The sequence below is a fragment of the Scyliorhinus canicula genome, chromosome 3 (assembly GCF_902713615.1).
Source record: "Scyliorhinus canicula chromosome 3, sScyCan1.1, whole genome shotgun sequence".
Lineage (NCBI taxonomy): Eukaryota > Metazoa > Chordata > Chondrichthyes > Carcharhiniformes > Scyliorhinidae > Scyliorhinus > Scyliorhinus canicula.
Genome location: NC_052148.1, coordinates 45,779,790 through 46,356,505, shown reverse-complemented (window position 1 = coordinate 46,356,505; position 576,716 = coordinate 45,779,790). Strand labels below are relative to the sequence as shown.

The 576,716-nt window shown below is 47.5% G+C and overlaps 2 protein-coding genes across 6 annotated transcripts in view; one reads left to right on the top strand and one right to left on the bottom strand.

The window, feature by feature from the left end:
* ctif (CBP80/20-dependent translation initiation factor) overlaps nucleotides 1–47,768 on the bottom strand; it is a 339,899-nt gene extending 292,131 nt beyond the window's left edge. For all 4 annotated transcript variants that reach the window (XM_038790492.1, XM_038790490.1, XM_038790493.1 and 1 more), the window contains exon 1: nucleotides 47,616–47,768. The gene's annotated coding sequence lies outside the window, so the exon portion shown is untranslated. The remainder of the gene's footprint in view (nucleotides 1–47,615) is intronic.
* Nucleotides 47,769–153,120: 105,352 nt separating this feature from the next.
* On the top strand, nucleotides 153,121–539,102 carry LOC119962631 (zinc finger and BTB domain-containing protein 7C). Of its 2 annotated transcripts, none has more exons than XM_038790488.1 (4): nucleotides 153,121–154,113; nucleotides 377,419–377,547; nucleotides 523,013–524,360; nucleotides 536,784–539,102. In XM_038790488.1, exons 2-4 carry the CDS (start codon nucleotides 377,481–377,483, stop codon nucleotides 537,418–537,420), a joined length of 2,052 nt encoding a protein of 683 aa, XP_038646416.1. In that variant the 5' UTR covers nucleotides 153,121–154,113; nucleotides 377,419–377,480; the 3' UTR covers nucleotides 537,421–539,102. The 2 variants fall into 2 exon arrangements, with proteins under 2 accessions (XP_038646416.1, XP_038646417.1); XM_038790489.1 differs by having other exon boundaries at nucleotides 377,416–377,547.
* The last annotated feature ends 37,614 nt before the right edge of the window (nucleotides 539,103–576,716 follow it).

Sequence of the window (576,716 nt, the reverse complement as noted above, 5' to 3'; positions counted from 1 at the left end):
ATCTTCTAGGCCACAGATTATCTTATATCGTTGAACATTTAAAGATATTTCCAAACTTTCAGAAGACATCCTATCCTGCTACAGTACAGGTTGCTGTACAAGATGGAAGTACAAGGACTTTTGTCACTAATAATGTGCTGCATTAGCTGTCTTTTTAGGGGATACTCTAATTTTAGCACCAACCGCTTTTAAACACAAGACATTTTAAAGACCGGAGTTATTAACACACAAAATATGATCTACTGCTTAAATGCATAAGCGGTTCAAACACAACATACCAACAGATCAAAGTAATCCTCCCTCTTGAAGGTTATAATTATTATACACATAATAGTAAACAAATTAATGGCCTGCCCTAATTTCATACAAATAACATAGTGCAATTAAACGGGAAAAGCTTTCTTTTGTGAAAAAAAATATTTGCCACGCAGTTGGTTGGGAGTAAGGAGGAAGAGATCCATGTTTCCTATTGGAGAACAGCCCTGCAGGTAAAACAATGCAACTTTAAAAATATCATGTTGACATCTGTGCCACTGCTACAAGAATACATTCCATTGCCATTTGAGTCCTGTAGTACATAAATAAGTAAGAAATATTGTTCTGATTCATAAGAGCAACGGGATGAACACTGCAAGGAAGCAGAAGAGAGATACATAGGAACCTCGGGATTTGGATTTGGATTTATTGTCATGTGTACCGAGATACATTGAAAAGAATTGTTCTGCATACAGTCCAGGCAGATCGTTCCATACATGAAAAACATAGGACATACGATAAATACACAATATAAATACATAAACACAGACATCAGGTGAAGCATACTGAGTGTGGTACTACTCAGTGGAGAAGATGCATGGAGAGATCAGGTCAGTCCATAAGAGGGTCATTCAGGAGGCTGGTAACAGCGGGGAAGAAGCTGTTGTTGAATTTGTCAGTGCATGTTCATGGGTTTTTGTACCTCCTGCCCGATGGAAGAGATTTGAAGAGTGAATACGCCTGGGTGGGAGGGGCCTTTGATTATGCTGCCTGCTTTTCCAAGGCAGCGGGCGGTGTAGATAGAGTCAATGGATGGGAGCCGGGTTCGCGTGATGGACCGGGCTGTCTTCACGACTTTCGGTCTTGAGCTGAGCAGTTGCCATACCAGGCTGTGATGCAGCCAGATAGGATGCTTCCTATGGTGCATCTGTAAAAATTGTTAAGAGTCAATGTGGACATGCTGATTTTCCTTAGTAAGTATAGTTGCTGTTGTGCTTTTTTGATCGTAGGGTCGACGAGGGTGGATCAGGACAGATTTCTGGTGATGTGCACACATAGGAATTTGAAGCTGTCAACCATCTCCACTAAAAACCATTGATGCAAACAGGGGTGTATACGATACTTCACTTCCTAAAGTCAATGACCAGCTCCTTAGATTGTTGTCACTACTCCACCACACCAATAAGTTGTCTATCTCCCTCCTGTACTCTGACTCATCATTGTTCGAGATCTGACCCACTACGGTCATGTCATCAGCAAACTTGTAGATGGAGTTGGAGCCAAATTTTTGCCAGAGTCGTGTGTATAAGGAGTATAGTAGGGGGCTAAATATGCAGCCTTTTGGGGCCCCAGAATTGAGAACTATTATGGAGGAGGTGCAGCTTATCCTTACTGATTGTGGTCTAAGGATCAGGAAGTCGAGGATCCAGCTGCAGGGGAAGGAGCCAAGTGCTAGGTTCTGGAGTTTTGATATAAACCTGGCTGGGATTATGGTGTTGAAGGCGGAGCTGTAGTCAATGAATAAGAGTCTGACACAGGAGTCCTTGTTATCGAGATGGGTCAGGGAGATGGTGTCTGCTGTGGAACTTTTGTGGCAGTATGTGAATTTCATTCGATCAAGGCATTCTGGGAGTATGGAGTCGATGTGTCTCATGACCAACCTCTCAAAGCACTTCATAATGATCGATGTCAAGGCCACCGGACAGGAGTCGTTGAGGCACGTTGCCTGGTTCTTCTTTGGCACCAGTATGATGGTGATCTTCTTGAAGCAGGTGGGAACCTCGGAACGGAGTTGGGAGAGGTTGAAGATGTCCACGAACACACTCGGCAGTTAGTCCACACAGGATCGGAGTGCAGGAACAGGGACCTTGTCAGGACCGTCGCCTTCAGAGGGTTCACTTTCAAGAGGACCGATCTGACTTCGGAAGCTGTGACAGTAGGTATGGGTATGTTCTAGGCTGCTGGGGCAGTTGGCAACTGTTTGTTGATTTCCTTCTCAAAACGAGCATAGAAGGCATTGAGTTTATCAGGGAGGGCTGCGTTGTTGCTGGAGAATCTACATGGCTTTGCTTTGTAGCCCGTTATCTTATTTAAGTCTTACCACAACCAATGAGCGTCCGTGATGTTAGTCTGTGTCTCTAGATTAGCCTGGTACTGTCTCTTGGCATCCCTGATGGCTTTGCAGAGGTCGTACCTAGATTTCTTGTATAGCTCAGCGTCGCCAGTCTTGAACACCTCAGACCTGGCCTTCAGGAGGGAGTGAATCTCCCAGTTAAACCATGGTTTCCGGTTGGGGAACGCACGTACTACCTTCTTTGGCACGCAACCTTCTGCACATTTACTGATGAAGTCTGTGATGGTGGTGGCAAACTCGTTTCGGTTGGCTACTGAGTTCTTGAATATGGACCAGTCCACTGACTCCAATAAGTCTCGCACAAGCTCTTCCGTTGCCTCGGACCAGCATTGTACAACCTTCTTAACCGGATTCTCCCGCTTAAGTTTTTCTTGTGTGCCGGGAGAAGGAGCACCGTCTTATGGTCTGATTTTCGAAGTTTGGTTGGGAGATGGATCAGTAGGTGCCCTTGATGTCTGTGTAGCAGTGGTCAAGGATGTTGGCGCCCCTGGTGGGACAGGAGATGTGTAGGTGGAATTTGAGATGTGCAGTACACTCGAGGTTGTCCTGGTTGAAGTCCCCAGCCACGATGAACAAGGCCTCCAGGTATTCTGGAATGTGGGAGCATGATTAGGCCATTTAACTTATCAGGCACACTCCACCATTCAAACAGATTATGACTGATCATCCACCTCAATGCCATTTTTCCCCACTTTCCCATATCCTTTGATGTCAGGAAGTGACTAATGAGATAGTTGATGCATTCATTTTCCAAAGTTCCCTTGATTCAGGGAAGGTTCCATTAGATTGGAAGATAGCAAATGCAACTCCTTTGTTCAAAAAGGGAGACAGAAAACAGGAAACTGCGAGCCAGTTAGCCTAACATCTGTCATCGGGAAATTGTTAGAAGCCATTATTAAGTATGTTAAATCAGGGCACATGTAAAGATTCAAGGCAATCAGGCAGAGTCAACATGATTTTGTGGAAGGGAAATCATGTTTAACCAATTCCTTCGAGTTGTTTGAAGGAGTCACATGTGCTGTGGATCAAAGGGAATCGGCAGATGTGCTGTACTTAGATTTCCATTTGATAAGGTGCCACATCAAAGGTTATTGCGGAAAATAAAAGCTGATGGTGTAGGGAATAACACATGGCATGGATTGCAGATTGGTTAGCTCACAGGAAACAGAATTGGCATAAACGGGTCCATGACAGGATGTAACGAGTGGTGTGTCATAGTGATCAGTGCTGGAGCTTCAACTTTTTACAATTTAAATAAATGACTTGGATGAAAGGGCTGAAGGTACAGCTGCTAAATTTGCTGATGACACAAAGATAGGTTGGAAAATAAACTGTGAAGAGGATGTAAGATGGCAGCAAAAGGACATGGATGGGTTCAGTGAACGAGCAAAAATCTGGCAAATGGAGTATAATATTGGCAAATGTTAAATTGTCCATTTTGTTAGTAAGAATAAAAAAGCTTATAATCTAAATGGTGAGAGAATGCAGAACTCCGGGCTGCAGAGGGGTCTGGGTGTCCTAGTGCATGAATCACTAAAGGCTGGTATGCAGGTACAGCAAGTAATTAGGAGAGTTAATAGAATATTTTAATTTATTGTGAGGGGAATTGATTACAAAAGTAGGGAGGTTATGCTTCAGTTGCCCAGGAAATTGAATATAGTGCACAGTATTGGTCTCCGTATTTAAGGAAAGATGGAAAAGCATTAGAAGCAGTTCAGAGAAGGTTTACTCGGCTGAGATCAGGAATAGGTGGGTTGTCTTATGAGGAAAGATTGGAGACGTTAGGTTATGCTTCAGTTGCACAGGGAATTGAGTATAGTGCACAGTATTGGTCTCTGTACTTACGAAAGATGTAAATGCATTAGAAGCAGTTCACAGGTTTACTAGACTAAGATCAGGAATGGGTGGGTGTCTTCTGACGAAAGATTGGAGAGGTTAGGTTTGTAGCAACTAGAGTTTAGAAGATTAAGAGGAGACTTGATGAAAACCTTTAAGATCCTGAGACGTCTTGACAGGGTGGATATGGAGCGCATGTTTATTTTTGTCAGAAAATCTAGAACTTGAGGGGCTCACTGTTTAAAATAAGGGGTCGTTCATTTTTTCACTCAGAGAATCGTGAGTCTCTGGAACGCTCTTCCTCAAAAGGCAATGGGAGGAGAGACTTTGAATATTTTTAAGCAAGAACTAGATAGATTCCGGGTTAACAAGGGATGAAAGGTTATCCAGAGCAGGAAGGAATGTGGGGTTGAAGTTACAATCAGATCAGCTATGGTCTTATTGAATGACAGAGCAAGCTCGAGGGGCCGAGCGGCCCATTTCTGTTCCTAATTCTTATGTATCAAGAAATCTATCAATTTCTCTCGAGCACGTGAGAGTGAGCAAGAAAGACACAGAGATAAGAAGCAAAACATGGGTGAGATTAGCCGGTATACAGTAAGAGCAAAGAACAATACAGCACAGGAACAGGCCCTTCAACCCTTCAAGTCTGCGTCGATCACGTGTCCTATCTAGACCAGCCGCCTGTATCCTTCTATACCCCATCTGTTCATGTGGCCATCCAGAATGAGTCTTAAAGGTCGCTAACGTATCTGCCTCAACACCTCACTTGCATTCCAGGCCCCCACCACCCTCTGTGTAAAAAAACTTCCCCCGCACATCTCCCTTCCCCCCTCACCTGGCGCCCCTTTGTAATTGTCATTTTCCCCCTGGGGAAAAACCTCCAACTGTTCACCCTATCTATTCCCCTAATAATTTTATAAACTTCTATCAGGTCGCCCCTCAGCCTCTGTCTCTCTAGGGAGACCAATCTGTCCTCATAGCTTAGTACCCTCCATACCAGGCAACATCTTGGCGAACCTTTTCTGTATTCTCTCCAAAGCCTCCATGTCCTTCTGGTAGTGTGGTGACCAGAATTGGACACAGTATTCCAGATGTGGCCTAACCAACGTTCTATATAATTGTAACATAACTTTTGAGCTTTGATACTCGATACCTTGTCCTATGAAGTGTCACCTGAGGAAGGAGCTGCGCTCCGAAAGCTCGTGTTTGAAACAAACCTGTTGGACTTTAACCTGGTGTTGTAAGACTTCTTACTGTTGTCCTATGAAGGCAAGCCTGCCATATGCTTTCATTACCACCATTTCCACCTGTGCTGCCACTTTTAAGGATCTGTGGACCTGCACGCCCAGATCTCTCTGTGTGTCTATGCTCCTGATGGGTGTGCCATTTATTTTATAGCTCCCATCTGAATTGAATCTACTCGCATTTGTCCGGGTTAAGTTCCATCGGCCATTTCTCTACCCAATTTTGCAGCCTATCTATATCCTGTTGTATTCTCTGACAATCTTCATCATTATCCGCAACTCCTGCAATCTTAGTATTATCCGCAAACTTGCTAATCAGGCTCAATACGTTTTCTTCCAAGTCATTTATATATATTACAAAGAGCTATGGTCCCAGAACCGATTCCTGCAGAGCACCACTAGTTACAGACCACCGTTCGGAAAAGCACCCTTCCACTGCTACCCTCTGCCTTCTATGGCCAAGCCAGTTCTGGATCCATCCAGCTAGTTCACCCCTAACCTCATGTGATCTAACATTTTGCACCAGCCTGCCATGAGGGATCTTATCAAATGCTTTACAAAAGTCCATGCAGACAACATCCACAGCCTTTCCCTCATCATTCATAGAGTGTGAGACACAAAGACAAAGTAAACAAGCCAGCATGAGAGTTCAGTGGAAAGAGGCAGAGGGCAGAGTACTGCCTGAAGCAAGAAAACTGGTGTGTAGCTCTCCAGCAAACCCACCCCCCTACTCACACCCCCCCCCCCACCCGACCCAATGAAGTTCCACAGAGGGCCCCCCTTGACACTGCCCCCTGGTAACCTCTACACACCTGAAGCTTGCAAACTCCTCATTGGCATGGAGTATCTGAAATTGTGGCAAGCTCAATTTGGAATAAAACTGAAAAGTAGTGGTAAATGCCTCGTTCTTAACAATCGATAACTTATGACCACGAAAAATAATTATAATATTTTTGTTCATAGGATCATAGCTTCAAATCGTACCCCAGGTATCGGATTTATTTTGACATAAAGTAATACTCAACGTCAGGGATGACAAAATTCCACTACTTCAATAATTTTATACCCAAATAGGTACAAAGAAACTGTGTGGGCATAACAAGAATCTGAAATTATTTATGAATCACTACTCCCACTTTTCATTTCCCTGCCTTATTATCTCTCTTGCGCTTCCGTACCCGACTCTCCCGCTCTCTGCTTAGCTGTCTGACTGTCCCGTTTGCAGCTCATCTTGCTCACTTATCCTCTTTAACCAACCCTCTTCTGAGCCCTTGCTGAGGAAGCGGTGAGCGGAGAGTCGGGCAAGGAAGCAAAGTCAGAAATATAGGGACAGAGACTGCGAGTCGGCAAGAGGGAGAGAGTCAGCTTGTGGGCGAGGCATAGATTGGGTGGTAAGTAGAAAGAGTTAGCTTTGTAATTTTTACTTTTTAAATTTTATATTTCAAAAATTATTTCACATAGGCATTTAGCAATGTAAATTATTTAATCTTACAGGATGTTTAATGTCTTTTTCCTGATGAGGAGAAACCAAACTAGGTAGCGCAGTGGTTAGCACTGTTGCTTCACAGTGATCCCATGGTCACCGTCTGTGCCGAGTATGCACGTTCTCCATGTGCCTCCGTGGGTTTCCTCCGGGTGCTCCAGTTTCCTCCCACAAAGTCCCGAAAGATGTGCTAGTTAGATGAACTGGACATTCTGAATTCTCCCTCAAGTGTACCCGAACAGGAGACGTAGTGTGGCGACTAGGAGATATTCACAGTAACTTCATTGCAATGTTAATGTAAGCCTACTTATGACAATAATAAAGATTATTAGATCATTATTATTTATGCTGTTTTCTGTTATTTTGATTCTTTGAATTCAGTAGTAAGGTTATTAGGCTGTTTTGTTTCAACTTCTGTGATGAATGGAAGACATTTTTATATTTTGGGCATAATTCTCCCCAAACATTTTGAAGTGACTTTGTGGCGGGTTTTTCAGGGGGTTTCCCGTCAGCTCTGCTAGCGTGTTCCCCACCGCTATTCAGTGGCACTTAGTCACTTTTTGAGCCCTGGGGAGTGTCTCGTTATGCTCTTGGCGTAGCATAAGCGGCTTCCTTGATGTTCACTCTGACAAAGGTTCAGACGTGTAGATAACTTCAACACGTTTATTAAACTATTTGCAATTCTCCTACTCGGATTCGCCACTACTGTTAATCCTTCTATAGCCACTCAGACTGATGAACCAGTCTGCTACAATCCACGTGGTGGGTGTGATGTTGAATCAACCCTGTGTCTGTACTCACTGAGTGTCTCCACTGGAAAGAGGAGGATCATGTGTGCTGTGTTCTTTATATATGGGCTGGTGTAATGCCCCCCTACGGTAGTGTCACCTCGGTGTGTATTGTGAATGCCCATTGGTCGTGTCCTATCTTACTGACATATTGGTTGAGTGTCTGTGTGTCATGTCTCTGGTGCTCCTTCTAGTGTCTATCTAGTTTACGTGTACTTACATTAACCCCTTGTGTATCTACAGTGATGCATATCACCACAGGGAGTTTCTCACAGGTTGAGCCCACACTTCGAATTTTTTTTTAGCATTGGAGAGCTGAACTTGAGAGGGTGCCCCAAACTCTAAGTGAGCTTGTGGGTCCCCCACACCCCACACTCATGGGCAATGTCACCCCTCCCCCACACACATGGACACTACACACCCCCAAGTGAGGACACCCGAATATGGGGTCCCTGGGGTCCCCCCTCTTCAGCCCCCTCCCCCAAGCCCCCTTCCAGCACCTCCTCCCTTCATGGATCCCCACCCATCACCCCATCCCCCAACCTCCCGGAGGCCCCTACTTATCTGCCCTGCACTAATGAAAATGAAAAAATTAAATGAAAATCGCTTATTGTCACAAGTAGGCTTCAAACGAAGTTACTGTGAAAAGCCCCTAGTCGCCACATTCCGGCGCCTGTCCGGGGAGGCTGGTACGGGAACCCTATCCCACCCTTCAACCCCCCCGTCTACCCTTGTATCATGGGCATGGCTTCCCCTGGCCCCTAGTCCTTGGCAGTGCCACCCTGACACTCGAGAACCCTTGCACTGCCATCGGGCAGTGCTCCTGCTGGCTTGGTAGTGCCATCCGGGCACCTTGGCAGTGCCCGTGTTGCAGTGCCAAGGTGCTCACATTCCAGGGGGAGGGCCAGGGGTCTCCCTGCACTTACCCAGATCACCGAGTGATCTCCAGTGGCCCGGGAGAACTCCCTAAGTGACGTTCCACCTGGTCCACGTTTGTGAGGACCAGCCCTGATTGGCGCCCGGTTGCAGCCTCCCTGAGGAGGCTGGAGAATCGAGTGAGGCCGGAGGCTCCCGGGAAGGTAGGACCTACTTCCGCGCGTGTCATTTGGTACCGCCCATTTGGGGCGGAGTTCCAACTCCAACTTCTCATGGGACTCCAGTAAATCTCACGAGGCGTGGAGCCTGTCGTGAGGTTCACTGCAGGCCTCTCCCGGTATTCTCCCGCCGCGTTGTGTTCTCACTTGAGCACAGCGCGGCCGGAGAATGGCGCCCATTATATTTCAGATTTGTGGCAGCAATCTTATTTTTAAAATACATGTAGGCAGTGTGTCCTTAAAACTGTAATTAAGGTGCCAGAAAAGTGACAAAATCATTAAATCTAACTATTTACTTGTTTACATATAGATGGCTAATGGAACATTGTTTTGATCACTGGAAGTTCCCCGGGTTCAGGTAATTTGAGGAATTATGTATAGTCCTAGCCAAGCAGACCATGGGACATCTTAGTGGCATCCGGATGATGGTATTAATGGGAGGAGCCAGGCCTGTCAGTAGTTTTGACCGTTTTGCCATAGGATTTGAGTCTGATAAACAGAAAGATTTTCAGGTTGTTCCTGAAAGGGTCTCTCTCCAACGGTCACACAGAGAACCACAAGTAACCATAATTGCTAACTTTATGAGTGGATTTTGAAATGTATTGGGTTGCTTAGTTGGAAAATATACAGTGACTGTGAGTAAACATTTTTCCTTCTATTTAAGAACAGTTTAACTGTTAATTGTAAAGCTTTTTTATGTTAATGTGCTTAATTCTGTGTTTAAATTAAAGTTTGTTTTAACATAAAAGATACCTATTAGTCAGAGTCATCACTCCTGGGGTAAAGTATCCTTTCCTCACAGTTTTATAAATTGCAAATTGTTTGAGGTCTGGTCCAGTATCCTAACAAACTTCAATCTACAGTACTGAAGGCTATCTAGTATCCTGCTGTTTTGTTCCATTTTGAAGCTTTAATAATAAAATAATAATGGTTACTAACCTGCTATTCTGTGTTATACTGGCACCCCAAGGCCTGCTCAACTCTGAAGTCACACTCAGTCTGAGGCATTACACTGGGGAAAAGTTTTGGAAGCATTGGCTTAAGGCACTAGTTCAGGAGGGAGTGCTTCAAATTCTTAGGGCATCAGACCAAGTTCTGGGGTCGCCGGCACCTATTCAAAGGGGACAGTTTGCACCTGAAAAAAACTGGGACTAATGTCCTCGCAGGAAGTTTAAAAAAAAAAATCATTCAAGAGATGTGATTACAGGTGACTCCGGACAAAATATGTCCAACTCATAACGGCACTCTGAAAAAGCTTATCACGCCAATCAGTCAAAAAGATATAAAACCAGACTGACCACCCACTATTGACCTAGGCACCAGAAATAACAATGGTACATCACATCCAATCAATATTGCAAAGTCTTCCTTACTTAACATCTGGGGGCAGAATTCCTTTAACATCCACTCCCTCCACCACTGACACACAATGGCAGCAGTGTGTACTGAAGTAATGCACTGTAGCAACTCACCGACGTTCCTTCAACATCACCTTCCAAACCTTCCTTTACCACCAAGAAGGACAAGGGTAGCACATACATGGGGCTGTCTGTGCTTGCGAGTTCCCCTCCAAGCCACACACCATCCTGACTTGGAACTATATTGCTGTTCCTTCACTGTTACCGGGTCAAAGTCCTAGAACTCCCCACCTTACAGAATTGTGGATGTATCTACATCAGACAACCTGACAGTTCAAGAATTAAGTTCATCACCACCTTCTCAAGGGCAATTAGGAATGGGCAATAAATCATACCCTTGCCAACCATGCTTCCATCCCATGAAAGAATAAAATAAAATGCTAGGAATAATCTAAAGCAGAGCTTCTAAATTGGAAAAGAGTGAATTTCAATGGGATGAGAGAGGTGCTGACCAGGATAAAATGAAACCAAGGTCTGACAGGAAAAACTGGATGAACAATGGGTGATCTTTAAGGAGACCTTTCAGCTACAAGCCAAGTAAATTCCAAAAATGATAGAAGGTCGAGGAACAAAAGGGGCTGGTTTAGCACAGGGCTAAATCACTGGCTTTTAAAGCAGACCCAGGCAGGCAAGCAGCGCGGGTTCAATTCCCGTACCAGCTTCCCCGAGCAGGCGCCGGAATGTGGCGACTAGGGGCTTTTCACAGTAACTTCATTTGAAGCCTACTTGTGACAATAAGAGATTTTCATTTCATTTCAAAAGCCTTAGACCATGAGGGAGTTGGAAACACAATTAAATAAAAAGAGAGGTTGCATTGTGTATATCCGGTGAATTCTTCAGTGATAACCAGGTCAAATACAATGAGTTGAAGGGGAAGTGAAGAGGAAAATAAGACCTATAAAGAGAAAATATGAAAATAGAATGACGGTTGGCATAAAAAGGAACCCAGAAATCAGCAATGGCAATTGTCTCTATGGATTTTCAGAAGCATTTGACAAAGTGTCACATGAAAGTCTGGTTAACAAAATTGAGGTTCCTGGACTAGGAGGGTCAATGTCAGCTTGAATCAAAAAAAGGACAGAAAGTGGTTGCTTTTCAGACTGGAAGATGGTAGATATTGATGTTCTCTGAAGGTCAATGCTAGGACTGCTGCTTTTTTTATATTTCGATGTTGGAAGGCAGTAAAATTTCAAAATTTGCCTTTGAAACCAAATTTGTAAGTGTTGCAGACAGTGAAGATGATACCAATCAATACATAAATAGGCTCGCAGAATAGGCAGACAAGTGGCAGATGGAATTTAATACAAAGAAGTGTGAGGTTATGCATTTTGACAAAAGTAATGGAAAGAGGCAGTATAAATTTAATGGCACAGTTCAAAGAGTGTGCAGGAACAGAGTAACTTGTGTGTTCATGTGCTCTTTGAAAGGCAACTGGGAGTATTGAGAGACTAGTGAGAAAAGCATATGGGGCTGGATTCTCCGCTGGCAGGATTCTCCGCTGGCGGGATTCTATGCTGGCGGGATTTTCCGTTGCGCCGGCAGCGCATCCACGCCCGGAGATTTCCTGATGGCGTGAGGCTGCCCACAATGGGAAATCCCATTGTCCAGCTGGCGGGACAGAGAATCCCGCTGGTCGGTGGGGCGGGCTGCACCAGAAAACTGGTGCATCGCGATGGAGAATCCCATCCATGGTATATTTGGCGTTGTAAATAGAGACATTTATTACAAAAGCAAGGGATGTTATACCAAAAATTTAGAAATCTCTGGTTAGGCTGCAACTAGAGTATTGCAGCCAGTTCTGGTCACCGCATCAAGGGATGTTACACCAAACCTTTAGAATTCTTTGGTTAGGCCACAACTGGAGTACTGCATCCAGTTTTGGTCACTACATCTTAGGGAGACTGTAAGTGTCCTTGAGTAGGTGCAGAGAGGATTTACCAGAATTGCTCCAGGGTTAGGTTAGAGAAGCTGAGGTCGTTGACCCTGCAGCATGGAGATTGGGGGGAGTTTTGGTAGAGGTGCATGAGAATATGACTGGTTAAGATAAGGCAGCTAAAGAAAAGCTGTTTCCATTAACTAATGGTCCAAAGACTCAGGTTTTGGGCAAGAGGTATTGTAGGAATGTGTAGAAGGACTTGATTCTTAAAACGCAGCCTGTGAGGGTGGTGGATGCAGTGACAATCAATCAATGATTCAAAAAGGAAATTTGGTGGGCACTTGATGCAATTAAACTTACAGGGCTATGAGGATAGGGTGGGGCAATGGGACTGGCTACATTTCTCTCTGGAGATGGGGCATGGACTTGAAGGGGTAAATGGCCTCCTTCTGTGCCGTAGTGGCTCGGAGACAATGATGTAATTAAAGTCCAATCTTTACATTTAAAGTTTAAAGAGGCTATTCTGTGTGTCTGCTGAAAATAGCAGCTTAAAATCCAAGCATGCAGGACACCTGGGTGTTAATTGCAGTCTATTATTTAACCACCACCCATAGTTTTTTTTCTGGCAGGCAGGTGGATCGTGAGAAAGAGGGTTTAAAATGCCCCTCCTGAACATCTGTAGGATATTTTACCACAAGATTATTATCCTCACAAGGACACATTCCAAAAGGTATGATGGCACAATCATCAGGAGTAACTGGCTGATCTCTTAGTCATACAGCATAGAAAAAACCCTTTGGCCCATGGAGTCTGCACCTACGATAACTCCCCCTAATCTCACACGAATCCCACTCAGAATCATGGAATCCCTACAGTGCAGAAGGAGGCCATTCGGCCCATCTTGTCTACACCAACCCTCTGAAAGAACACTCCAGTCAAACCCACTTCCGCACCATATCCCAATAACCCTTTAACCTAACCTACACATCCTTGAACACTAAGGGGCAACTTAGCATGGTCAATCCACCTAACCCGCACATTTTTGGACTGTGGGAGGAAACCGGTGCACCCGGAAGAAACCCACGCAGACACTGGGAGAAAGTGCAAACTCCACACAGACATTCACCCGAGGCCGGAATTGAACCCGGGACCCTGGAGCTGTGAAGCAGCAGTGTTAACCACTGTGCCACCATGCTGCCCCTTACCAGCACTTGACCCATATCCTTGAACGTGATGGTGTTTCAAGTCCTCATCCAAGTGCTTTTCAAAGGTTGTGAGGTTCCTCATAACTCTTCCCTAATCAGGGAACATGGAGTTCGATGTCACAATCTAACCACTCACCCCACCCAAGGTCAGCTAACGAAATATAGGCAGGAGATTTTATTTGATGTGAATTAAAATCAAATCCTCTCAGTTGCAACAAAAAATTGATCACAATATGGTTCACTTGAACTTTTATTTCTGATTTCAGATCCTTTATTTCTGTTGGATCCTATGCACAGGGTCATATGAAGAACAGCCTAGGCAAGCATAGAGACGACATATTACTCGGTGTTTAAAGGTGCCAGCCTACCAAATAAATTGTTCAGCACACTTGAAAACTGTACATTGTGTTTGTCCAAATGGGGACACATACTATGACATGAATCATTGTAACTTATGGAAAGTCTCTCACTGGCTTGCAAACAAAAAACCTTTCAGGCAAGTGGTAAATGTGTTACCGAAAGCACTTGAGGAACAAGACAACTGTGCAGGTTTCCAAACCCTTAATTGCACTGAAGAATTTGACACTTTAAAGCTGCACTTTCAAATATATACAGGTTTGTTAAGTTGGAATCATTACAGCCACATAGGGTGCTTTAATTTTTCTGCGACTCTATGTCAGGTCTCTTTGGCCTGTCTGCCTTCGATCTTGAAAGACCCTGGAAGTAGGGTCAAATTCTTTACTGAATTTGGGTAAATGGGCCATGTATAGCATCCAAAGCACTGCTTCTCATTATAAAATTAATGTAGCGATACTAGATATGTATTTATGACTACAACCTCGTTCTCCCTGATAGAAGTGATTTTATGACTGTACTGCCTGTGCCAATCAGGCTCTCCACTGTTCTTTCCTTTCTGATATTCCTACATTACAGTGACTTCATTGATCGTAAAGCACTCTGGGATGTCCTGAAATCATTCTTGTTTTCTAAAAAAAAAATTTTTAAAGCATGGCTGTGGTTAAATGGAGTCCTGCGCTGATGACTCAACATTACGGGTGCGATATTATAGCCACACTGCACCTCAAAAGCAGCTTACCGCAGCGCATCATGGGCGATAGAAGCTGGGAGATCCCGAGTGGAATTCTCCGCAAGGTCTGACGCCGTCGTGAAACCCGGAGAGATTCACGACGGCATCGGAGGCCGCTCCTCGCCCCCTATTCTCTCCCCCCCCCCGGGGGGCTAGGAGGGCCGTGCTGTAAATCTCGGCCGCGGGGCCTTGTCGCTGGCGTCAAGGCCCGGCGTGCCGAGAATGGCGCGGCCGGCGCGCCTAATGACGTCAGCCACGCATGCGCAGGTTGGCCGGCGCCAACCCACGCATGCGCAGTTGCCGTCTTCCCCTCCGCTGCCCCACAAGACGTGGTGGCTTGATCTTGCGGGGCGGCGGAGGGGAAAGAGTACGTCCCTTTGAGACGCCGGCCCGACGATCGGTGGGCACCGATCGCGGGCCAGTCCCCTCCCGAGCACGGTCTTGGTGCTCACTCCCCTCTCCGCCCCCCACAAGCCGCAAACCAGCTTTTGGCACCATGTTCACGCCGGCAGCGACCAGGTGTGGTTGCCGCTGGCGTGAACCGGTCGGGAACGGTAGGCCGCTCGGCCCATCCGGGTCGGAGAATCGCGGGTCGCCGTGAAAAACGGCGGCCCGCGATTCTCCGAGCGGCGTGTCGCAAAACACGACATGCCATTTTGGGGGTGGGTGGGAGAATCGCGGGGGGTGCCAGAGCGGCCCTCCCGCGATTCTCCCACCCGGCGCGGAATCACTGTTCCAGGGATCAACCCAGCTCGCAACACCTCGCGAGATCTAACTCGATCTGGTGAGATGTTGCGATGTAAACGCTGCCCACTGTGGGTGAGATCACTTTTTGGCAAATCTGCATATTAAAGCAAGACAGTCTCACTTAAATGTGCAGATTCCCGAGGTAGCCGAGGCATGGGATCAATCTCCTTTTCCTCGGAGACCTCGGGTGAGTGCCGTTCAGTGCTGGTCTCCAGAATTGGGGACCAGGTGGAATGGCCCATGTGGGTATCTCCCAGGGGATCGGAGGCCCCCAGGTGCATGCCCTTTGGGCAGGGTGGTACCCTGGCATACTGGTGTTACCATGGCACTGGCGCCCTAGCAGTTACAGTCTGGGAGTGCCACCCGGATACCAGCCTGGCACTGCCAAGGTGCCCAGATGACACAGCCAGCTTCCAAGGACACTGCTAGGGTGCCAGGTTAGCACTGCCAAAGTGCCAGACTAACATTTTTTGTGTGCTGCCAATCGGGCCGGGGGTGCCCTGCACAGGTGTTGGGGTTGCAGGGGGGCCCAGGGACCCTCCGATAGTGCATTGGGTTTGGGGGGTGTAGGGGGTCACGTTGAGGGCCTCAGACAGCGAGCAGAGCTCCTAAATGCACAAAACAGGACCATGCGCAGTCTCGGCCACGCATTCCCCTCTGAGGCCCCAATCAAACGTGAGTGCCGTTTTAAAGCCTTGTGTTTCTCGGAGCTGGGAAGGCTGGGAAACACACAGCTAAACGCACTCGCTATGGGACTTTATTCCCTTTTAGTAACATCGTGCCCTACATACATCTGGTCCTTCATTGCAGACAAACAGAATTCAATCTTCAAAGCTGACAATGCCATTACATAGACCGTAGTTTAATTATTTTCCCAAGAGTAGCTTTTTGGTTTGGAATAACATGTGGACATCAAAAATAGGAGCAGGGATTGGCCATTCAGCCCTTTGAGCCAGCCCTGCTATCCAAAGAGATTAAAGCTAATATTCAACTTTAATACCATTTTCCTGCACCATCTGTGTTCCTTGATGTTTTTGAATAGTAGAAACCTACCTACTACAGCCCTCTGGGCAGAGAATTCAAGATTGGGGTTCCCCGGAGGGCAATATTAGGACCACAGCGTGTCTTAAGCTGTGTAGCACAGTAGGGCAGCACGGTAGCATAGTGGTTAGCACACTTGCTTCACAGCTCCCAGGGTCCCAGGCAGGGGTGTCCGCTCTTCCCGTGTCTCTGCTTTGCCGATAGGAGGCAGCAGGGTAGCACTGTGGCTTCACAGCGCCAGGGTCCCAGGTTCAATTCCCCGCTGGGTCACTGTCTGTGCGGAGTCTGCACGTTCTCCCCGTTTCTGTGTGGGTTTCCTCCGGGTGCTCCGGTTTCCTCCCACAGTCCAAAGACGTGCAGGTTAGGTGGATTGGCCATGCTAAATTGCCCTTAGTGTCCAAAAAGGTTAGGAGTTATTGGGTTACGGGGATAGGGTGGAAGTGAGGGCTTAAGTGGGTCAGTGCAGATCCGATGGGCCGAATGGCCTCCTTCTGCATTGTATGTTCTATGTTCATGTTCTATGATAGAGCCGCTGGCAATGGTACTTTGGGAGTCAAGGGACTGGAGAGCGATTGTGCGGGAGAGGCACCGAACACAGGGTATTGCTGTATGCGGACGACCTGTTGCTGCATATTGCAGTATTATTGGGGACATTATGCAGATTCTGGAGGAATTCCCCAGTTCTCTGGGTACACGTTGGATATGGAAACGAGCGAGGTGTTCCCGATTGAGACTAAAGGGCAGGACAGGAGATTAGGGAAACTGCCATTCAGGTGAGGGAGAGTTTTATATACCTGGGCATCCAGGTGACTCGGGGATGGACGCAGCTGCACAAGCTAAACCTGACTCGGCTGGTGGAGCAGATGAAGGGAGACAGAGGTGGGATGTGCTGCCGCCTTTTCTGGCTGGATGGATGCAGACAGTAAAACTGACGGTGCTGCCAAGGTTTCTGTTCATGTTTCAGAACCTCCAATCTTCGTCGTCAAGTCATTTTTCAAAAAGGTTAATCTCTGGGTTATGTGGGTGGGGAAGACCCCGTGTTTTAGGAAGGCTTTCCTGAAGCGGGGTGGGGGGGGGGGGGGGGGGGGGGGGTGTTGTTGCTAAACATGGGCGCTAAGGTGGGGGGGGGGGGGGTGTTGCTGAACATGGGCGGTAAACATGCTATGCTTAGGAAATGGATCATGGGGGAGGGGACGGATGGAGGCAGCATCACGTAGGGGAACAAATTTAAGTGCTTTGTTGTCAGCTCCTCTGCCATTCTCGCCGGCCAGGTACTCTGTGAGCCCAGAGGTGGTGTCGGCCTGAAGGGTGTGGGGGCAGTGGGGGCATCATCTGGGACTGGAGGAAGCCTCGGTGTAGGCACCGATCTGCAACAATCATAGATTTGCGCCGGGAGGGGGATTGACCCGAAGGGTCGTAAGTGGCGGCGAACGGGGATAGATTGATCTGGTGACCTGTTTATAGGGGCAAGTTTGTGAGGTTGGAGGACCTAGCGGAAGTATACGAGCTGCTCAGGGGGAACAGTTTTAGGTACTCGCAGGTCTGGAATTTTGTAAAGAGAGAGACAGGTGGTCCTTTCCTGGCTGCCGCCCCTGGGGTTACAGGTTAAGGTTCTGTTGAGGGATGAGATAGGGAGGAGAAGGAATCCAAGGTCTACAAGGAGTTGATGGACTGCGAGGGAGCCCTGGTGCACTACCCCCAGAAATTGCGGCAGTGATGACCTGGAATGGAGATGACTGACCTCCAACCACACAGCCATCTTCTTTTGTGCTAGGTTCGACTCGAACCAGCAGAAACTTTTCTCTCAAATTGCCACTAACTCCAGGAGAGGCTGATTTAGCACAGTGGGCTAAACAGCTGACTTGTAATGCAGAACAAGGCCAGCAGCACGGTTCAATTCCCGTACCGGCCTCCCCAAACAGGCGGTGGAATGTGGCGACTCGGGGCTTTTCACACTAACTTTATTGAAGCCTACTTGTGACAATAAGTAATTATTATTATTATTTTCTGAATGTTCCTTCATGCCACACTCCATCAGATGCAGCCTTGATGTCAAGGGCAGTCATTACCTTTGATATTCAGCTCTTGGGCCCATGTTTGAATCAAGGCTGTAATGAGGTCAGGAGCTGAACGGCCCTGGCGGAACCCAAACTGAAAGTCAGTAAGCATGTGCTGCATGATAGCATGGTTATAATCCCAAACATTATTTCATGGATAATCAAGAGTGGACCAATGGAGCGATAATTGGCTGGGTTGAATTTGTCTTGCTTTTTGACTGCAGGAAATTTTCTGCATTGTTTTAGCTGTAATGGAATAGCTTGGCATAGGGAGCAGCAAGTTCTGAAGCACAAATCTCCAATACTAATGCTGGAATATTACATAGAAACATAGAAATTAGGAGCAGGAGTAGGCGATTCGGCCCTTCGAGCCTGCTCTGCCATTCATTTTAAACATGGCTGATCATCCAACTCAGTAACCTGCTCCTGCTTTCCATCAATATCCTTTGATCCCTTTAGCTCAAAAGCTATATCTAATTTCTTCTTGAAAACATACAATGTTTTGGCCTCTACTACTTTCTGTGGCAGTAAATTCCACAGGCTCACTACTCTCTCTAGGTGAAGAAATTTCTCCTCACCTTAGTCTTAAATAGTCCCATATCCTTTGTCTGTGACCCCTGGTTCTGGACACACCCACCATTAGGAACATCCGACCTGCAACCACCCTGTCCAGTCCTGTTAGAATTTTATAGGTTTCTATGAGATGCACCCTCATTCTTCGAAACTCCAGCAGATATAATCCTAACGGACTCAGTCTCTCCTTATATGTCACTCCCACCATCCCAGGAAATAGTCTGGTAAACCTTTGCCACACTCCCTCGATAGAGGCTGGTTTAGCACACTGAGCTAAATCGCTGGCTTTTAAAGCAGACCAAGGCAGGCCAGCAGCACGGTTCAATTCCCGTACCAGCCTCCCCGAACAGGTGCCGGAATGTGGCGACGAGGGGCTTTTCACAGTAACTTCATTTGAAGCCTACTTGTGACAATAAGCGATTTTCATTTCATAGTAAGAATATTCTTCCTCAGATAAGGAGACCAAAACTGCAAACAATGTTCCAGATGTGTCCAGTAAAGACCAGCCCATGACCATTGCTAAATTGGGGTATGGAAGGTAACGAGAGGAACAAAATGACCAATCATTTGGTCTGGGCTTGTGAAAGAACAGAAAGGAGCAGGGGGAGGGGGAAACAGAGATTTAAGATGAATAAAAAATGGATGATGAATTACAAAATGCGACACTAACACAGTACTGATTGAGCAAATGATGATCAACCAGTCATCCAAATAAGGGCCTGTAACCGGCAAACTGGTACAATTGTCACTTAGGTTGGTGACCCTAGCCCCCATCTCATCGATTGAATTATTTCTCAAAAGGTAATTGAGAGATTTCTAGGACTATTTATACAAAACACTCGCAGATCTCCATGGTATTGCCCCTGAATCAGAGCTTACACTTCAGTGCGGCAACTGAAGTGTGATAAAAAAATTCTAACAGTCACAGGAAATTCATACAGTACACTGAACATTTAATATACTATAGATAAATTATTTTCCATCTCCTGTGTTTAAAGCTCTATTATTTTGGTACAGCTGCATAGGGAACCACATGACTTCCAATATCCTGTCCACGTAACCATTTTTCATGCATAGCACCAAGCTGAGAGGGGTGCACCGTCTGTCTCTAGCTCCACGGGTCACAACATATTGAAATTATTTTTCCAGCTAGCAGCAGCCTGTGCTTTACCTAGTAATGTCAGAATGACAACTGAGTGCCCAGGTTTCTTCAATGAATAGCAAAATTATTAGTTTGTTATAAAATCAGACCTGTCAAGTAACACACATACACACAAACACACGTCAATGGTTCAAGAGAAAAGGACAGATAGTGGAGTCCTTGAAATGACGTCCAGGTATAAAATTAATCTCTCAGCATTGATCCGCGAAACAATCCATGAGTCATGGTGGACGAGGACAATTTGCAGACAGCCAATTTCAGAATGTAGAGTGACTTTAGAGCAAATTCTCTGCCTGCATCAGAGAGGTGAGGATCCACTGCCCATTTACCCAGATGACCTGTCTCAACTGAGTAGTTCATGTCAGACAAAATGATCCTTCACTCTACTCTTTAGGCTGGGTGTTGGTGTGCTCTTTAGCCAAGCAGTTGATGTTTTGGTCTCCCAAATGCAAAACCAATCTATCAGCTCTTAAACACAGTTTTCCAGACGTAGATTTTTTCCCAAAACTCTCAACCGTGAGACAGTGGGCGAGATTTAATGGAAAAATTTCTAAGTGTCGATTTAGGCGCAATTGACTGGGTTTTCTTAGATGCCGCATTGGTAAGATCGCGGCCTGTATTTAACAGCACTGTGCCGAAAATAAGCTTCTCGCCATTACTAGCAGTCTCGCCGTCTGATTCGCCTGACTCACGCCTCAACTTCTTGCCACTAACAAGAGGAAGCTGCTTTTAAACACTCCCTCACCACTCACTCCCAGCTAACACACAAGCATGCCAGCACACAGGCCTGCTCCTCACTTTGGGGATGCCGATCTGGCTAGGCTTCCAAACACCGTTGATAGAAGATGGGGCATTCTGTTCCCTCGAGGAGGTTGGTGGACCATCAACAGGGTCACCAATACCACCGAGGAGACAGTGGCAATGGCTGTCAGTTCAGGCAGCATAACAAGGAGACCTGAACAAAGAACAAACAGAAGTACAGCACAGGAACAGGCCCTTCAGCCCTCCAAGCCAGTGCCGACCATGCTGCCCGTCTAAACTAAAATCTTTTACACTTCCTGGGTCCGTATCCCTCTATTCCCATCCTATTCATGTATTTGTCAAGATGCCCCTTAAACGTCACTATCATCCCTGCTTCCACCATCTCCTCCGGCAGCGAGTTCCAGGCACCCATTACCCTCTGTGTAAAAAAACTTACCTCGTACATCTCTAAACCTTGCCCCTCGCACCTTAAACCTATGCCCCCTAGTAATTGACCCCTCTATCCTGGGAAAAAGCCTCTGACTATCCACTCTGTCTGTGCCCCTCATAGTTTTGTAGACCTCTATCAGGTCGGCCCTCAACCTCCGTCATTCCAGTGAGAACAAACCAAGTTTATTCAACCTCTCCTAATAGCTAATGCCCTCCATACCAGGCAACATCCTGGTAAATCTCTTCTGCACCCTCTCTAAAGCCTCCACATCCTTCTGGTAGTGTGGCGACCAGAATTGTTGAACACCATACTCAAAGTGTGGCCTAACTAAGGTTCTATACAGCTGCAATATGACTTGCCATTTCTTATACTCAGTGTCCCGGCCAATGAAGGCAAGCATGCCGTATGCCTTATTGACTACCTTCTCCACCTGTGTTGCCCCTTTCAGTGACCTGTACACCTAGATCTATCTGACTGTCAATACTCTTGAGGGTTCTACCATTCACTGTATATTCCCTCCCTACCTGTATTAGACCTTCCAAAATGCATTACCTTACATTTGTCCAGATTAAACTACACCTGCCATCTCTCCACCCAAGTCTCCAAACGATCTAAATCCTGCTGTATCCTCTGACAGTCCTCATCGCTATCCGCAATTCCACCTACCTTTGTGTCGTCTGCAAACTTACTAATCAGACCAGTTATATTTTCCTCCAAATCATTTATATATACTACGAACAGCAACGGTCCCAGCACTGATCCTTGCGGAACACCACTAGTCACAGCTCTCCAATCAGAAAAGCACCCTTCCATTGCTACTCTCTGCCTTCTATGACCTAGCCAGTTCTGTATCCATCTTGCCAGCTCACCTCTGATCCCGTGTGACTTCACCTTTTGTACCAGGCAGCCACGAGGGACCTTCTCAAAGGCCTTACTGAAGTCCATATAGACAATATCCACTGCCCTACCTGCATCAACCATCTTTGTGACCTCCTCGAAAAGCTCTATCAAGTTAGTGAGACACGACCACCCCTTCACAAAACTGTGCTGCCTCTCGCTAATACGTCCACTTGCTTCCAAATGAGAGTAGATCCTGTCTCAAAAAATTCTCCAGTAATTTCCCTACCACTGACGTAAGGCTCACCGGCCTGTAGTTCCTTGGATTATCCTGGTTACCCTTCTTAAACAAAGGAACAACATTGGCTCTTCTCCAGTCCTCAGGGACATCACCTGAAGACATTGAGGATCCAAAGATTTCTGTTAAGGCCATCCAATGTCAGAAGAAAACCAACAAACTCCACCGAGCTGCAAGGGTACGTTACCACCTGTCTCCTGGCATCAGTTCCGCCTGTCATCCCTCAAATTCCCAGATCACCCCCCTCCCACAAATCACTGGCTGACACCTCGCACCCTCCCCACATCCGATTCATGTTCTTGTTCCTCAGAACCCACTAGCACCCACCAGCACAACCCCTTCATGTCCAGGTGCGGCTCCCACACATGCCACCTGCTATAGACACTCCTGACCCATCAAGCGTGTGGCTCACAATGCTCTCCCTTTGTCCCCGCAGGAGAAGATAGACCATAATAAGTGGAAAAGGGCCAAGACAGGGGGCGGAGTCCCAGAGAGCGAGTCCTCATTCCCTGTGAGAAATTGGCCCTGGAAATCGCAGGATTGACTGAGTAGAGAGCAGTTACTGACAGTGAGGTTGACGTACGCCACAGAGGTGAGGATCCACTGCTCCTTCACCCAGATAACCTGTCTCAAGTGAGTACTTCATGTGAAACAAAATGGTCCTTCGCTCTCACTGACCATATGTCTATTGTCTTGCAAGATCTCCATCTGATGAGGCCGTTCCGCCCCCTTCCAAGAGACCAGCTGGGAGGAGAACTCAGAGGAGAACACGATCAAGGTGTCACCCCCCCATCTTCTACCAGCGCAGAGCCACACATTAGTGGCCAGACTTCTGGGGCACAATGTGTTGAGTACCACACAATTGCTGATGCACATCAGTTGGAGGTAGGAACATCCAGGAGAGACAAGAGTCAGAGGTCTGCTGGTCTCAGGACACAGCTGGTTCCCAGTCCGATGCCAATCCTCTGGACAAGATTCTCCCAGAGCTGATAGGACACAGCGGTGACATGCAGGACCATAAGACATAGGAGCAGAATTAGGCCACTCAGCCCATCGATTCTGCTCCACCATTCAACCATGGCTGATATTTTCTCATCCCCATTCTCCTGCCTTCTCCCCACAACCCCTGATCCCCTTATTAATCAAGAACCTATCTATCTCTGTCTTAAAGACACTCAGTAAATTGGCCTCCACAGCCTTCTGCGGCAAAGCATTCCACAGATTCACCGACCTCGCTGGAGGCCAACCCGGGGCTTGCCACCAAGTAGACTACAGCGGTCTGCAGTTCTTGCGAATCCCTCCTCCTGACGCCGGGGCATCTCAAGGGCAGTGGGCAGAACAGGATGGCACGGCGATGCCTGTGACACCGGTAAGTAGGCCGAGGCCCTCTGGCTCCTGTTGAGGGTGATGGCTCACCAAGGGAAGGCAGCAGTAGCCAAGTACATGGCACCGTGGCTGGCTCTGCTGCGCAGGAGGACAGGAAAAAGAGTGGTAGAGCTATAGTGATAGGGGATTCGATTGTGCCTCCCAGGTGGAAGAGTCCTGGATGTGAAAGCAGAACTAGGGGGCATAGCCTCAAAATAAGGGGAAGTAGATTTAGGACTGAGTTTAGGAGGAACTTCTTCACCCAAAGGGTTGTGAATCTATGGAATTCCTTGCCCAGTGAAGCAGTAGAGGCTCCTTCGTTAAATGTTTTTAAGATAAAGATAGTTTTTTGAAGAATAAAGGGTTTAAGGGTTATGGTGTTCGGGCCAGAAAGTGGAGCTGAGTCCACAACAGATCAGCCATGATCTCATTGAATGGCGGAGCAGGCTCGAGGGGCCAGATGGCCTACTCCTGCTCCTAGTTCTTATGTTCTTATGACCTCTGATGTGCATCCTGGAGACACACCTAGACGTTGCAGTAGACCACGAAAGATCAAGAAGAGTGAGGAGCACTGAGTGGGCACAATTGAAACATGTTGTGCCTGATACATGTGCAGCCTCTGTCATGTTAATCTTCCCTTCAGACATGCCTGCATTCCTACTCTTTGTTGCCCTCTGCTCCCTCCCAACCCCTGCCCCACTGAACACAGTGGTCCAAGATAAAATGCCCCGATGCAAACTCCGTTGAGGATGGGTGTCAACGCGCTGTCAGCAGAAAGACAGGAGTCAGACTTTGGCATAAACTGAGAAGCACCAGGGATTTCCTCACAGTGAGTTATTATCACTCTCCTGCTTGGCATGGTGACCCGCTGACAGTGCCAACACAATGCCTGAAATGATGTTACACAAACCCTTGGAGGGTGGAACAGGTTGATCAGGCAGGGACTGGTGTGGGGTGGAATGTGGGAGGAATGAGGGAAATGGGGAGGGGGAAAATGAGAGAAATCGGAGCAAGGAGGTGAATGGGGAGGGGAAGAGGAGAGAAATGGGGATCTGAGGGGAGAGGAGTAAGGAGGGATTGGTGGGGAAATTGAGGGGGTTGAGCTGATGGATACAGCCCCGTCCTATGAGAATCGGGTGACGATGAGGGCCTCCCTGATCTTCCAGACAGGTCTGAACCTTGCCATTCCCTGTCCTCCATCCTCTGGCTCCTGTAGATCCTCCCCGTGCTCGTTCTCCAGTCCCCTTTGGTCCACATCCTCCAACACGACGCCCTGCAGCTGTACCAGGTTGTGGAGGGCACAGCAGACCACCACAATGCGGGAGACCCTGTGGGGGGTGTACTGCAACGCACCACCGAGCAGTCCAGGCATCGGAACTGCATTTTAAGCAGTGTGATGCACTGCTCAATGACAGTATGGGTGGCAGCATTATATTGGGTCTTCACTCCAGTCTCCAGCTTCTGAATCAGCGTCACCAGCCAGGGCCTCAGTGGGTATCGTTTGTCCTCCAAGAGCCAACCCATAATTTTGGGATGACCCCCGAAGATACCGGGATCTCCGAGTGCCCCAGGATGTAGCTGCCATGCAAGCCCCTGGGTAGTGGGCACACACCTACATGATCTGGAAGTGGCGGTCGCACACAATCTGAACATTCAGAGTGGAACCCCTTCCTGTACCAGCCTCCCCGAACAGCCGCCGGAATGTGGCGACTAGGGGCTTTTCACAGTAACTTCATTGAAGTCTTCTCGTGACAATAAGCGATTTTCATTTTCATTTTTCAAAGGCATTCCCTGATTCCCCAGTATGCACAAGGCAACACAAGTGCCATCCATTAGGCCCAGGACCCAGGGCATCCCGGCGATGATGGAGAATTCTGCAGCCTGGGCTTCTTGGTGGGTCTGGTCCAGCTCAAAAGTGATGTAGTTGGATGCCTGAGCATGCAGGGCATCCATCAGCTGCCAAATGCACCTGTGGGCTGTAGCTTGTGAAATGCCTCACAGGTCCCCGCTCGCATTCTGGAAAGAGACGGTTACATAAGTTTTGAGGGCTGCAGTGACCTTCATGGGCCACCAGGAATGATTGTCCTCCTCCTCCACGGGGTACCAAGTCCGCAAGGACTGACACAGATGCCGCACTGTTTCCTGGTTAAGACGGAGTTTCCTGTGGCACATGCTGACGTCATCTCATCAGAAGACCAACACCACCTGTAGACCATGGCCCGTCACTGGCCTCCCCCCTCTGGGTTCCTCCTCAGCCTGATGGATGGCTGGCTCTTCAGGGTGTGCGGCGGCCCTTACACACGAGGTGCCTCCTCCAACCTGCATCGTCACTGCTGCCTTCTCCAGTGTCTGGCCGCCCTTGGCTTCCACCAGCGACTTGAGGGCAGTTGCTGCAGGACTGACACCACCATCCATTTTGGTATCTGTAAGGAATTGGAGAAAGAGAGAGACCGGCAATCCATCGGGGCTTCCGTCCCAGGGCCCTCAAATCATCCAAGCCTCCCCCACCCTTACGTGCCCTGTCTTCTCTCAGTGCCATCCAGCGAGCCAGCTCTGCTGGCAAACCTTGCTCTGCACACTCATCCCTGGCCACATCAGGAGCCCCTAGCCTCAGGCCCCTGCCGGGAACATTATGGAGACCGTGCTCACAATTATTCTTTCGTCACGAGAAGATCTCCAGTGCTGAAGCACTGCTTTTCACGGTTTGACTGTCGGCAGCTGCTTCTATGGCGCTGAGGATCCCAGAGTTCAAGCACACTGTTCAGGCATCAAGGTTTCACTGAAAAGCTTTGCACTAATCATCCTCTGAGACATGGCATTTGTGCCCTCAAAAAGTCACTTGAGCGCTGAGGAGTGGGATGTGCTCTCACAACTCACAAGGCCAATTCTTCATTTGCCATAGTCTCCAGCTGTGAAGCTAGAGGCTGTTCCCAGTCAAAGCAAGTTAAAGTGACTTTCAGCATCGACCCAAGAGCAGGGTCTCTGACCTGGAAGAATTTGGTAGGGCAGACCGACTGCAGCGGTCTGCTATGGGTCTCCACAATATTTCAAGATGGCTTGAAGGCCTCACAGACGCAAAAGCCCTAACCTAGGGGTCACCCCCGACCCAAAACGCTTCAGCCTCCTCACCAAGCCCAAGCCTCCTGAGGGGGTCTCCCACTGGGCCAGCAGCTCCAGCGCCCTTGACCTGCATGCCGGAAATTGGAATTGTCTACTCACCTCCTCACTTCCCCCCAGGAGCCATTGCACCAGCTTCCCGTTTTCAAAAAGGAGCACTAAACGACACCAGCGTGATTTCTCGCTGAGGAGTCGGTTCATTCCCAGCAGGCCATTGCATTAGTCTTCAATCTTGCTAATGAGATTGAAATGAGTAATTATATGCTCGCTATTTTTGGGCAAGATCCAGATCTCGTCATCGGGAGCGGGCCAAGTCAATTGCAAACTGGTTCACGCCTTTTGGCCTTTTCTGCTATTAATCCAACATGTCCATTTCCGGGCCGGGCACACAGTGTCTTTTTGAAAAACACATGAAGCACTGAGGAAAGCATTTGTGACGATACACTTACACAGAGTGACAGAAGGCAATTTAATCACCGTCAGCATCATAACAAAGTCCTGTCCTCACCCAATGTACACCACATTCCACAAGAACACAAGTAATAAGAGTAGGCCACATGGCCCATCGAGTCTCCTCCATCAATCAATACAATCATCGCCGATCCATTTGCCCACCTATTCCCCATATCCTTCCATTCCTCAAGACCAAAAGTCTGACTTTCCCAGCCAGAATGCGACAGTGTTTTTTTAAAGTAGCAAATAGTTTGCTTCATGTCATTGCCAAAATTCCACAATATCAAAAGCATTCCTGCATGCCGTAAGGTCATAAGGAAAGGTATTTATTGTATAACAATAGTGGCTGAACTGTTGATAAACATACTTAGCTGTATCGATTATAATGATTATGCAGTGAAAAATAGAATTAGGTTGGAATAGTGCAAAAGTTTCACTCGTCATATAACCAACCAACAACAAAGTTGCTTCTGGGAAGGGCAGGATATCAATGTTTTGTGAACTATTTTGCGGATCACTGCTGTTCAGGGAGCAGTGCCAGATGATTTGTCAGGTTTTTCCTCTGTTAAATGGGAGGGATTGGTATTTTCATTGTGAAACAGAGCAATGATCCACAAGGTTATGAAAAGGTGGTGATTTTAGTGCATTACTATTTTGGTATTTTATTTCCAAGGGACAGCATGGATGGATGCTGTGCTTGCTCACAGCAAAACAAATTTGCATCGGAAAGAAGGGCCGGAAAGCAATAAAACGCCGCTTACTCCAATTGAAACATGGAGCGAGAAGAGGCCTCAAGAAAGGCAGGAGGCAGCCAGAGCACCACAGTTAACCTAACAGTTCTGAAGAGTTATATTGAACTCAAAACGTTAACTGTTTCTCTCTCTACAGATGCTGTTAGACATGCTGTATATTTCCAGCACTTTCTGTCTTGATCCGATCACAGTTCCTAGCTGTGAACAGCAAAAGCTCTCAAAAACTCAACCATTTTTCTTCGGAATACGGGTCTTTTACTGACGTAACTGTTGAGATAGCCAAACATCCTCTCGTCAGAAGAAGAAAGAAAAGTCAGAAGGCATGGCATGTTGATTCTTAGTCACAAGAAGATCACAGTTTCACACAGCAGATTCCTGCCAACTGTGCGAGAATTGGAAACTCTACTCACAGCTCACCCAAGTGGCCATGCTTCCTTCATGTGTGAGCATAAACATTAAATGCTGACAGATTATCTCTGACAGTTGTCAGTGCTACTGTGAAATCAATGTCATACGTCTGCTGTAACCACTCCTGCAGGTAACTATTCAGAGCCTTTCTTAGCAGCTATCATTAAGACTAGGAAACTAAGGCTTAAAACATTAAAATGTATTCATTTTCTCTCTTCCTTCTCCTGCCTGGATTTCAGGAGCAGGGAACACAGGACACAACTGTATCCTGTTTACCATCAGGTGAGGTTTCCTTGTTGACTTTACATGCTAAATAGAAAGTAATCAATGAGGTGTTGCTCATCGCCAGAGGCCTCATGCCATTGCATCAACTATGCAATAGATTGAGTGTGAGCGGTGTGGACGGGCCTGGCTAATCATGTGCGTATGTTCTGGTCGTATCCTAAACTCATGGGGCCCTGGATCTCCTTTTTGAAATGAAGCCCTGTCGCTTAGAGGCCATATTTGGGGTGATGGACCTGCCAGACAGGGGCGGGGGATGATGTTCTGGCCTTCGCCTCACTCATTGCTCTAAGGTGGGTGCTGCTGGGGTGGGGGTCATCTTCTCCACCCAGTGCCTCAGTATGGCTGGGGTAGCTTATGGAATTTTTATATCTCGTGAAAGTGAAGTTTATTGTGAGGGGGGCAATTGAGGGATTCTACTGGAGGTGGCAGCCGCTCATTCTGTACTTTAAAGAGCTGCTCACCATTAGTTGTTAGGTGGGTGGGGGAGGGGTTCTCTCTGTTGTGCCGTATGGAGGTAGGGTGGGGTTTGTTTATTGTTTTACGTTATTGTTTATGTATAAAATTTGAAATATATATGAATAGAAATACTTTAAACTGCATGGTGGCACTGCTGCCTCACAGTACCAGCGACCAGAGTTCAATTCTAGTCTTGGTTCACTGTCTGTGTGGAGCTTGCACATTCTCCCTGTGTCTGCATGGGTTTCCTCTGGATGCTCCGGTATTCTCCTGTGGTCCAAAGATGTGCAGGTTAATTGAGGTTATGGGATAGGGCGGGGAGTGGGCCTAGATAAAGAACTCTTGGAGGGTTGGTGCAGACTCAATGGCCGAATAGCCTCCTTCTGCAATGTATGGATTCTATGGAATATAACAATATAATATAATAGCAGAACAGGACTGAGCCTCATAGACCGAGAAGGTCCTGAGTTCAATCTGCAGTCATGGTTCATGGTTTAACAAAGGAACAGGAACAATTAAACGCTATGGGTTTGCAAACAGAGATGAGGGGTTTGTTGCATGAAGAGAGATTGAACAGCTTAGGCCCATACTCCCTAGAGTTTAGACGAATGAGGGGAGATCAAACTGAGCTGTACAAGATGATAAAAGGTATGGATAAAGTAGACATGGAGCCGATGCTTCCTCTTGTGGGGCATTCTAAAACAAGAGGTCATCACCTTGGGATAAGAGGTAGCAAATTTAAAACAAAGTTGAGGAGAAACTATTTCTCCCAAAGGGTTGTGAATCTGTGGAATTCGCTACCCCAGAGTGCGGTGGATGCTGGGACAGTGAGTAAATTTAAGGAGGAGTTAGACAGATTTTTAATTGGTAATGGGTTGAAGGGTTATGGAGAACGGGCAGGACGGTGGAGTTGAAGCCAGGATGAGATCAGCACTGATCAAATGGCGGAGTAGACTCGATGGGCCAAATGCCCTAATTCTGCTCCTATAATCTTAAGAATTTATAAGAGAAAAAGGACAGCACAAGGAGCAGCAGCTGGGTTAGATTCCAGGTAAATTATTGAATCAATTTATAACTTAAATTTTATTAATAGGTTGAATTAAACCAAAAAAGCAAACATTGATTAAATCATAAACTTTAATTAATTTAATGTAAAGCACAGTTAGGTAGGGATGTCAGTGCAGATGGTGAACAACAACTGCAGCATGTGGGAGCTTTTGTGAAGAGCATCACAATCCCAGTCAACCAGATCTGAAGCAAGTGGTTAGATCTCAAGAAAGTAGCTCAGTATTATTGAGCTGGAGTCGGAGGTGTAGACATTGTGGTTCAATGGATATGGAGGTCAAGGGGAAACTCCAGACACTTGGATACAGGAGGCAAGTCACATCCCTTAGATTAGGCTGTAGTACAAATATGTTAATGATCTGGGAAAGGTGAGGGAGGTTAGGATCTGTGTCCTTATGAATAAGAAGGGCTTTAAACTAACAAAGGTTGGCGATGGGGGAATTCAGGACAGCAGTAGAAGAAATGCCAGGTAGAGAGAACAGAGCAGTTACTTACACAAAATATGTAGATCGGGTTAGAATCACAGAATTTCCAGTGCAGGAGGCCATTCGACCCATCGAGTCTACACCGGCCCTTGCAAAGAGCACCCTACTTAACCCCACACCTCCAACCTATCCCCATAACCCAGTAACCCCACCTAACCTTTTGGACACTAAGGGCAATTTATCATGGCCGATCCACCTAATCTGCACATCTTTGGAATGCGGGTGGAAATCGGAGCACCCAGAGGAAACCCACGCAGGCACGTGGAGAAAGTGTAAACGCCACACAGTCACCCAAGACCGAAATTGAACCAGGGTCACTGGAGCTGTGAGGCAGCAGTGCTAATCACTGTGCCACCATGCCAAGGGCACAGAGGGCCCAGAGATCATGTAAAAGATAACTAAAGTGGCTAAAGGAAAAGGAGACAACATTTTAAGCTAATGACACAACGGACAGGCTTTACTGTGGCAAAGTATCCCATCTCGCCACCTGGTCTGTGGAGAAAGCATGTAATCCACTAATCATGAACTTTAATCTTCATGTAGACTAGGGGAAGCAAATTTGCACGAATAATGTAGAAGACGACTTCATGGAATGCATTCAAAATAGTTTTCTGTATCAGTGCTTCAAGGAACAAATTATGGACAGTGTAGTAATCCACGGGAGGCAGGAGTTCCATCACCACACCAATATTTATTTACAATAACGATATTACAGGAGCAGCTACAAACAGTGCTGCGAGCAGTCCAGTCAACTTAAGACTGGCTCACAAAGCCTACACATGTGATTATATAGGCCCCCTCAATGAGCTATCATTGAGGGAGCTCATACTCCAATTGGCCAACCAATAAAGCCAATTGGAGTTCATTACAGACAGGTTAGCTGGGAATTAGTGCGGATATAGTGGCCCTGCCAATCGGCTGGAATTTTTGGGATTCAGCCAATTAGCTGGCTGAAGTTGTGACTTCAGTTCCTCTCCCCTCCTCCCCCCAAAAAAGGCGAGGGTGCGGATGGAGAACATCAGATCCAATCAGCAAGGCCGGTGCAACCAGGAAGCAAACTAGGCAGCCACCTACAGCCAGGAAATTTGAGAGGAAACTACATAAATAATCAAATAAGCTCCAGCAGTGTGAATGAAAGCCCACAGTCCACAGGCCATGAACCTCCAGATGGATTGCTGAAGATATGTCAGGGAGTTTTGAATTTGAAGTTTGCTGCAAGAGGCTGCTCCTCCAATCACAGCCTGATTCCTGCCCGTGTTTGCTGCTGATAGTCTCACAGAGGAGAGGCTGTGATTGGAGGAGCAGCGAACACCCGGAACTGCAAGTGTGTTGCCTCTGGCTCTTTGCCCCAGCTCAGCTCCGGCCATGTCCATTCCGGCTCTTGGCGCTGCTAAGCCTCGGGTCCCACTCCAGGTCCCTCCTTTGCTTCACCCCAGCTGATTTAGCGAGGGGGAAGACGGATGGGGCAGGCGAGCTGGACGGTGAGACGGTGGCTGAATAAGTGAGTGGGCAAGCAGGCGGGCGAGTGAGCGAATGGGAAGGCGAGCAAGTATGAGAGTGTTTGATAGGATGTGTGTGAGTGAAAATATAGGTGAGTGCCAGGGGAAATCAAATCCCAACATAAGATAGGTTTTATTAATAAGCTCTGAGGAGCAGCGATCATAATGTGGTGAATTTCATATTGAGTTTGAGTGTCCAAAGCCAGTGTCTCAAATCTAAACCAAACAAATTACACAGATACGGAGGACAAGTTGGTGAAGCTAGATTGGGAAGCAACATTCAAAGATATGATGGTTAGATAATGAATCCAAATAATCTGAAGAAATAACTCATCATCTGCAACAGATATACATTCCCTGAAGGAATAAAAACCAAGGGCAGCACGGTGGCGCAGTGGTTAGCATTGCTGCCTACGGCGCCGAGGACCCGGGTTTGAATCCCGACCCTGGGTCACTTGCCCATGTGGAGTTTGCACGTTCTCCCCCTGTCTGCGTGGATTTCACTCCCAAAGATGTGCAAGGTAGGTGGATTGGCTAATTGACCCTAAATTGGAAAAAATAATTGGGTACTGTAAATTTATTTTAAAACAGGAATAAAAACCACAGGGGAAAAGTGGTCCAACTAAGACTAATGAGAGAAGTTCAAATGGAGATGGATTAAATGAAGAGTCTTATAATATTGCCAAAAAGAGCAGTATTTGGATGATATTGGAATTCAGCAATATGTGATCAAGACATTGATAAAAAAGAAATGATAGAATACATGGAGTAAACTAACAGATGACATAAAAAAAAACAAGTTGTAAAATCTTCTGTTAGGTAAAAAGGGAGCTATTATCAATTTTAAAATTGGGTCCATGACAGGCTGAGACAGGAGAAATTATGATGGGAGATGAGGAATTAAACAAATAGTTTACTGACTGAAATCACAAAAACATTCCAGAAATGTTCAGGACCAAGGATCTAGTAAGAACGAAGAACTTAAAGAAATTAGTGTTAGTAAAGAAATACTACTGGAGAAACCAATAGCACTAAAAGCCAACAAAGCCCTGCAGCTAATGGCCTACATCCCATGGGTTTCGAAGAAGAGGTTGCTTTGGCAATAATCACTGCATTGGCTTTGATCTTCCAGAATTTCCTAGATTTTAAAATGGTCCCTGCAGACTTGAAGGTGGGATGAAAGGGCTGACGTGTGAGGAGAGATTAAACAGTTTGGGTTTATACTTCGCTGGAGTTTAGAAAAATGAAGGAATCTGATCGAGGTATATAAAATACTAAATGGGATTGATAAAGATTGGGCGGCACGGTAGCACAGTGGTTAGCACAGTTGCTTCACAGTGCTTCACAATTCCTGGCTTGGATCACTGTGCGGAGTCTGCACGTTCTCCCTGTGTCTGCGTGGGTTTCCTCCGGATGCTCCTGTTTCCTCCCACAAGTCCCGAAAGACGTGCTGGCTAGGTGAATTGGACATTCTGAATTCTCCCTCAGTGTACCCAAACAGGTGGCGACTAGGGGATTTTCACAGTAACTTCATTGCAGTGTTAATGAAAGCCTACTTGTGACACTAATAAAGATTATTATAAGTAAACGTTGACCAAATGTTCTCCCTTGTGGGGCAATCTAGAATGAGAGGTTGCGGATGTACGTTGAGAGGCAGTGGATTTGATACAGATGAGGTTGAACTATTTCTCGCAGAGGGTGAATTGTGGAACTAGTTGCCCGATAGTGAGGTGGAGTCTGAATCATTAAATGGTTGCAAGGAGGAGATAGGTATGTTTCTGATTTTAAAAACAGGTTGAAGGAATATGGGGAACAGGTAGGAAGGTGGATTTGAGACTAGGAAGAGATCAGTTATGATCTGATAGAATGGCAGAGCAGGCTTGAAGGGCTGAATTGCCTATTGCTCCTAATTCCAATGTTCCTATGTAAATATAACCCTGTTTATTCAAGAAAAGAGCAAGAGAGAAAATATGAGACAACAGGCCATTTAGCCTGACATCAGTAGGAGGAAAGGTACTGGAATCTATCATTTAGGGAATTTGTAACAGGGGCTTAGAAAAGCACAGTATATTTAGCAAATTAAACAGATTTATGAAGGAAAAATCAGGTTCAATACATCCATGAAGAGTTTTTTGATGTTGTAATTGGCAAGGTAGATAAAGGGGGACCAATGGACAAACAGGTAAGATGTCATGCATGACGTTACATGAGTGGCATGGTGGTAATACCAACCTGCTTGTTACCCAGAGACCCAGCCAAATACTCTGGGGGCATCGGTTCAAATCCCACCACAGCAGCCGGTGAGATTTAAAATTCAATTAATTCACAAAATCTGGAATTTAAAAATAATCTCAGTAACGGTGACCATGAAACGATCCTCCATTGTCTTAAAAACCCAGCTGGGGGTTCACTGATGCCTGTTGTGGGAAGGAAATCTGCTGTCCTTACCTGTTCTGGCCTACGTGTGACTCCAAATCCACAGCAATGACTCCGAAATGCATTCCGTTCAAAGGCATTTAGTGGATATGCAACAAGCCTTGCCAGTGATGCACACAACCCATGAAAGAATTTAAAAATATGAAATTAGAGCTCACAAGGCTTAGGGTTAAATATTAGCATGGCTTATAAATTAGATAATGGGTAGAAAACAGAGTGTAGGAATAGAGGGGTCATTTTTGTGTTGGCAAGATGTATTTAATGGTGTACAGCAAGGATTGGTGCCAACACCTCAGCTATTTAGAATAATGAATCTGGACAGATACTTAACGTGCATGTCCAGCACACAATTAGCAAAGCAAATGGTAAGTTAGCCTTTATTGCAAAATAATTGGAGTATAAGAGTAAAGAAGTTTAACTGCAATTACATAGGGTGTTGGTGAGACTGCACTTGGAGTGCTGTGTACAGTTTTGGTTTCCTTACCTAAAGGAGAAGTGTAACAAATGTTCATCAGTCTGATTCCAGGGACAAGGGTTTTAACCCAAGAGGCGGAATTGGTAGATTAGAGCCATATTCCCAAGAGTCGAGAAGAATGAGAGGTATTCTCATTGAAACATAAAATGCTTAAGGGGCTTAACCGGGTAGATGTATCCCTTAGAACAGGGGTGGGCAAACTTTTCCGTGCAAGGGCCACATTCAGAAATTCACAATTCACAAAGGGCCGCATAGTATATTAAGTAAAATAATTACTTCACCTGGTTATGATTCTGGGCGCCTCATATAGAACATAGAACAGTACAGCACAGAACAGGCCCTTCGGCCCTCGACGTTGTGCCGAGCAATGATCACCCTACTCAAGTCAAAGTATCCACCCTATACCAGTAAGTAACCCAACAGCCCCCCCCCCATTAACCTTAAAAAAAAATTTTTAAAAAAAAATTTAAAAAAAATTTTTTTTTTTTTTTTTTAATGACTTGGTGGGCCGCCGAAATACCTTTGGCGGGCCGCATGCGGCCCGCGGGCCGTAGTTTGCCCACCCCTGCCTTAGAACTTAGAACCAGTGGTCAGTCTCAAAAAAAGGAGTTAGCCATTTGGGACTGACATGAGGAAAAATTTCTTAACTCGAATGGTTGTGAATCATTGGAATTCTTTTCCTTGAAGGTTGTGGATGTTCAGTCAGTGAATTGAAAGATTTTTGGATACTGAGGGAATCAAGGGGCATGGGAACGGTACAGGGAAAAGTTCAGTCATGACATTATTAATGGTGGAATAGATGTGAAGGGTTAAAAGGCCTATCCCTGCTCTTACTTCTCATGTTCTAAGAAATTAAATATCCTCCCAATGCTGATTGCTGCTGAGCCACTCCTGCTGGTAAGAACGTAATGGTTGGGTCCATTGCATGTCCTCCCCACTACCGCTATTAGTGAGGGTGGAGAATGTGTCACTCAGCCAAATCGTCCATTCACTGCAGTGGGACTGGAGAATCCCGCTGCCATGAATGGATGGCGAATCCCACTCAATGTTTGGATTTTGGGTGAAAACAGACAGAAATTGTGCCGGTTTGATGGCTAATCATTGTAATAGGTTAGAAATAGTCAGAATTTGTTTTACCAACTGTTTCTGGAAAATACCATGACTCCCATACCTTACTACAAAATGCATTATGTCAGTGGTATAATACTCATAGATAAGTGTTATTGAGATGCAACAATCAGGAATACATTATACACACTGTTCAGGAGAAACACCCTTGTAGTTATTATACAACATCCCTGATAATCAACACATCATATTATACAAAGAGTTTGACAAAGAGTCACCCAGGGTCGAAACGTTAGCTCCCTTCTCTCTCCACAGATGCTGTCAGACCTGCTGAGATTGTATAATACAAAACAGAAAATACTGAACAATGTCATTGGGACATAGGAATTAGAAGCAGGAGTAGCCATTCAGTCCTTTAAGCCTGTTCAGCCATTCAATAAGATCATGGTTGATCTGGTTGTGATCTCAGTTCAATTTCCTGTCTGTCACCCATAATTCTGACCCCCCTTCTACTTCAAAAATCTGTCAAACCCAGCCTTGAACATATTCAATGACTCAGCAATGATCACACAATACTACTGGACATATCTCTTCTGAATATAATGCACTCCGATCAAGATATAACTATCTTTCTCAGTAAAATATCTATTTCAGTAATTCAATGCTGTTGAATTCAACTGATCTGACATTTGACAATAAATTAGAATGATCAGATCAAATGCAGAAGAGACTCCCATCATTTGTCAATTGGGAGCATACACACTAAAGACAAAAATCATGAGCTAGAAATGATCCTGACAGTACAAATCATCTGAACAGTGAGATTATAAACAGTTAAACAGCAATGGGTTGGTTGTATTCCCAACAAATTAATATTAACTGCTAGGCATTCCCAGATACATGAGCAATCCATTCTAATGTAAAATACCGTCCAAATAGATTGCTATCAAATATTGTTTACTGCTGTGAGACGAGGGAGAAATTAATGTTAAAATGTATTATCTACCGAACTGTTATTTCAGAGAATATCTCAGTTGCAGGTTCACAAAGAAAGGTTTTCAGAATATAATTGGGTGTGTGATGGATGAGATCACACAGCATTAAATCTTTTAACCCCAGTATTTCTACTTTGCAGATTTCACCCTTTTCTCGTCCCAAAGCATGAATCTTGCTGGGCTACTCCATCCAAGTTCCCATTCATCAGGCCTATGACTGAACCACGAGCTTCAAGAGGTAATGGAAGTAATCACACATATACCCACACACGTAAACAACAAGGGTGTGACACATTATTGTTAGGATGCGTCTGATGGGTCCAGGGGGGCAATTAAGGATTTGGGGCGCCCTCCCAAACTGCCCACCACTAGCTTAGCAGTCATTTGGTGTGGGCCTCCCCCTTTGCTAATTCAATGGCAGTGGCATGAGGCCCACTTAAGGGCCTCAATTGCACCACTGGTGGGTAGGCCACCCCCACAGCTGGTATCATAGTAGTGGGGGCAGGGACCGACAGATAGGTAGTGGGCAGGCCACACACTGAATTTAACATGCCGTTCCCACCTTCAAGCCTGCCAGCAGAGGAGCATTAAATCCAGCCCAAACATATTCCTTAGTCCACCATCAGAGTCAGCAAAGTTGAAAAAAAGAATAACACAAAGTTTTGTCAACATTTGAGGGAAAACATGATGTATATTTAAACTGGTCCAGTGAGGGTTGTTTTGCAAGATCTAATATATGGAAATTATAAATTAACCATTCCCTAATAACACTTCAATGCTGGATAGCTTAACCATCCAAATTATTACCGACTCATATTTAGGCTACAAGTTTGACAATAAAGAAGACTATTGCATCATACAGTGGCAAGACGGAAAGATCGCGCAAGGCTTGATGAGGCTGGTAAATTTTGTGACCAAAATATTTATATCTCATTTAGATACCTACTACAACTTGTTGCTTCCCACTGTAGGGAACTACCTGGACTCTCAAACACTGCAAAAATACACCTCATTTCTAATAAAAAAACAACATGAACATTCTTTTGGGTAACTCTTGATGACATCACCTGCATACTCTGATTAGCACTAAACTTCAATTCACTGTGAAATCCCAGTTTGGCTCAGCTAATAGCACTGTTGCCTCGGGTTCAGAAACTTGTGGGTTTAAGCAACAGATCAGGACATGAGCAAATAATTTACATGAAAACTACAGTCCTGTCTTGAGGCAAAGAACTGCCATTAAACCTGGCTGTTCCTGTAATTCAGGTTGACATTCATAATGCCTTCTCACAATTTGCAGAACAAGGAGCTCTCCCAGCATCCTTGCACAGTGGGCTAAACAGCTGGCAATGAATGTTCATCAGGCTGGTTTCTGGAAAGAGGGGATTCTCCTATGACAAGAGATTGAGTACACCAGGCCTATGTTCCCTGGAGTTTAGAAGAATGAGAGGGGATGTAATTGAAACATATAATAGAATCCCTAAAGGACTTAACAGGGTAAATGCTGAGAAAAGGTTTTCCTGACTGGGGAATCTTAAACATGGGCCCAAGATCTCAGACTAAAGGGTGATTCATCCCTTTATGAGAAATTACTTCACTCAAAAGCTCAAGAATCTTTGAATTCTCTACCCCACAGAGCTGTAGATTCTCAATTGTTAACTATGTTCAAGACAGAGGTTGATACATTTTTGTGTATTAAAGGAATAAAAGGATTTGTGGATAGGGCAGGAAGGTTGATCTGGTGAATGACAGAGCAAGGCTTGAAGGGCCCAATCTTTAAGAGTTGGGGTAAAATTCCATCCAAATGCAAGTCTTTCCTTCATTCTTTGGAGTAACTACATGATCCTTTATTCTGTCTGACCATACAAATGCTAAATCTATCTAGCTCTGCCTTAAAAATATTCAAAGACACTTCTTCATCAGCCCTTTGAGGAAGAGAGTTCCAAAGACGCATGACTCTAAGAGAAAATAAATCTCACGTCTGTCTGAATGACATACCCCTTATTTTTAAAACAGTACCCTTAGTTCTAGGTTCTCCCACAAGAAGAAACATCTTCTCCACATCCACCTGTCAAGGCCGCTCAGGATCTTATATGTTTCAAGCAAGTCACCTCTTACTCTTTTAAATTCTAGTGGATACAAGCCCAACCTCTCCAACCTTGCCTCATACAATAACCCACCGATTCCTGGTGTTAGTCAATAAACCTTCTCTGAACTGCTTCCAACGCATTTACATCCTTCCTTGAATAAGGTGACCAATACTGTGCACAGTACTCCAGATGTGACCTCACCAAGGCTCTGCATGACCAAAGCATAACCTCCTTACCTTTGTAATCAATTCTCCTCACAATAAATAATAACATTATATTTTTTAACCGCTCAAGTGTAGGTACACACACAGTGCTGTTAGTGAGGGAGTTCCAGGATTTTGACCCAGCAACATTGAAGGAACGGCGATATATTTCCAAGTCAGGACAGTGAGTGACTTGAAGGGGAAGCTCCAGGTATCTGCTTGCCACTGTGCGTCACGTTGATGGTGGAGGGAGTGAATGTTTGTGGATGGGATGCCTATTAAGTGGGCTGCTTTGCCCTGGATGGTGTCAAGCTTCTGGAGTGTTGTAAATCAGTCATCTCAGCTGCACTCATCCAGCAAGTGGAGAGTATGCCATCACACTCCTGGCTCGTGCCTTGTTGACTGACCGCCAACAACCACGACCATCTTCCTTTGTGCCAGCTATGACTCCAACCACTAGAGAATGTCCTTCTCTTCCCACCCCATCCTGCCTGTGGCTGATTCCCATTGGCTCAGAAAACCCTTCCCTAAGGGGTATGACTGCCTGTTGGTACCAAGTGCCCAAGAAACTTCCCGGTTTCTCCAATGTGTTTCAGTGTCTGCAGCTCAGCCCCCAGCTCAATGACTGTGAACCGAAGCTCATCAAGCCTTCTGCAGACATGCTTATCCTGGACAATATTGGTATGCAAGAGCTGATATGCAGTAGCCATGACACATCACTTGTCCAGCCATACTTATGTGCTTTAATTAATTAATTACTTACTTGATTCAATTATTCATACAATTAAAAGAGAACAACATCACCCTCAGGCAGAGCAAAAAAGGTGACAGGAGTGAGAAGGGAGATGGTCAATGCAGGACTGAGGGCATGTGCATAGTATATGGAACAAGGTCAATGAGCTTGTTGGGCACATTGAAATTGGCCGGTACAATGTTGTGGGCATCACAGAGACGTGGCTGCAAGGAGATCAGGGCTGGGATTTAAATATTCAAGGATATGTGCCCCATCAAAAGAACAGACAGATGGGCAGAGGGAGCGGGGTTGCATTGTTAGTAAGGAATTAAGTTAAATCGATAGCAAGAAGCGATACAGGATCAGAAGGTATAGAATCTTTGGGGGTAGCGTTGAGGAATCGCAAAGGTAAAATGACCCTGATGGGAGTTATGTTCAAGCACCATAGCAGTAGTCAGGATGAGGGGCAGAAAATAAATCAGGAGATAGGAAAGGCAATATCTGCCTCACGGCGCCGAGGTCCCAGGCTCTGGGTCACTGTCCGTGTGGAGTTTGCACATTCTCCCCATGTTTGCATGGGTTTCGCCCCACAACCCAAAAATGTGCAGGCTAGGTGGATTGGCCACGCTAAATTGCCCCTTAATTGGAAAAAAATGAATTTGGTACTCTAAATTTATTTGGAAAAAAAGGAAAGGCAATATCACAATAATCATGGGGGACTTCAATATGTAGGTGGACTGGGAAAATCAGGTCGGTAGTGAATCCCAAGGAAAGGAATTTGTGGCATGTCTAATATATGTTTTTTGGAGCAGCTTGTGACAGAGCCTATAAGGGAACAGGAAATTCTGGATTTGGTAATGAGGCAGACTCAATTAGGCATCTTAAGGTGAAGGACCCTTCGGGAGCAGTGACCACAACATGATGCAGTTTAAGAGGAAGAAACTGGAATCAGATGTAAAGGTACAAGGACATGAGGGAGGAGCTGGCCAGAGTTGACTGGAAAAGGAGCCTAACAGGTAAGACAGTGGAACAGCAATGGCAGGAGTTTTTGGGTGTTATTCAGGAGGCAGAACAGATTTTTTTCCCCAAGGAAGAAGAAACATGCTCAGGGGAGGACAAGGCAACCACGGCTGATGAGGGAAGTCAAGGACAGCATGAAAGCAAAAGAAAAAGCATACAAAGTGGCGAGGATGAGTGGGAAGCCAGAGGTTGGGAAGCCTTTAAAAACGAGCAGAAGACAACTAAAAAAGCAATAAGGGGAGAAAAGATGAAATATGAGTGCAAGTTAGCTAGTAATATAAAAGAAGATAGGAAGAGTTCTTTCAATATATAAAAAGTAAGAGAGGCAAGAATAGACATTGGACCATTGGAAAATGAGGCTGGAGAAGTAGTAATGGGGAACAAAGAAATGGCAGAGAAACTGAATAGTTACTTTGCATCAGTCTTCACAGTGGAAGACACCAATGGATACCAGAACTCCAGGAGAATCAGGGGGCAGATATGAGTGTCATGGCCATCACTAAGGAGCAGGTACTTGGGGAAACTGAAGGGTCTGAAGGTGGTTAAATCACCTGGACCAGATGGACTACACCTCAGGGTTCTAAAAGAGACAGCTGAGGAGATTGTGAAACCATTGGTAGTGATCTTTCAGGAATCACTGGAGGCAGGAAGGGTCCCAGGGACTGGAAAGTGGCTAATGTAAAACCCCTGTTAAGAAGAGAGGGGGCAGAAGACGCAAAATTATAGACCGGTTAGCCTGACTTTGATCATTATTAAAGATGAGATTGCAGTGTCCTCGGAAGTGTATGATAAAATAGGACTGGGTTAGCACGGCTTCATCAAGAGTCTGACAAATCTGTTCTTTTGAGGAGGTAAGAAGGAAGTTGGACAAAAGAGAACCAGTGGATGTGATTTATTTCGATTTCCAGAGAGTGTTTGACAAGGTGCCGCTTGGAGGCTGTTAAATAAGTTAAGAGCCCATGGTGTTAAGGTAAGACCCTGGCATAGATAGAGGATTGGCTGACTAGCAGAGGGCAGAGAGTGGGGATAAAGGGGTCTTTTTCAGGATGGCAGCCGGTGACTAGTGGTGTGCCTCAGTCATCGGTGCTGGGACCACAGCTTTTCACAATATACATTAATGATCTGGAAGAAGGAACTGAAGGCACTGTTGCTAAGTTTGCAGATGATACAAAGATCTGTAAAGGGACAGGTAGTATTGACGAAGCAGGAGGCCTGCAGAAGGACTTGGACAGGCCAGGAGAGTGGGCAATAAAGTGGCAGATTGAATATAATGTAGAAAGGTGTGAGGTTATGCACTTTGGAAGGAAGATTGGAGGCATAGACTATTTTCTAAATGGAGAAATGCAGAAGCAAAAATGGACTTGGGAGTCCTTGTGCAAGATTCTCTTAAGGTTAACGTGCAGGTTCAGTCGGCAGTTTGGGGGGGGGGGGGGGGGGGGGCAAATGCCGTGTTAGCATTCATGTTGAAAGGGCTAGAATATAAGAGCAGGGATGTGCTTCTGAGATTGAATAAGGCTTTGCCGGACCCAATTTGGAATACTGCGAGCAGTTTAATAAGACACTTCCTGGGTCCGTATCCCTCTATTCCCATCCTATTCATGTATTTGTCAAGATGCCCCTAAAATGTCACTATCGTTCCTGCTTCCACCGCCTCCTCCGGCAGCAAGTTCCAGGCACCCACTACCCTCTGTGTAAAAAAACTTGCCTCCTACATCTCCTCTAAACCTTGCCCCTCGCACCTTAAACCTATACCCCCTAGTAATTGACCCCTCTACCCTGGGGAAAAGCCTCTGACTATCCACTCTGTCTATGCCCCTCATAATTTTGTAGGCCTCTATCAGGTCGCTCCTCAACCTCCGTTGTTCCAGTGAGAACAAACTGAGTTTATTCAACCGCTCCTCATAGCTAATGCCCTCCATACCAGGCAACATCCTGGTAAATCTCTTCCGGCCTCTTCCTAAAGGAAGGATGTGCTGGCCTTGGAAAGTGTCCAGAGGAGCCACACTTGGGAGTATAGTGTTCAATTCTGGTCATCACACTACCAGAAGGATGTGGAGGCTTTAGAGAGGGTGCAGAAGACTCCCGACCATTAACTGAGTAGATCCTGCCCCGATTCGATCTACCAAAATGCATCACCTCACACTTATATAAATTTAACTCCATCTGCCATTCGTCAGCCCACTGGCCCAATTGATCAAGATCCCATTGCAATCCTAGATAACCTTTTTCACTGTCCTCTATCCCACCAAACTTGGTGTCATCTGCAAACTTACTAACCATGCCTCCTAAATTCTCATCCAAATAATTAATATAAATCACAAATAATAGTGGGCCCAGCACAACCAGAGGCACACCACTAGTCACAGGCCTCAAGTTTGTAAAACAACTCTCTACACCACCCTTTGTCTTCCGTCGTCAAGCCAATTTTGTATCCAATTGGCTACCTTACCTTGGATCCCATGAGATTTACCTTATGCAACAACCTACTATGCCATACCTTGTTAAAGGCTTTGCTAAAGTCCATGTAGACAACGTTGACTGCACTTTCCTCATCCACCTTCATGGTTACCCCTTCAAAAAACTCAAATTCAAGAGATATGATGATCCACTCACAAAGCCATACTGACTGTCCCTAATCAGTCCTTGCCTCTCTAAATGCCTACCTCTCAGAATACCTTCTGACAACTTACCCACCACAGACATTAAGCTCACTGGTCTGTAGTTCCCAGGCTTTCCCCTGTGGCCCTTAACAAAGGCACATTTGCCACACTCTAACATGTACAGAACACTTTGGCGAGATTAATATTAACACACAGCACAGGATGGGAAGGGACTTTATTGTTATTGTTGCTATACAATCTCAAATTCTTCCCATCCTCTAATGTCATATAGTTACATGTCCTATTACCTGACAAGTTTAAAGGGGCAGACCTGATGTAATTGAATAGCAGAAGAGGCTCAAGGAGTCAAATGGCCTACTTCTGCTTCTATTTCCTATGTTCACAAGTAAGCTGTTTGTTTTGGGTTCTCTCAATGTTAAGTGGACAGAGTATAAATGTTTCACCCATACATCACAAGATTACAAAACTCCTAGGCGGATAAACTTGACAAATTTAGATGCAGAAAGCCAGGGTTATTTCTGTATTTCATAAGTAATAACTCAATATCCAAGCACCACAGCTTATTCATCTATGTCAGGTTAGCTGATATTAACTTGGACGACACTATAATCAGTCAATTGTCTTGGGGTCATTACATTCATAGCATGATGGTCCAAAACCAAGTTTATATCAATGTCTACATCTTCTATTGTGGTTTCAGAAGTGTTGTCACATTTTAGTCTCTCCAATAACTAACTGCAACAAAGGTCACAAACGTATCGGACTGGACATAGCCTTTATGCTAAGGAATTTAAAATCTGGTAGGTTTCTCACCTCTGAACACCCCACAGTGCATTTAGAGAGATCAGGTAAGGATATCATATAGCCCACATTAAGCTAATATTCAGATAATATGAACATCCAATCATAGAAGCAAGAGCAAGCCCATTTAGCCTCTCAAGCCTGCTCCACCATTCAATAAGATCATGGCTGATCTGATTGTGGTCTCAACTCCACATTCCAAACACCACCAATAACCTTTGAATGCTTGTGAGTCAAGAATCTATCTTCCTCTACCTTAAAAATATTACTTGATCCTGCTTCCACTGCTCTCTGGAGAAGAGTTCCGAAGACACTTCACCCTCAAGAGCAAACATTTATTTTCGCCCCCATCTTCCTGGTGGGGGGGGGGGAATCCGACTCCTGGGGGGGGCCTCCATGGTGGTCAGGCCTGCGATTGGGGCCTACCGATCGGCGGGCAGGCTCATTTCGCAGGGGGGGGGGGGGCTATGTTCCTCTGCGCCAGGCCCCTGTAGGGCTCTGCCATATTGCCCGGGGGTTAGCGCGAATACGGCAACCCACGTAGCACGCCGGCTTTCGAGCACCGGAGCAGGAAACACCACTCCGGTGCCGTACTAGCCCCCTAGGATGGGGTAAATGCCTGGACCTGCAGGCCCTTTTGACGCCGGAGTCGCTCGTGCCATTTCCAACGTCGGCGTCAGGACTTGGCCGCGGGATCAGAGAATCCTGGCCCTTATTTTTAAACTGTTCAAGACTCTCCCACATGGGGACACATACTTTCAGCAGCCACCCTGTCAAGTCCCTTATGGATCTTGTATGTTTCAATAAGGTCACTTCAAATCTTCTGAACTCCAATGGTACAGGCACAGCCTGCCTTACCTTTCCCCATAAGGCAAGCCCACTTCCCAGATATCAGTCGCATCAACCTTCTCTGAACTGCTTCCAATACATTTTGATCTTTTCTCCAGATAAAGAGACTAAAATGATACAAAGTACTCCAGATGTGGTCCCACAATTGTAGCAAAGCATTTCTATTTTAGATTCCATTTCCATGGCAATAAATTGCAACACTAATTTGCTGATAAGTAACAACATTTGTGCAAGTTACCAGAGGGCAACTGTCACCCTTGAAAACGCCAGAATGAATAAATCAAAGCATTCTGAAGGAGGAAAGTTACAAGAGAAAACTAATTTCCTCTGCCTGTACCTTCCATCCAAATAAAGTCTCAAAATCATATTGTTAGTCAAAGAATAAATGCCCAATTTGCATGAAACATTGTTTCATTAGATAGAGTTACACAATTTTAAATTAATTACAGAAGTATAACATACAAATGCTTAAAAAAAACTGATAAAACATGAAACATCAACACAGATGTTGGTAGCTCTTAAAATTGAGCAAATGAGGAAGTGTTCTTTCTTCATTCTGATGTGACCCTATCCAATTAAATTGCCATTAAAAGGCCAGGGTTAAACATACCATGAGGTAACTATGCAATAAAAAGAGGAAGTCTTATTGTGCTGAGTGAGCTAACCTAATGATGAGCAGCGATAGAATGCTGCTGTTGGCCTGCACATGTAGACTGGAAAAATCAGACAACAATCCTGCTATCCATTGGTGCCTCTAGTCACAGTGCATGTGGGGGGCACTCGGCATGGACAGGATCAAACTCAACTGTAATATCCCCGCTCTCCCTGCCCAAATAACTATAGTCGAGGCTTGAGGTCTATCTAGCCTCACACATCAAGCGGGACCCATCTCCTTTTGGGAGGAGTACTCTCCAGATTTCAGAAGAAAAGTGGATTGGAATAAATCAAATTAGGTTTGGTTTGACTTGATTGAAGATGGTTTTTGTTTCGTCAGATCCAAGCAAGCGCACTCCCTGCTCAATAGCAAGTAGCCCAGAAGTGCTGGTTTTGCCGAGACACATCTCATCCCGATTGTTGCAGGAAATGCCTGACTTTAAAGGAATGGTCTGCCTGTCACGTGGCAGCAGCTGGTCAAGGTCCACAAGGCAGCCTCACCCCCACCCCCTGCCCGCCTTCATACTGTCTCGACTCGGATACTTCCACTGAGCGGTATAGGCCAGCTCATCCGGCCTAGAGACAGGGAGAAAGGGGCCGTTCTCGGATTCTGACGGTGAGGGGAGGTGGGGGAGGAAAGGTCTCAGACAAGCTGCCGCGCCCAATCCTTTTAAGGACCGTTTGTCATTGCGGATCGCTCATGTTAAACATGAATTACCACTGACAGAAGGATATAAATACACCCCCCAGTATATGGCCATTAATACAAGCCTCCCTTACAAAATGATCGCAGCGAATCAATCTTTGAAGAAATGTTAGGAATACAATTCGTTGACAATTAGGTTACAGCCAACGGTGAAAGGAGGAAATTATACAGTTTCTAATACTGCCCTTATTGCCAACATTTCTGTTTAGAGATCAACTGGAAATGTCAAACGTAGTTAAATGTGCCCACTGCATATATATATAAAATTAAATAACGAGATCGATCCCCTTTGTCATAGATCCCCATAGGCAGCTCATCACATTAATCACACACCCACTTTGCAAATTTCAGAAAACGACATTGAGCATGTCAGTTTGCTCTTATTTACAGTATACTGCAAGGTGAGCATTACAACATCAAAAAAATCACTGCAATACGCAAGATATTGACGATCCCAGTTACTGCGTTTCAGCAGCCAACAGTCCCATCCATTGATCATCTTTACAATGTAGCCGGAGTTGACACGGTTCAAGCTACTAAACTCTCCCTCCAATGACACAAGCCGGTATCAAAATGAGTGCAACTCTTTCGTAATAAAATATCCGCAATCTAATGTTACTTTTGTAGCATTTTAAATCCCCTCATGGTAACAAATCGAAACTACAACATTTATCATTCTCAGAGTCATCATATAATGCTACACAAACACAGTAAACTCCAGCTTATGGCTCCAGTAATCATTGTCTGACCTTTGAAATACTCCTGGGGTCGCTTCGGAAGGGGATTCTGGATGCCTCCTCAGATTAAACACCTTCCCCCCCTCCCCCACCACCCCTTCCTGGGAGTGGATCACTTTTCCCGAAACCCAGGCTCAGGGGGTTCTGACCAAGATCCTAGTGCCACAAAATACACGCAATGATGCGGGAATGTGACGCGGACCCGGCACCCTCCTCTGGACAGGGACATTGCTGCACTCGGCATTCTGGGAGTTGTAGTTCATTGCAAACACGAACAATAACCTTCATTCTCCTCTTGTTCCACAGTGTTAAAATGTCCAATTGGAACTTTCTGGAGACACCAGGGCATTAGATGCCGAGCCAACCCCTCATAATGCAGATTTCATCTCAGACTGATTATGGCAATGTCTTAAATGTAATCTCACTTGATCTAATTTATCAAACCTTTCACCATACCAGAGAGTTAAGAACCTTTGTGTCCACCTTTTCACTGAATGAATGAAGTTCTAAGATCCAAATTTCCTTCCTAAACCACCATCTGTCTCCAACAACACCAATAACTAAAATAGGCAGCACAGTGGCACAATAGGTGGCACAGTGGTTAGCACTGTGTGGATTTTGCACATCCTCCCCATGTGTGCATGGGTTTCCTCCGGGTGCTCCGGTTTTCTCCCACAGTACAAAGATGTGCAGGTTAGGTGGTTTGGCCATGCTAAATTGCCTCTTAGGTGGGATTATGGGGCTAGGGTGGCAAAGAAGGCCTAGATAGGCTGTTCTTACAGAGAGTCGATGCAGACTCGATGGGTCGAATGGCCCCCTGTACTTTAGGGATTCTGTGGATCTTCTATTAAAAATAAGAGGCGGCATTGTGGCACAGTAGTTAGCACTGCTGCATCACAGCGCCAGGGACCCGGGTTCAATTCCAACCTTGGGTTTGCACTTTCTCCCCATGTCTGTATGGATTTCTTCCAGATATTCTGTTTTCCTCCCATGGTCCAAAGATGTGCAGGTGGATTGGCCATGCTAAATTGCCGCTTATAATAATAACAATCTTTATTGTCGCAAGTAGGCTTACAATAACACTGCAATGAAGTTACTGTGAAAAGCCCCTAGTCGCCACATTCCGACACCTGTTCGGGTACACAGAGGGAGAGTTCAGAATGTTCAATTCACCAAGCAGCATCTCGTTCGGGACTTGTGGGAGGAAAACAGAGCACCCGGAAAAAACCCACGCAGACACGGAGATAATGTGCAGACTCCTCACAGACAGTGTCCAAACTGTGCAGGTTAGGTGGGTTTGAGGGGATAAGGCAGGGGAGAGGGCCTAGGTGGGGGGTTTTTCAGAGGACCGGTGCAGATTTGATGGGCCGAGTGGCCTTCTTCTCCACTGTAGGAATTCTATGGTTCTATTCTATGATAAAATAAAATGCTGGGAATACTGAACTGCATTTGTGGCAGCACGGTAGCACAGTGGTTAGCACTGTGGCTTCACAGTGCCAGGGTCCCAGGTTCGATTCCCTGCTGGGTCACTGTCTGTGTGGAGTCTGCACGTTCTCCCCATATCTGCGTGGGTTTCCTCCGGGCGCTCCGGTTTCCTCCCACAGTCCAAAGACGTGCAGGTTAGGTGGATTGGACATGCTAAATTGCCCTTAGTGTCGAAAAAGGTGAGGAGGGGTTATTGGGTTACGGGGATAGGGTGGAAGGGAGGGCTTAAGTGTGTCGGTTCAAAATAGATGGGTCGAATAGCCTCCTTCTGCACTGTATGTTCTATGTCTAAAGAGTTAAGGTTTCAGACTCATGACCCTCAGGACAATACCAGCTACTTCCATTTATAAAGCACCTTGAATGTACTAACATGTCCCAAGGTGCTTCACAGGAATGCTATCAATCGCAATTTGGCTCGATATACACATAAAGAAACATTAGGGCAGATGATTAAAAATAGGTTCAGCATCTCATGAGAAGAAAGCGAGGCAAAGAGGTTCATGGAGGGAATGCCAAGGCCTAAAGTCAAGGCAGATGAAGGCAGAGTGATTACAATCAGGAATGCACCAAAGAGACAAATTTGGAAGACCTCAGAGATCTTGGAGGATGTTGAGGCTCCAGAGAGATAGGGACGGGTAAGGTCACAAAGGGATTTGAAACAAATCCCACCGAAGAAGAGTAGGGTAGTTCTCCCTGGCCAATACATATCCCTCACTAAAACAGATATCCGGGCGTGTGTGGGACCACCATATGTGAAAATTGGCTGTCATCATTTCTTCCATTACAGTATTGACCACAATTCAAAAGTAGTCAATTGGCTGTAAAGTAATTTGAATTGTTTTGAGTTGTGAAAGGCACTCTATATATAATTCTTTCTTTGTTTTTCTTTTTGCTTCAGTCTTTTATTTCTTTCTTTCTAGCACCATTTATCCATGGAAATAACTCTTTGCAAGAAATGCCTTTGGAACTGCCTTAAATTTGTCCTCAAATGGAGTCAGTGGACAGTCAGAACACTATACAAGGTAACAGCTAATGCTAATTAAACCATCAAGGTTGAATACAAACTTATGTATCAATGCATTTTCTTTAAGAAAAGCAATGCCAGAGATGGCTTGCTAAGAAGGATGGAAAATAAAGAACTTTATTCATAGAACCCTTGAATTTACAGTGCAGAAGGAGGCCATTTGGCCCATCGAGTCTGCACCAGCCCTTGGAAGGAGCACCCTACTCAAGTCCACGCCTCCACCCTATCCTCGTAACCCAGTAATCCCACGTAACCTTGTTGGACACTAAAGGTAATTTAGCATGGTCAATCCACCTAAACCACACATCTTTGGACTGTGGAAGGAAACCGGAGCACCCGGAGGAATCCCACGCAGACACGGGGAGAACGTGCAGACTCCGCACAGGCAGTGACCCAAGCTGGGAATCGAACCTGGGACCCTGGAGTCTTGAAGCAACTGTGCTAACCACTGTGCTACCGTGCTGCCCATTCCCGTATCGGCCTCCCCGAACAGGCACCGGAATGTGGCGACTAGGGGCTTTTCATAGTAACTTAATTGAATAATAAGCGATTATTATTATTATTATTGTTGTAGGCACAAAAGTGGAAATTGGTTTTTGGCTTCACCTTCAGTTTAATATATAATCATACAGTCATTAATTTTAAACAGTAAATATTTCATCTATACCTACATTCAGACATTTGTGCATATATAACATACATCCATACCATACAAACATAACATGTTGCACTCTGCCATTATAGTACTTAACTGCAGTTAAAATAAACATAACTGCAAGTTAAATTTGGATTGTGTTATTTAGTAAGCTTATGGCACTGGGAACAAAAGACCTCTTGAACAAATTTTCCTAGCAATAGGCATGCTAAAGCGCCGGCCCAAAGGAAGCCTTTCAAATTGATGATATAGTGAGAGGGATCATCGATGATAGCCTGAGTTTTCTTCTAAACTATAATAATATAATCTTATTGTCACAAGTAGGCTTCAATGAAGTTACTGTGAAAAGCCCCTAGTGGCCACATTCCAGCGCCTGTTCGGGGAAGCTGGTACGGGATTTGAACCCACGCTGCTGGCCTTGTTCTGTATTACAAGCCAGATGTTTAGTCCACTGTGCTAAACCAGCCCCAACTGTGTTGTTAAATAAATTATTGAGCTGTGTCTGCTGTCTACTAGTGATTTTACCTGCAGTGTTGATAATTTTGGCCAGCTTACATTTGCATTTCACACTCAGGTAATCATACCAAGAACAAAGGACAAAGAAAAGTACAGCACAGGAAAAGACCCTTCGACCTTCCAAGCCTGTGTGGATCATGATTCCTAACTAAAAAATAAAACCTTCTGCCCTTACTCGGTCCGTATCCCTCTATTTCCTCCCTTTCACGTATCCATCCATATGCCTCTTAAATGTTACTAATGTGCATGCTTCCACCACATCCTCTGGCAGCATGTTCCAGGCACCCACCACTCCCTGTGGAAAAACTTACCCCGTACATCTCCCTTAAACCTTCCCCCTCTCACCTCGAACCTGTGCCCCGTCTAATTGATACTTCCACCCTTGGAAAAAGCCACTCACTCTCCACCCTGTCTATGCCTCTCATAAATGTGTAGACCTCTATCAGGTCTCGCCTCAGTCTCTGTCTTTCCAGTGAAAACAATCCTAGTTTATTCAACCTCTCCTCATAGCCAAAACCATCGAGACCAGGCAACCTCCCAGTGAACCTCCTTTGCACTCTCTCCAAAGCTTCCAGGTCCTTCTGATAATTTGTTGACCAGAGCTCCATGCAATACTCCAAAAAGCAACCTAACAAAGGTTTTGTATAGCTGCAACATGATTTTCCAACTCTTGTACTCAATGCTCCAGCTGATGAATGCATGCATGCCAGATGCCTTCTTAATCACCTTGGCCACCTGTGTTGCCACTATTAGGGAACTGTGGACCTGCACACCCAGATCCCTCTGTATGTTAATGTTCCTAAGGGTTCTGCCATTTACAGTATAATTTATAGCTGGATTTGATCCTCCAAAATGCATTACATTGTATTTGTCCGGATTAAACTCCACCTGCCATTCCTGTGCGCATGTCTCCAATCTATCTATATCCTGTTGTATGCTCTGACAATCCTCGGCACTATCAGCAACTCCGCCAATCTTTGTGTCATCTGCAAACTTACGAATCAGAACACCCACATTTTCCTCCAGATCATTTATATATATTACAAACAACAGAGGTCCTAGCACTGATTCCTGTGGAACACCACTAACTACATATCTCCATTCAGAAAAAACACCCTTCCACCACTACTGTCTTTTATAACCAAGCCAGTTCTGTACCCATCTGGCCAGCCCACCCCGAATCCCATGTGATTTTAGTTTTTGTACCAGTCTGCCATGTGGGACCCTGTCAAACGCTTTACTAAAGTCCATATCACCTACATCCACAGCCCTTCTGTCATCAATTTTCTTTGTCACCTCTTCAAAGAACTCAATCAAATTGGTGAGACATGACTTTCCCCATACAAAACCATGCTGCCTGTTACTAACTAGTCAATTTTCCTCCAAATGTGCATATATCCTGTCCCTCAGTATCTTTTCCAAAAGCTTCCCCACCACTGATGTCAGGCTCATCGGCCTATAATTTGCTGGATTGTCCCTGCTTCCTTTCTTAAACAAGGGAATAACATTGGCTATTCTCCAGTCCTCTGGAACGTTGGGCGCGATTCTCCGCACCCGCGGAAAATCGCAAAGTTGGCTGTGAAAACGGCCGAGTTTTGCGACGGCCCGACACGGCCCATTTCCCAAGGTATTCACGTCCGGGAAATGGGCTAGGAATGGAGCCGCGTCAATCACGTGCGCGACGACGCAGGAACATGGCGACGCTACGAACACGCCCACGTGACACCGCCCGACACCGTAAAAAGGCGCGGGCGAGCACAGAAACTGTAGGCCAGGATGTCGGAGCTGAGGAGAGCAGCCCCGCGATTCGTGGAGGCTGATGTTGAGATGCTGCTCGAATCCATCGAGCAGAGGAGGGGCATCATCTGCCCGCATAGAGGGCATCGCCACCCTGCCAGCGAGGTGCGCCAGGCCTGGCGTGAGGTTGCTGCTGCCTTCAGTGCTGTGGGGCAGACCCCTCGCTCAGCTGACCAATGTCGGATGAAGATGCACGACCTCACCAGGGCTGCCAGGGTAAGTGCCAAGAGGGTGCCCCCAGGTCACAACCATCCCTCCCCCCCTTTACTTAATCACCCACCTCCCCCCCTGGCACGGGGGGTGGAGGGGGATTGGGGCAGAGTGAGTTGAGGATGGTTCACAAAGTTGTCACAGACCCAGCGCTCTGGCCCCCGTGGAGAGATGCAATGGTCTTATTACAACTTGACCCCCAAACTGTGCCAGTATCTGAACGGACTGCTGATACCTGCCGTATTGTAATGACCTACCTATGCCCCCTCCCCAAACAGGACAAGACCGCTCACAACACCCGTGAGCGGAACAAGACGGGAGGGGGTTCGCCCATCCTGCGGCCCCTCACCACGTTTGAGCAGAGGGCCCTGGACCTTGTTGGCGGATCTGCCACTCGGGAGATCGCGCAATGCGAGGTTGGCGGAGCTGCAACAAGTGAGACAACCCTGCATGACAAACACCCCCCCCTCCCCCATCCTCTGTCCCTTCACACACCCTGCCCACTGGGATACATCCCCCATCCTCTGTCCCTTCACACACCCTGCCCACTGGGATACCTCCCCCATCCTCTGTCCCTTCACACACCCTGCCCACTGGGATACCTCCCCCATCCTCTGTCCCTTCACACACCCTGCCCACTGGGATACCTCCCCCATCCTCTGTCCCTTCACACACCCTGCCCATTGGGACCGTCCAGCGCCCGGCCGAGCGAATCTAAATAACCCGTTTCATTCTCTTCCCTAGGACGTGATGCCGAACGACCAGGGCCATCTGGCTTCAGACGGACACAGGCATCTGCCCCCACCTCACCCAGGGCCACACGACAGAGGGTGCCTGATCAGCGGGGAGTCCCATCCTCCCCAACTGAATCTGTGGAGCAGGACGACCAGAGGGCGGCGACACCGCAAGATAGAGAAATGGCCTGCGAACGCCCTACGGCCTCTCAGCGGGCCGATGACATCGAGGAGGCGTCCACCCAAGAATACCTCGAGCTTGCGGCACAGCTATCTCCCACACCATCCACCATCCCAGAGACACTCACCCCGGTTGGCCTATTTAGTGATGATGCTCCTGGGTCGCAGTTTGGGTCGCACATCACAGCTGAGCAGGTACAGCAGGTGGAGGTCGGAGCAGCCGAGGGCCTGGACTGGCAGAGGCCAGGCCAGGCCCAGCATGCAGCTGGCTCCCAGACGTTTTCAGAGTTACTGGACTTTCTCAACCCACCCGCACAGCCGATGCATCAAGAAACCCAGGGACACAATGCCGGGATGAGGGTTGTCTTCCAGACTCTGCAGACACTGTTAGAGGAGTTGAACCTCGTCCACGAGCAGGGAGTGGTGCCGCTCATGGCAGCAACCCAGGCCGACACCGCACGGGTGGCATCCGTGGTGGAGGCAATGGGTGAAACGGTTTCGTCCATGGGTCAGGTTATGCAAGGCGTTGGGCTTAATGTGCACACGTCATCCTCGGCCCTAGACAGGGTTGCCCTCTCACAGGCAGCAATGCGCCAGAGCAAAAACGACATTGCCGGCGCACTGCGGGCCTTGGCCGAGTCTCAGCAGGTCATGGCCCAGTCGCAGCACGCCACGGTACAGTCACAGCAGTCGATGGCACAGTCCCAGCAGTCAGTCGCGGAGAGCATCAACCGCCTGACACATGTGCTGGATGGTGTCGTGCACTCACAGGTTGAGATCGCACAGTCCCTGGCGGGAATGTCTAACTCCCTGGACTCCATCTCTGCAAACCTTCGGATCCTGGTGGATACCGTTGCAGGCCTCCAGGACTGGCAGCGCCAGGTGTCGGTGGCGCGACGGGGCACCTCCCCGCTCGCACCTCTGTCCCAAAGTGAGGCCCGGGGGCCACCGGGCTCCCCGAGGGAGGAGGAGGTTTCGGGGCCCATCCCATCAACTCCATCACGCGACGTCCCGGAATTCTCGGCCTCCCCCCGTCCCATCCCTGGTGCATCGGGTGGGCAGCAGGCAGAGCAGGGTGGCACAACGTCACCCGACACTCCCGCAGAGCAGCCTGGCCCATCAAGGCCGGGTCGCCCCAGGAAACGCTTGCCGAAGGAGAAACTAGTCGAAGGGGGCGATTCGCAGCAGTCCTCCTCCACTCCTGCTGTATCATCTGGGGAATCACTTAGACGTAGTGGTAGGGCCCGTAAGGCAACAAAGAGAGACACTGAGTAAGTTGACACGGGTGAAGGGCACAGTTTAGTTGTAGGGGCTAGGGCACCTGTAAATGTTTGTTCACATTAAACGCACTGTTCCACCTTACTTGTAATACCGTGTGATTGTTCCACAGCCACAGGAATCGTGATGGTGACCGAGTGTCGCTGGGGTTGACGAGCGGTGAAACTTCGTTGCCGGGTGTGCAGTCCCTTCCCCCCCACCCCCTCCCACAGCTAGCCCACGCGGGCACGTGATAGAGTGTCCGTGACGATCTCAGCGGCCACCAAGGTGGATGGTTCAGCTATTAGAACATAGAACATAGAACACTACAGCGCAGTACGGGCCCTTCGGCCCTCGATGTTGCGCCGACCTGTGAAACCATCTGAAGCCTATCTGACCTACACTATTCCATATTCATCCATATGTCTATCCAGTGACCACTTAAATACCCTTAAAGTTGGCGAGTCTACTACTATTGCAGGCAGGGCGTTCCACACCCCTACTACTCTCTGAGTAAAGAAACTGCCTCTGACATCTGTCCTATATCTCTCACCCCTCAATTTAAAGCTATGTCCCCTCGTGTTGGTCATCACCATCCGAGGAAAAAGACTCTCACTGTCCACCCTATCTAACCCTCTGACTATCTTATACGTCTCTATTAAGTCACCTCTCAGCCTTCTCCTCTCTAACGAAAACAACCTCAATTCCCTGAGCCTTTCCTCGTAAGACCTTCCCTCCATACCAGGCAACATCCTAGTAAATCTCCTCTGAACCCTTTCCAAAGCTTCCACATCCTTCCTATAATGTGGTGACCAGAACTGCACGCAGTACTCCAGGTGTGGCCGCACCAGAGTTATGTACAGCTGCAGCATGACCTTGTGGTTCCGAAACTCAATCCCCCTGCTTATAAAGGCTAGCACACCATATGCCTTCTTAACAGCCCTATTAACCTGGGTGGCAACTTTCAGGGATTTATGTACCTGGATGCCGAGATCTCTCTGTTCATCTACACTACCAAGAATCTTGCCATTAGCCCAGTACTCTGCATTCCTGTTACTCCTTCCAAAGTGAACCACCTCACACTTTTCCGCATTAAACTCCATCTGCCACCTCTCAGCCCAGCTCTGCAGCTTATCTATGTCCCTCTGTATCCTATAACATCCTTCAGCACTATCCACAACTCCACCGACCTTCGTGTCATCTGCAAATTTACTAACCCATCCTTCTACACCCTCTTCCAGGTCATTTATAAAAATGACAAACAGCAGTGGCCCCAAAACAGATCCTTGCGGTACACCACTAGTAACTGAACTCCAGGATGAACATTTGCCATCAACCACCACCCTCTGTCTTCTTTCAGCTAGCCAATTACTGATCCAAACCGCTAAATCACCTTCAATTCCATACTTCCTTATTTTCTGCAATAGCCTACCGTGGGGAACCTTATCAAACGCCTTACTGAAATCCATATACACCACATCAACAGCTTTACCCTGATCCACCTGTTTGGTCACCTTCTCAAAAAACTCAATAAGGTTTGTGAGACATGACCTACCCTTCACAAAACCGTGTTGAGTATCGCTAATCAACTTGTTCTTTTCAAGATGATTATAAACCCTATCTCTTATAACCTTTTCCAACATTTTACCCACAACCGAAGTAAGGCTCACAGGTCTATAATTACCAGGGTTGTCTCTACTCCCCTTCTTGAACAAGGGGACAACATTTGCTATCCTCCAGTCTTCCGGCACTATTCCTGTCGACAAAGACGACATAAAGATCAAGGACAAAGGCTCAGCAATCTCCTCCCTGGCTTCCCAGAGAATCCTAGGATAAATCCCATCTGGCCCAGGGGACTTATCTATTTTGACATTTTCTAAAATTGCTTAACACCTCCTCCTTTTGAACCTCAATTCCATCTAGCCTGGTCGACTGAACCTGAGTGTTCTCCTCGACAACATTGACTTTCTCCAGTGTAAACACTGACGAAAAATATCCATTTAATGCTTCCCCTATCTCCTCTGATTCCACACACAACTTTCCACTACTATCCTTGATTGGCCCTAATCTTACTCGAGTCATTCTTTTGTTCCTGATATACCTATAGAAAGCCTTAGGGTTTTCCTTGATCCTATCCGCCAACGACTTTTCGTGTCCTCTCCTCGCTCTTCTTAACTCTCCCTTTAGGTCCTTCCTGGCTAACTTGTAACTGTCAAGTGCCCTAACTGAGCCTTCATGTCTCATCCTAACATAAGCCTTCTTCTTCCTCTTGACAAGTGCTTCAACTTCCTTAGTAAACCACGGCTCCCTTGCTCGACAACTTCCTCCCTGCCTGACTGGTACATACTTATCAAGGACACGCAGTAGCTGTTCCTTGAAAAAGCTCCACATTTCGATTGTACCCATCCCCTGCAGTTTCCTTCCCCATCCTATACCTCCTAAATCTTGCCGAATAGCATCATAATTGCCTTTCCCCCAGCTATAATTCTTGCCTTGCGGTATATACCTATCCCTGCCCATTGCTAAAGTAAACATAACCGAGTTGTGATCACTATCACCAAAGTGCTCACCTACATCTAAATCTAACACCTGGCCGGGTTCATTACCCAGTACCAAATCCAATGTGGCCTCGCCCCTTGTTGGCCTGTCTACATACTGTGTCAGAAAACCCTCCTGCACACACTGCACAAAAACTGACCCATCTATAGTACTCGAACTATAGTATTTCCAGTCAATATTTGGAAAGTTAAAGTCCCCCATAACAACTACCCTGTTACTCTCGCTCCTGTCAAGAATCATCTTTGCAATCCTTTCCTCTACATCTCTGGGACTATTCGGAGGTCTATAGACAACTCCCAACAGGGTGACCTCTCCTCTACTGTTCCTAACCTCGGCCCATACTGCCTCAGTAGACGAGTCCTCAAGCGTCCTTTCTACCGCCGTAATACTTTCCTTGATTAACAATGCCACACCCCCCCCCCTCTTTTACCATCTTCTCTGTTCTTACAGAAACATCTAAATCCTGGAACCTGCAAAAACCATTCCTGTCCCTGCTCTACCCATGTCTATTGCCATGGGTCAGACTCTCTCTAACGATTCTGAGCTCACAGCTCTTCGCAGAGCGGGCTGTCATCATTCCACATGGCACTAATCACACCGGCTGACACAGCCATCGATGTTGTACCATACTGTCTGGACCCAGTGGTAAGGGTGATGTCTAAGTGGAGCAGTGTACACTGAGAGGGGGTGGGGGGTGGGGGGGGGGGGGGGGGATGCTGTGGTGGTGGCAGTTGTGTGTTGACCCTCTGCACGACTAGCGATGCAGATGGTGGTTTGGTGTTCAGCGAGGACGTCGCATACGACGGGTGAACCGTGCTGCCACCAAGGCGTCGCGTGCCCGCCGTCCTCGCCGGGTCCGTCGTGCCGCCTCCTGGACATCACCAGCACCTGGGTCGTGTCTGCGTGCTGCGCCCGCCACTCCGCCAGCCTCCTCCTCCTCATCCTCCTCCCTCTCCTCCTCCTCCTCCTCCGTGCTGGCACCACTGCCACTGGCTTCTCCCTCCGCCTCCTGCAGCAGGTCATCTCCCCTCTGCATCGCGATGTTGTGCAGCGCACAGCAGACAACTACAATGCGAGCGACCCTGTCGGCCTGGTACTGCAGGGCCCCTCCGGAGCGGTCCAGGCACCTGAATCTCATCTTCAGGAGGCCAAAGCAGCGATCCACCACATCCCTGGTTGCTGCATGGGCCTCATTGTATCGTGTTTCCACATTGGTCTGAGGCCTCCGTATAGGCGTCCTCAGCCAAGACCTCAGCGGATAACCCCTGTCGTCTAGCAACCAGCCCCTCAGCCGGGGGGGACGCCCCTCAAACATCGCAGGGATGTACGACTGCGCCAGTATGTGGGAGTCATGCACACTCCCTGGGAACCTTGCACAGACATTCATGATCCTCATGTGGGGGTTGCATACCACCTGGATATTCATGGAGTATGTCCCCCTCCTGTTTGTGAACACCTCCCTGTCCCCTGCAGGCGGGCGCATGGGGACGTAAACACAATCGATTGCCCCCTGCACCATCGGTATCCCGGCCACGCTGGCAATCCACGAGCTCGTGAGTCTTGAGTTGCTCGGTCCTCGGGAAAGGTGATGTAGCGGTCCGCGATGGCATAGAGGGCGTCGGTCACATCCCGGATGCACCTGTGGACCGATGACTGGGAGATCCCGGAGAGGTCCCCACTCGGAGACTGGAAGGAGTCGGTCGCATAGAAGTTAAGAGCGACAGTCACCTTGATGGCAACCGGGATCGCGTGTCCTCCCCCCGTTCCACGTGGGGCGAGGTGCGCCACGAGGTGACAGATATGTATCACCGTCTGCCTACTCAGCTGGAGTCTCCTCCTGCAGGTGATGTCCGTCATTGTTAGGAAAGAGATCCGGGCACGGTACACCCTCGGCCTTGGTCGTCGCCTCTGGCACCGTGGCTGCACCCTCACTCTCTCCTCCTCCCCCTCCTCCTCCTCCTCCCCCCCATGCTGCTCGACGACTGGCAACTCCTCGGCCCTTCCCTCTGCTGCTGCAGCTGGCCCTGCATCCACTGCGGGTTGTGGCTGTGGATGCTGCTGCATCTCCAAATGCAGTGCAGCAGCGCCAACCACTGCGCAGAACATAGCCGTTCTGTTCGCAGACATTGTGCTAACCTACAAAAGGGTGGTGGGGGGGCAGAGAAACGGGACATGTTAGACGGAGGTTATTCGACACCTCGGCAGCCGCCTGCCACGGGATACCTGTGTGTCCCGGTGGCCTGGTCGTGCTGCTGACACGCGGGCAGCCTAACCCCTGATCACTTTCTGCATCCAACGGGCAGTTAACTACGTCCTCTTCACCGGTGCGTCAGTGGCCTGTGTCCGTAAGCCACAGGGCAACCAGCGGCCTTGTCCTCATGACCGGCACGCCATGGCATGGTGGCAGACATTTTGTAACTGGGGTTGGACGAGTCACTCGCTCACTCTCTCCCTACCTCCCCCCCCCACTCCCACTCCCCCTCCTCTGTCTCACCCACTCCCCCCTCCGTCTCCCCCACTCCCTCCTCAGTCTCCCCCACTCCCCCCTCAGTCTCCCCCACTCCCCCCTCCATCTCCCCCACTGCCCCCTCCGTCTCCCACACTCCCCCCCTCAGTCTCCCCCACTCTCCCCTCCATCTCCCCCACTCCCCCCTCAGTCTCCCACACTCCCCCCCTCAGTCTCCCCCACTCCCCCCTCAGTCTCCCCCACTCCCCCCTCCATCTCCCCCACTCCCCCCTCCGTCTCCCACACTCCCCCCTCAGTCTCCCCCACTCTCCCCTCCATCTCCCCCACTCCCCCCCTCAGTCTCCCCCACTCCCCCCTCCATCTCCCACACTCCCCCCCTCAGTCTCCCCCACTCCCCCCTCCATCTCCCACACTCCCCCCCTCAGTCTCCCACACTCCCCCCCTCAGTCTCCCACACTCCCCCCCTCAGTCTCCCACACTCCCCCCCGCTCTGGACCCCCTCCCGTTCTCGGGGATGCCTTCCCCGTTGTGGCCAGACTCCAGCAGTGCGCTGAGCGGTGCGCTAAGCGGTGCGCTCACCTACTCAAAGCTCTCGTCAGCCAGCACGACTGGTTGACGAACTTGAAAAGCAGGTGTGTTGGCCAGCGTGAAAACAGTGCGTGATGACGTCGGGACTTCGGCCCATCCAGGCCGGAGAATAGCGGGGGGCCGATAAGTACCGATTCAGGTCGTATCAGGGGCGCATTCGAGGCCTTTGCCGGGAATCCCGACGTGTAGTTTGTGCAGGGTTCGGAGAATAGCGGGAGGGCGTCGGACCAGCGTCGCCGTGAATATTTGCGCGGCCCGCTATTCTCCGAACCGGCGTGAGTCCGCAGAATCGCGCCCGTTGCCTGTGGTCAAAGAGAATGTGAAGATATCTGTTAAGGTCCCAGCTATTTCTCCCCCTGCTTCCCACAGTAATCTGCGATAGATCCCATCCGGCCCCGGGGACTTGTCCACCTTAATGTAATTTAGGATACTCAACACTTCCTCCTTTGATCATAGAATTTACAGTGCAGAAGGAGGCCGTTCAGCCCATCGAGTCTGCATCGGCTCTTGGAAAGAGCACCCTACTTAAGACCCTGCCTCCACCCTATCCCCGTTACACAGTAACCACACCTAACATTTTTTGGATACTTAAGGGCAATTTATCATGGCCAATCCACCTAACCTGCACATCTATGGACTGTGGGAGGAAACCGGAGCACCCGGAGGAAACCCACACAGACACCGAGAGAACATGCAGACTCTGCATAGACAGTGGCCCAAGTCAAGAATCGGACCTGGTACCCTGGTGCTGTGAAGCAACTGTGCTAACCACTGTGCTACACTGTGGTAATCACCACTGTTGTATATATTGGGAGGTGTGTGGTAAGACCCTGTACTACAGGTACGGGGGGGGGTAGTCCCTGCCTGCTGGCTCCGCCCAGTAGGCGGAGTACAAATATGTGTGCTCCCCATACAGCAGCCATTTCGCCAGCTGCTGTAGGAGGCCACATATCTTAGTGTAATAAAGCCTCAGTTGTAGTCAACTCTCGTCTTTGTGCAATGATCGTGCATCATACATTCTCAAGAGAGTTCACACACCTATCCCTGACCTCAACATCCATCATGTCTTTTCCCTGGTGAATACCGATACAAAGTACTCATTAAGGATTTCAGCCACGTTCTGTGGTTCTTGGCATAACTTCCCTCCATTGACCTTAAGTGGACCTACTCTTTCTCTTGCTACCCTCTTGCTCCTAATATGTGCATAAAAAGCCTTGGGATTCTCCTTGACCATGTTTGCTAAAGACATTTCATGGCCCCTTTTAGCCCTCCTAATTTAAGTTCCTTCCTACTTTCACTGTCCTCCTCAAGGGCTTTGCCAGTTATTAAATGCCTGGCCCCAGCGTATGCTTCTTTTTCTCCTTTTGACTAAGGTTACAATTTCTCTTGTCATCCATGGTTCCCGAATCCTGCCATTTCTATCCTTCATTTTTGCAGGAACATACCTGTCCTGCACTTCAATCAACTGACCTTTAAAAGCCTCCCACATGTCAGACATGGATTTGCCCTCCAATAGCCACTCGCAATCCACATTCCCCAGTTCCTGACTAATTTGAATGTAATGGGCCCTCGCCCAATTAAGCAGCCTCATCCATGGGCCACTCTTGTCTTTATCCATGACTACTCGAAATCTTATGGAATTATGGTTGCTAAGCCCAAAATGCTCTCCCACTGAAACATCACCTGGCCTGGCTCATTCCCCAATACCAAATCTAGTATGGCCTGATCCCTGGTTGGATTATCAACATACTGTGTCAAAAAGCCCTCCTGGACACATCTAATAACTTGCTCTCCATCCAAGCCCCTGGCTGTAAGGGATTCCCAGTCAATATGGGGGGAGTTAAAATCGCCCATCACAACTACCCTGCTTTTTTCACACCTTTTCAGTATCAGACTGCACAACTGCCCCTCTGTCTCCTGCAGGCTGCCGGGAGGTCTATAGTACACTCCCAAAATTGTGATTTCACTCTTCTTATTCCTGAGCACCACCCTTTTCACAGTAACTTCATACTTGTGACAATGAAAGGTTTTATTATTATAAGGCCTCACTACAAGATCTCTCCAATGTGTCCTCCCTCAACACTGCTGTGATCTGCTCCTAAATAAGCATTGCAACTCCTCCACCTCTTTTGTTTCCCCTTCTATTCCGTCTAAAAAAACCAAAATATCATGTTGAATATTAAAATACTCTCTACCCGACTTTTGTACACCTTCTCGAAAACATTTTGACTCACTCCAAACCCTTTCCGTTTTCTCATTAAAAACAGACGATGACTAGCCTTTTTAAAAGGAGTCAGTAGTCTCAGTATTCTCTGTGAAGCTTAGCTTCTTGTCTATATATTCCCAGGAACTTGAAACACTCTACAACCTTTGCCAGTTGATCATACCGGTGAATATCCACCTGCAACAACGTAAAATTATAAAAGTCAAGATTGAATTTAGATACCAACTGGATACCAGACAAAGACATGAATTAATATGTCACTTGATATACAAGTCTCCAGGGAGCGGTCTGTGTAGGTGGAGGGATGTCAAACTCGGTGAGTATTACCTCGGGGATTCACGAGCCAGTCCCCAGGGAGCGATCTCGGTGGGTGGAGCGGTCTCGGTGGGCAGAAAGGTATCGAACTCGGTGAGTGTTACCTCGAGGATTCACGGCCCAGTCTCCAGGGAGCGGTCTAGGTGGGCAGAGCGGTTGGTGGGCGGAGGAGTCTCGGTGGGCAGAGGAGTCTCGGTGGGCGGAGGGGTCTGGGTGGGCGAGCGGAGAGGACTGGGTGGGAGGGCGGAGAGGACTGGGTGGGCGAGTGCAGGGGACTGGGTGGGAGAGCAGAGGGGATTGGTTGGGAGGGCGGAGAGCACTGGGTGGGCGAGCAGAGGGGATTGGGTGGGAGAGCGGAGAGGACTGGGTGGGTGAGCAGAGGGGACTGGGTGGGAGGGCGGAGAGGACTGGGTGGGCGAGCGGAGGGCACTGGGTGGGTGAGCAGAGGGGACTGGGTGGGTGAGCTGAGGGGACTGGGTGGGTGAGCAGAGGGGACTGGGTGGGTGGGCAGAGGGGTCTGGGTGGGTGAACGGAGGGGACTGGGTAGGTGAGCAGAGGGGACTGGGTGGGTGAGCGGAGGGGACTGGGTGGGCGAGCGGAGGGCACTGGGTGGGCGAGCAGAGGGGACTGGGTGGGAGGGCGGAGGGGGCTGGGCGGGTGAGCGGAGAGGACTGGGTGGGTGAGCGGAGGGGACTGGGTGGGAGGGCGGAGGGGTCTGGGTGGGCGGGCGGAGGGGTCTGGGTGGGTGGCGGAGGGGTCTGGGTGGGTGAGCTGAGGGGACTGGGAGGGTGAGCGGAGGGGACTGGGTGGGTGAGCAGAGAGGACTGGGAGGGTGAGCGGAGGGGACTGGGTGGGCGAGCAGAGAGGACTGGGAGGGTGAGGGGAGGGGACTGGGTGGGCGAGCGGAGGGGTCTGGGTGGGCGAGCGGAGGGGACTGGGTGGGCGACTGGAGGGGACTGGGTGGGCGAGCGGAGGGGTCTGGGTGGGCGAGCGGAGGGGTCTGGGTGGGTGAGCGGAGGGGACTGGGTGGGTGAGCGGAGGGGACAGAGTGGACGGAGGGGTATCAAACTTGGTGAGTATTACCTCGGGGATTCACGGCTCAATCTCTGGGGAGTGGTCTGGGTGGGCGGAGAGGTCTGGGTGGGCAAGGGGTCTGGGTGGGCAGAGGGATCTGGTTGGGTGGATGGAGGGGACTGGGTGGGTGGGCGGAGGGAGGGGTATCAAACTCGGTGGGCAGAGGGAGGGGTATCAAACTCAGTGGGCAGAGGGAGGGGTATCAAACTCGGTGGGCGGAGGGAGGGGTATTGAACACGGTGAGCGGAGGGAGGGGTCTGGCTGAGTAGAGGGGCTCGGTAGGCGGAGGGAGAGATCTTGAACTCTGCTAGCGGAGGGAGGGGTCTGGGTGAGCGGAGGGAGGGATATGGAACTCTGTTAGCGGAGGGAGGGGTCTGGCTGAGTAGAGGGAGGGATATTGAACTCGGTAGGCGGAGGGCGGTCTGGGTGAGCGGAGGGAGGGATATTGAACTCTGTTAGCAGAGGGAGGGGTTTGGGTGAGCGGAGGGAGGGATATTGAACTCGGTAGGCGGAGGGAGGGGTCTGGGTGAGCGGAGGGAGGGATATTGAACTCGGTAGGCGGAGGGGGGTCTGGGTGAGCGGAGGGGTCTCGGTAGGCAGAGGGAAGGATATTGAACTCTGTGAACGGAGGGAAGAGTAATGAACTCGGTAGGCGGAGGGAGGGGTCTCGGTAGGCAGAGGGAGGGGTCTGGGTGAGGGCAGGGGTCTCGGTAGGCGGAGGGAGGGGTCTGGTTGAGAGGAGGGAGGGGTTTTGAACTTGGTAGGCGGAGGGAGGGGTCTCGGTAGGTGGAGGGAGGGGTCTGGCTGAGTAGAGGGGCTCGGTAGGCGGAGGGAGAGATCTTGAACTCTGCTAGCGGAGGGAGGGGTCTGGGTGAGCGGAGGGAGGGATATGGAACTCTGTTAGCGGAGGGAGGGGTCTGGCTGAGTAGAGGGAGGGATATTGAACTCGGTAGGCGGAGGGCGGTCTGGGTGAGCGGAGGGAGGGATATTGAACTCTGTTAGCAGAGGGAGGGGTTTGGGTGAGCGGAGGGAGGGATATTGAACTCGGTAGGCGGAGGGAGGGGTCTGGGTGAGCGGAGGGAGGGATATTGAACTCGGTAGGCGGAGGGGGGTCTGGGTGAGCGGAGGGGTCTCGGTAGGCAGAGGGAAGGATATTGAACTCTGTGAACGGAGGGAAGAGTAATGAACTCGGTAGGCGGAGGGAGGGGTCTCGGTAGGCAGAGGGAGGGGTCTGGGTGAGGGCAGGGGTCTCGGTAGGCGGAGGGAGGGGTCTCGGTAGGTGGAGGGAGGGGTCTGGTTGAGAGGAGGGAGGGGTTTTGAACTTGGTAGGCGGAGGGAGGGGTCTCGGTAGGTGGAGGGAGGGGTTTGGGTGAGCGGAGGGGTCTCGGTAGGCGGAGGGAGGGGTCTCGGTAGGCGGAGGGAGGGGTCTGGTTGAGAGGAGGGAGGGGTTTTGAACTTGGTAGGCGGAGGGAGGGGTCTCGGTAGGTGGAGGGAGGGGTTTGGGTGAGCGGAGGGGTCTCGGTAGGCGGAGGGAGGGTCTCGGTAGGCGGAGGGAGGGGTCTCGGTAGGCGGAGGGAAGGATATTGAACTCAGTGAGTGTTACCTCTGGGATTTCACTGAAGCTGACAAAAAACTGAAACAGTGATGTCACAGTAAAGCTGTGACCTGATTGGATGATAGGGAACCTGCACTAAATTTGAAAAGAAACATTAAAAAACTAAATTAATGAACAAAGTCGAGATGTTGGGTGGGCAACGTGTTGTAGCTGCACAATGTGGGAGCGGACAGATCCCATTGTGAGCTGCAGTGACCACATTTGCAGCAAGTGTTTGTTGCTTGAGGGATTTCAGAGTTGATAAACTGGAGTCTGACCTTCAGACACAGGCAGTCACACCCCGTAGACTAAGTATCTCTAATTCGGCCAGAGGTCAGAGACAGCAGGGTGTTGCTGTGAGTGAGGCAGGTAGAGGGATTGTTGCAGGGGATTCTATAGTTCAGGGCACTGATAGCATCCTTTGCAAGCAGGACCAGGAGCCCAGCGTTGTGCGTTGCCTGCCCGGTGCCAGGGTGAGGGACATCTCTGACCAGCTTGAAAGGATTTTGGAGCGGGAGGGGGAGCGGGAGGGGGAGGGTCCAGTTGTGGTCCACGTTGGGACAATCAACATGGGCAAGACTAGGAAAGTGGATCTGTTTGAGGAATATCATGAACTATAATAATAATAATCTTTATTGTCACAACTAGGCTTGCATTAACACTGCACTGAAGTTACGGTGAAAATCCCCTAATTGCCAATATCCGGTGCCTGTTCGGGTACACAAAGAGAGAGAATTCAGAATGTCCAATTCACCTAACAAGGATGTTTTTCGGGACTTGTGGGAGGAAACCGGAACATCCGGAGGAAACCCACGCGGACACGGGGCGAATGTGCAGACTCCGCACAGACAGTGACCCAAGCCAGGAATCGAACCTGGGACTCTGGTGCTGTGAAGCAACAATGCTAACCATTGTGCTACCGTGCTGCCCAGGAACACAGTGGGCTAAACAGCTGGATTGTAATGCAGAACTATGCCAGCAGCGTGGGTTCAATTCCCGTACCGGCCTCCCCGAGCAGGCGCTGGAATGTGGCGACTAGGGGCTTTTCACAGTAACTTCATTGAAGGCTACTTGTGACAATAAGCGATTATTATAGGGGGAAGCATGGTAGCATTGTGGATAGCACAATTGCTTCACAGCACGAGGGTCCCAGGTTTGATTCCCGGCTTGGGTCGCTGTCTGTGCGGAGTCTGCACACCCTCCCCGTGTCTGTGTGGGTTTCCTCCGGGTGCTCCGGTTTCTTCCCACAGTCCAAAGATGTGCAGGTTAGGTGGATTGGCCTTGCTAAATTGCCCTTAGTGTCCAAAATTGCCCTTAGTGTTGGGTGGGGTTGCTGGGTTACAGGGATATGGTGGAGATATGGGTTTGGATGGGGTGCTCTTTCCAAGAGCCGGTGCAGACTTGATGGGCCGAATGGCCTCCTTCTGCACTGTAAATTCTATGACAAAACAGAAACTAGGAACAAAATTAAAGAACAGGTCCTCAAGCCTTATAATCTCTGGATTACTACCTGGGCCACGTGCAAATTAGCATAGGGATGAGAAAATTAGGGAAGTAACATGTGGCTAAAGGAATGGTCTGGGAAAGAGGAATATTGACATCAGTATTTGAACAGGAGGGATCTGTATTGTTGGGACGGTCTCCATCTGAACTGATCTGGGACCAGTGTTCTAGCGGAAAGAATAAATAGGATGGTCACAAGGACTCAAGGACTTTAATCTAGCAAATGGGGGCGGGGGCGGAGGGGCGGGGGTGGGGGGGGGGAATGTAGTTTAGGAACTGCAGCCAACGGTAAAACTGCAGCTAATGGTAAAACTACAAGAAGTATAATGGTTAATGGTCAGAAATTAGGAGTGTGATGGAATACTCTCCACTTGTATGGATGAATGCAGCGCAAACCAATTTAAGAAGCTTGACATCATGCAGGATAAAGCAGCCCGCTTGAATAGCTCCCCATCCTTCACCATTCACTCCACCACTGACGCACAGTGGCAACAGTGTGTACCATCTACAAGATGCACTGCAGCAACTCACCAAGGCTGTTTCAGCAGCACCTTCCGAACCGTGACCTCTACCACCTCGAACAACAAGAGCGGCAGGTGCATCGAAACACCACCACCTGCAAGTCCCAAGTTCCCCTCTAAGCCACACATCCTCCTGACTTGAAACGACATTGCTATTCCTTCACTGTCGCTGGGTCAAAATCTTGGAATTCCTTTCCTAACAGCACTGTGGGTGTACCTACACCACATAGAGTGCAACAGTTCAAGAAATTGGCTCACGATGACCTTCTCGAGGGTAATTAGGGACGGCAATACAAATGCTGGCCGAACCAGCAACATCAACATCCCTTGAACGGATACATTTTAAGAAAGCATTGTTCCCAGCATACAATTTGTGAATTCAGTGTTGACCTACAAATATACATTACTGCATGCGCACTAAATTAACCAAAATAAAATGAGACCCACCATTGTGTGAACCACGTCCACAGCGCAATTAAATGCTTTTGTATTTGATTACTCTTCTCAACTATGTTAACCCTTGCACAGATTTTGGTGTCAACTGTAAAATGACTGATCATATTTCCAGAATCAATGTCCAGATCAATAATAATTCAATAAATAGGAGCAAGTTCAGGACCAATCACTGTGGAACATCACTGGAACATGCCTGAAGACGGAACCACAATCATTAACCACAACATTTTGACTGCAGGATTGTAACCAATTCCCAAACCAGTTTTTCAAATTTATGCTGTTAAAATAAATGAAATAACCTGGATAAGATCCGAAAGTATTCAAATAGTCCAGCTAGATGAGATAAGGTGAGAGTGACTGCCCTTGACATCAAGGCAGTATTTGACCGAATGCGGCATCAGAAACCCTAGCAAAATTGAAGTCAATAGGAATCAAGGGGAAATCTCACCCTGTTGAGAGTCATAGCTAGCAGATAGGAAGCTATTTGTAGCTGTTCGAGGCCTATCATCTGAGTCCCAGGAATCCCTCAGGGTAGTCCTAGACCCAACCATTTTCAGCTGTTTCACCAATAGCTTTCCCTTCACCATGTGGTCAGAAGCGGGGATGTTTGCTGATGGTTTCACAGTGCAATTCGCAACTCCTCAGGTATTGAAACAATCCATGCCCATTTTTAGTAAGACCTGGACAATATCCAGACTTGGGATGATAAGAGAGACGTAACATACAAGCCACACAAGTGCCAGGCAATGGTCATCTCAAAAAAAGAGAACTTAATAATAATATAATAATAATCGCTTATTGTCACAATGTACTGTGAAAAGCCCCTTGTCGCCACATTCCAGCGTCTGTTTGGGGAGGCCGGTACGAGAATTGAACACGCGCTGCTGGTTTTGTTCTGCATTACAAGCCAGCTGTTTAACTCACTGTGCTAAACCAGCCCCAGAGTCTCAAAAGAGAACTTAACCATCACTCCTTGACATTCAATGGCATTACCATTGCAGAATCCCTCATTATCAGCATCCTGGGAGTTACCATTAGCCAGAAACTAAACTAGATCTGCCATATAAATACTCTGGCTATAAGAGGAGGTCAAAGGTTTGCAGCTAGTAACTTACATCCTCTCTCCCCATAGTCTGTCAATCATCTACAAAATGCTTCAACCATCCAGTACAAAGCAACTTGCTTGATTGGCATCCCACCCACCACCTTAAACATTCACTCTCTCCAACATCAATGCAGTGGAGCATCTACAAGATGCACTGCAGCAACTTGACACGCCTCCTTCAACAGCACCTTCCAAACCCGCAGCATTTACCAGCAGGAAGGACAAGGGCAGAAGACACCATGGAACACCATATTCTTTAAGTTCCCCTCAAAACCACCTGCTATGTTGACTTGCAACTGTATTTTGTTTTATAAATTTAGAGTACCCAATTCATTTTTTCCAATTAAGGGGCAATTTAGCATGGCCAATCCACCTACCAGCCAGTAGTAATCAGGCAGGTTATTAGTGAATTACTAATATATTAACATTTATATATAATTCGTCAAATGCATACCTAGGGAATCATTCTCTGTTCACAAACCTTAACTCCTGCACAATTTTAGGCCTTGCACTTAGTCAGCATTTTCCATTTTGAACTGATATATTCAGGCTTCCAATTAAATTCTGCCATGTCAACAATCATGCATGGTGTAGCCTCGGGCACTGGGGGTGGGGGGGGGGGGGGGGGGCTAATAGGCAGCCGGGGATTAGATCCGCGCGGTTAGATGCTCGGGCGTGCAGCCGATCATGGGGGTCTAACTTTTCCGCCTGGTTCCAGGGTCCGTGTCCACGATGGAGCTTGGCGCGGCCGCTGGAGGCTGCCGCCGTGCGCATGCGTGGACTGTTTTTACAATGGCGTGGGGATATAGTCTCATTTTGGGAGATCCGGCCACCTGTTTTTGCAGGTCTCAGACCATTCCACTTGTACTCAGCTCTCAACAGCCCTTCCTTTCTTCATCCTGCTGCAGATCTCACCCTGCCATTACTGCTCTGCTCCCACTTTACTTGTTTAGTTAGGCTTTGGGCTTCCTGATTATGGAAGAGCTCTGTGGTTCATGAAGCTTTCCCTTCTTGCGGTTTCCTGTTCCCTCTAGATTGGCACATAAGCATTCCCTTAGTTTTACTCCTGATTTTTAAGTTTTCACTATTATTTGCGCACTTGTTATGCTCCATCACTTTACGTACAGCTTACTGCTTCCTTTTCATTTCAGCTTTGATTTTCTTTTAACAACAGTCCTGCTCCCAATCTTGGTGTTTGTCAAATTTGGTTGAGTGGCAGTCCAGTTCCCTTTTTAAATGTCACTCCTGGCAATTGCATTTCGAGTAAAACACTGATTTATTTGTAAGAACCTCTCAGTCCAGGGCTTCTTCCATGTGCTTTGTGCAAGGTCTCCAGCACATTGCTGGCATCCCTTCACAGTGACCGGAGACGCCAGTCATGCCTGTATCACGTAGGAGGACGTCTTCAACAATGTACAGGACTTGCTTCACTCATTCCAGTCATTGTCCATGTATGCTCTCGGCACCTTTGAGCTGCAGCTGGCCACCCATCGCAACCATCCCATCTGCTTCAGCCTCCGGTCAGGGATTCACAGAAGCTCTGTGAGTATCTACGCACTGTCCCTGCAGCAAGGGCCGGTACGGCGGCATAGTGGTTAGCACTTCTGCCTCACAGCTCCAGGGTCCCGGGTTCAATTCCTGCCTCGGGTAACTGTCTGTGTGGAGTTTGCACTTTCTAATCGTGTCTGCGTGGGCTTCCTCCGGGTGCTCCGATTTCCTCCCACAGTCCAAAGATGTGCAGGTTAAACTGTGCTAAATTGCTCTTAGTGTCCAAAATGTTGGCGGGGTTACAGGGTTACGGAGATGGGGTGGTGGCGTGGGCTCCTTCCAAGGGCTGGTGCAGACCCGATGGGCTAAATGGCCTTCTTTCTGCACTGTAAATTCTATGAAGTCATCATCATCCTCCTGCATTGTAGGGACTATGGGAAACCGCTCCCTGCCCATTCACAGAGGATATGTGCTGCTTTCAGTCAGACGGGAGAGCAATGCTCACAGAAGGCAGGTGAAGATAATGGGATGTCCTCACTGGATCACCTCATCACCCTCCATGAATTTAGCAGAAATGAGCGCATCCTGAGCTCGTCTGCCTTGTCTGGACATTGCCATTGCCTCTTGGCTGACATCCTCTCCTTCAAGGACCTCCTAAGTCCTTGTATCCCATGCCCCCTAACTTTCTGAATGAGCCCACCATGGGAAACCTTATCAAATGCCTTACTGAAATCCATATACACCACATCCACTGCCCAACCTTCAATGAGGCTTGTGAGGCATGACCTGCCCTCACAAAACCATGCTGACTATCTTTAATCAAACTATGTTTTTCTTTTTTTTAAATTTAGAGTACCCAAATATTTTTTCCAATTAAGGGGCAATTTAGAGTGTTCAATCTACCTATCCTGCACATCTTTGGGTTGTGGGGGTGAAACCCACGCAGAAACGGGGGGAATGTGCAAACTCCACACGGACAGTGACCCAGGGCCGGGATTCGAACCCGGGTCTTCAGCGACGTAGGCAGCAATGCTAACCACTGCGCCACCGTGCTGCCCTGAATCTATGTTTTTCTAAATAATCATTAATCCTATCTCTCAGAATCCTTTCCAATATTTTGCTCACCACAGATGGAAGACTGACCTGTCTTTAATTCCCAGGGATTTCCCTATTCCCTTTCTTGAACAGGGGCACGCTGAGCTTACCCAGCCCTTCTGGGATGTTTGAAAAGTTGATGGGAGGGTTGGAACAGATGTTCTCCCCTGAGCTGGACAGAGCCCACCGAACACTCGGGTGAAGCCATGGGTAAATGAGCCATCATGGACAGTGATGTGTTCTTCCAAAGCTACCGCACGAAGGAGAGGGTCCTGAAATGGGCCAAATGAAATTGTGAGGTGTGATGGGAAGGCAGCAGCATTTGGAACCACTAGGATGTCGCGGCAGAGCTGGCAAAGAGGCATGCGGCCTTTAACAAGGTGAAGTCAGTGTTGTATAGGAGTGACGTGCGTTTTGCTGTGATGTACCCGGCAAGGCTGAGGGTAAGGGGGGGGGGGGGGGGGGGGGGTGCTTTCGGTGTGGTCCCTTCGGTTGGGGGGGGGGGGGGGGGCTGGCTACCTCACCAGCAGGCACACGTTCAGCTGGGCAATGGGAGTAATGATGTGGGGGGAGGGTCAGCAGCCTGTTGGACCTGTTGACAGGTTTGGATGAGCCTAGAAAGTGTCAATGGTGGGGGGAAGCGGATGGTGGGCCCTGGTAATAGGGATTTGGAAGATGGAGGGCATAATCCCTCACGGTGGAAACGGCTGACTCGAGAGGGAGCAGCAGAGTGAGACCCCCAATTAGACTCATCATGTGGAACATTAGGAGTTTGGGGGGCCCGGTGAAATGAGCAAGCTTTTTCTCTCATTTGAAGAATTCAAGGGCCGATGTGGTGCTTTTGCAGGAGACCCACCTGCAGGTGAGGGATCAGACTAGGCTTCAGAAGGGCTGCGTGAGCCAGGTGTTCCACTCAGGCTTTGATAGTGGGGCCGGGGTCTGGCAATTTGAATTATTAGTTCCAGGAAGGTAGGGTTATGGCAGATCAGGGAGGTAGGCACGTAATTGGTATTGGGACAATGTAAGGTATGTCAGTGGTGGTGGTGAATGTGTACCCTCCAAATTGGGATGATGGAGCATTTATGAAGAAGTTGTTGGCTGAAATTCCAGACTTGGATACGCACCAGTTGATCTTGCGGAGGGATTTGAACTGTGTTCTGAATCCAAAATTAGAACAAAGAACAAGCAAAGAACAAAGAAAATTACAGCACAGGAACAGGCCCCTCGGCCCTCCCAGCCTGCGCTGATCCAGATCCTTTATCTAAACCTGTCGCCTATTTTCCAAGGATCTACTTCCCTCTGTTCCCCGCCCAATCGTATATCTGTCCAGATGCATCTTAAATGATGCTATCATTGCTTCACCCACCTCCGCTGGCAAAGCGTTCCAGGCACCCACCACCCTCTGCGTAAAAAAACTTTCCACGCATATCTCCCTTAAACTTTCCCCCTCTCACCTTGAAATCATGACCCCTTGTAATTGACACCCCCACTCTTGGAAAAAGCTTGTTGCTATCCACCCTGTCCATACCTCTCATAATTTTGTAGACCTCAATCAGGTCTCCCCTCAACCTCCGTCTTTCCAACAAAAACAATCCTAATCTACTCAACCTTTCTTCATAGCTAGCACCCTCCATACCAGGCAACATCCTGGTGAACCTCCTCTGCACCCTCTCTAAAGCATCCACATCCTTCTGGTAATGTGGCGACCAGAACTGCAAATAATATTCCAAATGTGGCATAACCAAAGTCCTATACAACTGGAACATGACCTGCCGACTCTTGTGCTCAATACCCCATCCGATGAAGGCAAGCATGTTGTATGCCTTCTTGACCACTCTATCGACCTGCATTGCCACCTTCAGGGTACAATGGACCTGAACTCCCAGATCTCTCTGTACATCAATTTTCCCCAGGACTCTTCCATTGACCATATAGTCCGCTCTTGAATTAGATCTTCCAAAATGCATCACCTCACATTTGCCTGGATTGAAGTCCATCTGCCATTTCTCTGCCCAACTCTCCAATCTATCTATAGTTTACTGTATTATCTGACAATCCTCCTCGCTATCTGCAACTCCACCAATCTTAGTATCATCTGCGAACTTGCTAATCAGACCACCTATACGGTCTAAGCCAAAGTAATTGACCCCTTCGGGGTAGCAAAGGTAGTGATGGCATTTATTTAGGAGATGGGAAGGGCGGATCTATGGCGGTTTATGCATCCTGGGGGTAAGGAGTTCTCCTTTTTCTCCCCAGTACATAAAGTATATTCGCGGATTAACTTTTTCTTGATGGGAGGGTCTCTTTTGCCTGGGGTGAGGAAATGGGAACTCTGTGATAGTCATCTTGAAACATGCTCCACATCTGGTACATTTGGCATGAGAGGTAGGTCCGGTTCAGTGTCCGGCGTGAAAGCTGGATGTGGGGTTGTTGGCAAACCTGGGGTCCTGCGGAAGGATATCAAGGGCGAGAGCATATATGAGTATGTGGGGTTTAATAAGAATGGGTTGGTCTCATCCTCGGTTCTGTGGGAGGCCCTTGGTGAGACGGGAGGTAATCTTGCATAAAGCATATACAGATAGGGAGGCAAGGGAGGAATGCCAAAGGTTGGTAGATGAAATCCTGGAGGTAGATGGAAGATACTCAAGTGACCCAACCCCTGAGCTCCAAGCTAGTAGGAAGAAGCTGGAGGTGCAGTTTGACCTATTATCAACAGATAAGGCGATTCACCAGCTGTGGCGCTTGAGTGGGGCTATGTATGAATATGAGGAGAAAGCCAGTCATCTCTTGTCTTGCCAGTTCAGATGGCAGGCAGCCTCACGAGAGGTTTTTCAGGTTCGAAACTCAGTGGCAGACTGGTGTCCGTGCCAGATAAAGTCAATGGGGTATTTGAAGCATTCTACAAGAATGCTTTCTAGGTGTGAGCCGCCCGGGGAGGGGTCAGGTATGTTGGAGTGTTTAGAGTGTCCCAAGGTGGAGGAGAAAGAGCAGGAGGGGTTGGAAGAGCCATTAGGGGCAGAGGAGGTCTTGACAGCTATAGCGCGAATGCAGATGGGTAAGGCCTCGGGGCGGAATGGTTCCCAGTGGAATTTTATAAGATGTTTGCAGGACAGTTGGTACCATTATTAGTAGAGATGTTCAAGGATTAGGTAACACGGAGTTCCCTTACCGAGACGTGGTGCAAGCATCCATTTCACATCTTTTATAAAAGGATAAGAACCCGGTGGAATGCGGGTCGTATCAGCATATTTCTTTATTGAACGTAGATGCTAAGATATTGGCCAAGGTCTTAGCTCTGAGCCTGGAGCTATGTCTCTCTCAAGTTATTGAGGAGGATCAGATGGGTTCTATCAAAGGCCAGCAACTGTCAGCTCATGTGCAGCGGTTGTTAAATGTGGTGCTGTCCCCGTTGGAGAGGCCAAAATCAAAGGTAATTGTTGTATTGGATGCTGAGAAGGCACTCAACACAGTAGACTGGGGGTATTTGTTTGCTATATTGGAAAAGTTTGGGTTAGGGCCCAAGTTTGTGTCTTGGGTATGATTGTTTTCCAGGTCATCGATCTTGGCCTTCAACTTATTTTACCCCTCCAACATCATCAACATCTTTGCCTCCAAGGAGGCAATCCGATCCTCGTGCTCAGAAACTGTCTCCTCCTTTCACCTTCGGGCAGCACGGTAGCATAGTGGTTAGCACAATTGCTTCACAGCTCCAGGGTCCTAGGTTCGATTCCCGGCTTGGGTCACTGAGTGTGCGGAGTCTGCACGTTCTCCCCGTGTGTGCGTGGGTTTCCTCTGGGTGCTCCGGTTTCCTCCCACAGTCCAAAGATGTGCAGGTTAGGTGGATTGGCCAGGCTAAATTGCCCTTATTGTCCAAAGTTGCCCTTAGTGTTGGGTGGGGTTACTGGGTTATGGGCAGAGGGTGGAGGTGGGGGCTTGGGTAGGGTGCTCTTTCAAAGAGCCGGTGCAGACTTGATGGGCCAAATGGCCTCCTTCTGCACTGTAAATTCTGTGATCTATGAATCAACGCATTCTGCAACTCCAGCCACTGTTCCACCCTCTCCAGTACTGCCTGAATTGGTCCTGTCACTCTCGCTCAGTCTTCAGTGATCACCTGGCTTTGGTTTTTAAATTCGACTGATAGGAACTCCACCAACCTTTCCATTGACCACTGGGCAGGCAACGATGCCATGGGTTGCCATTTGCCAACTTTTCCCCTCCTGCGCACACATGTCTTCTGAGTCCGAATAATGCCCTTTATTCAACACACTCCTTGTTTGTTAACTCTTCGACATCTCTCACCCCGGAGGAGAAATCTCGGCTCTTCTACTCCACCACCTTTCCTCCCGCAAAACGGGTAAAAAGGGACAAAAATACAGACCTCAGGCAGGAGCCACCTTATGTGCGACCACTTACTCCTGCAGGAGAGACAGGGGCTGGTTTAGCTCACAAGGCTAAATCGCTGGCTTATAAAGCAGACCAAGCAGGCCAGCAGCACGGTTCGATTCCCGTACCAGCCTCCCCGGACAGGCGCCGGAATGTGGCGACTAGGGGCTTTTCACAGTAACTTCATTGAAGCCTACTCGTGACAATAAGCGATTTTCATTTTTCATTTTCATTACTCCATGGCCTCCAGCAGAAGTCGGGGCTACATTGATGTTGATTGCAGAGTGCACTAGATAGTGATCCATCCAGCAGTCTGCTTGCTATTTGTTTGTTTGTTATTTACAGCACAGAAGGAGGCTATTTGGCCCAACATGACCAAACTGGCTCCCAATAGAGCTAGTCCCATTCTCCAGCCCTATCGCGGTAGTCCTCTAAATTAATCACTTTCAAATCTGTAGCAGCTCTCTTTTGAAACCTCCTCTGGAACCCACCTCCACCACTCTCACAGGCAGCGCATTCCAAACCCCAACAGGGTTCGGTCCTTGGGCCCCAGCTATTCACAATCAATATAAACAATTGGATACAGGGATAGAAGGTTCTATAGCCAAAATTGCAGATGACACAAAAATAGGTGGGACAGTAAGTTGCAACGAGGAAATAAGAACCTACAAATGGATATAGATAGGTTAGGAGAGTGGGCCAAAATGAGGCAGATGGAGTTTAATGTGAATAAGTGTGAGGTCAGGCATTTTGGTCGGAAAAATGGGAAGGCAACCTATTATCTAAATGGGGAGAGACTTCAGGGCGCTCCGTTGCAAAGGAATCTGGGGATCCTCGTTCAGGAGTCACAGAAAACTAGCATGCAGGTACAACAGATAATAAGGAAAGCAAATGGAATGTTGCATTTATAGCTAAAGCAATAGAGTATAAAGGTAAGGAAGTGTTGTAACTATACAAGGCATTAGTGAGACCACACCTGGAGTATTGTGCATTGTTTTGGTCCCCTTATTTGAGGAAAGATGTAGTGGCATTGGAAGCAGTTCAGAGGAGGGTCACTAGATTGATTCCGGAGATGAGGGGTTTGTCGTATGAAGAGAGATTGAACAGATTAGGCCAATACTTTCTCGGGTTTAGAAGAATGAGGGGAGATCAAATTGAGGGATACAAGATGCTAAAAGGTATGGACAAAGTCGACATGGAGCGGATGCTTCCTCTTGGGGGGCATTCGAGAATAAGAGGTCATAGTCTTAGGAGAAGAGGTAGCAAATTTAAAACAGAGTTGAGGAGAAACTATTTTTCTCAAAGGGTTGTGAAGTTGTGGAATTTGCTACCCTAGAGTGGATCACATGGGGTCAGGGGGGAACTAGCTGGATGGATCCAGAACTGGCTTGGCCAGAGAAGACAGAGGGTAGCAGTGGAAGGGTGTTTTCCGAATTGAGGTCTGTAACTGGTGGTGTTCCGCAGGGATCAGTTCTGGGACCTCTGCTCTTTGTAATATATATAAATGACTTGGAAGAAAACGTAGCGGGTCTGATTAGCAAGTTTGCAGATGATACTAAGATTGCAGGATATAGATAGGCTGCAAAATTGGGCAGAGAAATGGCAGATGGAATTTAACCCGGATATATGCGAGGTGATGCATTTTGGTAGATCCAATTCAGGCTGCAGCTATAAAATAAATGGCAGAGCCATCAGGAGCATAGAAACACAGAGAGATCTGGGCGTGCAGGTCCACATATCCTTAAAAGTGGCAGCACAGGTGGAAATGGTGGTAAAGAAAGCATATGGCAGGCTTGCCTTTATAGGACGGGGTATCAAGTATAAAAGCTCTCAAATTATGTTACAGTTATATAGAACGTTGGTTAGGCCACATTTGGAATACTGTGTCCAATTCTGGTCACCACACTACCAGAAGGATGTGGAGGCTTTGGAGGGAGTACAGAAAAGGTTTACCAGGATGTTACCTGGTATGGAGGGTAGTAACTTTGAGGAGAGATTGAATAAACTGGGATTGTTCTCCCTAGAGAGACGGAGGCTGAGGGGCGACCTGATAGAAGTTTATAAAATTATTAGGGGTATAGATAGGGTGAACAGTTGGAGGCTTTTCCCCAGGGCGGAAATGACAATTACAAGGGGGCACAAGTTCAAGGTGCAGGGGGAACGGTTCATTGGAGATTTGCGGGGGAAGTTTTTTACACAGAGGGTGGTGGTGGCCTGGAATGCACTGTCAAGTGAATTGGTTGAGGCAGATACGTTAGCGACCTTTAAGACTTATCTGGGTAGGCACATGAACAGACAGGGCATAGAACTATACATGCAGTTGGTCTAGATAGGACACGTGATCAGTGCTGGCTTGGAGGGCCGAAGGGTCTGTTCCTGTGCTGCATTGTTCTTTGTTCTTGTTCTTTGTTGTTCTATTCCCTATCCACCTCCACAATCTCACTCATTAGACGGTCATATTCCTCCCTCCTTTCCCTATCCGCGTGAGCCTTGAACGAGATAACTTCACCCCGATCACTGCCTTTAATGTTTCCCAAACATGACCGCCGACACCTCCCCGTTCTGATTCAACTCCACATAATCATAGAATCATAGAATTTGCAGTGCAAAAGGAGGCCACTCGGCCTATCGAGTCTGCACCGGCCCTGGGAAAGAGCATCCTACCCCAGCCCACACCTCCACCCTATCCCCGTAAACCCGCCAAACAGTTCGTGATACAACGAGCCCGCTCTCGTAGGTGAAATTAGGATCTTGCCGTAGCTTGGTGAAAACACAATTATTACCACTTCATCCCTATTTCCATACAATTAATGAGATCCACCCCATATCCAACGGCCTCCCGTCATTCAGCGGCCTCCCCAGCATATGGTCACGCTGGTGTTGGTAGTACTTCTTTTGAAAAATGTGAATCTAGCGGAAGGGCTCCTGTGGGGAGCTGAGGAAGTGAATAGCCATCTTTTCTCACAGGCAAAGAGATTGGGGGTGCTGGACCTACCACTCCAGTGCTCAGCTGGGGGTGTGGGCCCCTCCGCAGGGGTGGGCTGCCATGGGAGGGTGGGGAGGAGGCAATGGGGGAGCAACCGGGGGTCAACCACGCATGGCACCACCATGTCAACCCCTGGATCATTGCCCCCAATGTACCTGCCCGTCTGCTGCACCGACTACCCATAACCTACACTGACTTGCGTGCGGCTGAAGGCTTTTGCTAATAGGGAATTGGCAATCGTGGTTAAGTGAGCACTTTACACAGCCTAAGTGGATTCCCATGGGCAGGCAGGCCATGGAGCATGTGGGAGTCATTGCCTAGCATCCCAATGACACCTTGATTTTGATTTAATTTGATTTATTGTCACATGTACCGAAGTACAGTGACAAGTTTTTTTTGCGGCAGAGGTAACGTACACAGTAAGTACATAGTAGACAAAAAAGAATAATCAGCAGAGTACATTGACAAATAGTACATCGACAAACTGATTGGTTACAGTGTGGAACAAGGGACCAAACAAAGCAAATACATGAGCAAGAACAGCATAGGGCATCGTGAATAGTGTTCTTACAGAGAAGAGATCAGTCCGAGGGGGAGTAATTGAGGAGTCTTGTAACTGTGGGGATGAAGCTGTTCCTATGTCTGGATGTGCGGGTGTTCAAACTTCTGCACCTTCTGCCTGATGGAAGGGTCTGGAAAAGGGCAAAGCCTGGGTCTGAGGTGTCTCTGACAATGCTGTCTGCCTTCCTGAGGCAGCGGGAGGTAGATACAGAATCAATGGGAGGATGGCAAGCTTGTACGATGCATTGGGCTGAGTTCACCACACTCTGCAGTTTCTTGCGTTCCTGGGCCGAGCAGTTGCCATACCAAGCTGTGATGCAGCCGGATAGGATGCTCTCTATTGCACATCTGTAGAAGTTTCTGAGAGTCGATACAGACATGCCAAATTTCTTTAGCTGCCATAGGAAGTAGAGACTTTGTTTGGCTTTCTTTTTTTAAAAAATATTTCTATTCTCCTCCTTTTTCACATTTTCTCCCAAATTTACACCCACCAACAATAAACAATAATCAGTAACGAATATGTCAATCCCCATATGAACACAGAACATACAATGCAGAAGGAGGCCTTTCGGCCCATTGAGTCTGCACTGACCCACTCAAGCCCTCACTTCCACCCTATCCCGGAACCCAATAACCTCTCCTAACCTTTTTTGGTCACTAAGGATAATTTAGCATAGCCAATCCACCTAACCTGTACATCTTTGGACTGTGGGAGGAAACCGGAGCACCCGGAGGAAACCCACGCAGACAGGGGGAGAACATGCAGACTCTGCACAGACAGTGACCCAGCAGGGAAACAAACCTGGGACCCTGGCGCTGTGAAGCCACAGTGCTAATCACCTGTGCTACCGTGCTGCCCATATCAATAACAACGATCCCATCCTCCCACCAAACCCCAAACATTAGCCCGCATGTTCACATAAACAAATGACAAAAAAAGAATCAGGAATCACCCATAGTCACCATTAACACACACAGTCCCTCCCCCCCCCCCCCCCAACCATCCCAACCACCCCCCTCCAACTAATGTTCGATGTTATCCAGTTCTTGAAAGTGCATAATGAATAATGCCCATGAATTGTGGAACCCTCCATCCTTCTCCTCAATTCAAACTTAACCTTCTCAAGAGTCAAGAATTCCAACAGGTACCCACTTCCACACCAGGGCAGAGGGTGGAGAGGCTGCTCTCCAACCCATCAGGAACCGCCTTCGGGCGATCAACGAGGTGAAGGCTACAACATCTGCCTCCGCACCCGTTTCCAACCCTGGCTGGTCCAACACCCCGAATATGGCCTCCCGAGGGCCCTGGTCCAGTTTCATGTGCACCACTTTAGAGTTTACCCTAGAAGCCTCCATCCAGTAATCCTCCAGTTTTGACAAGGACCAAAACATATGAACGTGGTTTGCGGGGCCTCCCCCGCAACATACATCATGTACCCCCTCAAAGAGCCTGCTCTGTTGGAATACTTGACCCTTGAGAAGGTTAAGTTTGAACTGAGGGGAAGCTCGGAGGGGTTCTACAAGTCATGGGCACTATTTATTATGCACTTTCAAGAACTGGATAACATCGAACATTAGTTGGGGGGGTGGGTGGGAGGGTTGGGGGGGAGGGAGGCTGTGTGTGTTAATGGTGATTATGGGTAATCCCTGATTCCTTTTTGTCATTTGTTTATGTAAACATGCGGGCTGATGTTTGGGGGTTGGTGGGAGGATAGAACATAGAACATAGAACAGTACAGCACAGAACAGGCCCTTCGGCCCTCGATGTTGTGCCGAGCAATGATCACCCTAATCAAGCCCACGTATCCACCCTATACAAGTAACCCAACAACCCCCATTAACCTTATTTTTAGGACACTAAGGGCAATTTAGCCTGGCCAATCCACCTAACCCGCACATTTTTGGACTGTGGGAGGAAACCGGAGCACCCGGAGGAAACCCACGCACACACGGGGAGGACGTGCAGACTCCGCACAGACAGTGACCCAGCCGGGAATCTAACCTGGGACCCTGGAGCTGTGAAGCATTTATGCTAACCACCATGCTACCGTGCTGCCCACAATGCGATCGTTGTTATTGTTATGGGGATTGACATATTTGTTCCTGATTATTGTTTATTGTTGGTGGGTGTAAATTCGGGAGAAAATGTGAAAAAGGAGGAGAATAAAAATATTTTTTAAAAAAGGGCCGGCTCATCCTCGCCCTTGTAAGGTGTGCTCCATACACCACCTTCGGCTTTATCAGCCCCAACCTCGCAGACGAGGTTCTCCCAACTCTTCCTCCTACTTTGCTTTGATCCGTTCAAGTGGTGCTTTCTTCTCTTCCAAAATAGCCCCATAAACCGCCGACACTACCCCCTTCTGCAGTCCCCCTGCTGTCAGCACCTCCTCCAATACCCTTCTAACATTTGAAATGAGCTGCCTCCCTCTCATGAACCTCGTCTGATCCTCACCTATCACCTTCGGGAGGCACTCCTCCAGCCTACCCACCAGTACCGTCGCCAATACTTTTTTTGCATCCACATTTAAAAGTGATATGGGCCAATGGAAAAATGAAAATCGCTTATTGTCAGAAGTAGGCTTCAAATAAAGTTACTGTGAAAAGCCCCTAGTCGCCACATTCCGGTGCCTGTTCGTGGAGGCTAGTACGGGAATTGAACCTGCGTTGCTGGCCTTGTTCTGCTTTATGTGGTAGTCACCAATGTTGTATTATATTGTATATATGGGTTTTACGGTAAGGCCCCTGTACTACAGGTATGGGGGTAGATCCCTGCTTGCTGGCTCTGCCCATGAGGCGGAGTATAAATGTATGTACTCTCCGAACAGCAGCCACTTCGTCAGCTGCTTGAGGAGGCCACACATCTCTGTGTAATAAAACCTTGATTACATTCTACTCTCGTCTCGTTGTAATTGATAGTGCATCACTTTACAAGCCACTGTGCTAAACCAGCCCCTGAGTCTCAAAAGAGAACTTAACCATCTCTATCCGTTCTAGGATCCCCACCGTCACCTCCTCCTGGAGGCCCCTACTTACCTGTCCTGCAATCCCCCACCCTTCAAACCCCCCGTCCACCTTCCTTTAATGGGCATTGCCCCTCTCGGGCCCTGACCCTTGGCAGTGCCACCCTGGCACCTAGGCACCCTTGCACTGGCAACATGGCATCCAGGCCAACTCGTGGGGATCACTGGTTTGTGAACTTCCAAAATGGTGAAGGCTCATTCAAGAAGGCACCGAACACATTGTGAGACCACATTGGGAACATGCAGAGGTAAAGTCGTTGTGTTGGAGCAAGCACACAAACCTCTAAATATCTAACCAAGTGCCACCTGCCCCGCATGTGGCTGAGTATTCAGATCACACATTGGATTTATTAGCCACCTGAGAAAACACCAGAGTGGACTTGAAAGGGTGGATACTGGAAGCATATTTCCTATTGTGGAGGAGACTAAAACTGGGGGTATGGGTTTAAAAATAAAATATCTCCCTTTCATGAGAGTGATATGGAGGAATGTTTTCCTCTGAGGATGGTTAGTATGGTAAATTTGCTTGCCCAGAAAACAGTGTCGGCTGGGTCAGTGTTCACAAATTTCTTTTTCCGGGGACCCACTTTAACCAACCAGCCAGCCTCGGGACCCAACCCGGCCGACCTTCGTGACCCACGCCAGCCGACCTGCGCTACCCACCATTTTCTCTTACCTTGTTTGCTGCTGACAAAAATGGAGGAAATGGTTTTGGGTCCCTTTGGCCCTCGTACACGCTCCTCCAATCGAACATGTTGGATGAAGGTGAAGCCTTCCGGTGTCGGAAAGTATGGAGTCTCCATCTGTCCAAAGTTCTGCATTTTTTTCTTGTAAAATTTTAGCAAATAAAACCAACCCCCCCCGAACTTGTAAAACAAAATAAAAATTAAATGAATAAAATAAATGAATAAAACAAATAAACTCCCCCCCCCGAACTTGTAAAACAAAAGCTACAAACGTTTTTTAAAAAAGCGGCCGCACTGCACATGCGTGCCCGATCATCGGAGCGCTTGCGCAAAGTTTTGCGCTTGCGCGCCGATGATCTGGCATGCATGCGCAGTGCGGCCGCAATTTTTTACATGTTCGTGGCCATTTTGAAGGCCGCTTGCAGCCAGCCTTATTAACAGCCGGCTGCTGCGGCTGTTGCGCGCAGATTTGCGTGATTGGGAGCGCCGCGATGGATAGCTCTGCGACCATCCCGAAATCCGCCCACGACCCACTGGCGGGTCGCGCCCCCGGGTTTGACAATGCCTGGGCTGGGTCTTTGAATTTATCCAAAGCCGAGTTAAACAGATTTTTTGATAGACAATGGAGTCAAGGTTATGGAGGAAGACAGGAAAGTGGAGTTAAGAACAACCGAATGAGCCATGATCTTATCGGATGGTGGAGCAGGCTGGAAGGGCTGAATGGTCTACTCCTGCTCCTAAGTTTCATCAAACCAGGATGGAAGTAAGTCATCCTCAATTCCGAGGGAGTGGGCCTGTATTCACTGGAGTTTAGAAGAATGAGAGGAGATCTGATTGAAACATAAATGCTGACAGAGTTGGACAGACTGGATGCAGGAATTTTGTTTGTCCTGGCTGAGGGGTCCAGGACAAGGAGTCTTGCACACAGACTGGCACTGGAGAGAGTGCAGAGCAGATTCACTAGATTGATTCCGGAATTGAGGATTGGTTTATGAGGGGAGACTGAGTAGACTGGGACTATACTGATTGGAATTTAGAAGAATGAGGGGTGATCTTACCAGAAGCATATGAAATTATGAAGGGAATAATTAAGATAGAAGCAGGGAGGTTGTTTCACTGGTGGGTGAAACTAGAACCAGGGGGTATAGCCTCAAAATAAGGAGGAGCAGATTTAGGACTGAGTTGAGGAGGAACTTCTTCATCCAAAGGGTTGTGAATCTGTGGAACCCCCTGCCCAGTGAAGCAGTTGAGGCTACCTCATTGAATGTTTTTAAGGCAAAGATAGATAGATTTTTGAACAGTAAAGGAATAAAAGGTTATGGTGAGCAGTCGGGTAAGTGGAGCTGAGTCCACAAAAAGATCATCCATGATCTTATTGAATGGCGGAGCAGGCTTGAAGGGCCAGATGGCCTACTCCTGCTCCTAGTCCTTATGTTCTTATGACTCAGGATACAGGGTAGACCGATTAGGACTGAGATAAGGAGAAATCTCTTCACTCAGAGGGTGGTGAACCTGTGGAATTCTCTAAAACAGAAGGCTGTGGAGGCCAAGTCACTGAATATATTTAAGAAGGAAATAGGTTTCTAAACTGCCAAAGGAGTCAAGGGATTTCAGGAGGTCGCGCGAATATGGTTTTGCGATAGAGTTTTCTGATTATCATGTACATTTTATTGTACCATTTTTGGTGAACACCGTACCTGTGGAACTTGGGTTGATTATGTGCATGTTTCTATTTTAAGGAAAATTGTGATCCTGGACTGAGTGGGAAGGAATGTCGTGTAAACGCTTGGGTCAAGAAATAAAATTTGGAAAGATCAGGCTTGTTTGTGATTTCCCAACATCGGCAAAGAAGCTCCTGTAACGCAATTGTCCAGACCAGGAATAAAGAATTAATTTTTTTGGTCAGGTTTGTGTCTGGTTCTGTGACATCAGTGGCTCCAGAACATAAAGAGGATAACTGGAGAAAACAAAGGAAATATGCTTCTCGAGACTGAATGTAATGGAAATGACCAGAAGATGGCACTGATCAGCTGCACTAGTTTCATAGCACACTGCAGTAATGGTATGTTAACAGTTCACTCCGGGAATCCGAGTTGCTGTAGCAACATGCATTTTTACACGTGATGGTGAAGGTTCCAGTATTCTTTCCATCAGATGGCTGACCAGAAATCTCTCCCACTCTTACCGCTGGTCATTGGCATGTTTTGGGAGGATTAGCAGGTTCATACCCAGCCTATTTGGCTACGTTACAAACAAACCTTCCTTGGGCTATCAAGTCCTGGAGTGAGACTTAAATCCAGAGCTTCTGCTCAGAGATAGGGACACTAGCCACAGCATCACAAGACCTCCCTATAACACAGTGTACACTTGGTGTCTTGAATCTTGCTGGATTATTGCTTGCGTACCTTAGCTACGGACAGACAGATGTTTTTGACAATTGTCAGTGGTAATTTTTTGTGTTGGTTTATGTTGCTAGGGACGAGCATCTCTGAAGTATTTTCAAAAATTGACCGCTGCAGGCAATCATTTAAAGGGAAAATGTATTATATGGCTGTCAAGTAATTCTAAATGTAATGTACGGAATGTGTGGTCAAAGCTTGTATTTTGTGGGATAAACCCTAACTGAAAAGGGAAACAGAAAAGGGAACCTGAGAAAGAAAACTGACCCTCCCAGTTACAAAGGAAACTAAGACAGAAACTGATAGTTGGAAAACAAAACCTCTGGGTGAAACTATATAAAATAAGACCAAGCCATTGGGGCTCAATGTGTGATGAGTGCAGTGGTGCAGTACAGGCAGGCTGAAGAAAACAAAGGCTAGATCCAGAAACTAAGCATTACATAAAAATTATATTGGTGGATTTATGCCATCCAAACTGTCCAATGCAGAGTTTAGGAGGCTCTGCAAACCTGTGCCATTTTTTGTGAACACTGTGCCCATGGAACTTGGGTTGGTTTGCTCTGCAGTCAATTTGAATGTTAAGTTAAATTCTAGAGAAGAGGAACTGAAAATCTATGGAAAGAAGACAGAATTTTGAAGGATTTTGGCACTGAGACCGATAAGGTACATGCTCAGTGGACCGCTGAGCCAAATCACAAGATCTGTCTTAGTCATATCAGCCATTTAATATGTAATTTATAGTTCCAAAGTTACTGCAATTTGCTGGTTAATTCATATTTTGGTTAATTAATTATTGTACAATGAGATGGGACAGGATGAATTGATAATCTCATAGTGAAAGCCCACCTTTTTGCAGCGATCATAATATGATTGAATATTACATTCAGTTTGAGGGAGAGACGAGTTGGTCCAAGACTGGTATGTTAAACTTATCATAGAATTTACAGTGCAGAAGGAGGCCATTCGGCCCATCGAGTCTGCACCGGCTCTTGGAAAGAGCCCACTACCAAAGGTCAATACCTCCACCCTATCCCCATAACCCAGTAACCCCATCCAACACTAAGGGCAATTTTGGACACTAAGGGCAATTTATCATGGCCAATCCACCTAACCTGCACATCTTTGGACTGTGAGAGGAAACCGGAGCACCTGGAGGAAACCCACGCATACACGGGGAGGATGTGCAGACTCCGCACAGACAGTGACCCAAGCCGGAATCCCCAAATGGAGAAGTCTCTGTCAGGAAGCATTATCAATGTTTTGAAGAGAACAATAGTACGTCCCTTCAGAATTAGTGAGCACTCTGCAAACCCAATGCACCCACCCCTCTAATAGTGACTTATGGAATATCTGAATCAGATCTGCAAATCAAAATTCAGTTCAACATCACATATGAGATGACATTGACCTAGGTAGTGAACAACTGATCTCCTTGCTGAACACTTATCCAGTGAAGGAATGGATGACTCAATCACTGTGTGGTAAACGGATTCAAAGGAATCAGTGTTTATATTATGTCAGTAAAAATGTCAATTCTATTTATGTCTGAAGCCATTCTGAAAGGCTTCAGATTCTAAAACATTGGTTTACAAGTGCAGGCAAATGTTTGATGATTCTGTTTTCGGCTGTGGGGACAGAAATATCTGTGGATTTGGCTGCATGACATGTTAATGAATAAGGGGAACAGAAGTGAAGCTGATGTTTCCTTCAATTAAGAGCTTATATTGTGAAAATGATATGAAGTGGATGTCATGCTTTCACCACATGTGGGAAACAGTTAGCGGTGGATCCTGAAAATGGCCTCAAACACGAAGGAGTGTCTAGTTAGGGTCCAGTGGGTGACACACTATAGAACTATGCTTCCAGAAATGAATCTGTACACAGCATTGGCACAAGGCGTAGCAAAAGAATGGAAGGGGAACTATTGATTGCCGGTGTGCCTAAGGCACCCCTGAGTTGTTATTTTGTGTAACATTGACTTAACATAAAGCCAAAACATGTAAATTCTCTATCTAAATTTTGGTTGGCCTGTCTCCCAGTACAAGAGGTACGCTGAATTCGTCAGGTTTACCAAATATGATTGTGCTACAGAAACAAGTTGGATACATATTTCATGAATGACCATTGGAATCCTGCAGAAATAGAAGAACATGAAGCAACAGGAGAATGCACTGACTGTCAAACTTCCATGCATTTTCAACTTCAATGATAAGTAGTTTGTTTAATTTTGTTCACCTTAACTGCAAGATTCACTAAGGGTGAGTGAAAGTGTACTTTTCAGAGATTTAAGCAATCAAAATGCTTCCTTTCTCATTAAAGACCAACCACAATCACAAGTGGCATGGAGTAAGCTGCTCCTGGGATGCAGTTTCATTGTGGCAGTGATTATGGTTATGCATGGATCCTGTGGGAAGGATTTGAAGAAATGTGGCGCCATCATCAGACAAGGCAGTTACAAAATTGGAAAACAGATGTATATAAATTTAAAACCATCCCTTTCCATAAATAATTGAAAGAAATTGAATAATATGGCACCAAAGTGCTTTAAAAAGGGTGTGTAGATTTCCAGCAATTAGCATGTTTTGTCGTTGCAGTGGTGTGATAATGTTTTTTTTATTCACTTATGGGATGTGGGCGTCGTTGGTTAGGCCAGCATTTATTGCCCATCCCTAGTTGCCCTTCAGAAAGTGGTGGTGAGTTTCCTTCTTGAACCGCTGCAGTCCTTGAGGTGTAGGTACACCCACTGTGCTGTTAGGGAGGGAGTTCCAGGATGTTACCACAGTGATAGTGAACGAAGTCCAAGTCAGGCTGGTGAGTGACTTGGAGGGGAACCTCCAGGTGGTGGAGTACCCAGGTATCTGCTACTCTTGTCCTTCTAGGTGGTAGCGGTCGTGGGTTTGGAAGGTGTTGTCTGAGGAACCTTGGTGAGTTACCACAGATGGTACACACGGCTGCCACTGTTCGTCGGTGGTGGAGGGTTTGAATGTTTGTGGAAGGAGGAGCAATCATGCGAGCTGCTTTGTCCTGGATGTTGCCGAGCTTTTTGAGTGTTGTTGGAGCTGCTCTCATCCAGGCACGTAGAGAGTATTCCATTACACTCCTGACTTGTGCCTTGTAGATGGTTGATAGGCTTTGTGGGGTCAAGAGCTGAGTTACTTGCTGTAGGATTCGTAGTGTTTGACCTGCCCTGGTAGCCACAATATTATTGTAGCTCGCCCAGTTCAGTTGCTGATCAATGGTAATCCCCAGGATGTTGATTGTGAGGGATTCAGTGATGGTATTTAATGCCATTCAATGCCAAGGGCCGTATTATGTTATGTTATTTGAGTAACATAAGTCGCTACTAACTGTAGACGATGTTGAAGAATACTCCAGTCCTCGAAGAAAGTTGAAATTATTTATTTTGTAATAACAAAGCTAATAGATGTGTTTGACACTCTGCTGATCTAACTCTAGCAACACAGTAAACTTGACTAGCTGGACAAACTGTGGGCGTGATTCTCCAAAATGGAGACACAGGGCGCAATTCTCCGAAATGGAGGCAGAGTGTTTGCGCCGTCGTGAACACTATTGCATTTCACGACGGCACAAAACGGGTGTGGGGATTACTGATTCTGGCCCCCACTGGGGGCCAGCACGGCACTGGAGCAGTTCACACTACTCCAGCCTTACTTCCTGCCCCGCACTGGGGGCGGCGCCAACCCGTGCATGCGCAATAGCGATGGGCCAACCCGCGCATGTGCGGTGGCCTTACTGAACGCTACGGCCCCGATGCAACATGGCGTGGGGGTTCTGGGGTCGGACGGGCAAAAAAGTAGGCCCGGGGGGGTGGGGGAGAGGCAGGCCCGCCGATTGGTGGGCCCCGATCACGGGCAAGACCCCATTGGAGGCCCCCCCCCCCCCCCCCAGGGACGGAGCCCCCCTCCCCCCACAGGCTGCCCCCTGACCCTTCGTTCAGAGTTCCCGCCGGCAGCGACCAGGTGTGGACGGCCCCGGCGGGACTGCTTTTTCCGCGCGGCTGCTCAGCCCATTCGGGCCGGAGAATCAGCGGCCCCACCGCATACAGTGGCCCGCGACCAGCGCCGGAGCAAATGGCGCCGATTCTCCGTACCTCAGAGAATCGCGCACCAGTGTCGTGGCGGCGTGGTGAGGTTTACAGCAATTCTCCCACCCGACACGGGGCTGGGAGAATCACGCCCAGTACCTAAGCCACACGTGGTGGCTTGACTGAGATCTCTGCGACACTCGTGTTGTTCATCCAGTCTCTGCTGGGAGTAAGGGCGAGAGCTTGTGTGAGCTGTGGTTTTATAGTGGTCGTGTAATGCCCTCTAGTGGTTATGCCACAGCAGGGTGTTCTGATCAACCCCTTAGTTACATGTCTGTCTACATATCATTACATCTCCCCCTTTTTGTTTGCATTTCTTGTGTGGTAATAAGAAAAAAATGGTTGACAATACTAAAGGTAAGAAATTGATATGTATGACTTATATGCACAGCAGACATGGGAAGGAAAATGTTTATAAGTCCAGTCTTTGAGGTCGCTGTCTCGTTCTCGATGACCTTCTGAGAAGTGGCGGTGGAGACGTCAGTGGCTTGATAATTGTGTGTGAATCACAACTAGTGGAATCGTGGGTTGTGGTGTCTTGAGGTGTTGCTTCAGCAAACGGCAGTGGAGGGAAGATCAGTCATGGGCATGTGATTTTCTGGTGCCCTTCGATTTCTGCAATGATGCCATCAGCCGTTTTTACCACATAGGATATGGGTGCGGCTTGTCGAATAATGACAGCAGGAGCAGACCAACCGCCATCAGGTATTTTGATTCTGACTGTGTCTGCTGGAGATAGCGCATCCAGATCAATTGCATGTTTGCCGTAGTGATGTTTCTGATCATCACGAAGCTGTTGCATCTTTTTTATCACTGGTAGGTGATCTGGATTAGGTAGGTGTAGGGCTGGAAGCGTTGTTCACTGGTCCCTGTTCATCAGCAGTTGAGCTGGTGACATGCCAGTTGATAAGGGAGTAGCACGATATGAGAGTAGTGCTAAGTCAATGTTAGATGCAGAATCCAAGGCTTTGTTGATGAGCTGTTTGACTATGTGTACCCCCCTTTCAACTTTGCCGTTGGACTGCGGTTAGTGTGGACTAGAGATGACATGAAATGAAAATCGCTTATTGTCACGAGTAGGCTTCAATGAAGTTACTGTGAAAAGCCCCTAGTCGCCACATTCCGGCGCCTGTCCGGGGAGGCTGGTACGGGAATCGAACCGTGCTGCTGGCCTGCTTGGTCTGCTTTATAAGCCAGCGATTTAGCCTTGTGAGCTAAACCAGCCCCTGCTTGAAGTTGTAGCATTTTGCAAACATAATCTAATCTCGACTGTGAAAGCATGGTCCATTTTCAGTCATAACAGTATTCGATATGCCATGATGAGAACAAGTTTATTTGCATTCTTTGATTACGGTCTTTGAGGTGAGGTCAAACAGCTTCATTATTTCAGGGTAGTTCGAGTAGTAGTCTATGAGTAGTATGTAGTCACGACCATTAGAGTGGAATAGGTCAATGACTACCTTGGACCACAGAAGAGTTTCCAAGTTGTGTGGTTGAAGAGTCTCCTTACACTGTGCTGGTTGGAACATCTGACAGGTCTCACAGCCCAGGACCATGTCCTTAATGTCCTGATTGATGCCAGGCCAGCAGACGGCTTGTCGAGCCCTGTGTCTGCATTTTTCTATGCCAAGGTGTCCCTCGTGAATTTGACTAAGTACCCTGGGCCTGAGACGCAGTGGAATCACGATTCTGTCCATCCTCAGCAGTATTCCGTTGAACATCGTTAGGTCATCTTTGACGTTGTAGAATTGCAGACATTGCCCTTTCGGCCACCCATTGTTGAGGGGTCTTTGTCCAGCTGTTTTCTGATGAGAATTAGTTTTTCATCCGTTGCAGGAAGGTTGTTTGTGCACATTTGTACCTGAGATTCGATGTGTCGGATTATCTCTCGTTGTTCACTTGGTGAAGTGACTGAGCGAGGCTACGTGTCTCCAATGATTAGATCTTTGCCAAGCATATATACAAGATTGAAATCATGGCCGGGATTCTCCCCTACCCGGCGGGGCGGGGGGTCCCGGCATAACGGAGTGGCGCCAACCACTCCAGCGTCGGGCCTCCCCAAAAGTGCGGAATTCTCCACACCTTTGGGGGCTATGCCCACGCCGGAGTGGTTGGCGCCACGCCGACTGGTGCCAAAACCGGCGCCAATGGCCTTTGACGCCCGCCGGCCGGCGTCGGGGCTGGCCAAAAGGCCTTCGCCGGTTCGCGCATGCGCCGATGCGTCAGCTGCCGCTGACGTCACCACCAGCGCATGCGCAGTAGGGGGTTTGCACTGGCCCGCCCGCCGATCGCTGGGCCCCGATCGCAGGCGAGGCCACCGTGGGGGCACCCCCCGGGGTCTGATTGCTGCGCGCCCCTCCAGGACCCCGGGGGCCCGCTCACGCCGCTAATCTCGCTGCCACCAGAGGTGGTTGAAACCACGGCGGCAGGATTGGCCTCTCAGCGGCGGTACTTCGGCCCATCGCGGGCCGGAGAATCGCCGCAGGGGGCCCGCCGATCGGCGCGGAGGGCACGCCGATCGGCGCGATTCCCGCCCCCGCCAATTCCCGGGTGGCGGAGTCTGAGTAGAATTATTTGTAATCGAGGAGTCATATCATTTAGGTTCTTTTGGATGATGTGCACCAGAGGTCTGTGATCCATTTCAATGGTGAATGTTGGTAGGCCGAAGACGTAGTCATGGAATTTTAAAATGCTGGTGAGGAGGCTTAAACACTCTTTTTCAATTTGAGCGTAACGAGTCTCTGTCGGTGTCATTGCACGTGATGCATATGCTGTTGGGACCCATGACGAGGTGTCATCTTTCTGTGGCAACACGGCTTCAATGCCTTCCTGACTTGAGTCAGTCGAAATCTTGGTTTCACGATCTGGATCAAAGAACGCTAAGATGGGTGCAGTGGTGAGTTTCGCCTTTAACTCCAACCACTCTTTCTGATGTTCCGTCGTCCACTCAAATGAGGTTGATTTCTTGATTAACTTTCTTACAGATGTTGTGTGGTTGGCCAAATGTGGGATACATTTGCCTAAATCACCACTCCAAAGAAGCAAAGAACTGCTTTCTTGTCCTCGGGGACTTTCATTGCTTCAATGGCTTTTATCTTGTCCGTGTCTGATCGTACACCGTGTTTTGATATCTGGTCACCCAGGAACTTGAGCGTGGATGTTCCAAAGCTCCATTTGGATTTGGTTAGCTTGAGGCTATGCTCGTCAATGCGTCTGAATACTCTCTTCAGTCGCGACACATGCTCTTCTGGAGTCGTAGACCAGATGATAACATCATCCACGTAGACACAAACTCCGTCTATTCCTGCCATCATCTGTTCCATGATGCGGTGGAATATTTCAGGTGCCGAGATGATCCCAAATGGCATTCGATTGTCGCAGAATCTGCCGAAAGGCGCGTTGAAGGTGCAGAGCTTTCTGCTGGATTCTTCTAGTTGGATTTGCCAGAATCCTTGGGATGCTCTAGCTTGGTGAAGAAGCGCGCGTGTGCCATTTCGCTTGTAATCTCTTCTCTTTTTGGGATCGGATAATGTTCCCGCATTATGTTTTTGTTTAGATCCTTGGGGTCGATGCAGATTCTTAAGTCCCCTGAAGGCTTTTTGATGCACACCAGCGAACTGACCCAGTCAGTCGGTTCAGTGACTTTGGAGATGATTCCTTTCTTCTGTAGACTTGCGAGTTCAGAATTTAACCGTTCCCTCAAAGAAGCAGGAACTCCCCTTGGTGGGTGAACTACTGGTTTCGAATTAGCACGCAGCAGAATTTTGTATTCATATGGAAGTGTGCCCATTCCGCTGTAGACATCTGGGTGAAGGTCCAGTATTTCTTCGATGCTGATCTGAAGAGCTTGATGAGACGACGTCATGGCATAGACCCTTTGAATAATGTTTAGTTGCTTCCAGGCTTGCACACCTATCGGCGATGACTTGTCTGGTTGGACAATCTCAAATCTCAGGCTCGTCTCTATGTGTTTGTTGGACACTGCTAAATGGTGTGACCTGAATGATGAGATTGCGTTGCCATTCTGGTCCTGGGGTTTGCAGGCAGCTGGAAGGATTTTGGGAGCTTTCTTGACTTTCATGAAGTCGAGCTTCGAAAGCAGGTTAGCAGAGGCACCTGTGTTATTTGAATTTAATGGGGCATCTGTTTACATCCAACACTGTGTTGCATTCAGCTTCAGAATCAACGGCATGGATTGATTGCACTTGCAAAGTATTCTCTGTGGAGTTTTCAAACTTTTTTCTGATTCCCACTTGGAATGTTTTCTCCAGGTAGTCATCGTCTGGATCCGTTGCACTACCTTGAACAGACTCATCTGTTTAGAGTTGTACACTTCTAATGCGACTCTGCTTTAAATGCGGTCTTTGACTTTTGAATTGTGGTGCAGATCTGCACTGAGCAGCATAATGGTTTAGTCTCCCACATTGGAGACATTGTTTGCCTCTCGCAGGGCATTTTTTTTGAAAGTAGGCGGTTCCACACTTCATGCACGTCATCAACATCATGACGTTCCGTGCATCTTGGTGCATGCGCGGTGCGGTTCTCGCCCATTTCGTATCTTTGTTCGTAATGCGCATGCGCGGTGCTGTTCTCGGCCGTTTCGTACTTTCTTTCATACTGCGCATGCGCAGGGCCCGAGTTCGTGCGCGCAAGCTAGCTGCCATCGGAAATATGGAGGCGCTGTAGTCGGGAGACGGCCTGGATGCACTCAACCTCATGGGACGGCTTTTTGCCACTTTCAGCGATCTTGTATTGTAAGTAGTGATTTTTTGAGTGTTCATTCAACGGGCATGTTTCTGTAACGATTTCCAGAGTCATATGTTTTGTCTTAAGTAGTTGCTCTCTGAGAGGATCAGAGCAGATTCCAAATACTATCTAGTCTCTAATCATTGAGTCATTTAGAGCACCAAAGTTGCAGGATTGAGCCAACAGTCTAAGGTTAGTTAAGAAACTGTTAAAAGATTCCTCTTTCCCTTGCATCCTTTTGTGGAAGATGTAGCGCTCAAATATTTCAGTTATTTGGACCTCGCAGTGCCTGTCAAATTTTTCAAGGATGGTTTCATATTTTGTTTTATCCTGCCCTTCTGTGTAGATGAAAGAGTTGTAGATCTCTAAAACATGATCACCAGCCGCAGTCAGTAAGAGAGCTATTTTTCGAGCATCTGTCGCATTTGTTAAGTCAGATGCTTCGACATACAGTTGAAATTTTTGTTTAAACAAGCGCCAGTTAACATTAATGTTACCGTCGGTCCTGAGGTGACGAGGAGCTTGTGGTCTGTCCATCGTGCCTGGAATTGGGCAGGTTTTGTTCCAGAGGCGATAGTTCTGTTGCCAAAAGCCTATCTGGTTTTATCTCTATACTTACTGAATTTAACTAGGTCGATGCAGCAGTCACTCTGGTACCATATTATATTTTGTTATTTGAGTAACATAAGTTGCTACGAAATGTAGACAATGTTGAAGAATACTCCAGTCCTCGAAGTAAGTTGTAAGCATTTATTTAGTAATGACAAAGCTAATAGATGAGTTTGACACTCTGCTGATCTAACTCTAGCAACACAGTAAACTTGACTAGCTGGACAAACTGTATCTAAGCCACATGTGGTGGCTTGACTGAGATCTCTGCTATACTCATGTTGTTCCTCCAGTCTCTGCTGGCAGTGAGGGCGAGAGCTTGTGTAAGCTGTGATTTTATAGTGGTCGTGTAATGCCCTTGTGGTTATGCCACAGATAGGTGTTCTGATTAACCCCTTAATTACATGTCTGTCTACATATCATTACAGGCCGGTGGTTAGATCTACTCTTGTAGGAGATGCTCATTGCCTGGTACTTGTGTGGCATAAATGTAACTTGCCACTTGTCAGCCCAAGCCTCCTCAGATAATGAAGCAGCCCATGCCCAAATGCAGCAGGAGCTGGACAATATCCAGGCTTGCGGTGACAAGGTGCATGCACCCCGTGACTCCGACAGCACGAACTCCCTGTGACCCCGACAGTAAGAACTCCCCGTGACCCCGATAGCACGAACTCCCCGTGACCCCAACAGTAAGAACTCCCCGTGACCCCGACAGCAAGAACTCCCCGTGACCCCGACAGCAAGAACTCCCCGTGACCCGACAGCACAAACTCCCCGTGACCCCGACAGCACAAACTCCCCGTGACCCCGACAGCACAAACTCCCCGTGACCCCGACAGCAAGAACTCCCTGTGACCCCAACAGCACAAACTCCCCGTGACCCCGACAGCACAAACTCCCATGACCCCAACAGCACGAACTCCCCGTGACCCCGAAAGGCTAGAACTCCCCGTGACCCCGAAAGGCTAGAACTCCCCGTGACCCCGACAGCAAGAACTCCTCGTGACCCCGACAGTGCGAACTCCCCGTGACCCCTACAGCACGAACTCCCCGTGACCCCGACAGAGAGAACTCCCCATGACCCCGACAGCACAAATTCCCCGTGACCCCGAAAGGCTAGAACTCCCCGTGACCCCGACAGCAAGAACTCCCCGTGACCCCGAAAGGCTAGAACTCCCCGTGACCCCGAAAGGCTAGAACTCCCCGTGACCCCGACAGCAAGAACTCCCCGTGACCCTGACAGCTAGAACTCCCCGTGACCCCAACAGCACGAACTCCCCGTGACCCCGACAGCTAGAACTCCCCATGACCCCAACAGCACGAACTCCCCGTGACCCCGACAGCAAGAACTCCCCATGGCTCCGACAGTGAGAACTGTCCGTGACCCCGATAGTGAGAACTCCCTGTGACCCCGACAGTGAGAACTCCCCGTGACCCCGACAGTGAGAACTGTCCTTGACCCCGACAGTGAACCTCCCTGTGACCCCGACAGTGAACCTCCCTGTGACCCCGACAGCACAAATTCTCCGTGACCCCGACAGCATGAGCTCCCGTGACCCCGACAGCATGGACTCTCTGTGACCCCAACAGCACGAACTCCCCTTGACCCCGACAGCACCAACTCCCCGTGACCCCGACAGTGAGAACTCTCCGTGACCCCGACAGCAGGAGCTCCCTGTGACCCAACGGCACGAACTCCCCGTGACCCCAACAGCACGAACTCCCCGTGACCCCGACAGCAAGAACTCCCCGTGACCCCAACAGCACAAAGTCCCCGTGACCCCGACAGCATGAACTCCCCGTGACCCCGACAGCAAGAACTCCCCGTGACCCCGACAGCAAGAACTCCCCATGACCCCGACAGCAAGAACTCCCCGTGACCCCGACAGCACGAACTCCCCGTGACCCCGAAAGGCTAGAACTCCCTGTGACCCCGACACCAAGAACTCCCCGTGACCCCGACAGCACGAACTCCCCGTGACCCCGAAAGGCTAGAACTCCCTGTGACCCCGACACCAAGAACTCCCCGTGACCCCGACAGCAAGAACTCCCCGTGTCACCGACAGCACGAACTCCCCGTGACCCTGACAGCAAGAACTCCCTGTGACCCCGACAGCACAAATTCCCCGTGACCCCGACAGTGAGAACTTCCCGTGACCCCGATAGTGAGAACTCCCCGTGACCCTGACAGCGAGAACTCCCCGTGACCCAGACAGCACAAACTCCCCGTGACCCCAATAGTGAGGACTCCCCGTGACCCCGACAGTGAGAACTCCCCGTGACCCCGACAGTGAGAACTGTCCTTGACCCCGACAGTGAACCTCCCTGTGACCCCGACAGCACAAATTCTCCGTGACCCCGACAGCATGAACTCTCCGTGACCCCAACAGCACGAACTCCCCTTGACCCTGACAGCACCAAACCCCCGTGACCCCGACAGTGAGAACTCCCCGTGACCCCGACAGCACGAACTCCCCGTGACCCTGACAGCATGAACTCTCCGTGACCCCAACAGCACGAACTCCCCATGACCCCGACAGCACGAACTCCCCGTGACCCCGACAGTGAGAACTCCCCGTGACCCCGACAGCACGAACTCCCCGTGACCCTGACAGCACAAACTCCCTGTGACCCCGATGGCATGAACTCTCCGTGACCCCGACAGCAGGAGCTCCCTGTAACCCGACGGCACAAACTCCCCGTGACCCCGACAGCAAGAACTCCCCGTGACCCTGACAGCATGAATTCCCCGTGACCCCAACAGCATGAACTCCCCGTGACCCCAACAGCAAGAACTCCCCGTGACCCTGACAGCAGGAGCTCCCTGTGACCCCGACAGCAAGAACTCCCCGTGACCCTGACAGCAGGAGCTCCCTGTGACCACGACAGTGAGAACTCCCTGTGGTCTAGTATCGGGAAGATTGACCACCACACAGTCCATGAGGAGACAGTCCTGTCTTCATGTTGAGAATGCTCTCTATCCTGTTGTGTGGCACTACCATAAGCTATAATCTTTATTATTGTCACAAGTAGGCTTACATTAACACTGCAATTGAGTTGCTGTGAAAATCCCCTAGTAGCCACATTCCGGCATCTGTTTGGGTACATTGAGGGAGAATTCAGAATGTCCAATTCACCTAACAACACGTCTTTCAGAGCTTGTGGGAGGAAACCGGAGCACCCGGAGTAAACCCAAGCAGACACGGGGAGAACATGCAGACTCCGCACAGACAGTGACCCAAGCAGGAATCGAACACAGGTTCCTGGCGCTGTAAGCAACAGTGCTAACCACTGAAAAATTTGTGCCGCCCAGCGTGCTAAATGGAATCCTAACAGATGTAGCAATCCAAGACTGGGCATCCATGAAGCGCTGTAGGACATCAGCAGTAGCAGAATTGTATTCGACGTGTAACCTCATGGCCCGGCATATCCCCCACTCCAATCTCTGACCATATATCGGTTGCTTGGATCCCTAAGCATCCTGGGAGGACTGCCCGCTGTAGTGACCTCAACATCGGAAGCAAAGACACTCATCTTTCATTTTATTTTAGCTATTATTATTTTACCCCTTCCACTCCCTCTCTGTGTGTGTCTTGTGTGATTAAGTAGAGGTGGTACAGTAAAAGTGGGGGGGGGGGGGAATAGTAAACTAGCTGACCGTTACTCTGTTATAATCATTGCATATTTCAACTTTGTTTTAGTTAACTTAAAAATCTGGTACCTATAACTTATTGAGCAGGCATCGGGGCAAAGATTCTGCAAATGTTATATGAATTACTGGTTAATTAACTTGTGTTGGGACTCCGGGGTCTGTGGGGATAGAATCAACCGCGCACTAGCCCAGGGTATAGTAAGTAACAGCTGGTTAGCTTTCTAAATCTGTAATAATGTTGTGATAACGTGAGTTGCTTTTTCAGGGGCATCCGTTGATGGTGGAGAAGGCAGGGGCAGCCAGGAAGGTATGTATGATAAAGGAGATGAGGAACTGGCTATGGAGTGCCCTATTGATGAGGTCTCAAGGCCATATATGATGACAAGGTCATAATCGCAGCTGTAGCTCAGCATATTATGAATCCATGCTCATTAGAGTATCAAACTAGTACATCATCATGTCTCCCCAAGGGTAGTTTATTTTAAAAACTTTTTTGCCTAGTCGCCCTTGATGTTTTTCACAAAATACTGCTGCACATTGAGATCAGCTGTGGAGACTCATATGCTATGGCTCATTGCCCAGTAAATAGTAATACTTTGGCCCAAGGGTACAATCATTTGAGTTACAGCATTCATTCAAATCCATAATATGTTTAATACTATTATCATAAAATAACAGAATGTTAAAAGTTTTATTAAGATTTGCACTACTGATCTAGAATTATCAAACAGCAGCTGCCACTTCACAGCATGAGAGGCTCCAACAGATGCTAGTTACACAAACTTCACTGACACAATGTGAACAGGAAGTACTGCACTTCTAGTATTCTTCATTGGTAGAATAAGCTATTCAGCAACTGAAGCTTGACAAAGGCTGCTTGTCCATCGTGCCTCAACTAAAACAAGCTGGCACTGCGAGTGTAACACGCATAGATAGATTCCTCATTTGACTTCCTGGTTTTAAAGATGTTGAGTGAGGAAATATTTCAATCTACCAAATAAGCTGGAAAAGAAATGGACAAAGAAACTGAAGAAAATCTCAGTTGAATTAAAATTGAAAACTTGTTTATTATATCACATATTTTTCTTTTTCAAAGATTGTTATTTTATTTTTCCAGATTATTGTTAGTTATATATTTTTACAACACAAAAAATGTTAGCCCCTTTTTCTTTCTCTCTTTGCCCTGTTAGTCTCCCTTTACCATAGAAATGATTGAATATATCCTTGAAGACTCTTCTCACCTCCCCCTGTAAAATCTGCACAGCCTGCATACAGTATGTAAGGTCACATCTAAAGTGTAATTTATTTCTATATTTTCCACCTCTTCAGCCCTCCTAATGCTTTCCATCATTCACAGTTCAGAGGGTTCACCCAGAACCAAATCTTCAGTGTCCTTGATTGACCCATCACAAGATAGTACGACACCAACTGCAGCACATCATCCAAGTGCCATTTTTGGCTCAGCGGAGGCAACTCTCACCTCTGAGTCGGAAGGTCATGTCTTAAAGATCTAGTAAAAAGAGCTGTAATCCCTCAACCAACATCACTAAATAAAGAATTTCTGCTCATGGAAGGTAGAAGAATGTAAAATAAAAAAGGTTACTTTAGTAACTGAGGAAGCCAGCAGTAGTGGAACAAGTATTTATTGAACTATGTACAATACTCTGCCCACTGCAGTAACTCTCTCCCAATCCAGCCCCTGTTAGGACAACCAACAGCTCTGAACCCTGCATGGGTCACTTTTATATGTAGGTCTAACGCGCTCCTGCATGGTGGCCTCCGTAGCCGACCTGCAAAACTCGTACTCCATGAGTCCCATGGGGAGACTGTCAGTGGTTTCTTCGTGGTCCTCATGGGGGTTATGACACCCCTCCCCCCTGTAATATCCCACGTGGGACTGACAGGGTGGTTCTGATTATCTTCCCTGTGGCCCTCGCGGAGTATGAACTCCCCCACTGAGGGACTTACCGGGTCGTAAAATACCATTATTATAAATAATCCAAGTTCTTTATTTTACTCGGGTTGGACTCTCCATGTCCTTATTAAACCCCCCCCAAAGGCGCAATCTCCCATTTAGCTGCCAAAAGTGGGGCCTTCTGCACTGCTTCGCCCAGGACTATGTTTCAGTTTGTGGAGGTTCTGGGTCGAGCGGTGTGTATTAGTTCATTGACCGCCATTTTCTGGTCAACTTCCTAAGTGTTTTCGCTGGGACCTTGGTCCCGGACACAATGACGTCTGTCTGCACGGATAGTTTGTGTCCATTCCGAGCCTGAGTCATCCTCATCCTGTTGGTCCGGGCACTGGGATATAGATGGTTGGGTTCCCTGGCTGAGGGGCAGTCCTGGCACGGACAGGACATAAATGCTGCTGGTTGGGGTGTCGTATAGTGCAGGCTCCCGCTTCTTGAAGTAGTCCACTTACTTCTGCTAAACTCTCCGTGAACCCTAACTTTGATGGAGACTGGTCCTGTTTTCTCTAATATGATACCTGGGAGCCAAAGTGCCCCGTCTCCAAAATGATGTGGGCACAGACCGCGTCCCCCAAGTGAAACTGTTGCCCTGGCGTCCTCCGGACAGGGTGTCGCTTCTAAGCCACCTGCTGCACCTCCACTTTCCTGCTGAGCTTCAGAAACAGGTTCTAATAAGTCTTCGGCCCATCAGCAGTTCTGCAGGCACTATCCCCGTTATCACATGTGACGTTGCATGTCCATGGAGCCCGTGGTTTGCTTTTTTATGCCCCTTTTGAAAGTCTGGACTGGCCTTTCTGTTAGACCATTAGATGAGGGATGTTACGGGGCAGTTCTGATATGCCAGATGTCAGATGGTGTTCCGTTTGCAAACGTGGAAAACTGCTCATTCGTGAAGGGTGTCCCATTGCCCGTCACCAGGACCCTCAGGGATCCCATGGGTGCTGAACAAACACCGAAGTTTTTCTACCATGGCCCTGGACATCATCGAGACCATCTTGTACATGTCAAGCCTGATGCATGATCAATTGCACAAAGACGAGAGTTGGATACAACTGAGGCTTTATTGCTCTAAGATGTGTGGCCTCCCACAGCAGCTGGCGAAATGGCTGCAGCACGGAGGACACACATTTATACTCTGCCAACTGGGCGGAGCCAGCAGGCAGGGACTACCGAGATGTACCTGTAGTACAGGTCCTACCATACATCACCTAATATAGGTGCAACCGTGGTTTACCACAAAGCCACTTCGAGTGGGCATCCATGATGATGAGGAACATAGATCCTATGAAAGGCCCTGCGAAGTCGGCAAGCAGTCTCACCCATAGGTATCCCGGTCATTCCCATGAATGAAGGGAGGCTGCTGGTGGGAATTTCTGATGCTCCTGGCACGCAGGGCAGCTGCTTATGACCCTCTCAATGTCCCCAGTGATGCTAGGCCACCAGTCGTAACTATTGGCTAGCATCTTCATCTTAGAGGCTCCCGGGTGACCACTGTGTACATCCTTCAGCAGGGATCCCTGGCCTTGCGGCTGGGTGACTACGCAACCGCCCCACAATATGACACCACACTCCATGTTCAGGTCTGAGAGCTTCTGGATGAAAGGGTGCAGGGCTACAGGAATGGTCCCCTGCATTCCACCGCTCAAAATCATGGAGCGGAGTTTTGCCAGTCTCAGCTCCCGCTGCGTGCATGCTTGCACCTGAGCAGCCGTCACTGGCAAAGTACCCATAAAATTAAGAGTAGCAGCCACTTCATCCACCACTGGCGGGGATGGTAGATGCCTGAGAGTGTCAGCATGGGCAATCTGTGTACCTGGGCGGTGTTGAAACCAATACTCATACAAGGCAAGGAGAAGCGCCCAACGCTGAATTATGGCTGAAGCGATGGGTGGGATTCCCTTATCTTCCTTAAAAAGGCCGAGCAGGGGCTTGTGGTCAGTCACAATAGAGAAGTGCCTCCCATAAACATATTGGTGGAATTTCTTGACTCTAAATATTACCGCCAAGCACTCTTTCTTGACTTGAGCATATCGTCATTCAGTGTCTGCCAGGGTCCTTGAGGGGAAAGCGATAGGGCATCCATGTTGTCATCCCATCTGTGGCTAGCACCGCCCCAATTCCATAGGTGGTGACATCGCAGGTTAGGATTAGTAGCTGAGCTGGATCACAGTGAGTGAAGAATTGTGAGGATGACAGATGCTCTTTTACCCCGGTGAATGCATTGTCTTGAAGGCACCCCAGAATCACTTCTGGTCGTTCTTCGACAGTATGTGGAGTGAAACCAATAAGGTGGACAGGTTGGTGATGAACTTTCCACAATAATTCACAAGGTCTAGGAATGACTGGAGTTCAGTGATGTTCTTTGGGGTCGGGGCCATTTTTAAGGTCTCCACCGGAAGTAGACCAACCTGTCCACTGTGTATCCTAAGTAAGTGACCGTTCTAGCACGGAACACACACTTCCTCCTCTTTAGCCCAGCGCCCACTGGGAAAACCGCTGGAGCACCTCTTACAGGTTGTCCATATGCTCTTTCTCCATTTGACATCCAGACTCAATGTTAGCTCCCTTCTCTCTCTACAGATGCTGTCAGAGCTGCTGAGATTGACCAGTATTTTCTTGTTTCAGATTCCAGCTTCCACAGTCATTTGCTTTTATCTTTATGCTCTTTCTTCCATGACGCCTGTGAGGAGCACGTCATTTAGATAGACGGCCATCTTCGGCAGACCCTGCAGGATGTGGAAGCTTTGGAAAAGGTGCAAAGGAGATTTACCAGGATGTTGCCTGGAATGGAGAGTAGGTCATACGAGGAAAGGTTGAGGATGCTCGGCCTTTTCTCATTAGAACGGAGAAGGATGAGGGGTGACTTGATAGAAGTTTATAAGATGATCAGGGGAATAGATAGAGTAGACAGTCAGAGACTTTTTCCCTGGGTGGAACAAACCATTACAAGGGGACATAAATTTAAGGTTAATGGTGGAAGATATAAGGGGGATGTCAGAGGTAGGTTCTTTACCCAGAGAATAGTGGGGGCATGGAATGCACTGCCTGTGGAAGTAGTTGAGTTGGAAACATTAGGAACCTTCAAGCGGCTATTGGATAGGTACATGGATTAAGGTAGAATGATGGGGGTGAGGATTAATTTGTTCTTAATCTGGGACAAAAGTTCGGCACAACATCGTGGGCTCACGGTGATCTCAGCAGCTGCCTTGGACGGCGTTCTCTGTGCTGAATTCAGTGGCTCTGGTCATCATGTTTGGCAATATGGCTGGCTCTCTCCTGGTCCTCGGTGGAGGTATCTCACAGGTCAGTGGTTGCTCCCAAGTGCTTGGCCCAGCTACGGAATCACCTCTGGAGTTGCCCTTTGAGAGGTGAACTGACCTGACTGGCATTTCCCCGTGATGCAGTGGGAGGTCGAAATGGAGGGTGGGCCAAACTATGGATCCCATATTCCATGGACCCCAGCAGCTCTTTCTCTGCATGCTCACAGGACAGTGACAGCTTGATGGTCCGTTTTAAACAGCTTCCTCTGAGTGGCTGGGTTGTTTGTCCAACAAACCAACATTTCAGAAAGGGATGGCCCAAACTCGCAATGTTCTGCCAGTCGCCTATGGTGGGTCAAGAAATCAGTGACCAATTCATCTGGAGACCACACCACACTGTTAAACTCATTTTGCAGCATGATAACGGTAGGTTTAGGGTCATAATGTTCAGCTACCAATCCGACCAGCTCGTCAAATGATTTGGAGTCTGGTGTGTCCGGGTAATTGAGACTCTTTATAATTCCAAAAGTTGGAACTCGACAGGCGGTCAGGATGATGACTTTCTGACGGTCTTTCCCCAAAATAACGGTAGCCTGGAAGAAGTAACTCATGCTTTCAACTCTCTGACTCTAGGCTTACAAGCCTGCATTGTGGCTTTTAGCTTTTAGTGGCATCTGGGGCAGCTGGGTGATTCCACAAATGAGCCCAGAGTCTCCTTTGTCCTCGTCGCCAGTTTAGTAATTGAGGAAGCCAGCAGACAAGGATTTATATGAACAATACTCTGCCCACAGCAGTAACTATTTATCAATCCAGTCTCTGATGGGACAAACAACAGCTCTGGGCCCTGTGTGGGCTAACTTTTTATGTACGTCTAACAAGCTTCAGCTGGGTGGCCTCTACCCCCTACCTGGAAAGTTTGAACTACACAAGTCCCGTGGGGAGATTGACACTTGTTTCCCCATTGTCCTCGTGGGGGTTATGACAGTCGCCACAGTCACAGGGGAGCATAGGCTGCTCTCTCCTTTGAGAGCTGACTGGTGGTGATTTAACCTGAAGGTTATGGGAATACGGATATGGCCAAGTTCGAATACGTTGAAACTCAAACAAGTTGGCAGGCGTGTCTGGATCCGCCCTGTCAATTGTCCATCAAGAGATAATCGATACTATTGATATGCACCAATCTATTGTCAGTAGCCCAGATCAAGTCAGACTCTCGGGCACCCAGATTTCCCGCCGTTACCTTATTTGGTAAGGGGGTATGTGCAGACCACACCATCAGAGATGGATACCTGGGGCGGGCTTAGGTGCCCTGTCGAACGATCATGAACCAAACCATTGTGTGCTGAGACCCCCTCATTGGCAAAAAGCCACAGGAAACGACAAAAGTGCAAAGGAAAGGCGGATACAAATAGGCACCTGAGGCACATCAGCAGCGAAGACTCAACGTGGGAGGTGACCTTGACCATCCAGAAGACTGACCAGGAAGGATGGAAGGAAGAAGCTGCCGGTGAGATTCAACTTCGTGACTCAAGAATCGGATCCACAGTTCAACCAAACCAGCTTTGCGTGTAGCATAACTGAATCTTGGGTGTTTTCTTGTATTGCATTTGTGGATTAATTTATGGGTTGATATTGTGTTTATTAATAATAATAATAATAATAATCGCTTATTGTCACAAGTAGGCTTCAGTGAAGTTACTTTAAAAAGCCCCTAGTCGCCGCATTCCGGCGCCTGTTCGGGGAGGCTGGTATGGGAATTAAACTTGCGCTGTGGCCTTGTTCTACATTACAAGCCAGCTGTTTAGCCCACTGTGCTAAACCAGCCCCTAAATAAAGTTTGTTGAGTTTATGTTTGTGTTGTCCTTTGTTCTCCTTACCAACAAAGACAAAGGCAAAAGCTTTGAGTAAGTAAACATGTTGAAAGTATCTGAATTGGACAGATTTGGCACCGGAAGTGATCATGTTGCTCCGAATTTGAACCCACCCAACACTCTGTATGGGCCTGAATTAAGAGGACAAATGCCCCACATGACATACAGTCTTAAGTGAGTGAAGGACTAATACAGATTTCGATCAGTAAATTGATCCATGAACACAAGGTTTACAAACTACTCATTCAGAATTAGGATAGTCAAGGGAGTTGGGACAACTCTGTGGGAGGGAATTTAGTGTTAGCTGGACCCCTATCCCAATTGATTCCCAATACATCTACGGCGAACCCAACAAAGGAGAGAACTGTCATGGCCAGTCGTGCCGAATGGAAGGAAGTCCTCTGTGCGTATTTGAATAGCAAATGGCCCAAATGAGTACAGTGGGGTGAAGCCCTGAGAACGGATCTGGGATCCGAGGGAGAAAATTGCTGGAGGCACGCTCATACGGAGATGGGTAAATGGGCTCCCAAGCTTAGTAAGGTGATTGCATTTGCAAGTTGTTTAGAGCAGCTTTGGGGCAGCAGGGTAGCATGGTGGTTAGCATAAATGCTTCACAGCTCCAGGGTCCCAGGTTCGATTCCCGGCTGGGTCACTGTCTGTGTGGAGTCTGCACGTCCTCCCCGTGTGTGCGTGGGTTTCCTCCGGATGCTCCGGTTTCCTCCCACAGTCCAAAGATGTGCGGGTTAGGTGGATTGGCCATGCTAAATTGCCCGTAGTGTCCTAATAAAAGTAAGGTTAAGGGGGGGGGTTGTTGGGTTACGGGTATAGGGTGGATACGTGGGTTTGAGTAGGGTAATCATGGCTCGGCACAACATTGAGGGCCGAAGGGCCTGTTCTGTGCTGTACTGTTCTATGTTCTAGCTCCGTGGAAGAGAGACGGAGGTAATCAATGTTAAACGGGACAGTGAAGCCGAGATCGCCCAATTACAGCAAGACAGAGAAGAGCAGATCAGTTAATTGAAACAGGATAAGGGGGTGTAAATAATATGTGAGGCAAGAGAAAGAAGCTCAGGTATTCCAATCCAGTTTAGACAGGGAAACGTAGCTGAATCAATTAAAGCAAGAAAATTATGGTCAGATAACGCAATTAAAGCAGGATCTGGTCGGTGCTACCGGGCGCTTTCAGCAATTGGAAACAGAAGTAGGAATGAGAGAGGAAAGAAACCGTGTTAACATGATACACATGAGCCAGGTACAGTATGATAAAGCAAACTAAAAAACACAGCGCGCCATCAGAGAGAGGGATGCCGCGTTCAAGCAACTAAACTAAAATGCAGAGACCTGCAGGCTGCAGTAAAAGTCATACACCAAGCAGGAAAGGAAATTCCGCTCAACAGACCAGACCAAATGCCTGCGCGAGGTACAGAAATTATAGTCCCAGCTCACCATAAAAAGAGGTGCAATGTGCGTCTTTACTACAGATTCTGGGGACAGTGACTCAAGGATAGAATGGGAGGAATTAGAGGAGGATGCCTGTGCTTATGCGACAGCCAGCCCACTACTAACTGGGGACCCCCACCTCCGTTCCAAGCATCAGAACTGACAGCATCCCCCGAGCCCAACCCCATCCCGATGAATCCCGTCATCACCTGCTGGCAGGACAGACAGAATCCCAATGTGACTTACTTAACACCCAACATTATGACTAAACTTTTCTAAAAATATATTTTTATTGAAGTATTCGCAAATTTTTTATAACAATAACAAACAAAACAATAATAACAGGTCCACAGACCTACCTCTACCTCTCCACCTAACGCCTCCTCCCACCTGCCCTTCAGTTCCTCCACCAGGGTCTCCTCCGTCTCCAACAGCTCCTGATAGATATCTGACAATTTCCCCTCCCCCACCCAGGTACCGGACACGACTCTGTCCTGCATCCCCCGTGGCAACAACAGCGGGAAAGCCAACACCTGTTTCCTCAGAAAGTCCCGCACTTGCAAATATCTGAAACCGTTCCCCGAACTTGTCCTCCAGCGCTGGCAAAACTCCTGTCTATGAATAGATCTCCCATCCGTCTAATTCCTGCTCTCTGCCAGCTCTGAAACCCGCCATCTATCCTGCCCGGTGCGAATCTGTTGTTATTGCAAATCGGGGTCCAGACCGACGCACCCTCCACCTTCTTATATCTCCTCCATTGCCCCAAGATCCTCAGTGCCGCCACCACTACCGGGCTAGTGGACGGGCCAGCGAGTACGGCAGAGTTGCCGTTACCAATGCTCCCAAACTGGTGCCTTTGCATCACGCCGCCTCCATCCGCTCCCATGCCGATCCCTCCCCCATTACCCACTTCCTAATCATCGCTATATTAGCCGCCCAGTAGTAGTTGCAGAAGTTCGGCCGTGCCAACCCACCCTCCCCCCGACTGCGCTCCAGCAACACTTCATTCACTCGCAGGGTTTTACTCGCCCACATAAAGCCCAAAATAACCTTATTCACCCGCTTGAAAAAGGCTTTGGGATGAAGATGGAGAGGCACAAAAAAACAAACAGAAATCTGGGGAGGACCATCATTTTCACGGTCTGTACCCTCCCCACCAACGATAGGGGGAGCATATCCCATCTTTTAAAGTCCCCTTCTATTTGCTCTACCAGCCGGGTTAGGTTGAGCTTGTGTAATGCCTCCCATTTCCGAGCCACCTGTATTCCCAGGTAGCGAAAGCTCCTCTCTACCATCCTGAGTGGCAGCTCCTTCAGTCTCCTCTCCTGCCCCTGTTGTCTGGATCACAAACAATTCACTTTTTCCCATGTTCAATTTATACCCAAAAACCTGCCAAATTCCCCCAAGGTCTGCATAACCTCCCCCATCCCCTCAACCGGGTCCGAGACGTACAAGAGCAGATCGTCCGCGTACAGCGAAACCCGATGCTCAACCCCCCCGAACCAGCCCCTACCAATTCCTTGACGCTCTCAGCGCCATGGTCAATGGCTCTATAGCCAGGGTGAACAGCAACGGGGAGAGGGGGCACCCCTGCCTCATCCCTCGGTGTAGTTTAAAGTACCCCGACCTCAGCCGGTTCGTGCATGCGCTCGCTACAGGCGCCTGGTAGAGCAATCGCACCCAGTCGATGAAGCCCTCACCAAACCCAAACCTTCCCAGCGCCTCCCAAAGATACTCCCACTCCACCCGATCAAAAGCCTTCTCCGCATCCATCGCAACCACCATCTCCGCCTCCTCTCCTTCTGAGGGCATCATAATTACATTTAAAAGCCTCCGGACGTTAGCATTGAGCTGTCTACCTTTAACAAATCCAGTTTGGTCCTCCCCTATCACCCCCGGGACACAGTCTTCTATCCTAATGGCCAAAATCTTAGTCAGCAACTTGGCATCTACGTTCAAATGCGAAATCGGCCTATATGACCCGCATTGCTCTGGATCCTTCTCTCGCTTAAGAATGAGTGAAATCGAGGCTTACGACATTGTCGGGGGGAGGATTCCCTTCTCTCTAGCCTCATTACATGTCTTCACCAGCAGTGGGCACAACATCTCTGAGAACTTCTTATAAAATTCTACCGGGTAACCATCCGGCCCTGAAGCCTTGCCCGACTGCATGCCCTCCAGTCTGGATGCCCTCCATTTCCTCTGCCTCAATCGGGGCCCCCAGCCACTCGACGAGGTCCTCCTCCACCCTCAGAAACTTCAACTGATCTAGGAATTGCCTCATCCCTCCTGCTCCAGCCGGGGGTTCAGACTCATATAATTTGCTAGGTGCAGGCAGAGTGGCTGCGTGACCACCGGGAAAGACAAAGGGAGCAGGCAGAGAGTGCAGGAGTCCCCTGTGGCCATTCCCCTCGTAAACAAGTATACCATTTTGGATACTGTTGGGGGGGGGGGGGGTGACTGTTCAGGTGACAGCAGCAGTTGCCAGATCTGTGGCACTACGACTAGTTCTGGGGCACAGCGGGAAAGGGTAAAGGTAAACAGGACCGTAGTGATAGGAGACTCGATAGAGGGACAGACAGGAGATTCTATGGCCATAAACGGGAGTCCAGGGTGATGTGTTGTCTCCCGGGTTCCAGGGTCAAGGATATCTCGGACGGGCTGCAGAACATTCTCAAGGGGGAGGGTGAGCAGTTACATAGAACATAGAACGATACAGCGCAGTACAGGCCCTTCGGCCCTCGATGTTGCACCGACATGGAAAAAAAAACTAAAGGCCATCTAACCTACACTATGCCCTTATCATCCATATGCTTATCCAATAAATTTTTAAATGCCCTCAATGTTGGCGAGTTCACTACTGTTGCAGGTAGGGCATTCCACGGCCTCACCACTCTTTGCGTAAAAAACCCACCTCTGACCTCTGTCCTATATCTATTACCCCTCAATTTAAGGCTATGTCCCCTCGTGCTAGCCACCTCCATCCGCGGGAGAAGGCTCTCGCTGTCCACCCTATCTAACCCTCTGATCATTTTGTATGCCTCTATTAAGTCACCTCTTAACCTTCTTCTCTCTAACGAAAACAACCTCAAGTCCATCAGCCTTTCCTCATAAGATTTTCCCTCCATACCAGGCAACATCCTGGTAAATCTCCTCTGCACCCGTTCCAAAGCTTCCACGTCCTTCCTATAATGAGGCGACCAGAACTGTACGCAATACTCCAAATGCGGCCGTACCAGAGTTTGGTACAGCTGCATCATGACCTCATGGCTCCGGAACTCAATCCCTCTACCAATAAAGGCCAACACACCATAGGCCTTCTTCACAACCCTATCAACCTGGGTGGCAACTTTCAGGGATCTATGTACATGGACACCGAGATCCCTCTGCTCATCCACACTACCAAGAATTTTACCATTAGCCAAATATTCCGCATTCCTGTTATTCTTTCCAAAGTGAATCACCTCACACTTCTCCACATTAAACTCCATTTGCCACCTCTCAGCCCAGCTCTGCAGCTTATCTATGTCCCTCTGTAACCTGCAACATCCTTCCGCACTGTCTACAACTCCACCGACTTTAGTGTCGTCTGCAAATTTACTCACCCATCCTTCTGCGCCCTCCTCTAGGTCATTTATAAAAATGACAAACAGCAACGGCCCCAGAACAGATCCTTGTGGTACGCCACTCGTAACTGAACTCCATTCTGAACATTTCCCATCAACTACCACTCTCTGTCTTCTTTCAACTAGCCAATTTCTGATCCACATCTCTAAATCACCCTCAATCCCCAGCCTCCGTATTTTCTGCAATAGCCGACCGTGGGGAACCTTATCAAACGCTTTACTGAAATCCATATACACCACATCAACTGCTCTACCCTCGTCTACCTGTTCAGTCACCTTCTCAAAGAACTCGATAAGGTTTGTGAGGCATGACCTACCCTTCACAAAACCATGCTGACTATCCCTAATCATATTATTCCTATCTAGATGATTATAAATCGTATCTTTTATAATCCTCTCCAAGACTTTACCCACCACAGACGTTAGGCTCACCGGCCTATAGTTACCGGGGTTATCTCTACTCCCCTTCTTGAACAAAGGGACCACATTTGCTATCCTCCAGTCCTCTGGCACTATTCCTGTAGCCAATGATGACCTAAAAATCAAAGCCAAAGGCTCAGCAATCTCTTCCCTGGCTTCCCAGAGAATCCTAGGATAAATCCCATCCGGCCCCGGGGACTTATCTATTTTCACCTTGTCCAGAATTGCCAACACTTCTTCCCTACGCACCTCAATGCCATCTATTCTAATAGCCTGGGTCTCAGCATTCTCCTCCACAATATTATCTTTTTCTTGAGTGAATACTGACGAAAAGTATTCATTTAGTATCTCGCTTATCTCCTCAGCCTCCACACACAACTTCCCACCACTGTCCTTGACTGGCCCTACTCTTACCCTAGTCATTCTTTTATTCCTGACATACCTATAGAAAGCTTTTGGGTTTTCCTTGATCCTACCTGCCAAAGACTTCTCATGTCCCCTCCTTGCTCGTCTCAGCTCTCTCTTTAGATCCTTCCTCGCTTCCTTGTAACTATCAAGCGCCCCAACTGAAACTTCACGCCTCATCTTCACATAGGCCTCCTTCTTCCTCTTAACAAGAGATTCCACTTCTTTGGTAAACCACGGTTCCCTCGCTCGACCCCTTCCTCCCTGCCTGACTGGTACGTACTTATCAAGAACATGCAATAGCTGTTCCTTGAACAAGCTCCACATATCCAGTGTGCCCAACCCTTGCAGCCTACTTCTCCAACCAACACATCCTAAGTCATGTCTAATGGCATCATAATTGCCCTTCCCCCAGCTATAACTCTTGCTCTGCGGGGTATACTTATCCCTTTCCATCACTAACGTAAAGGTCACCGAATTGTGGTCACTGTCTCCAAAGTGTTCACCTACCTCCAGATCTAACACCTGGCCTGGTTCATTACCCAAAACCAAATCCAAAGTGGCCTCACCTCTTGTTGGCCTGTCAACATATTGTGTCAGAAAACCCTCCTGCACACATTGTACAAAGAACGACCCATCCAATGTACTCGAACTATATCTTTTCCAGTCAATATTAGGAAAGTTAAAGTCTCCCATAACAACTACCCTGTTACTTTCGCTCTTTTCCAGAATCATCTTCGCCATCCTTTCCTCTACATCTCTAGAACTATTAGGTGGCCTATAGAAAACTCCCAACAGGGTGACCTCTCCTTTCCTGTTTCTAACCTCAGCCCATACTACCTCGGAAGAAGAGTCCCCATCTTGTATCCTTTCTACCACCGTAATACTGTCCTTGACTAGCAGCGCCACACCTCCCCCTCTTTTGCCCCCTTCTCTGACCTTACTAAAGCATCTAAACCCCGGAACCTGCAACAACCATTCCTGTCCCTGCTCTATCCATGTCTCTGAAATGGCCACAACATCGAAGTCCCAGGTACCAACCCATGCTGCCAGTTCCCCTACCTTATTTCGTATACTCCTGGCATTGAAATAGACACACTTCAAACCACAGACCTGAACACTGCCGCCCTCCTGCGAAGTCAAAACTGTGCACGTTGGCACAAATGACATGTATCTAAGTAAGGATGAGGTCCTGAGTAGTGATTATAGAGAGCTAGGGAAAAGGTTAAAAAGTAGGACATTGAGGGTGCTAATCTCTGGATTACCTCCAGTGCCACGTGCTACTGTGGGTAAGAACAGGAGAATATGGCAGATGAATACGTGGCTGAAGAATTGGTGCAGGGGGTAGGGATTCAGATTCTTAGATCATTGGGATCTTCTCTGGGGCAGAGACTACTTGTTTAAGAGGGATGGGTTGCATCTGAACTGGAGGGGGCCAATATCCTGGGGGGAAGATTTGCAGGTGCTGCAAGGGAGGGTTTAAATTGGAAGACGGTGAAATCCTCAGCAGCAGGGAAGCCAATGAGGGGCTGAAAGGAGATGCAATACTCAGCAATGACAAGCTGAATAGACATGATAGGCAGGAGCACGGTAGGGAGCGGGGAAAACCTCTTAGATTAAATAACATCTATTTTAATGCAAGAGGACTGACAGGTAAGGCTGATGAACTCAGGGCAAAGATAGATATGTGGGACTGGGATATTATAGCCATAACTGAAACATGGCTAATGGAGGGACAGGACTGGCAGCTGAATGTTCCAGGGTACCGATGGTTTAGGCGCGACAGAGGTGGAGGAAAGAGAGTAGGGGAGTTGAATTTTTGATTCAGGGGAGCAACATGGCAGTAGTCAGCAATGAAATAACTGAGGGATCATCCAGCGGGACTTTGTGGGTGTAACTAAGAAACAGATGGGAATGGTGACCTTATTGGGGTTGTACTATAGGCCACCAAATAGTCAATGGGAATTAGAAGAACAAATATGCAGGGAGATTGGGGAGACTTGCAGGATAACAGGGTTGTCATAGTAGAGGATTTTAATTTTCCTAACATAGACTGGGATTGTAATAGTTTTAAGGGCTTAGATGGGGTGGAATTTGTTAAGTGTGTCAGGAAAGTTTCCTCAGGCAGTTTGTGGAGGGTCCTACTCGGGAAAGGGCCACATTTGAGCTACTCTTGGGAAATAGGGCAGGGCAAGTGACTGAGGTGAAGGTGGGGGACCACTGTGGGACCAGTAACCACAGTTCTATTAATTTTAAAATAGTTATGGGAAGAGACAAAACTGGTCCACAGGTGCAAGTTCTAAATTGGGCAAGGCGGATTTTGATGAAATTAGACAAGAGCTTGCAAGGGTTGATTGGGATAGCTTGTTTGAGTGCAAAGGGACCTCTGGCAAGTGGGAGGCCTTTGAAAGTGAAATAGTTAGAGTTCAGGGTTTACATGTTCCTGTCAGGGTGAAGGGCAAGGCTCGCAAGAGTACAAAACCTGGATGACAAAACATATTAAGGTTTTGGCCAGGAAAAAGGAGGAGGCATGGCTCAAGTACAAGCAGCTGGAATCAAGGATTCCCTGGAGGTGTACAGGGGATACAGGAGTATATTCAAAAAGGAAATTAGGAGGGCCAAAGGGGGGGTCTGAGGTAGCTTTGGCCAAGAGGATTAAGGTGAATCCAAAGGGATTCTTTAAGTATATTAAAGGAAAAAGAATAACTAGATAGAGAATAGGACCCGTCAAGGACCAAAGTGGACACATATGTGTGGAACTGTAGGAGATGGGCGAAGTTCTCAATGAATATTTCTCTTCTGCGTTTATCATGGAGAAAGACATGAAGACTTGGGAACTTGGGAAGGTTAGTGATGATATATTGGGGAAAGTTTGCATTACAGTAGAAGAGGTGATGGACGTATTAAGATGTCTGAAGGTGGCTGTCCGGTGTGCACCATGGAGTAAGTGGTCACACACAAGGCAGCTCTTGCCCAAGGTTACAGAAAAGAGCTCTTTTTTAAGCAATACGGGGTGGAATTTTGATGAAAAGGCGTAGGTGAATGTTGGAGGAGTACTTTCCCCCAGGAATGGTATGTTTCTTGGTTACCAGACCCGCAGAAACAGTGAAAGATTTGGCTGAAGCTACAGCAGAGACAAAAGCCTCTTCCAGCATGCAGGCGGGGGTAGGGCGACCTTAAAGGCCTCAAGCTGACTTGAGGGCCTTTATGAAAGCTGAATTCTAGCAGCAGAGGTAACAACTGTGAAAAGATCTCACAAAGGCCACTGAAGAAGCGGTGACGGCTGACTTCCGGTGACGGCGGGCAGGAGGCAGCTGCGCGTTGGAGGGCCCCGTTCAGGAATGGCATTGTCGGGGATTGACGCCCGGTCCTAGGGGCAGCTGAGGCAGTGAAGGCCAGGAGAAAGTACAGGGAAGGGATATGTCGAGGTCCAGTAAGAAAACAGCTGTGAGAACAGCTGAAAGTTCATTGGGGAGTAGAAAGGTCACTGCGGGGTCACCAAGGAAAATGGATGCTGGAGCACTAGGGGAGGCCGCATTGCTTACGGCTGAAGAAATAACTACGGTGATGGCTGTGGAATTCAAAAGGCAGTTTACAAAATACATGGAGACAATGAGGAAGGAGATGAGGGAGGTTTTGAGTGTGCTGGTGGAGGAGGCGATTTCCCCGGTGACGACGGCGGTGGCGAGTGCAGTGGCGGAGGTGCGGGAGCAAGGGGAGGCTCTGAAGGAAGTGGAGGAGACATTATTGTAGCATGGTGATCAACTTACGTTGATGGGGAAGGAGATGCGGAAGGTGGTGGAGATTAATATGGATCTGCGATGTAAAATGGAAGACCTGGAAAACAGGTCCAGGCGACAGAATTTGAGGATTGTGGGGCTGCCCGAAGGAGTTGAAGGGCCGAGGCCGACTGAGTATTTTGCTGCGATGCTGGCGGAACTATTGGGGGAGGGGGAGGATCCCTCCCGATATGAACCGATCGGGCTCATCGGTCGTGGAGGCCTGTGCCAAAGGCGAGTGAGCCGCCAAGGGTAGTGACTCTGTGCTTCCGTAGGTACAGTGTGAAGGAGAAGGTCCTGTGCTGGGCCAAGCAGAAGCGGGTGGTGCAGTGGGCTGGAGCTGGTATACGTGTATACCAGGACTTTACGGTGGAGCTGGCGAGGAGGCGGGCTGCTTTCAACTGGGTGAAGAGGGCACTGTACATTAGCAAGGTGCAGTGCAGCATTGTATATCCAGCGAAGCTGAGGGTGACTTACAAGCTCAAGGACTTTTATTTTGGAACGGCGGAGGCAACGGAGGAGTTTGCGAAGGCAGAAGGACTGTGGCAGAACTGAGAAATTGAGAAATGGCCATGTGCCGATGTAACCTCAAGACTGTATTTTCTTTTGTTTTTTTGTTTGTTTCACTGCGTGCGGGTGTATGGGCTACAGGAGCCAATGTTGTATATATTTGGACAAGGGAAGTGATGGGACTTTCACTCGAAGTGAGGGCTCTTTAGGGTGTAGATGGATATGCGGGGTTTGTGCGCTAAAAGGGGGCTTTTTGGGCTTTCCTAGGGTTGGGCAAGGGGGAAAGGGATCTGGGCGGGGGCCTCCACGCTGGCCGGTCTAAGCCGGCCAGTGAAAGGGAGTGAGGTGGGGGGAGGGGCTGCGGCCATCAGAGCCTGGCAGAACAGGGTCTGAGTGGTCTAGCCGGGGTGGAAAGTTGGAGGGGAAGGAACCGAGGTTGGGGGAAGGAGTTTTACAAGAGGTAGTGGACGGGAGGAGTTGGGAAGGGGGGGGGGGGGGTTTACAACTCTTGGGTATCATGTACGGCACTCTTTCAGAGGTTGGACGGCGTTGAGTGTGTGTGTGTGTGGGGAAGGGGGGGGGGGTGGTGGGGGGGGGGGGGAGTGGACTCTATGGTGACCGTGGGCGGTCCCGGACTCCTTTTTTCTTTTTCTCCTTTGCTTTTTGTTTCCACCGTGGGAGGGTTTGTTTTATTGGATGCATATATTGACAGGTGGGCCGTTGTTTGCGGTGGTGGGAGGATGGGACCGTTGTTATTGTTAAGGGGATTGATTTTGTATTTGTTACCGTTTACTGTTTGTGGGTGGGGTGTAAATTTTGGAGGAAAATGTGAAAATGGAGAATAAAAACATTTTAAAAAAAAGATGGCTGAAGGTGGATAAATCTTCTAGCCCTAACTTGGTATATCCAAGAACACTGGGAGAGGCTAGAGAAGAAATTGTGGGAGCCCTGGCTAAGATATTTGCATCATTGTTAGCCATGGGTGAGGTACCAGAAGACTGGAGGGTAGCAAATGTTGTGCCCTTATTTAAGAAGAGCTACAAAGAAAAACCTGAGAATTATAAATCGGTAAGCCTAACATCTATGATCTATAAGTTACTAGTGAGGATTCTGAGGGATAAGATATACAGGCATTTGGAAACACAGGGTTTCATTAGGAGTAGTCAGCATGGCTTTGTGCATGGGAGATCATGCTTTACAAATTTGTCAAAGTTCTTTGATGAAGTGACCAGGAAGGTTGGATTGGATTTGTTTGTTTATTGTCACATGTACCGAGGTACAGTGAAAAGTCTTTTTCTGCGACCAGCTCAGATATTTAGTACATGAAAAGAAAATTTAAAAAAAAGAAAATACATAATAGGGCTACACAAGATACACAACGTAAATACATAGACACAGGCATCCAGCATACAGGAGTGTTGTATTAATCAGGTCAGTCCATAAGAGGGTCATTTAGGAGTCTGGTAACAGTGGGGAGGAAGCTGTTTTTAAATCTGTTCGTATGTGCTCTCAAACTTTTGTATCTCCTACCAGATGGAAGAAATTGGAGGAATGAGTAAGCCGGGTGGGAGGGGTCTTTGATTATGCTGCCCGCTTTCCCAAGACGGCGGGAGGTGTAGATAGAGATAATGGATGGGAGGCAGGTTTGTGTGATGGACTAGGCGGTACTCACAACTCTCTGAAGTTTCTTGCGGTCTTCCGCCGAGCAGTTGCCATGCCAAGCTGTGATGCAGCCAGGTAGGATGCTTTCTGTGGTGCATTTGTAATAGTTGGTAAGAGTCAGTGTGGACACGCCGAATTTCCTTCGTTTCCTGAGGAAGTATTGGCACTGTTGTGGTTTCTTGGTGGTAGTGTCAACATGGGTGGACCAGGACAGATCTTTGGTGATGTGCACACCTCAGAATTTGAAGCTGTCAACCATCTCCACCTCGGCCCTGTTGATGCAGACTGGGGTGAGTACAGTACTTTGCTACCTGAATTTAATAACCAGTTCTTTAGTTTTGCTGGCATTGAGGGAGAAATTGTTGTCATTGCACCACTCCACTAGGTTCTCTATCATCCTCCTGTATTCTGACTTTCATTGTTCGAGATCCGACCCACTATGGTCGTGTCATCAGCAAACTTGTAGATAAAGTTGTAGGTTGATGAGGGCAGGGTGGTAGACGTAGTCTATATGGACTTCAGTAAGGCCTTTGATAAAGTTCCACATGGTAGGCTATTCTGGAAGGTTAGATCACATGGAATCCAGGGAGAGCTGGCAAATTGGATATACAATTGGCTTGATAGTAGGAAATAATGAAATGAAAATTGCTTGTCACAAGTAGGCTTCAAATGAAGTTACTGTGAAAAGCCTCTAGTTGCCACATTCCGGCGCCTGTTCGGGGAGGCTGGTATGGGAATTGAACCGTGCTGCTGGCCTGCCTGGGTCTGCTTTCAAAGCCAACGATTTAGCTCTGAGCTAAACCAGCCCCAGATGGAGCCCCAAATAGAGGGTAATGGTGGAAGGATGCTTGTCGGACTGGAGGCCTGTGACTAGCGGTATGCCTCAGTGGCCAATGTGTTTGATATCTATATCCACAGGCCTTCATCAGTCAGAGCATTGAGTATAGAAGTTGGAAAGTTATGTTACAGTTGTACAGGACGCACTGGAGTGGTGTTGATGGGTTGACTGAAGCTCATTCTCGTAGTTGTTTAGAAAATGAGCTTTAAGTTCTTGTTTTGCTTAGGTTTGTTAGTGTAGTGATCTCTGTTTGTGCATGTACATAAGGGGTTAACGTGTAATCAGTAGCTCCAGATGATCACTAGAGGGCCAGACCAACAGGGGTGTAAAATAAACCACACTGAGTCTCTCTCTCTCTCTCTTTTGGATGGACTGTGACCAGGACAGGAGTATCAGATTAGCTTAGATGGTTAGTGCAGTTAGGCATAGTTACTGTAGTTAGATCTTGTTAACTTTATCGCTAGTATCAATGTTAAAGTAAAGAACTCACACAATTATTGTTATAATTACTCAAAGACCTCATCAGTAACCAAGGTTTGAGTAACTCATATTACAGTCCATAGTATATCAAAACACACAGAGAAGTTTAATGAAAGATAATACAGGAGCATAATAAAAGATGGTACCAGGACTGGTGACTTTGAAAGAACTAGTTAGATTAGGTTAGACAAAAAGAGAAGAAAATTCAAACCGGATATTCGACTGTGGAACACTTAGCAGCATATGGATCCTCGACGACTAACTGATTCGAGGGAACTTGTTGGAGCTCCATGGCAGCTGGAAACAACCGGTAATTTAAGTTATAACTGGAAAATGTTTCAACAGATGTTCCAAATATTTATCGCAGCTAATGATTTGAGCACAGTCTCTGATGCAATGAAAATATTGCTGCTACTCACAACAGCAGGACATGAAGCTTGAGAAATCTATAATTGCTTTAATTACTTAGAAGGTAAAGACAACACCAAATTAGAAGTAATGCTCAAAAAAATTGAAGAACATTGTAAAGGTCAGTCTGGTGAGATGCTGGAAAGATTTAACTTTTGTCATAGGTACCAGAGAAATGGAGTGCCCATCACTAATTTTATTACAGACCTCTGTGGATTCCTGGTTAATTTGCTGTCAGTCTAGATTCAATAAAATCTGAGATGGATTTGCAGGTATCATATCCTTTAATAATAACCAACTTGCAAGGCTGACTTAATCCATAGGACCTCAGGACACACACACTGTCTTCTGAGAGCCCAGAATAAAGAGAGACAGAATACAAAGAAGCTTCTGCTGATATATTCAAAATCACAGTAAGATTCACATATAAGCTTCCCATTGGTCATTCTATACACCTCCTGACCTGGCCCTATATCCTAATTGGTCACTTTGCATTGTAACCCCAGCATCTTTGATTCCTTCTGACCACGAGGTTACCATCCCCCGCGAGCCATGAAACTTCTGCTTTCCTTTGTTCTGTCTGTGACCACAGTGCCCTCAGGGTCCTAGTGCCTAATTTTATCACATTCATTTATTCATTTCCTCATTCCCTCCTTTTATCATTTCATGATAAACTATCGGTCCAAGCCGCAGTCACGGCCCCTCATCTAGGAAAACTTGTTGCTGCATTTCTAAATCCTACTGCAGCACCTCATCGGCCGCTGCATGCTCGTGGATCCTAACAGTCAAGACTCTGGCGGCGGCTATTTGTTCCACGGCATCCTGCATTTTACCCATCACGCATTTAAGGATGATCGTGCCCACAAAGATGCAGGCAAGATAGTCAAGAGCATAACGGTTCTGCATGGCAAACAACCTGAGTTGAGATAATTCCCTGGTTAGTGCCCCAAGGGCCCCTAAGGTCTCGTTTCCCAGGATGGTAAGGCCGCAAATAAAATACTTCCTATCGTTGACCGCCAAGGAACCCCCCATACCCCCCCAGTGTCTAGGCGCTCAGAATTCCCCATCCGGCTGAGTGGCCCCGGTTGGGTGCTGGAACCTGAGGTTTCTTCCAACCTTCGAAAAATTCGTCTGAGACTGACCGACGCGCCAATTTATGGTGCAGTATCCACTCAGTGGGGCAGGGGACTGTGGTGGGGACTAGAGTCCCGATAGCAATTTGGCGGGGAAATGGGAGTGACTAAACATTGGCCGCTGTACCATTAAAGAAAAAGTAGTATCCTTGCTCCGTGTACCGGCTGGCATCACAATCAGTATATTGATTGAGCAGGGAACCCCCAGTAGCCCATTTCATCCAGCTTTGGAACGCCCATTCGGGCCTCATAGCAATGCGGAACGCCCTAGACTCAACAGTGATATGAGAGACATTCGCCCAGCTACAAAGGAGCTGGATGCCTAGCGTCAACGGGACACAAGTGGCATTGTAACAGGCACATTGACCTGATGTCAGGGTTATGCAACACTTTGGATCAGTACAAGTGGAGGACAGACATGTTATATTCATTTTCATCTCTACCAGCAAACAGCCGTACCTCTCACTGCTGAAACAATTCTCATATGACCGGGAATCTCTATTGGGAGTGAAGGGGCTAGATATATATGCCCTCCACCGTTGAAGCTTATCCTAGTGAGAGTGGGAATTATCCCCAGGAAGGGGAAGGCGAATAGCCGGTGGGCCGAACCTGGATCGTAAGGAAGAGTAACTTGCGCGGGCGGTGGCTCGGAACTCTGACAATGAACCACAGTTGGGGGAGTGCCCCAAAGCGGTGAAACAGAACATAACCTAGACACCGATGTGGGGTTTGGGTAGCAGACAACCCTCCCCTGGCCATACAAGCGGTGGTAAATCTAGAAGAGATTCATACCGTCCAGGTTTCCCTCATTCCGGATCCTAAATAAATTAAGTACATCTCCTGATAATCTACGTCTGGTTGTACCTCCCCTCTTACACAGCCCTTCCTCTGTCTAGTCCCTCTTTCTCTCTCACAACCTCTTCCTACCCCCTCCTCATAGTCTGATTTTACCTGTAAGGCATCAAGGTTAACACATCCAAAATCAAATTTACATATGCTCCAAAAACAAGGCAATGTCCATGCAGTCTTCCCTTCCCATCGTTGGGACCGGTGCAATTGCGTCATAAGTCCTGAATGGTCCGTTAACCGGATGACCTTCCATGAGTCGATACCACGTCCTCGTATATGGGGGGCAGCGAAGAACGTCATCTTTGCAGAGGTGGAATGTCCGGGTACTTCGGTTGGGGTTACAGATGTAGATGATATTCCCCTGTTCCATTACCGCCGCCGATGTCACTCTAAGCGAGGCGTTGCCGAAGATCACACAGGCGGCGTGTAGCCACCCCATCATGCTTCACACCTGTAAAATAGCGCTGGGGAAGGGAGGCAGGTTAGTGACCGACCTTTTACAGTGGTGGAGGTGGGCCCAAACACTCCACCCCTCCACTTTAACTGCAGTGGGGGTGGTAAGGAGAACTTGGAAAGGCCCCTCCCATCGTGGCTCTGACCCTTTCCGAGTCCAATTCTTGACCATGACATAACGACCAGGCTGCACTGAGAGCGAGCTATGTAATAGGGACGGTGACGAGTGAGCTGCACGGTACTGGCCATGGAGCTCCTTGAGGGCGTTAGTGAGGGCTAGAACATAGTTAGTCCTTTCTTTAGTCAGATGGTGAAACTGGACCAATCTGGGAACAGGCAGGTTCCCGGGAGTTCTAATGGGCCTGCCGGAAAAGACTCGGCAGGAGAGAGCCAGGCCGATCCTGCAGGTGTGACCTACAGCTGAATGAGGACACCGGAGAGCAACTTAAGCCATGTCGGCCCCGTGTCCGCTCTTAATTTAGCCAATTTAGTTTTGAGGGTCTGATTATGTCTCTCAACCAACCCGGCTGACTGCGGTCTGTCCACACAGTCTAACTGCTAACATATCCCCAACTGGGAGCAGAACTCCTTGTTAATCTGTCCAATCAAATGAGGCCCGTTAACAGAACTTAACTGAGCCGGTATTCCGTACATAAACACCTCATCACATTTTTACAGCCTTTGGCTCTCCGTCCTCTTCCGTCTGGTGTCATGGTCACCAGTGACGAGATGTCATCTTTGGTGAATAATGATGGGCCAAGCCTATCGGCAGCATCCGAGCCCTAGCCAGCGTACAACACATATTAAAGCATCCAATGATTGTGCAGTCTACAATTATAATAACAAGTATTATCAATCCATGCAGCAGGTAAATCCCCATGACCAAGCTATGAGAGATAACCCCGAACTGAATCTGACTAGATAGATAGCCATCCTCAATACTACTGTGTTTCCCTTAGGATTTATCCTTCTTATAGTTATACTGACTAGCAACTATCCCTCAGCCTTGTCATTCGTGTTTACATGTCAGGATTTGTAAACTGTGCAGGAAAATCAATGGTAAATGCATCCATCTCGCAGACCAGTGTCAATAGACCCTTTGTGAGGTGCTTTCCTCAAGTCCAATCACCGTGAACCATAGCTGGCGCCACTCAGGAAGGTAACACAATAGCCATTCCGGTTGTTCCACTACCTCCAAGGCATCTGACTACCTCGGGGCAGTAGCACCATAAAAGCGTCCTCATGTCCCTTAGAAGCAGCCCACAACTCAGTCCATCAGTGACCACAAAGTCCTTATCCCTCACTGGGATTTTTTGTAGGAAGTGCTTTCCGTTTCCCATAGGAATGGTAATTGCTGATATTTTGTATCATGCACTGATTATCTTGCTTTATTAATTGCAGGAGCGTCAACCAATCCTGTTTCTATTTCTGACGTCCTGACTCTGACGTCGAACATTGTACTGAATCATGTAGCCTGCCCGCCCTGGCTTACTTGAGACAATAGCTCCGTTTTCTTCAACCCCCTGTTGTCTGTTATCATTTTCCTTACCGCATGGAGTGTATACTTGCCATTATTTGTTTTTTCTTAAACACCACTCACGCACTTAGTACAGGTAACTTCTTGTGGTTACAACCCAATTGAATTTATACATAACATTCCCAAACAACTTACAGGACATTTAGTCTGTAACAACTGTTATACTCTCCAATGCTATATTGGTTACAAATTTCCCCTCGCGGCAGCAAGCTGCTAATATTCTAGACCAGTGCCTCTCAAAGTGTGGTACGTGTACGTACCGGTACGTGGAGTGCTTCCAGAAAAGAAAGAGACAGTAATCCTGGATTGGCTTGTTTCGCTCACCGGTCCCTGGCACATTGGGAAAAAACTGCCGGTACGCCACATCAGATAGTTTGAGATGCACTGTTCCAGACTACTGTCATTTAAAATATGGGGGTTCCTCGTCAGTCACTGCTGTCTGCCGAGACCCTTAATAACTCCTCCGCGTAATACGTCCCTCCTGGAGACCACAGATCACCCATCAGCTAACGTCCCGTTAGAGATGTCTGACCGGAGGTTTCAGTATTCAGTAATAATTTGATATTTTGATTTGTTGCTAACCCGTAAGGTTTTTCTTCCGGGCTCTATCATTCAATTCCCTCAAACATGTAGCCAATTGTATCATTAGTTTTTTCCCATACTGTCTGAAACATTCTTCTGCAGAGTGTTGTTCAGGTTCTTCATCGGTATGATCGTTGCTTCATCTGAAACTAAAACGAACAGGTCAAAGGCGGAGAGGGTCCTATTTCTTAATTTGTATCTTCCTATCCGTGCTTGGATATCCCAGAAGTACCATCTAGCATAGCCCATGTACTGCCTCACAAATCGATACCATAAGTCTGTCACTTGTCTACAAGATTGCACAGCCTTTTAAAGTCACATTGTTGTCGGCCAAATTATCCTTGCAGTAATTGCACGTTGTCATTAATCTATCCCACTTACACTGACACTTATGTAGCATGGTGGTTAGCACAAATGCTTCACAGCTCCAGGATCCCAGGCTCGACTCCCGGCTGGGTCACTGTCTGTGCGGAGTCCGTACGTCCCCCCCCCCGGTGTGCGTGGGTTTCCTCCCACAGTCCAAAGATGTGCGGGGTTACGTGGACCGGCCACGCCAAATTGCCCGCAGTGTCCCAATAGCAAGGCAAGGGGGAGGGGAAGCTGTTGGGCCACGGGTATAGGGTGGATACGTGGGTCCGAGCGGGGCGATCATTGCTCGGCACAACATCGAGGGCCGAAGGGCCTGCCCTGTGCTGCACTGCTCCATGCTCTTGGATTCAAAATCCCCTCTGTGGTCACAAACCTCAATCATTAAAGTTGCCTGATATTCCACAAAACAATCAGGACAAACCTGAATGCCCCAAATCTCCCTGGGGGCTGCAGCATCCCATCGCTGTCTTTGCAAATGCATTATCCATTCTCCTGAATACTCAGTATCTGACCGTCTCCTGGGTTTCATATGACTACTACCAGTCCAAACAATCGGGCTACAGAATGCCCCACAATCCAGACTTGTGGTTTCCTGATACTCACTGTGAACCATTTTAAACTGAGGGCCATTAATCACCGCCCTTGTGGCCTGTTAAGCCTCCTCTTTCTGATATTGCACCCCTGAGTGAGATGCGAAGAATCTCAAACTCCTCCCCTTTTGCTCACCCAGTGATCCAATCTGGTAAAAACCTTCCTTTGATACATTCCTGATAGTGCTACTGCATTTACTTTAATTACTTTATGTTGATGACGACCGGATTTGTATGAAAGTAAGATCCAAACATGACATTTGAACTTTATCAGCTGTCCAATCAATGCTGCGAACAGGTTTTAATTCACTGTCTTCTCCCCCATCGGATCATTTGTTTTAAATGTGATACAATTTCATTTGCTCCAGACACCATGCTGCCCTAATTCAACTGTATGTGTACTCAGAATCTGAACTAATCTTGTCTTCACATCTTACAGCTTCACGGATGATGTTCCCTGAAGTCTTAGTTGGTAGCTTCACCCAAACTTCCTCTAAATTAGCAATTGGTTTTAATATCTTAATTTTTCTGCATCAATTTTTTCATTAAATATTTCCCTGCAATCAGATTCTCATTTCCTGATACTGCAATTAATTCTCTTAATCTAACTTCTGGTCCAATATCTTTATTCTCCAAATCTCCTTCTTCAATGTCTATAACATGCTAAACATCATTATTTCTGCAAGTGACTTTTCGTGCTCGTCGGGCACTAGGACCCTGCGGAGCCATGCAGTACAGCTTACACAAAGCTGACTGCTTGAAATCTTTGTCCCAAGCACATTGCTGTGCCGGCCATTTATTTTACTTCTAATTGATTTGAAACTTTTGTATTTATCTCCCTCATTTTATTTATTTATTTTTTTCCAGCCAAGACTATGCCGAGTTGCAACTAATCATTTACGAATCCCAATTTATACAGTTTGATTTCAATTTTTGTTTTCTTCCTGAGAATTATGTTTAATTAACATCATTATTACTAAGGTTCTGAAGAACTTTCAAATACTTACTCCGTTTTAACTCTCACTTTAATACCTCCTAAAACACAACATTTCACAAAACTAGGAACAGAGGTTATCACATTCTTATCAAACAGACTCATTCATTCATTGGAGATCTCCATTCAGACAAAGGAATTCACATCCGTACACATGCATTCATCAACACACAAGTCATTTATAACCCAATTCTGTTTCATTCAAACAACCCATATCTTCGCGAAGCTATAGTTGAACGGCATTGAACTGTCCGCAAACATTCCATCAGCGATCCTTCCTTCACTGAACTGTTTCGCGACATCACATCAACCCGGTACGGACCTTAACCAATTTTTTCATCAAATTTAAAATTGAACGGAATTGAAGTGTGCGCCAACATCCCATCAGCGGTCTTTTACTGAACTGTTGCGCGATATCACATCAATCCGTTAAAGACCTTAACCGAATTAAAGTATAATTTAATAGAGCCAATTTTTAATTTGCTACTCACATGCAACCGAGTAACCAGGCAACATCTCATCAGACTCCAACTGAACTGTTCGCCTCATACAACTGAGGAACCAGGCAACATCCCATCAGACACCAACTGAACTGTTCGCCTCATGCAACTGAGGAACCAGGCAACATCCCATCAGACACCAACTGAACTGTTCGCCTCATTCCAAAACTTAACCATACCTGCAGTGACTGAAATAAAATCTTTGAATCCATCAGACTGACCTTTGATTTCGTCGAGGCAATCGAACCTGAGCAAATGCGAGTGATTAGACTGTTAGCAGAATACGAGACAGAGGAAAATCGATATAAAAATACCATGGGGCCCATTTCCTTTCTCACCGTCTGCGAGCATTCCAATTCTGATTTCGCAGATGAAAGGCAAAATTGTCGAGAAATCCGGATTTCGGCACCAAATGTGGATTCCTTGTTAATTTGCTGTCAGTCTAGATTCAATAAAATCTGAGATGGATTTGCAGGTATCATATCCTTTAATAATAACCAACTTGCAAGGCTGACTTAATCCATAGGACCTCAGGACACACACACTGTCTTCTGAGAGCCCAGAATAAAGAGAGACAGAATACAAAGAAGCTTCTGCTGATATATTCAAAATCACAGTAAGATTCACATATAAGCTTCCCATTGGTCATTCTATACACCTCCTGACCTGGCCCTATATCCTAATTGGTCACTTTGCATTGTAACCCCAGCATCTTTGATTCCTTCTGACCACGAGGTTACCATCCCCCGCGAGCCATGAAACTTCTGCTTTCCTTTGTTCTGTCTGTGACCACAGTGCCCTCAGGGTCCTAGTGCCTAATTTTATCACATTCATTTATTCATTTCCTCACCTCAAGTTAATAGCACACGCAGTAATTTTGCTGATTTCAGAGACTCAATGATAATGGATCAATTAATTTCTGGACTATCTGATAAAAGTTTTAAGGGAAGAACTTTCACAAAAAAAGTATCTAACTCTAGAAATCGCATTACAAAAATGCCTTGCTTATGAACAAAAACAAAATTAATACTTTGAGTCTTTACAAAGAATCAGTATCTGGAAAACAAAATCCGTAAAAATGGCATGAATACTCACCATGAGGCAGAGGCAGGGTTGAAATTTAAGAAGACGGAAGTTCTGAGCGGCAGCCATCTTGCACGTGTGCAATCTGACCAGTCTGCACACGCGCATTTCCCGAAAAGACGCAAACCGGCAAAACAGTGTTTTGCGCATGCGCAGTTGCGAAATGAGCACAAAGTAAAGGAAACACGAATTCCAACACATGACGTCACTAGCGTCATGATGTCAGAAGACCCGGACCCCGCCCATTTAAAGAGGAAATGCCCAACATTTTAAAAAAGAGTTTTAAAGCTACAGAACCCAATTTTTTTTTACCTCAAAAGACAGAACAATGCCTGAACTGCAACCAGCAGTTGAAAATAACCTCCGCAGCACCCTGGAACAAGCAGTTTGCACCACCCAAAGTGAAGAGCACAATGACAAATCCAAAACCAAAGAAGATGGTTTGTTCATTGAAAATGAAGAGAACAATAACAAATCCGAAACAAAAAGAGATGATTTGTATATTAAAGAATACTACTCAGACATGGCTGGGTTTTTCGGATATGATGATCATAGCATCAGCAACACAGTTGAAAAGCTCAATACGAATCTACTCATGGTAGATGAATCCAAAACCATGATGGAATGGCAGATCGTTGAAACATTGGATGACAGCAACCTGTCAAATAGCCAAGAAGAAAACGATGCCACACAGAGAGCACAGAACAACTCCGTTGCGAGAGCACAGATTGACTCCAACGCGCGAACACTGCACGACTCCACACAGAGAGCGATGAAAGACTCCACAAAGAGAGCGACACAAGCCTCCATAGAGAGCTCATTGACAGACTCCAGAATGGAAGCAACTAAAGACTCCAGAGCACCAACCGTGCACGAAGAAGACTATGAAGATCTATCCACCTTATCTGAGCGAACAGAAGCAGACTATGAAAGTTTACCAAGCTCACGTGAACAACAAAAAGACTATGAAAGTCCACTCAGCTCATTTAATCAACAAAAAGACAATGAATGTCTACCCACTGTATGTGAGAATAGTGACAATGTGATCACAATCGACATACAAGATCTGCAAGATCACAGCGAGACTGACAGATCTCAGCTCGTCTGTACAGAAACATTCAACGATCTAAGTAAAGCTACTCATGAGTCCAGTGAGACCACATCAATTAAAACCTCATTTACTCTAAACTACCCACAAGAAAATGAATTCTGGAAGATTTTGACTCCAGAAGAGGAGCACTAAGAAACCAAAGATGATTCAAATGAACCAGAAATGACTCCAAAAGAGGAGCACCATGAAATCAATGATGATTCAAGTGAACCAAAATGACTCCAGAAGAAGAGCACCAAGAAATCAAAGAGGAATCACATCAACCACAAATGACTGATGTCACCGAAATCAATGCAACATCAGATCATTCTCACAATCTTCAATAAGAAAAGCTCAATGAAACATTAGATACCACAAAGGACACTGACACCAATAACTTTGAGAATGACTCGAATTATCCACACGGAACAGTCATTGAGCGCAACAAGAACAACAAAAACCACAAGAAGCACAAGAACAACAACAGAAACTACAAGCTCAACAACAAAAACAACAAGAAGCATAACAAAGACAATAACAAGCACGACAAAAACAAGAACAACATCGAAAGCAACAAAAACAGAAACAACAAAAACAATGACGGAAACGACAAAGGCAGAAACAACAACAATGAAACAGCGACCTGTACATCATGGTACAACTCTGCATATGAAGGACCATGCAACAGCACACTCCAAAACAATGACAAGAATACAAACATACCATGGCATGACAACAAATCTCACAAATTCACATTTGCCCCACAACAAACAAGCAAACCAGCTTTCAAGCCAGATGACATACAGAATCAATACCACAAGCACAGGCAAAAGTCCAGGTCAGACAACAAAGATGTAACACAGAATCACTACCACAAGCATAGAAACAAAAGTCAAAATCATACAACAAAGTGATTTGACCATTCGAACACCTCATGATGACTTGTTGGTTACTTAAACACAAGAACACTGACGACGTTCACAAAGAAATGACAATATCAACATCACCACTTTAACAACAGAAGAAGAAAGCAACTCACCCGAATAAATTCATAAAGTTTGGACTCATAAATGTTAATTAGCTTTCTATAATCATCACTATCATCACAACTTGTACATATCATCATTTATCTACCTGTTTCAAGCAAATGGGAAAAAAACCCTAAAAGTATTAACATTTGACTGATTAACTCATTGATTTTATGTAATGCATTTGCAAACTGCATCCATTATGTTTGTTCAATTTTCTTCCATAAAATTAAGGTATTGCAACCCATTTGTCATTGATACTGCCTATATTCACCAAATGTTGGACTTTGTAACTGAGTTGGTCATCTGCAAACTGTGTAACACAAGAAAGAAAAGGGGGATGTAGTGATCTCTGTGTGTGCATGTACATAAGGGGTTAATGTATAATCAGTAGCACCAGATGATCACTAGAGGGCCGGACCAACAGGGGTATAAAAGAAACCACATCGGGTCTCTCTCTCTCTTTTGTATGGACTGTGACCAGGACAGGAGTATCAGATTAGCTCAGATGGTTAGTGTAGTTACGCATAGTTACTGTAGTTAGATCTTGTTAACCTTATCACTAGTATCAATGTTAAAGTAAAGAACTCACACAATTATTGTTATAGTTACTCAAAGACCTCATCAGTAACCAAGGTTTGAGTAACACATATTGCACTCTGTAGTTTATCAAAGCACACAGGTAAGTGTAATAAAAGATAATACAGGAGCATAATAAAAGAGTTAGAAGTAGATTGTAGTTGTTTGTGTTTGCCTTGCTTCTACTTGGGTGTGTATTTGTGTGTTGTAGTATCCGAGGGTGAGGACAAAGGGGGGGAAGGGATGGGGTAATTTTCTGACGGTACCTGCAGATTTTTCTTTGTTTGGTCTTCTGATTTGGTTTGGCAATGATCTTGGGTGGGCCTGGCTGCTGTACCTATTAAGTATCAGTTGGGTAATCTTTTTTGGTGGAAATGGCTGATTCTTGATTGGGAGTGAGGGGAGACCTCCAATTCTTTTGGTCACCTGGAATTTCAGGGGGTAGAATGGCTCAGTGAAAAGGATGAGAGTATTTGCTCTCCGTAAGATTTTAAATTGTGATGTGGTGAATTTGCAGGTCAGAGACCAGACAATGCTGCAGAAGGGGTGAGTGGGACAAATCTTTCAGTCACGCTTCAATGGTAGGGACAGGGGTGCGGCAATATTAATTAATAAATTTTCTGTCGCTAAGATCTTGGCTGTCCCCAATAGCTGCATGTTATTGTTTGTGGCTCTCTGGCAGGCACTCCTATGGTTCTGGTTAATAGCTATGCTCCAAACTGGGACGTTACAAATTTTATTAATAATCTGTTGCCCTCCCTTATTTGATTTGGATTTGCATCAGCTTATTTTGGGTGGGGGCTTAAATTGTATTCGGAACCCTAGTCTGCATTGGTTCAAGCCCAAGTTTCTGACTCCATTAGGAGCGGCCAGAACTTCATAGTTTTTCATGGAACAGATGGGGAGGGGTTAGATCCTTACTGCTTTTTGCACCCAGGTGATAAAGATTTTTCATTTTTTTCATATGTGCATCAGGGATATTCATGGATTGATTTTTTTTGTGGTGGCTAGGTTTCTCTTCCCTTCTGTGGTGCAAGCTGGTTACTCAGCAATTGTGATTTTGGATCAAAGAACCATAGAACCCATACAGTGCAGAAGGAGGCCATTCAGTCCATAAAGTCTACACCAACCCTCTGAAAGAGCACCCTACCTGGGCCCACTCCCTCTCGCTATCCTTTTTGGACACTGAGGGACAGATTAGAATGGCCAATCCACCTAGTTTGCGCATCTTTGGACTGTGGGAGGAAACCGGAGCACCAGGAGGACACATTATTAGTGGACAAGAAAATTTGTGAATGCATGTCCACTGCCATTGGTGAATATAGAAAATGTAATAAAAATGAGCCAATCTCACCTTCTACGCTGTGGGAATTCCTTAAGGCGGTCTTCAGAGCGGGGGAGACTGTCTCCTACAAAGTGCACATGGTGAAAACAGTGAGGGCGAAGTAGCAAGGCTGGTGGATTCCATTCTTGAGGTTGACCAGCAGTACTCACTTGCCCCAAGCCCAGAGTTGTTGCCAAATAAGAAAAAGCTGCAGACACAGTTTGAGCTATTGTCCAGTAAGAAGTCTTACAACACCAGGTTAAAGTCCAACAGGTTTGTTTCAAACACGAGCTTTCGGAGGACTGCTCCTTCCTCAGGTGAAGTGCTCCGAAAGCTTGTGTTTGAAACAAACCTGTTGGACTTTAACCTGGTGTTGTAAGACTTCTTACTGTGCTCACCCCAGTCCAAAGCCGGTATCTCCACATCATGAGCTATTGTCAACAGACAGAGAAGTGGGCGATCTGCGACGCTCAAGGGGTATGTTTTACAAATACAGGGAGAAGACCAGTCGCCTCTTAGCTCACCAGCTGGAGTGACAGGCGACTTCCCAGGATATTGTACAGGTACGAAACTCGAGTGGCAGCCTAGTTTTCACCCCTCCTCAGGTTAATGTGGCTTTTGAATCGTTCTATCGGCGTTTCTATAGATCAGAGCCTACGGCTGAGGGATCAGTCAGGACTGACATTTTGGAGAGCTTATCCCAGCTATGGAGGGGGAGAAGAGCGAGGAGTTGGAATTCCGATTGTGTCCAGAGTAAACCATGAAATGCATTGGGTTGATTCAGACTGGAAAAGCCACTGGCCCGGATGGCTTCTTCATTGAATTTTCTAAGATGTTTACGGAGCAGTTGGTACCTTTAATTCTAGATGTGTTTAATGATTCCTTATCCCAGGGTTCGTTGCCCTCTACCCACAGACAGATCTCCTTGATTCTCAAGGAGGAAAAGACCCAAAAGAGTGTGGGTTGTATTGATCTATTAAATGTAGATGTTAAGTTACTTGCCAAAGTGCTGACACTGTGACTGGAGTCCTGCCTCATAGAGGTGATCTCTGAGGATCAGACAGGCTTTGTCAAGGGTCAGCAATTGTTGGTCAATATACGCCGCCTGTTAGACGTAGTGCTTTTCCCTTCCTCAGTGCCCCAACCGGAGGTGATTGTTTCCTTTGGTGTTGAAAAGGCGTTTGATAGAGTGGAGTGGGAATATCTTTTTGAGATTCTTGGGAGGTTCGGATTTTGACACAAGTTTATCTCCTGGACCCGATTACTGTACAGTGCCCCACTGCTAGTGTTTGTACAAATGCTTTAAACTATGGCTACTTTCCGTTGAGTAGGGGCGCAAGTTGGTGTATCCACTGTTTACTTTGGCAATAGAACCACATGCTATAACGCTGAGTTCCTCTGCTATGTGGAGGGGTATAAATCGAGAAGGGTTGGAGCATCGGGTGTCCCTTTATGCAGATGACCTAATTCTCCATATTACTGACCCAGTACCCTCTATGGATGAGATAGTGAAGCTGCTTGGAAGTTTTGGCTCCTTCTCTGGGTACAAGTTTAAGTTGGACAAGAGTGAATGCTTCCCAGTCAATCCCCTGGGAAGGAGAACCCAAAGAGGGATGCTACCTTTTCGCCTTGCCAAGACTAGTTTTTGGCTGGGGGTCTGGGTGGCCCACAATTATTGTGTCTCACATCACAAATTAAATTACACTAGTCTGGTTGATGGTGTCAAGTCCGCAAGTGGCAGACTCGCTGATGCTTCAAATGGGGGTGAAGCCGAAACTCCTCATCTTCCTCACCAACTCCTCCTTGTTGAAAGCCTGGAGACAAGTTCTGCTTCAGTGGACGTCTCCAGTGGAGCCTGTGCCTTGGCTTGGTAGGGTGACTTAATGTGTTCCTTACATTTGGAGAAGGTTAAGTCCACCATTCAAGGGTCAGTGGAGGGGTTCTATCTAAGGTGGCAGCCATTCATTTCCCCTTTTAAGGAGCTTGTCACCATCTGCTGTTAGGGGGTTTAGTTTAGTTTTTAGGAGTTAATATGTGCTTTTGCTTGCTAGTCTTGTTCTTTTATTGTGTAACTATGGTTGTTTGTTATGATTGTGTTTATTATGAACGTTTTTTAATGAACATATTTTAAAAAAACCTTTGGATTGATAAAGTCTTTGGAGTGTCACACAACCACAATCGCCTTTGTAATGAAATTAAATGAAAATCGCTTATTGTCACAAGTAGGCTTCAAATGAAGTTACTGTGAAAAGTCGCCACATTCCGGCGCCTGTTCGGGGAGGCTGGTACGGGAATTGAACCGTGCTGCTGGCCTACTCTGGTGTGCTTTCAAAGCCAGCGATTTAGCCCTGTGCTAAACCAGCCCTTATTATCTTCCCAATCAGAGGAACTTGCCCATGGCTCTTTAGCAAGGATCCTTGGTGATGAATTACGACCGTCCAACGCTTTTCATGCAGTCTTCCAAACGTGGAATATGAAATGAGTCCCTCTGGGCTATGGCACTCCCCTGTCTGTAGTTCACGCAGAGTCTCTGGGTTCCAACCGGTTTGGGCACCATGACGACAGGGGAGCTCCAATCACTGGAACTCAATTCAATAAGGTCAGTTCTGAGCACATACTCAATTGCCTTCTGTGCTTACGATAACTTAGCTGTATTTAACCCTCGTCTTCCCCCTGCTTCATTACTAACAAGAGTTCTTGCTTGTTCTCATCTTCTCTAACCCAAGGCTTTTTTTAACATTTTCACATGGTGAAGTCTGTGTGATCTGCATCTATCTGGGGTGCAGACCAGATAGCTTTCCTCGCTCACTTTCCTTCCAATGTACCACTGCCCACTGCATCTAGCTTTCTGGGGTGTGCCACCAAAGTTGCCACCCAGGTTGATAGGGTTGTTAAGAAGGCATATTGGCTTTCATTAACAGGTGGATTGAGTTTAAGAGCCGCAAGGCTTTGCTGCAGCTTTATGAAACCCTGGTTAGACCACACTTGGAATATTGTGTCCAGCTCTGGTCGCCTCATTATAGGAAGGATGTGGATGCTTTGGAGAGGGTGCAGAGGAGATTTACCAGGATGCTGCCTGGACTGTAGGGCATGTCTTAAGGTTGAGGGAACTAGTGTTTTTCTCACTGGAGTGAAGAAGGAAGAGAGGTGACTTGATCGAGGTGTACAAGGTGACGAGGGGCATCGATAGAGTGGATAGCTAGAGACTTTTACCCAGCGTGGAAATGGCTGTCATGAGGGTACACAATTTTAAGGTGATTGGAGGAAGGTATAGGGGAGATGTCAGAGGTAGGTTTTTTACACAGATTGGTGGGTGCGTGGAGTACACTGCCAGCGGAGGTGGTGGAGTCAGAGTAATTAGGGACATTTAAGCGACTCTTGAACAGGCACATGGACAGCAGTAAATTGAAGAGGTTGTGGTAGTATGACTAGAGGTATTACGGTAACTAGCAATGCCGAGACACCATTGGTGGAGAAGGTTCGCTGCTCATTGGCCCAATGGTATGTAACACTAGTCACCCATTGGTTAGAGCTGTAAGGTAGCTCCGCCCTGTAAGGCGGGGGATAAGAGCCCGTGTGTTCCCCACAGCTTCCTTTCTGTACCTGAGCTGCTGGGAAAACATCTTGTCTATTAGAGCCTTCAGTTCCGGACTACAACTTCGCTTCTGTGGCCAAGTGATAGTGCATCAATTTAATAGACAAGATTTTAAAGGATGCAGCTCCGCATCGAGCCGGAGTATCTACAACTCAGCCCCCACGCAGCTAACGCAGCAGCAACCTTTAAGCACTGGTTAGCATGTTTCAACGGCTACGTCGGCATGGCAGAAAGCACACCTATGAGGGAGCAGAAACTACAGATCTTGCACTCGAGAGTGGGCCCGGACATCTATACGCTCATCGAGGACGCTACGGACTACGATTCCGCAATGGAACTACTCAAAGGACATTATATCCACCCAGTAAACTAAGTTCATGCCTGGCACCTACTGGCAACGAGAAGGCAGAGCCCTGGTGAGTCACTAGACGAGTTCTATCGTGCGCTCCTCGTGCTAGGGAGGAACTGCAGCTGCCCACAAGTTTTGGCTGATGAACATACTGAACTTTTGATCCGGGACGCTTTTGTTGTGGGTATGCAGTCCCCACAAATCCGCCAGAGACTGCTTGATAAAGACACTCTGGGCCTCAAGGAGGCACGGGCCCTCGCCGACTCACTGGACGTGGCCTCCAGAAATACCCGCGCCTACGCCCCCAACTGCGCGATGGCCCCCTGGGCAGCGTGGAATTCCCAGGTTGTGGTGGTAAAGACCGGGGACAAGAACAGGATGGTCATCGACTACAGCCAGACCATCAACAGGTTTACGCAACTGGATGCGTACCCCCTACCCCGTATATCCGACCTGGTCAACAGGATCGCGCAGTACAAGGTCTTCTCCACGGTAGACCTAAAGTCCGCCTACCACCAGCTCCCCATCGGCACGAGTGATCGCCAGTACACTGTGTTTGAGGCAGATGGGCGACTCTACCACTTCTCAAGGGTTCCCTTCGGTGTCACAAATGGGGTCTCGGTCTTCCAGCGAGAGATGAACCGAACGGTCGACCGATATGGTTTACGGGCAACATTCCTGTATCTCGATAATGTCTCCATCTGCGGCCACGATCAGCAGGACCACGACACCAACCTCCACAAATTCCTCCAGACCGCAAAACTCCTGAACCTAACGTATAACAAGGATAAATGCCTGTTTAGCACCGACCGCCTAGCCATCCTCGGCTACGTAGTGCGAAATGTAGTGATAGGCCCCGACCCTGAACACAAGCGCCCCCTTATGGAGTTCCCCCTCCCTCACTGCTCCAAGGCCCTGAAGCGCTGCCTTGGGTTCTTCTCTTATTATGCTCAGTGGGTCCCCAACTTCGCTGACAAAGCCCGTCCTCTCATCCAAACAACTACTTTCTCCCTGTCGACGGAGGCCCACCAGGCCTTCAGCCGCATCAAAGCAGACATTGCAAAGGCCACGATGCACGCCATCGACGAATACCTCCTCTTCCAAGTTGAGAGCGACACGTCCAACATAGCTCTGGCTGCCACCCTCAACCAAGCGGGCATACCTGTGGCCTTCTTCTCGCGACCCTACATGCTTCCGAAATCCGCCACTCCTCGGTCGAGAAGGAAGCACAGGCCATAGTAGAAGCTGTGCGACATTGGACGCATTACCTGGCCGTCAGGAGGTTTACCCACCCCACAGACCAACGGTCGGTAGCTTTCATGTTCGACAATGCACAGCGGGGCAAGATAAAGAACGATAAGATCTTGCGGTGGAGGATCGAATTATCCACCTATAACTACGAGATCTTGTATCCTCCCGGGAAGCAAAACAAGCCTCCTGAAGCCCTGTCCCGCGGCATATGTGCCAACGCACAAGTGGACCGCCTCCGAGCCCTTCACGAGGACCTCTGCCACCCGGGGGTCACTCGTTTCTTCCATTTCGTAAAGAGCCACAACCTGCCCTACTCCATCGAGGAGGTCAGGACAGTCACTAGGAACTGCCACATCTGCGCGGAGTGCAAGCCGCACTTCTACCGTCCGGAGAAAGCACATCTGATAAAGGCTTCCCGTCCCTTTGCACGCCTCAGCATGGACTTAAAAGGTCCCCTCCCCTCTACCAACTGTCAACACGTGATTGACGAGTACTCCCGCTTCCCGTTCGCCATCTCCTGCCCCGACATGACCACAACCACCATCATCAAAACCCTCCACAGCACTTTTTCCCTGTTCGGATTCCCCGCTTACATACACAGTGATAGGGGGTCCTCTTTTATGAGTGATGAACTGCGTCAATTCATGCTTAGCAAGGGCATTGCCTCGAGCAGGACGACCAGTTACAACCCCCGGGGTAACGAGAGGGAGAACGGAACGGTCTGGAAGACCGTCCTACTGACCCTACGGTCCAGGAATCTCCTGGTCCCCCGCTGGCAGGAGGTCCTCCCAGATGCCCTCCACTCCATCCGGTCTCTGCTCTGCACTGCAACTAACCAAACGCCTCACGAATGTCTCCATGTCTTCCCTAGGAAGTCCTCCTCAGGGACCTCGCTCCCGACCTGGCTGGCAGCCCCCGGGCCCATCCTGTTCCGGAAAGACGTGCGGGCGCACAAGTCGGACCCGTTGGTCGAGAGGGTCCATTTACTCCACGCTAACCCCCAGTACGCGTACGTGGAGTACCCCGATGGCCGACAAGACACGGTCTCCCTACAGGACCTGGCGCCCGCTGGATCCCCTCCCTCGCCACCAGCCCCACCCTCCCCCCCACCCTCCCACCGGCGCACCTCACTGTCGCCCCCTGCCCTGGACAACCGTTTTTCCCGCCGGCCCTGCCTGGACCCCCCCCCGCCTACCGCAGAACTCTACAGAAGCTCCCTTCACTGGCTAGTCAACTTCCCCACCAGCGCCATCTAGAGGTCTGGGTCAGCCACCCTTACCAGCACCATCTAGGGGTGTTGAAGCCGCTACGGGACTGGATCCACGCTCCCGGAGTCACAGATGCCTGCACCTCCACCTACGTCTCCGCCGAAGCTCCGTCAATCGTAAAGGACAACCAAGGCCCCCGACCGTCTGATTGTGTCGCTATGAACTGTATATAGACCTTTTAATGTGACATGTACATGGCCAATTGTGTAATTGTGAAACTGTATTATGTCTTTGTAAATAGTTATGGGCCAGTGGGCAGACGTAGTATGAAAGTAGCGCAGTACCTCAACACTAGTCATACTACCAGTATGCTATTCAACCCGTGCGGACCACCAGTGATGGTTGGGCGACCAAGCCGCCACCACCCCCCTGCCGGATTCTTTTTCAACAGGGGGTGAATGTGGTAGTATGACTAGAGGTATTACGGTAACTAGCAATGCCGAGACACCATTGGTGGAGAAGGCTCGCTGCTCATTGGCCCAATGGTATGTAACACTAGTCACCCATTAGTTAGAGCTGTAAGGTAGCTCCGCCCTGTAAGGCGGGGTATAAGAGCCCGTGTGTTCCCCACAGCTTCCTTTCTGTACCTGAGCTGCTGGGGAAACATCTTGTCTATTAGAGCCTTCAGTTCCGGACTACAACTTCGCTTCTATGGTCAATTGATAGTGCATCAGGGGTGTAGGTTAAATTGATCTTAGATTAGGGTAAATGGTCGGCACAACATTGTGGGCTAAAGGGCCTGTACTGTGCTGTACTGTTCTATGTTCTATGCCTGACACAGTTAACAACACGAGCATTCTCTCTCCGATTACAAAACGCTGAGTCTGGGCCTTTGTATCAGCCCTGTCCTGGCTTTTGCTCCCTGCTGGGCTGTCTTTAAATGTGTTACTTTTGAGTCACTCTGTTGTAATTCAATCAACCTCTTTGAATTGAATATATTTGCCTCGTTCTCTGTGTCTGCCTCATTGTCATTCAGCTGGCTAAAAATTGTATTAGGTAACGTGACCTCACTGGTCTCACCCAGGGCTCACAGCTCCTCCCTCTTTTGTCTTAGTTTATGAACCTCTGATTGCATCACCATGCAATCCAGAAATACCCCTGGGGGCTCTGATTTTCATTTCTCTGTCGTAGGATTCTCTATCATTTGTTCGACTACAGTAGGCATCACTACCATCTGGGATCCTGCGATATTATTCCGTCGAATGAATTGAATGACTGCAATGGCCTAGGTTTCTACCATGCCTACCACTACTTCCCCTGTCTTAAAGCTACTCGGGAAGCTTATTTTTACTAAAGAAATGTCTTTCCTTTTTCTGAGAATGCTGTAGATCAGCACCGTTTCTAATATCCCTGCTGGACAACAAAAATCTTTATCTCACAGATTAGGGATTAATTGGTGCAACATTTTAATACCTTTTCCCCTTTGATCTTGTCCACATGGAAACATTTTACCTTGACACACAAATTCTTTCAATATGTCTGCCATCTGCTGAACATCCTGACCTTGTTCTCTCCTATTGGCTGTTCCTTGACTGTGTGTTCAAATCCCACCTACTTCTCCTGTTTCCAGCCTCTAATTTCATATTTCCAGTTTTGAGATTTGTACCACCTTGTGGCCAACTGTTTAATCTCCAGCATTGCAATTTTGTGTGGCCCAGTTTATTACAATGAAAACATCTGACCTTTTTCATATCCCTCACTCCTTTAGCAGACTCTGTTGTATTTTGAGGCGAGACCTCCTTTGAGTTTCCGACCACTCCTTCTCTGGCTGTCTGGTCCTCTCCTGTACCTTCCCAAGTTTTAACCTTCTCCGATTCACAATTGGGTCTAAAGAAGGGTTTTGGTCTATGAACCAGTTCACAGTCGTCTGCAATTGGCAGGTCCAAATTTCTGCTCCTCAACATGAGTTCTAATCATGGTCAGCAGCAAATCTTTAAATTCCTCCAACAGAATTATCTCTCTGGGAGCTTTTCCTATTTTCAAGGTCCTTACCTACCTACCAAAATGACTTTGCTTCACCCTTTCGACATCAAGGTAAGTGTTCAGCCTGTTTTCTTATAGCTCTAAGTTTCTGTCAGTTCGCCTCCGGTAATAGCTCATATGCTCCTAATGTAGCTTTTTTCACTGTCTCAAAGTTCCCAGACCTTTCCTCTGATAAGGCTGCACAGACTTCATTTGCCCTACCCATCAGTTTAGCCTGTAAGAATAGGGTCCAACAATCTTGTGGCAATCGTAACTGTTTTGCTATTTTCTCAAAAACACAAAAAAGGTTTTGGCATCTCTTTCATCCAATTTAGTTCCGAGTTTGTGCATATCGAAACATCCCACCCTTTTAGGACCACCTTCCTCTGCCATCTGCTCGAACCTTTCGGTTGCTGCTGCCTGCGTGCAAAGTTGGAAGTCTCTTCCTCTCTATTTCCATTTCATTTTTAAACTCCCTCTCTTCCCATTCCCATTGAAATGCTCTGTCCTTCTCTTTTTCCTGCATCTATAATTTCTTAATTTCTACGTCTATTTGTAATTAGAGCTTCACTAATTCAAAATCCTCACTGATGCACCATCAATTGGACTCGAGTCGTAGTGAAGTTCCAAACAACAGGCTTTAATACGCTAGATGTGAGTCAGGCAGTGGTCGTACAGAGAAAGGCCGACTGCCAGCCAACACGAGCTCTTATACCTTGCCTTGTAGGCGGAGCTACCAACCTCTCAGCCAATCGGCGGGGAGTCACATGACCAGCCACAACCAATTGGCAGAGAGGCACATGACTTGCCTGGGCCAATGGGCAGCGAGGCTGCTGTACCAATGGCAGCCCGGTTCTCCTGTGATATGGTCTCTCTAACCATACTACCACATTCACCCCTTGTGGAGAAAGAAGCGGGGGGGGGGGGAAGGAGTGGCGGGAGAGACGAGGGAGGGGAGTGTATGGCCCAAAAAACTGGTAGTATGACTAGAGACCTTCTCGGGCAGTACCGAGGTAACTATGGCTGCCCACTGGCCCGTGATTAACGTGCAGGAAAACCATGCTATACACAGCGTACAAGAGAGAAAAAAACAACAATAACCATAGTAATAATAATAAAAAAAACAACAGCAAGGAACATGTGCAGAACATGAAAGTCCATAAGGTCCATCAAATTGACTCGATCAGCCAGATGGGTGCTTTCGGTGTCCTGCCGGACCTGCGCAGCGGCGCCGGTGACGTTGGATCGGTGGTCTTTTGTGACTCCGGGAGCTGTGGTCGTGGTCCTGTGTCCGTACCCCTGGTCGGAGTTGGTGGTAGCCGGGCCAGGGGAAGGGGTTCCTGTGCGCTGGGTTGCGGGGGCGCTGGGGCCGCCGGGGGCGGTCGGAACTGGGGGAAGGGTGTTGGTGTTGGGGGGTGTGGCCGCACGCCAGCAGGTGCCAGGTCCCGAAGGGAGACCATGTCCTGTCGTCTGTCGGGATACTCCACGTACGCGTATTGCATGTTTGCATGGAGTAACTGGACCCTGTCAACCAAGGGTCGGACTTGTGCACCCGCACATGCTTCCGGAGCAGGATGGGCTCGGGTTGGCCAGCCAGGTCGGGAGTGGGGTCCCAGAGGAAGACTTCCTGGGGAAAACAAGAAGACGTTCATGAGGTGTTTGATTTGTGGCAGTACAAAGGAGGGGCCGAATAGAGTGGAGGGCGTCTGGGAGAACCTCTTACCAGTGGGAGACTGGGAGACACCTGGACCGCAGGGCCAGTAGGACGATCTTCCAGACCGTACCGTTCTCCCTCTCGACCTGACCGTTACCCCGGGGGTTATAACTGGTCGTCCTGCTAGAGGCGATGCCCCTGCTGAGCAGGAATTGACGCAATTCGTCACTCATAAAGGAGGACCCCCGGTCGCTGTGGATGTACGGGGGGTAACCGAACAGGGAGAAAATGGAATGGAGGGCTTTGATGACAGGTGAAGTGGTCATGTCGGGCAGGAGATGGCAAAAGAGAAGCAGGAGTACTCGTCAATCACATTTTTAAATTATATGTTGCGGTTGTTGGAGGGGAGGGGACCCTCAAAGTCCCTGCTGAGATGTTCAAAGGGATGGGAAGCCTTTACCAGATGCGCTTGCTCGGGCCATAAAAGTGCGGTTTGCACTCTGCGCAAATTTGGCAATCCCTGGTCACGGTCCTGACCTCCTCGATGGAGTAGGGCAGGTTGCGGATCTTAATAAAGTGAAAGAAGCTGGTTACCCCTGGATGGCAGAGGTCCGCGTGGAGGGTGCAGAGGCGGTCTATCTGCACGCTGGCGCAGGTACCACGGGACAGGGCATCAGAAGGCTCGTTGAGCTTCCCAAGACGATACAAGATATCGTAGTTGTACGTGGACAACTCGATCCGCCATCGCAAGATCTTGTCGTTCTTGATCTTGCCCCTCTGTGCATTATCAAACATAAAGGCCACTGACCGTTGGTCTGTGAGGAGGGTGAACCTACTGCCGGCCAAATAGTGCCTCCAATGTCGCACAGCTTCTACTATGGCCTGTGCCTCCTTTTCCACCGAGGAATGGCAGATTTCGGAAGTGTGGAGGGTCCGGGAGAAAAAGGCCACGGGTCTGCCCGCTTGGTTGAGGGTGGCCGCCAGAGCTACATCAGACGCGTCGCTCTTGACCTGGAATGGGAGGGACTCGTCGACAGCGCGCATCGTGGCCTTCACAATGTCAGTTTTGATGCGGCTAAAGGCCTAGTGGGCCTCCATCGACAGGGGGAACGTGGTGGATTGGATGAGGGGGCGGGCTTTGTTGGCATAGTTAAGGACCCACTGGGCATAATAAGAAAAGAAGCCCAGACAGCGTTTGAGGGCTTTGAGGGAGTTGGGAAGGGGGAGTTCCATAAGGGGGCACATGCGTTCGGGGTCGGGGCCTATCACTCCGTTACGCACTACGTAGCTGAGGATGGCTAGACGGTTGGCGCTAAACACGCACTTATCCTTATTATATGTGAGGTTAAGGAGTTTTGTGGTTTGGAGGAATTTACGGAGGTTGGTGTCGTGGTCCTGCTGGTCATGGCCGCAGATGGTGACATTGTTGAGATACGGGAAGGTGGCTCGTAAATCGTATTGGTCAACTATTCGGTCCATTTCCCTTTGGAAGACCGAGACCCCATTTGTGACACCGAAAGGAACCCTTAAAAAGTGGTAGAGTCGCCCATCCGCTTCGAACGCAGTGTACTTTCGGTCACTCGTGCGGATGGGGAGCTGGTGGTAGGCGGTCTTGAGGTCCACCGTGGAAAAGACTTTGTACTGCGTGATCCTGTTAACCAGGTCGGAGATACGGGGGAGAGGATACGCGTCCAGCTGCGTAAACCTGTTGATGGTCTGACTGTAATCGATGACCATACGGTTTTTCTTCCCAGTCTTAACCACCAGCACTTGTGCTCGCCAGGGACTGTTGCTAGCCGCTATGACCCCTTCCTTTAGGAGCCTTTGGACCTTGGACCAGATGAAGGTCCGGTCCTGGGCACTGTACCGTCTGCTCCTGGTGGCGACAGGTTTGCAATCTGAGGTGAGGTTCGCAAACAACGAATGGGGGTCGACCTTGAGGGACACAAGGCTGCAAACAGTAAGGGGGGGGAATAGGGCCGCCAAATTTAAAAGTTAGGCTCTGCAGGTTGCACTGAAAATCCAGTCCAAGAAGTGCCGGTGCGCAGAGGCGGGGGAGGAAGAGGAATTTATAATTTTAAAAAACCCTCCCCTGGACCGTGAGGTCCGCTACGCAGCACCAGTGATTTGGATGGAGTGCGAACCAGATGCCAGAGCTATTTTGTGCTTTACGGGGTGAACGGGGAGCGCGTAGCGTCTTACCGTGTCGGGGTGGACGAAACTCTCTGTGCTCCCGGAGTCTGGTAGGCAGCTTGTTTCGCGACCGTTGAGGTGGATCTGTGTGGTCGCCGTGGAAAGCGTGCGGGGCCGTGTCTGGTCAAGTGTCACCGAGGCGAGTCGTGGCAGGAACGCGGAGTCGTCATCCAGGACGGAGTAATCACTTGCAGGGTCCTCCGTGCCAATCCAACATGGCCGCGCCCATCGGCCGCATGTGGTGGGGATGAACAATAAGGTGGCGCCCTGGGGTCACACGTGGAGTCGCGGGTACAAAATGGCGGCGCCCGGGGCCCGCACGTGGCGTCAGGGGCCCAAAATGGCGACGGCCGTGGATCACTCGTGGCGGTGGGGGTGGAGGCAGCGAGGTCCGCGGGCCGCACGGGGATCTAGAGGAGTGCGGGGGGGGGGGGCCCGCTTAGCGAGGCAGACGGCCGCGAAATGGCCCTTTTTGCTGCAGTTCTTGTAGACTGCGGTGCGGGCCGGGCAGCGCGGGCGGGGGTGTTTGGCCTGCCCGCAGAAATAGCAGCGGGGGCCCGAGGGCTTGTCTGGGCATCCTGCAGCGCAGGTCTGGGGGTCCGTGTCGGCGGGGTTGAGGGGGCTGTGCCACGCTGCCCAAGAGGCTGCCGCGCGGCTGGGGGCATACGCACGCGCGTTGCGGTCAGCGACCTCCAAAGAGGATGCGAGGGTCCGTGCCTCAGTGAGGCTGAGAGCGCCCTTCGCTAACAGTCTCTGCCGTATTTGGGGTGACTGCATGCCCGCCACAAAGGCATCCCTAATCAAGAGTTTGGTGTGCTCCGCAGCAGTGACCTGCGGGCAGGCGCAGTTTCTCCCTAGGACAATGAGGGCCCGATAGAATTCATCGAGGGACTCACCAGGGAATTGTTGCCTTGTTGCCAGGAGGTGCCGTGCGTAGACTTGGTTTACTGGCCTGATGAAGTGTCCTTTTAGGAGATCCATGGTGATATCATAGTCCAGTTCGTCCTCTATCATCGAGTAAACGGCGGTGCCCACGCACGAGTGGAGGATGTGGAGTTTCTGCTCCTTTGTTGGTTGATTTTCTGTAGTAGAGAGGTAGCTGTTGAAGCACGCCAGCCAATGTTTAAAAGTTGCTGACGCGTTTGCAGCATGCGGGCTGATCCGGAGGCATTCTGGCTTAATCAGTAGTTCCATTTTCAAAGTCTACCGTATTAAATTGATGCACCATCAATTGGACTCGAGTCGGAGTGAAGTTCCAAACAACAGGCTTTAATACGCTAGATGTGAGCCAGGCAATGGTCGTACAGAGAAAGGCCGACTGCCAGCCAACACGAGCTCTTATACCCCGCCTTGTAGGCGGAACTACCAACCTCTCAGCCAATCGGCGGGGAGTCACACGGCCAGCCACAACCAATTGGCAGAGAGGCACATGATTTGCCTAGGCCAATGGACAGCGAGGTTGCTGTACCAATGGCAGCCTGGTTCTCCAGTAATATGGTCTCTCTAGCCATACTACCACACTCACTTCGTGAAATGTTGGGTCCAGCTGACCCCTCTCTCATTTATTTAAATTTGTTGCTGAGCTTTCAATTATTTCAGCCTTCTTTGCTCCTGTAGATAAGACTACTTCCAATTTATCTGCCAATTCCATCAATTTGATTTGAGGCACACTTTTCAAACTTGCCACGGTTACATTGTCTATGTCCAGGTAAGATTGAGCTATGCCAAGAGGGTGGCACGGTAGCACAGTGGGTAGCATCGTTGCTTCACAGCTCCAGGGTCCCAGGTTCGATTCCCGGCTTGGATCACTGTCTGTGCGGAGTCTGCACGTTCTCCCTGTGTCTGTGTAGTTTTCCTCCGGGTGCTCCGGTTTCCTCCCACAAGTCCCAAAAGATATGCTGTTAGGTAATTTGGACATTCTGAACTCTCCCTCTGTGCACCTGAACAGGTGCTGGAATGTGGCGACTAGGGGCTTTTCACAGTAACTTCATTGCAGTGTTAATGTATGCCTACTTGTGACAATAAATATTATTATTTTCTGCAGCCTTCTTACTTAACATAACACATTCTTACTTGGTTCAACTTGTTTCTCACTCTTGTTACGTTCAAAAGTCAAAACTTCCCGACACCCAAGAATTAAGACATTTTAAGGCCCTTGACACGAGGCCCCAATTTTCTGTTATGAAGCACGCTAATGTTGTCTGCGAGGGTATCCCAACTTGGAACACCAGTTTATGGGGGCGTATAATTTTGTTTTGGTGTGAGTAGCCAAGTGAAACCCCAGTGTGAATAAATAACCCAGTCGTCATGTAACAATTATAAAACCATAAGACATTAGGCCATTCAGCCCATCGAGTCAGCTAGGGGTGGTGCCAGAGAACTGCAGAATTGCTAACGTTACACTTGTTCAAAAAAGGGTGCAAAGGTAACATCAATTACAGGTCAGTAAATTGAACCTTTGTGGTGGGAAAGCTTTTAGAAATAATAATTCAGGACAAAACTAACAAGACATATGGACAAATGTGGGTTAATTGGGAAAGCCAGCACAGATTTGTTAAATAGAAATTGTGTTTAACTAACTTATTTGAGATTTTTTGATGAGGGGACAGAAAGAGCTGCTGCGGGGAGTGCTGCTGTTGGACTTCCTTAAGGCATTGAAAGAAGGCTTCTGAGCAAGGACAGAGTTTATGGAATAAAAAGGACAGTAGCAACAGGGATATGAAATTGGTTGAGTGGAAGGAAACAGAGGTTAGTGGTTAATGCTTGCTTTTTGTACTGGAGGAGTAAAGCCAGCAGCAGTAAAGCCTATTCCAATGATTCTTCATCACCTGGCCATAGTAAGGCAAATCTCTCAGCATCGGTAGAAGGCTGTAGGATGAGTCTCTTCCTCCCGCATCCAGCTTTTGTAGTTTTCCAAATCAAGCAGCCTTTTTTCTCTGCTGTCCACATGGAAACTGCCTACCTAGGGTATTCACTGATATAACGGAAAGCTTCCTCTAAATCTAGTTTTGACAGTCATCGGACTTGAAACGTTAGCTCTTTTCTCTCCTTCCAGATGCTGCCACACTTGCTGAGATTTTCCAGCATTTTCCCTTTTGTTTCAGATTCCAGCATCGGCAGTAATTTGCTTTTTTCCCCCCTCTAAATCTACCTTCTTTCCCATACATAGAAGATAGGAGCAGGAGGAGGTGTTTTGGCTCTTCGAGCCTGCTCTGCCATTTATCACGATCATGGCTGATCATCCAACTCAATAACCTAATCCTGCTTTCTCCCCTTAACCTTTGATCCCATTTGCCCCAAGTGCTGTATCCAGCCGCCTCTTGAATATATTCAATGTTTTAGCATCAACTACTTCCTGTGTTAATGAATTCCACAGGCTCAACACTCTTTGGGCGAAGAAAAGTCTCCTCATCTCTGCCTGAAATGGTTTACCCTGAATCCTCAGATTGTGACCCCTGGTTCTGGACATACCCACCAACGGGAACGTCTTCCCTGCATCTACTGTGTCTAGTCCTGTTAGAATTTTATAAGTCTCTTTGAGATCCCCCCTCATTCTTCTGAACTCCAACAAGAGCAATCCTAACCTAGTCAATCTCTCCTCATATTACAATCCCGCCATCCCTGGAATCAGTCTGGTAAACCTACGCTGCACTCCCTCGAGAGCAAGAACATCCTTCCTCAGAAAAGGAGACCAAAACTCCACACATTATAGGTGTGGCCTCACCATGGCCCTGTATAATTGTAGCACATCTCTGTTCTTGTACTCAAAACCTCTCGCAATGAAGGCCAACATACCATTAGCCTTCTTTTCCGCCTGCTGCACCTGCATGCGTACCTTCAGTGACTGGTGAATAATTTTTTGATTTGTTTTATTATTGTCACATGTATTAGTATACAGTTAAAAGTATTGTTTCTTGCATGCTGTACAAACAATGCATACCGTACATAAAGAAGGAAGGAGAGACTGCAGAATAAAATATTACAGTTACAGCAAAGTGTAGAGAAAAGATCAACTTAATACGAGGTAGATCCATTCAAAAATCTGATGGCAGCAGGGAAGAAGATGTTCTTGAGTCAGTTGGCACGTGACCTCAAACTTTGGTATCTTTTTCCTAACGGAAGGTGGAAGAGAGTATGTCTGGGGTCCTTAATTATACAGGCTGCCTTTCTGAGGCAGCGGGAATTATAGATAGAGTCAATGGACGGGATGCCGGTTTGCGTCATCCACTGAGCTACATTCATGACCTTTTGTAGTTTCCTGCGGTCTTGAGCAGAGCAGGATCCATACCAAGCTGTGATACAACCAGAAAGAATAACCTCACACTTATCCAAATTATACTGCATCTGCCATTGATTTGCCCACTCACTCAACCTGTCCAGATCATGCTGTCAGATCTCTGCATCCTCGTCACAGTTGATCCTCCCACCCAACTTGGTATCATCTACAAACTTTGTGATGTTACATTTTGTTCCCTCATCCAAATCATTATATATTGTGAATAGCTGGGGTCCCAGCACTGATCCCCGTGGCATCCCACTAGTAACTGCCTGTTAATTTGAAAAGGTCCCATTAATTCCTACTCTTTGTTTCCTCTCTGCCAACCAGTTTTGTATCCGCCACAATACACTTCCCCCAATCCCATTCGCTTAAATCTTGCACAATAATCTCTTATGCGGGACATTGTCAAATGTCTTCTGAAGGTCCAAATATATCACATCGACTGGCTCTCCCTTGTCAAAGTTACATCTTCAAAGAATTCCAACGGATTTGTCAAGCATGATTTCCCCTTCATAAATCCATGCTGAAACTGACTGATTCTGCCATTGCTTTCTAAATGTTCCGCTATAAAGTCCTTGGTAATGGATTCAAGAATTTTCCCCACTAACTGGTTTATAATTAGTGGTCTACAATTCCTAGTTTTTACTCTACCTCCCTTTTTGAATATTGGAGTAACATTAGCTACCCTCCAATCTGCAGGGACTGTTCCAGAATCTATAGAATCCCAAAAGATGACCACCAATGCATCCACTATTTCCAGAGACACCTCCTTAAGCACTCTGGGATGCAGATTGTCGGGCCCTGGAGATTTATCCGCCTTCAATCCCATCCATTTTCCCAGCACCATTTCTCTACTAATATTGATCTCCCTCAGTTCTTCCCTCTCACTAAACCTTTCATTCGCCAACATTGGTACCAGGTTGTAAACAGTTGTGTTTCAACAGTCCCATTTACTATTAAGATGAAAGATAGTTGGGATCAAGGATGACTAATTATCATTTCTACCTAGATTCAACGTTAATGTGTTTCACGGGTCCATGGTGACTTATTTGTGTCCTCTTTTGTGAAGACAGAACCAAAGTATGTATTCAATTGCTCAGCCATTTCTTTGTCCCTTATTATACATTCCCGTTTCTATCTGTAGATTGTCTTTACCAATCTCTTTCTTTTCACATATCCATAGAAACTCTTAGTTTCAGTCTTTATGTTCCCTGCAAGCTTACTTTTGTACGTATTCTCCCCTTCTTAATCAATTCCTTGGTCTTTTTTTGCTGAATTCTAAACCGCTCCCAATCCTCAGATCTATTTCTTAGCCAATCTGTATGCTTCTTCCTTGGATCGGATACTTTTTCTAATTTCCTTTGTAAGCCATGGATTGAACCGCTTCCCCATTTTGGTCTTGTACCAGACAGGAATGAACAGTTGCTGCAGTTCCCCAATGCGTTCCTTGAATGATTGCCATTGCCTATCCACTGCCATCCCTTTAGGAACTCTCCCCAATCTATCAAGGCCAACTCATACCTCATATCTTCATAGTTTCCGTGATTAAGATTCAGCACCCTAGTCTCCGAATCAACTACTTCACTCTCCACCTTGTTAAAAAATTCTATCATGTTATGGTCGCTCATCCCCAAGGGGTCTCGTTCAGCCAGATTGGCAATGATTCCCTTCTCATTACACAGTACCCAGTGTAAGATGGCCTGTTCTCTAATTGGTTTCTCCACATATTGGTCAAGAAAACCATCCCCTATACACTCCAAGAATTCCTCCTCTACGGCATTGTGGCTAATTTGATTTACCCAATCTATGTGCAGATTAAAATCACCCATGATCACCAATATTCCCTTATTACATCTGTAATTTCATGTTTAATGCCATTCCCAACATCACCACTGCATTTTGGGGGTCTATATATGCCACCCACTAATGTTTTTTGAGCCTTTGTATTTCTCCACTCTATCCATACAAACTCCACATTGTCAGAGCTAATATCCTTTCTCACTATTGTGTTAATTTCCTCTTTAACCAGCAGTGCCGCACCACCACCTTTTTTTTATGCCTGTCCTTCCTGAATACTGAATACCCTGGCACATTCAGTTGCCATTCCTGGTCACCATGGACCCGTGAAACACATTAACGTTGAATCTAGGTAGAAATGATAATTAGTCATCCTTGATCCCAACTATCTTTCATCTTAATAGTAAATGAGACTGTTGAAACACAACTGTTTACAACCTGGTACCATCATATCTTTCTAGAACTTTGGGAAACTCGACTCAAGCATAAATACCTTGCATCTTCTCAGTAAAACAACCTAAGCCGTCCTTTGGTCTCTAACAAATCATTCAACCTGTCAGGCAGACTTCAGAATAGGTCACATAAACACCTTCATTTATACTAAATTTAATGCTATAATCCCAAAGTATAATGATCATATAAAGCTCATAATTGTACCAGACAATGCAATCCTGTTTGATCCCACTGCAGATCTCAAAAGGTTCCAATGTTGCACCATCATAGCTGGCCTTGCCCATCAGGTTATCATGCAGATTGTGCAGTTTAGGCTGCACCCAACTTTCTCCAGCAGCTTGAATAGACTGCCTCTACTAACATGGTTGAGTGCCCTGGTGGGGTGAGATCGATGAAGGCAATGTTTAGTGGTCTCCTTTGTTCATGACATTTCTCTTGCAGCTGCCAGACTGAGTGATCATGTTAATTGTAGATCTCCCAGTTCAGAAACCACTGGAACTTTGGCATAGATGCGCTCAGTCAAGATCTGCAGTCTGACAAGAGTAACACATGTGGAGATGCCGGCGTTGGACTCGGGTGAGCACAGTAAGAAGTCTTACAACACCAGGTTAAAGTCCAACAGGTTTGTTTCAAACACTAGCTTTCGGAGCACTGCTCCTTCCTCAGGTCCACCTGAGAAAGGAGCAGTGCTCCGAAAGCTAGTGTTTGAAACAAACCTGTAAGAGTAACACAGGCAAATACTTTCCCCACAATGTTCAGCAGAGAAATGCCATGATAGTTGTTGCAATGATTGCAGTTGCCCCGTTCTCCTAAAGGTCAGTTTGCATCACACATATCCAGGGCTACAGCATCAGCTGCTATTCCCATCCTAAGCAAGTCAAAGATTTGTTAAACACTTCTACTGTGGGTAGGATATCCAGCTCTGTCGTGCCAGGCAGGCTTTCTCTGGTGTCTGGAGCTTCAAACACTGTAGATGGTGTTTCAATGTTCCATTTTGCTCTGCCCTCTGTGTGCCTCTGCCTGATTTGCCTTGACATTTTTAGAGGTATGATGAAATGCGTTCTTCCAATATTTATCAATATTTCTATACTTTCTTCCATTATAAAAAATGTAATTATCAATGTAATTGTAATTATCCCTCAATTATCTTTTCCCTGATTCCCATTTCAAGTGCTTTGTACTTGCTTCAAAACTGTTAAATCTCTCAGTTTTTCCAGTTTTACTGGCAGTTCATCGACCCGAAACGGTAATTGTTTCTCCCTCCACAGATGCGGCCTGGTCTGCTGAATATTTGGGGGGGGGGGGGGTATTTACATTTTCAGCGTGGGTAGCTGTTTATTTTTTTATATATTTTCAATTCACGTGTCCCTTTTCATCCGTGGACTGCACCCCGATCAGCCACAAATCACAGCATCAAAAGGCCCACCCAGGACAGTTCAAGGCTGGGGACCGCTTTGCCCATGCGATGCATTCATTCTCTTTCTTCATTTTCGTTCTTGAAGCTGTCAATCTGTGGAGGAGCTGACCCTCCGGGGCTTCTCACGGGCAGTTTACCCCCGCCTTCACTCGACGTCCATTGGCGAAATCTGCCGGCGAGCAACGCCGAGGCCGCCCTCGCGCCGCCCTCCTTCCCGATCTGCGTCAATCATCGCCTTCGCGTCACAGGGTGAGGCGGAGCGGCGGCCGTGGGGGGCGCGCGTGCGCGTGCGGGCGGGGGGCAGCAGTTCATGAAAGCGCCTCCCTCCCCGCTCGCTCGCTCGCTCGCCTCCTCTGATTGGCGGCTGCCTGCCGCCTTCCAAGTGACGGTTGGAAAGGGGCGGGGGGTGGAGCGCGCACGCGGGGCTTGATGCCGATTGGCCGCCAGTGCCGTCCATCAAAAGCACCCCAGACGGCTGCCCTCCTCCTCCCCTCCCCTCTGCTCTGCCCTGTCTGTGGCTGGGGAAGTTAGGCTGTTACGTGAGTGGAAGGGCAATATCCCTATGGATATATTTTCCCGTTTTTTTTTCTAAGGTTGGGTGGGGTTTACTCCCTCCCTTACCAACTACATATTTTATAATTACAGGAGATGGGAGGGAAGAGGAGGCACACATATCCATCCGGGCTCCTGATTCACTGACACACCATCACCAAGGGATTGTGGACTGATAGAGGGAAGAGACATTTAAAAGAGAGAAAAAAAAGATCTGAAGGGGAAATTAAATAACAGCAGTTGACAGTGATTGGAGAGGACACAACAGGTACTGTCTCTCTGTGAGCGCTTCTTCTGTGGGAACATTGTTGCTGTGCTTGTTGATAAACTTCTGTTGTCAGGGATGGAAGGGGTCATGTTTGGTTTATTTTTCATTTTTGGTGGATTAAAGGGACTACATTTTTAAAATTGAAGCTGACAGTTGGATAGATCAGGTGTCGTTTTGAGATGGAGAATCGTCCTTTTCAGGGGGCTTGTCAGGTGGTCGTGCGTGCCTGAAAGAAGGGAAGATGCCATTCTGTAGTCTGCAAGACGGGCTATGAGGGAGTTTGCCCAGGTATTTGCTCTGATAGAAATGGCTGATGAGTTATGAATTATAGAATTATTGCTTAATCTCGGCGATATAAGAGTTTGTTAGTGTTTCGTGTTCGTGTTCGGGTTTTGCTATCGTATTCTTCAGTGATCTATGAGATTGAGGGAGCTTGTCAATGGTTGTACATAAAGGAGGCTGCCAGGTGTGGGTGTATCACAAGGTCCTCCAGTAATGCAAATGACGAAGTTCAGGAATATTCTACATGAAACTTGTGATTGCTGACCAGAGCGATGAAAGGGGGTTCTGTCCTTTATGGTCAGCTCGACCAAAAGGTCCTTGTCAGCAGAAGGAAGCAATCCCAACCATAACGGAGTAGCGTCGTGGTAAAAGGCAATCAACATCTAACTGCCTTCTCGATGGAGAGAGCAGGGGCAGGTCAGTTGTTTCTTACTGTGCAAGTCAATGTTCTCAACTATCTGTTGAAGTCAAAATGCCGCTTGCATCTTTTGGACAATAACTTGGAATCTGCACTATGATTAAGTAATGCCAGAATTTCAAACTTTGGTGAAAGATTAAATTACATTTAAGTAAATATGCATATTAAATACTACATTGTGTGTAAGACAGTTCCTACTGAAGTTAGTGCACATGGCCAAACTGATGACACTGTAGCCATGCCCTGTGGCTCGTCAGCGATTTCTCCATCAGGGGTTTTTCAATTAGCAGAACTTTAAAGAATGATTAAGAAACCAGATGCTATATATTTGATTAATTTATTGAATATATTGGAATGGGTGTCAGGATTTTACAAGATGCGAATGAATGATAAATGTAAAAGTTGTTTTTTGAGGCTGATGGGAACGCATATAGAAAGCCCTGTATTAGCAAGGATCAAATGGAGGATTAAATGAATGATGATGGGTGTACATAAACTACACTAAGGTGCAGGAACTGTGTAGCTGGTTACTTTTATGGTAAATTGCATAAGCAACTTTATAAGGAATAGGTTTTTTATGAAGTGGAATGGAGAAAAAAAACCCATGCACTATTTCAATGATGTAGTTGGAATTACTTTAATGTTTTAAGGTTCATTTAGCACAATCTCAGATTGGTGTGGCAGAAGAGCTCATTCTAATTGGTAGAGGCTTGTCACGAAGAATGCACTCTGAGTCCACTTGTCAACCAATCGGCATTCTCTTCTCATATAATATGAATTGTTGTCTTCCCCTTTTACTGGTATTCTTGTAAAGTGTCCTGATGGGTGCAAGATTAAAAGCTTCAACATGTCTCTTCTTTTCAGCAATACTAAAGTTCTGTCCGACCAAATGACTATAAACAGAAGGAATAGGAGCAAGGGTAGACCATACCCCTCAAGCCTGTTTCTCAATTCCATGTGAACATGACCATCTTTTGTTTCAACTCCCACTTTCCTGTCCATTCCTGATATCACTTAATTCCCTGAGAGACCAAAAAATCTGATTGTCCAAGACTGACTGCATTGGAATGTCAGCCTAGATTTTTGTGCTCAAGGTTCTGGAGTGGGACTTGAACCCACATTCTCCTGACATATAGGTGAGAGTGCTTTCAACAAAGCCAAAGCTGATACCGTCTAATATTAAATATGTTGCCTTGGATATATGGAAAATATATTTAGCAAACTATTGGGATTAAAAGCAGGCTATTTATCATGGTCTGAAAACCTGCACCATAGGATCTTGAAGGAAATGGCAGTAGAGATAGTGGAGGCATTGCTCATAATATTCCAAAATTTCCAGGATTCTGCAAATGTTACAGTGGATTGAAAAAAGGCTAATCTACCCCCCCTGTTCAAAAAGGAAGGAAGTCAGAAAGTAAGAGATTATAGACCAGTTAGTTTAATGTCTGTTGGTGAGAATCTGTTGGAATCCATTATTAAGGAAGTAGTAATGGGACATTTGAAAAGTCAAAACACAATCAATCAGAGTCAGCGTGGTTTTATGAAGGGTAACTAATTTGCTGGATTTCTTCAAAGATGTAACAAGGCGGCTGGATAATGGGAATCCTGTAGATGTAGTGTATTTGGACTTCCAGAAGGCATTTTGATAAGGTGGCACACAAAAAGGTAATACACAAGGTAAGATCCCAAAGAGTTGGGGTTAATACATTTGCTTGGATAGAGGATTGGCTAACCAACAGAAGACAGAGAGTGGGGATAAACAGATCTTTTTCTGGTTGGCAAGCTGTGACTAGTGGTGTGCCACAGGGTTGGGTCCTTGGCCCTAACTATTTACAATTTATATAAATGACATGGATTTAGGGATAGAATGCACTGTAGCTAAATTTGCAGATGACACTAAGATAGGTAGGAAAGCAAGTTGCAAGGAAATAAGACATTTACAAATGGATATGGATAGGTTAGGTGAGTGGGCCAAAATTGGCAGATGGAATTTAACACAGACAAGTGTGAGGTTATCCATTCTGGTTGGAGGAATAAAAAGGCAACTTATTATCTAAATGGAGAGAAACTTCTTAAAAGTTTGGTGCAGATGGGATCTGGGATTCCTCGTGCACAAATTGCAGAAAATTAGTATGCAGGTGCAGCAGGTAATAAGGAAGGCAAATGGAATTTTGACATTCATTGCAAATGGAATAGAATATAAAAGTAGGGAAGTGCTGTTGCAACTATAAAGGAAATTGCTGAGACCACATCTGTGCACAGTTTTTGTCCCCTTACTTGAGGAAAGATGTAAATGCATGAAAGATGGTTCAGCGAAAGTTCATTAGATTGATTCCAGGGATGAAGGGTTTGTCTCATGAAGAGAGATTGAGCAGTTTCGGCCTATACTCGCTGGAGTTTAGAAGAATCAGGATATCTAATTGAAGTATATAAGATTTAAAGGGGAGGGACGGGGTAGACATAGAGCAGATGTTTCCCCTTGTTGGACATTCTAGAACAAGAGGTCATAATTTAGACTAAGGGGTTACAGATTTAAAACAGAAATGAGGAGAAATTACTTCACTCAAATGCTTGTGAACCTGTGGAATTCTGTATCCCGGAGTGCAGTGGACACCGGAACACTAAACAAATTTAAGGAGGAGATGGCTGGGTTTTTAATTAGTAGTAGGATGAAGGTTTATGGGGTGTGGCAGGAAGTTGGAGATGAGGCCAAGGTGATATCAGTCGTGATCGTATTGAATGGTGGAGGAGGCTCGAGGGGCTGAATTTCTAACTCTTGCTCCTTATTCTCGTGTTCTTATGTTCCTATATAATTGAAGCAGCCACATTGAACAATCTCAAAAATTAAAAACATTTTGACATTAAAAAAGTGAAATACAGTAATACATCTTTGAACATATTTTCTTTGTATTGGAAGGGGCAATCTTTTTTATTTATATTGGCGAATATGCTCAGTTAGCTTCTGGTTGAAAATAACTTATGAAGCTGCATAGGTTACTATAAAGGGCATGGGAAATGAGAGGGTTGCATGATGGATTGATATGATGTACTCTTAAAAAAGAGGTGGCTGGAAAATTTCCACATGAGAATATGTTTACCTCGGAGCTATCTCTTTTTCCCATAATGATTTTCACCTATCGTTGACAAATTTATATTTTCTACAAATCAAAATTATTTAGATTTAAAGGGAAAATGATTGGTTAATATGATAACATTAAAATGGGAATGAAATTCTGCTGGAATACTGAGTTGCAACTGTGGCTAACAATTGGCTAAACAACAGAAGTTGGATTTGAGGCATTGTGGTTATTGTTAAGTGTTGCTTTTCAGAAAATCTGACTAAATGGTACAATACTTACATAATTACACTAACAAATATTTTTCTGGTTAATTTTAACATTTAACTGATGCCTATGTATGTTATACAGTAATATGTCTTACTAGGAATGGTTCTATGATACGTTTTCCCAAGAGCATGAGAGTCCCACGGCTCATGAAGGATGTAGGCATGACTTACAAAAGAAGCTTTTTCCCACAAATTCAAACTTGGTACTGTTATTTGATGAAGTGTCTGGTGAGCATCAGGATTTTGGTAGATTTCAGATGAGGCCAAATTTTTTTAATACTCTACATTGTTTCAGTCAGTGGTTCAAGGTATTTTGCACCGTCTACCTTCTTTCCTCTGTACACCATGAGTATAACGGATTAGTTGTATAATTAGATGGGTGAAAATGGCTATTATTTATATATATATATATATGATATATGTGTGTGTGTATATATTTAAAAAATGAGTTTACAACAAAAGTAAAGAGACAACAAAAATAGAACGACTAGGCAAAAAAGACATGTTAAAGGTAACCAGTTGGTTATCAAGCCAAAAAATATGTCATTTTAATTTGAGTATGCTTTGAAATTATTTTTGGTCCCAGATACTTTCTGCTTTATTGGAATTTTCTATGTGTGTTAATGTTGTTATTTGTTACCTCTTGTCAGACTAAATCCAAAAATCTATAAAATGAATTTGCTATGAGAGGCATGCATTCCATTGTAATTTCCTGTGAAAACCAGCCATTACAGGATATCTCATTATGAAAGTGTCCAGAATTTTTACCCTGCAGGTGGTATAAGTGATAAAACCTCCATTGTTATGGGTGCCACCAATTGATTGTAACTTCACATCCACATTTCAGAGAGTGTCTGGCGAAGCAATCATATCTATATTTGCCCCACAAATCATTCAAAATGTTTTCTAAAATAACATTTACAGTTTGTCAGGAACTGAAATTTCTAAGTACAAGGGATTTAAATTTAAAAAATGAAAATCATTAGTTTATCCATTAAATTGTCCTTAATACTGTCGCTAAATCTTGGCAGCACAGTAGCATAGTGGTTAGCACTATAACTTCACAGCACCAGGGTCCCAGTTTCGATTCCCGGCTTGGGTCATTGTCTGTGCGGAGTCTGCGCATTCTCCCTGTGTCTGCGTGGGTTTCCTGCTCCAGTTTCCTCCCACAAGTCCTGAAAGACATGGGGTGCGATTCTCCGCAAATGCGGAGAGTCGTGAAGGCTGCCGTGAAACTGGCCGTGTTTCACGGCAGCCTCCGCACCCCCTCCCGGGACCCGATTCTGCTCCCCGGTCGGGGCTAGCAGCGGGGCCCCGTGAACCTCGGCATCGCAGTCTTAGCGAACTTCGCTAAGCCCGCGCGCCAAGGGTAACGGCGGCTGACGCAAACGATGACGTCAGCCGCGCATGCGCGGATTGGACGGCTCCAATCCGCGCATGCGCGGATGACGTCATCATGCATATGCGTGAAACCCGCGCATGCGCGGGCCATTATGCCCCTCAGCCGACCCGCGGACTGATCCAGCGGGGCGGCGGAGGAACAAAGAGTGCGCGGGGTTCGGACCCGCTGCCCGCGATCGGTGCCCACCAATCGTGGGCCCATGCCACCCTTGGCACGGCCGTGGTACGGCTGTGCCAATCGGTGCTATGGTTCTCGAGAACGGCACTTTGCGGCCGTTTTCACGAACTGTAAGAGCAGGTGTGCTGGAGTTCGTGAAAATGGCCGCAAAGGCCTGGGAAATCGGCCCATCGGCTAAGGGAGAATCGCTGCTCGCCGTAAAAAACGGCGAGCACCGATTCGTGTCGTGGGGCGGCCGTGTGGGGGGGGGGGGAACAATAGCGGGAGGTCGGGAAAAATGTCGGGAAGGCCCTCCCGCTATTCTCCGACCCGTCGTGGGGGGCGGAGAATCGCGCCCATGCTATTAGGTAATTTGGACATTCTGAATTCTCCCTCTGTATACCCGAACAGGTGCCGGAATGTGGCGACTAGGGGCTTTTCACAGTAACTTCATTGCAGTGTTAATGTAAACCTATTTGTGACAATAAAGGTTATTATTATTATTATTACATTTCTATAGAAAACAAAGCCTCTAAGGAAAATAAATGGATAGGCAGGAGGCAAAGGGAGACAGGTTAAGGAAGACTCTGGTGTCTCATCACACACCTATGAAGAGAAATGATTGAAGATTTAAGTGACAATGGAACAAAGAGGAGGGAGGATGTGAGGTTTGAGCCAGCAATTATGGGTGGAGGAGATCATTAAGATCTACAAATTGTTTTGATATCATTGCTGCTGGTTTTTTAGTTCTAAGTGGAACTTGTTAATCACTGATTGCCTCACTTTCTGGGATTTCAATCTTCCTCACTGTGGTGAATGTATTCACCTAATGCATGTATGATACTGTAACCTATGACCTGGAAGTGGTGGTACGTGCTGCTTCCAGGTACTGCACTGTAACCCCGGTCTGGCTCCCCCTCTGGCTCCGCCCTCACCGGGGCCATATATAGACCGGCCGTCTGTGGGCGGCATTCATCTGTACAACCGACTCTGACTAGGCAAGTTCATGACTAATAAAGCCTAATGTTCACTCGCTCTCTCTACCTCTTGGTGAATTGAAGGTATATCACTCACCTTTCATATAATGGTGTCACCTTAACAAGTGCTCCAATTTGTATAGTTCAAATTATAATAATGTAAATTCACTCCAGCACCTTCTTACGTTTTTAAAAAACACGCTTGACTTGGTTCCTTCTGAGGCCTAATAGTTTTGACAAACTGCAAACTAGAGTTTCTGACCATGGTACTATTACAGGTACTGCTGCTGCTTGTAGCTACTCCTACTGGGAGATCGACTGTCATGGTATGTCACGTTCATCTGTCTGGAGCCATGCTCCCACATTCATTGTAGTTCATCTTCAACCACTCTGTGATGCCTGTTATCCAACTGTATCTTGGGCAATCCTTTCTGTTGACCTCCACTTCCCTCGCTAGAAGAGATTTCTGATCGCTTGCAGATAGCTCATTCTGAAAAGTGAGCAAACAGCAATGTTAAAATAATTGTTCTGAAAGTAGGAATCAAAGCCATTGCAGTTGAAATACCCCTGATTAGAATTCTCAGTTTTTTATTTACACTGCTTGTTTGAATGCTTTATCCAGCTGTTCGCTAATCAGTTAACTGCAGAAAATCTGGATATTAATGTCTTTCAATAAATGCTCACTTCTATTGTAATAAATGTAGCATATTCTGAGACTATCTGATTTTAGTTGATATTTATGAAGAACAGAATTGCAATTTCATTGCAGATAGTACACAGATGAACTCAAAACCCCATATATTACTTGAAACAACTATGTTGTTGTAAACAAGTATTTTCCGCCACTTTGGCTCTATGATTTTGCAAGCGGCTCTTCTGAAATCCATGCCACAATGCATCTTCAATGTGCTCCCTCATTAATCTCATTAAGCGACAAAGGGGAAATTTTGACTTTGGTTGCTCACGTAAAATGGTGCAATATCTGCTCAACCACCAGCTAAACACTCTTCCTGATTCACGTTGTCTTGAAAAGCCTATATTGCAAGTTTTGCAGCATCATTCAATCAGAATTATCTCCACAGTGTCACTGCTCCTTCATGCCCTCTGCCAAAATGAGAGCTGTTAGGCCAGGCACAAAGATGCTGAACAGGGTATTTTATTACTTGCATTTGTCTTTCAGCCAATGTGATTTGTTTTCAAACCATGTTTTTTTGCACTTAATGAAATGTAATAGAATTTGAGTTGGAATAGGCTACCATACATGAAAATGACGTGTGAGAAATAATTGGCACTGTACTTTGCTCGTTGAAATTTTCATTGTTGTGTGCTGGGAAGATTGTGTTTATAATGCTCATACCAAATTTGAATCAGACTAACCCATATAGAGTTTGTAAACAATGTTCAGAAATTGCTTGCTTTGTTGCTTTAATTATTTTATTTGAGCCACTGGGAACCGTCAATGAAATCTGTTCTAGTTTCTTGCATTGCTGCCTGTGGTGGATAGAAGCAGCTATTGCAACTTGTTACTTCATTGGATTTTGTTTTGTGCATTTGCAACATGTTTATTTAAATTTGTTCATGGGATGTGGGAATTGCTGTATAGGTCAGAATTTATTACCCATTCCTTTTTGCCCTTGAGAAGGTGGTAATGAGCTGCCTTCTTGAACCCGGGGTTTGGAACCTGTTGTCCTGCCTCTGTTCAGGTCGACCAAGATTTTCAGGAGGGCGAGTTGAAACGCAGGACTGCAAACCTGCCTAAATTCGTGTTGTGTTTAATTAAGCTTGTTAAAGGATTTTTGAAAGCACGTCTTTCTGAAGTGTTTCTGATTTGGTGGAGGTGCCTAAGATTTAGGAGCTGCCTGCTGAAGGCAGGCATGAATTAAGTTGTGAGCAAGTCAGGTGACCTGTAAACTTCTGGAACTTAAGTCTAAATGCTAATCATAAGTGAAAGGACTTATTCTTTTGAAGTAAAAGTTGCAATAGCCCATCACCGAGAGAGGAGTTAGCATTAAGAACTTTGTTTGTTCACAGGGTTGTCATTCTCCTGGTATTACATGAGCATCAAAGCAGTGAGTGGGGATGTTTCAACTCCAACTGAGCACCAGCAAGAGAGAATGTGGAAGTGGGTACTACACAAAGAAATTGAGACCAATGGTAATGAGGAGCAGCAGCCTGCACAGGAAGGACAGAGCTCTGGGCATCAAGAGACCAGAAAAGAAAGACAAGGGGCATGAAGGGGAAGGAGACACCACCCTACAGTGCAGACAGTCATGACTGAGAACCAGTGCGGAAAGAGACTGCAACTCTCTCGGTGGATCACGGATATCTGTGCCCTCAACAGTGTGGCCCTCAGTTTGTACCATTGATTGCTATGCGCGGCCAGTAGCAGTCAAGGTAATTTAGCCTTGAATTCTTTCATCACTGGACCTTTTCAGGGATCAGCTGTGGGTCTCATTGGCATTCCATAGGCAGCCGCTCACCAGTGCTTTGTCCAGGTGACAGGTGCTCTCTTTAGCAAGGCTGAACAGCACATCAGATTCACAACTGATGGGACACTGGGTGCAATGCTGGACCAGTTAGGCAGTGTCCTCCAATATCCTCCTGTATGAGTTCTTGGTCGTTGCGGTGGTCTGTAATATTCTACATTACATTGTCCTTCAGATATATGTGGACCTTGACAATAGTGAGGCCCAGAAAGGGGACCGCTCCTCGGGGGAAGAGCAGGAAGTAAAAAGGAGAAGAGGAGGCATTGGAGGCAGAGGGACATGATGCTGAATGAGGTGCTCCTGTTGCATGATGATGTGAACTCCTCTTGCCACCCTCTAGGAGGACCTCTCTCCTCCCTCATGGCTACTAGCATTGGCTCCAAGTTAACAAAAAGCGAGAGTCTTATCTTTTCCTGGGTGCCAAGCCTCCAGCTGCCCAGTGACATCTCCCTTGTGGTGCGGTGAAAAACATCAACACAAGCTGCAAGTCTGTCCTCCAGTGATGGCTGCTATGGGCAGTCTAAAGGAATCCCCCCTTCAATTGACCAGCCGCCATTCCTTCCCCCACCACCTGGATAGCACAGTGGATAGCACAATTGCTTCACAGCTCCAGGGTCCCAGGTTCGATTCCGGCTTGGGTCACTGTCTGTGCGGAGTCTGCACGTTCTCCCCGTGTCTGCGTGGGTTTCCTCCGGGTGCTCCGGTTTCCTCCCACAGTCTAAAGGTGTGCAGGTTAGGTGGATTGGCCATGCTAAATTGCCATTAGTGTCCAAAATTGCCCTTAGTGTTGGGTGGGGTTACTGGGTTATGGGGATAGGGTGGAGGTGTTAACCTTGGGTAGGATGCTCTTTCCAAGAGCCGGTGCAGACTCGAGGGGCCGAATGGCCTCCTTCTGCACTGTAAATTCTATGATAAACCAGTCTCCATATTTATCAAGGGCTCGCCCCTGGGAAAATCTAGGGCTTGCCCACTGGAGTTGGGCTTCTGATCCAAAAACAGACCTAGCTCCTGTTTCCCACCTCCAAGGCAAAAATCCAGCCCTTGCTATCTAACTTCAATGCCACAGACTATCTAATTTTACTGGCATTGTAGCGAACTGATTTCTGGTTGCAGATATTTCATGTTTCATTTCATGATATTTTGGGCTGTCAAAATAATGGGATTTGTTGAAGAATGTTGACTGGATTATGAAGAATGTTGACTGGATTATGAAGAATGTTGACTGGATTATGAAAGTTTTGTTGAATGTTGCAGCAAACTGATTAGGGGGAGGCGGTGGTGTAATGGTATTATCACTGGACTAGCAATCCAGGGTAATGCTCTGGGGACCCAGGTTCAAATCATTTGCTATGGTGGTTGTAATATCCCGCACGGGATACTCAATTTAGCATTGTATAAAAGGTCGGCCAGTAAGGCACCGACCGAAAGAGACCCGGTAGTGATCGACCAGGAAGTGTATGTACTGTATTGTAAATAAATCAAAGTTCTTTATTTTACTCGGTATGGACTCCCCATGTCCTTATTAAAGTAGAATTTGAACCAAGGTCCCCAGAGCATTACCCTGAATTTGACTTCAATTAATAAAAATCTGCAATTGAAACCATTGTTGATTGTCATTTAAAAACCAATCTGGTTCATTAATGTCCTTTTAGAGAAGGAAATCTGACTTCCTCACCTGGTCTGGTGACCTACATGTGACTCCAGACCCACAGAAAATGAGTTGACTCTTAAATGCCCTCTGAAATGGTCCAGCCCACTCAGCTGTATCAAACCGCTAGAAGGTTAATAAAATGGATGAAACCAGAGGCTCTGCCAGAAATTGACCCAGGCACTGGAAATGACATAGCCTCAACAACATCCTCCTTACTAACATCTGGGGGCTTCTGCCAAAATTTGTAGAGCTGTCTCACAGACTAATCAAGCAACAGCCTGACATAAAGGTAATGTCCCAGACACCACCATCACCATCGCTGAGTACGTCCTGCCTCACCGGCAGGACAGATCCAGCAGAGGTGGCAGCACATTGTTATACAGTCGGGAGGAAGTTGTCCTGGGAGTCGCCAACGTGGACTCGGGGCCACAGGTATAGGCCTTCTGACTACCACCTACCATCCCTCCCCCTCTTCAGTTAATGCATCTGTGCTTTTCCATGTTGAATGCCACTTGGAGGAAGCACAAGGATTGCAAGGGTGCAGAATGTATTTGGATGGCTAGTGGCTTGGTATAGAGGAGCTGCCTGAGCTCTAAATTACAAAGCTGCAAGACAGGCTCTGCGGCAGGTGGTGAGGAAACCAACTAGAAAACATACTTATTTTTGGCTGTTAATATTTTTATTGACGTTTACATTTGTACACTGCACAGGAGATGATTGAAATGGTTATTTACAAATTACATGCTGTTCCTTTTTTTTTGCCCACCTCCTCAACACCGCTGCTCCCCTTGCTTTCATGCTTCCTAGCGCTAGCTTTCCACGCTAGCATGGTGACCCTCCTCTTGGGGCTGACATTACTTTTCTGTGCCTGAACAACAGCTATTCCCCCTGTCTCCTCTTCAACCTCTCCTGCACTCCGCTACCCTCGCCCCTTCCTGGGAGCTGCTGCTTTTGCTCAAAGTGAGGTAGTACTGTCCCGCGCAAACATTGTTCAAGTCCATCACTTTTCTTTCTCTGCCTCTTCCTCAACGCTGCCTTGTCTGCCCCTTATACAGGCCATTCGTCTGCACAAACTCATCTGCCTCTGCCAGGGTGTTAAAATAATGCTCCTTGTTTTGGAATGTAACCCAGAGCCTGGCTGGGAATAGCATTCCAAATTTTACTCCACTTTTGTACAGGTCGATTTCGCCTGGTTGAACTTGGCCCTGCGCTTTGCCAGGTCTGCTCCAATGCCCTGATATACTCATATTCTGTGTCTTTCCCAGCTGCTTGCCTTTGTCTGCTGTGCCCAACATAGATCTTATCCTGATCTTGGTATCTGTTGGTGATTATTGCCCTTGGCCGCTCCCTGGCCTTGGGCTTTGTTCGCAGTGACCTGTGTGCCCTGTCGATCTCCGGTGGCTTGGGGAATTATCGGGTTGCTCAGAATCTGGGTCACATAGTCTGTTGCTTCCCTGCCCACGATCCCCTCTGGCAGGCCCACAATTCTGATATTTTGGCGGCAAGATCGATTCTCCTGATCATCGACTTTCCCCTTCAGACTCCTCTGGGTCGCCACCAATATTTTTATTTCAGCCTCCAGAGCAACAATCCTGTCGCTCTGGTCTGTCAATGCCTTTTCAAGCTCGAGGATCGTCGTCCCCTGAGCTTCCAGTTTCTTCCCCATTCCGTCGATTACCATTTGCATGTTGACCTATCTTGACCACCATTTGGGTCTCTATTTTAATCGCTTCTCTCATCTCCATCAATTCCTTCATCAGAAATACCTTGCATCCATCTCCTGGTGGGTAGGTGGGGGTACATGTATGTCCTGTACCCCTAGCCTCGTGGATTCGCCGATTCACTTGCTCGCTGCCCCTGACCTTGTCCTCCACTCCTACCTTCCCTGTGGCCTTTTGAGCTCCATTCGCTGTCATCCTCTCCCTTACTTGTTTGTGGGTAGAATGAGTCCGAATTTTCGGGCTAAAAGTGCCTACTTTATTGTATTCTGGAGGAGAGCCACCTGATGTGCGACTGCTCAATACCTCCCCATCACCGGAAGTCCAACTAGAAAACATACTTGATCTAATTCTACAATTGCTACAACACTGGCATCTACCTGGTAATGTGGAAAATTGCCCAGGTATGTCCTGTACACAAAATGCAGGACAAATTCTAACCAGGAAGGAGTCATCAACAGTACTATCAAGTGGCATCTGCTTCACAATATCCTGCCCACGGACGCTTAGTTTGGGTTTCACCAGGGCCACTCAGCTCCTGACCTCATTACAGCATTGGTTGAAACATGGACTCAAGAGCTGAATGGCAGAGGTGGGGCACGAGTGACTGCCCTCAACATCGAGGTCGCAGTTGACCGAGTATAGAATCAAGGAACTCCAGCAAAACTGGAGTCAATGCGAATCGGGGGGGGGGGGGGGGGGGGGGGAGAAACACTGTGCTGGTTGGAGACATACCTAACACAAAGGAAAATGGTTGTAGTTGTTGGACGTCAGTCGCCTCAGTTGTAGGACATAACTTAAGGAGTTCCTCAGGGTAGTGTCTTAGGCCCAACCATCTCCAGCTGCTTCATCAATGACCTTCCTTCCATCATGAGGTCAGAAGCGAGATGTTCACTGCTGATTATTGCACAACATTCAGCACTATTTCCAACTCCTCAGGTACTGAAGCAGTCCATATCCAAATGCAACAAGACCTGGACAATATTCAGGCTTGGGCTGACAAGTAGCAAGTAACATTCGTGCGACACGATTGCCAGGCAATGACCATCTCCAACAATAGAGAATCTAACCATCGCCGAGTACATTCAGTAGCATTTCCATTGGTGAATCTCCTACTATCAACATCTTGGGGGTTACCATTGACCAGAAGCTGAACTGGACCAGCCATATAACCATTGTTGCTGTAAGAGCAGGTCAGAGGCTAGGCATCCTGCAGCGATTAACTCACCCCCTGATTCGCTGATTCCCCATAGCCTGTCCGCAAGGCACTAAGCCAGGAGTGAGATGGAATACCCTCCACTTAGCTGTATGAGTGCAGCTCCAACAACATTCGAAATGCTTGACATCATCCAGGACAAAGCAAGCTGCTTAATTGGCAGCCCGTACATGAACATTTACTCCCATAGAACATAGAACATTACAGCGCAGTACAGGCCCTTCGGCCCTCGATGTTGCGCCGACCTGTGAAACACCTCTAAAGCCCATCTACACTATTCCCTTATCGTCCATATGCCTATCCAATGACCATTTGAATGCGTTTAGTGTTGGTGAGTCCAGAACTGTTGCAGGCAGGGCATTCCACGCCCTTACTACTCTCTGAGTAAAGAACCTACCTCTGACATCTGCTCCTGGCATTGAAGTAGACGCACTTTAAACCACCTTCCTTCCTGCCGGTACACTCCTGCGACTTTGAAACCTTACTCATGACCTCACTACTTTCAACTTCTTGTGTACTGGAGCTACAATTCAGGTTCCCAATCCCCTGCTGAACTAGTTTAAACCCTCCCGAAGAGCATTAGCAAACCTCCCCCCAGGATATTAGTACCCCTCTGGTCCAGGTGTAGACCATCCCGTTTGTAGAGGTCCCACCTACCCCAGAATGAGCCCCAATTGTCCAGGAATCTGAAACCCTCCCTCCTGCACCATCCCTGCAGCACCATCCCTGCAGCCACATGTTCAACTGCTCTCTCTCCCTATTCCTCGACTCGCTAGCACGTGGCACGGGTAACAACCCAGAGATAATAACTCTGTTTGTCCTGGATCTAAGTTTCTACCCTAGCTCCCTGAATTCCTGCCTTACATCCCTATCTCTTTTCCTACCTATGTCGTTGGTACCTATGTGGACCACGACTTGGGGCTGCTCCCCCTCCCCCTTAAGGATCCCGAAATGATCACTATCATGGATACACAGTAGCAGCAGTGTGTACCATCTTTTAAGATACGCTGTAGGAACTCACCAAACCTCCTGAGATAGCACCTTTCAAAGCAATGGCACTAACGTCTAGAAGGATGAGGACAGCAGACACATAGGAAACCCACCACCTGGAATTTCTCTCCAAGCCACTCACCATCCTGCATTAGAAAAATATTGCCGATCCTTTAGTGTTGCTTGGTCAAAATCCTAGAATTCTCTCCCTAACAGCACTGGTGCGTTCCTACATCACATGGACTGCATTGGTTCAAGAAGGCTGTTCATCACCACCTTCTCAAGGGCAATTAGGGATGGGCAATAAATGCTGGACTAGCCACGTTTATGAATGTTTTTTTTAAAAAGAGGATTCAGGAAACATACATGCTCATTTGGGCAGGTAAACTAGCAGAAAATGTTGTGACAAATCACTGGTAAGTGTGCAAGAGTAACTTCCTGAATTTCTGTCTTTGTTCTATTCCTCTTGCCTTTTCTTGTTTTGAGGAAGCACCTAACACTTGACTAGCTCTGGTCCACTAAGATCGCCATGCGAACACATATGGACAAACACTCATGTCCTGCTACTCGGTTTTAGAATATATTAACATTCTGTTGCCTCTTTTGGTAATACCATATTTAATATCTCCAATAGACCTATGTACAAAATAAAAAATGTTGAAGCAAAACTAAATACACAGATCTTTATTACAAAAATGCAATAACAGAAAAATCTTGGCAAGAATTAAGCCATCTTTCTTGGGTTCCGAGACAATTCCTGGTTAAAGGCTAAATCTGGTAGAGGTCGTCTTTGACTGCGAGATACATTTGAAATTCATATCCTCCCCATTGCGAACACAATTTACACCTTCATTTGTCTTGACCCTAGCACTTCCTCCACTGCAATTGGTATTTACCCAGACCTTTGTTATCTCTCAGGTGTCCAGTGTTCTCATTGCTGGCTAACAGGCACTGCATCATAGAAACTCCAACGCCCTAAAAGTCACTTCCACTGGAGGCCATGTGCTTAACGGTCGCACACAGGGTGGCTCCTTATTGAAGGCTTTGGTTTTGGCCTTTTCTGCCTGATAAATGGGCTATTTGGTTGGAAATTGTGTGAAATAAGTGGTGGGAATTCTCCTCCGAGATGGAATGTTGACGGGTTACTACACCCGGCAGAAATCGAACAAGGTGATGGCGCTAGAGGTGGAGGATCTGCGTGGTGCAGTTATAGGAGGCATGGCAGAGGTGGGGGTGTTGTCGCTGTCCACCCCATTGCCAGTGGGGCATTGATGGGGTTGTTTAAGGGAGAGCTTTGGCAGCATCAACTAGAGATGCAAGAGAACTGGCCTAAGATGATTGAGGTAGCCCCTCTTCACAGAGCCATGGAGCAGGTGGAGAAGCACCTGGAGTCACAAGGTGCGATGATCCAAGGGGTGGAAAGAGTGGTCACGGATCACTGTGATTGAATTGTGGAGTTGGAGGCAGAGGTGGCGATGCTGGAAGCGGTCTATAAGGAGTTGAAAGTAAAAGGTGAACGATTAAGAGAATCGGTCCAGTTGGCAGAATTTATACATTGTAGGCCTGCTGGAGGGGGTGGAGGGATAGAGCGCCACGGCCTGCTCCTCAAAGTTGTTGGCGAAGCTGTTGGATGAGTGGCATCTGTGAGAAGGACCTGGATGTGGACTGGGCACATCGATCCATAAGGTAGAGGCCAAGAGCAGGGGAACCACTGAGGGCGGTGATAGTAAGAATGCATCGATTCCAGGAGAAGGAAAAATCTTGAGGTGGGCGAGGACGAAGAGAGAACGCAGTTGGGAGACCAGCGGATCCAAATATACCAAGACTTTGGGACCGACCTGACCACATGGCAGATGGGCTTTAATTGGGTCAAAGCAGTACTTTTTGAAATAAGGTTGGTTCGGAGTGCTGTACCCAGCCAAACTTTGTGTGACTTTTAAGGGAAAGGAATATTATTTTATGACGCCCAAAGTGGCACACGATTTTATTGAGGAGTATAGTTTGGAAGACAGTTGAGCGGGGTATTGTTCTTAATGTTTTGGTTTCTGAGATGTCTGCATGATGTTTACCTATGCATTGTTCTGTTTTCACATGTTGGCCTTGTTGGTAGTTTACAGTGGTCAACCGGGGGGGGGGGGGGGGGGGGGGGGGGGGTGGGGTGGCAGCCGGAGTCCTGGGTGTGCCTTTCCTGTTGTAGGGGGAGATGGGAAGGCATTTTGGGGGGGAAGGGTAAGTTTGGGCAAAAAGGACCGAGGTGTTTGTTTCAGTTATTTTTGGTGGGCTTACTGGAGGTTAAGTAAGCGATTGGGTCGATGCAATCATAGAACATAGAACATAGAGCGATACAGCGCAGTACAGGCCCTTCGGCCCACGATGTTGCACCGACATGGGAAATCAAAAACTAAAGGACATCTAACCTACACTATTCCCTTATCATCCATATGCTTATCCAATAAACTTTTAAATGCCCTCAATGTTGGCGAGTTCACTACTGTTGCAGGTAGGGCATTCCACGGCCTCACCACTCTTTGCGTAAAAAACCTACCTCTGACCTCTGTCCTATATCTATTACCCCTCAATTTAAGGCTATGTCCCCTCGTGCTAGCCACCTCCATCCGCGGGAGAAGGCTCTCACTGTCCACCCTATCTAACCCTCTGATCATTTTGTATGCCTCTATTAAGTCACCTCTTAACCTTCTTCTCTCTAACGAAAACAACCTCAAGTCCATCAGCCTTTCCTCATAAGATTTTCCCTCCATATCAGGCAACATCCTGGTAAATCTCCTCTGAACCCATTCCAAAGCTTCCACGTCCTTCCTATAATGAGGCATCCAGAACTGTACGGAATACTCCAAATGCGGCCGTACCAGAGTTTTGCACAGCTGCAACATGACCTCATGGCTCCGGAACTCAATCCCTCTACCAATAAAGGCCAACACACCATAGGCCTTCTTCACAACCGTATCAACCTGGGTGGCAACTTTCAGGGATCTATGTACATGGACACCGAGATCCCTCTGCTCATCCACACTACCAAGAATTTTACCATTAGCCAAATATTCCGCATTCCTGTTATTCTTTCCAAAGTGAATCACCTCACACTTCTCTACATTAAACTCCATTTGCCACCTCTCAGCCCAGCTCTGCAGCTTATCTATGTTCCCGTAACAGCCTCCCCGAACAGGCGCCGGAATGTGGCGACTAGGGGCTTTTCACAGTAACTTCATTTGAAGCTTACTCGTGACAATAAGCAATTTTCATTTCATTTCATTTCATTTCATGGCCCTCTGTAACCTGCAACGTCCTTCCACACTGTCTACAACTCCACCGACTTTAGTGTCGTCTGCAAATTTACTCACCCAACCTTCTGTGCCCTCCTCTAGGTCATTTATAAAAATGACAAACAGCAATGGCCCCAGAACAGATCCTTGTGGTACGCCACAGTAACTGAACTCCATTCTGAACATTTGCCGTCAACCACCACCCTCTGTCTTCTTTCAACTAGCCAATTTCTGATCCACATCTCTAAATCACCCTCAATCCCCAGCCTCCATATTTTCTGCAATAGCCGACCGTGGGGAACCTTATCAAACGCTTTACTGAAATCCATATACACCACATCAACTGCTCTACCCTCGTCTACCTGTTCTGTCACCTTCTCAAAGAACTCGATAAGGTTTGTGAGGCATGACCTACCCTTCACAAAACCATGCTGACTATCCCTAATCATATTATTCCTTTCTAGATGATTATAAATCGTATCTCTTATAATCCTCTCCAAGACTTTACCCACAACAGACGTGAGGCTCACCGGCCTATAGTTACCGGGGTTATCTCTACTCCCCTTCTTGAACAAAGGGACCACATTTGCTATCCTCCAGTCCTCTGGCACTATTCCTGTAGCCAATGATGACATAAAAATCAAAGCCAAAGGCCCAGCAATCTCTTCCCTGGCTTCCCAGAGAATCCTAGGATAAATCCCATCAGGCCCGGGGACTTATCTATTTTCACCTTGTCCAGAATTGCCAACACTTCTTCCCTACGCACCTCAATGCCATCTATTCTAATAGCCTGGGTCTCAGCATTCTCCTCCACGACATTATCTTTTTCCTGAGTGAATACTGACGAAAAGTATTCATTTAGTATCTCGCTTATCTCCTCAGCCTCCACACACAACTTCCCACCACTGTCCTTGACTGGCCCTACTCTTACCCTAGACATTCTTTTATTCCTGACATGCCTATAGAAAGCTTTTGGGTTTTCCTTGATCCTACCTGCCAAAGACTTCTCATGTCCCCTCCTTGCTTGTGTTAGCTCTCTCTTTAGATCCTTCCTCGCTTCCTTGTAACTATCAAGCGCCCCAACTGAAATTTCACGCCTCATCTTCACATAGGCTTCCTTCTTCCTCTTAACAAGAGATTCCACTTCTTTGATAAACCACGGTTCCCTCGCTCTACCCCTTCCTCCCTGCCTGACTGGTATGTACTTATCAAGAACACGCAATAGCTGTTCCTTGAACAAGCTCCACATATCCAGTGTGCCCAACCCTTGCAGCCTACTTCTCCAACCTACACATCCTAAGTCATGTCTGATGGCATCATAATTGCCCTTCCCCCAGCTATAACTCTTACCCTGCGGGGTATACTTATCCCTTTCCATCACTAACGTAAAGGTCACCGAATTGTGGTCACTGTCTCCAAAGTGCTCACCTACCTCCAGATCTAACACCTGGCCTGGTTCATTACCCAAAACCAAATCCAATGTGGCCTCGCCTCTTGTTGGCCTGTCAACATATTGTGTCAGGAAACCCTCCTGCACACATTGTACAAAGAACGACCCATCTAATGTACTCGAACTATATCTTTCCAGTCAATATTTGGAAAGTTAAAGTCTCCCATAACAACTACCCTGTTATTTTCGCTCTTTTCCAGAATCATCTTCGCCATCCTTTCCTCTACATCCCTAGAACTATTAGGTGGCCTATAGAAAACTCCCAACAGGGTGACCTCTCCTTTCCTGTTTCTAACCTCAGCCCATACTACTTCGGAAGAAGAGTCCCCATCTAGCATCCTTTCTGCCACCGTAATACTGTCCTTGACTAGCAGCGCCACACCTCCCCCTCTTTTGCCCCCTTCTCTGAGCTTACTAAAACACCTAAAACCCCGGAACCTGCAACAACCATTCCTGTCCCTGCTCTATCCATGTCTCTGAAATGGCCACAACATCGAAGTCCCAGGTACCAACCCATGCTGCCAGTTCCCCTACCTTATTTTGTATACTCCTGGCATTGAAGTAGACACACTTCAAACCACCTACCTGAACACTGGCACCCTCCTGCGAAGTCAAATCTGTGCTCCTGACCTCTCTACTCTCAATCTCCCGTACCCCAAAGCTACAATCCAGGTTCCCATGCCCCTGCTGAATTAGTTTAAACCCCCCCTGAATCAAGGAAGGTGCCTGGGCCTGATGGCTTCCCGGTCGACTCTTACAAATGGTTTGCAGTGGAATTGGCCCCACATCTCCTGGAGATGTTTCCCGATTCTTTGACGTGGGGAGAGCTGCCAGCCATAGAAATCATAGAATCATAGAATTTACAGTGCAGATGGAGGCCCTTCAGCCCATCGAGTCTGCACTGGCCCTTGGAAACGTCCATGCCTCCACCCTATCCCCATAACCCAGTAACCACATCTAACCTTTTTAAGGGCAATTTAGCATTGCCAATCCACCTAACCTGCACATCTTTGGACTGTGGGAGGAAACAGGAGCACCCGGAGGAAACCCACGCAGACACGGGAGAGAAAGTGCAAACTCCATACAGTTAGTCACCCGAGGCCGGAATTGAACCCAGGATCCTGGAGCTGTGAGGCAGCAGTACCAACCACTCTGCCACCGTGCCGTGAGGCAGCAGTGCTAACCACAGTGCCACTGTGCCGCCAGTGGCACGTTGGCTCAGGCTCTTAATTCCTAAGAAGGATATGGACCAATGTGAAGGTGCTGGCTCCTGAATTTGTTGTATTATTACTAGGTAGCAAAGGTGGAGAAGGTATGGCAGTGGTGGGCGGAGGAGGGAGCGGAGTGGGTGTACGTGGAGGGGGTGTCGTATGTGGGGGTACATTTAAGGGCCCTGGCTGTGCCCCCTCCTTCCATTTGTCCCGGGGCACTATTTTGGTGTGGGTGTATGTTAGTGCTGGCCTCTATTTGTGGGAATCATTGGTTTGCCCCGGCAGAGATGGATGTGACATTTAAGCGGTGGAATGGGGGAGGTGTGGAATGGGTCAGGGACTTGTTCATGGAAGGCAGGTTTGTAAGGTTGGGCGAGAAAGTATATATAGTTGCAGGATTTTGTACGGAATGAGGTGCCCTCTATCCCTCAGTTATCGGAGCGCACACTGTTGGACAGGTTGTTATTGCCAGATGAGTTGGGGGATGGGACGATCGTGGATATTTATGGATAGCTGGTGGGCACAGGGAAAGCGGCAATTGAGGAGGCTAAGTGGAAGTGGAGAGTCGTGAACACAGCCAGTCCATCTCACGAACCTGCCTCCCATTGACTCTATCTACACCTCCCGCTGCCAGGGGAAAGAGGGCAGCATAATCAAAGATCTCTCCCACCCGGCTTACTCATTCTTCCACCCTCTTCCATCGGGCAGGAGATACAAAAGTCTGGGAACACGCACAAACAGACTCAAAAACAGCTTCTTCGCCGCTGTTACCAGAATCCTGAATGACCCTCTTATGGACTGACCTCATTAACACTACACCCCTGTATGCTTTATCCGTGCCGGTGTTATGTAGTTACATTGTGTACCATGTGTTGCCCTATTATGTATTTTCTTTTATTTCCTTTTCTTTTCATCTACTTAATGATCTGTTGAGCTGCTTGCAGAAAAATACTTTTCACTGTACCTCGGTACACGTGATAATAAACAAAATCCAATCCAAATCCAAAGTGGAAGGAGTTGCTAGGCATGGAGTTGGGATGGGGGTGTGGAGTGAGGTTATTCACCAAGTGAATGCAACGTCGCCGTGTGCTAGGATGAGCTTGGTACTGTTCAAAGTGGTGCCTGGGGCTCATATGATGTGGGCTCAGATGAGCGGGTTCTTTCCAGAGATGGAGGATAAATATAAGAGATGTGGAAGGGTGCTGGCAAATCATGTCAACATGTTTTGGTCATGTCCAAGATTGGTGAGGTTTTGGGACCCGATATCTGAAGCACTCAAATTGTGGGGGTGGAAATGTCGCCTGGCTCTCTGGTGGCGATCTTTGGCTTGTTGGAGCTGCTGGATGGAAGTGGACCGATGTGGTGGCCTTCACCACTCTTGAGTGCCCTTCACCATTCGGTGACCACCGGCAAAATCGACTGGAGTGGAGGTCGGTGGAGCCACTGAGGGTGCTGGGGGATGTAGCAGAATTCCTTATGTTGGAAAAGATTAAGTTTGCCCTCAGGGGTCAGAGGGGGGTAGGGTTCTTGGTGTGATGGAGGTTGTTCTTGTCCCTATTCGTAGAGGTAGGATGGGGCAGGCGAGGCGGTGTTAAGAGGAGAAAGGGGATTGTGCTATGCTTTTGAAAGATGTGTTCATATTTAAGTCTACTCTGGTTTGAATAAAAATATATTTTTTAAAACGCCCTAAAGTCAGCTTCTTTGTTGCTCAATTTGTGCACCCTTGCAAAATTCTAGTTTTTCACTGTTTCCTCAGTGAACTGAATTGAAAATTCTTGGTTTCAAATCCTTCAATACATTGTGACAAATTTTGTGCAGCTCCACATTGTTTCTTAGCTATGTTGTCTTTGGCCTCTCCTATAGGTGGGAACTGCATCCATTATAATCAGGTGTTCTCCTTTACTATGTACACATTTATTCTTATGATAGCATGAGTCAAGCAGATAGATGCAGTCTTGGGCTGATATATGGCAAGTAACATTTGCGCTACACAAGTGCCAGATTATGAACATTTCCAGCCAGGGAGAATCCAATCACCTCCAGATGATGTTCAACAATAGTACTGTCATTGAATCCCCATCAACATCCTGGGAGGTTGCCAATGACCAGAATTTGAACCAGCCATATAAATACTGTGGCTACAAGAGCAAACTATAGTCTGGGAATTCTGCAGTGAGTAACTCACCTCCTGCTTCATAAAGCCAGTCCGCCCCATCCAACACCTTAAACATTCCCTTCCTCCACTGTTTGGTGTATGTTGGCAGCACTGTGTAACATGTATGATCTATCATCAGATGTGGTAATTTGCTTTGACTCTTTTAACAAAATCTTCCAGACCCAAAACCTCTAGCACCTGCAAGGACAAGAGCAGCAAATGTATGGATACATCACCATCTGCAAATCCCCCTCCATGGCACACACCACCCTGACTTGGAAATATATCATCATTCCTTGACTATCGTTGGGTCAAAATCCAGGCGCTCCCTTCCTAAAAGCACTGTGGGTGTACTTGCCTATGTGGATTGCAGCGGTTCAGGGAAGTAATCTGCCATCTTCCCAAGGGCAATTAGGGATGGGAAACAAATGCTGACCTTGCCAGCAATGCTCACATCCCATGAATGAATGCAAAAAAACCAAAGCCCCTCATTATATGAAAAATGAAAATGAAAAATCGCTTATTGTCACAAGTAGGCTTCAAATGAAGTTACTGTGAAAAGCCCCTAGTCGCCACATTCCGGCGCCTGTTCGGGGAAGCTGGTATGGGAATCGAACCGTGCTGCTGGCCTGGTTTGGTCTGCTTTCAAAGCCAGTGATTTAGTCGTGTGCTTGAACTGGATACTATTCTCTCATGTGTGATCACATGTGCTTCTCCAATCTTCGTAACGTTGGGCTGAGTGAAACTTTAGTGAAATGAGACTATATATTGACAGTGGCTCCACAAGAATGCTTTAAGTTAATAATGAGCCACCTGAACAGGACTGTTACCTTTATCAATATTCCACTGCAATATTATTGCTTTACTAGCACAGTTAAGCTATTTCAACAGCAAAATAACCTCACAGCATTACGTGTCCATCTAGAGTTTTTCAAACTCGGGGTCACGGTCCGAGGTCGGGACGGTCACAGAGCGATCAGTCATTGCACTCCCAATTGCAGGAGAAGTGCCCAACAGCCGCGACTGGCTTTTAGGTTGAGAATGCCACCGGCGTCCGCCAGCAGCCGCAGCTCCATCTGATTGGCATCCAGGTTATCCAATAAGTGATTAGCTTACCGAATGTCACATTCAACGTCTAATTGTTCCATTGACCAATAGAAGGAGGCTGGGGGCCTGTGAAGGACACGGAGAACGGCCGAGTGAAGTTTGTGTGAGGGATGTGAATGGTGGTTCACGATGCTGACAGTCAGCACTAATTCACTAGTTTCCACAAGTACTTCAATGCCTGCATCATCACAGGGAGGAGGAAGTATGTAATAGATACATAAACAGGGATTGCAGCAATTTGTTTGTTCTTCAAATTGAGATCCAAGAAGAAGGCACCAGTAGCAATCACAGAACATAAATTATGTGTGGTTCTCCTCTGGGGCAGGCAAGTGGAATTTAAGCACGAGCATGTGAAATCTGTTGAATGGTTGAAACCTCTGCAATCTTGTAACTATAATATGTGCTATAAGTCATCAGTCTTCACAAATAAAACTCATGGATGCCATGTGCAATTTTTTTTTAAAAAAGAGAATGCCGTCTGCATACATGCCCCTCAGGCAGATCCGGCAGTGCTCACGCCCGGTGCCCAACGTGGTAGACTGCCACCTCCTGACGTTGGGTGTGCTATCCCAGTACCATCTCATCCTGGCGTCAGCACGCTGTCTCAGTGCTGACATCTGCGTACTGTCCCAGGACCAAATTTCTTTTAAAAATGGCAGTCTTCCCACCAGAAGTGGTGAAAGAGCAGGTCACGCGTCCAGCACGTACACTGATGTCACGCGATCCGTGTTTTGGCCGTGAAATCATGGGGAAGAGATTCCTTCATTTTGTAGCTGCCAGCAAGCAAGCAACAGGAGTGTGTGAAGAACTGAAGATGGGTCAGTTAACAATAAGGAAGAAAGGGCCAGAGACCCAAACAGACCAGAATCTCACAACTGAATCTGCTGGTGAGAGTTACTCGGGAGACTCCATGGCAGGACAAAGCCGTGCTGGTGTGAGCTCCAGTACATCTGATGAACAACCCATTAAGAAGATGCTGAAATCCTGTACAAAGCAGTATAAAGATGATTTCTTTAGGTATGGCTTTATTAATTGTGGCAGTGCAAATCAGGATGCAAAGCCCACTTGCATTATGTGCAGGGAAGTATTGGTAAATGAAAGATTAAATCCTCAAAACTTCAAAAGCATTTGAAGACTAAGCATGGCGGTTTCGAGGACAAACCTCTTGATTTTTTTCAAAGGGTGAAGTAAGAACTTAAATTATCAGCTGAAGCCCTTAGCAGAACTGCAACATTGAGGACAAAGTAAGTGAGGATCAAGCAGGCTCACCTGTCGCATTAAAGGTAAGCAAAAAGTCAGCCACGAAGTTCGGGCAGTGTGGGTCACGCAGGTTGGCCAGCATGGGTCGAGAAGGTCGGCCAGCGTAGGTCGCAAAGTTTGGCTGTCCGCTGTGGGTCCTGAAGGATGGCCGGTTGGTAAAAATGGATCACGGTTAAAAAAGTTTGAAAAACACTGATCTAGAGTACTCTTGTAGAGTCCTGGACTTGAGTATCGAAGTTATAAAGTGACATCTGTTTGATCCTGACATGCTATGTTATGGTTCCATTCCCTGAAGCATAAGGATACCTGGAAACTAGAGCATTTGGTGGGTTTCTGATTCTATTTTCGAAGTGTAACCTTAATTTTGAGCCTTGATTTTGTAGTGGGAATCCAGCAGCAGCTGTAGCTGTCAAATAACATAGAACAAATTAAACCTTCATTGTAAGGAAAACAAGTGGTGACATTCAGGATTTTCAATCGTGCTGCTGACTTGACACCCAGGATAATCGCAGCAATACTAGGAATCCACTGTACAAGAGACACACCATTTTCTCATTGTCCTTAAAGGTTGACAAAAATTCATTGCAAACGACCAGAAAACTATCGACAAATATTTTTTGTTGTGAGGATAAGAATGTAAGGTTCGTGTAATCCATTAGCTTTATTTCAGATTATTTCAGAAGTGTGGTTCCCTTTTGAGGGACTGAATCTCCCATCCTACCATCTGCAGGAATCATGGTGGTCAGGGGCAGAGATTTGTGGCGGGAGTCCAATAATCAATTTCCCAATATTGAGAAATCAGGTTAGAATTGTGTTCTACTGATATTGATGGCAGGTCAACTTTCCCGCTGAAGATCGTGGGGAAATCATTTTGCAGCTCATGAATGCTCAATACCAGGTGAATACGCAGGAATCTTGAGCCCTCATCAAATTTCAACCCCACCAGCGGGAATTTATGCCCTTCAGTTAGCTAACTGGTCATTCGACGCTGCCTGTAACATTGGTGAGTGGGAAGAGAAGATGCAAGCATGTTTTATAGGGAAGGATCATTGGAGTCTAGAGCAGAATCCTGAGAGGAGAACAGAGGTTATTTATGAAATGTAGGGGTGGTGGCATTGAGAGAGAAAAAGTGGGATGTGGTAGGGTGGAAGGGTCAGGGTATGGGTATGGTGGGTGTAGTTCTCATTGGGTGAGTCATTGAAGGGTACAAGAATGGTGGCATGGATAGCTGGAGTGGACAGAATCAGGGTGCATGGACGCTGTGACTGGTTTGGGCTCATCAGGGAAGAAGGCATGTTCAGGTCATAGGGTCCAGGGTGATGGGGTAAGGTTCAAAGGTTACAGAGAGGAGAGTGAAGATCGCATGGGGAGTGGAGTCAGTGGTAATGCGGAGATGTTTGTGGGTTATGGGGGAGGATAAAAGTGGTGTGGAAAGTTTGAAAAGTGAGTCCAATCATCATAAGAGGCAGCTCAGCAGCAAGGCAACATGTTTAATGGCCACCTGTGAGACATCGAGGTGGGAAGAGGATCTTCTGGGTGAGTGGAGCTCAAGGTCAGCACATTTGGACAACTAAAGAGACGCCCTAATAATCTTAGTGCTATAGCACCTCAACCTCTCTCCAGGTATCCGTTCTCCTCAAGGAGTTGGGGAGTTGGGCACCTAAGAGTGGAGGAGCATTAGGCAGATATCCCAAGGATATTGAGGGAACCGTGGTTTACCAAAGAAGTGGAATCTCTTGTTAAGAGGAAGAAGGAGGCCTATGTGAAGATGAGGCATGAAGTTTCAGTTGGGGCGTTTGATAGTTACAAGGAAGCGAGGAAGGATCTAAAGAGAGAGCTGAGACGAGCAAGGAGGGGACATGAGAAGTCTTTGGCAGGTAGGATCAAGGAAAACCCAAAAGCTTTCTATAGGTATGTCAGGAATAAAAGAATGACTAGGGTAAGAGTAGGGCCAGTCAAGGACAGTGGTGGGAAGTTGTGTGTGGAGGCTGAGGAGATAAGCGAGATACTAAATGAATACTTTTCGTCAGTATTCACTCAAGAAAAGATAATATTGTGGAGGAGAATGCTGAGACCCAGGCTATTAGAATAGATGGCATTGAGGTGCGTAGGGAAGAAGTGTTGGCAATTCTGGACAAGGTGAAAATAGATAAGTCCCCGGGGCCGGATGGGATTTATCCTAGGATTCTCTGGGAAGCCAGGGAAGAGATTGCTGAGCCTTTGGCTTTGATTTTTAGGTCATCATTGGCTACAGGAATAGTGCCAGAGGACTGGAGGATAGCAAATGTGGTCCCTTGTTCAAGAAGGGGAGTAGAGATAACCCCGGTAACTATAGGCCGGTGAGCCTCACGTCTGTGGCGGGTAAGGTCTTGGAGAGGATTATAAAAGATACGATTTATAATCATCTAGATAGGAATAATATGATTAGGGATAGTCAGCATGGTTTTGTGAAGGGTAGGTCATGCCTCACAAACCTTATCGAGTTCTTTGAGAAGGTGACTGAACAGGTAGACGAGGGTAGAGCAGTTGATGTGGTGTATATGGATTTCAGTAAAGCGTTTGATAAGGTTCCCCACGGTCGGCTATTGCAGAAAATACGGAGGCTGGGGATTGAGGGTGATTTAGAGATGTGGATCAGAAATTGGCTAGTTGAAAGAAGACAGAGAGTGGTAGTTGATGGGAAATGTTCAGAATGGAGTTCAGTTACGAGTGGCGTACCACAAGGATCTGTTCTGGGGCCGTTGCTGTTTGTCATTTTTATAAATGACCTAGAGGAGGGCGCAGAAGGATGGGTGAGTAAATTTGCAGACGACACTAAAGTCGGTGGAGTTGTAGACAGTGCGGAAGGATGTTGCAGGTTACAGAGGGACATAGATAAGCTGCAGAGCTGGGCTGGGAGGTGGCAAATGGAGTTTAATGTGGAGAAGTGTGAGGTGATTCACTTTGGAAAGAATAACAGGAATGCGGAATATTTGGCTAATGATAAAATTCTTGGTAGTGTGGATGAGCAGAGGGATCTCGGTGTCCATGTACATAGATCCCTGAAAGTTGCCACCCAGGTTGATAGGGTTGTGAAGAAGGCCTATGGTGTGTTGGCCTTTATTGGTAGAGGGATTGAGTTCCGGAGCCATGAGGTCATGTTGCAGTTGTACAAAACTCTAGTACGGCCGCATTTTGGAGTATTGCGTTACAGTTCTGGTCGCCTCATTATAGGAAGGACGTGGAAGCCTTGGAACGGGTGCAGAGGAGATTTACCAGGATGTTGCCTGGTATGGAGGGAAAATCTTATGAGGAAAGGCTGATGGACTTGAGGTTGTTTTCGTTAGAGAGAAGAAGGTTAAGAGGTGACTTAATAGAGGCATACAAAATGATCAGAGGGTTAGATAGGGTGGACAGCGAGAGCCTTCTCCCGCGGATGGAGGTGGCTAGCACGAGGGGGCATAGCCTTAAATTGAGGGGTAATAGATATAGGATAGAGGTCAGAGGTGGGTTTTTTACGCAAAGAGTGGTGAGGCCGTGGAATGCCCTACCTGCAACAGTAGTGAACTCGCCAACATTGAGGGCATTTAAAAATTTATTGGATAAGCATATGGATGATAAGGGCATAGTGTAGGTTAGGTGGCCTTTAATTTTTTTTCCATGTCGGTGCAACATCGAGGGCCGAAGGGCCTGTACTGCGCTGTATCGTTCTATGTTCTATGATATTTCCCTGTGGACATTCCAAAGATGTCCAGGCATTCCCAATCCCCTCTGCCCATGACCACATTTACTCCAGCTTCTCAGACTGTGGTGAGTACACCTGCCTTTATGTAGGAGACCAAAGTAAGTCTGGGCCCTCCAGGCCTCAGTCTTCCAGAGGATGCCAAAGTCATCACAGACAAGAGAATGTAATAGTCAACAGGCTGCGGGTATTGGGGAAAAACCCAGACAAAGTGTTAGAGTGAGAAAGATTAAAGTAGTTTTTCATGAACCCTGATGTACAATCATATGTAGTTTTGGCACTTGTGAGTATATGCCAGCGAGCACTGATTGGAAGTCTCCTGGATTCAGTCTTGCTGCTAGTTATTTTTGGTCATTCACAATCCACCCCTTCCAGATGAAGAAAATACAGCACAGAACAGACCCCTCTGCCCACGATGTTGTGCCAAACTTGGGGGCGTGGGCCTAGGTAGGCTGCTCTTTCAGAAGATTGATGCAGATTTGATGGGCCAAATGGCCCCCTTCTGTACTGTAGTGTCTTTGATAAGCATTTGGATTTGCAGTCCATCACTATAGATTAACAATCCTTGAGAGACTGCATTCAAGCTTTGTTCTTTTGAAATCCTCACTCTATGGTGAAGGGGACATGGCAGCAGGTCTGGCCCAAGTGGTTCTCATAACAACAAGATCTCAGCAAGATGTAGAGCTGCTATTCACTCTGCTCCAGTCATGGCTAAGGATGAAGATAGGCAGGGAGGTGGAGGCCTACAAAGGGCTTGCAGGTGAATAAAATGGCGGCCATCTGGTGACTGCAAATCTCCATCTTCCCAGCAAAATGGACCTGCCTACCAAGGGCTCATGTGGTTAGTCTTTCTATTATGACAAGGCAAAAGTCTCTCTGTAAACTCTTGAGGGCAGTTAAAGCAGTGAAATAGTGTGAGTGGGAGGCTTCTCATATATCGCTGTCATCACCTTTGTCAAAGAGCGATGTCTCTATGTGCAGGCATGTAATAGGGAGTGGGACATACATTATTGGTCCCCCTGGATGTCTTTCATCAGAGAGCATGTAGACCGACTCCTCCGCCTCTTCTGCCATTCTGTTCAGGGCCTCAGACAGCTCTGACTGAAATTCCGTCTTCTCTTTAAATCTCCAACAACTTTCTACAGCAATTTTCAGATGTTCACCATCAGACTCTAATTTCGCAATGATCACCTCCAAGTGCCAGAGACCTAGACCAGGGATTCCCAAACTGTGTTCCGCAGAATCCTGGTGTTCCGTGAGAGTCTGCCAGGGGTTCTGCAGGAGGCCGGGCTGACTAAAACAATTTGAGCTCTTTCCAACTCGTCCAACCAGAATCCGGAACCTGATTAGACGAACTGGAAGCAGCACAGTACTAAAGTATATAGATCAGAGTGAATGCAGACGGTAGAGCAGGGTCTGTGAGGAGGCGCAAGGAAGAGTGGTCAGGTCTCCTAAGATGGGGAAGGCGGGTAAGAGCAGCTGGGCATGCGAGGAGAGGACAAGGAAGAGTGGTCGATCCACACTGGGGGACAGGAGGAATGGCAGGATCTGCGCGGGTGGGGATGGAAAGAGGGGACGGCCCTGCAAGTGCAGTGTGGGGAGTAACAATAAGACCCAAGCCAGAAACAGGGCAGTCGGGTCCCTTGCTAGGGGCGGAGTGGACCACTCTGGCGCCATGGCTGCATCGTAGGTCGGCGCGTCCTGGATAAGAGGAAATATGTTGGAGCTCAGCCGTGAGTAGAGTATCTGGATCTTCTGAGCTTCCGGAATTGGGTCTAGTCCAGACCTGATGTAAACTTCGAAACAAGCTAGCCAATGTTGAAAGTCCTTTTTGGCGTTGCTTGATTGCGGATCCAGCTGCAGGTGATCCGGCTTGATGCGGAGGTCCACCTTCTGAAAATCTTAGAGTAATAAATTGATTCACGATCAATTGCACAGAGACAAGAGTTGAATACAGCTGAGGCTTTATTACTCTAAGATGTGTGGCCTCCTACAGCAGCTGGCAAAATGGCTACTGTACAGGGAGCACACATATTTATTTATACTCCGCCTACTGGGCGGAGCCAGCTGGCAGGGACTACCCCGTACCTGTAGTACAGGGTCTTACTACACATCTCCTAATATACACAACAGTGGTGATTACCACAGAGGTGTGTGTGTGAGATGAGAGAGGTGTGTGTGTGTGTGTGTGTGTGAGATGAGAGAGGTGTGCTTGAGAAATGAGAGCGGTGTGTGTGTGTGTGAGATGAGAGAGGTGTGCTTGAGAAATGAGAGCGGTGTGTGTGAGAAATGAAAGAGGTGTGTGCGCGTGTGAGATGAGAGGTGTGCGTGTGAGAAATGAGAGAGGTGTGCGTGTGAGATGAGAGGTGTGCGTGTGAGAAATGAGAGGTGTGCGTGAGAAATGAGAGGTGTGCGTGAGAAATGAGAGAGGTGTGTGTGAGAAATGAGAGAGGTGTGTGTGAGAAATGAGAGAGGTGTGTGTGTGAGATGAGATGTTGTGGTAGTCACCACTGATGTATTATATTGTACATGTGGGTTTTGCGGTAAGGCCCCTGTACTAGAGGTACGGGGATAGATCCCTGCCTGTTGGCTCTGCCCAGTAGGCGGAGTATAAATGTGTGTGCTCTCCGTATAGCAGCCATTTTGTCACCTGCTGTCGGGGGCCACACATCTCTGTGTAATAGCCTTGATTACATTCTATTTTCGTCTCGTCGTAATTGATAGTGCATCAGAGGTGTGTGTGTGTTAGTGAGAGATGAGAGAGGTGTGTGTGTGTGTGTGTGTGTGAAATGAGTCTGTGTGTGAGATGAGAGAGGTTTGTTTGTACGAAATGAGAGGCATGTGTGTGTGAGATGAGTGTGTGAGAGATGAGTGTGTGTGTGTGAGATGAGCATGTGTGTAATGAGATGAGTGTGTGTGTGTTGAGATGAGTGTGTGTGTGATGGGATGAGTGTGTGTGTGTTGAGATGAGTGTGTGTGTGTGATGGGATGAGTGTGTGTGTGATGGGATGAGTGTGTGTGTGATGGGATGAGTGTGTGTGTGATGGGATGAGTGTGTGTGTGATGAGATGAGTGTGTGTGATGAGATGAGTGTGTGTGAGATGAGATGAGTGTGTGTGTGATGAGATGAGTGTGTGTGTGATGAGATGAGTGTGTGATGAGATGAGTGTGTGTGATGAGATGAGTGTGTGTGAGAGATGAGAGATGAGTGGGTGTGTGTGTGTGAGAGAGAGAGAGATGAGTGGGTGTGTTTGTGTGAGGGATGAGCAAGTGTGTGTGAGTGCGAGAGATGAGAGCAGTGTGCACGGACTTGCGATGGGCGACTGCGCGCAAACATGCGATGGGAAAGTGCGTAGGTGCGCAGGTGTGATGGTAGAGGGTGAGTATGTTTGTCCAATATGAGAATCCAGCATTCCAGCAGCACCCTTCCCATTTAGACCAAAGGTTCTCCCGCTGTTAATGAAGGGCTGTCCAGGTGCCGTTTAAATATGGCATCTTCGACATGAAGACCTACTTCTTGCCGATCCTGCCATGAGGCACGATGTGAACCATGCCCATGCATAAATAATACAGTGTGCAGAGCACGGCTGCATGTAATCACCCATCCCATTCTCCAAAATTCTTTGGACTCTGGAATGGTTCCTACAGATTGGAGGGTAGCTAATATAACCCTGCTGTTCAAAAAGGCAGGTAGAAAGAAAAGGGGAACTATAGACCAGTGAACCTAACGTTGGTAGTAGGGAAGTTGCTGAGTCCATTGTCAAGAATTTCAAAGCACAGCATTTGGAAAGCAGTGGTGTAATCAGACAAAGTCAGCATGGATTTACAAAAGGGAAATAATGCTTGACAAATCTGCTGCAATTATTTGAAGATGTAACTAGTAGAGTTCACCAGGGAGAGACGGTAGCTGTGGTTTATTTAGACTTTCGATAAGGTCTCACATAGCAGATTACTATGTAATGTTGGATGTAAAGTGTATGGGATTGAGGGTATTGTATTGAGATGGATAGAAAGCTAGTTAGCAGACAGGAAGCAAAAAGTTGGAATAAATGCGTCTTTTTCAGATTGGCAGGCAGTGACTAGTGGGCTACCGCGGGGATCTGTGCTAGGACCCCAACTGTTCACATTACATATCAATGATTTAGATGAGGGAACTAAACGTATTATCTCCAAATTTGCAGATGATACAAAGTTGGGTGGGAGGGTGAGCTGTGAGGAGGATAGATCATAGAATTTACAGTACAGAAGGAGGCTATTCGGCCCATCGAGTCTGCACCAGCTCTTGGAAAGAGCACCCCACCCAAGGTCCACACCTCCAACCTATCCCCATAACGCAGTAACCCCACCCAACACTAAGGGCAATTTTGGACACTAAGGGCAATTTAGCATGGGCAATCCACCTAACCTGCACATCTTTGGACTGTGGGAGGAAGCCGGAGCACCCGGAGGAAACCCACGCACACACGGAGAGAATGTGCAGACTTCGCACAGACAGTGACCCAAGCCGGAAATCGAACCTGGGACCCTGGAGCTGTGAAGCAATTGTGCTAACCACAATGCTACCGTTCTGCCCTTTTGCAGAGATGCTTCAGCGGGATTTGGACAGGCTTAATGGACATCTGCACGGCAGATACAGTATGATGTGGACAAATGTGAGGTTATCCACTTCAGTAGCAAAAATAGGAAGGCAGATTATTATTTGAATGGGTGTAAATTGAGAGTGGTGCATATTCAGCGAGACCTTGGTGTCCTTGTGCATCAGTCGCTGAAAGTAAGCACGCAGGTACAGCAGGCAGCAAAGAAGGCAAATGGTATGTTGGCCTTCATAGCAAAAGGATTTGAGTATAGGAATAGAGATTGTTTGCTCCAATTGAATAGGACATTGGTGAGGCCACACCTGGAGTACTGTGTGCAGTTTTGGTGTCCTTATCTGAGAAAGGATGTTCTAGCTGTGGAGGAAATGCAGCGAAGGTTTATCAGGCTGATTCCTGGGATGGCGGGACTGTCCTATGAGGAGAGACTAAATCGGTTACGATTATATTCACTCTAATTTAGAAGAGTGAGAGGGGATCTCATAGTAACTTATAAAATCCTAACCGGATTAGACAGGGTAGATTCTGAAAGAATATTCTCGATGGTGGGTGAATCCAAAACTAGGAGTTATAGACTGAGGTGGGGAGAAATGTTTTCACCCAGAGTGGTGAAGCTGTATAATTAACTACCACAGAAGGTAGTTGAAGCCAAAATGTTGTGCAATTTCAAGAAGGAATTAAATATAGCTCCTGGGGTTAAAGGGATTAAGGGATATTGGGGGAAGGCTGGATCAGGGTACAGAACTTGATGATCAGCCATGATCATAATGAATGGCGGAACAGGCTCGAAGGGCCTCCTTCTGCTATTTTCTCTGTATGTTTCTATCCTCTTCACCAGCAGAACTCTCACCACGGAACTTTAGCCTGGAGTGGAAGATTCCACCTGAAGGTCGTACTTTCGAAAATAGCAGATTTTTAAAAAAAATATGACTGTGTGTGTCAATAGTATATATAGGTTGAAAATGGTAGGCACAAAAGGTGTAATTATGATGCTGACTGCTTTTGATTTCACTGAGCTAATGTTGCTGTAATAGTGAATTAAAGCTGTTTTCATATTAATCTGGTTACCCTCCCTTCCCTGGGTTGGTTTCAGTCCTTTTAAAGAGCAGTACTTGCTACTTGACCTATAATTACATGTCTTCTCACAGTTGAACATGAAAATCTTTCCCTGGTGGAGCACATGGCAAAATCTTAGCGTTACAGCCCTTTATTTGACATGATTTTTGACAATATAATCACTCATTCCATTTGATTTCTGGAATGTTGATCCTCAACCGAGATAGGAAAATAAGAGGACAAGTGAAGAGGGACCTCAGAAGAGTGCATACTTCTGCCACCATGTGTTAATTCAATATTATTGAAATGACGTAGCTGTTCCTTGAAGCATTTTTCTATCTGGTTGATTCTCTGTAACTACGAAACTGGAAAAACTGTTGGGTGGGATTCACTGTTTCCCGACGGCAATTTCGTCATCGGTGATCCGGCGGAGAATCCCTTTTGACACTGAATTCGGAGGCAGCGCCTGTTTGACGCATGTTTTGTATGATCTGTCCCCTCCGAAATGGCATCATCGCGTCGCCCACCACACGTCATTGGGATGCCTCAGTGCATCACCTGAAGGCCCTCATCCAATGCTCCACCCCCGATGGGCCGAGTTCCCGACTGTGCGGTTGACATGTGGTCTCAGTGGTCGTGAAACCTGGCGTGGTGGCTGCGGACTGTGTCCAGTGCCGCCACAGTTGGGCGGGAGCCATGCAGCTGGCTGGGGAGAGGGGAGCTTGCGCAAGGTCTGGTGGGGGGTGGCCGGAGGGCACTATCAGGCAGGTCGGGTCAGCGCATGGCCGCCGCCACGTTGTACGGCACGACCGCTGCAGGTCGTCACCGTGCATGGCCACGGATCCAGCCATTCTCCAGCTGTTTATATTGTGGTAGCCGTTTACGCGCTGCGGCTGCTAGCCCCTCACGGTTCGGTGGGGGGTGCCGCTGATTTTTTTAACGTAAAACGCCACAGATCCTCTGCACTTAGGCCCAAAAGTGGTGAATCCACCCAATTTTGTTCTTCGGAGTCCCCATCTCACTGAGGAGGCTGCAGGCCAATCCATTTCCATCAAACTGCCTGGAAAACTCTGCTCTCATTTTGTGACAGTTGTGACAAATTAACCGCAACAACTGAGACAATCCACAGCATCCTAAATGAAACGAGCCACAAGATTCTGAAAAAAATGTCAGTTCATTCTAATGTTGTAACTGCGTTCCTGAAAAGTGTAACTTGCCGCCTCTCCTGCTCCCTGATCCTCTGGCTCGCCATTTCACCTGCTCTCTGGCCGTCCTGGTAACCATTAATTGTGTTTGCTGAACCACCCAATTGCCTCTCCTGCTCACCCTTCCCTCTCCAGAACCCTCGCTATAAGCATGGGCTTGTGAGCTGAATGGCAAGTGGCAGGAAGAGCATCTTTGAGTTGCTTGGTTGCAAATGTAAGCCACAGGCTGAAGAGTTAGTGAGAGGGAAGGTCGGCAGTGACCTGAGAGGGTCAGCAAGAGGGAAGGTAGGCAGCAACCGAAAGGGGCAATAAATGAGAAGGTCAGTATCAACTGGGAGGGTTGGCGAGACGGAACGTCAGCGAAAGGGAGGTTTCTGTTATTTATTCAAGGGATTCAGGAGTCTCTGGCAAGGTAACATGGAGAGTGCCAGTAAGAGGGAAGGTCGTCAGCAACTGGGCAGATTGGAGAGAGGGGTTGGCAGTTACTGGAAAGGTCGGCAGGAAGCGGGAGAGGCCCCGATTGGGGGTCTCAATCCTGTGTCAGGCTTAACACAAAACCAGATTAAATCAAAACTCGTAACATTAAATGTGAATTTGGGTCCCCTTAACTGACCTACGTTAAATCGAAATGACATAAAATGAGGGCTTACTGTAATTGAATTAGGGTAATAACATTGAGTTGCTCAAAGATTGGTATGGGAGATTGGGTTTTCATTCATGGTGCATTGTCCGCAGTACTGGGGAAATATGGAGCTGTTCCATTGGCATGATTTCAACTGAACTGCTCTGGGACTAGTATGCTACCGAATCAAATAACTAGGGCTTTAGACTAAATAGTCTGGGAGAGGAACTGCTTTTCCGGCGCAATGTGGCCATTGGATCGCGCCCAATGACTTTTTAAAAAATCATCTTTAGAGGGCAGCACGGTGGCCTAGTGGTTAGCACAACCGCCTCACGGCGCTGAGGTCCCAGGTTCGATCCCGGCTCTGGGTCACTGTCCGTGTGGAGTTTGACATTCTCCCCGTGTCTGCGTGGGTTTCGCCCCCACAACCCAAAAATGTGCAGAGTAGGTGGATTGGCCACGCTAAATTGCCCCTTAATTGGAAAAATTAATTGGGTAATCTAAATTTTAAAAAAAAAATCATCTTTAGAACTGCAATGAAGTTACTGTGAAAAGCCCCTAGTCTCAACATTCCGCCGCTTGTTCAGGTACACAGAGGGAGAATACTTGACGATTTTGAGTTCTTTTAGCCCTCAGTCTGGTCTCAGTAAACTCTGAGGTATCAATTATCTTTTATTTCAAACAGCTTGCAAGCTTGACTCACTCTGATTACAGCAGGACCACCACAGTTCCTGAGATCCCCAGAGCAAGTCAGGACAAAGGGACAAAGCATCTCATTTCATATACATTCAGGTAGCATCAAGTTTCACATACACACGACCAAATAAGGTAATGTTAACGAATGCAAAATTCCCATAGGTCTTCCTCACACATTCTTTGACCTAGCCATGTATCCTGATAGGCCCACTATATATTCCTCAGCCCTGGGGGCCCCTTTCACCCAACATCCTTTGCAGCACCCTTTGCACAAAGACCCGGTCCTAATGGCTAACCATCCCCCCTCCTGGCCATGCTTTTCCCAGTTCCTTTGTTCATTCCCTGCAACCTGGATTAATGCCTATAAATGCACTATCCTAATCTTTGGCTCTCCTATACTAGGCTCTACCTCTACACTATCCTAACTAATTATCCCATTTTATACCATGCTCTTTTGTTCAATTCCTCATACTGAATGTCCAAATTACCTAACAGCTTCATCTGAATCTAACATTCATAACAAGGGGGATGAAATAAGAGGCCATGATACAATAGCCATTATAGTGGTACGTTTGCAAAGTGATGATGGCTGGGACCTGAACATTCAAGAGTATTTGACATTTTGGAAGGACAGGAATAAAATAAAAAGAGATGGGATGCTCTTTAAATAAAGGATGAGATCAGGAAAATAGTGAGAAAAAAGGTTCAGAGGATCAATGTGTGGCATCAGTTTCGCTGGAGGTAAGGAATTATAAAAGAGATAAGTTACAGTGGGAATAGTTATATAGCTCCCTGGCAGTGACTATGCTGTAGGACAGAGTCAACGTCAAGAAATAATGGGGACTTGTAAGAACGAAACTGCAATAATCATGAGAGACTTTAATCTTTATATAGATTGGACAAAGCTAATTGTCAAAATTAGCCTGAAGGATGAGTTCATTGTGTATTTGAAACAGTTTCTTAGAACATTATGTTCTGGAACCAGCCAGGGAACAGGCTCTTTTAGACCTGGTAATGTGTAATGAGGTTAGATTAATTAATGACCTCCGAATAAAGGATCCTGTAAGTAAGAGTGATCATAACTTGATAGAATTTCACATTCAGTTTGACAGTGAGAAATTTTGGTCTGAAACAATGGAGGAACTTCACTATCAATAGAGAAAAAGTATGAGGGAAACTAAAAGTCAGTTGACATAAGATGGCCTGCATCTATATAACCATAGAAAAGTTACAACAAAGAAAGAAGCATTTGGTCCACCTTGCCCATGCCATCCCGGGGACACCTCGGCCCCCTTTCTAATCACCCCCTTCCTGCACCCAGTCCATAGCCCTGTAACTTACAGCACTTAAGGTGCAGATCCAGGTACTTTAAAAAAGTGTTTAGCGTCTCTGCCTCCACACCAACTCGGCAAATAATTCCAGACCCCCACTACCATCTGCATAAAAAAGTTCTTCCTCATCTCCCTTCTACACCTTCTGGCACTTACCTTGAATCTGTGTCCCTTCATTCTAGAATTCTCTGCAATGCCCACCTGAGACTGCGACATGCTATGCAGCATCCTGGCAAGATCCACCTGAGACAGGGACATCGAGACTGGGACACATCTCCCAGCATCTGGGACATGCTCTGCAGCGCCTCGGCAATGTCCACCTGAGACTGGGACATAGTCCGCAGCGCCTCGGAAAGCACGTCCCCCAGTGTGTGAGACATTCTGTCGAGGCCCTCAGCCATGGCTGTCACTGACTGTGCAACGCCTTGGACACCATCATGCACGGTGCTGACATCATTCTCCAGGCTCTCCGTTTTTGTAGCCCCATCATCATGTGAAATACAAGGAAATTAAGGGTTCTGGGACTGGCAGAAAAGTAAAGTTATATCCACAATCTGATCAACCATAATTTAATTAAGAGTAGAGCAGGCTTGATTTGCCGAATGGCCCACTCCTGCTCCTGTTTCTGATAATTTTTTGATTTGCCTGATGGTCGTAATTCTTACTTCCTCTGGAGTCCAAAAAACGACCTCAGCCTTGAAAATACTCAATTAATAAGTATTATGGAGTGGAAAATTACAAAGATTCTCAGCCTCAGTGATGAAGTGTTCACTTACATCAATCTTGTATGATTTGCACTTGCATTCTGAGATCACACCCACCCTTCAGATTCTAGATGCTCCAGCCAGAGGAAATAACCTCTCGACACTTACCTTCCAAACAGTGTATTTTTCACCTCTTTCTTCTAAACTATGGAGAGCATAGGTCCAATTTACTCAGCCTCTCATCACAGGACAGCCCTCATTCCAGGAATCAATCTTCGCTTCAGTGCTCCAAAGCAAAATTGTACTCCAAACATTTTGTAACCTTCACAAAAGACTCAAAAACCCACTGAAAATAGTGGAGAACCAAGGGCTATTGATAATGGGGAAGATAAAGTTTTCAGAAAGCACTTGTCAAGCTAATAGAACTAAAAGCTGACACATCTCCCAAATCAGATGGTATACATTTGACAAAGGTTGGTTGCAAGAATAGTGGCTGCAATAATGGTGGATGAGTGTCTTGTCAGTGTTTAATACTACTTTGCAAGAACAGAATTTGATGCCGAGCCACATAAAGGAATATTAGGGAAGTTAACCAGAACTTGGTCAAAGGAGTAGATTTTAAGAAGCCTTGAAGGAGGAAAGAGAGCCAGAGAGCTGGAGGAGTGTAGGGAGGAAATTCCAGAGCGGAGAACCTTGGCAGCTGAAAGCACGGCTGTACTTTCCCAACTCAGCCATCGGGGAAGCTGGCCTGAAATTCATTCTCAAACTGATTTTTTTTTTGTTTCCTTACAATTGCTTCTGTTGTGGGAACATGTAGTAAATTTATTGAATATCATTGCCAAAACCCATAATCTATTTCTAAGATGAATGGCAATCGATTAGATTGCTCTTTCATCTTTATAAACACCAAAATAATGCCAGTGTGGTAGAAAATATACAATTTTCAGTTTAGCTAAACTGTAATTGGTTTGATTGATAGTGTTTTGTCAGGCAAGATGCAATGCCATCCTTTGTTTTAGGCGTTCCTGCCATTAGTGTCTCTAGGAAAGGAACATTAGTGCAGAAAACTGAGTGGCATGCTCCTTTGGCAGCTTGTTAAAGCACAGTTGCTGGATGATGAAGCAGAAGTGGAGATTGTAGGAGCGTTTTCAGGGACTGAGTATTGAGCTCGCTATTACGTGGGAGATTTCCCCCACCTAATTGCAGTTCAGCTAACAGAAAGACTCTCGGAGACAGCAACTTTGGTTAAGATGGCTTTACTTTCCAAGCTTGAGGGAGAGTGATTTGGATAACGTCAAAACCACTCTGCTTTACGTTGCTTCAGGTTCAACAATTATACAATTTCCAAAAATCAGTAGCCTACCCCAGGTGGACTCAATCCAATCCTTGTAACTGTAGATTTTACCTTGACTTTAGGCAGCATGGTGACTTCGTGATCAGTTCGTGATTTAACTCTGTTCCCTGTCCTCTTGTTTTTCAAGACCCTCGCTTCCACTGTCTCTTGCTCTCCCCCACTCCCATTTCTCTTATCTTAGTGTGGTTCCTGCTGGTACCTTTGTCTGTCTGAGCGCAGGCTGCTGGAGCTGCTGTTAAGAACTGCTTATTGAGCTGGCTGGGTTATTGCTGACCACATTATTTCTGTCTGATTTGGTCTGCCTTAGGAATGTTGTTAAGTTAGCTAGCTTACATCCCATCATACATTTCGGCCACTACTGTTTCCAAGAGTTTAAATGCTTGTTACTGCTATGTTCTAAGAAGACATGTTTAATGGTTAATAATGATTATTGGATATACTTTCTATGATTAGTTTCAATCCTCAATAAGCTAACTTATGTAGAGCTATTCTAGTGTTATCCTTGCTATCCGGTTTTAAGAGGTCTCATCTCAGGACCCCCCCTTCAGATAGATCAGAATATGACAAAACTAAAAATGTCCTTTAAAGTTTGTGAAATAGCGGGCGGGATTCTCCCAAATCCCCGTGATGGCCCAACGCGGCGTAAAAAAATGGCGCAAACCACTCCGGCGTTGGGCCGACCGGAAGTTGCGGAATCTGCAAGGGTTGGCGCCGCGCCACCTGGCGCCAAAGGGCCGGCGCGAGTTAGCAGATGCGCAGAACCGCCGGCGTGGTTCAGTGCATGCGCAGACTGGCCAGCGTACTCTAGCACATGCACAGGGGGGTGTTTTCTCAGCGCCGGCCATGGCAGAGCCCGACAATGGCCGGTGCAGAAGGAAGAAGTGCCCCCATGGCACAGGCCCGCCTGCAGATCTGTGGGCCCCGATCACGGGCCAGGCCACCGTGCCCCCCCCCCCCCCCAAGGGCCAGATCCCCCTGCGCCCCCCCGAGGATCACACCAGCCGGCCTACTAGCCAGGTCCCGCCGTATGGGACCATGTCCAATTCACGCCGGCGGGACTGGCCAGAAAGCGACGGCTGCTTGGGGGCCCGGAGAATTGCTGGGGGGCTGCTGCCAACGGCCCCCGACCAGCGTGGCGTGATCTCCGCCTTAAAACCGGCACCGGAGAATACGGCAGCCGTGGTCGGAGCAGAGGGGATGGATTCTCGCCGCCCCGGGTATTCTCCAACCTGGCAGGGGGGTCGGAGAATCCCACCCAGCAAGTTCCAGACTGAAAAACATGGGTAGTAGTTTTGAAATTTGCGGCCCTTGAATTGACCTCCCCTTCCTGCTGAGGGACATTGAGACTTCTTATGGGGGAGAGGGAAAAGGTAGGAGAAAGAAATGGTGAAAGGGTGGGAAAGAAATTACTGGTGTGAGAACTGCACAAATTTAAATTATAAAAGGTTGTAGGATCAGGAATCTAGATTACTGTTCTATACCATGCCTGTTTGTTCTCTGGAAAGCTTGTTAAGCTTGGTAATATTGGAATATCATACACACAAACCGAGAACTTAAAAGTCTAATTTCAAATGACTTTTTAATGTAAATGAAGCACAAGGGGCTGGATTCTCCGCCGTCGGGATGCTCCGTTTTGCCGGCAGCCCGGGGGTTTCCCGACGGTGTGGGGCTGCCCCACAATGGAAACCCATTGTCCTGCTGGCGAAACGGAGCATCCCTCCGGCGTGCTGAACCAGAAATATGGCGTGGCGGGATGGAGAATCCAGCCCAAGTTATTTTTGTTGGTATGATGACACACTTTTTGTGACCGGCAATATGATATTCTGTGGTCAATAATACTTCTTTTCAGGTGCAAGATACAGCATGCTGCGAGGTCTTGCAGCTTTGTATCACAGACAAGAAAACCTACATTAGTAACTTTGATGTACAGGGTATTCATAGAATATCACTTGTGATGTAAGCTAAGCATTTAGCTTGTAAAGTTTGGTTAACTCAGTCAGATGAAAGAAGGATATTTAGAAACCAGCTGCAGTTAAAATCCATGCCCTGGTCTGACTCAAAATAAACATTAGTACAGTCTGGTCTGGTTTTCTAACTAGAAGATTGGAGGGAAAAGTGAGATCATGTTCACTGTGTGCAACTTCTTTTTTGAGTTTGTGCATAATAGATATTTAGTTATGAATGTAGCTGCTAGTTATTCAAACCCAGGAAGTACCTGAAAAACCCTGTTTTTGGCATATTTAATGAGTTGAAGTTGTTCAAGCAACAATTTGAATGAATTTCAACCTCCAGCGACTGTTCCACCATGACACCCAGGTCTTGTTGCACTTCCCCTTTTCCTAAATAGCCACCATTCAGATAATAATCTGCCTTCCTGTTTTTGCGGAAGCTGATCCTTATTGATTGGAACTTTCAGAGGAAAAATAGAGCAACTAACTCCCGCAGTTAAGAAGGACGATAAGAATGAAATACTATGTTAAATTATCCGTCATAAGAATAATTTAGCATATGGATTGTAACCTTTCAGGAAATGTTGGGATATCTGCTGCAAATATATGGCTACCATATTACTATTGTATATTTGCTTTTTCAAAGTCACACCACCATTATGGCACAGAAGGAGGCTATTTGGCCCATTTAGTCCATGCTGGCACCCTGCAGGACCTCAAAGGTAGTAATCTCAGGATTGGCAGACAGTGCCACATGCTAGTCAGAGTAGGAATGGCAGAATAGCCAAGATAAATACGTGGCTTGAGGCATGGTGTAGAGGGACAGGTAGTATTGAGGAAGCAAGGGAGTTGCAGAAGGAATTGGACAGGCTAGGACAGAGGGCAAAGAAGTGGCAGATGGAATTCAATGTGGAAAAGTGTGAGGTTATGCACTTTGGAAGGAGGAATAGAGGTATGCACTATTTTCTAAATGGGGAAATGCTCAGGAAATCAGAAGTACAAAGGGGTCCTTGTTCAAGATTCTCTTAACGTTAACGCGCAGGGTCAGTCAGCAGTCAGCAATGTTAGCATTCATGTTGAGTGGGCTAGAATACATGACCAGGGATGTACTTCTGAGGCTGTATAAGGCTCGAGTCAGACCCCATTTGGAGTACTGTGAGCAGTTTTGGGTCCCGTATCTAAGGAAGGATGTGCTGGTCTTGAAAAGGGCCCAGAGGAGGTTAACAAGAATGATCCCTGGAATGAAGAGCTTGTCGTGTGAGGAACGGTTGAGGATTCTGGGTCTGTACTCATTGGAATTTAGAAGGGTGAGGGGGGATGTTATCGAAACTTATAGGATACTGCGAGGCCTGGATAGAATGGACGTGGAGAGGATGTTTCTACTTGTAGGAAAAACTAGAAGCAGAGAACACCACTAAAGGGACAATCCTTTAAAACAGATGAGGAGGAATTTCTTCAGCCAGAGGGTGGTGAATCTGTGGAACTCTTTGCTGCAGAAGGCTGTGGAGGCCAAATCACTGAGTGTCTTTTAAGACAGAGATAGATAGGTTCTTGATCAATAAGGGGATCAGGGGTTATTGGGAGAAGGCAGGAGAATGGGGATGAGAAAAATAATGTAATAATATAATAATCTTTATTGTCACAAGTAGGCTTACATTAACATTGCAATGAAGTTACTGTGAAAATCCCCGAGTCGCCACGTTCCGACGCCTGTTTGGGTACGCTGAGGGAGAATTCAGAATGTCAAATTCACCTAACAGCACGTCTTTCGGGACTTGTGGGAGGAAACCAGAGCACCCGGAGGAAACCCACACAGACACAGGGAGAACGTGCAGACACCACACAGACAGTGACCCAAGCCAAGAATCGAACCTTGGACCCTGGAGCTGTGAAGCGACAGTGCTAACCACTGTGCTTGCATGCCACCATGATCGATGGGCCGAGTGGCCTAATTCTGCTCCTCTGTCTTATAGTCTGTGCAAGAGGGAGGGATTCAAATTCCTGGGACATTGGGAACTGGTTCTAGGGGAGGTGGGACCTGTATAAACCAGACGGTCTGCCCTGGGTAGGACACGAACCAGTGTCCAAGGGGGAGTGTTTGCTGTTGCTGTTGGGGAGGATTTAAACTAATATGGCAGGGGGATGGGAACTGATGCAGAAAGTTGGAGGGAAGTAAAGTGGGGACAGAAACAAAAGGCAGTAAAGGGAAAAGTCTAAGGCAGACAAAAATCAAAAAGGACCACATCACATCATAATTCTAAAAGGGCAATAAATGTCTACAGTAAGCCTGAAAGCTCTGTGTCTCAATGCAGGGAGCATTTGCAATAGGGTTGATGAATTAATTGCGCTGCCAATCATTAACGGATATTTGGGATCACTGAGACCTGGCTCCAGGGTGATCAAGGACGGGAACTCAACATACAGGGGTATTCAATATCCAAGAAAGTTAGAAGGAAAGGAAAGGGAGGTTGGGTAGCGTTGCTGGTTAAAGAGGAGATTAACACAATAGTAAGGAAAGACATTAGCTTGGGTGATGTGGAATCTGTACGGGTGGAGCTGCGGAATACTAAAGGTCAAAAAGCCTGAGCGGGAGTTGTGTACAGACCACCCAACAGCAGTTGTGAGGTTGGGGATGGCATCAAACAGGAAATTAGAGATGCGTGCAGTAAGGGTACAGCAGTTATTATGGGTGACTTAAATCTGCATATTGATTGGGCTAATCAAACTGGTAGCAATGCAATGGAGGAGGATTTCCTGGAATGCAAAAGGGATGGTTTTCTCGACCAACATGTCAAGGAACCAATGAGAGAGTCAGCCATCTAGACTGGGTATTGTGTAATGAGAAAGGATTAATTAGCAACGTTGTGGTGTGAGATATTTTAGGAAAGAGTGACCATAATATGGTAGAATTCTTCATTAAGATGGAGAATGACACAGTTAAGTCTGAAACTAGGGTTCTGAACTTAAAGAAAGCCAACTTTTATGGTATGAGACGTGCATTGGCTAGAATAAGCTGGCAAGGGATAATTAAGGAGTGGATGGTTGACAGGCAAATGCAGATATTTAAAGAACACATGAATGAACTTCAACAATTATACATCCCTGTTTGGCGCAAGAGCAAGACAGGGAAGGTGGCTCAACCCTGGCTAACAAGGTAAATCAGGGATAGTGTTAAAGCCAAAGAGAAGACATATAAATTGACCAGAAAATGGAGCAAGCCTGAGCAAAACTCGATGGACCGATTGGCCTTCTTCTGCATTGTAAATTCAATGATTCTATGACCTGCTCAATCGGGGATTTGGATTCCACAATGCCCACATGGAGATGTGTGCGGTTGGGGAGGGTTTAAACTAATATGCCAGAAGGAGCAAGGACAAAAGCAAAAGGTAGAAAAGTGATAGGTGGAGAAACCAAGGACAAAATTCGAACTGGGCAGTAGAGAAGAATATTGGGAGCAAGACAAACATTGTGAAAAATACAAACTTAAAGGCTCTGTGCCTCAATGCACGGAGCATTTGCAATAAAGTGAATGAACTAATCGCGCAGATAGATATAAATGGGTATGGTACAATTGGGATTACGGAGAAATGGCTGCAGGGTGAACAGGGATGGGAACGGAATGTCCCGGGTTCTCAGTATTTAGGAAGGACAGACATAAAAGAAAAGGTGGTGGCGTGGCACTGCTGGTTAAAGAGAAAATTAACACAATAGTGAGAAAGGATATTAGCTCTGACAATGAGGGTCGACAAGTCCCCTGGGCCAGATGGGATATATCCAAGGATTCTTTGGGAGGCAAGGGATGAGATTGCAGAGCCTTTGGCTTTGATGTTTGGGTCCTCATTGTCCACGGGGATAGTGCCAGAGGACTGGAGAGTGGCGAATGTTGTTCCTCTGTTCAAGAAAGGGAATAGGAATGACCCTGGTAATTATAGGCCAGTTAGTCTTACTTCGGTGGAAGGTAAGTTAATGGAAAAGGTCCTGAAGGGTAGGATTTATGACCATTTGAAAAGATGCAGCTTAATCCGGGATAGTCAACACGGATTCGTGAAGGGTAAGACTTGCCTCACAAATTTGATTGAAATCTTTGAGGAGGTAACTAAGTGTGCAGATGAAGGTAGAGCAGTTGATGTTGTATACATGGATTTTAGCAAGGCGTTTGATAAGGTTCCCCATGATCGGCTCATGAAGAAAGTAAGGAGGTGTGGGATAGAGGGAAATTTGGCCAATTGGATAAGTAACTGGCTATCACATAGAAGACAGAGGGTGGTGGTGGATGGAAAATTTTCGGACTGGAGACCAGTTACCAGCGGTGTACCACAGGGATCAGTGCTGGGTCCTCTGCTGTTTGTGAGTTTTATCAATGACTTGGAGGAGGGGGCTGAAGAGTGGGTCAGTAAATTTGCTGATGACACAAGATTGGTGGAGTACTGGATGAGGTGGAGGGCTGTTGTAGGCTGCAAAGAGACATTGATAGGATCCAGAGCTGGGCCGAAAAATGGCAGATGGAGTTTAACCCTGATAAGTGCGAGGTGATTCATTTTGGCAGATAAAAATTTGAATGTAGATTACAGGGTCAACGGCAGGGTTCTGAGGAATGTGGAGGAACAGAGAGATCTTGGGGTTCATGTCCACAGATCTCTGAAGGTTGCCACTCAAGTGGATAGAGCCGTGAAGAAGGCTTAGAGTGTGTTAGCGTTTATTAATAGGGGGCTTGAGTTTAAGAGCCGCGGGGTTATGCTGCAACTATACATGACCCTGGTGAGACCACATTTGGAGTATTGTGTGCAGTTCTGGTCACCTCATTATAGGAAGGATGTGGAAGCATTGAAAAGGGTGCAAAGGAGATTTAGCAGGATGCTGCCTGGTTTGGAGGATAGGTCTTATGAGGAAAGGTTGAGGGAGCTAGGGCTTTTCTCTTTGGAGGAGGATGAGAGGCGACTTAATAGAGGTTTATAAGATGATGAGGGGGATAGATAAAGTGGACGTTCAGAGACTATTTTCTCAGGTGGATATAGCTGTTACAAGGGGGCATAACTATAAGATTCAGGGTGGGAGATATAGGAGGGATATCCGAGGTAGGTTCTTTACTCAGAGAGTGGGTAGGGTGTGGAATGGACTGCCTGCTGTGATAGTGGAGTCCGACACATTAGGAACTTTCAAGCGGTTATTGGATAGGCACATGGAGCACACCAGAATGACAGGGAGTGGGATAGCTTCATCTTGGTTTCGGACAATGCTCGGTACAACATCGAGGGCCGAAGGGCTTGTTCTGTGCTGTACTGTTCTATGTTCTATGTCTAATATGGAATCTGTATGGGTCGAGTTGAGAAATACCAAGGGACAAAAAACATTAGTTGGTGTCATATATAGACCCCCAAACTGCACTGGTGAGGTTGGGAATGGCATTAAACAAGAAATTAGTGATGCATGTAATAAGGGAATATCGGTGATCGTGGGTGATTTTAATCTTCACATAGATTGGGCAAATCAAATTAGCCACAATGCCATAGAGGAGGAATTCCTGGTGTGTATACAGGATGGTTTTCTTGACCAATATGTGGAGGAACCAACTCGAGAGCAGGCCATCTTAAACTGGGTACTGTGCAATGAGAAGGGAATTATTGCCAATCTGGCTGTACGAGACCCCTTGGGGGATGAGCGACCATAACATGATAGAATTTTTTATCAAGATGGAGAGTGAAGTAGTTGATTCGGAGACCAGGGTGCTGAATCTTAATAAAGGGAACTATAAGGATATGAGGCGTGAGTTGGCCTTGATAGATTGGGGAGAGTTACTTAAAGGAATGACAGTGGATAGATAATGGCAAACATTCAAGGAACGCATGGAGGAACTACAGCAACTGTTCATTCTTGTCTGGCACAAAAGCAAAGGGGTAAGAGGGCTAATCCATGGCTTACAGAGGAAATTAGAAATAGTATCTGATCCAAGGAAGATGCATACAGATTGGCTAAGAAAAATAATAGGTCTGAGGATTGTGTTATGGGTCAGGGTTTAGAGAACCCCAAAGTGTATCATGGAGTTCACCTGACCCGCAACCTTTAATAGATTGTGGTATGGGGAGCACACGGCTTACTCTACAGGTATGGCACAACAGAAAATGGACCATTGGTTTTTAAAACAAATCAATGTTTATTCTGTGAACTCAAGTTAACCTTTCTAAAACAAACAGTGAATATCTTAGCAACCAGTAAATCAAATACACCCCCCCCCCCACAAAGACTACAACACTAAGCAACCTGGATGCTGTCCTTTTATCATCCAAAAGACTTAACAAACCTTCAAACAGGAACACATTAGGGTTACATTTAATACTGAGACCTTTTTACAATTCTGAGTTCGCCAAATGATCCATAGATAGTCTTTGCGTGGCAGAAATCAACAGCAGTGCAGCTCACAGACACACCCAAGCTCTTTCTCAAACTGAAACTAAAACAAAACAGAAGTAGAGCTCACCTCCACCCACACTCTGACATCCCTCCAGTAACATGAGCAGCTCAATTTCTTAAAGGTACATTTCTGAAATACCCATTTCTTAAAGGGTACTCTCACATGACAATTGGGAGCAGTTTAGAATTCAGCAAAGAAGGGATTGATTCAGAAGGGGAAAGTACAGTACGAAAGGAAGCTTGCAGGGAACATAAAGACTGATACTAAGAGTTTCTACAGATATGTGAAGAGAAACAGATTGGTAAAGAGAAATGTAGGCCCTCTGCAGACAGAAACAGGGGAATGCATAATAAGGGGCAAAGAAATGGCTGAGCAATTAAATACATACTTTGGTTCTGTCTTCACAAATGAGGACACAAATCAGATCCCAGAAATGTTGGAGAATGAAAGGTTTATGAGAGGGAAGAACTGAGGGAGATCAACATTAGTAGAGAAATGGCGCTGGGAAAACTGATGGGATTGGAGGCGGATAAATCCCCAGGGCCTGAGAACCTGCATCCCGGAGTGCTTAAGGAGGTGTCTCTGGAAATAGTGGATGCATTAGTGGTCATCTTCCGGGATTCTATTGACTCTGGAACTGTCCCTGCAGATTGGAGGGTAGCTCATGTCACTCTGATATTCAAAAAGGGCGGTAGAGAGAAAGCAGGGAATTATAAACCAGTAAGCCTGACATCTGTAGTGGGGAAAATGCTTGAATCCTGATGCGACCATCAATTCACTCGAGACAAGAGTAGAAGTAAACCGTGGCTTTAATCAACTTAGAACAGTACCTGCCTGCCACTGATCCAATACTGAGAACCGCCTACAGGTCGACTGCTCTTTATACCTCCCTTCAAGGGGAGGAGCTTTGGGCGGAGCCCATACATGCCCCAACATGTTCCCCTGTGGATAATGCCATACAATGGCCGATAGGAGAAGCCCACAAGGGCAACAGCATAGCACAGATACAAATACAAGGGAAACAGCACAGATACAAATACAATGGTGGATTATTGGCAGAATACATTCACCCCCTGTTAAAAAAATGAAGTCCAGCGGGGGTGACGGGTTCACAAGTTTAGCCTGTCCGGCGCACGGACTGTGTGCTATGATCGCCGAAGCTCTGGCGTTGTTGCGGCACGGGTGTCGAACTCGTCCGTGCTGGCATCGGTAGTGAGGGCGCCGGTCGGGTACAGACATGGACTCCGGGAGTGTCTCTTCTGGAGCTTCATTCCTGTGAAGTGGGGATGGTGGGCAGGAGGGAGCGCAGGAGCCATATAGGGGCGGGAGCGCTGGTCATGGCAGGTTGGGCAGGATATAGTGGAGGGGCGGCGGTGGTGGAACCAGCGGGCGCCAGGTCCGGAGGGAGACCGTATCCTGTCGGCCATCGGGGTGTTCGATATAAGCGTTCTGGGGGTTGGAGTGTAGGAGCTGGACCCTCTCTACCAGAGGATCGGACTTATGGCTCCTGATGTGCTTTCTGAGTAGGACTGGCCCCGGTGTCTTCAGCCAGGACGGAAGCGAGGCCCCTGAGGTGGATCTTCTAGGGAAAACAAATAGGCGGTCATGAGGGGTCTCCTTTATGGCCGTGCAAAGTAGGGACCTAATAGAGTGGAGCGCATCGGGGAGGACCTCCTGCCAGTGGGAAACTGGGAGATTCCTGGACCGCAGGGTCAGTAGGACGGTCTTCCAGACCGTCGCGTTCTCCCTCTCCACCTGCCTGTTTCCCCTGGGGTTATAACTGGTAGTCCTGTTCAAGGCAATGCCCTTACTGAGCAGGTACTGACGCAGTTCGTCGCTCATGAACGACGAGCCCCGGTCACTGGGGACATAATTGGGAAAACCGAACAGGGTGAAGACACTATGTAGGGCTTTAATGACGGTGGACGTCGTCATGTCGGGGCAAGGGATTGCAAAGGGGAAGCGGGAGAACTCATCAATAAAATTGAGGAAATATGTATTGCGGTTATTGGAGGGGAGGGGCCCTTTGAAATCGGTACTGAGGCGCTCAAAGGGCCGGGATGCCTTTATCAGGTGGGCCTTATCTGGTCGATAGAAGCGCGGTTTACACTCCGCACAGATCTGGCAGCCACTGGTCATAGCTCTGACCTCCTCGGTGGAGTAGGGCAGGTTGCGGGCCTTGATATAGTGGATAAGCCGGGTGACCCCTGGGTGGCAGAGGTCATCGTGGATAGCCGGTCATCTTGTGCCGCAGAACAGGGCATCTGGGGGCTCGTTGAGCTTCCCAGGACGATATACTATATCGTAATTATAGGTGGAGAGTTCGATCATCCACGTCAAGATCTTATTGTTCTTGATTTTGCCCCGCTGCGTATTGTCGAACATGAAGGCTACCGATCGTTGGTCGATGATGAGGATAAACCTCTTACCAGCCAGGTATTGCCTCCAGTGCCGTATGGCTTCCACGATAGCTTGGGCCTCCTTCTCGACTGAGGAGTGCCGAATTTCGGAGGTGGTGAGGGTGTGCGAAAAAAACGCTACCGGTCTGCCTGCTTGATTGAGGGTAGCAGCGAGAGCAACCTGTGATGCATCGCTCTCTACCTGGAAGGGGACGGACTTGTGCACCGCGCGCATCGCGGCTTTGGCGATGTCCGCCTTGATGCAGCTGAAGGCCTGGCGGGCCTCAGTTGCCATTGGGAAGATGGTGGCCTTGATTAGTGGGCGGGCTTTGTCCGCATAGTTGGGGACCCACTGGTCACAATATGAAAAGAACCCGAGGCACCTCTTCAGGGCCTTGGGGCAGTGGGGGAGGGGAAGTAGCACGAAGGGGCGCATACGGTCAGGGTCGGGTCCTAGAACCCCGTTTTCCACGACGTAGCCAAGGATGGCTAGTCTGGTTGTGCGGAAAACGCATTTCTCCTTGTTGTACGTGAGGTTTAGGGTATGGGAGGTTTGGAGAAATCTGTGGAGGTTGGCGTCGTTGTCCTGCTGATCATGGCCGCAGATGGTGACATTATCCAAGTACGGAAATGTGGCCCGCAGCCCGTACTGGTCCACCATTCGGTCCATTGTTCTTTGGAACACCGAAACCCCATTCGTGACGCCAAAGGGGACCCGGAGGTAGTGGAAAAGGCGGCCGTCTGCCTCAAAAGCCGTGTAGTGGCGGTCCTCCGAGCGGATTGGGAGCTGGTGGTATGCAGCCATCAGATCCACCATGGAGAACACCCGGTAGTGTGCGATCTGGTTTACCATGTCTGCAATCTGGGGAAGTGGGTCCGCATCGAGTTGCGGGTGCCGGTTTATGGTTTGGCTGTAATCTACAACCATCCGGTTCTTTTCCCCGGTCTTGACGACCACCATCTGAGTTCTCCAGGGGCTATTGCTGGCCTCGATGACTCCCTCCCGCAAGAGTCGCTGGACCTCGGACCTGATAAAAGTCCTGTCCTGTATGCTATACCGCCTGTTTCTGGTGGCGACTGGTTTGCAGTCAGCGGTGAGGATTGCGAAGAGTGGGGGAGGGTCGGCTTTTAGGGTCGCGAGGCTGCATATGGTGAGTGGGGTTAGTAGGGCCCCCCCGAACTTCAGGGTTAGGCTCCTGAGGTTGCATTGGAAATCTAGTCCCAATAGGAGAGGAGCGCAGAGGTCTGGGAGCACATATAATTTAAAATTGGCTTACTCGGCGCCCTGTATTGCTAAGTTTGTGGTAGTGCACCCTCGGATTTGCACCGAGTGCGACCCAGAAGCGAGGGAGATGGTTTGGTGCGCCGGGAAAATTGTGAGCGAGCAGCGTCTTACCATATCCGGGTGAATGAAGCTCTCTGTGCTCCCGGAGTCGAAAAGGCAAGGCGTCTCGTGCCCGTTTACCCGAACGGTCATCATAGAGCTCCGGAGGTGCTTGGGTTGTGACTGGTCCAGGGTGACCGCGCTGAGTTGCGGGTAGCCGGCGTGGTCGGAGGTGCTGGGGTAGCTCCGCGATGGCTTCCCTTGTTGATCGTATGCATCGAGCGGCATAGCAGATGGCGGCCACGATGGCAGCCCCCGTTGGTCGAGTGTGGCGGGAGGTGAGGAATATGGCGTCCAAGGTGGCAGCCCCCATGGATCGCATGTGGCAGGCCGCGTGGGGGAGGATGGCCAACATGGCGGCCCCCGTGAGTTGCATGTGCTGTGAGGGCTGGAAGATGGCTGCCTCCACGGATAGCACAATGCTGATCACGCGTCTGCAGGGAGCGGAGTTGGCAGTCATGCTGCCACACTGCAGGGTCTGCGGGCCTGTGAGTTTGAGGATCGGGCCTGTGAGTTAGAGTTCTTGGACCTGGCCAGGCAAACTTTGGCGAAATGTCCTTTTCTCCCGCAGCTGCTGCAGTTCGCATTACGGGTCGGGCAGTGCTGCCGGGGATGTTGGGACTGGCCGCAGAAATAGCAGGGTCGCCCCCCCATGATGGGCGGGCAGCCTGGGGTAGTCTTTGGTTGGGGGTCCACGAGGGGGTCGCTTGGTCAGCCGGGAATGCGTTAAGGTTCTGGAACGCTACTTCCAGCGAGGAGGCTAACTTTACCGTATGATCCAGGTCCAGGCCCCCCCCGTTCGAGTAGGTGCTGTGTCACATAGTTGGACCGGACTCCCGCCACGTAGACGTCTCGGACGGCGAGTTCCATATGTTGAGTGGCCGTAACGGCCTGGTAGTTGCAGCTGCGTGCGAGGACTTTGAGGTCGCGTAGGTAGTCTTCTAGCGATTCCCTGGGATGCTGGCGGCGAGTGGTGAGGATGTGTCGCGTGTAGACCTCGTTCACGGGCCGTACATAGAGGTGTTCGAGGGCGTCTGCGTAGGAGGAGGCCTCGTCGAGTTGAACAGAGATTCGATGGCTCACCCGTGCATGGAGGATGCTCAGCTTCTGTTCTTCGGTGACGGAAGGCATGGAGAAGGCTGCGAGATAGGCCTTGAAGCAGCGGAGCCTGTGCGAAAAAATTTCTTTTGTCTCCACGGCCTGAGGATCGAGTTCCAGTCGGTCAGGTTTGAGGGCCGAATCCATAGTTGGGTTTAAGTTGATTAAATTTATGCGACCATCAATTCACTCGAGACAAGAGTAGAAATAAACCGTGGCTTTAATCAACTTAGAACAGTGCCTGCCTGCGACTGATCCAATACTGAGAACTGCCTACAGGTCGACTGCTTCAAGGGGAGGAGCCCTGGGCAGAGCCCATACATGCCCCAACATGTTCCCCTATGGATAATAGGACATAGAACATTACAGCGCAGTACAGGCCCTTTGGCCCTCGATGTTGCGCCGACCTGTGAAACCACTCTAAAGCCCATCTACACTATACCCTTATCATCCATATGTCTATCCAATGACCATTTGAGTGCCCTTAGTGTTGGCGAGTCCACTGTTGTTGCAGGCAGGTCAGTTCACGCCCTTACTACTCTCTGAGTAAAGAACCTACATCTGACATCTGTCCGATATCTATCTCCCCTCAATTTAAAGCTATGTCCCCTCATGCTAGACATCACCATCCGAGGAAAAAGGCTTTCACTGTCCACCCTATCTAATCCTCTGATCATCTTGTATGCCTCAATTAAGTCACCTCTTAATCTTCTTCTCTCTAACGAAAACAGCCTCAAGTCCCTCAGCCTTCCCTCATAAGATCTTCCCTCCATATCAGGCAACGTTCTGGTAAATCTCCTCTGCACCCTTTCCAATGCTTCCACATCCTTCCTATAATGCGGCAACCAGAATTGCACGCAATACTCCAAATGCGGCCGCACCAGAGTTTTGTACAGCTGCAACATGACCTCATGGCTATGGCCCATTGGAGAAGCCCACAAGGGCAACAGCATAGCACAGATACAAATACAATGGTGGATTATTGGCATAATGTATTCTCCACAAATCCATTATCAAGGACTTTATAGAGCAACGATAAGAAAGCAGCGGCAGGATCAGTCAGAGTCAGCATGGATTTATGAAGGGAAAATCATGCTTGACAAATCTGTTGGAATTCTTTGAAGAGGTAACCAGTACAGTCGACAAGGGGAAGCCAGTCGATGTGGTATATTTGAACTTCCAGAAGGCTTTTGACAAAGTCCCGCATGAGAGATTATTGTGAAAAATTAAAGCGCATGGGATTGGGGGAAATGTATTGAGGTGGATAGACAACTGGTTGGCAGAGAGGAAACAAAGAGTAGAGATTAATGGGTCCTTTTCACATTGGCAGGCAGTAACCAGTGGGGTACCACAGGGATCGGTGCTGGGACCCCAGCTATTCACAATATATATTAATGATTTGGATGAGGGAACAAAATGTAACATCTCAAAGTTTGCAGATGATACCAAATTAAGTGGGAGGGTGAATTGTGGCGAGGATGCAGCGATCCGACAGCAAGATCTGGACAGGTTGGGCGAGTGGGCAAACCAATGGCAGATGCAGTATAATTTGGATAAGTGTGAGGTTATTCATTTTGGAAGCAAAAACAGGAATGCCGATTACTACCTGAATAGTTGTAAATTGGGAGAGGGGAGTGTGCAGCGGGACCTGGGTGTCCTTGTGTACCATTTGCTGAAGGTAAGCATGCAGGTGCAGCAGGCGGTAAAGAAGGCTAATGGTATGTTGGCCTTCATTGCGAGAGGTTTAGAGTACAGAAGCAGCGATGTGTTGCTGCAATTGTACATTGCCTTGGTGAGGCCACACTTGGAGTATTGTGTGCAGTTTTTGTCTCCTCTGAGGAAAGATGTTCTTGATCGAGGGAGTGCAGCGAAGGTTTACCAGACTGATTCCAGGGATGGCGGGACTGTCATATGAAGCGAGATTGACTAGGTTGGGATTGTTCTCGCTGGAGTTCAGAAGAATGAGGGGGGATCTCATAGAGACTTAAAAAATTCTAACAGGACAATGATAGGTGTGTCCAGAACCAGGGGTCACAACCTGAGGATTCAAAGTAAACCATTTCGGACAGAGATAAGGAGACATTTCTTCATACAAAGAGTGGTGAGCCTCTGGAATTCATTGCCACTGGAAATAGAACAGTACAGCACAGAACAGGCCCTTCGGCCCTCGATGTTGTGCCGAGCAATGATCACCCTACTTAAACCCACGTAACCCATATCCCAACAATCCCCCCATTAACCTTACACTACGGGTAATTTATCATGGCCAATCCACCTAACCCGCACATCTTTGGACTGTGGGAGGAAACCGGAGCACCCGGAGGAAACCCACGCACACACAGGGAGGACGTGCAGACTCCACACAGACAGTGACCCAGCCGGGAATCGAACCTGGGGCCCTGGAGCTGTGAAGCATTGATGCTAACCACCATGCTACCGTGAGGCCCAAGTTGATGCTAAAACTTTAAATATGTTCAAGAGGCAGCTGGATATAGCACTTGGGGAGAATGGGATCAAAGGCTATGGGGAGAAAGCAGGATTAGGCTGTTGAGTTGGATGATCAGCCATGATCGTGATGAATGGCGGAGCAGGCTCGAAGGGCCAGAAGGCCTCCTCCTGCATCGATCTTCTATGTATCTATGTATCCATTGATGATCCCCTGTGTGTTCATAGTCACCATAATATAACCCTTCAGTCCAACTCCCTATTTGGCACTACAGTTTCAGTGCATTCCAAATTATAACAAGGGCTGCCTTCCACAACCTCTTCCGTTTAAGGAACTCCTCACTTGCACCTTTTATAATTTATAGTGACAGCTACTGAATGTCACTGAAATAGTTGTAACTTTTACTCTGTAAAAATACAAGTTTAAAAAAGTGTAATTTTATTTCTGTCCCTTGATAAAACACTGTTAAGGCTGTTCAATCTCATTACACAGGGAAGCGTTATTTCAAAATGGCACTGGTGGAGTATCTCTGTTAACAGAGAAGTAAATTATTTATGCATAATTTTGATGCCTTTACAAGCCCGTAATGCTACTTTTCTGTTGGGGTTCTCATGTCATGTGACATTAAGTGGGAGAATCCAGTTAAGAAGGTCGAGCAGTGCTGGTCCGAGGCAACAGGAGAGCTCCTAGTGGACTGGTCCATATTTCATAACTCAGCGACCAACCTAACCAAGTATGTCACCACAGTCACAGACTTTAATCAGCAAATGTGTAGAAGACTGCGTGCCAAAGAAAGTAGTATATACGCTCCCCAACAGGAAACCATGGCTTAATTGGGAGATTGACTCCCTACTGACCGGCCGGGTCTGAGGCGTTCAAGTAGGGCGACCCTGACCTAAACAAGAAATCCATATACAACCTCCGTGAAATCATCAAGGATGCTAAAAGACTCACGGCGCCAAGGTCCCAGCTTCGATCCCGGCTCTGGGTCACTGTCCGTGTGGAGTTTGCACATTCTCCCCCTGTCATAGAATCATAGAATTTACAGTGCAGAAGGAGGCCATTCAGCCCATCAAGTCTGCACCGGCTCTTAACGCCACACCTCCACCCAATCCCCGTAACCCTGCAACCCCATCTAACGTAAGGGCAATTTAGAATGGCCAATCCACCTAACCTGCACATCTTTGGACTGTGGGAGGAAACCGCAGCATCCGGAGGAAACCCATGCAGACACTGGGAGAATGTGCAGACTCCACATGTACAGTGACCCAAGTGGGAATCGAACCTTGGTGCTGTGAAGCCATAGTGCTAACCACTATGCTACCGTGCTGCCCATGTGTCTATGTGGGTTTCACCCCCACAACCCAAAGATGTGCAGGCTAGGTGGATTGGCCACCATAAATTGCCCCTTAATTGGAAAAACTGAATTGGGTACTCATAATTTTTTTTAAAAGGATGCAAAGAGACAATATCAGACCAAGCTAGAGTCACAGACTAACGTCATGGGTTCTCGTCAGTTGTGGCAAGGCTTAAACAACATAACGGGCTGCAAAGCGAAGCCGAGCAGAATCTCCGGCAGTAGCACACCCCTCCCCGATGAACTCAATGCATTCTGTGCTAGGTTTGAGCAGGAAAACATCAAACCGCTGTCAATTGCCCGAGCAGCCCCGGAAACTTCCATACCCGCCGTCACAGCTCCCAAAGTCATATCGGCCTTCTTGAAAGTGAACCTCAGAAGGTGACGGGTCCTGACGGGGTCCCTGGTTGTGCACTCAGATCCTGCGTTGACCAGTTGGCAGATGTGTTTGCGGACATCATCAACCTCTCCGTACTCCATTCCATGGTCCCCACATGCTCAAGGAGACCACCATCGTACCGATGCCAAAGAAGAACCAAACAATGTGCCTCAACGACTACCGTCTGCTGACCTTGATATTGATGCAATAAAGTGCTTCGAGAGGTTGACATGAGGCACACCAACGCCTTGGTTTCCAGAATGCCTAGATCCACTTCAATTCACATACTGCCACAAGCGGCAGTTGCCATCTCCCCGGCCCAACACTCATCCCTGGAGCATTTCGACAACAAGGACGCCCACATCAGACTGTTATTTATTGACTACAGCTCCGCCTTCAACACTACAATCCCATTGAAGCTCATATCAAAGCTACAAAACCTAGGATGTGGCTCCTCCCTCTGCAACTGGATCCTCGGCTTTCTGACCCACAGACCACAATCAGTAAGGATAAACAACAATACCTCCTCCACGATAATCCTCAATACCGGGGACCCGCAAGACTGCGTACTTAGCCCCCTACTATACTCCCTATACACACATGACTGCTGTGGTGATATGATCTGCATACTCGTCTGCCATTGGGCCAGAACGTCGGCTTACCATTGGCCCTGGTCGGTCATGTGCCTCTCGACCGATTGGCCGAGAGGCTGAGTTAACCACGCCTCTATTAACGAGGTATAAATGCTCAGACGCCTGACGATCGTCCCTTTCCACTGTAGACGATCGCAGAGCTGTGTTCTAGTCAATTAAAGCCAGACTTTGGTAAATCACTCGCCTCGCGTGCAATCGATGGTACATCAACTGCGTGGCAAGATTTGGCTCCAACTCCATCTACAAGTTTGCTGACGACGCGACTGTAGTAGGTCGGATCTCGAACAAAGATGAGTCGGAATACAGGAGGGAGAGTGGTGGAATGACAAAATCTCTCCTTCAAAATCAGCAAAACTAAAAAGCTGGTCATTGACTTCAGGAAGCAAAGTATCGTACACACCCTGTCTGCATCAACAGGGCCGATGTGTAGATGGTTGGCAGCTTCAAATCCCTAGGTGTGCACATCGCCAACAATCGGTCCTGGTCCACCCATGTCGACGCTACGACTACGAAAGCACAATAGTACATATACTTCCTCAGGAAACCGAGGAAATTTAGCATATACACATTGACTCTTACCAACTTTAACAGATACACCATAGAAAGCATCCTATCTGGCTGCATCACAGACTGGTATGGCAACTGCTCAGCCCAAGACTGTAAGGAATGACTGTAAGAGTCGTGAATACCGCCCAGTCCATCACACAAACTTGCGTCCCATGCACTGACTCTGGCTACGCCACCCGCTGCCTTGGGAAAGTGGGTACATAATCAAAGACCCCTCCCACCCGGCTTACTCACTCTTCCAACTTCTTTCATCGGGCAGGAGATACAAAAGGCTGAGAGCACGCACTAACAGATTAAAAAACAGCTTCTTCCCCTGTTACCAAACTCCTAAATGAGCCCCTTATGGACTGACCTGATCTCTTCACACATTTTGGCTGGGATTCCCCTGTTCAAGGGGCTCGCATGGCGCCGGAGAGCTGTGTGATGCTCGGGCGCCGAAAGGCGGCCCTACACGGCTGGTGCGGGTCCGCGTATGCGCGCGACGGCCGTCTCCACGTTGGCGCATGCGTGTAGTTGCCGTCTCCGTGCCGGTGTGGAGCAACATGTCGTGGACTTTACAGCAGGCCACGCGGAAGGATGTAGGACCCTCCAGATCGCCGATTTGATGCCCCTGATTGCGGTCCTGGATCCTGTGGAGGCCCCACTGGAGTCACATCCCCCTGCCACCCCACCAGGATGTCCACAGCAGCTGTGGGTCCGAGCTCCTGCCGCGTGATACCAGGTTAGAACCATGCCGGCGGGACTCGGCGGAGAATCGCCACGGAGGCCTACTTCAGCGGCCCCCGACCGGTGCTGCAGCGACCACATGGGTGCGATCGGAGAATCGGCGTCCTGGTGTCGGAGCAGCGTGGTGGGAATTTCCCCGCGCCCCTGGCGATTCTCCAACCCGGCGCGGGCTCGGAGAATCCCGTACCTTATCTACGGAGTAGTACTACACTCCTGTATGTTTCATCCGACGCCTGTGTCAATGTATTTGCATTGTACTTTTTATGTTTGCCCTATGTATTTTCTTTTCATGTACAGAATGATCTGTCTGAACTGTACGCAGAACAATACTTGTCACTGTACCTCGGTACACGTGACAATAAACAAATCTAATCCAAATTGTACAACATGTGAATCTATCGAGATTGTCCGGGTGTTGGTTTTCTTCTTTTCAGTTTGGCTGGTGGTTAACTGACTGAGTGTGGAGAATAGAATCATAGACCATAGAATTTGTACAGTGCAGAACAAGGCCATTCAGCCCATCAAATCTGCACCGACCCTCTGAAAGAACACCCTACACAGGCCCACTCCCCGGCCCTATCCCCGTAACCCCACCTAACCTGCACATCTTTGGACACTAATAGGCAATTTAGCATGGCCAATCCACCTAACCTTGCTGAGGTGTGAAGTCCACAGAAACACCTAAGAGAATTGCAAGGCACTGCTAACAGATCCTGATCAGTGTCGTTACATGCGAACATAAGAATAAATTTATACAAACTGATATGATCCGAATGGTTGGCCACTTTCAATGGCCCCCGACTGGCGCCGCGGCGACCCGCCGGCGCGATTGGCACCAATTTCCGGTTGCCGGAGAATCGGTGGCCCGGCGTCGGAGCGGCGTGGCAGGATTTACGTGCCCCCCCCCCCCCCACCATCCAGCGATTCTACGACCCAGGATCGGAGAATCACAGCCATTAACTTTTAGTGGTTTATCTGCACTGTATCATGGACTCACTTAAAGCCAGAAGGAGGTCATTCGGCCCCACAAATCCATGCTGGTTCCCTCCAGGGCAGTCCAGTCAATCCCGCTCCTCCATTCAGTCTCTGTAACCCTGCAATCAAGTGCTTATCCAATTTTCTTTTGAAATAATTGATTGTTTCCACATCCGCCAACCTTGTGGCAGTGAGTTCCAGGTCATTACTCTCACTGTGCAATTAAAAAATTTCTTCCTCTCAGGCCCCCTGCATCTCTTGCCCAAAATCTTAAATATATGTCCCCTTGTCCTTGTACAATAATGTGTCAATACGGCAACACAACAATGGGACAGAGATGTTGACAAAACGGTTAGAAACTTTGTGAGAGGAGGTCATAGAGAAAGGTTAGTTTCACTGCAGAGAAAATCACTGGGTACGTCTTTCAGAACCATGCAGAGGTTAATCTCTTTAAAAACTCCCCTTCCCTCCCTGTTCTGAAAAGAGAGAACTTGCGTCATGCTATGTTATGCTTTTGGGCTTGGACCACCAAAGTATTGAGCAGCACAGGAGGTGAACTGGGTTTCAGCTGAGGGTGGGGAGCCAAATTGTGCACAATCACTATGTTTCTATGCAACCGATTACTGTGGTTACAAAGGAGGATGTTTAAAGTGACAACACCCTCTTTGAAGCTTTGTTGTGTGAAAGACTGGCAGCTCACCCTAGAATTCCATTCTCTATATTTGGCCCAAGTTAAAATTACAGGTTAAACGCATTAAAAAAAACTGGGGTCAGGCAGGAGGAGGGACGGAAATGATGAATCTTCAGATGCTATGTTTTTGATTGCAGATACAGCAAAGCAGAAAAAGAGAACGACAAATTCTGGTACACCAATATTTGGTAAAAGCTTTTTATAGTTCAGAGAGTATTTTGTCCCTCATTTTTCTCTATTTAGTTCTTCCTGAGCCACTGGGATCAAGAGGGGAGTTTTAGACGTGTTTCTAGACTTCTGTTGATCCCAGATGAGAAGTATCCAATATAATAATAAGGTAGTGGCCCACCAATGCAATTTCTTCATTCACTCTTTATGAGTGTCTAGTCATTGCTTTATCTCTTCCAAAAACAATACAGGTTTTGTCAAGAATATAATGGGGAAGAGCTAAAATTGAAGGAATGTCATTCACTTAAAAAACAAATTCAATTATTTTCATTTTATACATAATACAAAGACAAAACAACATAACCAATAAGAATAACAACCTCAAATTCCCACCAACCAACCCCCCAAACCCTATCAACACCCCTCCAAAATAATCTACCCTCCCCCTGCCCCCTCCCCCTTATCCCCTCCCTTTAGCAACTAACAGGAATGTCATTTTCAACCAGCAAGTACTTCCCGCTGATTGACCCATTTAAGTCTGCCAGGGTCCTCTTGTTTCTCTTACTGTAACTTTATTAAGTGAAGAAACAGAGTTTAAGTGCTGAGAAACTGAGGGAGAGCAAAAGGGTGAAACAGACAGGAGGGGGATTAATTTCAACAGCTATGATTTCTCCTCTCACTACCTGTCCATAAAGAGATAGGTGTTTTTGTTTTTTGATTTCCCTCTTTATAAGTGTACCTTTCCCAATCCTTCAGTTTGAATTGATCACAGCAAACTCAAGTTAAGGTAAAATAGACTTCCGGTAGCGGCCATGGTGTGTGGTCGCACATTTGGTGGCTCCCGCTCATGGTGGTATTTTTGGACCATTTCCCCAGCTAACAGCTGGATTTGTTGATCAAAAAAGGTGCAGGAGGGGTGGTAGGAGAGAGTGTCCCACCGGTGGATGGATTTGTGTACCAGAAGTGGTCTAAAAAGAAAGGAGCAGTGGGCACGAGTTGGAGTTGTCCTGCGACACAGGTGAAGATGGCGCAGAGTCAGGGTTCCACCCTACCCTCTCAATGGTCATCAGAGCAGCTGGTGGGCCTCCTGAATGAAAAGTTCACCCAGCAGAGGGAGGAGAATCTGGAAGACCTGGCTAGGGTGGTGGACCCGATAAAGGCGGAGATTGACCGCCTGGAAACGAGGCTGGAGGCTCAGGGTCAGGAGATTCAGAAGGTGGAGGATTCGGTGGGGGTGGGGGGGGGCATGAGGACAGTTTGCCTCGATGGCAGCCAAGTTGGGGGTGATGCGGGATAATCACAGGTGGCTGCAGGAGAAGGTGGAGGACTTTGAGAACTGGGCCCGGAGGCAAAATTTGAGGATCGTGGGGCTGCTGGAGGGCAGCGAGGGAGCGGACACTGGCTCGTTTGTGGTTCAGAGGTTCGAAAAGTTGCTGGGTGACAGAACATTTGAACAACCTTTGGAAGTGGATTGGGAGCACAGGCCGTTGATAAGGAAGCCGCAGGGGAACGAGCCGCCAAGGGCGATGGTGGTGCGCCTCCATCGGTTCCTGGCTAAGTAGCGGATCCCGAGGTGGACCAGGCAGACAGGGCGCTGTATCTGGGAGGGCAATGAGCTGTGTGTGTATCAGGACCTGGGCAAGGAGCTGACCAAGAGGAGAGTGGGCGTTAACAAGGTGAAGGTCGCCCTCTTCGAGAAGGGGGTGAAATTTGGTATGCTGTACCTGGCGTGCTTGTGGGTGACCTATAAGGGTTGTAATCTGTACTTTGGGATGCTGGAGGAAGCGATGGAATTTGCCAAGGACAATGAACTGGCAGAAGGTGGACATAGAATTTTTGAGGAGAAGCTTGCTTTTTCTGTTCCTTTGGGTGTGTTTCTGGACTTTAGTTGGGACCATTGCTCTGTGTTCTTTCTTTGTGGGGGATGGTGGGCTGCTCTTTTCTTTGTGTTGGGTTGGTGTTGTTATGTTTGCATTGGGAGGGTGGGTGCCCCCCGACCAGGCTGATCACATGGAATGTGAGAGGGTTGAATTGGCCAGTCAAGAGGGCTCGTGTGTTTGCACATTTAAAGAGTTTAAAGGCGGACATAACTTTTTTGCTGGAAACACACCTGAAGGTTGTGGATCAGCCTGGGCTGAGAAAAGGGTGGGTAGGGCAGGTATTCCATTCAAGATTCGATTCCAAAATGAGAAGGGTAACAATTTTGATTAACAAGCGGGTGGCGTTCGAAGTGGGGACTATAGTGGCAGACTCTGGGGGGAGGTATGCTATGGCGAATGGGAAATCGGAGGGGCTGCCGGTTGTGCTGGTGAATAGAACATAGAACATACAGTGCAGAAGGAGGCCATTCGGCCCATCGGGTCTGCACCGACCCACTTAAGCTCCCACTTCCACCTTATCCCTGCAACCCAATAACCCCTCCTAACCTTTTTTTGGTCATCAAGGGCAATTTATCATGACCAATCCACCTAACCTGCACGTCTTTGGACTGTGGGAGGAAACCGGAGTACCCGGAGGAAACTCACGCAGACACGGGGAGAACCTGCAGACTCCGCACAGACAGTGACCCAGCAGGGAATCGAACCTGGGACCTTGGCGCTGTGAATCCACATTGCTAATCACTTATGCTGCCGAGCACAGTATTTATGCTCCGAACTGGGACGATGTGGAGTTCATGAGGGTGGTGGGGAAGATCCGGACTCGCATCGGTTGATAATGGGAGGGGATTTTAATAAGGTTCTGGATCCAAGGCTGGATCGGTCGAGTTCGAGGTCGGGGAGGGTGTCGGCGGTAGCAAAGGAGCTGAGGGGATTTATGGAGCACGGTAGCATAGTGGTTAGCACAGTTGCTTCACAGCTCCAGGGTCCCAGGTTCGATTCCCGGCTTGGGTCACTGTCTGTGCGGAGTCTGCACGTTCTACCTGTGTATGCGTGGGTTTCCTCCGGGTGCTCCGGTTTCCTCCCACAGTCCAAAGATGTGCAGGTTAGGTGGATTGGCCATGCTAAATTGCTCTTAGTGTCCAAAAAGTTAAGTGGCTTTACTGGGTTACGAGGATAGGGTGGAGGTGTGGGCTTGGGAAGAGTGCTATTTTCAAGGGCTGGTGCAGACTTGATGGGCCGAATGGTCTCCTTCAGCACTGTAAATTTTATGAAACTGTGAAACATGAGAGGGGGTGGATGCGTGAGGTTTTAAGGCCGAGGGCGAAGAATTTCTTTTCCTTTCACATGTGCACAGGATGTACTCCCGAATTGATTTTTTTTGTACTAGATAGGACGCTGCTGGCGGGGGTGGTCGACGTGGCGTATTCAGCGATTGTTGTGTCGGATCATGCTCCGCATTGGATGGACTTTCAGGTAAATAAGAGAGGGGGCCAATGCTCACAGTGGAGGCTGGATGTGGGGCGTTTGTCGGTCGAGGTGGTTTGTGAGCGGGTGAGGGCAGCCACTCGGGGGAATGTGAAGCTGAACGACACGGGGGAGGTGTTGGCGGCCACATTGTAGGAGGCATTGAAGACAGTAGTGAGTGGGGGGCTTATCTCGATATGGGCACACAGGGAGAAGGCAGAGTGGGTGGAGGTGAAAAGGCTAGTGGAGGATATCTTGCAGGTGGACAGAAGGTATTCAGAGGCCACGGAGGCCGGGCTGTTGAAGGAGCAGCAGGAACTGCGGATGGAGTTCGAGCTTTTATTCACGGAGAAAGCGCTTGGGCAGCTGAGGAAATCGAGGAGGGTGGTTTATGAATATGAGGAGAAGGTGAGCAGAATGTTGCCGCATCAACTGGGGAAACAGGAGACAGCGAGAGGGATCGGGAATGTGAAGGACAAGGGGGGGGGGGTACATGGTCTTGGACCCGGTGGGGGTTAATGGGGTGTTTAGGGATTTTTACAGCAGACTCTATGAGTCGGAACCCCCAGCTGGGGTGGAGGGATGCGGTAGTGTTTAGGGGGGTGTTGGAGTTCCCAAGGGTGGCAGAGGACCTGGTAGAGGGGCTGGAAGCCCCCATTGGGCTGGTAGAGGTGGTGAAGGGGCTTGAAGTGATGCAGTCGGGCAAGGCCCCGGGCCCGGATGGATACCCAGTGGAGTTTTATAAAAAAATTTCGGGGGTCCTGGGGCCCTTGTTGGTGAGTGCGTTTAACGAGGCGAGGGAGCAGGGGGTGGTTACCATGACGTTATCGCAGGCCTCAATCTCTTTGATTTTAAAATGGGATAAAGGTGCGGAACAGTGTGGGTTCTCTAGGCCGTCCATGTTGAATATGGACGCCAAGCTATTGGCTAAGATCTTGGACTCGAGCTTTGAGGACTGTGTGCCGGGGTGATAGGGGAGGGCCAGACTGGGTTCGTGAAGGGGAGGCATCTGGCGGCCAATATTAGGACATGATTCCCCCCGAGAAATGGAATGTGCAGGTGGTGGTGGCTGCCATAGACGTGGAAAACGCCTTCGCTAGAGTGGAGTGGGACTATCTGTGCGATGTTCTTGGCTAGTTTGGGTTTGGGCAGGGTTTTGTGGACTGGGTCCGGCTGCTGTAACAGATGAAACAGGTGAGATTGGACTATTTTAGGCTGCATTGGGAGACGAGGCAGTCAGGTGTTTTTCATGCGTCTATGCAGCCCCGATTGGGTGAAGGGCTTCTTCTGTGCTGAATTATTTTGTGATTCTGTTATATGGGTGTCCCTGACTAAGCCAGCATTTATTCCTTTATCCCAATTGCCCTTGAGCAGGCGAGCAGCCTTCTTGAACGGCTGCAGACCCTGAGGTGTAGGTACACTCACAGTGCTGTTCGGGAGGGAGTTCCACGATTTTGACCCAGTGACATTCAAGAAACGGCAATAGATTTCCAAGTCAGGATGGTGAGTCGTGCTCGACTGATGGTTAAGGTTAGGGTGATGCTAGAAAGGAATAAGGATAGTGATGGGAAAGAACACGGTCGGGATTCTCCGACCCCATGCTGGGTCGGAGATTTCCCGGGGGTGGGACGCGAGAATCGAGCCCCGCCACTCTGCCGCTGGCTTACCTATTCTCTGGCGGCGATTCTCGGGACCACCGCTGCGCCGTTTGGGGACCGTTGAAAGCGCTTCCACCCCCTGGCGATTCTCCGGGCCCCGATGGGCCGAGTGGCCGCCGAGTTCAGCTGGCTTGGGTTACTCAGGTCCCACACGGTGGGACCTGGAAGGTGTGTCTGCGGGGACCGTCCTAGAGGGGGGCGGGGGGATCCGACCCGGGGGGGGGGGGCACGGTGGCCTGGCCCACAGTGGCCTGGCCCACAGTGGCCTGGCCCACGATCGCGGCCTAACGATTGGCGGGCGGGCTGGTTCCATGGGGGTGTATGTTCCTCTGCGCCGGGCCCCTGTAAGGCTCAGCCATATTGCCCGGGGCCGGCGTTGAGAAGGGAACCCACGTGCATGCGCAGAATTGCACCGGCCGTTCTGCGCATCGCCGGCCGTTCCCGTGTCGGCTGGAGCTGCGGGGACCTCTCCGGTGCTGACCTAGCCCCCGAGGAAGGGGAGCATTCCTCAATATCGGGGACCGTTGACGCTGGAGTGGTTGGTGCCGCTTTTCACGCTGGGGTCAGAACTTGGCCGCGCGATTGTAGAATCCTGGCCCATATTTGGTTAAAAAAGACAGTTGCTACTGGAAAGCTGAATGAACAACTCCCAAATTACTTTAGAGAGCTTTACTTGGATTTTTTTTTTCTATGGATGTCAGACTTGAGCCTTTAGGAAGATGGAAACCAACTTGCCAAAAAGCTTTGAGGTGTGGGTTTGAAGAAGAATGGAAAGAATCAGCTGGACAGAGAATGTAACAAATGATGAAGTGCTATGGAAAGAAATTTGTTGACAACTGTAAGGAAAAAGCTGAGAGACAGGGCGCATTTTAAGAAGAAACAGACCAGAGCACACGTGATGCTGATTATGTAATTCTGTGTGTGCTTTTGCAGTTGGCCTGATGTGAACTAATTCTTGCTGCATTATATGGTAAGTGTGTGAGGCAATGACTTGTCATCTCTCCACCACCTTTTCTGACAACCTGAATGTACTTGGGGAAAGGAGAAACATTTTTATAAAAGGAAACAGAGACCAGTGCTGTGAATGGCAACAGTAGCTCTGTAGCCAAAGTGTCAACATTGACTGTGATAGCATTCCCACCTCTGTTGGATTTCTTCTATTGGGTCCAAAATGTCAAGAATCAAATGCGACTCTAGAATGGTTTTAAACACTCTAAATAATTTTAGTGACATTCAGATGCAATAGTTTTTGGGTTAACAAAGCCATGCAACCTTATCCTGGGGAGCGCAATTCAAATTCAAGGGTGTTGCGGTCCTTTTTCTGGGAGAGTTAAAGGGACTAATTTTTCTTCAACATTTTCCTTGAATGATGTTTGCGGCCTCTAGAAATTCACTGTAGCCTGTTAGACGTTTAGCTGCTGTTGTATGAAGAGTCAGCAGTTCTGCTCCTTTTCACCAACACCTTTATTTCACTTTAACAGACTCTGCACAAAACTCTAACATCACATCACCTGACACAACGCCCTTTTACATATCAGTGTCAATTATTGGATACTTAACATAAATGAGACAACTAATTGGAATGTCTCTTAACCCATTACTTAACAGTCTCCCCTTCCTTGGAGAAAGAAAAATAATTAGGTGAAAACAAAATTACAAGAAACTCAAAAACACAACGCAATTTCCCCCCCCCTCCTTTTTTTCATTTTTGGAAAAAAAACAAAGTCACAGGAACAGGTGCCCTTCATTAACAATTTCCAAAAGTTTCTGTGACCTATCCCCTCTTTTTGTAAAACAGTCTGACAATTGATAGCTACCGTCGACCTATTTAATTTTTGCTATTTCCCCTCTGCTGAACATCTGCTTCAAATTTGCGATGTCTATCCTTAACCTTTTCTCATTGACAGTTTTTGTCGAGTGTACACTTTCCCACAGGGATTTATTGTCAATGTGACATTCAATAGGTATATCACCCAAATCTCCTAATCCCAAAATTTCTGTCAATATCTGAGATATATAAAAGGCCATATCCACCACCTCTACAAGGCTTAATGTCTCAGCAGCTAAAGTGCTTTTGACCACTCTTCTTATTTTCTTTGTTTCACACACAAGCGGGCAACATTTACCATTGTTCCCCAAAAGGAAAATTATAAAACCTCCTGCGCTTGAAACCCCATCACATAAATTTGCATAGGACGCACCACTGCAAACTATGAGTTTCAAGTGCCTAAGGTCACCTAAAACCGGGAACCTCAAAACACACTCCTGCAATTTTAGTTTGATCAACTCTTTATTTGCTCTTATTATGTCTTCCACTTTGGGAATCATTCATTTTTGTACTCAACTGTAAGACATCAAAACCCACGCCCGGTCTAATCTGTCTACCTAACCAATTTAGTTGCCCAATTAAATTTCGCAGTTGCTCTTTTTCCATCTTTGAAACCATTGCGTCTTTTTGTGAACCATGGCCATGGCTAATTGCTATTGGGCTGATACTTTCCAAATAAGATGCGGACGTAAAGTTACCCCTAGCTTAATCTGTCCAATTTCCAGTCCAATATATTTAAATGCACTGGAAGCCTGACTTCCAATCCTGAATTCTTTCCTCAAACCAGAGATTACAATAGCTTCAAAATCACTAGTCCCACCCCACAAAAAATCATCTACATGCATCATAAAGATGCCAGAAAGATTCCCTTTATAGTGCCAGTAAAACATTGCCAGATCTGCTTTCAACTGGCAACAGCCTAACTTTAACAAAACTGACCTTACCGAAAAATACCAGACTCTAGACGCATCATTTAATCCATATAAATTTTGTTCAACTTTCAGAGTACCCATTCTGTGTTAGCTGCCTCTTTCGGAGGATGGAAAAAATGTCTCTCTGGAGCTGAGAAAGCACAGTCGCAGTGCTCCCATCCCAATCGGGCCCCTGGATGCCCCAAACGGGCATCCGGCGCCCGTTTCACGAATGCAGCGACCAGGTGTGGTTGCTGCCGTGGTGAAACGGGCGTGAAGGGCCAGCCGCTCGGCCCATTGGGCTCGGACGACGAGAAGCGATTTTTCCGGGGGGGGGGGGGGGGGGGGGGGACGTAAAAAATGTCGGGAGGCCCTCCCACGATTCTCCCACGCCACGTGGGGAGAAAGTGTGAAAGCAAAAAGGCTGCTTTTATATCTATAGATTTGCATTCCCATGCCTTTGTGGCTAATAGATCCAAGAACATCTTTAAAATAACCTTTCCTGTCGGAGGTGAATCTACCCTTAAATCCTGATCTTCTTTTTCTTCAAATCCCCTTGCCATAAGCCTGGCCTTGCCTTATAAGTTCCATCCAGAAGAACCTTTTCCATGCAAATCCATCTGTGGGATAGAGCTCTTTGTGCCCTGTGGTGATATGCATCACTGTAGATACACAAGGGGTTAATGTAAGTACACGTAGAATAGCTAGACACTAGAGGGAGTACCAGAGATATGACACACAGACACTCAACCAATAGGTCAGTAAGATAGGACACAATCAATGGGCATTCACGATACACACAGAGGTGACACTACCACAGGAGGGCATTACACCAACTCATATATAAAGGACACAGCACAAATGATCTTCCTCTTTCCAGTGGAGACACTCAGTGAGTACAGACACAGGGTTGATTCAATATCACACCCACCACGTGGATTGTAGCAGACTGGTTCATCAGTCTGAGTGGCTATAAAAGGATTAACAGTAGAGGTGAATCCGAGGAGGCGAATCCGAGTAGGAGAATTGTAAATAGTTTAATAAACGTGTTGAAGTTATCTCCACGTCTGAACCTTCCTTTGTCAGAGTGGACATCAAGGAAGCAGCTTATGCTATGTCAAGAGCATAACAATACATCCTCTATCCGGTACTTCTGTGTATGCCCCAGATTCACTCCAGCTATGCAGTTCTTGCTGTTTGGCATCTTTGGTAACTTTTTCATATAATTTATTGGAAGCCACCAAAATCTCACGTGAATGTGGGCTTCTGTTCCTATTAGTAAAAGTAGTCTTACTCATGTTCCGAGACCTTGATAAACTACGTCCCCTCTCCCGCCTGGTATCTCGTTCTGTACTGCTACTGCTTGATCCTTCCCTTCTGCTGTGGGATGTCGTTTCAATAGTTCTCGACCTTTTCCTGCACACCTGTTCACTGTACTATCTGTACTGGCACTGCGTTTCTGTGCCCTCCATTTTTGAACTTTGTGTCCGCAATCCATTGCCTTGACTCCTTCCCCTGAATGCTGTACATTCAACCAATGTTTATACTTTCCAGTGACCTCCCCTGCTCTACTAATAACAGTTGCATCCTTCCATTGACTAAACCCTTCAGGCAAGTATGTCACTTTTGTACCAACTTTTGGCAATTGTCCTTTTGGAAAAATAGCCTGTTCTAATTCATCAGAAGTATTGTGTTCCTTTACAGTAACCCTGTCTATATCAGTTAACTGGTCCTCATCGTACTGTAACCCTTGAGTACCAGATGACCTTGGTTCCTTGTCATGTCTGTCTGCTCTGTCTAAATTTGCAAATTTGTAGTCTGTACCCATTATCCTTGATAAATGTACCCAAACAGTTTGATTGCCATGTTGCAAAATAATTGTTTTACCATCTATAACTATGGGGCGGAATTCTCCGCTGGTGGCCAAAATCGTGGAGGCCCGCTCCCCGCACCTAATTCACCCCCACCCGGGGGGCTAGGAGCGGTCCCCCATCGTTCCCGGCTGCGACCTCGGCCGCCGGAAATGAAGCCCGAACGGCGCTTCGCGGATGTCATCCGCGCATGCGCAGGAACCCGCGCATGCGCGGATGACATCAGCGCGCAGACGACGAACCCGCTGTGCCGTCTTTCTCCACCGCCGCCCGGCAAGACATGGCGGCTTGATCTTGCCGGGCAGCGGAGGGGAAAGAGTGCGTCCGTTTTGGACGCAGGCCCGACGATCGGTGGGCACCGATCGCGGGCCAGTCCCCTCCGGAGCACAGTCGCAGTGCTCCCGTCCCAATCGGGCCCCTGGATGCCCCAAACGGGCATCCGGCGCTCGTTTCACGAATGCAGCGACCAGGTGTGGTTGCTGCCGTGGTGAAACGGGCGTGGAGGGCCGGCCGCTCGGCCCATTGGGCTCGGACGGCGAGCAGCAATTTTTCCGGGGGGGGGGGGGGGGGGGGGGGAGAGAACCGGGGGGGGGGGGGGCGTAAAAAATGTCGGGAGGCCCTCCCACGATTCCCCCACGCCACCCAATGCGCACATTGCCTATGCAGTTTTAAGACAACAAGCTTTTTATCAGCTAAAGTCCCATTTTCAACTGTCATTACCACATCCTTCACAACTCTACTTGAAATATTATTTGTCAGTAACGGAATACAATATTGTCCCGACTGTATAAATTATAAGTCCACCGTCTTTCCAAAAACTGTTGCCTTATCCTGTTCCATATCCAGTTTCATGTATGCTTTCTTCATCGATGGTCTGCTCAGAAGCAAAGATATCTCACTTGATACAACATCTGTGCTAATGAAATGATTCACTCCGGCAATATTGCAAGGGATCCACTCTTTTCAGCTACTTCAGAGTATTATCATCCCCAAACCTGAAACTTGTGGAACTTTCAAATTCCTTAACCTTGTTACGATTTTCAGCATTCAAGGAGTGCAGGTAACATTTTAACCAGTCAGTTCCACACATGGTAGATGTGCAGCCACTGTCCAATACAGCACAATTGAAAGATTCTGCAAACAACACCCTCATTACTGGCGTAAAACTGCTTGTTAATGGGACAATGCCTTCTTTCTGGTCACTATCTTTTTCTTCATCTTCTGACTCTTCCATGTCATGTGTCGCTTCAAACATTCTATTGTAACGTCTTGGAACCTGTTCAGAGCCGTACGATTTCGCCATCCTGTTAGTAGTGTATCTTCCATATTCTGCTTTATTGCAGGCTGACCTATTTGGGTCATCAGAGCCATCGGAATCAAACGTTTCCCCAGAAACCTTTTTTAAGCTTCTGTCATCTGATCGAATAAGGTATCCTTATCCGCAAACTGAACTCCTGTCAAAACCAGGAGCCTATCCATGTTGCTCACTCTAGCACAATCAAGTAATTTAAAGGCCAACACTGACTGCGGAAATTAAAGGTTGTATTTCTGCAGCCTTTTAGATAGTCTGCCAAATTCCATTATATAGTCTTCAATGGAGAAATTCTCGATTTTCCGGAACCCATCAAAAAATCCGACCATGCTTCGTACACACTTAATAAGTCATCCTTCTTGTAAATCTTATCCATATAACGTAATAGAGTCTGCAGACCTTCTTCTGAGTCTAACTCTTCCAATTCCAGCTCAGAAAACACTTTGCTCCGGATTTGACTGCCATAAGGTAGAGAAAGAGCCGATGCCATGCCTTGTTTTCTCTTTCCCAAGGCAGTTACCTTAGTCCACATAACTAGTGCACTTCTCCATTGGTTGTACAATCCCCTTTCAGAAAATAAGGGGGGATAGTCATATCCGGCCATCTTTATCCTAGGTTCAGCCATATATCTTTGTTTTTTCTTCTTCTCACTCACTCCTTGGTTTGACTTAAAAAGTTGTATCTTTCAACCCTTTACATTTGCTCGGCAACCATCCTCTGCTACCATTTGTTAGATGTTTAGCTGCTGTAGTATAAAGAGTCAAAAGTTCTGCTCCTTTTCACCAACACCTTTATTTCACTTCAGCAGACTCTGCACAAAACTCTAACATCACATCACCTGACACAAAGGCCACCTGAAGCATCTTTACATAATCAGTGTCAATTATTGGATACTGAGCATAAATGAGACAACTAATTGGAATGTCTCTTAACCCATTACTTAACATAGCCTTGCATAGTCATGCCTTTTTCTAAGTCTGTTGCTGGGAAAACTAGGCTAGTTTTGTTTAATTTCTCACGATTCAGCAAAGTAATTTCCACTGTTATTCTTTTCTTACCTTTTTCTGGCAACTGAATAAGCAAGTGCTCTTGAACAGTAGAGCAGGTTACAGTCAGTCTATCATGCCTCCATTCTCAAGGCGGCTTGAGCAGCAACCAAGTCAATGATGCTTTTCAATTTTGGTAAGTTGGACAATTATGGCCCAGAGTCTGCTCATGTGTGGTTGGTTTGAAGAAGGCATGTTCCTCAGTATGCTATCGATCCCAAATTAATCTACCTGTAATTTTGTTTCAGTTGCATTGGTTGCACATCTTTTAGTTGTTCATGAGTTATGGGCTTTGCTGACAAGCATTTATTGCCCATCCCCAAGTATGCTGTATGCTTTCACTGCTGCTCATACTTTAACTCGTTTTGCTCATTGACCGAGTAGTCATCCTATTAATCTAAAGTTTAATAGACCATTCTTTTATTCAATTCACAGTTTCCAGGCAAGCATCATCCTGACTCCATAGGCCTTACTTGGTCTTCCTTAATGGTAAGCATCAAAACTGCATATCAGAAAGCTCAAAATCCTTTATCTCTGCATCAGAAAGTAATGGATTCAAGTGACACATTGAGGGACAAATAAAAGTTAAGCAGTTAGAAGTTTTTTTTAAAGGAAAGAGGGATGCTACTAACGAAGGTCATTAAAGCAAAGGATATAAACTGGAATCAAATTCTACAAAGGGATCTATGAGAAGAGTTTAAATTGATCAAACAAAAAATGAAATGGTTGAACCCACTGACCTTGTTGAGAAAGTTTGTGAGTTACATGGTAAAATATCATAGGTGGAATTTTCCATTGCTTTTTCAAAGTGTGGGCTCAGGCGAGAAAAGTGGCATGCAGCACGTGGGCTGCACTGCTGGCTTTTCCTGCCATCTGTTCCAGCACTTTGAAAAAGAATGCTTAAGGCATGCCGAGCCCACCCCGTGCAGCGTCTGCCTTCTAGAGACAGGGTCACCATTTTTAAAGGTCACCCCAATCTAACAGAAAGGAAACCAAGGATCCCTCCCCTCCCATGCACACTGGGAAACTCCCAGTAAACAAGGAAATCTCCCCACCACGCACACAGAACCCCCCCCCCTCTCCAAATGGACCTCCCAAGAGGAAGTCCCTCCTGGCACTGCTATCTGGATCTGCCCCCTAGGACTCACCCACCCCCTCTGCCATGGGGCAGTGCCAAGGTAATGCCTGGCATGTCCCTCTCCTACCTGGGAGTTGTACTTACCTTGTGCCCCCAGTGAGTTACCTTTGCCTGGTTCACAATGCTCCAGACCTGTACTAAACCTCACCAATGTGATGTCACATTGGCAATGGGGAAGCTCTGAATTTGGGGGCCGATACAGCGAGAAGGCTCTCTAATGAGATCCAAATGTATTTAATTGGGTTTTCATCATTACATGGCAGGACCCCATTTTGTCACTGGCAGGGATGATTGCGTCGTGTGATCTCACTGGCTAGAATCACGTTTTCGGCTTCTCGTAAGATTTTGCACCCCGTCACCATTTGCACACCGCTAACGGGGGCAAAAAGTCCCAGCACATACATTTCTAGGTGTACAGATTAATTGAGTGCTGACACTTTAAAAATATCTTTGGTAGCATTTATTGTTATTTAGCTATGTTTCATAGTATCCTTCAAATCTTTTATTCTGTCACTTTGATTCCATGAATTTGTTGGACAGGTGCAAAGCCTCACAACCACATCAACAGATCATTGTAGTTCCTCATTCACATGAGAGCCCATACAGACTTAGTTTATGATATGCATTCCTAATTTTTGTCTTTCCATTTCTTGTTCTGAATTGGTACTAAAAGCCAAATGTAGTCAGTATCCTTGTGGTATTGATTCTAATTTCATAGTAGAGTTTAAAAACAGTCTGAATTGCCACATTGCTTAACCACTAAAAGTTAAAAATAAAATGCATTTAGATACAGAGGAAAGCTTTGTGACAGCTCATGCTAAAAATGCTTGCATAATTTACTTGTTTCTGTAATATAATATTGGTTCTACACATATAACAGTATATTTAAAAAACAAATGTATTTTTCTTTAATTTTTACAAATATCGCTTCAAATCAAAATAAAAAGCGAACAAAAGCCATAGGTATCAACGCAAAACAGGTACAGCACATAACAGAAGTCATTGCAAATATCAGTATAAATAAGATAGGATGAATCGGAGACAATATCCCCAATGTGTTCCCTCCATGGATAGAAGGTCCGCCTGCACCGAAGCAGGATGCAGCCAACAGTAGTGTTACATCATACCCATAGCTTCAAAGAAAAATAAAATGAAATGAAAATCGCTTTTCAAATGAGATTTGTCACGAGTAGGCTTCAATGAAGTTACTGTGAAAAGCCCCTAGTCACCACATTCCGGTGCCTGTCTGGGGAGGCTGGTACGGCAATCGAACCATACTGCTGGCCTGCTTGGTCTGCTTTAAAAGCCAGCAATTTAGCCCAGTGAGCTTAAAACCCAGAGAACCCCAGAGCTAAGGGGAATTACGCTGATGCCCACAAAAACAATCCTACTCCCTTCCAGACCCAGGACCAAGCAGACAACCATCATATAACATGCAGTCTGCCTGGGCCGAAAAAGACAAAAACAGATGCTCTTTATCCAAATTTTTAAAAAGCAGAAACTGGATACTTTCACTGGGGGGGGGGGGGCTACCTCGATCAGAGTGACGATGAACTAACTCGATCAAAAGCAGAAACTGGTTAGCTCTCACTGGGGGGGCTACCTCGATCACAGTGAGGACGATCTAACTCCAACCTTCCACCCCTCACCCTGCTGTGACTCTGCTCATCTTCCTTCTAAGTGAAACAGGGGGGAGCCAACCGAGACAAACACCTCCCTCGCTCCACCACAAGGATTGTCAGACAATATAAAACCCAAATACATTTAGGATAAAGACTGTGAACAAATCCTGCATTCAACATTGCCTCAATATAATATGAATTTGTTAAATCAGGATAATCAATGGTACAGGCCAGCACACCCACAAAAGAAATGACAACATCAAGCAGACATCAACATGATCGACAGGGAGAAAAGTTCAGAATAATAATAACTTGAGATGCAGAAATGCAAGGTCAGTATTCAGGATAAAGACTTCGTTACTGACGCACAAAGAAAGTCAAAATCAAGGATGAGGCAGGCTCAGGATCAATGAGCGTTCTTCAGCATCTCTTAAGAATTCCAACGATCGAAGTACAAGACACCATTACTTCCACCATGCCAGAACACAGGTGGTGGGAGAGGAGGGGGGTTAGAAGGTCACACCAACCCAGGCCTTGGAAGACAGGAGCTCCATCAAGTAATTTGCCCAACTCCCAGATCGAGATTCCTGAAACATGACACCCAATTCTCAAACTCAACTTTGAACTTCTCCACCGCCTCACCTTGGGGACCTGTCTAATAGAGTCACAGAAAAGGCCCTTTGGCCCATCGTGTCTACGGTGGTTAAAAACAACCTCTTAAGTATTCTAATCCCATTTTTCAGCACTTGACCCAAGGCCTTATGTGTCTTAGCATTGCAAATGCACATCTAAATACTTCCTAAATGTTATTAGGACCTCTGCCTCCACCATTCTTTCAGGCAGTGAGTTCCAGATTCCCATCACCTTCTGGGTGAAAAAGTTTTTCCTCAAATCCCCTCGAAACCTTCTGCCTCTTACCTTAAATCTTTGCCCCCTGGTCATTGATCCATTCACTAAGGGGAAACATTTCTTCCTGTTTACTCTATCTATGCCCATCATAATTTTATACATCTCAATTACGTCCCTCCTCTGGTCCAAGAAAAACAACCCCAGTTAATCCAATCTCACTTCATAGCTAAAACTCCCTCGCCCAGGCAACATCATGGTAAATCTCCTCTGCATCCTTCTCAGTGCTATCACATCCATCCTATAATGTGGATTCCAGAACTGCACACAATATTCTAGCTGTGGACTAACCAACATTTTATACAGTTCTAGCATAACCTCCCTGCTCTTAAAGTCTATGCCTCGGCTAATAAAGGCAAGTATATCATATGCCTTCTTAACCACTGCATTACCTGTATTACTACCTTAAAGGACCAGCAGCACTCCTCTCCTGTTTCCCCTTCTCTCTTCTTTGAAATTGTGCCCTGGACTCTTTTAATGGTGGGCGACATGGTAGGATAGTGGGTAGCACTGTTGCTTCACAGCACCTGGGTCCCAGGTTCGATTCCCGGCTAGGGTCACTGTCTGTGTAGAGTCTGCACATTCACTCCATGTCTGCGTGGGTTTCCTCCGGGTACTCCGGTTTCCTCCCACAAGTCCTGAAAGACATGCCTGATGTGACCATCAATTCACTCGGAACACGATTGGAAGTAAACTGTGGTTTTAATAGACTTACAACTGAGCCTGCCTGTGACCAGAACAACTGAGGGCAGGCTCACATGGCTGCAGCACTTTATACTTCTGGTTGTGGGAGGGGCCATGGGTGGAGCCATGGGCGGAGCCGAGGGTGGAGCCATGTACAAGCTCCTCATCTCCTCCTGTGGGCAGAGCCGCGCAACGGCTCACAGACAGAGCCCACAAGGACACAATACAATACAGTGTGAAAACAGAGCCCACAAGGACACAATACAATACAGTGTGAATTACATTCACCACATTCACCCCCTGTAAAAAATCAAGTCCGGCGGGGGTGACTCTACAGGTTTAGCCGGTCCGGTGGCCGAGTCATCCTTTGGGATCGGCGGAGCACCGGGGTTGCAGCCTCTTCGGGTGGCTGGGTGGTGACGGTCGGTGTGGATATGGGGGTGGACTCCGGGGGTGTTTCGGTCTGAGCTCCGTTCCTCACCGGTGTGACGGGTGCAGGGGGGCGCAGGAAACCTATAGGCGTGGGGGCGCAGGGCGTGGGGGGTTGGGTGGGGTGTAGTGTGAGGGGTACCTCGGCGGTGGTGGTGGATCCTGCAGGCGCCAGGTCCCGGAGGGAAACGGTGTCCTGACGGCCGTCGGGGTATCCAATAAAGGCGTAGTGGGGGTTCGAGTGAAGCAGTAGTACCCTCTCTACTAGTGGGTCCGTTTTGTGTGTTCGGACGTGCTTCTGGAGGAGAACTGGGCTGGGTGTCCTCAACCACGATGGGAGCGAAGCCCCCGTGGTAGTGCCCCTAGGGAAAACAAATAGTCGTTCGGGAGGGGCCTGGTTAGTGGCAGTGCACAGGAGGGACCTAATTGCATGGAGCGCGTCGGGGAGGACCTCCTGCCAGTGGGAGGTCGGGAGATTCCTGGACCGGAGGGTCAGTAGGACGGTCTTCCAGACTGTCGCGTTCTCCCTCTCCACCTGCCCGTTACCCCTGGGGTTATAGCTGGTAGTCCTGCTCGAGGCGATGCCCTTGTCGAGCAGGTACTGACTCAGCTCATCGCTCATGAAGGACGAACCCCTGTCACTGTGTACGTAGCTGGGGAAACTGAACAGGGTGAGACACTGTGCAGGGCTCTGATGACTGTGTGGGAGGTCATATCGGGGCACAGGATGGCAAAGGGGAAGGGGGAGAATTTGTCAATGATGTTGAGGAAGTACACATTTTGATTGGTCGTGGGGAGTCCTACCATTCTCCCTCTCTGTCTCAGCCAATTTAACATCCAACCGGCGCTGTCGCTCCAGCATTTTGCACCTTTTCAAAGGGGAGCCCTTTGAAATCGATGCTCAGGCATTCAAAGGGCTGGGAAGCCTTTACCAGGTGGGCCTTGTCTGGTCTATAGAAGTGCGGTTTGCAATCCGCGCAGATGGGGCAATCCCTGGTGATGGCTTTTACCTCCTCGGTGGAGAAAGGCAGATTTCGGACTTTGACGTAGTGGGCCGGGTGGCAGAGGTCGCTGTGGATAGCCTTTAGGCGGTCGTCTTGAGCTTCCCCGTTCGATATATGATGTCATAATTATAGGTGGAGAGTTCGATCCTCCACCTCAAGATTTTATCGTTTTTTATTTTGCCCCTTTGCGAGTTGTCAAACATGAAGGCAACCGATCTTTGGTCGGTGATGAGGGTTAACCTCCTACCTGCGAGGTAGTGCCTCCAGTGCCGTACGGCTTCCACAATGGCTTGAGCTTCTTTTTCGACTGAGGAGTGTCGAAGTTCCGAAGCGGAGAGGGTTCGGGAGAAGAAGGCGACTAGTCTCCCTGCCTGATTCAGAGTGGCGGCGAGAGCGACCTCTGAGGCGTCGCTCTCCACCTGAAAGGGGACGGATTCATCCACCGTCCGCATGGCGGCTTTGGCGATGTCCTCCTTGATACAGTTGAAGGCCTGGCGGGCCTCTGCTGACAGTGGGAAGAGTGTGGTCTTAAATAATGGACAGGCTTTGTCCGCAAACTGGGGGACCCACTGGGCGTAATAAGAGAAGAATCCCAGGCACCTCTTGAGGGCCCTGGGACAATGAGGGAGAGGCTCGGGGCCCAGGACTCTGTTTTCCACGACATAGCCGAGGATGGCTAGTCTGGTAGTGCGGAAAACGCATTTCTCCTTATTGTAGGTGAGATTGAGTTTCGGATGGTTTGGAGAAATCGGTGGAGGTTGGCGTCGGGGTCCTGCTGATCAAGGCCGCAGATGGTGACATTATCCAAGTGCGGAAACGTGGCCTGCAGCCCGTACTGGTCCACCATTCGGTCCATTGCTCGTTGGAACACCAAGACCCCATTCGTGATGCCAAAGGGGACCCGGAGGAAATGGAAGAGGCGGCCATCTGCCTCCAACGCCGTGTAGTGGCGGTCCTCCGGGTGGATTGGGAGCTGGTGGTAAGCAGACTTCAGATCCACCGTGGAGAATATGCGGTACTGGGCGATCTGGTTGACCATGCCTGCAATTCTGGGAAGGGGGTACGCATCGAGGTGCGTGAACCGGTTAATGGTTTGGCTGTAATCAACCACCATCCGGAACTTTTCCCCAGTCTTGACGACCACCACCTGAGCTCTCCAGGGGCTATTACTGGCCTCTATGACTCCCTCACGTAGGAGCCGCTGGACTTCGGCTCGGATGAATACTCTGTCCTGCAGGCTGTACCGCCTGCTGCGGGTGGCTACTGGTTTACAGTTAGCCGTTAGGTTAGCGAAGAGTGGAGGGGGGTCGATTTTTAGAGTCGCTAAGCTGCATATGGTGAGAGAAGGTAGGGGTCCACCGAAGCTGAGTGTGAGGCTCTTGGGGTTGCATTGGAAATCGAGCCCGAGTAAGAGTGGGGCGCAGAGGTCGGGGAGTACATACAGCTGGAAATTAGAGTAGCTGGCGCCCTGAATCGTTAGGGTCGCAACAGTGCGCCCTTGTATTTGGACAGAGTGCGAGCCCGAGGCGAGGGAGATAGTTTGCCGTGCAGGGAAGATAGGGAGCGAACAGCGTCTTACCAGGTCAGGATGTACGAAGCTCTCGGTGCTCCCGGAGTCGAAGAGGCACGGTGTCTTGTATCCGTTGATTCGAACGGAAATCATCGAGCTCTGGAGGTGCTTCGGACGAGACTGGTCCAATGTGACTGCGTTGAGTTGCGGGTAGTTGGCGGCTCGATCAGCAGTGCTGGGTGGCCCCGTGATGACTGTCCGCTGAGGTCGTAGTCGTCGGGGTGAACATCGGGTGATGGCGGCCCGTGTTGATCGCACGTGGTGGGTGATGAAGAAGATGGCTTTCAAGATGGTGGCCCCCATGACTTGCACATGGCCGGCCGCGTGGGGGAGGATTGCTAAGATGGCGGCCCCCATGAATCGCATGTCGGGCGGAGTCGGCAGACACGCTGCAACGTTGCGGGGCCTGCAGGCCTGCGAATTGGGGGAGCGATTGTTCTGGACTGCGGGGGAGTTAGAGGGTTTCGATTGCGCCAGGGATACTCTGGCATAATGTCCTTTTTGACCGCAGCTGCTGTAGGTCGCGTTGCGGGCTGGGCAGTGGTGCCGTGGGTGTTGGGGCTGGCCACAAAAATGGCACGCTGGTGCTCCATAGTGAGTGGGTGGCTGCGTGGCGCAGGCCTGGGGCAGTCGCTGGTCGGGGGTCCACGATGGGGTAGCTTGGTCTGCGGGAATGAGTTTAGACTTTGGAATGCGACCTCCATAGCAGTTTCTAGCTCTACCGTGTCCTCCGAGTTCTGGACCCCTTTCTCGAGTAGTCGCTGGCGCACATAGTTAGACCGGAGCCCCGTAACGTACACATCACGGACGGTGAGTTCCATATGCTGGGAGGCCATTACAGCCTGAAAGTTGCAGTCCCGAGCAAGGGCTTTTAAGTCGCGCAGGAAGTCCTCTAGCGCCTCTGTGGGGCGCTGGCGGCGGGTAGTGAAAATGTGCCGCGCGTAGACCTCGTTTACCGGCCGCACATACAATTGGTCGAGCATAGCAAGGGCCTCAGTATAGGAGTTGGTACAATTGAGTTGCGTAGAGATGCGATGGCTCACACGTGCGTGCAGTAGGCTGAGTTTCTGCTCCTCTGTAGTCTCGGAGGTGGTTGATGCAGCCAGGTAGGTCTTGAAACACCGAAGCCAGTGTAGAAAAATTTCCTTCGCGTCTGCAGCCTGCGGGTCGAGTTCTAGTCGATCAGGTTTGAGGGCTGATAAAGACAAAGACCCAACGGAATGTGGGTCATACAGACCCATATCTCTGCTGAACGCAGACCCCAAAATACTGGCCAAAATCCTAGCCAAAAGGCTAGAAGACTGTGTACCTGAGGTGGTCACAGAGGACCAGACGGGCTTCGTCAAAGGTAGACAGCTCACCTCGAACATCAGGCGCCTGCTGAACGTAATAATGACCCCCTCCGGGGAGAGAACACAAGAGGTGATCATCTCCCTGGACGCAGAAAAGGCCTTCGACAGAGTCGAATGGAAATACCTCATAGAGGTACTGGAGCGGTTCGGGCTTGGAACAGGGTTCACCGCTTGGGTAAAGCTCCTATACAACGCTCCCATGGCGAGTGTACGGACCAACAATACCAACTCCCAATACTTCCAGCTGCACAGGGGCACCAGACAAGGATGCCCACTGTCCCTGCTGCTGTTCGCACGAGCCATCGAATCGCTAGCAATCGCGCTCAGGGCAGCAAAAAATTGGAGGGGGATCCGAAGGGGAGGCAGAGAGCACAGAGTCTCACTCTATGCAGATGATCTGCTCCTCTACATCTCGGACCCACAAAGCAGCATGGACGGAATCATCGTGCTCCTGAAAGAGTTTGGAGCCTTCTCGGGCTACAAACTCAACATGAGCAAAAGCGAGATCTTCCCAGTACACCAGCAGGGGGGGGGGGGGGGGGGGGGCAGCACTAAAGGGGCTGCCGTTCAAACAAGCCCGACATAAATTCCGCTACCTGGGGATCCAAATAGCCCATGACTGGAAAGGGATCTACAAATGGAACCTCACCAGCCTGACGGAGGAAGTAAAAAAGGACCTGCAAAGATGGAACACACTCCCACTCTCCCTCGCGGGGAGAGTCCAGACGATCAAAATGAACGTACTGCCCAGGTTCCTCTTCCTGTTTTGATCCATTCCGATCTACATCCCCAAGGCCTTCTTCAAAGTGCTGGACAAACTTATCATGGCGTTCGTATGGGGGGGTATAAATGCTAGGAGCCCAAAGAAGGTCCTACAAAAAACAAAATCCGGGGGGGGCTAGCTCTCCCGAATCTACAATTCTACCACTGGGCGGCAACAGCCGAGCGAGTAAGGGGATGGATCCAGGAGCCAGAAGCCGAGTGGGTGCGTGCGGAGGAGGCCTCCTGCATGGGGACCTCCCTCCGGGCCCTCGCCACGGCAGCACTCCCATCCCCACCCAAAAAACACTCCAGCAGCCCAGTGGTGACAGCCACCCTCCAATCCTGGAACCAACTGCGGCAGCAATTTGGCCTGACCAAAATGTCGGACAAGGCTCCCATCTGCAACAACCATAGGTTCACACCCGCACTGACTGACGCCACCTTCAAAAGGTGGAGGCAGGACGGGGGGACACTGACAGTCAGGGACCTATACACAGACGACAGGATCGCAACAGTGGACGAACTGACAGAGAAATTTCGGCTAGCTGGGGGGAATGAGCTGCGGTACCTCCAGCTCAAAAACTTCCTACGAAAGGAGACAAGGACGTACCCACAACCGACACTACTGGAAGACCTACTGGACGCAAGTATCCTAGAGAAAGGGAACTGTAGCGACTTGTATGACCGACTGGTAGAAAGGGACGACACCGTACTGGACGCAACAAGAAGGAAATGGGAGGACGACCTGGGGATGGAGATAGGGTGGGGACTCTGGAGCGAAGCACTACATAGGGTCAACTCCACCTCTATGAGGGCAGCACGGTGGCGCAGTGGGTTAGCCCTGCTGCCTCACGGCGCCGAGTTCCCAGGTTCGATCCCGGCTCTGGCTCACTGTCTGTGTGGAGTTTGCACATTCTCCCCGTGTTTGTGTGGGTTTCACCCCCACAACCCAAAGATGTGCAGGGTAGGTGGATTGGCCACGCTAAATTGCCCCTTAATTGGAAAAAATGAATTGGATACTCTAAATTTATAAAAAAAAAAACTCCACCTCCACGTGCGCAAGGCTCAGCCTGACGCAACTAAAAGTGGTACATAGAGCCCATTTAACGAGAAACCGTATGAGCAGGTTCTTCCCGGAGGTGGAGGACAGATGCAAACGGTGCCAAAGAGGCCCGGCCAACCACGCCCACATGTTCTGGTCTTGCCCCAGACTTGTGGAGTACTGGACAGCCTTCTTCGAGGCTATGTCCAAAGTGGTGGGGGTGAGGGTGGAGCCATGCCCGATAGTGGCGGTCTTCGGGGTTTCAGACCAGCCAGATCTATTCCTGGGGAGGAGGGCGGACGCCTTTGCCTTTGCCTCCCTGATCGCCCGCCGTAGAATCCTGTTTGGCTGGCGGTCAGCAGCACCGCCCAGAGCTGCAGACTGGCTGTCCGACCTCTCGGAATCTCTCCAAATGGAGAAAATCAAATTCGCCATCCGAGGGTCGGACGACGGCTTCCACAGAACGTGGGAGCCATTCATGCAATTGTTCCGGGACCTGTTTGTGGCCAACGAACATGAGGAAGAATAGCCGGGTGGCCAAGAATCAGGGGAAAATGGATGGGAATCGGGGGAAGGTAGCCGGGGGGGGGAGGGCTACCGGTTCGTTACGGGGGTTTGATGGCTAGCTAAGGCCCAAAACCAAACTGTAAATAAATGCCTATAAACATGTGCCTCGGCCATATTGGGGAATGTAAAATATGTATGCCGGCTAAAGGGGGGCGGCCACAGTTATTATTACGAAGATGCTTACCTGTAAATATATATGTTAATTTTGGCGTGTTCTTTTTTTTCTCTCTCTAACAATTTGTAATTTGTTCAATATTAAACATGAAAACTGAATAAAAAACATTTATTATAAAAAAGGTTTGAGGGCTGATTCAATCCATTGTAGTTTTCTTCAAGTTTTCTAAGACTATTAAATTGATGTGACCATCAATTCACTCGGAACACGATTGGAAGTAAACTGTGGTTTTAATAGTCTTACAACTGAGTCTTCCTGCGACCAGAAGAACTGAGGGCAGGCTCACACGGCTGCAGCACTTTATACTTCCTGGTAGTGGGAGGGGCCATGGGCGGAGCCGAGGGTGGAGCCCTGTACAAGCTCCTCATCTCCCCCTATGGGCAAACCCGCGCAACGGCTCACAGACAGAGTCCACAAGGACACAATACAATACAGTGTGAAAACAGAGCCCACAAGGACACAATACAATACAGTGTGAATTACATTCACCACATTCACCCCCTGTAAAAAATCAAGTCCGGCGGGGGTGACTCTACAGGTTTAGCCGGTCCGGTGGCCGAGTCATCCTTTGGGATCGCCGGAATGTGGCAACTAGGGGCTTTTGAAATGAAATGAAATGAAAATCGCTTATTGTCACGAGTAGGCTTCAAATGAAGTTACTGTGAAAAGCCCCTAGTCGCCACATTCCGGCGCCTGTTCGGAGAGGCTGTTACGGGAATCGAACCGTGCTGCTGGCCTGCTTGGTCTGCTTTCAAAGCCAGCGATTTAGCTGTGTGCTAAACAGCCCCTAGAAAATCGCTTATTGTCACGAGTAGGCTTCAATGAAGTTACTGTGAAAAGCCCCTAGTCGCCACATTCCGGCGCCTGTCCGGGGAGGCTGGTACGGGAATCGAACCGTGCTGCTGACCTGCTTGGTCTGCTTTAAAAGCCAGCGATTTAGCCTTGTGAGCTAAACCAGCCCCTGAAGTCACAGTGACTTCATTGCAGTGTTAATGTATGCCTACTTGTGACAATAAAGATTATTATTATAATCCACCGAAGCAGACAGTTGTTCTTAATCTGAAAGATACCACCTCTCAAAGTGCAGTGTTTCCTCGGCATTGCTCTGGAGTGTCAGCCTTGATTTCTGTGCTCAAGCTCTGGAGTGGGACTTAATAATAATAATGCAGGAGAATGAGGATGAGAAAAATATCAGCCATGATTGAATGGCAGAGCAGACTTAATGGGCTGAATGGCATAATTCTGCTCCAATGCCTTATGGTCTAATGCCTTTGTTGGTGGGGATTTCAATTCAGGGGCTGGTTTAGCTCACTGAGCTAAATCGCTGGCTTTTAAAGACCAAGCAAGCCAGCAGCACGGTTCGATTCCCGTATCAGCCTCCCCGGACAGGCGCCGGAATGTGGCGACTAGGGGCTTTTCACAGTAACTTCATTGAAGCCTACTCGTGACAATAAGTGATTTTCATTTTCATTTTTCAATTGAGACCTTAACCCCTCAGTGGACAACCTCCAGTGATCAGAAATCTTTCCACCCAACAGGCAAGGCTCCAGTGTTGGTTTGTGAGGAGGTGGGGGATTTGGGCATGTGGAGAACTTTCTTCTCTGCTCCTCATCAATGTCATACTAGAATTGACAATTTCTTCATGCCAGAAGCAATCCTCCAATCCAATTTGGTGGCCTCTTGCTCTATAGGCAATATAGTGATCTCTGGTCATATTCTTGTTTTCCTTGATTTTTCTTGTGGGAAACATGTAAGGCTTATGCTTGGGGGCTAGTCTTTTCATATACAGCCAACAAAAGGGGTGGTACAGTGGTTACTACTGCTGCCTCACAGCTCCAGGGACCCAGGTTCAATTCCGGCCTCGGGTGACTGTGTGGAGATTGCACTTTCTCCCCGTGTCTGCGTGGGTTTCCTCCAGCTGCTCCGGTTTCCTCCCACAGTCCAAAGATGTGCAGGTTAGGTGGATTGGCCGTGCTAAATTGCCCCTTAGTGTCCAAAAGGTTAGGTCGGGTTACTGGGCTTATGGGCATAAGGTGGAGGCATGGGCTTAAGTAGGGTGCTCTTTCCAAGGGCCGGTGCAAGCTTGATGGGCTGTATGAAAAAAAAAAATGAAAATCGCTTATTGTCACGAGTAGGCTTCAATGAAGTTACTGTGAAAAGCCCCTAGTCGCCACATTCCGGCGCCTGTTCAGGGAGGCTGTTACGGGAATCGAACCGTGCTGCTGGCCTGCTTGGTCTGCTTTAAAAGCCAGCGATTTAGCTCTGTGCTAAACAGGCCCTTCTCCACTGTAAATTCCATGATTCTATGAAAAGGTGCAAAATGCTGGAGCGACAGCGCCGGTTGGATGTTAAATTGGCTGAGACAGAGAGGGAGAATGGTAGAAACCTTGACCATTCTTTGAGGGAGATGAATGCAATCCATGTAGAGCTGGATTCTTTGCTGACTCAACAGGCTGAGAGTATTACGATCCTGGATCAGACTCCAACAGTGACTAGGGTACTGAACAGATATTTAATTTTAATACCAACAACTCCCAAAGCCTTTCAAACTAGGGTTCTTTTAAAACATGGCTGTAGCAGTCACCTTGTAACTCAGGCATTTAACCCTTACAGCACCAAATACCTATACAGTTGAAATGCTTGGGGCCGTAAGTGTCTCAGATTCCATAATTTTTCGAATTTTGGAATACCTGCAGAAATCTACATCCAGTGTGGATGTCTAAGCATGAAATTAATTTGTATTTCATTTATAGCTTATTGATACATATAGCCTGCAGTTTTATGCAATATTTTAAATCATTTTGTGCATGAAATAATAAGATATACAAACTGACATTTTGGCAGCAAAACAGCCCCGCTGAGGGCTTGTAAGCGTCTGTGGCGTGTTGGGACCTGCATATCGCCCAGGAACCTTCCCAGAGCAATGTGGAATTTTCTACAACACTCGAAAAAATGTGCAGATTTCAGAATTTTTCAAATTTCAGAATTTCGAATAAGGGGTGCTCAACCAATGGCTATACATCATATAACTGGGTAGGATTGCATTGATTAAGATTAATGTGTTGTTAGGTTACTGTATCCTTTATATAAAATATATCTGAAATTCTACATTCATCACAAGAGGAATTTAAAGTTTGTTAAAAATGAAGGTTGTATGAGTTCGGGAACAAGCCGAGTAGATGCCTGGCCTTTTTGACTAGGAAGAAGACTAACTCCAGGGCTCTCCTCTCAATGCTAGATTCTAAGGGTAATAGAATGCTTAAACAGAGGGCATCAGAAAATCATTTAAGAGTTTTTACGCCCAGTTATACAAAACAGACCAGTTTGGTGATATACTGACACTAATGGAGTGCTTCTTCTATTCCTTTAAGTTCCCAACAATCTCTGAGGACCAAAGTCTGGCCTTGAGTGATCAGATCTCTAAAGGGGACATGGCTTTGGCCATGATGCAGCTCCAACCTTGTAAGGTCCCAGGGCCTGATGGTTTTGGTTGTGCATTTTGCAAGGGATTTAAGGACTTGCTAATGGATCTGCTGATTGGCATGTATAATGATTCATTTGAAACAGGTCTGCTACTGCAGACACTCAGGGGAGCGAATATTTCCTTGATTTTAAAGGCAGACTAGCATCCTGAAGAGTGTGCATCCTCTAGGCCAATCTCGCTCCTGAATGTAGATTTGAAATTGTTGTCTAAAGTGTTGGCACGGTTCTTGGAAGGAATTCTCCGGCTGATCATCCAGGGTGATCAGATTGAGTTCATAAAAGTCTGGAATTCATGTAACAATGTCAGATTATTGAATGTTATTCAGGACTTTCAAAAATGGAAATGAGATAGGTTCGATAGGTTACACATGGAGAAAGCTTTTGACCAGGTGGACTGGAATTACTTGTTTTTAAAATATGTTTTCATTCCATTGTTAAACTGCAAAGCCTTTGCGCTGAGTGGACAAGGCAAGCCCTTAATCCATATCATTGCTTGCTCCAAAAACCAATTCAAATTGAATCCAATTCTTGGTTTCCATAAGATCCAAACTGACAAGAAAGTCATTGGACTTAATCTGATGCTTGATCTTAGCCAACAGGCAGAGAAGCAACATATTTTTAGTCAACTTCCAGTGAGCTTTTCACAGTAACTTCATTGCAGTGTCAATGTAAGCCTATTTGTGACAATAAAGATTATATTCTTTTTTTCAGCTCACCCATGCCTACCACAGACGATTTACCATCTACTGTGGTGGGATTCAAGCCCAGGACCCAGAGCATTGCTCTAGGTTTGTGGTCTACCAGCTCAATGAACATACCACAAGGCCACATTATTGAACAAAGTCGCTGTGAACAGAGATTTGGATTGGGATGGGAATATGTTAAGTGGATACAGGTGCTATATCAAAGATCTCGGGTTGACTGTGCTTATGAATGGTTATAGGTCTGAGAATTTTAACATCCAATGAGGGAATAGATAGAGTTCCCTTATCCCTGTCCCTGTTATTGTTTGCAATAGCTATAGAGTTTTTAGCAGAGGCAATTAGACAAGATCCTTCAGCTTTTGGGCTATATAATGGAGGGAAACTGCCTCAGATTACACTTTACCAGGATGATGTGCTGCTGTCTGTATCTAAACCGGACGTTTCTGTTTCCACTATTATTGATGTGGTGGACTGATTTAGCTTTTTCTCCAGTTACAAAATTAATTTTGCAAAGTCTGAGGCAATGACAGTGGACGGGCTTAGAGGAAGACTAACCTCCTTGCTAACTTTCCATTTAAGAAGTCCCCCTTGGGATTTACTTATCTAAGTATTGTGGTTACCCCCCACCCCCTTAAGCAATTGTATGGGGCAAATTTCCTCCAGTTGATTGTATTGCATCTATTGGGTGGGAGTTGATCCGCTGGCCCTCCCTGCCAATATCATGGCTGGGTAGGATTGCATTGATTAAGATAAGGCGTTGCTAGGTTACTGTGTATCCTTTGCAGATGCTGCCAATCTTGTTGCCTGCTGCAGTCTTAAAATAAATGAATGTGATGTTTAATTTGTTTCTATGGAACAAAAATAAACCTCGCTTGAAGTTGGCTAGGTTCCAGCTCCCTGGCTCCAAAGGGGAATTGGGGGCACCGAATATTAAGATGTACCAATTAGCCCCTCATCTTAGATTTTGTTTTAAAATTTAGAGTACCCAATTCATTTTTTCCAATTAAGGGGCAATTTAGCTTGTTCAATCCACCTAACCTGCACATCTTTAGGTTGTGGGGGCGAAACCCATGCAAACAGGGGGAAAATGTGCAAACACCATACGGATAGTCACCGGGATCGAACCTGGGACCTCGGCGCCATGAGACAGCAGTGCTAGCCACTGCGCCGCTGTGCTGCCTCATCTTAGATTTATAAGGGATTAGGTCAGAGAATATCCCTCCTCCATTTGGCTCGATATTGAAGTGGGCCAGTTGGTGCATCCCTTACAGGCCTTGTTGTTCTACAGGGATTTTAAGTCTGGCCTGCTAAGTGCGAGAATCCTATAATTAGAAGAGATCCATCCAGGAGGATTGTCCTTGAGTTAGAAGGGAGATTAAAATTAACTCTTTCTCCCATTCAGAGCAGCCTGGATTTCCCACCATGTCTTATGGATCATGTATTCGATATCTGGAGAGATAGCGGCATTTGTCAATTGGGATACTTGCTCAGTGGTACTTCCTTGTAATGTTTTTAGCAGCTGTGAGAGCAGTTTTGCTATCCCAAGGCACTCCTTTTTTAAAATATCAGCAACTTGGAGACTTTATCATCAATAAGACAACTATGCTTCTTGACATTTCAGTCTCCCCGGGTTAAAAAATCCCCGGGTTAAAAAATCCTGATTCTATAAAACCTAAACAGTTCATTAGAAAGTTTTATGACACTTTGTGTTCTAGATCCTGTGTCAGTATATTACAGTATATTATCAGTGGGGCAGCACGGTAGCATGGTGGTTAGCATAAATGCTTCACAGCTCCAGGGTCCCAGGTTCGGTTCCCGGCTGGGTCGCTGTCTGTGCGGAGTCTGCACGTCCTCCCCGTGTGTGTGTGGGTTTCCTCCGGGTGCTCCGGTTTCCTCCCACAGTCCAAAGATGTGCGGGTTAGGTGGATTGGCCATGCTAAATTGCCCGTAGTGTCCTAAAAAGTAAGGTTGGGGGGGTTGTTGGGTTACGGGTATAGGGTGGATACGTGGGTTTGAGTAGGGTGATCATTGCTCGGCACAACATCGAGGGTCAAAGGGCCTGTTCTGTGCTGTACTGTTCTATAGTCTATTAGGAACCAGCATATTAGGTGGCAGCACGGTAGCATTGTGGATAGCACAATCGCTTCACAGCTCCAGGGTCCCAGGTTCGATTCCGGCTTGAGTCACTGTCTGTGTGGAGTCTGCACATCCTCCCTGTGTGTGCGTGGGTTTCCTCCGGGTGCTCCGGTTTCCTCCCACAGTCCAAAGATGTGCATGTTAGGTGGATTGGCCATGATAAATTGCCCTTAGAGTCCAAAATTGCCCTTAGTGGTGGGTGGGGTTATTGGGTTATGGTGATAGGGTGGAGTTGTTAACCTTGGCTAGGGTGCTCTTTCCAGGAGCCGGTGCAGACTTGATGGGCCGAATGGCCTCCTTCTGCACTGTAAATTCTATGAACCCTACAGACTTGGGAGAAAAACTTGACAGTCAGTATTGATGAGAAGACCTGTGGTATTATATGGGAATATGCCAATATAATTTAGGAATGTAATATAATGAAGGAGACGTAGTTCAAAATACTGCCCCTTCTGAATATCACACTGAACTTGAGACACAGATTTTATCCTGCTATATCCTTGATGTGCCTAAAGTGCCTGGGTGACTAGATCCTCTCTAGTTTGGTCCTATGTCAAAATTCAATTCTACTGGTCTGGTGTAGTTTAAAGGCTTGAGTGGATATTTAGCACAGCCTTAGAATTTGATCCTTTATTCCTACTTCTGGGGCTCCCAGATTGGAGAATTATTGACGTTAATGAAAAAGGCTGTATAATGTCCTAACTTCTAGGGTGGCATGGTAGCGCAGTGGTTAGCACCTCTGCCTCATGACGCTGAGGACTCAGGTTCGATCCCGGCCCTGGGTCACTGTCTGTGTGGAGTTTACATGTGGGTCTGCGTGGGTCTCACCCCACAATCCAAAGATGCCCAGGGTAGGTGGATTGGCCATGCTAAATTGTTTCAGGTGGTTGCCTTCTAGTACACTTTTCTTCAGTCTAGTCTTTTAGTTCGAGATGTTTGCTTTCAGTGTAACGATTTTCACTATAGATTCATCCAGGTCTCAAAAACTTCCCTGCAGGTTCAGACATCAGCAGTAGGCAGCATTTCAGAGAGAGAGAAAGAGGCCCAGTCACCTTGGCCGAATACAGCCTCTTGCCATTTAATTAGCTACCAGCCAACCAATCAACCCAATTCCCTATGATCTCAGGTGCCAAATGGTCTGAGTTCTGCTGTTCAAAAGCTATATCTCCAATGGACAGTGTACTATTTTGTTACTTTTTGAGTTCCTCACTTCCTCTGCTCGACTTAAAGGTATATGTCCATTAAATATCTATGGATCAAAAATAATCACGAAGTAAAAGAAATGGGAAATAAGTGAATCAACAGGGAAGGCCCTTACATCCTCCCCCCCTCCCCCGAAAAGGAATGAAACATCATGGCACGGACATTTCATTGTAAGGTATACAAGACATAAATCACAATCATCCATCCTCATTATGTAAGTTCCCTTCCCAGTTGCTACATTGGCAACTAGTCAGCCTTTAAACCAAGACAAAGCATCCGCTATTACATTATTCCTTCAGGAATGTGTACAATTTTAACATTAATCTGTTGTAAGAATGAACTCCAACGGAATAATCTTGCGTTCTGAGTTATAAACCTTTCTATAAACGAAGCGGATTATGGTTCGTATAAACTAAGCTTTGTTTATTGTCATGCCGGACATGCACTTCAAAGTGCTGAAAGGCTAATAACAATGCTCAGGCTTCCTTTTTAGTAGTGTAATACTTTTTTTGGCTTGGACAAGGTTTTTTTGAAAAAATCCCACTGGCCCCTCTAATCCTGCATCGTTGGCTTGAAGTACCACTGCCCCCACCCCAGGTCTCTGGCATCCATGACCATTTTAAAAGTCTGGAATAATTTGGGGAGCCAGCTCTGATTCACCCATAAACATGGCCCTCAATCTTCCAAACTTTACTTAGTGTTCTGTGCATCACAGCATTTCCGCTTGTTTCTGCAGCATATTTAACATGTACCGAATTTCAGTCTCCAACAGTCTCTAAAGTGCTGTACTGTTCTATGTTCTATAGCTTGATCTTGGTTTCGGACAATACTCGGCACAACATCAAGGGCCGAAGGGCCTGTTCTGTGCTGTACTGTTCTATGTTCTAACTGAGCCAGTCTCCATGGGCTTAGTCAAGATGCATGTTGCGTTATTGGTTCAGTGTTTTCTCTGTCTACATCATGACGAGTTAACGTAGTGCACCCTGGTGTGTCCCTACAAATCTGCCCACATTTCCCAGTTTCTTTATCAGACATTTTCGTGGTTATTCTTGTAAATAGGCAAACTTGGTCTTTAATTGCTCGTGGGCTACCTGACAAGCTCATGTGAGTCTTTCCAGAAACATGGACACGTAATGCAACATTGAGGATTTGTCCTGTGGTTTTAAAAACTTCTCTTTCATCAATTTTAATGGACCCTGTACTTCATGACCATTAACTAATTCAAATGGGCTAAACCCAGTGGATTTGTTCAAAGAATCTCTGGTGGCAACTAGTAACAAATCCAATCCCTTGTTCCAATCTCTTGGATATTCAATGGTTTTGAGTGTCCAATGATGTCTCTCCAAAGCTCCCTGAGTTTGTGGATGATAGGTGGTTGATTTTAATTGTTTGATACCTAAACTACAAATTATGTCGTGGCAAATATTAGACATGAAGTTAGGACTCTGGTCAGATTGTACTTATAAGGATAGGCTATAGCGTGTGGAAAAGTGCGCCAACTTCTCCACTACTCCCTTAGCTGTCATAGTTCTCAAAGATATAGCTTCCGAAAATCGGATCATCATATCCGTGACTGTAAGAATGTACTGATGCCCTGCCTTCGTTTTAGGCAACGGCCATACGCAAACTACTAATACCTGACTAAATGGTTCTTCAAACGCTGGTATGGATATTAAAGGTGCCGGTGTAATCACATGTTGTGATTTACCTATTATCTGACAGGGTTTGATATGTTCTACAGCTGTGTTTTTCAAACTTTTTTCTCCAGGAGCCATTTTTACCAACCGGCCATCCTTCGGGACCCACACCGGCCAACCTTCACGACTCACGCCGCCCAAGCTTTGCGACCCACGCCACCCAGACTTTTGACCCACTATTTTCGCTTATCTTAAATGTGACAGGTGAATATGCTTGGTCCTCACAATCTCACATGCTTTGTCATTCAAAGTTGCGTTTCTGCTGAGGGCTTCAGCTGATGTTTTAAGTTCTCAGTGCATCCATTGAAAAAAATCAAGAGGTTTTTCCTCGAACTTTCTATGTCAGTCGTGAAATGTCTTTGAAGGTTTGAGGGTTTTAATCTTTCCTTTGCCAGTACTTCCCTCCATATAATACACATGAACTTTGCATCTTGGCACAATTAACTCATACCTTAAGAAATCATCTTCATACTGCTTTGTTCCTGTTTTCAACTTCTTCATGGGTTATTCACCAGAGGCCCTGGAGCTCACATTAGTACTGCTGGCAGCTTCAAAATGAAGGAATCTCTCTCGCGCCCAAAGCATGTGACATCAGAGGGCACGTGACCTGCTCTCTGCCACCGCTTCTGGAGAGAAGACTCAATAGATTTTTTAAAAAGAAGCTGCCTCGCTAGGCTCAAGACCTCACTGCTGAGAGGGCACACATGCGCGGGACGGGCAGCATTCTGAAAGTCGGTTGTGGTCAGCATTTTAAAAAAATGGTCGTGGCCGTTGGGCTCTTTCGGTGATCGGGAACGCCGCGAACGATGGTCCACCGCCCATGACCCACCCTGACCCTGACTTTGAAAATCACTGTTCTACAGATTTGCACTACCCTTTTCTAGTCCTGGCCAGGAAAAAAGCCTGTTAATTGATGCCTGAGTTTTCCGAGTTCCCACATGTCCTGCCATTGGTATCTCATGCGCTATCTCCAGAACTTCCCGACGGTATTTGGGCAGTATCACTATCTGAACAACCATCCACTCCACTGGCGTCGCATATACGGGAGATGGAGAAGGTGATGTCCGACCACAGTGATTGGGTGGTGGCGTTGGAGGGAGGTGGGTGATGTGTTGGGTAAGCTGGGTCTGCGAGGACTGCGTTTACTGCAGTGGTGAGAGAGACCGGCTTCCAACACTTGAAGAAATGCAACTCGATTTTATTAAACTCTTAACTATCATACATACTTTAACTGTGGGTTGCCACTATGCTGACTTGACTGGAGACCTGAGGCTAACCTGACCAGACTATCTTACTACCACATGGTGGATGTTCTAGTTGCTGCTTACGAGCTCTGACTGTCTCAGAGGCTGGATCCCCGGAGAGAGCGGGAAAACTAGTGCCCTCTGGCTTTATAGTGGTCGTATCCTGTCTGGTGATTGGCTGCTGTGTTCTGTGTGCTCACTGGTCATCCTGTGTGTCAATCACTGCCTGTCTGCACACCACCATATACCTGTGTGTATATTATGACATTAAGGTTCCTGGGGGACCTTTGCAAGTCACTAAAGGCAAAGGTAGAGGAGCATGAGAACAGGTCCAGAAAGCAGAATCTGCTTAACGTCAGCCTGTGGAAGGTACAAGTGCTACAAGATACATTTTATGGATGCTAGTGGGGCTGGTGGCAGAGGGGGCGCAGGTCAAGGCCCCAGAGCTGGACAGGGCTCACAGCTCCCTAAGGCAAAACCCGAGAGTGGGTGAACCACCGCAGGCGTTTATTGTGAGACTCCACAAGTTTGTGGAGAAAGAAAAGATCCTGCAGTGGGCCAGGGAGAAGCGGAACTGGGAGGGGAACCAGGTTCGAATTTACAAAGATATTGGTGCAGACCTGGCGAAGAGGCATGCCCTATTTAACGAAGCCAAAGCAGTGCTACATGGAAGGCAGATTCGGTTTGGGGTACTGCACCCAGCGAAACTATGGGTAACTTCCAATGGGCGGGAGTATTATTTTGAAACACCAGAAGAGGCCAATGACTTCATAAGAGACCATACATTGGGGGAGAACTGAATGTCGATGGGAGACAGCGGAGCTGGAATAGCAGAGATCTGAATATGAGGGTATTGTGCGGGGGGGCAGAGGGTAGGGGGGTTTTGGATTGAGTGATTTTGTCGTTGTTATTGATTGGGGGGAATACGTTTGTAAGGGGGCATTTGCCCCCAACCCCCTCCCGCTGTCTGTGGTGCTTTTTTTGGAGGGTGTGACCTGTGGTTTTGGATGAACCTTTGTTTGTGTGGGGAAATTTCTGTCTTCTTATTCCCCCGAGGGTGATTTGTTTTTTTTCTCACCTTCACCGTGGAATGTGGCCTAGAATTTTTAAGCAGTTTGTTCTGTATCAGTTCAAATTGCAAAATTTCCAGTAAGTTGAAAAACCATTGGCATGATCCTCCACCTCGCCGCACCAGTTTTCCAGTGTGGCGCACCCCCACTGGCAGCAGGATTCTCTGTCCTGGCAGCCGGCTGATGGGGTTTCCCACTGTGGCCACCCCCACACCGGCGGGCATGAGTGCGCTGCCGGCGACACGGATGAACCCGTCAACGGAGAATCCAGGCTCATATATTCAAAAATAAAGGGGTCTAGCTTCATAATATGTACTGTGGATGACAGCTATCCAATTATCCAATAGATTATGAGATATATACATTATTTATACATTACCTGGATATAGTTTGGATTAATCATGTAAACATGTACCTTATCAAATCAAAGAATACATCTTTGCAAAACAAGCTCAAATATTGGAAACAATCCGCCAATTTTAGTGTTGCATCATAATCCAACTTGTTTGAAAACCTTATTTTACATGTTGAATGGAAACAAGCACAAAGTACTGATTTTCACCTGTATCCTCAAATGGTTAATGTGGTGCAGGTTTGTGAAAGTTTTAATGAAACTGTAACTCAATAAATAAAAGCTGTCTAAAATGTGTGACTAATTGGCACCAATTTAGCTATTGTATTCATTTAAACAATAAAGGACATTATTCACTGGACGTGTAGGGGTGTTCTGCAGAGGTTGGAACAGCATAAGAGGGAGTTTTACATTGCAACACACTGGTACTATGTGGTACTGAAGGATCATCACTTAATCATTGCTTGTCATTCATCATCCCTATCCAGTGCAGCATTAAAAATAAATATACATTCCTATCAATATTCACAAGTATACATGCAGCCCAACATTTAGCCCTTGATAAAAGAATTCAAAACACAAGTCAGGCCAACATTCCTATTATAATTTCAAAACAAGACCCTACATTCCTGCACCAATCACAAGTAGCACAAGGCACGAACACAAAATTATTTTGCGTTAATCCTTAATTGAACAAATTCACCTAGAGATATCATGCAGCTAATTAAAGTAGTACTCCATACTGATAAGTCAATTTATCAAGAAGTTTCAAATGATTCAATAACCTTCCATGTACTTCAACACAGGAGAATAAAACAACCTCTTGTATTGTACTGTACTCTTTTGAAATTCACAAACATTGTTCCAGCCCCATTAAACTTATTTCTTCCTATCTTGTGCATGATTAAAAATTAAGATATAATGTCTGGAAATTTGCTGTATAATGTTTGTCCCCTGCTGGCCTACAATTTCCTGTTCCTGATTCAGCAATGTTTTGTTTTTAAAATTATCATTCTTGTGTTCATATCTCTCCATGGCCTTTCCATTTTTCTCAGTTTTTAACTCCATCATACAACCTCTTGAGATCTCTGCGCCAATTCTGCGCCAATTCTGGGACATTCCTGATTTTACCATGAGTAACTGTGCTTTTATTTACTGAAGCCACAAGCTCTGAAATTCCCATCTAAAACTCTCTATCCCTCTACTTCTCTCTCTACCTTGGAGATGTTCCTTAAAATCTTGTTACTTGGTGTCCAATTTTACATGAATACCTTCTATGGAGTGTCTTGGCATATTTGTACTACCGTAAGAGTACTATATAAATTGAAATTATTGCTGAAGTATCAACGTTTGGAAGTGTGACTGAAGATACTTGCCCCACCTATCTGTTTCTATCATTGTGGGAGCTTCATTGTGTCACAAATATGTTGAAAAGAGAGCAGAGATCAATGAAGGCATGTCTATATCTTAGATATTACTGCAGCATGGTGTTCAAACAAATGCAAAAATAAAAGATACACCTGTCAATTTGTCTGGTGTTATGTCCCCATTATAAGGGCCCTTCCTGTTGATTCTCGAATTTCCTATTTCTTTTAGTTTGTGGTTATCATTTTGATCCATTGATATTGAATGGACATTTACTATTAAGTCAAGCAGAGGAAGTGAGGAACTCAAGAAGTTGCAAAATAGTTCACTGTGCATTGGAGATGTAGGGCGTGATCTACCGAATGGGAGTGCAACTTGGCCGATAGATCCTGGGAGAGGCCACCCACGGGCTTCCCGGCAGCCAGTACGCCTGCGAGATGTCCAAAGATCTCACGAGGCATTGCAGTCAGGATCCCACCCACAGTGAGCGGGGATCAAGCTTCACTCGTCTAAGTCGATTTAAAACAAACTTATGCATGCTGATCCAGGATCTATTGGGCTCAAAGCAATTATCGGCCTCCACAGGGAATCCCAGCTGGGTGTCTTTCAATACTGCTCCACACAATCATGGACCAAGTGGTATGTCATCGGGGCGGGGGGGTTGTCGCCTGGATCATCGAGACCCCTGGGTATTCAAGGCAGGGAGGCACCCTGGCTCTCCCCCTGGCACTCTGCACCTTGACACTGCCAGGCTGGCACCTTGGCATTGCCATGGTTCCCAGTTGGCACTGCAAAGCTGGCAGGAGCACTGTCAGGGTGCATGGGTGCTAGGATGGCACTGCTAAGTGTCAAGGCCTGAGGTGGGCCATGCCCATGAAAAGAGAGTGGGGGATATGAAGTGTGGGAGGATGCAGGGCGGGTATGAAGGGACATCCGGAAGGTTGGGGAGGGGTGAAGGGTGGGGGTCCTGCAAGTGATGAGGGTTGTCATCACTTGGGAAGGGCTGGGGTTGATACTCATGGGTGTGGGGCCATTGCCCATGGGTGGGGGGTCTGTGGGACCCACAATCACACTTAGAGATCAGGACACCCTTTCAAAATGGTAGTCTGGTCTCTGAGTAGCCAGTCGGGCCAGCGAGTGATCAAAATATATATAACTTGACTTCCGGTGGCGGCAATGAGGAGCTAAGCCGCACATTCGGCAGCTCCCGCTGAGAACGGACTTTGGGGCTCTTTTCAGGGCCCCCAACGGAGCTGTGGCGGCAAATCCCGACGTGGGAAGAGGTCAGGAGTCGACCCCAATGGTCCTATGGTCCGGACCAGGAGTGGGGTAAGGAGAAAACCGGAGAAAGCACCCCTGAAAAAGCGGGGGAAGGAAGACAAAATGGCGGCCGGCGGACGCCTTGAGGAGCTGAGGCAGTGGGCTCAGGATCAGCAGGCGACTCTGCTGCGCTGCTTCCAGGAGCTTAAGTTGGAGCTGCTGGAGTCGCTGAAGGTAACCAACAGGGAGCTGATGGAGTCCCAGACAGCCCAGGGGGCTGCGATCCGGGAGCTGCAGCAGCAGGCCTCCGAAAGGGAGGATGAGGTCGTGGCCGTGGCGGGGAAGGTGGAGATGCACGAGGCGCTCCATAAAAGATGGCAGGAGCGGTTCGAGGAGCTGGACAACCGGTCGAGGAGGAAGAATTTGCGGATCCTGGGCCTCACGGAGGGGCTGGAGGGGTCGGACCTAGCGACCTATGTGGCGACTATGTTAAACTCGCTGATGGAGGCTGGGTCCTTCCAGGGGCCCCTGGAGTTAGAGGGGTCCCACAGAATTCTGGCTAGGAGGCCCAAGCCGAACGAGCCGCCGCGGGCGGTGTTGGTGCGGTTTCATCGGTTCGTGGATCGTGAGTGTGTGCTCCGGTGGGCCAAGAAGGAGCGGAGCAGCAAGTGGGAGAACACGGAGGTGCGGATCTTCCAGGACTGGAGTGCGGAGGTGGCGAGACGGAGGGCCGGGTTTAACCGGACGAAGGCAGTGCTCCATAGATGGAGTGTGAAGTTCGGCATGTTGCAGCCGGCGCGTCTGTGGGTCACCTATAAGGATCGGCACCATTATTTTGAGTCCCCGGAGGAGGCGTGGGCCTTTGTGCAGGCCGAGAAATTGGACTCAAACTGAGGGTCTAAGATGGGGGATGCTGTATAATACTGTATTTGTATTTGCTTGGTTTAATGTAAGATGTGGGTTGGCCTGAGGGTGGGTGGGGTGATGTCGATTGTCTTTTCTATATGGGTTTTTCTGTTGGGGTCTGGTGGACGGGTTCGGGCAGAGGGGTAAACGGGGAGTTCGGGGAGCTGGTGGTGGGGGGACTGACAATGGGAGTAGCCCTGGAGGAGGCGGGGCCGGGTAGGGCGAAAGCACGGGCTTTCTGCGGGTTTCCCGCCCTGGGAGATGGTGGGGGTGGGGTCGTGGCTGAGAAGCGCGGGTCATTGCTGGCTGTTTTCTTTTCCCGTGCAAGAGCGGGCGGGGGCGGGGGGGGGGGGGGGGGGAGGACCCGTTGGTGGGCACGATGGAGGAGGGGTAGTCCCACGTGGGGAGGAGTCGGAGGTAGGGCGGGAGTCGCCGGGGTCAGCAGAAGTTAGCTGGCTCACGGGAGTACTATGGAGGGAGGGGCGCGGCTAGGAGGGGTCCTAGCCTGGGGGGGGGGGGGGGGGGGGGGGGGGGGTACCGGGTTGCTGCTGAAACGGTCAGGAAGGTGTTGGAGGACGCAGGGGGTGCTGGAGGGGGGGAGTTGCCGCCGTGGGAAACCGGCAGAGCGGGGGACGCTGGCCGGGTGTGGGCAAGGGATGGGGTATGGCTAATCAGCAGGGGAGGGGGGCAGGGAGCCCTCTGATCCGGCTGATAACCTGGAATGTGAGGGGGCTGAATGGGCCGGTCAAACGGGCCCGGGTATTTGCGCACCTGAAGGGGCTGAAGGCGGATGTGGCCATGCTCCAGGAGACACACCTGAGAGTGGTGGACCAGGTCCGGCTGAGGAAGGGATGGGTGGGCCAAGTATTTCACTCAGGGCTGGATGAGAAGAGTAGGGGGGTGACGATCCTGGTGGGGAAGAAGGTGTCGTTTGAGGCGTTAAATGTGGTGGCTGACAGTGGCGGGAGATATGTGATGGTGAGTGGTAAGCTGCAGGGGGAGCGGGTGGTGTTGGTGAATGTTTACGCCCCAAATTGGGTCGATGCGGGGTTCATGCGGCGTATGTTGGGCCGCATTCCGGACCTGGAGGTGGGGGGCCTGATCATGGGGGGGGACTTCAACACGGTACTGGATCCCCCATTGGATCAATCAAAGTCCCGGACGGATAGGAGGCCGGCGGCGGCTAAGGTGCTGAGGGGATTTATGGAGCAGATGGGGGGGGGTGTATCCCTGGAGGTTTGCGAGGCCAAGGGCCAGGGAATACTCGTTTTTCTCCTACGTACATAAGGCCTACTCGAGGATTGATTTTTTTGTCCTGAGTAGGGGGTTGGTTTCGAGGGTGGAGGATGCGGAATACTCCACCATTGCCATTTCAGATCATGCCCCACACTGGGTGGACCTCGGGCTGGGGGAAGAGAGGGACCAACGTCCGCTCTGGCGCTTGGAGGTGGTGCTGCTGGCAGATGAGGTGGCCGAGAGGGTTCGGGGGTGTATTGAGAGGTACCTTGAGGCCAATGACAACGGGGAGGTCCGAGTGGGGACGGTCTGGGAGGCATTGAAGGCGGTGATGAGGGGGGAATTGATCTCCATCCGAACCCATAGAGAGAGGGGGAGCAAAGGGAGAGGGAAAGACTGATAGGGGAGGTGATGCGGGTGGATAGGAGATATGCGGAGGCTCCAGAGGAGGGATTGCTGGGGGAGAGGCGTAGCCTTCAGGCCAGATTCGACCTATTGACTACCAGAAAGGCGGAAGCTCAGTGGAGGAAAGCACAGGGGGCGGTGTATGAATACGGGGAGAAGGCGAGCAGGATGCTGGCACACCAGCTCCGAAAGCGGGACGCGGCCAGGGAGATTGGGGGAGCGACGGATAAGGTTGGGAAGGTGGTGCGGAGGGGAGTAGATGTTAATGGGGTCTTCAGAGACTTCTATGGGGAACTGTACCGGTCGGAGCCCCCGGTGGAGGGGGGTGGAATGGGGCGCTTCTTGGACAAGCTGCGATTCCCGAGGGTGGAGGAGGAGCAGGTGGAGGGACTGGGGGCGCCGATCGAGCTGGAGGAGGTGGTCAAAGGGATAGGGAGCATGCAGTCGGGGAAGGCGCCGGGGCCGGACAGGTTTCCGGCGGAATTTTATAAAAGGTATTTGGACCTGTTGGGCCCCCTGTTGGTCCGGACCTTTGACGAGGCAAGGGAAGGGGGGCTTTGCCCCCAACTATGTCACGGGCGCTGATTTCCTTGATCCTGAAGCGGGACAAGGACCCTCTGCAGTGCGGGTCATATAGGCCGATTTCGCTGCTGAACGCCTACGCTAAGCTGCTGGCAAAGATCCTGGCCACTAGAATAGAGGATTGCGTGCTCGGGGTCATTCATGAGGACCAGACGGGGTTTGTGAAGGGAAGGCAGTTGAATACGAACGTGCGAAGGCTCCTCAATGTCATTATGATGCCGGCCATAGAAGGGGAGGCGGAGATAGTGGTGGCATTGGATGCGGAGAAGGCCTTTGATAGGGTTGAGTGGGAGTATTTGTGGGAGGTGTTGGAGAGGTTTGGGGAGGGGTTTATCCGGTGGGTGAGGCTGCTCTACGAGGCCCGGATGGCGAGTGTAGCCACGAATAGGAGGAGGTCGGAGTACTTTTGGCTGTACTGGGGGACGAGACAGGGGTGCCCCCTGTCCCCCTTGCTCTTCGCGCTGGCGATTGAGCCCCTGGCCATGGAATTGAGGGAGTCAGGGAACTGGAGGGGCCTGGTGTGGGGTGGGGAGGAGCATCGAGTGTCGCTGTATGCGGACGACCTGTCGCTGTATGTGGTGGACCCGGTGGGGGGATGCCAGAGGTGATGAGGATTCTTAGTGAATTCGGGGGTTTCTCTGGGTATAAGTTGAACCTGGGCAAGAGTGAGTTGTTTGTGGTGCATCCGGGGGATCAAGAGGAGGGGGTTGGTAGGCTCCCATTGAAGCAGGCAGGGAAGAGCTTCAGGTACCTAGGGGCCCAGGTGGCTGGGAGCTGGGGGGCCCTGCACAAGCTCAACCTCACAAGGTTGGTGGAGCAGATGGAGGAGGAGTTTAAGAGGTGGGATATGTTACCGCTGTCACTGGCGGGGAGGGTGCAGTCCGTTAAGATGACGGTGCTCCCGAGGTTTTTGTTCCTGTTCCAGTGCCTCCCCATCCTTATCCCAAAGGCCTTTTTTAGGAGGGTCAACAGGAGTATCACGGGATTTGTGTGGGCGCATGGGACTCCGAGGGTGAGAAGAGTGTTCCTGGAACGGGGCAGGGATAGGGGGGGGGCAGGCGTTGCCCAACCTCTGTGGGTACTATTGGGCTGCCAACGCAGCGATGGTGCGTAAGTGGGTAATGGACGAGGAAGGGGCAGCATGGAAGAGGATGGAGGCGGCATCATGTGTGGGCACGAGCCTGGAGGCGTTGGTAACGGCGCCGTTGCCGCTCCCTCCAACGAGGTATACCACGAGCCCGGTGGTGGCGGCTACCCTCAAAATTTGGGGGCAATGGAGATGGCAAAGGGGAGAAGTGGGGGGCTCGATGGAGGCCCCGATACGGGGGAACCATCGGTTTGTCCCAGGAAGCATTGATGGCGGATTCCTGGGCTGGCACAGGGCAAGGGTTAGGAGGTTGAGGGACCTGTTTGTGGAGGGGAGGTTCGCGAGCTTGGGGGAGTTAGAGGGGAAGTTTGGGCTCCCCCCAGGGAACATGTTTAGGTACATGCAGGTGAGGGCGTTTGCCAGGCAGCAGGTGGAGGGGTTCCCCTTGCTGCCCCCACGAGGGGTGCGGGATCGGTTGCTCTCGGGGGTGTGGGTTGGAGGAGGGAGGATTTTGGACATATACCGGGTGATGCAGGAGGTTGACGAGGCCTCGGTGGAGGAACTGAAGGGTAAATGGGAAGAGGAGCTGGGTGAGGAGATTGAGGAGAGGACGTGGGCGGATGCCCTGGAGAGAGTGAATTCCTCCTCTTCCTGTGCGAGGCTTAGCCTCATACAGTTCAAGGTGCTGCACAGGGCCCACATGACTGGGACGAGGATAAGTAGGTTTTTCGGGGGCGATGACAGGTGTGCTAGGTGCTCGGGGAGCCCAGCGAACCACGCCCATATGTTTTGGGCGTGCCCAGCGCTGGGGGAGTTTTGGAAGGGGGTAGCAAGGACGGTGTCGAGGGTGGTGGGATCCAGGGTCAAGCCAGGCTGGGGACTCGCAATTTTTGGGGTTGCAGTGGAGCCGGGAGTGCAGGAGGCAAAAGAGGCCGGTGTTCTGGCGGAGGATTCTTCTTCAGTGGAAGGATCGGGGGGAGGGAGAACTGTGTACATGGGTTTGTGGGATGTGGCGGGTGTTATCTCTTTCCCTTTTGTTGTTGGGTGTTCTTTTGTTTTTTTCTTTTGTTTGTAGTTGCTTTGGAAGATGGGTGGGTATTGTTCTTGGGGTGTTACCGCGGTTGTTTTGTTAATAGAGTTGAGATGTTTATATTTTGTAAAAATTTCAATAAAAATTATTTTAAAAAAATATATATATAACTTTAAATTAAACATATTTTTAAAATGTATTTTATTCCAAACATATTCAAAAGTACTAACACAAATTAGTAACATTGTCAATGGTCCCACAGTTCACAGTTTGTACAATTTTTGCCCTTTTCACCTTGCTCCCCACGACGATTGATTCCTCAAACATTGTCATGAACAGTCTCCACTGTTTCTCAAAGCCCTCCACTGATCCCCTCAACCCGAACTTGATCTTTTCCAGTCGAAGGAAGTCACACAGGGTGCCCAGTCAGGTCGCCACCAATATCCTTCACCGGGCAATTAGAGTAGCGAAGGCCACAACTTCGGCTCTCCTCCCCTCCATCAGCTCCGCCATTTCCGATACCCCAAAGATCGCCACCAATGGGTTTGGCCTGACCTATAACCCCACAAACATCTCAAGTATGCCTTCCAGAATCTCTCCAACTTCTCGCACCCCCAGAACATGTGCACATGGTTCGCTGGCCCTTGCCCACACTTCTCACACTCGACTGCCACCCCTTGGAAGAACCCACTTATCCTTGCCCGGGTCATCTACACTCTGTGCACCACCTTGAATTGAATCAAGCTCATCCTCGTGCACGAGGAGATTGAATTCACCCTACACATAGCCTCACTCCACAGTCCCCATCCTATCTCCCCACCCAGCACCTCGTCCCATTTATTCTTAATCCTCACCACCTGCGCTCCCCCTTTCCCCAGCCAATCATATAAATCACCAATCCTGTCCTCCCCCCTCCGCATCCGGGAGCAGCAACCACTCCATCAGAGTATACTCTGTACAGAAGGAATGCAGAAGGTTTTCCCAAGCTGCCAGAGTATATTCTGATGGAGTGGTTCAATTATATGCAAGTGAGGGACTTTGTACAGAAGGAATGCAGAAGGTTTCCCAAACTGCCAAAATCCCTCACTTGCATATACTTGAATTTGCTTCCCTTCAGCAGCTCCACTGTCTCCCGCAGCTCTTCCACACCTGCAAACCTCTCTTCCACATACAAATCCCTCGCCCTCACCAACCCTGCCACCCTTCATCTCTTCTACATGCCACCCGTCTCCCCTAGCTTAAACTTGTGGTTTCCACACAACTGTGTCCCCTCCATCCTGAAGTGCCTCCTCAACTGGTTCCACACCCTAATCGTGGACTGCACCACTGGGCTCGCCATGTACCTCCTCGGTGCCAATGGTACTGCTGCCATCACCATGGCCCTCAGGCTGGACCCTCTACAACAGGACTCCTCCTCCAACCAAATCCACTCCTTCCCACCACTGCCTCACCTTCTCCATGTTCACCGCCCAGTCGTAGTGCAGCAGGTTTGGTAGCACTAAACCCCCTTTCTGCCTCCGTGTCTGTAACTGGGCCCTCTTTACCTTTGGTTCCTTCCCCGCCTATATAAACTCCAAGATCGCTGCGTCCAATTTCTGGAAAAAGGCCTTAGGAAATAAGACCGGGAGGGTCTGGAATACAAACAGGAACCTCAGCAGCATGTTAATTTTAACCACCTGGACCCTCCCTGCCAGTGTCAGGTGCAGCAGATCCTACCTCTTAAAATCCCTCCGAACCTCCTCCACAGCCGTAGTCAGGTTCCACTTGTGCATCGTCGACCACTTCCCGGGCCCCCCGATACCTGAATCTGTCCCTGGCTGTCCTAAATGGCAACACCCCCAGATTGTTCCCCGACCCGCCTCATTCACCAGAAACACCTCACTTTTCAACATTGAACTTATCCTGAGAAGGCCCCGAACCTCTCCGGTATGCCCCTAATTCTCCCCATACCCTCCAGTGTGTACAACACGAACAGCAACAGATCATCCGCGTACAGCGGCACATGGGGCTGAATTCTCCGATACCCCGCCGGGGAGAATCGCCGGGGTTCGGCGTGAATCCCACCCCCGCCGTCCTCCAAATTCCTATGCCCCCCAAAAACCGGCCCGGCCTGAGTCACGCCGCCCGCCTCGAAGAATGGCGGGGTCCGGCGTGACTCAATGGGCGCCGGGGTTGCCCGAAATCTCCAGCCCATGATGGGCCGAAGTCCCGCCCGGCTGTTGCCGGTCCCTCCAGCGTAAATTAGAGTAAGTCCCTTACCGGCGGGATCTGGTGGCGCGGGCGGGCTCGGGGTTCTTGGGGGGGATGGGGGCGTGGGGGGACCTGGCCCTGGGAGGTGCCCCCACAGGGCCCACCGATCCACGGGCGGGCCTGTGCCGTGGGGGCACTCTATTGTTCAGCACCGGAGGTTGTGGTCCTCCGCCATTCCCAGTGTGGAAGCAAATCCCTCTGCGCATGCGTGGGGTGAAGCCAGCACGCGCTGGCGCTTTCACGCCTGCGCCGGAGGCCCTTTGGCGAAGGTTGGCATGGTGCCAAGCCCCTTTCACGCTGGCCGGCGGGCGCCAACCACTCTGGGGCGGGTCTAGCCCCTGAAGGTGCATAGGATTCCGCATCTTTGAGGCGGCCGGACGCCGGGGTGGTTCACGCCACCCCGTCCCGCAGGGGTGAATCCTGCCCATGGTGTTCCCTACTCCCCCTCACAATCCCCTGCCATTCCACTGACTCCCTAAGAGCCATCACCAAGGGCTCTATCGCCAGCGCAAACAACAGCGGCAACAGCAGATACCCCTGCCTTGTACCTCTGTGGAACCCAAAACTCCGTGAACTCATCTCATTTGTCCATACACTCGCCACTGGGTTCACATACAACAGACGCACCCACGCCATGGCCAAACCTGAACCTTCCCAGCACCTTAAACAGATACCTCCACGCCACCTGGTCAAAAGCTTTCTCCGAGTCCATAGAGACCACCATCTCCAGTGGTCCCTCCGATGGAATCATAATCATGTTTAATAGCCTTCTGATGTTACTGGAGAGCTGTTTGCCCTTCAAGAAGCCCGTTTGGTCCTCAGCGACCTGCCATGGAACACACACCTCCACCCTCCCCGCCACTAATTTGGCCAACACTGTTACATCCGTGTTCAACAGTGAAATGGCCCGATATGATCCACACTCCAACAGGTCCTTCCTCTTCTGGATTAGTGTAATCAACACCTGAGTCAATGCCTCCGGTAGCTCCCCCTTCTCCAATGCCTTGCTAAACATCCCCAGCAAGTGCGGTGCCAACTCCATTGCGAACTCTTTATAGAACTCCACCCGGTAGCCATCCGGCCCCAGGGCCTTTCCTGACTTCATTCCTCTTATGCTGTCCATCACCTTCCTCAGCCCTAATGGCTCCTCCAGCGCCTGCCTCTTCTCTTCATGCAGCCTTGGGAACTCAGCTCATCCAAAAATTGCCCCATATCTCCTTCCTCACGGTTCAGCGCTATACAGCTTCTCATAATACTCACTAAATGCTCCATTAATCTTCCCCGGCTTCAACGCTACCGCCTCCTTCTCTGTTGCACTCTCAAAATTTCCCTCGACGCGGCCTGCCTCCGTAGCTGGTGGACCAGCATACGGCTCACCTTCTCCATATTCATATTGCACCAAAAAGAACAGGAGGGAAAGTCCCAGTCAGACCCTTTGATCTAGGACACTGATTTGCTACCGCATATTAGAAACAGAGGAAGTACAGAACCAGAAAAGACTAGTCAGTGCATCTGGCCTGTCCCAAAAAACCTGCCGATTATCCAGTCTTTCACATTTTTCCTTCAATCTATAATGGATTTTTCACATTTTCTTAGAAAATGTGTGGAATGGGAGTTCAAATCAAATTTGTGTACTTAGAACATAGGGGTGAATTTTAACCCCAGAAATTGGAGATTTGAGGTCAGGTGAGATGTAAATCCAAACCTAACCCAATTTGCATGTTTAACAGATGCAGGTCAAGGTGCTGTCAGCCATTACCTTTCCAGGAAACAGATTGGCAATTTAAATATTGAAATGAGGCTGGGCGAATCACATTTAACTTTCCTGACATATTTTAACTCTGACCGGCCATGTTTCTTTTAGGAAATCCACAGAAGGGAAGTGACAACAGCTTCAGAAAATGACTGCCATCCAGACCTGAAACATTAGCTTTGTTCTCTCTCCACACGTGCTGTCAGACCTGCTGTGATTTTCCAACATTTTCTGTTTTTGTTTCAGATTCCGACATCCACAGTAATTTGCTTTTATTGAAGCCAGCAGTGTAGATGGATTCAAAAACTGATTTAGTGCCTTTGTGAAGAGAGAAGGGTTTGGGATTTAGCAAGAAAGTGGGTATTTTTGCTGATCTACTAAACAAAGAACACTCGTTTGGGCCCAATGGTCTTTTACTTCTCGAGCCAATCATCACCCCCCCACCCCAATTTCTATTTGATAAATTTGATAACATCATGGTGATTCTCTAGACCTGCAGTATTTAATTCCTTGGTATTTGTCATGTTCATAAGTGCATTTATAACAGCAATTTTACAGACATGCAGTGCATCTGGCTTTTTTGTCCCATCCACGTCTGTTGAAAAGCCCTTTCATTAAGGTGAATTTTACAGCTGGCACAGCAAAGCTGCAAAATTGCTCTCCCAATTATTGGATAAGCAATTTGATCCTATAAATCGTTAAAAGAATTTTGTAGATCATATTTTTACCAATATCTCCAGATATGTTACTCCAGGGACCAGCGGAAAGGGCAGTCACCCGCTGACATTACTAGAGTTGTTTTGAAATTTTGATTACCTCCGAACAAATAGATCAATGTTCTCTATTTATGAGTATGACAGGATTTAGTCCTTAAAAGGTGGAGGCAATCCTTCTCTTTACAGCTTATGTTTTAATTAACATAGGTGTGAATAATGGAGAGAAAAAAGCTACAAATGAGGCACGCATTTGTTAACTCATTTATATATTTTCTATTTATTCGGGGGCAGCCGCAGGACCTCGCTGTCGGATCGCCTGCTCAAAATGGCAGCCCGATAAAGTGAATCCTTCGTTTCCATGCCATCATAAATTAGCACGGCAAGGAATATGGAATTGCTTGCTGATTTGCGCTTCCAGGGCGATCGTAAACCGGTTGCAATTCACATCCGGCGGGAGTACATACTCTCCCAAACGGAGAATCCAGCCCCTTATATTGAACAATGTGCTTCTTCTCCAGAGCTCATTACTTTTTATGGCCTTATCAAATCTTAGGCAGACATTACCTGTATCATCGTATTTGGCTGTGGCTGGAGCACTGCACTATTAGAAGTGCCGTCTTTCGGATAAAATGTTAAACTGCCAGCTCGAGCGATGTAATGAACTCATGGCAGTATTTTGAAAAAGAGCAGGGTAGTTAACTCAAGCACCCTGGCCTATATTTATTCCTCAATTAACATCACAAAAACGGATCATCTGGTCTTTATCTCAATGCTGTTTGTGGGAGTGCAAATTAGCTGCTCTGTTTCCTACATTACAGCAGTGACAACTGTTGCAAGATCCTGGGCTATTGCTCGATCAATTCCAGTCCCGCAGACCTGGGAGTTCCAGCACAAGTGAACTAACCAATAATTGGTATAAAGTTTGAGATCTTTGGCCCTTGACTGCTCCAATGACATACGAGCGCCAGATTTGCAAATGAAACACAACTGTTTATTAATAACAACAATAGAGATAAGACTTGCAATAATTATACTAGAATCATGTCCAGCAAATCTACTACTCTTCTCCCCCCCCCCCCCCCCCCACCTAAACACACACAAGCCATACATACACAAAGGGAAAGGGAGGGGGAAAATAAAAAAGGATTAATGTGAGATGGAAGATGTGTGGCCTTGCTTCAGATGTGAACTTGTTTTTTCAGCTGACTGTCCTTCCAGGATGTGGGGTGTACTAATCCATGGGAGGCAGGAGTTCCGTCACCACACCAATATTTATTTACAATAACGATGTTACAGGAGCAGCTACAAACAGTGCTGCGAGCAGTCCAGTCAACTTAAGACTGCTCACAAAGCCTACACAGGTGATTATATGGGCCCCCTCAATGAGCTATCATTGAGGGAGCTCATACTCCAATTGACCAACCAATAAAGCCAATTGGAGTTCATTACACCCCCCCCCCCCCCCAAGGTCCGAGGAATTCCTGCCAGCTGGCATTCCTCTGAGCTTCTTCCTGCTCCTCATGTCTGGGTCTGTCACCTCTGTGTCGTCCGCCGGGTCGTTCTCCGAAGTGGGCGGGGTGTACCTTATAGGTGCCCGTCTTTTCCTTGACGACCTCCTTGGTAGTTGTTCTTCCTCCTCCTCGTGGAGAGGTGTCGCGGCGGCCTCATCGAGTGTGTCCATCTCCGACTCTGATGACTGGATGACGGGGTCTGGAGAAATTGCTCGGGGCTGGGGTGTGGGTATCCTTTCCGTCTGGGCTATCCCAGCTTGAGGCGGTCCTGCTTCGCCTGCCTCCAGGTGTGGTTCGGCTGCCCTTATTTGGTCTAGGTGTTTCTTCAGCACCTTACCTCCTATTGAAACCTCATAGGATATGGGCCCTGTTTGGGACTCTACCGTGCCTTTGACCCACGTTGGTCCATTCCCATAATTCTTGACCCAAACCGGTGCCCCCATCTGGAAATGTCTCTGCTGCCGACTATTTGCCGACTATTTGCCCCCGCGTTGGGCCTCCTGTTGTTTCTCCACTTTCCCCGTTAAATTTGGGAAAAGGAGACTCAGCCTCGTTCGCAGCCGCCTTCCCATTAAGAGTTCAGTTGGCGGTATGCCCGTTGTGGAATGCGGTGTGGTCCTGTAATCAAACAGCCAGCGGGAGAGCTTTGTGTCTATTGACGCTGCCGGCTGCTTCTTGAGTCCCGCTTTAAGTGTCTGGACCGCTCTCTCTGCCAAGCCGTTGGTCGCTGGATGGTAAGGGGCCGTTTTGATGTGACGGACTCCGTTTTCCTTCAGGAATTTTCCAAATTCCCCACTTCTGAATGCCGTTCCGTTGTCCGACACCAATACCTCCGGAAGTCCATGTGTTGCAAACGAGGCCCTGAGCTTTTCAATTGTCAATGCTGTGCTTGCTGTGTTTACCCGGTGGACGTCCAACCATTTGGAATGGGCGTCCACTATCACCAAAAACATTGAGCCCATGAAAGGGCTGGTGTGGTCAATATGCAGGCGGGTCCACGGTCTGCCCTGCCATTCCCACGGGTGCAATGGCGCCGCTGGTGGCACTCTTTGCCCCTGTTGGCACTCCTGGCACCAACGTACCAAGGCTGCTATGTCTGTGTCCACACCCGGCCACCAAACGTAGCTTCGAGCTAGCATCTTCATTTTAGACACCCCTGGGGGTCCGTGATGTAACTCAGTTAAGATTGCCTGACGGCCCTGAGCTGGGACAATTACCCGGGCTCCCCATAATAGGATACCGTCTTCTACGGTTATTTGGTCCCTTCTGCTCCAGTATGGGTGCATCTGGGGCTCCTCTGGTCTTTCCAGTTCCCCTGTTAGCAGTAAATGCTTCATCTTGGCTAAAACTGGGTCTTTTTGCATCCACAACCGAATATGTTGTGCGTCTACTGGTAGGGTGTCCAAAAAGTTTAGAGTCATTACTGTCTCCTCTACTTTTGGTATTTGCGGCGGAGTGTCCGGGAGGGGAAGTCTGCTCAAAGCATCTGCATTTGCTACTCGCGTTCCCGGTCTGTGTCCAGAACGTATCTATATGCCGCCAGTAGCAACGCCCAACGTTGGATTCTAGCTGATTCAATCGGGGGTATTGACTTGTCTTCTTTTAATAACCCTAATAACGGCTTATCGTCCCTCACTATGGTGAATTTCCGCCCGTACAGATACTGGTGAAATTTTTTCACTGCGAATATCACCGCCAGTCCTTCCTTCTCGATTTGGGCGCACTTCCTCTCAGCCATCGCCAAGGTCCTCGAAGCATAGGCTATTGGCCGTTCTTCCCCATTCCTTCCTCTATGGGCTAAGACGGCTCCTACCCAGTAGGGGGATGCATCACAAGTGAACACCAACTCCTTCCTTGGGTCATAATGCACTAGGACATTTTCGGATGACAGCTGTTCCTTAAAGTCCCTAAATGCTCAGTTTTGGCGGGTGGACCATTTCCATTCTTGCCCCTTTTGTAGTAGCTGGTAGAGGGGTTCTAGGATGGATGCCCTATTTTTAATAAATTTTCCATAATAGGTTACCAGCCCTAGAAATGATCGTAACTCCTGGACCGTGGTGGGAGCTGGGGCTTCTTTTATTGCCCTTACTCTGTCTTCCAATGGGTGTAAGCCTGACTCGTCTACTTTATATCCCAGGTATGTGACTTGTGGGGCCAGAAAAACACATTTTTCCCTTTTTAGCCGGACGCCTGCCTTTGCGAAACGCCTGAGCACTTCCTCCAGGTTCCTTAAGTGTTCCCTGTTTGTCCTACCCGTGATTAAGACATCGTCCAAATAAATCGCCACCTGCGCTAGTCCCTGCAGTATATTTTCCATCGTACGCTGGAATATAGCGCAGGCTGATGACACTCCAAAAGGTAGCCTAGTATAACGAAAAAGGCCCTTCAGGGTGTTGATCGTAACGAACTTCTGGGAGCCCTTGTCCAGTTTTAACTGTAGGTAGGCGTTGCTCATGTCTAGTTTTGTGAACTAAAGCCCACCTTGGCATATAGGTCGTCTATTTTTGGGATTGGGTATTTGTCCAGCAGTGCGTATTTGTTTACCGTCTGTTTGAAATCTCCACAGAGACGTATTGAGCCGTCTGGCTTCAAAATTGGTACCACCGGCGCTGCCCATTCCGAAAACTGTACTGGTCTGATAATGCCGTCGCGCCGTAACTTTTCTATTTCGTCATCTACTTTCTTCCTTAATGCAAAAGGTACCGGCCTGGCCTTACAAAATTTCGGAAGGGCTTCTGGGTCCACATGCAAAGTTGCTTTGGCGCCTATGATTTCCCCCAAACCTTCCTGGAAGACCTCCGGGTATTTTTGGAGTACTCCACTCAACTGCCCGCTTCCACTCTGGAAAATTTTCATCCAATCTAATTTTAGGTCTTTCAGCCTGTTCCGTCCAATTAAGCTCGGTCTGGAGCCCTCTACTATCGTCAACGGTAATCTGAGCAATTGTTTCTCATATTCCACAGGTACATGAGTCGTGCCTAGAACTTCCAGGGGTTCCCCCGTGTAGGTTTTAAGTTTCGTCGATGTTTTTGTTAGGGTTAGTGGCTGGAGTCCATCTTTGATTTTTCTAAATGCTGCCACTCCTATTACTGATACGGCCGCAGCCGTGTCTATTTCCATTATTGCCGGCCACCCGTTCACCCGTGGGGTAATCCTAATGGGTTCTGCTTTCTTTGTTGCAATATTATATAATTGTTCCCCTTCAGAGGAGGATGGGATGTCTAGGTTGTGTACTTCCCTGCGTCCCCACCTACTATTCCTCTATTGCCATCTCCTTCTAGGGTTTCTGTCGTTGTTACCCCACTCTGTCTGGTGCCAGAAACGGTCCTTCTCTGTTGGGGGAGCCTCAGCCGGTACTTCCCTCTGTCTCCAGTTAGTCCTGGCAGACTTGGGGGCAGTTCTGGGGTTTTCCTTTTTCCCTCTATTCCTCAGGCTTTTCCTGAGAGTGGCTATCTGGTAGCAGGACCCGTTGTGGTAGTCCCTCTCACAGGTATCTACCTCCATTGGCGTGCCCTGTAGTTCCTGCGCCCCACTTGCTGCCTTTTCTAGGGACAGTGCGAGCTGTAACGCCTGCCTGCAGTCTAGCTCCCTTTCCGCCAACAGGCGTTTCTGTATTGTGAGGTCGTTTATACCACACGCTAACCGGTCCCGAAGCATTTCATTTAGCGTCGGGACAAACTCACATTTTTCCGCCAGCGTTCTCAGGCGGGTCAAGAAATTCGTGACTGACTCCCTGTCTTCCCGCTTCGCTGTGTAGAATCTGTACCTACGCAAAATGAGGGGTGGTTTTGGGTCGTAGTGCTCTTTCACCAATTCTGTTACTTCTTGGAAAGTTTTCGTGTCCGGCGCATGGGGATAAGTCAGACTACGTATAATGGCAAAAGCGGAGGGTCCGCACGCCGACAGCAGGATAAGCCGTCTCCTTTCGTCCGTCAGTATATCATTTGCCCGGAAGAAGTAACACATTCTCTCCACATACTGGGACCAGTCCTCAATAGCCGGGTCGAATGCCTCTAACCTCCCAAAAAACGGCATTTTTAAAATGGCAAGGCTTACCCTCCGCGTGCGGCAGCTGGTCTCCGCAAAATTCGTAGTTTATCTCGTCGCCACTGTAGTAATCCACGGGAGGCAGGAGTTCCGTCACCACACCAATATTTATTTACAATAACGATATTACAGGAGCAGCTACAAACAGTGCTGCTAGCAGTCCAATCAACTTAAGACTGCTCACAAAGCCTACACAGGTGATTATATGGGCCCCCTCAATGAGCTATCATTGAGGGAGCTCATACTCCAATTGGCCAACCAATAAAGCCAATTGGAGTTCATTACATGGGGTGATTGAGAACCACCAGTTGGATGGCCAACGAGGATCTTCTGGCTGGAACATTCAGTCTGAATTCCCAAACTGGGATTCCCTCTGGGGAATCACTTTCATTTTTATTAACCTGGACCTTCACTCAGAAGATCCTCCTCAGGCCAGTGTAATTCTTGTTTGTTTCCAATTCCACCAGAATGTTCCTTAGCTTTACTGAGGAAAATCTGGATTTCCTTCCAAGATTTTAAAGAGGGTTCTTTAAACAACTGGCCCTGCCTGCAGCTTTTGCTGGACTGAGCGTCCCTGCAGGTCGATCTGAATATAGAGATGAAATGTCTTTATTTTCAACCTTTCGACAAAGTCCATTAGGCAAAAGAGAGATCGGGCCTTTTACCCTCCAGCTTCTTGATCAAAATGAACTAAAAGGAAAAACACAGTTTCACAGAATATGGAACATTCTAGAGAAAAACCTGAATAAATCGGGCAGCATGGTTGGCACAGGCTTTAGAGGGCTGAAGGGTCTTTTCCTGTGCTGTACTCACTGGCGGAGGAGTTGGAAGCAGGTACGATAGTGACATTTAAGGGGCATCTTGAAAAATTTATGAATAGGTTGGGAATAGAGGGATACGGGCCCCGGAAGTATGGAAGGTTTTAGGGTAGTCAGGCAGCAGGCTTGGAGGGCCAAAAGGCCTGTTCCTGTACTGTATTTTTCTTTGTTCTTTTTTTATAGCAAGAGTGCTCTGTGGGAATTTGGTGCAAGTGGGTGAAAGTAGAGGGGAGAGGAGATGTTGCTTTTCACTTTTTTGTTTTACTTCCAGTAGCTGGCCATTATTTTTTTTCATTCTAAAGTGAATAAACTTTAATGTGATACTTAATTAGCAATTAACCAATCTAATAAATAATATTACATTAGCATGGCAGGGCGGGGAGTTGGTTTGCTATGTCCACAACACGTGTGAGTTTGTGGAGAGCATTGCAGTCCTGGGCAACCAAATCGGTGGTAAGTGTCTGCAACTCAAACAACTTTGACTCAGTGTTGTTGAGCTTGAGTCCAAGCTGCAGAGATTTCAGTGCATCAGGGAGGAGGAGAATTACCTTAGGTTGAGTACAACTTGAGTTTGTCAGGGGCAAGAGGTTGTGACTGTGAGTCAAGGAGCTATGGGGATCCAGAATATAGTGAGGAAGAGCTTCAGCCCGGCGGCTGGATTCTTCGATTTGGAGACTATGGCCTACATCGGCTTGGGAACGGTATGCCAGGGAAACTGGTGCAAAATGGCTACCGATTCCCCGTTTTGCTGGGGGCTAGCAGGGAGGCACCTGGCTCTAGCTGCTGATATGGCCTGGAGAATTGCCAGGTCCATGGCCGTGCATGTGCACGGCGGCCGCCAGCAGTGGCCACGCTGTACTTCATGGCGGATGCTGCTCGCGGACCCGGCCTGCAAAATGGTCCCCGCCTTCGGCTAGCTCGCGCGCCTCGGACCGCCCCACCACAGTGTCCCGAGCCCCGAATATGTTCACCCCTGCCCACAGACTAGCCCTCCTTGACTGTGGTGGTGCTGGACCGAGTCCGCAGCCGCCACGCTGAGTTCCCAACAGCTGAAACCATGAGAAACCCATGCCGTCGGGAACTTGGCCGATCGGGGACGGAGCATTGCGGGGTGGGCCTCAGCCAACGTACGGAGGCTGTGGATACGGCATGCGGTGCACTCTAAGAGTACTCTGTTTTTCAGGAGTGGAGCATCGGGAAAGCGGCACCGCACCCAATTTAGCCGTTATCGGGGATTCGCTGCCCCATTGCCGAATGCGATTTCGGCATCGGGGGTCGGTGAATCCAGCCCCTTGACTGTAACCAGCAGTTAAAAGATATGCGAATAGTTGTTTGATCCCATTATACTCCTTACAGTCACAAGGCTGTATGGCAAAATTCGGCTCCATCTCCATCTTCAAGTTTGTTGATGACACAAGTGTAGTGAGTCGGATCTCAAACAACAATGAGTTAGAGTACATAAGGGAGATAGAGAACCTAGTGACATGGTGCAACAACAACAATCTCTCACTCAATGTCAGCGAAACTAAGGAGCTGGTCATCGATTTCAGGAAGCAAAGTATCTGCATCAATGGTGCTGAGGTGGAGATGGTTGACAGCTTCAAATTCCTAGGTGTACACATCACTAACAATCTGTCCTGGTCCACCCATGTCGACACTACAACCAAGAAAGCACAACAGCGCCTATACTTTCTCAGGCAACTAAGGAAATTTGGCATGTCCACATTGACTCTTACCAATTTCCCAGATGCACCATTGAAAGCATCCGATCTAGCTGCATCACAGCTTGGTATGGCAATTGTTCGGCCCAAGACCATAAGAAACTACAGAGAGTCATGAACACAGCCCAGTCCATCACGTGAACCCGCCTCCCTGTAGAAGTCAATATTTTTCCTGCTTCTGGATTGTGGTAGAAAGACTCAAAAAGGTTAGTTTCGATAAAATAAGGAGTCTTTATTTACGAAAAGACTGCATGCAGTATTGGCTGCAACTTGAGTTCAGAGAGCAGTTGGTACCCACTGCTTATTCCTCCTCAAGTCCGCGCTTACACAGAGAATCAGTTCAATATTTATACATTATCATTATCAAGATTGCGTGACTTCAGCTTAGTCAGGAATTCGATCAGAGGTGGAAACATAAGCAAAGTCATAAAACATGGCACAACCTGCTGACCCCCTAGGACTCTTTGTCTCATCACTCATACCATTATCTTGTCCTTTTATAGAACATTAAAGGGTCGGTTACTCCTTCTTCCCTGACCTTATCTTGTCTTACTCATACAGCCCTGGGTCATGATAAGTTAACCTTATCAGAATTTAAAGAGGTCAGGCATTTTGGAATAGCTTGACCTTCTCTGATCTTATTCATGCTTTAAGTTATGCGGAGTCAGCCTTTCTTACATTGTATCAAGTAGTTGACCGATTTTCCCATCATGCCATTACTTAATTCGTACAACTTCACCTTCCCTCCTTTTGTCATATCATGCCAACTAGTTAAATAGGAACATCCATGACTCGATTGAAAATGCATTTACACAAGCAACCAAGCAATCCTATTCCTAGTAGCAGAAGTAGTAGTAGCATGAAGGCTTTAAAGATCCAATCAAATAACCCATGATCCAACCATCCTAACCAACCCGGCGGGTTATAGTTATGAAATTCACTGCCAATCTCTTGAATTTGATCAGCCTGTCTCTTAATGTGATCAGCCAGGCTGGTGATATTTTCAGAGCCATCTGAAATATAAGTACAGCACTTCTGACCTACAATAGCGCACATTCCTCCCTGACGGCTAACAGATAATCCACAGCCAGTCGATTTTGTAATGCCACGGTCCGGACAGCCACAGCTCAGCTGAGACCTCGGCCAATGCCTGTCCAGTTTCCATGGCTTCTGCTGCCGTTACGTTCACCAGTTGTTCCAATGCTGAGGCCATATGGATCAGTTTGTTGGATGCCTTGCCCGTTCCATACAGTGGAAAGGCCATCATGAAGAACTGTTCTGTTTTAGTAATAGTCCTTTTGGCTCACGAGGAGTAGTGCTTAAGGGAGGGCAGGTGACACATTTGGGGTACGACATATCCCAGATAACAGGATCCTGTCCAATCAATAGGGAGCCACGGGTATGCTTTAGTGCCGCATATGAAATAGGTTCCATTATAGGCCGTAAAATCATCAGCTAATGTCATCCAGGGGATTGGGGATGTCTGTCCCTATGAACTATTAGAGGTTATATTCCATACCCTGGACCAATCACAGTTAAACATGCCCTTGTTGGATATGCCTGGTACCGGTCCTTGCCAGTCAACTGGAAGGTTGCAACTACTTTTCCCAATCAACTTTCCCTGATTTATTAAAACACATGGAACCTTGAACATCATTCGAGTGGACGGTGAGGGAAGGTGGAGTCAAGGCATAATTATAAGCAGGCTGACACCAAGCCGAAAATCTAGTCATGTCATAGCCAGCAGATCTCCATATTTTCATATCTCCCCTATCTCCCCTGATCCCTGTTTGATTTTGTAGTAAAATCCATTCAACTGTCTCTGCGATATGGAAGGGGAGGGATTGGAGAGGTATTCCTTCCCTCGAATGGACGGGGATGTGGGTACAAACCCAACACTTTCTTACATTCAATTTTTCAGCATAAAGATATGACATATATAAATAGGTATTGGCATGCAGTTCCCGGTAGTTCGCTTTTTTACTACCGAGTGATCATTAAGGCTAAATAGTCCAGAGAGTCCAAAAGTTATAATGAAGATCTTCATCCTGTGTTTGCGTCTGGTTTGGAGACTATCTTCTTGCAATCGGATAGGTGTATCCAACTTGAACGTCCTTCAAGCTTGACGGATGTCGGTGCAGTCAGTAGTACTAGGAAAGGTCCGCTCCAGTGTTGTCCTAGTTTCTTTCTATCCCAGTTCTTCACCAATACGTAGTCTCCAGGTTCGATCACTGGATATCGAGGGGTGGCTGTCCCTGCTGTCACTGGGAGATGTGACTGTTTCACCTGTGAGTGGAGAAACTTCAGAGAAAGTGTTAAGTGCTTCAAATAGTTCTGCATCTGTTCCCCCATCACATGGGGGTCTACTCCCGCCAGGGGTTTTTCATGGGCATCCCAGGGAGTCCTCATTGGCCGACCAGAGATTATCTCTGCAGCTGACAGTCCGGTCCGCGAATGTGGAATCACCGGCATGTGAAACAGTGCCAAGGGTAATATCAGCCAATTTAACCCAGTTTCTTCAGTCAATTTAGATCATTTTTCTTTTAAAGTCCCGTTGGCTCTTTCCACAATTCCTACTGCCTGCGGGTGATATGCACAGTGCAGTTGCTGTTTAATTACGAGTGCTTCGCATAATTCAGTGTTGATCCGAGCCACAAAATGTGGTCCATTATCTGAGCTCACCATTTTGGGTACCCCAAAATGGGGAATAACTTCTGTTAACAACAACTTCACCACCGTATGTGCAGTGCAATTCGTGGTGGGGAAGGCTTCAATCCATTTACTAAACATCGATTATTACCAAACAATATTTATAGCACTGTACTTTTGGTAATTCAATAAAATCAAGCTGTATACAGGCAAAAGGGCCATCTGGCAAGGGAGTGGTTTCTGGAGGGCATTTAATGTCGTTACCCTTATTATTTTTCATGCACATGAGGCATCGATCCAGCCGCGTTTGCGCTGCTGTATTCAAATCTGGGTGCCACCAAGTTTTTAGGAGTAGTTGTACCATTCCCTCCTTGCCAAGATGGGTACAAGAATGCAAATAATCAATAAGCACCGGCAGCAAAGAATTCGGAACACAAACTTGACCCACTGGAGTCAGCCAGACGTCCCGTGTCAAGGAGTGCGAACACCCCATTGACTTGCATAGTGCGCGCTCAGAATCAGAGGTGTCGCTCTGTAAATTTTGAATCTCAGTTATCTCAGGCATGCCCTTAATGCAGGTACCTGATTTAGAGCCTGATTACCCCCACTAGGAACAATTAAAGATCAAAGAGGCCGATGCAGCCACCACCTTAGCAGCTTGATCAGCACGGGCATTCCCTAATTGTACAGCAGTGCCCCCCATTGTGTGCGCAGCACATTTAATAATTGCCAATTGACGAGGAAGCTAAATAGCATCGAGGAGATTTTTAACCCAAAGAGAGTTTTGAATGGGAGCTCCCGCAGAGGTGAGAAAGCCTTGTTGTTGCCAAAATCGTGGGTCACCCCAAAGGCATACCTAGAATCGGTGTAAACGTTTGCACTTTTACTGCGACCAAAATACACACTCGAATAAGGGCGAATAGCTCGGCTTTTTGTGCAGAGACAGGGGTCTGGAAGGCAGCTGCTTCCCGAACTTCAGTGTCTGTTACAATGTCATATCCCGACTGTGGGATACCAGTGAGAGAAATGGAGGAGCTGCCATCAACATAAAAAATGAGATCTGGATTTTCAATAGGCCGATCGTAAAATCCGGGTGAGGCGCGGTAAGGAAGTGATTCTTAAGCAAACAATCGTGCGGTGGGTCAGCAAGGTTATCGGGGGGCTGCTCGAGGAACACAGCAGGATTTAAGGTAGAACAGTAATGAAAAGTGAGGGAGGGGTTCTGCAATAGTGAAACCTCATAGCCGCTCAAGCGAGCTTGAGTCAGATGCTGGGTTTGCTGAGACGTTAGGAGAGCCACAATGGAGTGCGAGGTATGCACTTGTACTGGCCGGTGAAGGGTCAAATTAGAGGCCGCTTGCGTTAACAAATGTACAGCATAAAGAATTTGTGTGCAGGGAGGTAGACCGCAAGCTACAGGATCCAATTTAGTAGAATAGTAGGCGACCAGGTGTAGCCACCTGGGTTGGCCACTTCCCGACTTTAAAATGGAGATTCGCTAAGAATGCAGGGAAATTCAGCCAAGGACAGAAAAACAAGCAGGTGCAAAATTTCCTGTATATTAGGACTTGCAGAACCCAGACAGAATCGAAACCAAAAACCATCTGCATAGTAATGAGCGATCCCCGGGAACAATTGGTAACATTAAGAGCAATCAAGACCAAACCAGACTCCTCGGCGCCAGCAGGAACCAAGACAAAGGAAGGCCAACGGACAGTTAGGAACAGTCCAGCAATCAGGGAACAGCTCCAGTATTGGAGAAATCGATCCAAGTGATCAGAACTCAGTCCAATCACTTGGAACCAGGTACGGGGTCCGTCCAAAAGGGCGCGAAGCCCCTGGGGACTATACAGATGAGTCCCCAAGTTCAATTTGTTCTTCTTGGCAGAGTTTCTCAGCAGCTCGAAACAACTCTTGACCGTGGCCTGCCTAGCAGCTGCACCAACCAAGTAAGTGTCCAGTCAACGCATGCTACGAGATAGGCGCTCCTAACCATTAGTCCATACCAGCTGGAAGCCTGCAGACTCGGGATCGAACGAGAGGCCAATTGTTCCCCTGACCTAGTGGGTCCCTTTTCCAAAGCTAAGTATTGGCCTGTTAGTGTTAGAAATAGTCTAGCGAGTAGTATTTTATGCATGAGTAGCGATTGACTGTGTATATAATAAATGTGTTTTGATTTGAACCTTACTAACTGGTGTATTGAGTTATTGATCAGCACTTGAACTTGAACCTTGTGGTGGTATCATAAAGATACCTGGCGACTCTAGAGCAAGGTGATTAAACAGGGCAGATTAAGTGTAAATCACACTTAGCAACATTTAGCAACACAGGCGACGCCGGTCACCGTGCTCTTGTGTCAGAACACCAGTGGCACATTCATCAAGACACATTAACGTACAACTGAAAGGGTCTGTCATACATAGGTTGTCCTAGCGCCGGGGCGGTAGCCAGGGCATTTTTCAGAGTAACAAAAGATTGCTTTGCCAAATCGGGTAGGTCAAACTTAAGAGGAGCATATTGAGAGGAGTAAGGAGTAAGTTCTTTAGTATGGACAGTAACATTCGGAATCCATTGTCTGCAAAAGTTCTCCAGTCCTAAAAAGGCTCTCATCTGTTTGGGCGAGGTAGGAAATGGGGTCTGCAATATAGGATCAACACGTTCCTGAGTGAGGGAACGTTCGGTAGCACTTATCAGGACACCCAAAAATTTGACCTGCCGTCGGCCTTGATGAACCTTAGCGGGCGGGATCACATATCCCCACAAATGGAGATGGGTGAGCAGGAAAACGGTGTCACGCTGGTTAGTGACGACGTCAGGGCTGGCAAGTAGTAAATCATCAACATATTGGATGATGATGGACCCACCAGGCGGTGCTAATGTCGCTAACTGGGAGTGCAGTGCCTGTGAGAAAAGGGTTGGCTGAAGGGACCTTCAGGTTCAACATGACAATTAATCTTCTTTTTAAAATATGGTCCTCTTTAGATGTATTCGCTGTTCTGCTCGGTTGCTATGCTCTATGTTTCCCATGTACCGAGCTGTGAGAGTTGGCTCTGCTGACTCTGAGCTGACTCTGCCTCCTCTTTAAATTCTGGTCTTCCTTAGATATATCAGTTGTTTTAGCTCGGCTGCTTTGCTCTGTCCCTTTCCCATGACCGAGCTGACTGTAAGCTGACGCTGCATTGCTTCTCTTGTTCCTTCTCTGCTTCTCTGCCACTTTCTCAGTGTTTATATATCTTTCTAACAGTTATTAAGTTTTTATGACTTTATTGTAGGGTAACTTTTATTTCACTTGGATTGTAAAAGGTACCTTTAATCTGAATTTTTCTAACACGACTAAGTATTCATTTTGAGCATGACCTCATCTCATAGATCTCTGATTACATTGTTTCCTTTGTGATGTTCAAAAATGCTTTGAATTCAAAGCGGTGTTACTTTTGATTCCTGTCATTTCTATAGTTTTATTATTATCAAATTGTGTCCCCAGCTCTTAATTTTGACTTTGATTTGGGTCCAATTTGTGTTCTTGTAGACACGTTGTCTCCAGCTTTCCATATTCACCGGGTGTCAGCAAAATTTCACACCTAGAATTGTCACCTAATTCAACTGAAACTCATCCATTCTTTTCCAGCTGCTTACTTAACTTCAATGAAGGTGTGAATTATTGCTTTTAGCTTTATACTAAAATTCATTGATTGTGTCTTGAAAGACCTGTTTGGTTTGTTTGCTAAGCCTGCTTGGTCAAGGCTATCTGCATTTTACAATCCTCTCCTGGCAGCTGCTGTTAACCGTTCGTGGGCTTTTTCCCTACATTCTTTCATGTTTCTTAAATCAGGCATTACCAGACTTCCATGTTTCAAATGACATATCTTTCCATATTTTCAATTACACCCAGTCTTGACATTTGAAACATAACTATATCATTTGGTCAATTATCCCCTCCATCCAATTGTACTGACTAACATTTATCCCCAATCTTTGTCATTTGTATGTATGTGATGTGATTTTAAATTGAGCACCAAAATAAATTTGTAAATGTATCCATATCACCATGACCAGTGTTGATAAGAGTCTTTTTCGTTCTTTCCTCATGTCCAAGTACCGTGAACCATAGTTGTAGCAGCTCAGGAAGGTAACACAATGGCTATCTCCGTGTGTTCCACTACGTCCAAAGCATTTTACTTCCTTGAGGTAGCAGCATCGTAGAAGCTTCCTCATGTCCTTTAGAAACAGCACCCAACTCAGTCCATCAGTAACCAAAAAGGTCTTTTGTCCATCACTGGCTGTTAAGTGTCCCATTTTTCCGTCATCCAAATTGCTTTCCGTTTCTCATTGGAATGGTAAATTATGATATCATGTACCACCGACTGATTCCCTTGCTTCATTCATTTAAAAGATGCAATCGATTCTGCTTCTATCCCTGACTTCCTCACTTTAATGTCTAACATTGTCCTGAACCATGTATGTCTGCCAGGCCTGGTGTACATGAGAGAATATCTTTCTGAGGAATTTCCTTTAAATCCCTTTCGTCTGTCATCATTTCCCTTGCAACATGAAGTGTATGTTTTCCATTACAACATTTGCAACATAATAGGCCAACAGTACTCGCAAAACCATATCGAACTGTCACTTTTCTTTTTCCAAATAAATTATCCCTATTGTTAAATACACAGTAAAAAATTAAGTCTTATCTTAACACATTACTCATTACATCAACACACAAATAGACTGTGTGTTACAACTTTACATATTTGCAAATGTTATCACAATTTCAACACTAAAAATAAAGTACAATATCAACACATCCCTTCGAGACTTTGGGACCAATAGTCATTACATATAAAATATGGCGTGTTAACAACATCAATATTATTCGTGATGTTCTATGTGGTTAAATCAGGAAAACACATTAAACTACCACTATTCCCCCTCTATTAAAACATTCACACAGTTTAGAAATGCTGATTAAGTTCTTGAACGGCACACATGCCCCCATTATCATACATACATAACAGTACCTAACAATTTACATGACATTTCTTCCTTAATAACTATTACAGCTCTTCAATGCAATATTGTTTGCTGCATTGGTAATAATTTTCCCACCGTGGCATCAAGCTACAAAAATTCTTACTATTGTCATTTATCATGTTGGGGTTCCTCGTCAGTCGCTGCTGTCTGCCGAGACCCTTAATAACTCCACCGTGTAGTACATACCCCGTGGAGACCGCAGATCATCCATCAGCTGATGTCCAGTTAGAGATGTCTGACTGGAGGTTTCATTGCTCAGTAATAATTTGATATTTTGATTTGTTTCTAACCCGTAAAGTTTTCCTCCGGGCTTTGTCATTTAATTCTCTCAAATATGTAGCCAATTGTATCATTAGTTTCCCCCCAATCATGTCTAAAACATTCTTCTCTGGAGTGTAGTTCCCTTCCTTCTTGTGAACTGGTTTGTCTGTTATTTATTTTTTCCATCTGAAAAATCAAATGAACAGGTCAAGAGTGGAGAGGGCCCTAATCTTTAATTTGTACTTTCTATTTTCGTTTGGCTACTCTAGAAGTGCCCTCCCAGGACTTCCGGATTTCTTTTGCCACCATTTCTTTCCCTTTTCTTTTTGAACTGGTTTATTTTCCTTATCATTGATGTACATCATACAATTAAGGCCTGTTAAGCCTCCTCCTTCTGTCATTGCACCCCTGAGTGAGATTCGAAGAATCTCAAACTCCTCCTTCTGTCATTGCACCCCTGAGTGAGATTCGAAGAATCTCAAACTCCTCCTCTTCTGCTCACTCAGTGATCCAATCTGGTTGAAACCTTACCCTGATACATTCCGGGTATTGCTACCGCTTTTACTTTAATTATTTTATATTGATTACGACTGGATCTTTATGAAAGGTAAGTTCCGAGCATGACATTTTAACTTTATCATCTGTCCAATCAATGCGGCTAATGGGTTTTAATTCACTGTCTTCCCACCAATTGGGTCGTGTGTTTTAATTGTGATACAATTTCTTTTGCTCCAGACTCGATGCTTCTGTAATTCAACTGTATGTTTACCCAGATTCTGAATAATCTTGTCTTTACATTTTACAGCTTCACTGATTATTTTTCCTGTGGTTTTAGTTGGTAGCTTCACCCAAATTTCCTCTGTGTTATCAATTGGTTTTAATATCTTAATTTTTCCTGCATCAATTTTTATTAAATTTTTCTCTGCCATCAGATTCTCATTTCCTGATACTGCAAGTAATTCTGTTAATCTAACTTCTGGTCTGATATCTTTATTCCTTAAAACTCCTTCTTCAATTTTCACAGTAACTTCATTGAAGCCTACTTGTGACAATAAGTGATTATTATTATTATTATTATTTAACATTCCAAACATAATTTTTCCTGAGTGACTTTCTTGTGATCGCCGGGCGCTAGGACCCTGCGGAGCTATGCAGTGTCAATTTCAACGCATCAGTTTCAAAGAAATTACCTTCACACAGCTGACTGCTGCCCAGTAAAAACTTATTTATCTGTTTATTCTGAGACCAATTTAGTTCTGAACATATTGACATACCACCTCATAATACTGATCACATTGCTACCTGCCGTTTATAACTTCCAATTGATGTGAAACTCGGTTTTGCAAAATACAACATTTTAAAAAATACAAACACCAAAGGAAATTCACAAATCCTTATTAAACACACACACTCTTTTATCCACTCAGATCTTAGGTCCCTACTCTGTAGGGCTTCACAAATCCTTATTAAGCACACACACACTTATCTACTGAGATCTTGGACCTCTATTCTGTAGGGTTTTAGGTACTCTTAACAAAAATTGAGACCTCTCCGTGCTGATAAGACTCTCTTATGCAGGAGTTTTTTTGCCTCTGTTACTTTCTTCCACTCTTGTTTCATTGCTTCAACTCTCTTGACCGTATTCTAGGGCAAGAGAATTACCCTAATTTTTCGGATTTCTAACTTCTGTTCCTGGTTGTCCCTTTCAGGTGCACTCTGAAATTAAGGATAAGTACCCTTTCTGGGCCTACCAAGGGTACTAAGGCCCAATCTTCCTGTATTAGTTAAGGGTCGATTGGTTATTGGTCTCTAAAGGTTTCTAGGCATCTCTATTTCTCTAGGATTTCCCTCACAATCTGCCTCACTCTAAGGATGATTTATTTTTTGGCCTCCTTTTACCAGTAATGGATGCAAGATTTTTAGTGCTGTCACCAAGAGGTCTTGCAGACTTTTTCTCAGGGTCAGTATCTTCTAGTCGACTGATTTTCACACCCAACCTGAGTTTCATGTCCCCTTGATCCACAGAATATCCTTACAAAAGTCAATCACACATGACTTTCCAAACTAAACTCGGCAGGTAAAGTTTGACTCACACATAGACTAGAAACTTCTAATATTCTAGCCCCTGTGTCGGTTAGAAACTTCTAATATTCTAGCCTCCACTCTGCTTAACTATAAACTTCTAATAGTCTAGCCTTGATTTACCTAGAAACGTCTAATATTCTAGGCCTCCACGCTGGGCGCCATGAAGTAAAAAACTCACCACTATTCTTAGAATTCCCCCTATACCAAAAAGGGCTGACATTCTAAATGGTGAACAGGGATTCTTACTCCCTGACTCCTATGCAGACTTAGGTGGGTGCTATTCAGGTCAAACTATGTTTTCAAGTTATCCCTTGGTAACCCATACCTTCACAGAAGAATTTTACCTACTTAGCACTTAGTAGCATTGATATCCTGGGTCCTGCGTTGCTAAGTAAGGAAAGTAGGCTTTGTAATAACCAGAGCGGAGAGAGGGGCGAGACTTCATTAAACAGTGTGGGGAGAGAGGCGAGACTTCATTTAGGAATTTGAAGCAGAGCGGGAATTCAATTGGGAGAAAACCAGTGAGCATCCTGGAAAGGTAGGTGATATAAAAACCTACCTTGGCATTTGTGGTGAAAGTGAAGATAAGTGGTACGTGAAGGTAAGAATTTTAAAGTTTAGAAATTAAAGTTTAAAAACCAAATCAGTATAATAAGGAGAGATCTAAAAACATGTTTTAAAAAATAATAACAATAATATATAAGTTAATTTAAGGGTTAAGACATGTCAGGAGAACTCAGACCCGTGCCATGCTCCACCTGTATGATGTGGAAGTTCAGGGACCCTTTCGGTGTCCCTGACTCTTCACATGCAGGAAGTGCGTCCAGTAGGGCTCTTGTTGGATCGCTTGATGGCTCTGGAGGTGTGGGTGGACTCACTTTGGAGCATCTGCGATGCTGAGGACGTCGTGGATAGCACGTTCGCTGAGTTGGTCACACCGCAGGTAGAAATTACTGAGGGAGATAGAAAATGGGTGACCAAAAGACAGAGCAAGAGTAGGAAGGCAGTGCAGGTGTTCCCTGTGATCATCTCCCTGCAAAACAGATATACCGATGGGGCTTAGCCTGCGATCGGGGTCCACCAATCGGTGGGCCGGCCTCTCGCTCCCCGGGCTTATTTTCTTACACGCCGGCCCCTGAACTCCCGCGCCATGTTGCGTCGGGGCCGGCGAATTGAGGGAGGCCAGCACGCATGTGCGGGTTGGCGCGCCACTGCACATGTACTCGTTGACGCCGGCGCCACTGCGCATGCGCGGATCCCACGGCGCACAGTTCGTGCCGGGATGGAAGGCTGGAGCGGCGTGAACCGTTCCAGCACCGTGGTGGCCCCCTGTAGGGGCCAGAATTGGTACTCCCAGTGGCCCATTCACACCGTCATGAAACGCAACGGCGTTTCCGACGGCGTGGACACTCTGCTGCCGAATGGGAGAATCCCGCCCATGGTTTCGTCTCATTTTCAAAAAACAAAAAAAAGAGTATGGCCAGTTAGCCAAGTTTGCTTCATGGATTTGGTTTGTTCAGCAATTAACATCTTTTGTCGTAACAATGGAATGTAAATATTTGAGGCCCAGCACTGAACTCTGGAACTCCAGTAGTTACAGTTTGCCAACCCAAAAATGACCCATTTATCTTACCTTTCTGCTGCCCATTAATTAACAAATCCTCTCTCCATGCTAATGTGGCATCCTAACACCATGCTATTATCTTGTACAGTATCCTTTTACGTTGCACCTTATTGAAAGTCTTTAGGGAATTCAAATGTTCCTCAACTACTGGCTCCTCATTACCCATCTTGTCTTTTACAAGAACTCTCAAAGAACTCTAATAAATTAGTCAAACGCTATTTTTCATTCACAAAACCTTGTTAACTCTACCTGACAGTAGATGTCCAATTACCTCCTTAATAATTAATTCAAGCATTTTTCTTTTGGCATATGTTAGGCTTACTAGCCTAGAGTTTCCTGTTTTCTATCTCCCTCAATTCTTGAATAGTCATTTTTCATTTTTGATTTCCCAATGTTCTGGGGCCTTTCCAAAATGTAGGGGATTTTGGAAGATCACAACCAATGCAATCACTTCTTTTAAGACCTGAGAATGCAGGCCAATTGGACCAGTTGATTGTCAACCATTCTTCTCCTTAGTTTTCAAAGTACCTTTACCCCAGTGATTGTGATTGTTTTAAGTTCCTTCCTCCCTTTTTCCTCATGATTTTCAACTATTATTTCGATGCTTTTTGTGTCTTCTACAGTGAAGACTGATACAAAATACCTGTCCATGCTTTACCCAGTTCCTGGTTTCCCATGATTAATTCTCTAGTCTCACGCTCTAAAGAATCAACATTCACTTTCGCTACTCTTTTCCTTTTTGTATTCTTGTGGAAATGTAATAATCCACAGGAGGCAGTAGTCCCGTCACCACACCAATATGTATTGCCAATAACTAGATACAAGATGTGGTGAATGTAATATAAATGTATATATGTTAATTCACACTGTCTTTGTAAGCGCAGTAGCGCTATCCTACCACTAGGGGGAGTAGCGCTGGGAGCACTCAGGAACTTGTACTGGGCTCCACCCTTGGCTCCGCCCATGACTCCTCCCCTAGTGCAGCTGTATAAATACCCGTGTCCAGAGTCAGCCTGAGTTCATCGACAGGTAACAGGCTGGCTCTGAAGTAAGTCGATTAAAGCCTAGATTCACATCGGAAACACGTGCCTGGTGAATTGATGGTTCCATCAATTTAATCGACTTAAGAACAGTAAAGATCGATTATGGAATCGGCCCTCAAGCCTGGACGCCTGGAACTCAACCCGCAGGATGCAGAGGCTAAAGAAATCTTCTCCCACTGGATCCGGTGCTTCAAGGCCTACCTGGCCGAAGCGAGCACAGCCGAAACAACAGAGGATCAGAAGCTAAGTCTACTGCACGCGAGGGTGAGCCACAGAATCTCAATGCAAATAAACTCGGCCAGTTCATATACTGCGGCGCTAGCAGTTCTCGAAAAAATGTATGCAAGGCCCATTAATTAAGTTTACGCTCGCCATGTGTTCACGACTCGCCGTCAGCGGCCTACGGAATCACTCGCCGAATTCCTAAGAGAACTTAATAGTGTCCAATGACTGTAATTACCAAGCGGTTACCGCGACTGAACACAGGGAATTGGCGGTACGCGATGTTTTTGTAGCGGGCCTCAGGTCTAACTATGTGCGCCAACCACTGCTGGAAAAGGGGGCCCAGGACTTAGAAACGACTGTGGAAGCTGCTACCACGATGGAGGTCTACTTCCGCAGCCTTAACTCGTTCCCCGCGGACCCCGCGATCCAATCATGGGCCCCCGACCAGCAACTCCCCCAGGCCTGTGCTACGTGGCCGCCCAGCCACCATGCTGCCCGAGCCAGCCGCTATGCTGCTCCAGCCAGCCACTATGCTGCTCCAGCCTGCCATTTCTGCGGCCAGAATCAGCACCCGCGGCAGCACTGCCCGGCCCGCAACGCAACCTGCAGCAGCTGCGGGCAAAAAGGGCATTACGCAAGAGTGTGCCTCGCAAAAAGGGCCCCAGCTTCCAACTCCCCAGCGACTCGCAGTAATCGCTCCCCTCACTCGCAGCCCCGCGGGGCACGAAACGCTGCGGCCTATGCCCCGACTCCACCCCCTCCAGCCACGTGTGATCCATGGAGACCGCCATCTTGGAAAACCTCCACCACGCAGCCGGCCACGTGTGACTCATGGGGGCCACGTGTGACTCATGGGGGCCGCCATCTTGGACGCCATCTTCCTCGCCGCCCGCCACATGCGCCTCATGGGGGGCACCATCTTGGACGCCATCTTCCTCGCCGCCCACCACGTGCGATCCACGGGCCCGATCGGCACCTCCGCGCTCGGACAACTCAGTGGAGGAATTTGAATTAGACTATGAACTCAGAGGGCAGTCATCACGGGGCCACTCCAGCACAGCTGATCGAGCCACCGACTACCCGCAACTCAGCGCGGTCACCCTGGACCAATCACGACCAAAGAATCTACGAAACCCGATGGCAGATGTCCATATTAACGGGTACAAAACGCCATGCCTCTTCGACTCTGGGAGCACAGAGAGCTTCATACATCCAGACCTGGTAAGACGCTGTTCGCTCCCCGTTTTCCCCACGCAGCAAACTATCGCGCTCGCTTCAGGCTCCCACTCGGTCCAGATCCAGGGGCGCACCGCCGCGACACTCACAATCCGAGGCGCTAGTTACTCAAAATTCAAACTCTACGTTTTGCCCAAACTCTGCGCACCACTCTTATTAGGCCTAGACTTCCAATGCAACCTCAAGAGCCTCACCCTCAGCTTCGGAGGGACCCTGCCCCCACTCACGATCTGCAGCCTCGCTACGCTGCGAATTCCCCCCCCTCCTCTCTTTGCCAATCTCACAAAGGACTGTAAACCCATAGCCACTCTTAGCAAGTGGTATAGCCTGCAGGAGAGGGTATTTGTCAGAGCAGAGGTCTGAAGGCTACTCAGTGAGGGGGTTATAGAGGCCAGCAATAGTCCCTGGAGAGCTCAGGTGGTGGTCGTTAAAACCGGGGAAAAATTTCGTATGGTGGTCGACTACAGTCAGACTATAAATAGATTTACGCTCCTCGACGCGTATCCCCTCCCCAGGATTGCAGACATGGTAAACCAGATCGCCCAGTACCAGCTCTTTTCCACGGTGGATCTGAAGTCTGCATACCACCCGCTCCCAATCCGCCCGGAGGACCGCCACTACACGACATTCGAGGCCGATGGCCGCCTCTACCATTTCCTCCGGGTCCCTTTCGGCGTCACTAATGGGGTCTCGGTGTTCCAACGAGCAATGGACCGAATGGTGGACCAGTACGGGCTGCGGGCCACGTTTCCGTACTTGGACAATGTCACCATCTGCGGCTATGACCAGGCCCTCAAACGGTGCTTGGGATTTTCTTCCTACTACGCCCAGTGGGTCCCTCATTATGCGGACACAGCCCGCCCACTCTTTAGGACCACACGATTTCCCCTGTCAGCCGAGGCACGCCAGGCCTTCGAAGGCATCAAGGAGGACATCGCCAAAGCGGCCATGCGGGCGGTGGATGAATCCACCCCATTCCAGGTAGAGAGCGACGCCTCAGAGGTAGCTCTTGCAGCCACGTTAAACCAGGCAGGGAGACCAGTTGCATTTTTCTCCCGTACCCTCTCCGCTTCGGAACTACGACACTCTTCAGTCGAGAAAGAAGCACAAGCCATTGTGGAGGATATCCGTCACTGGAGGCACTACCTCGCAGGTAGGAGGTTCACCCTCATCACCGACCAAAGATCGGTTGCCTTCATGTTCGACAACTCGCAAAGGGGCAAAATAAAAAACGATTAAATTCTGAGGTGGAGGATCGAACTCTCCACCTACAATTACGATATCAAATATCGACCCGGGAAGCTCAACGAGCCTCCGGATGCCCTATCCCGCGGGACATGCACCAGCGCGCAGATCAACCGATTAAAAGTCATCCACAATGACCTCTGCCACCCGGGGGTCACCTGGCTCGCCCACTACATCAGGGCCCGAAACCTGCCTTTCTCCAACGAGGAGGTAAATGTTGTCACCAGGGCTGCCCGATCTGTGCGGAGTGCAAACCACACTTCTATAGACCAGACAGGGCCCACCTGGCCAAGGCTTCTAGGCCCTTTGAACGCCTCGCGATTGATTTCAAAGGGCCACTCCCCTCAACTAACAAGAACGTTTACTTCTTAAACGTCATAGATGAGTTCTCCCGTTTCCCATTCGCTATCCCGTGCCCCGACATGACCTCCCACACAGTCATTAGGGCCCTGCATAGCATCTTCACCCTGTTTGGTTTCCCCAGCTACGTACACAGCGACCGGGGTTCGTCCTTCATTAGCGACGAGCTGCGTCAGTACCTGCTCGAAAAGGGCATTGCCTCGAGCAGGACTACCAGCTACAACCCCAGGGGGAACGGGCAGGTGGAGAGGGAGAACGCGACGGTCTGGAAGACCGTCCTACTGACCCTCCGGTCTAGAAAGCTCCAAGTCTCCCAGTGGCAGGTAGTCCTCCCAGACGCGCTCCACGCTATTAGGTCCCTTTTATGTACGGCGACCAACCAGACCACTCACGAGAGGCTCTTCATTTTTTCCAGGGGCACTATCACGGGTGTCTCACTTCCGGCATGGCTGAGGATGCCGGGCCCCATACTCCTGAGGAAACACGTCAGGGTGCATAAAACCGACCCCCTTGTTGAGAAGGTGCGCCTGCTCCACTCCAACCCCCAGTACGCATTTGTCGAGTTCCCTGACGGCCGTCAGGACACGGCATCCCTCCGGGATCTGGCACCCGCCGGATCCAGCGCCACCTCTACCCCCACAGAAGGACCTCTCACCCTGAACCCCATGCTTCCGCCCCCTGGCGCTCCCGAGCCCACGAGCTCGCTCCACCAGTTCCGCGCCCCGCGCCGGCCAGCCCCCAGCGCCCCCAGTCGAACCAGGAGAGTATGAAGCTCGGATACAACCCTCCCTGGAGTCCCCCATCGTACCCCAGCACACCACACCCATCCAGCCACCGCAAGAGGCCGCAACCCCGGTGCTCCGCAGATCTCAGTGGACAATTCGACCGCCGGACAGACTAGACCACCACCCCCGCACAACTTGATTTTTTTGCAGGGGGTGAATGTGGTGAATGTAATATAGATGTATATATAGTAATTCACTGTCTTTGTAAGCGCAGTAGCGCTATCCTACCACTAGGGAGAGTAGTGCTGGGAGCACTCAGGAACTTGTACTGGGCTCCACCCTTGGCACCGCCCACGACTCCTCCCCCTAGTGCAGCTGTATAAATACCCATGTCCAGAGTCAGCTTGAGTTCACTACGAGTTCATCGACAGGTAACAGGCTGACTCTGAAGTAAGTCGATTAAAGCCTAGATTCACATCGGAAACACATGTCTGGTGAATTGATGGTTCCATCACAAGAGCAGCTCCAAACAATGCTGCTAGCATTCCAGTCAACTTAAGACTGCTCACAAAGCCTACAAAGGTGCTTAAATGGGCCCCCTCAATGAGCTATCATTGAGGGAACTCATACTCCAATTGGCCAACCAATAATGCTAATTGGAGGTCATTACACCCCTCCCCCCAATGGTCCGAGGAATTCCTGCCCGCTGGCATTCCTCTGAGCTTCTTCCTGCTCCTCATGTCCCGGTCTGTCACCTCTGTGTCGTCCGCCGGGTCATTCTCCAACGTGGGCGGGGTGTACCTTATAGGTGCCCGTCTTTTTCTTGATGACCTCCTTGGAAGTTGTTCTTCCTCCTCCTCGGGGAGAGGTGTCGCGGCGGCCTCGTCGAACGTGTCCATCTCCAACTCTGACGACTGGATGACGGGGTCTGGAGAAATTGCTCGGGGCTGGGGTGTGGGTATCTTTTCCGTCTGGGCTATCCCAGCTTGAGGCGGTCCTGCTTCCCCTGCCTCCAGGTGTGGATCCGCTGCCCTTATTTGGTCTAGGTGTTTCTTCAGCACCTTACCTCCTATCGAAACTTCATAGGATATGGGCCCTGTTTGGGACTCTACCGTGCCTTTGACCCATGTTGGTCCATTCCCATAATTCTTGACCCAAACCGGTGCCCCCACCTGGAAATGTCTCTGCTGCCGACTATTATCATGCCCCCTGCTTTGGGCCTTCTGTTGTTTCTCCACTTTCCCCGTTAAATTTGGGAAAAGGAGACTCAGCCTCGTTCGCAACCGCCTTCCTATTAAGAGTGTTGTGGAATGCGGTGTGGTCTTGTAATCAAACAGCCAGTGGGAGAGCTATGTGTCCATTGACGCTGCCGGCTGCTTCTTGAGTCCCGCTTTTAGTGTCTGGACCGCTCTCTCTGCCAGGCCATTGGACGCTGGATGGTAAGGGGCCGTCTTGATGTGGCGGACTCCGTTTTCCTTCAGGAATTTTCCAAATCCCACTTGTGAATGCCGTTCCGTTGTCCGACACCAATACCTCCAGCAGTCCATGTGTTGCAAACGAGGCCCTGAGCTTTTCGATTGTTTGATGCTGTGCTTGCCGTGTTTACCCGGTGGACGTCCAACCATTTGGAGTAGGTGTCCACTATCACCAAAAACATTGAGCCCATGAAAGGGCCGGAGTGGTCAATATGCAGGCGGGTCCACGGTCTGCCTGGCCATTCCCACGGGTGCAATGGCGCAGCTGGTGGCACTCTTTGCCCCTGTTGGCACTCCTGGCACTGAAGTACCAAGGCAGCTATGTCTGTGTCCAATCCTGGCCACCAAACGTAGCTTCGAGCTAGCATCTTCATTTTAGACACCCCTGGGTGTCCGTGATGTAACTTGGTTAAGATTGCCCGACGGCCCTGAGCTGGGACTATTACCCGGGCTCCCCATAATAGGATACCGTCTTCAACGGTTATTTGGTCCCTTCTGCTCCAGTATGGGCGCATCTGTAGCTCCACTGGTCTTTCCAGTTCCCCTGTTAGCAGTAAATGCTTCATCTTGGCTAAAACTGGGTCTTTTTGCGTTCACAACCGAATATGTTGTGCGTCCACTGGTAGGGTGTCCAAAAAATTTAGAGTCATTACTGTCTCCTCTACTTTTGGTATTTGCGGCGGAGTGTCCGGGAGGGGAAGTCTGCTCAAAGCATCTGAATTTGTTACTCGCGTTCCCGGTCTATGCTCCAGAACGTATCTATACGCCGCCAGTAGCAATGCCCAGCGTTGGATTCTAGCTGATGCGATCGGGGGTATTGACTTGTCTTCTTTTAATAACCCTAATAACAGCTTATGGTCCGTCACTATGGTGAATTTCCGCCCGTACAGATACTGGTGAAATTTTTTTACTGCAAATATCACCGCCAGTCCTTCCTTCTCGATTTGGGCGCACTTCCTCTCAGCCATCGCCAAGGTCCCCGAAGCATAGGCTATTGGCCGTTCTTCCCCATTCCTTCCTCTATGGGCTAAGACGGCTCCTACCCCGTAAGGGGATGCATCACAAGTGACCACCAACTCCTTCCTTGGGTCATAATGCTGTAGGACATTTTCGGATGACAGCTGTTCCTTAATGTCCCTTAATGCTCGGTTTTGGAGGGCGGACCATTTCCATTCTTGCCCCTTTTTTGGTAGCTGGTGGAGGGGTTCTAGGATGCCCTATTTTCAATAAATTTGCCATAATAGGTTACCAACCCTAGAAATGATTGTAGCTCCTGGACCGTGGTGGGAGCTGGGGCTTCTTTTATTGCCCTTACTCTGTCTTCCAATGGGTGTAAGCCCGACTCGTCTACTTTATATCCTAGGTACGTCACTTGTGGGGCCAGAAAAACACATTTTTCTCTTTTAAACCATACCCCTGCCTTTGTGAAACCCCTGAGCACTTCCTCCAGGTTCCTTAAGTGTTCCCTGTTCATCCTACCCGTGATTAAGACATCGTCCAAATAAATCGCCACCTGTGGTAGTCCCTGCAGAATATTTTCCATTGTACGCTGGAATATCGCGCAGGCTGATGACACTCCGAAAGGTAGCCTAGTATAACGAAAAAGGCCCTTCAGGGTGTTGATCATAGGGAACTTCTGAGAGTCCTTGTCCAGTTTAAACTGCAGGTAGGCATGGCTCATGTCCAGTTTTGTGAACAAAAGCCCACCTGCCAATTTGGCATATAGATCGTCTATTTTCGGGATCGGGTATTTGTCCAGCAGTGCGTATTTGTTTACCGTCTGTTTCAAATCTCCATAGAGACGTATCGAGCCGTCTGGCTTCAAAATTGGTACCACCGGCGCTGCCCATTCCGAGAACTGTACTGGTCTGATAATGCCGTCGCGCCGTAACCTTTCTATTTCAACCTCTACTTTCTTCCTTAACGCGAAAGGTACCGCCCTGGCCTTACCAAATTTCAGAAGGGCTTCTGGGTCCACGTGCAAAGTTGCTTTGCGCCTATGATTTCCCCCAAACCTTCTTGGAAGACATCCGGGTATTTTTGGAGTACTCCATTCAACTGCCCGTAGTGCTCTTTCACCAATTCCGTTAATTCTTGGAAAGAATTCGTGTCTGGCGCATCGGGATAAGTCAGACTACGTAAAATGGCGAAAGCTGAGGGTCCGCACGCCGACAGCAGGATCACCCGTCTCCTTTCATTCGTCAGTATATCATTGGCCCGGAAGAAGTAACACATTCTCTCCACATACAGGTACCAGTCCTCAATAGTCTGGTCGAATGCATCTTACCTCCCAAAAAAACGGCATTTTTGAAATAGCAAAACCCTCCGAGCGCGGCAGCTGGTCTCCGCAAAGTTCTTTGTTTACCTCGTCACCACTGTAATAATCCACAGGAGGCAGGAGTCCCGTCACCACACCAATATTTATTGCCAATAACTGGATACAAGAGCAGCTCCAGACAGTGCTGCAAGCATTCCAGTCAGCTTAAGGCTGGCTCACAAAGCCTACACAGGTGCTTATATAAACCCCCTCAATGAGCTATCATTAAGGGAGCTCATACTCCAATTGGCCAACCAATAATGCTAATTGGAGGTCATTACAGGAAACATTTACTTTCTGTTTTTGTATTTCTGACCAGATTTTTCTCTTACTCAAATGTCTCCCCTTTTTTTTAGTTATTCATTGCTGGTTTCTAAAATTTGTCCAATCCTTTGCCTTACCATTAATCTTCACAATATTTTGGCTTTTTTTCAATTTGATACTATCCCCAGCTTCCTTGGTTAGCCACAGATGATGGGGCATCCTTCTCACAGAATCTTTGTTAATAGAATATAACTTTGAAAAATATATTTAAATATTTACCACTGCTTCTCTATGGGGTTATCTTTTAATCTAGTTTCCCAGTCACTTTAGCCAACTGTTTTAATTTCCTTAAATTGCCTTCATTTACGCTTAATACCCACATTTCTCACCCCTAAACTAAATGAGAAATGGTCACTAGCCGAGAGGCTCCTTTACCATGAAGTCATTAAATAATCCTCATTACATATTACCCAGGCCTAAAGTAGGCTGCACCCTGGTTGACTCTAGAACATATTTCTCTGAGAAATTGCCCAAGTACACTGTGTGAACACATCCTCCAGGTTACCTTTGCCTATTTGGTTCATCCAATCTATATGAAGATGAAAAGCACCCACAATTATTCACTGCCTTTCTTAAAAGTCACCATTATTTCCTGAGGGACTGTGTCCTACAATGTAGGTACTGTTAGGGCCCCAAACGGCTTCTCCCACAAGTGACTTTCCTTTGCTATTTCTTAATTCCAGCTAAACTGATTCTGCATCACTTCCCATGATTTTACTAATCTCATCCTTTGGTAAAAGAGCCACCCACAATCTTTTCCTTTCTTCTTGTCCTTCTGAAATATTAACTACCTTGAATATTCAGATCCCAGTCTCAGTAACCGTGCAATCACATCTCTGCAATGGCAATCAGGTCATACATAATTATTTATATTTGGGCTATCAGTTCATCTGTTTGTACAGAACCATTTATTTTGTTTTTTAAAATATTTTCCCACACTCTGACGTTATCTGCTGGTGTAATCTTAAATTTGAATTCTATCTCCTCCTGTCACGCTCTGTTTATCTTTACCCGTATCGCTACTCTGCTCGATTGCCTGGTTCTTTCTTTTTAACTCACCAAATAGCCCCTTAATAATCCCCCCACCCCCAGCATTATTTACTTTAAACCCTTTGCAACAGCTTGCATTTTAATTCACTGAGACACAATCCAGCACAATTCAGGTGAAGGTCATCCCAGTCGTACAAATCCCTCTTTTCCCAGCACTGATACTAGTGCCCCATGAATTGAAACCTATTTCGCCCACACCAATCTTTGAGCCATGCAATCAACTCTCTAATCTTATTGGCCCTATGCCAATTTGATTGTGGTACAGGTAATAATCCGGAGATTGTTACTTTTGTGGTTCTGCTTTTTAATTTAGAGCCTAGGTGCTCATTATCCAGGAGCAGAACTTCTTTTTCAGTGCAGTCTACATAATTTGTATTTCATAGACCATAACGACTTGATCCTTCCTCTCCTGCTGCAAGTTCCTCTTTATTCCATAGCAGATGCCCTGAATTCTGGCATCAAGCAGGCAACAATGCCTTTGCCACTCGTGCACGTGGCTACAGAGAAGAGTGCCTATCCTCCTAACTATACTGTCCCCAGCTACAGCTACATTCCTTTTTTACTTTCTTCACTTGAACAACCTCCTGCACCACAGTGCCATGAATTCTTTGTCCATCCATCCTGCAGCCCCCACTTTCGTCCACGCAAACTGCAAGACCTTAAAACTCTTGGATAATTTCAAGGGCTGAATTATCTTCTCTCAATACCCATACCTGCCTCACTCGTCACATCAGCATGCCCCTGGCAGCATGGTAGCATAGTGGTTAGCACAATTGCTTCACAGCTCCAGGGTCCCAGGTTCGATTCCGGCTTGGGTCACTGTACGGAGTCTGCACATCCTCCTTGTGTGTGTGTGGGTTTCCTCCGGGTGCTCCGGTTTCCTCCCACAGTCCAAAGATGCGCAGGTTAGGTGGATTGGCCATGCTAAATTGCCATTAGTGTCCAAAATTGCCCTTAGTGTTGGGTGGGGTTACTGGGTTATGGGGATAGGGTGGAGGTGTGGACCTTGGGTAGGGTGCTCTTTCCAAGAGCCGATGCAGACTCGATGGGTCGAATGGCCTCCTTCTGCACTGTAAATTCTATGATAAATTCTGACCACTAACCAAATCTGAAGAACTTGCCTAAAAGGCTTGACTGCCTCCTGGAACAGTGTCCGATAACCTTCCTGCTCTCTCCATGTTTAAACTGCAGTTTAAGACATCGGCACATAATTTGAGCTGATGTTGTATTGTAATGAAGGAATGAGGAATTGCAGGGTGTGCTGTTCTTTGGTTCAGATGATAGAAATGAAAGTTAAAAATTCCATGGGACAAAGAGTTGTGATCCATGATATTTCATTCTCAAAAACCATAACCAAATTTAGATGATTAATTTCTTGCTGTTTGTGGAATCTTGCATTCAGTGAATACTTTGTCATGTCACGTCATGACAGCTACTACAGTTCTGAGTAATTCATTGTATGGAAAGAGCTTGTAGATATTTAAGAAATATGATACATTGCTATAGAAATGCAAGTGGTTACATTTTCTTGCCTTCCTGGGACTGCATGAAAAGCAACAAAAGTGTTAAATTTTGTCGTTGCAAATGTAGTTGGAAATGGAGAGCACTTGCAACAGCATAATGCTAAGGTGAGATACTGGTAGTACCACATCTACCACAGGTACTGGTAGAAGTGAGTTTCAGGCTCGAGTGTGATTGGCATATTGGCATCAATATATTAAATATAGCAAATAACCGCTGCAGTTCAGAATAAATATCCAGTCTTAGTAGGCGTTTGGACAACAACCTTTCTTCCTCTGTCAATGAAATCTGACATTAAGTCCAGTGCCACCCACGCATTAAGAACATGAACTAGGAGCAGGAGTAGGCCATCTGGCCCCTCGAGCCTGCTCCACCATTCAATGAGATCATGGCTGATCTTTTGTGGACTCAGCTCCACTTTCCGGCCCGAACACCATAACCCTTAATCCCTTTATTCTTCAAAAAACTATCTATCTTTACCTTAAAACATTTAATGAAGGAGCCTCAACTGCTTCAATGGGCAAGGAATTCCATAGATTCACAACCCTTTGGGTGAAGAAGTTCCTCCTAAACTCGGTCCTAAATCTACTTCCCCTTATTTTGAGGCTATGCCCCTAGTTCTGCTTTCACCCGCCAGTGGAAACAACCTGCCCACATCTATCCTATCTATTCCCTTCATAATTTTATATGTTTCTATAAGATCCCCCCCCGCATCCTTCTAAATTCCAATGAGTACAATCCCAGTCTACTCAACCTCTCCTCGTAATCCAACCCCTTCAGCTCTGGGATTAACCTAGTGAATCTCCTCTGCACACCCTCCAGTGCCAGTATGTCCTTTCTCAAGTAAGGAGACCAAAACTGAACACAAAACTCAAGGTGTGGCCTCACTAACACCTCATACAATTGCAGCATAACTTCCCTAGTCTTAAACTCCATCCCTCTAGCAATGAAGGACAAAATTCCATTTGCCTTCTTAATCACCTGTTGCACCTGTAAACCAACCTTCTGTGACTCATGCACGAGCACGCCCAGGTCTCTCTGCACAGCAGCATGCTTTAATATTTTATCATTTAAATAGTAATCCTGTTTGCTGTTATTCCAACCAAAATGGATAACCTCACATTTGTCAACATTGTATTCCATCTGCCAGAACCTAGCCCATTCACTTAAGCTATCCAGATCCCTCTGCAGACTTCCAGTATCCTCTGCACTTTTTGCTTTACCATTCATCTTAGTGTCGTCTGCAAACTTGGACACATTGCCCTTGGTCCCCAACTCCAAATCATCTATGTAAATTGTGAACAATTGTGGGCCCAACACTGATCCCTGAGGGACACCACTAGCTACTGATTGCCAACCAGAGAAACACCCATTAATCCCCACTTTTTGCTTTCTATTAATTAACCAATCCTCTATCCATGCTACTACTTTACCCTTAATGCCATGCATCTTTATCTTATGCAGCAACCTTTTTGTGTGGCACCTTGTCAAAGGCTTTCTGGAAATCCAGATATACCACATTCATTGGCTCCCCGTTATCTACTGCACTGGTAATGTCCTCAAAAAATTCCATTAAATTAGTTAGGCACCACCTGCCCTTTATGAACCCATGCTGCGTCTGCCCAATGGGACAATTTCTATCCAGATGCCTCGCTATTTCTTCCTTGATGATAGATTCCAGCATCTTCCCTACTACCGAAGTTAAGCCTATAATTACCCGTTCTCTGCCTACCTCCTTTTTTAAACAGTGGTGTCATGTTTGCTCATTTCCAATCCACCGGGACCACCCCAGAGTCTAGTGAATTTCGGTAAATTATCACTAGTGCATTTGCAATTTTCCTAGCCATCTCTTTTAGCACTCTGGGATGCATTCCATCAGGGCCAGGAGACTTGTCCACCTTTAGCCCCATTAACTTGCCCATCACGACCTCCTTAGTGAAAACAATCCTCTCAAGCTCCTCTCCTGTCATAGCCTCATTTCTATCAGTCACTGGCATGTTATTTGTGTCTTCCACTGTGAAGACGGACCCAAAAAACCTGTTCAGTTCCTCAGTCATTTCCTCATCTCCCATTATTAAAATTCCCTTCTCATCCTCTAAAGAACCAATATTTACCTAAGCCACTCTTTTTTGTTTTATATATTTGTAGAAACTTTTACTATCTGTTTTTGTATTCTGAGCAAGTTTACTCTCATAATCTATTTTACTCTTCTTTATAGCTTTTTTAGTAGCTTTCTGTTGCCCCCTAAAGATTTCCCAGTCCTCTAGTCTCCCACTAATCTTTGCCACTTTGTATGCTTTTTCCTTCAATTTTATACTCTCCCCTATTTCCTTAGATATCCACGGTCGATTTTCCCTCTTTCTACCGTCCTTCCTTTTTGTTGGTATAAAGCTTTGCTGAGCACTGTGAAAAATCGCTTGGAAGGTTCTCCACTGTTCCTCAACTGTTCCACCATAAAGTATTTTCTCCCAGTCTACCTTAGCTAGTTCTTCTCTCATCCCATTGTAATCTCCTTTGTTTAAGCACAAAACACGAGTATTTGATTTTACCTTCTCACCCTCCATCTGTATTTTAAATACCACCATATTGTGATCGCTCCTTCCGAGGGGATCCCTAACTATGAGATCATGAATCAATCCTGTCTCATTACACAGGGCAAGATCTAGGACCGCTTGTTCCCTCGTAGGTTCCCTTACATACTGTTCTAGGAAACTATCGCGGATACATTCTATAAACTCCTCCTCAAGGCTGCCTTGACTGACCTGGTTAAACCAATCGACATGTAGACTAAAATCCCCCATGATAACTGCTGTACCATTTCTACATGCATCAGTTATTTCTTTGTTTATTGCCTAACCCACCATAACGTTACTATTTGGTAGCCTGTAGACTACTCCTATCAGTGACTTTTTCGCCTCACTATTCCTGATTTCCACCCAAATGGATTCAACCTTATCCTCCATAGCACCGATATCATCCCTTACTATTGCCCGGATGTTACCCTTAAATAACAGAGCAACACCACCTCCCTTACCATCCACTCTGTCCTTCCAAATAGTTTGAATAGTTCTCCATCTCATGTTCATTCAGAACTAATCAGTGTGTTGCACTGAAGATTGAAAGAAGCTGATTGAAAAACTGAAAGTGTCCGAATGTCCTTGCTTGCCCTGATTTCAGCAGATATAGGAAGTTTTGAAATACGATTACTGTGCTGGACTCACTCCTGTTGTTTTGTCGGGTTTCACTTTGTTACTAAAATTGGCTGTAATTTTTAATGTTTAAATTGTGTGGTTACATTAATTTTGAAGAGCTGATAATGTAATTATACCCAGAAATAATTCACCAATCATGAACAAGAGTGGCGAACATAATGGGCTAGATTTCTCCACTGCCCGACGCCACTAGCAGAGTTCCTGATGTGACGGAGAATCCAGCATCGGGCAAAAAACATTGATCCGTTTCAGATTCTCTGGTCCCCCGCGGGCAGCAGCATCGAGATTCACACCATCCGCCAGTGGTCTGGACACCTTACTCCATGCCATCATAATTCTCCGGCCATCTCGGCTAGGCTTCATGTTGCTGTGGTTGGTACACTTTTTGCCAGCATGACCTTGATGCGATGGACTTCACGGTGGGCCAAGGGGTTAAGTATTTAAGGTAAGTGCCACCAACGTCCATCGGAGGGCAGCCTTCCCTCACACAGTGCAAATCCTGCCCACCACACCAGACCCCCACACCAGAGACCCTCCTTATCAGAGATGCCCCACCACAACAGAGGAACAACCCCATCCGTGGACCCCCACAACTGAGGCACCCCACCCACAACAGAGGCATCCCCCAGAACACAGGGACACCCCCACAACAGAGGGACACCCCACAACAGAGGGAGCCCCCGACAACAGAGGAACCCTCCCACAACAGAGGGGCCCCCACAAGAGAGGGACCCCCATAGCAAAGGATCACCCTACAACAGAAGGACCCACCAAAATAGGGGGACCCCCACAACAGAGGGACCCCTCACAATAGAGGTACCCCTCACAATAGAGGGACCCCTCACAATAGAGGGACCCCTCACAATAGATGGACCCCCCACAACAGAGGGACCCCCCCCACAACAGGCACCCCCACAACAGAGAGACCCCCCACAACAGAGGGACCCGCCCACAACAGAGGGACCAGCCCACAACAGAGGGCGCCCCCCACAACAGAGAGACCCCCCACAACAGAGGGACCCCCCACAACAGAGGGACCCCCACAACAGAGGGACCCCCACAACAGAGGGACCACCCCACAACAGAGGAACCCTCCCATAACAGATGGACCCCCTACAACAGAGGAACCCTCCCACAACAGAGGAACCCTCCCATAACAGATGGACCCCCTACAACAGAGGAACCCTCCCACAACAGAGGAACCCTCCCATAACAGAGGGACCCCCACAACAGAGGGACCCCCACATCAGAGGGACCACCCCACAACAGAGGAACCCTCCCACAACAGAGGAACCCTCCCATAGCAGATGGACCCCCTACAACAGAGGAACCCCCCCCACAACAGATGGACCCCCACAACAGAGGGGCCCCTCACCGGAGGGACCCCCCACAATCGAGGAATGCCCCCCACAGCAGAGGGACTCGCCCACAACAGAGGAACCCGCCCACAACAAATGGACCCCGCCCACAACAGGAACCCCCCCACAACAGAGAGACCCCCCCACAATAGGGACCCCCCACAACAGAGGGACCCCACACACAGCAGAGGGACCCACCACAACAGAGTGACCCCCTGCAACAGAGGAACCCACCCACAACAGAGGAACCCTCCCACAACAGAGGAACCCTCCCACAACAGAGGAACCCTCCCACAACAGAGGAACCCTCCCACAACAGAGGGACACCCCCACAACAGAGGGACCCCCCAGATCAGAGGGACTCCCCCCCATGGCATATTGCCCCCTCCCCACAACTGATGGACCCCCCAAATCCGAATAAACACTCAAAATCAGAGGAACATGTCATAACATGTTGTTTAGCACAGGGGCTGTTTAGCACAGGGCTAAATCGCTGGCTTTGAAAGCAGACCAAGCAGGCCAGCAGCACGGTTTGATTCCCATAACAGCCTCCCCGAACAGGCGCCGGAATGTGGCGACTAAGGGCTTTTCACAGTAACTTCATTTGAAGCCTACTCGTGACAATAAGCGATTTTCATTTTCATTTCATTTCATAACAGAGACCCCTCCCAGGAAGCTAAAGAGCCGGCCAGACATAAAAAGTAGAAAATATCACTGCTTTTTCCAGTTCCTTACACTTGCTGCCTCAGGCAGATGTCTTCATAGAAAGCAAAAACTACATCACAAGGCTTTAAACCCCCTGAGATCCTTTCATCTGCCAGGCTTCTATTCACTAAAAAACATTTTAGTAGGCTGTAATTGATGGCTTTAAGACAGCCAGGTTTCAGGGTTGAATATTTTCATTTTTCTTCTCTGCTTGAATGGATCGCAAGTGAAACTAATCACAATGTTTAGAAACATGCAGCGATGATTGACAGCTTGTGACCACATCAAAAGCAGTTAAGTGCTTTCTGATGAGAAAAACCAGAAATGAAAGCATTAACTGCTAGATTTCTGTTGTGTGGGGGGAGGGGGAGCCAGCTGTTGGACCTCGGTATCAGCTGCCCGCTCAAAATGGCAGCCCGATAATGGGAGTCGTGAAGGAATTGTATGGTAAGTGACCCAGGAACGGACCCTGAACCAAAAATAGAGGGGGTTGGGGAGCGGGGGTGGGGTAACCAAGGAGGGAAGGAGGGGGATCGGTAGAGAGGAAAATAACATGTATATCCTAACTCTCGTCGGTTGTGGCAAAGCTTAAACAATCTAACGGGCTACAATGCGAAGCCAAGCAAAATCTTTGGCAGCAGCGCATCCCTCCCCGAAGAATACATTCAGTTCAATGCTCGGTCCGAGCAGGAAACCATCAAACCGCTGTCAACTGCACCACCAGCTCTGGTCACACCCATACCCACCATCACAGCTTCCGAAGTCAGATTGGCCCTCTTGAAAGTGAACCCTCGGAAGGTGATGGGTCCTGACGGGGTCCCTGGTCATGCGCTGGCAGATGTGTTCGTAGACATCTTCAACCTCTCCCTACTCCGTTTCAATGTCCCCACCTGCTTCAAGAAGACCACCATCATTATGCAGTGGCAAAGAAGAACCAGGCATCGTGCCTCAATGGCTAGCGTCCGGTGGCCTTGACATTGATCATTGTGAAGTACTTCGAGAGGTTGGTCATGAGGCACATCAACTCCATGTTCCCAGAATGCCTAGATCCACTGGAATTCACATACCACCACAAATGTTCCACAGCAGAAGCCATCTCCCTGGCCCAACACTCATCCCTGGAGCATCTCGACAACATGGTTTCCTACATCAGACTCCTATTTATTGCCTGCAGCGCCGCCTTCAACACCATAATCCCAGCCAAGCTTATTCAAAAGCTCCAAAACCTAGAACTTGGCTCCTCCCTCTGCAACTGGATGCTCGACATTCTGACCCATAGACCACAATCGATAATGATAAACAACAAAACCTCCTCCACGATAGTCCTCAATACCGGGGCCCCACAAGGCTGCGTACGTAGCCCCCATTATGCTCCATGTACACACATGACTGCATGGCAAAATTTGGTTCCAACTCCATCTACAAGTTTGCTCATGATACAACTGTAGTGGGTTGAATCTTGAATAACGACGATTCAGAATTTAGGACGGAGATAGAGAACCTAGTGCAGTGGTGTAATGACAACAATCTCTCCCTCAACGTCAGCAAAAGAGCTGGTCATTGAAGCAAAAGTATCATACACACTCCTGTCTGCATCAATGGTGTCGAGGTGGAGATGGTTGACAGCTTCAAATTCCTAGGTGTGCACATCACCAACAATTTGTCCTGATCCACCCATGTTGACGCTACGATCAAGAAAGCACAACAGTGCCTTTATTTCCTCAGGAAACTAAGGAAGTACAGCATGTCCACATTGACTCTAACCAACTTTTACAGATGCACCATAGAAAGCATCCTATCTGGCTGCATCATAGCCTGGTATGGCAACTGCTCGGCGCAAGACCGCAAGAAACTTCAGAGAGTCGTGAACACAGCCAAGTCCATCACGAACCTGCCTCCCATCCATCGACTCTATCTACACCTCCCGCTGCTTTGGGAAAGCGGGCAGCATAATCAAAGACCCCTCCCACCCTGCTTATTCACTCTTCCAACTTCTTCCATCAGGCAGGAGATGCAGAAGTCTGAGAACACTCACGAACTTTCAAAAACAGCTTCTTCCCCACTGTTACCAGACTCCTAAACGACCCTTTTATGGACTGACCTGATCTCTTCACAAATCTTCTCTACTGAGTAGTACGACACTCCTGTATGCTTCGCCATTGCCTGTGTCTATGTATTTACATTGCATATTTTATGTATGCCCTATGTATTTTCTTATCATGGACAGAATGATCTGCCTGAAATGTACGCAGAACAATACTTTTCACTATACCTCGGTACACATGACAACAAACAAATCCAATCCAATCTGAATGTATAGTGGATAAAATGTAAAACTTCAATAAAAACATTTTTTTTTAAATCCTACAGGTTATTAAACTATTCATTTTGAATGGAACCGCCTGCTAGCACATCATTCACCACAATAAATCATTTGTAAAGTGGCTGCAAGAATTGTGATGCTTTGTCAATATTATACAATGACATATTTCAAATGCAATTAAGAGAAATCAGAGGACTCATAAAGGCAACACTGAATTTTGAAGGACTGAAGATTTGAAATGAAATTAAAATCGCTTATTGTCACGAGTAGGCTTCAATGAAGTTACTGTGAAAAGCCCCTAGCCGCCACATTCCGGCGCCTGCTCGGGGAGGCTGTTACGGGAATTGAACCGTGCTGCTGGCTGCCTTGGTCTGCTTTCAAAGCCAGCGATTTAGCCCAGTGTGCTAAACCAGCCCCAGATGAAAGATACACAGCCATCCACAATGAGTAGTGTGATAAGCGGAGGTGGAAGGTAATGGGACGGCACAATATGAACAGGCTGCTGACATGTGGGGATTCTAGCTGGACAAGATTGAATCAGTCGTTCAATTTTACCAGCGTCCTGGCACTGATGCCACCTGGGTATCCTTACAGTGCCAGCCTCACACTGCCAAGCTGCCAGTTCTCACGCATGCGCGATCGGGCCGGGGTTGCCCGGCATGGGTGTTGGCCGCTGGGGGGGGGGGGGGTCCTTTTTGGGGCCTCGGATATTGGGACAGCATTTAATAATGGCGAACTGATCTCGCTACAATGGGGAGTTCCAGCGGGTGATGCACTATCAATTACGATGAGATGAGAGTAGAATGTAATCGAGGCTTTATTACACAGAGATGTGTGGCCTCCTACAGCAGCTGGTGAAATGGCTGCTGTACGGGGAGCATACATATTTATACTCCGCCTACTGGGCGGAGCCAGCAGGCAGGGACTGTAGTACGGGGGCCTTACCGTAAAACACACATATATACAGTATGTACATCAGTGGTGACTACCACATTCAACCCCTGTTTAAAAAATGAGTCCAGCGGGGATGATGGAGAACTATGTACAGACAAGTTGTGTTTAAAATCACAGAGAATATTACAAATTCAGGCAGTCCGGTGCCTTGATCTGCCGTCGAGAGCGCCGCAGTGCTGGTGGCGACTCAGGTAGCGGCTTGGTCTTCGGTGACTCCGGGAGCATGTCGAAATCCTCTTCATCCCCGGGTGGGAGCAAGGGGACGATGGATTGGCCTGGAGCGGGGGCTGCGGTATGGTGCGCCGGGGGAAGGGAGGGTGGTGTCAGGGCAGAGGAGGGTGTGTTGGTGTGTGTGTGGAACCAGCTGGCGCCAGGTCCCTGAGTGAGACTGTGTCTTGGTGGCCGTCGGGGAACGCTATGTAAGCGTACTGCGGGTTGGCGTGGCGTAGCTGTACCCTCTCAACCAACGGGTCCGCCTTGTGGAGTCGCACGTGTCTACGGAGGACAACGGGTCCTGGAGTTGCCAGCCATGTCGGGAGCGAAACCCCGGAGGTGGACTTCCTGGTGAAGGCAAAGAGATGTTCATGGGGGGTTTCATTAGTCATTAGGAGCGACCGAATGGAGTGGAGTGCGTCGGGGAGGACCTCTTGCCAGTGGGAGGCCGGGAGATTTCTGGACCGTAGAGCCAGCTGGACGACCCTCCAGACCGTCCCATTCTCCCGCTCCACCTACCCATTTCCCCTGGGGTTGTAGCTGATCGTCCTGCTGAGCAGGAACTGGCGCAGCTCATCGCTCATGAATGAGGATCCCCGGTCGCTGTGGTCATAGGCGGGGAAGCCGAACAGAGCGAACATGGTGTTGACGGCTTTGATGACGGTGGCAGACGTCATGTCGGGGCATGGGACGGCAAAGGAGAATCGGGAATATTCATCAACCACACTGCGGAAGTATGTGGACAATGTGGAGGGGAGGGGCCCTTTGAAGTCCACGCTGAGGCGTGAGGCTGAGGCGATCAAAGGGGCGGGAGGCCTTCACCAGGTGCGCACGGTCTGGCCAGTAGAAGTGCGGTTTACACTCCGCGCAGACCTTGCAGTCTCTGGTGACCGTCCTGACTTCCTCGATTGAGTAGGGCAGGTTGCGGGCCTTGATGAAGTGGTAAAAACGGGTGACCCCTGGGTGACAGAGATTGTCGTGCAGGGTTTGGAGTCGATCCACTTGTGCGCTGGCACATGTACCTCGGGATAGGGCATCGGGGGGCTCGTTGAGCTAACCGGGGCGATACAAAATCGCGTAGTTGTAATTGGAGAGCTCGATCCTCCACCTGAAGATTTTATTGTTTTTGATCTTGCCCCGCTGTGTGTTATTAAACATGAAGGCAACCAACCGTTGGTCAGTGAGGAGATCTCCTGCCAGCCAGGTAACGCCTCCAATGCCGCACAGCTTAAACGATGGCTTGGGCGTCCTTTTTGATGGAGGAGTGCCGAATTTCAGAGGCACAGAGGGTGCGGGAAAAGAATGCCACGGGCCTGCCTGCCTGGTTAAGGGTGGCGGCCAGAGTGACATCTGATGCATCGACCTGGAAGGAGAGCGTCTCGTCGACCGCGTGCATCGTGGCCTTGGCGATGTCAGCCTTGATACGGTTGAAGGCCTGGTGAGCCTCAGCCGTCGGGAAGAGCGGTGGATTAAATGAGTGGGTGGGCCTTGTCCGCGTAGTTTGGGACCCACTGGGCGTAATACTAAAAGAACCCCAGGCATCGTTTGAGGGCCTTGGGGGAGTGGGGGAGGGGGAGTTCCATCAGTGGGCACATGCGATCGGGGTCGGGCTCCAGAACTCCGTTCTGGACCACATGCCGAGGATGGCTAATCAGTTTGTGCTGAACACACACTTCTCCTTGTTATACGTGAGGAGAGTGGCGGTGTGGAGAAATTTGGAAAGGTTGGCATCATGGTGTTGCTGATCGTGGCCGCAGATGGTGACATTGTCCAGGTACGGGAAAGTGGCCCGCAGTCCGTACCGGTCAACCATTCTGTCCATCTCCCGTTGGAAGACCGAGACCCCGTTGGTGACACCGAAGGGAACCCTAAGTAAGTGGTAAAGGCGGCCGTCTGCTTCGAACGCCGTGTATGGGCGGTCCGCCTTACGGATGGGGAGCTGGTGGTCGGCAGATTTCAGGTCCACTGTTGAGGAGACCCGGTACTGTGCAATCTGATTGACCATATCAGATATGTGTGGGAGGGGGTACGCGTCGAGCTGCGTGTACCGATTGATTGTCTGACTGTAGTCGACGACCATCCTGTTTTTTCCCCCAGTTTTCACCACTACCACTTGGGCTCTCCAGGGGCTGTTGCTGACCTCGATGATACCTTCCCAAAGCAGCCGCTAGACTTCAGACCTGATAAAGGTCCTGTCCTGGGTGCTGTACCATCTGCTCCTGGTGGCGACGGGTTTGCAATCCGGGGTTAGGTTTGCAAAAAGGGAAGGCGGGTCTACTTTAAGTGTCGCGAGGCCGCAAACGGTAAGGGGTGGTAGGGGCCCGCCAAATTTCAGGGTTAGGCTCTGGAGGTTGCACTGGAAGTCTAGGCCGAGTAGCAAGGCTGCGCAGACGTTGGGGAGGTTGTAGAGGCGGAAACTGCTGAACTCCACTCCCAGGACGGTGAGGGTGGCGATACAGTACCCCCGGATCGCCACGGAGTGGGATCTGGAGGCCAGGGAAATTCTCTGGTTATCGGGCTGTACCGCAAGGGAGCAGGCGCCTCACCGTATCGGGGTGAATGAAGCTCTCAGCGCTCCTGGGGTCCAGAAGGCAGGATATCTCGTGCCCATCGACCTTCACCTTTGTTGAAGTGGTCGCGAGGTTGTGTGGTCGAGATTGGTCAATCGTGACCGAGGCGAGACGCGGCTGGTCGTCAGTGGTTGCAGGCGATGAGCGGCCTGATAAGGTGCCCGACGGGCAGGGGTCCTGAGGCAGGTAAGATGGCGTGCGCCCACGGGCCGCATGTGTCCTGGGGGAGGCAAGATGGCGGCACCCATGGTTCTGAGGGAGGCAAGATGGCGACACCCACGGGCCGCACGTGGTTTGAGGAGGGGAAGATGGTGGCGCCCATTGGCCGCACGTGGGGGGTGCCGGGACAATAGTGGCGATTGAGCGGGTCTGGCACACTGCAGCAAAATGTCTTTTCTTGCCACAGGCCTTGCAGAGGCTCTCTGCGCCTGGCAGCGCTGTCAGGGGTGTTTTGACTGTTCACAGAAGTAGCATTTGGGTCCCCCAAGGTTGGTTGGCTGCAGCGCGGCACAGGCGTGGGGTTGGCTGGGGGCGGTCGCTGATGGGGTTCATGATGGGGTGACCATCGGCAGGGTCCACGATGCACAGGGGGTTGGGCCACGTGGTCGGGGGCATAGGCTTGAACGTTGCGGGAGGCGACCGTAAGCGAGAGCGCTAGTTTTTTGGTCACCGCGAGGACGAGCGTGGCCCCTTCTAAGAGGTGCTGCCAAATGTAGTCAGACCCTATCCCCGTAACGAATGCGTCTCTCATCAGCAGGTTCGAGTGTTCAGTGGCCGAAATGGCCTGGCAGACACAGTCTCTAACTAGGGCGAGCAGGGCACGGGGAAGTTGGCGCCAGGTGGAGAGGAGATGCCTGGCGTAGATTTTGTTAGTCTGCTGAGCGTAGTTTTCCTTTAGTAGCACCATGGCCTCTGTGTAGGTCGGCGCATCCTGGACGAGCGGAAAAACGTTGGAGCTCAGCCAGGTGTACAGATTCTTGAGCTTCTGTGCTTCTGGCGTAGACCCGATGTTCGCTTCAAAACAGGCTAGCCAATGTTCAAAGTCCTTTTTGGTGTTGTCTGCTTGAGGATGCAGCTGCAGGCAATCCGGCTTGATGCGGAGGTCCATCTCTGAAAATCTTCTGTGTAATAAATTGATGCACTATCAATTACGACGAGATGAGAGTAGAATGTAATCGAGGCTTTATTACACAGAGATGTGTGGCCTCCTACAGCAGCTGACGAAATGGCTGCTGTACGGGGAGCACACATATTTATACTCCGCCTACTGGGCGGAGCCAGCAGGCAGGGATCTACTCTTGTACCTGTAGTACAGGGGCCTTACCGTAAAAAAAATATATATACAGTATATACATCAGTGGTGACTGCCACAGCGAGCGGAGCTCCAATTGTAAAAAACGGGGCTATGTGCTGCATCAGCTGCGCATTCCCCTTTCAGGCCCCTTATTCAAAGCAAATCACATTGAATAACCATGTATTTCTCAGCACTGCGAGTGTCGGGAAACACGCAACTAAACGTGCTCACTCAGGGTCTTTTTTCCCTTTTGGGAAGATCGCACCCATTGTCTCTTGTAGCCTGACTTGCTATTCTAGCTGTCATTTTGTTTCAGCTACGGCCATCAACACAGCAATTAAGTTTTCATGGAAGGGTCATAGCCAGAATTGTAAGGTTGTAAATGTGACTTCTGAGCAACTCCACATGCGCAGTTTTGTTCATGCATTATTACAAATTCCAGAATGCTGTGAATCGCATCCATTGTGTACCCACTTCCAATAGAATTTAAGTGGGTATTATTAACATTATAAGGAAAATGAAACAAAGCAATGAATAGAATAAAATTTCAACACTGAGGTGGAGTAAGGCTTTTAGCAAGGAAGGTGGAGTACGAGTATGTGACTAAGCAAATGGAGGAAGTGGCCATGCAGATGGATATGATTTAACTTTTCAAATAACTCTTTGATATGGATATTATTTGATTCATATTTTGATGCTATTCAGCACTTCAATTGGATTTTGGAATATTCTCAAAATGGAACGCACAAAATACATGAGCAATGTTAAAGGACCTTGTGATGTTGGTATCTCTCTCTCACTCTCTCTCTCTCAGCAATTCCGCACCGTGACAGTGCATAGGGCAGACTTTCATCTATTTCTGTAGCTAATGATGTTGGTATCTAGCAAAGAAAAACATTTTTGATTGCTTATATCATTTTTGCTCCGAATTCTGCGGAACTATTGATGTCTACCTGGTTCCCGAGCTCAACACAGCATTGAAATTGAGGTGACATAACAAATTTAAATGTTTACATTTCTATAGATATTTTGGCAAAAGTAAAAGCCACAAAATCTGGTTGTGCACTTGGTGTTTTGGTTCCAAAATGGTGTCCACTGTGCAGGTACACTTTTGGTACTAGCTATGCCAGATGCCATTTTTGTGTAGGGCATTCATGTGGGAGCATGGAACGTGTGCCGGAAATATGCGGAATGGGCAGACTGTGATATCAGAGTGTAATGCTGATTTGACCCCAGCAATGGCAGGTCCTGCCATTGCATTTCTTAAACACACACAACATGTGTTCCACAGGGCAAAGCACTGGACTGTGGGGGCAGCACGGTAGCATTGTGGATAGCACAATCGCTTCACAGCTCCAGGGTCCCAGGTTCGATTCCGGCTTGAGTCACTGTCTGTGCGGAGTCTGCACATCCTCCCCGTGTGTATGTGGGTTTCCTCCGGGTGCTCCGGTTTCCTCCCTCAGTCCAAAGATGTGCAGGTTAGGTAGATTGACCATGATAAATTGCCCTTAGTGTCCAAAATTGCCCTTGGTGTTGGGTGGGGTTCCTGAGTTATGGGGACAGGGTGGAGGTGTTGACCTTGGGTAGGGTGCTCTTTCCAAGAGCCAGTGCAGACTCGATTGGTCGAATGGCCTCCTTCTGCACTGTAAATTCTATAATTCTATGAAAAGGACTGTTAATTACTTAAGCTTAGTTTTGTTCTTCGATTTCTACTGCATCTTACTTCTTGCTGCATGGAATAGCAATTCGATTTTCATTTTTACTTAAAATTGTTGATGTCAATGGGAAGTGCTGTGGTCGGTGCTAAAGGTTTGGTCTTGACTTCAAGGATTCTGCACAGGCAACTTTCGCCCAGGCATGGGTACAATGGTTTGCATCAGCCTTGGCTGACAGCATGGTAGGGAGAATGAGCAGAGACAACACACCAGGACAGGTTGCTGGAACAGGAAAGAGGAGGTGTGGAGAGACGGACAGTCAACAGATACAAATCCACCCATAGTCATAAATTGATAGTTACTGTAATAAGTCCACGGAGGCAAACGTCCCTTCACCAGGTTCCTTTTATTAACAAAACCAACAGCAGTACGACCATATGCATTCAGCTTGCTGTCTACACTGGGAGTGCAGAGGATCTGACACTCCCTGTTATCTGCAATAAGAAGTCTTACAACACCAGGTTAAAGTCCAACATGTTTGTTTCAAATCACTAGCTTTTGGAGCACTGCTCCTTCCTCAGGTGAAGGAAGGAGCCTGAGGAAGGAACAGTCCTCCGAAAGCTAGTGGGAACACCATTGCCACAGCCTGCAAGGCAGCCATGCAGCAGTGCACGCCGCTGACTGCCCACTGTGAACTTAGGGCCACAGGTCGAATGGGTGTCCCCCCCAGCCGCCCCCTAGGTGTCCCCTGGCCCCAGCCAACCCATCATTGGGATGGGCATGCTCCAGTGCAATCAGTACCATCATGTCAGCTGGGTTGGTGTGTGTAGGCAGTGGTGTGTATATGCGATTGCAGCTTATCACCCTCCTGAGTGCCAATCGTGAATCTGGTGAATCCGGCACTGTTTTTCATTGGAATCAATTGTGTTCCATGCGGTGCCGGTGCTAGCCCTTAAAGGTTGTTGAATCGGTCCAGGTGCAACACCAGTTTTGCTGTCGTGGAAGTCCATGAATCGCCCAGGCGAGAACACTTAGTCTCAGGAACGGGGAATCTCACCGCCTGTCTCAATCATCTCCTCTTTTTCTATGACTGGAAGCATCTTCTTGCTGAAGACAGATGCAAAATATTCATTTAGTTCGTCAGCAATGCCCTTGATGAGTAGGTCTCATTAGTCTTTAATTAGCCTCACTGTTTCTCTTACCACCCGTTTACTAATTGTATGCCTTCAGGAGACTTTTGGATTCCCTTTTATGTTAGTTAACAGATTCTTCTCATATTCTCTCTTCCCTCTCTTATTTCCTTTTTCACTTTCCTTCTGAGCTTTCTATTGTTGTGTTCTGTTATCTTATCCAGCAGTGATTCAACAGAACTGCTGGTGACTAAGTCAGAACGATGTTTTATTAATGTACACGTGGTTAAGTAACGATTCAAATCTTATACAGACCAAGTTATTACAGAGTACCTCTAGCTCCTCCTGGAACTAGACTTATGTGCGACTGACGTGTGTATGCCGTACAAACTTCTCCTGAGAGTGCCTTGTCACATGACCACTGTCTCGAGACCGGATGGTGGACCTGTACCGCTACCTGCTGGTTGGAGGTCGCACCACCGACTATATGCAATATTGTCCACAGACATATCACCACACCTATATTTGGCCTGGTTTTTACTTGTATCATCATCCTGACATCTGTTATATGTACTTTTTAATCTGTTTCATCTTACTCTTTATCTCTTTTGCTACCCAGGGAACCCTGCTTTAGTTGTCCTACCTCCCCCCGTCAGGCAAAGCTACCTCAACTATTCTGAACCACCTCATCCGCCAAGGCAGCCCATTGTTTGATTACTGTTTTGCCTGCCAGTCTTTGATTCCAATTTGTCTAGGGCAGATGGGTTTGAAACTGATCCTCCTCCAATTCAAGATTTTTATTCTAAAATGTTTCTTGTCCTTTTCCATAGCTATTTTAAACTTTATAATGCTGCGGTTCATGTTCCAGATACATTTCCCTACTGGAATTTGACCACCTCGTCCCTCAGAATCAGATTAGACAATACCTTCCTTTTCTTATTTGTCAGAAACATACTGATGTAAAGAGTTCTCTAAACAGACTTAAACTCTTCACATCTGTTTCCTTTGCATAGTTACAATTAATCTCTATTTGATTAATTGTAAGTTCCCCCTTAATCACTATTCCATATTTCTTATGTCTTTCTGTAATTTCCCTGCAAAGTTTAGAACATAGAACAGTACAGCACAGTACAGCACAGTTTCTCCTTTATATCTTTCCCACTAGCTGATGGCTGATAGTTAGTTGGCACCACTATTGCTTCTCAACTCCAACCAAGTAGATTTTATAGTTGATGACTCCAACACAATAATATTCTCCTTAACCAATACTGACATCCGGCCTCTTCCCTATTTTTCCTGAGTGTTTAATTCACTTCCAGCCTATTTTTGAACCAATTCTCTGTTATCACGTAGACATCATGTTCACATGTGCCTGTTTGCATCTGCAGCTCACTAACCTTATTTACCACACTTTGTGGTTTTGACACACATATAGCAGAAATCTAATTTAGACCTCCTTGCATTCCGTCTTAGCCTGACCCCACCTAATTCCTCACAATTTCATCTATCTGTTTCTCCCAATCCTTCATGCACCTTGGTTCTGCTTTCTACATTTCTCTGCCAGATTATTTTGGCCTCTCTCCCACAGTACTAGCAAATTGCCTCCGTTGAGGTGCAATCTGTCTGCCTCTATAGGTCTTACCACTCCCAGAACCAGTCCCAATGCCCAATAAATCTGGATCTTTTCCTGTTGCACTATTTATTCAGCCATGTATCCTGCTAATTCTAATATTTACCAGTGATTGGTGCATAGAGCTATCCGGAGATTACAGCCTTTGAGGTTTGCTTAATAATCTCTTTCATAACTTCCAGAAATCTGCCTCTGGGGCCTCATCCTCTTTCTATTTGCATCGTTGGTGTCAATATGGAACCCAACATCTGGCTGTTCATTCTCTCCCTCAGAGCGTTACGCAACTACTCACTGACAACCTGGAACTAGTGAGGCAATATACAACCTTGAGAACCCAATGCCAGGAGAACCTCTGGGTCGCAACCCCACTCTGTGTCAAAAGTAGATCGCTAACATGAATGTCCACTGTTTGGCCAATTAATGGCCAGAGGGTATGTTTACTGTCCAGTTAAGGATGACAGGCAGGCTCCTTAAGCAATAGAAAACTATCAAGCAAGCTGATTAGTACTCTAAGGTTGGAGCTGCTGATGTTTATAGGATATAAAGAGGGTGCCACCGTTTGAGGTGCCTCATTTTTAAAAATCTTTAAGTAAGGTATATAATGGCTGTCAGGCCATCCTGCTGCAGGGGCAACTGGTTCACAAGGTGGCCAGTGGCTGCAGCTGTGACCATCACTGTCTGCTGACTGAGGGGAGTTGGGGGAGGTTTAAAAAAAAAGGCCACTGCAACACTGCACTTGCCCCCTCATCCTGGACCTGATGCTGGGAATCTTTGTTGCACTCTAAAGAATTTCCTTTGGTTAGGAGACCAAACGGCACCTCAGCAACTGCAGAGCCAGCTTTGTTTCTGTGTGTTTGTACCTCTGCAGTTCTGAGAAGGTGAATGAGTGCTTTCACAAAATATTGGTCATTATAAACCACTTCACTGCTTTATTAACTAGCTCATGGACATTAATACACATTGTTCAATTCAATTTAGATTTTTATCCTTCCACCCGGATGGCTAATGTAGTCAAGATCACAGAGCATTGCACCTGCAGTTCGGTGAGGCTTAAAATAATTGATTTCTGCATTGTGCAGCAGTCTGGGAGAAAAAGCAATTTCTGTCCATACAGCAGACACTGTCCATACACAATGACAAGTCCCAGATGGACAGAAATCTTAATCTGATAAGAGTTGCCAGATCCCTAATGGAAAATTTATGTCATACTACAGAGTGCAGAGCAAGGAATAGTGCAAGCTAGCTGCAAAAAGATCCAAAACCTCCAGCATGGTACTTAAAGAATAACATTTAAAATGTCTAATTTTTGCTCTAACTGTTTTTCTGTTATTCGAAGTATATCCTCCTTTTCTTTTCAATTCATTTTCCTGTCTTTCTATCACTCTTACATTTGCTCTCATTCTCTGTTTTTCTCATTGTGGCAGACATAATGGGCTGGATTCTCCGCCGCCCACTGCTGGTGGCAGAGTTCCTGATGCGGCGGAGAATCTAGCATGGGCCAAAAACAGTTCTAATGCTTCAGTCCCTCACTGACGGCGGCATCAAGGTTCACGCCCCGTGCCAGTGGGAAGATGCAAATGGGTCAAATTGACCCATCTGGGCTGGTATTCATGTGAGCGAGAATTGGTGCAGGTATTTACAAATGTGGCCCTGATGCGGTGGACCTCGTGGTGGGCCAAAGGGGTAACTCTTTAAAGTCCATTGGAGGGGTACCCTCCCCCCCTCCACAATGCTTTCAAGTAATCAGCTGCGAAACAAACTGCAATGTTTATAAACATCTAGCTATGATTGGCAGCTCCTGGACCACATCAAAGACAGTTAAGTGCTCTCACTTTCTCTTTTCCTCTGCAGAAAGCACAGAACTGTCTTTGAGCTGTCAATCATAGAGGGGGTTCTAGACAGGGGTCCCGCTTATGGGGAGGGAGTCTCTGTTGGGGGTCTCTGTAATTGGGCAGACTCATTTGGGGGTTTCTCTTGTGGAGAGAGACTTGTGGGGGGGTGGGGGATGGGTCACCCTCATGGGGGTTGGGGGCAGCCAATCCTGGGAAAACTGTGGGTGGTCTGATTCGTAAGTTGTTGGATGACATGAAGATTGGCGGAGTTGCTGATGGTGCAGAGGATTGTCAGAGGATACAACAGGATATAGATAGATAATTTATATATCCTACAAACAACAGAGGCCCCAGCACTGATCCCTGTGGAACACCACTAGCTGCAGATCTCCATTCTGTAAAATACTCTTCCACCACTACTCTGTTTTCTATAACCAAGCCAGTTCTGTACCCATCTAATCACCCACCCGAATTCCATGTGATTTTAGTTTTTGTACCAGTCTGCCATGTGGGACCTTGTCAAATGCCTTACTAAAGTCCATATAAACTACATCCACAGCCTATACATCATCAATTTTCTTTGTCGCCTCTACAAAGAACTCAATCAAGTTGATGAGATATGACCTTCCACATATAAAAACATGCTGCCTGTTATTAGCTATTCCATTTTTCTCCAAATGTGCATGTATCCCGTCCCTCAGTATATTTTCCAAAAGCTTCCCATAACTGATGTCAATAAGGGAATAACATTGGCTATTCTCCAGTCCTCTGGAACCGTGCCTGTGGTCAAAGAGGATATGAAGATATCTGTTAAGGCCCCAGCTATTTCTCCCCTTGCCTCCCACAGTAACCTGGGATAGATCCTTTCCGACCCCGGGGGCTTGTCTACCTTAATGTAATTTAGGATACTCAACACTTCTTCCTTTGATATATTGGTGTTCTCAAGATCGTTCACACACCTATCCGTGACTTGCATGGATCACAAAAGGTGAGAAGCAGGTACAGCAAGTAATTAGAAAAGCTAATGGAATATTATTGTTTATTGTGAGGGGAATTGATTACAGAAGCAGGGATGTTATGCTTCAGATCTACAGGGCATTAGTATAATAATATAATAATCACAATGAAGTTACTGTGAAAAGCCCCTAGTCGCCACATTCCGGTGCCTGTTCAGGTACGAAGAGGGAGAATTCAGAATGTCCAAATGACCTAACAGCACATCTTTCGGGACTAGTGGGAGGAAACCGGAGCACCCGGAGGAAACCCTCGCAGACATGGGGAGTACTGGCAGACTCCGCACAGACAGCGAACCAAGCCGGGAATGGAACCTGGGACCCGGGCGCTGTGAAGCCACAGTGCTAACCACTGCTACCGTGAGACCACATCTGGAATATTCTGTCCATTATCGATCTCCTTATTTAAGGAAAGGTGTCAATGCATTAGAAACAGTCCAGTGAAGGTTTACTAGACTAATATCAGGAATGTATGGGTTGTCTTATGAGGAAAGGTTGGAGAGTTTCAGTTTGTATCCACTATGCAGCAATGTGGCTGATTCTTGAATGCTCCCTGGGATGGGCAATACATGCTGGCCCAGCCAGTGGCACCCACATCAATGAACAAATTTTCAAAACATTCAAGGAACAAAGAACAAAGAAAAGTACAGCACAGGAACAGGCCCTTCGGCCCTCCAAGCCTACGCCGACCATGCTGCCGGTCTAAACTAAAATCATCTACACTTCTGAGGTCCGTATCCCTGTATTCCCATCCTTTTCATGTATTTGTCAAGATGCCCCTTAAACGTCACTATCGTCCCTACTTCTGGCAGCAAGTTCCAGGCACCGACTACCCTCTGTGTAAAAAAACTTGCCACGCACATCTCCTCTAAACCTTGCCCCTCACACCTTAAACCTATGCCCCCTAGTAATTGACCCCTCTACCCTGGGAAAAAGTCTCTGACTATCCACTCTGTCTGTGCCCCTCATAATTTTGTAGACCTCTATCAGGTCGCCCCTCAACCTTCTTCGTTCCAGTGAGAACAAACCAAGTTTATTCAACCTCTCCTCATGGCTAATGCCCTCCATACCAGGCAACGTCCTGGTAAATCTCTTCTGCACCCTCTCTAAAGCCTCCACATCCTTCTGGGAGTGTGGCAACCAGAATTGAGCACTATACTCTAAGTGTGGCCTAGATTTAGTACAGCAGGAGGCAACTTAATCAAAACCATAAAGATCCTGAGGGGCATTGACAGGGTGAATGTGAACTTCTGTACACAGTACTTCAGGTGGTGGTCCCACCAATGTTGTATATAATTCAGTAAGATATCTTTATTTTTATACTCTGATAGCTTTGTAATGAAGACTAATATACGATTTGCATTCCAAATTGCTTCATGTAAGGATCAGGATATTCAGGTCTCTCTGAACACTTCCTGGATTCTCACCATTTTAAAATATTCTGTTTTTCTCTTTTTCTGACTAAACTCACACTTCTGCATATTATATGTCATCTGCCATGTTCCTGTCCACTCATTGGGCTGGATTTTACAAGGCCTTTAGAAGTTCTTTGCACCTCCAGCCAAAAGGTCAGTTGGGAGCTTGCCCACAATAAATATGGTTGCCAAGCAGCCAATTTATGTTCCACAGGACATTACTCTCCATGACCTCTCCCAGTTCTAGCAGTGCTTCCAGGCCCCGTTTCTTGTCCTCCCCAACGACTGGCATGTCCAGTCCATCAAGGAACTGCTTCGTCCCCAAGTCCCCTGCTAGGGGCTCCGAGGTGTACAGCGCCTGGTAGAAGGTCTCAAACACCTTGTTGACCTTGCTCCGCTATTGATTTGCCTTTGCTACCCCTGATCTGGACAGGCTCCCTCGTGGCTGCCTGCTTTCTCAGCTGGTGAGCCAGCAGGCGGCTAACCTTGTGTCTGTGCTCGTACAGGGTCCCCATGCCTGGTGGAGCTGGTGCTCTGCTTTCCTCGTGGAGAGTAGGTAAAAGTCCATCTGGAGCTTTTCCCTCTTCACCAGGGCCTTACTGTCTACCTCCAGCTATCTTTTTTTATTTAACTAGCTTCGCAGCGCCAGGGTCCCAGGTTCAATTCCTGCATGGGTCACTGTCTGTGCGGAGTTTACACGTTTTCCCCATGTCTGCGTGGGTTTCCTCCGTCGCTCTCATTTTCTCCTACAAGTCCCGAAAGACGTGCTGTTGGGTGAATTGGATATTCTGAATTTTCCCTCTGTGTACCCGAACAGACGCCGGAGTGTGGCGACTAGGGGATTTTCACAATAACGTCATTGTGGTGTTAATGTAAGCCTACTTGTGACAATAATAAAGATTATGTTAAAAGAAAAATTATGTAAAGATATGCAGAGGGACAGGTAGTATTGAGGAAACAGGGAGGCTGCAGAAGGACTTGGGCAGGCTGGGAGAGTGGGCAAAGAAGTGGCAGATGGAATGCAATGTGGAAAGTGTGAGATTATGCACTTTGGTAGGAAGAATGGAGACATAGACTGAGGATTAGGAGATAAGAAGCACAAGGGACTTTGGAGTCCTAGCTCAAGATTCTTTTAAGGTTAACATGTAGGTTCAGTTGGCAGTTAGGAAGGCAATTTCAATATTAGCATTCATGTCGAGAGGGCTAGAATACAAGACCAGGGATGTACATTTAAGGCTGTGGTCAGACCCCATTTGAAGTATTGTGAGCAGTTTTGGGCCCCGTATCTAAGGAAGGATGTGCTCGGCTTGGAAAGGATCCAGAGGATGTTCACAAGAATGATCCCAGGAATGAAGTGTTTGTTATCATAGAATCATAGAATTTACAATGCAGAAGGAGGCCATTTGGCCTATCGAGTCTGCACCGGCCCTTGGAAGGAGCACCCTACCCAAGCCCAAACCTCCACCCTATCCTTGTAACCCAATAACCCCATCCAACCTTTTTGGACACTAAGGGCAATTTAACATTGCCAATCCACCGAACCTGCACATCTTTGGGCTGTGGGAAGAAACCGGAGCACCTGGAAGAAACCCACACAGACATGGGGAGAAAGTGCAAACTCCGCACAGACAGTGACCCAAGCTGAGATTCGAACCTGGGACCCTGAAGCTGTCAAGCAACTGTGCTAACCACTGTGCTATTGTGTCCCCCTGTTATATGAGAAGCAGTTGAGGACTCTGCGTCTGTACTCATTGGAGTATAGAAGGATGAGAGAGGACCTTATTGAAACTTACAGGGCACTGAGAGGCCTAGATTGAGTGGACGTGGAGAGGATGTTTCCACGAGTAGGGAAAACTACAACCCTCAGACTGAAGGGACGATCGTTTAAAATAAAGCTGAGGAATTTCTTCAGCCAGAGGGTGCTGAATCTGTGGTTGTGAAGGCCAAATTACTTAGTGTCTTTAAGACAGAGATAGATAGGTTCTTGATTCATAAGGGGATCGGGGATTATGGGGCAAAAGCAGGAGAATGGAGGTGAGAAACATATCAGCCATGTTTGAATGGCAGAGCAGACTGGATTGGTCGAGTGGCCTAATTTGGCTCCTATGTCTTATGGTCTTATATATTAAAATCAATTTGCTACCGCATTGATTTAAAATGGAGTAGAAAAGATGGCCACTAACTAAACTGTCCTGTTGCACCAAGGGTTTGAATGTTTGATGAAGGAAGATAGAAGCCAGGGTAATAGGGAAAAGCTAGAAAGGATGGAGTGATAGTGTGCAAACAATATCACATTCCATTTTTTGCCTTCACATGGTCATGCAGCTCCACTTAAAGATTCAGTAGGAAATAAATTAATGTTCAACCATTTTCATGCATCAGAATTCAAGCTCACTGACACACTGAATTGACTCAGTACATCCTAAAGCCAACAGGAGGGGGTGGCAGATCATGAAACTTTATGACAAAGAGCTCTCAGTGACATGAAGATGAAGTAGTTTATTCTTGAAAAGGTGATGAGTGCACACATCGGCAATCATAGACACTCTGGTAACATTGACCATGGAGAATATCAAATGCAGGAGGGTATCATAGTGGTATTATCACTAATTTTAATTTCCAGCGACCCAGGGTAATTGGTCCTAAGTTCAAATGATTTCACTACGACAGATGGTGAAATTTGAATTCAATAAAAACTTGTAATTGAAAGTCTAACGGTGGCCATGACACCACTTTGATTGTCATAAAGATCCATCTGAATCACTAACGTCTTTAGGGAAGGAAATTTGCCGTCCTTACTTGGTCTGGCCTACATGTGACTCCAGATCCACAGTGATATGGTTGACTCTTAAATGCCCTCTAAAATGGCCTAGCAAACCACTGGCCTGGCTAGTGACACCCACATCCAATGAATAAAAAAACAGGAGTATTTTTGACGGTGTAATGGAACTGTAGGTTGAGATGATGTTAGGATCGCACGGTGACACAGTGGTTAGCCCTGCTGCCTCACAGCTTCAGGGACACGGGTTTGATTCGGACCTTGGGTGACTGCCTGTGTGGAGTTTGCACATTCTCCCCATGTCTTGGTGGGTTTCCTCCGGGTATTCCGATTTCTTCCCACAGTCAAAGATGTGCAGGTTAGATGAATTGGCCATGCTAAATTGCCTCTTGGTGTCGAAAGGTTGGGTGGGGTTGTGGGGATGGAGCGGGGAATTGGGCCTAGGTAGGGTGCTGTAACGGAGCAGGGGCCGATGCCGACTTTGATGGGCTGAATGGCCTCCTTCTGCACTGTAGGGATTCTATGATTAAAACTCCTGAGTTCTTCATATCAGTTGATATTCAATGCCTGGCGAGACACTGAGTTATTTCAGGCAGTTTTTCCAGTTACATGATAAACGATTTGGACACGAGATGTTGTTCTTAACACATTTCAGAATCAGATTCTCATTTAAAAAGAAAATTATTTCCTTGTTTCCCCATCTTGCAGCATAAATGATTCAAAATACCTCTATCGTAGGTACATTTGACCTCAGAGTCGTCCCAGATGGTGGTCCTAAATACATTATTTTTCTTTTGTCCATTAAAGTTAAAGAAATAGACAGGAAGAGGGGGTTACAGTGATGGGGAAGAGTGAGAGAAGGGCACGTATGGCTTTAAAAACAACATATGAAAATATTTCATTTCAGGCTTTGAGGGACTGAGAACCATGGTAGATTGGGTAAGCCAGACTTAATGGAGCTAAAACAACCTGCCATTGTCTCAGGCCTGTAATTTTTTTTGTGGATAGATGGAAAATAATTTCTATCTGACTGCCATGGTGGGTTTTGGAAAAACTTCTTACTTTAATTGCTGTACCCTTCTGCATCAGTGAAAAACATCTTACTCATGGCTGTCCTTTTGAACTACCCACACAGTAAACTTTCACTAACATTGTACCCAAACCACAATTGCCCATTTCATCAGAAGCATGGAAACACTGTATTTAACCGTGCAAAATTAGACAAAATGGCATAACTATCAGTTCATGTGGAGCTCAGAATGTATACCAGCATTAGCTAACGGTTTCATATTCCACTGACTCTCATCAGTGAACCACAATGTTATTTTTGATCTGTTTAACAATGATTCGGTAAGTTTTTCTCATAATCAAATTATTATTTTGAAGTCCTTTTCTAATGATTATATGAAAAACATTTTTATTTTTATAATTTGTACAAGGAGGTGAAAAATAGAGATTTTGCCTATTTTACTTCATGAAATCACTATTTATTTATTGGCATAAACTTATTTGCATAGAGTACAAACAAGTATGCAGTGCTGTACATTGCAGTCTGAGAGCAGTCGTACATCAATTGCTTAAGTAACACATGTACAAAACAGCTGCTGAGTGAGTGAGGACTTGGATTTCTGATGGCTGAATTATTGGATAATTTTTGGGGGCGATCTACCGCCCGTGTTGTGCGTGAACAGGGGGGTAGCATGGCCGGTAGATGCCGGGAGATCCCTCTTCTGGGATATATCTGGCTCATCACGCCTCGCAAGACCTAATGGGATCTCGCAAGGCATCGCAATCTGAATCCATCCGTTGTGGGTGGGTCAGTATTTGGCAATTCTGCATATTAGAGTGAGACAGCTAGTCTCACCACCGGGTGCGGGTCTCCCAGAGGATTGGAGGCACCCAAGTTGTTTCCCTCTGGACAGGGTAATACCCTGGCACTGCTGGTACCAGCCTGGCACCATAACAGTGCTACCTAGATGCCAGCCTGGCACTGCCAAGATGCCCAGGTGGTACTGGAAGGGGCAGTGCCAGGGTGCCAGGTAGGCATTTTTCTCATGCTAGGGATTGGCCTCGGAGGTGTCCTGCCCATGTGAGGAGGGGACCCGTGGTCTTCCTTATGGATGAGTTGGGCTTTGGGGGCTCCAGGAGTTGCATTGGGGAGGTTGAAAATTTGTCCCGATCCCCTCCTGCAGTGAGGAGTTCCGTGAGCAAAGCTCCTCAGTGCAGGAAACAGGACTAAGTGTGGCCTTGGCGGGGCGTTCCCCATTGAGGCCCCGGATTGCAACAGAGTCCCGTAATATAGCATGGTGTTTCTCAGCGTTATGAGGCCAGAAAACACCCGGCTAAACACGCCCGATGCAGGACTCTGTTGCAATTCAGTTAGATCCTGCCCATAGCCTTCATTGTTATCAAACTGTGATTCTTACAGAGAATACGGAGAGTCTAGAGAACTATACCAAAATAAATATCTAAGTTGTGGTTCTTTATACGATAGAACATAGAACAGCACAGTACAGGCCCTTCGGCTAACGATGTTGTGCCGACCACTTATCCTGATCTAAGATCAACCTAACCTACATCCCTTCAATTTACTGCTGTCCATGTGCCTGTCCAAGAGTTGCTTAAATGTCCCTAATGACTCTGACTCCACCACCTCCGCTGGCAGTGCATTCCACACACCCACCACTCTCTGTGTAAAGAACCGACCTCTGACATCTTCCCTGTATCTTCCTCCAATCACCTTAAAATTATGTTGAAAGAAAAATGAAATGAAAATCGCTAATTGTCACAAGTAGGCTTCAGATAAAATTACTGTGAAAAGCCCCTAGTCGCCACATTCCAGCGCCTGTTCGGGGTGCTGGTACGGGAATTGAACTGCGCTGTTGGCCTGCCTTGGTCTGCTTTAAAAGCCAGATATTGAGCCCTGTGCTAATTCAGCCCCTCAGTGACAGCCATTTCCACCCTGGGGAAAAGTCTCTGGCTATCCACTCTATCCATGCCTCTCGTCACCTTGTACACCTCTATCAAGTCACTTCTTTTCCTTCTTCTCTCCAGTGAGGAAAGCCCTAGCTTCCTCAATCTCTCTTCATGAGACAAGCCCTCCAGTCCAGGCAACACCTGGTAAATCTCCTCTGCAGCCTCCCCAAAGCATCCTTCCTATAATGAGGCGTCCAGAACTGGACACAATATTCCAAGTGTGGTCTTACCAGCATTTTATAAAGCTGCAGCAAAACCTTGCGGCTCATAAACTCAATCCCTCTGTTAATGAAAGCCAACACACCATATGTCTTCTTAGCAACCCTATCAACCTGGGTGGCAACTTTGAGAGATCTATGTACGCAGTGGCGGACTGGGTCTAAAAATATTGGTTGCCAGGAGACAAAGGGGGCCCACCCACAACTACAATGCTAACATTTAATTTTCATAACGAATAAATAAAATTTTCAAAAAATACATATGGAAAAAAGGGTACAATTAAAATTTTTGTGGAAAAAATGTGTATTTCTTAGTAATTACAGTGTACATGTACTGTACATATCACTGGCAGTAGATACCAAATGTAAATACAGAATGTTATAATTGAATTTTTTTATTTTATTTTATTTTAAGTAATTGCTTGATATTTTTAAATAGTTTACTGCACAATTTACACATTAACAGGTAGTTCAAAATCACAATAGAGCATTGCATGCAGTCCACTATATTAAGAGCAATCGTTTGTGTTCGCTAGATGATTGTGCGAATCTGCCAATAATTGCTTCTGCATCCAATTCATCTAACAATTCCTTTTCAATGGATCGCAACAGGTATGATTCCAAATTCTCCTCAGACAGCGAATTTCTTAACCTTGTCTTTATGATCTTTAACTTTGAAAATGTCCTCTCACATTGGACTTGAGTAACTGATAGTGTGCAGATGACTTTATAAAGTTCATAAAGGTTATCATATGCCTTGTCATGAAGTCTGTTGGATGCCAGAATTTTTAGTACACACGATGGGAAAGTGCTGCAAATTTTACAATTGTTGCAACTGGAATCCATATTCTCACCATCATTACGCAATAGCTTTAATACATCAAAATTTGAAGCAAAAGAAAACAATTCCAATATTACTTGATCTTTGCTGATTTGTGGAAACAGCTTAATAATACCTTCCAATGCTTCATCTTCAAGGCCCTTCTCTGCAATAGTTTTAAACTTTGCTGGGTCCAAGCAGGACAAATCTTTATACAACTGTTTGTGTTGTACAAAGCGTGATTCTAGTGACTGGACAATGCGATCCATTATTAGGTTAAACACATTTACTCGAAAATCAGCTAGAGAATCTGAGGAATTTCTTTCATCATCAATAAGCTCATCTGCCATTCTTTTCTTCTTCCTCTGCCTCTTAACTGGCAATGCTGTTTCCAACGCATCAATTTCCAATGTTTGATTTTCATCCATATTCATCTGTGAAATCCTGTCATTACATTTATTTACAAATTCCAAAGCCTTGCTGTGAACGTTATCAAATGTTCTTGTCTGTTCCTTCAACTTTGTTGTTGCTGAATCTACTAAACTCCATGCAGTAAACATATCTAAACCACTTGTCTGTAGATAACTTGATAACGGGGTTGTAGTTTCAAATATACACAAGTAAGTAAATGCTGTCAATATGGTTTCAAACTTTAGAAGACTTTGAAGTAAAACATTTGCTTCATGTTTTGTTTTTGCATCAAACTTTTCTGAATCTTGTATCATTGATAAGCATGTCAATAGATTTACGAAAGTACTGGCAGCAGCATGATCAAAACGTCCAAATATAGTTGTTGCTGCATTGGATTTTCCTGACCATCTGGTCTCACCAATTAGCTTTAATCGTTTCATTTTTTTCTAGATGTTTTCCAACAACTTCTATCCATACAGCCATTCTCTTGTATGATGCTTTCACAAAAGTTTCTATATTCTTGAGCAAATTTAAAAAAGAAACTGCAGGCACACAACATTTTGTTGTTTCAGTTATCACCAAATTCAAGACATGGGCATAGCACCATATGAACATGTTGATCAGCCACATCAGCAATTTTACTTTGTAAACCATTATACTGGCCATGGTAGCTTGCAGCGCCATCTGTGCTATCAGATAAATATTTTTGGGGGTCAATTTTAAGATGCTGTAATGTTTCAATCAATAGATCAAAAAGTCCCTCTCCTGTACCATCATTACTTGGCACAACTGAAAGTAGTCGCTCACAGATAATACCTTTAAGCACATACCAAATAATAATGCTAAACTGATCGATGGATGAATTATCTTGTGTTGAATCAACCTGAATAGAATAATATTTTGCAAAAAATTTATCTAAGGTGCCATCATTAACCACACTGATATATTGCTCAGCATTTCTGACATGTGTTGTTGTCGATTCATGTAAAGCCAAGCTCTGGCTAATACGCCTGTAGTCACTAAAGCCACGTACAAAGGATGATGGATTACAAGTGTTGGGAAACTCAAAGGCTAAGCAGTATGAACAATATAAGCATCTATTTTCTTTGTTATATGTTAGCCATTTTCTTGGGACTGAGTCATTCATAATTTTCCTCTCATACAAACGAGCATCAAATGGCAGATCATCAAGTGGCTGAAGTGGATGTTCAGCAAAAAGCTGTTTTAGCTTTGCTCGTGATGGATATTGGAAGATTCCAGTAATTGATCTTTCATTTTCTTGCGTAGGTTCATTTACAGGATGTGCTTCAGAAACCAAGTCATTTATGCTTGAAGGAATATCTGATTCCCTGTCACTAGTTGAAGCTATGTGTTCAGATGTTGCAACTACAGGCAGTACAGATACCGGAACAAGGAAGCCAGAAGAAATATTGGGCCTGGGTTGATTAGTAATGGATGCACTTGTATTTGTCTCTACATTCAAAGTAGCTCTTCTCTGTTCTTGTAACTCACATGTCATTGCATCATCACCATGAGCATTGTTTCTTGCTTCTTAATTATTTGTTGCAGAACTGGATATTGATGTGGAATTGTGCTTGTGGTATTATAAACTCTGTAATAGGCCTGCATCGCTTGGCTGATTCCTTCCTTTCTGCTTCTTTTTGTTCTTTGCGTTTTAGTGACCCAGATTTCTGCTTTTTCTTTCCCATGCTGGTAGGGGTAATATTCCTGAAATAAAAACTTAATTAAAAATAGCCCACATTGGGAAAAATGAATATTGATGATTGCAAGAATAACTTGAAGGAACGCCAGATAAACCCCTACTTGATAAAAAATATAAAATAACTTACTTACACTTCAATAGGCTATGTTCATTAGTCAATACTACTGTGGCCTATACAGCTTCAGAAGAGGAGACAATCCACTGTCCAGTGTTCACACCAGCAAGCAACTGAGACAACTGTTGAAACTTAGAAGTTTGGTCCGATTATAGTAAGACATGAAGAATGGACCCACGACCAAAGTTAACATGTCCAATTTGATACCAGTGTAGTGTTACAAGTCGCAACCCTTTGAGTTTACCGATCATGGCTTATCACTTCAATATCTTTGACCTCATGATTCACGGTCAAAGGTACCGCTTCTCCTTTTCGGTGACCTCACAACCCTATGTACTGCTTGATATCCTTTCAAGTTGCCGACCATCTCAAATCACGAACTGTAACTTTATCTTTAAATTCACACACTCTGCTGAAAACGTGGATTTCCAACTATGTCCGACCCGGGTGAACTCCTTTTCACATCCGTTTAACACTGCTTCGTTCCTTCATACACTGAGTAATTATTTGTTTGTTTCTTTATTGCATTTTTATTTGGTATTGCTCTTTTTAAAAACAATTATATTTTATTAAGTTAGACTACAAATCTCAGGAAAGAAGTTGGAGATTTATTTATCTAATTAATTATAATTTTTAAGGGCCCTTCAGAGATTCACGGGCCCCTTCTTGGCTCTCCGGGCCCCGGACCGATGTACCGGCTGAACCAAGACTACTGCTTGATATCCTTTGAAGTTGCCGACCATCTCAAATCACAAATTGTAACTTTATCTTTAAATTCACACACTCTTGCTGAAAACATGGAATTTCCTTAATTATGCCCGACCCGGGCCCCCCTATTCCACATCCTTCCAGTGCCTCCCCTGCTTCGTTCCTTTTCATGCACTGCTTATTTGTGTCCTGTTCTTTTTTTTTCTTTTTCCTTTTTATTACTAAAACAGTTGTCTGTGTTTGTTTCTTTATTGCATTTTTATTTGATATAGGGGGCCCACTTCATCAGGGGCCCACTTGCCATCGGGCAAGCTGACACCCTGGCCAGTCCGCCACTGACTAAGAGCAATTTAGCACAGCATAACCTGCACATCTTTGGATTGTGGGAGGAAATCGGAGCACCCGGAAGAAGCCCACGCAGACACGATTAGAAAGTGCAAACTCCACACAGACAGTCACCCAAGGCCGGAATTGAACCCGGGACCCTGGAGCTGTGAGGCAGAAGTGCTAACCACTGTGCCGCCGTACCGGCCCTTGCTGCAGGGACAGTGCGTAGATACTCACAGAGCTTCTGTGAATCCCTGACCGGAGGCTGAAGCAGATGGGATGGTTGCGATGGGTGGCCAGCTGCAGCTCAAAGGTGCCGAGAGCATACATGGACAATGACTGGAATGAGTGAAGCAAGTCCTGTACATTGTTGAAGATGTCCTCCTACGTGATACAGGCATGACTGGCGTCTCCGGTCACTGTGAAGGGATGCCAGCAATGTGCTGGAGACCTTGCACAAAGCACATGGAAGAAGCCCTGGACTGAGAGGTTCTTACAAATAAATCAGTGTTTTACTCGAAATGCAATTGCCAGGAGTGACATTTAAAAAAGGAACTGGACTGCCACTCAACCAAATTTGACAAACACCAAGATTGGGAGAAGGACTGTTGTTAAAAGAAAATCAAAGCTGAAATGAAAAGGAAGCAGTAAGCTGTACTTAAAGTGATGGAGCATAACAAGTGCGCAAATAATAGTGAAAACTTAAAAATCAGGAGTAAAACTAAGGGAATGCTTATGTGCCAATCTAGAGGGAACAGGAAACCGCAAGAAGGGAAAGCTTCATGAACCACAGAGATCTTCCATAATCAGGAAGCCCAAAGCCTAACTAAACAAGTAAAGTGGGAGCAGAGCAGTAATGGCAGGGTGAGATCTGCAGCAGGATGAAGAAAGGAAGGGCTGTTGAGAGCTGAGTACAAGTGGAATGGTCTGAGACCTGCAAAAACAGGTGGCCGGATCTCCCAAAATGAGACTATATCCCCACGCCATTGTAAAAACTTCATCAGGGGCCCACTTGCCATCGGGCAAGCTGACACCCTGGCCAGTCCGCCACTGTATGTACGTGGGCCGCAAAATTTCATACTTGCACCCTTTCCACCTCACAGACCTATACAGTGCTTTTCTCATAGGATTTTACTTCAATCACTGGTATTGCTGTTGTTGTAAGTATGCTTCTCCCAAGCTCCAGCCTGCAATGTACAGTACTGCATACCATTGGTTGATGCCATTCAATTTTTGCATTATTTTGAAAAGTTCACTTTGTGTGTTGAGTTTTCATTGTTTTTCAGATGCAGTTTAACAATAGGAGGCAAAATTGTTAAACTTTGGAATGTTATGAGGAGACTTGGATGTGGTAACAGTTTACAATTGTTTTACCTGCCTAGCTTCCCTAAAAATGATTATGGGCAGGATTCTCCGAAATGGAGGCAGAGTGTCCGCGCCGTTGCACAACGGCGCATAACGGGCGCGGGTACTACTGATTCTGGCCCCCATAGGAGGCCAGCATGGCGTTGAAGTGGTTCACGCCGCTCCAGCCTCCCTTCCCGGCGCCAACTGGGCACCGCTACAACCCGTGCATGTGCAGTGGTGCCGCACCAACCCACGCATGCGCGGGGGACTTCCTCAACGCGTTGGCCCCGACACAACATGGCGCGGGGGTTCAGGGGCTGACTGCGTAACAAAATAGTGGAGAGGTCGGCCCGCCGATCGGTGAGCCCTGATCGCGGGCCAGACCCCATCAGTGGCCCCCCCTCCTCCTCCTGGTGAAGGAGCCACCCCCCCCCCCCCCCCCCCCCCACGCTGGCCACCCCCCGACCCTGCGCACAGTTCCCGCTGGCTGCAAGCAGGTGTGGACGGCGCCGGCGGGGCTCTGCCGTTTCCGCCTGGCTGCTTGGCCCATCAAGGCCGGAGAATCGGCGGCCCAGCCGTGGATAGCGGCCCGCGACCGACGCTGCGCCAAATGCGCCGGTGCAAATGTCGCCGATTCTCCGCTCCTCGGAGAATCGCGTGCTAGTGTCGGGGCGGCGTGACGCGGTTGCAGCGATTCTTCGGCCCGGCGCGGGGCTCGGAGAATCCCGCTGACTTCCAAGACATTTCTAATGAGTCAGATAAATGGGCGTTTTGCATGGAACGATTTATTTTTCTCCCCGTGATCTCATAAAGTTTCATGGCAAATGATGTTAACTTAATCATATGGAGGGGAAGAAAACTAATAATGATACAAATGTCCATTCTCAGGTTATCAATGATCAATTGTTTCAAAGCATAAAATGTAGATTGAACCTCTGGATTAAGTAGTAATTTGGGTAAATTAAATTCCTGCTTTTAAGTAAGTAGTGAATTGCAGCTTGTGTTTTTACCATATCAGTATCATGACTGTATTCCAGTCTTCCAGCAACCACCAGTGTCCGTGATGTTGCTGAGATTTTTTTTCCATTTGATGCCTGCCAAATTAAGCCTTAATAAATGGGCAGTGTGCAGTCCTGACTCTGGATTCTTGAAACATTGCCGACGAAGATCAGCTTTAGAAAAAGGCATCTGAAGTAATTGGCAGATGGTGTGTCTACTGACTGGAGCTCCTGCCAGATGTGCCAGTGCCTCTTTTTAAGTGTTCCAAGCTCCATGTCAGTAGTAATTTTCCTGCAATACCTCTGTAACCCATCAAGCTATTAAAGTACATCATTAGGATTGTATATTACTTTAATTGTCTTGACCAATTGAAAATGCTTCTGTCTTGGCACCTTCAGAACCTGGGCCAGGAAGAAGTAAAAAATCAGCTGGGGTTCCACTCTTGATTCCTATCCACTTATTCCAATAGGAAAGTTTGTGTGCAGAAAACAGATGAGTTAGGACTGAGCTTGGCTTTGATTTTGCCGCCATGTCTTCCTTCACACACATACACAAAACGGCTTGAGATGCTGAACTCACACATGAAAACTGGCCCCTCCCAATCACTGAATTTAAAATAAGTGCCAGTATGAGTCAGTTGTTAGGAGAAAAAATGTAGTTTTAAGGGATTTATATTTGTATTAAAATAAGGTTTAATTTTAAGTGGGTTTAATTTAATGATTCTGTGCCTGGAAGGGTAAAACTTACAGTTAGATTCATGTTGGAGAAAGGCATTTGTATGTATCAGGGTTGGTTTCAATTCCATCTGTGATTCTATTGTGCTTAGTGAGGGTTACGGCGTGAAGAGTGAATAGAAGTAAGTTGTTGCAAGCAACTGAAGGCCACTTTACAAAGGGAAGAGCTTTTCTTTGTTCTTAGTTTTAACTGGAAGCCAGAACTTTTAATAATAATCTTTATTGTTACAAGAAGGTTTACATTAACACTGCAATGAAGTTACTGTGAAAAGCCCCTGGTTGCCACATTCCGGCACCTGTTGGGGTACACAGAGGGAGAATTCAGAATGTCCAAATTACCAAACAGCACATCTTTTGGGACTTGTGGGAGGGAACCGGAGCACCCGGATTAAACCCCCGTTGAACGTGCAGACTCCACACAGACAGTGACCCAAACCGGGAATCGAACCTCGGACCCTGGCTAACCACTGTGCTACCATGCCGCCAAGTTGGAGACTTCACTGGGGAGTGAACAGCTCTCAACTCTGCCAGGAGAAGCTGAACAGGACAAAGAAGTTGCAAAGAAGTTGCAAAGAAGTTGCTTTACGTTAGTGATGGAAAGGGATACTTTACGTTAGTGATGGAAAGGGATACCCCGCAGGGCAAGAGTTATAGCTGGGGGAAGGGCAATTATGATGCCATTAGACATGACTTAGGATGTGTTGGTTGGAGAAGTAGGCTGCAAGGGTTGGGCACACTGGATATGTGGAGTTTGTTCAAGGAACAGCTATTGCATGTTCTTGATAAGTACGTACCAGTCAGGCAGGGAGGAAGGGGTCGAGCGAGGGAACCGTGGTTTACCAAAGAAGTGGAATCTCTTGTTAAGAGGAAGAAGGAGGCCTATGTAAAGATGAGGCGTGAAGTTTCAGTTGGGGCGCTTGATATTTACAAGGAAGCGAGGAAGGATCTAAAGAGAGAGCTGAGACGAGCAAGGAGGGGACATGAGAAGTCTTTGGCAGGTAGGATCAAGGAAAACCCAAAAGCTTTCTATAGGTATGTCAGGAATAAAAGAATGACTAGGGTAAGAGTAGGGCCAGTCAAGGACAGTGGTGGGAAGTTGTGTGTGGAGGCTGAGGAGATAAGCGAGATACTAAATGAATACTTTTCGTCAGTATTCACTCAAGAAAAAGATAATATTGTGGAGGAGAATGCTGAGACCCAGGCTATTAGAATAGATGGCATTGAGGTGCGTAGGGAAGAAGTGTTGGCAATTCTGGACAAGGTGAAAATAGATAAGTCCCCGGGGCCGGATGGGATTTATCCTAGGATTCTCTGGGAAGCCAGGGAAGAGATTGCTGAGCCTTTGGCTTTGATTTTTAGGTCATCATTGGCTACAGGAATAGTGCCAGAGGACTGGAGGATAGCAAATGTGGTCCCTTTGTTCAAGAAGGGGAGTAGAGATAACCCCGGTAACTATAGGCCGGTGAGCCTAACGTCTGTGGTGGGTAAAGTCTTGGAGAGGATTATAAAAGATACGATTTATAATCATCTAGATAGGAATAATATGATTAGGGACAGTCAGCATGGTTTTGTGAAGGGTAGGTCATGCCTCACAAACCTTATCGAGTTCTTTGAGAAGGTGACTGAACAGGTAGACGAGGGTAGAGCAGTTGATGTGGTGTATATGGATTTCAGTAAAGCGTTTGATAAGGTTCCCCACGGTCGTCTATTGCAGAAAATACGGAGGCTGGGGATTGAGGGTGATTTAGAGATGTGGATCAGAAATTGGCTAATTGAAAGAAGACAGAGAGTGGTAGTTGATGGGAAATGTTCAGAATGGAGTTCAGTTACGAGTGGCGTACCACAAGGATCTGTTCTGGGGCCGTTGCTGTTTGTCATTTTTATAAATGACCTAGAGGAGGGCGCAGAAGGATGGGTGAGTAAATTTGCAGACGACACTAAAGTCGGTGGAGTTGTAGACAGTGCGGAAGGATGTTGCAGGTTACAGAGGGACATAGATAGGCTGCAGAGCTGGGCTGAGAGGTGGCAAATGGAGTTTAATGTGGAGAAGTGTGAGGTGATTCACTTTGGAAAGAATAACAGAAATGCGGAATATTTGGCTAATGGTAAAATTCTTGGTAGTGTGGATGAGCAGAGGGATCTCGGTGTCCATGTACATAGATCCCTGAAAGTTGCCACCCAGGTTGATAGGGTTGTGAAGAAGGCCTATGGTGTGTTGGCCTTTATTGGTAGAGGGATTGAGTTCCGGAGCCATGAGGTCATGTTGCAGTTGTACAAAACTCTAGTACGGCCGCATTTGGAGTATTGCGTACAGTTCTGGTCGCCTCATTATAGGAAGGACGTGGAAGCTTTGGAACGGGTGCAGAGGAGATTTACCAGGATGTTGCCTGGTATGGAGGGAAAATATTATGAGGAAAGGCTGATGGACTTGAGGTTGTTTTCGTTAGAGAGAAGAAGGTTAAGAGGTGACTTAATAGAGGCATACAAAATGATCAGAGGGTTAGATAGGGTGGACAGCGAGAGCCTTCTCCCGCGGATGGAGGTGGCTAGCACGAGGGGACATAGCCTTAAATTGAGGGGTAATAGATATAGGACAGAGGTCAGAGGTGGGTTTTTTACGCAAAGAGTGGTGAGGCCGTGGAATGCCCTACCTGCAACAGTAGTGAACATGCCAACATTGAGGGCATTTAAAAATTTATTGGATAAGCATATGGATGATAAGGGCATAGTGTAGGTTAGATGGCCTTTAGATTTTTTCCATGTCGGTGCAACATCGAGGGCCGAAGGGCCTGTACTGCACTGTATCGTTCTATGTTCTATGTTCTAAAGATGCAAACTTCCCAAGAAACAAGATACAATCCAGATAACCGGAGAATTGGGACAGAATGTTTAAGACAACTGAAGTTAAGAGAACAGAGACAAAGATATTGTTCAGAAGGATTCAAGGAAGAGTAAAGAAAGTGTTCTGAGTTAAAGACATCATTGCAGTAACTAGATTTAGAACATAGAACACAGCACAACACAGCACAGCACAGAATAGGCCCTTCGGCCCTCGATGTTGTGCCGAGCAACGATCACCCTACTCAAACCCACGTATCCACCCCATACCCGTAACCCAACAACTCCACCCCTTAACCTTACTATTAGGACACTACGGGCAATTTTAGCATGGCCAATCCACCTAACCCGCACATCTTTGGACTGTGGGAGGAAACCGGAGCACCCGGAGGAAACCCACGCACACACGGGGAGGACGTGCAGACTCCACACAGACAGTGACCCAGCCGGGAATCGAACCTGGGACCCTGGAGCTGTGAAGCATTTATGCTAACCACTATGCTACCGTGCTGCCCCAGATTTAAAGTGGGACTGCAGATTCAGAGGTAGATGAGACGTTTGATGTAATTTTAATATATTCTAGGAATTGAGAGTTAAGGCAATTGTGAACTATTTGTACAGCCGTCAAGACAAGGAAATCCGAACAGGGATTGGTATAAAATCCTGGACTGGAATACCTCTTAAAAACGGAGCGGAACTTTGTTTAAAGGTGTAATTTGGAAAACCTGGTCTGGAGTTCGGAATGCACACCGTTAGTTTAAAAGAAGATTTGAAAGTGTGACTTGAAAGATTAATTTGAAATGACTCGTGGAAACCGCGGTTCAGTGAGGCAAGGTGGCTAAGGGTATAAGAATCATCTGGGGTTTGTTTTTTGAGGAGAAATCCACAGATATTCAACTTGGTTCAAAGAAGAGTGTGTCTTACTGCACTCATCTTGTGTGCTTGAAGGGACTTTGTGTGTTGATAAGACTATTGTAGCTTAAGATGTACTTTGTAATCAGTGTTAATTTTTAAATCTGTGTGTAATTGTTAAGCTAAGGACTGAGTAAAGGAGTATTTTATAATATCCAACTTTTCATGTTTAACATTTTTTTCTTGGTGTTAAAACTAATTAGCGGTCCTGTGACTTTGTTCCTCCACATTTTATACAAAAAAAGTAAAAGCTACGGTCTTTTGAGCCAGGGTTCCATTCTGCGATCCTCCCGTCCAGTTATAATATCAACTTGGAATGTAGCACAGTGTCTTCATGAAAGAGAGAGAAGAAAATTGGATGCGGGGGAAGCTTCAATGCTGCTACTGGATTACTGAAATTGTGTTGCTTTATGCTGGCAGGCTGATCTGAAATTGACCACTTTTAATTTTTGAAATGTAATGTTGAATATAAATTATATGGTTTTAAGGAATGTGTCTTACTCTCCTGCAGGCTTTCCCCACAACACAATGCATTTATTATGGTAAAATTAGATCTTCCTTTCAGTGTACAGAATTGAGAAGGTCTCCAGGTATCATAAACATCAATTTGACATTTGGGGCACTGACAAACTTTCCAGCCTTAGCCAGTGAATGTGTGATAAGTCACAGACAGAACCAAGATGTTTCCGAAGGAAAGGGAGCATGAACAATTAGAGCTTGACTCAACTCTGGACCCTGCTGCTGCCCACGTCAGCAACTGTTTATCAAGTGGTACTGGGAACGGATAAATACGCCCCTTCAGCTGAAAACTGTAGGTAGTACAAAGGAATGCAAGAAAGCACCAGAATATTTTCTTCTTAACTTGTAATAAGCCTCCTGTAATGTTTTAACTGCATTCTACATTTATTTTCAGAGCCTTTCTTTCCTCCCACTCCCCTCCACTACCATGCCCAAACAATCAGCCAATTCTAACAAACAGCAATGTACTAATGACCAGAAAATCAGTTTTAGTGATATTGGTTAAAGAATAAATGCTGACTAGGGCATCAAAGAAGAATTCTTCTGCCTTTCTCAGAATAGTGTCATGGGATTTTTTACAAGTGTAGAAGTTTCTGACAGTGCAGCACATCTTTGGCTGCACTCAATTGGTGTGTCAGTCTAGATTTTGTGCTCAAGACTCGAGATGGGCTTGAACCCACAAAATCTGCCTTAGAGGTGAGTGCTACCCATCAATATGAATTCATACAATGGAACCTAGTGGATGTTTTGAAAGAGGCAACAAAGAGTCCAAGTCAAGTTGTAGAGAAAAACTACACTTACTTTATTTAACACGTTACCTATTATGTACAGCTCCAGTAGTTCCCTACTGGATCTTCTCTATTTATACAAAGACACATAAACCTTGTTAAGGATCTGCCGGCCCCTTATTTGGGGAGCTAATATTCTGCAGGCACGAAAAACATGGTGGCTGCTGTTCCAGAACTGTGGATCCAGAGGTTCCCCTTCAAAGGTCGCCTCAGTTTCCATCTTTGAGTCCGAGTCAACGACCACACTTGTCTCAGCTTCCTGACCCCCTTGGATTCTCGCAGAGGTCCGAAGGTGTGGTTCCAGAAGAGGTTTCACAGAACATACAGTGCAGAAGGAGTCCATTCGGCCCATTGAGTACGCACCGGCCCACTTACGCCCTCACTTCCACCCTATCCCCGTAACCCAATAACTGCTCCTAACCTTTTTGGCCACTAAAGGCAATTTATCATGGCCAATCCACCTAACCTGCACATTTTTGGACTGTGGGAGAAAACTGGAGCACCCGGAGGAAACCCATGCAGACATGGGGAGACTCCACACAGACAGTGACCGAGCGGGGAATCGAACCTGGGACCCTGGCGCTGTGAAGCCACAGTGCTAGCCACTTGTGCTACCATGCTGCCCTTAAAGAAGATTTATGAAGTTTCTGAAGATGAGGTTCTGCCATGGTTGATCAGGCAATAGATGCAGTTTTAGAAGAAGTTTCCGAAGATAAGGAACTTTCCAAATAACTGTTTGCCTGGACCAAAGTTGGTCAAAGTCCTTTTTCATATTATGACCTTGGGCTTGCACTTGGTAAGAAATAGGCCCTGCTTGGCGGATGATATGGATGGGTGCCATCAGTGAAGATATAATAATAATAATCACTTGTTGTCACAAGTAGGCTGCAATGAAGTTACTGTGAAAAATCCCTAGTCGCCACATTCCGACACCTGTTCGGGGAGGCCGGTACAGGAATTGAACCTCCACTGCTGGCCTTGTTCTGCATTACAAACCAGCTGTTTAGTCCACTGTGCCAAACCAGCCCCTGGTTTTGAACAAGCACCGAGTCACTTGGTATAAAATAGCTGAGAGGTCAACGCCAAGAGGGGCAACACCATTGCTGCTCCTGTTTGCGGTGTACCTTCAAACCTATGCCCAGAAAAATTATACTAAGGTGGGTACGAAGTCGCCGATCCATCAGTAATTCTGCAGTCACTGCGTGCAACGTGGTCCTGTAGCTAAAGAAGAAACGTGCCAGCCTGGTGTCCATCGAACACAAAGATAGTTTCTTAAGGTCGCATTTAAAAGTAAGCACCGCTTGCTCTGCCAAACAATTTGAGTCAGGTGGTATGGGGCGCTACAAATATGCCGCACCCCATTTGCCTTCAGAAACCCGGAGAACTCCTCACTTGCAAAACAATAAAGGTAACTTCTGGATGGTCAGCTGGGACGTTGTTCCCGCCACCTTGTGTACCTCAAGCCACTTCCAATGTGCGTTAATCACAATAGGAACATGTACCCCTGAAACGGACGAGCAAAGTCAGCATGGAACCACGCCCACAGCCGGCCCGGCTATTCCCAATGATGCAGGCAAGGCTGGCAGAGCTTCTGATGCTCTTGGCAAATGAAGCATTGCTGGGCCATCGTCTCGGCGTCCACATCGAGGCTCGGCCACCATACGTAACTGCGTGCCAGTATTTTGCTGTTGGATATGCCTGGAAGACTGTGGAGGTCTTTTAATACCAACTCCTATTCTTTATCTGGGACAACTATGTGGGTACCCCCATTGAATTATACAGTTTAGGGGAAAATGCCTTCAACTCGCCTGGGATGCTGTCCACTGTTTCAGACCACGTGCCGAACTTTGAAAAGGATCGGGATCCATCTGAGTCCATTCACAGATTTGTGACGCCGTGACTAGCAAAGAGTCCATGAAATTCAGGGTCCCGACTACCTCGATCGCCGTGAGGGTTGGCAAGGGGCCTTACATTAAACTCAACTGGCTCAGAGCATCTGCATTTGCAATTTGAGTAACTGGCCTATGCTTAAAAGAATACTTGTCAGTGGCGAGCACTGGATGCGCATGGAAGCCACTTAGGAGGGGTTATTGTGCTACGGGGAAAGGGTGGACGTGAGGGTTTAAGTGGGTCGGTGCAGACTCGAAGGGCCAAATGGCCTCCTTCTGCACTGTATGTTCTATGTTCTATATTCTATGAAGCAATGAGCAGATCGCTTTATCCTCTCGAGTCCAAGTAAAGATTTAAGATCCGTAACAAGAATAAAACATTGGCCGTGGACATATTGATGGAAGCATTTCATGGCAAACACCACTGCCAGGCCTTCCTTCTCTATCTCCGCGTACTTTTTCTCTGCTGCATCTAATGTACAGGAGGCAAAAGCAATGGCCATTCCCTTCCGTCCTCCATTAGTGAGACAGAACGGCTCCAATACCATAGGGGAAGTGTCACATGTGATGACCAAAGACTTGGCGGGATCGTAATGGGTGAGTAACCCAGAAGATGACAACTGTCCTTTTACCCACCGAAAAGCTGCTTCCTGGGCTGGTCCCAAGCCCATACTTGATCCTTTTTCAGAATGAAATGCAAGGGAGCCTATGTGGTAGCCAACTTCGAAAGGAACTTCCCACAATAAAGACTCGGGCCAGATTGAAGCTCTGAGGCTTTTGTGGGGGTGGGGGCTGGCTGGATGCGCACCTTCTCCACGACGGGGTGGAGACCTTAGCGATCCACCGGATTGCCGAGGTAGACTATCTCCTTCTCATTAAACATGTACTTGGCTCTCCATAGGCAGACATCAGCTTCAGCAAACCCTTTCAATACAGCCTCCAGGTTATCTAAGTGCTCTTGCTGAGAGACACTCGTGACCAGCAATTAATCTAAATAAACAGTTACACGTGGGAGCCCCCTCAAGGTGCTTTCCATTACATGTTGAAAAATAGCTCAGGTGGAGGATACATACGGATTAAATACAGCTGTGTACTCATATAGGCCTGTGTGTGTGTTGGTGGTGATATATTTGCAAGAGGCAGGATCCAGCTCAAGCTGCAAATATGCATGGCTCATATTGAGCTTCGTGAACGAACACACCCCCCCCCCCCCCCCCCCCCCCCCCCCCCACAAGCTTGCTGTAGAGATCCTCAATGCGGGACATGCTGCTGCCCTTATTCTGCTAGGTGGTAGAGGTCATGGGATTGGAGGGAGTATACCTTGGTGCATACTATTGCTGTCCGCTGGTAGTGGAGAGAGTCAATGTTTAATATGTTGGCTGGGGTTCTGATCAAACGTGCTGCTTTGTCCTAGAAAATGTACAGCTTCTTGAGTGCTGTCAGAGCTGCAATGTTCCAGACATGTGGAGAAAATGTCATCACACTTCTGACTTGTACCTTGTAGCTTGTGGGTAGGCTTTGGAGAATCAGGAGAATTCCCCACAGAATGCACAGCCTCTGAATTGTTCTTGCAGCCATTGTATTCCTAAGGTTATGGTTTCTGGTTAATGGTGAACAGCTGTGATGTTGATATTGAGGGATATAATATTGGTAATGCCATTGAAATATCAAGGGGAGATGGTTAAATTATTACTTGCAGTTGGTCCTTGCCTGGCACCTGTGTATTGAATGATACTTGCCATTTATCAGTCCAAACCTGAATGTTCTCTTGCTGCATACAGGCATGGATGCTTCATTATCTGAGGATTTGCAAATGCTACTGAACATCATGCAATCATCAGCAAACATCCCCATGTAGAAACATAGAAAATAGGAGTATGGGTAGGTTTTCCGGCCCTCGAGCTTGCTCTGCCATTCAGTATGTTCATGGCTGATCCACCATCTCAATGCCATACTTCTGTGCTCTTCCTATACCCCTTGTCACCGTTTGAGTCTAAAAATCTATTTCCTTCCTAAATGCATTCAGTGACTTAGTCGCCACAGTCTTCTGTGGTAGAGAATTCCATAGGTTCACCACCCTCTGAGTGAAGTAGTTTCTCAACATCTCAGTCCTAAATGGTGTACTCCGTAATGTGTAACTGTGACACTTTGTTCTAGAGCCTCCAGCCAGAGGAAACAACACTCCTACATCCAGTCTGTCCAGCTCTGTAAGAATTATATATGTTTCAATTAGATCCCCTCAGTCTTCTATATTTCAGTGAATACAGGCCTAGTTGACTCAATCTTTCCTCATAAGACAATCCTGCCATCCCTGGGGTCAGTCTGGTGAACCTCGCTGCACTCACTCTATGGCATGTATATCCTTCTTTAGAATGGGAGACCAAAATTGCACACAATATTTCATTTGTGGTCTCAACAAGGCCCTGTACAGCTGCAATAAGATATCCTTGCTCCTGTTCTCAAGTCTTCTTGCAATGAAGGCCAGCATACCATTTGCCTTCCTAACTGCTTGCTGCACCTGCAGGCTTGCTTTCCGTGACTGGTGTACAAGGACACCCAGGTCTCTTTGTACATCAACATTTCCCAATCTATTTCCATTAAATAATACTCTGCCATTCTGTTTCTCCTTCCGAAGTGGATAATTGCACATTTATCCACGTTATACTGCATTTGCCATGTATTTCCCTCTCACCTAACTTATCTAAATCACTTTGAAGCCTCTTAACATCGTCCTCACTACTCACATTCCCACCAAGTGTCATCATCAAACTTGGAAATAATGGGCGTGATTCTCTCAGCCCGGGGCCGGGCCGGAGAATCCCCGCGACTGGAACGAATCGTGCCACTCCGCCCCGATGGCGGGATGCGATTCTCCACAGAGTGGAGAATCAACACTATTGGCGCCGGCGTGGTTGGCGCGGCGCCGGCAGCTCCCCGCCGATTGTCGGCCGAGCAGCCGTCATAAAAAACCCGAGTCCCGCCGGAGCCATTCACCCCTGCTCTCAGCTGGCGGATCCTGGGTGTGGAAGGGTCCGGGGGCGGCCTGTGGGGGATGGGGAGGGGGTCCGATCCCAAGGGGGGCCTCCGATGTGGCCTTGCCCGCAATCGGGGCCCACTGATCGGCGGGCCGGCCTCTCTGGCTGGGGGCCTCCTTTCTTTCGCACCGACCCCTGTAGCCCTGCGCCATGTTGCGTAGGGCCGGCTTGGTGAAGGGGGCCACTGCGCATACGCGCCGGTGCCACTGCGCATGCGCGCGTTAGCGTGGTGTCGGCCGCTCTAGTGCCGTGCTGGCCTCCTGTAGAGGCCAGAATTGCTGAGCCTGAGGCCATGTTGACGTCATCAAGAAACACAACGTCGTTTCCAATGGCGTCAACACTTTAGCCTCAGTATCACAGAATCCCGCCCAATACTTTTAGTTCCCTCATCCAAATCATTGATGCATATAATAATAATAATAGTAATCTTTATTGTCACAAGTAGGTTACATTAACACTGCAATGAAGTTACTGTGAAAAGCCCCCCGACGTCACCTTCCGGTTACACAGAGGGAGAATTCAGAATGTCCAATTCACCTAACAGCACATCTTTTGGGACTTGTGGGAGAAAGCAGAGCACCCGGAAGAAACCCACGCAGACACAGAGAAGACATGCAGACTCTGCACAGACAGTGACCCAAGCAGTAATCGAACCCGAGACCCTGGCACTGTGAAGCAACATTGCTAACCACTGTGCTACTGTGCCACTCTTTATCCTGGCACATGGAGAGTATTCCATCACATTCCTGACTTTGCCTTGTATATAGTGAGCAAAACCGGGAATCGAACCTGGGACACCTGAGGCCCAAGCACTGATCCTTGCGGGACCCCATTAGTCACTGCCTTGCACTTCGAAAAAGACCCATTTATTCCTAGGATAAAAGCAAATTACTGCAGATGCTGGAATCTGAAACAAAAACATACAATGCTGGACAATCTCAGCAGGTCTGACAGCAACTGTAGAGAGAAATCAGAGCTAATATTTTGAGTCTAGATGACTCTTTGTTCCTACTCTCTTTCTGTCTGCTAACCAATTCTTAATCCATGCCAATGTATATCCCCAATCTCACGTGCTTTCATTTTGCACGCTAACTTTTTAGGAGGGACTTTCTCAAAAGATTTCAAATCCAAATATCCCACATCCATTGGTTCTCCTTTATCAATTCTATTAGCATTCTCAAAAAAAACTCTAGTAGGTTTGTCAAACATGATTGGCAGCACAGTAACATAGATGAGCAGCACGGCAGCATAGATGGGCAGCACGGTAGCATAGATGGGCAGCACGGTAGCATAGTGGTTAGCACAATTGCTTCACAGCTCCAGGGTCCCAGGTTCGATTCCCGGCTTGGGTCACTATCTGTGTGAAGTCTGCACATTCTCCCCGTGTGTGCATGGGTTTCCTCCGGGTGCTCCGGTTTCCTCCCACAGTCCAAAGATGTGCAGGTTAGGTGGATTGGCCAGGCTAAATTGCCCATAATGTCCAAAATTGCCCTTAGTGTTGGGTGGGGTTACTGGGTTATGGGGATAGGGTGGAGGTGTGGGCTTGGAGGTAGGGTACTCTTTCCAAGAGCCGGTGCAGACTTGATGGGCCAAATGGCCTCCTTCTGTACTGTAAATTCTATGATTTCCTTTTCATAGAGTGAAGGTCATAAATGAAGACATTATCAAGGATCGGTATGGGTGGCATCCAAATTAATCTAAATTAAGTTAAGTTGGGTACAATCTGAACAGTACCAATTGGAAATCACCTCACTAAAATGGAGTATGCAAACAAAATGCATCTTTCAATATAATTGCTCCCAAAATTCCTTTAAAATTGGCTCTAAACTTTGAATTTAAATGAAGATATTTTAAATAAATGCATAAAATGATACCCAACAGATAGTAGCATAACAAATTAGTATTATGGGAATGCATTGCAGTTTGTTGTGCACTTTATATCAGTTTGATGATCTGGATATGTTTAGGGGTGTCATGTGTATTGAGTTATGAGTTTTGGTGTTCTTAAAATAAAATTTGTGAAAGCTAACGAATTTTATTTGTTTAGTCGTTTGGTAGCACATAACCCAGTATTGTAGAAAAAAGACATGGGGCGGCATTCTCCCCTACACGGCGGGGCGGGGGGGTCCCGGCGTAGGGGAGTGGCGCCAACCACTCCAGCGTCGGGCCTCCCCAAAGGAGCGGTTGGCACCACGCCGACTAGCGCCAAAACCGGTTCTTTCAGGCCTACCGCCCGGCGCCGGGGCTGGCCGATAGGCCTTCGCCGGTTCGCGCATGCGCCGGTGGGGGATTCTCTTCTGCCTCCGCCATGGCGGAGGCCGTGGCGGCGGTGGAAGAGAAAGAGTGCCACCACGGCACTGGCCCGTCCGGTGATCGGTGGGCCTCGATCACGGGCCTGGCCACCGTGGGGGCACCCCCCGGGGTCCGATCACCCCACGCCCCCCCCAGGTCCCCGGGGGCCCACTCGCGCCACCGATCCCGCCGCCACCAGAGGTGGTTCAAACCTCGGCGGCGGGAGAGGCCTCCCAGCGGCGGGACTTCGGCCCACCGCGGGCCGGAGAATAGCCGCAGGGGCCTCGCCGATCGGCGCGGACGTCACGCCGATCGGCGTGGGGTGATTCCCGCCCCCGCCAATTCCCAGGTGGCGGAGAATTTCTGCCACGGCGGGGGCGGGATTTTAGATGGCCCTGGGCGATTCTCCGACCCTGCTGGGGGTCGGAGAATTTCGCCCATGTTGTCGAAGCTTTTCACCTTGCTCTCATCAGGACAATTCCCAAGAATATCAAATTTGTGGGCAGCACGGTGGCGCAGTGGGATTAGCCCTGCAGCCTCACGCCGCTGAGGTTCTTGGACCCCGGCTCTGGGTCACTGTCCGTGTCGAGTTTGCACATTTTCCCCGTGTTTGCTGGGTTTTGCCCCCAGAACCCAAAGATGTGCAAGGTAGGTGGATTGTCCACGCTAAATTGCCCCTTAATTGGAAAAAATTAATTGGGTACACTAAATTTTTTTTAAAATATCAAATTCGAATACAATTTATACGTCAGGAGAAGAGAGTGACGATTCGTTGGCAAGTGGAATCTGGTAGAGGCATTGCCATGGAAAGTGCATCAGATAACTGACGGCCAATTTAAGATCATCAGTAAGGCTCGCAGTGTACTCCCTTAATGCACGTTAGAAGCTTCATACCTTAATACATGGGGTCCTGTACTTGGCAGACAGAAAGAGCATTTCTCTTATTGCACCTTTTTCAACTAAACAGAGCAGGTGATAGCATTTCCTGGTTCATTCCCCAGGGCAAGGCCTTGACCAATCAGAGTCAACATGACCAGTTTGAATTTAAGCAAATCTTGGAGTGCCACCAAGTATGATTGATTTTAAAACCAATCATAGAGTCATAAGTAGAGTCATAGACAGAAACAGGCCATTCGGCCCATCTTGTCCATGCTGCCCAGTTTCTATCACTAAGCTAGTCCCACTTCATGCATTTGGCCCATAACCCTCTATATACACCCTGACCATGTAACTGTCTAACTGCTTTTTAAAAGACAAAATCATACTTGCATCTACCACTGCCTCTGGCAGCCCGTTCCAGATGTTCACCACCCTCTATGTGAAGAAATTTACCCTCTGGTCTCTTTTGTATCTTTCCCCTCACTTTAAACCTATACCCTCTAGTTCTGGACACCTCTACCTTTGGGAAAAGATGTCGAGTATCTACCTTATCTATGCTCCTCATTATTTTATAGACCTCTATAAGTTCACCCCTAAGCCTCCTACGCTCCAGGGAAAACAATCCCAGCCTATCCAGCCTCTCCTTATAACTCAGACCATCAAGTCCTGGTAGCATCCTTGTAAATCACTTCTGCACTCTTTCTAGTTTAACAATACCCTTCCTATAATAGGGTGACCAGAACTGAACACAGTATTCCATGTGTGGTCTTACTAATGCCTTGTACAACTTCAACAAGACGTCCCAACTCCTGTATTCAATATTCTGACCAATAAAACCTAGCATGCTGAATGCCTTCTTCACCACCCTGTCCACCTGCAACTCCATTTCAAGGAAATATGAACCTGTACTCCTAGATCTCTTTGTTCTGTAACACTCACCAACTCTCTACCATTAACTGAGTAGGTCCTGCCCTGATTTGATCGACCAAAATGCATCACCTCACATTTATCCAAATTATACTCATTTGCTATTCATTGGCCCACTGGCCCAGTTGGTGAATCATTTGCGAATACCTGCCGAGGGATGGAAATTGCTGAAGAGTTTTGTCATTTTGCAGTCATAAGCGGAACATTGACTCACAATGCACTTTTGATGTGGAAGGTGTCTGCAAATACAATGGAGTGTCAATTTATTTTATATCAAGGCTTCTCTTTTTTGAGAAAACGTTAATTAGTAATTTGATATGCTCACCTGATTTTTTACAGTATTTATTAGAGCGTGGGAAGAAAATTGTTTGGAAGAGATGCTAAGGTTGACTGAGTGAGGGAACTAAGATTTACATCAAGGTAGTCATTAAAATAAGGAATATTTAACTGTGTGTTAATTCAGCCTCCTCACATTGTTGTAGTGTTGAGAAAAATCAAGAAATGCAGCGCATGAAAATATGTGAATTTCACATAATTTGAACAAGAAAGGTAGCTGTTACTAGTTCATTACACTGAATTTGAGTTCTTCTGATTTAAAAAAAAATGTAATCTGATATTTTGATTAAAAGCTAACTGGTCATAAGATTTAAATTCTCAGCTCACCAGTCAGTCTCTGCCAGCCTTTGAGAATCTTGTCTAAGCTATTGTGTAAAGGAGACATTTCATTTGCTGAGAGGGAAAAATGGGGGATGAAGATTTATTTTCAAAATCATTTTGAATAATTCTATGGATTATTTGGCCAACTATGACAGTGAAATGTGAACATGTTCATTTATGCTTGATCCATTAGAAGTATTGACATGGAGGTGTTACAGTTTATGGGTAGGAAGTGTGACAGAAATATGCAAGATTTTGCAATAATGTTTAGATTAGGAATTTGTGTATTTCTATCATGAACTAATGGTACCTGTGATCAGCAGTATCCATGACAATTTTAATAATAAAAGCAAATTACTGCGGATGCTGGAATCTGAAACGAAAGAGAAAATGCTGGAAAATCTCAGCAAGTCTGGTAGCATCCGTAGGGAGAGAAAAGAGCTCACGTTTCGAGTCCAGATGATACAATGTCAAAGCTTTGACAAAGAGTCATTGGACTCAAAACGTTAGCTCGTTTCTGTCCCTACAGATGCTGCTAGACTTGCTGAGATTTTCCAGCATTTTCTCTTCCATGACTACTTTGTTTTGTTGATGGTTGGAAGAGTAAATATAATAAAATTTGTTTATTGAAATGTATTTCTTTTTAGTCACTGCTCATAATTTCACTTGAAAATTCAGAAAATTCTCTTATATGTACCATTTTCAGGCTTAAGGTATTTTGAATCCTTCCTAAATTAATGTAATCGATTTTGCTCAGTCACAAGCCAGAGTATCCCATCACTTGGATTAATCTCTTCAGGAGTGCTTTGAGGACATCCCAAAAACATTTCTATTGTCCGTCTGGAAGTTTTCTTCTATGACCAAGTTCCAAGTAGAGCAATTGCTTTGGGAGTCTGATGCCTGGCATACGTACAAATGTCCTGCACAGTGGGGCTGGTTTTAGAAACATATAAACCAGGAGTAGGCTATTTGACTCTTTGAGCCTGCTCCGCCATTCAATCTGATCATGGCAGATCCTCTATTTCTATGCCACATTTCTGTTTTTTCCCCATACCCCTTAATGCCATTGGAATCTAAAAAAAAACTATCTTTTTCTTGAATACATTCAGTGACTTGGCCTTCACAGCTTTCTGTGGTAAAGAATTGCACCCTTTGAGTGAAGAAATGCTTCCTCATCTTAGTCCTGCATGATCTACCCCATATCCTGAGAATGTCCTTTGATTCTAGACTCCCCAGCCAGGGCAAACACCCTCCCTGCATCTAGTCTGTCCAGCCCTGTTAGAATTTTATATGCTTCAATCAGATCTCCTCTCATCCTTCCAAATCTAGTGTATATAGGCCCAATGAAACCAATCACTTCATAGTACAGTCCTGCCAATCTGGTATCAGCTTAGAGAACCTATGTTGCACTCCCTCTATGACAAGTATTTTCTTTCCTATGTAAGGAGACCAAAGATGCACTTAATAGTATGGTTCGGGTGGGTTTAAACTAATTTAGCAGGGGGGTGGGAATCAGGATAGTAAGCCGGCAAATGTAGAGACTGGGGATGAGCATGGCACCAGGGTCAGGCTGGCTAAGAGGAAGGGTAGGCTGCGGGAGGTCGAACACAGTGGGCCTGGAGGTCTGGAATGTAGTGGGCCTGGAGGTCTGGAGTGTACCTGCTTCAATGCACGGAGTATAACAGGTAAGATAGATGAACTTAAAGCCTTGATTCACGTGCGGAACTTGGATGTAGTTGCTGTAAAGGAGACGTGGTTAAAAAGGGACAGGGCTGGCAGCTAAACATTCCAGGATATAGGTGTTTTCGGCGAGACAGAGAGGAAGGTAAAAGAGGTGGGGGATTTGCAATAAGGGAACATATTACAGCTGTACAGAGGGAGGACACCATGGAAGAATCAACTAACGAGGCACTGTGGTTAGAACTCAGAAACAGGAAGGGGGCAGTCACTATGAGGGGGGGTGTATGACAGGCCTCCCAACAGCCCATGGAAAGTTGAAGAACAGATATGTAAGCAGATTCTGGATAGATGTAGAAATAATAGGGTTGTTGTAGTGAAATACTTTAATTTTCCTCATCTTGACTGGAAATCCCTTAGGGCTAGTGGTCTGGATGGTGAGGAATTTGTCCAAGTAGGTTTTTTTGGAACAATATGTGGAGAATCCGACTAGAGAGGGGCTATTGGACCTAGTAGTAGGGAACGAGCCCGACCAGGTAATCAAAGTTGCAGTGGGAGAACATGTGGCGAACAGTGACCACAATTCCGTAACTTTCGGATACTCACGGAAAAGGACGAGTGTTATCCTAGGGTTAAGGTGCTAAATTGGGGAAGGCTAACTACAACCAGATTAGGCAGGATTTGGAGGCTGTTGTTTGGGAGAGGCTGTTTAAGGGTAAATCCACATTTGGCATGTGAGAGTCTTTTAAGGAGCAGTTGATGGGAGTGCAGGGCAGGCATGTGCCGGTAAAAAGGAAGGACAGGAATGCGGTAAAAAGGAAGGACAGGAAAGGCAGTTCTCAGGAACCATGAATGACCAGGGAAATTGAGAATCTTGTCAAAAAGAAAAAAGATGTATACGTTGAGGTACAGGCAACTAAAAACAGATGAAGCACTTGAGGATAGCAAGCTAAGTAGAAAAGAACTCAAGCAGGGAGTTAGGAGGGCAGAAAGGGGTCACAAAATGTTGTTGGCAGACAGGATTAAGGAGAATCCAAATGCATTTTGTACGTATATTAGGAAGAAGAGGGTAGCTAGAGAAAGAGTTGGTCCACTCAAGGACAAAGTAGGGAAATTATGTGTAGAAACAGAGGAAGTAGGTGAGGTCCTTAATGAGTATTTTTCACCGGTATTCACAAAGAAGAGGGACATGCTGATTGGTGGTGTCTCAGAAGGATGCGTAAACACTTTAGAACAGGTAGTTTAGGGGTCTGAATGGTGAGGAATTTGTCCAATGAGGGAGGAAGTATTAGGTGTGCTAAAAAGCATTAAGGTAGACAAATCCCCAGGGCCAGATGGCATCTATCCCAGATTTCTGAGGGAGACAACAGATAAAATCGCTGGGCCTCTAACAGAAATCTTTGTGTCCTCGGCCACTGGTGAGATCCCAGAGGATTGGAGGACAGCCAATGATGTACCATTTTTTAAGAAGGATTGCAAGGATAATCCATGTAATTACAGGCCAGTGAGCTTGGCGTCAGTGATAGTGAAATTGTTGGAAAAGATTCTCAGAGATATCAGGCAGGGGCTGTTTAGCTCACAGGGCTAATCGCTGGCTTTGAAAGCAGACCAAGGCAAGCCAGCAGCACGGTTCGATTCCCGTAACAGCCTCCCCGAACAGGCGCTGGAATGTGGCGACTAGGGGCTTTTCACAGTAACTTCATTTGAAGCCTACTCGTGACAATAAGCGATTTTCATTTCATTCAGGATTCTCCGATCCCACGCCGGATCGGAAAATCACTGGGACACGAATCGCGAATCACGCGACATCGCTCAACGCAGTGTTCCTGGCAAATCTTCCCATGTGATGGGCCGAGTGCCCGCCGAGTTAGGCCGAGTCCTGCTGGTGTCGTTCTTGTGTGGTCCCATCCGGCGGGACCTCGCCGTTCATGTTGCGGGTGCCGGCCTGGTGGGGGGAAGGGGGATCTGACCCGGTGGCGGGGGGAACCTCCACGGTGGCCTGGCCCACGATTGGAGCATACCGATCGGCGGGCAGGCTTATGCTGGTGGGGGCCTATGTTGCATCGGGGCTGGCACGGAGATGGCAACCCACGCGCATGCGTGAACACGCGCCGGCCGTGGCGCGCATGCGCGGACCTGCGGCACCCGTGCTGATATCCGTATTGGCATCTTGAGCAACGTGAGGCTCTCCATTGCTGTGCTGGCCCCCTGTGCGGTGCAGGATCGCTGAACCTAGGGGCCAGATGACGCCATCGTAAAACACTCTGGCACTTAGCCCCAGGATCAGAGAATCCTGCCCAGGATCTATGCACATTTGGAAGTGAATGGTTTTACTCGTGACAGACAGCATGGTTTTGTACGAGGAAGCCATATCTCACTAATTTAATTTAATTTTTTGAGGAGGTGACAAAAATGATTGACGAGCGAAGGGCTGTGGATGTTGTATACATGGACTTTAGTAAAGCATTTGATAAGGTCCCTCATGGCAGGATGGTGCAAAACATGGGGTCAGGGGTGAACTAGCTGGATAGATTCAGAACTTACTTGGCCATAGAAGACAGAGGGTAGCAGTGGAAGGCTATTTTTTCCGAATGGAGGTCTGTAACTAGTGGTGTTCCGCAGGGATCTGCGACCTCTCCTCTTTGTAATATATATAAATGACTTGGAAGAAAATGTAGTGGGTCTCATTCACAAGTTTGCAGATGATATTAAGATTGCAGGAGTTGTGGATAATGATGAAAATTGTCAGAGAACACAACAGGATATAAATCGGCTGCAAAATTGGGCAGAGAAATGGCAGATGGAATTTAACCCAGACAAATGCAAGGTGATGCATTTTGGTAGATCCAATTCAGGTGGGAGCTATAAAATAAATGGCAGAACCATTAGGCGCATAGAGACCGAGAGATCTGGACGTGCAAGTCCACAGATCCTTAAATGTGGCAGCACAGACGGAAATGGTGGTAAAGAAAGCAAATGGTATGCTTGCCTTCATAGGACGGGGTATCGAGTATAAAAGCTCTCAAATTATGTTACAACTATATAGAATGTTGGTTAGGCCACATTTGGAATACTGTGTCCAAATCTGGTCACTGTACTACCAGAAGGATGTGGAGGCTTTGGAGAGAGTGCAGAAAATGTTTACCAGAATGTTGCCTGATTGGAGGGCATTAGCTATGAGGAGAGATTGAATATACTGGGATTATTCTCCCTAGAGAGACGGAGGCTGAAGGGCGACCTGATAGAAGTTTATAAAATTTGGGGCATAGATAGGGTGAACAGTTGGAGGCTTTTTCCCAGGGCGGAAATGACAATTATAAGGGGGCACAAGGTGAGGGGGGAAAGGTTCAGTGAAGATGTGCGGGGGAAGCTTTTTTACACAGAGGGTGGTGGTGGCCTAGAATGCACTGCCAAATGAGGTGGTTGAGGCAGATACGTTAGCGACCTTTAAGACTGACCTGGATAGGCACATGAACAGACGGGTTATAGAAGGATTCAGGCGATTGATTTAGATAGGACACGTCATCGGCGCAGGCATGGAGTGCCGAAGGACCTGTTCCTGTGCTTTTTTCTTTGTTCAATACAGTAGGTGTTGTCTCACCATGGCTCTGTATAACTGCAGCAATCCATCCCTACTTCTGAACTCAATTCCTCTTGCTATGAAGGCCAATGTCACATCTGCCTTCCTAATTGCGTGCTGCACCTGCCTCTCCACGCTTATTACTTGTGTACAAGGCACCCAGATCCCTTTGTACTTCCACACTTCCCAATAAATCACTATTTAAATGATACTCTTCCTTTCTGCTTTTCACACCAAAGTGTAATAATTTCACATTTACTCACTTTGTAAACTGGTTTAGCACAGGGTTAAATCACTGGCTTTGAAAGCAGACAAAAGCAGGCCAGCAGCACGGTTCAATTCCCATACCAGCCTCCCCGAACAAGCGCCGGAATGTGGCGACTAGGGGCTTTTCACAGTGACTTCATTTGAAGCCTACTTGTGACAATAAGCGATTTTCATTTTTCATTTTTTCATCTGCAATGTGTTTTCCCACTTACTCAACTTCTCTAAATAACCTTGAAGCCTCCTTGCATCCTCTTCACAACTCACAATTCCACCCAGTTTTGTGTTTTCAAGAAACTTGGAAATGTTACATTGTGTTCCTTTATCCAGGTCATTTATATATATATATTGTGAACAACTGGGGCCCAAGCACTGATACCTGTGATGCCCCACTAGTCACTGCCTGTCACTCAGAAAAAGATCCATTTATTCCCACTCTGCTTCCTGTTTGTTAACAAAGTCTCGCACCATGCCAATACATTACCACCTGTCCCATGTGCTTTAATTCGTCCCACAAACCTCTCATGAGGGGCCTTATCAAAAACTTTCTGAAAGCCCAAGTACACCACATCCGCTGGTTCTCCCTTATCTATTCCACCAGTTACAGTTGGGTAAGTCTTTATTTCATTTTTGAGGTTCAGTAGTCTAGTTAAAAGGTTAATAAGGAGCTGACCCAGCTGGCAAAGTGGCAGTTAACTGTCAATCACCTAAAGCCTGATTAGGGCCTCAATAGGCTTTGATCATTTACTTTTGAGGTTTAACTGGTGTGTGAGTTCTTTCAGTTCTATTTAAGAAAGGGGCTTGAAAGTGGAGTCACAGTGAGCTTCACGCACGAGGAGTGGGAGAGAACAAATCTGCATCCAAGGCTGGAATTGAACCCGGGTCCCGGAATCTGTGAGGCAGCAATGCTAACCACTGTGCCACCGTGCCGCCCCATCTAGCACAAATATTGCATGTTTTATCTCTATCGTTGTATAAATAAACAGCTGTTGTGTTTCACTTAAAAATCTGGTGCCTGTAAGCCATTGGAGCAATCAAGGGCCAAAGATCTCAGAAACTTTATACAAATTATTAGTTAATTCACTTGTGTTGGGACTCCGGGCCTGTGGGGCTGGAATTGACTGTGCACTAACCCAGGTTGTCATAACAGACCTCAAAGGCAGTGATCTCAGGATTACTACCGATGCGATGTGCTAGTCAAAGTAGAAATAGCAGGATATATTGGATGAATATGTGACTGAAGAGATGGTGTAAACGGGGTGGTTTCAGACTCCTGCGGCATTGGGACCGGTTCTGGGGGAGGTGGGACCAGTACAACTAGACAGTTTACACCTGGGCAGGACCAGGAATGATGTCCTGGGGGGAGTATTTGCTAGAGTGTTGGGGAGAATTTAAACTAAAATGGCAAGGAGATGGGAACCTATGCAAGGAGTCAGAGGAGGAGGAAATCAAGGACAATAACACCTCGGCGCCGGTATGGCTCGCCCCGCCAGATAGGTGAGAATCCCGCCCATTAGCTCCAACAATGTGGAATCTGTATGGGTAGAGCTGAGAAACACCAAACGGTAAAAAAACTTAGCGGGAGTTGTATATAGACCCCAAAACTGTAGTGGTGATGCTGGGAATGGCATTAAACGGGAAATTAGAGACGCATGAGATACAGGAACATCTGTAATTATAGAGTCATAGAGGTTCTCAGCATGAAAACAGACCCTTCATCCTCCTTGTCCATGCCGCCCAGTTTTTACCAATACGCTAGTCCCAATTGCCCGCATTTGGCCCACAACCCTCTACAGCCAGCTTTCCCATATAACTGTCTCGATGCTTTTTAAAAGACAAAATTGTACCTACCTCTATTACTGCCTCTGGCAGCTCTATCCAGACACTCACCACCCTCTGTGAAAAAATTGCCCCTCTGGACCCTTTTGTATCTCTCCCCTCTTACCTTAAACCTAGGCCCTCTTGTTTTAGACTTCCCTACCTTTGGAAAAAGTTATTGACTATTCACCTTTTCTATGCCCGTCATTATTTTATAGACCTCTATAAGATCATGACTTTAATCTGCATATAGATTGGGCAAATCAAATTCGTCACAATTCCATAGAGGACTTCCTGGAGTGTATACGAGATGGTTTTCTGGATCAATATGTTGAGGAACCAACTGGAGAACAGGTCATCCTAAATTGGGTATTGTGTAATGAGAAAGGAATCATTGGCAATCTAGCCTCTTGAGGATGAGCGACCATAATATAATAGAATTTTCATCAAGATGGAGAGTGACGTAGTTGATTCTGAGACTAGGTTCCTGAATCTTAGTGAAGGAAACTACGATGACGTGAAGCATGAGTTGGCTATAATTAATTGGGAACCGCTACTTAAAGGGATGATGGTGTACAGGCAATGGCAAACATTCAAGAAGAACATGGGTGGACTGCAATAATTGTTTATTTCTGTATGGCGCAAGAGTAAAAGAGGAAAGGTGACCAACCATTGCTTGCAAGGGAAATCCGAGATAGTATCAGATCCAAGGAACAAGCATACAAACTGACCAACAAACCTGAAGAATTCAGCTAATGAGGACTAAGTGATTGATTAAGAAGAGGAAACTAGAGTACGAAAGTAAGCTTGTGGGAACATAAAAACTGACTGTAACTCTAAGTATGTGAAGAGAAAAAGATGGGTGAAGACAAATGTAGGTCTCTTACAGTCAGAAACAGGGGAAACTCTAATAGGGAACAAAGAAATAGCTAACCAGCTAAATACATACTTTGGCTCTGCCTTCGCAAAGGAGGACACAAATAATGTACCCAAAATGCTGGGGAATGTAGCGATTAGTGAGAGGCAGGAACCAAATGAGATCAGTGTCAGTTGAGGTATGGGGGGAAATTGATGGGATTGAAGGCCGATATATCCCCAGGGCCTGATAATCTACATCCCAAAGTACTTAAGGAAGTGGCTCTCGAAATAGAGGATGCATTGGTGGTCATCTTCCAAAATTCTATAGCCTCTGGAACATTTCCTAAAGATTGGTGGGTCGCTACTGTAACCCCACTATTTAAAAAGGGAGGTAGAGAGAAAACAGACAATTATAAACCAGTAAGCCTGCTGTTGGTAGTGGGGAAAATTCCAGAATCAATTACCAAGGATTTTATAGCAGAACACTTGGCCAACATTGGCAGCACCGGTCAGAATCGGCATGGATTTATGAAAGGGAAACCTGCTGGAATTCTTTGAGGATGTAACAATTAGATTTGATGAAGGGGAGCCAGTGGATGTGGTTATTTGTACTTTCAGAAGGCTTTCGACTTCGTCCCACATAAGAGATTTATGAAACTTGAGTCCAGCAGGGGGCAGCAGAGCAGAGCTTCTGATTGGCTGTTCCGGGGAGGTTTGCATACGTGCAGTGTGGTCAGCGTAAGTTGAAGGTGGTTTGTGAAGGGGCTGTTCTCGAGTGACAGCTTTACCCGAAACACTACTTACATAGTGTTTCCCACCCATCCTCCTCCTCTAACCAAAAAAAAAGTTCTGTCCGTTGGATTGCTAAACTAACAAGTTTTTTATTTTTATTTTTCAGTAGTTGGGAGGTTAGTTCAGTGGGAATGGAGGCTAGGGCAGTTGAATGTTCCTCCTGCAGAAAGTGGGAGGAAATGGTCACCTCTAGTGTCCCTTCTGACTACATCTGCGGGAAGTGCACCCAACTCCAGCTCCTCGAGAGCCGCGTTAGGGACCTGGAGCTGGAGCTGGATGAACTACGGATCATTCGGGAGGCGGAGGAGGTTATTGAGAGGAGTTATAGGGAGGTAGTCACACCTCAGGTAAAAGAAGAAGGTAGCTGGGTTACCGTCAGGGGAGGGAGAGGGAACCGGCAGGCAGTGCAGGGATCCCCTGTGGTCGTTCTCCTCTATAACAAGTATACCGTTTTGGATACTGTTGCGGGGGACGACTTACCAGGGGTAAGCAATAGGGCACAGGTCTCTGGCACAGAGTCTGTCCCTGTTGCTCAGAAGGGAAGGGAGAAGAGGAACAGAGCACTTGTCATTGGGGACTCCATAGTTAGAGGAACAGACAGGAGGTTCTGTGGGAACGAAAGAGACTCACGGTTGGTGTGTTGCCTCCCAGGTGTCAGGGTTCGTGATGTCTCTGATCGTGTTTTTGGGATCCTTAAGGGGGAGGGGGAGCAGCCCCAAGTCGTGGTCCACATAGGTACCAACGACATAGGTAGGATGAGAGATGGGGATTTGAGACAGAAATTCAGGGAGCTAGGGTGGAAGCTGAGAGCTAGAACAAACAGAGTTGTTATCTCTGGGTTGTTACCCGTGCCACGTGCTAGTGAAGTGAGAAATAAGGAGAGAGAGGAGTTGAACACGTGGCTACAGAGATGGTGCAGGAGGGAGGGTTTTGGTTTCCTGGATAATTGGGGCTCATTCTGGGGTAGGTGGGACCTCTACAAACAGGATGGTCTTCACCTGAACCAGAGGGGTACCAATATCCTGGGGGGGAGATTTGCTAGTGCTCTTCGGGGGGGTTTAAACTAATTCAGCAGGGGGATGGGAACCTAAATTGTAGTCCCAGTGTACAGGATGTTGAGAGTAGTGAGGTCAGGGATAGGGTTAAAAGTTCGAAAGAGGGCACCGGCAAGCAGGACGCTGGTTTGAAGTGTGTCTACTTCAACGCCAGGAGCATCCGGAATAAGGTGGGTGAGCTTGCAGCATGGGTTGGTACCTGGGATCTCGATGTTGTGGCGATTTCGGAGTCATGGGTAGAGCAGGGACAGGAATGGTTGTTGCAGGTTCCAGGATTTAGATGTTTCTGTAAGAACAGAGAAGATGGTAAAAGAGGGGGGGTGTGGCATTGTTAATCAAGGAAAGTATTACGGCGGTAGAAAGGACGCTTGCGGACTCGTCTACTGAGGTAGTATGGGCCGAGGTTAGGAACAGTAGAGGAGAGGTCACCCTGTTGGGAGTTGTCTATAGACCTCCGAATAGTTCCAGAGATGTAGAGGAAAGGATTGCAAAGATGATTCTCGACAGGAGCGAGAGTAACAGGGTAGTTGTTATGGGGGACTTTAACTTTCCAAATATTGACTGGAAATACTATAGTTCGAGTACTATAGATGGGTCAGTTTTTGTGCAGTGTGTGCAGGAGGGTTTTCTGACACAGTATGTAGACAGGCCAACAAGGGGCGAGGCCACATTGGATTTGGTACTGGGTAATGAACCCGGCCAGGTGTTAGATTTAGATGTAGGTGAGCACTTTGGTGATAGTGATCACAACTCGGTTATGTTTACTTTAGCAATGGGCAGGGATAGGTATATACCGCAAGGCAAGAATTATAGCTGGGGGAAAGGCAATTATGATGCTATTCGGCAAGATTTAGGATGTATAGGATGGGGAAGGAAACTGCAGGGGATGGGTACAATCGAAATGTGGAGCTTTTTCAAGGAACAGCTACTGCGTGTCCTTAATAAGTATGTACCTGTCAGGCAGGGAGGAAGTTGTCGAGCAAGGGAACCGTGGTTTACTAAGGAAGTTGAAGCAATTGTCAAGAGGAAGAAGAAGGCTTATGTTAGGATGAGACATGAAGGCTCAGTTAGGGCACTTGAGAGTTACAAGTTAGCCAGGAAGGACCTAAAGGGAGAGTTAAGAAGAGCGAGGAGAGGACACGAAAAGTCGTTGCCGGATAGGATCAAGGAAAACCCTTTCTATAGGTATATCAGGAACAAAAGAATGACTAGAGTAAGATTAGGGCCAATCAAGGATAGTAGTGGAAAGTTGTGTGTGGAATCAGAGGAGATAGGGGAAGCGTTAAATGGATATTTTTCGTCAGTGTTTACACTGGAGAAAGACAATGTTGTCGAGGAGAACACTCAGGTTCAGTCGACCAGGCTAGATGGAATTGAGGTTCAAAAGGAGGAGGTGTTAGCAATTTTGGAAAATGTCAAAATAGATAAGTCCCCTGGGCCAGATGGGATTTATCCTAGGATTCTCTGGGAAGCCAGGGAGGAGATTGCAGAGTCTTTGTCCTTGATCCTTATGTCATCTTTGTCGACAGGAATAGTGCCGGAAGACTGGAGGATAGCAAATGTTGTCCTCTTGTTCAAGAAGGGGAGTAGAGACAACCCTGGTAATTATAGACCTGTGAGCCTTACTTCGGTTGTGGGTAAAATGTTGCAAAAGGTTATAAGAGATAGGGTTTATAATCATCTTGAAAAGAACAAGTTGATTAGCTATAGTCAACACGGTTTTGTGAAGGGTAGGTCATGCCTCACAAACCTTATTGAATTTTTTGAGAAGGTGACCAAACAGGTGGATCAGGGTAAAGCTGTTGATGTGTATATGGATTTCAGTAAGGCGTTTGATAAGGTTCCCCACGGTAGGCTATTGCAGAAAATAAGGAAGTATGGAATTGAAGGTGATGTAGCGGTTTGGATCAGTAATTGGCTAGCTGAAAGAAGACAGAGGGTGGTGGTCGATGGCAAATGTTCATCCTGGAGTTCAGTTACTAGTGGTGTAACGCAAGGATCTGTTTTGGGGCCACTGCTGTTTGTCATTTTTATAAATGACCTGGAAGAGGGTGTAGAAGGATGGGTTAGTAAATTTGCAGATGACACAAAGGTCGGTGGAGTTGTGGATAGTGCTGAAGGATGTTATAGGATACAGAGGGACATAGATAAGCTGCAGAGCTGGGCTGAGGGGTGGCAGATGGAGTTTAATGCGGAAAAGTGTGAGGTGGTTCACTTTGGAAGGAGTAACAGGAATGCAGAGCACTGGGCTAATGGCAAGATTCTTGGTAGTGTTGATGAACAGAGAGATCTCGGCATCCAGGTACATAAATCCCTGAATGTTGCCACCCAGGTTAATAGGGCTGTTAAGAAGGCATATGGTGTGCTAGCCTTTATAAGCAGGGGGATTGAGTTTCGGAACCACAAGGTCATGCTGCAGCTGTACATAACTCTGGTGCGGCCGCACCTGGAGTACTGCGTGCAGTTCTGGTCACCACATTATAGGAAGGATGTGGAAGCTTTGGAAAGGGTTCAGAGGAGATTTACTAGGATGTTGCCTGGTATGGAGGGAAGGTCTTATGAGGAAAGGCTCAGGGAATTAAGGTTGTTTTCGTTAGAGAGGAGAAGGCTGAGAGGTGACTTAATAGAGACATATAAGATAGTCAGAGGGTTAGATAGGGTGGACAGTGAGAGTCTTTTTCCTCGGATGGTGATGACCAACACGAGGGGACATAGCTTTAAATTGAGGGGTGATAGATATAGGACAGATATCAGAGGCAGTTTCTTTACTCAGAGAGTAGTAGGGGTGTGGAACGCCCTGCCTGCAACAGTAGTAGACTCGCCAACTTTAAGGGCATTTAAGTGGTCACTGGATAGACATATGGATGAAAATGGAATAGTGTAGGTCAGATAGGCTTCAGATGGTTTCACAGGTCGGCGCAGCATCGAGGGCCGAAGGGCCCGTACTGCGCTGTAGTGTTCTATTCTATCTATTCTATAAAACATTGTATGTTTTTGTTATAACCTGCCTGCTTACCACTGGCTGGGGACTAATGGCAATCCCACAATCCCAAGGGAGTATGATCTTCCCCAGTGAGGAGCGCGGAGAAATCATTAGCAGATTCCCTGCATAAATAGAGCTGACCAATGTGGAACCAGCTAAAGAGGAGTGAGCAGCAAGGGAGTTACTGCTGCTGTTGTATATATATATATATATGTATATATATATATATGTGTGTTATTTTAAATAAATGTCATTTCTTTCTATTCTACAACTCGTGCTGGATTCTTTGTGGCCCTCACAAAAGTTTTTAAGAAGGGGATCAAAGGATATGCAGGGAAGGCAGGATCAGGCTATTGAGTTGGATAATCAGCCATGATCATAACGTATGATGGAGCAGACTTGAAGGGCCAAATGGCCTCCTCCTGCTCCTATTTCCTATGTTTCTATCCTCACAAAACACTGGTAAATTTGTTAAGAATCATTTTCCTTTCATAAACCTATGTGTGCTTTGTCCAATCCCGTTAATATTTTCCAAATATTCTGTTATCATGTCTTTTATAATGGATTCTAGCATCTTCCCTACTACTCATGTCAGGCTAACTGGTCAGTAATTCTCACTTTTAGATTTAGAACAGTACAGCACAGAACAGGCCCTTCGGCCCTCGATGTTGTGCCGAGCAATGATCACCCTACTCAAACTCACATATCCGCCCTATACCCGCAACCCAACAACTTCCCCCTTAACCTTACTTTTTAGGACACTACGGGCAATTTAGCATGGCCAATCCACCTAACCCGCACATCTTTGGACTGTGGGAAGAAACCGGAGCACCCGGAGGAAACCCACGCACACACGGGGAGGACGTGCAGACTCCGCACAGACAGTGACCCAGCCGGGAACTGAACCTGGGACCCTGGAGCTGTGAAGCATTGATGCTAACCACTATGCTACCGTGCTGCCCCGACTTTATCCCTTCCTTTTTAAATAGCGGGGTTACATTTGCTATCCTCCAATCTGCAAGAACTGATCCAGAGTCCAAATAATTTTGGAAGATAACCTCAATTTTTGCAATATTTCCAGGACCACATCCTTTAATATTCTGGGATGTAGATTATCAGACCTTGGTGATTTGTGAATGATTAGCACCTCGATGTCAGTCAAGTTCAGGAAGCGCAGTGGAGAACAGGCCCCTGTCCATATCAATGGGAGCAAAGTAGAAAGAGTTGAGAGCTTCAAGTTTTTAGGTGTACAGATTACCAGCAACCTGTCCTGGTCCCCTTTGCTGATACTATAGTTAAGAAAGCCCACCAACGACTCTACTTTCTCAGAAACTAAGGAAATTTGGCATGTCAGTTACGGCTCTCACCAACTTCTACAGATGCACCATAGAAAGCATTCATTCTGGTTGTATCACAGCTTGGTATGGAGCCTGCTCTGCCAAAGACCACAGGAAACCACAAAAGGTTGTGAATGTAGCTCAACCCATCATGCAAACCATAATTCCCGCTGCCTCGGAAAGGCAACCAGCATAATTAAAGGCCCCACGCACCCGGACATACTCTCTTCCACCTTCTTCCGTCAGGAAAAAGATACCAAAGTTTGAGGTCATGTACCAACCAACTCGAGAACAGCTTCTTCCCTACTGCCATCAGACTTTTGAATGGACCTACCTCATATTAAGTTGATCTTTTCCTTACACCTTGCTATAACTGTAATATTATATGCTGCAGTCTCTCCTTCCTTCCCTATGTATGGTATGCATTGTTTGTACAGCATGCAAGAAACAATGCAAGAAAATGTAACCCCGCTATTTATACTAATACACGTGACAATAATAAATCAAATTTTAAAAAAATCAAAAGTTGGCTTGGCAGAGGTCGGTGCGGTTGGACTGCTTTTCTTTCCATCAGATTTGGGGTATCTTGTGAACGGACCACTGGTCGTACTTCTCCAGTGGTTTGAGGTATATGTTGTCGGTTGTCTTATTTTCCAAAGCATATACAAGTACAGCGATCACTGCCACCTCATAAACAATGACCTTAGTCCTGGGTTTGAGACACTGGTTCTCAAATACTGCTTTCCTCAGCTGGCCATAGGCTGAACTGCTACATTGGAGATGATAATTAATTTTGTTGGTTATGTCTGCCTTCATCGAGCGGTGGCTGCCAAGATCTCTAAATGCTGTTGGGCTCCTAACAACAGTGTAACAAATATCTGGATATGCTGGAAATTTGAAACAAAAACATAAAACATCAAAAACATTTATTAGGTTAGACAATACTGCTAGAAAGAACAGACAAGCTAATCTTTGAGGTGTGGGCCCTTAAGGCAGAGTAAATTCATAGCTGTAATGTCTCTGAACGTGACGCTACAGAAGCTGATCCTCGTTAGTATGTGCTGCGCTGGCAGCCACTTTTGTCACGGCCCAGGGGTGCGCCATCGTGTAAAGGGAGCTTTCCTTGCTTGTGCCAGAAGCCACTGGATTGATGCTCTCCCGATATTACACCAGCCCTCCTGACTGATATGATATCCCTGGACTACATGAGTCCATTGAACAAATCCATGCATCATTCACCAGGGATTAGATGTTCAGCGGTAATCAGAGGGCCTCAGGATGTGTTACTTAAAGGTCCCAGCACTCAACTTGCAACTTGATTTTTCATTCCTTCTGCCATTGCCAAGTGTCTGGAAATACTCTGCTGCATTGTTAGTATCATTGTAAGTGCTTAAATTTGGCTGGGAGTGCTGCTGAATCCTCAAAGGGAGGACAGAGGATCTGGTGACCTGATCACAAAAACACTGCTAGTCTACGGAAACCAGCACGCAGCATGTTGGAGAGACGCAGGAAAAGCTGTGGTGAGAACAGCTTTTGGCTGCATGGTCCAGCTGAAGTCTTTGGGGTTTTGCATGGCTTGCCCGCACCACCACTGGGCAATCTGCCACAAAGGGTTAACTTCGACTGGAAGATCCTGCTGAAGGGAGGGGCTGGGATGGAATGCCACCCACAGAAGAGAATTTTCTGATATCTTTTCAGTGTCAGATTTAGCGAGAAAACGGAGCAAATCCCACCAAAGGCAGCAAGAAAAATCACTATATTCAGACACTTTAAGAACAAAAATGTTTTATGAGTTTCACGCCACGTCTGGTGCGGTCTGCCTCTCTGATTCACTCGTCCTGGCATTACTTGATCTCAGCAATTGGAGGGAGCACCTTTTCACCCCCACCCCCAGCACTTGTTCCATGTCTAATCGAGGGGATGCCAGCCAGGAAGACAACCCCACGATTCTCTGAGGGAGCCCTGACCAAGATGCTGGATGGGGTGGAGCAGAGACGTGATATCTTGTACCCTTGAAGGGCACACAGCCTACCAGCAAGATCACCAGTCCCACATGAGAGGCAATGGCAGCACTAGTGAGTACCAGCTTGCTACATAAAAGGATGGTGATCCAGTGCAGGAAGAAGATTAATTACTTTCTTCATACAGCCAGGGTAAGTCGTACTTCTCATTTGTCGCCACGCACCCAATCACACACCCATCACACTTCCACAGGGAGCCTACAGCCAGCTCACAAGATCCCACTGCTCACCCTCCCGCACCCTCCTTAGCCCCCCAGTGGATCTTCTGCTCACATCCCCACTCCAACTCATCTACTACACATGCTAGGCATCATTATCATCTGTCCCGGCACTCAGAATAATACAGTGCAGAAGAGGGTCTTTGGCCCATCGAGTCTGCACCGATGCATGAAAGATACCTGACCTGCCTACCTAAATCCTATTTGCCAGCTCTTGGCCCATAGCCTTGAATGAGATAACTTGGCAAGCGCTCATCCAGATACTTTCTAAAGGTTGCGAGGCAACTCACCTCTACCACCCTCCCAGGCTGTGCATTCCAGACTATCACCACCCTATGGGTAAAAAGGATTTCCTTAAATCCCCCTAAACTCCCTGCCCCTCGCCTTGAACTTGTGTCCCCTTGTAACTGACCCTTCAACTAAGGGGAACAGCTGTTCCCTATCCACCCTGTCCATGCCCCTCATAATATTGTACACCTCAATCAGGTCACCCCTCAGTCTTCTCTGCCCCAGCGAAAGCATATCCAATCTCTCTTCATAACTTAAACATTCCATCCCAGGCAACATCCTGGTGAATCGCCTCTGAACCCTCTCCAGTGCAATCACATCCTTCCTCTCATGTGGTGGCCAGAATTGCACACAGTGCTCCAGCTGGCCTCACCAAAGTTCCACACAACTCCGTCATGACCTTCCTGCTTTTGTAATCCATGCCCCAATTAATAAAGGCAAGTGCCCCATATGCCTTTTTCACCATCCCATTAAGCTGCTCTTCTGCCTTCAGTTATCTATGACAAATACGTCAAGGTCCCTTTGTTTCTCAGAACTTCCCTGTGTCAGGCCATTCATTGAATACCTCCTTGTCAAATTACAAAGAAGGCAGTTGTCCTGCCTACACTCTTCCCATCTGTCTCATTGCAGAACAAGCTCGAGTACAATCGGCTTAAATGGGCTCAGCTGGGCGGGGCAGTGTAATGCTCGAGATGAAGACTCTCACTCCGTTTGAGGAGAGAGCTCTTGAGCTGACCAGCGAGGCGCAGGACCACAGCTGTGCTGAGGTCAAGGTGGGGAAAGGGAGAAAAGGGAGAACCGAAAGCAAATCCAGATGTGGCACCAGCTTCATGTGAATTAGTCTTCTGCTATCTTTCTGGGATGGCAAACAGCAGGCCTCCTCATCCTCAGCTGTGGCTCCTGGGGAAACACCTAGATGTTTCTAGATACTTTAGGGTAAGGAGGGCAAATAAATTATAATCACAGTGTGGGCACGGGCGAGTTTAGGCACAATCGGATATTAATCACTAATGTTAGCACCATTTCATGTAATAAAAGTTATGTTTTGCACCCTTAAAGTACCTCCCTGTTCTCATTTCATTGCAGGATGCACAGCCAACCCCCACATTTTGGCTGGAAGTGCATCTCTGTTGCAACCGCAGAGAGGATGGCAGCTCAATGGTTGTCCCCCTCTCCCACTATAACGACGCAGTCATGCTGATGTAATCCTGGTCACATCCCCCCAATCCAGGCCAATGAACCGGCATTTCATCTGTGGAAGCATTCTTTCAGCATGAGGAAACTATTGAGGGAGTGGAATATCTTCAGGTTGATAAAAGGCACCCCATGTGGCCATTGGGAATGCAGAGCCACATGCAGACAATGAGACTCTGCACTTGGGAGAAGCCAGCTATGCAGGTGAACCCCATGGCTCTGGTGTCTTGACTAGCCTGGTCGTGGTCAAAGTTTATGTAGTTCTCCGCCCTCGCAAAGAACAAATGAACTTATATGCAGCGAATTGAGAGATGCCGCAGAGGTCACCACTGCAGCCCTGAAATGAGCCGTGGGGTCAAAGCTGTAAACATCAAAGGCAATGGGTGACCTACCAGCCCATGTAGGGCCAACTCCTGTCATAGGTGGTCCATTATCCCTTGGGTTGGATACAGTCATTGAAGGTACTGGTTCTCCATCACCTGGAGGTATGTCTTTCTCCTCCGGTAGACTCATGTCCAGTAGTGTCACCTCCAAGCTATGTGAGGTCCTGCACTCGGTAACTCAGCAGGCCCTGTCACCCCCTTCTCTGTGGGGCGCATGTCCTGTCCACATGCAGCCACACATGGACGTCTCTCCTGGTCCACAGCAATCAGAAATACAGCCAACTTCACTGGCTCCATGATCATCACACTCCAAGAACAGAAAGGGAAGAACCAGGGGCTGGATTCTCCCCTACCCGGCGTGACGGAGGGTGCCGGCGTAGGGGAGTGGCGCCAACCACTCAGGGGTCGCGCCTCCCCAAAGTGGGGAATTCTCCCCACCTTTGGGGGCCAGCCCCGCGCCGGAGCAGTTTGCACCGGTAGACTGGCGCAAACACCCGGCGCCGTCGGAAGCGGGGCTGGCCGAAAGGCTTTCGGCGGTCGGCGCATGCGCCGGCAGTGACGTCAGCGGCAGCTGGCCGCTGACGTCACTGCCGGCGCATGCGCGATGCGGGGTTCTCCTCCGCGTCCGCCATGGCGGAGGCCGTGGCGGAGCGAAAGGAGAAAGAGTGCCCCCACGGCACTGCCCCGCGGAGTGAGCGGGGGGGGCCCCGATCGCGGGCCAGGCCTCCGTGGGGGCACCCCCCCGGGTCTGATCCCCCCCAGGACCCCGGGGGCCCGCTCACGCCACTGAGCCCGCCGTTTCAGAGGTGGTTTAAACCTCGGCGGCGGGAGAAGGCCTCCCAGCGGCGGGACTTCGGCCCATCCGGGCCGGAGATTTAAGGTAAGTTTTTTAAAAAATGAAATCCCGCCGGCGCCAGCTGTTTTCACAGGCTGCCGGCGGGATTTGCACAACGCTGGTTTATGACCGGCGGGAGAATTACCAAACCTGCGGGAGCGGAAATAACGCCGCTTCCCGCCAATTCTCCGACCCTGCGTGGGGTCGGAGAATTTCGCCCCAGATTTGTGAGCAATGAGAGGTTCTGTCAATTCCCTGACCCATTTCCCTATCAAGACATAGGACATCCACCTGTGGACATCCCCTTATGTGAGCACCTTTCCAATGAGCTTCACTTTTTTTTTATAAATGTTTTTTATTCAGTTTTCATGTTTTATATTGAACAAATTACAAATTGTTAGAGAGAGAAAAAAAAAGAACACGCAAAAATTAACATATATATTTACAGGCAAGCATCTTCGTAATAATAACTGTGGCCGCCCCCTTTAGCCGGCATACATATTTTATATTCCCCAATATGGCCGAGGCACATATTTATTGGCATTTATTTAGTTTGGTTTTGGGCCTTAGCTAGCCATCAAACCCCCGTAACGAACCCGTAGCCCTCCCCCCCGGCTACCTTCCCCCGATTCCCGTCCATTTTCCCCTGATTCTTGGCCACCCGACTATTCTTCCTCTTGTACGTTGGCCACAGACAGGTCCCGGAACAGTTGCATGAATGGCTCCCACGTTCTGTGGAAGCCGTCATCCGACCCTCGGATGGCGAATTTGATTTTCTCCATTTGGAGAGATTCCGAGAGGTCGGACAGCCAGTCTGCAGCTCTGGGCAGTGCTGCTGACCGCCAGCCAAACAGGATTCTACGGCGGGCGATCAGGGAGGCAAAGGCAAGGGCGTCCGCCCTCCTCCCCAGGAATAGATCTGGCTGGTCTGAAACCCCGAAGACCGCCACTATCGGGCATGGCTCCACCCTCACCCCCACCACTTTGGACATAGCCTCGAAGAAGGCTGTCCAGTAATCCACAAGTCTGGGGCAAGACCAGAACATGTGGGCGTGGTTGGCTGGGCCTCTTTGGCACCGTTCACATCTGTCCTCCACCCCCGGGAAGAACCTACTCATACGGTTTCTCGTTAAGTGGGCTCTATGTACCACTTTTAGTTGCGTCAGGCTGAGCCTTGCGCACGTGAAGGTGGAGTTGACCCTATGCAGTGCTTCGCTCCAGAGTACCCACCCTATCTCCATCTCCAGGTCGTCCTCCCATTTCCTTCTTGTTGCGTCCAGTACGGTGTCGTCCCTTTCTACCAGTCGGTCATCGCTGCCTCTCTCAACTCTGCGTGACAGATGGGCATCAACCTTGGATAGCCTTAGTTGGTGGCAGAACCCCCATGGGTGAGGACTGAGGGCACATGTTTGCATTGACTGGTCCTGTGTGCTGACATTCAGGGGGGTGCTGTCACAACACTTGTTGGGTCAGAGCTGTCTGCTGCGCTCTGTAGCCGTTGATCATTGTATTGGGAGATAAATCTGTCTCACCTCTCAGTTTGAGAAACCCGAGTGCAAGCCATGGAGTTCATTTCCTGTGGGCTCAAATCTCAACTATTTTGTTCAACACAAATAACGAAGTAAACAAAATCAAATGAACTGAGGGGCAAGGTAAAGGTACAAGTCCCTTAAAGGAAAACTGCCTTAAACAAAAAGTAGGTGGATTGGCCGCGCTAAATTGCCCCTTAATTGAAAAAAATACACTCTTGGTCAATGGCCATCTCTTAGAAGTGGAGGTTGATATGAAAGTTACTGTCTCCATTGCCGGGGAACATACCTTCTGACGTCTCTGGATGGGCATCTTTCCCTAGGCCTGAGAGACACCAAGGTCAGGTTGGCCTCATATACAGGGGAACATAGAACAGTACAGCACAGAACAGGCCCTTCGACCCTCAGTGTTGTGCCGAGCCATGATCACCCTACTCAAACCCACGTATCCACCCTATACCCGTAACCCAACAACCTCCCCCTTAACCCTACTTTTATTAGGACACTACGGGCAATTTAGCATGGCCAATTCACCTAACCCGCACATCTTTGGACTGTGGGAGGAAACCGGAGCACCCGGAGGAAACCCACGCACACAGGGGGAGGACGTGCAGACTCCACACAGACAGTGACCCAGCCGGGAATCGAACCTGGGATCCTGGAGCTGTGAAGCATTTATGCTAACCACCATGCTACCCTGCTGCCCCTAACCTTTGAAGATTATGGGGACCACTATGACCCCAGATAATTATGGGCAGCAGATGCCCTGATTCCTGCTCATAGTTGTACAAGGACCAGGACCCAGTATCTTGAGTAGCGACTGGCTCCAGAGGATCCATCTGGATTGGCGACAAATTTTTAAACTAGGAACCGGTGGACTGTGCGAGGTAATTGACAAATACCCCGAAGTATTCCAAGAAGGCCTTGGTGGAATAAAGGGAGCAAGGGCAAAGAATCATGTGGACCCCGACGCCCTACTCAAATATTTCAGGGCACAGCTTTACTTAGCAAAGTAGAGACTGAACTCGAGCAGTGGAGGATAAAATTAAAGCCATCAAAGAGGCACCGACCCTGCAAAATACGACAGAATTAAAATCTTTCCTAGGCCTCATAAACTACTGTGGGAAATTTATCCCAAACTTGGCCACTTTATTGTCACCCCTGAACAGACTGTTTAAAAAAACACCAGAGGTTTGTCGCGGCTGGCGCCGCAGGATAAAGCCTTCATTAAGATGAAGTAGCAGTTACAATCATCAAACATTCTGCCTCATTACAGCCCCAAGAGAGAACTGGTATTAACATGTGATGCCCTTTCATGTGGAATAGGGGCAGTCAAAGACCTAAAGCATATGCATCCAGAACCTTGGCAGATGCAAAAAGATGCTATTCTCAAATCGAAAAGGAAGGATTAGCTGTTACTTCTGGGATGAAGAAATTCCACCCATATGCCCAAGGCTGACATTTCACAATCGGAGCAGACCATTAACCACTGCTGGACCTTTTCACAAAGGAAAATGGTTGGGGTTGTTGGAGGTCAGTCATCTCAGTCCCGGAACATCACTGCAGGAGTTCCTCAGGGTTGTGTCCTAGGCCCAACCATCTTCAGCTGCTTCATCGATGACCTTCCTTCCAAGGACAGATGTGTGGATGTTCGATGATGATTGCACAATATTCATCATCAGTCGTGACTCCTCAGACACTGAATACACGTCCAAATGCTCACCAGCACCTTCTCAAAGGCAATTAGGAATAGGCAAAAAATGCTGGCCGAATTAGCAAAGCCCACATCCTGCAAAAATGAATTTTAAAAAAGGAGGATGAAGCAATTTCCCACCAACACCTCAGCTTGGATCCAACTTTGGGCATTACTGTTAACGGTTGACGAATACTCTCTCGAGCACCGCCAATGCAGATGCCCGTAGTTGCCTCCCGTTGCCCACATGCTTGGGCCCTCTGCCGGAATTTTAAGAAATCATTGACGTGACCATCAATTCACTCGGAACACGATTGGAAGCAAACTGTGGTTTTAATAGTCTTACAACTGAGCCTGCCTGCGACCAGAAGAACTGAGGGCAGGCTCACACGGCTGCAGCACATTATACTTCTGGTAGTGGGAGGGGCCATTGGTGGATCCATGAGCGGAGCCAAGGGTGGAGCCATGTAAAAGCTCCTCATCTCCCCCTATGGACAGAGCCTCGCAATGGCTCACAGACAGAGCCCACAAGGACATAATACCATACAATACAATACTGTGTGAATTACATTAACCACATTCAACCGCTGTAAAAAAAATCAAGTCCGGCGGGGGTGACAGGTCCACAGGTTGAGCCGGTCCGGTGGCCGAGTCGTCCTTTGGGATCGGCGGAGCACTGGGGTTGCAGCCTCTTCGGGTGGCTGGGTGGTGACGGTCGGTGTGGGTATGGTGGTAGACTCCGGGGGTGTTTTGGTCCGAGCTTCGTTCCTGACCAGTGCGATGGGTGAAGGGGGGCGCAGGAAACCTATCGGCGCGGGGGCACGGGCGTGGGCAGGAAACCTATAGGCGTGGGGGGTTGGGTGGGGTGTAGTGTGAGGGGTACCTCGGCGGTGGTAGTGGTGGATCCTGCAAGCGCCAAGTCCCGGAGGGAAACGGTGTCCTGACGGCTGTCGGGGTATTCAATAAACGTGTAGTGTGGGTTTGAATGTAGCAGTAGTACCCTCTCTCCTAGTGGGTTCGTTTTGTGTGTCCGGACGTGCTTCTGGAGCCATGGGGGGAGCCGAGGGTGGAGCCCTGTACAAGTTCCTCATCTCCCCCTATGGGCAGACCTGCGCAATGGCTCACAGACAGAGCCCACAAGGACACAATACAATACAGGGTGAATTACATTCACCACAATCATCATGACCTTGAACTTTCTCGATACCTTGCCAGTACCAGAAGGACCCCCTCTGGTAAAATTGTACCACATGATCCTCAGTGACGCATCCGAGGACACCCCATGGATGACATGAAGCCCTCCTTGCTAAACGACAAGAGCTGAGTGTAGATGGCATCAGCTTTTGGGGAACCCGAGGAGTCTTACCCCACTCAGGTCAACGCCCAGTCCTGATGGAATTGCACAATGTACACCTTGGGCTATCCAAGATGAAAACGCTTGCAAGGAGCTACGTCTGGTGGCCCAGGCTCGATGCAGGCATCAATAATCTTATGAAGCAGCGCTCCTTGTGCCAGGGGAACCAGAAACTCCCACAGTTGGCCTCTTTGTACCCATAGGAATAGCCAGCAACAATGGGTAGGGGAGCATGTGGACTTCACTGGCCCATTCTTGGGATCGATGGTTAGAGGTACATCGTATGTCCTCCACAACTTCTCATGCAACAATTGAATAACTCTGGCAAAGTTTCTGTACCTGTAGCATACCAATCCGATATTGGTCCCCGTTTACCTGTGGAGAATTTCAAGCATTCATAAAGTTGAATGGCATTAACCCCATCCGAATGGCACCGTACCATCCATCATGTAATTGCCTGGCCGAATGGGTAGTTCAAGCATTCAAAACTGGAATGAAGAAACAGCCTGCTGGTTTCCTGGATGTAAAATTGGCCCAGTTCTTCTTTGATTATAGAACCATGCTGCACATGACAACAGGAGTCACACCTGTGGAATTGTTAAGGGGACAACGACTGGAGAACAGGAGATTCTGTCTAAGGTGCGTAACTTTGGAGATGGCTTCCAATGGATCCTAGGAGTCGTGTTGGAAAAGACTGGTCTGCTTTCTTACAAAGTCAAAGTCCAAATGAAGGCCATGAGAAAACATCTAGACCAATGAGAAGCAGGGAACCCACTACACCAGAGAGGATTTCAGCAGTGAAAACGCCTTGACGCTCTTTGCAACTACCTCCGGCAGGGGGACTCAGCCTATGGGGGACCCGAGAATTATCCTCCCCCAGTGATGAAGATTCAGAATCTGAAACGGAGACTGAGAAGATTGATCATTCACCGGAGGTCAGCACAGGAGACAAGCCTCCGTCTGCTGCCCTTTAGTACTCAACAAGGAATCAACGATCCCCAGTCCACTTCACGTCCTCCGATCCAGCTCCACTTGCCACTGACTCGAGGCCTTCTGCCTAGTGGCGAAAGAGGCCTCATCTGCTTAGTTGATTGTTTGGAATGGGCTTGATGCACCTCCTAGCATTTACCTGAATTCATATGTTGGCATGTTGATGGGAAAGGGAATGAGCAATAGAATGTAGACTTTTCAAACTCCTGTTATTTCGTATTATTTGGTGTTTCTAACCCCGACATGACAGCATTTTCTATCTTTCTAAATATTTTTCGTACATTTTTCTTTGTACATTCAACATTCCATGTTTCTTAGTGCTCATTGATATCAAAATGTCTAGTGTTGATAACCTCTAACCACATTTACTCATCTGGATTGAGTCGTGTCCATACGGAGCACAATCTAATTCAGCATCTCAACAATACATTATACTAAGCTCTCACAATGCTAAGTATAGCAATGACCAGACCACACATACCAGCAAGGCTCTTGGTCCAATTGCAAGCCTGTGCTAAGTTAATGGATGTCAGCTGGGGCAGTGATGGGTGCCCTGTAATTGGCGTTAGAGGCATGGTGCTTGGGAGAGGGGGCGAATACCAGCCTGGATTCTGAAGTTGATCATTTTCAGTGTTTTCTGCTGGAAACTAATGTTACCCATGATAAAATAATTGGCTATTAACTACCTTGACTTATATAAACAAAGTTATATAAACAAGGTCAGTGGGTCTGGAATTCATCCAGACTTTAATACTTTCAGGACCAAAGAAGAGAATTTGGGAAAGGTGCAGCGGGGGTGGAGGGACATGGTGGGAAGGAACAGACTGGAGGATTTTCTGAATTTTTAAAAAAGAGTCTAAATTTATATAGCATCCTCTCACATTTGCAGCATGTATCAAAGCACATGGCAGCTGGTGGATTAATTTTGAAATGCTAAAGCTGTTATTGACAAACGCAGCTGCTAATATACACAAAACAAGATTCTGCAAACAGGACATAAATGAATGATCAGATAATTTGTTCTTGTGTTGAATGAAGGAGTGTTGGCCAATCCATCCGGGTTCACAGCGGGTTTGAACTCATGACTATCTAATTCAGTCTTATCAACTGAGGAAGAAAGAAATTCTCTTCTCAAAATTTCAGCACCGCAGCCTTCAATTCACTTTTGACAACCAAAGCCAGATTGTTTGGTTACAGAATATTTTTGTAGTTTTATGCACATATACAAACATCTTTAAATTCTGTCTGACCAGCTCTCTACCAGAGGGGCAGAAGAGGAGTCTGCTGCAGAGCAAAGAAAAATTGGCACTTCAAGTGTTAATGTTCTAACTGATGATGATGCCAACCCTGAACTGCCCACCTCCTAACCTGGGTGGGTTACAACCACAGTGCACAGCTTTAGCTGTGTGAAAATGTGTAGGAGAGGCTGAATAAACATTCCAGCTTAATAAGAGAGACTGTTAATGGGGAGTAGGGGGCGGGAGTGGTGGTGAGTTAATATCTGCTAACATGTGGTTAGATCACATTCCTAATTCCGTCTTCTCATGCAAAGGGCTGCAAAGGGCTATAGGGGCTGGCAGAAGAATGAGAGGTGGGGAAATCCAGTTCAAACCGGCCTGGCAGCAAAGGGGCGTTTCCTTGGCAGCGTTTAACAACTGCTGAGCACCACTGGTACTGTCTTTAAAAAGCAACAGCAGCACCATTTAACAATGAAATTCTGAGCAGTGATTCAAAGGTTGCATTTGGTTCAGTATTTAGTGTCTGTTTTTCAGGTACTCTCCTGAGGTTATTGTGCACAAGACTTATTCAACAGGCTTGGGGGATAGAAGGAGAGGGAGGGTGTTCCGGTACATTATAAACTTCATACACACCCTTCCTTAATTGCCATGGATTTAAGCCAGTTCCACAATCCTCCCTTGGATGTTATTCAGCCCTTCCCACAGTGCTCCCTGTAGTGTATGCGGGTGTAGTTTTTACTTTAAACTAATTTTAAAAATCTAGCCATTTGAGAATAATTATATCTACTATATGTTTTCTCCCATGAACTGTGGGTAGATCTCGTGCAGCAATTCAAATATTGCCATTTGGAATGTTGAAACTGTTTTGGGTAAAGAAATGTTCCTATTTTCCTATAAAATAGGATTTGCTTTTTATCCTTTCTATTGCCGCCGCCCTGTGGTTTCTTTTCTTAAATACTGGGACCAACCCTTTCCCCTTATCCTCTTGTCATTGGCACGGTGCCCTTGCTGCCGGGAGGACAGGTGAGAGATTTTCAAGTTGGTCTCTGGCATGCTTATGCAGTGTGTCTCTCTCACTCCTATTCTCACTCTCACTGCGTGTGCATCTCTCTCTCTCTGTGTCTGGTTTCCCTGGCCAGTGATCCATACAATAAGAAGCATATGGTCGTCTGGAGGCACCTATTGTACTGTAAGTCTTTCTGATATATGTAAGCAGCATGTTACCTTTTCTTTGTCGCCAAATTTCTCAGCAAAACAAAGCTAGTGTTTTTATTATGTGTAAACAAGGAAAACTGAATCTGGATAAAACCGTACTGAGTCATGAATTAGAATTGTTCCGTGTATAGGTCTCATAAATACCACTAAGAGCTGTGTGTATATATTGTTCTCAGAAGTGGCTAGCATGTTGAGGATGCATATGGAATAAGGAAATTTAGTGTGAAATGGAAAGTGTCCAACAGGAATCATAATGAGAATGGGTGTATTTAAATATGAGGTCAGTATGTTTCCCCTCCAGTGAGTATTTGCTTGTTCACCTCAGTAGCAACAGTGTGTGTAAAACACTTCATGAACTTTTGGAAAATTAATGAAACACAATGAAGATGTACAGTATGTTTATTAAGCAGGCTTTTGAAGGAGTATATAATTAACACTCTGAGGCATTGACAGTTAAATCTTGACTGATCTAAAGAATACTTGTTATTCATTGCCATGTCTATTAAGCAGAAATTAAGTTTCTTATTTGTGACTGACATGGAGACAAGCCATTCAGTTGCTTCTACTGCAACCTTTCCTTCTCCATTTCCATCAAACCAAGATTCTTTTCAGGTTCAACCCTAACCAGAATCTGAATGCTCATCTTTCTCTAGCTTCTCTCCTACCTCATTCATGCCCTCTCCAAACCCCTACCTCATTCATGCCCTCTCCAAACTCCTACCTCATTCATGCCCTCTCCAAACTCCTACCTCATTCATTCCCTCTCCGAACTCCTACCTCATTCATGCCCACTCCAAATTCCGACCTCATTCATGCCCACTCCAAACTCCTACCTCATTCATTCCCTCTCCGAACTCCTACCTCATTCATGCCCACTCCAAATTCCGACCTCATTCATGCCCACTCCAAACTCCTACCTCATTCATGCCCACTCCAAATTCCGACCTCATTCATGCCCACTCCAAACTCCTACCTCATTCATGCCCTCTCTAAACTCCTACTTCATTCATTCCCTCTCCGAACTCCTACCTCATTCATGCCCACTCCAAATTCCGACCTCATTCATGCCCACTCCAAACTCCTACCTCATTCATTCCCTCTCCAAACTCCTACCTCATTCATGCCCACTCCAAATTCCGACCTCATTCATGCCCACTCCAAACTCCTACCTCATTCATGCCCACTCCAAATTCCGACCTCATTCATTCCCTCTCCGAACTCCTACCTCATTCATGCCCTCTCCAAACTCATATTCTCAGTGACCCATCTACTGTTCTCTTCGCTTTATTCCACTAAACTATTGGTCATGTAACCTCCCTTCCAAGCCCTTGTACTATCTCATATTATGGATGTTTTCCCCTCCTCAGGTAATACTTTCAAATCTACTGTCATAAAAAAAACCTCAAATTCAGTCCTTGGCTTCATACTCTTTCCAAACATCCACTTTATCTCAATCTTCTTTTTCTTTCAAAGGCACTTGCCCAATTTTTTAAAACTTTGGCCGCGAAAAGCAGCTCGATACAGCGCAGTGTAGCTGATAGAAGTCGGGACACCCTGCTCCCAGGATCTACCCGACTTGCAACACCTCGCGAGATGTAATGTGATCTCGCAAGACGTTGCAATGTGAATCCTGCCCATTGTGGACGGGATCACATTTTAGCAAATCTGTACATTAAAGCGAGACTGCCCGCGGCTGGTAGGCCTCGTGGACTAGGCATAACAGCACCTGGGTGAGTCTCTTAGGCCATTGGAGGCCTCAGGGTGGTTGGGCTTTAGGCAGGGTAGTATCCTGGCATCCCTGCCAGCCTAGTACCATGGCACTGCCACACAGGCAAACTGGCAGTGCCACCTGGGCATTTCCAGGGTGCCCGGATGGCACAGCCAGGCTGGCAAAGGCTCTGCCAGGGTACCAGGCTGGAGGCGCCGAGGTGCAAGATTGCCTGTGGCAAGGATTGGGCCAGGTACCCTGCCCTTATGAGGTGGGATGTGGGGGGGAGGTTCAAGAACCCCTCAAGAGGTAATTTGGGGCATTGGGGGTGTCCGGAGGCCACTGTGGGGTGGCTGAGGGGGGGGGTCAAGAGATCAGGCAGCATTCCCTCACTGTTGAGCCGAGCTCATCAATGCAGGAAATTAAGTAAGTGCGGCCTCGGCGGGCAACTCCCGACCAACTAAAGAGTCCCTGAAGGCGCTGAGAAACACCCCGCTATGTGCACCCAAAATGGGACTTTTTTTTGGGCATTAAATCGCACGCTATATTTTAGGAAGGATGTAAGGATCCTGAGAGTGTGCAGAAGAAATTTACCAGAATAATTATAGGTATGAAGGGTTTTAACTACAATGTTCTTCTTCTTGGAACAAAGAGATTGAGGGAATATGTGTTAAAGATATGTGTGTACGATTGTGACAGGTTGAGATAAGGTAGACAAAGAAAATTTCTTCCTATTAACTGATTGTTCATTGGCTCGTAGAGAAAGATTTAAGGTTTTGGGCAAGAGGTACAGAAGAGAATATGAGGAAGAACTTTTTCATCCAGCGAGTGGCAATTACCTGGGACGTGTCTTTGAGGGTGCTGGAAATGGAAAAGATCAATGATATCCTAACAGAGATTTGGATGGACACTCGAGGGGACGAAACCTGTAGAGCAATGGAGATAGAGCAGGAAAATGGAACTGACTAGATAGCTTTGCAGAGAGACAGCATGGAATTGATGAGCTGAATGGACTTCTGTACTGTAATGGCTTTATGGACTGGATTTTATCAGTCCTCGAGGGATGAATTGGATGGCAGGAGAGTCTGTAAAATTATAAGGGAAGGTGGGGGTGGGTGCCCATCACTTCCCATCACCCTGGTACTCTGCCATCAGTGGGGTAGGTGGAAGACAGCCGTCCTACCTAGAGATCAGTTATGCCACTTGTAGCCTATTGGGGGCCTCTTCCCGCTGGCATTTTACCAAAAGAGGATGGGCCCTCTGGCATGTAGGGAGGCAGCTGGTGAGCTCTGGTGACCTTCATACAGGTTTGGAAAGGGGCCTTCCTCATTGGGTACTCGCAGTGGGGTCCCTGGGATTGCTCACTTTGTTACGAGGGTGGTGTCCATGAATGCATTCTATCGTCGCATCCTCCTGATTGACCATCAGCTCTTTTTATGGATGGGAGCCTGAACGGTAACTAATTAGTTGCAAAATGTATTTAAAATGCAGCCGAGGGCCCCACAAATGGTAGAGGTCTGGTTGCCCCAGCTGCTCAGCTCTTTGACTCTAATTTCATCCCCTTGCCTGGCATCAGCTAAAAAGAGATGATCTGGTCAATTATCGCATTGCTGTTTGAGTGAACTAACTGTATGCATACCTGAATGCGGCGTTTCCTAGATTACAACAGTGGCTACATTTCAAAAGTACTTAATTGGCATAGATTGTTTTGGGAGATCCTAAAGGTTCCAAAAGGTGCTATCTAAATGTAATCTGTCTAGCATAAATGGATTAGCCTGGGATAAACTAGGATTTTGCAACCCCTGCATCTTGTTTAACTCTGAGCTCAGCTTCCAACTCCATATTGGGCGAAAATCTCTGAAGACGCGGGGACTGAATTGCGTGCGGTTCATGATCCATTGAGGGGGCATTATTTCTGGAGCAATTCAGGACATGCTAATGAGCCAGTACTCTGCTGGTGCAAATTCCGAGCAATTCCCGGCCTAGCGGGTGTTCTAACCACTTGGGCAAGAGTTCGTAGCTGGAGCTGTTTTTACCACACACACTGCAGCCACCAAGATGGCTCAGAGAAAACGTGCCCTCTCCAAGGTCGGGAGTCCGAGGTGGACCCGTAGCTCCGTGCCAGTGAGACATGAACAGACACCTTTTTCCCAAGCGTGGGACACAAATTCAAGCCTGCCCTCCTGAACACTGCCTGTGAGGTGGTAGTAGAGGCTGTCAATGTTGCCAGTCTCACCCGGAGGAGACAGCTGGTGATCCGGGGGGGTGGGCATCATTGATGAGTCCTCTGCCCTGAGAGGGGCAGAGAACGAGGAAGGGTACCGTAGACCACGGTGCAGGTGCCCTCTGGTTGGGTGAGCTCTGCTGATTCCCTGCTTCCTATGAAATGGGGCAGCTCTTCTGACGAGTGCCAACAACTGGTAAGCCTCTGATGGAGCTTGGCCCTTGATGATACAGCTGCGGTATGAGGGTGTCCAGAGGGGAGTCCTCAGTGAGCTCCCAGATAATCCTTCTGAGCAATCACAGGACATAGTCAGCAGTGTGAGCAGCAGGAGCCTGTAAGTGACACCAAAGGGATGCGTTTAAAACACAGACTGCAGCAATGGTGGTCTGAGCTCTTCGAGAATGGGGTGGCCTGGCACCAAATCACTACCCGCTACTGCCCCTGGCCCTGGCAGCCCCCCCCCCCCCCCCCCCCCCCCCCCATGCATGCCTAGCAGCTTTCAGCAGTTTTCAGTGTTTCTTTTAGCCTCCCACTTCCCCTCCACAGCCATGGCATGCAGTCCACGTTTGTAAATACTCGTCACGCCAGAGATACATCCGATGGAGAGGAGCGGAGCATCGCGGAAGGACGGAGCACACTGTGTCCAACCCGCTAATTACATTTAAATGCATGCAAATGCCAGTTTTGCATACCGCCGCCAGCAAACCTCGTGAAAACTAGCAAGGGACGCATGACGAGCCGGCGCAGACCTTGGGCTGGATTCTCCGTGCCGAAATCGCGCTCTGCGCGGAGAATGGGATCTCAGACCTGCAACGCCGGGACGTGATTCTTCATGGACTAGAGAATCGTCGCCAACTGCACACGCGCGGAAATGCGGCGCCAGTCGGGGGCCGTTAAAAGAGGCCCCCACGGTGATTCTCCGCGATCGACCGGCCGAGTTCCCGCCGGCGTGGTTCCCACATGGTTTCGCCTGGTGGGCGCTCGGCGTCGCGGCTGCGGGCACCTTCCTGGTGAGGGGTTGGGGTGATCAGGCTCCGGGGGGGGGGGGGGCGCTCCACGATGGCCAGGCCTGCGACCGGGGGCAACCGATCAGCGGGCTCATGCATTCCGAGGGGGGCCTATCTTCTTCCGCGCTGGACCGCTGTAGGGCTCCACCATGTTGCGCAGGGCCCGATGCGAAAACGGCCGGCATGCGCGGACCCGGGGCCGGCCGCCGCGCGCAGGGACGGACCCGAAGCCGGTTGTGAAGGGCCCCGTATCGGCAGCAGCAGCCGGGGCCCTGCTATCTCCCTGAACTTCGGAGAATCAATCCTGACTTTTCAAAAGAAGTCTGGAGTGATTCACTCCCGTTTTACGGCGGGCATGGAATCACAGCCCCATTTTCGGAGATTCCCGGCCCTTGATTTTGGTCCAATGCCCGATTCTCCGCCTGATTGCAGTTTGCATTTGCAGCATTGCGAGTTAGAGAATTCCTCCATTGTTTTCATCATAAAGACTGTAAAATGGCCCATCTCGCTCTCTTCCCCCCCCCCCCCCCCCCCCCCCCCGCCACCTCAACACCTCTTTTTGCATCCTCCTTGAAAATTACCTTTGACCAGCATTTGCTTTTTCAGTTTGATTTTAATTTGTGTCTTGATATACACATGTGAAGTTGTTGGGTTATTTCCTTTGTTAAAGATGCAGTAAGCTATACATTTGGGTTTTTTTCCAGTCGTTGACATTCCTACGAAGCCCCAAGATTGTGGGCAGGAAATGCAACTGAATTTCTGTCCAGTAGTGCACAGCCTTTCATATTGGGAAAGAAAAAACTTTGCATGGTCCCCACACCTGAAACATGTTTTAAACTCTTTGCTTATGCCATCAAGGGGCCTTACTTGTTTGGAGTTCCCACTTCAAGACTGGTTTGCCGTTAGGCAGCCCACTGAATAAAACTAACACCTTATACCAAATATATAAGCTTTTAAAATGTACTAGGTTGAAGATGAAACCAATTGGACTTGGTTTCTTCCCCTGAACTCCTGCTTCTATTGCTTCCTGTTATTTACCTGCAATGCGACCAGCAAATCAATCTTTGTGTACTCTAATGGCTGGTTGTGTGCCTTGGTCCCAACATTTAATGCTGGAATCATGTCCTGCCCCGCTGCATCTCTCACATACACATACTTGTTCTTTGCTTGGCTGTTCCATGAAGCAAGATAAGATAGAGAGCAGAGGAAGGGAAGGAAGGACATCAATGATTCTGAAACTGGCAGTCAAATCAGAATCCCATTATCAACTTTTGAGAGTTGGAGTCAAAAAAGCTAAATTTCTAAGAATATTGGTGCACCAACAGTCTGCAACAAGGTAGCTTTTGGTTTTGTTATTGCATATTGTTCCCTGCTGTCCAAAATACTTAATGTGTGATACAGCTACACAGCTACACAGGCACCTTCTTTGCTTAAATGACCTTCACTTGTGAACAATGATCTTAAGGCATGATAAGGAGAAAGGCAGTGAAATTGGAACTTAAAAAATGAAGAGATGTTACGAGCAACAAAGTGATGGTGTCAATGAATTGGTTAATCTGCTTAGTGTTTATGTCAACAGTGAGTGTCAGCAAAGTGTTTAAATGTGAGGATCACACAGGAAAATCTGGTTCTGCCCTCAAAAGTCATCTAGAAATGTGTACTTCACAACTTTTGTCATTGGAAGGGCCTGTTCTGCGCTGTATTTTCTATGATAGTGTCCAGAGTAGATACCCAGCTGAGAATTTTTCTGCTCTCTAGAAAATGGGTAGAGTTCCTTATTGGAGAAGCTCGACCTCCATTTCAAACAAAATCTCCCCACTCGAAACTGAACCTAAGACTTTCTTTGACTCTGGGCGTTCAGTAACACAAATGATGCATTGATCCTCTGAGCCTTTAGAATGTTTAGTGAGCATATTAAATGTCAACACTTGCTAAATGCACCGATTCACTATGCAAACAGAAACTAATAATGTCCTTTATTTTCATTTAGCAGCCAGTCTGACTAGGACACCTTGAATCTTAACAGTGGTATCTTACTGGAATGTCAACTGTCCAATGCCAATTTGGTACATCTTTCCTCACAAACTGGTATCCAAAGCTGCAGAACAGACTGGCTACAAAGGTAGGAAGCCTAATGCAATTTAGACTTCTCTGTTAGTGGGAATTCTGAGATTGAAATCACTTGGCACAATTGAGCGTGTGAGAACAAGTTGAGACGGTTGGATTGTGTTTATGTTACTGAACTGGACTAATGATCAAGAGACTTTTTACAATTTATATAAATGACTTGGTTGATGGGACCGACAGTATGGTTTCTAAATTTGCTGATGAACCAAAGATAGGTAGGAGAATAAGTTGTGAAGAGAACATATGGAGGTTACAAAAGGATATAGATAGGTTAAGTGAGTAATGATCTGGCAACTGGAGTATAATGTGGTAGGATGTGAAATCATCCATTTTGGCAGGATGAATATAAAGGAAGCTTATTATCTAAATGGTGAGAAATTGCAGAGCTCTGAGGTGCAGAGGGAGCTGGGTGTTCTAATGCATGAATTGCAAAAGTTTACTATGCAGGTACAGAAAATAATTAAGAAGGCTACTATAATGTTATTGTTCATTGCAAGGTTAATTGAATTCAAAGATAGGGAGGTTATGCTTCAGTTATACAAAGCACTGGCGAAACAACATCTGGCATACAGTGTACAGTATTGATCTTGTTGCTCCTTCACCTGAACCACAAGACGCGAGTACGTTTCTTGTATTGGACAAATGATCACACAACCAGTATGTTAGTTCAATTATAATTTATTATAAACACATGCTTGGTGCTATGCGTAATAATCTACACGCAGCTACTTATTAAACTACACCTAACAACTAAAATAACCTTTACTTCCAAGTGACCGGCTCTGTGCAGGTTAGACAAGGCCTTTATCTGGATCCTCACCTGTGTCGGCTGGAAGTCTTCAGGTTCGTCTCGGCTGCGGCTCGTCCTTCAGGGAGCGATCGCGGTTCCTTGAACTTGGCTGGTCAATGTGCTGCAGTTGGTCGGAGCAGAAACCGGTCCCAAAAGAGGCCGAATACTGGTTGCGAAGTTCTTCTTGTCTCCCGATCCTTTGCGTTCTTTTGGGCGGTCCCAACCCAGGATCCAATGGATCGATAGGGTTTTGATCACCCTAATCGATTCTGGCCAATTAGGGGTCGGTACCTCGATGGATTGGGTGGGTCCTAGCTGCTATTGTCGAAGGCACGTATGCACTCCCACATAAGGTAAATAGACGCCCTGAGTCTATTTTGTTGCTATTTTTCGACCTGTGTCCCATTGTCCTGGGGAAATCGGTGATTGACCTCTATCAGGTGAGAGTTTCAGTTAGGTCTGGGTTCCCTTTGCACAATACACAAGGGCTGTGTACCGTCTGTGTCCCAACCTGACCATAATTCCCATTATCCTTTGTGGGTAGCCATTTTAGATGGCCACAGTCTCCTTATTTAAGGAAGGACGTAAATGTGCTGCAAGCAGTTCAAAGAAAATTTACCAGACTAATACCTAGAATGTTCAGGTTGTCTTACGAGGAAAGGTTGGATAAGCTAGGAGTTTAAAATAGTAGGAGATGACTTGATTGAAATATATAAGATCCTAAGGAGTCTTGACAGGGTGGATGTTGGAAGCCTGTTTCCTCTTATGAAAAAAATCAAGAACTGGGATCACTGTTTTAAAAATAAGGAGTCGTCCATTTGAGACAGAAATATGGAGGGTCGTGACGCTTTGGAACTCTCTTCCTCAAAAGTTGGTAGAGGCAGTCATTGAACACTTTTAAGGTAGATAGATTCTTGATAAGAAAGGGGGTAAAAAGTTATGGAAGTAGGTGGGAATGTGGAGAAATCAGATCAATCATGGTCTTGTTGAATGGTTGAGCTGGCTCGAGCGGCTGAGTGGCCTACTCCTAATTCATACATTCGTATGAGATAGGAGTTGCAATCCCATCACTACAGCTGGGGGTTCAAATTTGGTTGATAAAATAAATTTAGAATAAAAAAACTTGTATTGGTGTCCATGAAACTACTGATTTATTATCAAAATTCATTTGGTTCACTAATATCCTTTATCCATAGAATCCCTACAGTGCAGAAGGAAGCCATTTGGCCCATTGAGTTTGCACTGACCCTCTGAAAAAGCACTCTACCTCGGCCAACTCCCCTGCCCATCCCCGCGCATTGAAAGTAGACAACCCACTTAAGCTGCACATCTTTCGACACTAAAGGGCAATTTAGCATGGCCAATCCATCTAACTTGTACATCTTTGGACTGTGGGAGGAAACCGTAGTATCCGGAAGAAATCCATGCAGACATGGAGAGAATGTTTTTTTAAATATAAATTTAGAGTACCCAATTATTTGTTTTTCCAAATTAAGGGGCAATTTAGCGTAGTCAATCCACCTAACCTGCACATCTTTGGGTTGTGGATGAAACCCATGCAGACTCGGTGAGAAAGTGCAAACTCCACACAAACAGTGATCCGGGCCAGGATCGAAACCGAGTCCTCAATGCCATAGGCAGCAGTGCTAACCACTGTGCCACCGTCCCGCAAGACGGGGAGAATGTGCAGACTCCACACAGTCACCCAAGGCCAGCACTGAACCCGGGTCCCTGGTGTTGTGAGGCAGTGGTGCAAACACTGTGCCACCATGCTGTCCTTTAGGGAAGGAAATCTGCCATCCTTACCTCATCTGGACTGTATGTGACTCCAGGCCCTGAACAATGTGGTTGACTTTTACCTACCCCCAGAAATGGCCCAACAATCCACACAGATGCCAAGAAAACAGCTCATCATCACTTTCTTAAAGGCAGTTAGGTACAGCAATAAGTGCTGCACTGTGCCTCCTGCTGATGCAAGATGGCCACACAAGATTACCTCTGATACCAACCTACACATATGCAGGAAACCATTGATGCCATTTGCAAGAGACACAGTTCCAATTGGATCTTATTCGGATCCTGAATCTGTTCACCCAGTTTCTGAATCACGCAGGCAGTTCTGCAGCAGTCTCTCTGCAGTTTCCATGGATTGGAATGAGGAGGGAGGGTAGGTTTCTGATCCATCCAGGAACAGCCGCAATTTCGAATTTCCCCCTATAAACTCTGTCTTTGGAGCTCAGAGTCTTCTTCCTAGTTACAGGGCTGGTTACAGGGCTCAGAAACTGGGTGAACAGCTTCAGGGTCTGAATAAGATCCAACTGGAGGAAACCCTGTAGCTTCAAAGGTGGGATTGTAATCGGAATTGTGCCCATTATTGGGTGAATCAAAAGCCTGTGTTCCCTCCCCATGGCGATCCCCAACTCTACTCCTCTGCACTGACTCCAAGAAGATGAGGCTTTTATAATTACTGCCTTTAATAACTGTTTGATAAGCATCTCTACTTCTGGCCGCTGCCCACTCAGTCACTCACAATGACATCATGGAGTAAAACAGTACAACTGTGCACGCACAAGTTGGCAGAAAATGCAGGCAAAATGCTGGCCTCGCCAGTGACACCCTCATCCCATGAATGAATAAAAAGAGAGACAGGTACTGCTATTGTATCACCATCCATTTGCGGTTCTGCAGATCTAATAATAATTATTCAAGTTACTGTGATCACTAGTTCTCAGTTTGTCTTACTCCCAATTCTTTGTAACTGTTGATGTTAACCTTGAAGTACGGAAGATTTCAAAATGTTAACTCTATATTCCTAATATTGGGATGGAAAATTTATGTGTAGTTTGTCTCTGTTATGCCCCTCAATGTTTCCCCGAGCGTGCAGTGAATTTTAATCTTAGCTTGCTATTTGAAGAAATTACGTAATCGTATAGCGGCACTGGGCACAGTGCTTAGCACTGCTGCCTCACAGCTCCAGGGCCCCAGGTTCAATTCCGGCCTCAGGTGACTGTCTGTGTGGAGTTTGCACTTTCTCCCCATGTCTGCGTGGGTTTCCTCCGGGTGCTCCGGTTTCCTCCCACAGTCCAAAGATGTGCAGGTTAGGTGAATTGGCCATGCTAAATTGCCCCTTAGTGATCAAAGGTTAGGTGGGGTTACTGAGATGGGGTGGAGGTGTGGGCTTAAGTAGGGCTCCCGTTCCAATGGCTGGTGCAGACTTGATGGGCCGAATGGCCTCCTTCTGCACTGTAAATTCTATGATATTTAAATACAAAATTATCATCATGATAACACTACAGATTAAAATGGCAGAATATCTCAACATCAGGTTAATTGACATATTTAGTCATCTGTACTTTGGTAGTAGATTTGGAACATGCATTTCTGGCAACTCTAGATTTTGATGCCGCTCACAATTGCATTTTTCAATTGATAATCTTCCTTTCCAAATATATGTTGCAAATAGAATTGCATAAGGAATTATAAGATTTAAGAAATATAACATTGTGTATATTTATAATCAGTTCAAATTAAAATGTGCATGCTTTGTAGTGAGCGATGAAAGAAAACGCTATATGACAGGCCAGTTTGATGTATTGGAGTGGGAGGTTTGAAAGGATTCACTTTGTTCCTGCCTGTAATATTTTAAAATTGTTTTCCAAATAACAGAAGCAGCAGTGGTACAGCATTTTGAAAGAAAGATTGGATTTATATAGTGCCTTTCACAGGTTATCGCAAAGCACTTATCAGGCAATTGTTTATGAAGTATAGGGAATGGTGTTATGTAGGTAATCATGGTGAACAATGGTGCACATAGGGTTGCAAAACGTTATTGCAGCTTGTAATCTAGTTTTTTTGGTGGGGTTGCTTGATGTAAACCAAAACATTGGAAGATCTTCCCTGCTCTTCATTGAATAGTGCCTGGAGTATCTTAATAATCTTTATTATAATAACCTTTATTATTGTCACAAGTAAGCTTACATTAACACTGCAATGAAGTTACTGTGAAAATCCCTTAGTCGCCACACTACGGCGCCTGTTCGGGTACACGGAGGGAGAATTCCGAATGTCCAATTCACCTAACAAGCACGTCTTTTGGGACTTGTGGGAGGAAACCTAGGCACCCGGAGGAAACCCACGCAGACGTGGGGAGAACGTGCAGACTCCGCCACAGACAGTGATCCAAGCGGGAATAGAACCTGGGACCCTGGTGCTGTGAAGCAACAGTACTGTGCTCTCATGCTACCCACTCTCCACACCTGAGAGTGCAAATAGGGGTCTTGGTTTAACTTGTCATCTGAAAGAAAACGTAGCAATTTCTAATTATTGCAGTAAAATATTAGCTCAGATGTTACATTTTTTTAAATCTGTGAAGTGTGACATCATTTTATGGCCCTCTTATTCGTGAAATACTACAAGTGAGCCACGAGACCACTACTATACTGCAATGCAAATATCACAACACATTTTCATGCCTTTGCTCCGTCAATTTGCACGATTTGATGTGCTGCAATATAAAGGTGCCAAATGGAGGACAAATTCAAAGGTCGAGAGGAAAACTCGGAGTAAGAGTACTTCATATTGGGCTTCCGGTGTGCACCATGGAGTAAGTGGTCACACAAAAGGCAGCTCCTGCCCAAGGTTACAGAAAAGAGCTCTTTTTTAAGCAATACGGGGTGGAATTTTGATGAAAAAATGTTGAATGTTGGAGGAGTATTTTCCCCCAGGAATGGTATGTTTCTTGGTTACCAGACCCGCAGAAACAGTGAAAGATTTGGCTGAAGCTACAGCAGAGACAAAAGCCTCTTCCAGCATGCCGGCGGGGGAAGGGCGAGCTTAAAGGCCTCAAGCTGACTTGAGGGCCTTTATGAAAGCTGAATTCTAGCAGCAGAGGGAACAACTGTGAAAAGATCTCACCAAGGCCATTGAAGAAGCGGTGACGGCTGACTTACGGTGACGGCGGGCGGGAGGCAGCCGCGCATTGGAGGACTCCCGTTCGGGAACGGCATTGTCGGGGATTGACGCCCGGTCCTAGGGGCAGCAAAGGCGGTGAAGGCCAGGAGAAAGTACAGGGAAGGGATATGTCGAGGTCCAGTAAGAAAACGGCTGTGAAAACAGCTGAAAGTTCATCGGGGAGTGGAAAGGTCACCGCGGGGTCACCAAGGAAAATGGATGCTGGAGCATCAGGGGAGGCCGCATTGCTCACGGCTGAAGAAATAACTAAGGTAATGGCTGCGGAATTCGAAAGGCAGTTTACAAAATACATGGAGACAATGAGGAAGGAGATGAGGGAGGTTTTGAGTGTGCTGGTGGAGGAGGCGATTTCCCCGGTGACGACGGCGGTGGCGAGTGCAGTGGCGGAGGTGCGGGAGCAAGGGGAGGCTCTGAAGGAAGTGGAGGAGACATTATTGCAGCATGGTGATCAACTTACGTCGATGGGGAAGGAGATGCGGAAGGTGGTGGAGATTAATATGGATCTGTGATGAAAAATGGAAGACCTGGAAAACAGGTCCAGGCGACAGAATTTGAGGATTGTGGGGCTGCCCGAAGGAGTTGAAGGGCCGAGACCGACTGAGTATTTTTCTGCGATGCTGGCGGAACTATTGGGGGAGGGGGAGGATCCCTCTCGATATGAACTGGATCGGGCTCATCGGTCGTGGAGGCCTGTGCCAAAGGCGAGTGAGCCGCCAAGGGTAGTGACTCTGTGCTTCCGTAGGTACAGTGTGAAGGAGAAGGTCCTGTGCTGGGCCAAGCAGAAGCGGGTGGTGCAATGGGCTGGAGCTGGTATATGTGTATACCAGGACTTTACGGTGGAGCTGGCAAGGAGGCGGGCTGCTTTCAACCGGGTGAAGAGGGCACTGTACATTAGCAAGGTGCAGTGCGGCATTGTATATCCAGTGAAGCTGAGGGTGACTTACAAGCTCAAGGACTTTTATTTTGGAACGGCGGAGGCAGCGGAGGAGTTTGCGAAGGTAGAAGGACTGTGGCAGAACTGAGAAATTGAGAAATGACCATGTGCCGATGTAACCTCATGACTGTATTTTCTTTTTTTTTTGTTTGTTTGTATCGCTGCGTGCAGGTGTATGGGCTACAGGAGCCAATGTTGTATACATTTGGACAAGCGAAGTGATGAGACTTTCACTCGAAGTGACGGCTCTTTGCGGTGTAGGTGGATGTGCGGGGTTTGTGCGCCAAAAGGGGGAGTTTTGGGCTTTCCTACGGCCGGGCAATGGGGAAAGGGACCCGGGCGGGGGCCTCCACGCTGGCCAGTCTAAGCCGGCCAGTGAACGGGAGTGAGGTGGGGGGAGGGGCTGCGGCCATCGGAGCCTGGCAGAACAGGGTCCGAGTGGTCTAGCCGGGGTGGAAAGTTGGAGGGGAAGGAACCGAGGTTGGGGGAAGGAGTTTTACAAGAGGTAGTGGACGGGAGGAGTTGGGAAGGAGTTGGGGGGGAGTGGACTCTATGGTGACTATGGGCGGCCCTGGACTCCTTTTTTCTTTTTCTCCTTTGCTTTTTGTTTCCACCGTGGGAGGGTTTGTTTTATTGGATGCATATATTGACAGGTGGGCCGTTGTTTGTGGTGGTGGGAGAATGGGATCGTTGTTATTGTTAAGGGGATTGATTTTGTATTTGTTACCATTTACTGTTTGTGGGTGGGGTGTAAATTTTGGAAGAAAATGCGAAAATGGAGAATAAAAACATTTATTAAAAAAAAGAGTACTTCATATCACTCAGCGCAGAACAGAGTAACTTAGGTACTAAACTGCACTGGTTTTAATGCAGAAATGGTGGAGATCAAGGAAAATGCCACTTTAACTGGGCACCACCAAAATGGAGAAAATAATTTTAAAAGAGGGCGTCTTGCTGAAAAAAAATTAGAACTAAAACAGAGCAGGAAAAGATACTGTATATAATTAACTCAGCTTAATATAGTTATGGTAGACTGATCCTGACCAGACAATTTACATGACATCATTTTCAACTGCAGTAATGAGCCTTTCAAGCAGATATTCCATGGCTGAAAGTGGCGTAGAGGTATTATCACTGTACTAGTAATCCCGAGCTCCAAGATAATGCTCAGGGGACCTGAGTGGGCTCGAGTACCACCATGGCAGTAAACAAGAACCATGAAACCATGGTTGATTGCCGAAAAACCCCATCTGGTCCACTAATGCCCTTTCGGGAAGGAACTCTGCCGTCCTTGCCCTGTCTGGCCTACATGTGGCTCCAGACCCACAGCAATGTAGTTCGCTCTTAACTACCCTTTGAAATGTCTGAGCAAGCCACTCAATTCAAGGACAATTAGGGATGGCCCAATCAGAGACGTCCACTACCCATGAATGAATTTTTAAAAAGCTTTGTGGTGTTGCCTAATATGCCTTTCTGGCTCATTGCTGTCTTCTTGATATTTGTCTTAGGATCTCCCTTCCTGAATATTTTCTTCCTGGTGTTTCTCCGCATGCTTTTCCAAGCTGATGCTCCTACAGATTGCCACTCTTGCAGTTTGTCAAAACTATTAGGCATGTGCATTTTTGACAAAAATGTATGTTATCGTTTTTGTTTGTGTAGATATGGGGTACGATCTAACCAAATTACAACAGAGTCCCGTGTCGAATGAGTTTAGCCGGGTGTTTCCTGTTGCTTGCAGCGTTGAGAAAGACCACACTATCGAACGGAACTCTGTTACAATCCGGGGCCTCAGTGGGGAATGCCGCTTTGGGGTCACATTTAGTCCAGTTTCCTGCTTTGAGGAGCTTGCCAGAACTCCTCAATGCAGGACGAGATCAGGAGGCCATTTCTAAATGGTACCCTAATCACTTGACCCCATCAAAGCTCCAACTCACCAATAAGGGGTCCTCGGGGGGCCGCCCCCGCACCTAACCTCACGTCGGCAGGGCACCTCTTGGCCCAGTCCCTAATGTGGACACAGTGCCGGCCTTCTACTTTTCCCAGGTGGTTCTGCCCAGGTACCAGGCTGGCAGTGCCAGGGTGCCTCGGTGGCATAATTAGTCTCAACAACAAGAAAAAAGCATTTATTAAACATGGGAAAATTGGATTATAATATAATACTCCTTTACTCCCCCTTAGTTTAACACATGCACATAGAACTGAAGATTAACATGGATTACAAAGTACATCTTAAGCTATAATGATTTAATTCATACAAAAAGTCCCTTTTATGCACACAAGATGACTGTGGTCAAATACATATACTCCGCTCTGAACCCAAGTTAGTGTCTGTGGATTTCTCCTCAGAATATCCCCAGATGATGATCACATGATAGTTGCCAAATTCCACTCCCAAGCCCTTTAATATCCTTTCCCTTCGCAGTTTGCGTTCCAAAATTCAGACCAGGTTTTCCAAATGATACTTTGAAACAAAGCTTCCGTTCCACTTTTAACAAAGAATCCAGTTCAAGATTTTGTACAACCCCATTTGACATTTCTTTGTCTTGTCTGCTATGCAAACAGGTCATAATTCCTTTAACTCTCAATTCCAATACTGTATTAAAGTGCCATCAGACATTTGATTTACCTTTGAAGGCTGCTGTACCACTTAAAATCTGGTTATTGCAATTGTCTCTTTAACTCAAAACACTTTATGCATTCTTTATGCATTCTTCCTTGAATTGTTCTGAACAATACCTTGGTCTCTATTCACTTAATTCCAGTCTTCTTGGACACTTCTCTTCAATCCTCTCATTTCCTTAGCTAGCTGAACTTTAGATTTCCGGCATCTGTTTTCTTAACCATTAACCATTACTCGATAGTATTACTTTTCTTCTCGCAAGACTGAGAAAGATGTTTGCTCTTTAGCCTTCTAAAACCAACTGCTTCTCAAAGAGTTGAGAGCCTCCTTCTCTCTCACTACCCACCTGCAACTGCGATCAAATTAGCTAAACTAAACATTAAAAGCTTCATCATCTTACCAAGCCCCAGTTGCTAAGCAACCACTGCTAGTTTATTTATTGTTCATGCCATAGCCCTCTCTATGCACACTAGAAACACAGCTGGAATGTAATCAACTCCCACACATGCAAACACCATTGTCCAGCATGAATGTAACTATAGGTTTTACCCTTTCAGGCATAAAAACATTAAATTAAACATATGTAAAACTGTACATCATTTCAAATGTTTTCCAATACAAACAGAAATCCCTTAAATCTACCATTGGTTTCTCAACAGTGTAACATTTGCACTTTTCCAGTCCTGGCACCACTTTCATATCCAAGGAGGAATGAAAGATCATGGCCAGGAGCTCCACAATTCCCATCCCCCTCACTCCTCTTATTTAACTTAGGTAGGACATGGTATACCCTTGGTTTACTGAGTGACCTTGTATTTTGAGGACTGACAGCTTTATACACACCTCCTCTATTTTTATCCTATCTAATATTGCTGCGGCTTTTTCCTTTATTGCTATGTTGCAACATCCTCTTCTTCAGAGACGGCAGATTCAACTAGTTTGCACATTTAGCCATACCCTCTGCTTCCACAGGATGGTACCTAATTTCTACTCTTGTCAGCCCCACACTATGTTGGCTATCTTTTTACAATTTATGTATTTATTTTTAAAATTCTGTATTTATTTAAAAATTATGTGAATTTATTGAGATACGTCTAGTGCATTTGCCATCACCATCACAATGCAGTGCTACATAGGCAGTATAGTTACATGTTTAAAAGTAAAGTGTTCTTAAGATCATTTCATCTTCGAAGACTACCAGAAATGTAGCAAATTTTGTAAAAGGAAAATAGCTAAAAGGCCATAATTAAAAATGACATTGTTTATTTGTTTTCATTGTTACCAGAATTTCCTTGTTCTCTTCTGAAGTCAGTGACTTTTGCATGGATACAAATCAATTCTTCTTGTCTGTTTTCCAAATGACTGCTCCTTCTTGGGTTTAGAGGTAGAAGGTGCAATTATGGCTGAACAATTGTGTAAAATGGGTGATAGTCTGGCAGCCTGTTTCACATCTCTTTCAATCTTGATTTCAATTGACTTTGATGGGAATAAAAATTGGAGGAGATGTAAAAGGATTGTTGATTCGCAACCATCAATTTTACACTATCGCATAACATACATATGAAGGAAAGTTTTGATATTATCAACTAAAGGAGCATCAAAGTCTAGTCTGATCCTATCTGCACTTTCAAACTTTTGGATGGGGTTACTGGAAAGAGAGGAACTTTTGCCAATCTTGTTTTTCTCTGCTATTGCCAAAGGTTGCTGAGGACAATGTTATCACCTCTACCCCTAGTCCAGTGGTGAAAGAATTCAGCGCAGTGACTATTGCTGGTGGCTGTGTTTTTAGTGAGGAGGTATATTATGAATCTGTTTCTTCGTTCAGGAAATTATTTATCTACAAGGGTTAGTGGGTAGATAATTTTCAAAATTGCAATGTCCGCCCACATTGTTTTGCAATTTCTTTTTCAATATCTATTGTGTGTTATTGCTGTTCTTTTTTTCCCTTATAGAAAATTTTTTTTTTTTGCCTGCATGTAAATATCTTCATTTTTGGAAAGAGTACAATGATAAAAATTGCAGATCTGTATTCATACTGGCAAGTGAACTTATTTTTTGCTATCTTGACTCTTTTTTTTTTCTCCCTTGTCCAGTCTCTCCCTACTTACTTTTGTGATTCTTCTGACACTCTACATCATTTCAGCAGTTTCCTCTTTCCTGGCCTTAATCGCCTCCTCTTCACTATAGACATCCAATCCCACTGCACTTCCATCCCCACCAGGACAGTCTGAGAGCCCTCCATTTCCTTGAATGGAGGCCTGAGCAGTCCTCATGTACTGCCACCCTCCTCCCCCAGCTGAACTTGTTCTCTCTTTTAACTCACCTTACTATCTCCAAATAAAGCACATGGCCATGGGTCGCCACATGGACCCGAATTATGCCTGTTTTTTTGTGGGGTATGTGGAACATTCCTTGTTCCAGTCCTACTCAGGCACCCTGCCACACATTTTTTCCAGTACATTGACGATAGTATCTGTGCCGCTTCCTGCTCTGGTTCAGAATTGAAAAAGTTAATCAATTCGGCTTCCAATTTCTGCCCTTCTCTCAGCTTCACAAGGTCCATTTCTGAGACTTTCCTTTGCTTCCTTGGGTGGGATTCTCCCGGACCCAGCGGTGCAGGGGGTCCCTGCGGGACGGAGTGGCGTGAACCACTCTGGCGTCGGCCCGCCTCAAAGGTGCAGAATCTCCGCACCATCAGGGGCTAGGCCGGTGCCAGAGTGGTTTGCGCCCCGCCGGCCGGCGTGGAAGGCCTTTGGCGCCACGCCAGCTGGGGCCGAAGATACTCCGCCGGCCGGCGCGGGTCCACGCATGCGCGGGAGTGTCAGCGGCTGCTGAAGTCATCCCCGCGCATGCGCAGTGGGGGGGGGTTCACCTAGGAGTTGGCCATCGTGGAGGCTGACACGGCTGACACATAGGAAAAGAGTGCCCCCACAGCACAGGCCCGGCAGTGGTTTGGTGGGCCCCGATCGTGGGCCAGGCTGCCATGGGGGCACTCCCCAGGGCCAGATCGCCCCACGCCCCCCCCCCCCCAGGACCCCGGAGCCCGCCCCGCCGCCAGCTCCCGCTGGTAAGGGACCTAGTCTAATTTACGCCGGCAGGACTGGCAAAGAACCAGCGGGACTTCGGCCCATCGATGGCTGGAGAATCAGCGGGGGGGGCCGCTGTGAGCGGCCGCCGACTGGTGCGGCGTGATTCCTGTCCCCGCTGAATCTCCGGTGCCGGAGAATTAGGCAGCCGGCGGAGGCGTGATTCACGCCGCCCCCAGGCGATTCTCCGACCCGGCGAGGGGTCTGAGAATCCCGCCCCTTGACTTCCAATTCTGGGTAATAATATTCATGACAAGTCCATTGGCTCTGCAGCTCCCTGGACTACACTTACTCACACCCAGCATTCTGTAAGGACTCTATTCCATTATCCTCGTTTCTCCATCTCTGTCACAGGGGCGGCAGAGTGGCACAGTGGTTAACACTGCTGCCTCACAGCGCCAGGGACCTGGGTTCAATTCGTCTTGGGTCATTGTCTGTGTGGAGTTTGTACATTCTCCCCGTGTCTGCATGGTTTCCTCCCACAGTCCAAAGATGTACGGGGTAGGTGGATTGGCCATGATAAATCGCCCCTTAGTGTCCAGGGATTTGCAGGTTAGGTTATGGGGTTACAGGGATAGGGCCAGGTGTCGGAAGCTGGACGCAGGGCCGGCTCAAGGCACCGGCAACTCGGGCAGTCGCCCGGGGCGCCATGTGCTAGGGGGCGCCAGAGACTCGGGTCCCGCGCATGCGCAGTTGGGCCCCCCCCTCGGTCCGCCCCCCCCCGCTCTGTCCGCTCCGCCCTCGGTCCGCCCCCCCCGCTCCGTCCGCTCCCCCCGCGGTCCGCCCCCCTTCCCCTCGGTCCCCCCCCCCCGCCCCCCCCCTCGGGTTCGCCCTCCCCCCTCGGGTCCGCCCCCCCGCCTCCCCCTCGGGTCCCGCCCCCCCCTCGGGTCCCCCCTCCCCCCCCCCGCCCCCCCCCCCCCCCCAAGGGCGCCGAAGTTCAGCTTGCCCGGGGCGCCAGCAACCCTAGGGCCGGCGCTGGCTGGACGTGGATGGCATGCTCATTTGAAGGGTCGGTGCAGACTTGATGGGCCAAATGGCCTCCTTCTGCACTGCAGGGATTCTTTGATTCTGTGATCTGTTCTCATGATGCTACCTTCCACAACGGCACTGATGACCATAAAAAATAGTAGCAGGAATATGTAATTCAGCCCCATGAACTTGCTTCATCATTTAATAAGATCATGAATGATCCGACATTCCTCAGGTCCTGCCCTTTAACATGTTTTCCTTTTTCCTGAACTGATGGTCTGCCCCCGCCCTCCCCGAAACAGTGGTTGACAGGGTCCTCAACTTTGACAAAACTATTTCCTGCACTTCCTTCTCCACTCCTTCCCCCAGAATGACAACAGGGTTCCTGTTTTTCACACTTTTCACCGCACCAGTCTCTTTATTCAAAGCATCATCCTCTGTAATTTCTGCCACCACCAGCATACTGCCACCACCAAAACACATCTTCCCCTCACGTCACCTGTCAGCGTTCCAAAGGGACTGTTCCCTCTGCGACACCAAGGCCCATTCCTCTATCACTCCCAACCTTCATCCCTTTTACATGGCACCTTCCCATGAAATTGCAGAATGTGCAGCACCTACCCTTTTACCTCCTCTCTCCTCACTCTCCAAACACTCTTTCCAAGTGAAGCAGTGATTTATATGCACTTCTTCAATTTATTATACTGTATTCATTGCTCACAATGTGGTCTCCTCCACCAAATGTAGATTGGGTGACCACTTGGTGGATAACCTCCACTCAATCCTCAAGCATGACCCTGACTTTCCTTTCACCTGCCATCATTTCAATTTACCACCTTGTTCTCATGCTCACATTTCAGTTTTAGGCCTGCTGCAATGTTCCAGTGAAGCTCAACACAAACTAGAGGACCTGCACCCCATACAATTAGTCACTTTACAGCCTTTTGGACTTACATTGAGTTAAACAATTTCAGAGCATGAACTTTGACCTCCATTTTGATTCCCGCTCCCCACACCCCACCATATGACAGTTTGTATCTTGTTTTCATGTTTTTGCTTTCCTTTATTCTGGGAGCTGACCTTTATCTGCTATTAACACCTACTCTGGATCAATGCTTTGTTTATTTACTGCTACCATTATCACTCCCTTTGGATCTTATTCTATTATATTTTGTCATTTAACCTCCCCCGCCTTTTAACCTTTTTCTGACTTTCCCTTTTGTTCCACCCGACCCCTCCTCCCATTTTTTCAAATGCATAACACTCTACTTCTCCATTCCTTCCATCATATTCGACTCAACGCTCACTCTGTTTCTCTCTTCACAGATGCTGCCAGATCTACACTTGCTATTTTCTGTTCATAGTGACAAGTAGTTACTTCGTAATATTATTAACAGTTATTTTCAAGATTTGTCAAATCAAAATCTGATTGGGATCTAATTTGGGTAAGGGTGTGGGACAGAGAAAACAGCCGGTAAGGTGAACTTGATACGAATGAATAGCATTGGGTGCGAAAAGGGCACAATTGCTGAAAATATCTGAACATTTGAGATCTTCCTCTTTTTATTTTCTCTGTGCCATCTCTTTTCAAAAAGAAAAGCTCAAAACATCTTCATATTTCAGCCTTCCTCGTCAGTACACTTCACTTTTAAGTTGGCATTGCCCTTATTCACTGATCTTGTGCCTAGGCAGGTGAGACAAAATGGCAGAATTCAAGATGCATGATAAATAGTTTGTCATGTGTGTTTTCCAATAGCTGGTAAAAGTATACAGTAGTGATCGAATCATTAAAAATAATAAAAAGAGATCAGAGGCATAAAGGTTACAAAAGAGTCGGACTTCCTATGGCCAATAAGTATTTTCGCCCGGTACAGGATGTAGGGTAGCGTACAGGGTGATTGAGTTTGTGACATTTGGTGCAATCTGGAGTGAAGCTCTTTAAAAGTGGACTTTTAGCCAAGTCACATTGTATAAGGCTTTGATTTTATGAAGAATAGGTCATCTCCAAACTTTTTTTTAAATGTAGAGTACCAATTGTTTTTTAGTGTAGCCAATTAACCTAACCTGCACAAATTTGGGTTGTGGGGTTGAAACCCACGCAGACGCGGGGAGAATGTGCAAACTCCACACAGACAGTGACCAGGGGCTGGGATTGACCCAGGGTTCTCAGCTCGGTAGGCAGCAATGCTAACCACCTTGCCGCCGTGCCGCCCCAAATTTATATGCAATTTAAAAATTACATCGCTCAGCAGACTTCATTCCTAATGGTAAAACGTGACATCTCTGTTTTAGTTCATGTAGTTTCTGAAACTGTGAGGCTGTGCAGGTTCCTTCGTGCAGCCATTTGGGAGCTCAGCCAGGAATTTATTTTATGAGAGGGGTGTGGTGGGAGTACATTTCTAACCCACCTCAAGGAAACAGTATTTCTTTGCAAGAATGAATAGCAGAGAAAATCACAAAATCTGACCTCTTAATTTCACAATAATTGTCACTGTTTGATGATTGTTGTAGTTTTAAATAAAATAGATTATTATCAACGACAGAATGAATGGCTTCGCATATGATTGTTTTAAGATCTATTATATTCCAATCCTTTTATTTTTTTTGAAAAGTGTGCGTCGTTAAATTGGCATCATCTATCAACCAATATCCGGGTGGATGTAACTAGCATAGAGGGACAGGAAACAATAAGCTCCGATAAATTAACTGGCCATTGTGTCTGCAAGCAGAGAGCTGTTATTTGAACTTCATAAATGAGGATAGGAGGGAGTGGAATCCGGTCTTGTAACAAGGGAATAAAAATTAAAACTAACTGAAAGCTGCTGGCTTGTCTAATTGTGCTCTGTACAAAGTGGCTGCATTTATGTGCAGTCTTTCTAGGCCAGATCAGATTTGTCTTTGGAACTCAAGTGGATTTATCGATTCCAAAGGTTAAATCTTTTAATCTCCCTTTCCCTTCAAATTTCTCTTCTCCCCTAAAAGTACTAACTTAGCATTTGATATAGTTCCATGGATTCCAGGCGCTTCACATTTCTAAATATTTTTCATGTGAGTCTGGGCAGTGGGTGTAGAAGGCTGGTCATAGTTAATAGAGGTAATAGTTAAACACAGTACCAGTGACATAGCCTCACTGACTAGCAATTTGGAGTGTGAACCCTAGCTGAAAATTACATCATTAAAAATACGCATCCCTCAGAAGTACAATGGAATAAAGTCTGCTTGATAATCTTCCCTTCCTGTATCCTATTCCCAAACATTCACTTGCAGCACCAGGCCCATCCCAAATGACTTTTCTTCAGTAGGAGCAGACATGCTGCGGGAACCTGAGGATGGGAAATGTAGAATCAACTGAAACTGTGTTTGAACCTGGGCTGTTCCTGATAAGTGCCTCAGTATCATACTCGTCTTTGCATGTTTCCATTGAACCATTTGGGAAGCTATAACCTCTCATTCCTCGTCTCTAAATCCACTTGTGCATTCACAAGCGTCTGAAGATAATAAATGGGTGAAAGTATGTTGACAGCAGGATTACACTGTCTATGACATGTATGTTGTATGTTTTACCAAGTTGTTAAGTCCTGCTGATATTCAGCAGAAAGTGCGGCTGCCAATGGTGGAGCAATTAAAATTAGGGAGGCCCCAGAGACTGAAAACAAGAATGAACATTTTGAAATTTAGATGTTGCTTAACCGGCAATCCATTTAGGTCAATAAACACAGGATGATGGGTAAATAGGAGTTGATGCGAGGAAGGACATGGGCAGCAGAGCCTTAGATAAGCTCAAATTTACAAAGGTAAAATTTGGGACTGGTCGGGAGTGTGTTGAAATAGTCAAGTCTACAGTTAACAAAACCATTGGATGAGAGCTTAAACAACAAAGAACTGAGGCAGGGGTGGAGCCATGTAGTATTATGGAGGTGTAAATAAGTGACATTAGTGGTGACACAAAGATGTCATCAAATGCTTATTGTAATGAGTCTACATGCTTGGTAGGAAACCATCATTTTACCCTGGCCAGCGGGTTTTCTGGTCCTTGGGAAACTCAGTTCCTTAAAGAGAAACAAAGACTGCGGAATCCAGGAGGTAAGTGTCTTTACACTGGCCTGCTAGATCCAGTTTACCAGTTTCAACAACACCCAAAATTGGACAACCAGCCCCTCCCCCACTGAACCTTGTAATTTCCCCCACATTTTTGATCTCACTACATTCTTCTAATCTTGACCGCCGATCATAGATCCTTCTGACTGTGGCGCTAACAATTATACTCAAAGACGAGAGTCAAGTACAATAGAGGCTTTATTGCTGTGCGATGCTATTCCTCCATCTGCAACTGTAGACTAGGGTCTGAGTGACTCACACGCATATTTATACACAAGCTCCCTGTGGGCGGAGCTAGCCGGCAGGGGCTTACCGGAGGAACCTGTATTACAGGTACAGGCATACATCCCCCTACTGCAAGCACACATCACTACAGTGGTTATATCACCACATTCACCCCCTGTACAAAAATGAGTCCGGCGGGGGTGACGTGTAACTATAATACAAAGAATGAGCTATTTACAAGAGGGTCCAAACAAAGAAAACCAAGAGTCCATCCGGTTAGCAGGTTACAGGTTGAGCCGAATCGGCGGTCTGAGGTTCCGCTGTGATCGGCGTAGCTGTGGTGGCGACGTCGGCACAGGCGGTGATGGCAGCGATGGTGCAGGTGCTGGTGGTGTTGGTGCTGGCTGCTGGCGGGATGACTCCAAGAGCGAGCCGAAATCTTCCGTGTCCTCCAGTGTGGGCAGGGGGACGAGGGATGGACCTGGTGGGGACGTATAGGGGGGTGCCGGGGAGAAGGAGGCTGGCGCGGGGGGGGGGGGGGGGGAAAAGGGACATGGTCATGGGACCGGTACCTGAGGGAGCCAGGTCCCGGAGCGAGACTGTGTCCTGGCGGCCGTCGGGGAACTCCACGTAGGCATACTGAGGGTTGGCGTGGAGAAGGCCTACTTTGTCCACCAGGGGTTCCGCCTTGTGGTGCCGGACATGCCTATGGAGCAGGACTGGGCCCGGAGTCGTGAGCCACGTCGGGAGCGACACCCCGGATGTAGACTTCCTAGGGAAGGCAAAAACACGATCATGGGGTGTACTGTTAGTTGCGGTGCACAGTAGCGACCGAATGGAATGGAGCGCGTCAGGGAGGACCTGCTGCCAGCGAGCTTCAGGGAGGTTCCTGGACCGTAGGGCCACCTGGACGGCCCTCCATACCGTCCCGTTCTCCCTCTCTACCTGCCCGTTTACCTGGGGGTTGTAGCTGGTCGTCTTGCTGGAGGCAATACCTCTGCTGAGCAGGAAATTACGCAGCTCATCGCTCATGAACGAGGATCCCCTGTCACTGTGGATGTAGTCGGGGAAACCGAACGGGGCGAAAATGGAATCCAGGGCCTTGATGACAGTGGCAGACGTCATATCCGGGCATGGGATGGCGAAGGGGAACCTAGAAAATTCATCGACCGCACTAAGGATGTAGGTGTTGCGGTCGGTGAAGGGGAGGGGCCCTTTGAAGTCCACGCTGAGGCGTTCAAAGGGGCGGGAAGCTTTCACCAGGCACGGTAGAAGTGCGGCTTGCACTCGGCACAGATCTGGCAGTCTCTGGTGACTATCCGTACTTCCTCGACGGAGTAGGGCAGATTGCGGGCTTTGATTAGATGGTACAAGCGAGTGACCCCCGGATGGCAAAGGCTCTCATGCAAGGCACGGAGCTGGTTCACTTGTGCACTGGCGCATGTATCTCGGGAGAGGGCGTCTGGGGGCTCGTTGAGCTTGCCGGGGCAATGCAAGATCTCGTAGTTAAAGGTGGAGAGCTCGATTCTCCACCGCACGATTTTGTCATTCTTGATCTTGCCCCGCTGCGTGTTGTTGAACATGAAGGCTACCGACCGTTGGTCAGCGAGGAGAGTGAATCGCCTCCCGGCCAGGTAATGCCTCCAGTGCCGCACCGCTTCAGCGATTGCCTGGGCCTCCTTTTCAACAGGGGAATGCCGATTTTCGGAGGCGTGGAGGGTGCGTGAAAAGAATGCCACGGGTCTGCCTGCCTGATTCAGTGTGGCGGCAAGTGCGACATATGAAGCGTCGCTTTCTACTTGGAAAGGCAGTGTCTCGTCTACTGCGTGCATCCTGGCCCTGGCTATGTCAGATCGAATGCGGGCGAAGGCCTGTTGTGCCTCGGCCAAGAGGGGAAAATGTGTGGACTGGATAAGTGGGCGGGCCTTGTCCGCGTATTGTGGGACCCACTGGGCGTAATAAGAAAAGAACCCACGGCAGCGTTTGAGGGTCTTGGGGCAGTGGGGGAGTGGAAGCTCCATGAGGGGGCGCATGCGGTCGGGGTCGGGCCCCAGTAGTCCGTTTTGGACTACGTAGCCAAGGATGGCTAAGTGGTCTGTGCGGAACACGCACTTCTCCTTGTTGTACGTGAGATTAAGGAGAGATGCGGTGTGGAGGAATTTAGAAAGGTTGGCATCATGGACCTGCTGGTCATGGCCGCAGATGGTGACATTGTCGAGGTACGGGAAGGTGGCCTGCAGTCTGTACCGTTCAACCATTCGGTCCATATCTCGTTGAAATACCAAGACTCCATTCGTGACACCGAAGGGAACCCTAAGAAATTGGTACAGACGACCGTCTGCCTCGAAGGCAGTGTAGGGACGGTCCGATTTATGGATGGGGAGCTGGTGGTAGGCGGATTTCAGGTCAATAGTAGAGAAGACCCGGTACTGTGCAATCTGATTGACCATATCAGAAATGTGGGGGAGGGGGTACGCGTCGAGCTGCGTGTACCGGTTGATGGTCTGGCTGTAGTCCACGACCATCTGGTGCTTCTCCCCGGTCTTAACCACTACCACCTGGGCTCTCCAAGGGCTGTTGCTGGTCTCGATGATACCCTCCCGAAGCAGCCGCTGGACTTCGGACCTAATGAAGGCCTTGTCCTGGGTGCTGTACCGTTTGCTCCTGGTGGCGACGGGCTTGCAATCTGCGGTCAGATTGGCAAAGAGTGAGGGAGGCTCGACCTTGAGGGTCGCGAGGCCGCAAACAGTGAGGGGAGGTAGGGGTCCACCGAATTTGAGAGTGAGGCTCTGGAGATTGCACTGGAAATCCAGGCCTAGAAAGAGTGACGCGCAGAGGTTGGGGAGAATGTACAGACGGAAACAGTCGAATTCCACGCCCTGTACACTAAGTTTAACCAGGCAGAAACCCCGGATCGCGACAGAGTGGGACCCGGAGGCGAGGGAGATCTGCCGGTTGGCGGGATGGACCGCAAGGGAATAGCGCCTTACCGTGTCCGGGTGGACGAAGCTCTCGGTGCTCCCTGAGTAGATGAGGCAGGAGGTCACGTGGCCGTTGACCAGCACCGATGTGGAAGAGGGTGCCAGGTTGCGAGGACGCGACTGGTCGAGCGTAACGGAGGCGGGTAGCGGGCGATCGGCGGTCGAGTCAGATGAGTCCGACGAGGAGCGGCAGCGACCCGTGTCCCATGGCCCCGTCCCGGGGGGAGGACAAAATGGCAGCGTCTGGAGTACCTGTGGATAAAATGGTGGCGCCCATGGAACGCACATGGCGGTGGTGGATTAAGATGGCGGCGCCCATGGAGCGCACGTGGCGGGGGCAGCGAAAGATGGCGGCGCCCACTGATCGCACGTGGGGTCGGGGGGAGCGGACGGCGGGGCCCATTGAGCGAGCAGCTGAGGCGAGGGGACCGGGGCGCGATAGTGGCAACCATCCGGGACTGACACACCGCTGCAAAGTGGCCTTTCTTGCCACAAGCTTTGCAGATCGCGGTGCGGGCCGGGCAGCGCTGGCGGGCGTGCTTCTGCTGACCGCAGAAGTAACAGTGGGGACCCCCGGGGAGAGCGATGCGGCAAGCAGCGCAGGAGTAGTGCGCGAGGGCGGCTGCTGGGGGGGCCGTTAGCGGGGTCCAAGAGGGGTAGGACGGTTGGGCCTGGGGGGCCATTTGCGGGGTCCACGAGGGATAGAACGGGTGGGCCGAGTGGCTAGCGGAGTAAGATCGCGCACCATGGGAGGCGGCCGTTATGGAAAGCGCCAGAGCCTTTGCGGCCTCGAGGTTGGGGGTGGCCCCTTCCAGCAGTCATTGCCGGATGGGGTCTGATGCAATGCCTGTAACAAAGGCATCGCGCATGAGTAAGTCAGAGTGTTCCATGGCTGTGAGGGCCCGGCAGTCGCAGTTTCGTACCAGAGGTGTAAGGGCCCTCCAGAAGTCCTCAGTCGACTCACCCGGCTGCTGGACGCGAGTAGAGAGTTGATGCCTCGCAAACAGGGTGTTTGCCAACTGTGCATAGTTCTCCTTGAGCAGTTCCATAGCAGTTCCATTGAGCATCTCGAATTAGCGGAAAGACACTGGAGCTAAGTCTGGAGTACAGGAGTTGCTTTTTCTGAGCCTCCGTCGGGGGAGGGTCCGCTGAAGAGATGTAGGCCTCGAAGACTGCCAGCCAATGAACGAAGTCTTTCCTGGCGTGAGGCGACTGCGGATCCAGCTGCAGACGGTCAGGCTTGATTCTGATGTCCATGGTGAACGGAAAATCACACAGCAATAAATTGTGGCGCTAACAATTATACTCAAAGACGAGAGACAAGTACAATAGAGGCTTTATTGCTGTGCGATGCTATTCCTCCATCTGAAACTGTAGACTAGGGTCTGAGTGACTCACACGCATATTTATACACAAGCTCCCTGTGGGCGGAGCTAGCCGGCAGGGGCTTACCGGAGGAACCTGTATTACAGGTACAGCCAGACATCCCCCTACTGCAAGTACACATCACTACAGTGGTTATATCACCACACTGACCTAGTGCATGAGGCATTGGATGTCCTGACACTTCTGATCTCCTCTATGAGACCTCTGATATCCCTCACCACTGACTTTCCATGTCCATACAATCATGCCTTTGGCCTCACAGCTCTCCTCTGGCCTGGTATCTAACCTCCCCCCATCACTGCAACGAACCCTTATATTTCTTCCAGCATTTGATCTCTTGCACTCAACCTTTTCTAAAAAGTTTTTTTTTAATTTAAAGGACCCAATTCTTTTATTTCTAATTAAGGGTCAATTTAGCGTGGCCAATCCACCTACCCTGTACATCTTTGGATTGTGGGGGTGAGACCCAAGCAAACTCGGGGAGTATGTGCAAATTCCACACGGCCCCAAGTGACCCAGGACTGGGATCGAACCCGGATCCTCAGCGCCATAGGCAGCAGTGCTAACCACCGTGCCGCCCCTTGCACTCCACCTTTAAGAACATGTGGCTATTAAGAACCCTCTCTCCCTTCTCTTTATCTCCAAGCTGCTGCATGGTGCCAAAATCTTGCTCCCCAACAGCCAGCTTGCCTCTTACTTGGTTGGCTGCAGCCAGTAAACAAAGATAAAGAAACGTAAGTCAGGTACTTCAATTAAATTTGGCAAGGCCTTCAATAAACAATTTCTTCAATGCAACCCCCACTCCTTCTGAGTTATTATACAGCTAAATGAAGCTTTTATGCAGAATGCAATGGATTAAGGCTGAACAGCCGAGTCCAGACACTTGAGCACATTATCTGGCGGACTGTAGAAGCATGCAGGGTAAGATGAAGCTGAAAAAGAAAGTTTATGACAGTCAGAAAAATTGTATACATTAGAAAGACAAAAGGTGTATCGAAAATACAGGGGTTAAGTAAAAAGTGAACTCAGGAAAGCAAAGCGAGGATGTGAAAGAATATTGACTGGTATAATAATGGAAAACCCAAAGATGTGTATCCGTACATCAAAGCAAGAGGATACCTAAGGAAAAAGTAGGGTGTTTGAGGGATATTTAAGGTAATTTGTGCATTGATGTAGAAGAAGTGGGCAAGGTTCTTAATAAGTACTTTGTCTCTGTCTTCACAAAGGAGAGGGATAATGCAGACATTCTTGTTAATGAAGAGGGTGAAATATTAGATAGGTTTTTAAATAATTTGCAAACATTTTAGTGCAACTGATTAGTTCCAAGGAGATAGATCTTGGTTTCGAACAAAGCTCGACACAACATTGAGGGCCGAAGGGCCTGTTCTGTGCTGTACTGTTCTATGCTCTATAGCGAGAGAGGAAAGACTGGAGAGACTGACATCCTTGAAGGTGGATAAGTCGCCAGGGCCCAGTGGATTGTATTCTAGGCAGTTAAAGGAGGCCAGGGAAGAAATAGTGGATGTTATTATATAATAGAGAATGATTTGTCAATTCCCATTAGATACAGATGAGGTTTCAGAAGATTGGAGGTGTATGAATGTTGTACCATTGTCTAAAAGGGTGCAAGGGTTATGCCAAATAATTATAAACCAGTACGCCTGACTTTGGTCGTGGGAAAATTATTGGAATCAATTCTGAGAGCCAGTGATAACTATCACATAGAAAGGCAAGGATTAATCAGGGATAGCCAGCATGGTTTTGTTAAGAGAAAATCATGCTGTACTAATTTAATTGAATTTTTTGTGGACGTGACAAAGAGGATTAATGAGGATTATGTAGTGAATGTGGCCACATGGATTTTACAAAGACATTTCACTAGTTAGAAAAGTAAAAATCCATGGGATACAGGAGAATGAGGTGAGTCGAATCCAAAATTGGCTCAGATGCTGGAAATAAGGGTATTGATTGGATGTTTTAGCAAAAGGGATAGGTTCCAGTGGTGTTGCACAGTGCTCAGTGTTGGGGCCCTTGCTTTTTATTGTATATATGGTGATTTGGACTTAAATGTGGGAGGCTTGATTGGGAAATCAGCCATGCTGTTGACAGTGTGGAAGATAGCTGTGGTTTCCAGAATTATATCAATGATTTTGCTGAGTGGAAAATTGGCAAATGGAATTCAATTCAGAGAAGCGCGAGGTTATGTATTTTTTTGGAGGGAATACTTAATAAATGGAAAGATATTGAGAGGTGTAGTGGAAGTGAGAGACCATGTCCACAGGTCCCTAAAGGTGGCAGGACAAGTAGATAAGGTGGTAAAGAAAGCATATGGAATGTTTTCCTTTATTGCACGAGGTATAGAAAAGTAAAGCATAAATGTATTGCTGGTTAGACCACAGCTGGAATTTTGTGTACAGTTCTGGCCACCACATTATAGGAAGGGGATAATTGCCTTGGAGAGAGTACAGAGGGGAATTACAAGAGTGTTGCCAAGGGTTTGAAATTTACAGCCATAAGGAAAGATTAGGTAGGCTAGGACTGTTTTCCTTCGACCAGGGGCGGCTGAGAGGTGACTTGATTGAGGTGTATAAAAATATGAGGGGTCGAGATAGATTATGTAAGGAAGACTTGCTTCTCCTAGTAGAGAGGTCAGTTATCAGGGGACACAGATTAAAGTTGTTTGGTTGAAGGATTAGGGGGATGTTAGAAAAAAACCTTTTTACCCAGATTGTGGTTGGTGACTGGAATGTTTGGTGGTGGAGTCAGAAAAGCTCAACTCATTTATAAGGTGCCTGGATCTACACATTAAGCACTATAATCTGCAGGAAGGTGGGATTAGAATGGATGGCTAGTTTTATTTTCAGTCGGTGCAGGCACGATGGGCTGAATGGCCTCTTTCTGTGCCATAACTTTTTCTATTATTCCACGACATTCCAGTGCAGCACTGAGGCAGCGCTGACCTGCCGGAGATGCCGTCTTTTGGGTGGGACTTTAAACTGAGGTCCTGTCTGTCCTCTTGATTGGATATGAAAAATCTCACGGTACTATTTCAAAAAACAGGGGAATTCTCCCCCATGTCCTGGCCAGTTTGTAATCTTCAACCAAGATCACTAAAACAGATAAAAGGCTGGAACTTGCTGGAATTCATATCCACTGGAGCCATTAGTCCTCCTGTACTTCACAAAGTGACAAGTGCAGGAGAGCATGCCAGGAGCAACACCAAGCATATTAAAAATGAGGTGGCAACCTGGTGAAGCTACAATGCAGGACTACTTTTATGCCAAACAGCATAAGTAGCGAGTAATAGACAGAGCTAAGCGATTCTACAACAAACGTATCATATCTAAGCTCTGCAGTTCTGCCACACCCAGCTGTGAATGGTGGTGGACAATTAAACAATTCACTGGAGAAGGAGGCTCCACAAATATCAAATACCCCCATCCTCAATGATGGAGCAGCCCAGCACATCGGTGCAAAAGACAAGGCTGAGGCATTCACAATGATCTTCAGCCAGAAGTACCGAATGGATGATCCACCTTGGTCTCCACTGGAAGTCGTCAGCATCATAGATGTTAGTCTTCAGCCAATATGGCTCACTCCATGTGATATCAAGAAATGGCTGAAGTCACTGGATACTACAGAGGCTATGGGTCCTGACAATATTTCAGCAATAGTACTGAAGACTTGTGCTCCGGAACTTGCCGCACCCATAGCCAAGCTGTTCCAGTACAGCTACAACATTGGCATCTACCCGGCAATGTAGAAAATTGCCCAGGTGCGTCTTGTACACAAGAAACAGGACAAATCCAACCCAGCCAATTACCGTCCTGTCAGTCTACTCTCCATCATTAGCAAAGTGACAGAAGGAGTCATAAACAGTGCTATCAAGCGGCACTTACTGAACAATAACCTGCTCATGGACGCTCAGTTTGGCTTCTGCAGTTTGCACATTCTCCCCATGTCTGCGTGGGTTTCACCCCCACACCCAGAAATGTGTTGGTTAGGTGGATTGGCTATGCTAAATTGCCCCTTAATTGGAAAAGAAAAGTAATTGACTACTCTAAATTTATTTTTTTTAAATTTGGCTTCTGCTAGGGTCAGAGAATCATAGAATAATACAGTGCAAAAAAGGCCCTTCAGCCCATCGAGTCTGCACCGACACATGAAAAACACCTGACCTGTCTCCTAATCCCACTTGCCAGCACTTGGCCCATAACCTTGAATGTTACAACATGCCAAGTGCACATCCAGATACTTTTTAAAGGATGTGAGGCAACCAGCCGCTTCTACGACCCTCCCAGGCAGTGCATACCAACCGTCACAACCCTCTGGGTAAAAACGTTTTCCTCAAAACCCCCTGAACCTCCTGTCCCTCACCTTGATCTTGTGCCTCCTCGTAACTGACCCTTCAACTAAAGGGAACTGCTGCTCCACACCCACCCTGCCCATGCCCCTCATAATCTTGTACAGCTTGATCAGAACGCCCCTCAGTCTTCTCTGCTCCAGCGAAAACAGCCTAAGCCTACCCAAACTCTCTTCATAACTTAAATGTTCCATCCCAGGCAACATCCTGGTGAATCACCTCTGCACCCGTTCCAGTTTAATCGCATCCTTCCTATAATGTGACGACAGGAACTGCACGCAGTACTCCAGCTGTGGCTTCACTACAGTTCTATACTACTCCAAATGACCTCCTTCCTTTTGTAATCCATGCCCCAATTAATATATGCAAGTACCCCATATACCTTTTCCCCACCCTATTAACTTGCCCTTCTGCCTTCAGAAATCTATGGAAAAATACTCCAAGATCCCTTTGTTCCTCAAAACGTCTCAGTGTCAGACCATTCATTGAAGACTTCCTTGTCACATTTCTCCTTCCAAAGTCTATCCCCTCACACTTTTCAGAGTTAAATTCCATCTGCCACTTTTCAGTCCATTTGACCATCCCGTCTAATATGTTCCTCTAACCCAAGATACTCAACCTCACTGTTAGTCACTCAGCTCCTGACCTTGGTTCAAACATGGACAAAAGAGCTGAATCCAGAGGTGAGGTGAGAGTCACTGCCCTTGACATCAAGGCAGCATTTGACCTAGTATGGCATCAAGGAGCCTAGCTAAACTGGAGTCAATGGGAATCAGGGAGAAGTTCTCCACTGGTTGGAATCATACCTGGCAGAAAGGAAGATGGTTGTGGCGGTCGGAGGTCAATCATCCCAGCTCCAGGTCATCACTGCAGAAGTTCCTCAGGGTAGTGACCTGGGCCCAGCCATCTTCAGCTGCTTCATCTACGACCCCCCTTCTATCATAAGGTCAGAAGTGAGGATGCTCGCAGGTGACAGCTGACTGTTCAGCACCATTCGCAACTCTTCAGATAATGAAGCAGTCCATGTCCAAATGCAGCAATGCAACCCAGGCTTGGGTTGACAAATGCCAAGTTAACATTCGTGCCAGACACGTGCCAGGCAATGACCATATTTTACAAGAGAGGATCTAACCATCACCCCTTGATATTCAATGGCATTACCATCGCCGAAAACCCTACAATCAACTTCCTGAGGGCTACCATTGATCAGAAACTGAACTGGACTGCCCACATTAATACTGCGGCTACCAGAGAAGGTCAGGGGCTAGGAATCTATACTGAGTAACTCAGCTCCTGACCCCCCAAAGACTAGCCACCTTTTTACAAGGCACAAAACAGGAGTGTAATGGAATACTCTTCACTTGTCTGGATAGAGTACAATTCCAACAATACCCAAGAAGCTTAACACCATCCAACACAAAGCAGCCCACTTGATTGCTACTCTTTCCACAAACCCTCCACCACCGGCGACCAGTGGCAGCCATGTGTACCATCTACAGGACACACTGCAGGAACTCGTTAAGGCTTCTTAGGCAGCATCTTGCAGACCCACCCATCTAGAAGGACAAGACCAGCAGATTCCTGGGAACCCCAACCCCTGGAGGTTCCCCTCCAAGTCACTCACCATCCTGACTTAGAAATATATCACCGTTCCTTCACTGTCGTTGGATCAAAACCTGGAACTCCTCCATAACAGCACAGTGGGTATACCTACACCTCAGGTACTGCAGCGGTTAAAGAAGGCAACTCACAACCACTTTCTGAAGGGGAACTTGGGATGGGCAATAAATGCTGTCCTAACCAGCGATGCCCACATCCCATAAATTAATATTTAAAAAATGCCCAATCTCTACAATTGACCTCAGGTAGTGCGTTTTGGTAATTACTTTTGACCTTTGTGTGAATGTTGGCTGATTCTGTTCTCTCAGGGCTAGAGTTTTCTGCCTGTGATATCATACCATACATATTATTTCCAGCAATTACATCATCAGACATAGGAACCCCAGCTGAATTTTATTTTTGCTATTCTCTAACAATTTTGAGGCAATTGTAGCATCCAACAAAATGGAGGTTTTGAACGTCGCTAAGGGGCGAGATTCTCCACAAATGCGGAGAATCGTAAAGGCTGCCGTGGGGCAGGCCGTGGAGCAGGCCGTGACCCACAGCAGCCTTCACGGCCACTTCCGGGGCCGATTCTCCCCCCCGGGCGGGGCTAGGAGCACGGCCCCGTGCGTCACGGCGGCGCAGCCTTGACGACGGTCGTCAAGGCCGCACGTCAAGTGTCACGCCAGCTGACGCAGCCGATGACGTCGACCACGCATGCGCAGGTTGGTCAACACCAACCCGCGCATGCGCAGTTGCCATCTTTTCCCTCAGCCGCCCCTTGATCTTACGGGACGGCGGAGGGAAAAGAGTGCGTCCGTTATGGATGCACGGCCCCCCTTGGCACGGCCGTGGTACTGCAGTGCCAATCGGGCCCCCAGATGCCCCAAACAGGCATCTGCCGCCCGTTTCACGACGGCAGCGAACAGGTGTGTTTGCTGCCGTGTTGAAACGGGCGTGAAGGGCCAGCCGTTCGGCCCATCGGCCTCGGAGAATCGCTGCTCGCCGTAAAAAACGGCGAGCGGCGATTCGTGGCGTGGGTCGGGCATGGGGGGGAGAATAGCAGGAGGGCGTGAAAAATGTCGGGAGGCCCTCCCGCTATTCTCCCACCCGGCGTGGGGGGGCGGAGAATCGCGCCCAAGGAATACGAAAGAAACATATCTCTGAGGACATATGATTTTATTCCTGATCATTAAAAATTGCAAAAGTCTGAATGTATTCATTTAAGCACTGCACTGCCTGCTAAAGCCAATGTAATAAGTGCCTTTTGCCGGAGTTTTCATCAAGGTGTCAAAGTCACCTGGTAATGTTGTTTCAGAACCTTTTTCAACTCCGCTTTTTGGGTTCAAACATTTTTTGGCACTCAGTGTGACAAGTGATTTTAGGTGTGAAAACCACCTCATCAAGTGCTAGTGCTCAAGCTTGCTACAGTTGTACAGGACTTTGGTGAGTCAACATCGAGAATAGTAAGCGGGATTTCCTACGCGCAACCACGGCATTTTTCGTGACGGTGGAAGCAGCCCACCATTGGCCGGCGGCAAGATCTCCTGATGCTGCAGCTGTCAACCCGGTTTCCCTTTCTGTGTACTTCCTGCCACCAGGAATCCCGCTGTGTGGGGGGGGGGGGGGGGGGGGGGGGGGGTTCGCCATTGGTGGGACTGGAAGATATTGCCAGCAAGAACAGCCAGAAAATTCCAGCCATACTGTGTAGTTTTAGACTCCATATTTAAGAAAGGATATACTTTGCATTGGTATCGCAAACGTTCACTAATTTCACCTCTGAGACGAGGGAGTTGTCCTGTGATGAGGGGCTGAGTAAATTGGGCCTTTGTTCTCAGGAGTTTAGGAAAACGAGAGATGATTTCATTGAAACCTACAAAATTCTGAAGGGACTTGCTGAGCGACTGTCTCTGTTGGTCAGGGAATCTAAAACATGAGGGCACAGTCTCAGGGCCCGATACTCCCAAAACATTTCTTAATTCATTTGTAGTGGGTTTTTAAGGGATTGTCCCATTGGCTCTGCTGTCGACTGCCCCACTGCTTTTCAATGATACTTGGGGCGCGATCTTTCAGCCTCGTTACACTCGTGCTCTCACTCAAGCATAACGAGCCAGTAAATAGCGGGATAGGCCAAAAACGGGAACTGCACCAGGCGCTAAACAGTTTGCGATGCAACCAGCCCGCTCCCGTAGATTTCGGATCTCGCCGTAGCGTGGCAAGTACCCAATTATCACAATTTGAGCCCCATTTCCATACAATTAACGAGAGCCACCCGTCATCAAACGGCCTCCTGTCATTTACTAGCCGTCCCAGCAAGTGGTCACGCAGGCGCCCATTAGTACTCCTTTTTAAAAACGTAAACCTGGTGGAAGGGCTTCTATAGGGATCCAAAGAGGGGAACAGCAATCTTTGCTCACAGGCAAAGAGACTGGGGGCGCTGGGCTTGACACCCGAGTGCTCGGCGAGGTTTGGGGGAACCATCCTCAGGGGTGGGCCGCCATGGGGGCTGAGGGGGTGGCACTGGAGGTGCAACTGGAGGGCCATTCGCTATTAGCACCACCATGCCAACCCTTGGATCTCAACCCCATTCCTGGAGCAACCCCTGTCTCTGCCCGTCTGCCTCACCGACTGCTGAGGCCTCTGGCTGTGCGGCTGAAGGCAATCGCTGATAGGGTATTGACAATCGTGGTTAGGTGAACACTTGGCATATGCCAACTGGGTTCCTGTGGGTAGGCAGGCCATATAGCATGTGGCAGTCATTGCCTAGCATTCCGATTGCGCCTTGATGCCCGGGCACTGTGTGGGTTTCAACACCACACACGCAGCAGCCAACGTCCGAACACCTAGGGGATGGGATGCAGCTCCCGGGACATGACCATGGCCGGAGGGTGGGTGGGTACCACGGGGAGGGGCGGTTGCCTGGAGAGACAGACAAAGGGTCCGGGGGTCAGCCCGCATTGCGGAAGAATGTGACAGAGGCATTTAATTAAACAGAGTTGTTTAATGTGCTGTACAATACCCTATTTAATTAGTACTGCCACCCCCCCCATCCCCACCCCCTCCCCAACCCCTACCCCAGTGCCCTCAGCTCGATGTGCCTGGTCCTCCTGGCTCTACCACATGTCTTGGTGTCTCGGCAGGATACACGGCCAGCTGCCTCACTCGTCCTGTGGCCTTTGATTCCTCTGGTAAGCGTCCTCTGGGGGCTCTGGGGCCAGAGGGCCCCGGCTCACTTGTTGGCGGCACATGCCGCTCTGTCCCGTGTGCTGACCCGGAAACTTGGCCTTATCAGAGATGTGGAACTCAGGAGTGCAGGTCTCCGTCACCACCCCATGGGATGGGCCCAGGTTGGCATTCAACACCCCCTCCTCCCGGTCGGTGCCCATAGGGTTCACCTTGGAATGGAGGGGCAGCTGGTTCCGGCTCCAACTGCCCCTGCATTATCTGGCTCTGCCAGCCCTGGTGGTTCCCCATAGTCCACATCATCGTGTTGATGACCTCAGCAATGCTCCTCAGTTACTGGGACACATCCCCCAATTACCAGGCCATGCTCTGCAGTGCCTCATCCATGCCCACCAGCAACTGGGACAAGCTCTGCAGTACCTCGGCCATTCCCATGTGAGAGCGGGACATGTTCCGCAGAACCCCATCAAGGTCGGATGACTGGGTGACATCCCCCCAGTGAGACAGACATGCTGCCAAGACCCTCAACCATGGCTGTCTCTGATTGCGCGATGCCTTGGACACCTTAACTCATGGTGCCGACGTCGTGCACCAGGCTCTCCATTACGTTCGCCATCCTAGCTGTGTTGGTCGCCATGTCACTCATTGCCGGCGCCATCTCCTGTACCCATGGCCTCTGGGACTCCTCCAATTGGCTATGGATCTGCTGCAGTGATGCCGACATCTCCCTCTGAACGTCCAGGTTGGTCCCTATCGTCCACATCAGCCCCAGAGACTCAGCATCAGGTTGGGACCTAGCTGGGCCCAGGGATCCAGCAGACCCCCAACTGCTTTCTCACCTGGGGTTTCTGCCTCCACCAGATGTACATCAGCAGCAGTGAAGCCTGACCACTAACATTTCCTACTGAGGTGTGTGTATTTGCGCTGGTGGAGGGTGGGGTGACAGCTGTGCCGCGACTATAACATTTGTGTTCTCGGAGCTCTCCTCTGAGGTGTTCTCCTCGGAATCAGGAGAGGGGCCGCCCGGATGGGCCGGCACCGTCGGCTGCTGGACCTGCGGGAGAATGGACATGTAGGGCTGGATTCTCCACACCCGATGCCAAAATCGTGGCAGGCGGCGGGGCGGAGAATCCATTTCCCCGTGGAGAATCGGCACCCGCACGCGATTCTCCCACCCCCCCCCCCCCCCCCAAACCGGCACAGCGTGATTCACGGCTGGCCGCTGGGAGAATTGCTGCTCGCCGCTTGTAACGGGCGAGGGGCGATTCTCCGGCCCGAATGGGCCGAGCAGCCTGCCCAACATGACAGGTTCCCGCCGCCGCCGTCCACACTTGGTCGGTGCTGGCGGGAACAACGCGGAAATGCTGGGGGGGGGGGGGGGGGAGGGGGGCGGCCTGTGGGAGGGGAGGGGCGTTCTTGCACCAGGGGGGACCTCAAAAGGGGTCTGGCCCGTGATTGGTGCCCAATGATCGGTGGGCCGGCCTCTCTGAAGGAGGACCTCCTTTCCTCCGCCGCCCCACAAGATCCATCCGACATCTTCTTGCGGGGCGGCCGCGGGGAGGACGGCAACCGCGCATGTGCGGGTTGGTGCCGGCCAACCTGCGCTTGTGCGGGTGACATCATTTAAATTTACGCGCGCCAAGGCCCGGCGCACGTAAATGACGTGGCGCTGCTCCTAGCCCCCCGGGAACGGGAGAATAGGGGGCTGGGAGCGGCCTCCAACGCCGGAGTGAGACACTCCGGTTTTCACTCCGACATCGGGACTTAATCTCCCGATGGGAGAATTGCGCCCAGTGTCTAAGTGTCATTAAATAGTGGTGGGGAACTCGCCGGCTGAGCCAGCATGAAACTCCCTAAAAAAACCCACCACAAGTTAACTTACAAATTATTTGGGAGAATCACACCGATAATATCCAGAATCAAAAGCTTGTTTCAGTAATGGTGACCATGAAACTATCATCGATTGTTGGTAAAAAGTCATCAGACTGATGTCCTGGAGGGAAGGGAATCTGTCATCCCTATCTGGTCTGGCCTGCATGTGACTCTAGACTCACAACAATGTGGTCAACCCTTAACTGCCCTCTGGAATGGCCCAACAAGCCATTCAGCCAAAAGCAATTAGGAATGGACAACAAATGCTGGCCTTGCCGGCAGTGCCCACGTTCCATGAGAGAATATAAAAAAATGTTAACGCATATCTACATGACAATACAGCATCGATACATTTAACACTGCCGTGTCATAATTTTCCCAACTCTTCAGCAGTAGGGCTTACAAAACCTGCACCAGACCATTAAAGTAGAGAGGGAAGAAAGTTCAGATTTGATGTGGGGCTGATGAACAGAAGAGGTATGTGTAGGGCTGTGAACCAAGGCCTTCCAAATCTGCAAAAAGGCCACACAAAAACAATGCAGGGTCAGGAAGAAGAGGAAGTCCATTTTTTGTATTGAAAAACTTCAAGATTTCAGCTTTCCCAACCTCTTTCCCACCTCCATCAAGAGATTAAAATCCAGCCCAACATTTCTGTTCTGAGACCTCTTATCAGAAATCAGAGTTAAAAAAGAAAGGCAAAGAGGGAATATGAAATGAAAAAAATTTTGATCCCTCTGTCCATGCAAACTACCACGCAGCTCCAACTTTTCCTCTCCAAAGTCCTTGAATGTGTTGTCACCTCTCAAATTTTTGTCCATTTTCCAAGCATAGCTTGGCAAAATGCAAAAGCAGGACATTGGGAAACCTTTATAATAGAGGTTTAGGATAAAGACAACAGAAATAATTCATTTTAGCTTTAAAAATCAAGGTGCAGTATCCGTTTTGGTGGAGCTAAGGAACAACAAGAGGAAAAGAAATAGTGGCGGGCAAAGTTTATGGGGCCCCTAACAGTAGTTATAGTGTCAGGGTATAAATCAGAAAATTAGAGGTTCATGAAACATGAGTAATGAGTTAATTATGGGAACTTTAATCTTTTTGTGGACTGGGTAAGCCTAAATTGAAGTAAAAACATGGAGAACAAATTCATAGAATGCATTCAAGATAGTTTTCTTGATCCATAAGTCAAGGAGCCAATTAGGGAGCTGGCTGTTTTTCTATTTTGCAATGCGAAAGGGTTAATTCATAATTTTGTAGAAAAAGAACCTCCAGGTAAGAGAGATTGTGTTGTGATAAAGTTTTATACTGAGTTTGAATGTGATTTGGCTAAATCTCAAAATAGAGTTTTAGATCTGAACAAAGCAAAGTATGTAGATTTGAGGGGCAAATTGGTTAATAGGGATTGGGAAACTAGATGGAAAAATATGACTGCACATTAACAATGGCAAACATTTAAAGAAATAATTAGTATTTTGCAACAAATATACATCTCTTAAAGAATAAAAAAAGGGAAAAATTGTGCAAAGGTGGCTGCCAAGAGAGATTAAGGGCGGTGTTCGATGAAAAGAAAAGGTTTAAATTCTTGCCCAAAAAAAAGCAAACCTGAGGATTGGGAGGATTTTAGAATTCAATCAAGAAACAAATTGAATACGAGACGAAAAGACTTAAAAAAAGATTAGAACATTCCATTGTTCCATAAAAAGGAAGAGATTAGCAAAATTAAGAGTGGGTGCCTTAGAGGGAACAACAACAACAGTAAAAATGTATATAGCACCTTTAATAAAGCAGCCCAACTCGCATCACAGAAGCATCAAACAAAATTTGACACAGCCACAGAAGGAGACATTCAGGCACCTAAAACCTAGTCAAAGAAATAGGTTTTAAAGAGTTTCTTAAAGTAGTAAAGAGATGTGGAGAGGTGTAAAGAAGAAATCCCAATGGTGCCAATGGTGGAGAGGTTAAAACAAGAGGCGTTCGAAAGAGCAAAATTGGAACCCAATAGACATCTCCGTGTTGTAGGGCTGGAGGAGGTTATCGCAATAAGGAAGAGGTTATGGATGGATTTGCAAAGAAAGATGGGAAATTTTAAATCTAGACATTGGGCATGATTTTACTAAATGGGAACTGAAATGGCCCAGCAAACCACTCAGTTCAAGGGCAATCAGGGATGGTCAACAAATGCTGACCTTGCCAGCGACGGCCACATCCAATGAAAGAAAAAAATGGCAAGCAAAAAGACCTAAAGGAATTTCCTTTATGGTATATCATGTGTACAGAGACTAAACTAATGAATGGACTGTTCAGCACCGAGCTTCTTTACACAGTGATCAACATTTGGAATGGTCTTTATGGGAGTGGGGCAAAATCCTAAGATTAATAAAATATATTTATTTGTGTTCGGTAATAGACTAATTTTTTCCCTCTGGGCAGATGAGGTACAATGGGCTAAATATCTCTGCAATCTATATTTATTTTGTCATTTTTGAACTGCTATCCCAACATCAATCAGCTAATTCATTACACACCTGAAATCAGTTCTTGAGAGCTTTGCTTGTATTTATTGGAAGGGAAATTGATCTTTGGCATTAGCGAAATAGGAGCAATGGCAAATCAGCATCTCATTTTCCATCATGCCTGATTTTCTTTTGCACTGTCTTCAACAATTAAAACAGACTGCTGTTTTATTGTTGGCCACTTTGCATTTCTAAAAAATTTCACCTCCATTATCTTTCCTCAGTTGTACATGATCTGATTTGTTTTCCCATATTCTTAACCTACCTTGATTCTCTTAAGTAAAGTCCGCATCAAACATTTCAGACAAGAAATTCAGATTCAGCAGTTTATTGATGCATGTTATTCAAACTCATTCCATTTTTTTTTGCTTTATAATCTATACAAGAGTTTATGTTTGTGTTATGATCCCAGCAGATGTTAATACTGGACAGTCAGGTCCCAGATGGGAACCTAGCTCAAAGGACCATTGCCGGTATTCTCCGTCAGCTGACTCCAAAATCGGAAAAGCCGATTGGGCGGAGAATCAGCTGTGAGGCCAAAATCATGGCCAACACTGGGTGCCCACCAGAATGCCATGCTCCGGTGCCTCAACAGCAGCACCAATGTGTTCCACTCCACACGTTCAGTAAGTGCATATCATTAGCGGCCTGACCCAGTCTTCTCCGAGGCCTCCGCAAAGCTCCATCTCCGCCAGGAGGAATTACCGACAGCGAGGTTCACTTGTGACTTCAAAAATCGGGAAACTGACTGCTGGGGGGTACAGTAGTAACTAACATCGCCACAGTATGCTGACAGTTGGGCTGCTGGCCAGGGAGGCTTCTGCCAGGACCAGGGTGGGTAGGAGGGGACAACCAGGAGGTGTGTCATGGGGTTGGGGTGGACAGTCACGGACCACCATCCATGCGGCTCTGCACGCCGCTGACTGTCCATTGTGAACTTAGTGCCAAGGGTCGTATGGGTGTCCCCCCAGGTCACCCCCTGGGTACTCTCTAGCCCCAGCCAACCAATCAATGGGATGGGCGTGCTCTGGCGTAACCAGTGCCATCTTGTTGGCTGGGATGAGTGTATGTCGAGGAGAAGAGTACTCGCATGCGGCTGTAGTTTGTCAGCCTCTTGAGTGGCAATCCCGATCCCAGCGAATCCAACACCATTTTTTATTGGAATCAGTGTTGTTCTACGTAGTGCTGGTGCTAGCCTATTAATGGTTCTGAATTGTTCTGGAACTGACGCCAATTTTGCTGTTGTAGAAGTCCACCAATTCTGTCCCGGTGTCAGCACTTAGTCTCTGAAACAGAGAATCCTGCCGCATGGCCGCAATTTGGCAGCCCCATGAGCGCATATCCCATAATGGTTGCATAATCAGACATGTGACCAGAAATGGGGGGCGGGTTTCACCGATAATGTGGCGAGGTGTTGACACCATCGTAAATGCCGGAGCCCCTAGGAGCAGCGATCCTGCGCCGCACAGGGGGCCAGCACGGCACTGGAGCACTTCACACAGGTCCAGCTGCAAATACAGGCACCAGCACAGGCGGCGCGGGTCCGCGCATGCGTGCCATGGCCGGCGCGGGTCTGTACATGCGCACCAGAGCCGGAGCGGGTCCGCGCATGCGCGTGGGTTGCCTTCTCCACGCCGGTCCCCGCGCAACATGAGGCCCGGTGCGAAGGAACATAGGCCTCCCCGGAATTAGCCCGCCCGCCGATCGGTCGGCCCCGAGCACGGGCCTGACCATCGTGGAGGCCCCCCTCGGAGTCGGATCCCCCCTCCCCACACCAGGACGGCCCCCGCAGCCAGAACGCCGAGGTCCCGCCGGGTAGGACCACAAGCGAACGTCGCCGGCGGGACTCAGCCAAACACGGCGGGCATTTGGCCTATCAAGCGCGGAGAATTGCTGGGCCCCCAACCGGTGCTGCGGCCATCGACTGGCGCTGCGGCGACCGCACCGCCGCCGATTTTCCAGTCGCCAGAGAATCGCCGGCCCGGCATCAGAGCGGCGTCGCAGGATTCACGCCCCCCCCCCCCCCCACGGCGATTCTCCGGCCCGGCGCGGGCCAGAGAATCCCGCCCCTGATTTGCAACGGCGATGAAGGTGGCAGTATCAAGGAGGCTCTGGGGGTGTGGGGTCATCATCATCATCCATCATCATTTCCCCTTGTGTGTGGAGGAGGAGGCGTGACGTGATAACCTCAATGCTGGAGAGAGGGAGAGCCCTGATGCCCGCGAAATGCGTGGGTTGGCGGTGCCTGATGTTGGTGTTGTGGGGGTCCCAATCTCCATTGGGGGGAGAGGGGGCCTTAAATTTAACTTTGAGGTTGGGCCGCCCTTTTTCTGAATACCGGCTTTGCCGGCATTTTTAGGCACCGCTCCTCAATCCTCGCCAGTACTTTAAAATTGAACAGCTGTTAAATCAAGCAAGAAAAGGCAACGGTGAAACAAACACGTTACAAACAGCTTTTCTCACCTGATCCAGCACTGTGTGCAATTCCGTAATTTTTACTTTCTGTTTAGAGAAGTGGATGAACAGAGTCACGGGACTGCCAATTAACTTTTAACAAAATAATAAAATATTTATTAAACTCGAATACGCAACTAGTATTAGACTATAATAAACTACTCCCTCACACCCACTACACCTTTACAGGAATATACAGATTTATAAGGATTCTGTTGGTTACAAAATATCTTAAATTCAAATTTTCTCAATAAGTACACATTGCATTTAAACTAACAGGCGAAATGTGGTCAGACACATCACACTCTGAAACCAAGTGACAGATGCCATCCAATACAACTTCTGTGGATTTCTCTGGTCTCACTGGAACTCCGACTTCCACATGAGTGTTTCCAAACTTCACTATCGAAAAACATGCCTTGGAATCTTCTCCCCAACCAAGCTCTTTCTCAGATGCCTTCACCAAGGATCGACTTTCTGGATTTCAGACCCTCCTTTCAATATTCCACTGCTCTGGATTTCCATCTGCATTCAAGCTTCCTCACAGTCTTTCAGGTACCCAACCGTGCCAATACAACACTACTACTTCATGAGCTTAATAAGGTATCACCAACTTTAGGACTACTTCAGATGTCTGGCTTCTCGCAAGCCAACTTTGCCAGGTCTGTCCTCTCTGTTTTTTTACTGAGAGCCTCTCCCTGCCCCTTTCTTTAACTTCAAGGGACCTTGTTCGAAGTCCAGTTCTCTCTTTTTAGAAAATATTTTATTGAAGTATTTGTAATTTTCACAGTTTTAACACTTTAACATTTCTTAAACAACCGAGTGGGCCGGCACATGTAAAAAACATAAAAAAATAACATCCCCCTACTAACACAAAGTTCCCTGTCCTTGTCTTATACTACCATGCCTCTCATTTTCCACACCCCCCCCCCCCCCCCCCCCCCCCCCCCCACCCCCCTCCACTCTTGCTGCTGATGTTCAATTTTCCCTTAAGAAATCGATGAACGGCTGCCACCTCCGGGCAAACCCCTGAGTTGAACCTCTCAAGGCGAACTTAATCTTTTCCAGACTGAGAAACCCTGCCATGTCACTAACCCACATTCCTGACTTTGGAGTCTCCAAGTCCCTCCATCCCACCAAAATCCGTCTCCGGGCCACCAGGGAGGAGAAGGCCAGAACATCGGCCTCCCTACCCCTTCCGATACCCCAAATATTGCCAGTTCTGGCCTTGGAGTCACCCTCCCTTCCAGGACCTCTGACATGGCGTCCGCAAACCCCTGCCAGAATCCCCTCAACTTCGGGCACACCCAAAACATATGTACATGATTCGCTGGGCTTCCCCCACAGCGTCCGCACCTATCCTCCACTTCCTCGTATAAATATGTGTGCTCTCCGTACAGCAGCCATTTCATCAGCTGCTGTAGGAGGCCACGCATCTCTGTGTAATAAAGCCTTGATTACATTCTACTCTTGTCTCGTCATAATTGATAGTGCATCACTCGAAAACCTACTCATCTGGGCCACAGTCATATGAGCCCCATGGACCACCTTGAACTGGATCAGACTGGGGCCTGGCACACAACGAGGATGAATTGACTCTTCTCAAGGCCTTTTTCCATAGTCCGTCTTCCAACTCCCCTGCCACCTCTTCCTCCCACTTCCTCTTCACCTCCCCGATGGGAATCCCTTCCCACTCTATCAATTCCTTGAATATCTCCGAGATCCTCCCCTCCCCAACCCCCGTATTTGGCATTACCTTATCCTGTAGACCCTCAGGGGGACACGAGAAAGCTTGAAACCTTCCTCTGGACAAAATCCCGTACCTCTAGGTACCGAAACCCGTTCCCATCCGGCAACTCAAACTCCTCCACTAAAGCCTCCAGGCTCGGGAAACCCTGCTGAATGAAGAGATCCCCAAATCTCTCAATCACTGCCCGCTGCCACCTCCTAAAGTCCCCATCCAGCCCACCCCTCGGACCAAAATGGTGATTGTCACAGATCGCTGACCACACTGACGCGCCCTCCAATCCCATGTGCTGTCTCCATTGCCCCCCCACCCTCAGGGCTGCCACCACCACTGGGCTTGTGGAGTACCGGGCAGGCGAGAATGGCAGGGGCGCTGTTAATAAAGCCTCCAATTCGGGTTCCAGTTCTTTGTTGCTTTGACGTCAGCCTTCCTGGGACTTCTGTTTCTATCGAGAGACAGCGAGTAAAATGACCTAAGTGAATTGTTCATTTGGATAACTGGTGCAGACACAATGGGCCGAATGGTCTCCTTCTATCAATTCCATGTCCTCCATATGGCCTCCATCTGTGCTGGACAACTCTGATTCTGGTTTAAGCTAAGGAAGTTATAAGGGAGGAAGGTTAAGAGAAGAAATTACCATAGTACATAAAGTAAGTTGGGGGCGATTCTCCGAACCCCCCGCCGGCGTGTTTGGCGCAGCGCCGGCCACGGGCCGCTGGAATCGACACGACACGGCAGAGTCCCGCTGGCGCCATTCACCCCTGGTCGCTGTTGGCGGGAACTCTGCGGGAACGCTCAGGGGGATGACTTTTGGGGAGGGGTGGAGGGGGGCTCCTTCACCAGTGGGGCCTCCGATGGGGTCTGACCCGCGATCGGGGCCCACCAATCATGGGGCTGGCCTCCCACCCCCCCCCCCCCCAAGCCTACTTCCTGGCGCGGCCGGTCCCTGAACACCGACCCCATGTTGGGTCGGGGCCGGCGCGCATAAGAAGTTCGCCACAGATGCACAGGATGGCGCGGCCCAACTGCGCATGCGCAGGTTTGAGCTGCCCCAACTGTGCCTGCATGGGTTGGCGCGGCACCCATTTGGTGCCGCGTAAGGAGGCTGGAGCGGCATGAACCGCTCCAGTGCCATGCTGGCCCCCTGTGGGGACATGAATAGGTTGTATCCGGGCCCTGTTCGCGCCGTCGTGAAACGCGACGGCATTCACGACGGCGTGAACACTTGGCCTCAATATCGGAGAATCGCCCCCGTTGTTCTTCCAGTGTCTTGGGCTCATGTGTTTTATGTTGATCTTACTTTCTCAGATCCAAGCCTTTTCCTCGGCTCTGGTGAGACTGCTCTGTAATAGGAACTTTCATCCAGGTTTAGAGTATTAAAATATATGAAATGGGAGAAGGGGTAAACCATGTAACTTTTTGAGCCTGTTCTGTCATTCATGATTGAACTTCTACATTACTTCCACTTTTCAGCCCTTTTCCGATAAGGTTAAAAGTTTACGTACACATTTAAATGGTAAAATTCTTACCCCATTCTCTGTTGGTATAGGACAAACTTATGTATAAGCTGAGGCTTGAAACAAGTATTGTTTCAACTGGCAGCAAATGACAAAATCTCTTACTGCCTTGTGAACAGCACATTACATTTTTGTGTAGGCCTGTTGCTGATATCATGCCTCCAGGAAACTCTGCTTTACATTATATAAAAGCCAAAGGCTGAATTTGAGCCCTTTTCTACCACGCCTTGCCCCAAATTAAAGACTGATACTTCTATGTCTGATCTCATCTGCTGTGGATTGCTTTAGCAGTACTGTACATGATACTTTAGTCATTTAAAGTTTTATCTAAAAGCCACACCTCTTGGAAAAGTATTACCCAGGAAAAATGGGTAATAATCATGTCTGATGTTATTGAAGGCAAGATGTAATTGTAGAACAAATAGTATGTTGCATAGGAGAGGATCACAGATAGTTCATTGAGTTCTAACTTTCTGACCTATGACAAATGGAGTAGTTGGAGAGGATGTTAAGGAGGAGTTGCGGGGTGGGGGTTAACCTGCACTTCAGACAGGCTTAGAGGCTCTCCTTGCCTGTCTGGCTGTAGCAGCAGCTACAGACTGTCCCATAAAAGTACTCTCTCCTTTGCCACCCCCCTCCCTCACCCCTTCTCTCTCTTTCCCCTCCCCATCCCAATTCTCCTAAGCCCATTCACCCTCCAGGCCCACAAGCCTTCATGTCATCCCACTCATAATCACCTGTCCTCCAGCATATTGGACATCTGCCCATGATATCCATTCACTCTGCAAATGTCTGATTGGTCTCCCAATTTTATCAAATTTATTCCTTCTTGCTCCCACTTACCTTGGATACTCAACGAGACCTTGGTGTCCTCGTGCATCAGAGACTGAAAGTAAGCACGCAGGAACAGCAGGCAGTAAAGAAGGCAAATGGTATGTTGGCCTTCAAAGCGAGAGGATTTGAGTACAGGATTATTGATGTGTTACGGCAATTGTACAGGGAATTGGTGAGACCACACCTGGAGTATTGTGTGCAGTTTTGGTGTCCTTATTTGAGGAAGGGTGTGTTGTGGAGGGAGTGCAGCGAAGGTTTACTAGGCTGATTCCTGGGATGGTGTGACTGTCATATGAGGAGAGACTATGTCGGTTAGGATTATATTTATTGGAATTTAGAAGAGTGAGAAGGGATCTCATAGAAACTTACAAAATGCTAATAGGATTAGACAGGGCATGTTCCTGATGGTGAGGGAGTCCAGAACTAGGGGTTATAGTTTGAGGATAAGGGGTAAATCTTTTAGGACTAAGGTGAGGAGAAATTTCTTTACCTAGAGAGTGGTGAATCTGTGGAATTCAAGACCACAGAAAGTAGTTGAGGCCAAAACGTTCTGAAATTTCAAGAAGGAATTAGATAAAGCTCTTGGGGCTGAGGGATCAAGAGATATGGGGGAAGGTGGGATCAGGGTAATGAACGTGATCAGCCGTGCTCATACTGAATGACGGAGCAGGCTCGAAGGGCCAAATGGCCTCATCCTGCTTCTATTTTCTATGATTACCTGACATGCACTTCCTGTCAACTTTCCTTCCTCTCAAAATGGCAGGTGAACAAGAAGCCAACAGAAAAAAAATTAAAAGACATCTGCAAATAATTTTTGCAGGCCCTCAGAGACAGCCATTCTTCCCGAATTCCCATCTGAAAACCCAACTCCCCTATCCCTAGGTCTCTTTCCGGACTTCCGAATTCCCATCTGAAAACCCAACTCCCCTACCCCTAGATCTCTTAAGTACCTAGGCTTAAGTAAATTCAGAGGCCAAAGTTTTAAACTCATTCTTGGGGTTTTTCGATTGCTCCTTTTTAACGAGAACACAGCAGTTTGTTGTGCAGTTTCCACAGCTTTTTGAGGGGAGAGTTCAAGATCTCCACTTAATTTCTGCTTGACTTCACTGACGTTTTACGGTTATGAACTTGTTCTGTACTCATCCACTAGAGGGATTAGTTACTGTCCATCTACCCCATCACCCTTTAATCATTTAAAACACCTCCATTAGATCACTCCTTTATCTTCTATACTCAGGCGCGGGGGGGGGGGGGGGGGGGGGGCGCAGTGGTTAGCTCTGCTGCCTCACAGCGCCAGAGACCCAAATTCAATTCCGGCCCTGGGTGACTTTCTCTGTGGAGTTTGCACGTTCTCCCCGTATCTGCGTGGATTTCCTCCCGGTGCTACAGTTTCCTCCCACAGTCCAAAGATCTCAGGTTAGAGATTTGGCCATGATCAATGCACAGGGTTAGGGTGGGATAGTGGGTCTAAGTGGGGACTGCTGTTTCGGAGGGTTGGTGCAGACTCAATGGGTCGAATTACCTCCTTCTTTACTGTTGGGATTCTAAGGATTCTGTGAAAACAAACCTAGGGCTAGATTTCAGTCCACGGTCGGGATCCTGCAGTCGGGAACAATTCCATGTCCCAGCCCGCATGGAATGTTCCTGATGCCCCAATCCACTATCAAGACCATAAGACATAGGAGCAGAATTAGGCCACTCGGCCCATCGAGTCTGCTCCGCCATTCAATCATGGCTGATATATTCTCATCCCCATTCTGCAGCCTTCTCCCCATAACCACTGATCCCCTTATTAATCATGAACCTATCTATCTCTGTCTATGCTCAGTGAATTGGCCTCCACAGCCTTCTGCGGCAAAGAGTTCCACAGATTCACCACCCTCTGGCTGAAGAAATTCTTCCTCATCTCTGTTTTAAAGGATTGTCCCTTTAGTCTGAGATGGTGTCCTCTGGTTCTAGTTTTTCCTACAAGTGGAAACATCCTCTCCACGTCCACTCTATCCAGGCCTCACAGTATCCTGTAAGTTTCAATAAGATCCCCTCTCATCTGTCTAAACTCCAACAAGTACAGACCCAGAGTCCTCAACCGTTCCTCAGACGACAAGTTCTTCATTCCAGGGATCATTCTTGTGAACCTTCTCTGGACCCTTTCCAAGGCCAGCACATCCTTCCTTAGATACGGGGCCCAAAACTGCTCACAATACTCCAAATGGGGTCTGACCTGAGCCTCATACAGCCTCAGAAGCACATCCCTGGTCTTGTATTCTAGCCCTCTTGACATGAATGCTAACATTGCATTTGCTTTCTTAACTACTGACTGAACCTGCACATTAACCTGTTGCTCGTTATGCTTTCCTTAATTTGCTCTGTTTTAATTACCTTTGCTCAAGAGTCGCCAGGTATCTTTCTGATACCACCACAAGGTTCAAAACTGAATACTGATCAATGACTCGATACACCAGTTAGTAAGTTTGAAATCAATACACATTTATTTACACACACAGTCAATTATTACTCATGCGCAAACTCCACTCACTAAACTACAACGACTACTAAAGGCCTATACTTAGCTTCGGGTGCCCACTCAGTCAGAGGAACAATGGCCGTTGTCCGGTTCTGATACTGCTGGCTTCAAACTGGTACAGAATAGTATCTAGGAGCGCCTGTCTCGTAGCGTGCATTGACCTTAGACTTACTTGGCTGGTGCTTGGCAGGCCTCTCGTCGCTGAGAGCCAAATGCCAAGGTGAAGATGAAGAGTTCAAGAGTTCTTAAGAGAGCGCTCTGACCTTGGGGACTCTGTTTTATACCCCAAGGGGTTTTGTGCCCTTCTGGGCGGAACCTGGACTTGGTCCCAATTAATTGGACCATGTCCCAATCGTTTGTATCGATTCTCTCCAATAACGGGGTCGTTCCTCGATCGCTGGGCGGGCCCTAGGTAACCGTTGGCCTGCCTTTGTTTTAGTCTCCACTGGCGCCGGGGAGTCTGCCCTGGTACCGATTGTTTAAATGTTTCTCTTTTGTCCCCGGAGATGGCTCATTACTATGCTAATGGCTTATAGTTTCAATTCTGTCTGGGACCTGCAAGTTCCAATCCACAGGAAACCTTGCACCTGCTTGTTTTCCTAGTACTGTCCAATTTTCTCTGTACTCTTTGCGAATGTCCATTTTGGAATCGGGACGTGGCCACCCCAGGTGACTACACCCCCTCCTTGTGATCCTCAATGCGAAGCGTGAAGGATCACATTACTGCGATGTCTTCGTTCTCTGACCAAGCTGGGCACCCATGACTAGGCTCTACACTGACCTAAACTATGCAACATGTTTGTACCGAAACAATTCTACATACACACATCATCAAAAACTCTACGGGGCGCTATGGCATTAAGGCATGCATTACAAAATAAAAAAACTGGAACCTCTAACTATTCTCAATAAACTATCCTCAAACAAACAATTCAAAAATATCCTAACATTTAACTGTCCAAAATAGCAGCATTCAAATTTCTCTGGTTTGGCAGTCAAACACAGAGATTACACTTATTTATTGAAACAAACGAACACGCACAAAACAAAAAAAATGGATGCACTTTAATCCATGTCAAGGGGTTCGGGGGTCTGGTGGAAACTGAAAATAGGGGATCTAATTCTGTATACCGGGGTGCGAGAGCGGTAGGCTCTCCTTCGCCATTTCCTCATTCGAATGGTCTGCATGACACTGCAAAGTATCGCCGGTGCTAAAAGTGCTTCTACTACATATGAGAGGGAATACCAAGTGATAAACCTATCACACCAGGTTGGGGTGCTGTTGACCGTTACTGAGCTCTGAGTACTGTGGGGGAGTGAATCATTGACAGCCTGTAGGTTAGCGTTCGCACACAACCAAAGGGATCCTGCTAGTGTCCATATAACAAAGATGGAGGTCATCTTCATCTTTCCTTCTCTTCTCTTCTTTTCTTCTCTTCTTGTCTTCTTTGAGCTTCTGGAATCCTGTGAACACAAGCATAATATCTGTCATTATCTTGCTTAAGATCTCGTGTGTTTGTCTGTCTGTCATTTATTGCCAATTACCCTTTATAATTGGTCACCATCTGTGACTCCCTCATTTCTTTTAAAAACCGAATTTCTGGACAAGACATTCTAGAAAAATATATTGACACAGTGCGAGCCGTCTCGCAGCCTGTTCGATTTACCATCCCAATGTTTGAGGATGTAAATAGCATGAGGAAAGCAACCGAAGAGTCACTATGAAACAAACAAAACTTTTGAAATAAAAGTGCCAAAATGAGGTGCATATGGGCCGCGGTGGGTAAGAATTGGATGGAATCCTCGGGTCGGACGGGATGTGCTCTACCCGAGCTTAGCTGACCAGAGGGGCGGTCCTCAGGCAGGGCGGGGATAAGTGCCGTTTCTTCACTGCCTGAGTAACCGGCAAGAACGGGCACGAATATAGTCATCGTGGTGGGTTGCAGTAATGCTTCTTCTACCTTCAAATCAGAAGAGCAGTTACGAACCGGTGTCTGGGCAAATTCTCAGAGGTTTCTGCTGATAAGCTAGTCGGTTTTCCGTGGACAAACTTGCTCGATTAACTGCCGGGGAGCATTAAAGGAGTGGTGGCGGGGGCTGTGAGAAGCTGTTTACAATCTAAACATTGAACACTTAACAAACAGGTACAAACAAACACGCAACAACCATCGTGCAGGTTCCATCAGAAAGGACACCGTATCTCTGTAGCGGTTCCTTTTTAAACCATCATGTGGACACCTCAGTTTTCAGTTGCGAACAGGGTCGCAAAGGGATTTGCGTGGTGGGAGTCAGACTCAATGTCATCATCTTCTCCTGGCTGCCATACTCTTGACTGTAGAAGTCGTGCCAAAGCTGTGTGGGGTGATTTGGGGTCCATCTCATCGTTCCTGATGAGCCGGAATGAATTGTCGCGGTGCCAGAATCGTGCGTCAAGTTTTGAACTGCTGGGGTTCAGTCCGTAATCGTTGGGCGGTGGGTCTGGGTCAGGGGCTTTGATGTATGTGATCTCAAAGGGATCACTTGAATTGTACTCGGAGTCGCTGGGAGTGGGGCCTGGTGCAGGGGGATAGTAACGTGGTGTACTGTGGCTGTCGTCACTGCTCTCGCAGTCGCTGTCGCTGCTGTCTGGGGGCGGGGAGAGGCGGAGTTGTGTGTCGGGGGCGGAGTCGAAGTTGAGTCTGAGGACGGGCTGGACTGGCTGGGGGAGGGTAGAAATGCGTCTCCTGTGGGCGGGGCGTGGGCATCTGCTGCTTCGAGCAGGATGTGGTGTGTGTGGTTGTTCTGCGAGCCATAAGCCTTGAGCTGGTTTATGTGAAACCACACAGACTTTCCATATGGGTATTTGATTTTGTAGACAGAGGGGCTGACTTTGTCCGAAATGGAGTACAGACCTGAGTGTTTTGATGAAAGGAATGTGCTCGGGTTGTATAGGGACCTGCAAGTTCCAATCCACAGGAAACCTGGTACCTGCTTGTTTTCCTAGTACTGTCCAATTTTCCCTGTACTCTTTGCGAATGTCCATTTTGGAATCGGGACGTGGCCACCCCGGGTGGCTACAAACCTTAAGAGAATCGTGAACAAGGATTCCCAAGTCCCTTTGTGCTTCTGATTCCCTAAGCATTTCCCCATTGAGAAAATAGTCTGTGCCTAAATTCCTCCTTCCAAAATGCATAACCTCACACTTTTCCACATTGTATTTCATTTGCCACTTCATTGCCCACTCTCCTATCTTGTCCAAGTCCTTCTGCAGCCCCCTTGCTTCCCCCCCAAGGCTAATCAATGGCAGGGAGCAGGCTTGCCTCTAGTTAAGGAAAACAGCTCCCGTGGTTGGAGGGTGAATCAGAAGCCCTACAGAACTGGCATATCAGCAATGTCATAGCCTGAGGTAGGTGCTGGGGATTCATGATGGCGAGAGAGAATGCACCTCAACATCAGAAAGAAAGATCAGCAATTTTCATATTTAGAAATGCCATGGTTGCCTGGCTGTGATTGTAGAAGGGAAATCCCTCCATGGGACAGCCAACAGCTGCACCTAGCGGCCACAACTGGTGCAAGTAGGGAGTGGGGGGGTCCTTTGTGGAATGAAGGGTGCGATGCTCCCCTCCCCCGTTTCTTGACATGAGCCTGTCCTGGTTGCCTCGCCATGGACCTGTCTGATAACTCTTGCCTGCATTACCAACTTAAAATCCCAATTGGCATGAAAAATGGGCCTGAATAAGCCTCAGAATTTATTCTAATTTCCATCAATTGGCTACTGATCACCTAGAGGCAGGTAGACCCTTATCCGGACTCTCCCACAAATGGCTCAGAGTTGAGGCAGTGATGCCGAATTATGAGTACACCTGCCTCTGAGTTGTATCGGCCCACTAACAGTAGTTACACAGTTGGACAGAACATTAAACAATAAATAACTGGAGCTTCTAACAAAGGCAATGAATAATTGGGGGAATTTAAGCTTCATGTAGACTGTGTGATGAACTCCGATACCTTAATTGGAAAATTGAGATCAGGAGTTCAGAGGCCAGGAACTACAGTTCACAGTGGACCACAGCCTCCCTACACAATGGGCAGATGGGGAAGGATTGCACATGCACATTAGTCTTTTTTTTATGTTCTTTAGCCACACACGTGCAGAAGAAAAAAGAACAAAGAACAAAGAAAATTACAGCACAGGAACAGGCCCTTCGGCCCTCCCAGCCTGCGCCGACCCAGATCCTTTATCTAAACCTGTCTCCTATTTTCCAAGGTCTACTTCCCTCTGTTCCCGCCCATTCATATATCTGTCTAGATGCCTCTTAAATGATGCTATCGTGCCTGCCTCTATCACCTCCGCTGGCAAAGCGTTCCAGGCACCCACGACCCTCTGCGTAAAAAACTTTCCACGCACATCTCCCTTAAACTTTCCTCCTCTCACCTTGAAATCATGACCCCTTGTAACTGACACCCCCACTCTTGGAAAAAGCTTGTTGATATCCACCCTGTCCATACCTCTCATAATTTTGTATACCTCAATCAGGTCCCCCCTCAACCTCCGTCTTTCCAACGAAAACAATCCTAATCTACTCAACCTTTCTTCATAGCTAGCACCCTCCATACCAGGCAACATCCTGGTGAACCTCCTCTGCACCCTCTCCAAAGCATCCACATCATTCTGGTAATGTGGCGACCAGAACTGCACGCAGTATTCCACATGTGGCCTAACCAAAGTCCTATACAACTGTAACATGACCTGCCTACTCTTGTACTCAATACCCCGTCCGATGAAGGCAAGCATGCTGTATGCCTTCTTGACCACTCTATCAACCTGCGTTGCCACCTTCAGGGTACAATGGACCTGAACTCCCAGATCTCTCTGTACATCAATTTTCCCCAGGACCCTTCCATTGATCATCTTGAATTTGATGTTCCAAAATGCATCACCTCACATTTGCCTGGATTGAACTCCATCTGCCATTTCTCTGCCCAACTCTCCAATCTATCTATATTTTGTTGTATTCTCTGACAGTCCTCCTCGCTATCTGCAACTCCACCAATCTTAGTATCATCTGCAAACTTGCTAATCAGACCACCTATACCTTCCTCCAGGTCATTTATGTAGATCTCAAACAACAGTGGTCCGAGCACGGATCCCTGTGGAACACCACTAGTCACCCTTCTCCATTTTGAGACACTCCCTTCCACCACTACTCTCTGTCTCCTGTTGCCCAGCCAGTTCTTTATCCATCTAGCTAGTACACCCTGAACCCCATACAACTTCACTTTTGCCATCAACCTGCCATGGGAAACCTTATCAAACGCCTTACTAAAGTCCATGTATATGACATCTACAGCCCTTCCCTCATCAATTAACTTTGTCACTTCCTCAAAGAATTCTATTAGGTTTGTAAGACATGACCTTCCTTGCACAAAACCATGCTGCCTATCACTGATAAGTCTATTTTCTTCCAGATGTGAATAGATCCTATCCCTCAGTATCTTGTCCAACAGTTTGCCTACCACTGACGTCAAGCTCACAGGTCTGTAATTCCCTGGATTTTCCCTGCTACCCTTCTTAAACAAAGGGACAACATTAGCTATTCTCCAGTCCTCCGGGACCTCACCCGTGCTCAAGGATGCTGCAAAGATATCTGTTAAGGCCCCAGCTATTTCGACCCTCACTTCCCTCAGTAACCTGGGATCGATCCCATCCGGTCCTGGGGACTTGTCCACCTTAATGTCTTTTAGAATACCCAAAACTTCCCCTTTCTGTATGACAACTTGACCTAGAGTATTTAAACATCCATCCTTAACCTCAACATCCGTCTTGTCCCTCTCCTTTGTGAATACTGATGGAAAGTACTCATTAAGAATCTCACCCATTTCCTCTGAGTCCACGCATAAATTCCCTCTCTTGTCTTTGAGTGGGCCAATCCTTTCCCTAGTTACCCTCTTGCTCCTTACATACGAATAAAAGGCTTTGGGATTTACCTTAACCCTGTTAGCCAAAGATATTTCATGACCCCTTTTAGCCCTTTTTATTGCGCGTTTGAGATTCGTCCTACTTTCCCGATATTCCTCCAAAGCTTCATCAGTTTTGAGTCGCCTCGATCTTACATATGCTTCCTTTTTCATCTTAGCTAGTCTCACAATTTCACCCGTCATCCATGGTTCCCTAATCTTGCCATTTCTATCTCTCATTTTCACAGGAACATGTCTGTCCTGCACTCTAATCAACCTTTCCTTAAAAGACTCCCACATTTCAAATGTGAATTTACCCTTAAACAGCTGCTGCCAATCCACAGTCCCTAGCTCCTGCCGAATTTTGTTATACTTCAATCGTAAAACATCACGAAAAGCAGGTCGGGTGTCCTGAAACCAGAGCACTGTTAGAGAGATTTCTCAAGGAGCAAGACACAGGAAGAGGGACTGGGACAGTTGCAAAACTAAGGGGGGATGGGAAAGGAAAAAGTACAAGAAGTGGTTAATGGGAACCAGAGCAGCAGGTCAGCATGTGAGGAGAAGGTAGAGGTTAATAGAATAATAATAATAATAATAATCTGTATTAGTGTCACAAGTACACAGCAATGACGTTCCTGTGAAAAGCCCCTAGTCGCCACACTCTGGCACCTGTTCGGGTACACAGACGGAGAATTCGGAATGTCCAATTCACCTAACAGTACAGCACGGGCTGGATTCTCCGTTCCTAAGTGCCAATGCCGACGTGGGACCTGTGGTGTTTCACAACCGGCAAATCGCCGTGAGCCCCTCACCGATTCTGGTACTGGTGAGGGGCTAACACCAGCGCCGCGTGAAACACCGGCGTATCATGTAGAAAACAACTAGAGAATGGCCAGGTCCCAGGCCATGCATGTACACGGCTGACGACCTGCAGCGGTAGCGCCGTACAACATGGCGCCGGCCGTGCGTGTAACCTAACCCACAAACTGCAACTGCTGGCCACCCCCACCAGTCCCCCCAGCCCTTGCAGAAGCACCCCTGGCCAGCGGCATGGAGCCTGACCGAGTGTGGCAGCGCTGGACACAGTCCACAGCCGTCACGCCAGCTTCCCGCATGGTTGGGATCACACGGGTCCCGCGCCGTCAGGAACTTGATCGATTGGGGCTGATGATGCGCCAATGCCATTAGAACAGTGCACAGTGCGCTCATGGTGACGCCAGTTTGGAGGGGATAGAGCATGGCGGACTGGTGTCAAACCGGCGCTGGCCCTGATTTCGGCATGAAAATCCATTCTCCGCCCAATCGCCGAACACAATTTCAGAGGCGGGCGACAGAGAAGCCAGCCCACATCTTTCAGGACTTGCAGTTATAAAGGGCCTTGGTGAGGCCACACCTTGAATATTGCTTGCAGTTTTAGTCTCATAGCTTGAGGAGGGACATTCTTGGTGTTGAGAGTGTCCAGCGAAGGTTCACCAGAATACTTCATGGACTGGCAGGATTGACATATGAAGAAAGACTGGATCGACTGGGCTTGTACTCACTGGAGTTTTGAAGAATGAGAGGGGATCTGATAGAAACATATAAAATCCTGATGGGACTGGGCAGGCTAGATGCGGGAAGAATGTTCCTGATGTTGGGGACGTCCAGAACTAGGGGTTGCAGCCTAAGAATAAAGGATAAGCCATTCAGCACTGAGATGAGGAAGAACTTCTCTCAGAGAATTGTGAACTTGTGGAATTCTATACCACAGAAATAATGAGGGCTTGTGAGAAGGGCACAACAGTAATCATGGGTGATTTTAACATGCATATTAACTGGATTAATCAAATTGGCAAGGGTAGCCTCAAGGGAAATTCCATAGAGTGCATGAGGGATTGTTTCTTCAAGTAATGTGTTATAGAGCCAACCAGGGAGCAGGGTATTTTAGATTTTGTTTTATGTAATGAAGAAGGGTTGATAAATCGGTGGGAGGAGGGGAGAGAAGATATGTGGATGGTCTAATTAATAAGTTTGCGGATGACATGAAGATTGGTCGAGTTGCTGATAGTGCCGAGGATTGTCAGAGGATACAACAGGATATAGATAGATTGGAGACTTGGGCACAGAAATGGCAGATGGAGTTTAATCCAGACAATTGCGAGGTGATGTATTTTGGAGGCTCAAATCTAGGTATTAATGATACTGTAAATGGCAGGACCCTTAGGAACATTAACGTACAGAGGGCATGCGGATCCACAGTTCCCTAAATCTGGCAACACAGATGGCCAAGCTGATTAAGAAGGCATATTGCATGCTTGCCTTCATCAGCCGGGCCATTGAATACAGGAGTTGGGAAATCATGTTGCAGCTGCATAAAACTTTGGTTAGGCCGCATTTGGAGTATTGCGTGCAGTTCTGGCCACCACATTATCAGAAGGAAGTGGAAGCTTTGGAGAGAGTGCAAAGAAGGTTCACCAGGATGTCGCCTGGTCTCGAGGGTGTTGGCTATGAGGCGAGTAATAAGGCACGTTGAATAAACAAGGATTGTTTTCATTGGCAAGATGGAGGCTGAGGCGCGGCCTGATAGAGGTCTACAAAATTATGAGAGGCATAGACAGGGTAGATAGTCATGGGCTTTTTCCAAGGGTGGAGGTGTTAATTACAAGGGGGCACAGGTTCAAGGTGAGAGGGGGAAAGTTTAAGGCAGATGTACGGGGTAAGTTTTTCATGCAGAGAGTGGTGGGTGCCTGGAACATGCTGCCAAAGGATGTGGTGGAAGCAGGCACATTAGCAACATTTAAGAGGCATCTGGATGGATACATGAATAGGGAGGAAATAGAGGGCTATGGACCAAGTAAGGGGTAGAAGGTTTTTTATAAGTTAGGGCATCATGATTGGCACAGACTTGGACGGCCGGAGGGCTTGTTCCTGTGCCAAAATTTGGCAGATGGAGTTCAATGTGGATAAGTGTGAGGTTATCCATTTTGGCCAGAAAAATAGGCAAATTATTATCTAAATGGAAAGCAGATTCAAAATCTGTCTAGGCAGAGGGATCTGGGTGTCTTTGTTCATGAATTGCACAACGTCCATATGCAGATACAAAATGTAATAAGAAAGGCAAATACAGTAGTCCCCCATTATACCGCGGGTGTTGGGGTCCAAGACAGCCACCCGCGTTGCATCCGAGCCGCGGATATCCGCGGGTCTAAAAAAAAACTTACATCCATCACTTTTAGTGTTGCGCTTGTCGATGTTAAAGCGCGACATCGCCTGACCACTGACGGATGAAAAATTAGGGGGAAAAAACCCTGACTTCAACATAAAAAGGTTTGTGAGCTGTGTGAGTATAAACTCGGGTCATTTGGAATTAAGAAGCTCTGTTCCGGTTGGGAGTAAGGCAGGAAACAAAGCGACCGGTTTCCCGGTTGAAGGCAGACTGCCCCCTCCGAAAGTTAGAGTTCGAACTTTTACAGCAAAAGACAGGCTCCGTTCTGCCAACTGCACGACTCGCTGAGGGGCGGCAATAAACCCACGCGTGTGGCCTCTCTCTCTCCCTCTCCCGCCTGCTGCAGTGTGCTGTCAGATCGGGTAAAACAAGGGCACATTCCTCTCCTTGCTGGATACGGAATCTTCAAACAACCTGCAGGCCGGTCCTGGCCTGGGGACAATGGGAAAAGGGACTGACATTCAGCACAGGGCATGGACACTGCATTTTACCCCATCACTCTCTTTCGCCACCTTTAGCCACCTTTTTTGTGAAAAAAGTTGGGGTCCATAAGCACCCCCGCCGTATATCGCGAACCGCGGTATTGCGGGGCGCGGTATAACGGGGGACTACTGTAGAATGTTAGCGTTTATTGCAAAGTGACTGGAGTATAAAAGTAGAGAAGTATTGTTGCAATAGTATAGGGTATTAGTGAGACCACATTTGGAGTATTGTGTCCAGTTTTGGTCTCCTTATTTGAGGAAGGATGTGGTGGCATTGGAAGCAGTTCAGAGGCGGTTCGCCAGATTGATTCCGGGAATGAAGGGGTTGATGTATGAGGAGAAATTAAACAGTTTGGGTTTATACTCGCTGGAGTTTAAAAGGATGAGAGGGGATCTGATCTAGGTATATAAAATACTAAAAGTAAATATATAAAGTAAATGAAGACCAATTTTTCCCCCTTGTGGGGCAATCTAGAACAAGAGGTCACAGATATAGGTTGGTTCATATGTACTTACCCGTACTTACCCGGAATATTAAAGTATAAGAAATATATGGTTAATTGTTATATCTTTCCAAATTTGGATATGTCTGTACAGATATAGCTGGGGTGAAGAAATAGTGAATATTTAAATAATTTTCATGTGTTTGGATTGAGATCTTTCCAACATTTTTGTCTGGTGTTTAAAACTGAGATGAGGAGGTACTACTTCTCGTAAAGGGTGGTGAATTTGTGGAACTCGCTGCCCCATAGTGAGGTAGAGTCTGAGTCATTAAATGGTTTCAAGAGGGAGATAGGGGGTTAATGGGATATGGGGAACAGGTAGGGAAGTGGTTTTGAGACCAGGAAGTGATCAGCCATGAGATGATTGAATGGCGGAGCATCCTCGAAGGGCTGACTTACCTACTTCTGCTCCTAATTCCTATATTCCTATGTTGTAAGACAGTACCAGGAAAGGGATAAGGGCAAAGATCAGAAACAGATCCTGTTAAGTAAAGTTGAGAGAAAGGAGCAGAGGAAAAGGCTCAGAGTTCAAGAAAGAGCTGCGGGGGAGGGGGGGATCTGAAGCAAAATGGGCTCGAGAGAACCACGAGAAGGTCAGAGTTGCGTTGGTGACTCCTTACTGTGGGCATTTGAAGAAGTGGTATTCTGCTTGAGACAGTCACAGATCTGAAAGTGTGTTTGGAAGGTGAAGTTTGAGTGTAAGCGGAGATCCAGGAGAAAATAATCTCAGACGGTAAAATTGAAACCATTGGGGTGAATCCTGGTTAAAGCCATCTGACTGAGAGCGATGTGTAAGAGAGAATTTCTGGGCGAATTTCAAATGTGGAGATTGGAAAATCTTGTGAGGAAGACAGAATTTCTGTGAGACCAGTTGGCTCAAGGCAAGTAAATAGTCTGAGTGGGTTGTTGAGAAATCCATAGAATCTGCTTTAGTCGCATTTGTCATTTACTTTGGAGTGAGGTATGTCTGTCAACAGTTCACCAGTTGGTTCATATGTACTACGTACTTAACCGGAATATTAAAGTATAAGATAGACATGGGGCGGGATTCTCCCCTACCCGGCGGGGCGGGGTGTCCCGGCGGGATGGAGTGGTGTGAACCACCCCGGCGTCGGGCCGCCCCAAAGGTGCGGATTTCTCCACACCTTTAGGGGCCAAGCCCTAACCTTGTGGGGCTAGGCCCGCGCCGGAGTGGTTGGCGCCCCGCCGGCCGGGGGTAACGGCCTTTGGCGCCATGCCAGCCGGGACCGAAGGGACTTCGCCGGCCAGTGGAAGTCCACGCATGCGCCGGAGCGTCACCGGCTGCTGACGTCATCCCTGCGCATGCGCAGGGGAGGGGGTCACTTCCACCTCCGCCATCAGGAAGACTATGGCGAACGCGGAAAGAAAAGAGTGCCCCCACGGCATAGGCCCGCCGGCCGATTGGTGGGCCCCGATCGCGGGTCAGGCCACCGTGGGGGCACACCCCGGGGCCAGATCGCCCCGCGCCCCCCCCCCCCCCCCCCCCCAGGACCCCGGAGCCCGCCCGCCCGGTAAAAGATCCTCTGGGAAATAATGATCATAATGCCATTTAGTTCCATGCTAAGTTTGAATCACAAACCATGGGCGCGATTCTCCGCTGCCCAGGCCGGGTGGGAGAATCGCAGGAGGGCCGCTCTGGCACCCCCCACGATTCTCCCACCCCCCACCCCCAAAATGGCGTGTTGTGTTTTGTGACACGCTGCTTGGAGAATCGTGGGTCGCCGTTTTTGAAGGCGACCCGCGATTCTCCAGCCCGGATGGGCCGAGCGGCCTGCCATTCCCGACCTGTTCACGCCGGCGGCAACCACACCTGGTCGCTGCCGGCGTGAACACAGCGCAAAAGGTGAGTGTGGGGCCTGTGGGGGGCGGAGAGGGGATCGAGCACCACGGCCGTGCTCGGGAGGGGACTGGCCCGCGATCGGTGCCCACCGATCGTCGGGCCGGCGTCTCCAAGTGACGCACTCTTTCCCCTCCGCTGCCCCGCAAGATCAAGCCGCCACGTCTTGCGGGGCAGCGGAGGGGAAGACGGCAACCGCGCATGCGCGGGTTGGTGCCGGCCAACCTGCGCATGCGCGGCTGACGTCATTAGGCGCCGCCGGCCGCGTCATTCTCGGCGCGCCGCCTTGACTCCAGCGTCAAGGCCCGCCGGCCAAGATTTACGGAACGCCGCTCCTAGCCCCCCGGGGCGGGGGGGGGGGGGGGGAGGATAGGGGCGAGGAGCGGCCTCCGCGCCGTCGTGAAACACTCCGGGTTTCACGACGGCGTCGGCTGTTGCGGAGAATTCCGCCCCATATTCTTAAACAAAGCCAATTACGTAGCTATGAGGGGAGAACCAGCTATGGTTAATTGAGTAAATAAGACTAAAAGTCATGGAGGTAAATGAACAGTGGGGAATGTTTAAAGAAACAATTCAAAACCTTCAACAAAAAAAACATTCCATTGAATAGCAAAAGGTCAGTGAAAAAGTCCCACCCATGAGTCACTCAGGAAGCTGAGGGTAGTATTAGATTAAAAGAAGAGGCTTACAATGTTGTAAGCGCTGGTTTAGCTCAGTGGGTTAGACAGCTGGTTTGTGATGTGGAACAAGGCCAGCAGCGCAGGTTCAATTCCTGTACCAGCTTACCCGAATAGGCGCCGGAATGTGGCGACTAGGGACTTTTCACCGTAACTTCATACTTGTGACAATAAAAGGTTATTATTATGTTGCAGACAACAGTAGCAAGTTTGAGGATTGGGTGTGCTTTAGAAACCAGCAGAGGGTCACCAAAACATTGGCGATAAGGGAATGTCAGTGAGATAAACTAGCTAGGAATATAAAAACAAATTGTAAGAGCATTTGGAATTGTAAAAAGAGCAAGAGAGTAGCTGAAGTAAACATAAATCTCTTCCAACAGAGGGAGGAAAAATTGTTACGTGGAATGAGGAAATAGCAGAGGCATTGAACAAATATTTTTTGTCTGTATTTACTGTAGAAGAGACAAGTTTCACACAAGAAACTTATAAATATTATATTAACTTGTAGAAAACAAGAAATGGGTGTAAATGGGACTTCTTTAAGCTGGTAGGCAATAAGGAGTGAAGTGCGGCAAGAATCAGTGCTGGGGCCTCAGCTATTTACAATCTATGGGCGCAATTTACCAGCTGCATCCCAATGGAATTGGGATGGGACGTAGCCAGTAGATCATGCGAAAGGCCTTTTCTGGGATTCCTGATTATCATTACGCCTCATGAGATCCCATTATGAGGGCAGCACGGTGGCCTAGTGGTTAGCACAACCGCCTCACGGCGCTGAGGTCCCAGGTTCGATCCCGGCTCTGGGTCACTGTCCGTGTGGAGTTTGCACATTCTCCCCGTGTCTGCGTGAGTTTCGCCCCCACAACCCAAAAATGTGCACATTAGGTGGATTGGCCACGCTAAATTGCCCCTTAATTGGAAAAAATAATTGGGTAATCTAAATTAAAAAAAAAAAAAAATGAGATCCCATTATGGGCTGCAGTGCCAAGGAGCCCAGGTGGTATTTTGCCCACGCTGGGGATTGGACCCAGGGTTGCCCTGCGCATATGAGGTGAGGTGCGGGGGACTCAAGGACCCCCCCCGCCCCCCCCAACATTTGGGGCCTTCAAGAGGTTCAAGGGCCACGACACCCTGATCTCTTTATGCACTGGCAAGTGGAGCTCCGCGGGGGCGGCGCTGCCTTTTTGATTGTAAGACCAGACGGATCCTGCCAATATAGCCGCAAGATCAGAGAATCCAGCCCACTATCTTTTTCACATCTTCTTGGCTTAATGACATCAAAGCCTGATGTCACTCTTTTTTTTTCTCTCTCTCTTTACTGGCCTCAGAGGCTGCCTGACCTGCTGAGTTTTCTACCAGCATTTTCTGTTTTTATTTCAGATTTCCAGTGTCTATAAGTATTTTGCTTTTGTCTTGGCAATGTAAGTGCTGCTTTACTATGATCTACAACATGGTGTTTCAAGAATCACCAAGGGAAAAATAGCAAAGAGAAAAAAAAATGTTGAGAGACCAAAAGGCATTTCAGACTCAGTAACTACATCTTGTGGGGAGTAATGATCTGTATCCTCTCATTCCTAGAGCTGGGATTTAATAACCTCATGGCACATCTTAAAAGAGGTGCTACCAAGTTCCTCTGTAATCTGTTCCACACCTGTTTGGGAGTATGTTCCTAATTTTCAATTTTCTCAAAACACAAAGCCCTTAAAAACACTCATTCTTCACTTTTTATTACATTCATCATCACCCTAAAAGTCTAAAATTTACCTGCAGCTCTGGCAGGAACAGAAGATGCTCTTTCAACTCCAATTTTCAGAAGTGCCTAAACAAACAAATTGCTGTGATGCCCATCTCAAAATGTTAAACCGCAATTGCTTATGGAGACCTTCAGTCATACATATCTTGGGACTGAGCTGATACAACTCTGGAAGAGTTTATTGAAAAGGTGCAATTGGAGCCACTGACATTTGGAGCGCTTTAACGGGACGCTGCTGGAGTCATTGGGTTCACAATGAAGTTGACCAATTTGAGCATTAATACAGAGGAGTGTGAGAATGGAAGATGCAGCCATCCATGAGGGGAGCACAACTGCTGGATATCTGCAAGATGATCAACAAAAGTCTTGAAGATGCTTTCTCCTATTGGCATGACTAACGGGCCAAAGGGCATTCTGTCATTCCAAAAGGGCAGCTTAGGCATAATCAGTATACCGGATCAGACATCATAGGAGTGCCTTTGGTAAGGTCGAACATATTCTAGATGTGCTCAATACTCCTCCAACCCCTCTGTGATTAAAATGTCAAGTAGCTGGACCTGGGAAAGGCGAATAGAGCAGATGTAGCTCCAGGGCATGACAGTGGCTGTCTGGTAGCGATTGGGAACTCTTGTAATAGTTGCCCATTATTCATTAATTTGTTGGATCTATCTGTCCACATGGAAAATGAGGATTGAATAATAGAGCCTGCGCTCAATGCTGCCTTCTTGATGCAGTAATCCAACAGAAGAGAAGAGTGCCTGGCGCTGCCCAGCTCAGTTTTGAGAAGAAGCCCGGTCTGAAGACCATGGCCCAGGGGAGCAAGATGCAGAGAATGAGGAGGCCAGATCCATCCCATGAAGGCGACTTCCACGACCAACTTTCTATTGAAGCCACCTTTCCTATATGCAGATGAGTGACAGACAATGCCATGCGCTCTAAAATTGTCATAGTAGCTCATAGCTGCTACATTCTGCAGGAGAGCCTAGTGCCGTATATACTGAGAGGACATCCCCTGCCAGTGCCCCTGAAGGTCACCAATGCACTCAATACTTTTGCCCGCAGGTAATTCCAAGAATGCACAGAAGACCCCTATATAACATCTCTCAGTCCTCAACACATAAATGTATCAAGGCGGTGACAGATGCCCTTTGCAGTAAGGCTCATCATTATGTGAAGTTCACACTGGATGAAGCTACCACACTGCTAGATTCCTGGGCATCGCAGCAATGTATGGCTTCCCTAGAGTACAGGGTGTGATCAATTGCACATATATCATTTTGAGAGCTCCCTGGCAGCAACCCCTGAAGTTCACCAACAGGAAAGGGTTCCACGCCCTTAACATTCAGCTGGTGTGCGACAATCAGAAGCAGATCATGCAGGTAGCAGGTACACTGGAGTTCTCATAACTCATACATCCTGAGGCATTCCTAGGTAGCTCAAATATTCGAGGGGCCACAGCACTTACAGGGCTGGCTACTTGGTGTGAAGGGGTACCTGCTGAAATGATAGCTCATGACACCCATACGTTGTCCTCAAAGTGCCTTCGAGGAAAGATACAACTCAGTGCACAGTTTGACACGGTCCTTCATTGAGCAGATCATTGACATCCTGAAGTTATGTGTTTCCAATGCTTGGACCATTCAGGTGGCTCTGCAGTACTCTCCACAGAGGTTGTCCCTCATAATTGTGATGCTTTGCGTCCTGAGCAACCTGGTACTTCAAAGTGCAGATCACTTGCCAAAGTGGAAAACCTTTGCCAGAGGTTCACATGTGGTATTTAAAATCGAGAAACAGGTAAATAAATAATAAATAATCTTTATTGTCACAAGTAGGCTTACATTAACACTGTAATGAAGTTACTGGGAAAAGCTCCAAGTCGCCACACTCCAGCGCCTGTTTGGGTACACCATGGGAGAATTCAGAATGTCTAAATTACCTAACAGCACATCTTTTGGGACTTGTGGGAGGGAACTGGAGCACCCGGAGGAAACCCACGCAGACACAGGGAGAACGTGCAGATTTTGAACAGACAGTGACCCAAGCGGGATTTGTACCTGGGACCCTGAAGCTGTGTAGCAATAGTGCTAACCACTGTGCTACCGTGCCACCGGTAGAAAACACTCGATGAATGATCAATGATAAGTGTGCCATGGCTGCTGGGAAGAGAGGAAACACAGAAGGTATGTAGGACATGTTTCCAGAAGTGTGACCGTTTGTGGCGACAAGGGGCTTTTCACAGTAACTTCATTGCAGTGTTAATGTAAACCGACTTGTGACAATAAAGACTATTAAAATAAAAAGAATGTGGTTGGCATCTGCCTTGCTGCCGCAGCCCTGGCGGATGCACTGAGGCTGAATGAGCAGTAGATGCTCGGGGATGGCTATGCAGCAGTGTAGCTTGTCCCAGGGGAACAGAAGCCAGCCAGTGAGGATGGAGAGCTGGCCACCCAGCAGCCAAGGCTGAAGTGGAAAGGAGGCGCCACATTGGGCCTCGTGTGTACCGGCCGCGCCTGTCATTCGAGGACCTGCCACACCAGGGGTGTCGCCGAAGATTCCGGCTGAGCAGGGGGAACGCACAGCATATCTGCCGGATCATGGCACACCTGGAACCGTGGGCGTAAGGATGAGACACTCCGTCCCAGTGACCGTCAAGGTGATGGTCGCCCTGAGCTTTTTCACCACGGGGTTCTTTCAGGCGCTGAATGAAGACCTGTCCCACACATTATGCATGTGTGCGCCTGATATCCAGGCAGCGTGCACATCAACTTCATCCTGGCATTCTTCGAGACACACCGCTGGGTGAGAGATTGGTTCTTGAGTGACAAGGGTTATCCCTTGCAGTCGTGGCTGATGATGCCTATCCAGACCAACATGGAGACCTGCAACAACGACACCCATGCTGAGACCTGGGTCGTGATCGAGCAGTTCATCGGCCTCCTGAAGACGCGATTCAGGTGTCTACTGCTCTGGAGAGGTCCTCCAGTATAGTTCTCGGAGAGTCTCCCACATTGTGGTAGCCTGCTGCACCTCCACAACATTGCGCAGTAGAGGGACGACATGCTGGAGGAGGGGAATGAATGCCAGGCCTCGTAGGACGAGAAGAATGCTGAGGATGGCCAGGATGGGGAGGAGGTCGCACAACATGGTGCCAAGGCCGCTGTGCATACGTTGTACGCTTCCAGGTTCACCGACTAGGAGGCCTAGCCAACAGCGGCACGAGCAACCAGCTCAGCCCAGCCCATCCCAGTCCATCCCTCACATCCTTCTGACAGAGCACCGAGGCAGGTTGGAATGTTTGTGAACAGGTGTTTATAATCTTTATTATTGGCACAAGTAGGCACACATTAACACTGCAATGTAGATACTGTGAAAATCGCCACACTCCGACGCCTGTGACACAGAGGGAGAATTCAGAATGTCCAATTCACCTAACAAGCACGTCTTTCGGGACTTGTGAGAGGAAACCGGAGGAAACCCACGCAGACACAGGAGAACGTACAGACTCCGCACAGACAGTGACCCAAGCGGGAATCGATCCTGGGACCCTGGCGCTGTGAAGCAACTGTGCTAACCACTGCGCTACCATGCCACCGTTTAGTGTGAACAGCTGAACATGTTTCCACAGGTTTGTGCCCAAGCCCCTATCACTAATCAGCCATGGATATCTGAGGAAATAAAGGAGGTATAAAATTGAAAGAAAAGGCATACAAAGTGACAAAGATTAGTGGGAACTAGAGGAAATATTTAAAGGTCAACAGAAAGCCACGAAAAAAGCTATCAAGAAAAGTAAGATAGATTGTGAGAGTAAACTAGTTGAGATTTTAAAAACAGATAGCAAAAGTCTCTACAAATATATAAAATGAAAAAGAGTAGCTACGGTAAACATTGGTCCTCAGGAGGATGAGAAGGGGGATTTAATAATGGGAACTGAAGAAATGGCTGAGGCATTGAGCAGGTGTTGGTCTTCATTGTGGAAGACACAAATAACATGCCAATAATTGTTGGCAAGGAGGCTATGGCAGGTAAGGACCAGGAAATGATCATTATCGCTAAGGAGGTAGTATTGGGAAAGCTAATGGGGCTAAAGGCAGACAAGTCTCCTGGCCCTGATGGAATGCATCTCAAGGTACTAAAAGAGGTTCGGGGAAAATGGCAAATGCGCTCATGGTAATTTACCAAAATTCGCTGGATTCTGGGGCGGTTCCGGCAGATTGGAAAACAGCAAATGTGATGCCACTGTTTAAAAAAGGAGGTAGACAAAAGGCGGGTAACTATAGGCTGGTTAGCTTAACTTCTGTAGTGGGGAAAATGCTTGAGTCTATCGTTAAGGAAGAAATAGTGAGACATTTGGATAGAAATTGTCCTATTGGGCAGACAGTGCATGGGTTCATGAAAAGCAGGTTATGTTTGACTCATTATTTGGAATGCTTCGAGTACATTATGAGCGTGGTGGACAACGGGGAATAGGTGGATGTGCTGTATCTGTATTTCCAGAAGGAATTCAACAAGGTGCCACACAAAAGGCTGCTGCATAAGATAAAGGTGCATGGAGCTGCGGGTAATGTATTAGCATGGATGGAGAATTGATTAACTGCCAAAAGTGAGGATAATTGATTAGAAAACAAAGAGTGGGGATAAATGGGTGATTTTCTGGTCAGCGATCAATGGCGAATGGTATGCCTCAGGGATCAGTGCTGGGTCCACAATTATTCACAATTTACATAGATGAACTGGAGTTGGGGACCAAGTGAAATGTGTCAAAGTTAGCAGATGACACTAAGATGAGTAGTAAGCTAAGTATGCAGAGGACATAAAGTTTGCAGAGGGATATAGATAGTTTAATGAGTGGGCAAGGGCATGGCAGATGGAGTACAATGTTGATAAATGTTTGGTCATCCATTTTGGTAGGAATAATAGCAAAATAGACTATTATTTGAATGGTAAAATATTCCAGCATGCTGCCGTGCAGATGGACCTGGGTGGCCTTGTGCATGAATCGCAAAAAGTTGGTTTGCAGGTGCAGCAGGTAATTAAAAAGGCAAATGGCATTTTGTCCTTCATTGTTACAGGGATAGAGTTTCAAAGCAGGGAGGTTATGCTGCAGCTGTATAGGGTGCTGATGAGGCCACACCTGCAGTACTGTGTACAGTTTTGGTCTCCTTGCTTGAGAAAGGATGTACTGGCACTGGAAGGGGTGCAGAAGAGATTCACTAGGTTGATTCCGGAGTTGAGAGAATTAGTTTATGAGGAGAGACTAAGTAGACTGGGACTATACTCATTGGAATTTAGGAGATTGAGGGGAGATCTTATAGAAACATATAAAATCATGAAGGAAATAGAAAGGGAGGTTGTTTCCCTGGCAGGTGAAACTAGAACCAGGGGACAGCACCTCAAAATAAGGGGGAGCAGATTTAGGACCGAGTCGAGGAGGAACTTCTTCACCAAAGGGTCGTGAATCTGTGGAATTCCCTGCCCAGTGAAGCAGTTGAGGCTACCTCACGAAATGTTTGTAAGGCAAAGGTAGATAGACTTTTGAACAGCAAAGGAATAACAGGTTAGGGTGAGCAGGTGGATAGGTGGAGCTGAGTCTACAAAAAGATCAACCATGATCATATTGATTGGCGGAGCAGACTCGAAACGCCAGATGGCCGATCCTGCTCCTAGTTCTTATATTCTTATTCCACGTGCTGTACCCCTGCCAACCTAACTGGTGTCTGCCATTCTGGTCTTACGCTCCATCTAGGTGGTTCCCAGGTGATGCGTCAGAATTAAAGACAGCCTGCTGCAATTTCCGCCCTGTGACCTGGATCCCCTGACACAGCTGTCCTCTGGTGCGACCCGGCCTGGACGGGCCCGGAGGTCTTTCAGATGTCCCAGGTGGCATGGCCACCGTTCTGCCCACTACCCAGCGGATGGTGCCACCCTGTTCTGCCCACTACCCATCGGATGCGCCAGGGACAGGAGGGGCGGAGTCTGAGGCACATGTGGTGTTCCAGTATCTCCTCTGCAGGGGTCACTGGCTTGGGTACCATCGCCTCCTCCTCCCTCAGGGTGTCTGATGCGCCCCCTCGGGCTATTCCTTGGGACTGGAGTGCAGCTGGAGCGGTCTTCACGGACCCACCCATCATCTAGCGCTGCAAGTCCTGGAGGCCCCCTTTTGTATCGACCAGGTCTCCATACTCGCAACCATAGAACACAGGGACTGGGCCACCTCCCTCTTTGACTGGCTCAGGTCAGCCAGCGCCCAGGCAATGTCATCGACACCCATAGCCATGACCCGTTGTGACTGGGCCAAGCTCTGGAATGCCACTGCAATGCCTTGCTGGCGCTGGTACTTGGCTGACTGACAGGTCCGCCCTCTCATGTGCCTTGGCCACCATCGCAGAGTTTCCCAGGCCTTGGACATGTTGACACATGGCGATACTGTCGCTCTCAAGGCCTCCACTGCGGACGCCACCCATTCAGTGTTGGCCTGTGTAGCATGCATGGTCGGCGCCACCTCCTGTCCATGCAGGCAGCTGGACTCCTCCAAATGTACCTGCAGGTGCTGGATAGTTGCTGCCACCCCCTCATGTAGTCCCTGGCTCCGAGTCCGCATCTCCAGCATCAATGGGACCACGCTTTCCAGAAGTCCGAGACCCATCTGGACGGAGATTCGACCCTAGGGTCGTGCCATCCTCCGGGGGGTTCCTACCTCCACCTGGTGTACCACTGCACGCATTGGGCACACCAGATAGTCTCTTCACTATAATGATCAACCGAGGTGAGTGTCTCTGGGATGGTGTAGGGTGCTGTGATGGAAAGTCTGTGTCGCCCGAACCGGTGCTCCAGGGTTGGCATTTGGGGGCTCGTTTCGCTGTCTAGTCCAGCCTTGTTGATCGATGTGTCCTGGGGTTGTGGTGGAGGGGCGGGTGTTGGACCTGGTCGTGGGCCCGGAGAGCAGGCAGTTGCCGAGGTAGAGGCATCCGGGGGCCAAGGGAACGCCTGCTGAGTTGTGGGGTTCCTATGGCGCGTGTGACACCAGCACTCCACCAACCCACTCCAGCACCCCAACACCTCCATACCACTCCTCCATCACACACCTGCGATCCAACCATGCGTGATGCCTTGTGACGAGGTGCGCCCTTCTAGTGCCGGGGTCTCAGGTTCGATCCTGGCCCTGGGTCATTGTCCGAGTGGAGTTTGCGCATTCGCCCCGTGTTTGCGAGGGTTTCACCACAACAACCCAAAGATGTGCATGGTAGGTGGATTGGCTATGCTAAATTGCCCCTTAATTGGACAAAAATGAACTGGGTACTCTTAAATTTATTTTTAAAAAGGAATTGCAGTCGTTCCACATGGTGCCAGTGCTTGCTATTAATGGATCTTGAATTGCTCCGGGACCTGCGCCGCTTTCAGGGTCGTAGAACATCACCGATTCAGATCCAGCACTGAGAGATAGGATGTATAATCATCTGGAAAGGAATAATTTGATTAGAGATAGTCAACACAGTTTTGTGAAGGGTAGGTCGTGCCTCACAAACCTTATTGAGTTCTTTGAGAAGGTGACCAAACAGGTGAATGAGGGTAAAGCAGTTGATGTGGTGAATATGGATTTCAGTAAAGCATTTGATAAGGTTCCCCACGGTAGGCTATTGCAGAAAATACGGAGGCATGGGATTCAGGGTGATTTAGCAGTTTGGATCAGAAATTGGCTAGCTGGAAGAAGACAAAGGGTGGTGGTTGATGGGAAATGTTCAGCCTGGAGTCCAGTTACTAGTGGTGTACCGCAAGGATCTGTTTTGGGGCCACTGCTGTTGTCATTTTTATAAATGACCTGGAGGAGGGCGTAGAAGGATGGGTGAGTAAATTTGCAGATCACACTAAAGTCAGTGGAGTTTGGACAGTGCGGAAGGATGTTACAAGTTACAGAGGGACATAGATAAGCTGCAGCACTGGGCTGAGAGGTGGCAAATGGAGTTCAATGCAGAAAAGTGTGAGGTGATTCATTTTGGAAGGAATAACAGGAAGACAGAGTAGTGGGCTAATGGGAAGATTCTTGGTAGTGTGGATGAGCAGAGAGATCTCGGTGTCCATGTACATAGATCCCTGAAAGTTGCCACCCAGGTTGAGAGGGTTGTTAAGAGGGCGTACGGTGTGTTTGCATTTATTGGTAGAGGGATTGAGTTTCGGAGCCATGAGGTTATGTTGCAGCTATACAAAACTCTGGTGCGGCCGCATTTGGAGTATTGCATGCAATTCTGGTCGCCGCATTATAGGAAGGATGTGGAAGCATTGGAAAGGGTGCAGAGGGGATTTACCAGGGTGTTGCCTGGTATGGAGGGAAGATCTTATGAGGGAAGGCTGACGGACTTGAGGCTGTTTTCGTTCGAGAGAAGAAGGCTAAGAGGGGACTTAATTGAGGCATACAAGATGATCAGAGGATTAGATAGGGTGGACAGTAAGAGCCTTTTTCCTCAGATGGTGATGTCTAGCATGAGGGGACATAGCTTTAAATTGAGGGGAGATAGATATAGGACAGATGTCAGAGGTAGGTTCTTTACTCAGAGTTGTAAGGGCGTGGAATGCCCTGCCTGCAACAGTAGTGGACTCGCCAACACTAAGGGCATTCAAATGGTCATTGGATAGACATATGGACGATAAAGGAATAGTGTAGATGGGCTTTAGAGTGGTTTCACAGGTCGGCGCAACATCGAGGGCCGAAGGCCCTGTACTGCGCTGTAATGTTCTATGTTCTATGTTCTATGAGTCTCTCAAATGGAGAATCCAGCCGTGATCTTTAAAATGATTTACACTGGCTGACGTTTGCCGGGTGTTGAGCTGTATAACTGTGCTTTATAATATTAGGGTGTTGCTGATTTGCAGCTTTTTATGCCTGAAGAAAGAAGACAGTAATACAAAGAACGATATGTAAGGTTTTATCCACCCAGCTATAAATGTTGCCACCCATTTGCCTGAAGATAAATGTTAAGAATTAAAGTAGACTGGGTGAAGAGCTAATAAATAGCAATGTCAAAAAGGTATAGTAGGGTTGCATTAACCAACTGTGCTCAATGAATCCGAGACAAAGAATAATAAGTAGTCTTACTTTGAACTGCTTTGACTCTGGGTTTTATTAAGTTCACGTTTTGTAGGTTCTGAATCAATCCTGTGAAAGATTCATATTAAACATCCTAAAATGTAATCAGCAGTTAAGATCTTAGGCGTAGGATGTCTGAAGCGTTAACAGTCAGGATATTGTGGGCGACTAATTGAGCTTGTTAATACCTGGATATTTGAGCATCATGAGTGGCTGAAGAGTTTCAAAATGGCATCTGCAGCATGTGTGCACACATGTGGGGCGAGGGCAGGAGCACAAGCAAATTGAGCATTTGCAAGAAGTATGCAGGGCAGGAACATCATGACATCAGTCAGAATACAGCAGTAATTTGATGCACACTGCCTTTTGAACTCAAAGCTTCAACTAATGCCATCTCTTAACCTCACATAGCTGAAAATACATCCAACAGGAAGGACTAAAAGATCTGCAACTACTTGCAGGTTAGTTGCTGGTTGATTTCTTCTGGCTACAGCTACAATTTGCCAAGTGAATAAAGAATGGTTACAGTATTGATGAAGGCCATTTGGGGCGGCACGGTGGCGCAGTGGTTAGCACTGTTGCCTCACGGCGCTGAGGACCCGGGTTTGATCCCGGCCCCGGGTCGGGGTCGGTGTCGAGTTTCCACATTCTCCCCATGTCGGGCGTGTGTCTCACCCCCACAACCCAAAGATGTACAGGGTAGGTGGATTGCCCATGCTAAATTGCCCCTTAATTGAAAAAAAAATAATTGGGTACTCTAAATTTATAAAAAACAGATGGAGGCCATTTGGCCCATTGTGCCTCTGCTGGCTCTTTAAGAGCAACTCAGCTAGTCCCATTTCTCTTAAATTTGTTTGTTGTCCTCATCAAAATTGTTGTTTTCTGGGCCTCTACTCACAGCTGACTCAGTTGTGAAATGTTAGTAGAGCTTGAATTCAGTATAAAAGAAGAACACTCTGAAGTAGTCATACTGACTTGAACCCTTAACTCTGTTTCTCTCTCCACAGATGCGGCCAGACCTGCTAAGTAATTCCAGCATTTTCTGTTTTTATTTCAGATTCTGCATTTTTTTTGCTTTTATTTAGTATTGTTCTTTCTCCTCTTGCTGCCTAAAATGTTCTGCTATTTATCCACCTTATATTTAAAATCACAGTCACTGCTTATAAGTCACAACCATATGCCCCACTGCTGTGTCCCGAGAGTAGTTCTTGATGAAGGCATTGCTTGGAATTAGGAAAAGTACCCCCACAGGCCATGTGCATTCCAACCTCAAATCCCCATGATTTGGATGAAGGGACCAAATGTATGGTAGCTAAATTTGCTGATGACACCAAGATAAGGAGGGAAGTAAGTTGCCAAGAGGAGGTTAAGAGTCCGCAAAGGTATACAGATCGGTTAAGTGAGGGGGCAAAAATTTGGCAGATGGAGTGTAATGTGGGAAAATATGAACTTGCCCACTTTGGCAGGAAGAGTAGAAAAGCAGTATATGTTTAAATGGAGAGAAATTGCAGAACTCAGTGGTACAGAGTGATCTGTACCAGTCACAAGTAGGCTTCAAATGAAGTTACTGTGAAAAGCCCCTAGTCACCACATTCCGGCACCTGTTCGGGGAGGCTGGTACGGGAATTGAACCGTGCTGCTGGCCTGGTAGTCACAAAAGGTTAATATGCAGGTACAGCAAGTGATGAGGAAGGCAATGAAATGTTGCCATTTATTGCAAGAAGAATGGGATATAAAAGTAGTTTTACGGCAGCTGTACAGGGCCTTGGTGAAACTACATCTGGAGTACTATGTACAGTTTTGTTCTCCTTATTTGAAGAAAATATGTAAGAAGCAGTTCAGAAAAGGTTCACTCGACTCATTCTTGGGCAAGTAGCTTGCGTTATGAAGAAAGGTGGAACAGGTTGTGACTTTTACCATAAAATTGTGATCCTTTTGAAATATATAAGATCCTGAGGGGATTTGATAGGGTAGATACCCACGTGAGAGAGACTGGAACTAGAGGACATAGTTGAAGAATAAGAGGTCGACTGTTTAAGATTAAGAGAAATTTGTTTCTCTCAAAGGGTGGTTAGCATGAGGAATTCTCTTCCCCACAAAGCAGTGGCGTTTGATTCATGGAATTTATTCTTTTTAAAAATTTGTTTATGGGATGTTGCCATCGCTGGCTAAACCAACATTTAGGGGCTGGTTTAGCACAGGGCTAAATCGCTGGCTTTGAAAGCAGACCAAGGCAGGCCAGCAGCACGGTTCAATTCCTGTACCAGCCTCCCCGAACAGGCGCCGGAATGTGGCGACTAGGGGCTTTTCACAGTAACTTCATTGAAGCCTACTTGTGACAATAAGTGATTTTCATTTTCATTTCATATTGCCCATCCTTACCCTTCAAGGCAGAATTTTTGTTCACATACCATGGATTTGAAGGTTATAAGGAACAAGCGGAATTGAGACCCCAACCAGATCAGCCACCATCTTATTGAATAATAGAGCAGGTCTGAAGGGTTGAACGGCCTACTTCTGCTCTGAATCCTAAGTTCCTATGTTTCTAACCTCCATGCTGTACAGCTATGACAGATCCTCAATACTGGAAGGGGAAGCGTTGAGAGGAAAAGGTGCTCCTTCCAAGGAAGAGTTTTGGGAATCTCTAAGTACTGGACTATATTTGGTGAAAGCAAATTGTCACTGTGAAAGAAGGATAACTTTAGATCACCCATCTGCTATTTATAAGATACCATTTATATGTTTGAAAGACTAGCTATTGATTAAGAAACAGATAATTAATTCAGAACAAAGCGCTCAACTATTGATATTGATGGTTTTTTTGGAGGTTCACTTCACTAATGAAGGTCAAAGAATATACAAGTTTCCACAAGATAGCTAGCAAATTTAAGAATAAATTAGCCTTGAGTTAACCACCTCACACTACTGGCAAAATGAGACCAAGTAAATAATACTGGACTATTTTCCTGTCTTCTCCGTTCCCTGCTGATGAAGAGTTTCTGTATTTTGATTTGGGATTTAAAACTAGATGGAGCTGCTCCATAGTTTTTATGGGAAGTGGGGAACTGTTCAACCTCCCCACCCTTCCAGGCCAGAACCAAGACCACCCCAACCTCTGTCATCGAGCTGCAGTACGCAGACGACGCCTGTGTGTGTGTGCACATTCAGAGGCCAAGCTAGAAACCATAATTGACGCATTCACTGAAGCATACGAGAGAATGGGCCTCAGGCTAAACATCTGGAAAACAAAGGTTCTCTACCAGCCTGCTCCTGCTGCACAAAACTGCCCCCCAACCATCAAGATCCATGGTGAGCCCTCGGACAATGTGGATCATTTTCCATACCTCAGGAACCTCCTCTCAGTGCGAGCAGACGTTGATGACGAAATCCAACATCGACTCCAATGCGCCAGTGCAGACTTTGGATGCCGGGGGAACCGAGTATTCAAAGACTGAGACCTCAAACCCAGCATCATGCATATGGTCTACAGAGCAGCCGGGGTCCGTGCCCTCCTGTATACATCAGAAACATGCACAATGTACAGCAGACATCTCAAATCCCTGGAGAGATAACACCAACACTGCCTCCGCAAAATCTTGCAAATCCACTGGCAGGATAGGCATACCAACGTGAGCGTCGTCTCCCAGGCCAATATCCCCAGTATCGATACACTGGTCACGCTCGACCAGCTGCGATGGGCGGGCCACATTTCCCACATGCCCGACACAAGACTCCCAAAATAAGTGCTCTACTCCGAGCTCTGCAATAACAAGCGATCACTAGGAGGGCAAAGGAAATGCTAAAAGGACACTCTGAGCCTCCCTAAATAAATGCAACATCCCCACCAACACTTAGGAATCGCTTGCCATAGAACATTAAACTGAAGAAAAAGCATCCGCTAAGGTGCCAATCATCTCGAGAATCGTAGGGTGGAGTTCGAGGAGGCCAAACATAAACAGCAGGAGAGTGCAGAATCCAGAGCATCTCACCCACCCACCTCACCAAGCACCACCTGCCAAGCCTGTGGCAGAGTCTGCGGACCCAGGATCAGACTTTTCAGCCAACGCAGAATCCACCTCCACAGAGTGGAAGCAAATCATCCTCGATGCTGAGGGACCGCCCAAGAAGAAGAAGAAAAGTGTTCCTACAATATGGTTATAAATTTAAGTTACACAATCAGTTGACATTGTGCATTCCACAAAATTTGCAAATATATTAATCGTTGATGCTTTATCCTTTGGCTTTTCCCATGTTACATGGAATTGCCACAATGATTGTTTGGATTTGGCGGGCAGTTTTAAGTTGGATGCCCTTCCTGCTGCTTGAGGTTGGGGAGCAAAACTGATACAGCATGCCTGCGCCATTAGCTTTATTCTTCTGTGGCCAAAAAGTCCTGGAATGGGACTAGAACACATGATCTTCCAGCTCAGAGCAAGAGCACTACTAACCCTGTTACTTATGCTCCAAATATATTGGGCGGAATTCTCCGTTGGCTAATGCCAATATCGCAAAACGCAATTGGGTGGAGAATCGGTTCCAATGCCAATTTGTTAGGTGAATTGGACATTCTGAATTCTCCCTCTGTGAACCCAAACAGGCACCGGAATGTGGCGCCTACGGGATTTTCACAGTAACTTCATTACAGTGTTAACGTGAGCCTACTTGTGACAATAATAAAGATTATTATAAAATCGCGACGGTGGCCGATTTGATGCCAGATCACTATCCTCCGTCACCTCGACAGCGGTGTCAGTGCGGTCCGGAACGCAGTAACCACCATTTCCATGTCCTTAGCGGGCCTGACCCAGTATTCTCCGGGGCCTCCGCGATTCTCTGTCTCCCATGGGCCAACTTCCAGACTGTTACGTTCCAGTGCGTTGCGATGATTGAGTCAGTGCCCCAGAGAACTTCTAGCGGGACAATGTGCAGTTTATGAGGCAGGTGTTGGGCAAGATCCAGGACCTGGATTCTCACTGGTTGATTATGGGGAGGTGGGGACTTTAACGCGGTCATTGTACCAGGTTTGGGCCGGTCGAGCCCAAGGTCGGGGAGAGTGTGGACGGTGGCATAGGAGCTGAAGGAGTTCCTGAAGGCCATGGCAGGGCGGTGGACCCATGGAGGTTTGGGAGGCCGAGGGTGAAGGGGTTCTTGTACTTCTCCCATTTGCACAAGGTGTACTCCTGGATTAAATTTTTTGTGGTGAGCAAGACGCTGCTGGTGGAGGTTGTCGACACGGGGTATTCGGTAATCGTGGTTTCAGACGACGCGCCGCACTAGGTGAACTTGCAAGTGGACCGGGGGGGTGTGGTGAGGGTGGGGGGCAGCGCCCGCAGTGGATACTGGATGTGGCGTTGTTAGCGGATGAGGAGGTGTGTGAGTGGGTGATGGCCGCCATTCGGGGGTATGTGGAACTGAACGATACGGGTGAGATCGCGGCCACCATGCTATGCTCAAGGCAGTGGTTAGTGGGGGAGTCCATATCGATCCGGGCGCATAGGTAAAAGGTAGAGTGAGCAGAAACGACAAGGTTGGTGGACGAGATTCTGCGGGTCAATAGGAGATAGCTGGCTTCCAGACCGCCGACCACCTCCAGTGCCCTGCTCTGCCATGGTGAGGGGCCGCAGGTCCGGTGGTCCCCCTCCTGTCTTCTTCTGCTCCCAGCGGTTAAGGGCAGCCATCTCCTGGGGGCAGAGGGGAACAGAAAACGACAGTGTTACATAGTCCAGCGCATGTAGCATAGGGGAGTAGCCTCAGTGGCCAGGGCACCCGGCCATGGCGGCCGGTAATGATGCCGGCACGTGGTGCCCCCAACGTGGGGGTTCGGCCGCCCTCCAGGTGGGGGGGGCGGGGTTTGGGTATCGAATGTGTGGGACGGAAGTTGGTGCCAGGGCACAGTGCTGCCTACTCACCCTGGATGCCCTTAGGAGGTTGTGCATTTTTTTTAGGCACTGCTGGCCAGTCTGGATGATGCTGCCCACAGTGTTCATAGCCTCTGACATCTGTGCCCAGGCATGACGAACGGTGACGGCTGGCAGCCTCCTTCCTGGGCCGGGGTACAGGGTCATCCCCCACTCCTCTATGGCGTCCAGGAGGGTCTGAAGCTCTGCGTCCATGAAACTTGGTAAGAAGTCTTACAACACCAGATTAAAGTCCAACAGGTTTGTTTCAAACACAAACTTTCGGAGCACTGCTCCTTCCTCAGGTGAATGAAGAGGTATGTTCCAGAAACATTTATATAGACAAAGTCAGAGATGCCAGACAATGCTTGGAATGCGAGCATTTGCGGATAATCAAGTCATTACAGATCCAGAGATAGAGGTAATCCCAGGTTAAAGAGGTGTGAATTGTCTCAAGCCAGGACAGTTGGTAGGATTTTGCAAGTCCAGGCCAGATGGTGGGGGGTGAATGTAATGCGACATGAATCCAAGATCCCTGTTGAGGCCGCACTCATGCATGCGGAATTTAGCTATAAGTTTTTGCTCGGCAATTCTGCATTGTCGCGTGTCCTGAAGTCCGCCTTGGAGAATGTTTACCCGAAGATCAGAGGCTGAATGTCCTTGACTGCTGAAGTGTTCCCCGACTGGAAGGGAACATTCCTGCCTGGTGATTGTCGCACGATGCCCGCTTATTCGTTGTCGCAGTGTCTGCATGGTCTCGCCAATGTACCACGCTTCGGGACATCCTTTCCTGCAGCGTATGAGGTAGACTACAAAGAATTATTCCATCTATTTAATATACAGGTTTTGAGTGAAGATCTTATCATTCAAAACTATCTAATAAATCTTTATAATTAAAAAAAAAAATCTTGCCTTTCTGTTATATCTACCTAATACAGGAAGTAAGTTTGAGTTGCTTGGTTGCTGAATATTTTTGAAGGGGATTTCTGCTAGATTTAGCTTTTTACTTGCCAACCTCTGTTAACTAAATTTGTTAACTAAAAAATAGACTTATCAGTGATAGGCAGCATGGTTTTGTGCAGGGAAGGTCATGTCTTACAAACCTAATAGAATTCTTTGAGGAAGTGACAAAGTTAATTGATGAGGGAAGGGCTGTAGATGTTATATACATGGACTTTAGTAAGGCGTTTGATAAGGTTTCCCATGGCAGGTTGATGGCAAAAGTGAAGTTGTATGGGGTTCAGGGTGTACTAGCTAGATGGATAAAGAACTGGCTGGGCAACAGGAGACAGAGAGTAGTGGTGGAAGGGAGTGTCTCAAAATGGAGAAGGGTGACTAGTGGTGTTCCACAGGGATCCGTGCTCGGACCACTGTTGTTTGTGATCTACATAAATGACCTGGAGGAAGGTATAGGTGGTCTGATTAGCAAGTTTGCAGATGATACTAAGATTGGTGGAGTTGCAGATAGCGAGGAGGACTGTCAGAGAATACAACAAAATATAGATAGATTGGAGAGTTGGGCAGAGAAATGGCAGATGGCGTTCAATCCAGGCAAATGCGAGGTGATGCATTTTGGAAGATCTAATTCAAGAGCGGACTATATGGTCAATGGAAGAGTCCTGTGGAAAATTGATGCACAGAGAGATCTGGGAGTTCAGGTCCATTGTACCCTGAAGGTGGCAACGCAGGTTGATAGAGTGGTCAAGAAGGCATACAGCATGCTTGCCTTCATCGGAAGGGGTATTGAGTACAAGAGTTGGCAGGTCACGTTACAGTTGTGTAGGACTTTGGTTAGGCCACATTTGGAATACTGCGTGCAGTTCTGGTCGCCACATTACCAGAATGATGTAGATGCTTTAGAGAGGGTGCAGAGGAGGTTCACCAGGATGTTGCCTGGTATGGAGGGTGCTAGCTATGAAGAAAGGTTGAGTAGATTAGGATTGTTTTCGTTGGAAAGACGGAGGTTGAGGGGGGACCTGATTGAGGTCTACAAAATTATGAGAGATATGGACAGGGTGGATAGCAACAAGCTTTTTCCAAGAGTGGGGGTGTCAATTACAAGGGGTCACGATTTCAAGGTGAGAGGGGGAAAGTTTAAGGGAGATGTGCGTGGAACGTTTTTTACGCAGAGGGTGGTGGGTGCCTGGAACGCTTTGCCGGCGGAGGTGGTAGAGGGGGGCACGATAACATCATTTAAGATGCATCTAGACAGATATATGAATGGGCGGGGAACAGAGGGAAGTAGACCTTGGAAAATAGGGGACAGGTTTAGATAAAGGATCTGGATCGGCGCAGGCTGGGAGGGCCGAAGGGCCTGTTCCTGTGCTGTAATTTTCTTTTTTTTTTGTTCTTTGTTCTATCTCACAACCGTCATGTGCCCAAAATTAGGAACCACTGTCACAGTGGGACAAACTGTTTTATACATATTTAGCAAAACTTCTTAGATTTTGTACTCTATACCTCTGTAATGCTCATTTAAAGCTCTAGTTGCAGTATATATAGGGTGCAATCTACCAGCTAAGTGAAGCCTCCTGCGGGCTTCCTGGCAGCCAGTCTGCCTCGAGAGATCTATGCGAGCTCAGGATCCCTCCCGCAATGGTCGTGACCAAGCTCGTTTAAATTGGTTTTAAACCTACTTAAGCGAGTTCACCCGGGTGGTCTCCCCAGAGAGGCCCTAGTATTGGCCGACACAAACGTGGACCAAGTGGAATAACATCCTGGGGGTCTCCCAGGCCATCGGAGGCCATCCCCCTGGAATTTGGGCACCGTAGCACTGCCAGGCTGGCACCTTAGCACCACCACCCTGCACTGCCAAGGTACCCACGTGGCACTGCCAAGGTACCCACGTGGCACTGCAAAGCTGGTTGGAGCATTGCAAGGGTGTCAGGGTGGCAGTGCAAAGGTGCCAGGGTGGCACTGCCAAGGGACAGTGCCTGAAGGGGGGCCATATACCTGAAATGAGGGTGGAAGGGGTATGATGGGTGCGGGGTGCAGGGCATGTAAGTAGGGCCTCTTGGAGGTTTGGGGGATTTAAGGGTGGGGTTCTGGAAGGAGGGCTGTGGAGGGGGGCCCCAGGATCCAATAGCAGGGTGTCATCAGGGGGTGTGGGGGTAATGCCCATAATGTGTGGGGGGTGACATTTCCCATGGGTGGGGTGACCCACAAGTTCACTTAGAGATCGGGACACTCTTTCAAAACTGCGGCCCAATCTCTGAGGAGTCCATCTGGCCAGCAAGTGCACCTCCTCAGTGATGAAAATAATTCTAAGTATGGGTTAAACCAGTGAGACATTTCCCAGGGCCCAAAAAAGTGACCAAGTGTGGTTAGATAGCGATGGGGAACTCGCTGGCAGAGCCTTTGGAAAATTCCCAGCAAAATCCGCCACAAATGATACTTAGAAACTTTTACATTCGATCACGCCCATAATCTTTATAATCGCGGTTTTGTCAGATAAGTACACACAACTTGGTCATTCATATTATGCGACCAGCTCTGATCATTTGATCTCGGTCTTATGCAATGTCTAGACAGCAATATACAAATGACTTGAACCTCACAAGCACCACAAACAGCAATCCTATGTACAAGTAAGAATATCTTGAACTAACAATGACACATTCTATTTGTACACAACGCCTGGTTTCACTTAAGTTTAAAAATGGCAAAACAGTCCAGTAAATTAGCATCAACCAATTCACCTGTGTTATTTCTATCCGAACAAGTGAGTTTTGTTAATAAAAAAATTAAACTTCCCATTCATTGGTGATTATTTTCTCATTTAATAATATTCTCATTTTCTCATATATAATAATCTTTATTAGTGTCGCAAGTAGGCTTACCTTAACACTGCAATGAAGTTACTGTGAAAATCCCCTAGTCGTCACACTCCGGTGCCTGTTCGGGTACACTGAGAGAGAATACAGAATGTCCAATTCACCTAAAAGCACGTCTTTTGGTACTAACCCTACCACACTTACAAATGTCCAGAATATGCATATAATAGGAGACCAACGTACTTCAGATGCCGGATATCTGAAATATAAACAGAAATACTCAGGCCCAGCAACATCTGTAGAGAGAGAATCAGAGTCAAAAGGCGTGATTTAATGGCCACGCTGCCCGAAAAGCAGCTCGCTGTGGAGTATTGTGGCTGATTAAAGCCGGTGGATCCCGCTCCCGGGAGCTACCCGGCTTGCAATGCCTCTCAAGATGGAAGGCAATCTCGTGAGAAATTGCAATGTGAATTCTGCCCATTGTGGGTGGGGTCACTTATTAGCAAATCTGCATATTAAAGAGAGGCAGCTAGTCTCACTTTAATGTGCAAATTCCTGAGTTACCTGAGGTGTGGAATCTATGTCCTTCACTTTGGAGACCCCAGGCGAGCGCCGTTCAGTATTAGTCTCCACAAATGGCACGGTCCAACTATTTGGAGCGTTCGGCGGCAATGAGGCCAGGCCCATCCTTCGTAAAGCCGGGGACAGGTAGAACCTCAGTATGTAGTGACACTTGGTGTTTGCATACCGGGGGTCCACGCATAGCTTGATGCAGCTACACACAAAGGTCGCCATCAGGATGAGGAAGACGTTGGGACATTCCTCGCTCCTTTATCCAGAGGTTTGTACATGGTGTCCCTTCGGACACGGTCCATCTTGGATCTCCAGATGAATTTGAAGATGGCCAGGATGACTGCTGCAGCGTAGGACCGGGTAATGGGCCAGACCTGCGCTACATGCAGTAACACCGAGAGTACCTCACACCTGATGACCAGGGTTTTGCCTGCAATGGAGAGGGAGCGTTGCTCCCACCAACCCGGTTTCTGTCTTACCTTGGCAATGCACTCCTCCCAGTTTTTGGTGCACGCCTCAGCCACTCCGAACCATGTCCCCAGCATCTTCAGGTAATCTGACCTGACAGTGAAGGGGACAAAGGATCGGTTGGCCCAGTTCCCAAAGAACATGGCCTCGCTCTTGCCGCGGTTTACCTTGGCTCCCGAGGTCAGTTCAAACTGGTCACAGGCTTTCAAGAGTCTGCGTACAGACGCGGGATCCGAGCAGAAAATGGCGACGTCATCCATGACGTCTTGACCTGCACGCCTCCACTGCCTGGGATCGTCACCCCTTTTATACCCGGATCCTTCCTGATGGACTTGGCAAAAGGTTCTATGCAGCACACAAATAGGGCCGAGGAGATTGGGCAGCCCTGCCTGACTCCAGATTTGATCTGGAACTTTTCTGATTCCCACCCATTGATTGAGACTGCGCTATAGATGTTTATGTAGAGCAGTTTGACCCAATTGCGAATTCCCTCCCCAAACCCCATTTTGGAGAGCACATCCATCATGTAGGTGTGCGATATTCTGTCAAAAGCCTTCTCCTGGTCAAGGCTGATGAGGCAGGTGTCTACCCTCCTTACCGTGGCGTATCACCTGTCCCTCGTGGAAAAATTTCTGAAGAAAAACACCTTTGACCCCAAGGCAATGAAGCAGTGGTCAGCGCATAATGTTCTCGAGGCCCTCCGGGAATAGGAGACTGTAGAGGACGTTGGATGGTTCCCTGAGCCGACTGTCAGAGTCATCTGGCAGAACGCCTCATTACCAGAACTTTCAAACAAGCACCAAGACCTAGTTTGGCTGGTGGTGAGAAGGGCCCTCCCCATCAGATTCTTCATGTACACCCAAAGGCTCAGCACCGTCGCACGCTGCCCTCGGAGTGGCTGTGGGGGAAATGAGATGGTCACCCACCTCCTTGTGGAATGTGCCTTTGCAAAGAAGGTCTGGAGAGAGATGCAATGTTATTTGTCAAGGTTCATCCCGAGCAGCTCTGTGACACAGGACTCTGTCCTCTACGGACTGTTTCCAGGGACACACATCGAGACAAACATCAACTGCTGCTGGAAGGTCATCAACTCGGTGAAAGACCCTCTTTGGTCTGCCCGTAACTTGCTAATCTTCCTGTGCAAAGAATTGTCCTCGACCGAGTGTTGCAGACTGGCACATTCCAAGGTCCAGGACTACGTGCTGAGGGATGCACTCAAGCTTGGGGCAGCTGCCGCCAAGGCGCAATGGGGAAAGACCACTGTGTAAGGTCTTCCAACAAATGTACACCGAGGGGTGGGTAACAGTGTAAAACCCCTCGGTCTGGGTCTTCAATACTCCAATGTATAAAAGAAACATAACAATGTAAATATTTAAGAAAAAACTGTAACGTAAAGAGGGATATGTGTGTAATGTCATTCCAACTGAATGGAAGAATGTCAAGAGAATGTGTAACTTTGACAGAAATGTACAGTCAAGACAATTCAAAATGTTCTGTAATGTTTATTGTAGATTTTATAAATAAAGTATATTTTTTGGAAAAAAAAAATTAGTCTCCACAAATGGGGACCAGCCAGAACAGCAATTGTGGGAGTCTCCCAGGGGATTGGAGGCTCCCAGGTGCATGACCTCTGGGCAGGGTGACACCCTGGCAGCACCTCCCTGGAGGTGCCATCTAGGTGCCAGCCTGGCACTGCCAAGGAGCTAAACTGACATTTTTTGCACTGGCACAATCAGGCCAGGGGTGCCCCGCCTGGTGTTGGGGAAGATGCGGGGAGGGGCTGAGGACCCTCCCATAGTGCGCTGGGGCATGGGGTGGTGTCAGGGGTCACTTCAGTGGCCTCAGAGACCAGGATGCTATTTAAAATGGCATCTCGATCTCTCGCTACACTGAGGAGTCCCGGCACTGGAGCTTCTCAGTTTACAAAATGGGGCTATGTGCGGTCTCGGCTGTACGTTCCCCTTTGAAGCCCCTCATCAACTGCAAGTCCCGTTTTATAGCCTTGTGTTTCTAGGCACTGCGAGCGGCTAAACACACTCACTAAGGGACTTTATCCCCATTTCGTTAAATCGCGCCCAAATTTTCAGGTCCACATCTGCAGTAGTTCTGAAGGGTCATTCACCTCTGTTTCTCTCTGCACAGATGCTACCAGTTGTGCTAGCCCTCTGAAAAGCAATACGACTTCTTATTTGCCTCTCATTCCCCTTCTGCAAGAAACCCAGCAGCAGCTGCCTTGGATTTGGTTTGGTTCAGCATTAAACAAGAATCTCAAAAAAACATGAAGAAAAAAAAAACGTGCTGAGCCAAACAAAATCAATGCCAAAGCAATAAATTGATCATTTAAAAACGAGTAATTTATGAAAATGACCATTAAAAAGTGCCAATCCCCAGAGCTAATTAATGAAACATTTTTGCATTGTGTAAGAAATAGAACTAGAAAGAGGCAGATTAGGCCTCAAGCCCTGGTTACCAGGGAATGGGAGGGTGACAAGGGTTTAGATAAGGAGTTGGATTCAACCAACACTGACCTTGCATTCACCTCAGGCGGTGTACACACCAAGCTGGCCTCAGTGGAAATCATGTGAAAGCAGGGCTCAGAAGCAGCTTGCCTTTCATTCTGAATTTTCCTCCTCTCTGTGGCTAGTATGTGAATAGGTTTTTTGAGAAGGGAAGAGGAAGACAAGTGTGTGTGTGTCTCTCTCTGTCTCTCTCTCTCTGTCTGTCTGTCTCTCTTTGAGTGTCTCTCTCTATGTACCTCTCTGTTGCCAAGGATGTTGCCTGGTATGGAGGGAAGATCTTATGAGGAAAGGCTGAAGGACTTGAGGCTGTTTTCGTTAGAGAGAAGAAGGTTAAGAGGTGACTTAATTGAGGCATACAAGATGATTAGATAGGGTGGACATTGAGAGCCTTTTTCCTCGGATTGTGATGTCTAGCACGAGGGGACATAGCTTTAAATTGAGGAGAGATAGATATAGGACAGATGTCAGAGGTAGGTTCTTTACTCAGAGAGTAGTAAGGGTGTGGAATGCCCTGCCTGCAACAGTAGTGGACTCGCCAACACTAAACCATTCAAATGGTCATTGGATAGGCATATGGACGATAAGGGAATAGTGTTGAGGGACTTTAGAGGGGTTTCACAGGACAGCGCAACATTGAGGGCCGGAGTGCCTGTACTGAGCTGTAATGTTCTATGTTCTATGTTCCCCTCTGTATGTCTGTTTCTCTCTCTCTATCTCTCTCTTTCTCTCTCTCTATCTCTCTCGCTTACTCCAATCAAACTGCTTTCACCCTGTAATATAACATTTAGATGGGTAAAGTGCTGTGGTACCTCATACAACTAAATGCACCGAGTCACATTTAATGCCTATTATTTCCTCCAGAGTGCCTGACCAGTTCTAGTCAGAATATATCCATGTCCAATTTATTGAGCAGAGAAGAAGTATAAATGCATTTAAACAGATGAGTTTTAAAATGGAACCCCCCCCCATGTATTGAAAGAAAAGAAGAAGAAAGAAAATCACTTACTGTCACAAGTAGGCTTCAAATGAAGTTACTGTGAAAAGCCCCTAGTCCCCTAGTCAAGGCTGGTACGGGAATTGAACTGTGCTGCTGGCCTGCCTTGGTCTGCTTTCAAAGCCAACGACTTAGCCGTGTGCTAAACCAGCCCTAGCTGGTAGGTTTTGGTAGGTTAGTGAGTAATCACAATAACTCTTGTGGTACAAAAAACAGGCGATTTTTATCGATTAATTCGTGCAGATTAATATCACTGAGGAGGCGTTCTGGGCGACTGCGAAGATGGCAAGGGGGAGGTGGTCGGGTCAGGATGGGTCCAGCCCAGGGCCACACCATAGAGAGGAAGGAGGTCAGGTCAGAATGGGCCCAGCCCAGGGACCAGGGTCATGCACCATTGAGAGCATATGGAGATCGGGAATAGCCTTCTAGGGATAGAAGTGAGATACTAGACTCTTTATCCCTTGTGCTCCAGCTGCCTCCAAGCCGGGTCTTATAACAGAAACGTTACGGCAGGAGGCCATTTAGCCCATCATGTCTGCATTGGTCTCCAAATGAGCATTATGACTTAATGCCATTCTCTTGCCTTTTCCCCATACCCCTGCACAATGTTTCTATTCAAATAATCATCCAATGCCCTGATTGAACCTGCCTTCACCACACTTCTAGGCAGTGCATTCCAGACTCGAACCAGTCATTGTGTGAAAACAAATTTTCCTTTCACATTTGCTTCTTTTGCAAAGCATTTTAAATCTGTGCCCTCTCGTTCACAATCATTTTACGGGCGGGAAGTTTCTACATATCTACTCTGTCCAGTCCTTCATGATTTTGAACATCTCTATGAAATCTCCTAGCCTTCTCTCCAAGGAGAACAGTCCCAACCTCTTCAGTCTATCCCCATAACTAAAGTTTCTCGTTCCTGGAGCCATTCCTGTAAACCTCTTCCGCACTGCCTCCAATGTGTTCATATCCTTCCTATAGTATGGCACCCAGAACTGTACACAATTCTCCAGCTGAGATCTAACTAATATCCTGTATAAGTTTAGCATAATCTCCTTGCCCCTGTACTCTTTGCCCCATTAATAAAACCCAGGATACTGTATGCTTTATTAACTGCTCTCTCTACCTATCCTGCCACCTTCAGTGATCCATGCACATATACATCAAGGTCCCTCTGTTCCTGTGTCCCCTTAAGAATTATACCCCTTACTTTATATTGTCTCTGCATGGTCTTCCTACCAAATGCATCACCTTAGACATCTCCGCACTGAACTTCATCTGCCACCTATCTGCCCACTGTCAGGGGAAGGAAAGGGAACACGCAGCAATCCCCTGTGGCCATTACCCTTCAAAACAAGAATACCATTTTGGATGGTATTGGGAGGGACAACCTACCAGGGGAAGGCCAGAGCGGCCAGGTCTCTGACACTGAGCCTGGCTCTGTGGCTCAGAAGGGAAAGGGGGGAGAATAGAAAAGTGATTGTGATAGGAGACTCAATGGTCAGGGGAACAGATAGGAGATTCTGTGATTGTGACTCCCGGAAGGTATGCTGCCTCCCGGGAGCCAGGGTCAAGGATGTCTCGGATCGAGTCTGCAGGATTCTTAAGTGGGAGGGGGATTAACCAGAAGTTGTGGTGCATATTGGCACCAACGACATAGCTAAGAAAAGGGATGAGGATCCAAAAAGTGATGTTAGGGTGTTAGGGAAGCTAAAGAGCAGGACAAGCAGAGTAGTAATCTCAGGATTGCTACCGGTGCCACGTGCAAGTGAGGCAAGGAACAGAGAGTGAGTGCAGCTGAACACGCGGCTACAAGGCTGGTGCAGGAAGGAAGCCTTCAGATATGTAGATCACTGGGATACCTTCTGGGGAAGGTGGGACCTGTACATGAAGGACGGGTTGCACCTAAACTGGAGGGGCACCAATATCCTGGGTGGGAGGTTTGCTCGAGTTCTTCGGGAGGATTTAAATTAGTTTGGCAGGGAGTGGGAACCAGAACTACAGGCAGAAATAATATCCAGTGACTCTGTGAGGAAGGATAGACAGTTGATAGGGCAAAGGTGCATTCAGTAGGGTGGGTTAAAGTGTGTCTGTTCAATGCAAGGAGTGTCAGGAATAAGGGAGATGAACTTAGAGCATGGATCAGTGCTTGGAACTACGATGTTGTGGCCATTATGGAGACATGGATTTCACAGGGGCAGGAGCGGTTGTTAGATGTTCCGGGGTTTAGATGTTTTCAGTAGAGAGAGAGGTAAAAGAGGAGGAGGGGTGGCCCTGTTAATTAGGGAGTGCATCACAGCTGCCCAAAAGGAGGTAGTTGAGGAGGGTTTGTCTACTGAGTCAGTATGGGTCGAAGTCAGAAACAAGAAAGGAGCAGTCACCTTATTGGGAGTTTTCTATAGACCCCCCAATAGCAGCAGAGAGATGGAGGAACAGATTGGGTGGCAGATCTTGGAAAGGTGCATAAGTAACAGAGTTGTTGTCATGGGTGACTTCAACTTCCCTAATGTTAACTGAACCTCCTTTGTGCAAATGGTTTGGATGGAGCAGATTTTGTCAGGTGTGCCCAGGAAGGAGTCCTGACTCAATATGTAGATAGGCCGACTAAGGGGCGAAGGCCATATTGGATTTGGTGCTTGGCAACGAACCAGGTCAGGTGTCAGATGTCTCGGTGGGAGAGCATTTCGTGACAGTGACCACAACTCCTTGACCTTTACCATAGTCATTGAGATGGATAGGAACAGACAGCATGGGAAGGTATTTAATTGGGGGAGGGGAAATTATACTGCTTTTAGACAGGAGCTGAGGAGCATAAATTGGGAACAGTTGTTCTCGGGGAAATGCACAACAGTAATACGGGGGTTGTTTAAGGAGCACTTGCTGCGAGTGCTGGATAGTTTTGTCCCACTGAGACAAGGAAGGAATGGTAAGGTGAAGGAGCCTTGGATGACAAGAGAAATGGAGAGGGGACGAAGGAAGCTTACGTAAGATTGAGGAAGATCTGGCACACCTCTAGAGGGTTACAAGGAAGGAACTCAAAAATTGACTTAGGAGAGCTAGAAGGTGGCATGAAAAAGCCCTTGCGGGAAGGATGAGGTAAAACCCCAAGGTGTTCTACACTTATGTGAGAAATAAGAGGATGATCAGAGTGAGAGTAGGACCGATCAGGGATAGTGGAGGGGACTTGTGTCTCGAGTCTGAGGAGGCAGGGAAGGTCCTAAATAAACATTTTGCTTTTGCTTCAGTGTTCATTAGAGAGCGGGACCTTGTTGCTCATGAGAACGGTGTGAACCAGGTTAATAGACTCGAACAGGTTGATATTAAGAAGGAGGATGTGGTGGAAATTTTGAAAAGCATCAGAGTAGATAAGTCCCCTGGGCCAGATGGGATATACTGTAGGTTGCTACGGGAAGCGAGGGAGGAGATTGCTGCGCTGTTGGTGATGATCTTTGCATCCTCACTCCATCAGATGATTAGAGAGAGGCGAATGTTGTTCCCCTGTTCAAGAAAGGGAATAGGCAAATCCCTGGGAATTACAGACTAGTCAGTCTTACGTCTGTGGTGAGCAAAATACTGGAAAGGATTCTGAGAGATAGGATTTATGATTTTTTAGAAAAACATAGTTTGATTAAAAGATAGTTAGCATGGCTGTGTGAGGGGCAGGTCGTTCCTCACAAGCCTCATTGAATTCTTTGAAGATGTGACGAGACACATTGATGAAGGTCGGTCAGTGGATGTGGTGTATATGGATTTCAGTAAGGCATTTGATAAGGTTCCCCATGGTAGGCTCATTCAGAAAATCAGGGGGCATGGGATACAGGGAAATTTGGCTGTCTGGATACAGAATTGGCTGGCCGAAAGAAGTCAGCAAATGGTAGTGGATGAAAAATATTCCGCCTGGAGGTCGGTGACCAGTGGTGTTCCGCAGCGATCTGTTCTGGGACCTCTGCTCTTTGTGGTTTTTATAAATGACTTGGATGCGGAAGTGGAAGGGTGGGTTAGTAAGTTTGCCAATGACATGAAGGTTGGTGGAGTTGTAGATAGTGTTGAGGATTGTTGCAAGTTACAACAGGACATTGACAAGATGCAGAACTGGGCTGAGAAGTGGCAGATGGAGTTCAACCTAGATAAATTAAGTGATTCATATTGGAAGGTTGAATTTGAATGCTGAATACAGGGTTAAAGTTAGGATTCTTGGAAGTGTGGAGGAACAGAGGGATCTTGGGGTCCATGTATATAGATCCCTCAAAGTTGCCACCCAGGTTGATAGAGTTGTTAAGGAGGTGCTTGGCGAGTTGGCTTTCATTAACAGAGGGATTGAGTTTAAGAGCCGCGAGGTTTTGCTGCAGCTTTATAAAACCCTGGTTCGACCACGCTTGGAACATTGTGTCCAGTTCTGGTAGCCTCATTATAGGAAGGATGTGGATGCTTTGGAGAGGGTGCAGAGGAGATGTACCAGGAACCTGCCTGGACTGGAGGGTGTGTCTTATGAAGAAAGGTTGAGGGAGCTAGGCCTTTTCTCACTGGAGCGAAGAAGGAAGAGGGATGACATGATAGAGGTGTACAAGGTGATGAGAGGCATGGATAAAGTGGATAGCCACAGACTCTTTCCCAGGGCGGAATTGGCTGTCATGAATGGAAAGCATTTTAAGGTGATTGGAGGAAGGTACAGGGGAGATGTCAAGGGGTAAGTTCTTTACATAGAGAGTGGTGGGTGCGTGGAATGCACTGCCAGTGGAGGTGGTGGTGTCGGAGTCATTAGGGACATTTAGGCGACTCTCGGATAGGCACATGGACAGCAGAAAATTAAAGGGGTGTAGGTTAGGTTGATCTTAGATTAGAATAAATGGTCGTCACAACATCTGTACTGGGCTGTACTGTTCTCTGTTCTATGTTCACCAACTTGTCTGTCCTCTTGAAGTTGTACACAACCCTCCCCACAGCTTTAAATGCTTCTGAGTTTCATATTATCCGTAGGCTTTGAAATTGTCCCCTGCACACCAAGATCTAGATTGTTAATATACATCAGGGAGAGCAAGGATCCCAATTCCGACCCCTGAGGAACACCACTACAAACCTTCCTCCATCCCAAAAAAATCCATTGACCATTAACTCTGCTTTCTATTATTCATCCAAATTTATGTCCATGTTACTACTGTCCCTTTTATTCTATGAACTATAACTTTTCACAGGTCTATTGTATGGCATTGTATTGAATGCCTTTTGCAAGTCCATGTGCACCACATCAACAACATTACCCTCATCGACCCTTTCTGTTACTTCTTCCAAAAACACCAGCAAGTTAGTTAGAAATTAGCAAGTTAAAAGGAAGAACAAAATTCAAGTTCCAACAGAACAGTCCTCACATAGGTTACAACAGGAATTCAGGCAGCAAGGAGGGACTGGGAAATCTGTTTTTTCTTACTCTACCGGTGATTGTTATTGCTCATAAAATGGCAATATTGGTTTTCCTGACTGACAGGCTGCTCAGCAAATGAACCCAGGCCCCAGTGGAGCACAGGCCCCATTGTTTAGCATCTTGTGCACCCCCCTATCCCAGACGCTGCTGTTTAGGCCTTGTTTAATTTAAATACCATCCATGTGCAGCAACACATAAAAAAATAAATAATGATGTGCATTGAAAAAGCTGGTCATGCAAAAACAAAATATGAAAGGGAACATTGTCCCAAAGCGCTGCCTATTTCAGGCTGTAATCCCTTTTCGTATGAAAATTGTGATCATAGTACCGTCATTGCTATTTTAGTTGGAACTAGTCAGTCAATGATAATAATAATAATAATCTTTGAGTGTCACAAGTAGGCTTACATTAACACTGCAATGAAGTTACTGTAAAAATTTCCTAGTCGCCACACTCATGGGCAACACGGTAGCACAGTGGTTAGCACAGTTGCTTCACATCTTCAGGGTCCCAGGTTCGATTCCCGGCTTTGGTCACCATCTGTGCGGAGTCTGCAGGTTTTCCACGTGTTTGCGTGAGTTTCCTCCGGATGTTCCAGTTTCCTCCCATAATCCAAAAATGTGCAGGTTAGGTGGATTGGCCATGATAAATTGCCTTTAGTTGGTTTAGCTCACTGGGCTAAATCCCTGGCTTTTAAAACAGACCAAGCAGGCCAGCAGCACGGTTCGATTCCCGTACCAGCCTCCCCGGACAGGCGCCGGAATGTGGCGACTAGGGGCTTTTCACAGTAACTTCATTGAAGACTACTCGTGACAATAAGCAATTTTCATTTCATTTCATTTCAAAAGGTTAAATGGGGTTACTGGGTTACGGGAATAGGGTGGAGGCATGGGCTTAAGTAGTGTGCTCTTGCCAAGGGCTGGTACAAACTCGATGGGTCAAATGGCCTCCTTCTGCACCGTAAATTCTATGATTCTATGACTCCGGCACCTGTTCGGGTACACTGAGGGAGAATTCAGAATATCCAATTCACCTGACAAGCATGTCTTTCGGGACTTGTGGGAGGGAAACCCACGCAGACACGGGGAGAACATGCAGACTCCACACAGATAGTGACCCAAGCTGGGAATCCAACCCGAGTCCCTGGCACTGAGAAGCAACAGTGCTAATCATTGTGCTACCGGCGATAAGCATGCTTCTATCAGTTCAACGGCTGTTGCAAGGGTAAAGAAATAGATTGATTGATTGATTGATTGATTGTCATGTACTGAAGTACAGTGAAAGTTATTTTTCAGCACAGTACACAGAAAGAATAATCGACAAACAGTGATTGGTTACAGTGTGGAACAAGGGGCCAAACAAAGCAAATACATGACCAAGAGTAGCATAGGGCGTCGTGAATAGTGTTCTTACAGGGAACAGATCAGTCCGAGGGAAAGTCGTTGAGTCTAATAGCTGTGGAGAACAAGCTGTTCTTATGTCTGGATGTGCGGGTCTTTAGACTTCTGTATCTTCTGCCTGATGGAAGGGTCTGGAAGAGGGCAAAACCTGGGTGGGAGGGGTCTTTGACAATGCTGTCTGCCTTCCTGAAGCAATGGGAGGTGTAGACAGAATCAATGGGAGGGTGGCAAGCTTGTGCTTGTGCTGGAAAAATAGAAATCATATCTTAATTTACTGGACCTCTGCCATGTTACGAAGACCACCTGCTCCTCCTGCCTCACCTCACCAGCCCAAACACCACAAGGCCCTTTGTTATCGAATATTGCAATGCTACGCCCTGTATTTAACTTTTCTGATCTGATTGAGAAATATTGACCAACCTTAATCAGGCAAGCTACATGGAGATGTGTGACTTGTAGACTCACATTGGTCAAGTCCCAAAGGTCATACTTGACCTTGAAGAATGGTAACATGGACAAGTACCAGCAGAGCTTGATTAAAGAAACCAATCTGTGAACTGGAAGAAAAGAGGTGGGGCGAGGGAGAAAATTGGCAAAGAATAAACCAAATAAAAATATACTCTTTGATTTAAGGAAACCTTGGAACAAATAATGGTGGCAACAACAGTTAGCTAATGGAATATGCCCACACTAACTTAGTCACCACAAGCGTGCCATGAAGAACTGTACCAAATGTGAGCATGAGTTTTGTCAGTTCTTACTCAGACTGATAGACTGGAATGAAATACTTCTCATTTTGCCATTGTTTTCCATTACTTTGTGACACATTCACGTGATGTGGGCATTGCTGGTTAGGCCAGCATATATTGCCCATCTATATTGCTCTTGCAAAGGTGCTAGTGAGCCACTGCCTTGAACTGCTCAAGTCCAGATGATTTCGGTACAACCACCATGTTGTTAGGAAGGAAGTTCCAGGATTTTGACCCATCAACAGTAAATAATGTAGTTTTACGGGAAAAAAAAGACAAAATAATCACGTGCAATACGGCATTATAGCTGCTGGCAGCAACAATCAGAATCAATAAGATGGGTTTGGTGCAGGCTGACTTTGCACTTTATTTAACACAAGTTGATATACAAGCTTGTCAAGACTAATCAGAAACCATTTCAGTGCTCTGTGAGAATAGCTTTTAAAGCAGAAATGATCAGTGGAAATATTAACTCGTTATGAAATATGTTTTCCTTTAAATATCTGTTTCCTCTTAAGGTTTAAGATCAGAACGATTGGAACCTGACAGCGCTGTGGGTGTACCAGATGGATTGCAGCGGTTCAAGAAGGCAGCTTACCACCATCACTGCCTTTTTAAAAAAATGTATTCTTTCATGCGGGAGTTGCTGGCAAGGCCAGTATTTGTTGCCGAAACCATAATTGTACTTTAACTGAGTGGCTTATAGACTGTTTCAGAGGACAGTAAACCATTTTATTGTGGATCTGGAGTCACGTGCAGGCTAGGCCGGGTAAGATGGCCGATTTCCTTCCCTAAAGGACATTAGTGAACCAGACGGGTTTTTACAGCAATCGATGGTCATTTCATGGTCACTATTATTGAGTCTGGCTTTCAATTCAACATTTTTATTGATTGAATTTCAATCACACCAGCTGATTTAAATTCAGCTGCTGTGATGGGATTTGAACCCATATGCCCCGAACATTAGCTAGGGCCTCTGGATAATTAGTCCACTGACATTATCAAGACGCCACTGTCTCTTTCGCAAGGGCAATTGGACTGCAGACAAGCAGGTGGACTACTGCGGCTCAAGAAGACAGCTTAATATCACCTTCTCAAGGACATTCAGAAACAAGCAAGAAATACTGACTTTGCCAGAAACACTCACATCTAATGAAATAATTTTTTAAAAATAACTTTGGCTGTGTGTTTCCAAGTTTTTTTTTAAGCTGAATGCTTGTCTGGGTGCTGAGCTTTCTGTTAATTCCTTACCTATTGTAAATTAGATTAATCTATATTCCACAGAAGGTACCTTGTGACACGTAGCTAGTAGTTTCATTGCTAGCTCTGGTACTTTTTGTCATTTGAGTCCTTGTTCCTATTTATCTTTTATTTTTTAATTACAATTTAGCTCAGCAGAGAGTTAGAATAGAATAGAACAGTACAGCACAGAACAGGCCCTTCGGCCCTCGATGGTGTGCCGAGCAATGATCACCCTACTTAAACCCACGTAACCCGTATACCCGTAACCCAACAATCCCCCCATTAACCTTACACTACGGGCAATTTAGCATGGCCAATCCACCTAACCCGCACATCTTTGGACTGTGGGAGGAAACCGGAGCACCCGGAGGAAACCCACGCACACACGGGGAGGACGTGCAGACTCCACACAGACAGTGACCCAGCCGGGAATCGAACCTGGGACCCTGGAGCTGTGAAGCATTGATGCTAACCACCATGCTACCGTGAGTTCTGTCTGATTTTTTCAGGCTATATAAAATGTATTTTTATCACTCTTTTCTAGGCCTGGCAAAGACAGACAGGCTGCTCATAAGCTTTTGCCAATGCCTGTAGCCTGTAGCTAGGATTGAATAACTCGGGTTATTCATAGTTTGGTAAACTTCTTTATTTTTGCGTTTACCTGACTGTGAAGAAGTGACTGATTTCTACTCAGTGGCTCAGTGAGAATTCAGCAAAGATGAAAGTTTGGTTCAAGGGGAAAGGCATAAATCTTGGGCAATTTTCAATACGTACTAAATTATTTCTGTCAGATAATATTCTCACGTTCTTTAAGTTATGCACTTGGACACATTTTGGGACCAAATCACACTGGTGCTTTCAGTACGATTGACCTCACCAAGCAAGGCACCAAATCAACCTTTGAACACTTCGGCTAAAACTTAGGTGGATCGCGAAATTCAATGTCAAATTAAATGTGACATTGTTTGGTGGCTATGAAGGAGCAAGTCGCACATTTGGAGCCTCCCACTCGGGTCGGACTTTTGGACCTTTTTCACCGATTTTTTACCGGACTTGATTTGGAAAATTGATGATAGAGGCTGGATTCCCACAGCATGGAGAGACGGACTAGAAGTGCTCGCAAAGGCAAAAACAGATGGACAGAGAAGGCTTGGGCTGATGCTGCAGCGGGAGAAAGCATGGCGGACGACCAGGGTCCTGGTTTGTCGACCCAGCGGTCAACGGAGCAGCTGATGCAAGTAATCCAGGAGGGCTTTGCCAAACAGAAGCAGGACTGCTTGGACCCTATTAAAGAGTCAATTACATGGCTGGAGCTTAGATTGAATGCCCAAGATCCAGAAAGTAGAGAAGGCGCTGGCTGACCAGGAGGAACATCAAACTGCGTTGGAGATGGAAGTGAGGCTGCTGAGAGACCAGCAGAAAAGGCTCCTGGAGAAGGTGGAGGACCTAGAGAATAGGTCCCGCTGGCAGAACTTGAGAATCGTTGGGCTCCCAGAGAGATCCGAAGGAGTGGACGCTGGGGCACACTTAGTGAGCATATTTGAGAAGCTGCTGGGGAGGGGACATTCTCCCAGCCCTTGGAGGTAGACAGGGCTCACGGAGTACACACGATGAAGCCGCAAATGGGAGACGCCCAGAGGGCAATGATGATCAGATTCCACAGGTATTTGGACAAGGAACGTATTTTACAATGCGCCAAGCAGACGCGGAGCTTTAAATGGGAGAACAGTATGCTGCGGATCTATCAGGACCTGAGTGCAGAGGTGGCCAGGAGAAGAGCGGGATTCAACCAGATAAGGTCGACCCTTTTCATGAAAAAGGTGAAGTTCAGGTAGCTTTATCCGGCCCGTCTCTGGGTCACGTACGAGGAGCAACATTTTTATTTTGAGTTGGCTGAGGAAGCGCTGGACTTCGCGAAAAGGAAAGGGCTGGTGGCGGACTGAGAACTTAGAACTTTGCTGCAACGTTCATGTTTAAAAAAGTTTCTCGTTTTTCATTCTGTGGACGTTATTTGTAATGCCTTCTGTATTGATTTGGGGCCAGTTGCAGAGCTGAGTGAGTTTTGCACTGTTGAGGGATGGAGGTGTGTTTGTTAGATGCTGGATCTTTTGCTTGATCTTTTCTTAATTAAACTGTTTTTTTGTCGGGCAATTGTGTTGGGATTGTCTCTCATTTGAATATGTGTGTATGAGCCGGGGGGGGGGGGGGACAATAGGTGGGAGAATGTCTGGCACCAGGGGCGGGGCCACCAAGCTAGCTGGGTGGGCTAGCTCACAGAGGCGCAGTGGGGGGGTGAGCAGATGTTCGGCTTATCAAAGGGGTCATTTACTTTGTGCTGTTACTAGGGGGGTGAGGGGGGGGGAAATGTTCTGCTGATGATGGAGGGACTTTTGCTAAGGGACAGAGAGGAGGCTGGGGGTGGAGCCTGCGTGGGGGTGGGCCAGTGGAGGCATCGGGTGTGAGACAGGGAGCTGGTAGAAGGGCTGGGGACCCCGATCGGGATGGAAGAGATAGCGGAGGATCTGAAGGCCATGCAGCCGGGTAAAGCCCCAGGGCGACGGGTACCCAGTGGAGTTCTATAAAAAGTTTGCTGGGATATTGGGGCCACTGTTGATGAGGACATTCAATGAGGCAAGGGAGCGTGGGGTGCTTCCCCCGACGATGTCACAGGCCACAATTTTGCTGATCCTGAAGCGGACCAAGGACCCGAAGCTGTGTGGGTCCTACAGGCCGATATCCCTACTGAATGTGGATGCCAAACTGCTGGCCAAAGGTTTGTCCTCTAGGATTGAGGACTGTGTGCCAGACGTTATTGGGAAGGACCAGACGGGGTTTGTTAAGAGAAGGCAGTTGGTGGCCAATGTAAGAAGGTTGTTAAACGTGATCATGATGCCCCCAGAAGGTAGAGAGGTGGAGGTACTGGTCGCAATAGACGCAGAGAATGCTTTTGATCGAGTAGAATAGGAATATCTGTGGGAGGTACTGGGACGGTTCGGATTTGGGCGAAGCTTTATTGACTGGGTCAGGTGGCGAGTGAACCCTCGGAAGGTGACGGACCCGGATGCGAACCTGCGTGGACCAGCTGGCAGAGGTATTCGCGGACATCTTTAACCTGTCCCTGCTTCACTCCGAGGTCCTCACCTGCTTCAAGAAGACCACCTTCATACCGGTGCCAAAGAAGAACCAGGCAACATGCCTCAATGACTACCGACCGGTGGCCCTGACTTCAGTCGTAATGAAGTGTTTTGAGAGGTTGGTCATGAAGCGCATCACCTTCATACTCCCAGGACGCCTTGATCCACTGTAATTCGCATGCCGCCGCAACTGGTCCACAGCAGGCACCATTTCCCTGGCTCTACACTCATCCTGAGAGCATCTCGACAACAAGGATTCCTACATCAGACTCCTATTTGTTGACTACAGCTCCGCCTTCAACACCATAATCCCGGCCAAGCTCATATCAAAGCTCCAAAACATAAGACTTGGCTCCCCACTCTGCAACTTGATCCTCGACTTTCTGACCCACAGACCACAATCAGTAAGAATGAACAACAAAACCTCCTCCACAATAATCCTCAATACCGGGGCCCGCAAGGCTACATACTTAGTCCGCTACCCTACTCCCTGTACACACACGACTGTGTGGCAAAATTTGGCTCCAACTCCATCTACATGTTTGCTGACGACACGACCATAGTAGGCCAGATCTCGAATAATGATGAGTCAGAATACAGGAGGGAGATAAAGAACCTAGTGGAATGGTGCAGCGACAACAATCTCTCCCTCAATGCCAGCAAAACTAAAGAGCTGGTCATTGACTTCAGGAAGCAAAGTACTGTACACACCCATGTCAGCATCAATGGGGCTGAGGTGAAGATGGTTAGCAGTTTCAAATTCCTTGGGGTGCACATCTCCAAAAATCTGTCCTGGTCCAACCACGTTGACGCTACCACCAAGAAAGCACAACAGCGCCTATACTTCCTCAGGAAACTAAGGAAATTCGGCATGTTCACATTAACTCTTGCCAACTTTATACAGATGCACCATAGAAAGCATCCTATCTGGCTCCATCACAGCCTGGTACGGCAACTGCTCGGCCCAGGACCGCAAGAAACTTCAGAGAGTCGTGAACACCGCCCAGTCCATCACACAAACCTGCCTCCCATCCATTGACTCCAGCTACACCTCCCGCTGCCTGGGGAAAGTGGGCAGCATAATCAAAGATCCCTCCCACCCGGCTTACTCACTCTTCCAACTTCTTTCATCGGGCAGGAGATACAGAAGTCTGAGAACACGCACGAACAGACTCAAAAACAGCTTCTTCCCCGTTGTTACCAGACTCCTAAATGACCCTCTTATGGACTGACCTCATTAACACTTCACCCTGTATGCTTCATCCGATGCCGGTGCTTATGTAGCTACATTGTATACCTTCTGAGTTTAGGAGTTTAGGAGGAACTTCTTCACCCAAAGGGTTGTGAATCTATGGAATTCCTTGCCCAGTGAAGCAGTTGAGGCTCCTTCATTACATGTTTTTAAGGTAAAGATAGATAGTTTTTTGAAGAATAAAGGGATTAAGGGTTATGGTGTTCGGGCCGGAAAGTGGAGCTGAGTCCACAAAAGATCAGCCATGATCTAATTGAATGGCAGAGCAGGCTCGAGGGGCCAGATGGCCTACTCCTGCTCCTAGTTCTTATGTTCTTATGTTCTGTTGCCCTATTATGTATTTTCTTTTATTCCCTTTTCTTTCCATGTACTTAATGATCTGTTGAGCTGCTTGCAGAAAAATACTTTTCACTGTACCTCGGTACACGTGACAATAAACAAATCCAATCCAATCCAATCTTACAGTCACACTTTAATTTAAATAACAGTATTTCCAGTAATTAGTTCAGTTAGCTTAAGTGTGGCTGAGCCCAAATGATAAATTACTTTCTCCTGCACTCTCATGTCCATGAAAGGTGACTTAAGAAGGAATGAAGGATTTGATTTGAATTATTATTGTCACATGTATTAGTATCCAGTGAAAAGTGTTGTTTCTTGCATGTTATACCGACAACGCATACCGTATATAGGGAAGGAAGAGAGACTACAGAATGTAATGTTACAGTCATAACTGGAATGTAGAGAAAAGATCAACTTAATACGAGTTAGATCCATTCAAAAGCCTGATGGAAGCAGAGAAGAAGCTGTTCCTGAGTCGATTGGCACGTGACCTCAAACTTTTGTATCTTTTTCCTGACAGAAGAAGGTGGAAGAGAGTATGTCTAGGGTACGTGGGGGCCTTAATTATGCTGGTTGCCTTTCCGAGGCAGCGGGAATTATAGACAGAGTCAACGGATGGGAGGCTGGTTTGCGTGATGGACTGGGCTACATTCATGACCTTTTGTAGTTTCGTGCGGTCTTCGGCAGAGCAGGAACCATACCAAGCTGTGATACAACCAGAAAGAATGATTTCAATGATGCATCTGTAAAAGTTGGTGAGAGTCATAGCTAACATGCCAAATTTCCTTAGTCTTCTGAGAAAGTAGAGTCGTTGGTGGGCTTTCTTAACTATATTGTCGGCATGGGGAGACCAGGACAGGTTGTTGGTAATCGGGACACCTAAAAACTTGAAGCTCTTGACCCTTTCTACTTCGTTCCCATTGATGTAGACAGGGGCATGTTCTCTTCTATGCTTCCTGAAGTCAATAACAATCTCCTTTGTTTTGTTGACATTGAGGGAGAGATATTGTCGTCACACCAGTTTACCAGATTCTCTATCTCATTCCTGTACTCTGTCTCGTCATTGTTTGAAATCCGACCCACTACGGTGGTTTCATCAGCAAATTTGAGAATCGAGTTCGAGGGTAATTTAGCCACACAGTCATAGGTGTATCAGGAGTATAGTAGGGGGCTGAGGACACAGTCTTGTGGGGCACCGGTGTTGAGGTTGACCGTGGAAGAAGTGTTGTTGCCTATCCTTACTGATTGTGGTCTGTGGGTTAGGAAGTTCAGGATCCAGTCACAGAGGAAGGAGCCAAGGCCCAGGCCACAGAATTTGGAGATGAGTTTCGTCAGAATAATAGCGTTGAAGGCTGAGCTGTAGTCAATAAATAGGAGTCTGACATAGGTGTCTTTGTTATCTAGGTGTTTCAGTGTTGAGTGCAGGGCCAGGGAGATGACATCTGCTGTGGACCTGTTGCAGCGGTCGGCGAACTGTAGTGGATCAAGGCAATCCAGGAGGCTGGAGTTGATTTGTGCTATGACTAACCTTTCGAAGCACTTCGTAATGATGGATGTCAGAGCCACTGGACGATAGCATTAAGGCACGCTACTTGACTTTCTTTGGTACTGGGATGATGGTCGTCTTCTTGAAGCAGATAGTGACCTCAGATTGTTGTAAAGAGAGGTTGAAGATGTCTGCGAATACCCGCGCCAGCTGATCCACGCACGACCTGAGTGCTCGTCCGGGTACCCTAACCGGGCCAACGGCTTTCCATGGGTTGACCTTTGAGAAGGCTGCCCTGACATCTGCAATGGTGACCTTGGATACAAGTTCATCCGAGGCTTCCAGGGTGGAGGGCTCGCTCTCGCTGACCTCTTGCTCAAAGCGGGCATAGAATGCGGTGAGCTCATCTGGGAGGGGTGCATTGAAGCCGGTGATTTTACATGTCTTCATCTTGTAGCCCATTATGTCTTGCAGACCTTGCAATTGTCGGCGGGGGTCCATGTGGCTAGCCTGGGACTCAAGCTTGGTCCGGTACTGTCTTTTGGCATCTTTGATGGATTTCCTTAGATCATATCTGGCTTTCTTGTGTAGGTCAGGATCGCCTGACTTAAACCCCTCAGACCTAGACTTCAGCAAGCAGTGGATATCTCTGTTCATCCAGGGTTTCCGGTTGGGGAACACGCGGATTTGCTTCTTTGGCACACTTGCCTTCTTTGGGAGGATTTGGGGAAAAGCAAAAACCAACGTTTTTCTCTCTTCCTGATGCACCTTGATGTGCTCGGTGTTTTCAGCATTTCTGATGTTTCTTTTTCTCTTGTTTTCATAGTATTTTATCTTGGATTCCAGGAGCCCAGCATCTGGAAGTCACTCCCAGACTTTTATGTTGTTTTTCTTTCTATGCCTTGGGTACAGACTGAAGTAAAACTGAGGCAATGGCAAATATTTAGGTTTAACAGCATAACTAGCAGGTATTAGCTCCAGAATTCTTGGTTCCTATAATTTAAGTTAAAAGAATAGCAGAAAATAAGCTAAAAATAGCTTTGTTAGGGACAGGAGAGAGAGGCAAAACTGAACTCTCTCACAATCTGTCCATTAGCAGAGCTGATTTTTTTGTTCTAAAAATAGGTTATGGTGCTTCTTCCAAAAACACTTTCTTTGTCTCGGCAATTTTGAAAGTGGCTTGCAGCAAACTCTTTTAGGATTAATTCGGATTTTTTTTTATTCACACATTCAATCCTGGGGTGGTGGATGACCACATCTTCAGACACATACAATACAAGTATTCAATAAGACAATAAGAAAAAAGGGTTTTATAATTTTGAATAACTACTTGGTAAAAAGAACCATATCAAAGGGAGATCAGTTCATGTGAGTCCAGAGTCCGGGAGGTCCAAATCCAGAATGGGTTCCCCATGGAGAAGTTTCAGTTTAGGCAGGTTCATGGCTGAAGGCAGAAGTGTCGAATTCCTTTAAAGTGATGGCACTGCAGTAAGATGAGGCTGATATTTAGAGACTTGGTCTCTTTGGCAGGCAGTAGCCAGTGGCATCCAGATAAACGGCGACAAGGAGGGCTTGATTCAGGCTCCTTGGCCAGCCTAGAGTCACATTTGCAGCTTGGAGATAAATCAGCAGACTAGCCTTTAGGGGCGGTACGGTAGCACAGTGGTTAGCACTGTTGCTTCACAGCGCCAGGGTCCCAGGATTGATTCCCAGCTTGGGTCACTGTCTGTGCGGAGTCTGCACATTCTCCCCGTGTCTGCGTGGGTTTCCTCCGGGTGCCCCGGTTTCCTCCCACAAGTCCCGAAAGACATGCTGTTGCGTAATTTGGACATTCTGAATTCTCCCTCTGTGCACCCAAACAGGCTCCGGAATGTGGTAACTAGGGGCTTTTCACAGTAACTTCATTGCACTGTTAATGTAAGCTTACTTGTGACAATAAAGATTATTATTAAACTTCAGAGTTCTCAAATGTGCATAGGACATTTCAAAATGGTCACTCGAGTCATGTGACTTCCACAAGTAATTCATAAAGGATGTTTATCTAGTGTCTGGGTCTGGCTTTTGTTTTGAGGCTTATAATGTTCCAGTCATTAGCCTCTGAAAGAATCGTCATTCACATTGTTAACCCTTTCCGGGTTGCTGTTGTCTTGGTAGATCCATGGACGGACTGTGCTCGGAGGCAAGCTTATAATGATGCAAATAGTGTCCATTCCTTTCAAAAGTTTATTTCTGAAATGGACCTAGACAGTCCCACATGTGAGATTCCATGAGCAAGTTGCAGGGCAATCCATATAATGCCCTAGTGATCACCTTACAATTCTAAACATTAGGGGCTGGATTCTCCGGTCACCAACGCCGAAATCGCGTTCGGCGATCAGCCGGAGAATCAAAGTTCCTGAACAAATCGAGGGCAATGCCGCTTTCATGATGCTCCGCCCGCCCCCCCACAGAGCGGCATACTTTGAGTGTCAGTCACGTGTGGTCTCATCCATCGGGAACTCGGTGTGGCGGTTGCGGTCTCAATCCAGCGCCGCCACAGTCGGGGGAGGGCCGATCCGCGGGCAGGAGGTGACTTCATCAGGGGCTGGTGGCACTGTGGGGGGGGGGGGGGGGGGGGGGGCTGGGGTACGCAAACTGGCCAAAGGGGGCACTATTTCACATCCGCCATGTAGCACGGCACGGCCGCTGTCATGCGCATGCGCGGCCACGAACCCGGCAATTCTCTGGGCCGCATCGGCAGCTAGAACTGGGTGCTCTATGCTGCCGGCATGCTAGCTCACAGGTACACGGTGAATCGGTGACCGTTTTACGCTATTGTGTCTGCCGTAAACCACCACATTCCCACACCGGCATGGGGACATAGCCTCAAAATCGGAGAATCCAGCCCCATGTAACTTGTGTTGGCCATCATTTAGTTCAGCAATTTTATTAAGTAAAAAAGAATAAAGTTTGATTTACTAGATATTCATGCCACATTATAATAACTTGTTGTATGAAAATGGTTCTAACTTCTTCTTCTAGCGCTAATCCTAAATGTATGCCACCTTTACTTTATCCAGTGGAAATAATCTTCATTTAATTACTCAAACTTTAACCTATAATGTTTCAAATCTAGTCTTAATTCAAAATTGCTTAATTCGAATTACTGGTTAATTCTAATCTCTTAGTGGAATTTGTTTTTGAATTACCAAAACGAGATTATATTAGAATTTCCCTTAATGCTCTCTGTCACAGTAAATATGATCCAACGTCGGAATTTACCTACTAATGTACTGCATGTTTTTTGGCAGTTGGGGCGGCCCGCCAGTGGGATTTACCGGTCCCGCCGTTGTCAACTTGAATTCCCATTGACTACACCTCTCGTTGCCAGGAAACCCATGCGCCGGCATGGGACTGGAAGTATCCCGCTGGCGTGAACAGCCAGTAAATCCCGTTCAAGCAATATTTCAAGTCTCTCACCCTCTATATCCTTTTGATCCCAGTATGATCATACTGAATCCACATTGTCCTTTTATTTTGGCTGTAATGTGTTTTCTGTAGTTGGGTGTCTAGCACATTACTATATCATTGTGAAAGATTACTGTGCCTCCCTTACATTTTAATTAAATGACAAGGGCGTATAATTTATATTATAGTCATAACAGATAGTCTTTAATTAAAAGCCTGCTAAGACATCAGCAGAGGTCATCACATCATATGAGTTCTGAGTGGGGTCACACATTTGGAAGTGCGGTCTTTCAGATGAGAAGTTAAACTGAGGAACTGTCTGCCGAGGGCTGCCGTCTCTGATTGGACATATTTCTGGAAGTTTCATCACATGACCTCCTGCCGCCAACTACTCCAACATTAGCTTTAGAAGTAAGCACACTATTTTAATGCCCCAATTACTGATCTTCTGGATTGCGCAGAATTATGTCAAGGAGATTTTTATTTAATTTCTGGAGACTTCAAGACAATGCTAAAGGATTGGTGTCCCAAGATCAGCCCTCCCACAAGGATGATAAAGATCCCACCACACTGTTCAAAAAGGAACTAACAAAAAGTCATCAAACTGGAATGCTAACTATGCTTCTCGCTCCATAATGCTGCCTGACCTGCTGAGTATTTCCAGTATTTTCTGTTATATATCAGTCAGAACTAGTGCTTGACCTCTCCCTAATTTAGAAGTCTTAGCTATATTTTGTGGTCATTATTTTGGGAGCCAAGGCAGCTCATTTGAAGTTGGTCATATAGAATAATAGAGTACAGTTGGTGATCATGTAGAAAAACTAATGATTACAAAGGGCAATTACAGAGTGAACCAGTGGCGTCAGATTTCCCAAGTGTACATTTTGTGTAATGGCTGCAAGCCATATGTAAAACTGGCAATACTTCCTAAAACCAGTGGCCCAAAAGATCAACTTCAAAACAAATCCACCTGCTTAGTGAATCTTAGCAATGTTAAATTTAACTGTTAGTGACTGCACAAAACCTGCACTTGTGAAATCTGAAGGCACTAACATGGTGCTTTTGAAATACAAAAACATCTTCAATAAATACCTGTGATGCGTCAGCTTAAAACTCACCAGCTGTTTGGTACAGTATCTTAACGTGGAACCTTTTTTGTGACACAAAATTAGGCAAAAATAATGCCAGTATGGCATTATGATGTCAGATGCCAGTGCTTAGATGATAACAGTGGAGATAGTCAGAGGAGACATCTCCACCACAAGAAATCACCTGATGTCACAATTGTGCATCTTCTGGTGTCTCAGTATAGGTTGAGACAGAAGAATTGGTCAGTGGACCACAGTAACAGTTAGGTAATAGTTCATGATTTGAGGAGAGACTTCAAATGAGAAGAAAATGACATTCCAGCATCAATATTCACTGAAATAGCTGTAAATACCATAAATCGCAGCATATAGGACAACCAGCATATAAGACGGCCAAGTTTTTCAGTGCCAAAGATTAGATTTTTGCACATACTTGGTGTCTAAGTCAACCCATCTTTCAGCTACTCTGGAAATGCTTTACTTGCATGTATAGTCAGCATCAATTTTTCACCCCAGAAATTATCCTGTTTGTCAGTGTATGGGACCAAGCGGGCGATACAGGCTGTACTGTGAAGACGATGCATGATTTTATAACATGACCACACAGAGCAGACTGTGCATGGCATGGTGAATGACAAACACAAATTAATCTTCCAACAAAACAAATAAGATATGAAGCTGGTTTCAAACTAAAAGTTCCAACATAAGATCATAAGAACTAGGAGCAGGCCATCTGGCTCCTCGAAGATGCTCCGCCATTCAATGAGATCATGGCTGACTCAGCTCCACTTTCCCGCCCGAACACCATAACCCTATATTCCTTTATTCTTCAAAAAACTATCTATCTTTATCTTGAAAACATTTAATGAAGGAGCCTTTGGGTGAAGATGTTCCTCCTAAATTCAGCCCTAAATCTGCTTCCCCTTATTTTGAGGCTATGCCCCCGAATTCTGCTTTTACCCGCCAGTGGAAACAACCTGCCCGCATCTATCCTATCTATTCCCTTCATAATTTTATATGTTTCTATAAGATCCCCCCACATCCTTCTAAATTCTAACGAGTACAGTCCCAGTCTACTCAACCTCTCGTCGTAATCCAACCCCCTCAACTCTGGGATTAACCTAGTGAATCTGGGGGCAGCATGGTAGCATTGTGGATAGCACAATCGCTTCACAGCTCCAGCGTCCCAGGTTCGATTCCGGCTTGAGTCACTGTCTGTGCAGAGTCTGCACATCCTCCCCGTGTGTGCGTGGGTTTTCTCCGGGTGCTCCGGTTTCGTCTCAGAGTCCAAAGATGTGCAGGTTAGGTGGATTGGCCATGAGAAATTTCCCTTAGTGTCCAAAATTGCCCTTAGTGTTGGGTGGGGTTACTGGGTTATGGGGATAGGGTGGAGGTGTTAATCTTGGGTAGGGTGCTCTTTCCAGGAGCCGGTGCAGGCTCGATGGGCCAAATGGCCTCCTTCTGCACTGTAAATTCTATGAAAAATCTCCTCTGCACACCCTCCAGTTCCAGTACGTCCTTTCTCAGGTAAGGAGACCAAAACTGAACACAACACTCAAGGTGTGGCCTACTAACACTTTATACAGTTGCAGCATAACCTCCCTAGTCTTAAACTCCATCCATCTAGCAATGAAGGACTAAACTTCATTCGCCTTCTTAATCACCTGCTGCACCTGTAAACTATCTTTTTGCGACTCATGCACTAGCACATCCAGGTCTCTGCACAGCAGCATGTTTTAATATTTTATAATTTAAATAATAATCCCTTTTGCTGTTATTCCTACCAAAATGGATAACCTCACGTTTGTCAACATTGTATTCCATCTGCCAGACCCTAGCCCATTCACTTAAGCTATCCACATCCCTCTGCAGTCTTCTGTATCCTCTGCACTTTTTGCTTTACCACTCATCTTAGTGTCATCTGCAAACATGGACACATTGCACTTGGTCCCCAATTCCAAATCATCTATGTAAATTGTGAACAATTGTGGGCCCAATATTGATCCCTGAGGGACACCACTAACTACTGATTGCCAACCAGACAAACACCCATTCATCCCCACTCTTTGCTTTCTATTAATTAACCAATCCTCTATCCATGCTAGTACTTTACCCTAAATGCCATGCATTATTATCTTATGCAGCAACCTTTTGTGTGGCACCTTGTCAAAAGCTATCTGGAAATCCAGATATACCACATCCATTGGCTCCCTGTTGTCTACCGCACTGGTAAAGCCCTCAAAACATTCCACTAAATTAGTTAGGCACGACCTACCCTTTGTGAACCCATGCAGTGTCAGTCCAATGGGGCAATTTCCATCCAGATGTCTCGCTTTTTTTTTCCTTGATGATAGATTCCAGCATTTTCCCTACATTTCCCGACAACATTTGTTTACCCGTCAAATAACTACAGCAAGGGAGTTTGGATGTTTATGAAAAACTAGTGCAGGAATAGAAGAAAAAACAACCATGTAAAAGATGCCCAAGAACAAATACCCCAGGAACAGGAAGCAGCCACTGACTTGATCTTGAGAAGCATGTATTAGAATGTCTTTGAAAGTCGTCAGAATGGTTACATCATTTCCAGAAATGCATTTAAATGGGCCAAATCAGACCTTGAATCCAATCAAGATTTCAAATCAACAGCTTGTTAGTGTAGCCACTTTATGGAACAAGAATGGCTAATATTGTGGCAGAAGGTCAGGATTACTTTGAGACTATCAAAAGATCTCTGTCAAAATTACCAATTCCAGCGAATCACCATCAGACAGTGACAAAGATACAAATATCCATTAAGTCACAACGGCAACGTGGATGAAATATATCTGAATTTTGATATACTCAGCAGCCAAACTAAAATAGAAAGGTTTGAAAACCATACTGGTGAAAGCTACAGGACGTGAGAAGATGAGATTCATTGCCGTATTAGCCTGCATGGGCATCAGAATGAAATGAAAATCTAAGGAAATTTTCAAATTTAAAACCATGCCAAACATCAGGTTCCCTGCAGGAGGTTTTGTGCATGTCCATGACAGTGACTGGATGGATAAGGATGAAGTGAAGTTGTAGATTGATAATGTGTAGAATTCAGCTTATTTATGTGAGAAAACTAACTGATCCCATATAACTGATGAGGTCAAGAGGTGCCTACGAAGAACTAACATCCACATTGTAGTTGTACCAGGGGTATAATATCTGTAGTTCAGTCTTTGGATGAATGCCTCACCAAACCACTCAGGGACCATGTTTATGCCGAAGGAAGAGGTGGCTAGATGATTGACCGATAAAAATACCTTAACAAAGAGTGGTGTCATAGAATCCCTACAATGCAGATGGAGGCCATTGAGCCCATCGAGTCTGCACCGACCCTCGGAAATAGCACCTTACCTAGGTCCACACACCCACCCTTCCCCGTAACCCAATAACCCCACTAACATTTTGGACCCCATGGGGCAATTTACCATGGCCAATCCACCTAAGCTGCACATCTTTGGGAGGAATCCTAATTACCCGGATGAAACCCACGCAGACTCGGGGAGAAAGTACAAACTCCACACACATATGCAATCACCCAAGGCTGGAATTGAACCTGGATCCCTGGTGCTGAGGCAGCAATGCTAACCACTGTGCCACCGTGCCACCCCCTCAAGTGGTGTTCTACTTAATGTTTGTGTGGTTTCATTAGAAAATCGTTGAGTGTTATTAGTGAACCAAATATCATCACATCCCTGAGAAAAAGAGGCATGTCAAAGGTTATCATCTTGTACTCATCAAGACACTTTGCAGGAATACCAGTATAAGGGGAAAATACTGGGTTCTCTTGCCAACCAATCAGCATTTTCTTCTTGCACAGTATAAACTGTTGTTTTCCACTTCTTGCAAAGTGTTCTGATGAGTGCAGGTTGTAAAACTTCAGCATGTCTCCTTTTTTCAGCATCACTCAAGGTCCGATTTGTTGTAGAGAAATTATTTTGAAAGCAATAGTGTCACATCCCAACCACGGTGGAATCCTTATGATGATGCCAAAGTCAAAGTGACTCAATGATTTTTTTTGCATTAGACACAAAAGATAATGGGCTGGATTCTCCGCCCCGCCGCGCCACATTTCTATTTCACCCCACTGGCGGGATGTTCCGTTACACTGGCCAGTCAACGGGGTTTCCCATTGTGGGGCAGCCCCACGCCATCGGGAAACTCCTGGGCTGCCGGCAAAACAGAAAATCCAGCCCAATGAATTTAACAGTTTTAAAATGCTTTGATTGTGGTTTAAAGTATCTAGTTATGATTCTGGACCAGACCCCGTATTTATGGTACGAATCAGTTAGGGTCCAGTAACTTTTTCTTTAAAGTAGACAAAGTTTGAGATCCGATGGATTTGGTCAGAGAATAAAGCCACAAGATTCCACAGGTTTTTAACAATTATAATAGACTTTACTATACAAGGTCAGAAAGATAAAATAATTTACAATATCGATCTTGCACTCTGACATTCAGAATCAACATAAGGTACAGGCAAACTGTGATTGAACACCACACTGCATGGTAAATGGCAGATGCAACCAAGACAGATCCCATGAATTTCTCAGTAACCCACTCGGGCGGCAGAAAATAGTGTAAGTCATCTATCTCACAAACCATGGTTCACTTATTCTGAAATACAATTCTTCCCTCTTCCCTTTTGAAAATCTCACTTCAGAATTCCATCCAAATATTGTTCAAATTTGGACCACCTTAATGACTGCTCACCTTGTAGGGCTTCAGTCTTGTCTCCCGAGACCACATTCCTCTGGATTCCGCAGTCTGCACTCCAGCAGCAACTCACAAACACAACAGTTTTACAACTACGCCAAACAAAACATTACTGCTCTAAAGTTTTCTTTCCCCCAGTGACTTGTAGCATGGCGTCACCAACACTTGGTTGCCTTCTCAAATCTCCAGGGCTTCTCCTGAGCCTTCACCATTTGAGACCTGCCCACTGCACAACTTCTACTGCTTGGAGTCTCATACTTTGCTCCGCTTCTTGGTGGTTCCTATCGGTGATCTCCTCCTCCTGGTGACTCCTTCCCCAGTTCTCTCTCTCTGGGACCTCTCCCTGTGTTCCCTTCCTGTGTTCCCTCATAGAGGCCTCTCCCTGTACAGGGCTTCTGTTAATTATGGCACACCACTCCTTGGTATCATGATCTGAGTTTCCCATCGTTTTTTTCTTCCCACAGGTGCTCTGGGTACCTGTCCCCGCCTCAAAGAATTCCAAAACGCTGGACTGTGCATGCGGTCCCAATCAGTCCTGAAATTTCCAAGGCACGCTGGGATTTGTAATTCCTGGCCTCTGCTGCGGCATCAGGTAATTCTGAGTTCCTACCAATCTTTGTGCAACTAATTCAATAAACCACGCCACAATAAGTTAATATGAAATACTGATGCTTTCTTTTACACTTTAATATGGTGACCACCCACACCGGTTGTTCACAGTTTATATTCAGCATATAAATCGATCACTGTTTATTGAAGGATATGGTATACATAACTTTTCTCTGAGAATTCAATATTTAAAGTTAGCTTGCAAATGAATTTATTTGCCCCAATAGATCATTTTGTTTAGTAATACAAAACAATTGTTCTACACTTTGCACCAGGAGTAGATCAAAATACAAATGAATCTGGCTTTCAATATTCCTTTAGTTCTGAAGATAACAACGGCTTTTAGCTTCAATCGTGTTTTTTGAGAGATTACATCTGTTATCATGGCACTCTTGTGGGCTTGTTCCCACACACTCATTCTCTGTTACCAGCAGCAATGAGCGTAGGGGTTGATGAGGCAGAATGCTAGCTTTAGTGTAAGGTCATTTATTTATTGATCTTTTAGTGAGAAGGAGGAATACACTACATAATGAGGATTTTTTTTCTGTTTTTTTACAAACTTAACTGAATGACAAATGGATTGTGCAGTTGAGGGGGTGTGCTAACTGAGTTTTGTGAAAAAATTTGCAGTGATCAACTGGAAAGAAATGACTCCAATCACAGTGGAACTGACCTGATGATATTTTGCGAGAGGAAAAGTACTGTAGAGAGACATGAAAACCTTGCAGTACTCCAAGTTGAAAGACTGTAACCACCAGTCGGTCTACTTGCAAAGATAGCCTAGCAACTGCAGTTAAGGTCAGGAGGGTTTGGTCTTTACGTTCCTGTTGAGGATATAAAATGCATTGCCACAGCTTCAAATGTTTTCAGGCAAAATAATTAATTGCATTCTTAAAGAAACCACGGTTAGATAGAGATAGATAGAGAAATACAGCACAGAACAGGCCCTTCGGCCCACGATGTTGCGCCGAACTTTTGTCCTAGGTTAATCATAGAATTTTGGACAATTTGTCATGGCCAATCCACCCAACCTGCACATCTTTGGACTGTGGGAGGAAACCGGAGTACCCGGAGGAAACCCACGCAGTCACGGGGAGGATGTGCAGACTCCACACAGACAGTGACCCAAGTCGAAATCGAACTTGGGACCCTGGAGCTGTGAAGCAATTGTGCTATCCACAATGCTACCGTGCTGCCCTTAAGAAGTTAACCTACACTCCCTTATTCTACCCTAATCCAAGTACCTATCCAATAGCCGTTTGAAGGTCCATAAATTTTCTGACTCAACTACTACCACAGGCAGTGCATTCCATGCCCCCACTACTCTCTGGGTAAAGAACCTACCTCTGACATCCCCTCTATATCTTCCACCATTTATCTTAAATTTATGTCCCCTTGTAATGGTGTGTTCCACCCGGGGAAAAAGTCTCTGACTATCTACTCTATCTATTCCCCTGATCATCTTATAAACCTCTATCAAGTCGCCCCTCATCCTTCTCCGTTCCAATGAGAAAAGGCCCAGCACCCTCAATCTTTCCTCGTATGACCTACTCTCCATTCCAGGCAACATCCTGGTAAATCTCCTCTGCACCTTTTCCAAAGCTTCCACATCCTTCCTAAAATGAGGTGACCAGAACTGCACACAGTACTCCAAATGTGGCCTGACCAAGGTTTTGTACAGCTGCATCATCACCTCACGGCTCTTAAATTCAATCCCTCTGCTAATGAACGCTAGCACACCATAGGCCTTCTTCACAGCTCTATCCACTTGAGTGGCAACTTTCAAAGAACAATGAACATAGACCCCAAGATCTCTCTGCTCCTCCACATTGCCAAGAACCCTACCATTAACCCTGTATTCCGCATTCAGATTTGTCCTTCCAAAATGGACAACCTCACACTTGTCAGGGTTAAACTCCATCTGCCACTTCTCAGCCCAGCTCTGCATTCTATCTATGTCTCTTTGAAGCCGACAACAGCCCTCCTCACTATCCACAACTCCACCAATCTTCGTATCATCTGCAAATTTACTGACCCACCCTTCAACTCCCTCATCCAAGTCGTTAATGAAAATCACAAACAGCAGAGGACCCAGAACTGATCCCTGCGGTACGCCACTGATAACTGGGCTCCAGGCTGAATATTTACCATCCACCACAACTCTCTGTCTTCTATCGGTTAGCCAGTTTGTTATCCAACTGGCCAAATTTCCCACTATCCCATGCCTCCTTACTTTCTGCATAAGCCTACCATGGGGAACCTTATCAAATGCCTTACTAAAATCCATGTACACTACATCCACTGCTTTACCTTCATCCACATGCTTGGTCACCTCCTCAAAGAATTCAATAAGACTTGTAAGGCAAGACCTACCCCTCACAAATCCGTGCTGACTATCCCTAATCAAACAATGCCTTTCCAGATGCTCAGAAATCCTATCCCTCAGTACCCTTTCCATTACTTTGCCTACCACCGAAGTAAGACTAACTGGCCTGTAATTCCCAGGGTTATCCCTATTCCCTTTTTTGAACAGGGGCACGACATTCGCCACTCTCCAATCCTCTGGTACCACCCCTGTTGACAGCGAGGACGAAAAGATCATTGCCAACGGCTCTGCAATTTCATTTCTTGCTTCCCATAGAATCCTTGGATATATCCCGTCAGGCCCGGGGGACTTGTCTATCCTCAAGTTTTTCAAAACGCGCAACACATCTTCCTTCCTGACAAGTATCTCCTCAAGCTTATCAGTCTGCTTCACGCTGTCCTCTCCAACAATATGGCCCCTCTCATTTGTAAATACTGAAGAAAAATACTTGTTCAAGACCTCTCCTATCTCTTCAGACTCAATACACAATCTCCCGCTACTGTCCTTAATCGGACCTACTCTCACTCTAGTCATTCTCATATTTCTCACGTATGTGTAAAAGGCCTTGGGGTTTTCCTTGATCCTACCCGCCAAAGATTTTTCATGCCCTCTCTTAGCTCTCCAAATCCCTTTCTTCAGTTCCCTCCTGGCTATCTTGTATCCCTCCAGCGCCCTGTCTGAACCTTGTTTCTTCAGCCTTACATAAGTCTCCTTCTTCCTCTTAACAAGACATTCAACCTCTCTTGTCAACCATGGTTCCCTCACTCGACCATCTCTTCCCTGCCTGACAGGGACATACATATCAAAGACACGCAGTACCTGATCCTTGAACAAGTTCCACATTTCACTTGTGTCCTTCCCTGACAGCCTATGTTCCCAACTTCTGCACTTCAATTCTTGTCTGACAGCATTGTATTTACCCTTCCCCCAATTATAAACCTTGCCCTGTTGCTCGCACCTATCCCTCTCCATTACTAAAGTGAAAGTCACAGAATTGTGGTCACTACCTCCAAAATGCTCCCCCACTAACAAATCTATCACCTGCCCTGGTTCATTACCAAGTACTAAATCCAATATGGCCTCCCCTCTGGTCGGACAATCTACATACTGTGTTAGAAAAGCTTCCTGGACACACTGCACAAACACTACCCCATCCAAACTATTTGATCTAAAGAGTTTCCACTCAATGTTTGGGAAGTTGAAGTCGCCCATGACTACTACCCTGTGACTTCTGCACCTTTCCAGAATCTGTTTCCCAATCTGTTCCTCCACATCTCTGCTGCTATTGGGGGGCCTATAGAACACTCCCAACAAGGTGACTGCTCCTTTCCTATTTCTAACTTCAACCCATATTACCTCAGTAGGCAGATCCCCCTCGAACTGTCTTTCTGCAGCTGTTATACTATCTCTAATTAACAATGCCACCCCCCCACCTCTTTTACCATCCTCCCTAATCTTGTTGAAACATCTATAACCAGGGACCTCCAACAACCATTTATGCACCTCTTCTATCCAAGTTTCCGTGATGGCCACCACATCGTAGTCCCAAGTACCGATCCATGCATTAAGTTCACCCACCTTATTCCTGATGCTTCTTGCATTAAAGTATACACACTTCAACCCATCTCCTTGCCTGCAAGTACTCTCCTTTGTCATTGTTACCTTCCCCACTGCATCACTACGTGCTTTGGCGTCCTGACTATCGTCTACCTTAGTTGCTGGACTACAGATCCGGTTCCCATTCCCCTGCCAAATTAGTTTAAACCCTCCCGAAGAGTACTAGAAAACCTCCCCCCCAGGATATTGATGCCCCTCTGGTTCAGATGCAACCCGTCCTGCTTGTACAGGTCCCACCTTCCCCAGAATGCGCTCCAATTATCCAAATACCTGAAGCCCTCCCTCCTACACCATTCCTGCAGCCACGTGTTCAACTGCACTCTCTCCCTATTCCTAGCCTCGCTATCACGTGGCACCGGCAACAAACCAGAGATGACAACTCTGTCTGTCCTGGCCCTTAACTTCCAGCCTAACTCCCTAAACTTGTTTATTACCTCCACACCCTTTTTCCTACCTACATCGTTGGTACCAATGTGCACCACGACTTCTGGCTGCTCACCCTCCCCCTTCAGGATCCTGAAGACACGATCAGAGACATCCCTGGCCCTGGCACCCGGGAGGCAACATACCTTTCGGGAGTCTCGCTCGCGACCACAGAATCTCCTATCTATTCCCCTAACCATTGAATCTCCTATTACTATTGCTTTTCTATGCTCCCCCCTTCCCTTCTGAGCCCCAGAGCCAGACTCAGTGCCAGAGACCTGGCCGCTGGGGCCTTCCCCCGGTAGGTCATCCCCCCCAACAGCATCCAAAACGGTATACTTGTTTTGAAGGGGAATGGCCACGAGGGATCCCTGCACTGTCTGCCTGTTAGTTTTCTTTCCCCTGACTGTAACCCAGCTACTCTTGTCCAGTACCTTTGGTGTGGCTACCTCCCTGTAACTCTTCTCTATGACCCCCTCTGCCTCCCGGATGATCCGAAGTTCATCCAGCTCCAGCTCCAGTACCTTAACACGGTCTCTGAGAAGCTGGAGTTGGGTGCACTTCCCGCAGGTATAGTCAGCGGGGACACCGGTGGTATCCCTCACCACCCACATCCTGCAGGAGGAGCATGCAACTGCCCTAGCCTCCATCCCCTCTTACTTTACAGAATTAGCTGCCCCGTGGACCAACTGGACCTCCGACTCTACTTCCAGTCAGCTGTACTCTAAACTCCTGGCTCCCTTCACGCTCTTTGATAAATATATGAAATTAAATGTCAGGAGCACCTTACTCCCTCCTCACCTAACTCCCTCAGTCACCAAACTCTCACTGTAGCACTCAAATGCCACAAGCTCAGCACTCCCTCAGTCACCAAACTCTCACTGTAGCACTCAAATGCCACAAGCTCAGCACTCAGTGCAAACAAAGTCTGCACTGTATCTAGCCCCTATTTATACTGTGACTCTAGCTTCTAAAAACTGGCCTAATGCAATTAACTAATTAACAAGCTCCAGCTGCAAGTAAGTCCAAGTAGAACCTTGTTTAAAGCTGATTCAAAATTCACCTTCTTATAGACCAAACAGCAGCTTTTAAGTTAATTAACTAAATAAAAGAAATACTAGACTTTAAATAACCCTTATACTCCCTCAGTCACCAAACTCTCACTGTAGCACTCAAATGCCACAAGCTCAGCACTCAGTGCAAACCTGAGTTAATATTAAACATTTATATTGTAGAAATTACGGGTGATTTAAACTTAATTTGATGAAGCTATATATTCTTTACCCACATTTGCAGGATGTATATGGCAAGACACAAAGTAAATATTTGCATTTAAAGAACACCTTTCACTTCAAGACCTTCCCTTATGCTTCACAGCTGATGAAGTTCTCTGGAGTTTGATCACTCTTCTAGGAGGAAAATGCAGCAGATTTTTGCTCAACAAAGTTCCATAAACAACATTATCCATGGCTAACTAAGCAAGTGGGATCAAATGAAAGAAAAAATGTACAATACTGCAAAATCAGTGGTAGGTCATAAGATTGGTAACATTTCAGAAACCAGCCTAGGATGACTTAAAAAGAAGTAAAGAGGGAGAAATTGGAATTAGAGTGAACTAGCAAGAAATATAAAAACAGACAGTCAGAGCTTCTACGAGTGCATAAAAAGGAAGATAGTAGCTAAAATGAGCAGCGTCTCTTAGAGGCTGAGACTGAAAAAATAATAATGTGAAGAAAGGAAATGACAGGCTTTGAACAAGTATTTTTTGTGTCTTCACGGTAAAAGACACAAAATGTACCCCAATAATAGTAGAAAAGCAAGTGTCAAGAGGGAGGAACGTAAAACAAAAACATTTATAATCAGCAGAAAAAAGTGCCAGTAAAACTAATGGGACTAAATGCTGACAAGTCCCTGGACATGCTGGTCTGCATTCCAGGGTCTTAAATGAAGTGGCTACAGAGATAGTAGATGCACAGGTTAATTCTTCCAAAATTCCCTAGATTTTGGAAAGTCCCAGAGAATTGGAAAACCAAAAAATATAACACCTCTGATCACGAAATGAAGGGAGACAGAAAGAAGTAAACCGCAGTTTAGACTAATATCGGTAATTTGGGATACACTGCAGTCCATTAATACAGAAGTAGTAGCAGGACATATAGATTTCATAATACAATCAAGTCAAAGTCAACATGGTTTTATGAAAGGGAAATCAAGTTTAACAAATTTATCACAGCTCGGTAATGGGGATACTATATTAGTATGGATTGAGGATTGGCTAATTGACAAAAATCAGAAAGTCGAGATAAATGGGTAATTTTCAGATCAGCAAACTATAACTAGTGGAGTGCCACAGGGATCCGTGCTGGTTTCTCAACTATTTACGATCTATATCAATGAATTGGATGAAGTGACTGAGTGTACTGTAGGTAAATTTTCTCCTGATACATTTATTGATAGGAAAGCAAGTTTTGAGGAGGATACATAGAGTTTGCAAAAGGATATAGATAAATATACGAATGGTCATTTGGTAATACAGAAGGTCCCATATACATGTTGGGATTCCTACAGTTCCACATGCTATAAGATTGGCCCTTGTTAATAACTTGTCAAGACATTTGATCACCATGCAAACTTGATGTTGAAATACAAAGAACAAAGAAAAGTACAGCACAAGAACAGGCCCTTCGGCCCTCCAAGTCTGTGCCAATCATGATGCCCTAACCAAAAACAAAACCTTCTGCCCTTACCTGGTCCGGATCCCTCTATTTCCTCCCTATTCATATACCCATTTGATGCCTCTTAAATGTTGCTAATGTGCCTAATCCACCACACCCTCTGGCAGCACGTTCCAGGCACCCACCACTATCTGCGTGAAAAGCTTACCCCGTACATCTCCCTTAAACTTCCCCTATCACCTTGAACCTGTGCCCCCTTGTAATTGAAACTTCCACCCTTGGAAAAAGCCTGACAATGCAACCTGTCTATGCCTCTCACAATTTTGTATACCTCTATCAGGTCTTCCCTCAGCCTATTTCACCCACCTCTTGTGGTTCCATGCATAACTTCCCCCCATTGTCCTTGAGTAGGCCTACTCTTTCTCTTGCTCCTAATATATGCATAAATAGGGCGCATCAAAGAAATCCTGCGGGATAATGATACCCTGATCAGATCATTGCTCATCGTATATTATTGTGGGCCTAAGACCACCGTTTTTGGTCCTGAAATGTGCCCTGTTTACCTCAGATTTCCTTCGAAGGGTAAGCTGCCTCAAGGATTTGAGCAACAGGTGAAGCCAGCAGCTTCATGTTGCTACTATGCAGTAGTGATATTTGCCCTTAAGAAAATGTTGCTGTCAAGCAAAAAAGATGTTGTGCTTGCACACATTTGAGTAGTGTGCTGTTTTATTTTCAGCGGCAGTATGATGCCACATATGTCTAAACCCGAAAAAGGGACTGGAATAGTCATCCTTATCAAGTGTAACTACATTAATAAAATGCACGCCATTCTTATTAGAGACTAATGGATTTCTGAGCTCTCAGCCAAGCTTCATTATGTATGTTTTGTCGCGAGCCGAGAATCTATTAGCATTCTAAAAAATGGAGCATCAGGGAAGTCAATGCTCGATTGAAAGCTCTGGCTCTTTGATCTCTACTGTCAATTGCACAATGTTTATTTACACAAGATTAATTGGTTTCAAGAGCTTGCAGTTTCACCTAATGGGACTTTAAAACATCTGGACGGTTGACATTTGTATTGTCCTGTAGTAAAAGGACTTTTTAATACTGTTATTAGTGAATTACTTTTTAAAGTTTTTTTATACATCCTATTGTCAGTATAAGGTTCATTAGTTCTGTATAATGTACAGTAGATTAGTGGGCATAGAAGTGTCAAAGCTTGGCATTGGGGCCATGAGGGTCATGTGCCCTGGATGGGGGCATATCTTGGCATGGGGGTATGAAGGACCATGGGATGGTGGATGGGGAGCATAAGGTGGCTTGGAAGTGCCACAGCTTGGCATTGGGGTCATGAGGGTTCCTGGGGCCTGCGTGAGGGCATACCTTGGCATGAAGGACAATGGGGGGTCAGGGGTGGTCATGGGGGGGAAGAGAGGCATAAGGCATATTGGGAGAATGTGGGTATTTGAGGGGGTGTAAGGGATGGGGTGTGGAGAAGCTTTCTGTTATTATTTAACTGGTATGAAGTACCATTGCAATAAGATAGGCCTTTTAAACAGCCCTCCTCAGCACCGGGCAGCTCCTGTGACTGTCTCTGACCTTTATCCTGGATTGGCTGGCCCAACAGCAGATTTTAAGAGCAAATTTTAAGAATAAGATTATCGCTTTAAACTCTCCCACTTAAACTCCCAAGCTTACACTCTGTTGCTTGCTGCCCCGTTTGCTGAGGCTGCACTCGAGTCTCTGAAAACTGAACTGGGACTACAAGAACCAGATTAAACCAGTTAGCTAATTAACTACTCGGCTCCCACAGCTGTTAGTGAGTTTACCCTGACTAAACTTGAAATAAATAATAGCCTGCTTACACGGTACTTTCCAGTTACTGCTCATTACATTTTTAGATAAATTTAAGGATAAGATTAGCACTTTAAACATCCCCACTTACAAAACTCCTAGCTTGCACCCAGTTCCTTGCTGCACAGGGAGGTGGTGGGATAGTGGTATTGTCGCTGGTCTAGTAACCCAGACATCCAGGATAATGATCTGGGACCCAGGTTCAAATCTCATTACGGCAGGTGATGGAATATAAACTCAATAAAATAGCTTGAATTTTAAAAGTCTAATGATGACCATGTAACCATTCAGCTTTGACAAAGAGTCATTGGACTCGAAACGTTAGCTCTTTTCTCTCCCTACAGATGCTGCTAGACCTGCTGAGATTTTCCAGCATTTTCCCTTTCGTTTCAGATTCCAGCATCCACAGTAATTTGCTTTTAACCATGTAACCATTGTCGATTGTGGGAACAACCCATCTGGGAAGGAAATCTGCCATCCTTACCTGGTCTGGCTTACATGTGACTTCAGATCCACAACAATGTGGTTGACTCTTAACTGCCGCTTCCAGGGCAATTAAGGATGGGCAATAAAAGCTGGCACTGCCTATGATACCCATGTCCCATGAACGAATAAAAAAAGCTCCATTTCTGGATTGTCTCAGCTGCTTTGATGCAAATTGTGCTGCAATGTTTTCAGCTCTGCTCCTAGTCACTGCCTCTGTGGCGGCCACTCCAATCATGAGAAGCACCACCTCCTCCAGGGGGAAATAGGCATACAACTGTGCAATTCATTGGCAGCGTGTGAAAACTGAGAGATGTAAGTGCTAAATGTACAAGGGTGAGCTGAAGCTATGAATGTTGGATATGAGTTGTGCTCAGTCGAAATTGTTGGTAGGTGGGTAACAGAGTAATAAATTACAAACATAAGTTGGAGGTGGAGTAAGGTATATAGCTCCTCAAGCCTGTTCCACCATTCAATAGATAGTGGCTGATTTGATCTGGCTTCAATCCACTTTCCTGCCTGTTTCCATAAACCTTTATTTTTTATTTACTTTGTACTTCAAATATTTGTCTGTCTCCTTATTCTGAATCTATGCTTTCTATTTCTAGATTCCCCATCAAAGGGAAACATTCAGCATCTACCCTGTTAAGCCCTTCCAAAATCTCAAATGCTCCAATAAGATCACTTCTCATTCTTCTAAACTCCAATAAGTTTATTCACTGCTGAACATTTCCTCCTAAGACAGTCATTTCATCCCAGGAACCAACTTAATGAGCATTCTCGGAATGGCTTCCAATGCAGGTATGTCCCTCCTTCAGTAAGAAGGCCAAAATTGTAGTTAGTACTCCAGTGTATTTACAGCAATGCCCTGTACTGTTGTAGCAAGACTGACCTAATTTTCAACTAACACCCATTTATTTTGCGAATTACTTGCTGTATCTGCCACCTCATGTCCATTCACTCACTATGCATTCTGGACAAAACCAATAATGCCTATACTAACAATGACCAGTCTGAAATACTTCTAAAAAAAAAAATTAGAAATCTGCTTAGAAAAAAAAACAGCTGTTCTTACAAACTTATAAAAGTGTCACTCAAGTGGGGCGCACGGTGGTGCAGTGGCTAACATTGCTGCCTCACGGCGCCGAGGTCCCAGTTCGATCCCAGCTTTGTATGACTGTCTGTGTGCAGTTTGCACATTCTCCCCGTGTTTGCGTGGGTTTCACCCCCACAACCCAAAGATGTGCAGGGTAGGTGGATTGGCCACGCTAAATTGCTCCTTAATTAGAAAAAATTAATTGGGTACTCTAAAAAAAATTTTTTTAAAGTGTTGGTCAAATGCTATCATTCACGGTTTCATACCCGTAGTTACCCCACTTCACACCTCTTAATCTTGTCCAAATACATATATTGAAAAAACATATCAAAGAAAGAATAACGTCTCATAACCTGAAAGATGTCAGTCAATCAAAGTTAGCACACCCAACAAGCTATCTAAACAAATCCCTCATTAGCTAAGGCATTACTGATTCGTGGAGTATTCATAATATAAAGAAAAGTTATTTACAGGATGTTGGCCTCACTGCTTAGACTCGCATTTATTGCCCTTCCCCAGTTGCTTTCTTGAACCACTGTAGTCCATGTGGTGTAGGTATACCCAAAGTGCTGTTAGGGAGGGATTTTGACTCAACAACTGTGAAGGAAAGGCAATATATTTCCAAGCATGGGTGATGAGTACTTGGAAGGGAACCTCCAGGTGGTGGGGTTCCCAGATATCTGCTGCTTTTGTCCTTCTAGATGGTAGTGGTCCTGGGTTTGGAAAGAGCTAAGGAATATTGGCGAGTTCCTGGAGTGCATCTTGGAGATGGCACTGATGCTGCCACTGTTTGTCAGTGGTAGAGGGATGTTGAATGTTTGTGGAAGATGTATCAATCAAGTCGGCTGCTTTGTCCTGGATGGTATTGAGCTTCTTGAGTGTTGTTGGAGCTGCGCACATCCAGGCAAGTGGAGAGTATTCCAATACACTTCTGACTTGTGCTTTGTAGATGTTGGATAGGCTTTGGGGGGTCAGGAGGTGAGTTACTCACCATGGGATTCCTAGCCTCTGACGTACTCTGGTAGCCACAGTATTAATATGGCGAGTTCAGTTCAGTTCCTGATCAATGGTAATCCTCCAAGCTGTTGATTGTGAGGGATTCAGCAATGGTGAGGCCATTGAATGTCAAGGGCGATGGTTAGATTCTCTCTTGTAAGAGATGGTCATTGTCTGGCGCAAATGTAACTTGCAACTTGTCAGCCCAAACCTGGATATTGCCCAGGTCTTGCTGCATTTGGACATGGACTGCTTCATTATCTGAGGAGTCACAAATGCTGCTGAACATTGTGCAGTCATCAGTGAACATCCCCACTTCTGACCATTTGATGGAAGGGAGGTCATTGATGAAGCAGCTGAAGATGGTTGGGCCTAGGACACTACCCTGAGGAACTCCTGCAGTGATGTCCTGGAGCTGAGATGATTGATTTCCAACCACCACAACCATCTTCCTTTGTGCCTTTATGACTCCAACCAGCTAAGAGTTTTCCCGCCAATTCCCATTGACTCCAGCTTTGCTAGGGCTCCTTGATGCCATACTCTTTGCTGCCTTGATGTCAAGGGCAATCACTCTCACCTCACCTCTGGAACTCAGCTCACTTGTCTATGTTTGAACCAAAGCTGTAATGAGGTCAGGAGCTGAGTGACCCTGGCGGAACCCAAACTGAGCATCTGTGACCTGCTTATTGCGGAGTAAGTGCCGCTTCATAGCACTGTCGATTACTCCTTTCATCACTCATCACTTTGCTGATGATGAAAAATAGACTGATAGGATGGTAATTGGCTGGGTTGGATTTGTCCTGTTTCTTGTGTACAGGACAGGCCTGGGCAATTTCCCACATTGCCGGGTAGATGCCAGTATTGTAGCTGTACTGGAACAACTTGGCTCAGGGTGGAGCACGTTATGGAGCACGTGTCTTCAGTACTGTTGCTGGAATATTGTCAGGCCCCATTGCCTTTGCAGTATCCAGTGCCTTCAGTTGTTTCTTGATATAATGAGGGCATTAAGAAGTGTAGCAACAGAAATATCAGTTTCTCCAGATGTTCTCATTAAGAATGATTGGCTGAGTTCCAAGACAGGATGCCTGGAAAGGGCATCAGTAACATCTTCTGAACATATTTTTCAAAAAGGTTCCCGAATCCAAACTTTGCTTCACAACTCCTCCGAGGGACTGTCAATCCTGAGTCCTTTGAAGCTGGCCCAACTCCAGAAAATAGTGGAGGAGCATGAGATACAATGGAAGGGGCCAGGTATGGAGTGCAGAATGCAGGCTTGTTTCCCACACCTTAATCCAATGACAGCGAAAATTGACAGGAATGGGAGCGATGATCAGGAATCCCGCCTTCTGTTTTCAAAGGCCCCCAGATTCTGCTCAAGTCTGCCGAAATCTGGTCCTTTATCTTTCCCAGCTTTGTCAATGGATATTAATCACTACATGCAAAAGCTCTATTTGCTACCAGGAGTGTGCACAAACATGCTGCTTTGCAAATTTTATTTAGATTAATAAATGACTATATGTTTTATATAATATGAAACTTTGCTCAGTCTTTCATGCACTGATGAATATAACTGAGTTAAACGTACTTTCAAAAAAAATTCTGTTGAAGGTAGTGTGGGGTCAGGAATTTTTTACTGGAAAGAAAAAACATTCCCGAGAATACAAGGTCTTGGCTTTGTTGTACTTTCAATTTGTAATCAAGCACTGTGTTACAAGTACTGTTTCACATTTTCTTGACTGTGAGACAGCTGATATTGTGGGTTAAGGTTTAAATTATCAGGATAATCTGTCTCTCTCAGCAGGCCTGTAACTGCAGGGTTCCAGCCAATGGATCTATTGTCTTCCGACTGTTTCTTGATGAGACAGAATTTTAAACATATAACTGACTGAAAGGAGCTGAGTGAACAATATTTTTCTTGATCTGTGAAATGCTTAGCTTTTTTACGGACTTCAGAAATAAAGAAAGAAAGGTAATAATTTGTCATGTTGTAGATGTTCTCCATGTAACTGGCCAGAGGTGAACAAGTGTCTCTCTGGTTATTTTTTTTCCAAGCTCAGCCTCTTGATAGTTTTAACAACCCATGTCTGGTAGAAGTGCTAAGCTTAAGAAGACAAATGCTTTGTGCCACATAGTGAAAGCATATAATTCAAATGCTCAACTCTGCTCAGTTTCTGAATAGGAGGGCACTGAGTGAAATTTGTGGCTTCTTTTGAAAGGGGGAAGAAGGAAAGCAGCGCAGGATTTCCTCACCTGGGTAGTAACTCTTGCTTCCTAATGGTTTGAGGAGGTAATTGGTCGAGGTCTGGACAATGGGTAGTGTAGTAATCCACGGGAGGTAGGAGTTCCGTCACCACACCAATATTTATTTACAATAACGATATTACAGGAGCAGCTACAAACAGTGCTGCTAGCAGTCCAGTCAACTTAAGACTGACTCACAAAGCCTACACAGGTGCTTATATGGGCACCCATAATGAGCTATCATTGAGGGAGCTCATACTCCAATTGGCCAACCAATAAAGCCAATTGGAGTTCATTACAGGTAGCTTGCTCTTTTGTTACATCAGAATTCCAGGCAGACTGAAGAATGGGGATTTGAATGTGTCGGTTGCAAGATCTGTATTTATCTCTCCTGTAAGCCCCTGCTGAATCCCTGTAATCGGTTTTCAGCCCCTCTCAAAGCAATGAAATGATTCTAGCCAAAGTCACAAACTACATTCTTTGTGGCTGTGACTGAGGAGAGAATGAGGCAGTCTTTTTTAAGCATGAGTGGGTTGATGTCAGAGGGCATTGTTTGGATTCCTCATACACCCATGTAACTACTTTGTGTAACTCCATGGAACATCAAACACAACAATTAAATGAGGTCATGCACACATTTGCTGCCATGCACACTCTGGGTGCCATTATGTCTGTGGCCTTAAATAGCATGTCTGATACCGTATCTTTGGCCTGACAGTGCTGTACTGATCTGCTCCAAGGTACTGTCCAGCAGAGTGGTAACAGTGAAGCCTGACTGTCCCATGAGAGATAATGGTAAAAGAGAATACATTTCCACTTCTTAGCAGTTGCCCCACACCACACCAAAGTCAAAACGTGACACGTTGTCTTGTGCCCTGATGGATGATTCTACCTATACACAGATACAGGTAGAGCAGCCTGAATCTAAAACCCAGCAGTCATTGGTCAAAAGTATCTTAGCAGTCAGAAGAGGGATCTAAGCAGCCTCCTCTACCTCTGCTAAAGCCACAGGGGATGCAGCATTATGTACAGTAGGAAGGTTGAGTAATGCTGTTAAGATGAACAAGGTAGGTGGATGGGTGTATGAGGAAATGTTATATTTGAAGTTTTGAACTACATTTTAATAGTTTACACCCACTTTATCATCTTGCCCATGATTGGTTAATGAATGGTATAAGAGTCCTTCCTGTTATTTGTTTTGTTCCCATTCATTTTATTTTATTATTTTTGTCCATGGACCCATAATCGGAATGTGCCTTTAAGCAGAGAATTCAAGCTGAAGCAGCCTATTAGTTAGGACAGTGTGTTCCATGTTTTGTATTTTGGAGAGGAGAAAACAGACTCATCGGTGCCGAGTGAATCTTAAGAACCAGTTTTGGAGGAAGTCGGTTTGATTGGTCGGTTGGCAACCTGTGGGTTGTCCAGGGACAGTGTTCTGCCTGACAACAGTCAGTGATTGGTTCCTGTGTGAAGCATCTGAGAGAGCTGGACAGGAGGGTTTTAACTTTGAAAGTGAAAGGGACAGCCTCGCTCTCTCTCTCTCTTTCTCTCTCTCCCTCTCTTTCTCTCTCTGTCTCATGCTCTTGTTGCTGAAGTAAAGAACTGTTTTATTGTTCTAAAACCAGTGATTGCCTGACACATCTTTGCTATAAGCTTTAAATGGTCTTGAACCTACAGGGAAAGTAGACAATCTTGCCAGAGAAAACCATCTCAAGACTAAAAGGAAGAAGCACCGAAACAAAAGCTTAAACTTCAGAAAGACATTAACTAAAAGCCAGGGCCAAGGGGAATAGTGGGTGGTGACCAGGGGATGGGCCGTGGGATTCGGGTATTCCCCCGCGATCCAGGCATGGACTGCAATCGCCAGGCCCTGTGAGGCAGCCAATAATGCTGCATACCCCACTGACTGCGGGCAGAGTGACACAGGCCCTATGGGACCAGGCGTGTCGTTGAACACTCCAGCTGAACAGGGGAACATAGGGCATATCTGTTGGATCATGGAAAACCTAAAACCGTGGGGGTTTGGGGGAGCGCACCCGCTCATGGTGGCCATCAAGGTGACAGTCGCCCTGAATATTTTCGCCACGGGATCCTTCCAGTCGCTGAGTGGGGACCTGTCTCGGATCTCGCACCCCCGGATGAAGAGTTTGCTCTTGAGCAACAGAGGTTATACACTGCGGTCATGGCTGAAGACCCTTATCCGGAGGCCATAAACCGATGCAGAGACATGTTGCAACAATATCCATGCTGTGACCAGGGCTGTGATCGAGCTGTGCTTCGACATGCTGAAGATGCATGTCAGATGCCTGGACCGCTCTGGAGACACTCTCCAGTATAGCACTAGGACAGTCACCCACATCATGGTGGCCTATTGCGAACTCCACAACATCAGGCAGCAAAGGGAAACGTGCTGGAAGAGGGGATTGAACGGCAGGCCTCGATTGACAAGGAAGATGCGGAGAAGGGCCCAGGCAGCTACAGGACGTCATACAATATGTGTACCAGGGCCTCAGCACATGGGACTCTTTAATCGCCTCCAGGTTCATCAACTAGGGGCCCTGGCCAACAACAGTACGACAATCCCGCCCCACCCCAACACCACACCCCGCATTGGTACGAATGCTAGCCATGGGGTTCTTGTACAGCAGCTGTACCCATGAAATAAATTTCTGCCCAAACTCAAACCTCCCAAGTATCTGAATGATGTACTTCCACTCCACGCGGTCAAATATTTTCTCTGCATCCATAGCTATAATCACCTTTAGCTCTGGGCTGAAGAAGGAAAGAGGTCAACATTCAGAACCCGCCATATATTAGATGACAGCTGCCTACCCTTCACAATTCCTGTCTGGTCTTCAGCCACTATATCTGGACAGATGTCTTGAAACGCAAAGCCAGTACCTTGGCATCCTCATTTAGCAGCGAAATGGGCCTACAAAAACAACACTCTGTGGGGTCCTTATCTTTCTTTGAAACAAGCGAGATGGAGACCCGTGCAAGCATCTCAGACAAGTAACTTTGAGCTAAAGCATCGTTGAACATATCTACCATTACTGGTACTAGCTGGTCTGAGAAATCACCGGGATACCCATCAGGGCCCGGAGCCTTGTTCACCTGCATCAACCCTCAGCCCTCAGCCCTCAGCACATCATCTGAGCCTAACGGGGCCACCAACTGCTTCCTACTCTCCTCCTTTATCTCAGGAAGTACAACCTGTCTAGAAACTCCACGATATTGGACACCCAATCCGGTGGCTCCGACCTATACAAATCCCTGTAGAAAACCTCAAATGCCACATTGACTTCTCTCGGTGCTGTCACAAAACCACCCCTCATGTTGCTGGCCTGCATTATCTCCCGAGAGACGACCTGCCACCTCAGTTGGTGTGTCAACAGATGACCTGCCTTCTCCCAGTGTTCATATATTACGCCTCTCACGCGTTGTAGCTGTTTCACTGCCTTTGTGTCCAAGGCCCAACCATCTTAAGCTGTTTCATCAATGACCTCACTTCCATCATATGGTCAGGAGTGGGGATGTTTGCAGATGACGGCACAATGTTCAGCACCGTTCGTGACTCCTCAGACAATGAAGCAGTTCATGTCCAAATGCAGCAAGAAATGGACAATATCTAGGCTGGGCTGACAAGTGGCAAGTTACATTCGTGCCTGGCAATGACCATCTCCTACAAGAGAGGATCTAACCACCGTCTCTTGACATTCAATGGCATTACCATTGCTGGATCCCCCATAATCAACCTCCTGGAGGTTACCATTGATCAGAAATTGAACTGGACTAGCCACATTAATACTGTGGCTACCATGGCAGGTCAAAGGCTAGGAATCCTATGGCGAGTAACTCACTTCCTGAGCCCACCCCCCATCCCTCTCTCAAAAAAGCCTGTCCACCATGTACAAGGCACAAGCCAAGAGTGTAATGGAATACTCTCCACTTGTCTGGATGAGTGCAGCTCCAACAACACTGAAGAAGCTCAACACCATCCAGGACAAAGGAGTCCACTTGATTGCTCCCCCTTCAAACATTCAAACCTTCCAGCACCGACAAACAGTGGCAGCCATCTGCACCATCTACAAGATGCACTGCAGTAACTCACCTAGATTTCTCAGACACCTTCCAAACCCACGACCATTACCATCTAGGAGGACAAGAGCAGCAGAGACCTGGGAACCCCATCACCTGGAAGTTCCCCTCCAAGTCACTCACCACCATGACTTGGAAATATATTGCCGTTCATTCATTGTCGCTGGTGCAACATCCTGGAACTCCCTCCCTAAGAGCAGAGTGGGTGTACCTACACCTCGAGGACTGCTGCGGTTCAAGAAGACAACCCACCACCACCTTCTGAAGGGCAACTAGGGATAGGCAATAAATGCTGGCCTAACAAGCGACGGCCACATCCCGTAAATGATACCAAGTCAAACTGCAGTTGGAGCCACTTATTAGTTGTAAACAGCTCCGGGGTAGGAGCCTCCGATTAACAGCGGACTGTTTCCAGGATCTCTCCTGCCAAACCTTTGCCTTTCCTCCCTCACTGCCGTATCCAAGTCTGCTTTATATAAGATCACCTCGCCTCTTATCAACCCTCATATTATAGAGCGAGAGTCCGATCCATTGCTGTTAAACCTTATGAACTCCCCAAAGGCCGCGGGTATGTGATCACAGAACCCATCTCAGCCAGCAGTGCCACATCTAATATCCATGTCCCCAGCTCAAGGTCTACAAAATGTGGACAATGACCAGAGATCACTATCCCTGAGTATTCCACTTTTCTGACCCCCAGGAGCAGAGATTTATCAAGCAGAAAATACTCTATTCTTGAATAGATCTTCTGTACACGGGGCAGCATGGTGGTGCAGTGGTTAGCACTGCTGCCCCACGGTGCCGAGGTCCCAGGTTCAATCCCAACACTGGGTCACTGTCCATGTGGAGTTTGCACATTCTCCCCATGTTTGCGTGGGATTTGTCCCCACAACCCAAAGATGTGCAGGGTAGGTGGATTGGTCACACTAAATTGCCCCTTAATTGAAAAAAATGAATTGGGTACTCTAAATTTTAAAAAGATTTTGATTACATGTGAGGAAAACGAGAATTCCCGATCATGTAGATGCATGATTCTCCATGGTCTGCTCCCCCACATCTGCTCCATGCAAGTTCAAAGCACCATCGCCACCCCCAAGAGAGCCAGGGATTTAGGGCTTGATCGACCCACTTTTGGTACCAAAACACAGTTAAAGTCCCCTTCCCACAAGATCAAGCAGTGTTTGTCCAAATCAGGAATGGAGGCTGTTAAACCTTTGATAAATGCTACATCGTCCCAATTAGGGGCACAGACATTTACCATATGTACCTGCCAAGGACCCTTTTTCATCTCGTTTTCTGAGGAAGGATATTCTTACTCTCGAGTGAGTGCAGTGAAGGTTTACCAGACTGATTCCAGGGATGGTGGCACTGTCATAGCAGGAGAGATTGACTTGGTTAGGATCGTTCCCACTAGAGTTCAGAAGAATGAGAGGGGGATCTCATAGAGTTTTTAAATTCTAACAGGACTAGACAGGATAGATGCAGGGAAGATGTTCCCGAAGGTGTGTATGTCCAGAACCATGGATCAGAGTCTGCGAATTCAGGATAAACCATTTCGGACAGAGATGAGGAGACATTTCTTCACCCAAAGAGTGTTGAGCCTGTTGAATTCATTACCACAGAAAGTAGCTAAAACATTGAATGTATTTAAGAGAAGGCTAAATATAGCAATTGGGGAGAATGGGATCAAAGGCTAGGGGGAGAAAGCAGGATTAGGCTATTGAGTTGGATAATCAGCCATGATCGTGATAAATGGCGGAGCAGGCCTGAAGTGCCAAAAGGTCTCCTCCAGCTCCTATCTTCTATGTATCTATGTATACTATGACCCACTCACCATTACATGCCTACCATTATGGTCGAAAAAGGCACTCGCTTATTAATCAAAATCACAGCACCTTGGGCTTCATCAAAGCCCGAGTCGAACACATGCCCTACCCACCTCTTTGGAGTCTGGTCTTGTCCCTCACCCGCAAATGGGTCTACTGAAAAAACACCACATCAGTGTTTAAGTTTTTCAGATGGGAAAAGACTCTTGACCTCTTCACTGAGCCACCCATTCCCTTTACGTTCCAGGTGACCAGTCGAATTATCAGCCATTTCCACCATCAGGGATAAGCAAATGAACCTTTCAGAGGTATTGATCGAAGGACCCTCCAATATGTCAGCCAGTCCCACCTCCAGAAAAACAAAGAATGTTCTAGATCAACCATCAGCCAGCTAACCCTTCCCTTCTTATTCCCCCCGTAAATCCCCAAGCTGGAACCAGACCCACAGCTTCAGCCCCATCCTCCCCCCCCCCCCCCCCCCCCCGCAACCCAGATACTGAGAATGCCAAACCACTTCATACTGGTTTTACAGCTGCTTCGCCTCCCCCCACCTCAGTCCTGTTCACCAGCAATTACACTGCTAGCGAGGTAGCTCCCATCAGGACAACGAAAGGGACAAGATCATTGCCCAACATGAGGATAAACTATTTCTCAGAAGAAAAGAGATGGAGAGCCATCAACGATACAACATACAAATTTCTCCATTACCCCTTCAACTAGAGAACTATATACAGTATAGTTCAACTATATGTTGCCCCGACGATGTCACAGGCGCTGATCTCGTTAATTTTAAAGAAGGACAAGGACCCCCAGCAGTGTGGTTCATACAGGCCCATATCTCTCCTCAACGTGGATGCTAAGGTGCTGGCAAAAATCCTGGCCACCAGGATAGAGGACTGTGTGCCAGGGGTTGTGCACGAGGACCAGACAGGTTTTGTGAAGGGAAGGCAGCTGAACACGAATGTGCGGAGATTGCTGAATGTCATTATGATGCCGGCGATTGAGGGGGAGGCAGAGATAGTGGTGGCACTGGATGCGGAGAAGGCCTTCGATAGAGTGGAGTGGGGGTACCTATGGGAGGTGTTGGGGAGGTTTGGATTTGGTGAAGGGTTTATTAGATGGGTGAGGCTGCTATATGAGGCCCCGATGGCGTGCGTGGCCACGAATAGGAGGAGGTCGGAGTACTTCCGGCTTTACCGAGGGACCAGGCAGGGTTGCCCCCTGTCCCCCTTGTTGTTTGCACTGGCAATCGAGCCGCTGGCGATGGCATTGAGAGATTCAGAGAGGTGGAGAGGCTTGGTGCGAGGTGGAGAGGAACATAGGGTGTCGTTGTATGCCGACGACCTGTTACTGTATGTGGCGGACCCGGTGGGAGGGATGCCGGGAGTGATGGAGTTACTAGCCGAGTTTGGGACCTTCTCAGGTTATAAATTAAACTTAGGCAAGAGCGAGGTGTTTGTGGTGCACCCTGGAGACCAGGAGGAAGGAATTGGTAGGCTCCCGCTTAGGCGGGCAGGGGAGAGCTTTAGGTACCTGGGGGTGCAAGTGGCCAGGGACTGGGGGACTCTCCACAAGCAACTATATGTTGCAGCTGTATAGAACCTTAGTTAGGCCACACTTGGAGTATAGTGTTCAATTCTGGTCGCCACACTACCAGAAGGATGTGGAGGCTTTAGAGAGGGTGCAGAAGAGATTTACCAGGATGTTGCCTGGTATGGAGGGCATTAGCTATAAGGAGAGGTTGAATAAAATTGGTTTGTTCTCACTGGAATGAAGGAGGGGCGACCTGATAAAGGTCTACAAAATTATGAGGGGCATAGACAGAGTGGATAGTCAGAGACTTTTTCCCAGGTAGAGGGGTCAATTACTAGGGGGCCTAGGTTTAAGGTGCGAGGGGCAAGGTTTAGAGGAGATGTAGGAGGTAAGTTTTTTACACACAGGTTAGTGGGTGTCTGGAACTCGCTGCCGGAGGAGATGGTGGAAGCAGGGACGATAGTAACATTTAAGGGGCATCTTGACAAATACATGACTAGGATGGGAATAGAGGGATACGGATCCCGTAAGTGTAGAAGATTGTAGTTTAGTCGGGCAGCATGGTCGGCGCAGGCTTGGAGGGCCAAAGGGCCTGTGCCTGTACTGTACTTTTCTTTGTTCTTTGTTCAGTAAACCCACAACCCCCTTCAGCCCATAACTTTTACCTGAAACCACAAAAAAAGTGATCCCCCATACAGCAGCTTTCGTTTAATTGGACCCCAGTCCATGTTTGTTGATAAAGTCCTCCACCTCTTCAGGTGTCTCGAAAAAAGAATCCTCAGATTAGTGTGTGACCCGCAGCCTCGCGGAGTACACTACTCCGAAACAGACACCCGTCCTATAGAGCATTGCCTTCACCTTGATAAAGACCGCCTGCTTCCTCGCTAGCTCTGCAGCCACACCTTGACACATTTGTATAATGCTTCCTTCCCATTTCACGTCGCAGTGCTACTTGGCCCACTGCAGGGCTTTCACCTTATCTCGGAAGCTGTGAAACCAAGGGGCTGATTTAGCACACTGGGCTAAATCGTTGGCTTTGAAAGCAGACCAAGGCAGGCCAGCAGCACGGTTCAATTCCTGTACCAGCCTCCCCGAACAGGCGCCGGAATGTGGCAACTAGGGTCTTTTCACAGTAACTTCATTTGAAGCCTACTTGTGACAATAAGCGATTTTCATTTCATTTTCATTTTCAAATGACCAATGCACAAGATGATTCATTCGGTCAAGGCTACTTCCCGAGTGTCCGATGGGCCCTGTTGAGTACTGGGGGTGGAGAGGGCAGCATCTTCCAGATATCTGTGATAAATACTCAATGGGGTTTGGGCCTCCCATTCCCTCCAATTTGGAGGTTCTGCCTCCGTGACCGATTTTTCAGGTCGTCACCTTCGTCTTCAACCTTTTATTTTCATCGCCAGCACTGCTACCTCGGTCTGTAATGATGCAAGCTGGTTCTCGTGTCTCGTAAGATCCTCCTTGACACCTTTCAGTGTCTCGCCGATGGCTTTGTTAAGCTCCGCCCAGATCGGGCCCAGCGCCTCATCTATTGACTTACAAATTTTGTTGGAGATCAGCTTCCACTGTTTCTCGAAGTGTAAGTTCAATTGTTTATTGAATTATTTGGCCAGGGCGCCTGAGAATGTTTCCAGTGTGATTGGGGCTGCTGCTGACTACAGCTCTGCGATCGCCACCTTCGGTGCCGTGGCGTTCCACGAGGCTCCTGAGTCCATCAAGAGCAGATCAATTTCAGGCTTCCTGGTCTCTCTTCTTTTCTGTTTGGCATGGAGGTACACAAACATTGCTATTCTGCCAGTCTCTGATGTTCTCTGGTGAGTATCACCCAAAAAAACGTGCAAAATCCATAGGGAAAGCGGGTGCCAATCAGAGCTCCCTCTCGCATGTCACAGAGGCTGAGTGTTGACGACGGGCATGTGGTTCACGTTCCCATTGGGGGGCTATTCAGGGATTAACTCAGGACATGCAAGTGGGCCATCACTCTGCTCGCGCAAGTACAGAGAAATTCGTGGCCAGCGGGGTTTTAACCGCTGGGGCCTGAGCTAGTGCCAAAGAGCCTGGCAGCTGGAGCTGTTTTTAAAAAAATATTTTTATTCTCCATTTTCACATTTTCTTCAGAATTTACCCCCCACCAACAAGCCGTAAACGGTAACAAATACAATTTCAATCCCGTTATCAACAACAATGATCCATCCTCCCACCAACCCCCAAACAACGGCCCACCTGACAATATAAGCATCAAATAAAACTAAACCTCCCAAGGAGGAAAAAAGAAAAAGGAATCAGGGGTCGCCCCTGGTCACCGTTGACACATATAGTCCACCCCTCCAACCCCCCGCCCCCCTAATATTCAATGCCATCCAATCCCTGAAAGAGTACCGTGAATGGCACCCATGAATTGTAGACAACCCCCCTCCCAGACTCCTCCCCTCCACTTCCTCTTGTAAACTCCTCCCCCCAACCTCGGTTCCTTCCCCCAACTTTTCACCCCAGCTCGGCTCACCAAAACCTGTTCTACCAGGCTCTGATGGCCGCAGCCCCTCCCCCGCTTCATTCCCGTTCACTGGCCGGCTTAAATCGGCCAGCATGGAGGCCCCCGCCCGGTTCTCCTTCCCCTTTGCCCGGTGGAAAACCAAGAAATCCCCTTTAGCACACAACCCCAGCATATACACCCAAGCTCCAAAGAAACCTCAATGCAAGTGAAAGTCCCAACTCTTCCCTTGTCCAAATATACAGCGTCGACTCATTTAGTCTACAGGAATAGTGCCAGAAGACTGGAGAATAGCAAATGTTGTCCCCTTGTTCAAGAAGGGGAGTAAAGACAACCCCGGTAACTATAGACCAGTGAGCCTTACTTCTGTTGTGGGCAAAGTCTTGGAAAGGTTTATAAGAGATAGGATGTATAATCATCTGGAAAGGAATCATTTGATTAGAGATAGTCAACACGGTTTTGTGAAGGGTCGTGCCTCACAAAGCTTATTGCGTTCTTTGAGAAGGTGACCAAACAGGTGGACGAGGGTAAAGCAGTTGATGTGGTATATGGATTTCAGTAAAGCGTTTGATAAGGTTCCCCGCAGTAGGCTACTGCAGAAAATACAGAGGCATGAGATTCAGGATGATTTAGCAGTTTGGATCAGAAATTGGCTAGCTGGAAGAAGACAAAGGGTGGTGGTTGATGGGAAATGTTCAGCCTGGAGTCCAGTTACTAGTGGTGTACCACAAGGATCTGTTTTGGGGCCACTGCTGTTTGTCATTTTTATAAATGACCTGGAGGGGGCGTAGAAGGATGGGTGAGTAAATTTGCAGATGACACTAAAGTCGGTGGAGTTGTGGACAGTGCAGAAGGATGTTACAAGTTACAGAGGGACATAGATAAGCTGCAGAGCTGGGCTGAGAGGTGGCAAATGGAGTTTAATGCAGAAAAGTGTGAGGTGATTCATTTTGGAAGGAATAACAGGAAGACAGAGTACTGGGCAAATGGTAAGATTCTTAGTAGTGTGGATGAGCAGAGAGATCTCGGTGTCCATGTACATAGATCCCTGAAAGTTGCCACCCAGGTTGAGAGGGTTGTTAAGAAGGCGTACGGTGTGTTTGCTTTTATTGGTAGAGGGATTGAGAGATTGCAGCTGTACAAAACTCTGGTGCGGCCGCATTTGGAGTATTGCGTGCAATCTGGTCACTGCATTATAAGAAGGATGTGGAAGCATTGGAAAGGGTGCAGAGGAGATTTACCAGGATGTTGCCTGGTATGGAGAGAAGATCTTATGAGGGTAGGCTGAGGGACTTGAGGCTGTTTTCGTTGGAGAGAAGAAGGTTAAGAGGTGACTTAATTGAGGCATACAAGATGATCAGAGGATTAGATAGGGTGGACAGTGAGAGCCTATTTCCTCGGATGGTGATGTCTAGCACGAGGGGACATAGCTTTAAATTGAGGGGAGATAGATATAGGACAGATGTCAGAGGTAGGTTCTTTACTCAGAGAATAGTAAGGGCGTGGAATGCCCTGCCTGCAACAGTAGTGGACTCACCAACATTAAGGGCATTTAAATGGTCATTGGATAAACATATGGATGATAAGGGAATAGTGTAGATGGGCTTTAGAGTGGTTTCACAGGTCGGCGCAACATCGAGGGCCGAAGGGCCTGTACTGCGCTGTATTGTTCTATGTTTTATGTTCTAGTACATAAACCTAAACAGTGAAAAAATAAACTTACATGAGGCTGCATCGGCACATGTCCCGCTCTCAGTCCCATTTCTCAATTCTGCCACAGTTCTTCTGCCTTCACAAATTCCTCCGCCACTTCCGCCATCCCAAAATAAAAGTCCTTGGATTTGTAGGTCACCCTCAGCTGGATATATTATGCTGCACTGCACCTTGCTGATGTACAGGGCCTTCTTCACCCGGTTTAAGGCAGCCCGCCTCCACGCCAGCTCCACCGTAAAGTCCTGGTATATGCGTATACCAGCTCCAGCCCACTGCACCACCCGCTTCTGCTTTGCCCAGCACAGGACCTTCTCCTTCACGCTATACCCACGGAAACACACAGTTACTACTCTTGGCAGTTCACTTGCCTTTGGTATGGACCTCCACGACCGATGAACCCGATCCAGTTTGTATCGAGAGGGATCGTCCCCCCTCCCCCAATAGCTCCACCAACATCGTGCCAAAATACTCCGTCAGCCTTGGGCCTTCCATCCCTTCGGGCAAACCCACGATCCTCAGATTCTGCCGCCTGGATCTGTTTTCCAGGTCTTCCATTTTGGCTCGCAGACCCTTGTTGGTCTCTGTCACCTTCCGAATCACCTTCCCTATCAAGGTGAGTTGATCACTGTGCTGTGATAATACCTTTTCCACTTCCTTCAGTGTCTCACCTTGGTCCCGCACCTCCGCCGCTGTGCTTGATACCGCCGCCCTCACCGGGGCAATCGCCTCCTCCACCAGGATTTTCAGTACCGCCCCCATCTCCTTCTTAATTGCTTCCATGTGCTTTGTAAACTGTTTTTCAAGTTCCACAACCATCACTTTGGTCATTTCTTCTGCTGTGAGCAATGCTGCCTACCCTGGTGCTCCAGCCTCCGCTTTCCTTACAGTTCCTGCGCTGACTTTTCCACTCACCGGCGGACTTTCATTAACCCCCTTTTTCATGGCCGTTTTTTTCCCAAGCTTGGACATTTCTCCTCCCTATGCCTTCTTACAGCTTTTTCAGCCTCCGTTGCCCCTGGGACCGGATCTCTATTCCCGAGCGGGAGCCCTCCAGTGTGTGGCTGCCTCCCGCCCGCCGTCACCGGAAGTCAGCTGGAGCTGTTTTTAAGAGACTTCTGCCTGAGAGGAGCAGAGAATCGCGGAAGAGCGGAGCATACTGTTTCCACCCCACTAATCACATTGAAATACATGCAAATGCCGGTTTTGCATGCTGTCGCCAGCACGGAGCCAAACCTTGTTATTGCAAATAGTGAGGAACTGGAGCATGGTGTCCAAATCAGCGGCGGGCATGGACCTCTATTTTGGCTGGATGCGCGATTCTCCACCTGATCACGGTTCGCGGTTGCAGCGTCATTTTCCTGGACTTAGACTCCGGTAAGTTGGTGCACTTCCTCTTCGGTCCATTGCAGCTCCTGTCTTTGCAGGAACTGGAGAGCTGCCGGCCAATAAGATTGGAGGCAGCTCTCTGTGTGACTTCTGCTCGAGTGAAGCGAATTAACGCGCATTCAAGTGTGAAATTGCGGCGGGGCATTTGGAGTCAGTGGGGCAGCACCAGGGTGCCAGATCAGTCAGGTTCTGTACCACCCAGGGACTATATCTCACTGTGCGCACCAGCGTGGTCATCACGACTGGTTTTCATTTTTGAAAATCAGTAGAGATTTGCGTCAATGTGACATCACGCTGGATGGGTGGGAACATATGGCGAGGACAAATCATATGTAAGCCCACTAATCATATGTAAATTTATTATAACATATGCTAAACAGGCTCACACCCTCCATAGGCGTGAACCTGATCACGTCATTGGTGGTCAGCAAAACGATCGCGCTCAGGATTCTCACCGACACAAATCAGGGGCGGCATTCTCCCCTACCCGGCGGGACGGGGGGTCCCGGCGTAGGGGAGTGGCGCCAACCACTCCGGCATCGGGCCTCCCCAAAGGTGCGGAATTCTCCGCAATTTTGGGGGCTAGGCCCGCTCCGGAGCGGTTGGCACCACGCCGACTGCCGCCAAAACCGGAACCAGCGGCCTTTCAGGCACGCCGCCCAGCGCCGGGTTTGGGCGAAAGGCCTTCGCCGGTTCGCGCATGCGCCGGTGGTGATGTCAGCGGCAGCTGCCGCTGACGTCACCACCGGCGCATGCGCGCTGGGGGAATCTCTTCCACTTCCGCCATGGCGGAGGCCGTGGCGGCGGCGGAGGAGAAAGAGTGCCCCCAAGGCACTGGCCCGCCCTCCGATCGGGGGGCCCCGATCGCGGGCCTGGCCACCGTGGGGGCACCCCCCGGGGTCCGATCGCCCTGCGCCCCCCCCCCCCCCCGGGGGCCCTGTCGCGCCACCGATCCCGCCGCCACCAGAGGTGGTTCAAACCTCGGCAGCGGGAGAGGCCTCCCAGCGGCGGGACTTCGGCCCATTGCCGGCCGGAGAATCACCGCAGGGGCCTCGCCGAACGGGTGGCGAAGAATTTCTGCCATGGCGGGGGTGGGATTTTCGGCGGCTCCAGGCGATTCTCCGACCCTGCTGGGGGTCAGAGAATTTCGCCCCCTGTCTATATAGTGGCCATTACAGGATTTGCGCCCGAAGCTAGCACTGCCGCTAAATTGCTGCCCCGATCTTTGTAATTACTTTTATTTCTATGATGCCTCCAAACACACTACTAATTCCTCTCTTTACCCCACCACTGGAATTATCCATTTTGTCAGCTAGGTCCTCTGTTTGGAAGCTCATGTCCTAAATCTCTGCACCTCCTTCCTCTCCTTTCAGACTTTTCAAAAAAACTTCTGTCAAATCTTTGGTTACCTCGCGCAAGATCATCTTCATCTTATTGTCCACTTTTTCTTTTACTTCAGAACATCTGTTAAAGGAACTGTATGACGCATGTTGCTCTTGTAACTTACCTCGTCAATGAAATTAATAAAATGTCATTAAATAGCAAAGCATCTGAGTCAAAATCCATTTGACACAGAAATTGATGTTCAGAATTTTGCAGTTTCACCAGCGTGTTGGACTGAGTTAAGATCTTGAAAGGCCAATCCTGCTGCCTTGTTAGACTGTTGGCATCCACTGGTGCCAGGTTTGAGAGAACATCACAGTTTCCTCCAGATGTATCTTCTTGCTATGCTGGCAAATATATAAAAGTGTAGAACCGTGAGCTCCTGAGATCTCTCAGAATGTTTGAAGTGAAGAGTTTGACTCATGCATATTTTGGTAACAGAAGAGCAGTCTGCTTAAAAGAAAATGTTCCATAGTGTCTTTTCCTAGTAATTTTTAGAAAATGGGCAATATTCTGCCCACGTTGGCTGCAACTTCTCCAACACTAACACATTGTCAGCATTTTCTAAATCCTCAAAAAATTGGAATTTTCCAATATTTTTCCTTTGTGGATTTTCAATTGAAATTAATAGACATTGGTTTCAAAGCATCAGAACTTTAAAGTATGCAGCTACTTTACTGTGCCTATTAAGAACTCCATTTCATTATTGTTGATTAAAAATAGCTGTTTGCATTTCATCATATTTTTTAGTCACGATCCACAGTATGACTCAGAGCAGGAGGCCATTTAATACTATATGCCTGTGCGAGCTCTTTGGAAGATTTGTCCAATTAGATTCACATCTCTGCACTTTCCATCTATCCCTTCAAATTGTTCCAAGTATTTATCCAATCCCATAAAGTTGCAATTGCATTTGCTTCTCCTACTCTCAGGAAGTGCATTGCAGATCACAGCACATTGCCATGTAATTTATTTCCCACATGCTTCCCCAAGTTTCTGTGCGAATTCCTCTCACGTGAGGCAAACTTTATGGGGGTACATATTACTCGCTACCCCACCCCCTGCCCCGGCAATGATAATATGCTGGGGATAGCCTTAGATGAGAGTGGGACTTCTGCCAATCAGGACAGGAAATCCCACCACACCTTTGAGAGATGCTGATCCGATTGGTGGCAGCCCAAACGTTCAAGCAGTGCCAGAATGCAGTAGTGGCCATTGCTGGAATTAAAAGGGAAGCAAAATAGTGCCACGAGGTCCACCTCCCCCCCCTGCACCAATTCTCGCTCAATTGAATCCCGGCCCAGAGAATCATGTGAACTTGGAGAATATGGTGCATGGCCCATTAAGACATGCAAATGGATGTGATTAACCCATTTGCATCCTCTCACTGGCATGGTATGCGAACCTCGATGCTGCCGCCAGCGGGGGACTGAAGCATCAGAACGGGATCGGTGCCAACACTGGATTCCTGCATCGGGAATTACACTACCGGTAATGGGCAACAGAGAATCCAGCTGATGGCCCAAGCAGAGAATTACCTGCCCATTAGCTTGTCATCACATTTTCATTTGTGGAGATTGCTTAGCCCAAATTGGCAGCTGCTGGGTTTTTGACATTGCAACCTCTCCTGTAGCTCCACTGCCCAGCGAACGTCCCCTCCAAAAACATGTCCCTAACATACCCCAATCCCTCCACCGCTTTATCCCATCCATCCTCCCTGGCAGAAACCTATTCCCACACAATGCTGTCAACATCGATATGTGACCCAGTTTAAAGTGTCTCCTCAGCTGGTTCCAGATTTTTATAGACGATTCCACCAGCGGGCTCCCCATATACTTTCTTGGAGCGAGCGGCAACGGGGCTGTCACCAGAGCCCTCAAGCTTGTATCCTGACAAGACATTTCCTCTAACCTGACTCAGCCCACTCTCTCTCCCTCCTCCTCCCACCATCGTCCACGCACGCCGCCCAATATTAATGCAACAAGTTTGGGAACGTTAGACCCCCTTCCCACCTCTGCCTTTGCAGCAAAGCCCTCTTCACCTTCGGCACTTTCCCTGCCCACACAAATTCTGAAATTAGCACATCCACTTTCCAAAAAAGGCCTTGAGAAGAAAAATCGGGAGGGACAGAAACACAAAAAGGAATCTCAGCAGCACGTTCATCTTCACCACCTGCACCCTCCCCGACAATGTCAGGTGCAGCGTATCCCACTTTTTAAGGTCTCCCTTGATCTCCTCCACCAACCCCGTCAGGTTCCACCTATGCATTGTAGCCCACTCATGAGGTACCTGGTACCGAAACCACTCCCTGGTTTACTCCCTGCCCTTCAGCATTTACTGGAAACACCTCACTTTTCTCTACATTCAGTTTATAACCTGAGAAAGCCCAAACCTCTCCAGTAAGCCCAGGATTCTGCCCATGCTTTCCAACGGATCCGACACGAACAACAACAGGTCATCAGTGTACAATGACATCCAGTGCTCCCTGTCACCCCCCCCCCCCCCTCCCCCCCACTTCACAATTCCCCGCCACTTACCCGAAGCCGTAAACGCCATCGCCAAGAGCTCAATCGGCAATGCAAACAACAGTGGCGACAGCAGCATCTCTGCTTCATCCCCCTATACAACCCAAAACACCCCGAGCTAGCCTCATTCATTCGCACACTTGCAATGAGGGACACATACCATAAATGCCACAAATCTCGGCCCAAACCCAAACTCTCCAGAATCTCAAACAGATACCTCCACTCTACCTGATCAATGGCCTTCTCCGCGTCCACGGACACTATCACCTTTTTATTATTAGTCCATGGGACGTGGGCATCGCAGGCTGTGCCGGCATTTATTGATCATTCCCAATTGCCCTTGAGGGGGCAGTTAAGTGTCAACCACATTGCTGTGGGTCTGGAGTCACATGTAGGCCAGATCAGGCAAGCATGGCAAATTTCCTTCCCTAAAGGACATTAGTGAACCAGATGGGTTTTTACAATAATCGACAATGGTTTCATGGTCATCATTAGACTTTTAATTCCAGATGTTTTTATATTGAATTCAAATTTCACCATCTGCAGTGGCGCGATTTGAACCTGGGTCCCCAGAGCATTACTCTGGGTCTCTGGTGTACTATTTCAGTGACAATACCACTATGCCACTATCTCCAGCACTCGCTTTCCTGACAGGGTCATAATTTCATTCAGTAACCTCCTAATATAACTAGAGAGCTGCCTCCCATTCACAACGTCTGCCAGGTCCTCTGAAACCACCTCCGGCATACACCCTTCCAACGTTCGCGCCAATACCTTTGCCAGGACTTTCACATCTGTATTTAGCAGCGGGATGGTCCTACAGAACCCACACTTGAAATGGGTCCTTCCCCTTTTGCGGGATCAGCGAAATCAAAGCCTGCGTCAACATAGCTGGCAACTTCCCCTTTTCCACTGCTTCATTAAACATGCTCAAAAGCTGCGGGGACCAACTCCATCGCGAACTGCTTCTAAAATTCCACCAGAAAGCCATCCGGCCCCGGCGCATTCCCCGACTGCATCATGCCAATACAGTCCATCACCTCCTTTAGCCCTAATGGTTTCTCCAGCACCTGCCTCTTCCCCTCCTCCAGCTCCGGGAAGTCCAGCCATCCAAAAACTGACCCATATCAGCCTCCCTCTTAACTTAAACCTATGACCTCTAGTTCTCGATTTCCCAACCCTGGGAAAAAGACCCTTCACCCTATCCATGCCTCTCATGATCTTATACATCTCTATAAGATCACTCTTCAGGCTCCTACGTTCCAAAGAAAAATGTCCTGGCCTGTCCAATCTCTCCCTATAACTCAGTCCCTTGAGTACCAACACCATCCTTGTAAATCTCTTCTGCACTCTCTCCAATTTAATGACATCTTTCCTACAGCAAGGCAACCAAAACTGAACACAATACTCCAGGTGCGGCCTCACCATCATCCTGCACAACTGCAATATAACTTCCCAACTTCTATACTCACGAAGGCCAGCATGCCAAAAGTCTTCTTCACTGCCCTATATACCTGTGACTCCAACTGTAGAGAACCATGTACCTGAACTCCAAGGTCCCTCTGTTCCACGGTACTCCCTAAGGTCCTACCATTCACCGTGAAAGTCCTACCTTAATTTGACTTTCCAAAATGCAACACCTCACACTTATCTGTATTGAACTCCATTTGCCATTTCCTGGCCCACTTCCCCAGCTGATCAAGATCCTGCTGCAATTTTTGATAACCTTCCTCACTATCTCCAATACCATCTATTTTAGTGTCTTCTGCAAACTTACTGATCATGCCTTGCACATTCTCATCCAAATCATTGATATAGATAACAAACAGCAATGGGCCCAGCACTGACTCCTGAGGCACACCACTAGTCACAGGTCTCCAGTCCGACAAGCATCTTTCCACCATTACCCTCTGCTTCTTACCATCAAGTCAATTGCATATCCAATTTGCCAGCTCTCCCTGGATTCCATTTAATCTAACCTTCAAGAGCAGCTGACCATGTGGAACTTTATCAAAGGCCTTACTGAAGTCCATATAAACTACGTCTACCGCCCTGCCGTCATCAACCTTCCTGATCACTTCATAAAAGAACTCTAACAAATTTGTAAGGCATGATCTCCCATGTACAAAGCCATGCTGTCTATTCCTAATCAAGTCCTGTCTTTCCAAATGCCTATATATCTTATCCCTCAGAATCCTCTCCAGTAACTTACCCACCACACATATTAGGTTTACTGGTTTATAAATTCCAGGTTTTCCTTTACAGCCCTTCTTAAATAAGGCACAACATTTGCTACCCTCCAGTCTTCTGGTACTTCACCCATGGCTAACGATGATGCAAATATCTCAGCCACTCCCACAATTTCTTCTCTAGCCTCACGCAGTGTTCTTGGATATACCTGGTCAGCGCCAGGTTTGTAGCCCATTACGTTGTTCAAGCCTTGCCACAACTGACAAGAGTCCATGTCATCAGTCTGTGACTCTAGCTTAGCCTGGTATTGTCTAGTGGTGTCCCTGATGGCTTTGCGGAAGTCATACCTAGATTTCTTGTTCAGGTCAGGGTTGCCTGTCTTGAACATCTCAGACCTGGCCTTTAGTAGGGAGTGAATCTTCTAGTTAAACCATGGTTTCCGGTTGGGGAACACATGTACTATCTTCTACTCACTTACTGATGAAGTCTGTGATGGTGGTGGCATAGTCGTTTAGGTTGGCCGCTGAGTTCTTGAATATGGATTAGTCCACTGACTCCAAGCAGTCGCGTCTGAGCTCTTCAGTTGCGTTGGACCAGCACAACCTTCTTAAGTGGATTCTCCCACTTAAGTTTCTGCTTGTACACTGGAAGAAGGAGCACCATAATAACAATAATGATCTTTATTATCACAAGTAGGCTTACATTAATACTGCAATGACGTTACTGTGAAAAGGCCCTAATCGCCACATTCTTGCACCTTTTCGGGTACACAGAGGGAGAATTCAGAATGTCCAAATTACCCTAACAGCACGTCTTTCGGGACTTTTGGGAGGAAATGGGAGCACCCAGAGGAATCCCACGCAGACACGGGAAGAACGTGCAGACTCCGCACAGACAGTGACCCAAGCCGAGAATCAAACCTGGGACCACAGCGCTGTGAAGCAACAGTGCTAACCACTGTGCTACCCAGTGGCACAGCGTAATACTTGCTTTCCTGAACAAATTTGTCTCCTGTCAGAAACCCTGCAGACTCTGGCTGGATGTCTTCAAAAAATACTGTTTCAACTGATTTGTTTCAGCTTCCCCTTTTACCTCAGACAAGTCTGCACTACTGTAAATACCAATAATCTTTTTTAACTAATTACTGAGAGAGCAAAAGACCTTGGGCTGGATTCCCCGTTTCTGCAACTAAGTGCCGGCTCGATTGGAGAATTAGCGGGAGATTTACATGAAAACAATCGGCGCGAACCCCTCGATACCAGTACCGGTGAAGGGCTAGCACCGGCGTCGACCGAAACCTCCACCTCCCATGCCAAACACGTTGCAGAATGGGTGGATCCGGGACACGCTTGCGCACGGCTGATGACCTGCAGCCGTCGCACCATACAACATGGCGTTAGCCATGAGCAGACCCAACCAGCCATCCCTAACCCCGCAGCACACCCCCTGGCCACCTCCTACCAGTACCCCAACCCTCACAGAAGCACCTCCGGACAGCAGCATGGATCCCGGCCATGTATGGCAGCGCTGGACACAGTCCGTAGCGATCAGGCCGGGTTCACGATTTATGTGAGCACATTAGTCCCGCGCTGTCGGGATCTTGGCCGATCGGGGGCGGAGCACCACGAGTGGGCTGGCCGATGAGGCACCAATGGCATTGCGACCGCGCGCGGTGCATGTCACGATAACGCCATTTTGGAGGGGATGGAGCATGGCTGACTGGCATCAAACCAGCAGCGGCCCCAATTTCGGCGTCAGAGCCCATTCTCCACCTGATCGCCGAAGTCAATTTCGGCGTCAGCAACTGTGTTTCCTGCCCCTTACTTTGGGACTCAGTATTAGTCAGATCAGAACTCAACTGCAAAGCTCTTTTCACAATGTCTGAATACCTTAGCTCCACCCATAATGATATCATTAAATTGAAAACAAATTAACCCACCAGGCTGAAAACACATTCTCCCTTCCAGAGACTAAGTCCACACGCCAGCGAGAAAACTGGCGCCAACGACTCTGGTGTCAAAGGGCCCCCAAGATAAGGAATTCTCACCTGTCTCGGGGGCTATGTGGACGCCAGAATCGTTGCCGCCTCTCCAGCCTGCGCCGAAGGGACTGCATGAGTTTGCGCATGCGCGGAACGGCCGTCGTCATCTCGTGCATGTATGGAACTGCCGGCCTGAATCCGTGCATGCACAGACAGGTCGTCATATTTAGCCGCATGCGCAGGTGGTTCTCTTCTCCGCACCGGCCATGGCGGAGCCCTACAGGGGCTGGCGCAGAAGGAAGAAGTGCCCCCACGGAACAGGTCCGCCCACAGATCGGTGGGCCCCGATCACGGGCCAGGCACAGTGCCCCCCAGTCTCGGATCCCCCGCCCCAGAGGACTGCCCCAGCCGACTTAACTGCCAGATCCCGTGGTGTGGGACCATGGGTAACCCATGCCAGCGGGACTGGCCAAAAACAGACAGCTGCTTGGCCCATTGGGGCCAGGAGAATCGCTGGGGAGGAGGCCGCTGCCAATGGCCCCCAACAGACGTGGCGTGAGTCCCGCACCGCCCGAAAAATGGCGCCGGAGAAAATGGCAGCCGGCATCGGTACGGCGGGGCGGGATTTGCGCTGCCCCCCGGAGATTCTCCGACCCAGCAGGGGTCGAAGAATCCCACCAATTATCTCCCCTGGTCAAACAATAGTGCATTAGTCTAGGCTTTTACTAATGGTCAATTTCACCTCTGGCTTTCAAAATAAGATTCTTTTAAAAACATGACTACTGCAGTCAAACACACTCTAACCCAGACTTTTAACCCTTAAATTGACAAATGTTTACAATCCAATGCATCTAATGTCCTGCATTCATCAGGACATGATGAAGCATCGCTGACAAGGCCAACATTTGTCATCCCTAATTGCCTTCAGAAGGTGGTGGGTTCATTCCCAATTTGTTCAGATCGAATTTTGTAGAGAATTTTTTTTTTCTTGAACCACTGAAGTACATCTGATGAAGGTACACTAACATTGCTATTTTAAAGGGAATTCCAGGATTTGATCCACTGATAGTGAAGGGATGGCGATGTCCAAGTCAGGACGGTTTGTGGCTTGGAGGGGAACTTGCTGGTGGTGGTGTTCCCATGCACCTGCTGCCTTTGTCCTTCTATCTCTTGTATATTGTACACACTGCTGGCACAGTGCACAGTGATGGAGGGAATGAATGTTTAAAGTGGTGAATGAGGTGCGAATCAAACATGATGATAATTCCAATTAATACCATGGGGAGATGGTAAGATTTTCTCTTTTTGGAGGTGGCCTTTGCCTGACACTAATTGTGGGTGTAAATGTTACTTGCCACCTATCAGCCCAAGCCTGAATGTTGTCCAGGTCTTGCTGCATATTGATATGGATTGCTTCAGTATCTGAGGAGTCACAAATGCTACTGAAATTGTTGGCTCAATTCTTAATATGTTTAGGGCAGCACGGTAGGACAGTGGTTAGCACAGTTGCTTCACAGCTCCAGGATCCCAGGATCGCTTCCAGGCTTGGTCACTGTCTGTGTGGAGTCTGCACCTTATCCCGTGTCTGCTTGGGTTTCCTCCGGGTGCTCCGGTTTCCTCCCACAGTCCAAAGATGTGCAGGTTAGGTGGATTGGCCATGCTAAATTGCCCTTAGTGTTCAAAACGGTTAGGTAGGGTTACTGGGTTCCGGGGATAGGGTGGAGGCGTGGCCTTAGGTAGGGTGCTCTTTCCAAGGGCCGGTGCAGACCTGATGGGCCAAATGGCCTCCTTCTGCACTGTAAATTTTATGATTCTATGATCTAATTTTGGGAGAAAAGTCTCAGAACTATTTTTTCTAAGTTATCAGTTTAAATTCAGCTAGTCAGTAATGTGCATCCTCTGAATTACAGTAACTGTTGATTTTCTAACTCTGGAATAGTTTTAAAGAGAGCTTCTTGGATAGATTTTTCAATTTTGATCATTGTCCTGACAAAGGAACATAATTTAACATCAAATGCTCAATTTACATATTTGTTCGTCAGATCTCAGCAGGCACAGAATTAAGTTGAGAGAAAGTGTCAAAAGGTGGTATCAGTGAGTTGGTGGTCAATTTATGGAACAGGCTCCCAAAGGAGCTGGTGATAGCAGTGAGTATTGATTCATTCAAATATAAATTTGATGGATTTCTTTCAGAAAATCTAATTTTGGGCTATGTGGATTTGAAATGAAATGAATGAAATGAAAATCGCTTATCGTCACAAGTAGGCTTCAAATGAAGTTACTGTGAAAAGCCCCTAGTTGCCACATTCCGGCGCCTGCGTGGGGAGGCTGGTACAGGAATGAACCGTGCTGCTGGCCTTCCTTGGTCTGCTTTCAAAGCCAGCTATTTAGCCCAGTGTGCTAAACCAGCCCCTATTTGAGTAATTTGAGGCATGACATGTGGTAAGTGTGGCATGTTTGGAAAGGACAAGTCTCCTCCCAACAACTCCCATTATTGTCGTATCATACAACTGCCAGGATGGTAAAATGGTGGTGGTGGTGGGATGGGTGGGGGGTGTAATGGTATTGTCACTGGACCGGAGATCCAGAGGCCTAGGCCAATGTTCTGGGGATGTGAATTAAAATTCCAACTTAATGGGGGGGGGGGGGGGGGGGGGGGGGGCGGCACAGTGGTGCAGTGGTTAGCACTGCTGCCTCACAGCGCCGAGGCCCTGGGTTCGATTCCGGCCCCGGGTCACTGTCCGTGTGGAGTTTCCACATTCTCCCTGTCTCTGCATGGGTCTCACCCCCACAACCCAAAAAGATAAACAGCCCCTTAATTGGAAAAAAAAAGAATTGGATATTATAAGTTTATTTTTCAATGATTTCAACTTAAATTTAACTAATAAATCTGAACTTGAAAGCTGTAGTGACCATGACAACTAACACCGATTTTTGTGAAAGCCTATCTGGTTCATTAATATCCTTACCTGGCCTGGCTTACATGTGACTCCAGATCTACAGCAATGTGGTTGACTCTTAAATGCTCTTTGAAATGGCTGAGCAAGCCACTCAGTTCAAGGGCAATAAGGGTTGGGCAACAAATGCTGGGCTTGCCTGTGACACCCATGAAAGAATAAAGAAAAATATTAGATCGGCCTTGGTGTCTTTTCGTCTAGAAATTTCTGTGTTCCCAAGAGTGTACAGCGCACACGTGTGTATGTATGTTTGATTATTTTTAATATTTGATATTCAAAATGTTAGTCACTAATTAAATTATTTTCTGTTTTTATTTCAGACACGCTTTACACAAAGATGGCCAGTGCCGCTGATGATCTCATTGGGATTCCATTTCCAGACCATAGCAGTGAACTCCTTTGTAGTTTGAATGAACAGAGGCAGGATGGTCTTTTCTGTGATGTTGTCCTGATAGTAAAGGATCAGGAATACAAGACCCATAGGTCAATCCTTGCTGCATGTAGCAAGTATTTCAAGACACTGTTCACCACAGACACACTTGGGGAGCAACATAATGTTTACCAGATCGACTTTGTGACACCAGAAGCACTTTCTGCAATTTTGGAGTTTGCTTATACGTCAACGCTTACAATTAGCAGCTCAAATGTAAAGGATGTTTTAAGTGCAGCACAACAATTGGAGATCCAGTGTCTTATCCAAGTATGTGTTGATATCATGGAGTCAAGTGGTAAGGTGAGCAGTGATGGAGGAGATCCAGAAAAACAAGATCCTCAAGACGATCTGCTCCGCGCAGATTTCAGTGAATCCCCCCAACAAGGCCTTAAAGAATTTCCCAAACATGTTGTTGAAGAATTTCCTGAACAAGATATTGAAGAATCCCCTGGACAAGGTCATGAAGAATTCCACAAACAAGATTGTGAAGAGCCGCCCCAACGAGATCTTGGAGAACCTCCTCGAGAGCATAACAATGAATTAGAGGGAAACTCCCAACAAAGTCACCACTGGAATAAGGAATATGGTTTTCAAAATACTTTGACCAGCAAGCTTATAGAAAAGCAATGCACAGAACTGCCTTGTGAGTTCTTAAGCCAATTTACAGTTAATGATCCTGGTGGATACTTGGGACCTGTACGTGATTTCGCCTTAGAGTCTCTTTTAAAAGAAAGGCTAAGTCCGAGAGGGAATTTGCTGAATGGAAGAACTAACATGTCTCCACTCAGACCAGGATTATTTCCTCCCCTCTGGAATAGAGGTTATAATGATTTTCCTCAGCTTGTGGAACACCAAGATGTGGACCAATTACCCCTGAACCTCGTAGTGAAGAAGGAAAAGATCAAAGAAGAGGCCAAGGAGGATCTGCCTTCAACTACAAGTCTTTGTGACTTTTTTAAAGGTATTATGTTGGAAAATAGTCATAATAACCTTGGAACATTAAAGGAGGAGTTGGACTTTAACTCCTATCTGAATATATTAGGCCCTTCTTATTTGGCGGCAGTGTATCCGACTTGGCCTTTGGAATATGAGAAAAAGATGAGACCCAAGGCTTCTCAGCAGTGCCCTATCTGCAACAAAGTGATCCAGGGAGCAGGGAAGTTGCCACGACACATGCGGACACATACAGGGGAGAAACCATATATGTGCACTATATGTGAAGTCCGTTTTACCAGGTTAGCAGTAGTTAATTTTTATTATCTATCCCTTGTCTTGGTATATAGATATGCAATAATTCTATTAAATCAGCATTGACTCAACATTCAGCACCACATGTTGCTGACCATGACCCTTACTCCAGCCAATTGATGGACATAACACCTTTAACTTTGATTTAAATCACCTTTATTGAACAAAATATAAAATCCCAATGTTTATCGCAACTACAAGAGAGGTTCTATCATACACTGCATTGAAAACACCATAAATGATCTACCTTCCTTTTGCTACCACGACAGGTGATGGAAGCATCAATTCACCAGACACGTGTTTCCGATGTGAATCTAGGCTTTAATCGACTTACTTCAGAGCCAGCCTGCTACCTGTCGATGAACTCGTAGTGACCCAGGCTGACTCTGGACACGGGTACTTATACAGCTGCACTAGGGGGAGGAGTCGTGGGCGGAACCAAGGGTGGAGCCCAGTACAAGTTCCTAAGTGCTCCCAGCGCTACTCCCCCTAGTAGTAGGACAGCGCTACTGCGCTTACAACAACAGTGTGAATTAACATATATATTAACATATATTACATTCACCACAACAGGTTCACAAGCATAGGTTAAACTGTTAATACCTATCTAAATTCTAGTCGTGGATTTGTGGAGTATGTCACTACCTCATCGCACTGGCCTGGCTCAAGCAGGGATCAGACTCCCGACTTCAAGCTGGAGGCTTGAAGCTTCTTCCTTCTGCAATGTTGTTCCTCGAGATTTCACTGATAGAACATAGAACAGTACAGCACAGAACAGGCCCTTCGGCCCTCGATGTTGTGCCGAGCAATGATCACCCTACTTTAACCCGTATACCCAACAATCCCCCCATTAACCTTACACTACAGGAGATGAAACCTCTTTGTCTCTCCTTTTTATACAAATTTTACTAACACCGATCTCATGCTTCCAGTCATGTACTCACAGGACAGCACTAATCAATCACTGTCCTTGAGTCACAAATGTTCAGAGTCATGAGTCACTCAGGTATCATTGTTCTTCTCAGGAGCATGACAAACAGGGATCTGTGTTTAATTTCTATCTGACCAAGGCATAGTGACAGCCATTGTCCAATCAGCTCCTGTGACTTGAGCTGATAACTTTCTCCTTTGAGGCCTGGGGCCCCCTGCTGTCCTGCATCCTGTCATAGGATCTGTGATTCCCAGAAAGTCTCCAGAAAGCTTCTGTGATGTCTTTAGTATCTTTGTTACTTGGCCATATTTAGGGCCAAGGCTACAATGTCATCCGATTAGATTATCATAATATCGTGAGAATTTATATGATGTGGAGATGCCGGCGTTGGACTGGGGTGAGCACAGTAAGAAGTCTTACAATACCAGGTTAAAGTCCAACATGTTTGTTTCAAACACTAGCTTTCGGAGCACTGCTCCTTCCTCAGGTGAATGAAGAGGTATGTTCCAGAGACATATATATATATATTCAAAGATGCCAGACAATGCTTAGAATGCGAGCATTTGCAGGTAATTAAATCTTTACAGATCCAAAGATAGGGGTAACCCCAGGTTAAAGAGGTGTTCGGGACGCGCACCAACGCAGAATCGGCGAGCAGAAACTTATAGCCAAGTTCCGCACACATGAGTGCGGCCTCAACCGGGACCTGGGATTCATGTCGCATTGCATTCATCCCCCACCATCTGGCCTGGGCTTGTGAAATCCTACCAACTGTCCTGGCTAGAGACAATTCACACCTCTTTAACCTGGGATTACTTTTCAGGTGCAGCATGGCCATTGGATCGCGCCCCTAGTTTTCTTAATGACATGGTTAAGGTTCATATAACAGTTTTTTTTCTGAAGATAATCTGGAGTATTTCTTTAATTTTTAAACCAGTATAGACAAGCTTTCTGCTGTGTGGCAGTGTTTCTTCTCCCCTCAGGCAAGATACTCTACTATTTTGAGTATCGCACGTAGCAGCTTTTTCGAGGGCTGATAATGCTCCTCGTGATTGTTATGTTGTCTAGAGCTAAAACACAAGATCCTGACCACAGACATTAGAAAAACCCATTTTAATAACTTCTCAACTCAGGTATGTGACCAAGTTCTTCTATTTGTCCAATGTATTGTTAATCCCAAATTATTTATTTCAGATGATCAGATAATTTATATTTTGGAGCACTAATTTGCCACTTACTGTGTTATTTACTTGCTTAGTCCACATTATTGAATAATTCATTTTAGCACAAAAAATATAAGTAACAGTTAATGGGAATAGACTGTCTAGCATTGTTAAATTGCTATACTGCAAGTTGGAACACCAAGCAAACAGTGTAATTGTATACATAATCTGTATATATATACCTATATATCAAAAGGTCACTTGAACAGGATTTTAAAGTTGCTTTGGAAATAGTAATCATTTTATGAACATCAACTTGTATTTATATAACACCTTTAACATAATGAAATGTCTCACTGCCCTTGGAGCAGGAATTGCTGTGAATTAAGATGCAGGCTGCAGAGGTTTGGATGACCTGAAGTTTACTGAGGGTAGAATGTGGGAAACCAACCAGGGGCAATGGAACAGTCAAGTCTATGGGAAATTAAGGCATGGATGATGGATCCGGCAGCAGATGAGACAGTCAGTATCATGGAAGTGGATGTAGGCAGTTAGAGGTGACCCGAGTAGCCTCACGGTAGCATGGTGGTTAGCATCAATGCTTCACAGCTCCAGGGTCCCAGGTTTGATTCCCGGCTGGGTCACTGTCTGTGTGGAGTCTGCACGTCCTCCCCGTGTGTGCGTGGGTTTCCTCCGGGTGCTCCGTTTTCCTCCCACAGTCCAAAGATGTGCGGGTTAGGTGGATTGGCCATGCTAAATTGCCCGTAGTGTAAGGTTAATGGGGGGATTGTTGGGTTACGGGTATACGGGTTACGTGGGTTTAAGTAGGGTGATCATTGCTCGGCACAACATCGAGGGCCGAAGGGCCTGTGCTGTACTGTTCTATGTTCTATGCTCTATGAGTATGAAGGCGGAAGCTCATCTCAGGATCAAATGTGACACCAAGGTTGTTTAATCTCAGACTGTTCCTGTGGAAAGGGATGGAGTTGGTGGCTAGGAAACGTAGTTTGAAGCAGGGACTGAAAACAATGGCTTAGGTGTTCCCAACATTAAATTGGAGGAAATTTTTGCTTGTTGATGTTGGATTAGCAATCTGATAATTTATCAACAGTAGAGGACTGGTGGCTAGTAGAGCTGGGATTAATCAGTGAACATGTGAAAACTAATGCGGTGTCTTCAGATAGTGCTGAGGGGCAGCACGTAGATGAGAAAAGTTTAAAGTGATCCTCTTCCAGGATCTGAGATTTGAATTTCTAAATTTATGGTTCCAAAGTCTCCATGATTTGAAAGTATTCCAACTTGGTCAATTATATGGGGACATTGTGATAGAAAATTAATCTATGGACAATTTGAGATAATTTTTAAGATTGGAAATACTTCAAATAAGATAAGGATATTTTTAATATATTGGTTGTATATTTGATACAAGAGGAAATGTAGGAGCGTAGAAAGTTTGTTGATGGGGGTGGTTGAGGCAAAGATCATTGTCTATTTTCAGGAATGCCAATTATTTGAAGCAGAGGATGATGCAGTTATAGAAAGGAGCAGAGTAGTGAACGTGGTTTGGATTGCAATAGCAAAGAGGCAACACAGACATTTTTGCACAAATGAGCTCCTCCTGTGCTGTAAGTTTCTATGAACCATAAACAGATTAACTGTATTGAAATCTTGGGTAGGGGCAATGGACCATCTGATCTAGGAGATTACTGGTCTAAAAATGTAGAATTGGTATGAGAAATTGATGATTTGTCCTTGATTTATATATTTATGTAAACAGAAACAAAATGAAAGGGAAAAGTCTTGGAAATAAAGCATATTGAAGAAAAGTAAGAATTCTGGATTTGGAATAGAGAAGTTTCAAAACTCCAATATGTGACTGTCCTCTTTTCCCAATTAAAAAGATGAAAAGCCAGTTTGTTTAAAAAGTTCCAACTGAACAGAGAATTGAATGTAAAAGTTTCCATGGCCTGAATTTCGTACTCGCCGGGCACATGCACTCACCGGCTTAGTACACAAGATGTGCTTCAGGCCACGATCAGCCTTGGATCGCGATGTCATGCTGGCTGGCCAATTGACGGCAGCTCCTGTGAAGCACTGAGTGCTGAGAAAGGCTCAGCGTTGCGAGGAAAAAGGAGGGTGTGTGGGTTGGTGCTCCGAATGGACTACCTCAAGGTGGACAGCTGCTGCAGAGCTGCCTCAGGGAGCCGCAGATCTGTACAAGTTAAAGTGATGAAAAAAATACAGCAAACTGTACATTCAAACACCTAGCAGAACTCAGAAAAGCTCAGCACCTTTTAAATTTTAATTTCACCCCAGAAATTTCATCCCGCCCTGAATTGAGACTGTAGTGAAAAGATGAAGGCAGCCTGGCCACTTTGCCATAAAAGTGGATGGGCCACTCTTTTAGGTCAACCAAATATAAGAAAGGAAACAAACTTCGGGATAAAGCAATAAAGGGCCAATCCTGATAAGGGCACTTCCCGAACGTAACAAAGATCAACGGAAACTTAAAAACATCAAATGAGAGTGCAATTATAGGGGTCAATAAAGCACTCAAAAAGTGAGCAGGCCAAGTAAAATCACTTTTAATAGACTCCTTAATGAGCTTAATTGCTACTTAATTGTTGGCGGGTTTGCTCCCAACTCCTGCACGCGCCCACCAACTGGAATACTGTACACGTGCGCAATAATGCTGGGGTGCACACCCAAAATCTTCTCAAGCAGTTTCACATGCTTCTGGGTCGGACACGCACCCGCCCGAGGAACGTAAACTTTTGGCTCATCTTTTAATTGCTATATTTCTCCTATTTGTGCACATCTTTCTGGTAAAATGTAGGATATGAAAGAATATTTTAAAATTTCAATTTGACATAGATCATTGATCGCTAGATCAGTGTTTTCCATTGCTGCTGCTGAACCATAAACGCTAGAAAGGACCCAAGTTCAGCTCTTCATGCATGCAGAGCTAGCTGATTCTAATGTAGCAAGAAGGTGACACATTGCAATTCCATTATCCCTAGGCTGGAAAGGGAAATAAAAGCCCCATCAAGGTCCTTTAATAACAACCAATTAGGCCATTGATGGACTAGAGGAACTAGACAGGAAATATTCCCAGTTTGTCATGAATTTTGAAAAACTCCTGATTGAATGCAGGATCTTTTATTTGGATATTTAAACCGGGCCAATACTCTTCATGGGCGGCTGTTAAGGATGCCTAAGAAATTGCAGAACATGGGGACTAAGTCCCACCTCGTTCCTGCGCCTGACCTCCCCAACACCAGAGGTTGGTATATGTAGCACTGTTTTACACCCAAGGAATGGTATAACACATACAAATTTCTTGACCAAATTGTTCCAGATCATGAACAGATGTGGTGGATTTCCAAAACCATACCTAAAAGACCAACGGTGTTATTTTAAGCTTTTATGATAAACTTGGTACTCGAAACTTTGCTAATGAAGCAATCTAACCAAAATAAAACAGAGACGGTTCTGGGTGGGATTAGTGGGATCATTCCTGGTGCTTATAGCATTGGGAACAACCCTGCTATCTAACGGCAGTCTGTCTTGTTTTCGCACCCTGGCAGGGAAAGCCGCTGAGTGTCATTTTGTGTACTGAGCGCAGCAAGAAGTCAGGACGCCATTTATACATGATGCTCTGATCTCTCAACCTCTGACACAACCCAGACCCCCACAACACCACACCTCCTAAGGGCAGGGTACCTCTGGACCTGATCCCTGGTGTGGATGCACTGCCAGCTTGGCACCCTGGCAGTGCCACCTGGGCACCCTCAGTGTCAGACAGGTACCTGGGTGTCACTACAAGGGTGACTAGGTGGTACTGCCAGGGTGCTAGGTTGGTAGTGCCAAGGTGCCTGGGTGACATCAGCAGTGCCAGGTTGCCATCCTGCCCAGAGGCCGACCACCGGGGTGCCTCTGATCACCTAGGAAACCCCCTCCCCCCAGGAATAGTTCTGCCAGTTCGCTCTTTGTGTGGACCAGAACTGAATGGCGCCCGGCAGGGGTCTCATCGGTGGTGCCAATAGACGCTGGGTTGCTGATCGATCCGGCGTCAGCATGGCTAAGTGGGTTTTAAGCCATGCGAGACTGAGTCCTGTCCATTGTGGGCGGGAGTCAGATCGTGACGGCCATTGTGAATTCTGGGGGAGGCCTCTCCCAAGATCTACCAGCTGCATGCTGACCCGTCCCAATTCCGGTGTGATGTGGCCAGTAGATTGGGCCTACAATTTTAATGCACCATTCTCGACAAAATGGTAAAATAGGTCCAAGCTGCCCAATGTTGAGTAATAATGGAGGCTGCTTCCTGTTGAGGAAAACATTAAAAAGTAGGAAATCTTTCTTTTGAGAAGGTAGAAATCAGGGGGAAAAAAATGTTGCCTCTCAGAGTAATGAGCAGACATCTACAAAAATATTATGCCAATCTGCATGTTGAAAAAATGTTGGATAGATATCCATTAACAAAAGGATTAAAGATTATAAGGATAAAGGTGATAAAATACACTATGGCCTGCTGCTGCAAATTTAGCAGGTGATTTTGCTGAGCTAGTGGCCAAAGTGTATTTATCCCAGATCCCAACACCCACAGATGTGGGATCACCTCCCACTTTTGGCCCCTGTGGCAGGAAATCTGCCTTATCCAGAAAACTCACCCCCATGGAACATGATGGTTTATCTGTTGGTAACATAGATGAATCACCTTTGGATGTCAAATGTTTAACCCTAAATGTGCATTTTAAGATTCACTTAAGTTATGGAGATTTCTTCAATTATCTTTGGGGGTTCTGGAGAAATGTGAAAGATCTTTTACCTTGAAATTTTACATTTAATTATTTGAGGCCTTCAATTGATTGGAGTCCATGAAGTGGAAATTGTATGTCCTTTGGGGTTCGATTCCTGGCTTGGGTCACTGTCTGCGGAGTCTGCACGTCTGGATGTCCCAGAGGGTTTAAGCCAGTGCCAAACTTAATGTCTTGCATTCCTTTGGACTCAACCACGGAGGTTGAGAGGGAGACCCTGACTTTTGGGCAGCCTGGGGTCTGTATTAATTTTGCCCAGGCTTTTGCCCTCGAGGGGACACTCCAGTTTCACTGCACAGCATTAACAAAACACAGGAGACAGTCATCACATATGGTAAGCCCAACTCAGTTGGCATAGAGAACAACTGCTACAGGCTATCTCCGACTTGGAGATACACAAGCTATAGTATAGACAAGTGTTTAGGAGTTAGAGTTTAGCTTATGAGGTCTTCAAATTTATTTTTAATTGAAATCCAGTCCTGATTTGTGAATGTCAAGTTTTCCTGTGATTAATCCCCCATTATTGTTTACTCAGTATGATCACAAGAAGCTATGAGAGATTGAAATAATAATCCCGTTGTGGATCTTGAGGACTCGCGTGACCCCACAAAAGACCTACTGTGTGTGCACCATTATAGTCAGACAGTACAAAAACGGCAACAGTCCGCAGAATAATTAACATTTCAATAATATGAGGATATTTCGATTCTCGGACAACTTTTTATTTTACACAACAAAACTTTCCTTAAATTAATTGAGCCAGTATTGAGTTTGTGGAACAAGGTTTGAATGTATTTTTGATCAGTTAATTCACCTTTGAAACATAGCATTGTGTTATGTTGTGTTTAAAAATATAACATGGCAGGCCAAAACACTACCTTGCCTTTCCACGACTTGAGTATTTTCCTGGTAAAAATAATACACAGAAGAATGAACACCCTTCCCCTGGAGCTGAGTATTTATCATTGCACATTATATCACAGTATCTGCCCAGCCTTGTTTGAATGACAGATTTTCACCTACAATACATCTGAGATCAACTGATCAAATAGTGAGGAAAGACAAATGCTGCCAATTTCTAATTGGTAAAAACTACAGGTGGTTTATTGGTTGGGAGATTCAAACTTAATTTGAATTTAAGTCAATGTGACATATGCAAGTGTCTCAGATTACAAATGCCATCAAGTACATGATTTTGCATTGACATTTTTTATAGACATATTAAAATACATCATGGGCACAATTTACTAGCCACATCCCGCCGCAATCAGCAATCAGGACAGGACACAGCCTGAAAATCCCGCGAAAGTCAACTCCTGGGATTCCCGATGGTAGTTACGCCTTGCGAGATCAAACGAGGTCTTGCGAGACGTCATGGTCTGGATCCTGCCCACAATGGCCGGGACCCAGACTTACAGAGTTAAGTGAGTTTAAAAACTCACTTAATTCTGCCTTCACCAGATTGATTGGATTGGATTTTTTTAGAATTTACAGTGCAGAAGGAGGCCATTTGGCCCATCGAGTCTGCGCCGGCTCTTGGAAAGAGCACCCTACCCAAGGTCAACACCTCCGCCCTATCCCCATGACCCAGTAATCCCACCCAACACTAAGGGCAATTTTGTACACTAAGGGCAATTTATCATGGCCAATCCACCTAACCTGCACATCTTTGGACTGTGGGAGGAAACCGGAGCACCCGGAGGAAACCCACCCACACACGGGGAGGATGTGCAGACTCCGCATAGACAGTGACCCAAGCCGGAATCGAACCTGGGACCCTGGAGCTGTGAAGCAATTGTGCTATCCACAATGCTACAGTGCTGCCCCGATTTGTATATTGTCATGTGTACCGAATTACAGTGAAAAGTATTTTTCTACGAGCTGCTCAACAGATCATTAAGTACATGGAAAGAAAATGGAATAAAAGAAAATACATAATAGGGCAACACAAGGTATACAATGTAACTACATAATCACCGGCATCGGATGAAGCATACAGGGGTGTAGTGTCAATGAGGTCAGTCCATAAGAGGGTCATTTAGGAGTCTGGTAACAGCGGGGAAGAAGTTGTTTTTGAGTCTGTTCGTGCATGTTCTCAGACTTTTGTATTTCCTGCCCGATGGGAGAAATTGAAGAGTGAGTCGGCCTTTGATTATGCTGCCTGCTTTCCCCAGGCAGCGGGAGGTGCAGATGGAGTCAATGGATGGGAGGCAGGTTCCTGTGATGGACTGGGCTGTGTTCATGACTCTCTGAAGTTTCTTGTGGTCCTGGGCCGAGCAGTTGCCATACCAGGCTGTGATGCAGCCAGATGGGATGCTTTCTATGGTGCATCTGTAAAAGTTGGTAAGAGTTAATGTGGACATGCCAAATTTCCTTAGTTTCCTGTGGAGGTATAGGCGCTATTGTGCTTTCTTGGTGGTAGTGGGTGGACCAGGACAGATTTTTGGAGATATGCACCCCTAGGAATTTGAAACTGCTAACCATCTCCACCTCGGCCCATTGATGCTGACAGGGTGTGTAGAGTACTTTTCTTCCTGAAGTCAATGACCAGCTCTTTAGTTTTGCTGGCATTGAGGGAGAGATTGTTTCGCTGCAGCACTCCACTAGGTTCTCTATCTCCCTCTTGTATCCTGACTCGTCGTTATTTGAGATCCAGCCCACTATGGTCGTGTCGTCTGCAAACTTGTAGATAGAGTTGGAACCAAATTTTGCCACGCAGTCGTGTGTGTACAGGGAGTAGAGTAGTGGGCTAAGTACACAGCCTTGCGGGGCCCCGGTATTGAGGACTATTGTGGAGGAGGTGTTATTGTTCATTGTTACTGATTGTGGTCTGTTGGTCAGAAAGTCGAGGATCCAGTTGCAGAATGGGTAGTCAAGTCCTAGGTTTTGGAGCTTTGATATGAGCTTGGCTGGGATTATGGTGTTGAAGGTGGAGCTGAAATCAATGAATAGGAGTCTGATGCAGGAGTCCTTGTTGTCAAGATGTTCTAGGGATGAGTGCAGGGCCAGGGAGATGGCATCTGCTGTGGACCGGTTGCGGCGGTATGCGAATTGCAGTGGATCAAGGCGTTCTGGGAGTATGGACATGATGTGCTTCATGACCAACATCTCGAAGCACTTCATTACTACTGAAGTCAGGGACACCGGACGTTAGTCATTCAGGCACGTTGAACCGGCTCCCGGGATCTATCGACCGCGCTGAGGAGACCCCAGCCAGGCGCCGATTCATACTGGCCCCCACGAGCAGTGGCCAGCGCGTGGGGACTTGGGTGGTCTGCCAGGTGATTGGAGGCTCCCAGGTGGCTGGTATCTGGGCAGGCTGGCATCCTGGCACTTCCAAAGCCACTCAGGCACCTAGGTGCCAGCCTGCCACTGCCAGGGTGCCCAGGTAGCACTGCCGGGCTAACAGTGCTAAGGTGTCCGGGTAGCATTCTGCATGGGTGCCGGACATCAGGCCCAGCGGTGTCATACCCGTGTGAGGTGAGCTGCAAGGGTCTCGAGGCCCCCCCCCCAAACAGGTGAATTGGGACATTGGTGAGTTGGAGCATTGGGAGGGTCCAGGGGTCACATCAGTGGCTGGGAAATCGGGGTGCCATTTTTAAAAAGCGGCCCGATCTCTTCCTGCACTGAGAAACTCTGTTTGACGGAGCGCCTCATTGCAGGAGGTGCGTTCCCCGTCGAGGCCCGAAAGAAAAGTGCTGTTAGATAGCGGGGGCATTCCCGGTGCCAGGAACGACCCCTCTCATCCCACCATAATGAACCCTGTTTTTTTATTTTGGTTATATCGTGCCCCATGACTTTAAATAAGTGGCTTTCACCATTAATGTATAACTTCTGATAATTCTGAAGTTAGAATACGAAAGGATAAAACTAAAACCGGTTTGGGTTACTGTGGTTTTATTTTGAGAGAAGCCATTGGCGACACCTGCCTGTAATTGGGCTTACTGCAAAAAATTGTGTCAAGAGTCTTTCATTGAATCTAACTTTATATGTGCAAGATCCGTTCTGCTTTCTGAGTATTTGCAAGCTAGGGTGCCTTCATTGCCAAATATTTCCATCTGTGGCATTGCTGAGGCTCCAGCTGGTGTTTTATTTTTGTTTGTTTGGGTTGCAGGCCGCCAAATATTAGCTTCCTGTGCAACAAACTGAATTAGTCACCTTTCTTCCCCACCTCCATCGCCATGTAATTTACATTTATATTACAGTTTATCTAATTTTAGAACTGTCGTGCTATCTGTTTCAGCCAATACTGTTTCCCCAATGTTGAAATCGAACTGGGCATGCATTTATATGTACTTCCTCCCTCCAAAATGGCACCTTTGAGTACTGGAGTATGTTTAGTTTCTGGAGCCACCTATTCTCAATGATGTGCTTCTGAACAGCAGTTCCAACCCTCAGTACAATTCACAAATAGTATTGGTAAAATTTGGAAAATGCTAAATACTGAGTAACAGATTGACCCCTTTTTTAATGAAGGGTTTTAGGTAATCCGTGCTGGTATGGTTCAGTTTTGTTGGTCGGACTTTTATTTCTAGGTCAGAAGGCTCCTGGTTTGTGCCATGTCAGACTTGAGTACCTAACTTAAGTTGGCAGTCTTATACAGAACTGAAGTAGTGCTGCATTGTCAGAGATGCCGTCCTTTGGATGAAGCCTTAAACTAAAATCCCATCTGACACTTAGGGCAGGATTCTCCGGCTGCTCCCGTCCAGCAACCGGAAATTCCCACCCAAGGCCAATGGACCTTTATATGATGCACGTCCCGCCCCGTGGCAATCCAGTCCAGAGTGGATGTTTAGGTTTATTTTGCATTATTCAAAGAAGAACAGGAGATTCTTGCAGCGCCTTGCCTTGTCCTGTCTTTGGGATTTGCTCATGCAGAACAGATGATTTTGACTACAGTATAACCGCCTTCATAAGGCTGAGTGTCTTTAAGACAGAGATAGATAGGTTTTTGATCAATAAGGGGATCAGCGGTTATGGGGAGAAGGCAGGAGAATGGGGATGAGAAAGATATCAGCCATGATTGAATGGCAGAACAGACCTGAAGGTCGAGAGGCCTAATTCTGCTCCTTTTCTTTTGGTTTTATGGTCTTATAAGGCACCAGAGGCAACAGCAGGCGTAGGGATTTAGACCATATTCCCTCCCATAAAAAGTAAGAAGCTCATATGGTTTAAAGGATTAGCTAGTACCATTTACAATTAAGAAGGCCTACATTTGTAACATACATCATTGAAAATGTACTGAGAGAAACACTTTAGACCCCTAGATAATGAGATGAGATGACCCACCTAGTGCCCAAAGAGAAAAGTTTTCCAGCAAGGCATACTGAACAATGACTGGGGGAAGAAGTCCCTACTTCATGAGAAGTATTGAAGACACTATAGAAACTTGTAGGCAACCAGGCTAAGATAAATTGAGTCAGTCAGCACAGACAATGAATTTTGTTCTAGTGCGTTGTGTTTCTCTCTGTGATGTCATGTTATTTCCTCTGTTTTCAGACAAGACAAGCTAAAGATTCACATGCGTAAACATACCGGGGAAAGACCTTACACATGCATGCATTGCAATGCCAGATTTGTGCACAACTACGACCTAAAGAACCACCTGCGGATACATACAGGAATCCGTCCTTACCAATGCGTGCACTGCTACAAGAGCTTCACCCGCTCTGATCACCTGCACAGACACATCAAGAGGCAGAGTTGCCACTTGCCACGACCTCGTCGGGGCCGTAGGCCTGCCGCCTGGCACTCTGCTAGCCTCCTCTACACACAGGGTGGCCCATCTCAGGGTACACATTCCAATGAAAATGGCACCAACATCCCACCGAGACAAGAGGATAGGCTTCTAAATGCAAGCACGTTGGATCCAGGCAGCCCTGAAAAGCACTTTAATGGAGATGTTCGAAATTCCAAGATCTTCATGAATGAAGCAGCAGCAAAGGAAAGAGAAAACCCTATGGCTGATATGTTGAATGGGAACCACATCATAGATGAAAGGGACAGAGGCATCTTTGCTTTTACCCTCTCTCACAACAATACTTTCTCTCACCTACCCCAACAGTACTATTCAACAGGCAATCCATGGGCCATGCGATTTAATCCTGCTGCCTCCTTTCAGGAGGCGAGTAAGTGAAGAAACAGAAGAGCGAGTTTGAAAGAAAAATAGAATTATCGTCTTGCACAGAAATGCCATTCCATAGTTTGATGTGCACTTTCTGAACATGAAATAAGATCCACACTTTAAACTCTACATGTAAAATTTGTATGTGTAAAACATCTTTGAACAGCTAGTTTTACAGACCACTGAATGATCTTGAAGTTGATCTAAATGTATTTAAACAAAAAATCCAAAGAAGTTGAGTACTGTAGCCTACACAAACTTGAAACTGTATTTCCTTTGCTGATTTGTGGGAGAAGTGTTGTAATTATTTTTCTAATGTAATGTACTTTTTGTGACTCCTTTTTCTTCAGTAGCTCAGATGAGCTTTGCCTTGACATTAAAATGGCCATCAACATTGGCTTATTCATTGAGGCAAAATATCAATGTTTTTTCAGCTGCGTCTCACCGTTTAGGTTACTGAATTTGTATTTGGTTTTATTTATTTAACTAAAAATACCCCCCAAGTTATTCAGAAATTTGTAAATGAAGAAATTGAATTATTTCTGATTATAAATGCCTAAAAGTTGATGTATTTCTATGTGTGTATAATATGACGTGCAAAGATCTTCTCCCAATTCCATTATAGGGGCTGTAGTACTTCATAATTTAAATTAATATTTAATCTCATCACTGCAATCACTGTAGAAATAATGTAGCTTGAATTTGTATTTTTTAGAAATGTGGATAGTGAGAACAGGTTCATTCAACACTTCAAGCCTGCTCCATCATTCAGTTAAATTCTGGCTGATCTGCACCGCAACTCTACTTACCTGCCTTTAGTTCCATGTCCCGTGACACCCTTCCCCCATCAAAATTCCATCTCTCTCAATTGACCAAGTTTCCATGGAGCTGGTTCCAGATTTCCACCACCTGATGTGTGACAAATGCTTTCTGGTTTGACTTTTAAATGTCTTTACTTTAACATTATTCCCCTTTGTTTTGCATTTCCCCACTGGAAGGAATAGTTTCTCCATATTAACCCGACTGAATCCCTTTATTATTTTAAATCATCATTCAATCGTCAAATTTAAAGGAATACTAGCCAAATTACTGCCTTTAGTTCGATGTCCCTTGATACCCTCCCCCATCAAAATTCAATTGATCAAGGGCAGGGTCGAACGGCTACACTGCGCCCGAAAAGCAGCGCGCCGCTGCTCAACGTGGCCCATAGAAGCCGGGGGACCCTACTCCCAAGATCTACCCAGATCACAAGATCAAAAGCGATCTCACGAGACGTTGCGATGTAAATCCTGCCCATTGTGGTGGGATCACTTTTTGACAAATCTGCATATTAGAGTGAGACAGCTAGTCTCACTTTAATGTGCAGTTTCCCGAGGTACCCGTGGCATTGGGATCTATCCCCATCGTCTCCGAGACCTCAGGTGAGCGCTGTTCAGTACTGGTCTCCTCAAACTGGGATCAGCCAGAACGGCATTCGTGGGGGTCTTCAGGGGGATTGGAGACCTCCAGGTGCAGGCCCTTTGGGCAGGGTGGTACTCTGGCACTGCTGGTGCCTCCTGGGTGCCAGCTGGGCACTTCCAGTTGGCAGGGGCACTCAGGGTACCAGGTTGGTGGTGCCAAGCTGGTATTTTTCATATTAGCGATTGCTCTGAGGGTGCCCTGTGTGGATGTTGGGGAGGAGAGCTGGGGACCCCCTCACAGTGCTTTTTGTGGGGGGTATCAGGGATCACGTTGGGGGGGGGGGTCAAGGGTCACATCAGGGGCTCCAGAAATGACGCTCTGATCTCGTGCTATACTGAGGAGTTCTGCTTGCAGAATAGTGCAGAAAATGGGGCTATGTGTGGCCTCAGCCACGCATTCCCCGCTGAGGCCCCCTATCTAACCTGAGTGCTGTTCAATAGCTTATGTTTCTCATAGCTGTGAGCACCGGGAAACAGATGGCTAAACACACTTGCTGTGGGACTCTGTTCCCATTTAGTTATGTCACACCCAAAGTTCTGTGGAAAAGGTTCCAGATCTCCACTACCCGATGTGACAAGTGCTTTCTGGTTTGACTTTTAAATGCCTTTAACTCGAATTTTAAGATTATTCCTCCGTGCTTTGCATTTGTCCACTAGAAGAAATAGTTTCTCTATATTAACCCTATCGAATCCCTTTATTATTTTGGATCACCCTTCAACCGCCAAATTCAAGGAACTACAAGGCAAGTTTATGCAACCTTTACTCATAATTAAATACTTTAAACCATGGTATAATTCGGGAGAGTCTGAGCTGTGTCCATTCCAAACATATCTTTCTTGGGATCTTGTTGCAAAGTATACTATAGGAGCAAGCTTAGAGCTGTTACCTATGTGCCATAGAATGAAATTTCTAGGCTCAAAGCCTTCACTTACAATTTTCTGATGGAGGTGTTATGCATTGTGGCACATTTCTGGCATTGTCAAGAGACTTCAGACTTTGGTAGGAACAAGAATGTATTTATTAATGAAAAGTAACTAGTCCAGGAGGTTTTACAACTCTAATCTGCGTTGGGGCACAGCATCAAGACATAATATGCTTACTATATGGCTGCTAAATTTATTCTGCCCAAGAGAGGACTCCAACCTCTTGAGGTGATCACTCACTCTCGATTTCCATTGGTCCTTCAAGTCAGGTGACCCTTTTCAGCTGTACTGCCTGAAAGAGACAGACAACACACACAGCAATATGAAGTTGAATGATACCTCATTTTACAGTTTTTGGTGCTCAAACTGCACGTTGGTCATCCCTCAATCATTACTTATTTTCCCATGGCAATCATCTCCAATTGTATCCTAAGCTTAAAAGACCATTATGTCATATTTCTACCACAGCCCTTCCCTTGGTTTACATTAGGTGCCATTAGTTCAACATCCTGAAAACCCGCTGTCTTGTGGTACCAAGGGATAGAAAGCTCCATTGTACAGTTTCAGGACATAATCTATTTACAATTACAGAAAAGGAGAAACATATAGTTGTCAACCAGATAGGTGTATCCATTAGAAGGTTTGCACTTCCAAATATACCTTAGCAGAGAACTGTGGGATCAGTCACGTATATTTGACATTGATTTGACATTCTCCAAATACTAATAGTTTCAGCACATTTCTGGTGGTATCTTTTAACAGTAAAATTAAGTCATTGAGAATAACTTCACCAATACATACTCCTGGTGAATTCTGACCAAAGCTTTGTACAACAGAAGCTTAATTTCCTTATTTATGCATTCTAGTACTCTTGAGATAAAGCATTCTATCAACATTGTGATTACTTTTGTTCCTATGCACAAGCTTTCAATGGCTTGTGCCCATGGGGAGCAAAATCCTTTTGCTCTTGGTGTCTCACCATTAAGAACAATTCTAATTTGTCTTTCTTCAATCCTGTGTGGATGACCTCGCACTGCCCAGATTGAACTCCATCTGTCATTGTTTTCCTGCTCACTTAGGCTGGCTATGTTCCTTTGTAACTTCCTGCTCCATTCACAATTTACTGTGCCTAAAATACTGACTATAATGCATGCAAGAACGGAACTCAAGAGCAAATATTCTCCATTTTACTTTTAAGCCTCAATTTGACTGGTTATTTGTATGAAAGTGCGATATTTTCTAAACCCCAGTGTCATGAATTAATTTATTAACAGGGTGATTTCCGGCGGGTGTATGGGCGCATTCAGTGCCTGGCGCGGTTCCCGATTTCGGACTCTCTCATCATCTAACCAGCCCGCTCCGATTCGCGCCTATCATGTGGTAGCCGTTAGATTACGCCATTAGAATTTTTTCTGGAGTGGGGTACTAAAGACACCGACAAGACTCAGAGATCAGGGCGTCATTTTTAAAGGGTGCCCAGATATCAAAGTTAAATTGAAGTTCCCCATGCACTGACATCACGACCCCCCCCCCCCACCCCACAGACATGGGCAACACCCCCAGTCCTCGACCCCTGAGGGGAAATTTGCCACCCCATCACAATGTTCACATCACCACTAACCCCTCCTCCCACACCGCTCAGGCATGAGGGTGACCTGCCCCTACACCTATCCATCCTCATCGGGACATCGCCCCCCCTCCCTTCCAAGGTGAGCATATCCCACTATGGAATCGCTGAGGGCATCCCACATTTAAGGCTACCCCCACCTTACAGCACTTCAGGCTGCCCACTTCAGACTGCCCCCCCCTTCACCCACCCCACCCTTCATAATAATACCCGCTTCACACTCCCTTCATACCCACCCTTCATATACCCCCACCCTTCACACACACCCTTCATACCCCCACCCTTCAGAACCCCCTTCACCCCCTCTTTCATGGCCATGGCCCCCCTCAGGTCTCGCCCCTTGGCAGGGCCCCTTGGCACCCTGTCAGTGCCAACCTGGAATCCCTTGAGGGTGCCAGTGTGGCACTGCCAGGGTGCTGCACTGCTCTGTCCCCAACCACCCAGGGGGCTCCATTAGCCTCCAAGCCTCCCCGGCATGGTTATCACATTTGGTCTCCATCGAAGGAGACCAGTACTGATTTTCACCAGCCTCACACTAAGCAAGTGAATCTCGGGAGTCGAGAGTCTCCGGCCTCGACCAAGCTGCACATATTTAAATGAGTTTCAAGAAATATTTAATATGCTGATCTCGATCATGGCCAGCGAAGGCATGATCCAGATCGGGTTGTCTGCCAAGTGTTGGGAGCATTGCGATCGGTACGGCGCCCAGCGTGAACCCGATTTAGTGGCTCTCCCACTATTTACTAAGAATAGCAGAATTAGCACCGGACTCAACATGGCCAGAGAATCACATCCAAGGTTTCATCACTTAATGCATCAGTCAACCTATCATGAAATTTTCTTTTGAGAGAATTTATGAATGCTGCTTCAATTTGTGATAGAGTTCCAATTTCCAGCCACCCTCAGAGCAAAGATAATTTTTGTGATAGCGTTATCCTTCACATTAATCTTACCTCCTTGCAGTGCTGGTAAATAAATTCCTTGTCGGTAACAGGAAGTATGGAACTTGAAATATACTCCTACCTTCCCACCACCCACCAATCCTTAAGATGCTTTTGCATTCTGAATATTATTTTCTTTATGTTTTTATTCCTTCCCCTGCAAATAAGTCTCCTCGTATGGAACTAAATTCCATCTCTTGACAGTGCTGTGGGTTTACTTGCACAGCAAGGCTTGCTGTGGTTCGAAGGGGTGGTGAGAGGTTAATTAGGGATGAGTAATAAATGCAGGCCTTGTCAGCGATATTCACATCCCATGAACGAATAAAAACAGTCAAGCTCAGACTGAAGTGTATCACAGAAATATTAAACTTTAATCCTAAATAATTCTAACTTTGTCAATATGAAAAGCTTTCTGCATTGGCCATGTATTTATCTGGCCTCATCCACATTGCACAGTAATTCCCATGATGCATCACCAGAGATTTCCACGAGGAAAGGTTTGCACTCCTGTGAACATTCAAGTTAAGATGTCCTTTGGTTAAAGGAGGTCAATACCTGTCAATATTTTTTGTTTTGTTTAAAGTTGTTCTTTTACTCATTGCAGTCTTAATTTCAGAATTGGCCACGGTTACTTCAATGAGTTTGAACAGAAGCAGCAGACAGGTGGCATTGTAGACCCTACAGAATGACAAAGTCAGTACGAACTAAAGTCTTTTTCTGAAGGCAGCAGGTACTTTTGCAGCATTGGACGAATATAAGAGACAGTTCATGCATTGTTGTTTAAAGTATCCAACTTGATCCAAAAATGTGAGAACATTTATAGGGGATGATAAAGCATTTGGCCCAATTATCCTGTTTGTTTTGAATAGATCAATTCCATTTCCTCACCATGCCCCTCAATCCTTCCTCTCCAGAAACCCATCTAAATGCCACTAAATGTCACAGGCCACAATTTTGGGGGCGAGGATGTGTCTGATTTTCCTTGTACTTTTCTAATGTTTCACTTATGTTCTCTGACACTAACTTTACCATAATGAACTATTTTCTTGCACGCACTTTCTTCTTAAAATCTTTAGGGCATCTTGTTTCCAAAGAAAAGCTGAAATCCTTAGCCTTTTCTCAGGCTTAAAATTCCTGATAATTGGAAAAATCCTCATTGCTCCCTGTACCCTCTCAAGGCTCAGAAAAAATAATTTACCGCAATTTTTGTTCAAATCTCGTGACAGGTATTGTAATCTGTTAATCACATTTTTGAGTGTAATATTGGTGAAACTGTAAGTATTTGCTGTTGTTCCTTCACAGAAACTGGCAGCAACCTCTGGAGGGCGCACATGCGTTGTTAAACACAAAACTCTAGAAGTTACTGTCAGAGATCCATGCTTCCCACAGCTTACATTGTTGAAGTGCCTGTAGATGGCAATCAATTAGAAATCACTGAACTGATGAAAACTTGTTCTTTTATGCGATGAGTCTCACCCTTAAACAGCTGTACCTTGTTGAATGAGGTATAACTATTTTTAATGGTGTAATAGGTCGATATTCCCTGCTGAACAGCCTCGCTGTACCTGGAAACTAATTTTATATTTGTGAATTTTTTTCCATTATGATAAAATATGTTTTTAATTGTTTTCAGAAAAATATTATTGATATTTCAGCTTCTACCTTAATTCCATTTCATTTATTCCATTCTTGTAATATTTTAAATTAAAAGTGAAATTTCAGTGTTTTTACTTCCTGGTTTGCCGTCTGTGAGAATACTTCTGTGTGATTGACTGCTTACACTACTTAACGGCATCACTGTTGATGCACGCCTGGAGATCCCCTTGACTTGGTTAAAATTGATGCTGAGAAAGAGGGCATTTATATGCCACAGGGGTTGCTTGATTTATGTGGGCAACTTTCTTAGAGGTCAGTGGTGAGAGCCATTATTGCTATGCCACTGACTGCAAAATCCAGCCTAATGTCATTCGAGGAGAGGAGCTCATAATTTAGCCAACACAGCTGAAGTTCTAAGTTTGAGACCTGAAATTACCTAATACTTTGGAGAGATAATTGTAGAACAGTGAAGTTTTACAGCCTAAACTGAATGTCGATTGTTTGAAATGAAATGAAAATTGCTTATTGTCACGAGTAGGCTTCAATGAAGTTACTGTGAAAAGCCCCTAGTCGCCACATTCCGGCGCCTGTCCGGGGAGGCTGGTACAGGAATCGAACCATGCTGCTGGCCTGCTTGGTCTGCTTTAAAAGCCAGCGATTTAGCCCAGTGAGCTAAACCAGCCCCCTTTGTATCCTTGAGTGAAAAGACAAAGTGTGCTGAAACCAATTTGTTCTTGACTCCTATTTACAGCTGAACTTTGACCATTTTTCTTCAATTTTTTCCTGTTGCTCCTCCCTTAAAGCTTTCCCTTAATAGATTATGGCCGTGATGCTGCCAAAACATTTCTAAGGGCGCGATTCTCAGGCCTCGTTGCACTCTCGCCTGGTGAATAGCGGGAGAGGCCGAATATGCGGGGGGGGGGGGGGGGGGGGGAGATACTCCAAAATGGAGCCAAGTGTTTGCGCCATTGTGAACACCGTCACGTTTCATGACGGTGCGAACCGGGCCCGGATACAACCGATTCTGTACCCCACAGGGGGTCAGCACGGCGCTGGAGCATTTCACGCCGCTCCAGCCTCCCTTCCCGGTGCCAAATGGGCACCGCGCCAACCCGCATTGCGCAGTTGGGCCGCACCAACCTGCGCATGCACGGGGGAGTTCATCTGCCCGCCAGCCCCGACTCAACATGGTGTCGATGTTCAGGGGCCGGCCGCGGAACAATGTAGGATGGCTTTTCTGGACCCCACAGGCTGCCTCCCGGCCCTTAGCGCAGAGTTCCCGTCGGCAACGACCAATGGTGAACAGCGCTGGCAGGACTATGCCGTATCCGCGGCCGCTCGGCCCATCCGGGCCCTGCCGATTCCAGTGGCCCGCGGCCGGCGCCGCGTCAAACGCGCCGGCGCAAATGGCACCGATTCTCCGCCACTCAGAGAATTGCCCGCCAGCGTGGGGGCTTCATGGCGCGGTTGCGCCGATTCTCCAGCCTGGCGTGGGACTCACAGAATCGTCCCCGAAAACTGTGGCAGGCGCCAAACAGTTTGTGATGCAACCGGTCCACTCCCCTGATGAAATAGGGATCCCGCCATAGCGTGGTGAGAATCCAATTATCACCACTCAATCCCTATTTCCATACAATTAACGGGAGCAACCCCGTACCCAACAGCCTCCCGTGATTGATTGATCCAGCAAGTGCTCACGCTGGCGCCGATTAGTACTCCTTTTGAAAAATGTGAACCTGGTGAAGGGCTTCTGCAAGGGGCCGAGGAGGTGAGTAGCCATCTTTGCTCACAGGCAAAGAGCCAGGGGGCACTGGGCCTGTTGCCCCAGTGATCGGAATGGTGTGGGCACCCTTTGCATGGGTGGGGGTTGCGTGGCGCTGGGGGGGGGGGAACCACATGTGGCACCACAATGCCAACCCCTGGACCATGTGTACCTGTTCTGGGGGGAACACTAGCCCTTGCCTATCTGCACCACTGACCACCCACAACCCCACTGGGGTCTCTGAGGGGGTCTCCCTATTACAGGGGTCTTGGGGGGTCTCCCTTTAAAGGGGTCTTTGGGGGGTCTCCCTATTCCACAGGTCTCGGGGGGGTCTCCCTGTTACAGGTGTCCCTGGGGGATCTCCACTCCACACATACTCGCATTCCAGCCAAGAACATGGCTCCACGAAGAGCTCCCAGGAATTCTGGTGGGCTTGGTCCAGATTGAAAGCGATATAGTCTGGTCCCCAGGCAAATAGAGCGTCTGTTACAGCACGGTGCACCTGTGTGTGGATCCCAGACAGGTCCCCGCGCAGCCCATGGAATGAGCCAGAGGCATCAAAGCCACTGGGAGTGGGTGTCCTCCTCCATACCCCTGCAGTGCCAGGTGCACCATAGAATTTAAAGTGCAGAAGGAGGCTATTCAGCCCATCGAGTCTGCACCAGCCCTTGGAAAGAGCACCCTACCCAAGCCCACACCATCACCCTACCCCCACAACCCAGTAACCCCACCAAACCTTTTTGGACATTAGGGGAAATTTAGTATGGCCAATCCACCTAACCTGCACATCTTTCGACTGTGGGAGGAAACCAGAGCACCTGGAGGAAACCCACGCAGACACGGGGAGAACATGCAGTCTCCGCACAGACAGTGGTCCAAGCCGGGAATCGTCACCATCATCTGGCACAGATGGTGCATGGTCTCCCTGAGTAACTGGAGCCTTCGGCGGCACGTGCAGTCTGACAGGTCCTCGAATGACAGGAGACAATGGTATAAATGTGGCCTCATGCGGCATCTCCTCCTCAGCCTGTTAGATGGCTGGCTGCCCTGCCTCACTGACTGGCCCCTGCTCTTCTGGGGCAGGCTCCACTTGTGCAGAGGCTCCCGCTCGCAGGCAACCGCAGCTGCGGCCAGGTAGACCATTACCATTCCTGGCTGAACTCCGAAATTCATTTTCTGCAAGGGTTGGGGAGGGGGATAGGGGGATGGTTGGAGGGGGGTGGTGGGGGGGGGGGGGGGGGGGGGGGGAGGAAGGGGTAGAAGAAAAGACATGTCAGCAAGATGAGTATTCCTTTGCCCATCCAGATCCAACAGGCTACATGGTGACCCTGTGCTGCATTTCAAATCCACCCTCCACATGACCCCTGCAAACCCACCCCACCCCCACCCCTCGCCTGATATGTTGCCTTCCACACTGCACTCGTCCCCAGCAGTGAGAGACACCGGGGAACCTCTATCCTCACCACCTATCCTTGTCAACAAGGTTCCGGTGTCTGCCACAACTGGTGCCAGTGATAGTCCCTGTGTCTCCTGTCCTGTCTCCTCAGTGGGGTCTACTGTGGGTGTCCTCATCGGGTGGGCCCTGTGTAGCCCGCCAGCAGCGTGGCACCTGGTTATGCAGTGGAGAGGGTCATGGTGTGCCACCAGTCGCCTACATGCCCATCTGCTGTGGGCTGGTCCTGCAGATGTGGGTGAGCGAGGGCAGTGTGTATCTGCTGGGGACCTAACTACAGTGTGATGTGGGTCCTTGGTGTGACACACAGGTTGTGACAACCTAACCGGGGGCAGGATGGATGGGAGCAGAGGCACGGTAGACAAACAGGGCATGGAGACAGCTGTGGAGTGGGCTAGCTGATCGTGTGACTGGTGAGGCCTCTGCCCTGAGAGGGGCAGTGTGCCATGGAGGGTGCCAAAGGCCATGGTGCATGTGTCCTTTGGTTGGGGGTGAGCTCTGCTATTCCCCTGCTTCCCCTGCAGTGGGGCTGTGCTTCAGATGAGTGAACTGAGGAGAGGCAGCACCTGGTGTGTCACTGATTGAGCTTGGCCATGTCCATTCCATTGATGGGTCAGCTGGGGTCTGAGAGTTTGCAGAGGGGTGGCCTGGGTGCAGCTCCCAGCAATAGACTCCTCAACAAGGGAAAATCACACCAACACAGTGCACACCAGAAGAGAGAAAGAGCTGCACCTCTCCTTGCCCAGCGCTGGCAGCAAGTAATGTAAATTTCCACCCTTTCTATACTCCAGGCCACAAAAGCAAAGGGGCGGCAGTAAACAAACATATGTAACAGACATTAAGCATTAACAGTCAACAGTACAAGAAAGTCACCAGCAATCTACAAAAGCATTTCTTCAACACCTTCATCAAGTTGCTCATTCGGATCAATCTGCCTTTCTCACTCCCTCCTGCAGCTCCCAGGAGTAGACTCTCCAGCAGGCGAATGTCACACGATGCAGAGAACACCAGAAGAATAAGCTCCCTTCCCCTTCTCCAGCACCAGCAGCGGGCATCTTATATCCTCCCTTTTCTTAACAGGTCACAGAAGCAAAAGAGGTGGCAACAAACAGTCACATGGCCTTCAGGCATTTGCAGCTACCAGCAGGAGCAATCAGCAAACACAACCTGCCGCAACATTTGAGAATATTTTGTTTATGAATGGTCAGCAACACCTTTATACAAAAAGAATAAAAACAACTTAACGGTCCACATATCACATTAACCACAACACAGACATGCCAGAGACACAGGAGCATCATTTCGTGACAAAATATCGGTCCAAACACAAAGCCACAAAAGTGGATTTATACAAAGAAAACTAAAACACATTAAACAGTCAACACTGCAACAAAGTTACCAGCATGAAAATCAATTTGCTGCTCTCTCCTCCTCCTGCAGCTCCCAGCAGCAGACTGGCATCAGGAGAAAGTCACTTGGGGGTAGCGCAATGAAACAGTGGAAAGTCACACTAATGCAGAGCATGGTGGAAGAGTGAGAGAACACCCCTTTCGGGACTCCAGCCCTCAGGCAAAAGGGACTGCAGCAGACAAACATACTGCCTCCAGACATTAAATAACAAACAGGCAACAGTACAATGAAGTTACCAACATAAAAATCAACCCGCCACTCTCTCCCCCTCCCACAGGTCCCAGCAGCAGACTCGCATCAGTGGAAAGTCGCTTGGGGGTAGCGCAAAATGTGCAGATTAGGTGGATTGACCAAGTTAGAACATAGAATGATACAGCGCAGTACAGGCCCTTCGGCCCTCGATGTTGCACCGACATGGAAAAAATCTAAAGGCCATCTAACCTACACTATGCCCTTATCATCCATATGCTTATCCAATAAATTTTTAAATGCCCTCAATGTTGGCGTGTTCACTACTGTTGCAGGTAGGGCATTCCACGGCCTCACCACTCTTTGCGTAAAAAACCCACCTCTGACCTCTGTCCTATATCTATTACTTCTCAATTTAAGGCTATGTCCCCTCGTGCTAGCCACCTCCATCCGCGGGAGAAGGCTCTCGCTGTCCACCCTATCTAACCCTCTGATCATTTTGTATGCCTCTATTAAGTCACCTCTTAACCTTCTTCTCTCTAACGAAAACAACCTCAAGTCCATCAGCCTTTCCTCATAAGATTTTCCCTCCATACCAGGCAACATCCTGGTAAATCTCCTCTGCACCCGTTCCAAAGCTTCCACGTCCTTCCTATAATGAGGCGACCAGAACTGTACGCAATACTCCAAATGCGGCCGTACTAGAGTTTTGTACAACTGCAACATGACCTCATGGCTCCGGAACTCAATCCCTCTACCAATAAAGGCCAACACACCATAGGCCTTCTTCACAACCCTATCAACCTGGGTGGCAACTTTCAGGGATCTATGTACATGGACACGTTAAATTGCCCTTAGTGTCCAAAAAAGGTTAGGTGGGGTCACTGGGTTACAGGGATAGGGTGCAGGCGTGACTTAGGTCGGGTGCTCTTTCCAAAGCGGTGCAGACTTGATGGGCCGAATGACGTCCTTCTGCACTGGAGATTCTATGAATACATTGGAAAGTCAGACTGATGCAGAGCATGGCAAAAGAGCAAGAGAGCACCTTTCCGGACTGCAGAGCTCAGACAAAAGGGACTGCAGCAGACAAACACGCCAGGACTCTCCATTTGAGAGACTCAGTGCTGATGTCAGGACTAAATCGGTGATGTTCTACGACCCTGAAAGTGGCGCCGGTACCAGAGTAATTCAGGGTCCATTAATGGGCCAGCACTGGCGTCACATGGAATAGTTCCATTCCAATTTATTACACCTGCTGGATCCAGCCCCCCCCCACCCCCACTGAGGAACCCCTTACCCCGTTTCCTATGCTGCCGCCCCCTCGCGCCCCCGATTCCGCAAGCTCACCCCACCGGTTCCACGCGCCAGAACCAGCCCGCCCCCAGTGCCCCCAGTCTCCGGTCGAGCCAGAGGTGTATAAAGTTCGGACGAGACCCGCCCCGGAGTCTGCCATCGTACCCCAGCTCTCAACACCCACCCAGCCACCGCAAGAGACTGCAACCCCGGTGCTCCGCAGATCGAAACGAACAATTCGTCCACCAGACAGACTAACTCTGTGAGCCACCACCCCCGCTGGACTCGATTTTTTTCACAGGGGGTGAATGTAGTGAATATGATTCACACCGGATTATAATCTGTATATACATGTGCCTATATTGTAAGTGCAGTTGCACTACCTGACCACCAGGGAGAGTAGCTCTGGGAATGCTCGAGAATTGTACTGGGCTTCTCCCTTGGTTCCGCCCAGGACTCCTCCCCCTGGAGCTGCTGTATAAAGATCAGTGCCACATGGTCAGTCGGCCAGTACACTGAAAGTTCAATGGCTAACCGGCTGGCTCTGTTGTGAGTATATTAAAACCGCTATTCTAATCCTACAAGCACGTGTCCGTAGAATTGTTGGTTCCAATTCCAACAATGGGGAGGTTGGTGGTGGTACCAGAGCAGATTAATGAGTTGTTTGAGGAGTTTTATAGGGATGTGTCAAAGTTAGAACCACCAGAGGATGAGTGGAAGCTGAGGGAGTTATTGGGGTGTTCGACTGCCCGAGGTTGGTTGAAGCACAGAAGGTAGGACTGGAAGAGACGGTGGAGATGGAGGAAGTGAAGGCAGCAATCAGGAAGATGGAGGCGGGGAAGGTGACAGGGCCGGATGGATTCCCGGTGGAATTTTACAAGAGGTTTAAAGACATGCTGGCGCCGTTGTTGGTGGAAATGTTCGAGGACATGATGGTAAAGGGGCTCTTACTGGAAACGATGGAGCAGGCATCCATCTCGTTATTGCTGAAGAAGGGTTAGGAGCCGGTGGGGTGTGGGTCGTACAGGTCCATGTTTCTGCTGAATGTATACGCCAGGATATTGGCAAAGGTGCTGGCATTATGGTTGGCGAGGTAACTTCCGAGGCTGACTGGGGCGGATCAGACAGGCTGTGTTAAGGGCAGACAGCTGTCATCGAATTACACCTGCTGGATCCAGTCCCCCCCCCCCTACCCCCACTGAGGAACCCCTTACCCCATTCCCTATGCTGCCGCCCCCATATAAGATAGTCAGAGGGTTAGATAGGGTGGACAGTGAGAGTCTTTTTCCTCGGATGGTGATGACCAACACGAGGGGACATAGCTTTAAATTGAGGGGTGATAGATATAGGACAGATGTCAGAGGCAGTTTCTTTACTCAGAGAGTAGTAGGGGTATGGAACGCCCTGCCTGCAATAGTAGTAGACTCGCCAACTTTAAGGGCATTTAAGTGGTCACTGGATAGACATATGGATGAAAATGGAATAGTGTAGGTCAGATAGGCTTCAGATGGTTTCACAGGTCGGCGCAACATCGAGGGCCGAAGGGCCCGTACTGCGCTGTAGTGTTCTATGAATGTGAGGCGGCTGCTGAATGTGGTGCTTTCTCCGGCAGAGGGAAGAGAGTTGGAGGTAGTGCGGAGAAGGCGTTTGGTCGGATGGAGTGGAGTTATTTGATCCAGGGGGAGGGGTGGTGGAGGTGGAACATAGAGAGTCCTTGTATGCGGATGACTTGTTATATATTTAGGAGCCAGGCTCCTCGGTGGGGGACATAATGGGCTTGCTTCAGAGATTTGGGACGTTCTCTGGGTATAAGCTGAAAGTGAATACTTTGTAGTTTCTTCTCCAGGGGCGGGGGCTGGGGTTAGGGGGGCTGCCAATCCGTGTGGCAGTGTCTCACTTCAGGTATCTGGGGATGCAGGTTGCCCTGGATTGGGCAGGTCTTCGGAAGGTGAATTTCTCTAGCTTGGTGGGGAGGGTGAAGGCTGATTTATTGAGGTGGGATAATCTTCCTCTATCATTGGCGAGTCAGGTACAGGCAATAAAGATGAATATTTTATCACATTTCTTGTTTCTGTTTCTGTGCCTGCAGATCCTTTCTCCCAAGGTATTTTTCAAGGGTGGATAGGCTGATCTCTTTGTTCGTCTGGGTAGGGAAGGTGGCCAGGAGAAGGAAGGTGGTTCTGCAGAGGGGACGGCAGGCGGGGAGATGGCAGGCAGGGGGGTGGGGGGGGGGGATTGGGGGAGGGGATTGGGGGGGGGGGGGGGGGTTGGTCCTCCTGAAATTGATGTGCTGACGTGCTTTTGGGTAATTTGGACATTCTGAATTCTCCCTGTGTACCCGAACAGGCGCCGGAATGTGGTGACTAGGGGATTTTCACAGTAACTTCATTGCAGTGTTAATGTAAGCCTACTTATGACAATAAAGATTATTATTAATATTATTTCCAGGCAGCTCAATATATCCACTTCAATGTGGACCCAGCCCACCAGGATTCCCCGGGCAGTGGGGTTCGCTGCCATCGCCGAGATGCCCCGGGCCCAGGGGGTGAACGGGATGCATGTCCCCCTACGAGGACCTGCAGATGACAGGCCGCTCTTCACAAACCGTGATGAATGTGCAGCTGGTCTGTGACCATCAGCTGCACATCATACATAGGTGCACCTGATACCCGGGCAGTGGCCACGACGCCTTCACCTTGGCACATTCAACAGTTCCTGGCCGGTGACTTCCGGTGGCGGCAATGCGGAGCTAAGCCGCACATTCGGCAGCTCCTGCTGAGAACAGACTTTGGAGCTCTTTTCAGGGCCCCCAACGGAGCTGTGTCGGCAAATCCCGACGTGGGAAGAGGACAGGAGTCGACCCCTACGGTCCTATGGTCCGGACCAGGAGTGGGGTAAGGAGAAAAACGGAGAAAGCACCCCTGAAAAAACGGGGGATGGAAGACAAAATGGCGGCCGGCAGAGACCCGGAGGACTGGAGGCAGTGGGCTCAGGAGCAGCAGGCGACTCTGCTGCGCTGCTTCCAGGAGCTGAAGGTGGAGCTGCTGGAGTCGTTGAAGGTAACCACCAGGGAGCTGATGGAGACCCAGACAGCCCAGGGGGCTGCGATCCGGGAGCTGCAGCAGCAGGCCTCCGAAAGGGAGGATGAGGCCGTGGCCGTCGCGGGGAAGGTGGAGATGCACGAGGCGCTCCATAAAAAGTGGCAGGAGCGGTTCGAGGAGCTGGACAACCGGTCGAGGAGGAAGAATTTGCGGATCCTGGGCCTCACGGAGGGGCTGGAGTGGTCGGACCTGGTGGCCTATGTGGTGATGATGCTAAACTCGCTGATGGGGGCAGGGTCCTTCCAGGGGCCCCTGGAGTTAGAGGGGGCCCACAGAATTCTGGCTAGGAGGCCCAAGCCGAATGAGCCGCCGCGGGCGGTGTTGGTGCGGTTTCATCGGTTCGTGGATCGTGAGTGTGTGCTCCGGTGGGCCAAGAACAAAGAAAATTACAGCACAGGAACAGGCCCTTCGGCCCTCCCAGCCTGCGCCGATCCAGATCCTTTATCTAAACCTGTCTCCTATTTTCCAAGGATCTACTTCCCTCTGTTCCCGCCCATTCATATACCTGTCTAGATGCATCTTAAATGATGCTATCGTGCCCGCCTCTACCACCTCCGCTGGTAAAGCGTTCCAGGCACCCACCACCCTCTGCATAAAAAACTTTCCACGCACATCTCCCTTAAACTTTCCCCCTCTCACCTTGAAATCGTGACCCCTTGTAACTGACACCCCCACTCTTGGGAAAAGCTTGTTGCTATCCACCCTGTCCATACCTCTCATAATTTTGTAGACCTCAATCAGGTCCCCCCTCAACCTCCGTCTTTCCAATGAAAATAATCCTAATCTACTCAACCTTTCTTCATAGCTAGCACCCTCCATACCAGGCAACATCCTGGTGAACCTCCACTGAACCCTCTCCAAGGCATCCACATCCTTCTGGTAATGTGGCGACCAGAACTGCACGTAGTATTCCAAATGTGGCCTAACCAAAGTCCTATACAACTGTAACATGACCTACCAACTCTTATACTCAATACCCCGTCCGATGAAGGCAAGCATGCTGTATGCCTTCTTGACCACTCTATCAACCTGCGTTGCCACCTTCAGGGTACAATGGACCTGAACTCCCAGATCTCTCTGCACATCAATTTTCCCCAAGACCCTTCCATTGACCATATAGTCCGCTCTTGAATTTGATCTTCCAAAATGCATCACCTCGCATTTGCCTGGATTGAACTCCATCTGCCATTTCTCTGCCCAACTCTCCAATCTATCTATATTTTGTTGTATTCTCTGACAGTCCTCCTCGCTATCTGCAACTCCACCAATCTTAGTATCATCTGCAAACTTGCTAATCAGACCACCTATACCTTCCTCCAGGTTATTTATGTAGGTCACAAACAACAGTGATCCGAGCACGGATCCCTGTGGAACACCACTAGTCACCTTTCTCCATTTTGAGACACTCCCTTCCATCACTACTCTCTGTCTCCTGTTCCCCAGCCAGTTCTTTATCCATCTAGCTAGTACACCCTGAACCCCATACAACTTCACTTTTTCCATCAACCTGCCATGGGAAACCTTATCAAACGCCTTACTAAAGTCCATGTATACGACATCTACAGCCCTTCCCTCATCAATTAACTTTGTCACTTCCTCAAAGAATTCTATTAGGTTTGTAAGACATGACCTTCCCTGCACAAAACAACTGCTCCCAATCCACATTCCCTAGCTCCTGCCGAATTTTGTTATACTCTGCCTTTCCCCAATTTAGCACTCTTCCTTTAGGACCACTCTCATCTTTGTCCATGAGTATTCTAAAACTTACGGAATTGTGATCGCTATTCCCAAAGTAATCACCGACTGAAACATCAACCACCTGGCCGGGATCATTCCCCAATACCAGGTCCAGTATGGCCCCTTCCTGAGTTGGACTATTTACATACTGCTCTAAAAAACTCTCTTGGATGCTCCTTACAAACTCTGCTCCATCTACGCCTCCAACACTGCACGAATCCCATTCAATGTTGGGGAAGTTAAAATCTCCCATCACAACCACCCTATTGCTCCTACATTTTTCTATAATCTGTCTGCATATTTGTACCTCTACTTCATGCTCATTTTTGGGAGGCCTGTAGTAAAGTCCCAACAATGTTACTGCACCCTTCCTATTTCTCAGCTCCACCCATATTGCCTCAGTGCTCGAATCCTCCATCGTGCCCTCCTTAATCACAGCTGTGATATCATCTCTGACAAGTAATGCAACTCCTCCACCCCTTCTACCTCCCTCTCTATCCCTCCTGAAGCATCTATACCCTGGGATATTCAGTTGCCAGTCCTGCCCTTCCCTCAACCAAGTCTCAGTAATACCAATAACATCATAATCCCAGGTACTGATCCAAGCCCTAAGTTCATCTGCCTTACCTGCTACACTTCTCGCATTTAAACACATGCACCTCAGACCACCTTTGCGTTCATCATCTCTTCCCTGTCGACCCTGCCCCTTAGTCACATTGAGTTTATTGTCTCGTACCTTACTGGCTTTAGTTGCTACTTCTTTACTGACCTCTAACTTCCTAATCTGGTTCCCATCCCCCTGCCACATTAGTTTAAAACCTCCCCAACAGTGTTAGCAAAAGCACCCCCTAGGACATTGGTTCCAGTCCTGCCCAGGTGTAGACCATCCGGTTTGTAATGGTCCCACCGCCCCCAGAACCGGTTCCAATGTCGCAAAAATCTGAACCTCTCCCTCCTGCACCATCTCTCAAGCCACGTATTCATTCTGACTATTCTTGAATTTCTACTCTGACTGTCCCGTGGCACTGGTAGCAATCCTGAGAAGGAGCGGAGCAGCAAGTGGCAGAACACGGAGGTGCGGATCTTCCAGGACTGGAGTGCGGAGGTGGCGAGGCGGAGGGCCGGGTTTAACCGGCGAAGGCGGTGCTCCATAGACGGAATGTGAAGTTCGGCATGTTGCAGCCGGCGCGTCTGTGGGTCACCTATAAGGATCGGCACCATTATTTTGAGTCCCCGGAGGAGGCGTGGGCCTTTGTGCAGGCCGAGAAATTGGACTCAAACTGAGGGCCTAAGATGGGGGATGCTGTATAATACTGTATTTGTATTTGCTTAGTTTAATGTAAGGGGCGAAATTCTCCGACCCCATGCAGGGTCGGAGAATTGGCGGGAGGCGGCGTTATTTCCGCTCCCGCAGGTTTTCGAATTCTCCCGCCGGTAAAAAACCGGCGTTGTGCAAATCCCGCCGGCAGCCTGTGAAAACAGCTGGCGCCGGCGGGATTTCATTTTTTTTGCACTGACCTTGAATCTCCGGCCCGGATGGGCCGAAGTCCCGCCGACGTGGCCATGGGTCACGTCGGCGAAAATCACAGTTGATTTAAAACGGCGTCAACCATTGATGATGGTTGACGCCGTTCAGTGTCGGGGGTGGGTTGCGGCATGGGGGGGGGGGTGGGTTCCGGCATCGGGGGGGTGGGTTGCGGCATCGGGGGGGGGGGGGGTGGGGGGTGGGGTTGCGGCATCGGGGGAGTGGGTTGCGGCATGGGGGGGCATCGGGGGAGTGGGTTGCGGCATCGGGGGAGTGGGTTGCGGCATCGGGGGAGTGGGTTGCGGCATCGGGGGAGTGGGTTGCGGCATCGGGGGAGTGGGTTGCGGCATTGGGGGAGTGGGTTGCGGCATCGGGGGAGTGGGTTGCGGCCATCGGGGGGGCATCGGGGGAGTGGGTTGCGGCATCGGGGGAGTGGGTTGCGGCATCGGGGGAGTGGGTTGCGGCATCGGGGGGTGGGTTGCGGCCATCGGGGGGGCATCGGGGGGTGGGTTGCGGCATCGGGGGGTGGGTTGCGGCATCGTGGGGGGGCATGGGGGGGGCATCGGGGGGGGTTGCGGCATCGGGGGGTGAGTTGCGGCATGGGGGGGCATCGGGGGGGGTGGGTTGCGGCATGGGGGGGCATCGGGGGGATGGGTTGCAGCATTGGGGGGGTTTGGGGGCAGCAGCGTGCAGAGAGGGGGGGCGACGGATGCCCGGGGCCAACGCACCGTCGCCCCCCCCTCTGTACGCCGCTGCCCCCTACCCCAACCCCCTCCCCTCACCACCCCTACCTCCCTCCAACGCCCCTACCCCCCTCCCCACCACCCCTACCCCCCTCCCCACCACCCCTACCCCCCTCCAACGCCGCCCCCCATCTCTCGCAACGCCGCAACCCCCCCCCCTTAACGCCAGGTATCCCCCCCCCTTAACGCCGGGTCCCCCCCCCCCCTTAACGCCGGGTCCCCCCCCCCTTAACGCCGGGTCCCCCCCCCCCCTTAACGCCGGGTCCCCCCCCCCCCTCAATGCCGGGTCCTCCCCCCCTCAACGCCGGTACCCACACCCCGTCCCCCTCCCTCTGAAGGCCGGTACCCACACACCCCCCCCCTCCTCCTCCCCCCCTCCTTCCTCCTCCCCCCCCTCCTTCCTCCTCCCCCCCTCCTTCCTCCTCCCCCCCCTCCTTCCTCCCCCCCCCTTCCTCCGTCCCCCCCCCTTCCTTCCTCCGTCCCCCCCCTTCCTTCCTCCCCCCCTTCCTTCCTCCGTCCCCCCCCCCTTCCTCCCCCCTTCCTTCCTCCGTTAGTGGGGGGGGGGGTGCGGCGTTAGTGGGGGGTGGGGGGTGGGGGGGTGCGGCGTTGGAGGGGGGTAGGGGTGGTGAAGGGGGTAGGGGTGGTGAGGGGAGGGGGTTGGGGTAGGGGCAGCGGCGTGCAGAGGAGGGGGGCGACGGATGCCCGGGGCCAACGCACCGTCGCCCCCCCTCTGCACGCAGCTGCCCCTACCCCAACCCCCTCCCCTCACCACCCCTACCCCCTTCACCACCCCTACCCCCCTCCAACGCCGCACCCCCACACCCCCACCCCCACCCCCCACTAACGCCGCACCCCCCCCCCAAAATGCCGGAACACACCACCAACCCTCCCCCCCCCCCCAAATGCCGGAACACACCCCCCCCAATGCCAGAACACATCCCCCCCCAAATGCCGGAACACCCCCCCCCCCCAATGCCGGAACCCCCCCCCCCCCCAAATGCCGGAACACCCCCCCCCCAAATGCCGGAACACACCCCCCCCCCAAATGCCGGAACACACCCCCCCCCCAAATGCCGGAACACCCCCCCCCCCAAATGCCGGAACACACCCCCCCCCCCAAATGCCGGAACACACCACCAACCCCCCCCCCCCCCCCAAATGCCGGAACACACCACCAACCCCCCTCCCAAAGGCGGACCGGGTACAGTAGTCCAAACTTTACCTTCTTCTTAAAAGGGCCGGTTTTATCTGGTTGGACCCTGCTCTTCACCTGGACACACCCGTGCTCACATCCTGATATATACGCAGGATACTGTTCTCCCATTTGCAGCTCCACATTTGCCTGGCCCACCGTAGAACGCACTCCTTGTACAGGTTGCTGTGGAACGTCACCACCATTGCCCTCGGGGTGGTCACCTACATGCAGCTTCCTCGCTAGCGCTCTGTGCGCCCTGTCCACCTCCAAGGGTCGGAAGAATGTCCCCTCCCCCAGTAGTTTCTCAAACATGGCCGCTATGTATGCCCCTGCGTCCGTTCCTTTGGATCCCTCCGGGAGACCCACGATTCTCAGGTTCTGCCAGCGGGACCTGTTCTCTCCGCCTCCTCCTGGAGCCTTTTCTGTTGGTCTCTCAGCAGCCCCACCTCCAACTCCACTGTAGCTTGGTGCTCCTCCTGCTCAGTCAGTGCCTTCCCCACTTTCTGGATCGCCCGGTCTTGAGCATCCAGTCTGAGTTCCAGCCGCACAATCGACTCCTTAATCAGGTCCAAGCATTCCTGGGTCATCGAGCCAGAACTCTGGTCCTCCGCCATGCTTTCTCCCGTTGCAGCCTCAGCCCAAGCCTTCTCCCTTCGCCTATTTCTTCCTTTGCGATCACTCCTGGTCCGCTTCTCCATGCACTGATTTAGGATTCCTCATCACAATTGCATCCAACATCAATTTTCTATTTCAGATCCGGCAAAAAAATCAGGGGAAAAGGTCCAAAGCTCCGACCCAAGCGGGAGCCACCAAATGTGTGACCTAGGCACATGGAGCACACCAGAATGAGAGGGAGTGAGATAGTCCACACCTATCCATAATCTGTTTTGCAATTTCTTCCTCCACATCTCTATTACTATTTGGGGGCCTATAGAAAACTCCTAACAATGTGACCGCTCCTTTCCTATTTCTAACTTCAGCCCATATTACCTCAGTAGGTAGATCCCCCTCGAACTGCCTTTCTGCAGCCGTTAAACTATCCTTGATTAACAATGCTACTCCTCCACCTCTTTTACCACCTTCCCTGCTCTTGTGCTCCGATGCAGAGGGATCTGGATTCCTTGTGCATGTCACAGAAAACTAGCAGGCAGGTGCAGCGGATAATAAGGAAAGCAAATGGAATGTTGGCATTTATAGCTAAAGACATAGAGTATAAAGGTAAGGAAGTGTTGTTGTAACTATAAAAGGCATTGGTGAGACCACACCTGGAGTATTGTGCTCAGTTTTAGTTCCTTTATTTGAGGAAAGATGTAGTGGCATTGGAGGCAGTTCAGAGGAAGTTCATGAGATTGATTCCAGAGAGGAGGGGTTTGTCGTATGAAGAGATTTAACAGTTTATTTACTTATTTTTTTATTTATTTTTTAATTTAGAGTACCCAATTCATTTTTTCCAATTAAAGGACAATTTTAGCGTGGCCAATCCACCTACTATGCACAGAGAATATAGAACATAGAACAGTACAGCACAGAACAGGCCCTTCGGCCCTCGATGTTGTGCCGAGCATTGAACGAAACAAAGATCAAGCTATCCCACTCCCTGTCATTCTGGTGTGCTCCATGTGCCTATCCAATAACCGCTTGAAAGTTCCTAAAGTATCCGGCTCCACTATCACAGCAGGCAGTCCATTCCATACCCTAACCACTCTCTGAGTAAAGAACCTACCTTGGATATCCCTCCTATATCTCCCACCCTGAATCTTATAGTTATGCCTCCTTGCAATAACTACATCCACCTGAGGAAATAGTCTCTGAACGTCCACTCTATCTAACCCCCTCATCATCTTTTAAACCTCTATTAAGTCGCCTCTCATCCTCCTCTGCTCCAAAGAGAAAAGCCCTAGCTCTCTCAACGTTTCCTCATCAGACCTATCCTCCAAACCAGGCAGCATCCTGGTAAATCTCCTTTGCACCCTTTCCAATGCTTCCACATCCTTCCTATAATGAGGTGACCAAAACTGCACACAATACTCCAAATGTGGTCTCACCAGGGTCATGTACAGTTGCAGCATAACCCCACGGCTCTTAAGCTCAAGCCCCCTGTTAATAAACACGAACACACTATAGGCCTTCTTCACGGTTCTGTCCACTTGAGTGGCAACCTTCAGAGATCTATGGACATGAACCCCAAGATCTCTCTGTTCCTCCACATTCCTCAGAACCCTAGGATATATCCCATCTGGCCCAGGAGACTTGTCGACCTTAAGGTTTTTCAAAATTGCTAATACATCCTTCCTCAGAACATCTACTTCCTCCAGCCTACCTGCCTGTATCACACACTCATCCTCAAAAACATGGCCCCTCTCCTTGGTGAACACTGAAGGAAAGTATTCATTCAACACCTCTTCTATCTCTTCTGACTCCATGCACAAGTTCCCACTACTGTCCTTGACTGGCCCTAACCTCACCCTGGTCATTATTTTATTGCTCACATAAGAGTAAAAAGCCTTGTGGTTTTCCTTGATCCAACCCGCCAAGGGCTTCTCATGCCCCCTCCTAGCTCTCCTAAGCCCTTTTTTTTAGCTCATTCCTTGCTACCTTGTAACCCTCAAGCGACCCAACTGAACCTTGTTTTCTCATCCTTACATACGTTTCCTTTTTCCTCTTGACAAGACATTCAATCTCTTTTGTGAACCATGGTTCCCTCACACGGCCATTTCCTCCCTGCCTGACAGGGACATACCTATCAAGGACACGCAGTATTTGTTCCTTGAACAAGCTCCACTTTTCATTTGTGCCTTTCCCTGACAGTTTCTGTTCCCATCTTATGCTCCCTAATTCTTGCCTAATCGCATCATAATTACCCCTCCCCCAATTATAAACCTTGCCCTGCCATATGGCCCTATCCCTCTCCATTGCAATAGTGAAAGACACCGAATTGTGGTCACTATCTTCAAAGTGCTCTCCCACAAACAAATCTAACATTTGGCCCAGTTCATTACCCAGTACCAAATCCAATGTGGCCCCACCTCTTGTCGGCCTATCCACATATTGTGTCAGGAAACTCTCCTGCATATACTGTCTGTACAGGTCCCACCTTCCCCAGAATGTGCTCCAATTATCCACGTAACTAAAACCCTCCCTCCTACACCATCCCTGCAGCCACGTGTTTATCTGCACTCTCTTCCTGTTCCTCAACTCGCTCGCACGTGGCACCAGCAACAAATCAGAGATGACAACATGGTTTGTCCTGGCTCTCAGCTTCCACCCTAGCTTCCTAAATTCCTGTTTTAAATCTCCATCCCTTCTCTTATCTATGTCGTTGGTACCGATGTCACATACACAATTTACAGTGCAGAAGGAGGCCATTCGGCTTGTGACTGTTCCCCCCCCCCCCCCCCTTAAAGATTCTGAAAACATGGTCTGAGACGTCACGGACCCTGGCACCCAGGAGGCAACATACCATCCTTGAGTCTCTTTCGTTGCCACAGAACCGTCTATCTGTCCCTCTATCGAGTCCCCAATAATTATTGCTCTCCTGCTCTCCCGCCTTCCCTTCTGAGTCACAGGGACAGAATTGTGTTGGAGATCCGTTCACCGTGGCTTAACCCTAGTAGGTCATCCCCATCAACAATATCCAAAGCGGTATACTTGTTACTGAGGGGTAAAACCACAGAGGATCCCCGCACTGATTGCTTCCTCCCAGCCCCTCTCACCGTCACCCATTTATCTTCAATCTTCGGAGTAACTACATCCCTGAAGCTACTATCTATGACCACCTCTGCCTCTCGAATGATCCAAAGTTCATCCAGCTCCAGCTCCAGTTCCCTAACACGGTTTTTGAGGAGCTGGAGTCGGGTGCACTTCCCACAGGTGAAATCAGCAGGGACACTGTCTGTGTCCCTCACCTCAAACATTCTGCAGGAGGAACATTGCACTGCCTTCCCTGCCATCCCCCCTAGATAACTTGCGGATAAAAACAAGAAAAAGAAAGAAAGAGCTTACCTGATATTCACTCAAACCCTTAGGTTAGAGGAGCTGGGGTGGGGGTCAGTACAAGTGTCTCGGGTTTAAGAACCGCGCAACTTAAATACAGGTAAAAATAAAACACTTAACCAGCATCCACTACACCCCGCACTATAACAGCAATCAGCTGTTATGGGCCGGCGCAAACAATGTAAATCTTTACTACTTATCCAGCAGTCACTCTGTCCTCACTCCGACCGGATTCAGCTGGAAACCGCCAACAGTAAATTTTTAAACAATTTACTCCCCTTAGCATCTTTGGGTTGTGGGGGCGAAATCCACGCAAACATGGGGAAAATGTGCAAACTCCACATGGGCAATTTAAAACAGATGAGGAGAAACTACTTCTCCCAAAAGGTGTGAATCTGAGGAAATCACTTACCCAGAGTGTGGTGGATGCTGGGACAGTGAATAAAGTGAAGAAGGAGGTAGACAGATTTTTCATTGGTAATGGGTTGAAGGGTTATGGAGAACGGGCAGGACGGTGGAGTCGAGGTCATGATGAGATTAACCATGATCGTATTGAATCGTGGAGCAGGTTTGAGAGGCTAAATTGCCTTCTCCTGCTCCTAGTTCTGATGTGCTAAGAAAAAAACTACTTCTGTCTGATTTCACCATCCAGCTTTTGGTCTGTAGCCTCGTGGTTCCAGCAGCCCAAGCACAAATCTGGTATTCTTGATTAATAAGGGGATTTCTGTGCAAATACTCCCACATGACCCAATCTCACCGGAACCAAATCTTGCAATCCACATATTCCATTGGTGCTTAAGGTGCAGTTGAACATCCTTGACTTCCAGCGTGTTTAACCCGCGGTGACGTGCCAGTTACATCCAACACTCACCACACCAGCAGCAAAAGCATCAGAGATCTGCAAAAGCATTTCTTCAACGGTGTCATCAGGTGGCCCATTTGGATCAATGTCATACATCAAGACCCGCAGCGTCCTCTTGCTTCAAATTGGATTGTCTTCTGCACTCATAAGTCCCCCTGAGCCCCATGTTCCAGGACCCAGGTACCTTAGTAAAAATTGTGCTTCTTTCCAGCTACAGAAAAAGAAGAAAAGAGCAACAGCAGGCTCCAGGCATTTGCAGCTGCAAGCAGCAAACACAACCTGCAGCACAACTTGAAAGCTGCGAAGTGCTCTCACAACTAAGAAGGTCAATTCCTCATGAGCAATAGCCTTCAGCTGTGAAGCTAGAGGCTGCTCACAGTCCAAGGGAGTTAAGGTGACCTTCACCAAGAACAGGGCTCTGTCCTTTAATTGTTTGGTAGGGGAGACAGGCAGCAGCTGTGGTGGCACCTGTTATGCGGCTCCACAATATTGGAAGATGGCTCGAAGGCTCACTGACAAAAGCCCTTCACCCCCCTACCCAACCAAGACCAACCCACCTGAAGGGATGCCCCCCCCCCCCCATCCCCGTCCCTCTGAGCACTGGAATAGCAGCTGCGGTGCCCTTGAGCTGAATGTCAGAAAATGGCTACTCATCTCCTAACTTCCCCTCAGCAGCCATTGCACCAGCTTCATGTTTTTAAAAAGAAGTACTAAACGATGCCCGTGTGATTTCTCACTGGTGAGTCAGGTAATTCCCTCGAGGCTGTTGCTTTTGACTTCAATCTTGCTAATGAGATGGAAATGAATGAAAATTAGGATTAATGATATGCTTTCCAGATTTGGGCGAGATCTGAACTCGCCATCGGGAGCCAGCCGGCTAGATTGCCCGCTCCAGATCTCAATTTTGGCCTTTCCTGTTATTTAACTGGCGTGCCCAGATCCCCCACCAGGCACAATGCGGTGGTTAAGTTGCACCCATTAACTATGGGGATGTTTTTTGTTTACATTTGAACATACAGCTGAAACAAAAAAAAGTTTGCTTGTCAGGAAGTTACTTAAGTCTTTGAAAATCAGCAAATGTGCAGCATTTAATAGTCCTCAAAGTTTTGTTAATATGTGGAGTTAGACCGCCACTTAATCTCATAACTGGGAATTTAGAATCCACAGAGCATAGAGGTACTGAACCGAGATGACACAAACTATTATAATTGGTTCTATTATAATTGTAAGAAGGGACGCTGAGTAATTTGAGTCATGGCCTGCGGGTAAGAGAGGGCATACATAAATATGTTCCATGCCTCAGAAGGCTGAGGCAGATAGATTTTGTTAGGCAAGGGAAACAAAGGTTATCAGGGTAGATGGGGAATGTGGAACTCAACACAAACAGATCAGCCGTGATCTTATTGAATGGCACAACAGGCTCGAGGAGCCGAATGGCCTATTTCTGTTCCAATTTTGTACATTTGTATATTATCATTCCAAATGTACTCTGGTTTTCACACTGGCTACCAAAGATGAATATATTTTATTTTCTCTTCAATTTCCTAGAAAGGTCACTAGCATGAGTACACAAAGGTGCACTTTACTGAAACTAAGGTACACTGTGAACATTTGAGGACCTTCCAAATGAAAGGCACTACCTGGAGTTGGAAATGTCCTTTTCGTAGGCTTCTTTCTTCCCAATGTTTGCAGCAGTTGCAAGCTTTAGCAAATGGAAGTGAAATCTAAACTACTTTCTCTTATTTACAGAGCAGCTGATTAGAGATTACCAGCATACAGTACATTCACAAAAGTGGCAACCTTATAAATGCCTGGCATGGCAACTGCTCGGCCCAAGACCGCAAGAAACTTCAGAGAGTCGTGAACACCGCCCAGTCCATCACACAAACCTGCCTCCCATCCATCGACTCCATCTACACCTCTCGCTGCCTGGGGAAAGCGGGCAGCATAATCAAAGATCCCTCCCACCCGGCTTACTCACTCTTCCAATTTCTTCCACCGGGCAGGAGATATAAAAGTCTGAGAACACGCACGAACAGACTCAAAAACAGCTTCTTCACCACTGTTACCAGACTCCTAAACGACCCACTTATGGCCTGACCTGATTAACACTATACCTCTGTATGCTTCATCCGATGCCGGTGTTATGTAGTTACATTGTTTACCTTATGTTACCCTTTTATGTATTTTCTTTTTATTTTATTTTATTTTCATGTATTTAATGGTCTGTTGAGCTGCTCGCAGAAAAATACTTTTCACTGTACCTCGGTACACGTGACAATAAACAAATCCAATCCAATCCACCAAAAACAGCCATTAAAAAGTGAGCACAGTAAGAACAGTACAACACCAGGTTAAAGTCCAACAGGTTTGTTGGTGAATGAAGAAGGAGCAGTGCTCCGAAAGCTAGTGATTCGAAACATACCTGTTGGGCTTTAACCTGGTGTGGTAAGACTTTTTACTGTGCTCACCCCAGTCCAACGGCAGCATCTCCACATCATTAAAAAGTGAAGAAGTAAAAATTACACAACTTTGTGTAGGAAATTTCCTGGAATCTGAAATGATTTTAATGTTTGAATTGTATTTCTCCTGATTACAATGAGAAAATGATAGATTTATGCAAATGTATTTCTGCAGTTGTTTGCTTTCTCACTCCTCTGATTCATGCTGGGATAGATGTCAATGGATATCAAACCGCCTCCTGTGGCCTTTCAGTCTTGTGTAAGTCTAGAAGATGAAGGCACTGAGCAGCGTTCATGCTGAATAAAATAATGTCCGACAGAGTTCTCACATTCAAACAGCCGTTTTTCAGCAGAAATCACTGGGCTACAATATGTTTCTATTTGGCTATGGGTTGTGAACATTGCTGGCGAGGCAGCATTTCTTGCCTATCGCTAATTACCTTTGAGAAGTTGGTCAGGTAAAGAACATAAGAACAAGGAGCAACTCAGCCCCACGAGCCTGCTCCACCATTCAATATGATGATGGCTGATCTCCTATCGGCCTCAACTCCACCTTCCTGCCCATTCTCCGTAACCTTTCAACTCATCACTAATTTAAAAAATCTGTCTATCTGCTCCTTAAATTTACTCAATGTCCTGAAGTCCACCGCACTCTGGGGTAGTGAATTCCACAGATTCACAACCCCTTCAGAGAAGTAATTTCTTCCCATCGCTGTTTAAATCTGCTATCCCTTATCCTAAAACCATGATCTCTCGTTCCACAATGTCCCACAAGAGGCAACATCTGTTCTACGTCTACTTTGCCAATACCTTTTATCATCTTATATACCTCAATTAGATCTCTTGCAAAGAAAATCCCCAATCTCTGGAATCGATCTCGTGACCCTCCTCTGAACTGCCTCCAATGGAACTACATCGTTCCTCCAATAAGGGGACAAAGTCTGTGCACAATACTCCAGCTGTGATCTCACCTTGTACAGTTGCAGAAACACTTCCCTACTTTAATATTCTATCCCTTTAGCTAGAAAGGCTAAAATTCCATTTACCTTTCTTATTACCTGCTATACCTGGATGTTATCTTTCTGTGATTCATGCACAAGGACACCCAGATCCCTCTGCATTTAAGCACTCTGAGGGTTCTCGCCATTTAGGTAATAAGTTGCCTTTCAATTTTTCTGACCAAAATGGGTAACCTCACACTTCCCACGTTAAACTCCATCTGATAATTCAACTATAGAACCTTCTATCCCGGCATTCAAGCCATTAATATATATTGTAAATAGTTGGGCCCAAGGACTGAACCCTGTGACACCTCACTAGTTACATCTTGCAGGAAAACACCCATTTATCCCCACTCTCTGCCTTCTGTCAGTTAGTCAGTATTCTAGCCAAGCTAATAAATTACTTCACATCCCATGTGATCTTATCTTGTGAATTAACCTTTTGTGTGGCACCTATCAAATGCTTTCTGGAAATCCAGATGTACAAGGCGGGATTTTCCGTCGGCCGACATCGGAATCAGGAAAGGCAATTGGGTGGAGAATCGGTCGTGAGGCCAAATCTGTGGCCGGTGAACCCGACAGAATGCCATGTTCCAGCGCCTTGACAGTGGCGCAATGCGTTCTACTCCGTACGTACAGTAAACGGCATTCGCATATCAGTGGCGGGCCTGACCCGGTACTCTCCGGGGCCTCTGCAATGCTTCACCTCTGCCAGGAGGAATTACCAACAGCGAGTTTCATTCAGTTAGCTCCTGGGCGACAGAGGTTATCTGCTGCAGTCGTAGCTGGCCAGACCTCCGATGTGGAGACCTGTTACAACGACGCCCATGCAGCGACCAGGGGCATTAGTAAGTGTTGCTTTGGCATCCTCAAGATGTGGTTCAGGAGCTTTGTATTTTGAGGACTCTGTGCTGGGGGTGATAGGGGAAGACCAGACAGGGTTTGTAAAGGGGAAGCATCTAGCGTCGAACATCAGGAGATTACTGACTGTGATAATGATGTCCCCAGAAGGACAGGATGTGGAGGTGGCGATTGCAATGGATGCGGAGAAGGTGTTTGATCCGGTGGAGTGGAGTATTTGTGGGACGTGATGGGACAGTTCAGTTTCAGGCAGGGGTTTGTGGACTGGGTCCATTTGTTGTATAGGGCACTGGTAGCGAGTGTATGGATAAATCAGGTGAGTTTGAGCTACTTCAGTCTACACTGGGGCTGGTTTAGCTCACTAGGCTAAATCGCTGGCTTTTAAAGCAGACCAAGCAGGCCAGCAGCACGGTTCAATTCCCGTACCAGCCTCCCCGGACAGGCGCCGGAATGTGGCGACTAGGGGCTTTTCACAGTAACTTAATTGAAGCCTACTCGTGACAATAAGCGATTTTCATTTTCATTTTTCACTGTGGGACAAAGCAGGGGTGCCCACTCTCCCCGTTGCTCTTTGCGTTTGCAATAGACCCACTGGCAATGCCTCTTAGAGTGTCAAGGAGTTAGAGTCATAGAGGTTTACAGCATGAAACAGGCCCTTCGGTCCAACTTGTCCATGCTGCCCAGTTTTTACCACTAAGCTAGTCTCAATTGCCCACATTTGGCCCATGCCCTCTATACCCAGCTTTCCCATATAACTGTCTAAATGCTTTTTAAAAGACAAAATTGTACCCGTCTCTACTACAGCCTCTGGCAGTCCGTTCCAGACACTCACCACCCTCTGCGTGAAAAGTGCCCCTCTGGACCCTTTTGTATCTCTCCCCTCTCCCCTTCAACCTCTGCCCTCTAGTTTTAGACTCCCTTACCTTTGTTGGCTATCTACCTTTCTTTGCCCCTCATTATTTTATTGGGGAGTTGGAGAGGGATAGTGTGGAGTTGGGGGGTGGGGAGGGGGGGGGGGGGAGCTCAGTGTCTCGCTATATGTGGACGATCTGTTGCTTTATATCTCGGACCCACTACGAGGCATCGGGGGAATTATGAATATTCTGGGGGAGTTTGGCCGGTTTTCCGCATACAAGTTAAACATGGGGAAGAGTGAGATCTTCCTGATCGAGGACAGGGAGCAGGAGAGGAGGTTGGGTGAGCTGCCGATTAGGGTGGTGGGGGCGAGCTTCAGATATTTTGGCATCCAGGTGGCACGGGGATGGGAACAACTGCACCAATTGCATCTGGCTCGGTTGGTGGAACAAATGAAGGGGGATTTCAAGAGGTGGGATTTGTTCCTGCTAACATTGGCGGGGTGGGTGCAGACAGTAACAATGGTGGCCAAGTACTCCACGAGCCCAGTGGTGGCAGTGGCCTTGCAGCTGTGGGGATAGTGGTAGCAGCATTTGAGGTTGAAAGGTGCCTCAGTGTGGGCACTGATTTGCAATAATCATAGATTTACACTGGGGGGGCTGGATGCGGGGTTTCGGGGGTGGCGACGGGCAGGGATCGAGCGGTTTGGAGACCTGTTTGTGGGGGGCAGCTTTTTGTGTTTAAAAGAACTGGAGGAGGAGTGTGAGATGCCCAGTGGGAATGAGTTGCGGTAGCTACAGGTATGGGATTATGTGAGGAAGCAGGGTACGGGATTATGTGAGGAAACTGGGTACAGGACTATGTGTGGAAGCTGGGTACGGGATTATGTGAGGAAGCTGGGTACGGGATTATGTGAGGAAGCTGGGTATGGGATTATGTGAGGAAGCTGGGTACAGGACTATGTGTGGAAGCAGGGTACGGGATTATGTGAGGAAGCTGGGTATGGGATTATGTGAGGAAGCAGGGTACGGGATTATGTGAGGAAGCTGGGTACGGGATTATGTGAGGAAGCTGGGTACGGGATTATGTGAGGAAGCAGGGTACGGGATTATGTGAGGAAGCAGGGTACGGGATTATGTGAGGAAGCTGGGTACGGGATTATGTGAGGAAGCTGGGTACGGGATTATGTGAGGAAGCTGGGTACGGGATTATGTGAGGAAGTTGGGTACGGGATTATGTGAGGAAGCAGGGTACGGGATTATGTGAGGAAGCAGGGTACGGGATTATGTGAGGAAGCTGGGTACGGGATTATGTGAGGAAGCTGGGTACGGGATTATGTGAGGAAGCAGGGTACGGGATTATGTGAGGAAGCTGGGTACGGGATTATGTGAGGAAGCTGGGTACAGGACTATGTGTGGAAGCTGGGTACGGGATTATGTCAGGAAGCTGGGTACGGGATTATGTGAGAAAGCAGGGTACGGGATTATGTCAGGAAGCTGGGTACAGGACTATGTGTGGAAGCTGGGTACGGGATTATGTGAGGAAGCTGGGTACGGGATTATGTGAGGAAACTGGGTACGGGATTATGTGAGGAAGCAGGGTACGGGATTATGTCAGGAAGCTGGGTACGGGATTATGTGAGGAAGCTGGGTACGGGATTATGTGAGGAAGCTGGGTACGGGATTATGTGAGGAAGCTGGGTACGGGATTATGTGAGGAAGCTGGGTACGGGATTATGTGAGGAAACTGGGTACGGGATTATGTGAGGAAGCTGGGTACGGGATTATGTGAGGAAGTTGGGTACGGCATTATGTGAGGAAGCAGGGTACGGGATTATGTGAGGAAGCTGGGTACGGGATTATGTGAGGAAGCTGGGTACGGGATTATGTGAGGAAGATGGGTACGGGATTATGTGAGGAAGTTGGGTACGGGATTATGTGAGGAAGATGGGTACGGGATTATGTGAGGAAGCTGGGTACAGGACTATGTGTGGAAGCTGGGTACGGGATTATGTGAGGAAGCTGGGTACGGGATTATGTGAGGAAGCAGGGTACGGGATTATGTGAGGAAGCTGGGTACGGGATTATGTGAGGAAGCTGGGTACAGGACTATGTGTGGAAGATGGGTACGGGATTATGTCAGGAAGCTGGGTACGGGATTATGTGAGAAAGCAGGGTACGGGATTATGTGAGGAAGCTGGGTACGGGATTATGTGAGGAAGCAGGGTACGGGATTATGTGAGGAAGCTGGGTACGGGATTATGTGAGGAAGCAGGGTACGGGATTATGTGAGGAAGCTGGGTACGGGATTATGTCAGGAAGCTGGGTACGGGATTATGTGAGGAAGCTGGGTACGGGATTATGTCAGGAAGCTGGGTACGGGATTATGTGAGGAAGCAGGGTACGGGATTATGTGAGGAAGCTGGGTACGGGATTATGTGAGGAAACTGGGTACGGGATTATGTGAGGAAACTGGGTACGGGATTATGTGAGGAAGCAGGGTACGGGATTATGTCAGGAAGCTGGGTACGGGATTATGTGAGGAAGCTGGGTACAGGATTATGTGAGGAAGCTGGGTACGGGATTATGTGAGGAAACTGGTGCCGTCATTTCCCGAGTTGCCGTTCCCGGGGGTACAGGATAAAGAGAGATTAAAGCAGGAGTGGGTGAAGGTAAAGGTGTCCGGGATTTAGAAGGAGCTAATGGACTGGGAGGGAGCCCCGATAGGGGAAGTTAAAGGGAGGAGGAACCAGGGAGGGAGGGGGGGGGGGGGGGGGGGGATGAAGGCTGGGTAGTGGGAGGAGACTCTGAGGAGGGTGAATGTATTTTAGTCGTGTGCCAGGCTTAGCTTTATTCAGTTTAAGGTAGTTCAGGGTGCGTATGACTGTGGCCAGGATGAGCAGGTTCTTTGTGGGGGTGGAGGGCAGGTGTGGGTGGTGTACGGAGAGGCCCGCCAACCAAGATCACATGTTTTAGGCATGTCCGAAGCTGAAGGGGTTCTGGCAGGGGTTCGCGGACATAATGTCTGAGGTGCTGAAGGTGAAGGTGGTCCCGGGTCCAGAAGTGGCGATTTTTGGCGTGTCGGAATATCCGTGAGTCCAGGAGGTGAGAGAGGCCAACGTTTTGACCTTTGCCTCCCTGGTCGCCCGGAGAAGGATTTTGCTGGACTGAGGGACTCGGTGCCACCGAAGCCGGGGGTGTGGGTGAGCGACCTGGCCGAGTTCCTGGGACTGGTGAAAATTAAGTTTGCCTAAAGAGTTGATGGGTTTGCCCGGAGATGGAAGCCGTTCATCAACTTCTTCAAGGAACATTCAGGTGTTAGTGGGGGTGGGGGTGGTGGGGGAATAAAGGGGTTAAAATGGGGAAGGCAGGACAGGTGGAGGGGAACCATTCAGGTAATTATTTATTTGTTATGAGCTTTCTGTTTGTTATGATTCTTGTGTTGGTTTGTGTTTAATGTATGATGAGCCATCAATTGCACGTGAGACAAGTTGCTGTACGAAAGTTAGGCTTTAATAAGCTAGAATTTAGCCCTGCTGTCGACTACAATAAATGGACGACCGCCAGGCGTTCTGACTATTTACACCTCGGTATAGAGGCGTGGTTAACTCAGCCTCTCAACCAATCGGAGAGACGTCACACAATCGGTCGAGAGGCACATGACCGACCAGGGCCAATGGTAAGCCGGTGTTCTGCACCAATGGCAGACAGCTATGCAAATCATACCACCACAATGTATATACAAATGCCTTAATGAAAATACTTTTTTAAAAAGATGCAGTTCAGGTATCTGGACTGCTCTGGAAGGGCCCTCCAGTATAGCGCAAGGAGAGACTCCCACATCATGGCGGCCTGATGCATCTTTCACAACATCACATAGCAGAGGGGCGATGTGCTGGAGGAGGAGGATAAACACCAGGCTTTGTTCGATGAGGAGGACGTGGGTGAGGGGAAGGGTGGGCCCGGGCAGGCACAGGAGGCCACCCGATGCCACCCGATGTGTGCACTTGAGCCAGTGAACACGGGCTCTCTAACCGCCCCCAGGTTCACCTGGCCAGTGGCACGGACATCCCATCCCACCCCCCCGGCTGACCACCCCCTCACCATGACCCCCCCCGGCTGACCACCTCCTCACCATGAACCCCCCGGCCGACCACCCCCTCACCATGAACCCCCCAGCTGACCACCTCCTCACCATGAACCCCCCGGCTGACCACCCCCTCACCATGAACCCCCCGGCTGACCACCCCCTCACTATGAACCCCCCGGCTCACCACCCCCTCACCATGAACCCCCCGGCCAACCACCCCCTCACCCTCCCTGTGACAACCCCCCTCTGGGTCTGTGCCACCTCAGCCAGTGACTGTGCCATCTCCCTCTGTGATTGGCTCAGATCAGCCAGCTCCCAGGCAATGTTGCCAACGCCCTTAGCCATGATCCGCTGCGACTGGGCCAAGCTCTGGAGCACCGCTGCAATGTCCAGGTGGCTCTGGTACATGACTTCCTGTGATAGAGCAGGCCTGCCCTGGGCCTCGGCCAGCACCTGCATAGTGCCCCAGGCCTTGTACATCCTGACCAATGGGCAACACCTTTGCCCCCAAGGCCTCCGTCACGGACGCCACCCATGCGCTATTGGCCTGAGTGGCACGCATGGTTGGCACTGCCTCCTGCCCCTGCAGGTGGTTTGACTTCTCCATCTCCACCTTTAGATGCTGGATGGTTGCGGATACCTCCTCATGCAGTCCCTGGCTTTGAGATTGCATCTCCACCATTGATAGGACTGCCCATTCCTGAAGCACGAAACCGTCCAGACGGTAGCTAGTCCCTGGAGTCGGGCTGCTCTCTGACCGTCAGCACTTGAGGAGTTCCGGCCTCTACCTTCTGTAGTACGACATGTGTGTGGTGCGCACCAGATAGTGTCCCAGGAGCCTCTTAACCAAAGTGTCCAACCAAGGTGAGTGTGTCTGGGATGGTGGCGGGTGTTGGAGACCGCTGTGACGGGAAATCAGCGGCATCCCCGGACTGGTTCTCCGGGGTATCCCGTGCTGCAGTTTGAGGGCTACCATCGCTGTCCGTGTCCTCTTCGCTGCTGCTATCTGCTTGGGGTTGTTGTTGGGGTCAGGGCAGGGGGCCACCATAAGGGCTTGCCTCATTGCTAATTGATCCTGCAAGACGCAAGACATGGCGCATCATTAGATCACAGGTTGGGGTGGTGGGTGATGGAGGTTGGGGAGGTGAGGAGGTGGCTGGGGGTAGAGGTGGGCGAGGGTGTGGGGTGCTGTGAGTGCGTGGGGGTGGTGGTGGTCCTGTGTTCTGTTGTCTTGCAGTTGCAATGATGCTCACTGAGCTTCTCATCACTTACTTCGAATGGTTTATTGATTAACATGTGGAAGGGTAACATACAGAATGCTATACAGACTGGGTTTCTCTGGAACTACCCGATGTGCGGCTGTCCTTGTGTACACATTACTACTAACTGGTGTGTCCGCCACACCATGTGACCAAGCTCTGATGCCACCAGCTGTTCGGAGGTCGCATTGCTAACTACATACAATCTAATTCACAGACATCTCACCACAGGTCTCACTTGCTCACCCGGTGCGAACATTCGCCTCAGCAACTGCCCTCGTGCGCACACCGCCGGCGGGTGGGGTCCGGTCACCCTCCGGGTGTTCGGCCAGGCCAGATGTTCGGCAGTCTCCTTTCCAACCCAGGGTACAGTGTAGCCTGCCTCTCCTTCACGGCGCCCAGCAGGGTCTCGATCTCTCCGTCTGCCAACCAGGGTGCCGCTCTCAGTGCTGCCATCTTGTGGTCTGGGATGTGTGGGGAGTGGAACGCTAATACGCGGCTGCAGCTTATCAGCCTCTTGAGTGTCAATCCCAGTGAATCCAACACCATTTTTCATTTGAATCGCTTGTGTTCCACATGGCGCCGGTGGTCACTCAGTAATGTTTGTGGAATTGCTCCGGGAGCAGCGGCAATTCTGCTGTCATAGAGGTTCACCCATTCTGTACTGACGTCAAAACACAGAATCCCGCCCACTACATTTACAGGATGTCTATTATCCACTTAGCTTGTTACATCTTCGAAGAACACTAGCAAATTAGTCAAACACTTTACCCTTCATAAAACCATGCTATATCTGATGGATTGTATTTTGACTTTCTAAATGTCCTGTTCTACTTTCTTAATAATGGATTCTAACAATTCCCCAATGACAATGTTATAGTTTCCTACTTTCTACCTCTCTCCCTTTTTAAATTAGAGCATTACATTAGCATTTTTCCAATCCACTGGAACCTTTCCCACAACCAGGGAATTTCAGAGTGTTATAACCAATGGATCCACGATCTCTGCTGCCATTTCCTTTAAGACCCTAGCATGTAGGAAATCAGGCCCTGGGGACTTGTTTGCCCTCAATCCCAATAGTTTGTTTAATACCTTTTCATAGCATTTACAATGCAGAAGACCATTCGGCCCATCGAGTCTGCACCAGCCCTTGGAAAGAGCACCCTGTTCCTGTAACCCAGGAATCCCACCTAACCTTTTGGAGACTGAGGCAATTTAGCCTGGCCAATCCACCTAACCTGCCCATCTTTCGACTGTGGGAGGAAACCAGGGCACCCGGAGGAAACCCACGCAGACAGTCATCCGGGGTCAGAATTGAACGCGGGTCCCTGAAGCTGTGAGGCAGCAGTGCTAACCACTGTGTCACCATGTCGTCCTTTTGCCTATCAATGATGGTTTTTCTACGTTCCTATCTTTCTATTACCTCTGTATTACCTGTTGCTATTGGCATGGTTTTAGTGTCTCCACCGTGAAAACTGAGGCAAAATATTCATTTAGCGGCCCCGCCATTCCTGTGGTCCCCACTATTAACTCCCCACTTTCATCCGCCAAGGGACCACATTCACTTTAGCCACTCTCTTCACTTTTATATACGTTAAGAAGCTTTTGCTGTCCTTTTTTATATTGTGTGCTTGTTTTCTTTCATAATTTACCTTTGCTCTTTTTATTACTTTTTTAGTATCCCTTTGTGATCGTTAAAAGTTTTCCGATCTTCCAGCCAGCCACTAGACTTTTTAATATGGTATGTCTTTGTTTTTGTCTTTATGGTATCTTTAACTTCCTTGCTTAGCCATGGATGTTTTCTCTCCCTCTTACAATCTTTCTTCCTCTCTGGAATATATTTTAGTTGGGAGGAATTGAATATCTCCTTGAATATCTGCCACTGCTCATCAACTGTCTTACCTTTTAGTCTTCCTGCCCAGTCCTCCAGGCCCAAATCTTTCCTCATGCCAAAGTAATTACTTTTGTTTAACTCCAGAATGCGAGTGTGGGACTCCCAGTTTCTCGACCTCAAACTGAATTTGAAATTCTATTGTACTATGATCACACTTTCCCAGAGGTTCCTGAACTATGAGGCAACTAATTAATCTCTCCTTATTGCCTAATACCAAATCCAGATTAGCCTGCTCCCTGGTTGGTACCACACCCTATTGCTCCAAGAAACAATGGGCGGGATTCTCTGTCCAGCTATGCCCGAATTGCAAACCGTAATTGGGTGGAGAATCATGTGTGAGCCGAAAATCGTGCCGGGCATCCGACAGAATGCCATGCTCCGGAGTCTCGACAGAGGCGTCAATGCGTTCTACTCCGCAATAATAAAAATTATTTTTTTTTAAAAATGATCTGGAAGAAGGTACTGAAGGCACTGTTGCTAAGTTTGCAGATGATGCAAATATCTGCAGAGGGACAGGTAGTATTGAGGAAGCAGGTAGGCTGCAGAATGACTTGGACAGGCTAGGAGAGTGGGCAAAGAAGTGGCAGATGGAATACAATGTGGAAAAGTGTGAGGTTATGCACTTTGGAAGGAGGAATGGAGAAATGGGGAAATGCTTAGGAAATCAGAAGCACAAAGGGACTTGGAAGTCCTTGTTCATGATTCTCTTAAGGTTAACGTGCAGGCTCAATCAGCAGTTAAGAAGGCAAATGCAATGTTAGCATTCATGTCGAAAGGGCTAGAATACAAGACCACGGATGTGGTTTTGAGGCTGTATAAGGCCCTGCTCAGACCCCATTTGGAGTATTGTGAGCAGTTTTATACCCCGTCTCTAAGGAAGGATGTGCTGGCCTTGGAAAGGGTGCAGAGGAGGTTCACAAGAATGATCCCTGGAATGAATAGCTTGTCCTATGAGGAATGGTTGAGGACTCTGGGTCTGTACTCGTTGGAGTTTAGAATGATGAGGGGGATCTTGTTGAAAATTACAGGATACTGTGAAGCCTGGATAGAGTGGACATGGAGAGGATGTTTCCACT

Excerpts from the sequence above, each read along its gene's own strand:
- LOC119962631 (XM_038790488.1), top strand. The coding sequence starts at position 377,481 with ATGCCAATTTGGTACATCTTTCCTCACAAACTGGTATCCAAAGCTGCA. Across the intron at positions 377,548-523,012 it reads AGAACAGACTGGCTACAAAG|ACACGCTTTACACAAAGATG; the intron begins GTAGGAAGCCTA and ends TTTTTATTTCAG. Across the intron at positions 524,361-536,783 it reads TGTGAAGTCCGTTTTACCAG|ACAAGACAAGCTAAAGATTC; the intron begins GTTAGCAGTAGT and ends CTCTGTTTTCAG.